Genomic DNA, 549,010 nt, shown 5'->3' with positions numbered 1-549,010 from the left:
GGGACATCTAGCTTTGACATGTCAAGTTGGCAGTGGAGTATTTGAGTCTGAAGTTTTCCTAGGAGAGGTCTGGCTTGGAGGTATAAATATAGAGCTGTTGGCAAGTACATGGTTTTTAAACCAAGACAATGACTGATGTTAACAAGATTTTGAATAAAAGTGGGTAAGTGTTGTGCTGGCTAGAGGTTCTCCATGGAAGAGGGAAAGGTGCTTATATTTACTTATATTTAATATTTAATATTTTAATATTTAATATTGGGGGAAATTTTAAAGGGAATTATAGACATGATATTTTACCCCTAAGTTTCTTAGTATTCAAAAAAAAAAAAAAATCAGGACCTCTTCCTACTTAAGCACAATCCCAGGAAACAACATTTATAGTCCTCAACTCAGTGCTCTTTTCTCATGCCCAGCACTATCCATTTATATTTTTCTTTAATCCTCACAAGAACTTTTTGAATAAGATGTGATCAGCCCATCCTACCAACGAAGACACTGCAGCTCAGTAAGGGTCAGTAAATCACCCAAAACCAGGTATCTAGAAACTTGTGAAGCCAAGACCCAAACCTAAGTATGACAGACTCTAAATCTTTCCCCCCATCCCTCCTTAGCTGCATGCCGACGCCTGGAAACCCATCTTAATGGAAGGCATATGATCCTTCTATCCTTCACTTGGCCTCTATTTTTCAGAGAACTGTCCTCTCTTCTGAGCATTTGATCCCATGATTCCCATTCTTTGCTGACATTGGGGGACTGTGTTCTCCTTTGGCCAGGCTGCAGTGGACTATTCTCTAAAGGCATGGGGGTCCAGGAGGAATCTGGCTACAGCCTGTCAACCCAATTATCATAGATTTGAAAAGCCAACTTTCATTCTGGCCAGCATGCACGGGGTTAGGACTCTGCCAATCCCTCAGAACTTGGCAAACCAGTGGTGGTCGAAAGAGGGGCGTAATTGTAGTGACCATTCTGCTTTCTGTGGTCACATCAGTGCCTCATGCTCCCAGGGCTGCTCACCAGAAGAAAGCCTGGGGTTGTGCCCCTGGACATGCTGCCCCCAGCTTCCTGCAAACCATGACCTGGGAAGCTATGGGGTGGGGGCAGTTGACTCAGATACATGCCAGTTCTACTTTCCCCAGGAAGGGTGTGTTCTCGGCCCATTGCTGCCATCATCCTTATTGTAGATGATGCAGAATTTACATGTAGAGAGGCCTCTATCATTCAAAGGAGGTATATGTATTCCAGAGCCATCCTGGTGGCCTCCCAATCACTCCCCAATCCCTAACTCTCCTTTATTTTTAACATTTATCATCATCTGCTATAAAAGCATTTGTTGAATAATGATTGAAACAATCCTATAGCGTCCTAGACATCTAAATATTAACCTGGTGAGTCCAAAATAGCCCATAACAGACTTTTGTCCACTCTCCTCTACAAAGCTCTGAAATACTTTCTTGTCCCACAAATCTCAGCAAACAAAAAGAAGAGAATGATGAAAGAAAAACAGGAAGAAAGAAAGAAGGAAGGAAGGAAGGAAGGAAGGAGAAAGGAAGGGAGAGAGGAAACAAGGGGAAAGCAAATACAGAAAACATGGGAACACACTAGAGGGAGCCATGTTCAGAGCAAAATGGAGACCCTGGGCTGGTTTCTAAGACCTCGAGGTGGGGCACGGGAAAGTTGCCTTCCTCCGAAGCCAGAAACCTCAAGGAACTGGAGCTTTCCATCATCAAGTTATTCCAGGCTGGCTTAGAGGTCTGGGGAGGACATTCAGGCGCTCTGAAATACAGCGATAATCAAGAGAAAGAGGGAGTCTTAAATTGAGGATGGAGAGCAATATACTCAGGTTAATGGAAGCACTAGCAATATTAAATGAAATTGCTCTACCACTTCTTCATAAGACGACACTGGGGAGCCTGCTCTTTGCATAAGCAGGGAGGGTCCTGGGATTTAGTGGGAGGGTGGAGGGGTTGGGGAATCAGTCATGCAGCAACCATTACAGTTCATGGGAGCCCAGCTCACAGCCCCTCGGCGCACCTGCTGCATATTTACTCAGGCCCACGCAGGAGCCAGGCAAATTTGGGCAGGATTTCAAGGGAGCCTGGAGCCAGGGGAGCCTGCTTTAGTCCAATTAAATGAAGCAGTATCAGGTGGAAAGTAATTCTGAGTATTCACCATTATAGGGAGTTTTGTGTTTAAGCCCCTCTGTGGACCTTCTTTTAATGAAGAACTAAACTGCGGGGTCTGGAGGTGGGCAGGAGGAACTGCTTCAACTCACAGAGCTGAATCCGGCCCCAAAGAAGGCAGACAAGGGCCTGCAGAGTCTCCTGAGGGGGGCATCTTCCAGGTCCCCTAGCACTCCCTCTCGCACCCTGGGACCCCTCTGTGGATATGTCATTTCTGCTTGGTAAAGATGCTGGGGAGACTTCACCAGGCCCCGGGGGTCAAAGAACCTGTAAATGAATGATTGCAGGTGGATCCAGTGCCCTGAAATCTTTGGGGGGTCTTCTTTCTGCTTCCTGCCTTTCTCTCTTCCTTCCCCTGTGTTGGTCTTCAGAGGCAGCAGAAGCAGAAAGAGTGAAGATGAGCAAATACGGTTGCAGAGGATCAAAAGTCTTATGTAAGAGTGTTAGGGAAAAACAAGCGCACTAGGGAAGGTAATAAACAAAAGAGGAGGAGGGTATGGTTCATGAGTTCCGACAGCACAGAGAGGATGTCGCTTTCAAACTGTTGAAGCAACTGATTGGAGAAACCCCACTATCGGTAGACATTTATGGAGGACTCGAAGGAAACCAAACATTGTGCTCCATCAAGGGGCCCAGGCCAAGGACAGAGGCCATAGAGAGAAGCACAAAACAGGGCTGGGGCTCTTGATGCCAATGCACTGAAAATATTTGTCAAGTCGAAGAGACAAAACATAAATATGTGAAATGAAACAACTGGGCCTAATTGGACACCATAAACAACATAGACCCTATTTCAGACCCTAATTCTTCTTTGACCACCACAGTCCTCTGGGTATATTCAAGCATGCTGCCCTGCCTGCCACCCTCATGACTCTCCAGCCCCGGCCACCACATGTATTGAGAGCAGAACCCGCTACAGACAGGTGCGGTGTCAGTCCGCCTCTGATTTCCAACATGCACCAGTGACTCTAAAACATGCCAGTGATAAAAATTGGTCTTCTTTCCCCCCAACCTCCCTCCCCGCCACCCCAGATTCTTTTGCTGGTCTAAGGCAAAGGATTGAGGCAGTTACTGTTGGGTTTTGATTGTATGTGTATATTGCCTGTATAATATATAGATGCGCAAACACATTGGCACATTTTCATTGAATAAATATTGTATTCTATGTGGAAGCTAATTCAGAAATCTTTGGCTACAGTCTCCCATACAGGCGGACACACATTCATGTTCCTTTTGGAGGGAAATTCTTTTTTTTTTTTTTAAGATTTTATTTATTTGACAGACGGAGATCACAAGTAGGCAGAGAGGCAGGCAGTGAGAGAGGGAGAAGCAGGCTCCCTGCTGAGCAGAGAGCCCGATGCGGGGCTCGATCCCAGGACCCTGGGATCATGACCTGAGCCGAAGGCAGAGGCTTAACCCACTGAGCCACCCAGGTGCCCCTGGAGGGAAATTCTTGCAGGTAGGGATCGTTCGAGTTCACGCTGGCTACAGGTGATGTCTTCAGCTCCTGTGATGGAACGTGTAAACCTGCATTTCAACACTAGATGGAAAAACACCAGTCCTGATATGAGACTGTATGGATGCAACAAGGACAGGTGGGGTGCACCGACTGTTATTTTATATGACCTCTTAGAGTTTTTGTTTCCAAAATCCAAGACAGAGAGGGGTGCCTGGGTGGCTCATTCCGTTAAGCCTCTGTCTTCGCCTCAGGTCATGATCCCAGGGTCCTCAATTCAAGTCCCGCTTCAGGCTCTCTGCTCAGCAGGGAGCCTGCTTCTCCCTCTCCCTCTGCTGGTCCCTCTGCTTGTGCTCTCTCTCTCAAATAAAAAAATAAGATCTTAAAAATAATTCCAAGACAGCGAAACAGGGTGCTGACTGTGAGGTGCCATATTTTTGTTTAATATGTCGTAAATTTTAGTGCATGCCTGAAATATTTTGCTGAGTCTATCTTGTAACACTGAGATTTCCTCCTTTAAAACTGCTAATTTTTAGTTCTAAAACCGAATACCAAATAGAGGTAACTGTTATTGAATATGACAGCTGATTCCTGAAAAGAGATGTCATGGCACAGGGGAGGGGTTGCTAACGAATTTCCCTGCTCTGTGTGCCAAATACACCAGGGACAGCACTGCTTTCCAGAGAATCTAGAACCTGTCCTGAAATGGTTAGGGCCTCACTCATGACCTGGCTGTTTCTTGGGTTAGTAGTTTCTATGTTCTCATACCAAGGCAATTCGGGTCCTTCCCAAATCCCACTCTGTCTCTACCTTTCTTCTTCCTATTCCCAGACATGTTCTACTCTGAACCCCTTTCTAGTTTCCCTTTCTTATATTCTCACCAAAAGAATTTGGGAAAACAGAATTGACTACCCCCCCCCCCTTTAAGCCTGCTACTTGTTTTACCCTTTTCTGTTTACAGATTTCTGGCTCTGTGTTAGTTCTGTGGTATCTATAAAGGAAGACAACCTAGGAAAGGTGCCCTTGGAAAGAGTACAGATCAGTAGATTTGAAGGAATTGCCCCCCCCCCGCCCCAATTAGAAAACTGATCATAACAATTGCTTAAGAAGTCCACCTATTTAAGGACTGAAAAATATGAATCATGACCAGGGGATTTATCAGAAGTATCAAAAGAAGACATGTGGGACCGATTTCCAAAATAGGGAAGCATTATTTCCCTGGAAGTAATCCAGGGAAAACATACAACTGGGAATTTCAACATTTTGCAAGAAAGTGGAACAAATCTTAGGAGAGAAAGGCTCCATGAGCAATACAACAGGACTTCAAGAAGTTAATGTATCATGTTTGTGAAAAACCGAACTTGCCAAATCAATGGTATCTTCTAAAATTTCAGCTTCAGGATTAGCAAATGAGGTAGCTTCTGACCACTTTGCTTTTACCTCCATATTCACGATAGATTTGATTTTAAAACTGGAAAAGGATTTGCAATAATGGGAATTCAAAGTGACTAAATGGACCCACAAGTGGGTGACTTCTGCCTTAGACCTGGATGGGAACTTTCCAGCAAAGTGTCAAGAGGCTCTCTGGCCAGGCTCGTCTCACTGATGTTCTGGAAAGGGAATCAAGCAGCATATCACTGGATGGTATGTATGCTAGAGACTGTGTGCTAGAGACTGGGGGAGATGAGCAGATCCTGCCACCAACACGGGCCACGCTCTGCACACCTAGGCGGCTGAGAATGTGAACTCAACAGGCACTAACATGGGGAGGTAGTAGCTGGGCTGAGGGACCAAGTTCCCTGAGCCCAGCTGGCCCGGTGTCACCCTTTCAGTCACTGACAAAGAGAAGAGCATGTTCAGAAGAGCCTCCCAGGACAGAAGAGGCTGGCATAAAGCTGGGGGTTGTTAAAGCAGAAAAAGCAAACCCTCAGAATAACACACGTGTCTTTTTCATAGGTCTACGCGGCTCATCTGCAGAAGAGGGGCTTTTACGGGTTGAATTGTGTCCCTCTTTCCATTCATATGTTGAAGTCCTAACTGTCCCCCCCCCCCCATTTCTTTAGAATGTGACCTTACTTGGAAATAGTGTTGTGGAGATGTGAGTAGCTAAGACGAGCTGGAGTAGGGTGGGTCCCTCATCCAATACGATCCACCAATGTCCTTAGAACAAGAATTTTGGAGACGGGCACACACACAGGTGGAACTCCCAGGGACCATGGAGGCAGAAATCTATAAGCCAAGGAATGCCAGTGATTTCCAGTGAATCGCTAAAAGCTTAGAGAAAGAAATAGAATGGATTCTCTCTCACAGCTTCAGAAGGAGCCCATAATCCTGACCCTTTGATTTCAGACTTCCAGGCTCTAGAACTGTGATATATCAGTTTCTATTGTTGATAACACCCTGTTTGTGGCAATGCCAGGAAACTAACAGAGGGACTGAAGTCATTCAGTGACAGATATGACTCTTGCTGGCTAGTGGCTTGGCATGTCCGGCAGGCAGACTCAGCATGAAGTGATGGAAGGGAGACCTTTGTAACAATCGAGACTTTGCAAGAGCGGCTGAGCTGCCTTTTTGGGAGGAGTGCACTTTCTGGCATTAAGGGTGTTTTAAGTGGAGATTGGTGGACCATCTGCTTTGGATACTGTAGGGCCAATTCCTGCCTTGGGAGCAAGGTGGGCATGGGTCATCTCCAATGTCTCTGCCAATCGTAAACTTCTAACTCTAATTCTAAAAGTATTCAATGACAACAGAAAATCAACTTAAGAGTTAAAAGTGGTACTTGTTCTGTTCTGGGAAAGGTCAGATTCTAAAGAACCATAAAATAGAAATAGAACCAGTAAAGGGGCTCCTTGCTGGCACAGTCAGCTAGGCATCCAACTCTTGGTTTCAGCCCAGGTCAAGATCTCAGGGTTGTGAGATTGAGCCCTGAGTCTGGCTCCGCTCAGCTCAAAGTCTGCTTGAGATTCTCTCTCTCTCTCCCTCTGCCCCTCCTGCTCGTGCTCTCTCTCTTGCTTGCTCTCTCCTAAAATAAATAATTAAAAAAACCCAAAAAACAAAAAACAGAACTAGTAAAATATAATTCCACACAAGAAAAAGTACAGGTATTAACAATGGAGATATTTCAAGATATTTCCAGTAGGCAGGAGGTACATGAATAATGATGAAGCAGACAATAAAAGGACATATTCAAGTCAAATTAAAGATGTGCTTGTATGTTAGGGCTGAAAACCAAGGTGGTTTAATATGAGCATTACCTGTAGGGGTTAGAAGTATGGAGTTTCAAGTTAGGCGGGTTCCTGGACACTCAGGAGCTCTGTGGCCTTGGCCTATTGCTTAGCTTCTCTGAGCAAGAGTTTCCTCGTCTGCAGAGTAGGACCGTATCACCTGGTTCCCAGTGTCAGAGGGATGACATGAGATAATGAAAAGTGTGGGGTGCCTAGTAAGAATGCAATAAGGGATTGCAACTCTTATCATGAAATTATTGTCCCTAGCACCAAAATAGGAGGCTAATCGCACACACGTACACACACAGAAACAACGATGACAGAAACTGATTTTTTTAAAGATTTACTTATTTTGAGAGAGAGAGAGAGAGAGAGAGCATGCATGACTGGGGGGAGGGGCAAAGGGAGAGGGAGAGAATCTTAAGCAGACTCTCCGCTGAGCGTGGAGCCCAATGTGGGGCTCCGTTCCACAACGGTGAGATCACAACCAGAGCCAAAATCGAGCGTCAGATGCTTACCTGACTGAGCCACCCAGGTGCCCCCAGAAATGAAAGTTTTAAAAGAAAAGTCATCATTAGATTTCATGACTTCAATGACCATCTTCCCTAGTCAATGTGAAAGTTTCCCTTACTGATATTAAATTTAAGTTAAATTATTGGGAATCATAGTATGCCACCTCATTCCCCATACACTCAGAAGAAGGGCAGAAAGGTGGGCAAGTTTTGTGGGTGACCAGTTCCTTTGAAAGCACTGAGTGCTGGCCAGGGTTAGAGTCCCTGGTCTGTTGTGTCACCTTGTATTGAGAAGGAGCTAGCCTCGCCTACCTCATCATTTGGTGGGGTGACCAGATGGGGCCAGGCTTGGGAAAAGTGTCAGCTAGAGGGCAGTGTCGGCAGGTCATGCTCCGGGCTTTGGGACGGTGATTGGGGGATGGGGGTGGGCGCGGCTTACTCTGCACCACCCCCGCCCCCCCAGCTCCCCCCACCCACCCACCTCCGCAAGCGCCCTGATGCCAGGGAAGTGAGGGTCTATTGGTCCTGATAGGGCCAGTCAAAATGAGGAGTAATGCATGAAATTAAGCTAGATGAGGCTTTAAGGAAAAGAAAAAGTTCTGTTCTGCGGGATCTTTTAGATAATGAAGCGGTCATTAAGGACACCGGGAGATACAGCCCCCCACCCCACCCCGCCCCTACCCGGGAACTGACACTGAACCAGCCCTGCCTGCGCAAACCGGAGGGAGTCCTCGCTTCGTCCCTTCCTGGTCTTCACAGCTTCTCCTTCCTCCTTTAACTTCAGCCTTTTCCCAAGGACGTTCCTTGATCTGAATTGCTCCTTCACCAAGGCTCTATTCATTCATTGCTGGGGTTCAGATCGGCCGAGGTGTGTAGCATCCGGTGATAGGACAGCCTTAAGAAAGCGCCAGCTGTCTCTGTGGCCCGCCCCTGCTGCCTCCCTGCCCCCCCCCCCCCCCCACGTTTGCGGCCTGACTCTCTGAGCCTTGGTGTCAGCCTCATTAGGTATGCTCTGGGGCTGTCTGGTGTCAGAACTGGCCGATGCATCAGAATGCAGGGCATGCCTCGGGCTCCTGGGAAGCTGCACACTCCGCATGAAATATGAAGGCAGCAGCCAGCCCTGGGGAGACCCGGGGTGAATTCAGTGAAATAGCAGCAAAGGTGGCTGGTGGGGGAGGGGAGGGCGTGCAGGGTCCGGGAGAAGATGTGGGCACCCTCATGTATTTTCAAGCGCCCTTTTGGGTGGGGGGTGGGATGCAGGGAGGGGGCACATGGTCTGTGTATCCTCTGGGCTGTTCCGACATACACGCCCCAGGTTACACTCTTTCTGCATAAGCTCCTGGTCTCTCCATGATTATGGTGATGTGCCCTTTTGAGATAGGCAGCCGGCCCCCTCTCCTGCTGTGCTCATCACCGATTCTTGAGTTTCTCTTTTGGGACAACCTGAAATCATAAGAGCAGTCCACGTGGATTTCAGAGCACCTGACAGTAAGAAGCATAATAAAAGTAATGATGGTCCAGCGGGCCCTGGGGATGCTTGTCGCACACCACCTTGGGCCTGCTGAGGTTAAGCGTGCTTAGCAAGTTGTGGCCTCGAGGGGCTGAAAGGCCTGCTAGAAAAGCCTGTCCTCACCTTTGTCCCCAGTCTCCCAGCTTCCAGCCAAGGCTCCCGCTGGGGGTTCTAGGCAGCCATTCTGAGATGAAACCGTTTCTCCCCACCATCAGCACAAACAGCAGGCCATGCCTCTTGGACGCAGTGCCACATAATGCCCTTGGACATCTCCCTTAGAACGCTTCCCCACCATAGTGAGGTCCGTCTGCGTACAGGTCCCGGCCCTAGTTTTTCCGTGAAGCAGAGACACTGTGCTTTCTTGTTATTGTCTATCTGGGGATAGGCACATAGGAAGTACTCGGTAAACACTGAAGAGGTTTTACTGGGTGAGACTTCCCTCCTACCATATCAGTCATCTGAGTTACCAGGACCTTCAGGAGGCACACTTCGCGCTCAGGCCACATCGCTATTTGGAACGTGGGGACCCATATGCTTGTCTCACATGTAGGAACCTTCAGCACATAACATTGTATTTGGTGACTTTCTGTTAATTTTGCCAAGGATTTGCCAGGACTCTGTCTTTGTTTGGTTCTTGATGGGGAACAGCAAGAGGCAACGGGATTCCGCTAAAATGCTGGCTTCTCACAAGCCTGTCAGGTCTCCGGGACAGGGCATTGTCTGTCTCACTCCCTGCTGTGTCCCCCGGTAGCTAGAAGAGTGCCAACCACACGCAGAGTAGGTGATCCACGAACATTTTGGCCAACTACCACAAGGCACATATGGCACCTTATCCTCTAGCCAGGGACAGGTTCGGAGCTGAGCCTTCCCTGGTGTTGACTTACGGACACTGAGAGAGTTTCTCTTTCTGCTGGGGTTGCTAAACCAGAAGCAGCAAGTTAGTCATGAAAAGGAGAGAATTCGGCTATCTGACAAAATGAGAGAGGGAGAGAGAGAGCGCGCAAGAACAAGTTAGCTCTCAGTCCTGCTGAGGACCTAACCCAGAATGTCTTGATTATATGAACCAGTGAATTCCTTATTTATTTATTTCCTTCAGGTAATATTAGAAGAGGGTTTCTGGCACCTAAAACTGAAAGCAGTCTGATGCACTTGTTCATACTCTCTCTATCTCCTTTCAAAGCTCTTCACTGACTCCGTACTAACAGCTGACTCTTTATATTTTACGCATGTGGATCTTCAAAATGTCTGTTGTCACATAGCGGTCCTCCTCTTGTCCATTGCTTTTGCTCGCTTTAGGCAGAACTGTGTTTAAACCATGCACTCAGGGTATCTTCCCCATAGGAATACTCCAGATGGAGGGAATTCTTCGAATCCCCTGGACTTCACAGTTCCACCTGGTGCCAGGTCCCTGGGTCCCTAGAACACGCATGATGGCTTACCCTCACTCCACAGCGGAACTCGCACCCAGCTCTGCTGGGACAGCACTCAAGTGTTTGTACCTTGTCTCCCAGGAATCTGTCTCCTGAGCTAGACTGTAGATGGGCGATTTTCAGAGAACCAAGAAGGGAAGAAAGATGGTCCATCGTTATCTACTCCACGGCCAAAATCGTCCACGGCACTGCCCATCCCTGTGGGACAAATAACTTCCTCGCCCACAGCCACAGACACAGGCTGAGTCTGTCTGATCCGTGTTTTCCTTCCTTCCACTAAGTGGCCTCTGGGGCCATGTTCTGATTCACTCTGGTCAGGTCCTGAGTGCTTGGCACCGTGCTGGCCGTGCGGTGAGTCCAGCCATGACCCTGCAGCGTTTACTACCGTTTCCTACGAAGCTAATGAGCAGGGAATGTTAGACCACCCCCTCCACGGTGGGAGAGAATGGCTCGACATGGGGGTGCACAGAAACAAGAGAACTTAGGAGTCTCATTTCCTTCCTCCGCGGCCCACCCAGTCTCTGGGATTCGGAGCCCGGCCCCGGGAAGGCATTCTGTTGCGGGGCAGGCTGGATGTCCGCTGCTGACCCACCTCATTGCCGGTCTGCAGGTGCTGGAAAGGGGCTGCCGCCGTCCCCAGCCCCCAACAGGGAAGGGTGGAAAGTGCTGCACTGTGCACGGGTGTGTATGTGTGGTCCTTGGAGCGAGGGCTGGGCAGGGGCCCATCTGCAAAACAACATTAAGAGACCGAAACATTTTCCACTGAGAAACAGAATTACTGCCCGTGGAATTCTTACCCAGCCCGAGAAGGGAGGGCAGCCCCTCCTTTTCATTAGTTAAACAAAGAGGGTTATTTTTCAAATGAAAACTTTTGGTGTGGAAAACAAGCTAATTCCTGGGGCTTTTCAAGAGGCGAGATGCTCAGCACTCAAAGAAACAGGTCTGTGTGGACAGGCAGCTGCAAAGAGTGGTACAGGTACCGGGTCAAATAAAGCGGCCAGCCTGACTGGTGGGGGGACGCAGGACTCAGCTTCAGGGTCCTTGAAACAATTCCAGGTAGGAAAAACCAACAGAGGAAAGGACCCATAGCCTCAGATTTGCCCAAGCCCCCCCCCCCCCCGCCAAAAAAAGCTGAAAATAAAAATATTTTTTATATGTTCATGAAATGATCCTCCTTTTTCCTTCAGGTCAATGAGCTCCTTCTGATTGGAAAATAATCTGCAAACTCCAGCCCTGCCTGGTTCCACGGGGCATGTGCAGCTTTACTGAACTCCTAGCTTTTAGATTTCTTTTGAGCACAAACTGGCTTCCACTCACAGCCCAGTGGGGTAACATCACGGCTTTCCATCGTCGAGGTGTCCTCTTCGGGAAAGCTCCCAGGTACTTGCATTTGTTTAAGAGCCCGTAAGAATTAAGAATGCAGAGGCGGGCTGCCAGGGTCCTAAGGACCCTGTAAGTAAGTTACTGTAACCTGTAAGTAAGTTACTTGTAAGTAATGTGTCACTTACAAGCATAGTTCATGCACTCTCTGGGCCTCAGCCTGCCATCAGCAAAGGGGGACAGCGATGGTGCCCATGTCACAGAGTTGGCATGGAGATGAGGTGGGAGCATGCTTCCTGGATGCCTCAGCACAGTTTCTGGAAAAAAAGAATTTCTCCCTAAAATGCTGGTCTTTCTTAGGAAGTTAAAGGGACATGGCGTATGATCATAGATCTAAACTTTTTAAATGAACAAATGCCGTTCTTTGAGGTTTCTACTTTTCCCATCTCACTTGCAGAGAGAGTGTTGTTTAAAAAAATACAAGCAGGCACAAAATAGCCGCTCTTCAGATCGGAGCTTCCTTCTCCAATCAGCCCGTGAACGTTTCAGGGAGCATTCTGTTTGACTTGGCTGGCCCCTGGTTTTGCCGTGAGTAATATGTTGGGCTTCATTTCAGACTCCACACGGCCAAGATCACTGGATACTTGAGCTTCCCTAAACTGAGTTGACACAGCTGCTCTGCCCTTGGTCACTGGTGAGTTGTCCCTGTGGGTTCCAAGAGGTCTTAACACGGACAGGGCAAGGTGCAGCTGCCAACCGAAATGCTCGGTGATGAGGGCTCCCATGGAGAGGGTGCCCGAGTGAAAGAAGACCCAGGAGCCCTGGGGAGCAATCCTGGGGAGTGCGAGAAAGCTGGGACAGAAAGGGGATGGTCAGAGATGGGTCATAGAGGGTGGGGGAGAGCAGAGCCATGTGGAGAATCCTCACTCCCATGGAGGGGTCACTGGACGTGAGAAGAAACCAACGGGATATGAAGGTGCCCCGTGATAAAAGAAGGGAGCCGCCATTCCCCATGCCAGAGTTCTGAGGCTCGTTAGAGCCACTGAGGGATACTTGCTTTAAAAAGTATTGAGTGGGGCTTTCTTTTAAACACACTCTTCATTTCAAACAGAACTGAATAAACTAAATTTAATTTAGACATTTTTTCCCCCCAGGAACATAGCTCTGGCATGAAACAAGGTTTGCCCATGGTCACTTGAGAACACGCTCTGTGAGACAACAATGCTGATGGACAAATAGAGCAAAGTGTTAATGTTGAGGCCAATCTAACCTCAGTGACAGGCAGGCTGGTAAACAGATTGAAGGAGCTAATGACTGTCTAGTGTTTTCTTTCCAGGCTAGCAGACATCTCTTTGACTGCTGGGGTAGCAACACCCTTACCTTAAAAGGTTTGGATTGATGATCTGGGCCTCATAAAATCCCCTTCCCACGTCTGCAGGGAAACCCAGTGAAAGTGAAAGATAATGTGAAAGATAATGACGACGTTCTAGAAGCCGTATGATTATGAGTACCCATTATAAATGTTAAAATGATCATTGCAATTAATCAGACCGCCCGTCATAGTCTCAGTCTTATAACTAAACGCTGGTAGATTCATCTTCCCCATGTGCTTTTGAAGACAAACTTGTGTCAACCTACAAATTTCCCCCTTTGACCTCTATCTCATGAAGATAGTCAGGTGATGGGAGTGAGGTTTGGGCATTATATGAAGGTGGGGAGCTGTGATGCTCTTGCAAGTTCCAGAACTTTGGAGTCTACGGGACCCCCGAATGAGGCACTCTGGCCTCTTGTCTGATTATTTCAACACTGACTGTCACAATCCATTTGTGCCCCCTGCATACAATTCATTGGGGGAGGGGCATTCCCTGACCCCCTCCCTGCCGTCTCCAACAGGCTCCTTCTTTTATTCTCTCTCCTAACCCCCTCTTCTTTTGCCTTAAGCAGTAATCATGGTTTTTATTTATTTCTTTATATTTATTTGATGTTTAGCTTCTCTATTGCTCTGAAACTTAGTAGGGAGAGATCATGCCTTTTTTGTTCACAGCCATAAGAGGTTCCTTGGCAAATGTAGCCAGTAAATAATTGTTGAATGAGAGACCGTGTAAGTTGCACAGCTTGGAAAAACATACCCATTAGAACGAAGCTCTCCCTTCTCTTCCCACTGACACTAAACACTCATGCTCCCAGTGATTTCCCGCATGCCGCATCCGGGAGCTCCCTCAGTCCTCGCCATTCACCTGCTCTGTGGAAGCTCGTAACAACAGCTCACCTTGATTGAAAACCCTGCTTCTCGGCTTCCATGGCTCCATGCTGCACTCTGTCCTGTGCCGTTGGCCCCTCTCTCTCACTTCCTAAGGGGAGCTGTTAGTCAGTGGCCCTGGACTCAGCCTGGTCATCTCCTTCTGCTCCCTCCCTTGATGACTCATTCAGTCTTGGCATCAGCCTTCAGCTTTATGCTGGTACCTATGAAGTCTAATTCCTAAACGCTGAAGTGCTCTTTCTCCTGCCTTTTGTGTTTGTATTTTCTCTTATTTTTCTGGAAACATCACTATCCTCCCAGTCACCCTGCTGGAAAACTTGGGAGTCTTTCCTCAGCATTGTTCCTCATGTTTACCAAATACTCAAGAAAACAAAATATGGCAAATTTCCACTGTCTTCTCATGGTCTATGACCCAAGTCTCTTGTCAGTCTCAACCGTCCCATGTGTCTTTCGGGTGTCTCCCTTGCCCTGATTCTCTGCTCTACTTCATCCAAATGACTATTTCCAACATTCCCTTTTGCCAACAGTGCCTTTTCTTCTCTGTATACTGCCCCAATTCTCCCTTTATAAGTTTCTCTGGGCCTTTCTAATCATAATTTCTCCTCCTTTTAACCATCACTCACTATATACATTTCAGGAGACATTCTCCTAATGCTTTATTGTATAATGGTTTTCTGTGTATTTGTCCATATCCTTTAGAGAAAGACTAAATAAATCCCTGGAGTGACTGAACTGATAAAACAGATAAAGAGAGCTTGCATAGATTACCAATACACACCATACAGACATTAAAAAATATTAAGAGGATATCATGAATAATTTTATATTAATGAATTTGAAAATGCAGGTGAACAAATTCCTAGAAAAATGCAAAAAGACTGATGTGAGAAGAAACAGATGATTTTAATATTCATATATTTATTAAAGAAATTAAATCCATAATTTAAATTTCCCCACAAGGAAATCTTAAAGCCCAGATGGCTTGAGTGGAAAATTCTTTCAAACATCTGAGGAAAATATGAGTGTTACACAAACTCTTCCAGGGAATAGAAAAAAAGGATACACTTTTCTACTCATTTTATGAGGCCAGCATAACGTTGATGGGGAAATTTATCAAGAACATTATAGAAGAAAAACATAGATATAAAATTCCTAAGGAAAATATTAGCAAAAAGATGTATTAAAACAATCAAATATGACAAAACAAAGTTTATTCCAGAAATGCAAGGTTGGTTTGACACTTAAAAATTAATCAATATAACTCATCACAGTTACAGGATAAAGAAGAAAAACATGATGACCATCTCAATAGGTAAATAAAAAGCATTTGATAAAACTTAGTACTTTTTCATGATTAAAAAGATAACTCTCATCAAATCAGAACTAGAAGGGAACTTCTTCATGTATAAAGGATATACCTGATAAACTTATAATCAGCTTCTCCCTGAGATCAGAAATAAGACAAGGATATTCACTCTTACCATTTCTATCCACCATTGTATTGAAGGTTCTACCTAGAGTGATTAGATAAGAAAAAGAAATTTTAAAACTTAAGGATTAGAAAATACATAAAGCTGATGTTGTTTGTGGACACGATTGCATAGATAGAATCTATGGGTAAATAAATATAGCAAATAATTACATTTAGCTAGACTAATGAATATAAGGTTGACATAGAGACAGATCAATTATATTTTTGTATACTTACAATAAATGTTACAAAAGAATAAAGTTGATGCCATTTATAATAGCATTTTAAAAATCAAGTACCTTTATGGGAATAAATTTAGCCAAATATGCACCTGACTTAGGGGTAAGAAATGCATTACAGAGATTAATTTTGGAAGATTTAAATAAATGAAAGGCTATATCATGTAAATTGGATTTGAAGACTTAGTCTTGTAAAACCATTAATGCTCTCTAAATTGACCTGTTGCCTTAGTGCAAAATCGGTTAAAATCCCAGCAGGTTTTATCTCTTCCTCCCTTCCTTTCTCTCTTCCTTCCTTCTTTCCTTTCATCTTCTCTTCCTTCCTTCCTCCCCCTTTTCTTTCTTGTAAAACTTAATAAGCTAATTCTAAAACTTACATGGAAATGCAAAGGTTAAAAAATACTTAAGAAAGGGACACCTGCGTGGTCCAGTCAGTTAAGTGTCCTCCTCTTGATTTTGGCACAGGTCATGACCTCAGGGCCATGGGATTGAGCCCAGCTTCGGGCTCCACGCTGGGCATGGGGCCTGCTTAGGATTCTCTATCTCTCCCTTTGCCCCTTCCTGCCACTCACTCTCTTTCTCTCCAAAATAAATAAATTAAAATAATCAAGATAAAATTAAAGAAGAAGTTGGAAGCACTTGCACTCCTAGATAACAAACCTTATTATAAAGCAACAGTAATTAAGACCATGTGAAATTGGTGTAAAGAGAGATAAATACACCCCTGGAACAGAGCTGAGAATCTGAAAACAGAGCTGCATATAAGTTACATGGCTTATAACAAAGACTTCAGTGTAATGCATGGTGTGAAGAATTGTGTCTTAATTAAGTGGTTGGGTTAACTGGATTTCCAGGAGAAGAAAATTACTTTTATCCATGTCTCACACCATATACGAAAGTCAATTATGGATGAATCATAGACTTAAGTGTGGAGCTTAAACAATAAAGCTTCTGGAATGGAACATGTGAGAATATCTTCATCACTGTGGGTAGGTCCATTTAAATAACCTAAAATTCATTAGCCATAAAACAAAAGATTGATAAATTGGTCTTATTAAAATTAAGAACTTTTCCATGAAAAAAGAAAAGAAAAGCAAGTAGACTTGTGCCATGAAGAGAACTGAAAGAATAGAATAGAATAGAAGAAGGTATTTCCAAAAATATATTGAAGGACATGTATGTATCCAGAATATGTAAAGATTTCTCCTACTAAAACAACAAAAACAAGACCTACAGTTCATTTTTTTTAAAGATTTTATTTATTTATTTGACAGACAGATCACAAGTAGGCAGAGAGGCAGGCAGAGAGAAAGGAAGGGAAGCAGGCTCCCTGCTGAGCAGAGAGCCCGATGTGAGGCTCGATCCCAGGACCCTGGGATCATGACCTGAGCCGAAGGCAGCGGCTTTAACCCACTGAGCCACCCAGGCGCCCCAAGACCTACAGTTCATTAAAGATGGAAGAAATCATTGAAAAGCCACTTCACAAAAAGATATCTAAGTTGATAACAAATTTATGAAAAGAGGCAAAATTAGACACGCAACATTAAAATCACAATTCAATTTTTTGTTAAAGATTTTATTTATTTATTTGACAGACTGATATCACAAGTAGTCAGAGAGGCAGGCAGAGAGAGGAGGGGAGGAAGCAGGCTCTCTGCGGAATAGAGGTAGAGAGCCCAACATAGGGCTCAATCCCAGGACCCTGGGATCATGACCCAAGCCAAAGGCAGAGGCTTTAACCCACTGAGCCACCCAGGCGCCCCATAATTACAATTCAATTTTAAGTGCTTATCCACTAAATGTGTAGAATTTAAGGTAAATCGGCAATGCTGAGTATTGGTGCAGAAGGGAGTGAGAGGGAAGGTGGTTGCTTTGGGGGTTACACCAACATTCCACGGCCAGATCTGAATGGTGGTCACATGGGTGCGTTCACTCTGAAGAATTCATCAAACTGCACAGTTATGATGGGTATATAAGTTCTATTGCAAGTTACAAAGCTGACCAAAACAGCAATAGCAAAAGCCCTAGACCCCAAGTCCTGTGTAAATTCACTTGATTCCTAGCATTGACCTTTTTCAGGTTGCTTTATGTCTTCATATTTCTTTTCTTTTCTTTTTTTGTCTTCGTATTTCTGATACCGTCTCCATTCCTAGTTTCCATTGCTCCTGCCGGTCGACATGGTTCTATCCCTTTCCTCTACTCTGCACTTTGCTTTCAATCTCAATTTGATACATTGATCTTGATCCTTCATGTAGGTGGTTTGCTCTCCCGCCCCACCCTGAGCTGATTTCTCATCCTCGACTTCTGTCCGTATTTCATGCATAATACCCCATATTGACTTAGTTCTATTTTCTTCTATAAATTTCATTAATGGCCTTGGTATATAAATTTTGTGTTGAAATTTTCATTTCTTCCTTATTTAATTTTTTCCAGGTTTTGCTTGATAATTTTTGTGCTCCTACTGATCTATAATTTCAAAATTTCTATGAGGTCATTTGCTTGGTCTCCAATTTCCCCAACAAACCCACAACTTTACAAAAAGCCTTATCTCTACTTTTCTGTCCAGTGGAATCGGCGGGGGGCGGGGGGAGTAGAAGGAGATGCTCTTTCTCATTCTGTCCCTTCCAGCTTTGACAGCAAAGAGCCAGGTGATCTGACATGCAATAGGAGAGGGGAGAAAAGAAGATTCAAACATGATAACGAAAACCAGCACTCCTCAGGTGCCCAAAGCGGTTTAACAGATAACTTTCCTCACAGATTAAGCTAAGAAGCCATCTGACCTGGGTCCACTTGTGGAACCATTGGCCTTGTTTTTACTTTTTTTTTTTTCTTTCTTTTTCAGAATAAATCCTCTCGTCCTCCACTGGAGCCACTGAAGAAACAAGGGGGTTTGTATTTTTTTTTTTAAATCCAAATGAAGGTTGTGGCCAGGAATTTTTCAAACACTGGAATAAATTTTTAATTTGGACTTTGATATCCAGACAAGCCCCACTCGCGCTCTCTTGGGTCTCCTTCCCAAAGACCAGACTTCAAACACACACGGCTCGCCGTCTTCGCAGAGGGGGCAGAAAAGCCCCACACCAGCCAGGGCCCCAGTTGACAGAAACCCCAGAAACATCTAGCCGGTCTGGGCTGGACCCCTGTTTGCTACCTGGTCCCAGAAACCCATGCATCCTATTCTCTGGACCTGAAGCAAAGTTCCTCCGAGGAGAATGAGTGAGTAGGTCATCTGTCCACGCAGGAAATGCTGGAACATTCGTGCCTCCACCCGGGGACCCCGCCTGGAGCATTTTCAATAATGCGGGCATCACATCTTGAATGGAAACGGGCAAATAAATGTTATTTCATTTGGCTTTATTCTTTGCTTCTTAGTCTTTCAGTTTGTCTTTTAGAGTGTGGATGGTGGGAGAAATGGATGTGTTTCTTACAGATTAGACTCCGGAGAACCTTTGCTTTAACTCTTAGTTTAACTTTCTGAAAATTGACAAAACAGAAGATGGGAAGAAGGGAAAAAAAAAAATACAAAACCGTGATATTCTCTGACAACCAAGAAAGAAGCTCATTTCCTTTTGGAGACCTAATTCAGAGACTCTAAGTAATTGAAACTTAATACCCAGAGTCCCTTGGAAAAGTGACCACCCTGGGGCTCTTACCATCATTTCCTGCTAATTGTCACCTGAAATAACCAGTTGTGGAAGTCGTGTGGGGGCCCGAAGCAAAGGAATGTAGTTTGGGGAACAGCTAGTTCACTCGTGTCCCATAACAAAATACACATGATTTAACAGCAATGCTGACAGGGTTCTTAGAATAAATCATTTCCATTCCCACCACTGCAAATCACTTACTGTGATTGCCTTGAGACAGATTTGGGGAGCTGGCTATTGGTCACCCAGGCTTTGGGACAATTCCCCCTAGTTACCTGTGAGGATAAGTTGCAGTTCTGACCTAATTTACTGCTCTTCCCTATGGCCAAGGGGCAAGTGCGCTCTGTACTTTGGGAAGTCTAGAAGCTACAGGTGACCTGGATAATTAAGAAGTCTTTCCAGGAACCCCCTTCCCCCATTCAGCAGCATTGGCTCCTCAAAGCCGGGGGAGGGGGTAGGGGGGCTCAATTGGGGAACTGTGGCTAGGCCAGCACAATTTTTCTACCAAACTGAGTGCCTGGCCATTTGCTCCACTTTCTCCTGATCTTTCGGTCATCCCATTGCAATGAACAAAGTTTGGAACCTACCTTTTACTGTTTTGGAGAGGCCAAGTTCCTGTTTGCCCTCTGACCAGCTGAGAGGTACCTATGTCACAGGTTAGTCACATGGTCCTCTGTGCATCAATTTGTCCTTCTGCTGTGGGCTGAGAACACCAGGGAAGAGGGACAGGCTACATTGCATCTCTGTACCCCCACTACCCTCATGGGATGGGTATCTGAGGAATTTTCATGGACTATGGGAAGATGTCTTGGCTTAGGGGTCCAGTTCTCTGGATCTGATTGCAAACCAGTAAAATGTGCAGAAACAGAACTTCTAAGGAAGTTTCCTGGAGAGGCTTTATCCCAAGATGGAGAATCGGATATGAATGCCACCACAGCTTTGGAGGATTGCATGGCTGGGAGCCTCCCCCAAGACCTGCCAATATTATGTCTTTTATCTTGATATCCAGACCCTTAGCCCTGGCCCTCATTATTCCATGCCAAAGTGGCCTCCCTGGACAGATCATGTGTCCTGACTCCCAGCGGCCCCTTCCTGATCACTCCTTTATGGCCACACAATCCTTCCCAAAGGCAGAGCCTGCCATTCTCCTATTCCAGACACCGATGCTGACTTCCAGGCCCCTCTGGCATTCAAAGCCCCAGCCAGATCTCCAGACTTCCTGAGGCTCCTCAAGTTAACATCACATTTCTGTTTGTCCTACCCTGAATCTTCTGATGCTTCTCTACCAAGCAGAATTCAGCTGTTATTTCCTAACCCAGGTAAAGTGTTGTTTCAGGAATACTTCCTCAGGGAGAACAGCTCAGCTGATCTTTCCGTCACTTTGCACACTCTCTTTGCTTGAACACCTTGTCTTCATCCTCCTCCTCTTCCTCACTCATCCCTCCTGCCAATGGGGATTTAGTGAGACCTCCTGGGTGCCAGGCCCACACAGAGCAAAGTCAAATCTAGGTCTCAACCACCAGAGAGGCCAATTCTCCATCATAACACCACCCCTCCCGAGACGGAGGGCCACACTCTCCTCGCTGTCAGGCTCACTCCTTATCTCAGAGGAGAGAGATGTGGCATTGGCTGTCAGGTCCCTGGAGTCTTGCCACTTGGCTGCGACCACCAGGTCCCTCTCCTCAATAGTTTCCATGCCCCAGTTTTTAAATGAAATAGCTATGCAGACCCAGGGGACGCCCCTCTTGGAATACAAGATGGTGCTTGGCTTCAAAAAGAACCCAGATGGGGATAGAAAACAGATAATGTTCCTCCTTCCTCCTCCAGCGCTGTCTCACACTCTGAAGCAGAGAAACTCAAACCGATGTGCATTTCTCCATTGTAGGGTGAGGGGAGAGAGGGAAGAAAGGGAAGGGGGAGGGTGTGGTGATGGGAGGAGGCTGTGGACCACGGCCCAGTTGCTGGACCGAGGGGAAGGGTCTGCATTTGGACACAGGGGCCGTGCCCTCCTTCCCTTCTGTAGAGGTGACAGCCTGATCCCGAGTAGGCAGGGCCTGCGGGGAAGGAGTCTTTGGACATGGGCCTGAGGTTTTGAGTTCACTCGTAGTGGGCGACGAAAACGAGATGGTTATTTGTTTTATGGTAATGATCTCCACGAGGCTCCAAACCGTAGGGCTGCAGCAGGCACGCCACACGGCAGGCCTTCCTCTGGGTGCGAGAGGATTTCTTTGGTATGGTGGGCTTCATTTTTTTTTTTTTTTAAGATTTTTATTTATTTGACAGACAGATCACAAGTAGGCAGAGAGGCAGGCAGAGAGAGAGAGAGAGGAGGAGGAGGCAGGCTCCCTGCTGAGCAGAGAGCCTGATGTGAGGCTCGATCCCAGGACCCTGGGATCATGACCAGAGCCGAAGGCAGAGGCTTTAACCACTGAGCCACCCAGGCGCCCCTTCATTTGTTTTTTAAACGAGGCTGTTTATTTTCTCTTCTTTTTAATGCGAGGTTTTTTTTTTTTTTTTTTTTTCCCAGACTCACAAGGCTCCATCACTTACAGCCGGATCTGCGAGCTCTTATTTTGTCAGCTGCTTGTGTTGATTAAAACTTCAATAAAGATCCTGTGATAAAACAGAGCTGCGTTCAAAGGGTCTGGTTCTGTTTTTAAAAGGCTGGGCTTGGCAGAAAGGACGTAGAGGATAAAGTTTGCTACCTTGATATTCTCCCCCTTCCCCAGGTTAGAGGGGGAGCAGACTCGGGGAGAGATGCACGGGAGTTTCTGGTGTCTGTGGGAGAGTTAGCCTGGTGTTTAACCACATCCCGAATAGTAAGCAAGGCCTGCTTTCAATGACAGGGAAATTGTTTATCAAACTGGTGTTAAACATGTGACCCGATTGCCCTCTACCCTCATAGGTCTGATTGACAGCCTCTTTCCTCCAGGGGCCACAGCCTAATGCAGCGGGAGAAAAGGAAAGCCACGGGCAAAGTGAGGTCACAGAGTCCCGGAACCCTGCACCCAGTGATTCAGCCCATTCGCCCAGGGTGATCAATTCCAGCAAGATTCCACAGCACTGCCCGGAATGCATTGCTCTCAAGACTGGAGATCACTCAAAGATCCCGAGGAAAGGTGTCAGCCGTGCCCACCTGCTCCGCACCCCACCTACCTCTTCCTCCCGCCCCGCAGCGGCCCATTCCTGGCAGCCACCGACATCTCTCCACTCTTGTTCGGAAAGAGGCCCAGAAATGGCTGTGTGTGAAAATCAGGCTAGCCAAAGTCGCTGACTTTATGCAAAGCAGGCAAGTGCAGTCAAAACACTTACAGCAATCAATTCGAGTTGTTGGGTAAAGTTTTTTCCGTGTCCCATACATTATTGAACAGTTAATTTCGTCTTTGTGCCTGCAAGACATTCCAGCTCTCAGATGACAGCTTTATCCATTAAGCAGCGCGCGGTGACAGCCGTACCGTGAGAGCTTTGCCAGCCCTGCCTGCCGGGAGGCGAGCCTGCATCACCACCGAGAAATCCTGGGACACATCAACATCTTAATCAATATGCGAGAGTCAATTACCGGGGAAGCGAGGGCTTAAGCAGGAGCTGATGATGAGGTTCACGTGCAAATGGGCTGGATCAATACGCAGCTGAATCTCACACGCGGATTCACATCAGTCCTTCTCCCCCAGTACCCGGCTCCCCACGCTGGCGGGCCAACCAGTCCCTCTCCCTGCCTTGTTCCCAGCCCGCCAGTCACCGGCTTTGCTGGACAGTCCTGGATTCCTTTCCTTGACGGCTATGTGGGGAATGGAAGAAGCCGGCGGGGTTGAGGAGAGCCATCAAAGCCAATGGGTATGTACACAAGCCAATAGCCGAGCCGCAATGATGGACGATTTGAAGAGTTTCAAGGTCTTCTAGAGACATTCAAAGGGACGATTGAACCCAGCCAGGCTAGCTGCAGGACCCCTCATTCAGGACTTAATCCTCTCTCACCTGGACGACTGCGGTCATTTCCTAGCCTGTCCCTGAGATCCTCATGTATACGCCTCCACTCAACCCTTCACTGGTTGTGAGAGTCACATGGGTCCTCAAAAACCTTCAGTGTCTGGGTAATAAAACCCCAACTCCATCAAGTGTTTCCAAGACCCCCGCCCCAGGCATGAGCCCCCCCCACTCTTGAGTCATGTGATCTTACTCAACCTTGTTTCCTTAAACACTAACACACTCTTTTATACCTTCATGCATGGCCTTACCCTTTTCCATCTATGTCATCTCTTAAAACTTTTGATACCTTCTCTGATTTCCCCAGTCAGAAGTTAATGACCCCACCATGGTTGGTTTGAGGTCATTGTGCTTAGATTCAAGTTGGGTGTTTGCATATTTGTTTTTTCCATTAGATCATCTACTCCATGAGAACAGGCACTGCGAAGTTTCTCATGAAAGCCAGGCATCGGTGGTCCCTTTGTCTTCCAGCTTCTGCCTCTTCTCAAGCACTTCTTACTGTTGTCCCACACCAAACCAGCTGCTGAATTCAGCCCCGATGGAAGTTCCCCAAAAAGAATCCATTTGCCTAAGTACTTTGGAGAGCAGCACAGATTTTACTGAAAATCTGGTAGGAGTCTACACGGACTCTACGGCAGACAACTTAAATCCCCATTGGCATTTCTGGTCTCTGTCATCCCTCCTCAGGGCCCCCCGGTTTCCCTGTCATCCCTCTCCCAGGCAGCAGCTGCACATCACAGATTCTCCCCCACCCCCAATGGAAGCAGACTCTTCGGCTTCTAGTTCCTGTCGTCGAGTTATCACCATACTTATTCCATAACACGGTTCCCTCTTACAAATTTCTAAGAGAATCAAGTTGTTGTTACATGGCAATTAGTTATCTGTACCTTCTTCCATCTCTTCCCAACTGTTTTTTTCAGCACCTTGAGATTCTCAATGAAATACAGTACAAAATGCTGCAGAGCCACTATGGAAACCAGAAGTAAAAAGGCTGGGGGAAGGAAGACAACACTTCTCTCCTCTCCTTTCTCTGCAGTGAGAACTGCCAGTGGGCTCACTGGGGAACAGAGAGATGAAATTCTAGGTTCAGAAGGCTTGCAAAAGGGGCCCCAGTCGGGATGTTTCCATTTGGGTGTGGACTTTCTGGATCTTTGGAGAGGGGCACTGTTGACTCTGAGAGCCAGAAAGAAGTCTTGTGGGGTGCGGAGAGAACAGACAATGCGGTTTCCTTCTGACTATGGGCCTAGGGAGCAAGGTCCTCTGTGCAGGCTTAAGAGGGGAAGGAAGGAAGGACAAGGGGGAGAAGGAGGTCTGCATTTGAACCCTATGCCCCTAGGTTGGAAACACCCTATGCTGAACTCTCCAGAAAGCTGAGAGAGTTCACCTAAGAAGAATCCTTTTATTTCTTTTAGAATCCAGAAACTCATAAGGACATTCAGACACTACCCATCCAGCTTTTTTTTTTTTCTTCAACTAAGTAAGCTCTATGCCCAAGATGAGGCTTGAACCCAGGACCCCAAGATCAAGAGTCACATGCTTTGCAACTAAGCCAACCAGGCACTCCTGTGGGTCCTTCTTGTATGGGGTCAAGAGCGAAATCCCAGTCCCAGGAGAGTAGGGCCTCTGTTCTTGAGGGCTGCTTCCTGCACATCAGGAAAGCAGGGGCGTGGGGAGGCATGTGGGCAGGGTGTGGGGGAGGGGAAAGTGGATTAAGAATTGGAAGTGACCGGGGTGCCTCGGTGGCTCAGTGGGTTAAAGCCTCTGCCTTCGGCTCAGGTCATGATCCCAGGGTCCTGGGATCGAGTCCTGCATCGGGCTCTCTGCTCAGCCAGGAGCGTGCTTCCTCCTCTCTCTCTCTGCCTGCCATCTTTGCCTACTTGTGATCTCTCTCTCTGTCAAATAAATAAATAAAATCTTAAAAAAAAAAAAGAATTGGAAGTGACCAACATTATTATACACCTAACCCACAAAAGGCCTTTTCACAAATGCTATCTTATTTAATTTAATCTTCACTGTGGCCCATTGAGATATGCATCATTAACACCATTTCATAAGCATGAAAACAGAAACCAGAAAGGAGAACAAGTGACGTAGCTTGACTAGGATCACACAGCTCACCAGCTGGAGAGTTAGAATTTCAACTGGGGTCTAAAAAGTGTGTGCCAAAGGGAGTAAGGTCAGCTCCTTTTCTGTGGTGTCCATTGAACATGACCCTAGAAGGGTCCAAAGTTCAAGTTGCTAGGTTAGTTCTGCTGGACAATGAGGTGGAGGTGGGCCTATCTGATGACCAGTGTGCTAAGGCACTCTGTGTCTCCTAGACTAGACCACAAATCTGTCAAGGACAGAAACAGATCAGTCAACAACCGCAGCCATACTGACATACCAGCTTTTGGTGAATGACTATATGCCAAGCTCTGTGCCAAAGATTTTACATGCATTCTTCTTTCCTCTGCCCTGTCACTCTGAAAACTTAGGATTCTAATTCCCATTTTATAGACGGAGAAACTGGTACAGAAAGATTACGTACCTTTCCCAAGTTCACACAGCTGATAAATGGAGGAGGAGATTCAAATCCAAGTCCAACTGACTTTCGTCCTTGATCCCTTTAAACTCTTGCCTAGAGTAAAAGTCTGAGGACTAATGGGAAAAGCAAAAGTAAAAGTCTAAGTGCTGGGGGGGAGAAGAACTAATGGGAAATAAGGTCTTGGTGGAGTTTACCTTTCTGGAGAGGCAGAAGTGTAGGCACAGTGACATTTAAGTAATATTATAGATGGAATAACCCCTGCATTCATTTCATCCAAGGTCATTGTGTTGTTCATCCATTTGCTCAATGAACAAACACTTACTGAGGGTCTACTCTGGGCCAGGTATCATGCCAGGCACCAGGACACAGGTGGACAAGACAAGCTTGGTTCTCTTGAAGCTGACCACCCTGTGCACAGACAATCCCCAAACCTTGACGTAAGGTAGTCAGGGACACCCCAAAGGAAAGATCAAGACTGGGGCACCTAGTCAAGTTTGGGGTGGAAGCAGAGAAGGTTTTCTGAGAAGGTATAGAGGAAGGCCATTCTCTGTGCCCACAGTCCATCTGCATGGCTGCTCTGGTCATCAGTGTTTATGGAGTTCCTTCTCTGTACAAACCACAGACAGAGAGAAAGAGATTCCATTCCCATCTAAGAGAACCAGGGACATAGGATGGAATAGATCAAAGGCAATGAGGACATCTCAGTTGTACTTCGAGGCTTCATCACTCGCTTCGCCAGTGTTCACCACCATACCAGGAGGTAAATAAATTTTTCCATCTTCCCTGAGAGCCGGCTGAGGTGAGAAGGCGATCAAGGGATCCAGTCAAAACTGGGGGCTGTGAGGGCTGTAGTCAGGCTGAGTGTGATGGCCGGGGTGTAGGAAGAGGAGGACTGGGTGGTAAGCAGAAGCCCCAGATACATTCTTAGTATAGGGTCAAGGAGCAGCAGCTTCAGACTGATGCCCTGGAGAGCATGGGAAAAAGCTTGGGCGGACTCGCTCTAAGACCAAGACAGAGTGTTTCTGCTAAGAAGCCTTCTCCCCACATTTATGTCCTTTTCACCACTTCCTAATGGAAAAATAGATTCAGCTTTTGAGGGAACAATATTCCTTTTTCACAGACAAGAAAGTTGCGATTAGAAGAGCCAGGTTCCCAGGGTCGCACAGATAGTGGACTCAAAGCTGGGACTTGAACCAAGGTCTTTTGATTCCAAGTTCAACTCCATGTAATAGAGTTGTGTAGCTAAGGGCTGGAGGACTGCAGAATGAGAGAGCCACCAAAACTGAAAAAGTAAAAAATATATATAAAATATATAATATTATATATTATAATATTATATATTCTATATAATATTATATATCTATTTTTTTTCTTGGTTGCAAAAGGAATTTCAAGTTGGACCCAAGTAGGGTACGAGTATGGGGTGAAGAAGGCAGCCTTCTGTGAGGGAGGTGGACCTGTGGATGTAATGAGTTGAGTGGAAACACACTGATAGCAAGTGGCTGCATTAATGGTGGGTGACATGGAGGAAGGTAGGATGGGGCAACGTTTTCTGAGGTGAGTGAATAATTGCGTTTGTAACTCCAAAACCAGGATGAGGAATTTGAGCTTGATTCTCTAGGGCAGGCTTTTCTACTTAGCATGCTATGGAACTCTCTCCCTGTAAGGTGCTTTATAAAAGAGAGGGCATCGTGACCAAGAGAATCTGGAAGATGCTATATTCTACCAAGTCGCCCCCTTGGAAGGTCACGCTACATTTTAGCACATTGTCAAACTTTGCAAAGACCTGGAATAAAGAAATAGAGTTGGTTTCCTTCAACCCAATGTACACCTCTAAACACCCTATGGATCTCCCTAAAAGAAAGTTCCCAGACCAGCTGGCTGGATGAGATTAGATCAGGGGCCCCCATAACCATTCTGTACTTTTTCTCAAACCATTCATCACCTCAGTCCTTACCTTTTCATTAGACTGAAGGCTCCATCGTCTGGATTGTCCCCTTCCTGACACAGAGGAAACTCTTGCCCCTCCAATGAGGGGGCTATATGGGGAATATTCCAAGATAAATTTGTGTAAGGTCGCTCTCATGGAGAACCACTGGAGGTTGTTTCTGGCTCAATTTAGTAAATATTGTATCTTAAAAGATGAGCTCTGGTAATGTTTCTGATGGGAAAAGTCTGAATCCAGGGAAATCACAGTGCTAGCGAAATCAGCTTCAGAAGAAAGATGGTGAGGGGCAAGGTGGCCTGGGAATAGACCAGAACTGATGACTTCAAGAGACATTTCTGCGGAAGAATCGGGCAGACGCTATCTGATTGCCATAGAGTCTAGAGAAGTGAAGTGTGGGCTCTGGAGAAGGACAGACTAAGATCTGAATTGAACCCACGCCTTGGCTTTCCACACTCAGTAGTGTGACCTTGGGCCAACCACTTCCCATCTCTGAGTTTGTTTCTCACCTACAAAATGATAATAATAATAATACTGGTTTCGTAGAATTGTGATGAAGGCTCAAGGGGACTAGAAGGCAAATGAGGCAAAGCACAGGGGACACGGGAAGAATCCAATTAAAATGAACTCTTATCATTAATTAATGGCAACTATTTTTAAGACAAAGTTGTGAGAATCAGAAGGGTGCCCGTATCTCAGATGTGGGTAATTGGCAAAGTGAGGATGTTACTACCTAAAATAGGGAATTCTGGGAGAGAAAGGGTATTGTTGTTGGTTTTTTTTTTCTTTTTTTTTCTTTTGTGGTGAGTTTGAGATGAGGCCACTGTGTTCAGGTGTCCCACGGGTAGCTGGCCACATAGTACCGAAGCCCTGAGAAAAGGTCAGCATGAGATGTAGAGATCAGTATGGACATCATGACCGAAAGGGAGAGAATAGATAATTCTTAGAAGGAAAACAGAAAGGGAGGGTACAGAGCTGGGGCTGCCACCAGCCGTTGCCTTAGTCTGGCATCAAGAGAACAAAACATGGTGACCTCGTTGCCATTACGACTTGGCACTGTGGTTCTCAGTTGTTTTCCTGAGTTGAGGAGCATCTCCCCAGCCGGGGCCAAGGAAAGGCTGCCGTGTGGGCTGAAGCTTAAGCGATACTCACAGGAGATGTGGGAAGTTCCCGCGGCAACTTCTTGAAACTTCTTGAAAATTTTCACCCCAGTTATTTTTCATTTCTGCCAAGACAGCCCCGTGTCCCTCAGGTTATGATATAAATATTTTACCAAGTACAGAGGGTTCGGCTACCTTAACACTTTGACTGAAAACTCGTTTTTCTGAAAGTTAAAGGATATATTTTCCACTCACAAAAATATGAAGCTCTAGATTAGACTAAGAAATGGAAGTGGCAATATTTTATGCCGTGCTTCTCAGGGTTTCAAAGTACTTAAAATATTAATACGATTCCTTCCTTCATGAGGTTCAGAAGACATCTCATCCAACTTTAAAATTAGACAAGGACTAAGCATAGTTCCCCAAATGTAGTAGGTGTTCAATAAATATGTGCCCTCTTCCCTTCTTACAGGATGAAGGTTGAAATATGGTCTTCAGGCTCGGGGAAGGTAAGTTGTTTGAGATATTTCCAGATATTTCTAGATTAAACTTCCATTAGCAGAGGATAGAGGAGAGGAGAGAAAACAAACTTGATCAGAAGCAGTGGGATAGAAAAATATTCTGGAAGGTAACTAGAGGATTCTGTGATAGGGTAAAATTGCAGGAACCCAGGATTGAAAAGATGACCCTTACTTCATCAGTGGAGTGTAGACGTTGATGTTACAAAGGGACCCTGTGCAGAAAGAGTTAAACACCCTTTGCCAAGCCAAGGTTCTGGCAAAAACATCTGAGGGATCCACCCCCAGTGGATCACAGTCCCAGTAGAAAGAAAAAGTCAACGTGAAGTCCCCAGGCCACGTCAGTCCTGCTTCCACTCACCACTGGCATAGGGAGCTGTGGGTCAAGAGTCCTGTCTCAGCTTCTTCATTATACTGTGACTGAGGAAATGAGGCACCACTGGGGAAATATGGCTTCGGATACTCAAAAGTCTGTGTCCTGGCCTGGGTCTGCCTTCACTTTTATCAGAAAAGGGTGGGTAACATGTGAGGAAAAAAAAAAAAAATTGGCCCTGTAAAGGGATCCCGAAAGAATGACATATTTGTCTGTTAAGTATAAATACGAACAGCCATGGAGATATGGTCCTGTGGTGCTAGGTTTTCACTCCAGCAACATTCATCTATTGCCAGGAAACACTAGATTTAGTACCTGAGGGACTGGAGTTTCAAATACCTTATACTTTTTTTTTTTAATACTCTGCCAAGAATTTAAATTGGTAAAAGCTGGGGACTGACAAAACTTATCCCCAAGAGCTTTTCTGGCACTGGTTTATCAGAGAATATGGTGCCATTATTTTTATTATAATTATTATTTTTTTCCCCTTTGGTGGGGTGAGAGCTCATTTATAACTCAGTGACTTCTACTCCCAGATGTATTTTTCTTTAAAAAAAAAAAAAAATCCCAATGCTTAAATAAACAGAGGTTTGCCTTTTGTGGTAGTGTTAGAAGCTGTCATTGGATTTACATGCATGGGACTTGCAAGCCTTTTCATGTTTTTAGGTTGGAGAGAAGAGCTAATTTTAGGTTCCAAATTGCCACCAGCTTCCCAGCGCGCACACCCGCCTGGCGAGCCTCGGCTCCCCACAACGCCTTGCACCCTGATCGGGATCACTTGGCGGGACCCCACAACAGGGCCAGCTCCGAGAAGAGCAGCCCAGAGCAGGAGCGAGGTAGAAAGCCCAGGTGGGAGCCCTGGCCTCATCACCTCTTAGCAGTGTGACTTCCGACAACTTGGCCTTTCTTGGATTTTTCAGCTATAAGGATGATAATTGGATTTTCCACCAAGGGTTGTCGGGAGGCTCAAATTAAGCAAAATCTATTCTGTGAGAAGGCTTGGCACCGTGAATTTTTTAAACTGGGATCTTCAGAAGATAAGAGCCAGGAGGGGAGAAAGAAGGGAGAGATCGTCATGGAGCCGCGTTGTGGATTTCTTTCCAAGGTTAGGCTCTTGACACAGACGTTCGAGCAGAGAAAACAACCTCCACCACGGAGACACATAAAACAAGAAGATACTGTTTACGGCCCAACATCTTTATGGCCCCTCACTGCTCCCTGCAGCCATCTTCCCCACTCCCTTCAGTCCCCCTTCGGATTTTCCCCACAAGCAATTTCCAGGGTCAGCTCACCGCTCTCCCGCCCAGGGCGGTTGCGGCAGCGTGAGCTCCTCCGACAGACCCGGCAGGTCCGATCCTGCTTGGAATGATTCGAGTTTTATTATACAATTAGATCAAATCTCTTAGGTGTAGTAGCCCTTCTCGTACTTAGAAGAATAGATTAGCCATTAAGACTTTGTATATTTTTCCCAGTAATTGACACCACATCCCATTTTCCTCACCAAAGGGAGAGAGAACCGCATAAAACAATCATGATCTGGGGGGCAGGAGGCAGGGGGCGGGGGCACCGGTAATGCGGCCCTATCTGGGTCTTTGCCTCTATCCACTTTCCTCCCCCAGCTTTGAACTGCTCCAGAAGACGGGCAGAACCAGCCTGGGTGTTTTCTGATTCGTGGTGGTGGTTCTTCCATTCCAGAGTCCCTCAGTCTCACAATCCCCAGGCACTCGACCCAGAATCACCCAGGCATCATTCTGTCCCCGAGAACCGGGACATTCTTACAAAGCCTAAGGAAACAGGCTTGGGACATAACCCCTTCTTCTTTCTTTTTTCTTTTTTTTTTCCTTTCCTTTTTCTTGTTCAGGCTCGCTCTTTCTTTCTTTCTTTCTTTCTTTCTTTCTTTCTTTCTTTCTTCTTTCCTTTCTTAGGGTCTCCTCCTAGGAGAATCTGTTATACACCCTTTCCCTCAGCCTCACCTCTCTGGTCCCGGTTGTGGGGTGGTCCAAGCAGTGCTGATTTGAGGTCTCTTAAGTCTCCCAAACTGGGAAGAAGTGAAGGGTTCAAAGCCCACAGGATGCCTGGTGCCTGAGACACCCCAGGTCCGTGTCTGTCCCCTCCCTTCGAACACCAAACGGTTAGGTTTGGAATTAAATAGGAAGAAACTCATCTCACCGAAGGGAACTTAAGTAGGGAAAACCGCAATCCCCCAAACCGGCTTTGCCCATATTTGGCATCACCCCTGTGTTTACAGTGGGCCTTTGCTTCGCCTCTCAGCCAAAAGCAGACACCTCGGGCCAGGCGGGTGGCATCCGCACAAGCAAAACAAAACAGATGTTCTCAGATGTCTGGTCAAACATTTGTTTCCTGTGGTCACGTCCTAGCAGCCTAAGCTCAGATTCCACCTGCAAGGCCTGGTGGCACCAGCAGATGCTTCACATGTCCCACCCTCGCTGCAAAACATTTGCAAGCTCAAGGACCTTCCCAGCTGCACCAATCTTTGTGCCAAGGCTCCATGGGTCCCTGACAGCACGCATAACCGCCCACCGGCCTGTTTGCAATGCTCTGGCTGCAGACCTGGGTGTACGCCGTCTGCCAGGAGAGGGAATCCTGTGCCTCCTCCTTCCCTTTCTTCCTCAGTGGACCATCAGACCCAGCAGTCAGTGGTACTGAGGCTCCAGCCAGAATCCGTGGACATGAAATGTTATAAATACACTTCTCAGCCTGGATCGATGCGTCCAAAGGGGCTCTTTGCTGACACGTCCAGGCTGACTCCTCGAAGAGAAGCTGAAATGCCCATTTCCCCAATAAGATCAATAAACCCACTCATCCCTGAATACAGAAGTTTCCTCAGGTCCCCTCTGAGCAAGTCGGGCTGTGCTGGCCCCTTAGGATAGTAAGGTGACCCAGCTCAGCACCCAAGAGTTTGCTTCCCTGAGAAAAAAATGTTCCAAAGCTTTTGATCCAGTCCCCCAAGGACTGTGGAAAATCACAGGATGGAATGTGACTTTTCTTTGGCCACAACTGGTGGTGACTTGTGAACATGTCTCTTTGCCCGGTTTGGCATTAGCTAAAACCTACTGTTCTGAATAAAACTCAGGGCCACTCTCCACCACCTTAATCCCCTACCCTCAAGTCCTGAAAGGCTTCCCTTTCCAGGACGAGGGACAAGGGATCCAAAATAAAATTATAGCCCTAACCTCACTTGCTGATCCTGAAAACATGCGGATTTTTTTTTTCCTTCCTCCCTTCCTTCCTTCCTTCCTTCCTTTTTTTAACCTTCTCAACATATACATGTCCCTTCCTTATTTTTAAACATTTCTCTCCCCACTCCCCCACCCCTGCCTTGGCTGTTGTTAAACGGGGCCCAGTTGCACGGAATGTTCTGGGGCTCACCCAGCAAGCACCTGAGGGCAATACACCGTGGACCGCTTTCCCTCTCTGTCCTTTGCCCTGTTGCCAGAAGAAACCCAGCTGGGTCCCTCAGCCGACACAGATCCCTAATTTACGTTTAATAGTACAGTATTTTTACTGCTTTTGGCCAGGGCATTTTGAGAAAGGTTGAAATATGTGAAAAATACACGCTACAAAAAAAATCTGTTTAGAAAACAATTCCAGTCTAAGTGCTCCATGCTCTCAGTCTCTGGCCCCCTTTCCAGGAAAGCAGCTACAGCAACCGCACAATTTAGCTCCATTTGGGGGGTGGGGGGTTTCCATTTCCTTCCTATGGGATTTTTTTATTAGTTTTTTTTTTAAACTGTTTTTCTTTCCCTATGCTGGTTTACTGCCTTGTATCTCTCTACCCCCAAGGAGTTTAAAAACCTCAAGTAAGTATTATTGGATTTTTCTTAGTGTATTTTTCTGATTTTCCTGGTGTGAGAGCGTGTGGTCAGGACCAGTGTGTATGTGTGTGTGTGTGTGTGTGTGTATCGGTGAGGTTGGAGGGCTGTGGGTCCAAGATGTTGTCCACAGGAAGTGTCAGCGGAGCCTTCTAAGTGTGAACTGAGGAATGAATTGCCTATTGTTTTCACTGTCATGGGAACCCTACTGGTTAAAGTCCGTGCACACAGTAGGCATAGAATAAGCATCCACGGTATGGAAAGGGGGTAACAGAGTAGTAGATACTGTTTTTTGAATGTTCACTCCACATATTGATTAGAATGGGTGTTTACATAGTTCATTTCATCCAATGGGCCAACAGCACCGGAACAACGAGCGCTTGTGTGGAGGAGGAATCTTCAAAGGTCTCTCGCTCCCATCCCACGTGGAAGAGGGCAGGATTCTAATCCAGTCCCGCCTGTCTGCTAGAAATACCTTCAACGGGGAGAAATGATGCACACATCGTGATCCCTGCTCCCCAAAGGACAACATGTATCGATGGGGAACCATGAGCAAATGTTAGGATCTGTTGGAAAAAGGCTATTCGAGATAGAATTATTGACTCAAAACATTTGAACAGTTTAGTTAATTTTTTCTGGACTTCTTTCTCCTCTGGGAAAGGAACATATTGGGCTTGATCAAAGAGGCCTCACAAGTCACTATTGGTTCCCCCCAAGCTTGCATGGTGCCCCAAGGCAGACATCGCTAATAGGTAACACATGGGGCCTCAAAATTCTTCTCAACACACAATTCAAGACAGCTACTGACGATACTCCTGTTTTCCTGCTCCTCAAGGCAGTGTGGTCAACTGTGGTGGTCCCTGACCTCCCGTCATTTGTTTGCCTCTCTTGTGAGATTTACCACATCAGCACTCTCAATGGATTTTACTTAGTTGATTTACATAGATTCTCTTTTTAAACAGAAAATAGCCTTTTCTAAGAATATCCATGAAATACATGGTACAAGGTGGTAGCGATATGATTTTTTAAATATTGGTCGAAAAGAAATATGCAATTATATAATTTTTTATGAGTTTGCCCAAGACCCACTCAAGGTCACGTTGGCATGTTTTCCACACTTTCTGACATTGGCATGGTGCAAGTCCACAGATTTCGAGGGTTGAAGAGACTCAATCATATACCAACCCTATGCATGTGGACACATTAGTTAACCTTTCTGAGTCTCAGCATCCTTTTCCATAAAATGGGAATAAAATGACTTTCTTTGCTACCCTGTCATGAGGTTTAGAATTAACATAATAAAATAAAGTACATAAAGCTCCCAGCACAGGCTTTGTTAGAGAGCCGATGTTCAACAAATGGCAGTCATTGTGACTCTCCATTGTGACATGTGGTATCGCTACAGCCACAATATCAACACTGTTCCACTATCTCCTCCCTCCCCTGAGATACAAGCTAAGTCATGTCTGCCCCAACCACTGGGAGTCCTGGGGTATAGAAGAACCGAGAATCCTAAAGGACGACGTTCTAATGGTCCGTATTTACCCAAAGAGGGAAGACCTTTAAAGAATTCTGTTCTTGTGGTTCTCCAAGTATGGCGTCCCTGTCGTGGAAACGTGGCTCCAGTAATAAGACTCACCGATGATTAGGGAGCTATTTCATATTTGTGATCACTGTCACCCCCGGACTCAGCACACCTGGTTACATATGTGGTTTTCCTTTCCTGCCTTGGCTCTGTTATTACTTCTCATGTTATCACTTCTAACTTTCTCTTTTGGAGGGAGGAGCGGGGAAAAGCCGGCCTACCATGAACAAGGATTCTGATGTTAGGGACCAGAGTGGAAAGGACTCAACCATCTTCACTGGTCCCTCTGATCAGCCAGGTGCCTGTGACGTTCCACCTTTATTTCTCAAACCCAGCGAAACACACCTATTCTCTGGTCGACTTTACGTCAACTCACAGCAGCAAATGGCGTTGAAAAAGTCCTATTTAGAGACCCCTGTCATCCCAGTTGATCTATGAGAAGCAGATGACAGTCAGCTGTGACATTGAGTCCCCCCACCCATGTTTTCGTCTGAAAGAAAGATGTCTTTGTTTATTTACCCAGAGAAAGAAGGAAGGGGAAGCAGGAGTGGCAAACTGCGTGTGTTGGGAAAGATTTCTACCGTGGTTGCCGGTGCTATCCTTCTGCGAACTGTAAAGGTTGGGCTGATCCCCAGGAGACGCGAGAAGGGAAGGTGTGCTGCCCGAGGAAATGGTGAGATCTGTTCTCGGGGGGCCGTGTACCCTCTCTTCTGCTTCCCACTCCCATGTTTTGTTCTCTTTGGGGTCCAGACCAGCTGTGTCCCCAGGTCAGGGGGGAGAGAAGCCTGAGCTCTGACGGATGGTGCTGGGACGAGATCTAGGTCCAAGGGAGAGCCTTTTCTGCCGGGCAGAGGGGAGGGAAATTCCTGATAAAAGCAGTATGACTCAAAGAGAAAGGCAAGAACCAAAATCATGTCCGGAATGTAGGGAATTCACAGGGATGGGAAAGAAGACCAAGGCGATGGAGGGAAAGGACGCTGGAGGACAGACAAGCAGCAAATCTGACTCTGAAAAGCAGAAGGAGCCTCGGCCATACAGACAATGGCGAATACTTGGCCGATCGTCTGCCCCTTCATTGCTGACCATGAACTTCTATGCTCACTTCGTGTGCGTGTGTATGCAGAGCAATTAAAAAGGAAGACTGAAGACCAAACAAATCAATGTTTACGGATTCATAATCAGTTCCTCTCTATATATTTATTTATTTTCTCTTGAGCCACGAAAGAAGCAACAGCAAACTTGCAGGGAGCAGTTGTTGCCAGAGGGTGAATCATGGCTATATTGATTTGATTATGTAAAAGCTCAGAGGAACCTAAAGCCAGATACAGAAATATCTCATAGCCCTGAACCCTATGGGACACACACTAGTAAAAAAGCAATCTTTATATTGTTCCTGATAAAAGCATCATTAGTTTCCTCATAGTGAAACCATTTCTCTGCTGATACAGTATATGGTTTTCTTTTTCTCTAGAATCCACTCAGACATAATTAACACTCAGTTACTAGACTGGAGGTTCCCTGGGGTGAGCTGCTCAGGTTGGGGAGGGGGTGGGGGCCAGAGAGGAGAAGAAAGAAAGACTGAGAGAGGAGAGGGAAGGGAGGGACAGAGGAGGGGGCAGGAAGGAGAGGAGCGATAGGAGCTGGAGGGAGACAGAGGAGGGGGTACAGTATTGAATCTATCCATCTTTGGCCTTCCTGAGCTTCCCCCACTTGCTTGCACCGCGCGCAGCAAGACGAGAGTCAGCGCGGTGGCGTCCTCTGCTGGCCGCGCGGGTCATCCCCGCCGCCAAGCAATTCTGGTAGCCTCTCCCCCCGCTCTCCCTCCTCCCTGTTCTGGCTTCTTTGGGAATATCTGCCCGGCCATCACCTCCGGTGCAAGAAGCCTGGGCTGCCACTCGGTTCCAGTTCTGCAGACAGACAAATGCCCCCAGTTGTGCTCACAGTTTGTGTTGAAGCGGCAGCAGCCACAACGCTGTTCCTTTTCCCTGTCTGCTTGTAGGCAGCAGATCCTTGAAAAACCCTTGTAGAAACAGTATTTCTGAGGACAGCAGGGCTGGCCTTGAATGGGGTCTTAAAATTTTAAGGGTTTGGGGAAGTGGGAAATAGGCCCTCCCAGGTTCCTAGTTCATGGTCAGATGGTTAATGCCTGTGAGCCCCAGCAGTAGGTCGTGACTGCCCACGGGAATGGGCTGTGGGTTTGGGGAGCCAACATACCAGGGGACTCTGTGGTCCTCTCCAGCTGGCCTCAGCTTCATTAAAGAGGAGGGAAAATCACCAAGTATATTGCTCATCCTATGGCCTTTTGAGGAAAATAATAGCCTTTTCCGGGAGGCTGGAGAGGAAACGATTCTTTTAGAATTCTTTCTCTCTCTCTTTCTCTCTCTCTGTTTTCTTTTTCTCAGCTTCATTTTCTTTTGGCTCAAGGGGAAGAACGATGGGAATCACTCAGTGGACTGGGAGACTCCTGAAGCTGAGTAACCCAGATGTGGCTATGACCTTACTACATAGGCAGAAACTAAGTCACTCTAGAAGGAATTTATTCTAGCACCTTCCATACATATCAGCAAGCCCACAGGTGCACACACACCTGCACACATGCATGCACACAGTGGGTATAAAAAACATGCAGTGGGTAAAAGCATGAGTACATAAACACTTTCACACACAACCAGAAACACATGTGGGCAGACTTCAAAACACGTATACATATATATCTTAATGTAATCCCAATGGATTGAATCTTAAATCCCCAGCCTCATCCTCACCCACCTTCCTCCCTCTGTTCCCAACAAAGCTGAGGTTTTTGTAGGAAAACCTCCTCTGGGCATCTTAGTGTTTCTTCCTGAGGATGCTTCCAGGGACCCCTCCCAGCCTACAAAGTCTACATTCTCACCAGCACCAGATCTGGACATGTTCCTTAGTTTAGGCAGATCACAGGGGATTGCAATAAACTTCTGAAAAACATTAAGGTGCAGAGGTCTGACATAAGGCAGGCTTCGGGGTTAACAACACAGATTTGGAGACGGACACCATGGGCGCACCCCACCTCCATCATGTGCCGGCTGTGTGTCTCAGTTTCCCCATCTGTACAATGGAGATAACAACAGTACCTGTCTCCTGGGGTTGTGATGATCGTGAAATGGGTTCATATTCCGCATCTGCCTGGAACAATGCCTGACACGTAATAACCACTATATGAACATTTATCAAAGATCCATAATCCAGGCTGGTTGTGTTACAGTCACAGGTAATGCTGAGTAATCACAGGGAATTGTGAGCAATTCCTCTTCCCCTATCTTTCCTTAGGTAAAAGCAAGGAAAGAAAGCAAAGAAGTGACGACCAGGGGGACAAACCCTTTTGACGCTATACTGGGGATCCTTTTACTACCTCTCATGGATTACCTCCCAAACCTATGTTGACATTGCATTGTCACCTACAGCAAGTCACTTTGGATGGCAGTCTTCTCATCCACAAAGCCTCTTAGATCTTTGCTAAAATCCGTTTTAGTATAATTTATTTTAAAACCGGATATAGTTCATTTTGAAACCCCATTTTAAATACCAGTTTCAGCCTCCTGCATTGATTTCCCCCTTTTAAAAAAAAAGACTAGAGTTGTCAAAAAGTAGGACACGTGATGGCTGTAGATTGCCTTTCTTCTTTTGTATTGTCCCCACTTTCTGATTGGAAGTAAAATCAACTTTCTGAAATGGCGGAGAGTGGGGAGAGAGGGTTCATGAGAGAAGTTGACCAGTGAGCTTTGAACAATCAGTGCATTAGGAACAAAGCCAGAGACAATATAACCATAGTGGGAAGCCCAATAATTTAGTATCTCTCTAAAATGATTTTTTTTAAAATCTGTTCATCATTAACATGAAGGAGGAGAAGTGAGATGGAGAGGACAGTGCCATTTTTCTCCTCTGTTCTCTCAACAATTCTGTTTTGTCCCAGATCTGCATGCCCCACTCAGACAAACAAAAGCCTGGCAACCAATCACACCTGCCCTTCCTTGGTGATAAAATGACATGCAACTAGTGTGAAACCTCACCCCATTGCAAAGAGAATTTTTTTTTTTTATTCCAACTGCACATATACTTCCAGTAAACCCAACTTCTTCCATGTTGTTGTATTTCCAGTAAGGTCTAGCACTCCCATGATGCTTTGTGCCCTTATAAAGCACTGCCCCTAGAAATTACACTCTGACTTTCTTCTGAAGCCGTTTTGATCATCAGGGAAGTTTTCAATGGATGCCTTTCTAGCCAGGGGTCAGAGAAACCCCGATAGAGTATTCAGGGTGGCACGTGTCCTCTGACATGGCTCTGCATTCCTCTTTGATCTTTTTCTTTTTCCTTCTCAACCTGATATATCTAACCTTACCATCCTAAGGTGGACTTCAAGAATTCCCTAACATCTGCAGTGCCATTGAGTCTTCACAGAAATACCAAATCACGCACAGCATTATCTTAGAATAAAGTGATGTCTTACTGGATTCTAATTCTTTGAAAATTAGTAACGTGTGGGTAACTTCTGTAGTAACCCCTCGCTAATAAAATCATCAACTGGCCACCACAACTTGCTTACTTATTCAGGCTAACTAGGAGTTTACTGTGGCAATGACGTGGCTTCCCTTGTAACATCCTTGTATAGAGGTATGGTTCCTGTCATGAAGACATGTGCTTTTAGGCCTCCCATCCATGCCCAGTAATGCAGGTGGACTTTATCCAGCTAGACTGTGACCAGCCAGACACACCAGTGGGACAGCTGGCTAGGTCAGAGCTGTCATGGTCCCTATCTGTGGCAGTGATCAAAAAAAGCAAACCAGACCATATGGGAAATGAATTTATGGGGACAGCTTTATTCCTAGTCTGCTCTGAGCCACATGGTTAACTGAACAGAGACAAGCTGTAGACAGGTTCCTCTTTCTCCACACCTATCATGATTTCCTCAAAGGTCTTTTTGGTGCAGGGATATTCAATTGGGGATGAACCAAAAATCAGACTGTGGGTATGAACTACATGAAACATAGATGTGAATACTACAGAAAGCTTTTTAATAGTCACTGGAACATATATGAGGGCTGTGGGAAAATTCCAGTAACTCTCTGCACCCTAGCCTCAGTGTCCACAATTCCTCGCCCAGACTATGTTCTTACATCTCTTTCACCTTTCTGCTTAACAAACTCCTACTCATGCTTCACCACCCAACTTAAATATGTCCTCATTCAGGATGACCTTTACAACTCTGACTACCACCCAGACTGGAGGAGGCCCCTCCTCTCTGGGTTCCCTTAATCCAGTGGCTGGGCTCCAGCTCCAGCAATCACTAACCATCTTTGTAAGTAAGTGGGAATATTATCAGTACCTACCTCATGGGGTTGTTGTGACGGCTATGTTACTCAACACAAGTAGAGCCTTCTGACTACATGGGCATACTCAGAAAATCTTTGTCATGGTTATTATTTTTTTAATATTTTATTTATTTATTTGACGGAGAATCACAAGTAGGCAGAGAGATGGGGCAGGGGGGAAGCAAGCTCCCTGCTGAGTGGAGAGCCTGATGTGGGGCTCGATCCCAGGACCCTGTGATCATCACCTGAGCCGAAGGCACAGGTTAACCACTTAACCAGCTTAACCCACTGGGCCACCCAGGCGCCCTCTTTGTCATGGTCATTAACTGGATGCAGCGTACTGTAATCATCTCCCTGCTGTATTCATGACTCCATGCTTCTTAGAAGAATAACCACATCTTTTTTAGAACTCCAACAGAGCAGTCCTGTAACCCACCTGTGACCAGGTGCATGAATAAGACGCATCTTTATCCTTCTGGTTCCAGGACCCGAACGTTGCTGGAGTCGTAAATTTTTGAATGCTATGGGGATTCCTCAGTGCTCTGGAGGGCTGGTGTGGTGAAATCTGTAAAATATGATCAGGAACATTTTGATAGTCCTTCTTGCAAGAGCTAGACTCTAATTCCCTGTTTTGAATGTGAGTGGTACTTAGTGACTTACTTCTAACGAATGGAGTGTGGCAGAAATGATGGAGTGTGACTTCCAAGATTAGAACATAAAAGGCATTGGGGCTTCCTCCTTGCTCTTTCTCTTGGATCGCTTGCTCTAGAGGAAGCCAGCTTCCCTGTTGTGAGGACAGCCAAGCGGTGCTATGGAGACGACCACATGGTGAGGAAGTGGGGCCTCCAGACCGTCATACCTTCCCCTGGCTGCAGCCTTTAACAGACCCTGAGCCAGAACCACCAAGCTAAGTCTCCAAAATGCTGGACCCACAAAAACAAAGAGAACTAATGATCACGTTTTTAAACTGTTACGTTTTCAGTTAATTTGCGAATCACCGATAGATAATCGATACAGATGGTGACTAAATCAACAACACACTTTGGGCGTCACACTTTGAGTAGAAAATGAGAAAGGAGAGATGAGGTGTAGTATTTTCCTGTAGAACTTTCTGTCCTGGTGACAAGGAAAGTTTAAGTCATCCCTCAGTAGGACTGGCTAAACTTCCATCCACCTGGGGTGGGGCGGGGTGGGGGCATGGCCTCCCACGGGCTACCCTCAGAGAAAGCATTTGGCCTGCTCCTAGGGACACTACCCACAGCCTCCTATGTTCACCAGCTAAAAAGCTGACTTGGAATAGTTTGTGAGTATCTTCAGTTCCCTGGAGAGTCCATCTAGAATAGAAAGAAGCACTCCCGCCCCCAAGGACCTGAGTCACCAAGGACCTCTGCTTCTTACATATGGATCTTGGGAAAGTCACAGAAGCTCTCAAAACCTCAGTGTTCTTACCTGAAAGATGGAAATAATATGAACATTTGTGTTATCTATCTTTTGTGTATTGTCGGGGGGTGAAATGACTTATGAAGCATTTCACAAACCACAGATTCATGGTGCTACAGAAATACTAGACTTGGGTTTTTTGGGGTTTGGGGGGTTTTTTGTTTTCTTTCTCTTTCTTTCTTCCTTCCCTTCTCTCTCTCTTTCTTTTCCTCATGGCTCCCAGAGATGCCCAGTATTATCAAATTCACCAGAAATCCTGTACTGCCCTGAAGAAAAAGTTATTTTCTAAGTTTATATAAAGATCAAAAGAACATGCCTGGAGATATGCAGCCCAACCTATAAAATTTTAGACAGTAATGGAAAAGAGATTCAGAAGAAGGGCATTTACCTTCAAATAGATCTCATGCAATCAACTCTGGCTAAAGTGGCTTTTGGTGACACAATCCAGATAGGGAGGAGGGCATGGTCTAAATATATATAATACCCTCATTGCTGATTTTATTTTATTATTTTTTTTAATTTTATTTTATTTTTTCAGTGTTCCAAGAGTCATTGTTTATGTACCACACCCTGTGCTCCATGCAATACGCGCCCTCCTTAATACCCGCCATGAGGCTCACCCATCCCCCCAACCCTCTCCCCTCCAAAACCCTCAGTTTGTTTCTCAGAGTCCACAGTCTCTCATGGTTCATCCATTGCCAGTTTTAAACAGGAGACACCTCCACCCTGGATTCAGGGCAGCCCTGCCTGCGTGGAGGAGTTGCAGCAACTGAACCCCTGAAATCCTCTCTAGGTTTCATGATTTTGTCTCGACTACATCCTCTCACTGCCTCCCCTCCCCCCACTTCCATCTCGGCACGCTTCTACTTTGTCAGACAAAACCCAGAAATATTGAAATGTGGTTTGAGTATCACAGCAGCCAGGAAGTTGAGAGAACAAGTTAAAACTATTTTCTTAACTCACGGCTTCTTTCCAGGAAATATAGCACTTACAATATATAGATAAATAGCTTGAGCCATTTAGATAATTTCACTTGTCCTTTCCCACTTGTCAAAGCATTTAGCTACCAGCATGACGGGTCCGATTTAAGCGAACAGATACCTCCCTCAGCTATAAACAGCAGCTGGTCTCCAGGGTTTTGTTCACAGAATTAAGTCAGAGGCAATTCAGAAGATTCCCAACCAAGAAAACTGTAAGTTTCTCCTTAAAGAGCTGAAAACTCAAAGACTCTGTGTTTCTGAATTAGACCCTTCATTTAAGGTTCCTGCATGTACCCCTTCTCAGGATAGTGAATTCTCAGTAATAACATTTTTCAGACCACAGTCAAAGTCATGCCAAGTCGGGTCACCTTCAATTTTTAGACTTCTGAGACACATTAGAGAGAGAGACTTTCAAGGTCTCTTCCTCTGAAAATGCACTGATAGGACAAAATGTTTAGAGCCTCAGACACAACAAGGGTATATGGCAACTTCTAGTAAGAGTAGACCTTGGAGACTTGGCTCACTGAGGAAAAGACACAGAAACATCTCCTGATATTTGTGTTTGCCTGGACTCATCATCAAGATGTATCTACACTTGCCAACCTCTCCCCTTCATCTGACTATTAAATGATTCATACCTTTTGGATTGCAGGGAAAAAAAACTAACTCTTAAAAAAAATTGATGGTTTATTGTGATGATATACAGAGCCATGTATGGAAATTAGAAACCTATTAGCATTAGATAGTTTTAGGGACTTGTCCCCATCCCACTCCCTCATTCTGTTTCTCCCTGTGCATCTTTCTTTTCCGTCCTTTAATGACCTGTATTCTCTCTGTACACCACATCTTTTCTCTGCCTTGGAGCTCCTGCCTCCTGTGGTATTTGCTTCCTCATCTCACTCAGAAATGGTTTCCCCAAGATCTTGTCCAGCCCTCCTCCACCACATCATGTTCTTTCTACTTCCTCTTCATTGACAATACTTCATTCTCTCCTGTCATCTCAAATAAAGGTCTTGCTTGACTCAGTTCATCATTTTGGGGCCAGGCCATGTCTTGTGTGTTGTCAAAGCTTTGACTTGGCTTCCTTGGGTCAGTGTTCACCCCTGGTCCAATTAGCTGGGCCTGGGGCAAGTCATGCCCCATATAAAATATGGTCACCTAGAGTTGTCTTTTAGCAGGAGATATAGGCATAGAAACATCTCTAGGAAAAAGGATGGGGTCATGTTGGGTGGCTTCAGTGCTATATCAAGGTAATCATGGTAAGACAGGTGACTAAGGCAGGGTGACTGGTCTCCAGCTAGTCATTCAAGTTTCCTTTATTATCGTCATGTTAAAAAATAAGGACCCTTAATCTATCCCAAACTTGGTTTTTCATCAGGTACCACCTACAGATTTATAGTGTTCCAATTAAATGTGTATTAGTACTGAATACAGGAGAAATGGATTCTGGGCTGGTTAACCCCAGGCCTCAGAAGTGCTCAGTCTATTCACCAACTCAGCATTCAGAATATCCAAGAGCTCCCCGAGAATGAAGCTACAGATCTGAGTATTGGTGAAGCCTAATTTACTGATTTGCTGAACCTGATTATCATATACAGGGATCAGGTTCCCTGTGTGTCTTATAATAAACCCATGGTCTAATTTGGAAACTCCTTGAAGCATCAGCATATACCAATGATGTCCCAAAGAAAAACAATTTTGTAACTGTCAGACACATGATGGAATGGTCAAAAGGACATGAAATCAGCTATGCAAATTGTGAAACGTAAGTCACACTTCTATTTGTACTGTGACAGTGTGAAAATTGGAATTATTTTTTGTCAATATAGAAAAAAAGTCGGAGACTATGCGCACTATCTTATGAGCAAAACTGCTGGGCTATGTTCAAATTCCTCTGTGGCATGCCCCACAGCAACCTTGATTTTTTTTTCCCCTCACTTTACCTATAGTTCAAGGACCTTCGGTGCTGTGTTTAATTTGATATTTTAAGAATCTAATACAATGAAAATATGTATATGACTATTTAATAAACACCCCACTGGTTAATAGTGAAGAAGCCAGTCCTGCCATATTCTCATTTGTTTAGTTTTGCCAAGTCACTCTCAAAAGATGTAGAAAGTAATTTTTAAAAAGGTGAATCTGAAGTTCAAATATGTGACCATCAAACAGTTACATTGGTTAAAAGATCCAGATCACTACGTTAAAATACAAGTTGGATGGACTACAAGCAGCATTACACTTCTTTTTGGGAGATGGCATAGTGTTGCATTAAGAATATGAGCTCAGCAGATAAAAATCTCTTCTTCCAATTACATAACATTTCTAAATCTTGGTTTCCCTATCTGTGAAACCATGATTGCAATGGTGTGCTCTAGAATTCCTTTAAGGGCTTAATGATCCAATGGCTAGGAAGTGCTTAGTACAGTGCCTGCCGCATATTGAATAATAATATGCAGTATTTAGTATTATTTTACCCAGTTTTCCTTTAAAAAAATTAAAAAGCAGCTAAAAGCAAAATTCAAAAATAATAAATAACACAACTCCCAACTATTCTTAATTTCAGTCTCACTTAAGTTTAATTTCATTGAAAAATACATTCATAATTCTCCCTGAATCTTTATGATAAAATCTGATTTTTCCTAGACTGGCACATCAGATGTTGAGTTGTCAGACATGGCTCGTTTTCGGTCACTGGTGGAAAATAATATCAACAACCAACAATCAATAATATAAAAAATAATAATAACCACAGCAACAGCAACAATCTCTTTGACTATTGACTATTGATCCTTATTGAAGGGAGAACATTGGCTTGCCCATCTAGTCTCTTTATGAAACTCTTTTCTTCCGAATTCCTAAAGGCATAGGAGAGTGACCACCCAAAACCATGAGCTAAAAAAACCCACTGCAAGCAGAAATTTACTTTGATGCTTCCTATTTTATTTTAAAAATTCACATGAATTTTGAATTCTACTTTATAGTATATTGGTTATTTATTTTTTTTAAATTTTTAAAGAAGATTTTATTTACTTATTTGAGAGAGAGACAAAAAGAGAAAGAGCATGAGTTGGGGGGAAGGAGCAGAGAGAGAAGCAGACTCCCCACTGAGCAGAGAGCCCAACACCATGAAGCTTGATCCCAGGACCCTGGGATTATGTCCTGAGCAGAAGGCAGATGCTTAACCAACTGAGCCACCCAGGCTCAAAATAATGTTTATTCTCTGCCTTTGCATAATCCCAGCACACCATACCAAACATCAGTGCATGAGTTAAAAATGCCTTCAATGCAAATAACAAAATATTCAAATACAGTGGATTAAGCCCTAAGTACCCACATGATTACTAAATATATTTAGTGATTCACCTTTATAATCAGGAACCTGATTCTTTCAATCCTAGGTTAATCTACCATCTTAACTGTGATGAATTTCCATGATTGTCCTGTTTTTGTTTTTGTTTTTTCATGATCACAAAATGACTGCCACAGCTCTAGGCATCACTTCTCACACCATCACCCCAAGATGAAAGAAAGGGAGGAAAAGAAGCCCTCCAAAACATATAAGCTCCCAGAAACACATATTCTTTGGCCAGAATTTGTCCCTAGCTATAAGGAAGAATGAAAAACAAGTCCTGAGAGAAAGGTGAATGGAATTTCCATGACTGGCTCAGACTAATCTTCCTCTCCTGGAGTATGGCTAACTGGGAATAAGTAGGTGGGACTCTCTACAGAACAGACAAATTATTGTGTTTGCATTTTAAGTTTGAAAACACAGTGATAGGAAGTTTTGCTTTTCCTGCCTCTTCTGAGTCTTCCCTCTTCAGGCATCAGAGAAAAACAAAATTCATAGCTTTCTTTCATGAAATTCACACCTTTCAATCTTTCTCTCTTTCTCTGAATCAGAAAGAAATAATATTCTAATTTTCTTTTTTTTTATAAAGATTTTATTCATTTATTTGACAGACAGAGATCACAAGTAGGCAGAGAGGCAGGCAGAGAGAGAGAGAGAGGAAAGCAGGCTCCCCGCTGAGCAGAGAGCCCGACGCGGGACTCGATCCCAGGACCCTGAGATCATGACCTGAGCCGAAGGCAGCGGCTTAACCCACTGAGCCACCCAGGTGCCCTAATATTCTAATTTTCTTAAAAAACAAACAAACAAACAAGTATTTTTCTTCCCAACAGGATTTTCCAACATCAAATGGTATCTTCATGGTATAAATGGATACATCCATAGACTGAGGGAGGTCTGTTGCTGGACCTGCAGGGAATCCACATATAATCAAGACTCTGGGTTCCTCAAGTGTCCATTGATAGATGAATGGATAAAGAAGAGGTGATACAGATATATATCAATATCTATAGATATCGATATCGATACATATATATGAGATATCTAGATATCTAGATATAGATATATATAATTTGATTTCTTGGCTTTATCCTCCATATCTCCTATCTTTTCACTCATTATTACCATCCCTTTGTATTTTTGTTCTGTATAGTGAGACAGCTTGTCCATTTAATCTTCTAAATCACTAGCTGAATATCCTTCAGGATCCAGTCTATTGTTCAATTTCCTTGCTGTCTTTTAACATTTAGAAACTGTTACTTCTTTCTTCAGAAACATTTATGATCTAGAAACATTTACAATTATATATAAATGTATATAAATATTATTTTTATATATATAATGGAATATTATTCAGCCATAAAAAGAATGAAATCATGCCATTTGCAACAAGGTGGATAGAGCTAGAGAATTCAATGCTAATGCTAATGAAATAAACCAGTCAAAGAAAGACAAACACCATATGATTTCACTCATATGTAGAATTTAAGAAACAAAACAAATGAGAAGAAGGGGGAAAAGAGAGAGAAAAATCAAGAAGCAGACACTTACATATAGAGAACAAACTGATGGTTACTAGAGGAGAGGTGGTGGGGGAGGGGATGGGTTAAATAGATATTGGGGATTAAGGACTACCCTTGCTGTGATGAGCGCCACGTGTTGTATGGAAGTGTTGAATCACTATACTGTACATCTGGAACTATTAAAAAAAAATTTTAAAAAAAAAGAGCTAAGGAAAAAAAAAGACTTCAGGTTCTTAAGAAGAGGTACAGATGGTGGGCTGATGAATGGTGACTTTCCTGAGCCATGTTTTCACATGCGTTTGTAAGTCAGGACATTGAAGATGTGACTTGCCTTTTTTTTTTTTTTCTTCTTTAATTTTTGTTTAAATTCAATTCAGTTAACATACTGTGTATTATTAGTTTCAGGGGTAGAACTCAGTGATTCATCATTGCATACAACAATCAGTGCTCATTACATCACCTGCCCTCCTTAATGGCCATCACCCAGTTATCCCTTCCCCTCCAGCAACTCTCATTTTGTTTCCTATAGTTAAGTGTCTTTGAAGGGCTCTGCAGCAAAGACCACCTTTCCCAGGGCTTCCTAAGTGGGCTGGGTTGCTGATCCCATGGATGCCCTTAGCACAGACAAAGGAACTGCCCCATCTGCTCCCTGCATGTGGCTCTGGGAAGGCCTCTCATCCCATGGGTCCTTGCTGCCTTCAAGGGCAGCACCAATCTGGGAATGAACATCTTCCTTTCTGTAGGCTTAGGGCAGCGTGTCAGTGTTACTAATGGAGACCCATAAGATCCCAGAGAACTGCCCGCCCGCACCCAACACCCCAAGCAATGGGATTCACTTTGCTAATCTGTTGATAACAGGTGGGGGAAATGTTCCACTTTTCCTTTGGTCACCTGCCAACCTTCCACTGTGTGTATATGCCCAGGAGACATTGGCAGCCTTACCTGCACAGGTATCCAAACAGCCCACAGACACGAACATAAAAATAAGCAGAGAAAGATGACCAAAGAATCAGTGGTCTCTGAAAGAGGAGACCAAGGTGAAACCGGATGGGTGGCACCTGTTGAAGCCAATTTAGTAATAGAAATAAGATCTGACAGGGCACAAAACAAAATAGAAAACTAAGAAAACTCCTAAAGGCATATAAGATGATGGTGCAACAGAACCATCCAAGATGGTAAATGCTTCTGAAGAAAGAAGTAACAGTTTCTAAATGTTAAAAGACAGCAAGGAAATTGAACAATAGACTGGACTCTGAAGAATATTCAGCTAGTGATTTAGAAGATTAAATGGACAAGCTGTCTTACTATACAGAACAAAAATACAAAGGTATTGTAATAATGAATGAAAAGATGGGAGATATGGAGGATAGAGCCAAGAAATCAAATGTGAACATAAGGGGTTCAGAAGGAAAGAAAGTAATGGTTTGGGGAAGAATACTCAAATATGTTTTGGAAGAAAATTTTCCTGGCCTAAAAAATGACTTGCATTTTCATATCAACAGGCTTACTAAGTGCCAGGCAGATTTAACAAGAAAGAGAGAAAAACCCATCTAGACATATCTGGATCAAAGTTCTGAAATTGGACAACAGAATGAACCTGGCATTGATTTTCCTATTTGTAAGTGAAGGATGATAATTTCAAAATTATCCACTTAACCAAAAGACAAACAAACAAAAACCTTCACATGTGCAAAGACTCTTGTGCTTTTTCTAAAGGAATAACTAAAATACACAAATCAAATAAAAATAAAATCAGAATACAGATCTCAAGTTAGCAGATAACGGAGTACAAGAATCAGGGGAGACCAAATGCAATAATGCAATAAAATTTATAATTAAATCTAACTGTATGGTACTATTCTATTACAGTTTTTGACTGCTAACCATGTGTCAGGCATTTTCCTAAGCACATGTATTACTCACTATTACTTTCCTCACATTGTACACACACACACAAAAATCACATTTTACTATTACCTTTTCTTTAGTAACTTACCCAAAATCATATAACAGGATTTGAACTCAGATTGATTCTGGAGCTTGCACACTTACCTTCTATACTATAAGACCTCCATAAATAGCCTCATAATAATGAAAGCATAAATTATAATACAAATATTAAGAAAGAATATTTGAAAAGAAAGAGATATTCTCTAATAAGAAATTAATAATTGGTTGAAAATAAAATCCCATATTAATTAAGCAATACTCAGAAGGGGGGAAGGTGTTTATACAGGAATTAAAAGTGGGGAAGCAAAAGTCTTCTAAGGGTCCTGTGCTTTTGGGGGGAAGGGGTAGAGGTAGAATTATTATTTAATTTTGGCAGAGGGATATAAGTTTCAATATGACTTCTAAAAGGATGAAAGTATTTACGAACAAAATGAGATACATAGTGGAACTTCATATTAAAGATCAGGAAAAGGATATTAAATAATTTAAACCAGAAAAAGAAGAAACAATTAAAAAAAGAAAATCGATAATAAATAGAAGATATCAGAATGTCAAGGGTCACAATTCATGCAAATAGCTTTACTCTTCTCATTAATAGTCAAAAGACTCACAGATTAGGTTAGAAAAACCAAACAGAAAAAAAAAAATTGGGCTAGATGTATAAGAGATGTACCTAAAACAAAACAAAAAACCAAGTTTAAAAATAAAGAGTAGTTGCAGCTGTACCATCCAAATACAAATCAAATGAAAGGAAGAAGAGCAGTATTAATGCAGATTAAGTGGAATGTGAGGCCAAAACATGTAATTAGGTTAAAGAAGAGTATTTTAAATCGTTGAAATCAGTAAAATAAATAATATGAAAACTTTGAACCATATAAGACTAATTTGACAAAACCAAGTCATACTGGGGGACTTTGGCTCATTTTGATTCTGATGGATCAATTTTGAGGGAAAAGTGAGGGAGAGAGAAGCAAACTCCCTGCTGAACAGGGAGTCTGGGAGATTGGGCTCGATCCCAGGATCCCAGGATCATGACCTGAGCCGAAAGCTGATGCCTAACCGACTGAGCCACCCAGGCGCCCCAATTAAAATTTTTAATAAAATTCTTGAATCAAACTGAACAATAAATCACCCCAAATCAGCAAAAAACACTTTATATTAAAAAATTATGAACAGTAGCTAAAGCTGTATCCAAAAGAAAGTGTGTAGCTTTATTAATTAATAAGATACATAAACTGAACTTGCCACTCAGGGAAATAGGGGAAAAAACACAGCAAAAAATAAACTAAAAGGAGATTGGAAGATGAATTGCATAAAAATAAAAGCTGAAGGTGATTAATTTTAGAAATTTAAAGAACAAACTATAAATGACTAGTAAAATCAAAGTGGGTTCTTTGAAAAGACATTTCAAATTGACCAACCCCAGGCAAGTCTAGGAAAAAGCGGCAACAAATACACACACACACACATCATGAGTACAAGCAAGAAAAGGCACAGTCACAGATACCAGAAGGACGAAATTCATTTTATGAGACAAATGCAATCACATCTCTTAGTTGCTGAGGTCGCCTCGGAAAATTTCAACTTAATAACTGCCTGGAATAAAGACTTCTTTGTCTCCAGTTCCTCAGAATCGGTCTATAAATGGGTTTGTATTTCTACCAGAACGAAACATTTTAAAACTGCATTAAAACAAACCATAACAAGAGTTTAAATAGAGTGTTGCAGGGATTTTATTACATATGTTCATACAACTCTGTTTTAAGTGACATCTGTCTTCTCTAGAATTCCAAGTGTAATCAAATGCCCTAGGCCTTCCTTGGGAAGGTAAATTAACACATCATTTTTATACTCAAATCACAATGGCCCAAGTCTCCCACCTAGTTAATTGCCAGAAACAGACCCCCCTTGAAGGGTTTCTGTTATTTCTTGAAGTCCCTAAAGGGATGTCTTGCATGTCCTAACCCATGACAGCAGCTGCCACCTACAGTTGGATCAGCTCTGTCCCTCCATTATCCTGGGGCTTAGAGAACACCAGGGTTCCCCACTCTACCTGCTAACCAGTTCTCAGTCACCTCATTTCCTCTGGGGAACCACTGACCCTCCTCTCCCAATGCAGGAACTTGGTGGATATGGTTTCTCCCAGCTCCAAGGGAGGATGGATGACTCAGGCCTGACCAATCAGAATGATCATTGCCCTAGACTGGGTGCCTGGTTCCAGGATGGTCAGGTGGCTCAACCATAGGCAATGAGATACACGGGCATTTCTGCTGGGCATGCTGGGAAAGAGCATAGCATTCCCTTCACCTGACTTGAACTGCTGGCAGCCATCTTGCCACCATGTGGCGCCTCATCATGAAACCACCTGGGAAAGAGCTGAGCCAAGAGAAGGAGGGTGGTGACATCATTTGGGCCCTTGGCACAGCCTTCTAGATGAAGCCAGCCTATTCCTGAACTTCTTAGTCATATGAACCAATAAATTCTTTTTTTTTTCCTATTCCTTAAGCTAGTTGAGTTGTCACCAGAGCCAAGAGTCCTAACTGAATTATTTGCTTGGCAGAGCAGTGCTTAGTACTATCTAGGCCCCAAAGCAGCTGTGATTGTGTCCTGCACTTCTCCAAGTCTTTCTTGAGCTGTTCAGATGGCTTTTGCCTTTCACTTGTCTTTCTAGAGAAATGTACAACCAACCCCAGAAAGTGGTTGACATTCCATCCTCTCTCTCCTCATTGTCCCCCACTTCCACTTCCATCCAGAGTGCCTCCCACCTTTGCCACTGACACCAGGTCCTATCAGGGAAAGCACACAGACATGGGGAGCCAGGGAGCTGGAGAAGAGGGATTTACAGGAACGGCATCTATGGTCTTGAAAGTCTAGCCAAGTTGTCCTCACTCCCTAATTCACCACATTCTCAACCTGCGTGACAAGAGACCCACCCTTTAAGCATAAAAAGCAAGTGCATAGAAAATGACCTTAAAGTGAAGGATGAAATAGATAGGGAGCAATATCTCCAATCAAATATTTTGGTTGAAATTCCATATACACATATTTAAGGCCTTTTGCAATTCTTCCTAACATTTAAACATTTTCAACTCACTGACTCAGACTTTTTAAAGATTAATAAACCTTCACAAATCTGCTCTTGTCAACCATTTTAATAGATTTGTCCTGCAGCCATCTTATCCCCACCCCCTCAAAACAAAACAAACCAAACAATAAATCAAGGCCACTGAAATGAAATCCAGTCTCACACCACAGAGCAACGGTTTTATGGGTGAAACGTGTGCTTGCTAATTTCAAGAACAAATTATTGGGCTTTATTTAGTGCAGTTCAATTTATACACTTTTAGCTACAGGAAATAAAAAATAAAGCCCACAGGCCAATTTTAATTTGGTCAATTTTTTCTCTCACTAGCATCCCGTGGTGGAAACTGGCTGACATCAAATCAGAAAACCCCTCTCTGCTCTCTTGCTTGAGAGTAAACACAGCCACTGGAACTGAGAAGTTACCTCACTTACGGTATCAATGATGCCTAATAGACTTGCATTATTAACAGAATAACGTTTCTGCCTGGCAAAGCTGGAGTCAATATTTAATAGATTTGGGTCCTATTTAGCCACTGGATTTGGGGGAAACCTGACAAAATAAACTCAGTGTGAAAGCTAATAGAGTAGATTCAAAGATTGCAAAATGAACATTTCCATAAATATGCATTCCTCATAAATATTTGAGGCAATGAATGGAAGGCGATCTTATATTCTTTAATCACTTCCTAATTAATATTCTTTGGCTAGGGCAATCTGAGTAAATATTAGGTCTCTGTTAAAGAGTTCTGTCGAAAAGAGCAAAATATCCAATTCAAGAGTTTGAGATTGTTGTTGTTAAGGAAATATAAGCCAGGCTTTTTCTAAATAAACTAACTTTCCTGGCCTCAATGAGAAGAAATTCCTTCCTATATTCTAACCATTGTAAAAGAAAAATGGAAGGAACATTGTTTAATGGTCAGGAGAGGCGCCTTTCCAATGCACAGGATCTGATGAGCTGGCTGGAAGGACTCTGACGAGCCACCGGCTGAGGAGAGGCTCAGAGCTGAGGGATCTAGAGCCACCAAAAGGGAGACAGGGTCACAACCCCACTCCATCCAAGCCAGTCGTCCTTGGATGTCTCTTCAAACTCCAAGAGTCTGTTTTCTTGGTTGTAACGTGGGAATGGCATAGCCTGCTTTCTTCCTGGAGCTATTTTGAAGAATCAGGGAAACTGCTCTTATGAAAGTCTGCAGACTGTTCAAGCCTCTAGCAAAAGTCACACAGCTTGGGTCCAAAATCCAGCTGTAGTAAATGACCCACTGAAGAGCTTTAGGTGAGTCATTTAGCCCTCCTGGGCCTCAGTTTCCTCACCTGGGAAATAGGCATAATGACAGTATGGGGGCAGGGGGCAGGTTCTTGAAAGATTCAGAGGGATTCACTCACAAAAAGCACTTAGGTGGTAATAATGCCTGCCACAAATGTTAGCTCGTCGTCTTCTCCTTCTCCTCCAAATTCTTCTTATTATTATTATTATCAGTTGTTGTTATTGTTATCCAAGATGAGGAAAAAGTCCGAGGAAACCTGAGAGGTTTCTTTAAGGTCGCAATTCCATGAGAGAAAGCACGATGTCAGGGGCTGCATTTCATTCGCTTTCTGTACCATGATGAGGTGTTTCATTCTGCAGATCTGGCAGGGTGCCATCCAGCATGGCATTGACCTTCCCCCTCAGGGAAGAAAGCAGGATTGATCAGAAACCGTGACTGGTCGAACTGAAGTACGACTTGGCGGCCGGCGCCCCAGGATGGGTGGCCGCCTTCCCAGCAAGGACCGGGCACCCATAACCTGCAGCCCCGCCGAAAGTAAGCAGGAGAAATCCTCCAGGAGGCGTGGTGGGAAGGAATAGCACCAGGTCCCCAACATTCTCAGAAGGAAGGAAAACAAGAGAAGCCCAGCTGCCCTATTGCTGACCCTGGGCTGGAAAGACGACCATAAAAAACGTCATTCTGACTGATGAAGAGGTGATAAGGTGTGGAGTGATGCCCCAACCCCATTTCAAGTTTGGAGTGTGTTCTCCGCACCGCGCTCCTCGGGGCCGGTCTTGTAAATCTCGGGCAGCGCTGGTCATTATAAACACGGGGCTGGTCTGGAGCGTGACAGCTGCTTTATCTTCTAAGGGGAGTCCTCCATGCCCAGGGACCCTCCGCAAAGGCTGGGGAACCTTCTTAGGAGAGCGTGGGAGTGTCCAGGCCTACCTCCCAGCCCACCCACTTGGCTGTGGTCTGACCGCTCACCTTTCCATATAGCACTCCCCTCCCCCCATTGACAGTCAGATGCCCACCCTCTCCGTCCATAACAACAGCGGGGTGCCTCTCCTTTTTTGCCCCGAGGGAAAACAACCAGGCATCACCCAGAGATGCCAAGGAACTGCGGAGGGGCCCGAAACACCAGAGGTTCCTTTGCCCATGAGCGGATGGCTTTCGCACACTGAGTTTCTGCACAGTGGGAACCTTCCTGTGGCCAGGAAAGAGCACTGTGATATTTGGGGTGGGGGCAGGTGGCACAGAGACTAAGACGCTGGTGGAGGGTTTCCCTGTGATTCTTGTCACCCTCTTCCATGTCTCTCATCCCCCTCCTCCTCATTTTCTCTGTTCCAATCTTTTCTCTGACTTTTCCTACCTTTCTTTCATGTATCATTTTCTCCAAATAGTGGATATTCCAGAGAACAGTTTCACAGAAGATCATTATTTTAACATTTAATGAAAACATTTACAAAAATGTTTTCATTAGCTTGATAGTCATTTGATATAGAGTTTCTAGGCAGTACTATGAGTTGAAACTCCTCCTTGCCTACAGAGAGGGGACTAACCATTTCCTAAAACCCTCTGGCACTGATTTCCGGGGCAATTTCAGAATCCTGTAACTCCCCTTCCCCCATGTGGGCCCTTCTGGACCTATAGTCACCCTCCCAAAGGAAATATACCCCCCAAAAATGTGCAATCAAGAAAAGGCACCAAGAAACACATTCAGGGATGTCAAGTCCTCTGGGGCAAAGCCTTCTAACATTTACCAGGGCCTGCTTCTTCGAAAGCTGCCTATCGACAAATACTGCATGGCTTCACATGGAAGCCATGCAACACAGCAGCAAGACCCAACCTCCCCTCAGTCTTAACCTCTGACCTCGAGCTATTTTTATCTTGGTGATTCAAGGACAGGGAGGTGTTTCCACCATTCAGGTGGGTTTCTGCCCTGAGGCCAGGGCAAGGGCTCCAAGAGACCACCGGCAGAAGTGATTGGATTATTTACGACATTCTTTGGCTGACGTCCCTCGCATTGAAGGTAGACCCACACCAGCTAGCCTATGACCACCCGGGAAGTAGGCAGTGATGCCATCTTCTTCTGTTGTTGGCAAACACGACAATAAGTTTGCCCCTGTTGGAGTGGAAGCGTCCGTGGCAGGTCCTCTTATTACTATTAATAACACACTAAGTGGATGCAAGAGTGCCTGCATCCAGAAATGACAATCAAAACCCCAAACCAGTGAGAATTAACTTTGAACTTTGCAGTATACAGTATATCACACTCACACAACCAATTAAAAAGGCATGTCATCTTGTTTGGAAAGTATCTATTGATTTCCCACTTCATCAGATCAGGTTGATGTGTCTTTCAATGGCCTCGATGACATCATCAATATTTTTCTATTTAGAATAATGACTTATTTTATATGCCAACAGCTATAAAAAACAACCCACCTATATATATTTCTACCGACACGAGCTTAAGAGCCATCTGGTTTTCTCTCCTTAACATGTGATATTGGTAATCTGGGGCAAAAGAAATGTTTTGTTCTTGTCATGAGACTCATTTAGAGACCACAGTAAATTTGTTTAGTTTAAAAACCAACCACTAAATCATATTTTCTCTATTAGAAGCTGATGCTCTCCACTGCATTTGGTGGCCAAATTATATTCACTTTAGAGTGAATTACATTCATTTCAGAAGCGGCCCCCCACTCCCCTCTCCCTCCTGTCCAAGAAGGCAATATACTCACCAGCTGTGTGATCTTTGGCAAGTGACTTAATCTCTCGGAAACTCATTCTTCTTTTTTATTAAACTGGCGGGGGGGGAGTGCTAGGTTCCTTATGCACATTAACCCTCACAGTCATGCCACAAGATTGGTGCTATCAGCCCCACTTTACAGATGGGAAACTGAGGCAGAGAGAGGCTAAGTAATGAGTATAAGATGAAGCCAGAGTATCTGAGCACCAGTGTTTGTAAGCAACTGCATCTGCTTCATAGGTTCAATCACACAGTCAAAACACCAGAACACCAATCTGGGCTACTTAGTAGGTGCCAAGGAGACATTACGGCAGGGGGATGGGAGTCCCACAAACTGACTGCACAATCCAGCTTTATCATTTACAGCTGACATGACCTTAGGCAAACAACTAATCTCTGTGTAATTCATTTGTCTTCTATGAAATCGTGACAATAGGAATGGCACCTGCCTTGAAGTTGGTGGTGAGGATAAAATAGCTCATGCCAAAAAAGAAATTAAAAAAAAAAAAAAAAAAAGCTCATGCCATGTACAGCACCTGGCCCAGTTAGTGCTCAATAATGGGAGCTTGAGTATTCATAGGCACTCCATAAATGCTCTGCTCTCTTCCCCCCAAATCCTTAGAATCACCCAAGTGTCTTTAGCATACATTCATATGTCCTTCTCAATCTATGACCAGGACCAAAAATGAAGGGTCATTATGGCCTTGTAGGAACTTCCAGCTAGAAGAATGGATCTTTCTCTACCAAAGGGCAGCACTAAGGAGCTATGAAGGAGGAACTCGACTGTTGCCCCCCTACCTTTTTCTTCTCGATGGAAAAGACCCATCGTTAATGCCTGCAAAGTTGCATAACAGAAGAGGCCCTGCTTGATGCTGAGTGATGACATAATCTGAACTGGAAGTGGCAAGAGTTGGGGACAACAATGTGGCTTGAGGTCTGGCTCCACACCAGGTAGCTGTAAGATTTCAGGTACACATGTCACTATCATGAGTTTTTGTTTTCTCTTCTGTAATCTAAGATTCATTCTACCAACTCAGAGTGGGGATGTGGGAAGGAGACAGAGCACACTGAGGCTGAGTTCCCAACAGATATCAGTTCCCTTCTTCCTATTACCCTCCACGAAATTCATCTGGAGAAAGAGTGATACGGAGTCTATAAGTTTTCCAAGTCAGGAATGTTTTTCCACTCTACTTGGATCCTGTAAGAGGCAAAGGCTCATCTTGATGGGCAGTGATCATGGGGCGTTTGCACATATGGGGAGTGTGCCAAATCATTGAGGGTGATATTTCAAGGCAGTCTTCAGAATCTTTTCAAGGAACCGTCGAGTTTTAGGACAGAACCAACCATTTTCCAGCCTGGGGAAATCTAGCAGATGAGCCAGTATGCAATGCTCTCCAAGAGGCTGCCCAGGTGGGACTCCAGCCAAGAACTGGCCGTACAGTAGCTTTGAGGACAGTCTTGAGGCCTTTGTCCATTGCTTCTCTTGTCTGTTTGGCTAATCTCTCCAATCCATTTTTGTCTTCCCTTTTTCAAGTCTAAATCTTGATGATTCAGTGTCTGCCTCTATGGAAATGAGCCCAGCTGGCCCTTTCTATTTCATTAGGCAATGAAAGGACATGAAGCTAAAGGCTTGAGGCCTTTGGAAAGGTGTCTTGGATAAAAAGCTGGAATCTCAGCTTTAACTCTAGCACCCATGAGCCAGGTCACCCTGGATGAGTCATCTCACCTTTCTGAACCTCCATTCCCTCCTCTCTTAAGACAGGAGATTGGAGAGATCTGTGGTCTTCAAGCTGTGTCCCATGGGGTCTGATTTTCATGGCATTGCCCTTAGGGTTTGCCAAAGGGGCCTGGGGAAGAAGTAAAATCAAGCAGATCCTGGTCACTTACAACTGAATTTCTCTTGACCTTTTGAATGGTTTTATTTTCTTTCAATATTGAAATAGCAGCTGAAATTTCCCAAAATGAAGAGTTTTTTGATTACCAGATTTGCTTAGAGCAGTTTTAGATTCATAGAAAAATTGAGTAGAAAGTACAGAGTTTCTAGATATCCTCTCTCTGCCTCACCCCCATTTCCTTTATTATTAGCACCTTGCATTAGTATGATATACTTGTTGTGCTTGATGAATCAATAATGATATATGAGTATTAACTAAAGTCCATAGTTTACATTAGGGTTCACTCTTTGTGTTGTACATTTTATGGGTTTTGCAAATGCACACCCAGTATAGTATCATACAGAATATTTTCACTGCCCTAAAAATCCCCCGTGCTCTGCCTAGTCACCTTTCCCTTCCTCCCAACCCCTGGCATCCACTGATCTTTTTACTGTCTCTACAGTTTTGCTTTTTCCAAGAATCTCATATAGGTGGACTCATACCGTGTGTAGCATTTTCAGATTGGCTTCTTTCACTTGATAAGATGCATTTAAGTTTCCTCCATGTCTTCAAATGGCTTGATAGCTATTTCTTTCTAGCTGTATGGGTGTATCACAGTTTATTTATCCATTTACCTACTAAAAGACATCTTGGTTGCTCACAACTTTGGGCAATTATAATAAAGCTGCTATAAACATTCATCTGCGGGTTTTTGTATGACATAAGTTTTTTTTACTAATTTGGATAAATACCAAGGAACATGATTGCTGGAGCATATGCTAAGACTGTATTTAGCTTTGTAAGTAATAGCCAAACGTCTTCAAAGTGGCTGCAGCATTTCACATCCCCACCAGCGAAGACTGTGAATTCCTATAGCTCTACATCTTCACCAGCATTTGGTGTTGTCAGTGTGTGTTTTTTTAACCCCATTCTAATAGGTTGTAGTGGTATCTCATCGTTGTTTTAATTGGCAGTTCCCACAAGTCATAATATATGATGTCGAGCATATTTGTATCTGCCTATTTGTCATCTGTATATCTTCTTTAGCAAAGGGTCTGTTCAGATCTTTTGCCCATTTTATTTTATTTTTTTAAAAGATTTTATTTATTTACTTGACAGACAGAGATCACAAGTTGGTAGAGAGGCAGGCAGATAGAGAGGGGGAAGCAGGGTCCCTGCTGAGCAGAAAGCCCGATGCAGGGCTTGATCCCAGGACCCTGGGATCATGACCTGAGCCAAAGGCAGAGGCTTTAACCCACTGAGCCACCCAGGCGCCCCATCTTTTGCCCATTTTAATTGGGTGACTTGTTTTCTTATTGTTGAGTTCTTTGTATATTTTGAATACACATCCTTTATTGTGTATGTGTTTTACCAATATTTTCTCCCAGTCTGTGGTTTATCTTTTCAGTCTTTTAACAATGTGTTTCACAGAGGAGAAGTTTTAGAAACCAGGAGTTTCACACAATAATCCAGCTTTCTGGCTGCCCATGGAGGTAGGAAGATCTGACTTGAGACTCATCCTGCAGGGCTGAAGCCATCTTGTGGCTCCTCTTTAGACCAGGGCTGCACTTAGCGCACTTCACCTAACCTCATGATCTACCTCGAGATGCTCGACTGGTGGAACTTTGGCCTAGAAAGTTCCATCTTCATCTGTTCTTTACATTGGGTTCCAGATAGGTTTGCTTTGTATAAAACTGTCTGGAACTGAAAAAGAGAAGTTTCAATGTGACTGGCTTAGATGATCTTCCTGCTTTTCCACACTAGGCTTACTCATTTGTTGTCACATTGTCACAAGAAAAAATTTTATAAACACTCTCAGGGTGGTGTCTCCCAATGAGCCTGTTGTGCCTGGTCCGATCCACTCCCTGGAGTGTGACACCTCTGTGAGGCTGCCCCAATGATGCCATTTGTCCACTGGAAGTGTCTCATTGTGAGGTCACCTCCTATGTAGGGACGGGGATTAGTCTTTTATCCCCAGACAAAGTAATTTAAACCCAGTATCATGAAAAATAGGTCTCTTTATCCATAAGAATCACCCTGGCCTAGAAGATGCTCTCATGTGAAGGCATAAGGAAATTGAGAGCAGGAGGAAACAGAAGAATCCTGTGTCTCAGCCCAGACTCATTGTGAAACATTAACGTACTGAGTAGGATGGTGGGCAAACTCACTAGCATCATTTGAACTGCTCTCTTTCTCTCTCTCCCCTGAATTGGTGTCACTGACATTCTTTAAGGTTTGTGACATGAATCTATTTCACCAAGACCACTGGTGCAGCAGGAAAAATGATTCTCAGGTCCTGAAAAGCATCAGTAAAAGACAAAGCCAGAGGGATTAGCACAGGCCTTCACAACAAATTAGAGGTGAGGAAAAGATTTTTTTTGCGTAAGTGCTTTGTTGTCGGGCTAAGTCTGACACCCTCCTGTGTACACTTGTGGAGGCCTATGAAAAGTTGCTAGGACTGCTGAAACAAAGTACCACACATTGGGTGGCTTAAAACACAGAAATTCATTGCCTCATGATTCTGGATGCTAGAAGTCTGAAATCAAGGTGTTGGCAATGTTGGTTCCTTCTAAGGGCTGTGAGGGAGGGATCTGTCCCAAGCCTCTCTTGTGGCTTGTAGATGGCCATCTTCTCCCTGTGTGTATTCATATATCTTTCCTCTACGCATGTTTCTGTGTCCAAATTTCCCTGTTTTATAAGGACACCAGTTGTACTGGATTAGGCCCCACCCTAATGACCTCATCCTAACTAATTACATCTCTAATGACTCAATTTTCATACAAAATCACAATGCTGAGGTGCTGGGAGTTAGGACTTCAACAACATATGAATTTGCCAGAAGGACACCATTTAGCCACTAGTGTAGGAGGACAAAAATCCCTTAGCTCTCTAAGCCAGCTGAGAATAGGTCATTGGGAAAGTGAATTAATGAAGAAAGATCACAGAAACAAAGATTAGTGATGACATTCTCAACTTTCTCTAGTATAGAATCATGCTTTTTCAGCTAATATAGTCGTAGTAGAAACAAAGAGATGATAAAAACTAAAAGGAAGCTTATTCTAAGTCCCCAAATCTAGCTCCTGGGCTCCCCCAATCCCCACGATATCTTTATGAAAGCTGTTTTTAATAGTTGCACTATGAACAGCCCCTTCAAGCAGTTGTCTTGGCTAGGTAAACAGAGCTCTGAACTAAAGGTCAGTTCTACACTTTCTACACATTCAAAGACATGGTCCCAGAGGCTCCTCACCTAACTACCTGGGTTCCTGCAGTAATCTTCTTTCTATTCTCCTGACAACCTTGACCACCCACTCCAACTGCCACACCACCCTGCTGTTATATCTATGACTTGTGCCTTCAGACCCCTGATTCCTTTTTCCTGGTGACCCCATTCCACCAGCTTTCCATTCCAGCTGTTTCATCTCATGTTCTTTGGTTTACCTTTTAGGGTTTCTGGCCCATGGGACACCCCATCCTGGATAGTCCCTCTCCTGGACTGGAGCATATTCTGTTTCCTTTCTGTAGTGAAATAGTAAAGAAAAAAATTACAGATGAACAAAGGGGAAGAAGAAGAAGGAAAGAGCAATTAGCAATAGGTCTGAAAAGGTAGATCAGCAGCTTCCAGGTAATGGAGGGTCAGATCACTAGTGTGGCCTAGTGGGGAGAGCAGAGGCTTTGTCAAAAAACAGATGTGTATGTGTAGGGATCTTAGCTACACCAAAGTCATTATCTCTCTGAGTGTGACTTTATACATGCAGTCCTGATCTTCCTCCCAAATGGGAGGGTCAAATTCCAACTTCCTTCCAGACATTTCTAATTAAATGATTGATAGTCATCCCAAAACTAATATGCCCAAAACTAAACCCTTAATTTAATCCTCAAATCTTTGCCCACTCTTTACCATCTCAGCCAATCTTTTCTCTTAGTACTCAAGCTAAAACTTTTCAGAGTCATCTTTGACCTTACATTTTCATCTATCAGGAAATCCTTCTAGCTGTATTTCTAAATATATCCAGAATGTACACTTTCCTCACCATCTCCATTCCTGTCACCCTAGACCATGTCACCCTAGACCATGCCATCATTATTCATTACCTGGATTATTAAAATTGCTTCCTAATTAGTCTCCTTACTTCCATTCTTGCCCCGCCAGATGACTTTTCAAGCCAATGTTTACAAAAGTCTTTAAAAACCGTAAGTCAGATCATGTAACTCCTCTCATCAAAAGCTTCTGTGACTGAATCCTAGCTATCCCCCAGCATCCATTCTCCCTTTATTTATCCATTCTCCAAAGTTTATCTGACACTTGGTAGATCCTCAGGGCACATAAGCATCCATTGCAGTTGGCTTGCCCATGTGACTCCATTAGAGCCATGTGACTCACTGGAGCCATATGACTAGGTTGGAGAGAGTGGTCCATGAGCTAAAGCAACATGTACAACGCTGCATGCTAAAAGAAGGGAAGGCTCCTCTGCCTCCCTTTCTCCTTGTTGGCTGGTGAGCTGATGTCCACCATCTCACCCCAGGGAAGCGTGGAGCACAGTGACTCCAACAGCTCTGGATTTCCTGCCTTGGGATATCACAGGAAAGAGAACTAGACTTGCATCTTATTATATTATGATAGCAGCTGCATGTGTGCTGCTCATTCACCCTCCGGTACCTTGATTTTGCAAATTAGAATAAAATCTAAAGCCTTCTCAAGGTCCGCAAAGGCCTGTATGATTTCGCTCTGGACTAGAGCTCTAGTCTTCTCACACTCTTTTGTTCTCGATGCTCCAGCCACCTAAGATTCTCCTCCTCCTGGCTGTGCTTACATGTCACCTCCTCAGGGAGCTCTACCCTGGTCACCCAATGGCACCGTGCTTTATTTTTCTCACACTTGCTTTATTTTACTACATCACTCTTATGGCTGCTTGACATGTAACGGTTCATTATCTATCTCTGTCTTACTCCACATGAATGTGATCTTTCTGAGAAGGGGATTTTGTGGTTGTGTTCACTGCTTTAAGCCTACGATAAACTCTCCAAAATAATTTACTGGCTAAATGAACAAACAAGCTTCTGTCTCCCCATCTGTAAAATGTGGATAGTAATTTCTGTCATAGAGGCTTGTGGTGAGAATGAGGGGACATAAAGCCCCTGGCTTCATATGTTGTCTGACACTTGGTGGATCCTCAGGACACAGAAGCTACCCAATTTGAGAGACTAGCTCTTCTGACTTTCTGCACAGATGGGTGTGTTCTAGCATTCTGTTTTCCCATGTAAACCTGGAAGCTGGTTGGTTTTTCCCCATTGAATCAGAGAAGTCCCTTTCAATTAATATTTTCTGTGTTATAATATCTTTGCTTGTTCGTTTACTGCCTCTCAATCTCCCTTACATTTGTCTCCGTTCCCCAGCAATATCCTTTTATTGGCTCTGTCATTGATCCAGACATCTCTGAAACTGGTGATGCTGTTTCTCATCATCACTATAAGCATATCCAAGCCTGGAACTTTTAGAAACAGGAGACGTCCCCAAGACGGCAACCTCAGGGGATGCTCCCTGCTGACCATCTCTTTCAAGTTGGTGGACGGAAAGTGAATTGTGTCTAGTATTTCTCCAATTTGAACAGAGCTATGCTGATTTAGCACAAATTTCCCATAAAAAGCTGACCCCCAGGGAGCAGAGACTGAACTTGGAAAGTTTTATCCCGAAAGGGGAATTTGTCATAAAGTTATGAGTGACTGAAATGTGAGGGGCTGGGGCGGCTGGAGTGGGTTGAATGGCAGTGGTTTTTAATGCCTGAGATTGCGTTTCCTCCTGTGAACGCTCAGCTATTCCCCCAAGTGCCACACTCCCCATGACCCTTGGCCAAAAGCATCATTACCCTGTTCACCCGCTGAAAAAGAAGATTAGGACTGTTACCAACAAAGCTACTTCCCATGGTAAAAAGAGTCTCTTGGATCAAGTTTTCTCTCTACGGTCACTGAAAATGACAATTCATTTCTTTCCCACTAGCCAAACGCTGTCTCCAGATGCACACATGTGGATCCCATTGAAGTCAAAGAGGCCCCAAACCCGTTTGAGGTCTCTTCTTGGTGGCAAGAAAGTGGAACTAGATACGCTCCGGAGCAGGGGGGAGAGAGAGAGAGAGTGTGTGTGTGTGTGTGTGTGTGTGCGCGCGTGCGCTCATGCATTCTTTCTCCTGGGCACATGCGCACATGGGTGGAGGCTTCTTACCAAAGTCGAAAACCCATTTTTGAATCTTCCTCGTTTAAAAGCAGCCAACCTGATTATCCTGGGAATCCTCTGACATCCATGCTCCAGTATATGAGCAAAGGTGATGGAAAAGTTCTTTGGACAACATCTGCCAAATTTATAAAACCATGAGACCTGCAGGTCAGAAAGCAGAAAGCACCATAGGTAACAGTTGCATACCCAGGTTCTGAGGCCACAGACCTGGGTTCAAATCCCTGTCCTATCATCTTCTAGCCCCGTGCTCTTGAGCAGTGTCCTTAATTTCTGTAAGCTCAGGCTTTTGTGACGTCCCACCTTTTGTCACCTGTAAAATGAAGATTGGAATACTGTAAATGCCTGGCATATAATAAGTGTTCAAGTGGTGGCCATTATCATGTCAATAGCAGGAGGCTAGAAGACCTCATGAACACTGCCCCCTGCGAAAGCACCCACATCACACGCCGGCAAACACTGTCAGCCTGACAACTAAGCCTCCCAAGTGTGATACACTCCTGTAAGGCCTGCTTTCTGGCCACCAGGTCCTTCCCGGGCACCAAGCTGAGACCTCTTCCCTCTTCCTCGGTGGAGAAGTTTCTGGAGTGTCCCAAGCCAGTAGCTTGCATAGTTCTCATTCAAGCCATTCTCAATACCTAGCCCCGCTTGGAAGTAGAACACTGGGTTCTAATCCTGCTTCTGCTCCTGCTAGCCATTGTTAACTTTGTCCATTTTGGCTTAAGCATGACATATGATGATGGATATTTGTCTGCAATCTTCACAAGAATGCAAAATTCAAGTAAGATAAAGTATAATAGACACCCTCCTACTGTTCTGTTACTTTTCATGTGCAATACTGGTCGTGGTTAAAATCTGCCTCCTTCACTAGACTGTAAGCTCCTTGAGGACTATCTTGCTCAACATAGCACATTATAGCAGAGTGATTAGATCATAGCCGGCCTTCAGGAAATATTTGCTGAATAAATACAAGTTCGAGAATGAAAAAATTCTTTGAAGACTGCAAGGTGCATACTAATGTCAGATACTATTATTATTATGAGCTATCATCCAAATACCAAGTGATTGGTTACTGGGCTGCTCTATTCAACCAATTTATGTGTGTATTTAAAAGCTTTCCACTATGAGGTTTTTAGGCATATTGTTTCTACATAAATGAATATGAAGTTTTTTATTTCTATAGAAATTAATCATAGGGCCCTGGTTCAGGAGTATAAAATCCTGCATTTTATTATTGCTTCTTTGGAAAAATTGATTTCTTTCTGGCTGGGCATGTATGTGAGGCTACCCATATTTTATCTTTATCTACCCATTCATCAATTCATTCATCATTCATGGATTCATTCATACACTTAAGAACTATTTATTAAATTCCTGTTCTGTGCCAGGTACTGTATCAAGTACTGAAAATACAATGATGAATATGGTGGATGGCCCTTGTTTTTAGCTCACTGTCTACTGGGAGAGCCCAACCCGTGAATACAGTTACAACAGTGTGACATGAACACAGTGGAGAGGTATGTATGTACACACCAGGGGGCTATGGGAGCTAGAGGGAAAAATACCTACTCTGGGATGGGTGAAGGGTTGTAAGAAGCCTTGCAGAGGATTTGGTACTGGAACCCAGTCTTGAAGGATGAGTATGAGTCGTCCAGGTGAACTAGGTGAAGATGTATTTTTGACAGTAGGAAGAGCATGTGGTTTGATGACTAAAGGAAGATGAATAAAAGTCATAATGAAGAGATCCTAAATGACCTGCCATCTTGTATTTTAACTGCGTGGAAAGTTGTGGGTGGAGGTGAACGCAGCAAGCTCCTTTCCACGCTGTCTGCAGCCCAGAGAGCCAGAAAGGACACCTGGAACCATGGGAATAGGAGGGGCCTTAGCAAAGGAATATTAAGGAAGGAGTTTCAGGCAGATACTGGCCACTTGCCCACTTCCAGGAGAAGGATAAGAAATAATCCTCAACGCCCTTTCAACCAATATGGAGATGTCAAAACATTACAGAGGGCTTAATCTTTGAATGTCACAAACATGTTCCAAAGAATGGACGGAGTGATGGACATTTTCTTCCTCTCCCGGATTCACAAATGCACTTTGGCTCAAAGCAGGGGACATTGTTACAGACAACATTATTCTTCCAGAAAGCCAAACCAGGAGCTTTTGAAAGCCTCCAATTCTGAATATAATCTCTGCATTTGAAATCATTTTCTAAGCCGGGACAGCGACACAAACATCCACACAACACGAGCTACGAGCTTCCGTGCATGAAGTTGGGCTGCGTGGTCTAGCCGAGCTGAAAAGTGCTGTTTCAGGGTGTCTTCATTTAAAAATTCTTATTATTTTTTTTAAAATTCTTGTTATAAATAAAAAATATTATTATTCAAGTGCATGCTGAAACTGAATCATGCCATTCTTACATAATTTTTCATTGGAGTGTTGCAACCCATAAAGAAATCCAATTAAATTTCCCTTGCAGGCACAGGCCTTCATTCAGGGGCCTTGAAAAAGCTGGTTTGTTGTATTGTATGGCAGGTCGATGAATCGAGAAGCAGAGAGGGCCTGTCCCATTTCTTGTCTTGTGTGTCATGATGTGAAGAGAGTCTGCCAGCAATGTTTCAAAGAGCTGCATTATCAGACAACATAAAGGGCCCTCCGTCCGTCCTTCTGCTGCTGTACCACAGAATATGCATACGCCAGTGTCTCCATTCCCGTGAACAGTTCTGAACACTGGACGGTTAACGTACTGCTCTCTGGATCTTGCGAGCTTTCACCATCATTGTCCCAGATATCGGACCAAGGTTAAGAGGGGAGTGAGCCAGAGATAAGATAATGTTTTTGAAGATACTTGAAAGGGAATATCCTGGAAATCAGACTATACAAACATGTGTTTTCATTACCTAAAAAGAAGGCAGAAGCCAACGTGTCACCAAATTATATTATTTTACATTAATCTGTTTCTTGGTTGCTCTCTGGATTGTTTATGCATTTTCCTTCATTGATTTATAGATCACGTGGGGCCTCAATTATTTCCAGACACGCAGGATTTTTGTCTTTAAATACAAATTTTGCATGAGCAGACACTCATACACATCTACTCCCCCCCCCTTCTTATATTCCCTCTAGGGTAGAAAAAGCTCTTCTAAAGTTCTATCTCGTAACTGAGATTTCCGTTAAGATGTCGGCCATGTTGTGGAATTCTGTCTTCTTGCTTTCTGTCATACCAGATGTGGAGAACTGAGGTCAGAGTCAAAACAAAGAGGAAAACACTCAGAGGCACGAGGGAGAAAGAGGCCATTCTGTATTCCTCACCAAACTTGCTATCTGGAAATTATTTTACATTCTCTTCTCCCACTGGGTTTCTGTGGAGGGTTTTTGGAGCGGGGAGGGGGGCAATGTTTGCGTTGCTTTTCAGGGTATTTCAGGAAAGTAGCAATTCCCTAATTCTTTTCTATCATCATTTATCAGCAAACACGAGAAGCTTATTTCACTACATGGGGGTTTATAGGGACAAAGGGTGAACTCTGCTCTTCTCTCTTTCTCTCTGTCTCTGTCTCTCAGATGGAGCAGGCATATCTCACAATCAAATTTTCAAAAATAATTCACTTATATTTTTTTCCCATACAAGGAATGCAGGCTTGTATTTGTCTTGCTTTAACATGAAGCGATGATTTGATTGGTGACAAGATACATAGGCAGATATAATTGTTTTATGTAAAACGCATCTCATGGAACAAAGCATGCATGGGTGTTAGCCTGTGCTTAATAATTGGGAAGCCGTGTTATGGTTTTCTAGATCTAGTGCTTGCAAATTATTTATGTCAGAAATGTTTCTTTCAAGCTGGAGTTCCAAAGTGAGCACTAGTGAATCTCATCCTTCTATCACCCAGAAGGCCCTTATGAGACAAGTAAAACTGGAGCCAACATAGCCCAAGGAGGATGTAGAACATTCTCTCCTTTTGTTTCAGGTTTCTGAATTTCTTACCACAGAAAATGACCTTTTTTTCCTTTCATACAGTTCCCTGAACCTGAGAGTATCCAAGTGAAATGTAGTTGGAAAAACCTCTTGCATACAAACCATATACAACTCAGATGTCTGTCTGTGCATGTGTGCGTGGCTTCCTTTAGAGGACCCCCAAATTGTCCTTCAGATCAGAAATGAACGCTCCTCACACATCAAGTCCTAATTGGACCCAGACTCTCTCCCACAAGCTGACCCGGGATCCTCCAGAAACCAGTCCTGAAGAACTATCAAATTTGCCCAGTCCTCAAGGGTCACAACCGCAAATAAGCCTTCTGCTGAATTTGGCCCATGCTTTGGGTTTTCAGTGAAACTTGAGCTCAGGGAAGAGCTCTTCACTTCAAATTTAGCAATGAACATTTCCTCCTAGATGCTTACAGTTTTGTTCTTCTCACCGGGACCCCAAGACATTCATACATACACACACACACACATACACACCCAGTCCCAGAGCTACAATTTCACTACAAAGGATAGCTTCAAAAGGAATTGGGTTTCAATGACTCTATCTTACCCTTGAAAAGAACCGTAACTAGCCATTAACCAAATTATTTCCCTCAGAAAAACAAGTCACATTTTGAGAAGTTTAAAAATTAGATAAAAGCTCAAATGTTGTTGTTCTTTATAATGTGAGGTTTCATTTTCATTATATAGCATTTGTAAAATGTCCACCCAGTCGTAGGGGAAATAGAGCAGAACATAGGCAAAAAATAAAAAAATAAAATAAAATAAAATAAAAAATAAATGGCTCTTGTCTTTTCTCCACATTCAGTGTGGGATCTAAAAAACATGAGAAACTCTGGGGAATGTGGCCAAATAACTCAGGCACTGGAAGATTAACTCCATGTCTAATCAAGCCACTAATTTGTTCTGAGGAATCTATCTGCACCTCATTTTGCCATTTGTAAGCCAGAGCTCCTCATCATTGTGAAAGAAAATTAAATTACCCCCAAGTACCTGGAGCCATAGGAACAAGCAGACAAGGTTAAGTAAAGACAATATCTGACATTGAGCACTTGGCAACCAAAAACCCATGAGGCTGGAAAGTCATACACCCCAAGGGGCGGGCATTGGAAAAACAGGAAAATTAAGGAATCCTCATTATGCAAAAGCTGGGGGAATGGGAAGGATGAAAAGACTGTGTACACTGGGTCTTGAGGTAAGTCACCAATATCCCTCTTACGGGCAGCATGATTGTTGCAAAAGAAATGGAACTTCAGAAAATCTTTGAGAAGTAAAAGAGGAAGCTGGGAAAACTATGAGGAATAAAAAGGCACTTCCAGAACAGGAGTGGAAAGATGGAAAGTGGAAATGCCCTTTTCTTAAGGGGAAAAGAAGTGGAGTAGACAATTATGAAGTTCTTAAAGATGCTGAACTTGACAGCAGGAGACTTGCCCCCTCTCTCAGTCTGAAGGAGGAAGAATTGGGGAGTAAGTTGGTTTTCTGGGGGAAACCATATCAAAAAGAACACTTCCAAGGCCTCTAAAAAGTTTGAAAGACAAAACACTAAAGAAACAGAAAACATCATTGAACTAAAACAGTAAATAAAGGTAGAGCCATGGGCTCATCTTTGTTCAGCAATTTCTAGTAAATGTTCCCAAAAACCAAAAATGCCTTAGAAATACACACACACACACACACACACAACTCGGAAGAAAACGTTGCAGCTCAGACAGCAGTAAACATCTGGGCACTTTGTTTCCTTTGGTGCTCCAGACCTAGGATGACTTTAGAAACTGGACACTTCCTTCGGATAGTGCTATATTGGATTAAAGCGTCTAGCTGAAAGAGGATTCCCCAGGCAGAGTGTGGCTACCTAGGGTTTGGGGCCATCCTCCTTCACTTTAAACCAGAGAATCTGAGGTTAGGGAGGAGCAGACATTTTGAGACACCTACTGAGTTTCACCTCAGAATCAGCTTGGTCCAATGTATTAGGGCCAGAAGAACTGATTGAGACTAGAGAATGGTCAAAGGGAAAGACAGGAGCTCACCTCAGATGGGAACCATTAGAAGCTCGCATCACACCATTCAAAAAAATCATTCCAAACCAAGCCAGTTCTCCAAACGAGCCCAGGTAAATACCACCCAAGAGGCAGCAGTGCCTGCCAAGTAGTGACCAGACATTATAAGCAAAATTAGCCAATTAATGGGCTCTCCTGTCTCGTGGCTGGATGGCTGCCCTTCCTGGGGCAGCACCAGGCTGGCCTTGGGTCTGCAGATCTTCCCCCTGCTGTCCCTGGGTAGGCACTCCTCCAGGTGAGCGACAGAAGGGTGGCAGGGAGAGAGGGCTCACCAGATGGCTGAGCTGCGAGGAGCTGTGGTAAGCTTTTTCTGGGTGAGTTCCTCTCACCACACACTCTTCATAACCTTCCAGAAGTGATTCCTGATCTGTAGATAAGTTGCCAGGTATGACCTGAATGGGTGATGTTAACGTGATGTCTCTGTTTTTTCCCCATGTAGGAACGAGTGTTTGAAAGATTTTCCAACAATGAACTGAAACCTCAACGAAGCCTTTGGATTACTATAGCAACATTTTCTTTTGAGGAATTGCAAGGGTTTGAGGGATCTTCTATTCATCTTTACAACACAGCAGACAGAGGACCATCAGGAAAATGAATGTTGCCCCCATCTTACCGATGAGAAGAAACCGGGTAGAGAAGTGTTGAGCAACTAGCCCGCACACGTCTGGAAGGCTAATAATGGGCTCCTGATTTCAATTACAAACTGGATGGAGTATTCCAACTGTGCACTTTGGGCTCTTTTAAAGAATGCTTTTAAGAGGAAAGAGGCAAAAAAACACTTTACCCCTAAATGAAGATAAGTAGAGCTGTTTGTTTTATATGCAGCAGACAGAATAAAAATCCTGCCTTTTGTGACATCTGTAATGTGACTGATGTCAGAGCCCGAAACAGGACCGTTCCCAAATAGAAAGTCATTAGCATAATAATATCATCTGTAAAATTAGTCAAAATAGTCCTATTAGGGGCGCCTGGGTGGCTCAGTGGGTTAAGCCGCTGCCTTCGGCTCAGGTCATGATCCCAGGTCCTGGGTTCAAGCCCCACATCGGGCTTTCTGCTCAGCGGGGAGCCTGCTTCCTCCTCTCTCTCTGCCTGCCTCTCTGCTTACTTGTGATTTCTCTCTGTCAAATAAAAAAAAAAAAAATAGTCCTATTAAATTCAAGAAATACGTATCACATATTTGTTTGCTTGATGTTGGTTTTGTTTTGTTTTTTGTTTTTTGTTTTTGCCAGACACTGAGCGAGGCTTTGTAGAGATTGAATTTTATCCTTAAAGGGAGGTATCATTCTCTCATTGTATACACAAGGAAGTCAAGAAAGTAAAGGTTTATGAAGGGGTAATTGGAAGAATAATTAACTTCCTGCTCTGTTTCTCACTTCCCCACCCAGAGCTTGGGAGAAGGAGGAGACCCCATTCAAGAACCCAGTTTGGCTGGGAAGCTTGGGTGGTACAGTGGGTTAAATTTTGCACTCTTGGTTTCGGCTCAGGATATGATATAAGGGTCATGAGATGGAGCCCAGAGTCAGGCTCCAAGCTCAGGTTTAAGACTCTCTCTCTCTCCACCCATCCCCCCACTCTCTAAAAAGAATACATCTTAAAAAAAAAAAAAAAAAAAAAACTAGCTTAAGGGCACCTGGGTGTCTCAGTGGGTTAAAGCCTCTGCCTTCGGCTCAGGTCATGATTCCAGGGTCCTGGGATCCAGCCCCACATCAGGCTCTCTGCTCAGCGGGGAGCCTGCTTCCTCCTCTCTCTCTCTCTGCCTGCCTCTCTGCCTACTTGTGATCTCTGTCTGTCAAATAAACAAATAAAATCTTTCTTAAAAAATAAAAAACAAACGGGGTTAAAAAAAAAACAAACTAGCTTAAGCATGACAAGCTCTTCCTGAGAGGCTCTGTGAAGAGAAAGCAGCAACTTCACAAGAAGGTAATAATCAAGGAGTTCAGAGCTGAGATGAGGAGTTAGTGAACAGCAGCTCCTGGCAGAGTGAACAGCAATGGGGTGAAGCAAGGGGAGCGGAAGTTGGGAAGAGGACAACACCGCGGTTCAGTCAACTCTTTCCTCACCACCATTACCACCCAAAATACCACCATTACTCTCTGCAGATGTATTCGGGGGAGATGACCCCTACATTGGAGAAAATGAGCCCAGGTTCCCCCAATGTGACAGCATGGTTCACTTTATCCCTCAAGCTAAGTAGCGAGCCCCCCAGTCAGTGGGGGAAGGCATGGAATCCCACCTTTGGAAACTCTAAAGCAAACAGGGCTCCATGACTCCTAAGGAAACACAGCCCATGGATTGTGGAACCTATACAACAGTCCAGAAGGGGCAGATTCCATCTGCCATGGAAACATGGAAGCTACCCACCTAACTCAATGTAGCGAATGAGCCACTCAACTGAATGTGAACTTTGCTGAGGTTTTTAAAACCCAGACAAGCAAGGAGCCAGAAGGTTCTCATCCAAGTCTTGCGCATTGTTTCCTTTGAAGGAGTCCTTCCCTGAAACACAGGCCTCTTTCCTGACTAAATATGTCATTTCAGCCCTGCTCATTCTGCTTGTTACCACGATGGTGCTAATTCGAGCATGGCTCACTTCAAAGTTGACACTGATCCTTCTCATAAGCAACTGTTTTTCAGCCAGACCCATCAGTGGCTCCCGTCAGCCCCTTTCAAGCATGGCGCCGGCTTTTCAAAATGTTGACAAGAGTTCCCCTCTGTTGCCTAGGACAAGCCATGGTTGTCCTTTTCGGAGCATGTAATTGTCTCCTGCGGAGAGCAGACCCCCTACCCCATTGGCCCAGCCACCTGTCTTTCTCTTCGCAACAACTGGTAGCTCAGACTCGGGCAAAGGCTAGGGGAAGTTGGAACTGTCTTAGAGGGGGGAGCCAGAACACGGGGATGAAGCAGAATAAAAACAGGACTAATTGGTGGAATCCGCTGGAGTCTTTGAACTGCTGCCTTGGAGTATAAGACCATAGACGTAGAAGGGCTTCCTTTTTTGTTTCCAGGGGCCACTGAGTTGCACTGCCCTGTATGGCAATCCTATCCCTTTTTAAAGCAATGATTCTCCAACTTTAATTTTCTTCAGGGGAATGAAATGCAAATTTCTGGGCTTCATCTCCAGATGAGTGAGTCTGGGGAGAAGCCTAGGGAACTGCATGTTTAACAAGCTCCCCGGTGATTCAGATGCAGGTGGCCTTGAACAACACTGAAATGCTGCTCTAGAGTCTTAAGCAAACAAAAGTCCTCTACCTTCCTTAGAACTCTTCTGGGGATTTCAAAAGCTTCAGGAAATGCTTCCTTATATCTTCTCCCTCAGGTTTCGGGACTTACATGGACAGTCCTTGAAAATAAAATAAATGCATTTCTCTGAGTGGAAGGACAACAAGAGCCAGGTGTGTGAGCCCCTCCTCCCTTCTCCACCTCTTCCCATTCCTATCTCATCACAGGTGCGTCTTCTGATGGGCTTCTCCTGCAAGGGCTGGAGGACCCGCAGACGTAAGGATGCAGGAAGGAATGTTTGTGGCTTCAGTTCCCCAACTGGGAGAGGAGGGGCCTGGAATTGAGTTATCCACCACCCAGACCCAATACCAGAAAGAGCTGTGGTCAGCAAGGCCACTGAGCTAACATGCCTGTCTGCTACCTCAGGCTTCCCACCTCCATTTTGTGAGCTTGGTATCAAATCTCCAGTATCTGCCTTGGCCCCCATTTCCCATCCTCCATATTGTCTCCCTCACTCTCAAACTCCTCTGGCTGGATATCAGCCCCGACTTGGAAAACACTCTCATTATTTCTCAGCACCCCACAGGACAAGGACAGGGTTGCACCAGTCTCTAATGCCATTCACCAGGTGTTTCCAGTCCTCTGCCCTCTAACTGCCAACTGTGAAGATTGTGTTTCCCTTGTATAGGGGTTGTGAAATTAGTTCTGGCCAATGTAAGCAGAATTTATACGGGTTGCTCCTAGGATGGAGCATTTAATGACCAGTGCAAGACACCCCAGGGTCCTCTTTTCTCTCAGGCAAGGTGACAGGCAACATTTGAGATGGTGACTGCTCCACCAGCCTGGGTCCCTGAGTGACCGTGATGAGCTGAGCCTCTTGCTGATGTGCAATGCACATATAGCATGAACAAGAAACAGACCTTGGTGTGTTGAAGTCACTGAGCTAGGGGATTATTTGTCTCCACAATATCACTTAGCTTGCCCCGGCTATGGAAGGTCTTTGTGCTGTTTGCAGCTCTTGCTAACCCCCTTCTTGGGGAACGGAGTCCTTTCCTTTTATCCCCGGCTATCAGCAGAGGCACTTCCATGAATCAACAAATAGACAATTGGACCAGAATAAGAGTGCACACCTTGGAGTCATGATTTTCTCCACTTTTCACTGGCACTGTTGCCTAATTCAGTATCACATGCACTTTGATACCCTTGGGACTGCTGACTCTCCAACGAGGTACATTTCCTCTAGCTTGCACCTAAGACCCTGGTAAGGTGGCTCTGCCAGGTCCTCCTTCTTTCTCTCCCTCCTGTTCAGTGTGGCTGCTGCCCTGTCCGATCAAAGCTTTCTCAGAGCCTATGCTCACAATGACAAGGGTGGTGGAAATCTTCATGATTTCTAGAGACATCTTCATCACTAAAAGTTTTTGCCTAGAGTTGGGAAATGATTACAAGTAGATCCAACCATGCTGCCTCTATTTTTCATAATGATGATAATATAACTGCCAGAAATAATTCATTTCCAGCAGTTGCCTTGTCTACCTTGTGTTCCTGTTCTTAAGGACAGTTGGCAAGTGAGCCTTCTCTGCTGCAGGCTTTGGCAGCTCACATGACTATCTGGTTTTGCAATGATGACAAATGAAATTACTGCAGGTCCTGGAGCCTTCATCCCTGGAAACCATCAACTGGATGACAGCTCCTTCTATCTGGCTTGTAACAAGCTCTTCCAGGCAACTAATCACCAGACAGGGTCTTCCATCCAGAATGCAGAGTTTCCTAATCTGATTTTGAAGAATTAATTGTGTGACCTCAGTACTGGGATTATTTTTCATCAAGAATTCCAAAATTGCAACTCAGTGTAAAAGAATAATTATAATCCCACAACAATCAGATCCCCATATCAGACACAATGATAGGAAAAAGGAAAAATCTAAAGAAGCGGCATGTTTAAAAACGAAGTGTAATTTCAGAACACACATGAGCATAAACAAATAATTTCCCACGTAAATTTTTTGCCACAATTACAATAAGTAAAACAGATTTAGTTAAGAGGTAACTGAATGGGGTTTTTCTGGAGAGAGAAGACCATTTTTATTCCTTTTTCTAGGACTTTCCTCTTGCCCCTGCTCCTGGTAAAGGGTTTTGCACTAAGAGGATGTTCAGTTAATACTTAATGAATTTGAAATGACCTCATGCCTAAATGTTTTGTGCTTAGTGTGTGTGTCATGTGTGATGGGATGTGATGTGTGTGTGTGTATGTGTGTGTGGGGAGGCTGGAGGCGTGTGTACTTGGAAAAAATATGTACGAAGAGAGATATCAAGACATGTGAACACTAAATATAAGGTATTCATGTCTTCTATAAATATTTATTGAATACCTACCACATACTTGGCAGTAACCTAGGAATGCAGATAAAGTTACTAGCCTCATGATATCTATATTTGGATGAAGGAGACAGAAAATAAACAATAAAAAATATTAGTCTTATAAAGAAAAGTAAGACAAGAGAATGATGGATGGGGTGTTATAGGGTGGCTAAGAAAGCCTCTTTGAGCAGAACTATGAACCAGTCAGGAACTAGATATGTAGCTGTTGGTGCAGAAAACATTCTAGGGAGATAAGACAGCAAGTGCAAAAGCCCTGGGGCAGGATCTGTTTTGTGTATGAGAGAAACAAATATGCCTGTGTGGCTAGAGCAGAGTGAAGGAGAGGAAATGGTCTAAGGTAAAGCCATGAAGGTAGGCAAGGGCTAGAGCATAGGCAGAGTAGGCAAAGTAGGCAGAGTAGGCAAAGGCCCTATGTATAGGGCCTTTTATGTCATGATAAGAAAACTTTGAATTTTGTTCTGAGTGTGAAAGGAAGGCACTGGAATATTCTGAGCAAGAGAATTTCATGATCTGATTAAAGTTCTGAAAAAATTTTCTGCTGCTGCAGTGTAAAAAATTGGCTGTGGGTTACCAGGACCAATTACACCTGCTTATCTTGACTTTCACTCTTCATGATTAAGATTACAATTGGACTTCCATTTCAAGGCAGGATATCACCAGAGTTTTCCGTATGTTTGCTTTTTCAAATGGATTCCTGTCTTCATGTGACCACCCTTTTCTCTTAGAATCTCACTTTGGGAATATTGCAATAAAACCAAAGAATCAGGACACCAAGAATCACTCCATATGGATTTGAGATGACAAGGGCAGGATGGGGCGGGGGGATTCTTGGGCTCCCAAGAGGAGTCAGTAGGATAAAAGTAGAATTTGTACCATCCTTCTAGGCTATCCAGCTTCAATGCCATATGTAATAATTCTCAGTTCTGAAAAATGATGACACAGATAATCCCCACATTTATAGCATCTCCAGTTTTGAGGATTACCCAAGAGTGAGCCCTCCCTAATATTCTGGCTCCTTACCAGTTTGAGCTGTTCAAGACATTTTCAGAGGGAGAATAAAATATTTCAGCAGGTTCTCCAAGTTAAAGTTTCCTTCTGCTGCTAAGAACCTCACAGGATAGTTTGGCTAACATAGGTGTGCCTTCCAGCCTTTTCATAACACAGGATACCTCCATATCTTTTGTTTTTAGAGCATGAGCGGCAGTCAGAAACAGAAAGACAGAGAGAGATGGTGGTAGCCCATGAAAGAAGGTGCGTTCATTGGATCAGTAGTGGCCTCGGAAAGATTTTCATGATCCTCCAGGAAAAAGAAAAACCTTCCCCTAAATCTGAAATTGTAACTGGTACCACTTCCCCAAATTCAGACTCATCTTGTGGGAGTGATAATTTTCAAGAATCTACCTTCTCTGGCCTTGGTTTCCTCCTCTGTTAGAAGAAAAGGGAATTGGACTATATGATTCATATGTGATGTACTTAGCTGCAAAATTCTGATTCTTAGAATCACACACAAGGAGAATCCAAACTAACATACCACAAGACTGATGACCTGGTCCCATAACATGGAGATTCAAGCATGAACTGCAAGACCTACTCTAAGTGATTTTGCTTACTCTTACATATTGTAAGATATTGTAGATATTGTTCTATGTTCATCAAGGAAATGTAGGCAGAAAGACAGAAGGAAAGACGAGACCTAGGAAGTATGCAATCAATACACAGTAGATAGAAAAAATCCTTTTCCCATTATCAGTGGAAATACGAGTTCTCCTATCCTCTAGTGTAGCCCATGTGTCGTGGGGTTGGAAAATTTGGTGGCCCTGGCCCACGTGACAACCTTCTTGCTCACTCATTTGTTTTAGAAAATAGTTGTTTTAAAAGACACGTTTTTTTTCTTTTGCATTTTCTACTGAAGTAGAGTGAATGCCTGGAACTAAGTTTGTTTGCAGTGGGTCTTCACCTGGCAAAACACTTCTTCGTGCTGTAACCAACTCCTGGCAATGAGAGACAGCTGGCCACCATGAGGAGTCCTTCAAGTCTTCTTCTATCTTTGTCTTGCTGTTAACTAGTGCTCCCCAGAGAATGGTGTCCCCTTTGGAGATACCATTTTGGGGATAAAATGCTACTTAATCAGTTCTCTGATAAAGAATAGAATGAAACCCAGGTTTTTACGCAGAGCACAAGACCAATCCATTGACTTATTCAGTCCTAAGTAGCAACTCTGAGAGGCCCGTGACCCACCATTTCTGATTTCATGTCTCTGCCCATAATGAAGTTCTGTCTCCCATTGTAATCTGACCATCTCGGCTCAAGTTGAGAAACACCTGTGGTATTTGAATCTCATGGAGCCAGTGGCTCCTAAAACTCTGAAACCTGAGAAGGAACATCTGTCTGCCTTTCTCCTCTTCCAGCAACCAGTCTATGGCACTACCAGGAAGTAAATACTGAACAAAGCTGGTGGCTGATGCTGAACAGGAGAGACCCTGAAAAGCAGTAAATACTGAGCCTTCAGCATGTGAGGCTTTCTGTCCAAGCTGGCTGGCTTCACTCTTTCCTTTCCCCCTCACACAGTGGAAAGGAAATTTATTAGGCAAATTCTTCCACAGCAGAAATAGTGCAAAAGTCTTAACAATTGGTGTACCCTTGACTTTTGGTCAGCAACGTGTCAGGATCATGATTTGTAGTGGCCAGAACCATTTGTCTTATGTTTATGTACGGTCCGAAGGACATCAGCTCAGAGGAATTAGTGTATTCATTCTGCTGACCCTTCTTGTCCAGCCTGACACAGAAGGTGGAGACAGACAGGAAAGAGGCCGAGACACCAGTGGGAGAAGGATCCGGTGAGGGGGTCACTGGCAAACAGAGCACAGAGCTGATGACAGCTTTCTTACCTCATTTTCTTGAGTTCTTCACCCTTCTCTAGGGGTCTGAAGCTGGAAATTTTTTTACTTTCTAATTTAAGCTCATCATCTCTTAAAGGCTCTTCATAGGAATCTAAATTTCTCTTCCTTTTTTCCTTCACCTTTGTGAGTTAGAAGGATGCCTGTGTTTCCAAGCACAAGCAGGACAGAAATGGGGTCTGATAGTGAAGGTAGGAGATGGATGTCCTGGTCATCTTGAAATTGGTGGGCTCCCTAGCTTCCAATCTCTGGGAACACAGCCACTGAGATGACCACCATGATTGGTTTGGGAAAATATAGTCCCAAATCCAACTGGATGCCCTTTTGGAATTCATAAGCAAGTGAACTTCTTGGAATGGTGTCAGAGAGGAAATGAAAGTGTTTTCCGAGTGCAACATAGAAAAGTAGAGAAACCATAAGTGTGTCAGGCATTGCCCCTAAGGTGGCTATACTCATTAATGCTAGTCAGATGTTGGTGCCTCTGATGGGAAGGGTTGAAACCTGTTGACTTAGGGGACAAGCATGGGAAACCAGACTGATTCACTAGCATGTGATACTCATCAGAAATACTCCCCAAATATGTGAACGATGGAATGAGCAAGAGAGTCACTGAACATTATTTTTTTTAAGATTTTATTTATTTGAGAGAGAATTACAGAGAGAGAGAGAACATAAGAGGAGAGGCCAGCAAAGCAGATTCCCTGCCGAGCAGGGAGCCCGATGTGGGACTCAATCCCAGGACTCCAAGATCATGACCTGAGCCAAAGGTAGTCGATTAACCAACTGAGCCACCCAGGCGCCCCTCACTGATCATTATTTAACATGGTACCCCTACAGAGCATATGCGTTTAAACAAAGTTTCTGGAAGAACATGGTTGGTTCAGTCAGTTAAGCATCTGACCCTTGATTTCAGCTCAGCTCATGATCTTGGGGTCATGGGGTCAAGCCCTGCATCAGTCTCTGTGCATGGCTCAAAGTCTGCTTGGGTTTCTCTCTCACCCTCTCTCCCTGCCACTCCCCTGGTGCTCACTCACACTCCCTCCCTCTTTCCCTCCCTCTCTCTCTCAGTTAAGTAAATCTTTAAATAGAGGCTCTGGGACTAAAACCAGCAGGGCAGGGCTTTGCCATGGTTCACGGGGAATCTCAGAATCAAACAATCCTAAAACTGAGCCCTGGCTCTGTCCTCTACTAGCAGTATTATTTCTGGCAACGTGTTAACGTTCAGTCTCAGTTTCCTGGTCTGTAAATAGGGATTACACTGGTGCCTGCTTCACAGGGTTATTGTGATCCTCAAAGGAAGAAAAGTACAGGTGATGATTCGTTTTGTGGGCCATCTTGGCTAGTCTATAATGCCCAGGTGCTTGGCCAAACACCAATCTAGATGTTACTGTGAAAGGATTTCCTAGCTGTGACTAACATTTAAATCACTAGCTTAGCTTATGAGTAAAGCAGATTACCCTCCACAATGTGGGTGGGGCTCATTCAATCAGTTGAAGGCCTACAGAGAAAAGACCAGGTTACCCAAAGAGGAATGAATTGTGTCTCCAGATTGCCTTTGGGCTGAAGACTGTGACATCCACTCTTCTTTGGGTCTCCAACCTGCCAGCCTGTCCTGCAGATTTCTAACTGCCAAACCCCACAGTTGCATGGGCCAGTTCCTTAAAATAACTCTCTCTCTCTCTCTCTTTCTCTCTCTCTTGTTGAATGGATAAATAGATCTTGTACTGGGTCTGTTTCTCTGGAGGATTCTAATACAGTGTGGAAAGAAGTCCTGAACTCAGCTCTTGGCACACTGCCTGCTCGATAAAAGTTTTCTATGCTCATTGATTCCCAAAATGATAAAGTTTTACATCCCAGGACAGAGTTCCAGGTGCCTGTGGGAAGGCCATGGGTGGGGGGTGAGGGTGGGGCAGAGATCAGAGAGAATAGAAGACCTGTACATTGACCCCTGCAACATGCAGTTTCGGTAGCACCAGCTCTGAGAGCAGTGTCAGCTTGACACTTGCTATGTTGCGGGACAGAAGACTGAGCCTCCCCACACCTGGGCCCATCTGGGCCTCCCTCTCTCACCCATTCTCTGCCCTCACCAGGGAGATGATTTGCAACTCGGGCTCCTTGGCAGCTGTGCCTGTGGATGCTGGCTTCTTGCTCTCCGTCCCGTAGCCCGACCTACAGATGTTTTCTCCTGGCCTTTCTTCTTTTAGACCTTGTTTCCTCTTCTGACCCAAACTCCCTGGGAGGCTTTTTGGTTAGCTGTGTTTTTCCTCCAGAGCCCCTTTGCCTCTGTTATCATTGCTAAATCATCTGAATCATCAGCTCGGTATGGAGTCACTGACACAGGAGAGAGACCCCAGGCTCACCCCCTCCCTGCTCTTTCCCCAGGGCAGTTATTACAGGGGGCAGGTAGGAGGGAAGGGGACCCTGCAGCACTGAAATGCCTGTCATTCTCTGTCCCCAAACCCAGAAGAGCCACAGCTTCCTCCCTGCCTGCCCTTCCTCTGCCCCTCCAGCCTTGGGCTCTCCTTGCTTGTCTGAAGAGGAGCCCTGCCCGGTAACTCACCCCTGGCCCTGGTCCTTCTACGTGTTGAACCTTCTACGTGTTGAACCTTCCCTTTCTGCTTGCACCTCTAAGAACAGGCCAGTCTGGGGGACTGGAAGCCGCTCTGAGGGACTCCCTCAATACCTCATTTCCAGGAGCTGGAAGACACAAGGTCCAAGCTGCAGATCCTTGATCATTCAGCTAAAGTCTTTAAGGAGTCTGTGGCCTGCATGACTGGGGTTCCCTGTCACCATAGGCCAAGTGTGTGACAACTATGGGCACCTTCAAAGGCCACCTCCAGAGAACCATATTCTGATGGGCTTCAGCAGACCCCCTGGGCCAGATGCCAGTGTAAGAGAATCGGCAGCTAATGCCCAGAGAAGAATCCTCAATAAGGCCACACAATTAGCTAGGAGCCATTTTGGAGCCCAAATGTGGGTCTTCTGATTCTAGCCCTGTGCTTTCTACAGATGACCTGGAGTAGGCCATGGAGGTGGTATTCAACTTGGCAATGACACTGGATATCATATCTGAGGGTTGTTGATAGGTTGATTCAAACTTTGTTCATTCAGGAAGTAGGAGACAGGATTTGTAGCTGGCTTGTGACATTTGTAGATGGAAGCAGAAAAGAGAGGGAAGACCAGAATAGCCCAACATAGGCCAGATCATCAGTTTATTGATACCCTCACTGATTCACCTGTGTGGTCATTCTTTGGTTCCACTGTGGATCTCTGGGGAGGCCCTATCTAGCTCTGGGTATAATGATGGCTTTCACACAGAGAGACACAGACACACACAGACACACAGACACACACACATACACACACAGAGCTTTGGCCAAAATGAAACCCACACCATGAAAAAGACAATGATGGGACTGACAGGTGAACAGTTCCTCCTTCTTCCCACAGACCTTGAAGTTATAGCCTGCTCTCTGTCTGCTCCCCAGTGGGCCACTAAGCCTGGAAATCCAGTGCTGCAGTGGCCGTGGCTATAGTAGCTGTGGTTTTAGGGTCCTGACTGGACTTTGTGGGTGGGCAGCAGCTCTCAATGCTTCTTCCCTTCTCAGGTCTCCTCCTTGGGGCCTGATGGTGGGACCTCTTCCCCCTCCCTGGCCATCTTCCCTCGCCCCCACAGCTGTTAGAGCTCAGCCTGCCAAGTCTCCCAGAGTCATAAGGAACTCGCCACCCAGTGTAGGTGGGAAGAACATGGAGGTGCATTCAGCTGGGTGGGAAGGCCGATCCCAAGAGGCAATGCTCTGAGGTCTAAGCCAACCCCACCCCTGGAATTTTCAACAATTCCATGAGAGGCACATTTGGCCCAAAGGCTACCACTCTTCCCAGCTTAGCCCCTCAGACACATGACAGGGGTTCCTCAGAGAATCCCAAAGACCGGTACAAAGGCTGAAGGGAAGGAGAAGTGAGAAGACAGCTTCTCTGCAAGGACAAGCCAAGGCCCCCATGGACCCTGAGGGTCTGGTGCTCCTTGCAATTGGTTCTTGTGTGGTCCATCAAGACAGAGAAAAAAAGAGGACAAATACAAAAAAAGTATTAGGAGGCTGCAGGTTTTCCTTTAAAGAGCTTAGACTTTGGAGGTGGCATCTAAAACTCCCCAGCTCTGTGACTTTGGGCAAGTTACTTAACTTCTCTGAGCCAAATCTCTAAAATGGAGATAATGATACTTTTCCTGCTGGAATAGTGTTGTAAGAATTAGAGAAAATACATACAGAGCACCAAGACAGTGTCTGGTGGTGCCTTAATAGTAATGATGATAGTCACAGTCTGGGGAGAATTTACTATGTTCTCAAGCGCTGAGAGATAAGAAGTCACTTGCTTTTTATTCATAGTGGAAAAGAACGGATGTTGCAGGTACAAACACAGACTGGGTCTCTGGCCTGGTGCTGCATCTCCTTCCCCAGGAGATGGCCAGCCTCCATCTCTTCTCACAGGGGCACGTGACTCAAAAGAGTGGAGTCCATGGCCCTGTGGTCTCAGAGCACCTACGTGCCCTTGGGTGGACTCTTCAGCACCCAGAGATCAGGCGCAGCCCGGCTCTGCTTCTGCGACCACAAGGTGGTATGGCCAGCAGCCATGGGAGAGTTCTTCTTTTTCCAAAGTATGTTTGCTGTATAAACACAATCGTAAAATAAGAGCCAAGTGTCGGCGATGGTGGGGTCGGAGCAAGAGCGGGGAGAGGCGGCGTTCCTGGCGCTGGCCAGCTGCTCCCAGCCCGGCCCCAGCGGTCAGTGTGGAGGAGGACGGGCCCTGCGTCCCATCACGCTGTCAGGCCTCCCAGACCATACTTTCTTCAAACCTCACTTGGCTGGAGCCATCTAGAGAGAGGGTCAGGGGAGGAGGAGGCAGCCAGGGAGTCAGGCTAAACTTCTCCCTCTCTCTGGCTCCAAGGCCTCGCCGGACTCAGAAAAATAACCCGGCTTCCACCGTCTTGTCATTTGATCCATAAAATTCACTGCTTGGGTACTTAAGCTGTTCCCCTGGGGCGACATCCATGTGATTCTGATTCAAAAGCGAAATTACTGACCGTGGAGTTGGCTCCACCATCAAGTAGCCAAAAGAAGGAACCCAGTCTCAGAGACGCTCTGAGCTACATATGCCTCCATGGCTAAAATCAAGTGGGAAGATCGGAACGATGATCTCGGGGACAACACAACCCTGTGAACCTTCCAAACACAACACTGAGGGCAAAAACTTGCATCCATCAGGAGGAAGTAGGCAGAAGGGCCTGCACCGTCCCAGCAGCTGTCTTAACTCTTGGTGTCCCCACGGCTCTGGAATTCCATCTCCTACACCCGCTGCCCCTGTGACCTGCCTGCTCCTTTTCCTCACCGCCCCCCACCTTCCCTTCCCCAGGACTCGGGGACTTTAGGAATAATTCCAAATCGCCACCAGGTATAGCCACCCCACGTTCAAGCCCTGGCTGGGACAGCTTTATTCTTCAAGGAGGGCAAGGAGTCGGGGGAAGGTGCAAGGGGTCTGGAAAAGGCATGCTCGTTTCTGAATCAAATTCAGATGTACTGAACTCTGTCTGCTCAGAAGGAAAACTTACGGCTCACAGCTGCGGCGCAGAGAGCACGGGGATGAGGCCACGGAGGGCCCCCGCATATTTTCCTTGGCCTGCACACAAGCCGTTGACATCATTTCAGACATCGCCATTCATCCGCTGCTGCTGGGAGCTTGTGTGGCTGTATGAGGCTGTGTTCCAGAGTCTGGGGAAGGTCTGATTGCAAATTGGGTGGTGGTGGGGATGGAGGTGGTCCCGTTGAGTTTGTAAAAACAAACAGAAATGCATTGAACCTTGCCTTTCCTCCACCAGAATGATGAGTGAGACGAACCCCCACCCGCTCTGCCCAGCCCGCTTCCCCAGTGCAAACAGACCCAGGCCAAGGCTAGCGGAGACCCAGAGAAGCCTTTGTTCTGTCTGCACTATTTTGGGGAATGATGACGAATGTTCGCCACAGGTAAGAAAAGCTGGGGTTCCAGTAGCAAATTCTATCACGTCCTTCCAGACGTCACTCTGGGCCCATCTGCATTCTCCTGCAAATCCTGGGTAGCAGGAAAACTCTGTTAATGGTTCCCACAGGTCTCAGAAAAGAAAATGGCAAAAGTAGGAAATGTTAATATTAGGAAACAGGGCATGTGCGTAGGTGCACGTGGTGTAGAATTAAAAATCATTTTTTGGAGACAACTCTCAGATGCTGGGGATATTGTCAAGGAGTTCCTCTTTTATCTGAGCTGCCCGTGTCCTTGCATCCTCTCAATTCAGGTAGCATGGAGTGTGGCTGGGTTGGTGGTCAAGAATTGGGGGATGCTTCAAGGCAGAATTAGAGAGCGCATTTCCCCTCCCCACCCGCAAGTCACTTCCCATGCTGAGAATGTGAGACTTTTGTGTTTCCCACCATGGGCAAAGCTCTGGACCTTGTCACTGAGAAAACCCCCCAGACTCTAGCCACCATGGCAGTGAACTTGAAGCCCGACAGCCGCCACTCTTGGTCCTAATAACAGCCCGGCTATAGGACCTCTGCACAGACTTGGGAATAGGATAGCTTCTTTCTTTTTTAAAAGATTTTATTTATTTATTTGACAGAGAGAGATCACAAGTAGACAGAGAGAGAGAGAGAGAGAGGAGGAAGCAGGCTCCCTGACGAGCGGAGAGCCCGATGCGGGACTCGATCCCAGAACTTTGGGATCATGACCTGAGCCGAAGGCAGAGGTTTAACCCACTGAGCCACCCAGGCTCCCCAGGATCGATTCTTTCTTAAACATTATTTGACACAAAGTGTCGGAGCACAGCACCCTGCCCCAGGGATGCCCACCTGACTCGGAGCTGGAGAGGCCCCGGGATGTGCCTGGAAATGTTTAACCACCAGTCCTCTCTGAGGAAATAGTCCTGTTCTGTAGCATGTGCCGATTTCTATGGTGTAAATACTCCCACAAAGATCAGCTTCAAGCCACTGACTCGGGAGATGAGTCACTGGTTTCTTCCATTTCTGCACAACATGGGAGCAAAGGCTCAAATGTCTTTGTTCCCCACTCATTTTAAGGATATTTGTTTTCTGTCTGCCTGCCCACCTGTCTGTCTCTCCCTTTCTCACTCTCTTCCCCCAGCACTGGAAACATAGGACTCTATGTCTCTAGAAGATGGGAGATACTTGTGATGGAAAGACTCCTGATCTCCCGAGTCGGTTCCTATATAGGGGAGCCAGCCAGGAGAGCCGTCTGTCCAAAACATCCACATGAGACTCCGTGTGAATGAGAAATTGACTTTTCTCATGGTGGAACGTTGATATTTAAGACTCTGTGTATGGTACGTAGCAGTATTTAGTCTGACTACTACAAGGAGCCACCACTGTTTTCTCTTTTATAGAGATGGAAACTGAGGCTCGGGGGTGAGCAGACCAGGCGTTATTACTAGCAGGTGGCAGAGCCAGGATTCAAACCTGGACCCTTCTGCCTCCAAGGCTTTTTGCTATGCTTTGCTGAATCTTCACAACAAAGGCCCATGTGTGGCTGGGGTTCCGAGGTCCACAGATTTGCCCAGGGTGGGAAGCAGGTCTCCCTGCCGGAGAAAGCCAGTTATCTTTGGTAATCAGTCCTGCCTTCAGGGAAGTCTGGAAATCTGACCATCTGCAGCTTCCAGAAGATTGATTCCTCGAGTCTAAGCCACTGCTGTTCAGGGCAGAGCAAGGATCCCCCGAAGAACTCTTAACCTGATGAGTGTTGCGCATTCAGGACAGCTGGTGGACTAAATGAGCCCCCCCGCCCCCCCGCCAGCCACTGAGAGACCCTGTCACCATGGGATTGCAAACATTGCAACAATTCAGTAGGAACTCATACCATGAAAGTGCTGAACCCCACAGTCTGCCATCAGGCGGGAGCCCTCTGGGAGTCACAGCCAGAATGACCAGGACCCCAGGAAGCAACTTCCTGGCTTTACCTTACTAACCATCCCAAGTGACTTAAGATAGGCACATTTGAAGCACTTATTGAGCACCAGCTGTGTACATCACAACTACAGTTACTATGACTTTTGCCACACCGTTGCAAAGACCAACAAGGGATTTCGTTGTTCTGATCTCCAGATACGTTCGAAAGAAAAACCTGCCAAGGGTGCAAATGTAAGGTCACATCTGGTTTGACATTTCATGAATCACTTTCGCGGCAAAGGATAACAATATGTAAGTTCAGGCCTGCCTCGGAAAATGCCCAACAGGAAATGGTGCTGGGTGATGTGGATGACACAGAAGGCACGAAGGGGGCCTCCTCCTCCTTCTCCAGATGTGCCCTAGCGTCAACACACAGCAAACACTCCAGAAAGTATCTTGAAGTGTTTAGCTTTAAGAAACGAGAGTTTTGTGAGCTGCTGGGTAGAGCTTACATGCTTCCCGAGCCCTCCAGAAATCTGCAAGGTTCACCTCCATGCTAATTCCGGACGACGTGGTGGCCTTTCTGCCACAGTCTTTCCCAAGGTACTTGAGCAACACACGGGCGGCTCAGCCGCGGGTCTGAATAAGCCATTCGCTCTCCGAACCTCTGCCCTGCGGTCCCACCGTCACCACTTCCAGGCTCTTGGTGCTTCTGACGCAAACTGAAGACCACAGCCCGAGGTGTGAGTGGATAAGCATGAAATGACTAGCTGCAAGCCTGAGCGCTTGTCTGGAAAATGCAAACTTCACAGACCATTTCTTTCTCTGTGGCCTGCCCAGCTCCTCCCAAGCCTTGGCATTCGACAGCCCAAGAGTAGTAATAGTAACTAATAATAGAAATCATTTCCAATCATAACACGTGGCCAGATCTTACTATAGAGTCATAGGGATTAAAATACTCTCTGTATGAAAGAAACTGTTTGTCTCGCGATTCGACCTTTGGCAAACCCAGCTCCTGGGTCCCCAGCCATCTCCCTGGGCTGGCCTGTGCATCCGTGCAGAGGGAAACACCAGGCTGTGCATAACTTACAGGGGCCCTAGCCTCTAACACAGCTTGGCATCCTACTCCCTCCCCTCCTCCCACTGTCACCATTTCCCCATGCCCCACCCTCTGCCCCAAAACTTGCACATGAGTGTGTTTCTCCCCCTGTCAAAAGCCGTGGGTAGCTCCCCATCATTTAGGTAATAACGTCCAAACCACTTTGACTTTAAATGCCCAAACTCTATACCAATCTTTTATGTTACCCCTGTATCCCCCCATCCAGAATCCTATGCTCTAATCAAAATTATCTATTCATTTTCCCTGAACACACTTTTTAATTAAATAAACATTAAAGTAAAATGCAGTGAAGTACACAGATCCTCAGGGTACCATCAGATGAGTATTGATAAATGTACACAACCATATTACCAACCCCTCAGAATGTCCATAACTCACAAGTTTCCCTCATGTCCCCTTACAGTCAATTCTCCCCCCGTAGGCCACCACTTTCCTGATTTCTGTCTCCACAGATTAGTTTGCTTGCCTTGAACTTTATATAAAGGAATCACATAGTCTGTCCTCTTTTGTGTCTGGCTTCCTCTGTATAACATAACATTTTGATATTAACACACGCTATTGCAGGTGTCAGTAATTTATTCCTTACTTGTGAATAACAGCCAAAAGCATTCCATAGTATGAATTTGCCACGATGTTTTTATTCATTCACCTGTTGGCAGATACTTGGACAGTTGGCAGTTTTCACCAATACAAATAAAGCTGCTATGAACACTCCTGCACAAGTCTTATAGTAGACATTTGCTTTCCTTTCTCTTAGGTAAGTACCCAGGAGTGGAGTTGCTGGAACATAGGATGGGTGCATTGTTAAGCCTGTTTGAAGCTGTTCACCTGTTTTTCAGGGTGGTTGTACCATTTTACCCTCCCACTAACCATGTACGAGACTGAACATCCTCTATGTTCTTGCCTCTGAGTCTGTGTTTTCACAATTTCCTATACCTGGCAAGTCAGTCTACTGCCTGACTCTTCCCCCATTAGTCACCTCTATTGAGCCGCCTAATGTCTGTAACAAATAGTCCCAAACTGTATAATACCTTAAACTCAATGGTGTTTCCTTCTCATTCACTTCCTGTCCAAGGTAGTTCTATGCCAAGGAGTTCATTCCCAAAGAAGGCTTACAACGTGACCCTGTGTCAATGTTTAATTTAGCCAGTGGGTGGAGAATGAGAGGATGGAGAAAGAACAAATTTTTCTTTATTGGCTTGTACCAGAGGTAGCATCCCTTTGACTCATGTCTCAGGTCTGGGAACTCATCCCAGGCTTCCCTTATATGCATGGAAGGCTGTGAAACGGACAGCTGTTTACCAACCACAAGTCTGCACCTTGGGAGCGGGGACAGAAGTCTCTGGTGTACAGTTGGACATCTCCACCACACCTGGGGTTAAAGTCTTACCCTCCCTTCTGATCTGTCTCCACTGAAACTGTCCCACAAGCCGTGTGGAATTAATCCCTCCCACTGCCATACTCCCATCACACTTGCAGCCCCTCTTTGTGTAGCTCTTAAGATCCGCCTTTCATTAGTCATTAGTTATTTCCATGTTTTGCCCACTAGACGGCGACGTCCTGGAGGGCGCTGGCCATCTTGGATCGTGGTGTTTGGTGCTCAGCGATGCCTCCCTAAGTATTTGCTGAATTCATGTAGTAGAGACATATGGCATCCACCAACTCCTCCTCTTGGACACATGACTTGTCTACAGTCCTCAATTCCCCAGCATCTAGCTGAGGCCCTGTGACTTGCCAGGCCAACATGCACAAGCCACAGCAACTGGTCATCTCCAGGTTGATGTGGTAAGAATGGAAATGCTGGGTGCCTACATGGCTCAGTGGGTTAAAGCCTCTGCCTTCAGCTCAGGTCATGATCTCAGGTCCTGGGATCGAGCCCCGCATCAGGCTCTCAACTCAGCAGCGAGACTGCTTCCTCCTCTCTCCCTCTCTGCCTCCCTCTCTGCCTGCCTCTCTGCCTACTTATGATCTCTGTCTGTCAAATAAATAAATAAAATCGTTTAAAAAAAAAAAGAGTGGAAATGCTTCCCTATATTCTGGATCTCTCTTCCCTTGCCTGTCAGTGGAATGTGGAGCTCTAGAAGAGGACCCAACACCTGGCCCAAGCCGAGCCCCTCTGCTGACCCCACGGCTGAGATCGGGCATTGTTTGTTAATCAGTCAGCCTACTCTGACTAACACATTCACTTTGCATCCACACCAGCCACCAAACTCAGAGAGCTCAACCAGTTTCCTTGTCTTTCCATTTCCTTTCACTACTTCTCATGATGGGCCAATAATCTGACACCAGGCCCCATGCTGGTGTGGGACGCCAGTGTCTAGATAAAGAGAGCTCTTATGGTTTAAATGAAGCTGTGGTTTTGTTGTTCAACCTGCTAATAACTCCACTGAGTCTTAAATGTTATGCATCTCTTCTGTGCTCCATTTGACGACAAGCTCTTCAGAGTCAGGTACGAATTCTTCCCCATACCCTGAGTACATCACTATTCATTCACTTAGGACATATTCGCTGAGTGCCTACTATGTGTCACTTACTATTCTAGGCACCAAAGAGAGAGCAGCAAAGAAAAGACTCTGTCCTCAGGGAACTTAACGTTATACACTAGGAGAGATGGGCCTTGTAAGTGTGATTATTGGGAAAAAAAAAAAAATGGAAACAACAGAAATCCCATCACATAGCCTCACGTCTTTCCTTCCCAGGTTCTGGCACAGGGAACATTTTCACATTTATTTGAGTCAATAATTGATGAATGTCTGTCTCACTCCCAGAGTTGTGAGATCCATGAGTGTGGGGTACCCCTCTAGCACGATGCTAGAGAGCAAGCACTCCATAAATATTTCCCGCATCAGAAATAAAAGGAATGATTATGGTAATATCTATGACCTGCTGAGAGCTGATTACTTCCTGGGGGCTATGCAAAAGGTTTGTGGGCATTATCTCATTAGGTCCTTACACCAGCCCTGCAAAGTAGCTGCTATTATCTCCCAAGGGAAGTGGGGCCCAGAGAGGCTAAGGTGACCGGCTCAGGGTCACATGGCGAGCAGTAGGTACAGACCTAATATTGAATTCCCACACTTTCCGCAACAAGAAGCGCTTTCCTATGTCCCATATATTCCTTCTCCACAACAAGGAAGCAACAGCTATGGGCCACTGTCTCTGCGAGCCAGAAAATTCCTTCCCTCCTGCACTTTGCCCTGGCCAGCCCAGGCGGCCTTCCCCGGCAGATGGAAGATGTGCTTGTGGTAATTACAGACCGTGTTGTCCTTTTCATTTATGTCTTCACAATCCAGCTTGACATTGTGTCATAAAAGTTTATGTACTGTGTTCTCTCCGCTCCTTACTAATATTCTCTGGCATTCTCCCTGGCCATCCAGAATCAATACTATTGCTCCTCTCTCAATAAAGTAGGGAGCTATGAACAAGGCCCAAATGTGCACAATGGCTATTTGCAGCAATTAGACGTCACACTGAGAAATGACCGCACTGAAGGAGAGTGGGTAAGATCTAAGGACCAGCACGTCACTAATGTCCCTCACTGGGGACCCTGGAAATTGGACTGCTTTAAAAAAAAATACCCTCTCTCTGCTCACCTCTTCTCCTTCTCACATTCTGTGTCTCTTTCTTCCTCACAAGAGATAAGGAGAGAGAAGTGCATTCAAATTAGGGACCCCAGCAATCGATTTTTACTTGCAGTTGGTGGATTGTAATCAATGTTAATTAACCAGATTCTTTTTCAGCAGAGGTTGGGACAGGAGAGTAACTGCACAATATTTTTGACCAAGACAACAGATATTAATGGGCTTGGGTAGGGTTGGAGAGCAGGAGGGAGAGGGGAGGCAGGTGCTAAGAGGCTCAGTGGGAGAGAACAGGTACACAGAAAAAGGAAAGACTTGGACAGTTCAAGGTGGTCCTATCCATAGGCTCTGGTAGCCTGGCGGCTCAGCCTTTTACAGATCTTCTGCCAAGGAGCAGAATTCCTTTCCTGGGCCCAGTGGACAGCATGGGGGACATTTCCTAACATGGTCAACTGTCATGGGCAGCCACCAGGAGGATGGCAGGTGACTTGAGCCAGGCCACTTTCAATGAGCCAATCACTTGGGAGTGCTGCTCATAACTGAACAATGAGGCACAAAGAGAAGAACAAGGAATTTAACAATGGAAAGTTTGGGTTTGAGCATTAGAAGGTGCTTCCTGGTTCTGGAAATGTGGGTGAGTTACATAACATCCAGACCCTCCATTCCCTCATCTACAGTGGACATGATTACCATTGACCTCATGTGAAGACTCCAGTATGATGGCATATGGAGGCACACTGTGACATGCTACAGGAATGTCAGCAGCAACCACTGTTACAGGTAACAAGGGCAACACCCCAGGACCACTGATGGCAATCAGCCAGCATATGAGATGGGACTACATGTTCCTTTCTGATCTCTAATGACATAGGATGTTGTTTTTGCCATTATCCATGCCAATTTTACTTGAAAATCTCCCCTATCTTTAAAGAAAAATCTAGCATTGAGGAGAGGACTCCTTCTCAAAATCCCAGAGAAGTAAAAGAAAGTGGTAACAGCTGGAAACACAATAGAGCTGCCAGAAATCAACCCAAAAGTTGTACCTGCTTTGAAACAGTGCAAGCTTTACAAATTTTTGGACAAAATAAGAAATAAAAACAGAAGAAGCCTATGGGCACCATCTCCTTGAGCAACCTATCATGGTCAGGTTCTCTGGGCTTCCCCCAGCACACACAGGAGACTTGGAGGGTCACAGAATGGGGGTTGGCTGGCAGGAGACAAAGTAACAGATGCTCACCATGTAGGGCATGGGGGAGCCCAGAAGAGGGCTGCATTCCTTAGCTGGGGCTCTAAAGAAAGGACATTCTCAGTGAGGAGAAGAACAAAAGAACAGAAGGGGAAATGAACAGAGGAAACTAGAAAGGGAGGGAAAATCAGGACAGCACAGGGAAAAGAAATGATTACCTCACCCCAGGATTTATATACTAAGCTCCTATGCAAATCTTGTCTCATTGATCTGTGACTTCAGTGAATAAAACTGCCTTTTCTGGGGCTATTGATTGTGAAGCAAGCTGAGAAGGCCAGGTCAGTCCTGAGTAGACCTGGGGGGGTGGTGAGCTCACAGTGGGTGGGCCTTGCACTTAATTAGGGAAGACCAATTGCCCACAGTGACCTAAGGTGCATCCTTGTGGGAGAATGTATCTCCAATAGTCCCCCTCTCCCCCCTACAAAAAAATTCACTGTATTTTGGCAAACAGGACCATGTCTGCCATCCCAGAGCTTTAGAGTGGGGCCTCCCTGGGCCTTGTCTAAGGGCAGGGGACCTGGCACATCTTCAGGGAGATTGATCCCCAGAAACCAGTGGGATTCAACATCAACCTGAAAGACAGAGTCTGAGTCTTGAGTATGGGCAAATCTGAAGAGTTGGGGAACATAGGACAAGCTTCCATATGGTGCTCCTGGGAGCGACGGTGGAGAGATGGGAATGCGGGAATCCTTTTCACTGGCTCATTCCCCAGAGCTGGGTCAGACCGGTGGGCTGGGTGTACTGAGCTCCATGGGGGAGATGTTGCCTTAACGCAAAAGAAGTTTTGAACAAGAACATGATGATGAAGATCCTGTCACTCTCCTGCTGAAAATTTTTCAGTGGAAAGCCATGAAAAGTTATTGACTCATTTTTCAGAGTTTTGTCTCTTCACCGTTAGCACAGGAGATCTTTCGGTTACACCTGATGTTATCAATCTTGGATGTGATAGTAGAGGGTAGAGACCTCACCCGTATCCTACAACGGATGCAGAAGCATAAAGCTGACCAATCATCCCAGTCAGCCTGAAAATACGGTAAATCCTGTGTCCTGGGAAACCCCTTAACTCTGGACACTCCGGTTCAGTTGGTCACAGTAGGCACGATCATCAAGCACCCACCAAGGCCCCACTGAGGACCATCTGAAGCCATCTTAGCCCCATTGAGGCTCTCCCTGGGCTCCCTTCACAGCCCAGCTGCTTCCTTGGCACAACTAGTCCAGTCTCCCAGCCCTCCACTGCCACAGGCTGAATCCCAAGCTTCCCTCCCTAACAAACACCCCAATCTCTGCTTCAAGGCTGCATCCTGGAGACCTCTATCGAAATTTCCATGAAGTCATAATTATGGAAGGAAAGACAGAAATGTGATGCATGAAATCGTGACACCCCACCCCCTAAGAAGATGAACTGAAATCCTAACCCCCAAGCACTTCAGAATGTGGCCTTGTTTGGAAATAGAGGCTTTGTAGGTATAACTAGTGAAGTCAGATGAGGTCAAACAGGAGTAGAGTAGGGCATTCCAAGCCAACAGGACTGGCCTCCTTTCAGGAAGAGAGAGGTGTGCGGCAGTGATAACCTCATATGAAGTCACTGGAACATGAGAAAGAAGACGGAGGCAGGGACTGAGTCAAGTGGCCACAGATCAAGGCATGCCTGAAGGTGCCAGATATCAGAAGAGGAAGAGATGGCTCTTCCGTCTGAGGCTTTAGGGGGAGCCTGCTTCTGCTGACATGTTCACTGGTGACTTCCAACTTCCCAGACTGTGAGAGAATGTATTTCTGTTGCTTTGTGTCACTCAGTGTGTGGTACTTCGTTAAAACAGCCCTAGGAAACTAATAAATGATGTTAAGACAAGGAGAAGGGCCACAGAAACAATGAAAGAACTCTCCTTGTGCAAGCCAAGGGCTATGGATCCCTTCTGAGGGGATGTCCAGAAGTCAGCCTGCAGTAGGGGGAAAGAGCAGTTCAGGCTTGGACCCATTCCAACAAGTCCTGGAAAATACCAAAGGCCGAGAGAGCCCAGCCTGGGTCTGGGGCCTGGGGGTCCTTGCCCTGAAGGAGTATAGAGCTACAGGAGCAGACAAGTCCAGCAGAGAAGATGTGGAGAGAGAAAGGCAGAGGGCTTAGTGCTGAAGCTCGGAAAGTTGTCACAGTTGAGGGCTGGGAGAGAAAGAGGGATCTCGAAGACCCTGATAGGAGAGCAAGAGAAAAGCAAGAGAAGGAGTTCATAGAGGGAGACAGGAGAGGAGAGACAGAGATCCAGATACATCAGAAGGCGAGCTGAGCAAGAAGCGGGCAGTGACAAGTGGATTCAGTGCCTCAAAGGTTCGATACTCACCTCTTCATTACGCACTGTGCAGGATCAGAGAATATAGCAGAGAGCAGGACTTTCCTGCCCTCGTGATGCTTGTAGTCTTATAGAAAAGACAGAGCACTTGAGGGCAGACAAGGCTTCTTAGACTCTGTGGTAAAGAACCAGTTGCCAATTTCTTTGTGGACTGATACCATGTCACATAAATGTCAAGTTGCTATAAAAGTCTCTTAACACACATTTCTGTATTTGCCTGTTCACAGACTGACATGGACTGCCTACCACATCCTGAGCAGCTTGACTGACAAAGATGATGACTGTCTACCAAACAGCTCCTCTTGTTTTTTACTTCACCAAAGGCACCCAGTGTTGTTCAGGGGGCTACAAGACTATATACCCCAGTTAAGGAGAGGCAAGTTGACAGCTTCTGGTAGAGCTTCCAGGAGAGTTTATAAAGGGAAATGACTCATCTGGGTGACATTCTCTCCAGTTCCTGTCCCTTCATGGAGGCAATGCTTGCATTCCACAGCCATCTTGCAACCATGAGGCAACACTTAGCAAAAACTTGAAGGACCCAGGTCTCTGTCAACCATAAAGCTACAATACCAGCTCAGGAGAGCTTAGCTCTAAATTTCTCCTTATAGGGAAAGAAAATTAAAGTTTTAACTTGTTTTTGCCACTACAACTTGGGACCATCATCAAGTATATTTTTCATCTGTGTCGTAAGTTAATAGGCACTTACCATGCAGGGTGGTAAATACTATTATCACAACAACAAGGGAAGGACAGATTACTAAGGAATCCAGAGAAACGGCCTCTAAAACAGGTTGGACGGAGGGTTGGGGAAAGCTCTCTGAAAGAAAGAAACAATGGCAGAGTAAAATCCTAAAGGAGGAAAAGTTAAGAAGGGAAAGGGATTAATGGGGAAAGGAGCTTCCCAAGCCCCCACCTGTAATCCAGTTTTTGCGAAGACAAGGATGTGAGAGGAGTGGGGACATAGGAAGAACTCCAAGTAGTTCGTGTGGCTGGAATGAGAGTGCGCAGAGGGCGTGGGAAGGGAAGAAAAGGCATGGTCTGCCTCAGGGTTGTGGCTGCCAAGTGCTGGAACGTGGTTGTCCACATGAACAGAAGGCAGGCATGTGACCTTCTAGAAGCTTCTCCCCCAGCCAAACTCAAGAAACTTTCAGGAGACAGTGTTACAAGCTAGAAATCAAATAGCAGTTTCTAGTTCTGATAGCGTCTCTGATGAAGGGACTCATGCTCGGTTTAGCCAAGTTGCTCACCTCTTGGTTCCCATTCCCAAATCTGTGAAACAGGCTTCGTGACACCATGCCATGAACCTTACAAGGGCTTTGTGAACACAGGTTGTGCTATCTTACAAGTGAAGAATGTAAAGAGGCCATGTTCAAGCCTCTCATTTTACTGGTAAGGCACAGGAGGCCCAGAGAAGTCATCCCAGCTACACAGAGACAGCTGAGCCTGGAATTTAGCTCTTCCAGCAATCAGGCTGTTTTTCTTCTCCTGCAAAGAGCTGAGTGTTATGCACATGAAGTGGATGGTTATTGTTCCTGCCAAAGGGAACACAGCAGAGCAAGATGATACTTTCTTATTTCAAGAAACCTAGTACTTGAAGGTGCTTGGAATAACACATACTTTTGAAACTAACTAAATATTTGGAGTGTGTCTTCCCATCCTTCCTTTCTGCTCTGAAAGCAAAAACAAGTCTCTGTAATTTGGTGAGGGGGACTGAATTAGATAAAAGGGAAAATCGAACTCAGTAACCGCAGATGGGAAAGTGCCCTCAAGTATTTAGACCAGATTCACATCATTGGAGGTAACTCTTAAGTTTCCACTGAATCACTGAGAAAACACAGCCAACCCCCTTTAGTGACTTCACAGTGGCTCTCTGAAAAGGTCACTGTAATCCACCCTCTTCATTCCATAAACTAGCATCTCTGAAAGCCCTGTTGGGATGACCATTACTTGGGGGACTACAGAGAAGATTCGTAACCAAACGAAATAATATTATAGTAATAACTATTATTTACAGAATGTTTGCCTGTATTTGGTTTCATGCTTATAATATCCCTGAGGCATTGATTAGTGCTGTGAAGTGTGTAAACCTGGTGATTCACAGACCTTTACCCCTGGGGCTAATAATACATTATATGTTAATTTAAAAAATTAAAAAAATATATCCCTGAGGCATGAGGACCTCTGTCCCCATTTTCTGGATGAAGAAACCAGGCCTGGATGCTCCACTGACTTCCTTCCCATTTAATCAATTACCATGCCCTGCTGAATCACACTGTCACTTCCATGGGTCTTAGTTTTCCCAGTGCTTCCTGGAAAGCCTGGTGTCTTCTATTCACTTCTTCCCAGATGTTCTTGTCTGGGAACATCGCCCCCCATTCTCAGATATGTGTGGGATATTCTCTGGTATCATGGCATCACCGCAAACTCAACAAAACTTGTGTTCCCTTGCAAACTCCCTATTTATCTGAACTTTTTTCTTGTAACTCAATTGCCCAAGACTGAACCATACATCCTCCATTTTACCGAAAAAGGTCTATTTACAAACTCCTGAAAGTGCCTTGTACTTCCTACCCTTGCTCATGCTGTTCCCTCCCTCAGGCTCGACTAAAATTCCACCTTTTCTCTGAAATCCTCCCTGATCTTCCCAAGAAGGAGGTGCTTCAACACGTGCAGAAAAATAAAAGAACAAGGATGTTCACTACAGTGCTGTTTCTAATGGAGTGAAAAATCTCAGATTGGATCCAACTGTTGGTTAGTAAGAGACATTAGTGTGTACATACATGATGGAATATTATACAGCCAGTGAAAATAAAACAAGGATAAGATATACCTACATGTACTGATAAGGGTTAGAGAATAATATGTATAATATGGTCCCAATACATAGAAATGTTTCTACATGGAGGCACCTGGGTGATCATTCAGTTGAGTGTCTGCCTTTGGCTCAGATCATGATTCTAGGATCCTGGGATCAAATCCCGCATTATGCTCCTTGTTCAGCAAGGAGACTGCTTCTTCCTCTCTCTCTGTCACTCCCCCTGCTCATGATTTCTCTCTCTCACTCTTTCTCTATTTCAAATAATAAGTAAAATCTTTAAAAAAATGTTTTTATCGCATAAAAATTCTGAAAGGCTACAACAAAATTCTTAATAGTGCATATCTCTGAGATTAGAGATGGAAAAGTAGAAAACTATACTCTTTTTACTAAATACATTCCTAAATTATATTCATTTTTATGGCAGTGAATTACCTTTATAATACTAAACTTCCCCATTTTGGAAAAAAATTTTTCTCTTTTGAATTGCTTAGAGCCCATAGTATGCCTGGAGGGTCTGGATATGTCTTACACATCTGTTATCCTCCAGGGCATGCAGCACAATGCCTCGCATGTCAAAAGTTGTCTTAAATTGGGATATTTTCATTGGGTATAAAGCACTGACATAGAAGATTAAATTTAAGAACCCTGCTTCCTGGCATTTCCTCGTATATATTGTGGATGGTCCTGACAAACACACACATAATTCACCACCAACACCTTCACACTCATGAGTAGAAACTAAACAAGGCAAAGAATGCATAACCGTTCTTCAAAGGGAAAACCAGTTCGTCAGATTTGGAGAGAGAAGCTGGACCACTCAGAGATCTCAAATAAGGGAGAATAAATGAAGACAAATTTGTTGACTCTTACCTAATCCCTGTTTTCTCATGGTTCTAAGGTTTTAAAATGTCTCTGGGAGATACTGTATTATAACCAGGGTCAAAATCTATCACCAAGATAAAAGAAACTGTTTAAAGTGTCAGTGAAGGGATGGGAATGTATAGGCTTCTGTACTTACCTCTTCCTGCTTGTTTGCTTATTGTGATCAGTGTAAATAATTTAAACTGTTGGGTTATATTCTTGAATATCAGTCACTGTGGTAAGGTGTGAAACACAGGCAGCGGGACTGTCTTGTCAATGGACCTTCTTAAGGACAGGAAACAGGGTGCCAAGTGTCCTTTCAACAGACAGTAGCTGTGACTGCGGGATTCTTTGGAGACCTAAGGACATATCAGAAGCAGAGCTTCAAAAATAGAAATAGAAATGTTTGGCAGATTGGGAAGGAAAACCAGGCTCCAAAACTACCCAGCGATCATAGCAACGTGGTCTCAGTGGCTGGACAAGGATATTAGGGCATATCATCACCTCCAGAACCAGTCCTCCCACTCCAAAAGATATTTTTAAATGTTAGTTCCACCTGCCATACTAGTTCTTGAAAGGTGTAAGTTCACCAAAATCCCTTTGTGGGTTTGTGATCTGTGGGGAGACAATACTTAAATATTCTCATCCATTCATCATAAGCCTTTACTGATACCAACTTTGTGCCTGTTAGGATACAGGGTAGAAAAGAAGAAGGTGAGAACTTCCACCATCAAGGAACTGAGACAACATGTGAGAGTATACAACCACAAAATTAAGTAGGGTTCACACTGGTAAGATTTCAGGGGATTCGTTCATCAGGAGATTTTTTTAGGTGCCTCTTATGAGCCCAGCAAATGCAGAGAACCCTGTGGGACACCAAAGAAATACGAGATGAAACTCAGATGCTGCTCTCAAGGACGTTAGCATATTCTTGGAGAGTGCAAGACTTTCAATTGGAAACAATGTGAGAACAACGGTATTGAATGAGATACTGAAACATGAAGTACAAAGAGAAGGGATAAATTGAAGGTTAAGAAAAAGGACAAAAAGTAGTTGAAGGCTTCCATTCGATTCAATTCTACACATATCTGTGGAACTCCTTACTATGTAGCAGGCATTAGGCAGACACTTGGGAGATGAGACTAATGGGACAATTTTGGACAAAATAGATTTCTTCCCTTCACAGCACCAATAGTTTAGTAAGGCAGGCAAGATATATGTAAGTAAATACAACTAATACCAGATGCTATCAGTTGGACTTAGTATGTCTGGGCCTACTCACTCCATCCAAACAAAGATGGATAATGAGTTCCAAATCACTTAAGAAGATTTTGGCAATGAAGAAGGAGGAGGAGGAGGCAGAGGAAGAAAGAAAAAGAGAGAGAGGAACAAGGAGGAGGAAGGAAAGGAGGGAAAAGAAAAAGGAGGAGAAGAAGAGAAGGGAAGGGGAGGGGGGAGGGGAGGGGAAGGGAGGGGAGGGAAAGCAAGACCTTGAATCAGAATGGCTTAAACCATGAGAAATTTGCCATTCACATAACTTCAAGTCCAGAGGTAAGATGATCCCAAGCAGACGTTACTTCCAGCTCTCTGCCCTGCTGTCCTCGTTATTGACTTTTTTCCAAAGCTAGTTCCACGTGGCTGCAGTAGTTCTAAGCGTCTCTTCCAGATGTGACACCAAAAAGGAAACAAGGGACAGTTGTGTTTAGAGGTTTCTCTCCCAGAAGACCCCCAGCAGACTTTTGTTCTTGTCACATTGGCCAAAGTCAATGTAACCCTGGAGCTATGACCAGCTGGGAGCTGGACCCTGTGCTAGACATCATACTCGAGACAAAGTCTCTCATTCAAAACATGAGGAAACAGGAATATAATAGCCAGTTACAGCACCATGAGCTCTCAGAACACTCAAGAGTACAGAGTGCCTCTGTGGATCAATTGGTTAGGCATCTAACTCTCAATTTCCACTCAGGTCACGACCTCATGGGTTGTGAGATTGAGCCCCAAGTTGGGCTCCACACTCCAAAGGGAGTCTGCTTGAAGATTCTCTCACTCTGCCCCTCCCCCTGCTCACACTCTCTCAAATAAATAAATAAATAAATAAATTTTTTTAAAGAGTGGTATTAGGTGGGAATGGGGAGTGGAAGAATGAAGAAGAAAACTCATGGAATGGTAAAAGTAGCTGGCAGAAGAGGAGGGGGTCAGAGGCAATGAGAGAAGCAAGTTCTAAGACTAGAGGCAGAATCTGAGTCTTGACCAAGTCATGTGCTAGGTAGGCACTGCCATAGTGCTACATTCCCAGTGTCTGGTGAACTGGCTGGAAAATATTAACCCTTCAGGGAATGCCAGCTGGATGTCTGTACAACTGAGTGAATTAATGAGCGTGGAGTCTGAAAATTAGCTGGCAGTTGTGAATTTCTAGTCGGAAGACCAGGGTCCTTTATGCTGTGTGAAGGAGTAGGAATTCCATCTTGAAGACTATGGGAAGCTGCAGGATATCTGAATGCAAGGATGGTCACCACCACCCAGTGGTGAGGCTACCACACAGAAAAATCTGGATCTCTCTTCTTGGCCTTGCAGCGACCTGGGTGTTGTTGCAATGGTATTTCCTTATGACCTATTAGCATCCTCTTAAAAAAGAACCCTCTTGCTAGTTAAAACAGACTAAAAGCCTATTATTACTTGACCAGTTTCTGGAATAAGGTATTATATATCTCAAGACTTTTTAGGATGTGATTTCTTTCAAGTGCCTATAGAGACAGAGCATGGGATTAGCCGAGAGATTTCCTGCCTCCATAAAGGACTCAGTCATTCAGCTCTTCCCTGCCTGCTTCCAGTGGGCCCAGCACAGTCCATTCCCAAAGACCAATTGCTATGGGCTGTCATTGTCTCATCTATTAAAAAAAAAAAAAAAAAAAAAGAAAGAAAGAAAGAAAGAAAGAAAGAAAGAAAGAAAGAAAGAAAGAAAGAAAGGAAAAAAAGGTAAGGGCAGGGAGGAATCAAAACCTGATTTAGCCTCAGGGAGCTGTTGAGGGTGAAGAACATTCTGTCTGCTAGGAGCTCTGAACTCTTCAAAAGAGTGAAGAAGGTATATTATTCATGCAAGAGAGTGTTTTTCACTCTCACTGGGGAGACCCTCACTGGAGAGTGGAGAAGATGGAGCACTGTCCCTCCACCCTCTCTGCACACTCCTGACCCAAGCCCAACCTCAGAGATGTGGGGAGGAGGGGACATATTGCCCACAGCCCAGCCCTGAGACAAGAGAACCCGTGGCAGGTGCACGGTAGGCAGTCCCGGGGCAAGTACCCTCCCAGGCCAGCTGTGGTCTGAACCAGGCTCAGAGGTTGCCTGCTCCCACCCAGCTCCCCTCCAGGGCAGAGACCCTCCTCGACCTTCACAGAAGCCGCATCTCAAATCCTAGGTCAGACTTGAAGTCCATTGGTAATGAATCACCGGGACTAGAATTTGGTTCAGCTAATGCACATTTGTCGGGGTAATAATGAGGGTTTTTATCCATCTTGCACATTTTTTCCTTTTGGCTATAGTCACGACCCGAAGAGGATTACAGAAAGCAAAATATTGCAGTTCACTGGGGATCATATTTCCCTCTCCTCACACTTTGCCTCCACTTGCTGCTGAAAAACCAAGGCTCAGAAAGGCTACCCTGGAGATCAGGAGCTGGGGTACACAGAGGGGCCAGTGGGACAGCACTGTGGCACAGGCTTAGCAACCCCTCCCCCCGCCCAAGAACTTCATCATGCACGCAGTCAAACGAGGGCTGGGTTTCCAGAAACCTGTGCAGGGGCCAGGAGAGTCGATGTTTGAGCCTTGAGGCAAAGACCTCTGGGTGAAAAAATGTCCCTGGAGAGAAGCTGGCTTGTGTCTTATGCTTTTCCAGAGGGGAGCAAAAGGTCCAATGCCCTCACTTGTGCTGATGAGAGAACGACAGCGGGTCCCCAGTACCATGACAAGCTGCCTCCTGACACTCGAGCACACACAAGCACAGCCCACCCCACCCCCGCTTTCCTGATGAGGAAGAGGAATTTGATGATCTGTTTTTGTGGGCACCCCAGAAGGGCTTGGGGGCATTTACCAGTTTGTTTCTTCTCCGGGACAACTGTTGGATCTGCTCAGAAGGGAGCCTTGCTGGGATATTCAATATCATGCATTTGTTGCTTTAAAAATACCAGTGCCCCAGCAAGAGAAGGTCATGTACTTCTTGTTGGCACATGGCCCCAGACTTGGTGTTTTCTTTGTCTTGGAGAATCACTTAGGTTTAATGGGTGTTGCATACAAAGAATGATGGGAATTTAGTGATCACTTCAAAAAAAAATTTTTTTTTTAAAAAAAAACAAAAAACAGGAGAAATCGAGCAAATCCAGGCCATCCTCAGTTCTTGCCCAGATCCCTAACAAGCCACTCAGTTCTCCTCCCTCAGGAAAGCCTTTGGCGGCACCAAGGACCTCAGGGTACATTTGGTGCAAAAGAAGCCATTCCGAAATGCCCAGAGCCTCATCTTCTCTCCATGGGCCACATGAGCAATTTCCTTCCACCTGTCCCATGGGCTGCCTTTGGCTCCACCCCCACCAATCCCATTCCCAGGGCCCGTGAATTCCAGGAAGTGATTTCAATGTGGTCATTTCCTGAAGAACCCCACAGAGGTAGGAAGCTCATTCCATGGTATTTTCTCTTAAGCTGTCCTGGCTGATTCTTGCATCTCAGTAAGTCACACATTCAACCCAAGAAAACTGATAATAATTATTGCAGAAATTGAGGAAGGGGGTGTTCCTGATGATCACTGTTTTCTTTGCCCTTGGGCAACCTGCTCTTCGGGTGCTTGCTTCAGGGCATGTCAACTGGTCAGCTGGGGTGGGAGGGCTCTGCCCCTACATTTGAGAGGGGACAGAACATTGAGACATAAAGGGCCCCCAATATTCCATCCCTGGCCTTAGTTTGCCTGGCCTATACACATTCTTTTATTTTCTTTTTGGCTTTTCAAGTCAATCCTGGAAGCATCTCCTTCAGCAAGGTCTGCTTCTCCCCCCAGCCTAAGTTCCCTAAGGAGAAGGGCCTGGCCTGGTTTATCTCTGTGAATTCCCAGCCCTTGGCAACCCATAAACATAATGATAGTATTAGCTACCACTTAGTGAGTACTATACCTTGCACCGAGCACTTTGTAAATATCATCTCTTGCCATTAAAATATGCTTAACTGAATTTAAGTGACCCACAGAGCAGGAATGACACTAATTTAAGGGGCATGGTGGTAACCCGGATTGGAATCAGAGAGACTTCCATTCAAATCTTGACTTTGTCACTCACTGATCACTTGAAACTCTGGGCCTGAGTTTTCTCTTGTCTAAATTGGAGTAAATAAAAGTTACCCTACCGGGGCGCCTGGGTGGCTCAATGGGTTAAGCCTCTTCCTTCAGCTCGGGTCATGATCCCGGGGTCCTGGGATCGAGCCCCGCATCAGACTCTCTGCTCGGCGGGGGGCCTGCTTCCTTCTCTCTCTCTGCCAGCCTCTCTGCCTACTTGTGATCTCTGTCTGTCAAATAAATAAATTTAAAAAACCAAAAAAAAAAAAAAAAAGTTACCCTACCTGCTCCATAGAGCTGTCAGGAAGAAATTACAAAGAAATATTTGTGAGATATTTCTTTGTAAGTTTGAACATTTTTTAAAAATTGAAATGTCACTACAAATCTAGCGGTACCAACAGCCTGATTACACAGTGGGACTGTCACAGTTTATGGGGAGTTATGGTATGAAGAGAGGTCAAACTTCCCAAAATGTCTTCCCAATGACCTATCATGAATTATTCCATCTCGTCTGGCTCATAATTCCCACAACCAGCATGAGTAATAGCATGGACAGCAAAAGAGGTTGTTGCCAAGTCCCTGTTATTAGTTATCAGTCACCATGTAACAAATTAGCCCCAAACCAGGAGCACTTGGCAGTCCACAGATCTGCAACAGTGTTTGGGCAGAACAGACCCAGGAATACCCCTTTTATCAGCCTCCAACCATCCTCCAACATTTTTTCCAGTCACAACTTTTGGGGCCATCTTCTCAGCCACCTTCTGCCTCTGGAACCCATCGACACCCTGTTTTGAGCTTAGCTCCTTATTACCAATCCACCATGAGCTCCCAGATTCATCAGAATTATTCCACGGAAGTGGATGCCACAGTCAGCTGCCTGGTCAACATGTTTCTGCTGGCCTCCTACACCTATCTCTCTGGGCTTCTATTTTGATTGCAACAATGTGTCTCTGGAGGGCATGAGCCCCTCTTCTGCTAGTTGGCTGAGGAGAAGCACAAGGGCACTAAGTTTATCTTGAAGATGCAAGACCAGAGCAGTGGCCATGTCCCCTTCCAGGATGTGCAGAAGCCATCCCAAGACGAGTGGGGTAAAACCCTGGACATCATGCCAACTGCCCTAGTTCTGGAGATAAACTTGAACCAGGCCCTTTCAGTTCTGATGCCCTGAGATCCACCCGTGGAGACAGCCATCTCTATGACTTCCTGGAGAGCTGTTTCCTAGATGAGGAGGTGAAACTCATCAAGAAGACAGAAACTACCTGACCGACCTCTGCAGGCTGGCTGCCTCCCAGACTGGGTTGGGTGAGTATCTCTTTGAAGGGCTCACTTTCAAGCAGGACTAGGAGACTCTGAAGCCCCAGCATCCTTTGAGAGGCCCCTCTGGTAACCTCCTGGTGCCAGGGCTTGGGCCTGAGACTCTCCTTGAAGCCACTAGGAAGCTTTTTAACCACCCTGGAGCCCTCTCCCAAGCCAAGAACCAAATGGAAACAAGAAAGCTTTTTGCAGCAAAACAACCCCCAACAAATAAACAAACAACAACAATAACAAAAACCAATTAGCCCAAAACCTAAGTGGCTTAAATCAACAATGAACACAGCGTCTTCTGTAATTTGTATAGGTCGGGAATTTGGAACAGCTTTGCTCAAGGTTTCCAGTGAGGTGTGTAGTTAAGATTTGGGCTGGGTTTGCAGTTATCTGAAGACTTTATTAACCCTGAAGGATTCACATCCAAGATAGTTCACTTACACGGCTGTTGATAGGAGACCCCAGTTCTTCTTCCTATGACCTTCTCTACAAACTGCTTGAATGAACTTGAAAGAACAGCATGGTGTCTGGCTTGTCTCAAGTGAGCAGTCCAAATGCAAGAACAAGGAGGAAGCCACCATGCTTCTTATGACCCAAGCCTTGAAGTCACAGACTGTCACTTCCACCACATTTGATTTTTTTGGAAAGTAATTGAACTTTCAGGCCTATATTCAAGGGGAGAAGAATTAGGCTCCACCTTTTAAGATAAGACTTGTCGAAGAATTTTTGGATATATTTTAAAATCATTACCTCCACCATGAAAATCCACCTATTATCTTGGGGGGCCTCTTCTGCTAGTGCTCAGCAGGGCCAAGCAGATGGGGGTTTTAAGAGGCGGATAAGATTCCAGGCTAGGAGAGGTCCCAAATCAGGCACAGAGATGAAAGACTCTGGGCTACCAGGCCATAAAGTACCTTAGGGAGAGACATTCATGACCATAGGGCATACCCTTGGAGAGCTGTTGCCTTGGTCTTGCTTAAAGGCAGACCAAAGGTTTTCATCCCAGAACAGTTAGTCTTGGTCTCTCTCTTGTTGAATGGCTTACTCTCCATATTGACAGGGACCTTAAACAACCACTCCTGGAAGGTTTGGGAAATCGAGGCAAAATCTTCTGCTTTGAAAGGCATTTGTTCTCTTGATATAGGTCAGTACTACATCTCTTGGGCTTTGGCCCTGCCAAGAGTTGATCAAGGGTTTAAAGCAGGGGATCATGAACTTAAGAGCCAGCAGGGGATAGGCAAAGGGAACCTAAAAAATCTAAGAAATAATTAGGAGTGGTAAGCATTGTAACAAATAGGAAAGAAGGCTAAGATAATTTAATACTAGAAAAAGTGAAATATCTGGACCTTTCAAGAATAACTGGATGTTGCTTCTGAACTCAAGATAATCCTTAGTATTTCAGAAAACCACCATGACCCATAGGTAAAAATGGATATTTAAGACAATCCATTGAAAAATGGAATTTAGGAATAGTGGAATCTCTCAATGGGCCCACTACATCCTTGAACATATTCTTTTGTTATTTTCATAGTTCCTGACAATGTAGTTTGAGTGGATATACTTGGCAATCAATAGAAAAGCCACGGTGGTTCCTTGACTTGTAGAGGGAGGGCTTTTGGGATCAGGCAAGGCAAAAGTACCTGCAGCACTCCCCTCTATACCAAAATAATGAATCCTTGGGATACCAGCACAGGTAGTCCACCAACAAAGACTTTGGCAAAAAGTCTTTTTTGCCATCACATGGTGATCCCTCCCACATCTCTTTAACTGGCCTGTTTGGCTCTGCAAAAGACAGAAAATTAGGGGGCATTATTTTAAGTGTTATTAAGTGATGACTACAATTAAAGCTGCTCTTCTAAAGGTTGTCTTTTCATCCTGTGGGTCTGCTGTGTGACTATGGATCTGGTGAATATATTTTCTCTATTAGAAATTTGTTTTTACCTGATAGGAATAACAGTACATATTCACCATCCTAGACTCAGAACTACATTAATTCTTTTGCTTTATGCCATAACTTAGATCAGAGGGATTTTTTTAATGCAACTTTTTTGATTGAGGTATAATTGATGTATGACAATATAACCATTTCAGGTGTATAACATAATAATTTGACATTTGTATATATTGCAAAAAGAGCACCACAATAAATCTAGGTAGGATGTGTCACCATACATAACTACATTTTTTTTTCTTGTGATCAGAACTTTTTCTTAAGATCTACTGTCTTGGCAATTTTCTTTCTTCTTTTTTTTTAAGATTTTATTTATTTACTTGACAGAAAAGAGAGACAGCTAGAGAGGGAACACAACCCAGGGGGGAGAGAGAGGGAAAAGCAGGCTTCCCACTGAGCAGGGAGCCCAATGTGAGGCTCAATCCCAGGACCCTGGGATCATGACCTGAGCCAAAGGCAGACACTTGATGACTGAGCCACCCAGGCGCCCAGCAATTTTCAAATATGCAATAGAGTATTATTAATTATAGTTGCCACAGTGTACATCACATCCCTAGGATTTATTTTATCACTGGAAGTTTGTATCATTTGACTACCTTCATCCATTTGGCCTACCCCTATCTCCCACCTCTAGCAGCCACGAATTCATCATAGATCAGAGGAATTTTTGATCTTCTTACTAGCCCATAGAACATTATGCTGGACCACAGCTGAGATGCCATAATGCTTAAAGACCAAGTGAGCAAGCAGAAACAGATATAGACACAGATATAGACACCCTATAAAACCTATGTGTATCAAAGTTTGGGAAATACATCCACTGGAAACTAAGGAATCTGACAGACATTTCTAGAAGTTGATATGTCTGTATAATATCAAAGTATGTCTCCCAAAGTGAAATAAAACTCATTATACCATGCATAACTCACCACTAAGAACAAGTTTGGCTTGGACCTCAGGAGTTTGAAGGGATCATATACGAGGTATGGATGTACGCCTCCAACCCTGTTGCTGAGTAATGCATAAGGTTACTATCCTCAAGGGAGTCCCAAGCGGGAGAAGCTGATTCAGGCCACAACACAAACAATTCTGGCACTAGGTCTTCAGACTGGTGAATTCAATGGGGCTTGAAGTGTTAGTGTCTGTTCAGGATGGTCTATGGTTCCTGGGCCAAGCCCTGATGGAAGAGTCACAAAGGAGAGTTCTAGAATTTGAAGGTACAGGTTTGCCCTCAATATCACGAGGATATAATTTTTAAAAAATCAACTTCACTGAGGTACAACTAACATACAATAACATGTACCCACTTTTGCATGCACCTGAAAACACACAACTGGGTCAAGATATGGAACATTTCCACCAAACCAGAATGCTTCCTTATGCCCCTCTGCACCAATCCTATATCCCTTCCCCAGAACCTAGCCCAAGGTAGCCACTGATTCTGTCATTCTTGATTTGATTAATAGGTTCTCAGGTCTTACATAAGCAGAACCAGGCAGTGTGAACTTTTTTGTGTCTGGATTTTTTTACTCAGCGTAATGCTTTTGAGGGTCTTCCATTCTGTCACATGTACCAGTAGTATTAGCAATGTGTTCCTTTCTTGTTAATGACCAGTATTCCATTGTACAGACATACTCCAATTCCTTTATCCATTAATAAACATCTAGATTGCTTCCAGGTTTGGGTTCTCAGGAGTAAAAGGACTATAAACATTCTTGTAAAGTCTTTGTGTGGACAAATGTTTTTATTTCTCATGGGTAAACACCTAGGAGTGCAATTTCTGGGGCATATGGCTAGTGTATATTTAACTTTATAAGAAATGAATGAAGGGTTTTTCCAAGTGGTTGTATTTCTTACATTCTCGTCAAGAACAGACGAGAGTTCCAGTCACTGCATATCCTCAACAATACTTGATACTATCAATGTCTTTAATTTTAGCTCTCCTAACAGGTGTATAGCAGTCTTCACTGTGGTTTATATTTTCAGTCTCTGATATCTAATGATGCTGAAGATCTTTTAATGGGCTTATTTGCTATTTTTAAAACTTGTGAAGTGTCGCTTAAAATTTTTGCCCTTTTTAACTAGGTTCTTTTTCTCTTTTTTGAGCTGTAAAAACTCTCTGTGCTTTCTGGAAACAAAACATTTGACAGATGCATACATTGGGAACACTTTCTTTGAGTACCATATTAACCAATGACATATTAACCAATGCCCAGGATGCAATGTGTTAACAGTCATTTCTACAATTAAGGAAATCAAGGCAAATATGGCTTCAGTAATTTTTTTCTAACACATAGAAAATAAAAAATAGAAGTCAGGAGCCTCTAATAAATGCTTGTCAAATGCCAAGTTGCTAATAAATATTTGAGAGTAAATGCGAGAAAGCAAGAAAGTGTTTGAGTTACTGGATTATACAGCCTCCCAAAGAGCAACATAACTGTTGAGACTGGAGTAGTGAACGCCAACTTCTACCAACTCAGGATATCTTTCTTGTTCCATGAAATTGACATCAGGCGAGAGGTTTCTTGTTTTATTTACTGGGTTTAAAGCAAATGCCAAAGACTGTAAAATTTCAGCCCAATCTCTTCCAGCTTCCGAAACTATAGAATACTTGTGGCAGAAGTCAATACCACAGACCCTGAGATTTCCATTCATTTGTAATTAAAAATGTACTGTTGTGTTATTTTGTATAACATATGATATTTCATATTATATATTTTATATTGAAAGAAACTGTCATAATCAAGAAATTTATCACAATCTTTAGTATATATACATTATGTAGAAATGCATGGCATGTCCTATATCCTAATAAAATGTATTATTTTTTAATTGCTCCTTGAACGTGCCAGGCCCCATTCTGCTACTCAGTCTCCAAAGATCGCTAAGACACAGGTTCCCAACCTTGAGAATCTTACAGCCATGTGGAAAAAATGGAAGTGTTTTTACAAAAATTTTGTAAAAATGCAAAGAGAAGGGGCGTGTGGGTGTCTCAGTTGGTTAAGTAATTGCCTTTGGCTCAGGTCATGATGCCAAGGTCCTGGGATCAAGTTCCGCATCAGGCTCCTTGCTCAGCAGGGAGTCTGCTTCTCCCTCTGTCCCTCTCCCCTCTCATGCTCTCTCTCTCCCTCTCTCTCAAACAAATAAATAAAATTTTGAAAGAAAGAAAGAGGAAGGTAGGAAGGAAGGAAGGAAGGAAGGAAAGAAGGAAGGAAATGCAAAGAAAAGGGATGCCTGGGTGGCTCAGCTAGTTGTGTCTGCCTTCAGCTCAGGTCCTGGATCTCAGGGTCCTGTGATCAAGTCCTGCAACAGGCTCCTTGCTCAGCAAGGAGACCACTTCTCCCTCTGCCTACTGCTCCCCCTGCTTGTGCTCCCTCTCTCTGACAAATAGATAAATAAAATCTTCTTTAAAAATGTAAAAAAAAAAAAAAAATCTTTGTTTATAAGAAATGCTTTCTAAAATATTTAGGGGTAAAATATTTAGGCATCGTGTCCACAACTTACTCTCAAACAGTTCAGAAAAAAATTATATATACATGCATGTAGATATGCATGTATCTGCATACATGTGTACCTGTCTAAACAAATGTGTACACATGTGTGACAGGCACACACACACTTTTAGAGAGAGAGAAATAAAGCAAATATGAGAAAATATTAGCATTTGAGGAATCTGGTTAAAGGTTATAGCGCATGCCTTCTCCATGAAGCAATATTGCACTCAAAGAAATAAAAATTGTTCTTGGAGGCCAAAAAATCTTACTCTTTTTCCATGTAAAGTTCAAATATACATAGAGGCCATAAACAGATATTTATTATCTGTGGTATTAAAATTTCATGGCAGAAAGCAATTAGGGGGAAAAAATACCTAAGAGGCTCTTGGGGAGTGATGAGAAAAAGATTAAGAAATGCTGGTAGAGAGGAATTCTTTATGCTCTTATTGCAACTTTTTTAGAAATCTAGAATTATTTTGGAACAAAAAGTATAAACATTGCGACGTGCCAATGTTGAGAAAGTTAGGGGAGCACAGATGAGGTGGCCCTAATTCTGCAGGGGTGGGTGAGGGGCAGCTCTAGGTCAGGGGGCACAGGAAGTCCCCACCAGGAAGGTGACACTTGCCCCAAGTCTTGAAGGAGAGTCAGGAGTGTGCTGGGTAGATAAGGACATGGCCTAATCCCAACAAGCCTTGGAAGATTAAATTCTATATCATTTAGTTACATTGCTTAGCATATTTTACCATATTCTAATGAGATATACAGTGATAAGCCTTGTCTTTTCTAAAGGATGACTTGTAATTAAATAGCAATCCTTTGTGAGGCAGAAGATCTAACTCAAACTTTCTGAAGAAATGCGAGTTTGAGGGCCAAATAGCCTTCTTTCTTCTACGATTCCCTGTTTATCCAAACTTTCAGTCTCCTAGGGAATGGCTCTGGATTCATGATTTACAGGCTTGGGAAACCCTTTGGGATTTGGAAGCCGGAAGGGCCACCTGTGAAATCTGCCTTGAGCTCCAGGGCCGTGTTGGGTCAGCCGGTCTGAGCGAGGCGGAAGGTGGCTGTCACATTCAGGAACAGCAAACTCTGCCTTTCCATGGTCTGGAAACCCGACACTGGGCTGTAGAAATGCACGGAGTCAGAAAGCGTGCTGTGAGAAGGGGTGCGGGAAGGGGAAAACGCTGGAAAAATTGTACTTTTCTCCACATGACAGTTGCCTTTTGTTTGGACAAATAATTTGAGGAGAGAACAAAAAAGCAGTTGTTTGCTTAATGCCAAGCCACAAAAACATGGAGCCTTCCCGGCCCCAGCTAGGAGCACATTCCTGGTCCCAAGCATTCCTGATGATTTGCCCCCTGGTGCTGCAGATCGAGGTGACACAAGGAAGCGCCCACTGTTCCTGGCGCCCCTTTTGCTGGGCGGGGGCCACCTCCCTCATTCATAACTCAATAGGACACGGGTCCGGGGAGGCCAGGGAGCTCGGGGCCAGGCCAGGCCAAACCAGAGGGTGGCTGTGATGGGGTGGGGTGGCCTGAAAGCAAGTCATTAATGCACATGGATGCCCTGCCTGCCAGCTGTCTGTGTTCTTGGCCAGAAGAATCTGCAGAAAGAGTACAAAACCTTGTGTTCAAAAGCTTTGGAGTTTGTAACATATACAGACTCATACACACATATACACATGCCCAGAAACACACAAACTGCTTGTGATACATACATTTGGTGCCAACATAAACAGGGCCTGGGCCAAAAACTGTGTTGGTTAGCAACTGGCCAATGAAGTGTTTAAAGTTAGAGGCCAACAGAAAAACCCGAACAGTGGTGTTTTTCCTAAACCTGAAGTCACCAGTTAGTATTACTTTTCCTTTGCAGAATGGTTTTCTAATATCTTCACTCAGGAAAGATCCTGTCTGCAAAAAGGCCCACGACGGGTTTGCTCTTAGGTGAGTTCATTACCGTAAATCCATCCACGGCCGGTTCCAATAACAATTACAAGGCCATCAAGCCATGAAACCCAATGGCCGCTTTGAATCTGTGACCAGTGCCAGTGAGAGGTGGGGGTGGGGGGGTTCGTTCTGGGCTTCTAGAACAGCCAGGTCTCCAAGGCTTGTGGAAGCACTGAGGCCCCAAAGGAGGAAAGAGCAGCTTGTCAGGCCAGCCAACTGACACCTGGGAGAGCAGGCTGGGGAGGAAATGCGTGCTGTTCCCCCAAGCCAGCCTGAGTCTGCCCCTGGCACCACACAGAGTGAGCACATCATCCTAAGGCCATGGCCACATAGTAAGGAGAACCCATTCCCTACAGTGCTCCACATTCAGATGTTAAAGGCCCCTTCTACCTTCTAGTGAAACCCGTTCCCAGGGGAGTATCAATGTCTATTCTTTACCACTTAGTCGGACGTCACCCTTACCAGGTCACTTGATGTGTTGCACTTGATCTCTGTGGCCTAACAGCCTTGACTTCTGCTAGAAGAACTAGTGTCCTTAGCCAGCAAATAGGAGGGGATTTGGTAGGGCTAAGGGCAGGATTTCTCAAAGCTGTCCCAACCCCCTGCCCATTCTTTCCTCTCAGCCTCCAGACGTCAGCTCAATTCTCCATTCCTAAGTTAAGTTCCAATGAGATGGTGTCTTGGTCCCGACTCCTTCACCCTCACTGAAGTCAAGGCCCAGGTCTGGATTTGATCCATCTCCATTCTCCATCAAGGGTCCAGGCCTTTGCCCTGGACATGCTCAAGCAGTTTGTTGAATAAATAAATGAATGGTTAAATGAGGGCTTGGATGGATGCATGAGTGGGGTGGATGGGTAGATGGATGATAGATGGATGATGGGTACCTAGATGAACAATGATGGGTGGATGATGGAATTCCAATACAACTCTATCTGGACCCCACCCAAGTCCCTAGGATCCTGCCTCCCCAAGAACTCTGTTGTTTCGGAGCAGCTTAGAGAAGATAGCCAATAGGTGATGGCGCTACTGGGTGTTCATGATGAATTACTGCCATAGCGACTGAGAAAAGCCAAGAGAGCAACCAAGGAGAAGGGCTGGGATGATAAAAGGCAGAGAAGGAGAAATAGGTTGAGAAGGGTGCAGGCAAACAGACCACAGGCAGCTAGAGGAGAAAGGCAGCAGCTTCAGGGACCCGAAGGAAAAACAGGGAAGAGGGACGTGGAGACTAACCGTGGGGAGGGGGAGGCAGCTGAGGGGGGAATCGTGGAGAAAAGGATTTATATTATCAGGCAAACAAAACGGTATGGTCTTCTCTAATAGGACCGTAGGGAGGCGAAGGTTGAAAGCAGGAGGCTTTTCAGAGGAAGAGAGAGGAGGAGGAGAATCTCAACCAGAAAGATTTAAGGAGCAGAGAAAGAGCGAAACAAGACCAGAGACAAATGCTGGCTCTTCAAGGTAGGGAAGGGGTGCCCGGGGTGAGAGAGCCAAAGCCACAGCTGCTCTGCCAAGGGAGGAAACCTTAGGAGACCCGCCCAGCCAGAATCTTGAAGTCTCAGACTTTTTCCACCTTATGAGCTGTAAATTGATCTATTCAGTTAGAGAAACCTGGTTTTTATTGAGTAATTTCCTCTGAACGACCTCCAGTTTTGAAAATGTCCCCAACGTTCTCTGACTCCCCCACCCCCCGCCAGGTCCCTGCATCAATGCCTGTAAATCATGGGGAGGCAGCCCTCCTTCCTGCTCGCTGGGTCCCTTGGCTAATCCTGATATGGCACTGGGTCCTTCTGGGGTGGAGACCTCAGATCTGTTTGTTCTGTGGCCAGTTCCCAGCATGCACCTCGCTGAGCGCCCATCCGGCAGCTGCTCAGGAGCCCCCAGCCACAGAAAGGATTGCTAACTGGTCCGGAGCCATGTCCTCTGCCTGGCCTCAATATCAAGGAAATTTCTCCATTTTTCTTCCTAGCCCTCAAACAGGGCCTCTTGCAGATGCAAACAAGGGGCTCTTTATGGGAAACATTGCCCATCACTTGCTTTTACATTGCATCTTTTATGCCAACGTCCCTCAAAGCTCTTTCACAAACAAGTGTCATTGTCTCCCCCTTACAGATGGCACCAAAAGGAAAGCGCGAAAAGTTAAGTGGTTCAACGAAGGTCACTCAAAAAAGTCAGAGCAGAGGTGGGAACAGGACCCAGAGTTCCATGCTCCCAGGCCTATCACCTGCCCACTCCCAGGCCCAGTGGGAAAGAGCCAGCATCTGTGGGCACCCTTCCCACACTCAGGCAGCATGCAAGCCCTCCCCCACCCCAACCCATCTTTGCTATTTAAAGCTCAGAACAGAAACCCCGTCTTCATAACCAGGATCACACAGATCTTCAGATGGAAGGGGCCATCTTGCAAAGTTAACTGAAGGCCTGTGGACTTGCCAAGAGCCACTAGGGTGGGAGGGAGGCCGGACGGCCCCTCAGGAGGTGGGATGCAGGCGTCAGTCTTGAAGAGCAATTGCATTACCTGTGTGGCTAAGGTTTTACAGCTTGCTCAATCTGAAAGTTAGCAAAGTAGTAATCAATGAAAAGGAAATATAATTGAGAAGATTAAAAGCTGAGGGTGGGTATGGACAGGGGAGGGAAGTGATTGCTAAAGAGGTCCATTTGTATAATTCAAAGGTCGATGCCTCTCATTAAACTCGCATCTCCAGACACTCAGGGGATGAAAGAGAATCTCTCCATGCTGACTGGCTGACACCTAAGAGTTTCCTCTGGCCACTTTCAAGGGCAACATGAGGCCAGAGGGACAGAAGAAACTGTTGGAAAGAGAATTTAGGGGAATCCATAAGCAAAAGAACATTTGGAGAATTGAAACACAAAGCCAGGTCTTCTGACCCTTTTTAAAAGACATCCAAGTTTCTTCTAGACCATGAGGGCTTATTTACCCTGATCTGAATGAAAGCTGAATTAATGCCTAGGGACATTCTAGACTGGTACAGCCTTACCTCCTCTGTTCTCTCTCTCTCTCTCTCTCACACACACACACACACACACTTATCCTTCCATGGTATGCATGTATTTCTATAACTTCGGGTCAGTAATGCTCTCTGGCTGTCACTATAGGTTTACTTATAGAACTACCAACTGTATCTGTCTCTGAGACAAGTGACAAGCTTGTCCCCAAACTCCTCCCTGGAAAGGAAGTTACACTGGAGTGTGTGTGTGTGTGTGTGTGTGTGTGTGTGTGTGTGTCTCCAGTTCCAAACTGAGATTTTGGTTCTCTGGGGTCCAGAAGGCCAGGTCACGCCTTCCCTCTAGGACCCAGGCACCCAAGCAGACAATACTCTGGTTTGCCTTCTTGCCCTTGCTCTCTGTTGTGGGTGCTCATGAGACGTCCAATGTACGCTGGTCTCTCTTGTCCCTCCATCTGCTGTCCTGGCTGCTTCCACCAGGAGCCTATATAAGGGTGTTTGGGAGACCATAGGCTACAGATGGAGCTGCCAGATTTAGCAAATATATTTGTTTACTATTGCTACCTAACACATTACCACAAACTTGGCAGCTCAAAACAACACCAATTTTACTCTCACAGTTTCCAGGGCTGGGAGTCTGGCACAGTATGGGTGGGTTCTCTGCTCAGGGTCTCACCTAGTCAAAATCAGGGTGGCCAGGCTGCTATCTCTCCTGAGGCTTGGGGTCCTCCTCCAAGTTCTGAATTGGCAGAATTCAGTTCATTGTGGCCTAGGACTGAGGTCTCTGTTCTCTTGCTCACCATTAACTAGCGGAAGTTCTCCGCTCCTGGAGGCCAACCACTGATCCCTGCCATGTGATCTCTGCACACAGTTTTCTCCTTCAAGGCCAACAGAATTCTTGACTGCTTTGGGTCTTGGACTTCTTTTCCTTTTTTCTTTTTCTCTTAAAGTAGGGCTTTGAACTCATGACCTTGAGATCAAGATCTGGGCTGAGATCAAGACCTGGACACTTAACCTGAGCCACCCAGGTGCCCCACGAATATTGCACTTTTATGTCCCTGGCCTTTAGATCACAATTTAAAGAGCTCATGTGGTCAGGTATAGCCCACCCAGATAGCCTTCATTTTGATTAACTCCAAGTCAACTGATTAGCAACCTTAATTACAGTTGCATTTTTGCCATGTCCTATAACTTAGTCCCAGGAGCAACATCCCACATGGCCTCTGGTCTTCCCCCACACTCTAGCAGAGGAGATTATACAGAAATAAGGGTCATTAGAGCACATTTAAGAATTCTGCCTAACACAACAGCTAAAAATAAGGCTACCCAGTTAAATTTGAATTTTACATAAACAACAAATACTTTTTGTAAGATAGTTATGTATCATACAACATCTGGGATGTATATACTTACACAACACTGGTTGTGTATCTAAAATTCAAATTTAATTGGGCGTCCTCTATTTTTTCTGGCAACCCTAGATGTAGAGCCTCAGGACCAAGACTGGCCCTCAGTAAAAGAAGGCATTTCTTTTGTGAAGCAAGCAGCAGTAGAACTTTCTTCAGCTGGGGGCCCTTTAGTGATAAGAACAGGCCTCTGTGGCCTTATTTCTACAACATCACTTTCCCCACTTCCCTCCCCCAGCCCCCTCAGCCCACGGCTGTCAACACCCTTCCCACTCACAGAGAGCAACTGCTGTTCCCAGGCCATGTGCATAAGTGGGCCCCCAAGGTCAGCCACGGAGTCTCCCTCGCCCAGAATCACAGCCTGCTGGTGGGTGGGGTGGGGATTCAGGAGCTGAGCATGGGGTGTGGGGGGAGGCAGAACCCGACACAGGCTATGGGCCCTCTGCCCTGTGTGGAAGATTCTGGCCCCAGAAGAAGCTCTTGCCCTCGAGGCCGGCCACGTGGGCTCTTGGGGCCATGGAAAGCTTCCCTCACCGGCAGAGTTTTCCTTGTGAGCCACACTTGGCTCTCCTCGAGGCTGCTCCGAATCCTTGCCAGCAACACTTCAAACTCTGGCCAGCTCAGTGTTACATTTTAACAGGCCAGGCCCTATTAGCCTGATCCTAGGATGGGTTATTCTTTCCAGTTTTCACTAACTAAAATCCCCTTTTATTTGGACACTCAAGTGGCCTCTAGGAACGAGGCTTTCATGTGTTGCCAAAAATGTTCGGATGCGGCAGCATTTGTGTGTGTGGCCAATTACATCGGTACCTCTGGGGTTGATCCCACAGGCCTTTCGCAGGCAAAATTCCTGTGAACTTCCAGCAGACCCCCCCACCCTTTCTCCGGAGCTCTATCTGTACGAGGAGGCCCTGGGCGGCTGGAGATGGGCTTTTGCATGGAGTTTGGAGCCTCATGAAATCAATCTGAGTGGGGAGAGTGATTTATAGGAGCACTAGTCAATGCATTATTAGAATTAATATCATTATTTTGCTGCTTCCCTTTTTAGGTTTTTCCCTCTCATAAATCAATTTAGTTCGATAAGATTGGGCTGAGTTTTGGCTGCCTACGATGAGCGTGTTCTGCGTCGTGGAGCAAAGGACCGTTTGGCGAGGTCAGACAATGCCTCCACTGTTTTCTGATTTATTGAAAGCTCAGGTCTTGCTAGTATTACACACACTCGCTGATGTTTTGCAAACCAGGGATTAGTAAGATTTCTGTTCTTTTTTTTTTTTTTTCTGACCTGAAAGCCATCCCCATATAGCGCTGGTTTCTTGGAGTCTCGAGTTTGTCACAAGCTGCCTTTTCCACAACCAAGTAACGGCCACCAAAGGGGTGGGTTGGGTGTTTTTATAATCATTCTTTCTTTCCATCTTCATATTTGGCCAACACATACACTAACTTGTCCCGTGTCTGTTGTGAACTTCCCAACTGCCTGCAGAGGAGGATCTAGTCCAGTCTCTTCCTTCATCATCGTCCTGTTCAAACATCCCGGTCGCGCGATCTATCTGGTCGATGCTATCCCTTTGCCAACCAGCACAGCTGTAGCCTCCCATGGGAAGCCCACCAACACGGGCATTGGGGGGCATATTCATGAGGGCCCCGATACCCTCTTTAAATGGCTTCATGCACCTCATGCAAACGTCCACTGCCTGCTTTTCAGAAGTTTGTTGCAGAAGTCACCCGGGAGGGGCGCCTTGGTGGCTCAGTGGGTTAAAGCCTCTGCCTTCGCCTCAGGTCATGATCCCAGGGTCCTGGGATCGAGCCCCGCATCGGGCTCTCTGCTCCATGGGGCGCCTGCTTCCCCTTCTCTCTCTGCCTGCCTCTCTGCCTACTTGTGATCTCTGTCAAATAAATAAATAAAATCTTTAAAAAAAAAAAATAATAAGTCACCCGGGAAGCTGAAGGTATTTTTCTTACAGAAGGGACAACATCAGAAATGCGTAGACATCAGCCCATAGGAGGAACTCAGAATTGCTGATTTCTCTTCAGTCCACTCAGGCTCACTTCATCTCTTCCACCTGCTCCAACTCCTTGCCTCTGCACCCCACCTGCTCACCCGCCGTCCAGAGTTCTATGCCGTGGCTTTTTTGGCCCCCTTTCCTCTTTGTGCTGAACATGAAACTTAGGAGGATAAACTCAGGAGAACAGGGTGAATTCCCACCAGCACACGCAGCTGCTCCTACCAGGAATTCGGATGGTAACCCTTCTGAACTGTGGCCACAAGCCTGGTGGTGCCTTGCTTTATTCAATCTAGCAGAAACTGATGTTAAATTAAGTCTTAAAAGTGATGGGCCTTTCAAAGCCAGGACCTTACAAAACATAACAGTCACTCACTAAATAGCTGTTGAGTCAACTGGATTAGATACCAATTTGTTTTCTGTTTTAAGAGACATTATTAAAATAAAATTTCAAACTACCCCCCCTCCAAGAAAACGTTCCCGAGTAAGGAATTATTGCATTATCGTTAGTGACAGGTCCTATGTCAGAGCTACAGAAGGGGCTTTCCATTCTCCAGGCAAGGTTTGGAGCTGGAAATCCTCTGAGCAGCCTTAATTTTACTAGAAACATAACATGCCTACACGCGAACACGGCATGTTGTATCATTATTGCTCCCCCAATCCCAATTCACACACCTCCCCTGGCTAACACATGCAAGTCGATTTCTTCCGGGGGGGCGTTACAAAGGAAAATGAGTCAAGAAATTGCTTTTGGAAACTGAGAGAGATCCTTAAAATGTTGGGTCTGGACCACACACCATTGAGACAGCAGTGAAAGGCAACAAAATCTGTACTAGCGGTGTTATAAGTAGGGCCACTCTTCCTGACTTGTAATTCCAACTGCTGAGGTAACAGGCTTCATTTCTTCTATGTCATTAACACAGTATCCTGGGAAACTGACACATTATTAGCCCCATTTTACCTATGCCCAAATTGAGGGTCCAGGAAATTCGGAGGCTTGCCCCAACACTCGAAGGAATGGACCAAAGCCAGATTTTTCATTCTCCTTTTGAGAAATGCCATTCAGCATGAACACGTTTTGTTGTCTAAATAGCAACTTGTACTTGCATATCCTTCTGAGCAGGCTTTGGAGTCACTGATGACAATGATGATAATAACAATGATGAGGAGGAGGAGGACAATGGGGACCATTTATTCTGACACACTACATTTCAAGTATCAGATTATGATTGCATGTAATTTAATCTCCAAAATGTCCCTGGAAGTTAGGGTGATAAGATTAACTCTGTTTTATTAATTAGGGGAAAAGGGCTCAGAGATGTTGATTACCTAGTCAAAAGTCACACATCTAAAAAAGAAAAAAAAAAAATAGCCAACCTCTGATTTGGACCATGTCCTGCCTGTCTTCAGTAACTGTTAGATTTCCCTGTACAGCATATTTGGTTAGAAAGCCGAGGCTAGCTGTTTCCATGTCTTTCTCTCTTTACAGCTCAGACTTTCTTTCTCCTTATTTCTTGCACCGGGCATTTCGACCTGCTAGCCCCATATAATATTTCTTGGTGTGAAATTGACTAGTTCCAACACAGAGCTGACCATCTAGAGCACAATGCACAAGCTGCAAAGGAGGGGGAAATGTAAGCTTCTCTCTCTCTCTTTCTGTCTCTGTCTCTCCCTCTCTTTCTCTCTTAATAACTCCATTTGAGGCTCAGTACTGTCCTTCCTCTGGCTTCTTGCTGACGAGGGCCTCCAAGAGAGACCCATTTATTTACTTCAATGAGCCTCCTTGTAAATGATGCAGCTTTTATACAACCCAGTCTTACCAAAGTTGGCTGTGAAAAAAAACCAGCAGAACATAGAAATGTATAGTCATGCCTCAACTGCTGGGAATGTTCATGGATCATTCTAGATCAGGATTCATTTTTTTTTTGAAATAGTGTGATTGCTCAGTAAAATCAGAAAAGTTGTGTTCTCCCTCACATCCGAAACCCACTAGCTGTGTAGCTTCAGGCACTTTACTTAATTCTACTGAACATACTTCCTCGTATATAAAATGGAGATAATGCCAGTCTACTTTCTGCTCCTACGAGGATTAAAATATACCCATTTTGGCAAGGAGTAGGTCCTCAACAAATATTGCTTTCTTTGAGGGAAATATGGACTATAACTTGACTTTATCTCCAAAATGACAGGTTATATAAACTGTGACCATTAACTCTTAGATTGTGTCTCAATCCCGGGAAAGACTCAGAGCTTACAGGTTAAGTAAGACTCTTGCACTAAGTTTACCCTTGCACTAAGCACTCCAGGCCAGCTGAGGGAACCAGCTTGGGTGGTTTACCGCCTCTAGGCCCAAAGTGGTAAGGAGAGGGAACACAGAACTTAGCTTCTACGGCCTTGAAGGAGAGAGAGACCCACTAGGGAGGGGCAAAACCTCAGCTGAAAGAACCGGGGGTTAAATACCTCAAACCTTCTCTCTTCCCTCCCTTCCATATCCTGCGAGAGTCTCCTATTAGACAAATCTAACAAGGAACCAAAAAAACAAGGCTTCCAGAGCACAGAGCAGGGTGAAGAGGGGTGAGGGGTCTAGAGGGGCACAGACACCAGAGAGCTCGCCTTGTCTGGCCCACGAGCCCAACGGCCAAGCATCTTTAACTTCTTGTAGCAGCATTTAATTCTCCTCTGGGTCTGGACTCACCACCATTCTAGAAGTCCTCCAAGTTCCGAGTATGGCAAGTGTAGGATAACTGGGGTGTGACTGTCATTTATGCAGACTTACAGGCTAAATTGTGTTTTCAATCCTCACTCCATTTTCCTTCCTTTCTTTAATTTACTATGGCCTGCTCTCCATTTTATGGAGCTATTTTAAGCATACACAGGAGATGATCTTGCCATACACAGGGAACAATCAATGTTCTCACTTAATAATTCATTCTTTCATTAAATGCCCTGAGTAATTAAATAAAACATTAATAAATTCCACGCTGATATTTGCTAAAGTTTTGTTTCTAGAGAGTTTTACCTGTTGGAGGATATGCTGGGACCGTGATTCACTATGACGAAAAATGAAACAAGGAAAACTTTACAGCACAGAGTCACAAAGTCCTTATTTCATCCTAAGAGTTACCAAATGCCTTCTAAGATATTTTGGGAGGGGGAAAAAAAGATATTTTGCTTCCAGTACTGAGATAGCTCTAAGAAGTTTTAAAGGACCCGAGGTCCAGTCAGTGTCTCACACTGGGTCATGGCAGGCAGAATTTGACATGGGGCTTTCCCTGGCACCAAAGCCCTGCTCTTTCTGCTATTCTCTGTCCCTTTCATCTTTCTCACACTTCTATGGGGAGGTAGGTGACATGGGAAAAATATCCCAGTAACTCAGAGTTCTCCATATCTCACTGCGTGCGTGCATGTGTGTGTGTCTGTGTGTGTGTGTGTGTGTGTGTGTGTGTGTGTGTATGCGTGCATGCACACAAGAGAGAAAGAACCAAGTGTGGATTTCAGAGGCTTTGGAAACCACCTCCGAGGAATGTTCTGGATGGATGGGAATGAGGAAGAGGAGAAAACTGGCAGAAAGTAAGATCTGCTCTCACCTCATTCCCTTGAGCATGCTTCCCCAGAAGAAGTTCAGGTAGCATTTTCCCATTAGCCCAAATGTTTCACTACATTCTCCAAAGAAGCCCACCCTTGCTGAAGATGGCTGTGTCCTGGCCTTGCTATGAATCATTAGGAGGCACAAATGCTCTTGAAAGGACTTTCACATTAGTACTGGGGTCACACTCCTTTCTAATAAATTGTTCCCCTGATGACCTCCCTGTTAGCACTTTCTGATTGTTTCACATCATCCTATAATATACTTCTTTGCTTTAACATTCATTTTCCAGAAGGTGTGGATTGATGCTAAATCTCCTGCAAGTCCTCTGAATGTTAGGATAGTCTCATTGCTGAGAGAGAAAGCTCATTCCTCTACACATTCCCACTGATCCCAGACTCACACCCCGGAGTTCTCCTCTTCCCTTTGGAATAATGGTCCTATCTATTGGTCCCTCTGGGGTCTCAGGAACCCCTGACTCATGCTCCTCCCCCAGACCCACAGCAAATCAGCCACCAGGTCTTCTTGGCCATGTGCTGTGAATGTGTTCCTCCTTTCTCCAATGATCACCATCATTTAAGCCCTAATCCTCTCTCCTCTGACACACACTCCGTGAAGGTTTCTAGAATGACAGAACAAATGACCATTTTCAGAAAGCTTCTCTTGACCACCTCTCCACTCCTTACCCATGTTCCACTGAGCCACTAGAGTTAACTTCAAAATATTTAGACTTGATCATTACCCTTGCTTAAGGTTCTTCCTAAAGTCTGCCAGTTGTCTATAAGAATATTCCAAATACTTTAACCCAATACGACGGGGGCCTTAGCTTCCTTTCCAGGTGCTCCTCCCAGCCAGCTGTGCATACTTTATTCATTCATGCCTCCCTGCCTTTGCCTACAGTGTGCTTTCTCCCAGCAACACTCATCACTCTGCATCACATGCTGTCTCCCTCATTAGCGTTTATCCTGCTCTTCACCACGACGTGAGGAAGGCTGGCTCAGTCAGCTGTGGCTAGGGGAACAAAATCAACTTACGACAAAATCACTTACACGTGGCCAGTAGGGAGCACTCATGTGTGGGGGGTAGGCATAAAAGGGTGACCCATTCTCCACCAGGCCCAAGTTATCTGTGATATTTCCTATGTTGCTGTAGGACCATGGAGAGGACAGGCCTATGCCCATGAGCTCGTGTGCCACTCGGGACCCAGGCATACCAGGGACCTGTCTGCCAAGTAGGAGAGGCTGAGGTGAGGACTCACTTTTCATATTGGTTAGCTAACATGCTTTCCTTGTCATCCACAATCTACAGAGACATGATCCTTTGCTCATTCTTTCTGACTTTTGGTAATGCAACCTTAAATCATTATGCATGTGCCCAAAGGAAGGGACGGGAGGACAGGGGGAACTGGTGGGCAACATCAGACAGGAGGCACCAAGAAATCGATGCCTTCTTATAAAATTGCTATCCTGTCTTCCTCCTTTCTTTACTGGAATCACCCACTGGAAAGGATGAGAGACCAGAGTAGACTGGAATAGTTCCACTGTTGTTTACCTGCAGAATGTTTTCCTCAAGTGGGATTTTGGCAGCACTCTATGAATAAGTCAGATAGAAACGTAGCTGGTGAGTGCAGAGTCCCAGAGCCTCCCCTGGCCTGTCCAAATCCCCCACCATGGTGGCCTGGGAAGCTCCCCGGGATGGAGCACATCAGATAGGTTTGCCCACCAGAGAGGACTGACTGTCAACCGGGTCAGAAGGCCCAGTCAGGGAGGGTGCAGAGCATCCCATTACAAGCTCTGGTTGAGTTTGCTGTATTAACTTTTCATCGAAGAGTTCTAACAAAACTGTTTTTCTTTTACCTTTGCAGGTCCCTTCCTTGAGACGAGAATATGGCTGCATCATTTGTGGCCTGCGTGTGTTGTGTCTGGTTCCCGTGGTTTGTTTTCTGGCTTTGAAAACGAAACCGTTCATGGCTCAGAGATGGAAAGCAGACCACGGTTTGTCAGCAAGGCCATCCGTCATGTCCCCCAGAGGGGCTGTGAACTCCCGTAGCCTTGTGCTCTGCCAGCACGCAGACCACCCAGGTGGTGGAGCTCAGAAGGCCACCAGGCAGCACTGGGCATGAGGCTCTGCTCCCAGATGCCCTGAGGCCTCGGCCAGCTCCCAGCTGCCCCCAGGGGACCCAGGTCTGAAATAAGCCAGTGTGATGATCCCTGGAGACTACTTTCCACTTGGCGGTCCAGGTCTGCATGAGGGGGCATCGGAGGTGGGCCCAGGGTAAACGTACAAGAAGGTCCAGAGTGAGCAGAGCTTCGCAGATCTGCAGAGCAGAGCCCAGTGAGGAAATCACTTTACTGCTCTGTTAAAAGTTGTTTGGCTATGTTTAAGCTGAACTCTTTTGTTTTTTACTGTTCTGCAGAAAGCTAGTTGTAAAATGCTCTGACAGACAGCAATACAGCAAAGAACTTCTGTTAGCAAATGTCTGCACCTGCCGGGTCGGCGGGGACAGAAGGAGGCATGCTGAGGCCTCCTCAGAAAGACAAGTTCCTGAGGCAGCTGTCCCGGGCATGCCAGCCGCTCTCAGCCACTCTGTCAGACTCACCTGGGAACGGACTAAGAATATGGCGGTCTGCAGGGGCCCACTCAGACCTCTGTGGAGGACAGCCAGTGATCTGCATTTATCACGAGTGTCCCAGGGGACCATTATGCAAACTTCGTTGAGAACCAGGGTACGGAGGCATGGCTGATAAGAGGACTCCATGTCTGCGAAATGTGTTTCATGGGAGCCCAGAAAGGTGCCGTTGTCTCCAGGGAAGCAGAGGCAGCCAAGACGGCTTCCAGAGCTGACAGCAAGGCTGGAGAAGAAGATCCTGGTGGGGTTGTGTCAAGACTGAGCACACAGCTCAAGGCTCCCGATTCCATACAAGGCTGGTGCAAATATGCCACCTCAACCTGGAAAAACAGCATGAGACAGAAGAGAACTAATTGTAAATGGGCTAGGCGAGTGACAAGTTGAACTTCGAGCCTGTAGTGAAAACCTTGTTTACTCTATTGTGTTTGTTCATTTGTATACCCAGTGATGACTGAATCACGCTGTAATTCTAACAAAGATGAAGCTGTATTAGAAAAAGCACGGAAGTAGGTGCTTTCTCACTTTCTCCCATTTGAACTATTGAATGTCCTATATCGTTTGGCTTAGGCGTACGCATCCAACGTGCTGTACCATTCACCCAAGGTACCATTCACCCCAGGTGCTCAGTACTTCTCTTGCAAACGCAGGGATACCAAGCCCGGGGCTGATCCTGACCCCAGAAGTGATCTGACCTTTCAGGGCTTCCCAGAACATGACATTCCAGAAGTAATCCCAGCCCTCCAGTCTCCCTCTGACTGATCTCTGCCCAAAAAAGCCCTCACACCAGGCCCGCGCTCCAGGGACTGGCTGGGTTACCAGTTGTCCCAGACCATTTGGCGCTTCGTCAGCTCCCACACTGGACAGTGACTCCTGAGTCAGATTTCCCAACTTCATGACTTCAGCATGTGTGGCCGAAGGGACTGGGCAGTCGTGCTCTCCACAACATCTGGCATGCTCTGTCTCTTGGGTTTCGTCTTGCAAATTTTCTAAGGAAAAAAAAATCCTAATTATCTCATTTTTTTCCCACTGGGTACCATGGTGAGTTTCAGTAGGAGGAGGGGATGCTGGCGGGGGGACGGAGAAAGCTTTCCCTTCTTCCTGTGCATGATCTGTCTTTGAAATCCAGTGATAAAGATGTATGTGGGAGAGAGGAGGGCTTTTGGGTGGAGGATGCATTCCAAGACCTACTGGCCCGAGCAGTCGGCCAGTCATATGTTACCCGCAGATGATTTATACGAATACAATCAGTATTCCCCGGGCTGGAGGGGTGACCATCACTCGCTGCTGCTAAATCTCCTTAGAAAAACAAAGGAGAAGAACAAATGGCACTATTGCTGGAGGAGAAAAAAGAGGGTTTAGAGAGCAGGTAAATGATGAAATGGGGATTAAAAAAAGTAATCGCCAGAGGGAAGAACCAGGAGACAATTCTCCACCTCGTGAGAATTACTTTTTCTATTTTCCTGATCATCCCTCTTACTTTTAAAAGGAAAGATATTTTTCTTCATTGAATTAATATCTGAGAAGTGCTTCGCTGCATCAGACATTTTGAGAACTGTTGATTTAGGAGTCTCTCTCCTTATGTTGGATATACAACTCCTCGCCAATGTTTGAAATTCATTTACACTTGGTAAAGGCTCAGTCAGTAACTGGAAAAACAGAATGAATTTTTTTTTTTTTTAATTACCTTCACTGGTGAGGGAAGTTCTTGCCTTGGGGACAAAAGGTAAGTTAAAGTGGGGTCATCATTGGCTTCCTTCTCTCTTCATTTCTTATTTCCCTCCTTTTTCCTAAGAGAGTCATTTTTAAAGAAGATAAAGACCACCAAGTTGCAAGCAGCGCTCCCACTCACATTTGAGATCATCACGGAGCCTTGGTCTCACTCATTCTTGCACAGTGTTTCGCACATAGAGAAGACCAAAAAAGTGTCTTATATGGATACAGACAATGTCCCTGGTGGTCAGCTGATAACTCAGCATCAACGCCACTTCTGCTACATTGTCCTCTGCATCACAGCAGAGGAGCCTGGGAACACATTTCTCAGAGACCTTCCCCTGTATGTCTGGACATTAGAATCTGCCCCTCAGAGGCATTGCCTAAAGTCTGGAAGCCAGAGCATTCCCTCGCGAGTTCCAGGCAGACGCATGGTCAGTCAGCAGATGTGGGGGTTTCCAGGAAAGCTCTAGAAAACCACCTGCTCCAGAGCTGTAAGCCAGTGGAATTCCTGGACTTGAAATAGTGACTTCAGGACAAGCGTTTAAGAATTACCCACCCCACAACTGCAGGGAGCCAAGATCTACACCGTTAGTTTCCCTGACCTTCCAAGAGTTTTGTAAGCCTCTAGTTCTCTGTATTAACACAATTACTGCTTATAATACCTAGAATTGCCACTATTTCCCTGACCAAGCTCTGAAAAATGCAGCGAGACGTAGGAATGGAACTAGATCACTTAGGGCGGAAGTGTAGATAAAGAAGATGAGAAAACACGGAAGCTACCTCCTGCCTCCCCCTGCCTGTCACGACCCTCCAGTTCCATGGGGCCACTCCCAGTCCAGGCTGGGTGGCTGGTAGACCACCTCCCATGCTCCTCAGAGTCAAATAAAAACAGCACCCTGGACTACAAGATACTCTTTACCTAATTTAAAGCAACAGCCCTTACTTTAAGTATCCTACTTTATAGATTTCAAACATTAATAGCACAACTTCTGGAATAAATTGATTCAGGGTTAAAAGGAACTACCTATGTCCAAAATTCACTCAATGGAATATCCTGTACAAACAGAGTCACTCAAGGAGAAAAACAATATTTGGGTCTCTTTAGTCTATCATTAACCTCAGCAAAATCGACTGCTCTCGAATACAGTCCTTGCACACACACACAAAATGGTGAGATCACTAAAGGGAGGGGCTGAAAACTGCCAGCATATACAGATGCTCAAAATTTTGTTAACCAAATGAGTTTTCAAAATCACAGAGAGAATTCCAGGAGATAGGGTTATCAGGACAAAATAATCTCTTACATGCAGAAACAGCATTGAAACGTTTTAACTCTTCCATGGAGGAGTTAACAGCACCAAAAGAGCCTTCCAACACCTGAAGCCTCCTTGTTTACAGAATATGAATTTCTGGATCTCAAAGAAAGAAAGGAATGTGAAGCTGTGTCTTTCTAGAACCACTCCCACGCTCACCGTGGAAACCATAGAAACCATAGAAACAATTTGACACCATAGAAACAATTTAACAGGCATGCCAGTCACAGCACCCAAATAAACAGTTCCATTCTAACAAAGAGAGTTATTTAATAACTCCACAAAATACCATTAAAACATCAGTGTCAATAACATCATGGACAATATTTGGGGATTACCTTAGAGTACTGTTTCAAACTTTGTTTCTTCCTACCGCAGAACTTGGAAGCTCCAAGTTTGAGCCCCTGAACTGGTGGCTTTGTAACTTGCTTTGTAACTGGGAATGAGCTTGGGAAAAATCACTTTGCTCCCTTCAGCTGCCTTTCTTCAGCTATAAAACAGGAATAATGCCATGTAACCCCCCCCCAACCACTAGGATTATTGTGAGGATAAAATTATAAGAACGTGAAAATGTCTTAGAAAATACAAATATTTTGGGGTGCCTGGGTGGCTCAGTCAGTTGAGGGACTGACTCTTGATTTCAGCTCAGGTCATGATCTCAGGGTCATGAGATCAAGTTCCTTTTCAGGCTCAGTGCAGAGTCTGCTTAAGATTTTCTCTCTCTCTCTCTCTCTCCCTCTCAAATAAATAAATAAGTAAAACCTGTTTCTAAAAAGAAGACAGGAATATCTTCAGAGTAGAAACAATTACTAAAATCTTTCATTTCTGATTATGGTAACCCTATCTAATGGCTACCACTCTTTTAACGGCAAAATAAAAACCCTTGATAACCTATTCCCATGGCATGGATGTGGATAGTGACTTTATTCCACTGACTTACAAAGAGTAAATCTGCAACCACACAACGTGGCCACCACACATGCATACTTACAAATGGGAAAGCCCATAGCACAGTTGGTATGGCAACAGCTGGCTGTGAGTATGAGATTGGAGTGGACCATGTCCTCACTAATAAATGTCAGCTTGATTTGAATTACTTGCTAAAGCACAGCTTAGACAAAGCCAGAAAGGAAAACCAAAGCTTTTTTGATAAAATGGAATCCCAGAGCATAAATAAAAGATTCCACCTGAGAAGAATGATGTATTATCTCTCACTCAAGAAAAGGATGCACAGTCCATTCTATGTGACCACATCTCTTAAGCTGTTTGCTACTGGTTTATAAAAAGCTCATGAATGTGTGTACATCAGCACACACACACACACACACACACACACACACATACCCCACACAGACTTGTAAGCTCAACTAGAAGAAAAACTGGAGTTATAAAATAGTTATTTGAAATGAAACTATGAAAGCTTATTCTTTTCAAGAATTTACACCTCTCTGCCCTAAAGAAAACGCAAATTACCCCACGTCCAGGTCAGAAACACAAAAGAAAGTTTACATTGGCTAAAGAGAACTTGGGATTCAGAGCACCAGAGGTTTACCAGTCCTTTGGCATTAAAGTCAAGGCTGTCACAAAAGCAAAAAGCCTGAATGTCTAAAGCTTACAAATGCATCATACTAAGCATGAAGATGGGTGTAAATTTTTGCATTGAACTAGTTTGGACCATATATAATTCACTTTCTTATAAGCTATTTGATTAGAAATGCTGGAAATAATCATTTTACATTAAACCCTTCATCCTCCAAGTTCTCCAAGCTTCCAGAGATATGACATACTGTGAGGAATATTTACATTTCTGTGAGGAAGACACCAAATAACTTTCCTACGAGCAGCCGTCTAGAAAAGAAAGGCCGCAATATATTTTTTCCCTTTTTTTTCAGTCATATATGAACTAAATGTCTCCTTTTTCCAACATAATTTAGGCAGTGATCCAAATCAACATCAGATTTTTGAGGAATTTTTTTTAAGATCCTTATAGTTATGTATCACTGTTAAGATGTGCCCAGCTCACCATATGATTACCACTATTCTGTAAATAAGATGGATGGAACTATTGGGATAAAATAGTAGATCAGTGGAGAAGTCATTTGAGGCCCAGTGAGCAACTTTGTCTTCCACTTAAAAAACTAATCAATAAAAAGCCAATATTTCAGTTGTATTATGCAAACATAGCTGACAATTCACCACTTAAAACCCCAATTGTCCTCCATGCAAGCCTAGCTCGGGAACTCCACTCTACCGACAAGAACACAGATTCCTATTTTCTTAAGGGTCTGTATCAGTTAGAATGTTTGACTATCAGAGGTATAAACAATGGAGAAAATGGGAAGGCTAGGCCCATCCTGACCCAGGTTCTGTTGCTCTGAAATTCTCTCATTTGGCCCTCTGCCTGTGTTGGCTTTGTCTTCAAGCTGGTTTTCTTCATGACTGCAGCTTGGCTGTCTACAGCATTAAGGCTATATTTCCCTCATTCATGTTCACCAGGCAAGAGGCAAAAGCTCTCTCTTAACTGTGAAATAAAAATAATTCCCTCCAGTCTTATTTGGCCACCATAAGTCCCATGGCCAACCCTGGATCAAGAGTTGCCAGGGGACCATCGAATGTGAGTTTTCATAAGCCCTGGTTCCAAAGTACTGACCAGCAAAGGAGATGTGCTTGTTATCTCTGGCTTGGACTGAGACTCATCCCTGAAACCAAGGACTGAATGAACCTCCCTTGATTTATTGGGCCTCATTATATGTGGAGAATGAACAACTGAAGAAAATCAGGTATTTTTTAAGAAGGAGGGGAAAATGAATGCTAGAAAGTGATTAAAAATGTCCATCTTAGAACCCAAAGGGCTTACTAGGAGAAGTGGTAAGAAGAATTTTGCCACTTATGGTGTATCTCGAATTTATGTGGGGTGGTGGTCCACCATTAGTAGGAAAGGGAGTTTCTATTTATAACTGGGTATGCTTCCACCTGGCTCCAGGAAAACAGATTCTAATTTCCTTAAGAGAGAGGGTTGCAAGTAAGTTTAAGTAGCCTAAGGAAACTTTATCAGAGCTTATTATAAGAGCTGTAAAATCTGTAGAAACAAAGACATTACTCGTATCAGCCAAAGCAGATGCAGTAGCTACTGATTCAGAACACCAAGAGGTCAAATGGAGAATGTAGCAAAATCATAGCAAAAAAAGCTCAAATGTTTTCAAGAAGATAAAGTCACCCCTGCTATAGGAAAGAAGGATACTGGGGTGGCTTTGGGAGTCAGTATTTCTATTAGAGTCCCTAGCCAAAGCTCAGAACACTTGCTGAGCCCTGCTTTCTCACTCAGGTGGGGAACAATGTTTCCCATAAAGGAAGATCTTCTGAGAACTCCCAAAAGGTGAACAGATTAGATTTCCTAACTTGCTGTACCACCATAGGAAGTTCAAAAAGGAGGAGACCTAGTAGCGTTCCTCTTAGGTAGATCAAGCCTGACCTTAGGTAGATCAACAAGCCATGGCCTTTTCACCTGCACATGCTTCAGTATTCTGTTTTGGAGCTAGAGAAAAGGAGATAGGAAGCAATTAAGGAGCTTAAAAAAATCAAAGAAAACCATAGGCAAACCAAATTCTTAAGACTGGAATATACTATATACCAACATAAACACACACACACATGCACACACACATGCCTGAAAGTTTCTTATCATTAAGACCAAAGTACCTGCCAGGCTGAAATCATCTTGAATTAGGTGGAAATGATAGAACTTCCCAGGAGATTACTGCCCACAACATACTCCAGTGAAGAAGTCCCTCACAATGATAAATGGCTTTGTATTAAAGAACAAGATTCAGGAAACCTTGATAGTCTAAAATGCTGAGGAAAAAAGACCCAGCAAAAAGATTAGGGATGAATGCAAAGTCCATTATTTCCACTGAAAGAATCAACTGCACCAACAGAGGTTTACCTGCTTAATAGCTATGAGTTTTGATCAGGTCTGTGAGTTGACCACAAGTTTAATATGTGATCATTAGTGTAATGTAACTTCTTTAAAAATCAATATAATATTTATTTTTTAAAAATATTTTTATTTATTTATTTGACAGACAGATCACAAGTAGGCAGAGAGGTAAGCAGAGAGAAAGGAAGGGAAGCAGGCTCCATGCTGAGCAGAGAGCCCGATGCGGGGCTCAATCCCAGGACCCTGGGATCATGACCTGAGCTGAAGGCAGCGGCTTTAACCCATTGAGCCACCCAGGCGCCCCAATATAATATTTAGATCATGGAAAGTGATAACTTCATGATTTTCTAATTGGATCAGACCAAGTCGGGGATTCTGGATAACTGTGGGAAGTTAATGGTGATGCTGACAAAGTAAGGCACGTTTAGAGGAGGGAGCCTGAGACAGTAAAGGCTCAGGTAACTATGTTGTAAATATAAGAGAGAGGCCATGCTGTAGAGTTACAAATAAAGTCAATCTCTGTTATCCAGAGAACAAAGGCTGTAGACCAGAGTCATCTATAAGAACAAGGGGACAAAATTAACTACCCTATATCACATGCAAGGGAAGCAGGAGGAGAGACCCTGGAGCCAGTATGCCTGGGTTTAAATGCCTGGATTTATATCTGCCACATACTGACTGCAACCTTCAGCGGGTTGATGAAACCCTCTGTGCCTCAGTTTCCTCATCTGGAAACAGGAGTACCAAGAGTCCTACGGCATAGGAATCTCAGGAGGAATACATGCGTTATAAGTAAAGTGCCTAACACTATACCTGGCAAGTCATAAGCACTATCTAAGTCTTTAATATTAACACAAAGAGCCAGCTTTTTTCATGAACAGAGATACCATGTGTATTGGTTTGCTAAGGCAATTATGACAATATACCACAAACTGGCTGGCTTGAACAACAGACATTCATTGTCTCACAGTTCTGGAGGCTAGAAGTCATAAATCAAGGTGCTAGCAGGGGTGATTCCTTCTGAGGGCTCTGAGGAAGAACCTGTTCCATGCCTCCCCTAGCATCTGGTTTGCTGGCAATCTTTGGTGTCCTTTGGCTTATAGAATCTTCACACTGATCTCTGCCTTCATCTTCACATAGAAGTCTCCCTATGAGAATGTGTCTATCTCCATGTTTTCCCTTTTTACAGGGACTCCAGTCATATTAGATTAAGGCCCACACTAATGACCTCATTTTAACTTGATTATCTCTGTAAAGACCCTATCTCCAAATAAGGTCATACTGTGAGATATTGCAGGTTAGGACTTCAACATATGAATCTGAACATATGAATCTGGAGTGACACAGTTCAAGCCATAATACCATGACACTGGGGATCTTTAAAAAGAGGCCAGATGATCAGAGGTGTTGCTGGTTTAATCCCGCAATGCATCCGACTGAGGACATAACTTTTACAAAACAATTTTGGGTCAAATCAGGACTCCCAGCATGTAATTTAATGGGCAATAAAAAGCTTGATTTCTTAGTCCACAGGCCTGACTCGGCCTCACAAATTACAGTGGTAAAAGGACAGAGCAACATTGCTGTTACTCCCTTTGTCCGCTTTCCTATAGAGATAATAGGGGAAACATCTCCCTATTACTCCTTCAGGGCTGCATTCTGGTTTCAGCATTCTTTTTGTTCTACAAGTACCAGGCACCCAACAGAGTAGTACCTATGGGGAAATAATATTCATCACTTCAGGAATACTGTAGATTTTCTCCCTCTTCATCTCCTTTTATCCCCCCCCCCGCCCACAATTACAGACATCAAATAGTTTCATTCTCCTGTCCACATGAGGGAACTGAGAAGGTAAGCTTTTAGTCTGAAGTCGTGCAATTAATTAATGACAGTCCTGTGATTAGGTTTAAGTTTCCTGATAATCTATCATTTGCTAGTCGATTTACTGAGCATCTCCTATTTGTTTAGTACTGTGCCAAATATTGAAGATCGAGACCTGGTATCAGTCCAACGGAATCACTGAAACTTCCAGCACTGAATGAGAAGCCACGAAACTCCAGGTCTAACTAAGCCATGATAATAAAAGTTCTCAGGACACTTTTTTCTTTATTTTAGCCTAGTTACATGCAGATCACCCAAAGGCCTTTGCTTCAACCTCCCACTGTAAGCAACATTTGGAAATGCTGTTTCTCTGCTCTTTGCTAGAACTGATCCCTCAGTCTTTGCTATTCCTCAGAAAACACTGGAGACTGTTTCATCCCTTCTCTCTCCTCCAGATGGTCCCATACTTTTGGAGAGGATGGCACTGCCATTTGCATTGGGCATCTTGCCACATAAAGCAATGGCTTAGAGTTTTCCTGGACTCAAAAAAAAAAAAAAAAGAGGCAGGGTGTGTCTTCTCCATTTATCCAAGGGCAGCCCTATTAAGTAAATGTTATCAGTCAGGTTTGTTATCTAACAACCAACCAAAACACAAAATTTCAGTGGAAATCAACAAACAGCTGGGTGTTTTATTTGTGTGTGTGAGTTTTTGTCTGTTTGTTCTCACACATCAATGAGTTGAGAGAGCTTTGGCTACTGATGTGGTCTGAGCTCAACTGGGCTTGGTTCCAACCTGTGGGTTGGGTTTAGAGCTCCTCTGCTTGTCTCTCACCTTCCCTGGACCAGCACTTAACTGAGAGATGTTCTTTCTACAGTGAAAGAGTAGGAGTACAAGAGGGTAAGCCCAGTCTCATGAGTGTATTTCAAGCCTATGCTCGTATAACATCCACAAACCTCCTATTGGCCAAAGCAAGTCACTTGGTCAATGCTCTAGACAAGAGGTGGAAAAGTACCCTGTACCCATCATGAGGCCATGTAAAGACGTGCAGGTGTGACACTACTCCAAGGAACTGGAAAGTAAGTGTATAATTTGACCTGCCCTGGTGAGGCACATTGTCCACGAAGGCGTGCCCACTGTCACTCACTAGATACCTGCCCTTCCAGAAGCACAGTTTTATTTTTCACCATCGAGCCATCCTACCTTTTCCTTGCCTCCCCAAATTCCATGACATCTCATTTTTCAAAAGCAGTTCCTCCCTTCTCATGCTGTTTTATTAAAAGCTTTCTGCCAGGCTGGGAAGTTGAGGAATCCCACCTGCATGTAATATATGATAATTTTCTAATGCAACCCAGCACTGTTTGCTTTTTTTCTCAGGCTGTTGCTTGCTTGTTGCATTGTTGTTGGCCAATTTCCAAAAATCATAATCAGAAAAGGAAAAAAGAAACTATTGAGAAGACGCTTATCCAAACATCTGAGCCATCCTCCATCCTCCAGGTAATGAATCCATATTGAGTGAGACTAGCATTTGGAACAGTAACATAAGAGGAAAAGAAAACGAAAAATTCCCGTTAAAGTAATAGGTCCTACAAGTCTATCATTGCAGACCCACAATATGGAGTCATAGATTTAGTTGTTCACACCTCTCCCATATTTTCAGAGCCATTAACCAGAGTGGACTTGTCAGGGTTTCAACATTGTAATTGTTGAGCTATAAATTTCCCTGCTGGCTAGGGCCTGAGGTTTCCAATAATCACAGGCAAAGGCAAAAGTCAAAATAGATAGTGCATGGGGGAAGGGAGAGAACCTGGCATGAGGATTTACTGAAATGGGAGGGCCTGGGGTGGCGTGGAAAGAGGGTGAAGGCTGCCAGAGGCAGAGCTGCTGCAGAGCAGAGCCCAGGACCATGCTAGCTCTCAGTTAAACTGTCAGTAAGGTTTCGGCTTCTCAACACGATGAAAACAAGCCTGGTTCCTTCTCACACAACCAACCTGGGAAGAACTACAGAAGTAAGAAGCAAAACTAGATTTGTGAAACTAACATAAAGACTGTGGGGAACCCCTGGTAGACTGAGTATGTGAGGACTAACTTGGGGCAGGTGGTATAGTGAAGTGATGAAGAACGTGGTAAGGAAAAGCTCCCAAGTTTTGCTCTTGACCACATTATCTTTGGAGGATGAGACCTGCTTTAGGGTGGAAGAGAAGCCAGCAGCATCAGTCAGGTGGGAGGCAAATCAAACAAGGGCAGTGCAAACAACCTGCTGAGTGGGGAACTCATGAAAAAATGTGGTCCGGCCAGCTGGCCTTGAGCACCCACTCCTCTACCTCCTCAATGTTCCCTCCCCTCAGAACTGGTAGATTACATCAAAAGCTGTGTTCTTCAAACTGATTTTGACTTCCACGCACAATGAGAAAACACATTTTATGTGGTGACTCAGTATGCATACAGCCCTGTACAAATGAAAGGTTTCACAAAACAACATGCCTATTGCTGAGATGCCCTCTATATTTTTCAACCTATTCCATTCCATTCCATTCCATTCCATCCCATCCCATCCCATCCCATTCCATTCCATTCCATCCCATTCCATTCTGTTTCTTCTTCCTCTCTTCCCCTCTTTCTCCTCTTCCTCCTTCCTTTTCTTCCTCTCCCCCTTTTCCTCCCTCACCCCCATACTGACTGACTCACTACATTGAGTTCATGAACCATTAGTGAGTTGCCACCAAAGAGATAATTTCCTTCCCAGGTTACTTTTTCAGAGTATCTAAAGGAAGTTTCTGACCAAACTTGTGGCCTAATGGAGAGATAAAAATTGGGGAGGTTGGTTACTATTCTGTGGAATCTTGAACTATCTGCCTCAGAGTTCACCCCTGTCCCTCTTCTAGAAGTTGAGTTTGAAACCCTCCATCAATGGAGATTACCAGACATGATAAATGTTACCCTTAAAGGAAGAAACAATTTTAATATAGAATGCTACACTCAGCCAAATTATGACTTAAATCTGGATACTCAATTGATATATTCTCGAGCATACAAGGTTTTATCAGGTTTGCCACACAAAGAACTGTTTAGAAAATTCAAGTAAAAAGCAAATCCAAGACTGTTAGAAGAAATATGGGAAATAAAAGGATTCAAATAATGTAGTAGAATTAACTGTTACCTAAAATTTAAGAAACAAAGAAAAAAATAAGTTTATCCATAATATCCCTGAACAAAAGCTTTATTCTTTAAAAAAGATTTTATTAATTTATCTGACAGAGAGAGAGAGAGAGATCACGAGTAGGCAGAGAGGCAGGGGGCGGGGGGTGAGAAGAAGTCTCCCTGCCGAGCAGAGACCCCGAGCAGGACTCGATCCCAGGACCCTGAGATCATGACCTGAGCCGAGGCCAGAGGCTTAACCCACTGAGCCACCTGGGTGCCCCACAAAAGCTTTAGATAATATCAGCAAGGGGTTGGCAGAAAGGGATGGAGCAAAGAGAAATGAGAACATGTGTCCAACTTGTTCAATGGGAGGTTATAGACGGATGATAGATGATAAATAATAGAAAGATGATTTATAGATGGAATGCAGGTAGATCTGAGATAGCTAAAGGGATAAATAAATAAAAGTATAAGAGAGACAGAGACTCTTAGATTAGCTAAAAATGGTTTTCTCTTATGTATCAACAATATATGATCTATGAAAGAAATTAAAAGAAAACACAAAGTTAAAGGATGAAAAAAATTGAATCAAAGAAGGTCAGAGTATCAATTTTAATATCTGACAAAGGAATTGAAGGCAAAAAAAAGAATAACAAGAACAAGAAAGCACAAACAACATAACCATCATCGGGATATATGAATCTCACAATATAGATTCAATATATATAAAGTAACAATGATAAAACTGAAAGAGAAACAAGGCAACCCCTCTCCCCCCACCAACCAAAACAAGCATAAATGGTGTAGTCACATTTGTTCTTAACAGCATTCAATGGCTTCCTGCTGTCTTAAGGATAAAGTCCCATATCAGGGCTTGTGAATGCTGTCCCTCTTACCTCTCCGGCTCCAATTCTTCATATCTCACTCTCTTCAACACTTTCTGAAACCTTTTTGAATTTATTTTTATTCTTCACATGTGTCTCTTTTCTCTTATGCAAAACCATAATGTTTACTGTTCTTCTAGCTATAACATCTTCTCCACCTCTTTACCTGGCTATCTCGTATGCATCTAAACCGTGGCAGATTAGATATTACTGCTGCCACAAAACCTTGAATATAGTCATCCTTTCACAGCACTCCACTCACTTATAAATTTCCTGCTTGACTTTCTATCTCCCCCACTAGACTGTAAGCACTGTGAGGAAAAAACAGTCTGTGGTGGTCAGCAGTGTACTTCTAGTGACAAGGACACAGAATGTCAGAGAAAGAAATTGAAAAAAGTATTTGTAAAGTAAACAAATCCCTCCCCCCCAAATAAAAACAAAAACATTTATAATGGATTTTTTTAAGGATTTTGTTTATTCACTTAGAGAGTATATGCGAGCAGCGAGCGGGAGGGGTAGAGAGAGAATCTCAAGCAGACTCGGCACCAAGCGTGGAGTCCCACATGCAGCTTGATCCCAGGACCCTGAGACCACGACCTGAGCCAAAACCAAGAGTCGGCCACTTAACTGACTGAGCCACCCAGGTGCCCTTTGAATTTTTTTTTTTTTTAAAGGAAATCAGTCCTACTTCTGGTTCAACATGACAGAATTAACATGTGCATCCATTTCTATTTCTGCCCCCCCACACATAAAACTTCACTAAAATGCCAGTAAAATAAATTTTTTTAATGGTAAAATCTTCCAGAACAAAGAGAAAGCTACTGGAGATAGCTTATCAAAGTCAATAAAATATGAAGCCAAAATGAATGGGGTCGGTGGGCATGGAAACCAGCGAGAAATGAGATCAAAGCACAAAGAACTAGAAAGACTCAGTAATTGAAGGCACGGGCTCTTTCAAAATACAGGGGGTTGAATATATGCCTAAAAACAGGCAGATTGAAAGTCTTTATGAAAAATGCGGACACCCTCTCATCCCCTCATCTACCCCAGTGACACCAAGAAAGCATCCAACATCCAAGCAAAGAAAAGAGGTTTACACTGTGGCTAGATTGTTCTAGAAGGGTTCTGAACTTAGAGACAGGTAAAGTAGAGAGTAGGAGTGAGGTGCTATACTGAAAACAAGAAGATTAAGTGAAATTTTGAAACCCATCTTCCCAGTTACTTTCTACTTTGCCCCACCTCAGACTGGTGACTGGAAGAGAGAGCTGCTTACAGAAACTGACAACTCCAGTAGAAAAGACTACCCTTGTTAATAATAAATCAACTGCCAGATCATGATTTGGTGAGGCCCACCAGGCCACAGTCCTACCTTTGCTCCTGTGGGTTTTTCCATTAGCTTCTAGTTCTTGATTTTTTTTTTTTTTAGATTTTATTTATTTGAGAGAGAGAGTACATGCACACACTGGGGAAGGGCAGAGGAAGAGAGAGAATCTCAAGCAGACTCTGCCTTGAGAGCAGATCCCAGTGTGGGGCTCCATCCCAGGATTCTGAGATCATGACCTGCACTGAAACCAAGAGTCAGATGCTTAACTGACTGCACCATCTAGGTACCCCTCCCAATTCTTCAATATGTATAGAAGATTTCTACTGTTAGGCACTTGAAGAAAACTGCTAACCTAAAGAAAGAGATCAGAAAGGAATTCACAGGAAATACAGGCAAGACAGGGAAAAAATATTTTTTAAATATCAATATAATTAATATTCTAAGAAAGATAAGACTCTACACCCATGAAACAAGAGCAGAGTGCCTTCCTAGGTGAATAGAGAATGAAGCAAGAAAGACTGTTCCAACTGATGCTGAGATGGAACTCTGCTCGGGAAGGATGTCCAAGAAGGGTGTTCTGCCTGAACGGAGTCCTAGTGGATAAAGACGAGAGGGGAAGGAGACAAAGAGGATCAAGATTGAGTTGACAGTGAGCAGTATGCTTAGGGGACACTTCACTGGTTCTTAAAGTCTGGACAGCAAAGATCAAACGTAGTCACCAGAAGAAATGAGACTGAAGCATCATCAGGGAAGGACCAGATCAGCCACGAGCCCGTATACTAAGGAACCTGGACTTCATCTCACAGCCAGACAATAGGGAGACTTTTAGGGTTTTGACCAGGTGTGTGACTCTCGCCCAGTATATAATCTATTGATATGGATTCCAAAGGCTACAAAGATATGAGAAGGGAGAGACCATTGTGAGGTAGTGATTAAGCTTGAAAGCGGCTGATGATTTAGTGGATGGAAAAATAAAAAGAGGGCGGACCATTTGGAAAAGGAGACAGCAGCACATAACAAGATTGAGAATGAGAGTGTTGAGTTCAAAGAACAACCACAAGAACCCTCTATCTCCAGAATATAATAAAGGACAAGGAAGAAGGCAGGAAGGGTAGGGCCACTTGAGGTAGACACCAAAACAAGGTTAGACATGGCTCAGCATATTGCTGCTGTTCCAAACTTTCCTCCCAATGGTGGAGGAAAAGGAACCCCAGACCTCTAGGGTGGTAGCCAGAAGTGGGCTTCTATAATCTCAGAACTTCTTGGAAATCTTTCATCTTTAAAATTCGTACGAGTTTGGTATTCTACTTTACAGAAGATTGATATAAAAAATGCATTTAATTACTTTCTAGTTAAAACAAAACTTCATATACCCCCCAAGAAATCTTGCAGGAAATTAGTAGTCCAGAAAGATGCTCCTGTGTCTCTTTATGTCTCATGAATGCCAATTCCTGGGGGACGTGAAGATGCCCAACAGTCAGAAATCCAGTTTCTTCAGGTGAGCTGTGAGGTGGGAAAGGAATGTGAGGAAGTTAAATAAGCTGGAGTGTACTGGGTGGGTGAGGCAGTTCGAAATGAGTGTTAGAAAGCCGGGTAAGAGGCTTTTGATATAACCATGACGAGATTTTAGACCAGAGAATGGTAGCAGATGGAGAAAAAAATGACAAAAACACAGGCACTTCTGAAGACTTGATGGATGATTCAATGCGAGGGCAGGAAGGACAAGAAGGAATCAGAGGCAATTCTGACTTTGAACCAGGGAACCAGCTGCCAGGGCTGCTGAGGAGGAGGTTGAGGACAGCCAGCTATGAGTGTCCCCATGCCTGAAGCAAGTGCGGAAATGTGTTGTCGATGGCTGGACTCAGGGAACAAGACTGAGATGGAAACATGAAGGTGCACTCAAGTCATAGTGGACACCACAGGGTGGAGGGAAGCCTGAGTAAGGGGAGAGAAGGAGACACAGAAATTTGGGGGCTCAACTTTACGAGATATAATAGATGAGTATTGCAGGAAAGATGAGAAGACACACTGACCTTTAAATTCCACACTTCCAATCATGTAGCATGAAAAAAATGGATAATGAAAGAAAGCGGAAATTTCTTGGTTGGTATACATGAAGAGTCCAGGAGTAGACACTGACTTCGAGTATGACTAGAGTCCAGTGCTCCAAAGATGCCACCAGAAACCCGTCTCTGTCCACCTTGTCACTCTTCTTCCCTTTCTTGTGTCTTCACTGGCAGGCAGACTTTCTCTTCATGGTGGCCCCCAGAAGCACCAGGCTTTTATCTTCTCATTTCAACAACCCCAGGTGAAAGAGAATGTCTGTCTCCATCCCCCAAGTTCCAACAAATGTTTCCAATAGAAGTTTCAGGTTTGGCTCTGATTAGACCATCGTGGCGCACGGGCCCATCCTTAAACCCAACACCCTGGGCAGAACTAGGGTACGTACCCCCAAGTGTCTGAATCCAAACCTACAGGATCTAAGCCCTGGGGAAGGGGGTGTCCCCAAATGAAAGATGGCTCTGCAAATTCCAAAAGAGGAGAGAACAAATGTTCTCAGAGAAGCAGAGAGAGGGTCCAGTGGGAACAGGGAAAATTTTAAGAAGCTGGCGGTGGAGTAAGGGTGGCCAAAACATGCACTTTTATTCCAAGGCCAAAGTGGGGACAACAGAGACCCCCCTACACCCAGACAAACAAACAGGAAATGGGCAGCTCTTTCCCTCTACATCCCTCTCCTGCCTTAGTGGTGAGTCTGAGGACAGCGAAGCCCCATCCGCAGCTTTCCTCCCTCACGGTTCCTAGCACAGCTCCCAGAGCCCCAGAGTGCCCAGAGCCCCCCATCACTACACCGTTCCAGAACTATGCCATAGCCACTCGCGCTGAGGCCCACAGGCCTCTGGGGCAATTAAAAAGTCCCTCTGGCTTCAGAGAGCTGCCTTGTAAAGTGAGAGCCAGGTCCTTCCTGGCTGGCCTTCCCCACCACACACATCATACAATTCCTTCTTTCCCAGCAGGTTATTTTTCCAGTGAAAGCCTCACGCCTCCCCTGTCCTTTGCCTCTGACCCACCAATTGTTTGCCAAGACAGGACCGGGGACACTCCTTGGCTGGACTTCAGAGTCCCAGTTCAGCCGGGGGTGCTAGGCTGGGATTTAAGCGAGGACCCCATAGGGCTCATGTTGTATGAATCATCTCCCCAGCGCCCCGAGACATCAAACCACACTTCACCCTGCTCTTTCTTTGCCAGCCGCTTCAGCTCATCGGTGTTTAAAGCAACATCACCAGCAGCAGCTCATCTGGAACATCCTGGCCTGCTCCCTTTTACACGTTAGCGAGCACCCTTTGCCGCAGAGAGCGAGAAATGGAGAGTCAGACAGACAGATGGACAGGGAGAGGGGAGTCCTGCAGACAGTCAGGATGAATATGGATTTGCGGCGTCTGCGGCGGGAGGGGGGCCATGGCAATCAGAACCGATGCTGCCAGAGCTCGGGATAGACCGACAGCAACTCCCCTTAGGAATCCGAGTGGGCTCTTTCTCGTGTGATGTTTTGAAGCATGTCAGCATTCCTGGGCACTGTCAGCCTCCTCCAAATGACCTGAGAGGGGGTGTGAGAAGCAAGCTCTCACCGCCTTGGGCTGTGCCGAGGGAAATCCTGGGAAAATCAAGGCAGAAATGCCTCATCCGCAGCTCCCCATATACCCTTGAAGATCAAAGGGTAGATAAGCTAATCTGTTATAAATTCTGATGCGGCACAGTTCCCTGACCAGAGCCTCTTCTCCTTCAGTGTCCCAAGCGTTTGCCAATACTTCATCCAAACCAGCTCCCTTCCGACACCTCTCCCTGTCTGTCCCGCTCATGCCAAGAAGCTCACACATGGGTGCCTTCTCCATGCATGTGCTTTCGACACATGCACATACACATACACACGTGAGCACATATGCCCATGGATACACACACACACACACACACACACACACACACACACACACACACACAGCTGGACCCTGATCTTCCTTCCAGATTTATGACCCTGCCTTGCCCAGCCTGGCTTAAAATTATCCTTTTTCACTCTCCAAATGTTTGAATCCCACAAAGGGAGTCTCAAGAAAACCAAAATGGTAACACACACACACACACACACACACACACACAAACACACACATATGCACACACACAAACACATTAATGAGACTCGCAGAGCTTTGACATGAAATACTTGTTTCTGAAAATCTGCCTTGTGATTTCAGCCTTACTCCTTGCTCCATGTAGGCCTAAAGTGCAATAAAGGCAAATCCCAAGCCCAAGAGCAGCCCAGCCATTTCTGTGGGCTGCCCTGCTCATTTCTTGGCAGCCAGAAGTCCTCCTTACTTGTTTGGAGACCTCATATAGCCACTTCAATACCTGTCTTCATTCTCCCTCTTGCAAAATGGGTCTACTAAAGCCCACCAAGAGTCAGGCTGTGAGGATTCATATACTAATATTGGCAGGCCCTTCTGAAAAGGAACACATCATTACCACCATTCAGCCCTGGCATCCTGAGTCAGGAGGCAGGCAGGGCTCAGCCCCACCTCCAGATCCTGTCTGGGTGAGCAGTTTAAGAAAGCATCGTAGTCTAGCCACTGGGTGTGAGCAAAGAAGCAACAGCCCCATAAAAACGACACTTTGAGCAGAACGTACTGTATGATTCCAGATTTCAAGTGTACCTAATAATAATCATAAAGGACAGCCCCTTTACAGAGCGTGCTGCCTACCAGGAGCTGTATTTCATGTGCCTTGGTCCCTCTGCTTCTCTTACTCACCCCCTGAGGAAGCACGACCACGAAGCTCTAGGCTACAGATAAGGAAAGAGTAGGAGAAAAACTAAAAAACTTGTCCAAGGGGTGGAGCCAGACCCTGCTTTGAAACAGGACAGCATACTCCTGTGGCCAAGAACGTGAAGGTGCGTGCGTGCGCGTGCCTGTGCGTGCATGTGTGCACACGCGTGCTTAGGAAAAGGCCGGAAGAAAACAACAGCACAGGATCTCGGTGTTCCAGGTGGAAGGATCACAGACCATTTTTTTTCCCTTTCACTCCAGTATCTTCTTTTTATCTAGATGTCCTCATTTCTACAACAAATCATGTATTGCTTTGATAAGAATAACATTTAAGTGTTTTGAAAACGTGTCTTCCATTTCTGTTTCTCTGACTGCCATACTACCCCACCTCGCCCCCAGAATGGCAGAAACCGGGCCTCACATTGTTAGGCAGGCTCCAGCCGTTTCCCAGACACAGACTGCAAAATAAGACAGAATGACGAGAAGACAGTCGGATGTGAAGAAATGTCATCATCATGCGGCGCCTGGGTGGCTCAGTTGGTTGAGCGACTGCCTTCAGCTCAGGTCATGATTCTTAAGTCCGGGGATCAAGTCCTGCATTGGGCTCCCTGCTCAAAAGGGGGGCTATTTCTCCCTCTGCCCTTCCCCCTGCCCATGCTATCTCTCTCATGCTCTCTCTAATAAATAAATAAATAAGATCTTAAAAAAAAAGAAAAGAAATATCATCAAGGAGGGGGAAAGTGGTCCTATGCTCCCTAAATCCACCCAAGCCAGTACTGGGGACACAGTGGGAAAGGTAAAAAGGGACCTCCATGGGGCCAGGAGACCTGACTTCTTTCTCTTCCTCCTCTTGTGCCGTCCAAATGATTTCTTCACTGTCTGATCCAGCTTTCTCACCCCCAACCTCCAAGGGCCTCTGGATTCTAAGGGAACCGTAAGAGAGCCTGATTCTGTGCCACATGTTTCGTGCTCTTCACACGTGTGGTCTCAATCCCCACACAAAGCCCATGAGGTACAAGCCGACATTCCCATTTCACAGAAGGGAGCACTGAAGCTCCGAGGCCCACTCACCAAATCAAGGTCACAGAGGACAGAAGCCACAGAGCTCAGATGCAAACCCAGGTACACCCGACCCCAGATTTTGGACATCTTTCTGAGCTAATGATGTTGCCAGATTTCTAACTCCCATTTTCCAGATAGGCTCTCAGTGGAACTCCAAGGTAGTGTGTCGGCATGACCATCCCAGCTTTGAGGACCGAGATGTAAGTAAAGGGCTCTGTGATTCTTACTCTGTTTCACTTCTCCCTTTCCTATCAGGCAGGCTCCACAAAGTGCTTCAGGGCCTCTGGAGCTTTCCAAGGCAAAGGGGAGCCAGTTCGACAGGAAGAGCGCTCCGTTCCCTGGCACCCACAGAGAGCCGATTGCACATTAGCCCCTAGGTGAGGGCCCATAAGCTTTTCCCAGAACGGACCAGAAGCAGAAGGGAGGGAGGGCCCTGCACTCCACCCAGACGGTTAGCTCTTTGGGGCAGGCAGCAATAATGGAGAACGTGATAAGCTGTCACTAGAAGCCAGCTCCGTTCTCTGAGACTTAATGGTAGAATAACACAATAGGGTCAGACTAAAAAGGTTCCCTTATGAAAATTTTATCAGCAACTTTGGTAAATGGCTATGGGAAAGGTGCTTTGCTCCCAGGCAGACCTGGGACCCGACTTTACAAGGTACAGGCGGCCTGCATTGCATCACCCCCACAAGATATTAAGGGCACTCAAATTGAATTAACACCAAATCAAGCCGGTGCACTTAACAATACAAATGCACTTAAGGGATGCCTCAGGATGATTTGTGACTAAAGAAAGCAAAGAAGAAAACGGCCTGCAAGCCACAAGGGTGGTGTTGTGTGTCATATACAGGAAAGGCCATAAGTAGAACTTAGAATACCGGAAAACCATGAACTTCAGGGGCTCTCAAATACCTTAGATCCAGCCGTAAAGTAGGAGGCCGCTTTTGTGGTATGCAGAAACAATTGATAAATAAATTAAAGCCAATTTTCTTAGTGGCATGGTCTCCATTACCTCTGACAGCGGCCTAACTACTCTGCGAAGATGATAAGAGGCGAATAATGGCGTATCAGGTAGCGCCCCGGGAAATTCTGCGCCAGTTGCCAGGTCTCTTCATGACAGTGATGACACAAAGATCCTCAGTGAGAGCCAAGTGATGAGAAGTGACAGCTCGCCAGGCAGACTGTGACAGGTCCTAAAAAGGATCAGCTGGAAGTGTCCCTGGCAGGTGGGACCCCAGAGTCAGGGCTGGCCCTTTGGTTTCTCTCCTCTCCCCGTCAGCGTTCGTCGGCACACATTTTTCCCTCATACGTCTCACTCCCTTGCTGTCTCCCTCATCCTCTCCCCACACCCCTCTCTTCACCCCCACACCTCCCCTCTCAAACATACCCTGTCTACTGAGCTGGAAGACAATTTGGCCATCTTCATAGATGAATGGCTCTTCTGAGATTATCTTGGAAACTTGGCTACATTCTAGACTTGAGAGAATTCAAGGGGAAAAAATGGCCTCGCTGGGGATTCCTTTCCATCAAGTGAAATACACACAAAAGCATGCTTTTGTTATCCTTCCAGGAAAGAGCTGTCTCCACTCAGGGTCTTACTCTGAAAACGGGCTCCATTTAGGTTGGAGGTGGCCTCATTTTGTCAGAGTTAAAGCAATTGCTCGCCGAGTCATAAGGTGGCTGAGAAACTGGGGCAAACAGGTTCAGTTTTTCACTAAGGGGAAAGAAGTTCTCAAAAAGTCAGAAGGACCATTTCTAGCTGGTGACGTACCTCATCCAGGTCTTGTCCGCACCAGGAGGTAAGCATCAGTGTAAGGTAAGCTGGGTGAATACAAAGTTCTCCACATCGAGAACGAATGATCCTGGGCCCTTGTCTTCAGTTGTAGGACTCTGGGTGAGTGCCTTGACTTCTTCAAGTTACACTTTCTCCTTTAGTAAAATAGAGACCTTGGCGTCTTCTCTAATGTCCTCATGGGATTGTTTGGAGGACCCAGCCAGAGTAATTAGGGGAAAGATCTTTAGAATCTGGGAACCATCTACAAATATAAGGCACTGCTATAAGGAAAATCATCTACAGAATACACATGCTGACACACTTCTTATAAAGACACTCCAGAGTCTCAAGAAAGAATATTCAAACTGCCCCTGGTTTTCCATAACAGCGGACTCCTCTTGGATAATCAGAGGGAGAGAAGAACAAATAAACATGAAAGAAATCATCAAAATCCTCAAACTTTACTATACCAATTACTTTTTAGCTTCTCCCAAATTGAACTTAGAAACAAAGCAATGCATGATATAATTTCTGGGAACCAGAGATTGGCCCCATCTTCTGCCCCCCAACTGGCATACCATGTGGCAGAACACACACTCCAGGACACACCCTCTTCCGTCTACTTCCCCTCCACTCTGAGCATCTGGAGTCTCTGCCCACGTTCTTTTTTTTTTTTTTAATATTTTATTTATTTATTAGAGAGAGAGAGAGAGAGAGCAAGCACAGGCAGACAGAGTTCTGCCCACGTTCTATGTGGACCCTCGCTCTATGCCTCTACACGATCCCGTATATGCTTAGGGATCACTACTTTCACTGCTGACTTCTTACTGATTCTTAGTCTCTTTTCCTCAAACAACCTTCTCTGAAGCTCATGACTCATTATTCACCAATGATTCATCTAGTCAGCAAGTATTTATTGAGTGTTTACTTAATACCAGCATGGTGCTTGGTGTCCAGAATACAGGGGTTCGGGGGCACCTGGGTGGCTCAGTCAGTTAAGCCTTCGGCTCAGGTCATGATCCCAGGGTCCTGGGACAGAGCTCCACATCAGGCTCCCTGCTCAGTGGGGAGCCTACTTCTATCTCTCCTGCTCCCCCTGCTTGTGCACTCTTTTGCTCTCTTTCTCTCTCTGCGTCAAATAAATAAATAAAATATTAAAAGAAGAAGAAGAAGAATACAGGGGTCCTTCAGACAACGTTCCTAACTGAAGGAGCATACTTTCTGCCTCATTGTCCCTTTCTTGACCTCATCTTTGGTTTCTCTATTTCGTTCTGAAATGCAGCTGAGCTGAGCACACCTTTCAAGTGAGAGAAGCCACTCCATAAATTGGAAAGAAAGCAAAAGTTATGTTACCTGGAAGCTTCCAATTACATGTGCCTAACTCCATCCTTCAGGCCCATCAAGCAGAATGGGTCCCTCCCTCACCTGGATTCCCACAGACTCATACATGCTTCTATAGCATAATGTTTGAAAATATTTGTTTACCTGTCTCTCTCTCCCCAACACACTCTGATCTTCTTAGGCTTGGGCACCCTGTTCCTTTGACTCATGCCTGAGTTCTAAGCACAGATCACAAGGGTTAGCACTAAGCTGGTGTTCAGTAAGGCTTTGTGGAATGCATGAATAGACGAACGAATGAATGAATCTGTTTCTTCTTACTTTCTCTGTCCATCTCCCCTTTCTTCCTTCTTTTCCATCAGCCCCACCCTCTGATGCAGGGAGACAGTATTGCCCAGTGCTTATCAACACAGGCTGTCCTTGGAGAGGTTTGGGCTTGGCTTCTACAAGCTTGCAAGAGCATATTATTAACTATTCAGGAATTTTTTGTGCTTATTTTAAGTTGTTGATGACTTGAAATTGGCTGCAGTGGGAGTATTCACAGAATGGAAATCAATAAATGGTGCACATTAAGATTTAGGGGTTTGTTTTTGCTTTTTGTGTGTGCGTGCGTGTGTGTGTGTGTGTGTGTGTGTCTGTTTGTCGGCACACCACTGCTCTGATTTAGCCAGACCTGGATTTGTGGTTCTGCTCAGCCACTCACTAATTGTGTGACCCTGGACAACTTGCTTGATATCTCTAATACTGTTTCCTCATTTATAAAGTGAAGGTGATAATTATGGCTTCACAGGGTCACAATGAGAATAAAGTGACCTAATGCTTACAAAGTGCTTAGCACGGCTCTTCATGCACAGTAAGTGCCCAGTAAAAGCAATTGGTTAGTATTCGTATTCATCTTATTTCCTGGCTTTCAGTTAATACATTATTTCCATCCAGGTTTTTTATACTTTTCTTTTTCTTATTGTCTGAAGGATTTGTGACAACTTAACCCAGCAAAAGCCATAAAATAGAAAATTTGAGTTAAAAATCAGGAGAAGGGAAAATAATTCTAATACTTAAAGTCAAAATGACAACACTATGTCAGCCAACACTATGATTATATAGAATCTGATACACCAAGGTTCACCAGAGTGTTAGCAGGAACATTTTAAGGTGTTGTCAACAAAGCCACAAAGTGTTAGAGTGGAAGGGCCTCAGAGATCTTCTAGTTCGATCCCTCACTTTACAGATGGAAAACGAGGTAGGCAGGCAGGAAGGAAATCATTTCGTGAGCACTTACAATCACGATGGCCACTGCTTTCACTCTCGCCATCTCTGTGGCGTTTCGTCGTATAGACAAAGCCGTGGAGACCAGGGGAAAACAGGCCTTTCCTCACGCCACCAGGCCAGTAGGGGCAGGACTGAAGTCAGGACGCAGATTCCCATTTCCCGATCCACCCCGTTCATCTCTCCAGGTACCACTCTGTCTCCTCACTGCAGGAAGATCTATTTCATAATAATAGCTTCCTGAAGATCAAACAGTCTCTCAAGATCCAACAGAATCATACTCAAATGGACAAACTGCAGGGGACTTCCCAGGGAATTTCCTAGGTCTGACCATGACATTTGAAAGGATGACAAGCAGAAGCCCGCTGGCGGGAACATCCTCATCCTGTGTCAGCTTTGCAAAAGAGAGCTGTGCTCTTCATTCATATTCATCTGGGGTCCACTCAAAAGTTCAGGTCTTTATGTGCTGTCCTTACAGCTAGATTTTTCCCCCCTAATTTCTACCAATAGCTTCAATTCATTCTTCATAGAACCTTCTTAGTTCATAGTCGCTGAAATCCAGTCTTTTTTCCCCCTTCCTCTTTCTCCACTTAAAAGAAGCAGCACACAGCCAGGAAGGGGTTAAAAAGCAATCGATGGGCTTGACTTGGGAGGGCAAGGAAGAAGCTGTGTAATCCACAAAGTGAATGAATCCACCACCTACAGAGAGTTAAAAGCAACATCTTATTTATTAGGCCACCACCCTTGTTTGGAACAAGCTGACTGGCAGCCCAGCCTGGGGGGTCTATTTTTATGAGGATCTTGTTATTGCCCTCAGAGCTGTGGCTGACCTCACACCAAATAAACACGTCAGTCACTTCTCAAGTCACCGTTCCCAGGTGTGGCATGGAGGCACCGGGTGTGGACCCTCCCGGCCACTGCTCCCTTTTCCCCACCTACACTCAGAAATGCTCTCAAAATCCTAGGGTCCCTTGCTAACGGTCCTCTCTCTTTCTCTCTCTCTCTCTCCCTAGACGTTCCCCAAATCATCTGCCACATCTGTCCAAGATCTCATGAACTGGATTTACCTTGCCATCCAAGTGGAAGGGCAAAGCCACCAACCTTCAGAGAAAATTCTGGATAGTAAAGAAGGCCCCGAAAGGAGGAAAACCAATACACAATATACAATACACAAAAAAAAGGGAGGAAAAATAATACACAATACACAATGAACAAATTTTCTATTATAGATATAGCCTTCAAAAGTTAGGTTGGGCTCTATTTCTTACTACTTTTTTTTCCCAGATTTTCTTAAATGTGTTTTTTATTATTTGTTTTTCATTCAGCAGAATTAACTGCTCCAGACTTAATCACAGGTGGGCTTAACCACAAGCATAATTCTGAGCCCCATCATTCTGCCACCTGTTTGAGTGAACTTGGGTGACACTGACTCACTTAAGTTTTTAAATGAGGGAAGTATGATAAAATAAATAAATAAATAAAAATTTTAAAATGTTTTTAAAAAGAAGCTCTGCCACCAAAAATCAAAGAAAACCTCCGAAAGCCACAGGAAAGCCAACTCTGAGAGTTATTTGCATTCCCCACCATGTGGAAGCCTCTCCAGACTATTCCTTTTCAGTCACTGATGTGCTCATCTGGGGATATCTATGGTTGGTCTGCAGTTCCTCTAGAAGATTCTTACAGATCCCAACTCCCTCACTCAATACCTCTGTGATCTTAGACAAATCACGTGGACCTTAGTCCTTTAAGGGTAAAATGGGAATATTAATTCCTGCCTTATATACTTCCCTTAACAAGTACAAATGTGCTTTGGACACAATACATGGTAGAAAAATGGCGGCTTTTGTTCTTGAGATTAAGACCAAAAATGAAAGGAGTATGTGTTTCATCAGAAAAAACATAGGGCGTTCAGTTCCGGGTGTATTTCTGGGGCCGTTAGCAGTGAGCTACTGTGGGGACAGGAGCAGACTGACCTGCCTCCACGTTTGTGGGAGAAGGCTCCATCCTGGGATGGAGGGAAGCAATGCATCCTGGGAAAGCCAGAGCATGCCCATTGTCCAGGGAGCCACACTGAAACCACGCTCTTCAGAAAGCACCGCGTGCACAGCCCGTAGGAAAAGAGTTCAGACACTTGTGCTTACTCTCGGACTGTTTTCCCAGGGCTGGTCCTGCCTCGGAACCTGAGTGGGGATTTACTTTCCTTGTTCCTTGAGGGAAACAGGAAGCGCAGTTGAGATGATCATAACTCTATTCTGCAGGTGAAACGGCAGCTCTGATGTGGCCTGTGTTTTATTCCCACCTCTCCTTCAGGCTTTACCTGAAGTATCCCAAGGGAAACAGGGCTGGGAGTTGGTATCTTCACAGATCTTTGTTCTGTTTCTGGAGTGTCTGAGCCTGTAACCTAAAAATACTACTGGGGAAGTACCTCTTTAGGCAGAAGTACCATTGGAATTCATTCCTTCCTCCTCTGAGAAGTGGGGAGAGGTGCAGACACCCACGTGGAGAAGGGCCTCACATTTCCAGACAGGTCCAGACCAGGCGAGGGTGGCCCATGCAGGTCGGCAGGTAACAGGCAAGGGGCTGAGGAATGGAGGGAGGAAAGAGGCAGGCGAGTGTTCTCATGGTGCACGGTGAGGGGAGAGTGGAAGGATGTGGTCATGGGGAGAGAGGAAAGAAAGATGAATGGGGCCTGAGTCAGTCATAGGCTAAAACAAACAGGAAGGTTTTAAAGTGAGATTTGAGGAGAGGAAGTGGTTCTGAGCAAGGGAGGGAGAGAGTTCCAGAGATCTGTCTTGGAAAAGAGCTACTCTTCATTTTTTTGGATAGTCCTCCTCATGTGAATATTTCTTGGCCGTTCTAACAGATGGGTGAACCAATTTTTTATTATTATTATTTTTTAAATCCCAACTGGTTCCAACCTTTCCCTAGAACTTGAACCAAAAAGGTTTGAGACTTCAGGTTTGAAAATATTCAGTGGATTCATTTGTGCTAAATTGCACTGGTGCCTGGTGCTCTTAGCAAACACTTGGGGCCACCGATGAAGAGAGCATGGGGAGGGGGTGGGAAGCATTCATCTCCAACCCCGAGGTCATCTCTCTCATACCATGTCCACTGCGCCTCAGTGATCCAGGGAACGTGATCCCAGGAGAGCTCAGCACCTTTCGGAATCTGTCTAAATCTCAGATGTGGATTTACGATTGGCTAACTGCAAAAGGGACTGTGTGTGGTGGAGAGAAGGAAGAGCAATAGAGTTTTGGGGCTGGGGGTCCAGGGTAAGCTCACATGAAAAGACAAAAGGTTTTTGCTTGGCATTCCATGGAAAGCATGAAGACACAGATCCAACCAAATAAAGGGCAACCTTTGATAGATGTGCAGTGACTTGCTCTGTGAACGAAGGCAGCTCTAGAAGCCAAAAAACAAACCCAAAACCAACTAACCAAAGAAACAAAAAGCCTTCTTTGAAAGGACTTTTAAAAAGCAAATCTTTCCAGTTCCTTAGGGTAGACCCCTTCCCAAGACAACTTATCGGAAATTGTTCTGTCTGTATTGTGAAAGATGAAAAAATCCCCATCCCATGGGCTTCAAAAGCCAAGAGGCTTTGCCTTTGCTTGTTTCATGTCTTTGGGAACCAAACCTTCATGGACCTTATTTTTCCCACCTGTAAAGTGGGGATAACAAGGTTTGTTCCCACCTCAAAGCGTATTACTCACATGGTAGAAACTTGTGTAAAGATCTAGAAATGTTTACAAAAGAATATGTTTCATAAGAGCAGAAAATTGTTGCAGAACAACAACTAAGGACATCCGGGTGATTGTTTCTTTCTAGTCTGAAACTGAACTGAGGTACAAACAAGCTTAATGCTGAATCATTTTTCTATGGAACCAGAAAATAAACTACTGAAATAAAAACCCGAATGTTTTCTTGTGCTGTGTCCATAGTCCCTATTATGAAGTCAAACTTCCATATATTAATAAAATTTCAAATCTTGATAACAGTAAACACATTTAAATATTTACTTATTATAAATATTTTAAATATTATTTTGACAGCTATTTTGAGATATACATTTCTTCATAACATTTTTTCAATTTAAAACTGCACTGTCAAATGCCATAGTCACTAGTCTCATATTGCTACTAAAATTTACACCTGACTGGAACGCCTGGGTGGCTCACAGTCAGTTAAGCGTCCACCTTCGGCTCAGGTCATGATCTCTGAGTCCTGGGATCGAGCCCCATGTCGGGCTTCCTGTTCAGTAGGGAGTCTGCTTCTCTCTCTCTTTCCTTCTCTCTCTCTCACTCTCTCTCCCTTTCTGCCCTTCCCCACTGCTGGTTCTGTCTCTCAAATAAATAAAATCTTTTTAAAAAATGTTTAAATTTACACTTCACTTAGTATAATTTAGTACAGCTAAAAATCCAGTTCCTTAGTCACGCCAATCACATTTCAAGTGTACAGTAGCCATTGGTGGCCAGTGGCTGTGGATTACACAGTAGAGACATAGCTTACTTCCATCACTGTAGTAAGTTCTATTGAGCAACAGTGTTCTAAAATAATATATACACATTACAAAAATCTGGAAAACACATAAAACCAAGAAAAAAGATAAATATATTTCTCACTTTCCTATCCCCCCAGTGAAAACCACTATTAATATTTTGGCAGGTTCTCTATAATGCTGGGGTTTTTTCTGCACATCTGTTTTGTTTACATTACATGGTTTTGATCTATTGAATTTACAACATTATAGTCTGCCTTCTTATCTTTAAAATGTAAGCATTCTTCCACATTATTTTTTGTTGCTCAGAAGCACTTTCAGTGGCTGTACCCAACTTCATCAAGTAGAGGTACCATTTCCATAAAAAAGAGCACAGGTTTACATTGTTTTAAATAAAATGGAGGTAAAATTTAAAACATGCTAGGATTCATTGGCTTTTGAAGGGGCTAGAGAAATTGCTTGATTTTATGGTAGTTTCTGACCACTTGCATTTTACTAGAAACATGCACCAAATCCAGAAACAGCTGACTGACGTTCAGGGATAACCCACCTGAATCAGTGGTGGCTTCCTCTGTCTTCCTGAGCCCCCCCAAAATGGTAGAGGCCACACAAGTGTCATCACACATAAGAACACCCATCGCCCACCACGTTCGAGCTCTGCTCAGCAGATGCTAAGTAAGGGCAACATGCTGCACAATGAGAATAATCACCCTGAAATTACACGTTTCATTTGCCAAAAGCTAAAGCGAAAGGATTATGTTCTCGAAGAGCATTCTCTCTGCAATATACCGTGAACATTGCAGGGCTCATGTGAGTGGCTGATGAGGTGATTTACCTGAGAGGGCCCCACGCAGAGCCTGGCACGCTCTCTCCAGCAAGCTTCCAGAACCTTCACTCCACTGGTTCTCCTTCTGCAGTGGCTAGCTCCTTCTCCGTCCCCTTTGTTGGATCCTCTCCACTTCCTGAACTTTGAGCGTCCAGAGGCCCAGATTCTGTCTTTGGACCTCACTCTGTTCACATTCTCTCCCCGGGTGAGTTCTGCCAGCTTCCTGGCTTTAACAACGATGGGGACCCCCAAACTTCTCTCTGCCTCCTCACTCTCTCGGATCTTCAGTCTCATAGACCCGCACAAACATCTCCTATGGGCATCTCAAAAGTCAAATGTAATTCTCTCTATCAAACAAATGAACCTGGGGGACAGATGACAAATTTTCAAAAACCCCGGGGTCCTCGTTGCCCTCAGCTTTCTCTAACATCCAGTTCATCATTAAATCCCATAAATTCTGCCTTCCCCGCCTCCACCACCCGGACCCAGTTACCTTCCTCCCAACTGGTTTGTCTGCTCCCTGCACAGTCCTCAGGGTCTCGCCTTCACATTATCTCTGTGGTTCCACAGAGTTATTGTGGTTCCGGGTGGTTCCACTTGCCCAACCCCCTCCTCAAGGTGTCTGAAAATACAGAGAAACATTTAGAGCTGTCGCAATGATGCTTACCGCCTTTAAATCCTGGGGGATAAGTATCCTAAACGCTTAGGGTGGGCCTTCACAGCGAAGTACCATCCCCACCCCAAATGCCAATAGCCCCCTTCAATGGGAAGACCCGACCTCGTGTGATCCTTTTAAAATGAAAGTCAAGTGTGGTTTTGCTACAGTCAAAATCTCCCATGGCTCCCTACTGCACTCAGAATAAAATCCCAATTTCTTACTATGACCTCGGAGACCCCTCGTTCCCCCCCTCACCTTCCAGCCCCCAACTCCTCAGATGTTCCCTGCCCCCTTCACTCTGTTCCACCCCACACGCCCCCATGCTCACCATCATCTGGGCCTTCAAGCTGGCTGCTTCATCTGCCTGGGGAGCCCCACTGGGCCCTGTCCCTTCTGTACTCAGGCCTTCTGCTCCAATGTCACGTTGTCTTAAGACATTTCCAACTTTGCTACTCATTTTCACAGACCCCAACCTCGGGAGCTTGGCAGTGTTGGTCCCCTTTGCTTTCTTCCTCCTCACTAACATTTATTTACTTCTTTGTTTGTAATCTGTCCCCTCCTCCTGAGTGTAAACTTCAGGATGTCAGGAACTTGCTGCTGATGGTGGGTGAGGTCATTGTTGTTTCCCTTCAACACGAGAGCAACGCTGAGTCTAACCTAGAACTTGGTGGCAAGAAATCACGACAATAATAGGCAACCTTAGGGAGCATTCCCCAACTGCCAGGCTCTGTTCTGAGCACTTTACAAGCATCGATTGAGCTTTCCAATCCTGCTGTAACAAATCACTACAAACTTAGTGGCTTAAAACAACACAAATTTATTACCTTACAGTTCTGGTGGTCAGAAGTTCCAAATTTGTCTCACGGGGTGAAAATCGAGGTGGCAGCTGGGTCGTGATCCTGTTGGAGGCTCAACGAGTGAATCTGCTCCTTGCTTCTAGAAGCTTCCTGCATTCCTTGACTGTGGCCCTTTCTCCGTCCCCTGGCTCTTCTGCCTCCGACTTGTATATAACCCTTGTGATTACATGGGGCCCACTTGGGTACGCTTGAGGATCTTCCTATCCCGAGATGCTTAATCACAGCTGCAAAGTCTCTTTTGCCAGGAAAAGTGACAGACTCACAGGCTCTCGGTTTGAGAGTATCCACACCATGCAGGGACATTATTCTGTTTGCCAAATAAACCCACTCTGTGCTGTTTCTACTCACAACACTTCTAGGTTTTTTCCACACCAAAACCAAGTCCTCCAGTTCCCCAGGTTCCACCTGGATGTCCTCCAATTCAATCTCTCCTGACCCTATCTAACCACCTGATAGCATCAAATCCCACAGGTGAAGGGCTCAGTCCCCTAAGACTCCCCCACTTCAAATGCCAGTTGCAAATCCCATGTTGTCACTGGCCAGCTGTAGACTCAGATCACAGCCCTATCCGCAAGTTTGATCATTTGCTTGAACAACCCACAGGACTCAGGAAAGTACTTGTTGTCAGTTTATTATAAAGGATACAGCTCAGGACCAACCGAATGGAGGAGCCCCTGGGAGGGATGGATGTGGGGGAAAGGGCACAGAGTTTCTGTGCCAACCTCCCAGCAACCCAGAAGCTCTCCAAACCCCCAATTTAGGGGTTCTTACAGTGGTTTCATTCTGTAGGTATAATTGATTAAGTCACTGGCCATTGCTCATTCACTCAACCTCCAGCCTCTCTCTCCAAGAGTCAGAGAGTTGGGCAGAAAGTGTTAGGTTTCTAAATAAGGCTTGATCTTTCTGGTGACCAGACCACATCCTGAAGCTATCTAGAGGTCCACTAAGAGTCACCACAGAACAAAAAAATCCTCCTATAACCTAGGAAATCCCAAGGGATTTAGGAGTTCTGTGTCAAGAACTGGGACAAAGAACAAATATACATTTTTTATTAAGACACACCCACTACTCCTCCTAGCAACTTTGTGAGGTTGCTTCCAACATTGCCCCTATTTTACAGATGAGAACACTGAGGCAGAAAGGGTGAAGTCATTGCTCAAGGTCGCAGAACTAGTAAGTGACACAGTCGGCCTTCCTAACTACTATAGGGTCAACACTCAATGCACTGTATTGAAATCAGATATTTTCTATTTTTTTGTATTTCCACTGTTATGAACAGATCCAGCTTGGAAGGATGAACAGCACCGTCAGACAGCAACCCGGAAGAGATTTGTAAATGGCTACCTTGAGTGAGAATTTTTGGGACCTTGATGCTAGCTGTTTCCATATTGAGTGCCACGCTTTGTCCTTCCCCCTGGTTCTACCAGGGACGCCGAGGAAACCACCATTAATCAAGGTATCTCTAAGGTTGTAGGAGGAGAGACTGTTGAGGAGAGGATCTTTGGAGAACCCAAGAAGTGTTTCTAGGGATTCACTATGCCTGGACTGTCCCTCCCCACCAGGCTGGTGCATGGGAACTTAATCTAAATGTCACCTCTTCTAGAGCCCGTGCTGGCTTCTGCTGAGAGATACAGACTCCTTCCTCCTTTGTGCCAGCTCTGGCTTCGTGCCCACTTTCATGGCAGCAGTCATCACAGGGTACCAGTTATTTATCTCTGATCTTTCCCCTACTTGCTAGACAGCTCCTTGAGGCCAGACAGTCTCAAGACAACGGTTGCTAGGGTGTGGTTCCAGGATCCCTGAACAGGGGTCCCCCTTCACCCTCTCTGGTCACAGACTGGCTGCTGGTCAAGACCAGGCTGGACCATGGGTTCGGACGCAGACCCAGAGAAAGACCTCACCCCTCCATGAGCTCAAAGATAGGAAGGCCTCAGGAGCACACTTTGAAGAAGAGCACAGAGCCACAAAGAAAAAGGAGGACTTGTTACACGAGGTAGGAATGGGCATGGCCAGGCAAGGCTACCAGTGCTGGGAATCAATACTCATCCCTCTTCCCCTTGACAAAGACCTGCTCTGCCCTAGAACTGAGATGAGAGTGCTAACAGGGGCGAGAAAAGGAACATGTCAATGATATGAAAGGCAACATACCTAGGGGAAGAGATGTCCAGATCTACAGTCATCTGTGGACCCAGAAATCTTCTGATGGAATAATTTTGAAAGCGTGCCCTGAAATGCATCACTTGAGAAAGGTTGTGAAATGAAGACTCGTGGCCACGGTGAGGAAGCCAGCCTCCAGAAGCCTTCTGCAGATGACAGATGCCCATCAGGCACTCCCTTTGGCCCAACAGCCCAGCGCTGGGGTTCACAGTTCACAGTTCACAGCTAACAGCAGCGGCTGTCACCACCGATGGTGAGGACCGCACTCGGGAGGCAGGCTGGCCAGCAGATTGCTTTCTGGAGAGACAGAGGAGCATGAGGAAGAGAGACAGCAACATTCCTTGACCTATATCCTCATCAAGTACCCTACTAGGTTATCTATACCCTCACATCCTCAAAATAAGCAAGACTGGGGTGCCTCGGAGGCTCAGTCGGTTGAGCATCCAACTCTTGGTTTCAGCTCAGGTCATGATCTCAGGGTTGTGAGATCAAGCCCCAAGTCAAGCTACACAGTCAGTGAGGAGTCTGCCTGAGATCCTCTCCAGCTCCCTCTGCCCCTCTCCCCACTCACAGTTGCATGCGCTCTCTCTCAAATAAATCTTAAAAAACAAAAACAAAACAAACAAAAGAAAAAAACAAGCAAGCCTACAACAACAACTGGAAACTTAGGCTCAGACCAGTGCACTACCCAGCCCAAAGGAGTAGAGTAAGTGGCAGAGCTGAGGTGGGAGGCTTACTTGCCCTCACTCCCCCAGACTCCTCCCTGCTCATTACCCTGTCCCACACCAAAAGCTCTCAGGCAGCGCCATTGTGAGGCAGGAAGTGGAAGAAGATGCAAGACAGTCTGAAAGGTGCTGGGCACTGCCCGCGTCTTGGCAGGCCTGGGTCCAGGTTCAGGCTCAGTTGATGGGAGACTGCGATCAGGTCCCCCGAGCTCTAGAGCTTTAGGCTCCTCGTCTGTCTGGAGCGGAGCTGCACGAAGGTCTCTGAGAGGCCTCCTGGAACTCCAATTCCACGATCTTGGAAACTTACACCCTTCAGTGAGGATTTGTCCAGCTACAACTCTGAGAAAAATTATCCTTGTGGATATGAGACTCAGAACGTTAAGACTTTGCAAATGTTACAATTCCAGCAACAATGTGTGCATAGAATATTCTTGGCCAGGGAGGGCGACATTTGGGAAGAGCGGAAGTCCATCTGTCAGCAGTGGGCTTAAATGTGGCTGAATGGTGAACGGGGCGATGGGAGGGGGAATCTGGAAAGGTTCACAGTCTGTTTGAAAAGAAAAAGGGTTTTAATGGGACATGCTCACTCACACTGGATTTTAATGACCTCTCAAAATGTAACTTGGGGGAAGGAGCGTTAAGGAAGAGGATTTGGGGAGGGAACAGAGAGGAAGAAGGAGAAAGTAATATGTACAGGACGGATTCCGTGCCTTGGAAGGGGTGGGGGCCTCACTGAGCTTATCAACTGGAGGACAGAGTCTACCAGTAAGCCAGACCCTGGGTAGGGAGGCCCATAGTTGGCTCTTAAGATTATTATTGTTAATGCCAGAAATTAGATTTGAAAAGCAAATATTTCATTTTAAAAACTGAAAAGGTCTCATGTAAATAATGCAGGTCCATCATTTAACCTCTGTGGGCCTCAGTTTCTTTGTTTCTGGTGTGCGGAGAAGTCCATACCTCATAGGGATGTTGTGGGAATAAAATGGGACAGCACACATGTCATCCAGCAGCACCTTTGGCCTGGAAGTTCTGTCACTCATTCAGGAACCGGAAACAGCCTCAAGGAGCAAACAACCTCATGGTAACTGTAGACAAGGACAGCCAGACCATGTAAGGCCCACTTTCCCCAGTGACAGCCATGGCGATGCATTAGAGAAAACCGCAGCCGGAAATCGGGGCAGGGGCCAGGGAGACCTCCTCAGAGCCTTCCTTCCTCCTTCTGCTGTCCTCTTTGAATGAGGAAAGGAGAGTGTCCACCTGAACATGAGGCTTTCCACCACCCCAAGATGGAGGGAGTTCAAGGCAGTTTTAGTTAGAAGATGAAAGCGATGGGATATTACTCGTGGACCAAGTGGAGGAGTATGGTGGAGTGGTTGAGAATTCTGGATTTGAATTCCTAAGGTTGGATTTCAGATCTGTTGTGGAACACTCGAGCTGGGCAAGAAGGGGAGTTTAACAAAGAGATGCTTTTAATGAGAAGGTGGGGCTGGGTTTAGGAAAACAGCAAGAAACTGGGGTGGTACCTGAGAGCCGGTCACAGCAGACAGCTGTCGCCATGACAAGACCCCACAGGTCAAGGAGTGGCTGGCAAGAAAACCCCAAGAGATAGCTCCCTAGAGAATGGGAAATCAGGGCTCCTCACCCAGGCTGAGGAGCACAGAAGGTGAGCAGAAACAACAGGGAGAGAGAAAACCAGCTGGAACCCTCCCGGGATGGGGTACAAACCAAGGCCTTGGCCTGATGAACCCAGCACTTCTGCCCGTTAGTCTGAGGCTGCAGCCTAAATACCTCCTTGAAATCACTGCTAACACTCTGTTACTGAAGTGGCCTGGAGGAATCTTCTCCTTTGCCAAAACTTGGTGTTTTCGACTCACCCCTCACCCACTGCCGCCAACTCACTCTCCAAGGTGAGCCTGTCCAAGGAGACCTCCTGTCTTCCCTCCCCTAGCCAACTCTCTCCTAGAGATGTCTGTAGGGGGCCCTGGAGCAGAACATGAAGGACCCACACCAGCCTGCCAGCCTGTCCTTTTTCTGGCCAGCCCTGCTGCCACACAGAGTGCCATCCGTATCCAATAAGGGCTCCACACATTCTCCACCAGTTTAATCAGTCTGATGGCATGTCCGGGGAACACTCTAGATCCTTTAATTGTGCTCCCGAGGAGACTCACAGGACAGAGTGGTGAATTCTTGGACAGGAGACATTTCAAGCTCCTCAGCCAATGTCAAAACTTGATGAGTCAGTTGGTGTTTTGCCCAACTCAAAAGAGCTTGGAGCTAGAAGAGCAGAGACCCAACGCTCTGTTCCTCACTGAGGCACGCTCTGTGTGTCTTTCTGCTGGGGCCCTTGCCTCCACACAGCAGTGTGCTAACCCTCCCTGTGTCCCCACTCCCCATGCAGCCCGGAGCCAACAATTCTGTGGCACAGATGAGGAACAGGATGCAGTAATGAGATGACATATGGCAGTAAGAGCTCTTCCACAAGCGACACCTTACTGCACACTCACGACAACCTTGGAAGCCCGGCTAGAACCACGACAGAGACCATGGATCGATATCCTGTTATGGGCCACATCCTGTTAAAAGTGCTTTTTCATGGATTATTCACACAGGTACTGCTGATCCCTGTCTTACATTTATTTGGAAAAACTGAAAATACTGGTAATTTATCTGAGTTGCCAAGATTTGAATCCAGGGCAGATCACCTCTAAATCACTCTGATACTCTCGCTCTGCAGATAACAAAGGACTTAGGATGCCTGGATAAACTATTGACAGTTCATTCACAAAGTGGCAGAAGTGATTTTTTAAATTTTGAATAGAATATAGGGTGATGGTCATGTTGCCTTCTGGAAAGAAAAGTCAGAGACGGCTCGGAGGAGGGAGGTCAGTGCGGGAGCAGCAGTGATATTGGAGGGATGAAGAGGCAAGGCCACCTGTGTGAAAGCAGCAGGAGGTCTCGAGGAGGAGACAGATCTAGTACTGAAGGTGGAATGAGCCCTGCTGGGTGGGAGGTGGGCGGAGGAGCACAGGGTGGAAGGGAGAAGTTTAAGAACTCTCTCCAATTTCTGCTTCATAGAGAAGTGGGTTTATCAACTGGCAAAAGATTACAAGAAGGGGACATATCTGAGGGCTTTTGGAGGGAGATCAGTGGGCTCAATTTGAGATTTATTGAATTCAAGATACAGGATATTCAGATGGGGGTGTCCCCTGTATGGACTGAATGCTGGTCTCCGCCCCCCCCCCCCAATACCTCCCAATGTGATGGTATTTGAAAATGGGGCCTTTGGGAAGTGAGTAGGATTATAAGAGGTCATGAGGGTGAGGCCCTCATGAATAGGATAAGTGCCATGAAAAGTCACCAGAGTGCTGGCTTCCCCTCTCTGCTCTCCACCATGCAAGGATACAAAGCAGTCTGCCATCTGAGTCCTATTGTGTCAGCACACTCATCTTAGATTTCCAGCCCCCAGAACTGTGAGAAATAAATTTTTGTATTTATAAACCACCCAGTTTATGGTATTTTTGACTAGCAGCTTGAGCTAAGACGCCCTTCCAGATTGCTCCCTCCTCATCTTCTAGAAGAGAGTGCAGCAGACACTCCAGGGCCCAATGGTGACACCCCCTCTGGGCTTTCCAGCCAGACTTCTGATGGCCAGCACCTTGCCCAGAGGTCCCTGGGGTTCCCATGGTTCTAAACCATAGGCTGTTCTGCCCCCCTCCCAGAGGGTATTTGGTACCTTCTGAAGACATTTTTGATTGTCACACCTGGTGTGTGTGTTGGGGGTGGGGTGTTTGCTCCTGGCAACTGCCATTTAGTAAGGAGAGACCAGCGATGTTGCTAAACCTCCTACAATCTTCAGGGTAGCCCACACAACTGGGAATTCTGCTCCAAATGTCAGTAATGCTGAGGTTGAGGAACACTTCCTGGCAGGATTAAGACCCAGTTTCCCATAGTGACCCCTAGCTTGATGAGCCCTTAGGTGGCGTTCCCTTCCCTTCCCTTCCCTTTCCTTCCTCCCTGCCCCACTTCTCTACTGGGAGCTCCTGGGACCCCCTCCCAATTAGCTGTTTGCCCTCAAGTCACTGTCTCAGGGTGTGCATCTGGGGGCCATAAACAAGACACTCAAGCTATTTCTGGTCTGGGCGAGCAGATAGAATCTATCTCCTATACCCCACTAGAAAAAAAACACTCCCCACCAAGAGGGAAATGAAAAAGATGTTTTGAACATATTTGTGGAGAAAAGGCAACCATCCAAATGATGGTAACACGAACAGTGCCCTCTTAGGACACACCACAAAAGCAAAATGAGCACAGACTGAATTTGGGCAGAGTCCACACCGGCATGTGTCCTTGAGGAGGTGAGGCAGACTGGCAGCAAGTAGGAGAAAGGCCTTTCTGAGAAGAGGAAGTGCCCCTGTGGGCCCTCCCCAGATTCCAACCCCAGGTCATAATACCCTGGTATCCTTTCCCTTCCAAAGCCAGGCTCCCAGGGCATCCTGGGAATTGTAAACACAACCGTGGAACATTACAGAGAGCGCACATGGCCCAGAACGTCCTCCTCCCTGTGTACTTCCTCTTTGTGGGAGGGGACAAAATGGCTGCAAATGTCTCCAACGTGAAGGGAAATCTTTACTGGTATCACGGCCAGGGGATTACATCTGCCTACAGTTACAGGATGTATCACTTGCAGAGAATTCCTTCCACAACATACTCAAGGAACCAAAAAAAAAAAAAAAAAAGAAAAAAGGTATTAAATCGCCAGCTAAATTTGATCTATATTTTTCATTCTGTTTTTTTCCTCCTGTGGTTTTTCACCAAAGTCCACTTTGACAAGCCATTAAAAGAAAACCCTATGTATATGAGCAATAGATTTAAAAAGAGGAAAAAAAAAAAAAAGAAGGTATCAAACAACCCAACGTATACAATTTGGAAGACGTAACCGGATCCTCTGCACTGGCAGGCCGTAAACTGGGCTAGGGAGGGACATTGTTTTTCTTTTGGTCATTCTGCCAAGTTATAAAGGAAGTTGGAGATTAGAACAAAATATTTCAATCAAAAATGAATCCTTCAATGAAAGTTGCTTGATCCCCTTTGCTACCACCCCCAGCCTCCCTTCCCCCTTATTGGAAGCATATTTCTCTTTGAAAAGAAGTAGTGTATTGTTGCTGAATAGAAGGGGGACAGCCCACTGGGGACACACATTGATCTCATCATTTTAAAAGTGGGAGATAAATGACCTAAGGCCTCTTCCCAATCAAATGGTGTTTCTGCACATTCTCAGAATAAATGGCACAGTTTTCCCTGGTGGGGCAGCACGGGCTCACCCCATAGCTGGGTCTGCCTATGTGAGCCATGTGTCCCAGCTCCCCAAACGAGCCTAAGAGCAATTAAGATGGATCTGTCTGAGCAAGGCCAGCGCATCACATCGTTCTTTGAAACTCAAACAAGACCTTGACTCTTCCTAATGGCAAACTTACAAAATAGCCCTCGTATTAAGATGCAGTATTTTGACTTCTTGAAATCCCCCTCAAATTCACTAGGAGAGGTGGATAGATAGCTTAGGTTCATCAAATAGAAAAGGATAGAAAATACCACAGAAAAAGGTCTAAGAAAAGAGAGGTAAGGAACAGAGCCACGTCTGATAGCCAAAGAGTTTCTCTTCCCCGGCATCCTGCCCGTCTCTCCTCCTAAGGATTCCATTCTTCTATGTAAGAAGGAATATATTTTTAAATTTTAATTCTGGTATAGTTAACATACAGTGTTATATGAATTTCAGGTGTACAATAGAGTGGTTCAATAATTCTGTACATTACTCAGTGTTCATCGTCATGAGTGTATCCTTGATGGGTGAAGCAGGTGATGGGGATTAAAGAGATTTGCATATTCAAAGTGGCCCAAGTCAATGTGGTCCTCTGGGTACCAAGCCCACTTCCTACATGTTTAAAAGAACAGTGCAAAGCCAATAATGTGGTGGGACTTTCTGACACCGGGTCCTGCTTGTTAGAACCATGATTCAAGAATTTATGAAGGGAAAAAAAAAATCAGCAAAAATGTGATTCCAGAAGAATCCAAGCAATCAAGAACAGTTTTATAAGTTGGCCAGCATCTTTGTAACTGGCCAGGTTCTACACCCTTCAGTATACTCACCCCCATGCTTCTTGCTAAACCAATCTATCCACTGCTCTTCAACACTCTCAATAAATGTTGGTAATGTAGCCAACCGATATGAATTAGACAGTCATAATAAATAACAGAATTATCAAGGATATAAAAGCATAAGGGTACATTGATGGTATTCATAACAGCATGGTAATACATAATAATGGTTTTGCTCTCTAGGGGCAAGAATGAGTTGTATTCCACAATGGATTTTCCAATAAACATTTGCAAATAATACATATTTTGATAGCGAACAATTACATAGAGCCCATACATATCCTGATTCTTCTCCCCAGCCTCCCTGGCTTCATCATCCTATGACCTCATATATTTCAATGACAATCTCGTATCAGAGATGACTTGAGGCATCACATGTCCCTGACTTAACACGCACCCAACACCTATGCAAGTAACCCGGGAGCCTGGCATTCCCCTTTGCAAGTGCTAAATATTTTAGGAGGTTTTAAAATAGGAAAACAACACCACATTAAACGATCCTTCATAAACCCACAAAAGAGCATCTGTGAGCGAGAGCCTTTGCCATGGTCCACCATGCTCACCTACGTGTGTTCAGCACAATGTGTGTGTATATGTATGTGTGTGTGTGTTTGTGTGTGTGTGTGCATGCAGTTGTGTTCCTTCTGCCTGATTTTCAATGTTGAATTAGAAATGACAACAAAAAAATAACTCCAGTCCCTCACAGCCTGGCCTCTCTTTTGTTCTTAAATGTAAACCCAATGCCACCCTCATTCCTAGACAAACTGTAGGTCTCCAGATCCTTTCCAGCTCACCTGTTTGATAGCTCTTGATGGCACTCTTTGCAAAAAATCCGAATGAACATGGCTGTATCCCAGGGATGGAGCCACCTGCTCTGGCCCCATGTTCTCCATCTAATCATTGCAGTGTCACACCATTAGGGGTTATGATTTGCTTCATTTTGCACAGGAGGAAGCTGAGGCTCAGAAAAGTCAAGTGACTTGCCCAAGGTCCCTTCAACCTCTCTGCGTCTTTGCTCCAGCTGGCCCTGACTGGGAGCCCTTCCCTGTCAGTGCTATCCCACCTGACCTATGGAGGTTATCACCTGGGGGATCCCCAAGCTCCTCCTCCCAAGGGCTATCCCTAGTCACCTTGTCATTGCCTTTCACCCTCTCACCTGCTTTGGCCAGGACAGCCTTTCTGTCTAATGTGGCTGCTTCCCTGACTGTACTTCTATGCCTCTAATCCACGGGAGCCCACGAGCTGCCAACTCACTATCACAAGGACACCACCTGGCCCCCTCCACGCTCCCGACAGCCCTTGCTGCCCCACAAACTAGCTGGGTGAGTCTGGGAAAGTCATTAAAACTTCTTGACAGTTTCTTCATATTTATAATAGCCATCATAATCCCAGCTCTATCTCTGGAAAAAAACTCAAGTGGAGATCGAATGAGACTCAGAAAGCAGGCTTTGGGGAGCATAATTCTCATGCCAGATTTTATTATCTCCAAAATGTCCTGAAATGAAAATTTTCATCTAAATTTGCTCAGAATGTGGGGTTTCTGCATCTTGATCCAATGCTGGAGTTTTCCTCCCATATTGCCTCTTCTGCCCACAAGGAATGAAAGTTGGTCAATCAGCTTCTCCCTGCAAAACCTTAGTTCATAGTTTGTGTTCCAGAAGGTATGACCAAGAATTGTATTCAATAATAAACACTGCATGTCTCATTTATGAAATCACCATTAAGGAACTCTTGGTAAAAAGTCTTACTTTTAATACCTAAAGGTCATATTTAATTAATACAATCTTAGGGATGCCTGGATGGCTCATTCATTTAAGCGTCTGCCTTCGGCTCGGGTCATGATCTCGGGGTCCTGGGATCAAGCCCTGTATCAGGCTTCCAGCTCAGCCTGTTCCTATTCTTGTTCCGGTTCCTATTTTTAATTTTTTAAAAAATTAAAAAAATTTTTTAAATTTTTTTTGAAAAAAATTTAAATCTTAATGTTCTAGATTGTCATATTTGATGAGATAGCCAAAAAGAAAAATAAGCTTTGGAGACAGAAATTATTGAGAATCCTGGTGCCCAGAGCGGTTCAGATCAAAATAAATACCCCAAAGCCCTCAATGTCTCCACTTTATCATGCAGTAAAAATCGCAGCTCCAGCTTGACTTCCCAGGCCAACTCCAGCCTTCATCTACCTTTCCCACCCAAAGTGCCTCTTCTCCTACATGAATTATTTGCTTTAGCCACTCTGGATTATTCGCTCTCCTCTTTTAAAATTCCCTTCATTGTCTCTCCTTAGCATTTTTCTTCAGGTCTCCACCACGAAAATGCCTCTCCTTCTCCCCCTGACCTAACCAAATCCAACTAATTCAAACCTCCACTTCTTCCATCAAAGTTGCCCTGATCACCGCAGTCTGAACAGATTTCTCCTTCCCCTGAGCGCCTGTGGCAAGCTCATGCTCTCTCTCACCCTGCGCTGCCTTCTGACTAGTGTCGTCTTGAATCATCATTAAACATCTTTCCTTTTTATATGTTAACGTTTGGTGCCCCCATTCTGCCCATACATCCAGAGTCAGTGAAGGCAGCACATCACATATGGTAGCGACTCATTAAAAACTTGCTACTTAAACTTGACCCACACGCTTGCAAAACTACTCTGATCCAAAGAAATCTTTCTCCCACATAAAGCAACAGAATTGTAGAAATCCACCCCATTGAATATTTTTGGCTAAAAAGGAAGGAGTAGCTTTCCACGGTCTCAACGGAAATGGTGCATGTGAATGTGTGTTTGGGATACAGAAGTAGAGAGAGGCTTGTTAATTTTAAAGCCACATAGCATGTTTGGCTAAGACTATGACTCCATTTGTGTATTTCAACCACGTAAAATACACCCTGGGATTCTGGACTGAGAAAAATAGCCATATAAGGAGAAAACAAGACATTCCCTATAGCTGCCCTTGTAAAACACTCCATGATTTAACCCTCTGCTCGGACAGATCCAAGCTCCTGCACTTTACAACTGCAAACAATCAGATTCCTGGGAAGAGCTCAGCGTGTGACCTGCACCAACCAGCACAGCCGATCACAGACAAGACCTGACAGGTCACACAAGGGGCAGCATGACCAAAGCTTTGTAGCTGCCTGCCTTTCTCTTGGCAGTACACTGTCCCAGCCGGAGCAGGCACCGAGATGAGCTCCAGCCCACAGACAACTCTAAGGAGCTCATTAATCCTTCTTTCCTTTAAGAACACAGAGATCTGGGGTCTGCCTCCACCTTCCAGGTGACAGTCCATCAATCCGCAGGATCCCTCCAGTGGGGAGGTGGGAGAGAGGGAAGGGGAGATCAGGAGAAGGAAAGAGGGGCTCCAGGCAAAGCAGCCAGAGGCAGGAGCTGGTCGGCCATTGCCCCCTCACTCCCAACAGCCCGCATGACCCTGCAATGCACTGTGTGCCCGCCTGGGATCTCTTCTCTGCGCAGACGAGGAACTACAGGGCCAGGGACCCACAGAGAACCCTGGGAGCCCTCGTTTTCACTCTCTACGTCTTGATTGCCATTAATAACAACTCTGAGATCCTTTTTTTTCTAAACGGAAAAACTGAAGTCATGACAGGTTCCAGTGTCCCTCACATGTAATGAATGGTGCTGGGAATAAAGATTTGAGCTACCGCTGCCCCTGCTCGTTTCCTTCCGTTACCCATTCTAATCTCTTCCCTTCCAGCAACAGAATGACCCCAAAACCCCCATGCACTGAGGAACAAGAAAGATGGCTGCCCAGCCGCACACAGTTATTTCCCAAGCTCCCCTGCAACTCAGAGTGGCCCTGGGAGGAAGGTCCAGCCAGAGGGAAGTGATTCCAAGTGACGTGTGCAAATGTTGGGTGACATCTCTGTAAAGGAGCTACTCACCTTTCCCCGGGGCTAGAAGGGCAGATGGGCGGATGAAGAGGACATCAAAAAGTAGAAGAAAGCTAGAGGATTTTGTGGAGCAGCGCCACCTGCCTGCCCGGCACTGCCCGCCGGCGTCTGGATGTTCCCTGGGAGAGAAATAACCTCATCTGCCCCCCTGTGTTTTTTAGTGTCTTTGTGACAGCAGTTTAGCGTGCACCTTAGCTAACGCACGTGACTTTCTGCTGCCTCGGCGGTGTGCAAAGAATCCCGAAGCTATACCAGCTTGCACTAATTTAAAAAGCAGAAGGGAAAAAAAAAAATCGCAGCCAAGGTATGTTAACAGTCAGCCGGATTCACATGCCAAAATCAGCCAGTCCTCGAAGCAGGGCTGGAATGGGTCTCATCCACAGGAGGGAGCCAGGCACAGGTGAAAGGTTAGAGAATTCGGATCCCTCCTTTCCATAAAAAAGTGTCCTGTTGGAAGTTCGCCTTCCCAAAGGAATTTCAGGTAGAATGATCCTACATCTCTCAGAAATGGAATCAGAAGTACTATTTAGGCAACTTGTCACCATCACTACAAAAACAGTTTATTCAAGTCTTCTCACTAATTTTTAAAATTTGCTTTACCTAACTGAAGAGTAGTGTTAAAACATTACTGTGATTGTATATTTGACAATTCCTCCTGTAAATTTAACAGTTGTCTCTTATTTGAGGCTATTAGGAACATATTAGTATTGCTATATTTTAGAACAATCTGTCCCTAATCATTAATCTTGCCCTAAATTCTGGTAAAAATGTAATTCTTTTTTTTTTTTTTTTTTTTTGGCCTGATAGGTCTTTTTCCTTCTTTTACCTTTGTTTTCTCTGCTCATTTGTATGTCTGCATATACATACTACCTGTTTGGATGTTACTCGTACATTTTTGTCACACACACATGACTTCAGAACGTATAAAATAAGTCAGCATTTCTACCCATCCACCAATATTCAGATCTCCAATCTTCTCCTACCCTTCTTCCATATTTTTGTTGTCCAACATTTCAATTACACATTCTCTGCATCCTTAAAATCTGTCAACATTATTGTTATTTTCTACAGGTAGTAAGTTTACTAACCTTTCTTGAATTTCATTTCTTTCCTTTTGGTTCAATTTTCTTCTACTTGAAATAAATCTTTTAGAAACTCCTTCATAAAAGGGGTACCTGGGAGGCTCAGTCATTTAAGCATCTGCCTTGATATCATGTCATGACCCCACGGTCCTGGGATTGAGCCTTGCCTCAGGCTCCCTGCTCCGAGGGGAGCCTGCTTCTCCCTCTACCCCTGCCCCCTAATCATTCTCTTTCTCTCTCAAATAAATAAAATCTTAAAAATGAAAACAAAAACAAAAACAAAACAACTCCTTCATGAAAATCTTTGGTAACTAAAACAAAATTTAATTTCATCTGTGTTGTTCAATAATAATTTAAGTAGTTAATGAAGTGACAGTTTCTATTCCTGTTTTGGGTATATTACTAACTTTTAGTTTCTGTTGTTTCTGTTGAAAAATCTGCCGCCTGTCTAATCATATTTCCTTTGTAGGAAATATCTCTTTTCTCTGTGTTTGCTTTAAGAACTTTTTATGGCTTTGGTGTTCCTCATTTTCATTACAGTGGACTTATGGTTTGGATTTATTCTTATTTAGTCAGCTTGTTGCTGACTTCGTAGCTTCCTGAATCTTGTGATTTTTGTCTTTTAACCATTATAAAAAGTGCTCAGCCCTTTTCTCTTGAACTGTTCCTTCTCTGTCATTCTCTATCCTCTGTTTGAAAATCATATTATTTCTCATTTTATCTTCCATATCTTTAATCACTCTCCTACACATTTATGTCTTTGTGATGCATTCTGAATTGGAATCAGACCTCTCTTCCAGCTCATTAATTTTCTCTTTAGCTATATCTAATCCATTAAAATTAATGACTACATTGTTACTTCTATTTTTAATTTTTTTCTTTTTTGGCTCTGTAGTCTCTTTTTACATGATATCTTGTATGTTTGTTATATTTTCAATTTTTTGTTTTATGTTTCTAATCATTTTAAACATATTTATAATGCTTTTATGACAGATCTACTGTCTGAAGTTACTGGGAGTCTAATCCTGCTGTATTCTATCTGTTGACTTTCTGTCATGAGGACTGTTTCCTAATATATTTTGTAATTTGGGAGGGTGAGCTTATCTTCAGTGTGGCTTTACTTACAGGAACTCTCTGTGGCCTGAGCTGAGGGTATGACTCAATGGAGTTTTGTGTTTGGTTCATGACTGTATGACATCAGGGCCTAGAATCACATTTTTATGTTAGTATCTCATCTCAAATATTCTTAGACCACATACATAGCATAAATCCAAGCTTCAAACCAAAGTAAGGAGTTAGGTTCTTGGTTCAGAATTCTTGATTCACAATTCAGAGGCTTTTCTTTGTACACAGTTTTCTGGTTAAGACAGACAAATTCCTTTGTTGTCTCCCTGTGCTAATGGCTTGCTTGGCAGTGCCTGCATCTCTCCCATCACCGAAGCCACAGAATGTAGGCCTCTGCTTTCACAATTAGTTACCTTTCCAATTCAAGTTTCCAAGACAACTTATGTAGTCGCTGCATCTTTAGGCTACATGCGTTTGGCTTATCTTGGGTGAGGAATCCACATCTGATGCAGTAAGCTGTAGACAGTAACAGGGTCTCAAAGCACTTAGGGAACTCCCTTTTGGGCTGTTTTTGGAGACAATTTCTCTAGAGGCCTGGAAAAAGGAAGGAAATGATCGTTGGAGGAAATAATTAGCATCTCTGCAAACAGTGAGTTTTCCCATACTTCTTGGTGATTCTTTAGCCTCTATTGTGGGCATAAAATTGTTAAGGGGTAGAGTCTGAGCTGTTGTAACCTGGGAGAGTGCCCAGAAGAGATCAAGGTGAGCATGCTTCTGCATAACAGTGGAATTTGTTTTCAGCTCAGATTAAATTTGGAACTTACTCTTTCACATAGCAACCTAGCCCACTGGCTGATCAAATAGATATTCCAAAAATTTTTGTTGGAACAAAATATCAAACACTTCCTCCACCCTGCAATAAAGAGATAAAGCAGCACACAAAGGCAGTAGACAGAAGGCATTCAAAGAGAAACAGAAAGATCCAAGGCCATGCTAAGGAAAAGAGAAATCTTTCCCAGAGAAATAAGTAACTTGAAGCACACATTCAGCAAAGAAAGCCAGAGGAAAGGAACCTCTTTAAGGCTCAGAACTTGGTATGGACTTTGACATAGACTGTATACCAAGATAGAGTATGTTCTGCAGCTCATTAATAAGAGCCCTGTCACAGGTGGTGACATCCCACACAGACCCTCACAGTAGGGTATCACCATGAACTTGGGCTGTTACATTAAGATAAAGCACACCCTACAGAAACAAAGACCATTCTCTTAGCCTTACCTACATAAGGGATTTAAGGAGAAGGAACTGAAAAAAAATTGTTAGTGGAACCACTGTGTTACTTTTTTGTGTATAATAATATCCATCTTAATTATGTATTAAAATATACATTGTTCAAATTGTCCTGTGGATTTCTTCTTAATATTTCTTTTGGTTTTTAAAACCCAAGTTTAAGGGTCTCTCCAAATGCTATTATAAATAGATATTTGGATTAGCTGAGAGCTGCAGACAAAATTTGGGAGCTAAGAAAGCATTCTCCTTACAGAACACTGCCGTGCCCAAGATTTCTCTATTCTGAATGTACTACTCATTATTTTCACCCTCCTAAGGAAGTCTCCAAACTTTCTTCAGAAAAAGTCTTAGGGGTGGCCATCTGGCTGAAAGATGGAGGCTAGCAGACTTGATCTGAAACTGTGTTTGCATATTTCTACTCAAATTGTGTTACTAAGATTGGCTTGTGGGAGAGGAAGATTGAACCTCATAGCCCAAGCTAACATTTGGTCCTGAATACCGAAAGGACTCCACAAGTAAAAACCCTGGAGAATAAAACCCATAGCCTGGAAAAGAACTCAGGGCACAGAGAAGCTTTGTTAGGCAAAGTTTGGGCTGTTAGGGCTTTTCAAAAACACTCAAAACACCTGTTGCCCAGGATGGGGGCACCATCCTGATGGTGAAATGCTGGACCCCTGCCAATTCTGATAGAAGTCCTCACAGGATGCTTCCTTATGAGTATACTAGAACTCAACTATGTCACAGATCTGAAACATCTAATACTAATAATGACCTCGACATTGAACCTTGGGTTGCTTTCCCAACAGTAGCTTCTGCAGTTGTTCTCAGATGAAATCAAATTACTGTGGAAAAAATGTGTGAGACCACCCTTCCCACAACCGGGTGAAAAGGGCAGCTTCCCGGGTTACCACACGTTGAACACACTATCTCACCAGCTTACAGGTGGTGTTATTCAAGCCCAAGAACGTGTGGAATGTGTCAAATGTGTGTGTCAAATGTGTGTCAAATTAGGTAGCCTCCCTCTGGAAACCGTTAAATCTTTGCATCTCATCATGGGATGGGGGGTGGGGCTCGAGGAGGGACTGTCGGTGGGAACCCAGCAATGTAACAACTGGAGCCAAACATCTCGATGCAGAAACAAGGAGGTGCTCTGCAGTGGCCAAAAGAGAAGGATCGAGCTTGGTACATGAGACCTTCCTTTCCCCAGGTAGTTCTTTCCAGAAATGATTCTGGGTGGAAGTTCCCCCCACCTTCTAGCATTCCTGAAAATATTTAAATATGAGATAGGCACTCGGGCTTCAAGTTTATATTAAGAAGTTTAGATGAAAAGACTCTTCTGTGCAGACTCACCCGGAGCTCTGGGACGGCTTCGGGCTGGAAAAGTCCATTCCACTCCCCCTGCCCAAGGGAGCTCCCTGTGTGGGCACCACAGAGAACCAGAAGGCACACTTGCCGTGGGGACCCATGACCAGATGTCGGTCCAAGGTGCTATGAGTCCTGAGATATTTCTTGAGTCCTCAGTTGGTTTTCTCTCCCTCTCAGGGTAATTGTGAGAAATAAATGAGGTAACAACATCAGATGTGTTATTAAACCCTTCCTTCCATGATCCCATGGAACCCGAGACAAGGTCTTGTGGTGGCTTTGTCGTCACCCTGTGCAGTGGGCGCTTGTGTTCTTGCTTGCCCAGCTACTATTCCCTCTTTCTCTGATCACAGCACCTCAGTTCTTTCCTGGAGAACCTCTCTGCCATTGCTCATGGTTTGGGTGCCCTCCTCTGGCCAACAGCTGAGAACATGACCCAAGCCAGACCATGTGGAATTGCCCTTCTGGGATTGGGGCAGGAGCAACACCGAGACAGAAAACTTTCAGAGCTAATGAAAGCTGGGCTCCAGGTCCTGATCAGCCTGTCCATCATTTCCTGCTTCACTGCACCCCTGCAGCTACCCTCATCCTCATCTCTTCCTCAGGTCTGGGAACCACCGCCTACCCTCTCATTAAATTTCTTGTCATCCTCTCCGAGCCTGGGTAGTCTTCTGTGCTTTGTGCCAGTGGGTCTCAGTTCCCCCTTCCCTCCACAGAAGAAGCCAATTGCCAGGTCATGGAGACCAAGGTGGCAGCAAGAAGAGAAGACCGCCTCCAGATCAGCAGCCCATGCCCCCTCCCCTGCACCTTCCTGGGGACTCTCTTCTTGGCCCCTCACCTTCTCCTCCCTGCCACATCGTTCTCCTGCACTCCACGTCATCCCAGCTCCCCCAACCATGATCTGTTTCAACCCTCAAGTCTCTTTTTCCTCTGGTACCAGGTTATTTTCATAAATCTTTCATTTTAAAATAAATCTCAGTGTCTCGTTCACCACAACATTTCTAAAATTCATTCCTCTGCCCCATTCCTCTGCCAGCATACTCATTCCAGAGGAGGGCCCTTCCCACTTGAATGTTGGCAGCATCTTGGCCTCTTGGCTCCCTCTCCTGCCACCTTCCTCTCTCCCAGAGAGAAAATGAGGTTTGGACTTGGGTGGGTTCAAAGCCCATCCATGCATGCCATGCATAACATTCCCTTCCTCAGCACCGATGCATTCTAAGACAAAAAGGCCTTTGATAATGTTTCTCTGGGGGCCAGTTTGGTGCCATTTTGCAAATTGAGAGGCATTGGCTAAGTTCCTCCTGCTGGAGAGTAAGCAGTGGTCACCAACAAAGGGTAAGTTCAGTCCCTACCTGGTTTATGGGCTGTCTATACAGCTGAGCCCCATGAGTCACCATCTCCTCACCCAACTCAAGGGTTGAGGGCGTGGTCATGGTACGTGGTATCTATTCCACCGAAACACGTTTTACCCAATCAAGCCATTACAAAAATGGCCCTGTTTGGCAGCCAGGGATCATCCCCTTCCCTCAAGAAGTGGGTATGTACTAGAATTCAGGGTACCTCTTACAGCTGGGAAACACATTCTATGGGCTGTCCTCTGGGAACCCACAAGGAATTCACGCCTGTGATTAACTTAACTGACCGTCCAATTTCCCCAAAGCCCTGCCCAGATCCAGTTGAAAGAGCAGTTCTCTGGCAACAATTTGAGATTTTGAGAGAGAAATCAAGGTAGGACAGATTCGGGTAATTTAGCATATCACAATAAACAGTGTGACTTAGAGCTGGGCTGGATATTACCGACATAGACAATGAGGAGCAGGCTACCTATCCATCACCTAACGCCTAATGTTAGGTTTGTACCGGGCCTTTTTCAAAATTCTTCTGGTGTGAAATAACGAATTTGCTCTTCACTAGAAATTTCCCATGCTACTTAAAATTAAATTAGGATTTTACTTTTGTGTGGTATTCAGAAATAGCATGTTGTACAATAGCATTGCCACATATGTGGAACATATGTTAGAGTTCCAGTTGGGGGAAATTATTTTTATAAATGTAGGCTAAAGAACATATTTTTAAATGAATTCTCTTAAACTTAAACTTCATTTTAAAGCTAAGGCCCACCACCATTAAAAAAGAGGCGGTGGGAGGAAAGGAGAGAGAGAGAAGAGAGAGAGAGAATATGGACAGGGCAGAATTCAGCAATTACTTTCACGGCTGTGTAGCCTTCAGTGAGTTCTCTAAATGATCTCTTAAACCCAAGGCTCTGGCCTTAAAACTAGATTTGGTTCTTCTCCTTGTCTCCAGGGTATGCTTGTGCCCCTGTAAGTTGAATCATGGGCAGAAATTTCCAGTATTTTTGTTCTCTCCCTGCTTTGAAGTCCATTAATCTTCATGTTGACTTTTCCTCCGCCCTCTTGAAAAAATGTATGCGTCCCCAAGTTGGAAAGCCAGGAGCTGGCACCTTTGGACAAGATCACATGGAACAGGAAAGGCAGGAAAGGCAGGAAAGGCAGGAAAGGCAAGAGCCTCGCCAGTGTGGTGAGCCACCACCACAAACCATGGCCGGCATCTCAGGAAGGGAAGTGAGTCAGTCCTCTGAATTCTGTGGTGACGAACCCCAGAGCCTCTGTCACCCCCTTCCCTCCCTGTGGGGGCACGCCTGACCAAGCATGGGGCCTCCTGCTGTGAGGCAGGGCCAAACAGATGTTCTTTTGTCCTTAACACAACGGCGCAGATGGGGACTCTTGAATACCAAGTGTTGTTCGTATTCTTGATCTAAACCCACTTTAAATCAATACATTCTCTTTCCAGTAAAGAGAAATGGAATAACGCAAGTTGACGGTGGGCGACGTGCTTGGAGCTTTTCTGAAGTGACTACAGAACAGATGGAATTCCGATATACTTCTGGACCTATAAAGAACAAACATGTGTATAACTAAACGTGAATCTGGGCATTTGAATGATTAGAGTCGAATGAAGGCAATAGAACCAATCTCTGCCCAACGTTCCGTCCGTATAAAAAACCTGCACATGAGCCTAATGATCATCAAAAAAAAGACTGATGGTGATGCCACCAGGTGCTTGGAGGGAGACTCAAGTTACCCGTCCCAGGTGGTGAGGAGCGTATGGTCTGATTAGTTACACACACACACACACACCAGCAATGGAAACCTCAGAATCTTACCTGATCCTTCTCCTTTACCTCGTGCCCTATTTGATTCCCCAGTCTTACTCCCTCTAGTTCTGTGATTCTCATATTTACGTCCTGATCTTTTCCTCTCCCAGCTGTTTCAGGCCCTCTTGCTTCTTCCCCCGATTATACCAACAGCCTCCTTTTGGGCACAAAATGCTGCCTTTAAGAGATCACCACCATGGGCTGGGCTGTCAAAGGCTAGCCCTCAGCCCACTGCCTCTACTCCCTCAACTGTAACAGATCACATTAATCAATCCCAGTGCCTTCCGCATGGCTGCACAGCCCTTTGGAGCACAGCCCCCCAAGGTCACTACCAATTTATCAGACTTCTTCCGCAAACAGAGTCTATTTACCATCCCGATCTAAGTCCTTTAAAACAAAGTTCTTCAACCGGGACGGAGCAGCGACATCCCAGCTGCCTGAAAAACACATAAGATCGAAACCTGGCATGCAATGTGGGCATTTTTTCATGTATCACACATGATTTATTTTATGTGTCTTCTTCACTGAGGGCAAAGTGAAGCTAAAGCCAAACCCGAACATTCTGCCCCTTCCAAATCCTCTCTCTTGCCCCCCACTGCTGTACAGCCTTCCCTGGTTCCTATTCCGCAGCTACAAATCTTGTGCTTTCCCCAGCCAGCTCCTAACAACTTCCATTTGGACACAGGCACCTCAGTCCAAGACTAACACCAAGACAGGTACATCCTCCAAGAAGCAGATGTCGGGATGGGATCCGACATGCAAAGCTGTATGAGGGCGGAGGCCTATGAGAGAAGATGGGGGAGGCGCCAAGAGAGGCTGGCAGAGCTGTGGGACAGCCGGGCACGTATGACCCTGTGAAGAGGAGAGAAACCCCTTGGCCGGCAGTGCAGTCTGATGGAAACTTCTGGAGGTGCTGGAGCTAGTCACCCATCAGAGGAGTCAGGGTCCCTGCATCCCTGCGGCGCTGAGTCACGGGCTGGGAGCAGGTCTCAGCACAAATAGCGGCTTCTGGTGACAGCAGCAGAGGCCTCAGCCAAGGAATGACCCTCCCACCCTCCTACTCATTCGTCCACCCTCCCCACTACTCTACATCATCTTCTGGAAACACCCTTCTGGTCTTGCCACTCTCCACCCAAGAAGATTCCAGTAGGTCCTCCGATGGCTTTCAGAATGAACGTCTATTTCCACCAGCTGGCAATCAACCTTATCTTTGAAACGCTGCTTCCCACTAACCTTTACAGCCCCTGGGCTCCAATCGGACCTCATAACTGTCGAGACACACACTCTACAGTTGCAGACATCCTGCCTTTTTCCACCCAGGTCCCCCTCCCTGGAATGCCCTTCCCAGACTGGCTTTCCCCCAGATCTGCACGTTTCCAACTTCCATCTGTGCTTCAAGGCTAGCTCAGAGGCCACTCTCTCCTTGAGGAGATAAGCTACATACACCACTGCCCTGCCCAGAATCCCTGATACCTAGGGACACAGGAAGAAGCCAAAATAGTAGAGAAAGACATAACCTGATCTGCCCTGAATGCAGAGCTTTCCAGACAGGGGATTTTAGCAAACAGCGCTTCCCCGGTTCCACGAGTGCCATTAATAGCAGTAGCTCGTGTCCGACCAACAGGGTTAGTCCCGCTTTTAGCCCTGGTGCAGATGTTTAATTAATCAGGGCCAGGGCCGCCGTCCTTGTTTGCCCTTGACTGGGTTTCCCCGATGATTACCCACCGGAAAACTCAGCCCTTTAATGCAAACAATGTCCTGATTAGTGTTTTGTGCCGAGCGGCAGGTTAGGGGAGTAGGTCCTTCATTAGCGAGCCAGCCCGGAACTGCAACGTTAAGTCTTGAAAACTCAAACCTCATTTCATACGCAACTGTCTTCCCATTTTCTCGCGTGTCAGCCCTTTCCGTAACTCCCTTTCTTTCCGTCCAACTTTGACTGGGGGAAAGGAAGTTTGCATCGAGTGAATATAGAATAGTAAATTATTCTGACTTCCGCACGGTTCCGAGGCTGACTTGGGTCGTGCAAGTGCCCTCCATCCAGCCGCGCCCCTGTCTCTCTGCGGTCAGGAGCTTGGGGGTGCCCCCCTTTTGTGGCTGGCACAGGTGTTGGTTCGCGCGACCCTTCCCCCTCTCCCTCACTAGAAAGGGGGAGGAAATCAGATGATGAAATGAAAACCTTTAAATAAAATATCATTCACACAAAGGAAAAGAATTTTCCTCTGGGTCATTATCAGTGGAAACCCAGTGAAAAGATAATAAGCACAAGATTCCTGATTAATTAAACATTTGTGCTCTTTGTATGCAATTATTCTGGGTAAAATCAACTCCGGGACATCTGTTTACTCAACCTTGGGCTGAGAAACCACCAAACTACCTCTGCTCTGTATCTCCAGGCACAATGTCAAGGCATAGAACTGAGAGCTCATAAACCCGAGGAATATGCCCGCTAATTTTCGAGGCTGGAAACAGATGACCATGCTACACGAGCAATAAATTAGGGAGGCTGACTAATCTTGCAGAGGGTTAATTGGGGAAATCTAAAGTGACAATATCTTAATATAATACATATTTACCAACATACATAATTGTTTTATGCTACAGAGCAATTAAATGTAGATGACAAACATTTTCATGAATGCTTCAATTAATATCGCCTTTTATCCAGTGAAACCGCATTTCTAACTTTCTCCTTTCACCCAGTGTCTTAGCCCCTTGGGGCCACTGTAACAAATTACCACAGACTGGGTAGCTTATAAACCGTGGGGATTTATTTCTCACCGTTCTGGAGGGGAGACATCCAAGATCAGGGTGCTGGCATGGTCTGTTGAGCACCCTCTTCTGGGTTAGAGACTGCTGACTTCTTGCTGTGTCCTCACGTAGGGGAAGGTGCCAAGAGATCGCTCTGGAACCTCTTTCATAAGGGCATGAGTCCCATTCATGAGGGCTCCGATCTCATGACCTAATCATCTCCTAAGTCCATCATGTTGGAGATAAGCATTTGGACAATTTGGGACAGACACCATTCAGACCATGGCACCCAGTTAGGTCTCCAATTTCAATGATTTTCCTAACTACTGCATTGTCAACTCTATCTTATCTTCCGAGGCCAGGGAATATCCCTGCCCAGTTTCGTGGGAGCCTAGGAATGGGCAGAAGTGGGATGTCCCTTGTCAGGTGACAAGCAAAAAACCACAATGTATGAATTAAAGAGGACCAAGATCCAAGAGTAGGTCAAGCGGAAAGTGAAACTAAGGCACAGGAGGTCAACAGGAGGAGATACAGGGCAGGGAAGGATCGAGGACTGAAGACCACACGCCTACAATAGCCTTTTTATGAATCTCTCACTGTCACCAAACACCCTGGGGAGAAGGAGTCTGGATTATCAGCCTGAGAACCTGTGTTATATGTAAACAAAGGAGCAATTGTCGATGAGTAATTGTCGATGACTGGTTGATTCTCCCTGCCTAGCCAATACCACCGTGTATCTTTAGGACTCCGGCTCTGGTGGTTCAGGGCTTGGGTGTCTTCAGATCTAACAAGGAGTTATAATAGCAATAGGTTCCCATGTGAGGGGAGAGTTGGCTTACCACATCCACCTCGCTGACCCTGGTCCTTTCTGGTGAGACTGGTGAATGAATCACACAGTATTAGGAGGCACAGCAGCAAAGATGGGGCTCTAGTCCTGATTGATCATCTCCACCTGGCCATAATGTGTGGGAAGAAGAGGTTGGACAGGGACGAGTTATAAGGAAAGGCTTTGAAATCATCCTCTGAAACCAAGATGCCCACCAAGGGATGGAATGAAAAAGCCAACAATGTCCTCTACTCCTCCCACCCCAAACAAACAAAAAGAGAGAAAACAAGGAGTGCCTTGGGAATCCGTAGGCCGGGAGCTCAATGCGGGACTCGATCCCAGGACCCCGGGATCATGACCCGAGCTGAAAGGCAATTGCTTAACTGACTGAGCCACCCAGGCATCCCGGTAGAAGATCTTTAAAAAAAAAAAAAAAAAAAAAAAAGAATACAGCTGATGCAGATAGAGTCTGTGCAAAGGATAGACATGACAGTTTTCATGAGGTTGTCTGTGGAGTACCAGAGCTAAGGGCAAGCCATGTCAACATGAGGGATCTCCCAGGGCCATCTCTGGGGGGTTCTAAAGCCCAGATGATGTACGGTAGATACCCCTTCTCCATGCTGAGTCCAAGATGCATAGCCAAATTTGGTCACATGACTTCCTGCAATAGGGACTAAAATCAAATCCATCAAAGACAGTGGCCCACAGTACCTGTTCTAGATGCAGTCTCTGTTCTGGACCTGAATTCCTAAGTCTGTCTCAACTGTCCCTGCTTCTGGTGGTCCAAGCATGTCCTTTGAGTCAGTCCCCCAATGCCTTGAGGCAGCCATGATAACAGCCAATAACTCTTACTCCCAGAGGGGCAACTGCCCTCAGAGGGGGCCCAGCTTCCCGGAGGTAGGAGTTGGCTCCTCCTACTTCAGAATAATCTCCTTTTAGACGGGATACTCTAGGTTTGATTAGGTGGGTCTAGGCCAGTTTGAGATAGGACAGGACTAAGGCATTGTATTAGTTTCTTTTTTTTTAAATTTTATTTATTTATGTATTTGATGGAAAGAGAGAGAAAGCACAAGCTGGGGAGCAGCAGGTAGTGGGAGAAGCGGGCTCCCCGCTGAGCAGAGAATCCCAAGTGGTGCTTAATCCCAGGACACTGGGATCATAACAGAGCCGAAGACAGATATTTAACCGACATTTAACCAACTGAGCCACTCAGGCGCCCCAGGTATTGTATTAGTTTCTTGTAACAAATTACCACAAACTTAGTAGTTTAAAACAACACAACTCTATTACTTACATTTCTAGAAGTCAGAAGTCCAAAATAATCTCACCAGGCTAAAATCAACGTGTAGACAGGGTTGTACTCCTCCTGAGGCTCTGGTGGAGGATGCATTTCCTTGCACTTTTGTGTTTCTAGAAGGCAGCCTGCCCCGCATTCCTTGGCTCAAGGCCCCTTCCTCCATTTTCAGAGCATGTCATGCCTACTTCTGCTTCCTGCAATGGATCTCCTCTGGCCTTCTTGTCTTCCTCTAATAAGGACCCTTGTGATTAATTTGGGCCCACATAGATAATACAGGATAATCTCACCATCTCAAGATCCTTAACCACCTTAGGAAAGTCCCTTTTGCCCTGTAAGAGAACACATTCACAGGTTCCAGGGACAAGAACAGGGACATCTTTGGGGGACTGTTACTCTTTCTAGCACAGACATATCTGAACACCAGAAGGCCTTGGCTGTGACTGACCCAGTGAATTCCTTACTGATCTCGAGATGATCAGTTACTGGAATGTGCAGAGTGAAAAACAAAGCAAAGTGTTGAAGAAGCAGTTGGCAGTTGCCAATGAACCCCAGAAATTCATGAACATCTTTGCTTACCCTGGAGGCCTCCCATTTGCAAAAGGCTGACTCCTTGAAGGACTTTGTGCAAACATCTTGGTTGGACTGAACATGGTCCACAAATTCCACCTCTAGCCTCACAAATTTACTCCTTTGGACAAGGCCAGAGGTTGTGCTGCTCAAATCATGGGGAATAAATCAGGATAGCAGCTTTGAAGTCAGTGTGTCAAGGTTCAGTGTTTCTCAGGATGTTCATCATTTGCCCTACTAAAAATACCTTCTAGTCAAATTCAAACAAATTTGAGAAAACACAGTTAAAGTCCCACATAATTAAATCTATTTGAGTCAAAGAGTTTTTTTATTTGAAGACCTGTCGGAGAGCCTCAAGCCATTCTTGAAAGTGTTGTTGGTCAGAGCTAACAAGCAATTCAACTCACTGAAGAGGAAATATAAAATACAAGGCACCCCCCAATGTCTTGACCTCAGAACCTCTTAGTCGCAGGGCACCAATCTGGGTCTTCTAGAACTTGGGTTCTATGGAATAGAGTTTGGGAAACACTGAATCAGAATATTTAGAGGATGATGCTCTGTCCAGGATTTGGTCGGGACACTGGTTATTCCATGCACAGAAGGTTTTTACCTCTCATCAACCTCTTGGGTGTGGGTGAAATGCCAGCACCCCAACATTGTATTCTATCAAGGCTTTTGCTGCAGTGGACAACTGAGACAGCGGTGAGATTGAGAAGGACACCATACTCTGTTAGAAGCAAAACACTCCATCTTTCCTCTGTACAGAGAACAGAGAGGCCTAGGAAGAGAGAGAAAGGGCCCAAAGAAGTTTCACCATAAAAACATCTTTGAATTTGCGAAAGATCCTAGTTTCAACCTCCGCCGTGAAGTGTTGCCACCTGATGGGAATACAGAACAACTACTTTGTTTTGAGTCTGCAAATATGCCCTGGTTAGATGACATATTTTTCCAGGAACCCAGACACAGGACAACAGTCCCCTTGGGAGGGATCCTTAGTGGAATTTGGATAAGTATGGTGGAGGGATGGAGCACCTACCCTCAGTCATTTGCCTTTCCGTAGACCCCGTAGGCAAGGGCAGTGCACCCCTCAGAGTGGCCACAGTCACCCAGCTTGTGGTCCACCTGCTGCGGACGTGAAGATGACATTGCCATCTTGTCAGCCTTGACGGAGAAAGAGATGGCAGCGATAAGAACACGTGGGAGGTCTCTGGCTCCCTGTCACCTCCCTTGAGACTATCCGGGTACAGAGCCAGTTAATTCAACACCATCCCAAATGAACAATCATTTCTTTGTTTTGATGTCTGTTAGAAGATGAGGTTCCATGCCCTCTGGTGCTGGCTGCTGGAGGGCCCATCACCTCCTTCCGGAATGGACCACCCTGTCCACAGTCCATGCGTCTACTTGGTCTTGGTCCAGGGTGCTCTCCTGATCTTCCCTCTCCCACAGGGTCCTATGAAAGCTAGCCGTAGAAGGTTCTGGATGTCCTTCCGCATCAGTCAGGAGAGGCTTCTCAGGCTGTAGTAACAAACAAGCCCCACGTTTCAGTTGTTTAATAAAGTGGAAGTGTATTTTTTGCTCATTCTACCTGTTCATTTCCTGTCAACAGGAGGCTCTACTCCATAGCTGCCTCACTGGGCTCAGGCTAACAGATCCTGTACCCTCTAGACCACAGCCAGTCACTCGGGGGCTAAGGGAGAGACGTGGCAAAACTCATACAGACTCTCAAAGACTTTTGCTCACGTTTTTATTATTAATATTGTACAAAGCAGCTATTAGTTATTGGTTTATTTTTAGAAAGGGAGAGAGAAAAAGGGGCAGAGGGAGAGAAGAGAATCTTAAGCATGATCCACACCCAGCACAGTGGCTCAAACCCACGCCCCTGAGATCATGACCTGAGAAATCAAGAGTCGAAGGCTTTACAGACTAAGCCTCCCCATGCACCCCTGGCAGCGATCATTCACTGATTATCTAATCTGGGTCCAGCATTTTACAATCCTTTAATCCTCACACAAGTTTATGAGATATTTACTTCCCCTGTTTTTCAAACAAAGGACCTGAGTCTTCGAGACATTAAGTAACTCATTGCAAATCTGGCAAGTGCCAGAGACAGGCTTTGCTGCCCGCTCCCAAACGTCCCGCTTTTCGCAAATGTGGCTTCCTCACTCAGAGAACTTTCTCTGATTTCTGATCTCGTTTATGTGAAAAATCTTACAGAAACATAACAATTAAATCAGTCACCTATTTTTGAAATTGCCTTATTAAAAGAGAAAAAAATTTAATGAAAAATGTGAAATACGGCAAAAAAGCACATACCGGTGAGTGTGAAACTTACTTTCATTTTCATTCATCTGCTTGTGAAATTGCTAGCATATTTCCTAACCCAGGCTTGTGAGAAGAACATTATTTGTTCAGTCATACTTTATTTTTCCTTCCCCCTCCCACACCCCTTGCAAACATCTCTTAACAAGTCTCTGCATAATTAATTTACATTTCAGAAGAGGCTTTTCAGTGCCAGAACCCATTGATGACTTCCGTGCTGCCCAGAAGCCTCTCGTCAGGGACAGAGAGCTTTCCATGTGAGGTCCTTGACTTCATGCTTAGGACCAACAGCATGAATTCACGAATTTGTAATGCTTTCAACTGAGTTAACTGCTTGTCAAAATATTTACATTTCCGGAATATTTTGATGTTTTACGGGGATAACGAAAGCAAATATTTAAAATCCAGACTGCTCTGGAAAATCCGAAATATATGGTAGTTAACGGTTGTAGCTGTTCCCAAACCACCAGTTTGCTTTAGAAAAGAAGGAACTCTCTCCTTCTGGTATTTACATCTTCTTGGTATAAATCAACTAAGTTAGCATTGCCCACAAGGCGGTTATTCTTCTTCCCACAAGTGACATGTCCCTAACTGGGTCTCCTCTCTCTTTCCCACTCCTTACCTTAACCCAGTCTGCCCTCAAAGCTCAGTTCTCGCCCTTGACTATGGGAAACCAGAAACAATGGCTGAAAATACCCAAAGTGTGGAGGTTGTCGAGGAGAGGATCTTCTGTCTTCCTAACAGCAGAATTTAAAGTCCCTTCCTTAAGGGATTAGGGTCTATATAGGATGGTCCCTTCTCCATTTCCCCCCACCAACAGATGTCACCCAATTTACTTTCAGCAGACACTAGAGAGGAAACATCAACTCACTTAAATTTGTTCCCATCATTCATGAATATCTGAACATGTTCAGTCCAGGGACTTTCCTCTGGTTCTTAGACAGGAGCAGCTGGAAAGAAGAGCTCAGAGCCCAGAACCCCTCCTCTAGGTGTGCAGGCCAATATGGTGCAATCGCAAAGAAGTCATGGGTTAGGAGTCAGCTCCCAAATCAAAAGCTTGGGGGGGGGACGACTTTGAAATGAAACCGTTAATGTTTTGTCTTTGCAACAGGTTTTTATTCCCACTTTTCTTCAATTAATCCACGACTTTATAAGATTTAGCTGCTCTTCCAAACAGCCCTCAAAGTAAAAGCCTATTACCCACAGGCAAAATCATTCAATCTTATCTGCTAACTTGGATGACAAAAAGACATGACTAGAAAGAGATTTCTCGGGAAAGGAAATGTTGGTGGCCCTGGGCGATGGCTTCTGAATTCACATCAGCTCTGAAAAAAGGCTGTTGTAGGCTTTCTAAGATCCCAGATCCCCTGTGTAGCTATAAGGTTTTAATGATCATACTTCTTTTTTAAGAAGTTAATGAATGAATAAGGTCCAGTGTCACAGGAAGAGATAATAATACTTGAATTACCATACTATTGTATTCAATACAGCAAGCAATTATCTATTTTATGTGCTTAAGTCTTCATTGATAGGTGTAGAAAGAAACCCACCTTACACCTTTGGACCCCCTGCAGTATGGAGCCAACGGGTCATCCCTGCTCTTGCCTGCTTTCGCTTGGTCTCCAGCTGTGGTAAGGGTGAGGCCGTAAGCTTCTTAGAAATAATGACATCATGTCTTTGTCTCTGGCAACTTCTTTTACAAGTTAGCCCAGAAAAGGTTACAAAATGACAATTAAGGGGTGCCTGGGTGGCTCAGCTGGTTAAGAGCCAGTCTGACTCTTAGTCTCGGCTCTGGTCATGATCTCAGGGTCAAAAGATTGAGCCCCAAGTCGGGCTCCGGGCTGGGTGTGGAGCCTGCTTAGGATTCTCTCTCTCCCTCTCTCTCTCCCCCTGCTCTCACATGCATGTGCTCTCACTCTCACTCTCCCTCTTGCTCTCGCTCTCTAAAAAACAAAACAAAACTAAAGACAACTCATTTAAGAGGCCATGCAACAGGTTAACAAACATCACAAACAGTTAAACATTCTTCCGTTCTGCCCTCCTTCTCACGGATCTTCCTCTACCCCAGAAGCTAGGAATCTCAAAACTGCATTTATGGGACTACCTAACAACTGGGGTTCCGGGTGAGATTTCTATTAGAAGATGGAAGTGGAACAAGGTTGTCTTTTGTCCTTTTTCTGCAGTTTCCACCGGCAAACGCTGTAGTGGACTCTGGATTTCCCGTAGAGACTCACCAGCCATGGTGTCTTCTCACAGCAAGTCTTTCTATGACCCCCTTCCGTGGGGAGCTCTCAGAGTTATTGTGAGAGCCCACCCCAGCCTGTCTCTTGTGTGAAGCACGTTTTCATAAAACAAATCTCCACAAACTGGATCAGGTGAATTCTATTCCCTGCTACTGAACCTGACTGATCCTAAGTTCATCCAACCTTAGTTACAATGGAAGAAATGAAAATTGGCTCTCAAATCACTAAATGCTTTACTGGTACTATTTTACGCAGGTGCTGGTGCAGTGAAAGTTACTCTCAACACCGCAGGTTGGAAACTAAGTATAAGCTTTTAAGGAAGCAATTAGGTAATAAGAATCAAGAACCTGAAAAAGTCTATAACATTTCAGGTGCCTGGGTGGCTCAGTCAGTTAAGAATCAGACTCTTGATTTTGGCTCAGGTCATGATCTAATGGGTTGTGAGGTCAGCCCCTTATGGGGCACAAAGTGGGGCTCCACGCGGGGCTTCAGGCTGGGCATGGAGCCTGCTTTGGATTCTCTCTCCCTCTCCCTCTGCCCCTTCTCCCACCTCTCTCTCTCCCTCTCTCAAAAAAAAAAAAAAAAAAAAATTTTAAGATTTTATTTATTTGACAGACAGAGATCACAACTAGGCAGAGAGGCAGGCAGAGAGAGAGAGAGAGAGGAGGGAAGCAGGCTCCCCGCTGAGCAGAGAATCCTATGTGGGGCTCCATCCCAGGACACCGAGATCATGACCTGAGCCAAAGGCAGAGGCTTTAACCCACTGAGCTACCCAGGCGCCCCCCCCAAAATTTTTTTTAAAAAGTTGTTATTGAAGTCTACAACCTTTGACCCGAGAATCCTTCTTGGAATCCTAATTTTAAAATATAGAAGAAAGCATATGAACTATGAGGCCCACTGCTGTGTTATCTGTAATGGCTTAGAAGGGGAAGCCAGCTACAATTATGATCATGAAGAACGTGAAATAATCATATCTACATGATTTGGCCATAGGCACACGGCAGTATTTTCACACAATTCTATTAAATTTTAAAATCAAAAATAGAACATTTTTTGTGCAGTGTGGTAAAAACTACAACAAAACACACAAACATGCATAGAAAATGTAAAGTCAATACACCAAAGTGAAAAAACCATGTTTGTTCTCTGGGTGGAGAGTCTATGCAGCATTTTAAAATTTCTCCCCTTTTCTGGTTTTGTCCCCTTAATTTCCTTAATGGAAATATACATTTTTAAATAGAAAAATAAACTTTTAAAAAAAGTTACTTCTAATGAACCAGCATAAAACCTTTTGTGGTTAAGTTTCTCCTGCTTAAATTCATCATTCCCCCTCTCCCACCATCCAATATTTATTAAGCAGACCCTTTAATGTCACAAGACTCTACTGCCACGCATTGATTTTTATGATCTTCCTGGAAAACTGCTAGGTGCATAGAAAGGTACACGGTGTCTGTATGGATATCATATATCACTTCGGATTGCCAGACAGCAAAGGAAAAGCACCATAAACACTAATTTTTACTCCTAGGTGGCTTAGTAATTTGCTAAATTTCCTTGTAATTGCTCCTAATTATTCATTACATTAGAGTAGAAGGTGGTGGCTATAAATTTTCAATGAAAACAAAATTTAAATACAATGCCTCCAAAATGCCTCCGCAGACCCAAGCGGCAACCTCTTTTCCTTATTAGGGAAATCCGCCAGACAGTGGCAACACATGCTGCTTCCTAATGTGACAGAGGAGACAGAGCCAAGAAAGCCCAGAGAAGAGTTTGACGCTGAGCTCTGCTTTTCGAGGAGACTGCGGAAGCAGCTCGCCCCGCCCCCCCCCCCCCCCCCCCCCGCACCCACACACCACGTTCAGGTGCGGGCGCGTTTGGGGAGCTGGTGTCTTCCTCGGTGGCAGTTCTCACGCATCCCCAGGACCCTCCCCCGGTGAGCCGTCAGCACCTCCCGGCGATTCCGAGAGAGGCTGGCATTTCTCCATTCATTCATTCCCTCTTTCGTTCATTCACAAAGTGTGTATGGAACCCCTGCTCAGAGGGAGGCGGCGTCAGAAACAAAGACGACCCTCCTGCAGGGGGCTGGCGGCAGGTGGTGTACAAGTTAAACGCCGTCACCCTCACCGCAAGCCAGGGCTTGCACCTCCACCTCGGCCCAGCTGGGGCACAATGGTGGCGCCACCCAAGCGAGCTCCATCCAGAAGGGCAAACGAGGAGCTTCACAGAGCAGATGGAAATGGAACCGGGCCTTAGAGGACTTTTAACGTTGGACCGTAGCTGTAGGCACTGTGGAAAACAGTGTGGCGGTTCAGGGGAAAGTTAATCATAGAGCTCCCTCGTGATCCAGCAATTTCGATTCCGGGTGGACACCCTGCAGAAGGGTGAGAGCCGGGGCAGTAAATAATACTGGCACACGCGCGTTCATAGCAGCGCTGTTCACAAGAGACAAAGGGGAGAAGCAACCCAACCGTCCCGCCATGGGTCAATGGATGGAGAATATGGCAGCTCCTGGTGGAGGGTTATTCAGCCTTAAAAAGGAAGAAAGCTCTGATACGTGCCGCAACCTAGATGGCCCCTTGGAGACGTTATACCAGCCGAAATAAGCCAGATGCAAAAGGATGAATATTGTATGAGCCTGTGTATTAGGGGTACCTGGAATGCCTAGAGACACAAAGTGGAGCGGTGGCCGGTGCGGCAGGAGCTAGGGAGCAAGGGGGCGGGGAGTGAGGGCGGAAGTCCAGGAAGGTGAAAACGCTCTGGAAAGGGATGTCATGACGGTTGTACAACGATGAGAATGCAGTGAACTGTACACAGTTCTGCTGAACTGTACACTCGAAATGGTTAAAGTGGTCCACTTTGTGTTTATATATATATATATATATATATGTGTGTGTGTGTGTATATATATATATATATATTAACCGCAATAAGAAAAAAAGTATTTAAAAATTTGACAGTGTAGAGAGGAGGAAGGTCACTTAAGGCATAAAAGAAAAGAAAGAAAGAAAGAAAGAAAGAAAGAAAGAAAGAAAGAAAGAAAGAAAGAAAGAAAAAGAAAGAAAGAAAGAAAGAAAGAAAGAAAGAAAGAAAGAGCATGAGCCAGAGCACAGAGGGAGTGAGGGATGGGCTCTAGTCCAGGAACCGGGAGGACACCAATCTGGCTGCAAGATAGCAGAAGCAAAGTGAGAATTATAATAATAATAGTCATGGTCCTCTCCATAAGTATCACCTTTGAAGAGTGCATCTCATGTACCAGGCCCTGTGCTCTTTTTTTCCTGGCATTATCTCATTAGGTCTTCTCAATAATCCATAAGGTAAGTACTTTGATTATGCCAAGGTTAGAGCGAAAACGGCTGCGTGGCTCAGAGATCTGAGACCTGACCGGTGTCTCTCTGTCTCTACGCCTCTGCGGCGTCTGCCTCCCGTGGGCAATGTGAGAGGAGCAGTGGGTTGAACCCTCGAACATCGGGTTAAGGAGTTGGGCCTTAATGAATAAACAGTAGGGATTCAGGCAAGAATTTTGAGCAGCAGAATGATGTAAAGAGAACTATGTTTGGGGACTATTAACCTGGCAGTGAGAGATAAGAGGCTAGAAGGACACTTGGAATTTTTCTAGGGAGTAAGTCATGATGACCTGACTGCAGAGGGTGTAATGGGAACAGGGAGGATGGACAGAGACAAGAGGCATCTTCGAGAGCTTGGGAAGAGCCTGCATAGGGTGAATAAGATCATTCAGACATTGTCCGGGGGGGGGGGGGGGGTTAACACTGGGAAGATAGTGTAGCTATCAGAAATAGAAAAGGGAGGGAAGGAAGCAGGTTTACTGAAGCAAGTGAGTGAATTGGAGCCATTTGGCAACGAAAATACTAGCAGATCTGATTTGTGGAGATGTTCCTTGGACTGTTAGGAATTTAAGACGTCAGACGTTAGCTGGAGAAGTTCAAGCCTCAGGTAGGCTAACTGTGGCAGCCTGTATGAGGTCTGGGACCCCAGGGCTAAAACATACACATTCAAGCATTTAGGCACCCAGGATGCAGGCTGGCTCCCAGCTTGTTCACCCAGCCAGTCCACGTTCCATCCATGCACACCAACCCCATCGATCATCCATGAACAGATAACAAATGAATATCAGACACTTGAGGAGACTGCAAACATGAATAAGAAAGAACACAAACAAATGACCCCAGAGGAACTGGAGATAATTCAGTGAACCAAAATTACTCGCATTAGTATTCTGCAAGAGATTTGAGACAAAGTTGGATCCATGAAATGAGAACAGGCTTCTATTATAAAAGAACACCTAGCAGTCCATAAAGAAGTCTTTGAGATAAAAGTGATCAGTGTCATAGTAAGGAAATTTGGAGATAGGAGCAACTGGGTGGCTCAGTCAGTGAAGCGTCCAACTCTTGATTTCAGCTCAGGTCATGATCTCAGTGTCTTGAGATGGAGCCCTGCGTCGCTTTGTGCTCAGCAGGGAGTCTGCTTCTCCTTCTGCCCCTGCCCCCACTTGTACTCGCTCTCTCTCTCTCAAATAAATAAAATCTTAAAAAGAAAAAAAAAGAAAGAAAGAAAATTTTGAGATAGAGTCAAGGAAATATACCAGAAAGCATACCAAGTAGTTAAAAAGACCTGAGACATAATGAGAGAAAAGGGAGCCAGATGGCCAATCCAGGAGGGCCAACCTTGCTCAGACCAAAGAAATAATACAAGAACGGAAGTTCATGAGTCTACATGTCAGTCCATTGAGTCCATTGAGCTCCCAGGACAAGGAACAGAAGAACAACACAGGCTCGTAAAGCTTCCACACCATGGATAAGGAGATCCTAAGATCTTCCAGAGCTAAAAACAAAACAAAACAAAACAGGCCACCTGCATGGATGTTGTGGGCATGGGAGCAAAGTGGACAGCAGAGGCCACATATGAGATGCCCTTCATGTGAAGGGTTCAGTCTTATAGGTCTGCCTTGAGCCACACAGAGAAACTTGGCTGTGTACCAGATTTGCATTCCCTCTTAACTTCACCCTGACTTCCAGGAGAAAAGTTCCGATGGGCAGAGCAGTCCCATGGACAGATGCCATCAGAGGGAGAGAGTGATCAGGGAATAGAGACTCTCCTTTCCTCCCCTCATTTCCTCAGGCTGCACAAAGAAGGGAATGGTCACTGGCCCACTGAGGACAAGGATCTGGGTCACCAGACTGTCTGGTGTCCATGATAGGCCAGCAACTTTTGAAATGATAAGGCCTCAGACAAGGGGAGGAGTTGAATTTGGCTGAGCTTTTCACACTCTGTTGTAATGTCCTGTTTATCTGTCTCCTCAGCTGACTGAAAGCTTTAGGAGAGCAAGGCCTCTATCTTATTTAGCGTTTTGTACCCTGCATTTAACCTGTCCTAGGGCACTGTGCGGTAAACGCTGTATGAGCAGATGGACAGATGAGAAAGGGACAAATTTTTCCTTTTGTTCCACGGAAAAGGTGACAGTGGCTGCTGGCCCTGTCTCTGGAAAATATGCACATTCTGTTCCATTATTTAGAAAGAAAAAAAAAAACCTGAATAATTGGGCTCTGTTGTCACTCTTAACAATAGAAAAGACCATTTTGCCTGTCATTCTTCAGAAGAATTGTGAATAATAAGTTCATCTTTAAGAGAATTACACTGCAAAAAACAAACAAAAAATTAAAACGCGGCATTTTTCATACACTGCTCTCCCTCACATAGCATCTTTCCTTCACTTCTGGGACTGACTTCCTGTGGCTGCTCCTCAGTAGGTCTGTTAAAGCCATCTTCTTTGCCTCTGGTTTTCCAAATACACTGACCCTCCCTGTGAGGGCTTTGAAGCCCCCCACGGGGGCATCTCTGACTAACTCACTTCCACCATTGTTTCCCAGGGAATCCTACCATCCTTGATTTAAAGCCCTAATCTGGTATAAGAACCTTTCCCCAAATGCCATCACAGACATCGAAGGCCAGTGCCCTCCAACCCACAGGCAACTATTGACCTCACATGACATGAGTTTTCAGTATCTCACAAGAGCTTCCATCTCTCCTTACCTTTTTGCTCCTGGATCCAGATCCAGGCATTTCAGACCACAGTTGCTGCTCCCTGGAGTGCAGATCAAAGTCAGTGACATTATTTGGTCTCTAATGTTAAGCACCAGACTCTTCCTTAGAATTCCCATCTCTTGGCAGTTTCTTTTTTGCCCAAGACCCTGCGGTAGTAAGATGATACAAGTGAATTGAGCCAGTCCTATTCTTGGAAAATTCTTCCTCTGTCTTGCTCTTCCTCTCATTACCAGGTTGGTCCAACCCGCCTCCCTAGATTTTTAAAATAGGCTGTGACACAAGAGCCACAGCCAATAGTAACTTTCATTTTTCTTGATTTATCCTCTTTGCTTACATTCTCTCCAGGGACTTCAGAAGAGGGGATAACTGAAGGTCTAGGCAGAAGACCTAGCGTGGTTTGAGCCATGTCATGGTTTGAGCACCCATGTCTTTTCACTCATCTATGTATGTCTATAGATATATTTTGATTCCCTATGTCCTTGTGACATACCAAGCCACTCCAGGAATTTCACCTCCTTTGTAAGAAAGACTCTGCCTTGGGGAGCCTAGGTGGTGCAGTTGATTAAGACTGACTCTTGGCTTTGACTCAAGTCATGATCTCAAGCCCTGCATCAGGCTCAGCACAGAGTCTGCTTGAGATTCTCCCTCCCCTCTGCCCCTCCTGCTTATGCTTTCACTCTCTCTCTCTAGTAAATAAATAAATTTATTTAAACTAGATAACACCCTGAAACTCAGGCTGCCTAGTTCAATTTTCCAATTGTCCTTACACTGTGACCCTATCACCACCACCCTGACTAATTTAGTAAATGTACTCTTAGATGTTTTTCTCTTTTCTTTCTCAGATGGCTGTTTTTCTCAGGGGGTGAATATCTAGATAGATATTCATAGATATATAGATAGATAGATAGATAGATAGATATAAATAGAGAGAGAGAGAGAGAGGAGGGTGAGAATGGTCTTCCATTCAATCATTTCAATTCAAAGGTTTGTTGATGTCTTTATATTTCACCATTATATTGCTCATAGTACATATTCACTATGCTGAAAACCCTTGACAAAATCTCTACATTCCTGTTCGTGGTTGCCAAAACAAGTAAACGAACAAAAACCACCCAACATCCCAAATACAGAGTTCAAGTATTATCTCAGTCATCATTTGCTGTGTGACCTTGAGCAAGTCATTAGCCTTTTCTCTGTATCCTGGATAATACCTGCATTAAAGGACCAGGTGATTTCTTTTTTTTTTTTTTTCAAGATTTTTATTTATTTGACAGACAGATCACAAGTAGGCAGAGAGGCAGGCAGAGAGAGAGAGGAGGAGGAGGCAGGCTCCCTGCTGAGCAGAGAGCCTGATGTGAGGCTCGATCCCAGGACCCTGGGATCTTGACCTGAGCCGAAAGCAGAGGCTTTAACCACTGAGCCACCCAGGCGCCCCAGGACCAGGTGATTTCTAAGGTCCCTTCCAGCTCTATAATTCAAGGACTTTATGCCTAAGATATGTGTCCATCTCTTAAAAATGAAATGACAATATAACACAATGGCTCTCTCATAGTTCCTGGACACACAACAAATGAAAATTTGCCACTAAATGGATTGCAGAAGTCAGAAAAAGAGCAATGAGAATGGTACAAAATGTCAAGAGCTATCTGGGAAGATAAGTTCCTGGGCTCAACTGTATGTCTCACTGAGGTTCCGATCTGATAACATTTGCCTACCTGTAAGCTGTTGAGGGCAGGGGGTGAGGGGTAAATTTTATGACTATCAAAAAAGACTTTGAAACAGTTGGATGAAATAGACCATATAAGGACTAAATACTCTAATTGGGCCTTTTCTGTCTCATTATTTGCCAGTGAAACTAATTCTGCTCATCTCTAGATAATAGGGGAATTTAGAAATAGAATTCTATGCTCAGATAAAATCCAAGTGTTCACCCTTGACCATTAATAAGTGTTACATGTATGAGAATTGAGGTGTTCCATTTTCCCTGAACTACAAAGTGTTTTGTTGGAGCTTATATTTCACCCCCCAAAATACACTTTGCTAAAATGTTTACAGTGGAGCAGGGTCCTTGTGGAAGGGAGCTGATGAGGTGAGGGTTGTGTGCAAACACGCGGTGGGGAGTATGGATGGGTTTACAGTAAGCACAAGCGCCCCACTGGGACAGCAGCCTTTTACTTCTCGCTGGGGGGCGGGGGGAGGTGCGGCAGAGGGTGTCTGCCATTGACCGGGTGCTGCAGCCCCAGAAATCAATTCAACGCTAATGAGGGCTGCAGCTGGGAACAGAGGAGCAAGTGGGAGTTTGCAGATGATGTAGCTAGTTTATCCGAAGCCACGATGGAAGCATATAGAAATGGCAACCACCACGTCTGTCCACATCCCCTGTGCACACAGCAAACTCAAAGTTGGATAAGAGGAGCCAGCATCAAAGGCACAAAGCAGAGGCTGAGACATAGCAGCTTTCCTGGTTGAAATGGAGATTTTAACTAATTCGTTAGCCAGAAGCACAAGTAGCACCAGATAAGACAAATAAGCGAAAGAAAGAAAGATGATTTTTTTAAACACTGCATGTCTTTGAGAACACTGAAAAATTCAACCAGAGAAAGGAAAAGTAATGTACTTACAGATACTGTCATCTCTTGTAGACCAAAGATCACAAACCAAGGAACCATAAGAGAAATCTCACCCAATGGTATGCTTTCCTTAATTGACCTAGGATTGGCTTTGTGTGTCGTGTTGTGTTCTATTTTGTTTTAATTTCGAAAGACTTCCATGGGTTATGAGGATTGCATGATGTATGACTCTACATGCATGTTCTCAGTGATATGCTCCCCAGTTAACCAAATGCCCCACTGCTCCCATGTGCTGAGGCACAACCACACATTTCTACAGCTGGGCTTGTTCCACAGGTGTTCTAAATTTGATATCCTGATGTAGAGCATCAAGATTTCTCAGTAAAGCTAGGCAAGAATCTATGGGCCAGAGAATGGATACTTCTGGTCCTGAAGGACAGTGCTCTACTCTTGAGGGTTGCTTGAACCCAGGGCTTGCAGGAGGTGGCAGACTCCTTCCCCTGAAAGCCCTTAACATTATGGAAGACTCTGGCTTTGGGAAAGATTAATTGTCTAATTGCATCTTAAGTGGAAGACAAACTAGGGGTGTGTGTGTGTGTGTGTGTGTGTGTATACTCTATCATCTTTATATATATCAGCTTGTTATATATGTATATGTATATATCAGCTTTACTGAAATATAATTCACATACCATTCAATTTACCCATTTAAAGTGCACAATTCAATTATTTTCAGTATATTCACAGATATGTACAATCATCACCACAGTCAATTTTAGAACTTTCTCATTAACTCTAAAAGAAACTCTGAGAAACAAACTAAAAGTTTTGGAGGGGAGGGGGGTAAGGGTTTGGGTGAGCCAGGTGGTAGGTATTAAGGAGGGCACATATTGCATGGAGCACTGGGTGTGGTGCATAAACAATGAATTTTGGAACACACACAAAAAATTAAATTAAATTTTTTTTAAAGATTATTTATTTATTTATTTGTCAGAGAGAGAGAGAGCACAGGCAGACAGAGTGGCAGGCAGAGGCAGAGGGAGAAGCAGGCTCCCCACAGAACAAGGAGCCCGATGTGGGACTCGATCCCAGGACGCTGGGATCATGACCTGAGCCGAAGGCAGCTGCTTAACCAACTGAGCCACCCAGGCATCCCAAATTAATTTTTTTTTTTTTAAAGAAAAGAAACCCTGTATCTTTTAGCAGTCACTCCCTGCTCTGCCCACCCCAGACAACAATTAAGGTACACTCTGTCTCTGTAGATTTGCCTATTCTGGGCATTTCATAGAAATAGAATCACATAGGGGTGTCTGGGTGGCTCAATCATTAAGTGTCTGCCTTTGGCTCATGTTTTTGAGTTGTTAGAGTTCTTATATATTTTGGACACAAGACTTTTATTGGATATATAATTTGCAAGTGACTTTTTCCATTCTTGGGTTATCTTTTCACATTTTTGATAGTGTCCTTTGATACACAAAAGTTTTCAATTTTGATGACCTCCAAGTTATCTATTTTTGGTTTTGTTGCTCCATATTTTGGTGTCATATTTACTACCCCATTGCCAAATCTGAGCTCACAAAGATTTATCCCTATGTTTTCTAAGAGTTTTATAGTTTATAGTTATTATATTTGGTTCTTTGACCCATTTTGAGTTAATTTTTATATATGGTGTGAGGTAAGGGTCCAACTTCATTCTTTGGCATACGACTATCCAGTTGTTCCAACACCACTTGTTGAAAAGACTATTCTTTCCCCATTTAATGGTCTTGACACCCTTATAAGTTTCTTCTTATGGTTATACCTAAGTTTGTGACACAGATATCCCCACATTCTTAACCTTCATAAACCATCCCTTTCTTCAATCTCATGTAATACAGTAAGAGTTCTAAGCCCATGGATGTATAAATGTCATCCTACTATCAAGGATTCTCCTAAATCTTTAGGTTTCTCCTAAATCTTCCTAAGAGTCACCAGGAAATACTTAGATATCCAATAGGTGTGTCCTACTAGTCACTTGCCAGAAAATGCAGCTGCCTCTCTCTCTGCTCTCCTATTTCTGCCATTTTATAACGGTTTCTGAATGCTGTCTCTCTCTTTGGATTTCTGGGTCACAAGCATAGCCACAAACCTTATTCCTAGTTCCCAGAACATGGCTAAGACTATGCAGTAACATGGAACACAATTTTACTGAAGGCATGGAGTAAGCAGAAGGAAATTACAACATACAGGCCATTAACATGCAGCTGGATATCAAGTATTCCTGTCCTAGGTTCCACCCACCATGCCCATCCAAAGCATCCCCTCTATATCTCCCACCTTAGTCCTCTGTCCATTATCCCAGTGGCAATATTGGCAAATCTCCCCCTGATAAACATATCCTTTACCAGTCCCTATTCAGTCTTTGCCAGAAGGAAAAGAAACCCCTTTCTTCCTTGAAGTCACCATCATTATAATCTCACAAAGATGTACTTCTGCTCATAGCAAGCATTTTTTATATTATTATGGACTGCAGTTAGGTCCTCTGTATCTTAAACATTCCATCCCAGAAAAAGATCTGGCTTTAATTTGCAGAACTAGAAAGCTCACAAAAATGTCTTTCCCCAATCATAAGAGCTGTCTGCACTCAGATAGGAAGTCAGTGTCTACTTCTAGTTAAAAAAAACCTTCTGGCCTCTTTGAAATGCAGATAGTCACCCTCCTATCCTTATTCTGGCCATAAAACAGGACATCAAATATTGGGGTGCAGTCTCCCGGAAACTTGTTAGGGAAACTGGTATGTCACAATTGCTTTTCCTCAACTCTATGATTAATTCTTCAATTAGAAATATTCTTACTTAAGGAATTTTTTAGGAGTTATGTTGTACTTCTAATTTGGGCTTCAAAAAACTATATTCTTATTTTGGATAGGCTTTCATTAAGCTTCATGATCATTTCCCCTATGGTTCTTTCTGGTAAGTAAGTAAGAATGGCTTTGTGGCTCGATATATTGTCCTACCAAAGCAGAAAGGCAATCACACATATCACTAGTCAAATTGGTAGAAAATTGAGAGCACCCAAATGTCTTTAACAAGAATGATGGAAATATAAGTGACATGCATTTGTGGTGTGTGTGTGTGTGTGTGTGTTTACCCAGATAAACTTCTGAGTTATTTAGTCCAATATTATTTGAAAGGGAAATGGAACTGATTTTTAACAAAACATATTTTACTCGGGCTGCTATAAAAATAAATTCGAGGGAAAAAATAAATCTTGGAAGTAGACAGTTAATGGTAATAATCTCCTAGATCTAAAAAATGCATTACCGGCAAATTGAATGCTGGCAACTCCGTTAAAAATAAATAATGTTCTTTTTGTTCCAAAACAAGAATTGATCCTCCTCAATTCTTCATTATTAAAATTCAGAAAACAAATAGAACTATTTCCTATTCTGAGTAATTCATATCCTTGCATCCCAAGTGCTTTAACAGAGAGCCCGGCGTAGGATAGAAACTTACACAAGAAACTGTTGAATTACACAGAGTGGAGATGTGAATGTTCTCCAGTATGAGTGTGTGCGGCTCTGTAGAGACCAGATCTTCCCTCCCCACAGTATCTAGCCTGGCTCTTCTACCTAACAGGCCCTCGTCCACTTCCGGTTGATTTTCTGTGAAAATTTGATAATTCTATAATGTTCAAGAAGATAAATACTTCTTGGACTGAATGTTTTTAATACCCAGGTTGCTTACAAGAGACTCCAGGGTAGCTGGGATTTTGCAGGGATGTACACACAGGCCGTTGCTGCGGACTGGACAAGCAGGCAGCAAGGCCTGTGGAGGCAGCCACATATCCCTCCCTCGGAATCCTTGAGAGAGTGGAAGTGGAGAAGTTCTGCCCTCTCACTCCCCAGCCCAGCTCCCAGAGACACCAAGCACATGAGATACCTCATGAAGAAATGGCTCCCTCAGACCTTTCCCTCTTCAGGCTGCTTTAGCTTCCTCAGTCCTGGTGTTATCTGCTTTATTTGCATTCAGATCATTGTGATGGGCATACCTAGGTCCAAGTGTCAGGATTCTAAGGGCAACAGTCTGCTGAAAAAGCTGATGAGAGAGCATGGAGCCCTGAAAAAATATGGGTTTGTTATCAGTGCCTACAATGTAGAAATGGAAGCCACGGGTTTAGATGAGTTTGCCTCAAGGAGCACAAGATTGAGGAAGAGAAGTCTTTAGGATAAGCCCCAGGAACACTCTAACCACTGAATTGCTCCCCAGTATCCATCTTCCCCTTCTTTAGTGATAAAACCCTGATTTATTTGGTTAAAAGACACTACATCCGGGATGCCTGTGTGGTGCGGTCATTGAAGGGTCCAATTCTTGGATTCGGCTCAGGTCGTGATCTCAAGGTTGTGATCTCAGAGTCATGAGACTGACCTCGGGGTCAGGCTCCACACCCAGCTTACAGTCTGCTTGAGCCTCTCTCTCCCTCTCCCCACCCTGCTCGCTCACTCTCTCTCTCTCTCTCAGATACATCTCAATATCTGTTCTACCTGAGAAGTCAACAGAATGTAAACCCAGGGGTTATATGGCATTTACAGGAAGCTTCTTTAATGCCTGACCTAGAAGGTGTGACATTTTGCCTTTTCTCCCTTCCTTTTCATGCCTCCTGATGTATGGAGGTGAAGCTGCCATCTTGGACCATGTGGTGACCTTGAAGATGTTAGGATGGTGAGACAGAAAGACAGAAACTGGTTTCCCGCATGAGCTGCCCTTGGGTTTCCTTCCTTTGTGAGAAAATTACTGTTCTATCTTATTTTAGCTACTCTTTTGTTTTGTTTTGTTTTGTTTTCTGTTAAGTGCATCCAAATTCAATCCTAACAGAAGAAGTAAGGCAGAAAAGAAACCGAGAAGAATGAAGAAAATGGAGGAGCAGTTATTGAGGTATGAAGGAAAACAAAGAGACTGTCACAGAAGCCGAGGGGACAAAAGTATTCCATGAATGAGTGAATGGTCAAAAGTGCCAAATTCTCCTGAAAGATCAAGCGAAGTAACACTAAAATGTTTCCTAAATATCCATCAGACTTAGTGGCCCACAAGTCATGGGTGACTTTTATGAGACCGAACAGGTTCCTGATGGAAGCAGAATCTGGTTTGTAGTGGGGTAAGTGATGAGAGGTGAAGAAATGGAGACCACGGGGATAGATTAACCTTTGAGACATTTGGCTGGGAAGGAGAGGCAAGAGCCAGAGTGGCAATTGGAAGGTGCTGGGAATGGGGTCAACAAAGGATATTTGGAAGACTGGAATAGCCAGTCTTATGAGGAACCAGATGATAGGGAGATATTATATATATATAAGTGGGGAGGAGTATCAGTCCTTGTTCAGAGAGGGTACTATGGCCCCTCATTATAAACAAGTACCCCCAATTCTGTTGTGTCTGGGGCAAAGCCCACTCCAGAATGCACCCAACTACCTTCATGCCTTCACCTAAGCAGCCACCAGAGGAAAGTGCACAGCTGAGAGCTCCATGTAAGAAGCAGCCTTCCCCAGCCTCTTAGGTGAGTACCTCACCTCCTCTCCTCTCTCCTCCCCTCTCCACAGTTACTCTCCACCCTCAGTCTGCTGATATCCTCACCCCAACTTTATTGGAGATTGGAAAACATTAAAGATGATTTTTAAAAGAGAATTTGCCACCTCACCTCACAGTTTTTGAAATTTTAAAGTTTGCTTTTCCCTCACTTTTTGGTCACAGAGACCTGTCTCCTGTAGCCAGTTCCAGAGACGTGCGTTGCCAGGAGCGTCCTTGCAAACAGACAAGTTCATTCTCCTGTTTTTGAAATCTACTTTATAGACAATAATCAGGAGAGAAAGGCTTCAGGTTTCTAGGTTTATAAACTATTTGCGTTTTATAGAGCCAGCAGACCTATGGAAATGTGTGTGCCTGTTTTAGATTTCACAGTGATGGGGGTTGGGTAGGCAGGGCCACAGGCAACGTGACTCCTACACAATAAGGGATTTTCCTGCCCCCACGGCCAACGGAGTCCCCATCCCGGCATTTCTTCCCCCAGTTCTGATAGTGAATAGACCAGGGCCTGAGAAAGGTATGCTTGTCAGGAGTTCAAAAACCCCAGGAACGAGGATTTGGGTAATGCCACTAGGAAGTCACTGAGACCAACAGAGGCTATAGCCGAGGGCAAAAGGAATTTTAAATAGATAGTGGAGAGAGAATGGGTACCACTGACAGCCTCCTGTGTCCCCCTAACCTCCCTTTCCTCAGTTTCCCCTCCCAAAGTGAGGCTCACTGGCGCCTTGGAAGAGCTACTTCTGGAACCTATGCAGACAGGTGGACTGGACTCTGGTGGCCAGGGTGGTGGTACACTCTGACCGCCCCTTGGGAAAGACCTGGGTTCTGCTGCCAGGGGTGCCCGAGCTGAAAGCCTCCAGCTGAGCCCCTCTGGGATCCACAGCAGAGCAGGAGCTGAGGCCACGCTCAGGTGCCGAGCACGGCCAGGGTACTAGGGTCTGGTGACTTCTGCCCCAAAAGATCTTGAATAGGCATCTTCGCTCTAGAGCACCACAAAAGGTGGGCTTCGTATCATCCGAGTTGTGATTTGAGGCTCCCCCGTCTCATCCTTCTGTGCCTTTTCTAGGTGTCAGATCAGGACCACAGACAAGGCTTTTCTTCCCCAGTGCTGCTCCCTCCCCTGAACCCCCTTTTCACTACTCCTCAACAAATGTCTTGGGCCCCTAACGCAAGTCTCAGTGTCAGCATCCCGAATGATCCAAATGGCACAGATGGGTAAAGAATGTGAGATCCAGGACACAAGTGGACAATCCCCTCACCAAGACTTGGTCATTCTTTCTCAACACATTATACATCAGCTGTTATGTTCCATCTTCATTATCTGATTTGAGGCTTTACTCCAATTTGCCTTCATATTTATTTAACTACATAGCATTTTAACTTCTAAAAATAATACAAGGTAGAATTCAAACAGGACAGAGCTAAAAACCCATCTTTTTATATTCCAATCTTAATCCCCAGAATTAAGCGTTCATTTGTGTGTCCTTCCAGATTGACATATATTCCTATATATCAACGGGATTATAGTAAACATTGTTATCCAACCTGCTGGGTATTTTAAAATTAAAACTGTTATTTTGGACTGATGAAACTTTTTCAATATCAATATATATAAATCTATTTCATTCTTTTTTTAACAGCTGTTATCATAACTTAGTTAAGTCATGTCATCGAAGAATTTTTATTTCCAGGATTTGCCTATTATATATACATGGCTACTGTGAATCTCCTTATATTTATTTTTCTGGGAACTGATGTCCCATGTTCTTGTCCATTTTTAACTGGAGTGTTTCCCTTTTTCATACTGATTTTTAAGAATTCTTTAGATGTTAAAGATACTAGCTCGGGGCACCTGGGTGGCTCAGTGGGTTAAGCCTCTGCCTTTGGCTCAGGTCGTGGTCTCAGGGTCCTGGGATCAAGCCCCACATCGGGCTCTCTGCACAGCAGGGAGCCTGCTTCCTCCTCTCTCTGCCTGCTTCTCTGCCTACTTGTGATCTCTCTCTTTCTCTGTTGAATGAATAACTAAAATCTTAAAAAAAAAAAAAAAAAGATACTAGCTCATTTTCCGATGCATGTTATAAACATTTTTCTCTAGTTTTTTATCTTCTGACATTGCTTGTGGTATGTTTTTCTTTATGAGATTTAAAATTTGTACATGGCCAAGTTTATGAGTATTTTCTGTTATGAATTTTAGGTTTGGAGACTTGCCTTGAAAGGTCTTCTCTGTATCAACAGCATGAAAAACAAATCACTTATGTATATTTCTAGTACATTTGAAGTTTTCAGTATTTAAAACTTTTCTGGAGTTCATTTTAGCATAAGCAATCTACTTTTATTTTTATCCGAATGACTGTGTTAAGAACAGAACAAGCCATCTTTCCCCCAAGGATCCGAAATACCACCTTTGGCACATTCTAAATTCCCATAGTATTTCTTCATTACCAAGCTCCTTGGTCCCTTAAGGATCTGAACAGAACCTCCTGTTAATTGCCAGTTTGTGAAAAGTGAATGAAATAAACAACATAATAGAAACAATCACCTAGATGTACATCAACAGGAAAGTTCTCCAAGGTCCTCATGGCTCGTACAGTGCTGGGTCTAAGGTCGAATCAGATGGTCCACATGTTGAGTGGGTGCCAGGCAAGCAGGCAAGGAGGCACGGATCGGGGCAATGTGGGTTCTCGCCGCCCTCTTTCTGTGAAATCCTTCCCATTAGAGTTCCTGGATTTTATGAAAGCGTGGTGGTTTTTAATGAGTGCATAACTCCAGGAAAGCTTTGCACTTCAAAGCCTGTTGCTATTACAGCCACTGCATTAGTAAAGTAAGTAGGGGGATCAGTTGCGCACAAAAACTTTGAGTGTCTTATGGCATTCCTCTGCCGCGAGACAGCCTTTCTGAAGGTGATCGCAGACAGACAGGGCCCTGCATCTTTGAAGTATACTCAATGCGGAATCAATTCAGGAACTCACAGATACTAGTTACCAGCCTGTGTTTATTCACATCCCAGAGAAGGGTTTAATTAATGTAATATATATTGGTCAATTCTTTGCTTCTAAACTTTACCTTTGGCCCATCAGCAGATCAATATGTATTTTAATCTTCTTCTGTTTTAGAACTGGTTTTAAGACTCACAGCAGAGGCCTAGATTTCACAATCATTAATTGCTATTATCATTCCCTTTCATTTCCTAAACATCAGCAGTTTCTTAAAATTCTGCTTTCATTCCTCTAAGTTACCCCTCCTATTCCTCACTTGGTTCTGTAGTGTCTTTCAACCAAGTACAGAGTTTACAACTAGCCAATAATGGGAAGAAAGGAATGTCCCGCGATTTGCCATTGATCAACTCATCTGACTTCATCCACAGCTGCACACAAAACTCAAGAAGTGGTCCAGCCACTTCTCAATGGATGATGCCAAGCACTTTTCCAAGGCTCAGGTGGGTCTGCCAGAGGATAGGGGTCTCATATTCTTTTCCTCTCTTTTATGTAAGTACTGAATTATCATCTTGGGATGGCCAATTATTCTACATGACACAGTATAGCCTCTTTGGTCCTAAATTGCCAGTATTTTCTAGAGTATTAAAGTGTGGGGGGAGGTGGTTCTGGAGAGTCTGCCATTTCCTCATTGCATAACTGGGACAGGTCACTTAATCTCTCTGGGTCGAAATATCCTCATCTGTAAAAGGGAATCATAAAAGGGCAGTTTGGGAAATTATGAGATAAATATGAATAATGTATTTTGCACAGAGCCTGCCAATAGGGGACTGTCCCTATTCACATTGTTTGTATCACTGGTGTCCTGTAGACTAAATAAAGGGTACCGACTGAATGGGAGGAAGTAATCTGACTACATGGTCAGCTGGCTTCCCTGTAAATGCATCTCTTACTCGATTTAGGAAGGAATCTGTGTGAATCATCAAGAGAGCAACAACCACACAGTCTTTTCACTCAGTGTATTGCATCATTTCAAGCAGGAGTATGTCCATTTGCCCCATCGTGGCACCTTCCTTCTTGTGGTGCTGTCTTCAAACAGTCCTTTGCATTTTTCAAGTCTATTTTATTCTAAACATAAAAGCATACACATGCATAGTGGAAACTTAGAAATATATAAAGGATAATGGAATAAACATAAATTATAAAGAAAATTTAAAAATATTCATAATTCCACTTCTGGTAGTATTTTGGTGTGTTTTCTCTCAAATAAGCACCGGTGTAGATATTTACATGACACAGACATGGGGAGACAAAACAAGTCATTTCCCATAGAGAAAACCAGGCTTGGTTCTGAAATGTGAATCCGTTTGTTTAAGAGTCCATAGTGGCTTTATAGTTTTCTGTGTATAGATTCTTAGTCTCTTTGGTTAGGTTCCTCAAAATGTTGAAAATAGAACTACCCTATGACCCAGCAATTGCACTGCTGGGTATTTACCCTAAAGATACAAACGTAGTGATCCGAAGGGGACGTGCACCCGAATGTTTATAGCAGCAAAGTCTACAATAGCCAAACTATGGAAAGAACCTAGATGTCCATCAACAGATGAATGGATAAAGAAGATGTGGTATATATACACAATGGAATACTATGCAGCCATCAAAAGAAATGAAATCTTGCCATTTGCGACGACGTGGATGGAACTAGAGGGTATCATGCTTAGCAAAATAAGTCAATCGGAGAAAGACAACTATCATATGATCTCCCTGATATGAGGGAGAGGAGATGCAACATGGGGGGTTAAGGGGGTAGGAGAAGAGTAAATAAAACAATATGGAATTGGGAGGGAGACAAACCATAAGTGACTCTTAATCTCACAAAACAAACAGGGTTGATGGGGGGAGGGAGGTTGGGAGGGGGGGTGGGATTATGGACATTGGGGAGGGTATGTGCTATGGTGAGTGCTGTGAAGTGTGTAAACCTGGCGATTCACAGACCTGTACCCCTGGGGATAAAAATATATTATATGTTTATAAAAAATAAAATTAAAAAAAAAAAGAGTCCATAGTGGCTTTAAACGTAGCACCACGTTTGCCCTTCTTGGGTAAAATCAACCTCCATAAGTTCACATCTCTGAAAATCTGTGAAGTCAACAAAAAGAACAGCTTCTGTATACAATTTATGTCCTATTTTTTTGATCAAACACCAAATTATGAGAACTTTGCAACATCAGTAAGTATTCTAGGAAGCCATGATTCTTACTATAGACCATTACAGACCATTTATGAACATAAAATTTATTGGACAATCCTTTATTTTGCTTTTACAAGTGATGCATATCACACAGAGAAATCTTAGTATATATCTGGTTGTTTTCTTAGGATTTCTTAGATTCCGAGAAGTTGGATCAAAGGTAGTGAACTTACTTAAAGATTATTACATACATATTTGACCATATATGGTCAAATGCTTTCCAGAATGATTGTACTTCTTTACATACCGTCCACAGTGGCAAAGAGTTCTCATCATTTAAAAAACCCTCCCTCATTAGATAGGCACGAAGCTGTATTTCATTCCACCCAGTGTGGTGTGCTTTCTGAGCACCGGATGTCTACACTTTCTCTGACCATAATAGGTTAAGGCTCTGAATCATCTGCCATAACTCACATGGGTCTTGGCAGTACCTGCCTTCTTGTCTTGTTACCCACCCAGGTTCTACGATTTTGAAGCCAGACTGACCCATTTTGCTTAACGTGAGACCACACTGCGGTCTCTTCTGACAGCGAGGATTGTGGACTCCCTTGACCTCTGTCCCGCAATGGATTAGAAAAGGCTATTTATGCTGCTTCTGGGCTTCGGGATAGAAAGATGCGTTCTGAGATTTCTGGTTTCCCTACTTCAGATTCCCTTCTTCTTTATCTTGCAGCTGGAGGTAGAGTTGACACAGTAGTGCTTAGTTTCCAAAGGCCAACACACACACACACGCACGTACACGCACACATGCACACATACGCATGCACGCACACACATGCACACACACGCGCACACACACACGCACACGTGCACATGCACATGCACGTACAAACACAAAGATTTTAGTTCTTATCTTCTACGTTTGGGTGAATAAACATAAGTAAAGTGATTATTATAGACAGTCCTCATCTCAAGCAATCACATCCATCTCAATGAGCAGATTATTATGACTCCTTACACAATTATCTGGCTCAAAGAGATTTCCCAAACAGTATTTATCCAGGAACAATTGCCTGCGGGACTTTGGGAGCAGAACTGAAGATCCCCTAAAAAGGTGCTAAGTACCTACTAAGCTACTTTCCTAGATATTCTCTACATACTCCAGAGATTCACACACAAACACACACACCAAAATTTACCACAAAACCCGTGATACAATCTGCATAAAAAATAGGAAATATTATATTATTACCAGGTATCAAAACTTCAGGAAAAGAGTCTAGGAAATAAGCTTAAAATAGTAATAATGTCATAGTTTTAAATAGAAAAATTAAAGATATAAGAAAGATTATTAAAGATTAATTAAAGATATAAGAAAGAGAAAGGAGGAGTCTCACTGACTTCGCAGGAATTGTGTCCTGAGCACACCAAGGGACACACAACAAGGGGAAAGAGGTAGACACCAACACACAACCTTAAAAAGTGTCTGTTATTTAAGGGGAAAGAGGAAAGGGAGTCAGAAAAGACGGTTCCATGGAAGAAGTGGGAGGCGAACCAGCATGGTGAACTCATGTGGAAGCTACAATCTGAGCTTCAGGAAACAGGAACAAGCCCACAGTTAAGCACTGCACAAGAAGTCAAGGATAAAAACTGACGTGACTGGGTGGATTTGTGAGTCGGAGGTGACTTCAGGAGAGAACAGAAGTCACTGCCTTTTGAGAGACTTCTCTAGAGATGCCCTCACTGTCACAGCACTTTCTTCTAGAATCTACCACATCTCCACAGGCTCTTCCGGCCGCCTCCTTCGAGCAGGTGGTGGCCCACACAAAGGGCCCTTCTCTCTCTGCACACAGATGACTGTGGAGAGGTGGGCCACAAAGATTCAAGAGTTCCAAGCTCAGCTTTTTTAGGTTCTTAAACTGGGAAAGTTTGTGAACTGGCGCTATGGTGGCCATGCCACCCAGCCATGCAGAAATGTAGCTGAGATGGCCAGTCAGCAGAGAGGGAGGAGAACAGAGGAGAGCAGCGGTGGTGAGGGACCAGGGAGCCCAGATGCAGATGACAAAGAGGCTGCCTTGTAACAAGGACTCTCTGCTTCCTCTGCAGGCTGGCTGCACTCCTTGCCTTGGGGTTCCATGAATCCTTCCAGTAATTTTCATTGAGATTCATGCCTCATCAATGGAATTACCCCTCATCGGGGACAGTGACTACTCTGTGCCATTTAGCTGTGTGCAAATATTCCCTCACAAGCTCGGCAAGAAAAAAGGGTGTCATTACCTCCTTTCTTCCTGAGGGGAATCTCAAGTTCCTGAGGTTAAATAACACGTGGAAAAGTCACACAGCCGCTGAGTGAATTTGGTTTTAAATTCTCACATCATGACTCCGGGCCGTGAAGGCCATCCAAGCTCAATTCCTGCTAACTGATAAGAAGTCCTGAGAAGTGCAGAGAGGCTGTGTCTGTGCTATTTGCTCTTCCTTTCTATTAAGTTATAAACAGAACACCTTAATTTGCATCACCCATACCTCAGCATTCCGTAGTTCCGTAAGAGAGGAAGTGCGTCGGAGAAAGCCAGAAGCTTCCCAAAAGAAGTCTGCATTCTCCCAGTTCGTGGAATAAACTACAATTACAATATGAACTTTATCAGAAGTTCTTAAGAGACTCCAACAGAAGTATAAACCTTTTTCAGTTATTAAAAGAATCGAAAGCTTTTCATTGTGCATGAAAAAAGACAAACCCCTCCCTTTCAAATTATTCGACTTTATAGTACAATTCCTTCGGCTGGGAGGAGAACTTCAGACACTTTTTCAAATAACCCCAACCATTTAATCTGTACCTTTGGGAAGTCATGCTGAGAGTATATGGACAAGAGACAGACGGAGCCAGAAAAGAGGGGTGGGGGAGGGGGAGGAGAAGGGAGAAGAAAAGGCATTGTTTCTGAAGTAGTAAGAATCTCCCAGTTTTTCTGGCCTACTTTAAAATGAACTGGGTATTTCTACTCACAAAGAACACCTTAACATTGTTTAGGTAGTAGCTGCACCTGAAAAAACTTCTGCTTGTCTACTCCAGGTAAATCTTTCTGTTCGTCATCCCCTTACAAATAAATCAGGACCGCCTGCATTAACTAGACACTTTCACTAGAAGCTAGGATGCTGTCTTAGTTAGCTCAGGCTGCTATAACAAAATACCATAATCTAGATGCCTTAATCCACATTTATTTGGAGGCTGCCTGGAGGCCGGGGAAGACCAAGATCAAGGTGACAGCCCATTCAGTTCTTCCAGAGGGCTGTCTGCCTGGCTTGCAGATGGCCCCCATCTTGCTGTGTCCTTACAGTGGGGAGAGACTCTCACTCTTCCCCTTCTTGTAAGGCCAGTAAGCCCATCATGAGGGCCCTCCCTTCAAGACTTCAACTAACCTTAATTACCACCCAATAACCCACCATCACACTGGGGGCTAGGGCTTCAATATATGCATTTTGAGGAAACACAATTCAGTCTATAACAGATGCTTTGAACTGGTTATTTAAAAAGGAAGAAAGAAAAGAAAAACTCTGTGAGCAACGTCCAAGAATATGACTGCTATGATATTATAACAGGATACAAATGTCTATACAAGTAGAATGATAAGCCTTGGACAAATGCCAAGGACCTTCTATAATTGGGGAAGATTGGAGAAAAGATCTTTGAAATGGTTTGAGCCACGAGAAATGGCTTTTAAGAAAATAGTTTTAGGGAGAGGAGTCAAGATGGCGGAGAAGTAGCAGGCCGAGACTACTTCGGGTAGCGGGAGATCAGCTAAATAGCTTATCTAAAGATTGCAAACACCTACAAATCCAATGGGAGATTGAAGAGAAGAAGAACAGCAATTCCAGAAACAGAAAATCAACCACTTTCTGCAAGGTAGGACTGGCGGAGAAGTGAATCCAAAGCGACGGGAAGATAGACCGCGGGGGGAGGGGCCGGCTCCCGGCGAGCGGCGGAGCAACGGAGCAAAATCAGGACTTTTAAAAGTCTGTTCCGCTGAGGGACATCGCTCCAGAGGCTTAACTGGGGTGAAGCCCAGGCGGAGTAAGCGCGGCCTCAGGTCCCGCAGGGTCGCAGAAGGATCGGGGGTGTCTCAATGTCGCAGAGCTTACCGGTATTAGAACGGGGAAGCCGGCTGCAGAGACAGAGCCGAGGAGTGACTCTCAGCTCAGGGTTGCCTGGAACCGGTCGCGGGCTCGGTCAGCTCGGAGCGCGGCCGGAGGCCAGGGTGAAGGGAGTCATTTGGCGCTGTTCTCTGAGGGCGCACTGAGGAGTGGGGCCCCGGGCTCTCGGCTCCTCCGGGCCGGAGACCGGGAGGCCGCCATCTTTATTCCCGTCCTCCGGACTCTACGGAAAGCGCTCAGGGAACAAAAGCTCCCGAAAGCGAACCCGAGCGGATGACTCAGCGCGGCCCCGGGTAAGGGCGGTGCAACTCCGCCTGGGGCAAAGACGCTTGAGAATCACTACAACGGGCCCCTCCCCCAGAAGATCTACAGGAAACCCAGCCAGGACCAAGTTCACCTACCAAGGAGAACGGCGGAATTCCAGAGGAGAAGAAAGCAAAGCACGGAACTCATGGCTTTCTCCCCATGATTTTTTAGCCTTGCAGTTAATTTAATTTTTTTTTTCTTCTTTTTCAATTTTTTTTTTCTTTTTCTCTTCTTCTGCTAAATTTTTTTTAACTTTTACCATTTTCTTTTTTTTAACGTTTTTTAAATAGTTTATCTAATATATATATATATTTTCCTCTTTTTATATTTTTTTCTTTATCGGCTTTCTTTTTTTTAATAGTTTTTTTTTCTTTCTTTCTGAACCCCTTTTTATCCCCTTTCTCCCCCCTCACAATTCAGGATCTCTTCTGATTTGGCTAAAGCATATTTTCCTGGGGTTGTTGCCACCCTTTTAGTATTTTACTTGCTCCTTCATAAACTCTTATCTGGACAAAATGACAAGGCGGAAAAATTCACAACAAAAAAAAGAACAAGAGGCAATACCAAAGGCTAGGGACCTAATCAATACAGACATTGGTAATATGTCAGATATAGAGTTCAGAATGATGATTCTCAAGGTTCTAGCCGGGCTTGAAAAAGGCATGGAAGATATTAAAGCAACCCTCTCGGGAGATATAAAAGCCCTTTCTGGAGAAATAAAAGAACTAAAATCTAACCAAGTTGAAATCAAAAAAGCTATTAATGAGGTGCAATCAAAAATGGAGGCTCTCACTGCTAGGATAAATGAGGCAGAAGAAAGAATTAGCGATATAGAAGACCAAATGACAGAGAATAAAGAAGCTGAGCAAAAGAGGGACAAACAGCTACTGGACCACGAGGGGAGAATTCGAGAGATAAGTGACACCATAAGACGAAACAACATTAGAATAATTGGGATTCCAGAAGAAGAGGAAATAGAGAGGGGAGCAGAAGGTATATTGGAGAGAATTATTGGAGAGAATTTCCCCAATATGGCAAAGGGAACAAGCATCAAAATCCAGGAGGTTCAGAGAACCCCCCTCAAAATCAATAAGAATAGGTCTACACCCCGTCACCTAATAGTAAAATTGACAAGTCTTAGTGACAAAGAAAAGATCCTGAAAGCAGCCCGGGAAAAGAAGTCTGTAACGTACAATGGTAAAAATATTAGATTGGCAGCAGACTTATCCACAGAGACCTGGCAGGCCAGAAAGAGCTGGCATGATATATTCAGAGTACTAAATGAGAAAAACATGCAGCCAAGAATACTATATCCAGCTAGGCTATCATTGAAAATAGACGGAGAGATTAAAAGCTTCCAGGACAAACAAAAACTGAAAGAATTTGCAAATACCAAACCAGCTCTACAGGAAATATTGAAAGGGGTCCTCTAAGCAAAGAGAGACCCTCAAAGTAGTAGATCAGAAAGAAACAGAGACAATATACAATAACAGTCACCTTACAGGCAATACAATGGCACTAAATTCATATCTCTCAATACTTACCCTGAATGTTAATGGGCTAAATGCCCCAATCAAAAGACACAGGGTATCAGAATGGATAAAAAAACAAAAACCATCTATATGTTGCCTACAAGAAACTCATCTTACACCCGAAGACACCTCCAGGTTTAAAGTGAGGGGGTGGAAAAGAATTTACCATGCTAATGGACATCAGAAGAAAGCAGGAGTGGCAATCCTTATATCAGATCAATTAGATTTTAAGCCAAAGATTATAATAAGAGATGAGGAAGGACACTATATTATACTCAAAGGAACTGTCCAACAAGAAGATCTAACAATTTTAAATATCTATGCCCCTAACGTGGGAGCAGCCAACTATATAAACCAATTAATAACAAAATCAAAGAAACACATCGACAAGAATACAATCATAGTAGGGGATTTTAACACTCCCCTCACTGAAATGGACAGATCATCCAAGCAAAAGATCAACAAGGAAATCAAGGCCTTAAATGACACACTGGACCAGATGGACATCACAGATATATTCAGAACATTTCATCCCAAAGCAACAGAATACACATTCTTCTCTAGTGCACATGGAACATTCTCCAGAATAGATCACATTCTTGGTCCTAAATCAAGTCTCAACCGGTATCAAAAGATTGGGATCATTCCCTGCATACTTTCAGACCACAATGCTCTAAAGCTAGAACTCAATAACAAGAGGAAATTTGGAAAGAACCCAAATACATGGAGACTAAACAGCATCCTTCTAAAGAATGAATGGGTCAACCAGGAAATCAAAGAAGAATTGAAAAAATTTATGGAAACAAATGATAATGAAAACACAACAGTTCAGAATCTGTGGGACACAACAAAGGCAGTCCTGAGAGGAAAATATATAGCGATACAAGCCTTTCTCAAGAAACAAGAAAGGTCTCAGGTACACAACCTAACCCTACACCTAAAGGAGCTGGAGAAAGAACAAGAAAGAAACCCTAAACCCAGCAGGAGAAGAGAAATCATAAAGATCAGAGCAGAAATCAATGAAATAGAAACCAAAAAAACAATAGAACAAATCAACGAAACTAGGAGCTGGTTCTTTGAAAGAATTAATAAGATTGATAAACCCCTGGCCAGACTTATCAAAAAGAAAAGAGAGAGGACCCAAATAAATAAAATCATGAATGAAAGAGGAGAGATCACAACGAACACCAAAGAAATACAGACAATTATAAGAACATACTATGAGCAACTCTACGGCAACAAATTTGACAATCTGGAAGAAATGGATGCATTCCTAGAGACATATAAACTACCACAACTGAACCAGGAAGAAATAGAAAGCCTGAACAGACCCATAACCAGTAAGGAGATTGAAACAGTCATCAAAAATCTCCAAACAAACAAAAGCCCAGGGCCAGACGGCTTCCCGGGGGAATTCTACCAAACATTTAAAGAAGAACTAATTCCTATTCTCCTGAAACTGTTCCAAAAAATAGCAACAGAAGGAAAACTTCCAAACTCATTTTATGAGGCCAGCATCACCTTGATCCCAAAACCAGACAAGGATCCCAACAAAAAAGAGAACTACAGACCAATATCCTTGATGAACACAGATGCAAAAATTCTCGCCAAAATACTAGCCAATAGGATTCAACAGTACGTTAAAAGGATTATTCACCACGACCAAGTGGGATTTATTCCAGGGCTGCAAGGCTGGTTCAACATCCGCAAATCAATCAATGTGATACAACACATTAATAAAAGAAAGAACAAGAACCATATGATACTCTCCATAGATGCTGAAAAAGCATTTGACAAAGTACAGCATCCCTTCCTGATCAAAACTCTTCAAAGTGTAGGGATAGACGGCACATACCTCAATATTATCAAAGCCATCTATGAAAAACCCACCGCAAATATCATTCTCAATGGAGAAAAACTGAAAGCTTTTCCGCTAAGGTCAGGAACACGGCAGGGATGTCCGTTATCACCACTGCTATTCAACATAGTACTAGAAGTCCTAGCCTCAGCAATCAGACAACAAAAGGAAATTAAAGGCATCCAAATCGGCAAAGAAGAAGTCAAACTATCACTCTTCGCAGATGATATGATACTCTATGTGGAAAACCCAAAAGACTCCACTCCAAAACTGCTAGAACTTGTACAGGAATTCAGTAAAGTGTCAGGATATAAAATCAATGCACAGAAATCAGTTGCATTTCTCTACACCAACAACAAGACAGAAGAAAGAGAAATTAAGGAGTCAATCCCATTTACAATTGCACCCAAAACTATAAGATACCTAGGAATAAACCTAACCAAAGAGACTAAGAATCTATACTCAGAAAACTATAAAGTACTCATGAAAGAAATTGAGGAAGACACAAAAAAATGGAAAAATGTTCCATGCTCCTGGATTGGAAGAATAAATATTGTGAAAATGTCTATGCTACCTAAAGCAATCTACACATTTAATGCAATTCCTATCAAAGTACCATCCATTTTTTTCAAAGAAATGGAACAAATCATCCTAAAATTTATATGGAACCAGAAAAGACCTCGAATAGCCAAAGGAATATTGAAAAAGAAAGCCAAAGTTGGTGGCATCACAATTCCGGACTTCAAGCTCTATTACAAAGCTGTCATCATCAAGACAGCATGGTACTGGCACAAAAACAGACACATAGATCAATGGAACAGAATAGAGAGCCCAGAAATGGACCCTCAACTCTATGGTCAACTCATCTTCGACAAAGCAGGAAAGAATGTCCAATGGAACAAAGACAGCCTCTTCAATAAGTGGTGTTGGGAAAATTGGACAGCCACATGCAGAAAAATGAAATTGGATCATTTCCTTACACCACACACGAAAATAGACTCAAAATGGATGAAGGATCTCAATGTGAGAAAGGAATCCATCAAAATCCTCGAGGAGAACACAGGCAGCAACCTCTTTGACGTCAGCCGCAGCAACATCTTCCTAGGAACATCACCAAAGGCAAGGGAAGCAAGGGCAAAAATGAACTTTTGGGATTTTATCAAGATCAAAAGCTTTTGCACAGCAAAGGAAACAGTGAACAAAACCAAAAGACAACTGACAGAATGGGAGAAGATATTTGCAAATGACATATCAGATAAAGGGCTAGTGTCCAAAATCTATAAAGAACTTAGCAAACTCAACACCCAAAGAACAAATAATCCAATCAAGAAATGGGCAGAGGACATGAACAGACATTTCTGCAAAGAAGACATCCAGATGGCCAACAGACACATGAAAAAGTGCTCCATATCACTCGGCATCAGGGAAATACAAATCAAAACCACCATGAGATATCACCTCACACCAGTCAGAATGGCTAAAATTAACAAGTCAGGAAATGACAGATGCTGGCGAGGATGCGGAGAAAGGGGAACCCTCCTACACTGTTGGTGGGAATGCAAGCTGGTGCAACCACTCTGGAAAACAGCATGGAGGTTCCTCAAAATGTTGAAAATAGAACTACCCTATGACCCTGCAATTGCACTGCTGGGTATTTACCCTAAAGATACAAACATAGTGATCCGAAGGGGCACATGCACCCGAATGTTTATAGCAGCAATGTCTACAATAGCCAAACTATGGAAAGAACCTAGATGTCCATCTACAGACGAATGGATAAAGAAGATGTGGTATATATACACAATGGAATACTATGCAGCCATCAAAAGAAATGAAATCTTGCCATTTGCGACGACGTGGATGGAACTAGAGGGTATCATGCTTAGTGAAATAAGTCAATCGGAGAAAGACAACTATCATATGATCTCCCTGATATGAGGGAGAGGAGATGCAACATGGGGGGTCGAGGGGGTAGGAGAAGAGTAAATGAAACAAGATGGGATTGGGAGGGAGACAAAGCAAAAGTGACTCTTAATCTCACAAAACAAACTGAGGGTTGATGGGGGGAGGGGGTTGGGAGAGGGGGTGGGGTTATGGATATCGGGGAGGGTATGTGCTATGGTGAGTGTTGTGAAGTGTGTAAACCTGGCGATTCGCAGACCTGTACCCCTGGGGATAAAAATATATGTTTATAAAGCTGTAAAAAAAAAAAAAAAAAAAGAAAGAAAGGATGAATCCCCAAGTTTTGTAGCAACATGGACGGGACTGGAAGAGATTATGCTGAGTGAAATAAGTCAAGCAGAGAGAGTCAATTATCATATGGTTTCACTTATTTGTGGAGCATAACAAATAGCATGGAGGACAATGGGAGATGGAGAGGAGAAGGGAGTTGAGGGAAATTGGAAGGGGAGGTGAACCATGAGAGACTATGGACTCTGAAAAACGATCTGAGAATTTTGAAGGGGTGGGGGGTGGGAGGTTGGGGGCACCAGGTGGAGGGTATTGTAGAGGGCACGGATTGCATGGAGCACTGGGTGTGGTGCAAAAATAATGAACACTGTTATGCTGAAAAAAATAAAAAAAAAAATTAAAAAAAAAAAAAAGAAAAAGAAAATAGTTTTAGTAGGTTTCCATTGAAAGAGAATCCAGACTGGAAAACATGGGAATGGTGGGGAACAGAGGCCCTATTTGTAGGCTATTGTCTCAGGAATGGAATCCAGACTTTGAGGGTGCTGTGGGGGGAGGAGCGCATCAGCTTCGGCACCCCGGCTCTGGGCCATGAGTTATAAGGCCACTAAGACTATGGGAAGCTCAAGAACTTTGACTTGAGTCCATTTTAAGAATTAGTTCTGGGAAAAAAAAAATTAGTTCTGGAACCCTGAACTCTTGAAAAATAGCATGTAGTTTCAGAAATTTAGTTGCTTGAATCCACTTGGGGAAGTTAATTATTCTTGTGTTCAGAAAACTACTTCAATAGACTTTGGTTCTATGAAGGTAAAGCCAAGATTCTAATTTGAAATTTAAAATTTCCAGAAAACATTAACTGCTTTGTGTAATTATATCTAAAATTCGATTTATTATGTGGCAGTAGACTGTGGCTAGGAAGTAGGTTGGAAGGGAAGTTGACATGATTTTCCCCACTCTTTCTAGGACTCACTGTATGGATAGAGAGTACTTGGACCCTGAGTAAAGGAGACATTCCACAGCGCACACCCATTGTGGGGAGGTAATTTGGCCTCTGAAACATGGCAGCAGACCAAGGAGAGTGACTCTGTGGAAGGGCTTTTCTAAGAACATTAGGAGTTTTTAATATTGTTTCTAGTTTAAAAATTTTTCTTTTTCTATGATAAAATTCCCTTCAGTTAGTCTAAGTCTTCATCAAAGTTTTGCTAAACACACAGCCTGGTCTTAATAAAAAGATGGAATTAATAATTCAAAAAATTAACAGTAAATATTTAAAATAACTTAAATAATGAATTTTATGTTTTATATATTTTACCTAAATTTAAAAAGATTTTTTTAATAGTTTTTTAAGCTTCCCATTAAGAAACCCCAGGTCCAAATAGCCTCACTGGTGGATTCTATTAAATGCCTACTGAAAAATTAACATATATCCTTTCCAAACTCTTCCAAAAAATAGAATAGGATAAAGAATTTTTCAATTCATTCTATGAGCCCAGTATTACCCTAATATCAGACAAACACATCACAAGAAAATAAAACTTCAGACCAATATACCTTATAAACAGAGCAGAATTTTCAATAAATTTTAGCAAATGGAATTCAGTGACATAAAAAAAAAAATTATACACTACACCATAACCAAATGAGAATTATTCCAGGAATGCAAGGTTGGTTTAACATGTGAAAATCAATCAAGGGAACACATCATATTAAGGAATAAAGAACAAAAACCACATAATCATCTCAATAGATTCACAAAAGTCATTTGACAAAAAGCTCATCCTAAAGTTCAGAAACCCAAAATAGCCACACACTACATACATAAAGAGTTGGAGGACTAGCACTTTGCAAATGCAAAATTAATTTCAAAGCTACAGTAAGCACAAAGTGCAGTACTGGCTAAGAAGAAACATACATGATGAATGTAATAGAACCAAGAGTCCAGAAATAAGCTTTTATAGTTACAGTCAAGTGCCAAGACAACTCCATGGAAAAAGCATAGTCTTTTAACGAATGGTGCTGGAACAACTGGATACCCACATGACAAAGAATGAATTTGGACCCCTACCTCATGCTGCTTACATAAATTAACTCAAAATGGATCATTGACCTAAATATAAAAATTAAAATTGTAAGATCCTTAGAAGAAAACAGAGTAAGGGCACCTGGGTGACTCAGTGGGTTAAGCCTCTGACTTCAGCTCAGGTCATGATCTCAGGGTCCTGGGATCGAGCCCCACATTGGGCTCTCCACTCAGTGGGGAGCCTGCTTCCCCCTCTTCCTCTGCCTTTCTGCCTACTTGTGATCTCTCTCTGTCAAATAAATAAATAAAATCTTTAAAAAAAAAAAGAAAGAAAGAAAACAGAGTAAATCTTTGGAAACTTGGGTTAGGCAATGATTTCTTAGAAATAACACCAAAAGCATAAGTAATAAAAGAAAAAAATTAGTAAATTGAACTTAACCAAAACTAAAAAATTTTGTAACTTCTAAGGACAGTATTAAATAAGTGAAAAAACAGTACACAGAATGGAAGAAAATATTTGCATATATGTATAGCACTTATATCCAGAACATATAAAGAAATCTTACAAGTCAAAAATTTTAAAAAAGAAAAGAATAAACCAACTAAAATAGGCAAAACATTTGAATAGACATTTCTACAAAGAAGATATACAAATGGCCAATAAGCATAAGCAAAGACACTCAACACCATTAATAATTAGCAAATCCAAACCAAAACCATGATGAGATGTCACATCACACCCACTAGAATGGCTACTATAAAAAAGATAGACAATGTGGGGCGCCTGGTTGGCTTCAGTCAGTTAGGCATCCAACTCTTGATTTTGGCCCAGGTCATGATCTCAGGGTCATGAGATCAAGCCCCACGGCAGGCTTCCCAGAGCAGGCTCCCCACTCAGCGGGAGTCTACTTGAGATTCTCTCCATTTCCTTCTAACCCTCTCTCTCTCATAAATAAAAATTAAAAAAAAAAAAAAAGATAGACAGGGACACCTGGGTGTCTCAGTCAGTTAAGTGTGTGCCTTCAGCTCAGGTCATGATCCCAGAGTTCTTGTTCAGTGGGGAGCCTGCTTCTCCCTCTGCCTGCTGCTCCCCCTGCTTGTGCTCTCTCCCTCTCTGACAAATAAATAAATTAAATATTAAAAAAAAGAGATGGACAACAAGTGCTAACAAGGATATGGAGAAACTGGAAACCGCATACATTGTCAGTGGGAAGGCAAAACAGTGCAGTCACTTCAGAAAACAGTCAAGTTTTGAGGAAAATTCCTCAAAACCCAAACTTAGAGTTACCACATGACCCAACGATTCTACTCACAGAGGTATACACAACAGAAATGAAAACACAGATCCACACAAAATCTTGCACAAAAATGTTCATAGCAGTATTCTCCATAGTAACCCAAAAGTAGAAACAAACCAAATGTCCCTCAATGGAAGAATAACAAAAATGTGGCATATCCATACAAGAGAATACTATTGAAGCTAAAAAGGTAGAATATGCTGAAACATGCCACAGTATGAATAAAACTGAAATCATAAAGGTCAATAAAAGCCAGGTAAAAAAGGCAATACACATGATTCTATCTATATGAGATGTCCAGAATAGGCAAATTTATAGATACAAAAAGTAGATTATAGCTGCCAGAGGTTGGGGGGAATGAGGAATGGAGAGTGACTCTCAATGAGTACTGAGTTTTTCTTTGGAGTAATAAGAACTAGTTCTGGAATTATGGAATTAGAAAGAGTTGATGATTGTGCATCCTTGCAATATACTAAAAACTATGGAATGAATTACATGTCACGTGAATTATATTTCAATAAAGCTGTAATTTAAAAAACATATGTAGGCAGGCACTCTCATCTAAGCACTTGAACTCCTACTTGAATTGTTCCAAAGTAAATAAACTTAAGTCAATGGAGGATTGTCAGTGGTGAAAATTATTTAAGGAGAAAGCGACACAAGGTTTCCACTGTCGTTAATGTGACATTCAGGAAGACTGTGTCAGACTTCCTCAGGAGTTTCTCTTACCGGGAACAGGGATTCTGCCTCCCTACGGATTAGAGAGAAGAAGCCCTACGGACTAGGAAATGACTTTGAAGCTGACACTGGCATCCATGTGCCAGGATCGTCACGTGCAGCCCTACAGGATGGGGGGGGGGGGCAGAGGCACGCAGACTGTAATGTAGATGGGGCCCTCCGAAGCTGTGCTGGCTCGTGTCCCCACGATGTCTACGTCCTTCAAGGGCTCCTGGACCCAGACACACTTCAGTAAGAACATCACCACCATTAATTATCTGAAAACACAATTGTAGTGTTGACTGTGAATGTGAACTGTGCTTCAGAGGAACTTCTCTCTTGTCTTCAGAGCACATATGTCAAGTATTTCTTACCAGCCCAGAGGAAAACCTAAGGGCATTCACAGGTGGCGCTTCTGTAACCATAAAAGCACTTACAATGAGTTCACTGGTTAGCTGTACATCAAGGTTGCCAGAATGAACTGTTGCTTTTAAACCTCAGGTCCTAAATGATTTGCAGAGAGTGTCCAAGTTCAAGAGCTTTCCATGCACACTTTTACTGTGGAAGCCTCTTACTTTCAGACCATAAGCGAACTCAGAAAAATAACTAATAAATGTAGTTTGCTTATTGTTGGAAGAACCAGATATCCTATTATACCTACTACATTTCTTTCTTTTTTTTTTAAGATTTTATTTATTTATTTGACAGAGATCACAAGTAGGCAGAGAGGCAGGCAGAGAGAGAGGAGGAAGCAGGCTCCCTGCTGAGCAGAGAGCCCGATGTGGGGCTCAATCCCAGGACCCCGGGATCATGACCTGAGCTGAAGGCAGAGGCTTAACCCACTGAGCCACCCAGGCGCCCCTACATTTATTTCTTCTGTGCTGCTTTTTACTAGGCATCCAATATGATTCCACCCCTTCTGGATTGCATTTCAGATCTTTCCCTTCTACAGATCCCCCAAAACATAGAAGGGATCTATTAAGGACAGGGAGCGCCCCTTATATTCCTGTCATTAGTGAATATTTATGAATATCTGATAGCTCTTAACCTGTCAGCTCAGTCTTCTTCAGATCTAAATAAGACTTTTTATTTTACATAGTTTCCTACAGCAGCACAACATTTCTGGAGCCGCTTCACTGGGAGGATTCTGTCAACAATCAGCATTCCACTGGCATTAACATGCGATAAAAGACAATGAAGCATGACTCAATTAAACTGCAAAAAAAAAAAAAAAAGAAAGAAAAAAAGAAAAGCGTCTTCAGATAACATTCACCCAATAGTCTTCAAAATCTACATGGGGCTTCTGCTGCATGGCTAGCATTCAGGTCAGTGCTTGGAAAACATATGCCAAAGCATTGAACAAACCCACATACAAGATGATTTAGAAGAGAGATCAAAACTTTATTCTATCTCCTTTCCAGACTGTATTCAAGTATTTCATAACTTCAGAGTACCCGGTATGCATTAAGTCTCCCTGCTGCAAAGATGAAGAACAAAATTTCCCTTCAAGATGTCAATGCCAGACACCTGGGTAGCTCAGTTTGTTAAGCAACTGCCTTCGGCTCAGGTCATGATCCTGGAGTCCCGGGGTCAAGTCCCATATCAGGTTCCCTGCTCATGGGGGAGTCTGCTTCTCCGTCTGAACTTCTCCCCTCTCATACTCTCTCTCTCTCTCACTCTCTCTCTCAAATAAATAAATAAAATCTTTAAAGAAAAAAAAATGTCAATACAAACTTAATTTACAGAGAAGATACAGTTTGGGGACCCTTTAGAGTGAGAGCTATTTAAAACAAATGGACCAAAAGATTATGTGGGGAGTCATTCTGAGAACATTCTTCAGTAGGCACTCATGGACACCTGACACTGGGGTATGCCAATCAACACATATCCACAACCAGAAAATAGTCCTAGAATAAAACTGCCAAGGCTTGAGAGAAAAGATGGAACTCTTCTACCAATAGGTTGATGTACACATTTGTATCTCACATAACTAACCAGGAGGGCTGGATATGTTCCTTATAGAACAAGAGGGTTTTTTGTTGGTTTGCTTTGTTTTTTGCTGTACTTGAAATATTTAATGCTCTGGGTTTAAATCATCAATATTTTAGGTTTTGTTATGTTGAACACGTAATCATTTCAGTGAAAATTGCTCCTGTTGAACTGAACTATTAGAAAAAAAAACTATATGGTTTCACCAAAGTAATAATAAAATAGATTCAAACAGTATACAATAAAATTTTCAAAGATTTCATTGTTTGGGGAAATTATTAAAATTCCTTTGCTTCAGTTGTAACAAAAGGCATAGATAAATGGCCAGGGACATATATTGAGCTCATGGGTAACTAGTAAAGGAAAATAGTCTGGCACAGTTAAGATATGACTTATAAATTCCAAATCATTACTTGAAGTTACGATTAATATAATTTCTTTCAAGCTGAATTTCTTTTGTAAGACAACTATACAAATATGCCAATGAAAGTGGGAATCAGATAAAAACAATCTTTTACTGTTTTTAAAGATTTTATTTATTTATTTATTTGAGAGAGAGAGCACGAGCAGGGGATAGGAGCAGAGGTAGAGGGACAAGCAGGCTTCCTGCTGAGCAGAGACCCTGATGCAGGACTCAATGCCAGGACCCTGGGATCACGACCTGAGCCAGAGGAAGCTGCTTAACTGATTGAGCCACCAAAGCACCCTAAAAACAACCATTTAAAGTGGACCTTTAAGATAAATTTATACATTAAAATATACTTTTTTGATACTGTAGAAATTAAAATACCTACTAAAATCATAGGTTCATTTAAAACCATCAAAAATGGGGGTGCCTGAGGGGCACAGTCTGTTGAGCATCTGACTCCCGGTTTCGGCTCAGGTCTTGATCTCAGGGTCATGGGATCAAACCTCATGTGGGGCTCCACGCTCAGCACAGGATCTGCTTGGGATTCTCTCTCCCTCTGCTCCTCCTACTCATGCTCTCTCTCTCTCAAAATAAACAAATCTTTAAAAAATTTAAAAATAAAGTAAAATTATCAACAATGATGGCAATTGAGTGACTAAAGGCCCTAATATAGACCACCACTGTTTGTGATACTCAGAAGCCAGAAATATTAAATGGGAACCTAAAAAAAAATTAGGAAATTCAAATTATGAAGGCAATGAATAAGGATAATTTAAAAGAAGGAAGGATTTCTCTGTTCGGAAATATTAAAATATTAATGTACTAATCTCATTAAAAAAAAAACACTCAAAGTTTACTGGTTGTTTTAGTTTCCTATGGCCGCTGTGACCAATTACCCTGAAGTGTGGTTTAACAAATGCAAAATGTATTCTCTCACTGTTCTGGAGCTTTGGAGGGGAGAATCTATCTCCTGACTTTTTGTAGCGTTTAGGCGCCCCTGTAGTTCTAGGAGCGTGGCCCCTTCCTCTACCTTCAAAGCTGCACAGAACCTTCTTCTCTCTGTAGTCAGATCACCTCCTGCCTCCCTCTCTCATTAGGACACCTGTGATCCCATTAGAGCCCACCCAGATCACGCAGGATAATCTCCCCATCTCAAGTTTCTTAATCACATCTGCAAAGTCCCTTTTGCCATGTAAGGTAACCATTTCAGCTTCCAAGGATTTAGGACGTGGATGTCTTTGGGCTCATTGCTCAGTCTACTATACCACTGGTCCAAAAGACATATTTTAGAATTCTCATCCCTTTCCTAGGAGTTGTACAAATTATTGCTTTCTTGATCGGCTTTGCTTAGCCTGTGTCATTATTTTCTATGGACCATCAATGGAGTGTTGATCACCAATATCTTTCAACTGAAGGTTTATCTGAAAGGATTTCTGGGGTGTCTGAGCCCAAGCTAGTGATACCAGGCAACATAGTGAAGGGCGTTGCTTTGAAGGATAGGTACAAAGTTCACTATTCTTCCCATGACTAGTCATTCAGATGGATGTGCTGTGTTTTGTTTTGTCTTATCTAATCAATGGATAAATGATGTAGATTTCAAACCAAACACACTTCTCAAAATTATTCCTAACTGGGCAGGATAATTTTAAAATTTTTCTCTTCTTTAAAGAGTGCTAATTATTTCTTGAGCAGGCCTGGCATAGTGGAAATAAGGTGGGCTTGGGAGTTATAGCTCTGGGCTTACTACTCACTGGGTTACTTTCCACCTTTTATATTCAAAGACTTATTTATAAAAAGTGTGCAGTAATAGAGGATCGATTTACCATTGTTCAGTATGGTCTACAGAATGAATTCGGATGTGATTGGTAAAAAAAAAAAATGTGAAAATAGTAATGATCTCAATAAGCCCTAGATAACAGCCTATATTATGTGAAATAAATGGTGTCGCTAAGTCTAAAAAAAACACCAGACATTGGTAAGTGAAAGTTACCATTCTGCTGTTTAAATTGTCATTGAACTGGCGATTGCCACAATCTCCTATGCCTCAGTGTTTGTATTATGTCATTCCAAGATGCTTATATTAAAAATTCAGGCAAAGCTTCAAGGAGTTAGTGTGACTTAGATATCAGAACAATAACTTTAAGAATCCCTTTGATAGTGACGGAAGATAGAGGTATTTTTCTAGATCACAGAAGGGTAGTAAGAAAATCCACATACTAAGGTGTAAAGAAAAATTCCTTTCCCTTACAAAAATATTTGAAGTCGTTCTCCTGAGAAATGCCTACTTTTATATATCATTCTTAAGGAGGTAAAGAAGCTGCTCAAGCAACCGTCCTTGCCAACAGAACACAGATCTCAAATCCGCAGCGATTGGTCACTAACGTGCTCAGAAGCAGTCTAGAGTTTCTCAGATCTCCATAGGATATGTCATTAAATCTTCTCCTCCTGCTGGGTCTGACTTCTGGGAAAAAAGCATATGGTATAAAAATTACTATATTTGGTAGTGAATACTAATGATCACTCAGGAGGCCCATCCTTCAGTTTCTTTGGCCTTTAGCATCTAGTTGGTTATAGATGTGACATGATTTGATTTGATTTAATAATCTTTTTGAATATGTGGTTCAAAATTGACGGTATAAAATGTATCTGTAAAATCAGATGCCCACATATATGGAGAGATATATACATTTGTTTTTGGTGTTATCCCATTAACAGATGGTAAAATGAAGGCAAGAAAAATCCAGGACTCTCCAAAGCTAAGTTTACAGAGGTGCTCGTTCCTCTTAAATCAGTAAACTCTGGAAACAGATTCAACACAAACCTATACACACAAAGACATGTTAAGTGATATAAGGTAACACCGTTTCTCTATAGTGTGGAAATTCGAAGTGACGTCACGTAAACTACAAAGTTGTATATCAATTTCTATACAGATAATGTCTTAATCATTGTACGGAATGACAGAAGAAAGTGTTTTGAAATACGCAGAGATTATTCTATGATCTATACAAAAACAATCAATAATATTTTCTGCGTTACAATCAATTTGCGAGTTGAATTTCCCGTGTGTTATGTTAGACAGGGTATATTCTATAATATTCAAAACCCGGCATGGTTAATAAAAATAATTCCAGGAAAGAACTAAGAGAGTTTGGTTAAAGATGTAATTTTACTTCACATAAACAGCTTTCTAAATATTTACGCTGGCTCAGTACTGTAAGAAATAGGATTGTGTCACATGGTAGAACAGTCATAGTTTCACTTCCGATGGCATAAATCACTTGGCTAATTTGGCTAATAACATCAATAGTTAGTATACAAATTTTATTTACCAAGGCCAATAGAAAGAATTCTCAGAAGTTGCATTATATTTGGATCAAATGTCACTGTAAAAACAAGACAAGACAGATTCCATAATATACACTGTTATTGTCTAACGTATCCATAATGAAAAACTCCATCATGAAAAATAGTATAAAATATGGATTTTGTATCAAAACTCTGTCAAAAAGTACAGTTCACATCAGAAGTTAATAGCACCGGAGAGTTAAACGATTAATACAAAAACAAATACATATTACAGATATTTCTTTGTTCTTCACTTACCATGATGCAAACTGCAAGGATTTAACCTTTAAGGGTTAAAGAGTTTAATCAATGTCAATGTCTGATCTTCTGAAGGCGATAAAGAACAGTCTGTCTAGCGATACCCAACAGAACATCACTTTGTCAAGCCACAAAGCACCCAAAAGCTTGTCAAGTAAGTTACCAGAAACCTCTTTGTGGTTAGAACTCAGCTCCTTCCTGCTTGACCTATTATTTGATATTTGACCACTTGGTTGCAAGACACTTGCTCTTTCTAGCTGAAATGTCACTGGGGCATCTTGTCAGCTCCCCGACATCTCGGCCTGACATACAATTTTACTTTTGTGTGCTACAAGGCAGAAAATGCAGGGCAATGGCCTTGTTTTAAATTCTGTCAGCATCAAAGATGGGCGTCACTCTGGGGTCCTACCAACAACCAAAACAAAAAAGGAGTCTCTTTTGAAGGTCAAAACAGCCATTACCTTGAAGTTTTTCAGCTCGTACTATTTCGTATTACCTGCTCTCCTCATGTGGGCACTGTCCTTAGGAAGGGCCTAACCATACCCCAGAAATCCTGCCGGCACGCACGTGCTACTTCCTCATCAAATGCAGACTTGATAAAAGGATGAGTTTTCAGTGCCTGCAGGGACCGGATTCAGCAGTTAACTTAACTTGTTCAAATGGGCAAGTGGTATCATGTAGCTTTACAAGGAGCAACCTGACCTTCTCACATTGACCAGGAGTGACATTATTGTGCAGGAGGGAAAGCAGTCCCATCATTTCTGTTTTGCACAACCTGCTTAAAGTTTGCAACTAAATGCTTGTCTTCAGCCGAGCTGACAAGAGAGAAGAGGGGGCTCAGTGAACCATGGCAGGGCTGCCATGAAATGACAGGAATCATTGGCATACATTTCAAATAGCTCTTTCAATCCTATTAAAGTATTGCGGTCCTGCTTTAAAATAGACAAGTATGAAACAACTTTGATAGATAGATACTAAAATGGCTTATTGATTTTTTTAAGTCTGAAGGAAATTACCCAAAATGTGTCATTCTTTAACATTTAAAAATATGTTACATAAAAATGAGCCACTGCGATAATAAATAAAACTTAGAAAGAAAAGAGTTGGTTATTTCATTATTCAAGGAGACTTAGGTACCTGCACACATCAAGATGTCACACGATTCTTAAAAATCCACTGCCACTTGCGCTGAGACAAAATTCAACTGATAAGAAAAATCCCCCTTCAAAACAATTTTAATTGTACTGTTAACTCTTCCTGCATTTTTTGTTTGTTTGTTTAACTCATAAAGTCATTATCCAATCTGAGTTGGTCGTTTGGCATTGGCAGACATAGTCGCTGAAGAGGAGTGAGATGATGTCAGAGGATTTATAAATGTCTCCTTTAAGAAAGTGTAAGTTGTGTCCAGTTCAGCTTGCAAAGGCAAAAAATCCCCCACACCAACTGTGTCCGCAGGAAGAGCAGCTCTTGAAGGAATGGAGAGATTTGAATGGTCTCGTGATCCTACCTACGATATAAAGAAGACAAAACAAATAAACATAGAGTTGAAAATGCAGAAACAGAATAAAAAACCAGGAACAGGGAACTGAGGGCTAATAATCATTGTAGCACAAGATGGGGTGGAAATGTTATTTTTAATTTTGCCATAATCTGTATGAAAATATGTAAATATTAAATTGTTTTTCAAGCATGCGTTCGAAGTCATGAACTCTGCCGGAGTTTGCCTAACCACTGAAACATTGTATAAAACTTTTATAAAGTTATTGCATCAAACAGTCAGTGCAATTGGGCCTTTCTGCCTCTGCTTCCATAGGCAATCTCCAAAAACCAATGCCAGGAGTGTTTATTTCATTATGCTATATAATATGTACTCTATAATATGAAAGATCCGACTGCTGAGAAAATGAACTGTGGGTATTTATGTTTTTAAAATCCATCAGCCTGTCTCATTTAATTGACAAATACGGCCCAAAGAAAAATAAGTCAATTCTAGTGACCTCTAGGAAATAGCACAGTGAGAAATAAAATGCCAGGGAAATGAACTTTTTTGCCTTTTCCTTTGATAATAATGCCACTGCTCTGTTTCAATAAAAACTGTTCTATTAAAAGTATTTGGAAATCGTGTATCAAAATGTGGGATTGGAACATGGAAACTATTTGCCACATATTTTAAAACGTTATTGGTTTCCAGAAACTACTAGAAGTCAAATCAAGAAAATCCACACATCCCTGATGTACTTGGAAACAGAATTACTATTTTGACGAAGCCTTCAGTAACACTGATAACCAGTAGTTAACATTTAACATGAATGAAGTCTTATCAGTAAAGCAAATAGGTATTGTTATTTTATGATATTTGTTGATAGTAAGTAACTATTGATCAATCGTATGTCAGAATTTTCCAGATTCCCAGCAAATAAATGTTCTTGAGATAATAAGCCTAGCTATAAGTGTCTCCATAGGTGTCTCCATTAAAAACAGCACTTTACATTTCAGAGTTTAAAAAAAAACACAAAACCCTCTTTTTGGTAGATTCTCTTACAGCTTTAGCAATAAAATTGCAAGAACTATAAGAATCTGCTTTATTATGTCACATTCTCATAAAACCACTCCTACATGCAAAAATAAGAGGGAAGCCATCACTGGCTTTAGGAAAGTATTAGCAATGCAACTGTTGTATATGTTACCATTTTTGTGGATTTTTTTTAACTACAACTGGAGAAAAATCGATAGCTGCATCTAACACCTAGTTCAGCAATTTTCTTTGATCTCTGTTCTTTTGATTTCTCGATACTCACTGCAAGCCTACAGCTGACGGAAATCATCCCTTTTTATGCTGAAGTTTAAAAAGAAAAAAAAAAACACCTAAAATGACCACTTGAATGACGTTACGAAGGAGAGAGGTCAGCTGATCCCGACGGAAGGAAAAGACATCCCGAGATCAGGTGTTGACCCTGATTAACGACGTTAATAAGGTTTCATTTGCAAAACTGGAATACTGGACCCTGAACAGAGGCATCTCATTCCATTTGAGGCCACAGTTTCAAATTCTTGCACTTGTACAGCTCCTAGAATCATCTTTTCTCATTTTTTTTTTCTGTATGTCTGAATGGGCAGCATCATTACCTGGTTGATATTGCCACTATGAAGACTCTAGTGCCGTCTACTAACTTCTCCTTCTGTCAGACCTGAGGGCAAAGGGAGATCCAGAAAGGCAGGAGATGGTAGGGCCTGATTTTCTTCTTAATCAAATTTAGGGATAGCCACAGTATTCTTTATTATGATATAAGAAAACCATCAGGCGAGGCTTCAAAAGTTTGTTATTACGTCTTTATATTCCAAGTTCTGGTCAAAGAAAACTATATATGAGAAGAGAGAAGTGTGCAAAAGTGGACCAAAGTAGGTCAGGGAGTCTCAGAGGGTATTCTGTTCTGATGCCTTCGACCAGAGCAACAGAATCACGCCACACGGACCAGTCACCCCTGTTGGCAATATTAAAGGTATATGTGATTTACTCCAATCTATATTCTGTTCTTGAAGTTTCCTTTCTTGTTCTCATGATTCCATCAACCCAGCACATTACACATTAGGGAGACTGTCCTTTAGGGAAGGCCTCTAACTCATTTCTCATTAATATTCAATGGATCTTGGTACTTTATGGGAGGGGGGTTCTCTTTTGCTCATTTCTCCTTAATATTCGATGGATCTTGGTACTCTATGGGGGGGGTCCTCTTTTGCCCTATCTCATCTTAACTTTTTAATATGTCTATTTTTCTACCAGGTTGACCAAAAGCATCTTTTCATCTAATCTAACATTTTTTTAAACTACATCATCTTGAAATGGGATGTTGGGTATTTCCCTAGTATTTCAAATCAGACTCACTTTTTGCATGTTAGCTTCTGAAATTTTATGTCTTAACCATGGAATATAACTTTTAAAAAAGAGATTTTTTTTTTTTAAAGATTTGCACTCCCAAAAGTTATGCCCTCCACCAAGTGAACAGATTGACTTTTGTGTAAATGAAAACACATTTTTTTGTTGTTGTTGGTAGGGTAATTTGCTATACTCCATACACTGCTAGGAAGTCTTTTTTTTTCCCCCCCCATGAAGTGGGTGGGGGGGGGGACTGATTTTTAAGTCACTTAATAGCTTGTAAACAAGTCAGCAAAAATTCTGGTGAAATCTTGATTTGAGAATGTGATGCTAAAAAAAACAAGGAGGGGAGGGGGGTTAAGGGATGGGGTGATGGACATTCAGGGGAGGGTATGTGTTATAATGTGTACTGGGTATTATGTAAGACTGATGAATCACAGAGCTGCACCCCTGAAACAAATAACACATTATATGCTTTAAAAAAAAAAAAAAACCTTTCACCAAGAAAAAGTAAATATGAACCTTTTTTCCTGTTACAAATGGTATCCAGAAATATATCATAACACTTTTAATATAACACAGACAGTAAAAGACAGTTAAATAACTTTTTTATCAGAGACCATTAAAAGTTAATATTCACCGTCTGATCTTACATTTTAAATCCGTAAAGTCCATGGTCATTTGAATTACTTTTTAAACTGCTGAGGTGTTCTGATACTCTCTCATGTAAATCTAAATTTAAGCAATTTTTCAAAAAGAGATTAGTTACCTGAAACAAAAGCTAGGTGTCAGGTGAATCTTTATGGAAGCACTTTTATTTACTCAATAAGCTGTAAATGATTCTATTTGAACTGTTACAGTCCATCAGCTAAATACATATTCACAATACAGAATGTGTTCACTACATTTCTGCATTTTAAAATTTTTATGAAATACAGTAATTGGACATGTCTAATAGCTATTTTTCAAGGCTTTAATACCTTGGTCTTCCAAGAGTGTTTTCCCAACAAAAAAAGTAAATAAAGCATTAGTCTAATAATATAATAATCATTAGATAAGTTGTCTATAAATGAAAGCCATCTTGCAGACCAAGGCTCCCGAAACAATGACACCAAACTATTAGTCTCCAGTGTGGCACATACGATCGAGTTAAGTCTTCTGGAATCTAGTATTCTGAAAGGTGTGCGGTGGTGTGATTTAGTAAGCTGCATGCTTGGGTTTCTGCCAGGCACATCGTAGGAGCTGGACAGGAGAGCCAAAGACCACGGTTTTCCCTCCTACTTCTGTTGCAGTCTAGCTGGGCCATTTCCAGCATGGGAATTAGTCCGTCCACATATCACGTCCCCTTGCCTATAAAATAAGGAGCTACCCCCTTTACAGCTCTGAAGTTCTACAGATCCACCAAATTCCATGCATGATGGCATATGACATAATCTTAACACCCAAATTTTGTGGACAAGGTCAACCCACAAATCAGTTTTCCAAATACAGTAGTTCAAATTTTGAGGGGACAAAGAGAGGAGGAATGCACATTGCACATGGTTCTCTAAAAGGTTGCATAGAGGGATGCCTGGGTGGCTCAGTTGGTTAAGTGGTTGCCTCGTGCTCAGGTCAAGATCCCAGGGTCCTGGGATCGAACCCCATCACCGGGCTCCCTGCTCATTGGAGAGCCTGCTTCTCCCTCTGTCCCTCCCCTGACCCTCATGCTCTCTCTCACAAATAAAATCTTCTTTTTTTAAGTGCATAGATAACAAGATTAGCCATAGTTTAGATGATGTGGCTTCATTCAGTTAAATTCTGTAGTACCTTTTATATGTCTTTGACCCCCATGATGATGTTGGAAGCTTTGTAAACTATTGACCGGTCTCAAGTAGGTTGTGCAACGACACATAAACTGATGGAGAAATCCAAGTACCCACCAGAGGGCCTTCCCATGAGGCTCTCACCATTACTACTCTATCTACTACAGCGTTCTTACCACTAGAGACTCTGAATGCAATATCACAGAGTATTCCGCCTTCCACAGACTTCATGTTAGTTAACCAAATTCTACCCATCTTCCAGTTCCACCATGCTGGCATCATGGGACATTGAAGTCTGCATGAAGTTGGCAATAATGACAATAATCATATATATAGTTTTCTCTTGTAGAATGATCTGTTATATACTTGATATATATATATATACGTATATATATATATATATATGTATTTGTATATGTATATGCATATATATACACACTGGCACATATACTATAACATGCACTTGATAAATATTTGTGTGTGTATTATATGTACTTGCTACATGCATTCACATGCATACATTATATATATATACACACAGGTACATATATGCATGTGTACATGTAAACATACACATACACCTGCTATCACATCATTAAATATTTATTCTTTGTAGCTACCAATCCTAACTTTGAGTTACCAGTGCCAAACCTGTAGGGATATTTCATGCATTCTTTTCCCTGCAAGTCATGAAATCTTCCTGCAGACCAGTTTGACTCTTCAGCTCATTCTCATCAAGACATGTGGGATATGTGAGTCAGGGGAGTATTGTAAAGGAGTTTCTAGATAGGGAACAACTTAAGAGGCCTTGAACCGAGAGTTTAAGAAGGAAGGGCAACCAGAGAGATAGAAGCAAATAGAAAAGAGAGATGGAAGATATGAATAACATACTTGATTCACGTTGCAACAGTTTTGTCCTCAAGTAGACATTCAACGATGGTTCAAGAGCTGGAGCTCTAAAGTCGATCTATCTGGGTCAGATTTGGCCTTGACTGCTTGGTTAATGCAGCAGAGTGACTGGCCCAGCAGCCTTGAGTCTTTGTGGCTGCCTCGAAGCACGTCCTTGGCTATGGGGCCATAGGGCTCTTTGTTCCCCTTGTCCAGCCTTGTCTACCATTTCCTCCCTCGTACTCTGCAATCCGGTCAGATGGAACTTGTGAGCCCCTTATACACCTTTAATATCTATTATTTCATTTAATCCTTATAACAATCCTTGGAGGGATTATTCTTCTATATTATTCCCCTATACACGATGCCCCCACACTTCACACCCACCTCCTACCTGTCCACTGCCAGAGTATCCTTCTGTCCTTTGTGGGATGAGGGCTCCCCCCACCCTTCAGACTCTGCTCAACGTTTCCTTCTTTGTGAGGCCGTTCCAGATCCCCGCCCACCTTTCCCTAACACCCAGTCACACTTCTACATTCCCTCATGAGCATCTAGTTTTCTATTTTTACTTATTTGTATGCATTTATAGCTCCCCTACAAAATTATGAGCACCCGGGGCAATGGAATCAGGACTTTGCATTCCTAGCACTTAGCAGTGTATCTGGGGCTAAATAAGATTTCTGATGAACAAACCGCTCACATGGTGTTGATCTCCTCTGGCTAATTGGTCATTTCATGTATATACAGATTTTGACCCCATTCAAAGCTGCACAGTATACTAGAAAGGATATGAACTCTGAAGTCGGAGAGACCTTGGGCTCCATACCTGATCCTGCCGTGTATGAACTGTGAGACCTTTGACAAGTTACTGAGCCTGTGTCAGTCTGCATCCTTAACTGTGAAGGAGGAAGAATAATCCCTCCTAAGGTTGTTACAAGGATTAAACGAAAAAAATAGATATAAAAGGTAAGCATTCCCTTCTTTCCCTTTCCCTCAACTCTTCTCAGATAACAATAAATTCCAAATTTATAATTTATAATTATAGCTAACATGTATGAGCATATATGTCAGGCACTGTGCTAGACATTATCTTGATTCTCATAACAACTCAATGAGAAAGTACTACTGTCACCCTCATTTTGCAGTTGAAGGACCGGGGCTCAGAGAGTACAGTAAATTGCTTCGTGTTGCACAGCCTGGAACATGGTAGACAAAGGTGTGACTCTTGGTCCATCTGCTTCTTTTTCAGATGGCTTGACCACTACCCTATCATGCTGCCCAAAGAAGACTGGTTTGGGCTTATTTTATATCCAGAACTGTTCCATAAACAGAGCAATGGTTCAACAAATCTCTGTGAAGCTGAGAAATAAAAGTACATAGATTGTACTAGAAGATAAAAATAAATGTTCATATTTTTGATAACATATTTTATTATAGTCCCACATTTGACTATCCATGGTACTGGAGTAAATAAATAGATTTTACAGCATTTACATAAAATAAACGTTCTAGCCCTTCACCAAAGGAACTTGTATATTGCTATATTCAGAGATAAAAGTCAGCACTGAAGTTTTAAGTGACGCTCAAACATTTAAACTTTAATTTTAAATTACTTTAAAGATGTCTTGTGCCTGACAAGATAACAATTCTCATTTTCTTCTGTGGATGTTTTGATTTCCTGACATGACTGAGGTTGGAAAAACAGTAGAAGAATTTTCCCGAATAGCTTTGGTTCTATCTTTCTCTACTTTCTTTCCCAAGCCTGTGCTCCTTGCCAGCTCCCGCCCTGGTAATTCTGATACACCTGCCAGGAACAAGGTCAGAAATGGTCAAGAAATGCAAAGGTGACCATTTCTTCCTCTGTGTCTTAGAAACACATAGTTGCAAAAAATTCAAAGGGAATTTGAAACAGAAAATGTGTCCATATACTCAGGTATATATGAAGGTACAAAAACTGAATAAATAAAAAACCTGGGCAAACTATTTAGAAAAAAAATGCCACTGGAAAACTGAAATGACAAGATGATAAAAGTAGTGTAACACACATGATGGCCATAAGAGTGACTTGCTTTTTTTAAAATTTTTTTTAAGATTTTATTTATTTGACAGAGAAAGAGAACAAGCAGGGGGAGGCAGCAGAGGGAGAGGGAGAGGGAGAACCAGACTCCCAGCTGAGCAGGGAACGCAATGTGGGGCTCAATCCCAGGACCCTGGGATCATGACCTGAGCTGAAGGCAGACGCTTAACGATTCAGCCACCAGGCGCCTGTAGAGTGACTTTCTTAACTGACAACAGACTCATGCTATTAAAGAAAAAGGAAAATCTAATTAGAAACCAGGCTAAGGGTAGTCTAATATTAAGAAAAACAGTGTGGATGGGGCACCTGGGTGGCTCAGTGGGTTAAAGCCTCTGCCTTCGGCTCAGGTCATGATCCCAGGGGCCTGGGATCTAGCCCCGCATCGGGCTCTCTGCTCAGCAGGGAGCCTGCTTCCTCCTCTCTCTCTGCCTGCCTCTCTGCCTACTTGTGATCTCTGTCTGTCCAATAAATAAATAAAATTTAAAAAAAAAAAAAGAAAAAGAAAAACAGTGTGGAGATTCCTTAAAAAAAATTAAAAACAGAGCTACCCTACAACCCTGCAATTGCACTACTGGGTATTTACCCCAAAGATACAGATGTAGTGAAAAGAAGGGCCACATGCACCCCAATGTTCATAGCAGCAATGGTCACAATCACCAAACTGTGGAAAGAGACAAGATGCCCTTCAACGGATGAATGGATAAAGAAAATATGGTCCATATATACAATGGAGTATTACACAGCCATCAGAAAGGATGAATATCCAACTTTTGTATCAACATGGGAAATGGAGATTATGCTGAGTGAAATAAGTCAAGCAAAGAAAGTCAATTATCATATGGTTTCACTTCCTTGTGGAGCATAAGGAATAACATGGAGGACATTGGGAGATGGAGAGGAAAAGTGAATTGGGGTAAATCAGAGGGGGAGACAAAGCATGAGAAACTGGACTCTGAGAAACCAACTGAGGGTTTTGGAGGGGAGAGGGGTCGGGGAAGGGTGAGTCTGGTGGTGGGTATTAAGGAGGGCATGTATTGCATGGAGCATTGGGTGTGGTGCATAAACAATCAATCTTGGAACACTGAAAAAATAAAATTAAATTAAGATGCTAAAAAATAAAATAATTAAAAAAAAAGATTGGGTTGAGCTGTAACAGAAAACTCAAAATGTCAGTGGCTTAAATACGATAGTTTATTTCTCTCTGATACGACTGCTTGAAGCTATCAGGAATTCAAACAACAGAACAAAAACCAAAAAAAAAAAAAAAAAAGAAAAAAAGAAAAAGAAAAGAAAAGAAAGAAAAACAAAAAGGAACACAAACTGCCTCTATCTTGGGCTCCATAGCCTCGGTATATGTCTTCTACCTCAGGGCCCAAAATAATTGCTTAAGTTTCAGCCATTTGTCTGCATTCCGGACAGAAGACAGACAAGAAGGAGGCACCATTTACATTTAAAGACATTTCCTAAAATCACAAACACTTTTGCTTACATCCCATTGGTCAGAAGTTGGGCTACATGTCTAATGAAACTTCAGGGATGTCAAAATTGTAACATCCCCCTCCCACCCCAAGTGGCCCAGGTAATATTCAGAGGTTTTATTACTAAGAAACAATGGGAAAACAGGTATCAGGAAACCCTGGCAGCCTCTGCCTCAGATATAAATTGGCCTTTTGGTTGGAAAGGGAGGAATACAATAACCAATAAACAAGGGGCGCCTGGATGGCTCAATCGGTTAAGCGTCTGACTCTTATGTCGGCTCAGGTCATGATCTCAGGGTCCTGGGATCAAGCCCCAGGTCGGGCTCCACTCTCAGAATGGAATCCGATCGAGATTCCCTTCTCTCTCTCTGCTCCTTCCCCCAGCTGGTACAGGCTCTTCCGCATGCTCTCTCTTTCTCTCTCTCTCAAATAAACAAATAAAATCTTTTTTTAAAAAAAGAGAGAGATGCAATACAAAACATACCAATGAAGACAACCCTTCACCTATAAGATAGGCAAAAATATAGATGTTTGATGATACCCACTGCTGGGAGACAAGCTCAGACCACGTAGGCAGGGATGCAAGCTGGTGCAACCTATCTGGAAGACAGAATTTTAATTGTACCTGACCACTGATCCGGCAATTCCACCTCCAGGCATTTCTTCTCAGGCCACAATCACAAAAGTTCACCAAGGTGAACAGAGAGATGTGGTCACTGAAGTATTTTTGTTTTGTTACAGAAAAAGAGTTTTTAAGTAAAACTAACGGACCCCTCCAACCGAGTGCCATTCAAGTGAAATGACACATAGAATACAACCATCCAAAAAAAAAAATTAAGGTGAATATGTAAATACTAATATATAAATATGTCTAAGTGGGAAAAAAAAAGGTTTGAAATTATGTGTTTGTGGATAGAGAGAACCCACTTGTATTTTAACATTTTTAAAATAAACAGAAGACACAGGTGTACATATACCTGTTTTTCTTTCTGAAAAAGGAATCACAAGAAAGTGTTCATTATCTTTGGAGTCTGGATGGGGTAGGGGGAAGCTTTGAAAGTTAAAATTTTTCTTTCCATGGTTTTTATCTTTAAAACTATTTGAACCAGGGCACGTGGGTGTCTCGGTAGGGTTAAGTGTCTGCCTTCAGCTCAGGTCATGCTCCTGGGATCCGGGGATTGAGTCCTGTGTCGGGTTCCCTGCTCAGTGTGGAGTCTGCTTCTCCCTCTCCCTCTGCCCCTCCTCCCTACTCGTGCTCTCTCTCTCTCTCTTGCTCTCTCTCTCTCTCGCTCTCTGTAAATAAAATATAAAAAAAAAAACTATCTGAACTATGAACAAAGGTTATGAAACTGGAAGTTTGCAAAAGTAAAACTACAGTTGATTAACAAATAAATGGGAGAAATGATAACCTCCAATAGTCATCAAAAATGGAAAGTAAAAAGGTATTTATTTGTTGCCAATCAAAACTGCATTTTAAGCTGAAAGTTAAAAAAAAAAAAAAAAAAAAAAACTGCATTTAAAAAAATTATGATACTAAATATTAGTGAAGGCGTTATGAAACAGGCATTTATAAGTTGGTAGTGATGTAGAAATTGATAGAACCACTTGGACTATAATTTGGCAGCTGCCTTAAATGGATAATACCATTTGATCTGACAATTCCATTTATGACTAGGTTCCTTATATCAATACTAACAGAAAAAATTGGAAATAATCACATATGCAACAACAGAAGTATCTTTAAGTAAGCTATAGCCACTTGGCGGAGTATTATACAGCTATAAAACTTATGGTTATGAACTTACGGATAACATGGACACATGCTTAGGTTTGACTAGGGGTCAGAAAACTTTTTCCGTAAAAGGTCAAATAATAATTCATGCTTTGCAGACCATACGTTCTCTATCATAACTACTAAATCCTGTCGTTATCACTGCAAAGCAGCCATAGACAATATGAAAATGAATTAGTATCCCATGTCCAATAAAACTGAATTCCTGAGCACTGAAATTTGGATCTCACATAATTTTCACATCACGAAATAGTCTTCTTTCTCTTTTTTTTCCAACCATTTAAAAATGTGAAAACAATTCCTAGCTTGCAAGCTATGCAAGAACAGGAGGCAGGCGGGTTTGGTCCACAGGCCTCAGACATTGCCAACCTCTGAGCTAGACCATCTATGTGAAAAGGTTATACACAAAATCACATAGGATAACTTGCTCTGAGTTAGTGGAATTGTTGGCATTTTTTCCCAAAACTTCTGCATTTTCCAAATTACCTACAACAAGCATGCCTTGCTTTTATAACCAAAACCTTTTATTAAAAAAGACTAATTTTATGTATACTGAAACCCATATTCTAGTACAGTTATGACTCTGAAATGTGTGTCGAAATGAAAACGTAATTGGTTAAAGGCCTCAGAGGGTAGGTTTTGAGACAAGTGGTTTGCAAGTTTTGAAAAGGTCTTAATTTCTCGGAGGCCACTTTCCTATTTCACCTCTTTCCTATCTAACCCAGAGCCACAATCTCACGTGGAGCAAATGCAAATAATTATATGGAGTGACTTGTCTCTCGACCCCGCACAAAAGCAACTCCTTATGTAGAGTGGCTACTTACAACTTGTGCGCCTTCGTTTTATTCCAAACAGCACTTCCAGCTGCCCAATTACAACTTCTGTGGTCAGAGTGTACACATGTCACACTCTATCTGGGAACCATTAGGCAGAAGTGTTCTGACCACTTTTTCATTACTCAAGAATTTCCTCTTAAACTGCTACACCTTTTTGATTCAATGTCAAAAATTTAATAATAATCTGAAAGCTATAAATTTAGACCTTTTCAGCAGTGCGTTTTTGCCTGGGTGGAATTATGACCATGCACTTGGGTAAAGAGGAGAAGGGAAGAACTGTCTAAAATTTAAAGTTGTTTGAAAGAGATGACTTTCCTAAGTCTTAGTGACATCGTATCTGTCGATCACTCAACAAAATCAGCAATAAACTCACATTTGGAAATTGGAAACTCATTTTTTCCTGCTGTTTTAAGTTACATTCCCTCATTCTACTCCATCACACCCAAAATTTCTAGCAGTTCTTCACAGAATGCCACGAACAGTCTTTATTCCCTTCGACCGCTGCTACAGCTGGGCCTTTCTGGAGTGGCTGGTTACCTTCAGTTTTCTTCAGCTAAAAGAACATGGTCTCTCTATCACCCAGTGAGAGAGAGAGACCCTTCAAGATGGAAGACAAATCCAAGATCTGAGGTTCACATCTGCGGAATGCCTTCACATCACAGTAAGCACTGGGGAGTATGTTCCAAAACAAATCACTTAGCTGGCAATGACATTTCCTTTACACAATAGGCAGGAATGTTCTTTCTCACAGAAGCGGGCCATTTCCCAACGTCTCAAACCAAACCCATATCTCTAGGGAGAACATCCCACAGAACTGTGAGAATAATACAGCAACCACAAAATTCCAAAATAGTACACCTACAGATTACATTTCAGGAATCCGTTCCCTACATTATCAATTCCATATGATGGGTTTTCCCCATGTTTGCATAATGCATAAAACATATCTAAACCCACATCCACCATCAGCATCCTAAAAATCAGTGCTATTCATTAATTCTTTTGAGAAATACCTATCGAGTGCCTACAAGGTGCCAGATGTTGTCTAGGTCCTGGGATAGAGTGGTGAACTACACCCACAAAAACTGTGTCCTCAGGGGAGCTCTGACTGTCCTTAACTGATCGGACTCTGGGGCCAGTTCTCCTTCAATAATAATTTGCTAAAATGCTACATAACCACACAGCTGCTATTTTTCGTAGTGTTAAGTTTTGATGTCCGGGGCACTGGGTGTTTACCAGCTTCATTGTTCTGTGGATATAGACAAGGTTCCAGGAATGAGTTACATTTCCCTGGATCTTCCCTGACTTGCTCACCCAAGACCTCAAATGCCCCACACAGTCCCCGCCAAGAGTTGTCAGGTCCCTCCTCTGGCTGCTGCCTCCAGTGAACCAGCTGTGTCATATGGGTGATGTCTCTACACAGAATTGGCCATATGCCCCCCCACCCACATCACCTGAAAACCGTGACAAGTCTGATGAACCCAGTGTCTCACCGTGTCTGTCATAAAACATTCCTTTCCGTTTCCACCCAGAGGGCTTTTTTTCTAAGAGTCCAGATGCCGGGCCCTAGGCCTGAGGGGAGGCTAGGCACTAGGCAGGTCTCTCCACCTCCCAGCAACTCCTCTGGGCACCTGCCCACAGAGTCTCCACTCGTCCTTCACCAGTCGCCAAAACCCCATTCAAATGAGCTTCCTCAGAGCCTGCACGCCGATTTTCAAAAAAGCCTGGCCTCGTTTGAAATGCAGTTTGGGCTCAGGTTAGGATGTTCACAAGATGATATTCCAGCACAGGTTTTCAAGCTGTTTATCAACCTTTTTTTTTTTAGTTATTTAAGAAGGTGTCTCTTCATTTTCTCTAACTTAAATGCACTTTTAATATTTGTATACAAGTTATCTTTTTGGTCTTCTCTCTATTGCCTCCTTCTTCTCTTCTTTATTTGATTATTAGTTGAGAGTATTCAAATTTGCTATTGGAGACAGAAAAAAAAATTGGATAGATGAAACTCAAAATAAGTGTTAAGCCTAAAGGATGAGGCAGCCAGTCACCTGTGAGACGCAGGCAGAATCCACCTGTTGAGAATGTAGTAAGTTAGTGCCCTAGAAAATTGGTTACTTGTAGACAGAACGGGGTGAGACCACACCATAAGAAAGAGATATGTGTCCTCCAGGCTAGCGTCAATCTTAAATCGGCCCGAGAGCCACAGACAAAACTCAAGACCGTTCAGCGGCGGAAGTGGCAAGCTACGGCTGGGGGCAGACATCTTTGTCCTGCATTTCTCCTGGAAGGGAAGTGGAGTGAATGGTCCAGGCACCTCTATCTCCCAAGCCCCCTGTGTCAAACCTCCGCCCTGGTCCTCACAACCTCACCGAGAGTGGAGAAGGCTGATGCAGCCGAGACACACAGGTCCCAAGATCACACATGACCACCCGGTCAGGGAGTACGGTCCTTCCCCTGGTGGCTCCCTACCGCGCTTCTGCTTCCGCCCGTGTGTCTTAACTTGATCTGATCAGTCATGTATTTGGGTATCTTAATGTGCTCTGTGAGACCTTCTGTTCTGTGACCTCCGGGATAACGGGACTGGCCATAGGCTCAGAGGCAACCATGGTATCGAGGTGATTTCCCATAAAACAACTCTGCTCCCCAGGACCTATCAGCACGCCTGCCTTCTCCTGTCCGAGATCCTTGTCATGCTGCTCCTTCTCTTTAAAAGGAGGCTGCTTCGTCAGGTTTTTCCTGTTTTTCATGACTCATCTTGGGGATCGCCCTGCCCCCAGACTTTCCCGGCCACCTGTCACCTCACATTTGGGTTGAAGGCCCCTGCTCTGTGTCATGGCAACATAGTCTCACAATCTGTTGTTTGCAGCTCAATATAGTGGCCACTGGCCACATACAGTCATTTCAAGTTTTAATTAATTAAATTTTATTCAATGTAAAATTCCATTAAAAAATTAAAGTTCAGTTCCTCATTCACACCAGCCACACTGCACGGGCTTGATAGTAACATTTCCATCGCAGGGAGTTCCCAAGGACAGCGTTCACTGTGTGCTCCTCGAAGGAAGGCACAGGCTACTCCATTTCTCTATCACCAGGTGTCTTCACTGGGTCCTGGCACCTAGCAGGTGCCCCAGATGTTGGCATGCTGTCGAATATACAGACTTCCTCTAATCTGTATTCCAAAGAAAGCCAATGGGAAGGCCATGTTTTGATATTCAACTTTTCTCTCTCCAAAAATATTTTTTAATTCACAAAGTTTCATTTTTTAAAATTCTGACTTCCTTCAATGCCTCCCTTCTGGAGCGTCTAAAGTTTCAGGAGGGACCTCACTGTTCCTTTCTAGGTTTATCTTTCTTGACCTTCTGGTGAGTTTCATTACGGCATTTTACGCTAGGGCACCCCGAAAGAAAGGGAAAGAAGCCCATGACAATAGGCAAGAGGAAAGTTATCTCGCCAACTGTCCACTCTCCAGACCCCCAGGCAGGAATCCTAGCTCCCTTAAAAACTCGATTTTGTGCATCAGAGAAAAATGCATTCTTCCCCTACAGCTTTTAATTTTTAATTTTTTATACTCTCTGGGGAAAAAAATTCCACCATAGACCAAATTTGGAGGCGATCTAATTGTATGATAGAAACCTTCTAAGTTTCTTTTGAGTCAAGCATCTCTCTGCTTGGGCAGAAAAGGAGAAAAGAGGGGATTTACATTCACTTTGCTAAACATTAGCATCTTTTGTTCAATCATTTGAATGCAGGACAGTGAGGGGGAAAACAGCTTAGTGAACAGGAGTTGACACATACAGTGTAAAATCTTTTAAGGTGCTTGGATTCAATGAGGGAGAAAGTGAGACGGAACCGTATTTCAGCTTCCTAACTGTGCTCCGGTCTGCGGGAACTTTGTGACAGGTCTCTGTCTCTCAGCTACACTTGACTGGCTTTTGCTGACATTCAGCTGTCAGACAGCAACCCTTTACTAGGCCCCTAACATGCTCCACAGCCTCACCCAATTAACTCGCTTCCACTTGACACGACAGCAAAAAGCTTCATAATAGGTGGGCAAGGTGCATGGTGTCTCCTTGCCCTCGAAGTGTTCACACACAGCGAGATGCTTAACTCCTTTCCTTCTTGCCTGTGTGCTCACAACTAGTGTGACCACAGTTCAGTCATTCCATGTATTGAATTGGACAGTAATACAGGAAATATTATAGTGATCGTTAAGCTGCTCAAAAGCAGGCTTCTCGAACTTCCAGAATTGAACTGAAAGTTCCATTTCAAATCACTTCTGAAAGGAAGATTTGATTTTTAGATTACCAAAAGTTAGTGTCAACTAGCAATCAATTTGTCATTAGTTTTCCCACTCTCTCATCAGTAAGAATATTACATAAAGAGGACATGGTGTAGAAAAACAACATTTGACAAGGGAGGGCAGAAAAGTCTAGGCAAGATTCAAGAGTATGGAATTCAGCCTTTGCTCATAAACATGCACTTTGTGCATGAATTCTACAGTAAGTTTTCTGTAAATTTTGGTCATGCGAGCTTTTCTGATGAAATAGATTGTACTTGAAGATGTTTGGCTGAGAAATCAAAATTTTTATATTTATTTTGAAAACTTAACTGAATAATTTACACATTTTCTCTCATCTCCCAGTATGTTCCAACCTAAGCATATAATCCGTTTTCATTTATTGGCGGTCTGAAAAATCTGAAAATTATGGGGAAAAAAGTGACATAAAGAAAAGGAAAAGTGATATAAATTGGACTGCCCTGGGAAACCTACGCTTGTAAAGCTTGGTGATGAAGAGAGCACTGACAAAGTTCCTTTTTGATAGGACTCTTCATTATTGAATGCAGCTCTTTATAGCTATTTTTTAAAGAGTTATTTATATATTTTAGAGGGGGCATTAGAGCAGAGGGAGAGAAGCAGACTCCCCGCTCGCCAAGTGCAGAGCCCAACACGGGGCTCGATCTCATGACCCTGATATCATGACCTGAGCCGAAACCAAGAGTAGGATGCTCAACCAAGAGAGCCACCCAGGCACCCCTCTTTATAGCTATTATGAAGATGGAGTCATGATTTCAATTCTAAGTATCCTATCAGTAATCAAAAGTAAGTCTGATTACAGGAATGGGGAGTTCCAGCGTCCACCACCATGAACCATTTCTGGTGGTGATGTATCACTACTCTACACCAGGCACAACGGGAGTTTAACCACACCTTGCCATTCCACGTAAGTCTGGGAAGACTCTCTGAGCTTCAGAAGTCAAGTCTCCAAGTGGCATGCCTCTGTGACATGTCTCCAAACTAAACGAAATCTTTCTCTACATAAAGTGTGAATTTTTGTTTTGCTCACTTCTAACCAGAAGCTCAAGGTAGGGGTAGATCTTGACTGAATGGCTGAGCAATTAGGAAACCACCCCAGCATCCACTTAACTCATTAAGTCCTGTGAGTTTTCCCTGTCTAACTCCAATGTCACGTTCCTCCACCCCCACCGTAAAGGCCCTTACACAGATCACCCTTCCTTCTCACTGGGAACCTCTTTAAAAAGACTTATCACAATCCATTGTAAGTATCCATGTAGATGGTCTACCTTCTCACAGAAGCCACCAGTTCCCTGAGAGAAAGTCCCTCATTTTGATAAGGATGTAGTATGACATCATGCTTAAGACTGAGGACTTGGGTTCATACTGCCTAGGTTCAAATCTTGGACTCTACACTTGATTGTTTCTTCATCTGGAAGGAGGAGATAATGACGTCCCTTAGGTAAGGATAATGAGAATTAAATGAGTTAATATACATAAAGTGCTCAGTACAGTGGCTGGCACATAGTAGGCATTCAGTAAATACTGCTTGCCACTGTTATTCTTATTACTACTTCCTTAACACTTGGCAAGGCATGTAGCACATAACAGGTACTCAATAATTAGTCATTCCTTTGATTATTGCTTCATTTCAAGATGATGTAAAAAATTAAAAATTTTCATGAAGAATGAATCATGGACATAAAAGCTTGAGTTCGGATGGTACCATTTCACAGAAATAAATAAAAACTGAAAACACGGGGGCACCTGTGTGGCTCAGCTGGTTAAGCATCTGCCTTCAGCTCAGATCATGATCCCGGCGTCCTGAGATCGAGCCCTAAGTTGGGCTCCCTGCTCAGCAGGGAGCCTGCTTCTCCCTCTGCCTGCTGCTCCCTTCTGCCTGTGCTCTCTCTTTCCCTCTCTGACAAGTAAATAAATAAAATCTTTTTTAAAAAACTGAAAATACATAATTTTTAAGAGTCAGTAAAAATTCGGGCAGTTTCTGAGATAATTTTTTCTGAGCAGATAACAGAGCCAGCATGAAGAAAAAACGTTCTTTCTTGTTCCACAGTCTTTTTTTTTAATGTCCACTCTTATTTTAAGGATTTGATGCCTTCCTTATCTAATTTAAGGACAATCTCATTATTTACTGAATTTTTAGAAAATGTGAATAAATGGTTTATTTAAAATGAAGATTCTACTTGAATCCCATTTCTAAATGTTTTTAATTCTTCCCCCCCCCTCCCAGAAATAGCTTTCCATTTTTCTATTCTGAAGTTATTTTGAGCATCTTAACCAGACCAGGAATTTGGATTGATAAAATATGAGAAGTACTTCTTGGGCTGAAATGAACCTAAAATGACAGGCCATGCTTTACTAATATGCTGTGTGTCCTTTACTTAAAGATGCATCAGAAACTAGAACTATCCTTTACGAATAAAAAAAATTACTAGTATTTGGAGTACAAATTTTGGAGAACAAAAATTTAAAATTTTGTTTTGTTTTGTTTTTAGAGGGAAGGGCAGAGGGACAGGGAAAGGGACAGGGAGAGAGAGAATCTCAAGCAGGCTCCATGCCCAGCACAGAGACCGACACAGGCTTGATCTCATAAACCTGAGATCATGACCTGAGCTGAAATCAAGAGTTGGACAGATGCTTAGCCAACTGAGCCACCTAGGCACCTCCTTTTTTTGTTGTTTTTTGTTTTTAATTTAAAATTTAATTTTTTTATATCTACCTTCAATAATGAATGCCTTTTGTAAAACTACACCCCACGTTAAACTTAACCAACTGTATTAGGTTCCTAGGACTGCCAGAGGTGACCACAAGCTAGGTGGCTGAAAACAACAGAAATCTATGGTCTAATCACCCTCAAGTCTAGAAGTCCGAAATCAGGGTGTCAGCAGGGCCACGCTTCCTCCTCAAAGACTAGGCAAGAATTCTACCTTGGCTCCTTTAGCTTCGGGTGGTTGTTGGCAATGCGAGGCATTCCCGGTTTATAGCTGTGTCATCCCAGTTCCTACCACCATCTTCACATGGCCGTCTTCCTCTCCGTCTCTCCGTAGAGCTGTGTGTCTCTCTTTATAAGAGCACTGATCACTGGATTTAGGGCCCACTTTAATCCAGTGTGAACTCATCTTAATTTAACTGATTGTATCTGCAAACACTCTGATTCCAAATAAAGTCACATTCTGAGGTTCTTAGTAAACATGAATTTTCTAGAGAACACTATTCAACACTCTACCAACTATTCACAACATAAAAAAGAAGTGAGCTTGGGGTATTATTCTTATAATTTTGGGCTGAGGGCACCTATGTAATTCTCCTTCAGACTGTCTTAAATGATAGTTTAAATATTAGCTCAGCAAAATCTTGTGGACTTCCCAAGCCCAATTAACTTCTAAAGATCATTGTTCATGAACATCATTTCTGGTGAAGCTATATATTTAGTCTTCAGATACTACTTAGCAAGTGGAGCAAATATTTTTTTTAGTATAGTGGTATCTTAAAGTGAACTAGCTTTTTCCCCCTTCCTTTCTAATTGCTGAATATTTTACTTTCATTGCAAACCAAATATGTTCAGAAATCAGTGTTTTTAAAATGTATTAAATGATGCCACATTAAACATAAACTTATATTCAAAAATTCCAGAAACACCCTATGAAAGAAATTTTTAATATCTAGGAATGTTAAGGTCTCAGAATTTCTATATGTGCAATGATAATTTTCTAATAAATACATGCAGAAATGGTTTATAACAATAGTCCTACACACTGCTTGTTGTTCCATTACCCAAATTCATGTTCTATCAATTTGTTATCTCTCCCAAATCTCAAAGTAGCTTGGTTCATTAGGATCACGTTTTTACTTTTTAAATGAACATAATTTTATTGTAATTGGATATTATCTATGCAAAAATGAGGCAGATTAAAATGTTAACTTCATAACCTAAGAAATAAAACTCCTGTATTCAAAAAAAAGGTATTAAAATATAAAAGTAGTATTTCCCCTGTTATCAATATGTCAGACATTTAACAACAGATCTTGAAACCTAACTGAATGACAGGTTTCTAGGCAAAAGCTACCACCATGCCGATCAGAAGCACTCTAAGGCTAAGTACAATGCTCTGAGCCTAGAAGGGGAGGGATTTTGAGGCTCCTCAGTTCCTTCGTACTTTGAGAACAAGTAAAACTTAAAATAATTCTATGTTCAAATGATTAGGACATAATAGAAACAGCATTAGTAGTAAGCAGGGGCTTTACAGATACCCCTTCTTTAATCTTCATACAAGCCTTGAGACAGGAGCTACCATTGTCCTCATTTTCACAAATGAGGAAACTGAAGCCTTCTGGAAGAGGCTGTTCATGGCACCAGGATCACACGGTTAGCAAGAGGTGACTCCGGGGTCAGAAGAATCCCTCTCCGAGCCCACACACCCAGCCACTATGAACACGTGGGCTCTGGAGCAGGGCTGTTGTGTTCACATCCTTCTCCAGCACCCAGTAGGCCTTACACTGTGGAAATAATGAGAGTAATAGCAGCGAAAAATACCATATACCCTTAGGGGTGTTTTAACTATTCAATAAGTTAACACATCTTCAATTCTGAGAATGTTGTCTCACACAGGGAAAGTACTGGATAAAAGCTCATCCTTCTCCTCCTTTTCTTCCCTGCTCTACACCAGCCCTCTGGCTCAACAAACCCTGTTCTATTTCATGTCCAGAGACCAGGCCTTTACCTGGAAGATGCTGTCCTTTGCGCGCAAAAGGGCTTCAATAAGAAGAAAATACAGATGACTTAGGCGCAAAAGAAAAGCGGTGGCCACAGAGTCTTCCCAACTTTTCTGAATCTCATCAGTAATACTTTTATCACACAAAAAGTTATAAGGTTATGTATGGATATGGGTGTATTCTGAAAGCACTAAAGAATTACAGGAACAAACAAAATTATGATCATTGCAGAAAAAAGAAAAGCAACACGACTCCTAGCTTGACCTTGATTGTGACTAGGCCAGCAGCATCCTGTCTCTGCTCACGTAACTCTCCCTGTCCGGAATTCCTTATTCAAACCCTTTTATTCCTTCAAAATCAAGCTCAAATACAAGTTCTCAAAAATCTTCCCTAACCACCCTAGTCCAAATAAATCTAGCTTTTCAAGCTCCATGAGCATTTATCTTACTGCTTTATGCAAGTCTGTCCTGACCCATCAGCAAGCTTATCAGTTCCAACAAACTCGACACTCTTCACTGTGTCTTTTGGTATTCAATCCATGTACAGCTACCACTATTTTCCTTGCATAAAATATGGGAGGAGAAAGAGCTCTAAAAGATTTTAGGACTCTTCACAAGGGAACGAAATTCATTTATTGACTCAACAAACTTTTGCTGGGTACTTAGTAGAAGGTCAAGCACAAAGTAGGTACGAACACACAAGGATGATTACACACGGCACCTGGCTTCCAGATCCCAAACTCAACAAAATGAAAAATGCACGTAGGACTGCAGGCCTTGGTCCTGATCTAGCTCTAGACATACAGGCCTGGTCTGAATGACCAGCCGTAGTGAGCTGGCATGTTCCTTGAAGATATTAAGTTGATTCTTGGGACCTTGGTCCTTTCGATCTCTTTTGCTAAACATTGAGAATCTAGAACTAGAGAATTTACCAATGCTCCCCAGATGTCTTCCCCATGAAAGACGATGGATTCCCAAATCTCCCCAACCAGGGACAGTCCCTGGACCAGGCTGGAACCTTGGAATTAGTTTGAGTGAAAACAGAATAGTGTGATAACTTGAAAATAAATTTATTATCCCAAGAGCATTATAAATCCCATCATAAATAATTGGAGAAATATGTCTCAGTTCTCCTATATGATCCCACAATAAATATATGATTTTTAAGCTAAAGTTTATTCATTTAATAAATATTAACTCATTGCTATTGCATGCTTAACTGTTACATGACTTCATATCAGTGAGGCTTTTTTTTTTTTTTTGAAGATCGTGCTCTCACCATTTACAGGAATAAAAGCAAACACAGTTTCTTATCATTCTCCATATGATGCACTCCATATGCATCCCCAAAGTTCTGAATTCATAAATAAGCCTTTGTTTCTGGCACTGATGCAAAAAGGTCATTTTACATTTCCTTTTGAAGATTTCTGCTCTTCTTTTCCTTAAACTGATGAAACTGCCCAACTGCCATCATGCCAATCCGAGGGTCACCGAATTAAATGCATCAACAACAATAGTGACAAAGCTGTTACAAATGCTCAGAAACAGGGCGCCTGGGTGGCTCAGTGGGTTAAGCCGCTGCCTTCAGCTCAGGTCATGATCTCAGGGTCCTGGGATTGAGTCCCACATCGGGCTCTCTGCTCAGCGGGGAGCCTGCTTCCTCCTCTCTCTCTCTCTGCCTGCCTCTCTGTCTGCTTGTGATCTCTCTCTGTCAAATAAATAAATAAAATCTTTAAAAAAAAAATGCTCAGAAACATACATGTAGTATCGAATCATTACTACGTTGCCATGAACTTGAGAGGAAACGGGAAATCTTCAAGAGGAAAAACTAACATCAAACAGAGCTGACAAGACAGCCAGCAGTTAGACTCGGGATGTGAATCCTTACCCAGTCTGGCTGGGGCTCAGTAGCTAAGGTTCAGGGTTCAGAGCTATTCTCAGGTGGGCTGACATTCCTACCACCAGATTCTTAAAACTGCTCTGTTTCCTTTTTTAAATTTACTGTTCTACATGGCCATTAATGTTGTAAGAGCTCTTGATCATAGTTTAAAATTTCTAGAACACCTTGTATCTTTGTCTATATTTCTCATGGTAAAGAAAAATAAATTGGTCTTTTTTCTTAGGAATATGGAATGTCAAGACATAAGTATTATTTGTTGCAGAATTAAGATTTCTATGAAACTCAGAAATGTATCATAAACACTCTCTTTACTTGAACTTAGAACTTAAAAGAACAGTATTTTTCATTCTTATTTTTAAGGACTACAGATGGTCTACTCGTGAATTCTTCACCAACACCATTATTACTTATTTATTGTACTCCAATAGTATGTTACGTACTGAATCAAAGACACAATCCTTGATCTCAGGTGAACAATTCAAATCCAACCACCTATAAGAAATTTCTTTCCTTTCCTGTTTTCCTTCTCTTGGGAAAGGGGTGAGGGAGACCAGAGAAACAATCTGTTAAATAACAACAGATGTAACAGATGATCTTAAGAATAGAGAAATTCTGAACCCACAGAGACAGAGAACCAATCACAGCCACAATCTTGGCTTTTTGATAGTTCAAACTTCCAAACAGGCTGGTGAACTTTATGTCAGGCCACATAATTTGGAAGGTGTGATGGAACTTTTGCAAACTATGCCCTATGTCCCAGGTATTGCACTAACATCTAGGAAGAGAACAATCTCTTATTCATGCAGTACTTGTGTTAGTCAATCAACAATCAATTCCAATAAGGTCCGTAAATGTTGTTAACAGCCTAATAGGTGTTTTGGGGAGACTTTGAGATTTAAAACTTGGGGAAAAAAATCAAGTAGGTAAAGGGCATAAAACAGTACTGCAAGCAAAGGAACCAGTATATACAATTCTCATGATATCGAGAGCATGGTCCTAATTTTTACTAATTTGTTTAAAAAAAATGTAATACACTGGTAACCCTACAGATGCTAGAGTCGGTAGCCTTGTATCAGGTCTTTGCATTTTGTGCTTAAAAATGAATTAGCGGGGCGCCTGGGTGGCTCAGTGGGTTAAAGCCGCTGCCTTCGGCTCAGGTCATGATCCCAGGGTCCTGGGATCGAGCCCCGCATCGGGCTCTCTGCTCAGCAGGGAGCCTGCTTCCCTTCCTCTCTCTCTCTGCCTGCCTCTCTGCCTACTTGTGATCTCTGTCTGTCAAACAAAATAAATAAAATCTTTAAAAAAATGAATTAGCTTATTTTATATAATATTTGTGTATTTTGGTTCTACATGACTAGTTAAAAGAGTTTTAGGCTGCTCTATATTGTCTAGGATGTTCTTCAAACTACACATGGGCTGTAAAATGTGTGTTAATATATGATTTTAATTCTTCAAAGTTTCACTATATGCTTTTACCAAAATTATATATATCACTATTCTCCCCAAAACAAAGGATGGAAAGTTATACATTTCATGACAAAAAATCAGCATCAACAGTCAAGATCTTATACCAGTAAGTAGTTCCTGGAAAAGTTTATGCAGAAAGTAAAGCAAAGATATTTGTTGGAAGAAACAAAGATAAGTCTTAGTTTTAGGCTTTTGAGCAGCCGTAAAGCAAGTAAAAATGATTTTACAAAGTACAGAAGTTATCATCACATTATTCATTCTTTTTCTTTGCTTTGCCTTGCTTTTTTTCGGCCTTCAGTACATGATCTCTATTTTATGACATGTCTACATGTCACTTCTTAACAGGTCACTCACTGTTCCTGGATGTCTTCTTGACATAACAGGGGCTTTCAAACTTAGTAATAGCAGAACCCGTTTGTGAAATGAAATATTATTCAGAAGTTTAATTTCTAAATGAGATAAAAGTAAAATGACCCTGCTTGGAGTTGGGATAGGAAGTGAAAATCTGTCCTCTGAAAGTCTCCCCCAGGACGTCTGGGTGGCTCAGTCGGTTAAGCCACTGCCTTTGGCTCAGGTCATGATCCCAGCGTCCTGGGATCGAGCCCTGCATCGGGCTCCCTGCTCAGCAGCGAGCCTGCTTCTCTTTCTGCCTCTGCCTACGGCTCTGCCTGCTTGTGCTCTCTCTCTCTCTCTCTCTCTGATAAATAAATAAATAAATAAATAAAATCTATAAAAGCCTCCCCCATGGGGATAAAGACAACTATGAGATTTACTTACTACAGTTTCTATTTCTATTTCTATTCCTAGTCTTTTTCATATGCTGAAATTGTGACCAAATTAAACTCTTCGGACTATTGCTAAAAAATATGACTACACACCTAATGCCTTTTGTTATTAGTGCCACTGAAAGAAGAAACAATGTAGACCTAAAAGCTGAGGAATTTTAATAACCTTACTTGAAATTTCCTGGTTTTTTTACCTGCTTTACAAACAACACTTAAGCCTATTTTAAGGAATTGGAGGATTTTATATTCAAATAAATATGGATTAGGAAATATAAGTATATGAACTAAGATCTTCAAAATAAAATTACTCCATAGGCAAAATAGAACAATACTCCAAAAAATGAATATCTCTATCTATGAAGAGTAAGATATAGAACAGCTATTTAGATCTACATACAAATCTAGATTCAAAGCTCCTTCTTAGACATTTTTCTCTTCTTCTTCTTCAAAAAAAAGGTTGTATTACCAAAAAAAAAAAAAAAAAAGGGCCAAAATATCTAGGGAATACATAATTATAATCGTAAGAATCTATAATATCCAATATTATTTAATAAAATACTTTTTAAAATTAAGTCATAAGCTCCCAGGAGGGATTAACAAAATGATGTACCAACACAATCTCTCCATCATGATAAAATTAGATATAATCTACAGTGTATACAATGTATGTAACACATTTTTTCAATCAAATTCACATTTTTAGTTAGAACTCATGAGAAATAAGATGGTGGAGACTAGAAATATAAAGCTGTAACCTTAGTTGGCCCCTTACATTCTGGAAGGGTATCTTTCCAATTGGTGTCAGGCAAACACTGAGAACAAAAGGATATCCAAAAGAATAAGCTGAATTCAGATTCTATCAAAGTATGCCCTAAGCCAAAGTTCTGGGAAACTAAGACAGCTATTTCTTCGCAATTTCTCAGCTAACGTAGAATCTTAAGAACAAACGCAAATATCCAAACTTCAAAATAGTATAACATGGAAGGATGTACACTTTCAATTCTCTGTACGTAAAGCAGAAGGGAAAAGGAAGGTCCTTTTGTTCTAGGTAAAAGGTCATAGACCTAGTGAATTTGTCAGTCTTCATACATAGTCGCTTTTTTTTTTTTTCCTGAAAGGAAAAAAAAATTAGCTTTTTTTCCACAGAAAACTGTAAAACTTTTATTCAAGTTTAAATCCTCTTGTCTCTTACCAGCCTAAAGGCATGCTCAACATAAGCTTGGTCATTCTTAATGCTTCCCTGCCATTTCATAACCTGGAATCCATTTTCCAAGAAAACTTTCTATTTCCACCTTTAGTTTAGAGCCTGGGTTCTGGACACACAGATAGACTTTTCACTATGGATTCCAAACAGCAGGATTTGGGGCAAACTACTTCACCTCTCTGAGACTGTGTTGCTTCATCTACAATAAGGGGAAATAACATTCTGTCCATAAGATTGAAGACTGAATTAAATACTAGATGACATAGATGTAGATGTCCCTACACAATATCTGGCAATTAAGATGTTACCGATGTTGTTTAGATTATGGGGTTACTAATTTAAACTCTACTTTGAGTCAGTGGTCCAGCTCTCGCTTTCAAGACACACATCCTGCCTCGTCAACCCAACTATTCACCCCCATCTGCTCCTCACAATTAATTACCTACGTATTAACTCTTAATTCAACTTGAACAAAAGTTGCCTTGTCTATACGCGGTCCGGTCAGTCAATTGTTCAATGAGTCTGACTAGTAGAAAAAGATGTGTCTTGACCACCCACTTCGTTGGATTTAATGTCTTGGGTGTGGGAGATTTCATTTTAAAGAAATCCTTTAGCTCTCTCTTGGGTATTCAGTTTGGCATAAATCATGCATTTTTAAGCACAAGTTTCTTCCAAAATTATTATGAGAATTACGACTCCTTACGTTTGTTGTCCAGCTACCCACCTTCCTTTTTTGGCACCGCTTTCTATCTGATGTTCCCTTTTAAAATATTGACAAATAAAAAATCATTCAGAGCGTGTAACAGTTTTAGACACCTGAAATACAACAAAATGGGAACTGCTATAAATATGTAGTTACAATATTTATGATGTCAGTGACAATTGCACTGAAAATTCCAAAGTATTGGAACCATGTAATTATTAAGTCTTTCTCTTCCCCTGCAGGTGTAAATACATGGGCCTAATAAGCTTTCTCACTATGAAAAAGCATACTTATATTATATTAAAATATTAAAAACTATTTAATGAGCTTCGTTTCCTTCCAAAAGTAAACTGAGGTTGCGTCTGAACCAGTTCGAGGCAAGGGAAGTTTCAAACGTAACATTTTTAAAACTGGCCATTATTTCCCCTGTTGGAAAAAAAAAAAAACTGCAATTTTATTTCCTCACAGCAAATGAAACTGTCAGGAAAATTTAGGTGTAATAAAATTGGGTGGTTAAACCAACATGCTGGATTTGAAATAAAACTGAATTAAAGGAATTAAAATTAATTCTTATGTCACTCAACCCTTTAAAAATACTGTTCAAAACTTACTGTTTTTACATACAGAACTCCCCCGTTCTTGATCGAGGCGCAAAACTGACTATCTTCTTGATGACCACTCATGGCGGTGCAGTTGGGATGGCGCATGGAACAACATTTTGCATAAAAATGTGTTGCTTCTGGCAACTTCTCTGCCTAAATAAAAAGTTGTCAAGCAGGGTGACTGCAGTGGTACAGAGTTTTAAAATGGTGGATGCCGTCCAAGGTTAGCTAGTAACGGCTGACATGCCCTGGAATCTTGAGGCCTAAATCAACATTGTTTTCACAGCTGTAATTAAGCCACCTAATCAGAAGCACATTTTGACGGGACAGTTTCTGCAAGCCAGACATTACAATTTCTTATGCCTGGAGCGCAGTGGCTCACGAGAGGTCCTTGTTTAATTTCAGGTTAAAAAGAAGGAGGAGCAGTAAAATTAAAAGACTATTTTTTTTTTTTTAAGCAACATACAACTGTTGAAATGAAGCAGGCCTCCGCGCTCATGCCTTGACCAGCCTTGCACCCCTCCCTCCTCTGGCTCTCCGCTGAGTCCCCCCGACTCTCGAGTGGCAGCTGCACACAGTGAGACGAAGGGTTCCTGCCAACATCAACAGATGAGCTGGTCGAAACCGGCTCTCTGTGTGTTCTGATTGTAAATTGTGCTGGTGATGATTAGAGAGCTCTAACACAGGATGTCGACTCTTAAAACTGTCCAGAGAAAATAATTTTTTTAAGTTCAGGAAAAAAATTTTTTCGACTTTTTTTGTGGCTTGGTGCAGAGTGTTGTGTCTATAAATTTCATATGATTCAAATGAATTCACTCAAATTAAGCAACCCTGTTATTTAAAAAAAAAAAAAAAAAAAAGAATGAAAGAGAGAAAGAAAAAAGAAGGCCATGGCTCGGCTCCGAGCAGGGACCTTCATTTCGGGCTGTTTATAGAAGAGCATGGCCGAGTGGGGTTCTCCACCAGCACACCAGTTACGTGCCTCTACCACCTGCCAACCAAAGATATTCCTAAAATGATGAAAATCCACGATGCGATACGCACATCTCCTCTGGTAACTGTGGATGTCTTTAGAAAGCGATCTTGCCAGCTGAGGCTGTTTTCTACGGTGTTGTGGCATTCTGCAACATTTAAACTTTCAACCCCAGAGGCCATTGTAAAACTATCAATACGAAGGCACTAGTCACTGGAGTCTGATTACATTTAGTTCTGCATTTTAATTACATATGGATTCTATTAACTAAACCTTTTGCCTTATAGGCAACATTTTAATCAAATTACTATAATTTTCAAATATGTTACAATAGTTTGACGAGTTAAAAGTTCACATTCCTAACATATTAAATATCAAAAAAACTTTGCATGAAAAAAGGAAATACTCCTTGCAAATACGCTAATACATTTTCAGATTACGTTGGGGACTTTCTGACTACCTTGTTACAAGTTATATTGTGAGAGTTATAGAACTGGTATACATTTATAAATGGGTTATTGGTATCGAATATAACCAAACTCGAAATATAATTATGTTATAAATTTAGAAACAGGCGCTCATTTGATTGTTGTGAATTGAAGCAAGAACAAAATGAAACATAGTTAGAATCTAAACAGTGAAAATCAGTACTGGTAACTTCAGCTGAAGAATGTTAGAACTGAGAGGGAACTGAGATTTTATCTACTTGAAATCCTTCATTTTAAAGCCAGGAAAAACCAAGACCAAGGAGATTGTGTGATTTATTTCCCAAACCTCTACGGTGAGTTGTTAACAAAGGTTGATCTGGAACCTGTGTCTCCTCCGATTCCCTGTCATGCTGCTTCCTAGCACAACATGTTGCCACTTGGTATAAACAAAAATCTAGCTTTCAATCCATACCACCCAAGACTGAAAAGAAATACTTTTTTAATGTGGTAAAACACACTCAACATAAAATTTACCGTTGTAACCATTTTAGAGTCTACAATTCAATGACTCAAGTGCATTCACAGTGTTCTGTGACCATCACCACCTCTTAGCTCTAGAACTTTTCCGTCACCCCAAAAAGAAACCCCATCCCCATGAAACAGTCATTCTCCATTCCTTCCTCCTCCTTCCTGTCAACCACTAATCTGTGTTCTGTCTCTACGGAAACAGAACATGCCTGTTCATATAAATGGAATCCTATAATGTGTGGCCTTTTGTGCCTGACTTCTTTCATTTAGCATAGTGTTTTCAGAGTATGTCCATGTTGTAATATGTATCAGTATTTCATTCTGTTTTATGACTGAGTATAGACCACATTTGTTCATCCATTCATCAATCGATGGACATTTGGGTTGTTTCCATCTTTTGGCTCCTGTGAATAGTGTTGCTATGAATATTTGCTATTTTCCTTTTTTTTTTTTTTTTTTTTTTTTACGGTATTCTTCTCCAGTGGAAGTGGTATCTCGTCATGGTCTTGATTTCCATTCCCTACTGACTAATGACAATGAGTATCTTTGTCTGTGTTTATTGGTCATTTGTATATCTTCTTTGGAGAAGTATCTACTCAAGTCCATTGCCCATCCTAAAAATTAGTTCGTTTGTCTTTTCTTGTTGTTGAGTACCTTACATATTAGATCCCAATCAGACATATAATTATAAATATTTTCTCCCACTCTATGGGGTATTTTTTTAATGTACAAAAGTGTTTAATTTTGATTAAGTCCTATTTGTCCATTTTTTCTTTTGTCATTTATGCTGTTGGTATCATATCTAAGAATCCATTGCCAAATCCAAGCTCATAATTTATCTGTTTTTTACTAAAAATTTTAGCTTTTCTATTTAGCTCTTTGATTCATTTTGAGTTCATTTTCATAGATGGTATGAGGTAAGGGTTTAAGAAAATACGTTTTTTTAAAATAAGCTTTCCACCTCAGAAATAAACCCCTCATACTCACTGAACCCATGCACAGTTCAATTTAATTTAGTATACCACCATTATCAGAAAACATTTACTGAGTACCCACCATGTAAGTAAAAGGTATTAAACTGGTCAATTTCTGTGTATGAGAGTAAACATACAGAAGCAGGGGTCCCAAAAAAATCTGACAAAGTTTAAAATTATTTAAGCGGTATGCTGAAAAAAGTGTTCCTTGTCACAAATAATTTTGGGTCTTTGTTTTTGTTTGTGAATAGGAAATGAAATGTACAATTTATATTATTTGAAAGTACTTAAAATTTTTATCATAGATACAATAATACACAATAATATTCTATTCATTCTCATTAAGTGTTTGCTAGAGAAGCATATGAAACATAGCTCGATGAGAATTAATTTCAGAAAATTTTGTGTGGGAAAAATTAGGGGGGAATTATGGTTTGTGCAAAGTACACATGTTCCATAACAAGTATGTATTGAATAAAAGTTACTGAAGGAGTATTCTCCCAATTAAGTTTAATTCAAATCAACCGGGCACTTCCTAAATCAGATCATTATAATGAATTTTTAAAAATAAGTAAGACATGACCTCACAGACTCACAATATGGTAATACCTATACAACTACGTGATTACATAAGCCAGAGCACTATGTGGTGCTCAGACAGATAAAAGCCGTGATGAATGAGCATAACAAAGGGAACCCTTACTTCTGCCAACAGGGAGATGAACTGAAAGCCAGATGGAGTCAGCATATACCTGAATGTCTATAATAAAGAATTTTTACTCTATCAGGAAGAAAGTTTAGAGCCAAAATGTGTTTTGAGTCAAGCTGTGGCCTGCCCATATCTGTGTGAGAAAGGTAACACCTGCCACTAAAGCACGGCAGACAGAAGGGGTAAACTACATATGCAGAAACTCACTGGAAGACCATTGCAATGACCCAAAGAAAAGTTAATGTATTCACAACGGTAGAAAGGTGAGAATGGACCTAGGCATCTGTGGTGGTAGAAACAGGGAGACTTAGTGAGTGATTGAATATTGGTGGCGGACAGGAAGTGGGACAAATGTTTAGGCTCCTGCCTTGGGCTGCAAGGTGGATAGTTATGTCAGAGATAAGGAACATAGGAATGGAGAATGTGGGAAAATGGGGAGTGACAGAGGTGAAGACCATGTTCAGTTTGGGACCCCCGTGAGTCTGAACTGTTTGCAGAAAACTGAAGGGGAGATTTCTGAGAATCTAACAGCCAGCTAAAGCCCTCAAAGAACCCAATTTTGTAAGAAAGATAAAAGTGTAAGAGAGATACTCATAAGCATATTCAATCACTGCTACTCTTTGAACAACCAATATAAATAATTAGAGCATTAGACTGTCGAATTACCATCTGTATTTTCTACAACCTGATTGTACAGAAAATTCACTGATTGATGATAATGGTCTGAGTTTGAAACTTTCCTTCCTGCCACTCCACGCTTGACCCTCGCAGTATTTCATCAGTGAGGAATAGAACTATATAAATATGTAATATTTATATAACATATATATTTATATTTATATAACACGTATTTTTTAAAAATATATTTTTATATTTATACTTATATATAAAATCTAATATATCTAACATAAAACGTCTAATACTATAGACATATGTTATATTTTTACATAATTAAGTATATTATATGTGCATGTTATATACATGTAGAATTTAGGATATCATGCCCCTAAGTCGCTATCTAGACATCATTCATCGTGAAAGTAGCTCTTTTTAAACTGCATCATACGAGAACTAAAAGACTAGAAAGGAGGTGTGTGGCCAGTGGGATATGCATTATTAACCTTCAGGTCCCTATTTACTACACCAACCAAAGCCTGAGTTTCTGGAATATGAGAAACCTTTAAAAGTCTGGATATGTATGTCAAGGATCAAAGGAAAATGTCTGCACATTGACCGGTCTGTCCCACTTAGTGATATTTTATGTTTCCGTTATTTAGCTCTGTTAGTATTCAGAGGCAGGGGCTGGAGCTTGTGATAAAAATATGGGAGAATTTAATGAGCATCTAAGTAAGGCAGTATTCAGCAAAAGGGTCCAATGAGAGTTGTTATGGCATCAAATGTCAGTGACCTTTGAGAATAAATAGTAAATACATAAAGCAAAGGCAGTAGACGTTTGCAATGGAGCTGTTGGCAGACATCACAGTCAGCCCAGCCTGCTGAGAATCGCGCTTAGGGCTGCATGTATCTGGCCCCTCCTCCAGCTCATCTCTCCATCTCATTGGCTTTGCTCCAGTCACACAGACAGACTTCCATTCCCAGAGCATCCTCTGCTTTCCCCTGTTAACTCCTAACTTTTTTTTTTTTTTTAATTTTAATTCTAGGTAGTTAACAGAGTGTTCAATCAGTTTCAGGCGTGCAATACAGTGATTGAACAATTCTCTACGTTACTCAGTGCTCATCATAAGTGTACTCTTGGGATGCCTGGGTGGCTCAGTCAGTTAAGCATCTGCCTTCAGCTCTGGTCATGATCCCAGGGTCCTGGGATCAAGTCTCCTATAAGGTTCCTTGCTCTGCGGGGAGCTTGATTCTCCCTCTCCTTCTGCCGCTGATCCCCCTGCTTGTGCTCTCTCTCTCTCTCTGTCTCTCTCTCTCTTTCTCTGAGAAATAAATGAATAAAATCTTTGGAAAAAATAAATAAGTGTACTCTTAATCCCCTATACCTCTTTCACCCATTCCCCCCCCCCCCACCTACCTCCCTCTGGTAACTATCAGTTTGTTCTCTTAGTTAAGAGTCTGGTTTTTGGTTTGTCTCCCTTTTTGTCTTTGTTTTGTTTCTTAAATTTTGCATACAAGTGAAATCATATGGTATTTCTCTTTCTCTCACTGACCTATCTCACTTAGCGTTATACTCTCACTAGATCCATGTGTGTTGTTGCAAATGACAAGATTTCATTCTTTTATGGCTAAGTAATAGTCCATTGAATATATACATTACATCTTCTTTATCCATTCATCTATCCCTGGACACTCGGGCTACTTCCATATTTTGGCTATGGTAAATAATACTGCAATAAACATAGGGGTGCACATACCCTTTTGAATTAGTGTTTTCTTATTCTTTGGATGAATGCCCATTAGTGCAATTACAAGATCATAGGGTACAGTTCTGTTTTTACTTTTTGAGGACACTCCATACTATTTTCCAAAGTGGCTGCACCAGCTTACATTCCCATCAAGAGTGCATGAGGGTTCCTTTCTCCCCACAACCTCACCAACACTTGTTGTTTCTTGTGTTCTTGATTTTAGCCATTCTGACAGTGTGAGGTAACCTCCTACTTAGTCTTCATGGGTTTTTTTACTATTATGTTCAGCTGCCAGCATATGGTCCATCATAAGTTTTTGATTTGGTGTTCAACAATTCATTAGTTATATATAACAGCCACTGCTTCATGTTTTTAACCAAGATCTCAATTCCTCAGGTGGGGCATCCCAAGGCTCCCTCAGGTTCCCAAGCTCTGTGTTCTCACAGCGCTCTGTGATTTGACCTCAACATCATTCTTTTTAATTATTTGTCATAGTGTATTTTCCACTACCTGAAGAGCCATGACGGCAGAGATTTGTCTTTCTTTTAAAGACTTTATTTATTTATTTATTTATTTATTTGAGAGAGAGAACAGAAGCGGGGGGGGGCAAACAGTGGGAGAAGCAGACCCCCGCTGAGCAGACAGCCTATGCGGGTCTCCATCTCAGGACCCTGGGATCATGACCTGAGCTGAAGGCAGACACTTAACCGACTGAGCCGCCCAGGCGCCCTGAGATTTGCCTTAATCCACACTTCATTCTCATAGGAAAGCACCAAACAAGGAAACAGAGGCTTTGGATTCTAATCTGTTGGGTTCTAAGTAAAAACCCGGCAGCAAGGCTCTACTATCTGTACTGCACAGCACTGCACAGTCTCTCTCAAATTAAGTCACGGCTTAGGGCTCCCTTAAGAAAATGATTTTTTCTTGAATAGTTAAAAATCTCAATAGTAAACATCTTGAATCAACCGGGATGAAATGTTTAAATGTTTACGAGAGCAACTTAACTAGAGTAAGTTACTTAAATTGTCGGCTTCTTGAACCACACAACACTAATACAGACAAATAATCCTTCCTTTCTCAAGAAATGTAATGAAAACAAATGTGGCAAAAAATTATTTGAAAACTTAAGAGACAGGGGATTCTTATAACCAAAATATTCTAAATCTTTGACCTTTATTAACAATATGATACCACTTGACAACTGTCAAATCTGACATAATCTGAACAATAGACAAAGATATCTTCCTGCAAAGATACTAACTGAAATGTTCCTCCAATTCGTAATTTGTTATTTCCTCATAAAGAAAGTACTATAGAGGCGCCTGGGTGGTGCAGTTGGTTACGTGACCAACTCTTGGTTTTGGCTCAGGTTGTGATCTCAGGGTCATGGGATTCAGCCCCGTGTCGGGCTCCACGCTCAGCACAGAGCCTGCTTGGGACTCTCCCTCCCTCTGCCCCCTGCCCCTCCCAAGGGCTCTATTTCTCTCTCTCAAATAAATAAATAAATCTAAAAAAAAAAAAAGTAGCATAGAATTAAAAACACACTGGTTAAACACAGAGTGGAAATGAGGCAAAACAATACTGTAGCTTGCAGCATTGTAACTCAGAGCAGCATGTCTGTGTTTGGCATTTCGTGTTTCGCAGACTGAAATGCCACGTGTTTCTCCCCAGCCACGGGTGTGCCGGTCCCCAAACACCCACAAGTAATTGGCTTTGATTGCTGCCCTGGTCTCTCCTGGGCTGTCTGTGACTCAAAATCTCTTCCCCGGAAGCCCCTCCTGGTTACTGTTACTCCAGCTAAAAGCCCCAGAGCAGCCCTACGTTAATTGGTCAAAGACCAACATACTGAAAATGTGAAAATACTGGCAAGCGCATGTCGGAGGAGAGCCCTAGATGCACTCCAGCGTTGTTAGTATCTGTTGCTGGACAAAAATGAAAATGTCACCTTAAGAAGGATAAAGTTTCTAAAGAGGACGATTCACATCTACAGTCTGATCAATCTCTTTCTCTGCATCACAACCCCATGATGTATCGGTCTTTATTAATAATGAATATTTATTTTTCATTCTCACATAGTTAAATGGCTAGAAAAGATGGTTAATGAACATACACAGACTGCCCTCAGTTCATTAAATAAGTGAAAACAGCAACTGTCATTAATACCGGACTTAGTATGAGCTAAAAGCACAGATTCAAGGGTTGTTTTAGTTCCTTTGCCTCCTTGTTAAAAGGTTTCCTCATGGATACATGTATTTTTTAAAACTATATGTAAAGCTTAGCTGTGGGAAGTATATGTAACTATCAGAAAATGTTTTACTGGATTTATTAAATGAAACGTATTGTGAAATTTATTGAGCATCTACTAGTATGCCAGACAGTGTCTTTAATCCTCAAACCCCACCCTACAATGTAGGCAACTGTATCTACACGTTACAAATGTAGAAACTGATGCCTAGGGTATTGTATGGGTAATAACACAGACAGGATGGACATTCAGGCCTGCTTGACTCTAAAACCTTAGATGAAGGCCCATGGGAAGGAGGTGATGGGGGTTGGGCAGGGATTAGAAATGAGAGCTAGAGTGTTGAGAATGGCCTAAATAGCAAATACTAGAGAGACCAAATAAGAACATCAATAGCAAAATGGCCAGAGGCAGAATCAAGTCAGATTATAGAGTATAAGGCATGGATTGGATGGTGGGAGAATGGATTGGGAAGATGGGGTTTGGTGTGACTGTTGTAAGCAGTGTCAGGTTCCAGTGGGTACAGGCTGGGTGGGTAGGTTGGCTGTCTTTAATTGAGAGGGGGAATGGAGCTAAAGCAACAGTACATCTTCTAATATTTAAAAAAAAAAAAAACCCTCTTCCATCATTTAATTCATTAAACATATGTTCTATCCATAAGGCCTATTTGTCAAATCAAGTAAAATAGCAATTTTCATTGGTCTTCCCCTTTAACAAGGTGTCAGATTGCTATGCGTTCTTCAAAAGCTCCTGCAAACATCTCATCTTTCACTGACAACATTAGGCAGAATGAATGCCTCCTTTGTCTGTGCTCCCTAGATTTTACACATAACTATTTTTGTGATTTGCTTACGTGTTTGTTTCTCTTGTTAGAAGAGGAACACACAACAACAGAAACCATGTCTTCTTGCACTTGTCCCCATAATACAAATAGAATGGTAAATAAAAATCCAAAAATATCAATAATCATATTAAATGTATGTGGTCTAATTACCCAATTAAAAGTCAAAGATTATCAAATGGTTAGACAAAACAAAACTGAACTACATCTTTCTACAGGAAACCCTCTATAAATATAAACACGGGTAGGATAAAAGAAAACGATGGAAAAATAGATATCATAAAACACTAACAAAAAATACCTAGAGTACAAAATGGCAAAAACTGAAATGTTAGGGGCGCCTGGGTGACTCAGTTGGTTAAGAGACTGCCTTAGGCTCAGGTCATGATCCTGGAGTCCCAGGATCAAGTCCCGCATCGGGACTGCTCAGCAGGGGAGCCTGCTTCTCCCTCTGACCCTCTCCCATGTCATGCTCTCTCTCTCTCTCAAATAAATAAATAAAATCTTTTTTAAAAACTGAAATGATAAAAGTAGACAGTACAGTGAACATGGCCAAAACCAGACTTTCGGAGGCCTAGGTTTAAGAAGATATTGAAACATGATTAATTCGTTCCCATCTTAGGATATAACTCCCTGAACCTGCTCTGAATACTCCATCCCAGTCTCCCACTTAACAGCTAAATCCTTGAGATGGTTGTTTAAATTCACTGTCTTTTTTTCTTTTCTGGTCAACTCTCACTTATCTCTCCATCTCTCACTGAAAGAGCCTTTGCTAAGGTTATAAGGGCCTCCATCCACTAAATACAAAGGCCAATTTCAATCCTCCTTTCGCTTGATCTTCAGCAGCATATGACACTATCGATACGCCACCCTTTTTAAAACACTCCATTCTCATGGCATCACACCTTTTTGGTTTCCCTTTGACCTCTTTGCCTATTCCTTCACAGCCTCCTTTCCAACCTTATCTTCTTCTTCTCAAGCATTGTATGTTGTTTTTCAAGATTCATACCTAGGCCTTTTTTTCTTCTTACTCTATAAACCATCCCTACATATGGTCTCACTCTTGTGAACAGCCTCAAGTCCTATCTATATGGCAATGACCTAAAATGTATACCTCCTGGTTGGCATCTGGCTTAAATTCCCAATCAAGCAGCATTTTTGATCTCTCCAATTGGATGTCTCAGAGGTACCTCAAACTCAACATACTCAAAGATAAACTCACAATATTCCTTCCTATTCCCATTGTTTCTCTCTCGGTAAATGAGATCATTGATCCATTTCCAAAAGGAGAAAGTCCAGGAATTATCTCACATACCCCTTTCTCTTGTTCTTCACACCCAATTGTTCCTTCACACCACAGCCAAAGGGATCTTTTTTAAAAAAACCAAATCTGAGAAAGTCACTCCTTCTTTAAAGTTTTCCGATGCCTTTTCCCTTACTCTTAAAACAAGGAGGAAAAAGTCTGACTTCTGTCCCTCTCCAGACCATCCTTACCTCATTCAGGCCACTCTTGGCTCTGCTCTCTTTATTCTAGCCCCACTGGTATTTCTCAATTTCTTCTGTCCTTCACAGGGCCTTCCAGATGTTCCCATTCCTCCTCCTGATCTGGGCCACTACTGTCCTTCCGCATACCCAGTCTTCAGATACTAACTCAAGCATCACTGACCCTGAAAAAGCTTCGCTGTTGCCTTAGTCTAGGGTAAGCTCATTTGCTTCAAAAACTCTTACATGCTTCAGTTCTTTTCTTTCAGAGCACTTATCCTGGTTAGTAATTACATATTAGAGTGATTATATGAAAATAATTTCTTCCATTGTTAGATTTTAAGTTCACAAGAGCAGGATTGTCTGTTTTGGTTCACATAATGTCCCTTGGACCAGAATTATGCCTGCTCTAGAGTAGATGCTGAATAAATATTGAACTAATGGATAAAGAAAAAATTAAGAAGCAAGAATACAAAGAATACAAAGAAAGCAGAGCTCAAGTAAGTAGAGACCAGAAAGCCAAAGAAGAAAAAGTCAATAACGAGTGAAACAAAGGAGGTGAGCATTTAAAGAAGAAAGTAGTTAAAAGCTTCATACGTTGCATACGTTGCAGAAAGATTAAAAGGCATGAGAAGGAAAAAAATAAAAATAAAAATAAAATAAAATAAAATAAAATAAAATAAAAGGCATGAGAAGGAACTAATGGATGGGAGCAAGCAGAAAACTATTTGCGACCTTTGAGAAAATAGTTTCAGTGTAATGATAGACTCCAAAGCTAGATAGCAGCAGAGCTGAGGAATGAATGATTAGAATGACAAGAATACAGAAGAAGCAAGTGGACTACTTTTCAAGAATGTGTCAATGAAAGGAGGGGATACGGGCTGCAGAAAGGATGGAGAGCTCAGTCACTGGAATATACTGACGGTGATCACAGAGGAGGAATCACAAGCTCAAGGCTACGGTAGGAGGCAGAACAAAATGACAGGGTTTGCAACTGAAGATGGTAGGTTAGTAAATTATCTTTTCCTGTGGTGCAATCCAATTACTTTCTATCAAGATAATGGTGATAAAAATAATAGCCGGGGTGCCTGGGTAGCTCAGTGGGTTAAGCCTCTGCCTTTGGCTCAGGTCATGATCCTGGGATCGAGCCCCACATTGGGCTCTCTGCTCGGCAGGGAGCCTGCTTCCCCCTCTGCCTGACTCTCTGCCTACTTGTGATCTCTCTCTCTTTCAAATGAATAAATAAAATCTTAAAAAAAAATAGCCAACTGTTGTTGTTGTTTTTTTCTTTTTGGACTGACTACTCAGTAAGTACAAAGCAAAGTGCTTCAACACTTCTCACTGGAGCTCCCAGCATCTTGTTAAGGAGTGGGACCATTACCCCATTTTACAGATGAAGACCCTACTTAGCCATACAATGAGCAATTGACAGAATTGAAATTAAATCCAGATTTATTGACTTCTATTAGCACACACTATTGATTCCTAATTCCCTTGTTCCTTGACTCATTACCTTACAGCTACAAGTGGCCACATGGCCCAGCCAATGGGATGTAAGTGCAAATATGTTTGGAGCTTCCTTGGAAGGCTTTTCTTTTTTAAAATATATAAATAAATATATTTCCATATATTTACTATCTATCATCTAGTAAATGTATATTAAAATTTATAAATATTTAAATTAAATCTATGCAAAATACACTTAAATGGTTTTTAAAGGAAAAGCCTTCTAAGGCTTTATTATATATAAAAAGCAAATATTGCTGGGCCATCCCATCCTCATTACTTGAATGTGATTATAAACCCTAGAGCTGGCTGCTGTTTTATGATACTGAGGGAGTAGCAGAAAAATCACAGAGAAGCTAAACCACCAAGAGCCATAGGACAACAGCGACCTACACCTAGACTTCTTGCTATGTGAGGAAAAAAAAAGAAAAAACACAGAACCAGGATTTTTCAAATTACGTTGATCAGGTTATTTACACTTGATTATATTCCTAATGAGTATAATTCAAAAGTCTCTGCTCCTATCTACGAAACTCTATCTCCTCTCCTCTATGAAATACTATGAAAAGACTGAGGCTCTTTCCACCTCCCCCAGAGAGTTCTTAAGGAGTTCAAGGTTGAAATGCATACACAAATGTCTTGAAAAATAAAATTACTATAGCAACTTATTGCTGTTTCAAAAATCGTAAGTCTCAACCAAGAAAAGAGATCAGAGTAAACATCCCGTAGGGACACAGGATAGGGCAGTGTTTTCCTAGAACGACAAATCATAATCTGCTGGGAGGTTTTTCACATGACATATGTCCCCTTTTGAGAATCACTGCCAGGGTGAAAACCACCTCGTACAAACAAGATGATGAGCATATCCTTACAGATGTGTTCAGGAGGGGAAAGGTTGGGGAGTAGAGTTTTATGATGACAGATAGGCACACTTTCATTAAGACATCAGTAGGACAATAATTGGTAAAAAAATAATAGTAATAGTAATTTTTTTTTAATCCAGGGGGAAACAATCCCACCTTATCAAGTATGGCCTTTCTTAAAATGCAAGTATTTACTTTTATATGCATAACAGTAACAAACAATAAATAGTAGTATGACCCAATAAAGCTAAAGGAACCTAGACAGTATAATGAAATACCAACCAACGGGACCAGAGCATTCACAGGAAGAAATGTAAGTATGTTTCAGAGAAAGGCTAGAAAAAATTTCAAATGCTTTAATTTTTTAAATAGGTTTCCTCTTCGTTTTAATTTATCTTGGTAGAGATCAAATTTACTACTCTCTCATTAAGAAATTAACAAAGTCATTTTTTTAAAAAATTGAACTCAACATCTCAGGTCCCAAATTATTGGTTTGGTCATTTTACTGGATGTAGTGCCAGTATTTTCACTCATGAGACATTAGTTAAGCACCTACTGTGGGCAAGGCTGTTCTTGCCTTTAGAGCGCTGTCAGAGCAGAGAAGAAATAACCCAAATTGCTTGTCTCTATGGAACTTATATTCTATGAGAGTAGGGAACAGATAATAAGCAAATAAATACAACGCAATTTATGCCAATCAAGAATAAGTACTATAATGAAAGAAAGCAAGGAAGGTGTAAGGTCGACAGGCCATTTGGGGTGAGAATGAGACAGAGAATTTGGGGGTGGGGAATGGTTGGTAGCTGCAATTTTGAATATGATGGTCATACAGGTTTCATTGGGATGCAGACACCTGAGGTGAGATCTAATGGGGCCATAGAACCAACCCATAGCCACGCAGCTATTTGCTTTAATACTAAGTCTTCTTCTGTTGAATGTATCAATTGAAAAGGGTTAATAGCCAAAGGCAAAAATATTTTAAAAAAAGACTTAGATTTCCAAAATGTGGAATTTTTGACTAGGCTACTGGTGTGCTGGTGTACTGAGTTTTTATTTTTGTTTTTAAATAAATTACTGCACTGGATCTAAAAAAAAAAAAAAAAAAGTGATACTGTTTTTCCTTACAAGTTACCCTGAGTCATTATAATCAGGCCAAAAAAGGAAAAAAGGCACTCCAGTGATTGGTAACCTTCTGAAGCTCACTGTTGATATATTTATTTGCCTTTGGAGGAAAGTTTTAAATGTTTATTTGGTTCCTTTATTCATTTTTTGATACACCCCAAACACATATTTCAAATGAAGAAAATTTTGTTTACTCTTAAATGAGCCCAAATTTCATCATGGGCTAAAATTTTAAGACATAAAAATGACTGCTGAAACTGAATTTTAATCATATAGATGAATCACAACATGCATCTTTAGCTAGGCATGTATTATGGATAAGTCTAGTTTTCTACAGAGAATAATCACATGTTCTAATTACCATTTTGGTTATACGCATAATTAATAATATTCTGTCTTAATGGGACACACTGAATCTTCAGACAGTTGCAAGCTTTAACTATGCGTACTGCCAAATCCAACTGTCAGCTGGGCTGCCGAACACAAAGGAATCTTGATGTAGTGTTTGAGCATTGCTAACAGTGCGCATATCTTTATACATGATACAATGGAAAAATTAATTGCCTCTCTTTCTTCAAAATTTTCTCCACACTAACAATTTCACATTGCTTGATTGATCACTTACCCTAAATTATATATATTGGCAAATCTCATGAACAAAAAAATATGAATGTAAACTTGTGACCCCAGACACAAAGAAGAAAAGCAATGTTGTAGGACTTACTGATTGTAAACTTTCATTTTCTCGTAAACAAGCCGTGTGAAGTTCTGACTTCAATGTTGCAATGTGACTTCGATGAGATGTCATTTCCTTCTCTAATGTAGCAATTCTAGCACTTGCAAGCTGGTAGACATCCACGAAACTTTTAATCATAGCCTTAAGAAATAATGTCACATACAATTCAAATAAAGATGTCCCCAAAGAAGAATTTCCATAATTTGAAAGCAAAATCATTAAAATTTTAAAATAAACAACTTTTCATCTTTCTTTCAAATAATAAAGCTAACCCTCACATTTTATATTGAGAAGAGGGACTATTTTAAGAAAGTTTGGGAGAAAATAATTGAGACTTCTTTTCCAGAGCATATATTTAAATGAGATGTACTTTGATCTATTGTGTTTAAAATTTAGAAGGCAATTTTTAAAGATGGCACACTTATTTTCTTTGTGAAGTTAAATTCAAGTTGTAATTTGACCTAAATTTCAATCTTGAGACATACAACAGATGGATATATAAGCAAGATATTTCAAAATGAGCTGAGTTAGTAAAATTTTCAGTCCACCTAAAAAAATGGTTTGAAACAAAAGGAGCTGAAATAATCCTGTAATTTGTTTAACAGTAAATAATGTGATTCTTACATTGTACAAAAAAGCATAATTGTGTTCATTCATATAACAGAGGACTGCTCATGTGTTATACTATGTATAATAAAATACAGGTGTGTGTAAGTTTTTCTCCCCTCTAAATAAGTTATATTTGGGGGATCATTAAACCTCTGTATAACATTTTAATCATATTTTACAGACTTTTTCTTCTAAAGCAACCAGTAGTGAATTTTAAGTTCAAGAACACTATCACAACTTTTTAAAAAAGTCTTTCAAAATACCTCAAGTATAACAAAAACCAAATATTTCAAAGATATATTCAAAGAGAATATTGTATTATTTTCGAGAAAAAAAAAATGTTCTAACCACAGCAACAAACTAGTAAAATGGTAGACAGTCTGAGAATTTCTAAATTCTATTCAATCCAAAGAGTCTGATTTGGAAAAGCTTTGAGAAACTGGATATTTAGCAATTCTGAATGCACATGAAATAATGTGGTGAACAAAGAATAAGAAACAGTGTATACACTGTCTGAGAAACGGAAGTAGGTTAACTACTTGTAGGTAAAAGTAAGAAAATACGCACCTTTTCTCCAAATAAATTCCTATTTGCCCTAAAATATTAAGCTCGGACACCATCTCTTTCAAGAAACCTCTTTTGAACCCAAAGGCACTGTTAACATTTACTCTAGCTTTCTGTGGAGCCCCCCTCATGCTTGCTTTTATCATAATGCTTATTGCTTTAGCAGAAAAGTATTAGTTTACGTGTTTCTCTTTACTAAACTGAGGGGCTCCAGATACTATGCCTAATCATCTCTGTATCATCAGGGATGTTAGTGGCTCACAGTGAGCACTTGTTTGAATGAATGAATGAATGAATGAAAAGATTTTTGAAAACCCCAAGTTGAAGCCATATGTTGGCATAAAATATCTTATAGGAAAGGATGAAGATATTTGGGGAATATCTTAACACTCTAATGTATGAATTATTAACTATACTTTGTTCAAGTTGAAAAAAGAAGTGAGAGCACAGCTGTAGGCACAAAAGGACAGAATACACAAAAGAGAATTCTATTACCCAACACTGAACAAGCATGGTATGACTTCATGTTTGGGAACATCTCTACCTTACTTTGAGTCATTTCAGGATGAGCTTATATCTAATACTAACACAAAATATTTCTCTGGGTTTCAAAGGTATGTAAAAACCAGAAACTATAAAATCCTATCTGCTTCTTCCTATGCCAAGTGTCTCTCTACCCATAATTCATTCATCTTCACCAGGTGGTAGACCAGGTATTACAAGTCCTACTTCGGTCCAGTCCCCACTCTGCTGCTTACTCAGCCTTGCTCTGTTGGGCAATGCCACGTCATCTCTCTGGGCTTCCATTCTCTCCCTCCATGAAATGGGAAGAAAGGTCATTTTCTCGCCTACTTCCAAAACTGTTGTTAAGTCTCAGGTAATTAAAAATCTAAGGCAAAGCCATTCTCTTCATCCTTCAACTACGTTGCATCTGTGTAAGAAAGCCCTCCAAAAATCTCACTCTCACTGATTCTCATTGTAGTATTACTTTAGTTCTATTTTTAAATTCTCCACTAAGATCTTAATGAGACAATCTGTGATAGGTGGTTTGCATACATATGTTCTTGTTGGATAAGGACCTAAAGTGTGTAAAAGGTACAAAAATATGCATAAGCGCTTATTGAATAAAAAAAGGAAGTACTCTTCTGTCAGTATGGGCTCCTGAATTATTATTTCACTGTTAAGGCTTCTAATAGTCCAAGATAAAAACCTCAACATTTCAAAAATTATCCCACATCCTAAATTTAGAGAAACATATTTCATGAATTCTCATGTACATGATATTCCTTCAAACCTCTTTTTTAAAAAAATAAAATACTTTTTGGAGTTACATCTAAATTTTTATATGGTGGATGGACCAAAAGTCATAATTATTTTGGCTCCTTCCTTGATCTATTTTAATAACTAAATCCTAATATTCAGCACATATTAAGAGATACCACATATTATTCTTTATAACACTAAAAAGAATATAATGATAATCGATTTTTTGCATCATTCCTGCTTTGCAGGAAGCCTGCTCCTCCCTCTCCCACTCCCCCTGCTTGTGTTCCCTCTCTCACTGTGTCTCTCTCTATCATAAATAAATAAAAATCTTTAAAAAAAAAAACTAATGATTACTGTATGGTGACTAACATAATAAAAACAAAACAAAACAGAACTGCCCACTGATAATAAAACAGCTCCCATTTATGATGTCCTTTTTTTAAAAGTTTTTACTTAAATTCCAGTTAATTAACATAGTGTTATATTAGCTTCTGGTATACAGTATAGAGAGTCAGCACTCCCATACATCACCAGCATCCTGAATCCCCACCATGGATTTCACCCATCCTCCCACCAAGCCCCACTCTGGTCACCATCAGTTTGCTCTCTAGAGTTAACAGTCTGTCTCTTGGTTTGCCTCTCCTCCTCACTCTCTCTTTGCCTCTCCTCTCCTCTCTCTTCTTTTTGTTTCCTTTGCTCTTTTGTCTTGTTTCTGAAGTTCCACATCTGAGTGAATTATTATGTCATTCTCAAGGAAGAAAATCTTACCATGATAACACACTCATAGTTTTTAATATCAAATTTTGTTGATGAGCACCTGGAATTAAAGGAAAATTATTTTCTTCATTATCAAGAAGTGACTCTGGTAAGGTTGCTCATTTGCTCTCCTTTCAATATTTTAGTAACGTAGGGAAAGGCAGAAAATGAGAGCTGAAGGGCCTATTGCCAGCAGTCTACAGACAGTAATGGTCTCCCAGGCAAGATCCAGTCTAAGATCTGGATTGGGCTCTGCAGTTTGGATGTTTGGTTTCTGGCCCATCCACAGTTATTTGTTTCACCTTGACATTCCAGCGGAAAGCTGTGGAGGAAAGACTATCAAGATGGCTGACCACCAGCCACCTCCTTCCTTTGCACACTGAGTATGTGTGTGTGTGCATGTGCGTTGCGTGCATGTGTGTGTATTTAAAAGCTGCTAAGAATGCCACCAGCCAACAAGAATTCTGAGAAATCAATAAGGAATAGAAAGTAGAAAGGACCATAAACAAAACTTTGCAGAAACCTTGCACATACTACAAGCAAAGGAAGGAAGAGCCCACACGAGGGCTTGAGGCTAAGCATAACCAGCCATAAGAAGTGGGCTTAACCTTGTGTTATAATATCCCTGAGACCTTCTATTCTCAATAAGAAGTTATTATTAATGATTTTCGGTTAAAGAAATGTTTTATAATTTTAAAAATCTTGTATAACTTTCTGTGATAACTGCTGTCTAATTCTGAGTCTAATTCTTAAGTCTAATTCTGAGTCCCCACATGCACCACTCCCACAAAACATGGCTAAAAGATGAGATGCATGGGGCACCTGGGTGGCTCAGTCAGTTGAGCACCTGCCTTGGCCCAAGTCATGATCCCAGGGTCCTGGGATCAAGCCCCGATTCGGGCCTTCTACTCAGCAGGGATCTGCTTCTCCCTCTCCCTCCCCCACTCCTCCGACTTGGGCTCATTTTCTCTGTCTCTCTCTCTCTCTCTCATATAAATAAAATATTTAAAAAACAAGGAAAGATGAGGTGCAGGTGACAGAAGGGCACCATTGGCTGTGCTGTGAATCACGACACTAATGTTTCAATCCCATCAATTAAACAAAAGCTTTAACTGGAATTTGGGCTAGAAAATTTCCAACTTCCCTGAATTCATCAATTGCTCTTTAAATATGCCGTGGTTTTTATTTTAACAAATACACTTTTGTTTTGTTTTGTTTTTTGTTTTTTATTTTATTTTTTCAGTATTCCAAGATTCATTGTTTATGCACCACACCCAGTGCTCCATGTAGCACGTGCCTCCTTAATACTCACTACCAGGCTTACCCAACCCCCGAATTCCCTCCCTCAAAATCCTCAGTTAGTTTCTCAGAGTCCACAGTCTCTCATGCTTTGTTTCCCCCTACGATTTCCCCCAATTCACTTTTCCTTTAACAAATACACTTTACATTAAATATATCATATTTCTAACAAGGTTTCAAAACACACACTTTGGTTAGGAGATTATGCTTCACAACTTTTTACATGTACCTAAATGAATTTTTATAAATTCAGATAGTTTTTAGAAAAAAAGTTGAGAATTCTAGACATATTTTCAAACACTATTTTCATAACGCTTTCTTCCTAAAACTCCTTCAATAAAGCAGTTAGTTTGGCTGTTGTCACTGCTGTTTTTACATATGTCACTTTACCTTGATGTAAAAGAACGTGTTTTGTTTGGGAGGGTTTTTAAAATAATTTTCTAAATAAAATGCTCTTGACCGCCCCTTGACATCAAAGAGAAGGTCCAACTAAAGACTTGGAATCATTCTCTTTTTGTTAAAGAAAATTGCATAATTCATACTACGTTCAAGAGCACTTTGAAGCACTTTATCACAGGAAAAGAACCACCTTATATAGAAGATTTTAAAGACTACCTTTTAACTCACTGCAAACTATTGTAAAGATTACACCATGTAAAATATTTTAATCCGTAAATTCACTTAAACAGACGGGCCACATTGAACAGTTCATGTTGAAACGCACAAGAAGTAAATAAACCAGCAAGGATATCTCTCCCAGCCCCTATGCACTGTGAAATCCTCCCTCCTTTCCTTCAACACACCTTATAAGAACGTCTATGTCTAAAAAACGAACCAAGTGATACGCCAGTCCATACCAAAGAGATCTAGCCTGGGTTAGCAGGGTGCTCCGCTCAGGGCCTCAGCACACTGAAATTAAGGGTCAAATGCAGGTACAGACTCGTCTGAGATTCAAGGTCCTTTTCCAAGCTTATTCAAGTTGGTGGCAGAATTTCTTTCCTGAAGGCTGGAGAATGGAGGTCTCCATTTGCTTGCTGGCTGTCAGTCACGGTTACTCTCAGTTCCTAAAGAGTGCCTCATGTTGTTGCTGGATGGACCCCTCCTTTCTCAACATTGCTGTTTGCTTTCTTCCAGGCCAGCAACAGAGCATCTCCCTCACTTTACCCTCTTTTAAAAGCCTCATCTGATTAGGTCAGGCCCATCCAAAATGATCCTGTATTTACTGGTCTTGCCCACCCTCAAAAGGAAGAGATTAATTACATGGTAGGGGCACATCAGGGAGAAGGGTTTGGGGGCCAACTTAGAATTCTGGTAATCACAGCCCAACCACATACCTTACACAAAAATTAATTCAAAATTGACCACAGACTTAAATGTAAAATATAAAACCGTAAAACTTCTAGAAAAAAAAAATAGAGGAGAAAATCTTTGGCATCTTAGGGCTTGAAGTGTTCTCAGACGGAATACTGAAAGCATAATCCATAAAAGAAAAAAATCACTAAACTGAACTTCACCAGAATTAAAAACTTTTGCTCTCAAAAGATCCTGTTTCTAAGATTAAAAGAAAGCTACAATAGGGGAAAACATTTGCAAATCACTTTATATCTGATAAAGAACTGATTTCTAGAATATGTTTTTTTAAAAACTCTCAAAACTCAAAAATAAAATGACAAACAATCCAAATGGAAAATGAGCAAGAAACAAGAAAATGGTAAGATACATTTTACCAAGGAAAACATAAAAATCTCAAATAAGCACATTAAAAGATTTTCAAAATCACTAGCCATTAGGGAAAGGAAGGGGAAAAAAAAAAACAACACGGTGAGATAGTACTCCACACCTACCAGAGTGACTAAAAGGAGAAACTGTGACAACATCAAAAGCTGGTGAAAAGGCAGAGAAATGATTCTCATACATTCTGGTAAGAATGAAACATGGTACAGCCCCTCTAGAAGACGGTTTGACAATTTCTTTATTTTTTTAAAGATTTATTTATTTATTTATTTATTTATTTGAGAGAGAGAGTGTGTGTGTGTGTGTGTGTGAGAGAGAGAGAGGGTTGAGGGACAGAGGGAGAAGCAGACTCCCCACTGAGTAGGGCTCGATCCCTGGGACTTTGGGATCATGACCCAAGCCGAAGGCAGACGCTCAACCAACTGAGTCGCCCAGGTGTCCCAAGGCAATTTCTTTAAAAATTAAGCATACACTTACATTTGGTCCAGAAACCACAGTCCTAGGTCTTTTTTTCTAGAGAAAAAAATTTATTCAGGGACACCTGGGTGGCTCAGTCAGTCAGGCATCTGCCTTCCACTCAGGTCATGATCCCAGGGTCCTGGGATGGAGTCCCGCATCGGGCTCCCTGCTCAGTAGAGAGCCTGCTTCTCCCTCTGCCTGCCACTCCCCCTGTTTGTGTGCTCTCTGTCTGTCCATAACAAATAAATTGATAAAATCTTTAAAAATTTTTTTGTTCATTCAAAAATCTGTACATGAATGTTCATAACAACAGCTTTATAGGTAATAGCCCAAAACTGGAAAAAAAAAAAAATAGCCCCAAACTGGAAACAATCAAACTGTTCTTCTCAAACTGTTCTAAACAAATTGTGAAACATCCATACCATGGCTACTGGTGTAACAATATATAGGAACAAATTATTGATAGACACCACGACGACGGCGATGTGGATGGATCGCAAGGGTATTATGCTGAGTGGGGGAAAAAAGACAATCTCAAAAGATCACATCCTGTAGGATTTCATTTATTTATCATTGACAGAATTATAGAGACAGAAAGCATTTAATGGTTCCGAGGGGTTAGGGAATGATTCGGTGTGGGGCGGAGGGGCGTGCGAAATGTCTAGAAAAATGGTTAGCTGATGGAGATCTTTGTGGCGATGCCACAGTCCTGTATCTTGAGTGTGGTGGTGACTACACAAACACACATCTGCGATAAAATGTCATAGAACCCAGGGCGCCTGGGTGGCTCAGCCAGTTAAGCGTCTGCCTTCGGCTCAGGTCATGATACCAGTGTCCTGGGATAGAGCCCTGCAATGGGCAGCGGAGAGCCTGCTTCTCCCTCTCCCTCTGCCTGCCGCTTGACCTCCTTGTGCTCTCTCTCTCTCTCTCTCTGTGTCAAATAAATAAATAAAATCTTTAAAAAAAAAAAAGTCAAAGAACTCTACACACACACACACACACACACACACTGCACTGATGTCCATCTTCTAGTTTTGATAGTGTACTAAAGTTATGTAGGATGTAACATTAGAGGAAACTGGGTGAAGGATACTATTTTTGCAACTTCTTGTGAATCTATAATTATTTCAAAATAAAAAGGTAAAAAAAGCAAAGGGAAGCAAAGTCCCTATGCACATATATAGTCTACTCCTGTTTAATTAAAAAGGGGGGAGATACATAAATTTAATTATATATCTACACATATTGTAGAAACACATGAGAGAAGAACAAAACTGCTTCCAAAACTTTTAAATGGTATCTGCTTATCTGCCAAAGTCTCAGACTAGATCTTTTTATATCTTAACCAGTCTTTTGCCTATAACTCCCAAAGACTCCTTTATGGAGTCACATGAGCAAGACAACCTGAGAGGATGGCAGACACCTGTGTCCATTTGCTCCCTGACTGTCACAGCAATGCCAGCTGTTCTGGGGCTGGAGTACAGCTGTGGCCCCAAAGGAGTCGAGGCAATCTGAGGGGCTTCTGTCCCCAGCTCTATTCTCCACTCGAAGTCAACCCCACATCTGCCCTAAAAGTTGGGCCAATGAGGGAGGTGGGCTCCCACCCTCTCTACCATCAGGAATCACCAAATGAGTTGGGATGGAGGACAGTCAATAAAGTCTAGGTTTGCTCCAAACTGGGCCCAAAGGTGTTCTTGCTTCCTTCATAGTTCCCATACTGCAAGGCTTGCCTGGCCCCTAGTGCTGGCAACCGCAGTTACCATGTGCCAAACATCGCAGTGTGAGCTTTGCATACTCTTCTAATTCTGGCCAGGACTCTGTGAGACACGTTATCTCTACGATTAGGAAACCAAGGTTCAGGGATGTTAAGTACCTTACCCAAGGTCCCCTCACTAATAAAGAATGGCACTGGGGTTCAAATTCACGTCCGTTCAATTCCAGAGTCAGTGTTCATTCCATGTGTTGCAAGTTTCCAAGGTTGCTTTAAATTTGGGGTTTAGTGTTTTTTTGGTTTGTTTGGGGCTGTCTATTATACCAAATTTCTCAGTAAGAGCAGCAGAATTAATCTAGGCTTTCCAAGTTTCAAAAAATGCACAGCTAGTCTATCACAACATTCATTTAACTGTCGATTCAACCCAGGCTCTCTCCTCTCCTGATGGAAAGGGTATAAAAACAAAGCCCCTCTTGAATTTTGCTATGAAACCAGGATTCTTGAAGTTCCCAAATTCAATAATTATTACACCACATTGACTTGGGACAACCAATTTTTCCTTACGTAATGGAAATATTTATTTCAAGTAAAGGAACTTCAGATGACATTTCTTGAGCCTTTAATTCCGTCTATAGAATATGGGTTCAATAAACACTTGCAACAAATTCATGAGTCTCTATTCTGTCCTAATATGTCACATAATTTCTACACTACCCCCCAAAACCTCTTTGGATTTTAGAAAAATGTAATTTGAAAGAAGGCCATGAGATTATTTTAATGAGAAAAAAATTAAATTAAGCTTACAAATTAAAGCAAATCTATCATTCATACAATAGGTTATTTTGAAAATGACACAATTTGGAAAAATAACTTCTAGTGTGTTTCATTGACTCATATATGTAAAATGGCAGTGTGTTGTACAGCTCCCAGCTATCTGACTCAAAGCTCTGATGTTATCAGTGACAGACATTAGAAGACTCCAACTACCAAAATACCCCAAATCCTACCCACAAAGAATGCGTTCTTCTGGCTCATACATCCTCATTCTCTATGAGATCCATGCACAGTAAACATAGGCATGGAAGGAATATAAATATAACTAAGAAATTATTTTTAATTCCCATTTTACCAGCTACAACTTGGGAAGGCTTTTATCTTGTCATATCTGGGATGTTACCTGGAAGAAAAACGACCTTTTCTTTACATAGAAACTAGGATTTTGGCGAATCAAGTTTTTCCCCCTCTATCTCTCATACAAGATGTTTTCCCATTCCCGGACAGCCCACTTTTGACCCAAGATGTCATAGGGGGTTTTGCGCGTGTACTAGAATTACTATGTTTCCTTTAGAGACTGGTCTGGGTCCCTGCTACCACTTAAGATTGGGTGCTCTTATTTCTTTAGTACAGGGCACGGTTAAAAACACGTGTAACTAGATATTCACTGCAACGTACCTACAGACACTGGAATGCTTTAGAGTAACGACAGTGACAATGGTAAGGACTGTAAATTAGAAGAAAACATTTTGTTGCAAATATACAACCTTCTTAATCAAGTTCAACTGAAGACAAAATAGCATGAATTGACTTGATGCCGTAGTGTGTAGATGCAAGTATGTTTTTATTGGTGTTATTTTATAAAGAAAAAAGAGAATATCAGAGTTCATTTTCCCCCTTTTTGCCATTTGAAATGGCCCTGGACCTGACTTATCCCATCACTCAAAATTTTTACTGGCACTACTTTGAAGGATGTAAATATAGTAGCTTTTCAGGTATGAGAAGGAGCCTCATGGGAAACCATATTCAGCAGAGTTGCAGAATACTCTTGCATCAGATTTTTTTTTAAGTGATGTTTTCTTTATATCGTGTTTAGACTCTAAACTTTCTGCTGGCCTCCACTCAACCATGGCATATACAACTTCAATGTGCCAAGAACAAGAACAATTCTCTTTCAAATATGTTATTTCCAACCAGAACAGAATCAAAGCCAATCTTGAAGCTAAATGCAGCTTCTAGACTGATGGTGATTACTGCTTTTATTATGCTAAAGTTTATCATAAAGAAAGACCAGAGGGATAAGCAGGAACATTGGTTTCCTACACAAATATGGGAAAGAGATCACCAAAATAATCAAGGACTGAGAAAAAAAGTTTCTCCTGGAAACTCTTGCATATGGACATGAAGTCATAAAAAAGAACAGTAATCTTAAAAAAAATTCTAAAAGAAATGAGTTTCTCAAAAGATACTGCTAGATTAATAATAATAATAATAATAGGGGTGCCTGGGTGGCTCAGTGGGTTAAAGCCTCTGCCTTCTGCTCAAGTCATGACCCCAGGGTCCTGGGATAGAGCCCCGCATCCGTCTCTCTGCTCAGCAGGGAGCCTGCTTCCCTTCCTCTCTCTCTGCCTGCCTCTCTGCCTACTTGTGATCTCTGTCTGTCAAATAAATAAAATCTTTAAAAATAAAAAGAATAATAATAGTAATAATAACTAATAACAATAAATTACCTTGCTTTAGGACTTAAAAATTTAAGCAACATACCAAATGTCCAACATATGCTAAATTATACAACTTTCACTGGGTTTATTAACAAAGATTGATAAATTGAGAGTAGTTTAGTTATTGGATAACACAGAATGAATTGTGAGTCATAGGAAACTGTGAAGAAGCTTAACCTCATTACTTTAGCTCTCCTTCAGGAAAAAAATAACTTATTACAGTTACCATTCTTGAGCACCTACTATGTGTTGATATCACTGGTAGTTTTATAATGGGGATTATTGGGCTGCTTGGATGTTATTGACATAGAGGTAGGACAGTATGGTATGAGTGTACAGATAGATTTTTGGATTTGATTGTGATGGTGTGAGCTGTGATGCAGGCAGCCTAGCTTTGTCCAAATGTCAAAACCATAACATCTGGCACTAACGTGCAGAAATGTTTATATCCACTTACAGCCCTCGGAGACCAGAGTTACTTGGACTACTATTCACTCCTTATTTTAAGTAATAGATACACGTGTGAAGGTGATTTAGATTCCTCAACCAAAAGAAGGGCATTTTCTAGCTATCCTAAATAATATATATACAAATCTGAACACAGTCTTGTTTTCTGTGGCAAAATGTATAATCTCTAAGCTTTACCCTGTACTTGCAATTTAGGACTTATTTAGTACAATTTAAACTGAGGCTCAGAGTCCATAACTAACTTTCTTAAGAGCACATTGCTAATAAGTGGCACAACTGGGAATCAGAGGTCCATCTAATTCTAAACTCCTTGCTGTTCTCCTTAATACGCACACAGTTCTACCTCTTACGAAGGCCGCGATAGAGAAAATCTCGGTTCATTCATTAACGTATTCACCAAGTACTTTTAAGCACTTAACTATGTTCTAGATGCTGAGGATGCAGCAGTTAAAGACCCTCCCCTGCACTCATGGGTCTTACATTCTAATGAAAGACAGGTAATAGACAAATATATTCGGTCACCTGCTATGAAGGAAAATTAAACAGGGTCAAGGCTGTGAAGTATGAAGGGAGAAGGGTGGCTACTTTAGTTAGTGACAAGAGAAGGCTTCCATCATTTGACACTTAAGCAAAGCCATGAATGAATGAAGGAGCGAGCCTCATGAAGACTTGGCATATGGCATGCCAATTAAAGGGACCAGTAAGCTCCAAGCCTCAGAAATGGGACTATGCTCCGTGTGCTCAAGCTACAGCAAAAAGGTCAGTACTGCTCTACACTCAGGGACTGAAAGACAGAGTGTTAGAACATATAGTTGGAAAGAGGCAAGGTCCAGATCATGAACAGCCCAAGGGCAAGAAGAGAAGTTTGAATCTTATTTTAAGGGTGATGTACAGCCATTCAGCTGTGTATTAAGAGAGGAATGGTACATCCTGATGCACATTTAAGTTGGGGAAATAATACATGCTTAAATTTCATATTGAAACTGAGTAGATAAAACATTAATCGAGTAGATTATCTCCCCCCAAAAGCCAAATGGCTCTTCTTATTAAAAAAAAAAAAATGGAGGAGAAGAATATAAAACAAGACTAGTGATGCACTGAGACTCTTTCCCTGCCTTTACACTTTCCGAAGACTGCCGGCAAATGGGTTCCCATGTAAGTGCTTGTTTTATCCCTCTTGTGTTCTGAGGTTCTGTTTTGTAACTCCTCTCTGACTGCACAACCCTCCTCGGTCACCCAACCTTCTGTCAAGCACAGGGCTGGGGACAGAGCAAGAGTCCCCTACATACTCGTCCAGTTTGATTCAATTAACAACATGTAATATTGGCATGGTTCTTCGTTGTAGAGTGTGTGAGACTCTCAATTTCAGTAATAATGGGGACCGTACTGAGAGTGCCTACTTATCTTCCTCAAAAGATATTTGGGACTTAACAAAGGGCACTTAATATTTCAATAATCTCTTTCTGATTTACACTTTTGGGAGACAGAGCAAAGTGATAACCAGCACTTCCCATTTGTCTGTTTCACAGGCAACCTACAAAGATCCAGCTGCTTTCATCAAATATGGTAGTGTAGCAAAGACACGGCCTTGTTGTACTCTTTTGGGGATTCGGTATGTCAATTTCCTTAAAGGAGTGGTGTTAATACAAGGAGAAAAGTTACAGAAATAAGTGGCTCACAGGGCTAAGAGCTAGTTGATCATGACCAAAGAAAACTGCTCAGTCCATTATCTTAAAACAAACAACTTTCAGGGAGTGCAATTGATCTAAGCTACCCTTCCACATACAGAGAAAATGCATGCACATAGGCACACAACAGTGAATGCCTCATCTTTCCTCTTCTCACATAACACTGTCAGCCTTATTTATGAATCTCGGCAAAGGACACCTATAGTTGGTATCTTTACATTAATTTGGACAGAAGTGCTAAAAAGCCATTTCACTGGAATTATAAGAATTTGATGCACTTGTTTGTGGTTTAATTAAATTCAATATGAAAAAAATTCAATATACCTAAAGAAAGGCAAATTAGTCAAGAGAAAATACCTTAGGCCTTTATTTAGAGCTAATTCTTTTATTACCACGATTCCATTCTCATTCTGATATATCAGATACGGTTTGGAAATCTACATGCTTCAGTCGGGGTTATCAGCTACTTCAATAATCCCTACAATCTCTACTCGATACCAAAATTCAGTGAAGTATGTTAAACTCTATCTCCAGAAAGAAAGTATTACTACATTGTTTTAAGGACAAATTGGTTCTAAGGTGCTTTCTGGTATTCGACTAAAGACATGAATTCACTTTCTGTACATTACAAAGGAACAAATAATAAGATTTCCATGAACTCCTGCAGAGACCATAACTTATTCACAGTATTGCAGAACTTCAGTAGCTGAAAAGAACATTACCGATCATGAGTAATCGGTACCTGCGTGGCTCAGTTGGTTAAGCGATCCACTCCTGATTTTGGCTCAGGTCATGATCCCAGAGCCGTAGGATGGAGCCCTGAGTTGGGCTTCATGCTCAGTGGGGAGTCTGGTTGGGGATTCTCTCCCTCTCTCTTTGACTTTCTCACCCCACACCCCACTTGCTTCTCTATTTCTCTCTAATGCAAATAAATAAATCTTTCAAAAATATAACTACCAGTCATGAGATCAAGATGAGACCGTCCCACAGATTTCACTCCTGCCACGCTATCTAGTGGCTGGGATTCACACTCCAGGTTTTCCCAACTGTATTTCCCAACAAAAGCATTTAAAATATATATATATTTTGTTTATTCACTTGAGAGACAGTGACAGAGGAAAGGGGAAGAGGCAGAGGGAAAGGGAAAGGAAGAAGCAGACTCCCCGCTGAGCAGGGAGCCCGACATAGGACTCGATCCCAGGACCTGGAGATCATGACCTGAGCTGAAGGCAGATGCTTAACCATCTGAGCCACCCAGGTGCCCCCTTAACAAAAGCATTTTATAGGAAAGGATATTTTTAGCTACATAACCTTCAAGCCCCCCCCCCCCAATGCCATTTTCTCTATGAAACCTTCCTTAAACCTCTCCTAATTTGGAAGAATAAATTTCACACATCTCTGAAGGCGAGGTTATGGTACTTTATCTATGCCTCTCCTACAGCAATCATGTTTCCATCTCATGTCACTCTTAAATTCTATATTCCCCCCAAAAGATTTTTAAGTCCCTTGGCATCCCAGAACACAGCACAATGCCTTGAACGTGACAAGTGCTCAGTACATGGTTGAATGGTATTAGCCATATCCAATGTATATGACCAAGAAGCTGGCCATTTTATTTCTCTCAAACAAATTTCTTGGTGTACATTGATCTCTAAATACGCTCAAATGACATTTTTATTTCTCCTCTAGTGTAAGTGGAAAACTGAAGCAAAGGGCATTCTGGTTCCTAAGCCTCCTGTAGATTATCAGAAACTGGAGCTATAAACAACCAGGTCCTCGGACTCCCAGACATTGCCCTCTTTACCTAGAGCAACTGCCTGGATACCAGGACAGCCGACCCCTCCAGACCCTTGAAGATTCTACATTACCTTATCCACTAGGGGACAGATGGTCCCAGGTGAAAGGAATAAGCAGGTTACGTGACAAGGAATTTCATCCCTTATGCTTTCAGGAATAAAGTGGGAAGGGCCCAAAGAGAAGGTCCCAGGGGACTCCTAATCCCATGGAACAGAGATGCATGTATAGTTTGCAAACAGGTATTAGACATGAGCAAGATACAGCCTATTAGAGTCATATCTGATTTGCATACAAGAACTGAAGTCCCTTTGAGTTTTCCAGGTGGCGCAAACTACTCTGCCATTCCTGTATGACCGCAAGTAAACAAGAGAGAATAGTTAAATTAAACTTAAATTTCACCCAAGAACACCACTCCAGATTGAGGGATGGTAGCTACGCTGTGGTGAGCATAGCTTAATGCGTAAACTTGTCAAAACACTAAATCCTGCACCTGAAACTAATGTAACATTGTGTGTCAACTATCCTCAAAGAACAAAACAAAAATCCCAAAACCATTCCATAGGCTGAATGTGCTTCATTATAAGAAAAACAAAAAGCTTACATTGTAGCAATAATACACATTATTTGTGTGGAATCTGTTTCACAATGTTGGTATGGTTCCCATAATTCCTTATTTGAAAACTTGGAACCAGATGTATTTTGGAGCTGGGGAGTTTTGGGATTTGGGAAATATGGGGCACAGACCACATGTAAAGGAGCCCTGAACTCAGGATCTAGGCCAGCGCCCACTAATCAACTCCATTCTACAGCAAAACACTGGAGTAATCCCACCAAGGAGGAGAAACCGAGACTGTCCAGGGCCTCGTGTCAGTTCTTCTCACGAGTCCCCACAAGACTCGTGAGGTCAGGTCAGGTCAGGGCTTTTGCCTCCCAGTCTCCAGGCTTTAGTGGTGGAACTCAGAGTTTCAGACTGAAGTTGTGGGCCTGAAGGATGACAAACTACTTGCATGTTATTAAAAAAAAAAGAACAAATGTATCATCTGGGATTGTTGCTATCCATACTTACTTTCATAGGGTCATGATTTCACTGGAGTACAAAGATATGACAAGCAAAATGATTCTAATAAATTATTTAACGATTTATTGTTAAATTTATTGTAAAATTCAGACACAATATTCTGCTAGTTACAACGGAGCCAGAAATCAACACAGGCACGTATGCACACACGTATGGTTTCTAGCTAACCTGCCAATTATTACAACCATGCAAAAATTAAGGCAGGATGTCAAGATCAAATCAAAAATTTTTTTGAGAGCGAGAGCAGGGAAAGGGGGCATGCTCCCTCTCTCTCTAAAATAAGTAAGTAAATCTTTTTAAAAAAGAATAATACACTATATGTTGATTAACTGAATTTAAATAAATAAAAAAATTTTTAAGAAACTTGGGCGTGTTCAGTATAATGAAATACTTATAATGAATATATTGCATGTGCCATGTTTTTGATAACAAAAGTGATCTATATATACACATATGTATAAAATTTGATGTGCCAGAGAGCAAGTTTTCAAAAAATTTCTAGCTTGTATTGTTAGTTTATATATAAATTTCTTTTTTAAACTGTAATTTAGCAAATCTAAAGATTTAAGATGTATGTTTAAGTAATTATTCAGATTGCTATGAATCTATAATCAGAGAAATGTGATGGACATGACCATCTTGTACAGTAAGTGTTTTAAGTGCAATCTAAGTGGATATTCGTGTTCATATTAATAAACTGGTAACTTCTGTATTAAAAATTCTTTCACTAAGGCTTTACCTGTGATCATTTGTCTCTTAGTCATGGATGTTAACATCCAAGATCTGCTGACCATGAAGACATAATAAGAAAAATATCTGTAATAGACCCTGAATTTACCTTTTATCAGTCATTGTTTTATCTGCGGCTTAACACTAACAAGAAATCACCTAACCTCTTAATTTGCAGTAATTATAAACTTGGTAATAACATGAGAAACGCAAAACTTTCAAAGAATTCCTTTTCACTTGATGAAGAATTATAACATCTCTCAACTCACACATAGTGTCTCGATAATAATAATAATCATGACTGGGGTGCCTGGGTGGCTCAGTCGGTTAAGCGTCTGACTCTTGATTTCAGCTCAGAATAGTGAGATAGGGACTCATGTTGGGTTCCGTGCTGGGAATGGAGACTGCTTCAAATTCTTTCTGGGAATGGAGACTGCTTCAAATTCTCTCTCTCCCTCTTCCTCTGCCCCTCTCCACTGCCCCCCACCACCGCTCCCTGCTCATGAGCATACATGTTTTTTCTCTCTAAAAAAACTAATAATAATAATAGCAGTATTAATGCCTGCTATCTTTTGGCAGCTTTGCATAAGACACTGTGCTAATAAATACCTCATAAAGATTATTTTTTCCTATTTTGTCCTATGACATAACTTAATACATGTACAAAGTTACACATAGACATCTTTTCATTTCATCATAATTTCCTTCTCAATTTTAGAAAGATTGAAAACACGGAGTTTCATCTTTTAGACTTTAAATTTTGTGGGCAAATCATTCCATCAGATAACAGTCAACCAAAGATCAAAGGCCTAATGGCCATCTTAAGCCTCATTCACAAATATAGAACATGTGCCTCTTTAAATATGTCACAGATTCCATTTAGGCCTCAGTGTCGGTTTGCGAAGCCCCCACCCCACAAGCAGAACCCCCTTCATAGACTTGTTTTCTAGGTCCTCCTTTTCTTTTTTTTCAAAAGTAGGCTCCACTCCCAGCATGGAGCCCAATGGGGGACTTGAACTCACAACCCTGAGATCAACACCTGAGCTGAGATTGAGAGTCAGATGCTCACCCGACGGGGCTACTCAGGCGCCACTGTGTCCTCCTTTCGATCTTCATGAAGTTACAGCAAGTCAGGTTCACATTAGCTAATATGCACTATAAAACATACTCTAAATAAAACAGTGCCCTGTTAAATAAAACAGTGCCCTGTAACAGTGAAGTGGTATCATCTACTCCCCAGAGAAAAGGGGAAAGTGTGAGTTAAAGAGCCCTCACTCAGAAAACGAGTGAAAATGTCAGCATTTCGTGTTTTCCTCATTGGGTTATACTTAAGTTAGTCTGCCGCCTGAAATTAGGCCTTTTTTTAGTCTGTATGTTGAGACTTGTGGCCATTTGGGGGAATGGGGGGAGGATGGAAGCTACATCTGCTATTACTAGAAGGTTCTGAAACTGACAAAAAGCATTTAAAGCTTCAAAATTACTCATCCTACACATTTCATTGGTTACTTAAATAACAGCATTTATGCAACCTCAAATAAAACATTTTTTACACTGTGATTCTGATTAACTCCAAATTTAAATAAGTGGGGAGAGGAAGATTTACCGTAATTTGAAAAGATTTAGGATCACTTTCAGTTCTTTTTCAATTCAACACCCTCCCCCATTTCTTTTCTCTCTCTCTCTCACACACACACACACTTCAAAGTAATAACAGTCTGTTTAATAAAACTTAAGGCATCTGTGGAATTATTACCAGAAATTACTTTTGTACCTAGTTTTAGACTGAATGATTCACTGCATTTCCCTTAATCCTTAAGTTGCATATTCATTGCTGTATTTTCCTCTAAGTGCCCTCACTTAAATTGTCATGTAAAATAGGGCAAATCAGGGTCAGTTTATATAAGCGGCATCAATCTGAAGAACTTCATCAGTCTTTATTTCGAGGCATTATGCAAAGAAAACTGACATTAAGAGAGCCTCGACTGACAGCAAATGAAATCAATCAGCAAATCACTAAGCCATAATAAACTCACTCAATTTGTAGATAACCCTTCCTTTTCCAGGTCTTCACCTAGTCAGTCCATCAAACACTGTTTTTTGTCCAAGTAGCTAAAATGAAGAGCAGTTCTGTGGCAGTACTTGAAAGTTCAAGTGCTCACAGGCTTCGGTCTCTCAATAATAAGTCGTAAGAGGCATTATCTAGTGAGGTTATACTTAAATAGGCTGCAAAAATGAGAAAAGAAAGATAGAGGAAGGGTCAGATTTGGGATTCAGTCTTTGCCTCTTAACATTAATGACAAAGAAATTATGTTCATATCACTTTGCAGCTTTTCTGCCTTGAGCTAACGTTGTAGCTCAACGTTGTAGCCAAAAAAAAAAAAAAAGCTCTGTACTTTCATGTTTGGTGGTTCTGTTTGTTTTTGACTAAATGTGTCTGAAACATTTCACACACAGGAAAATACTATCACCATTTCAGAGATGGGATTCGAAGCCCCTCTTAAAAAAATAAATGGTGTTAATAAACGCCACAGAGTTCAAAAAAATATGAAAACACTAGTAATTCCTTAATTACATTGTATAATAATTATTCAAATAGAAGTATATTCAAAGTGTTCACCATGGCTTTCTACCGAAATGCGAGGGAACACTAAAATTGTGAACACTCTGCTCGGCTACTAGAGTGAACGTTGCATCAAACAAATCATCAGTCAAAAACCTCCAAGAGCTGAAACGCTAAAACATTCCTGGACGTACTTAAGTCCCTCGTCCTGACCCCAGGCCCGTTTGCAGTTCAGCCCAACACACGTGATACTGACAGCATTTTACAACGTAAAAAGCCCCGCGCATGCGCATCATGCCATCTGCGCTCCCCACCGCCCTACGAGCGAAGTGCGTCTGCGCAGGAAGTGGGGGCTCCACGCGGAACATACAGTCCAAACTTCAATCCCGGCGTTCTGACTCTCCGCATAGGCTTTCTCCAGCAGGACGCTGCTCGCCTCATTCCCTCACAAACAGAATTTTTTCTCTCTTCCAAATACCACGCCATTAACTAATTCCCATTCTGATCAACATGCTGTTTCCAGGGGCGCCTGGGTGGCTCAGTGGGTTAAGCCACTGCCTTCGGCTCAGGTCATGATCCCAGGTCCTGGGTTCGAGCCCCGCGTCGGGCTTTCTGCTCAGCGGGGAGCCTGCTTCCTCCTCTCTCTCTGCCTGCCTCTCTGCCTACTTGTGATTTCTCTCTGTCGAATAAATAAATAAAATCTTTAAAAAAAAAAAAAACATGCTGTTTCCAGCAAACTCAAAGACAGACAGAAACTGCGGGCTCGTGGTTGCCAGCTTCCCTACGATCTGATTGCCTTGCTTGTTTTTAGAAGGACAAAAATCTCCACCGGAAGTTGAAACCTAAGCGAGCGCACACCTGATCAAGGAATGTTATAATAATATGTAATATATAATATTATTATTATATAATAATATTATATTATATAATATATAATATTATATTATTATAATATTATATTATAATATATTATTATAATATTATATTATAATAATATAATATTATATTATTATATAATAATATAATAATAATAATAATGCCAAATATTCAAAGGAAAAAAGTTTTGTAAATACCTATTAGTGCGGTTTAATCTTCACACTTTTTTCAAGGACGTCCTGTGACCTTCTGGACTGCCCCAGGACGCAGCGGGGCCGGTGTCATCACCTCCGTGTCACAGGCGAGAAGCTGACGCACCCGAAGAGCTGAGGGCCGAGAGCTCACAGAAAATAGTGATTCTAGCCTGGAATGCCAGGAGCACTTCCAGCCTATTCGTCCTTCACAAGAAATGACAACAGTGCATTCCTTGCAAAAAACACATCGGATAAAATAATGACAATTCCAGCTACTGTGCAATTTGTATCTATGGGGGAAGGGCTCCATCTGTCCAATGGCCAGCTCTATTACTTTCCAATAAAGCTGCCTCTTCTGACTCCTGGCATACTGACTCCCCTATGATTTTATCTCTTCCTAATTATTCTTCCTTAGAATAAACAAGGGAAGAAATGATTAAAAACAAAACTGGAAAAAGGACTTCATGAATCAGATTTTACTTAGCATCAGTTCAGATCACTGATACCAGATCAGGCCCAGAAGGACTAATTCATGAATATTTTCAGCTGAATTAAGGAGTGAGGAATTATGAGATTCCTCAGTATGAGATTCTCTGTAGCAGAAGCTTTATACAGATGCATTTCCTTGTCCTCATCTGTCATCCCGTCATTTTCAAAAGGCAATGATAAAAGTCCCAACAATGACCAAAAAACCCCCGTGGTTTCAGACTACCACCAACCCGAAAAAAAAATCCATGATGGAAGATGTAAACTATCTCATCTGCTAAATATTTTAAAAAGAACTTTTTTATAACTCCTAGCTTTTTGGCGGAGAGCAGGAATGGGGGAGCAGAAAAGGGGGGAGAGCTAGTCCTCAGGCAGACACCCCACTGAGGCCAGAGCCTGACATGGGGCTCGATCCCACAACCCCAAGATCATGACCTGAGTGGAAATCAAGTTGGATTCTTAACCATCTAAGCTACCCAGGTGCCCCTATAACTCCTTTTATAGACATTTATTTTAGAAATATTAGCTATTAGTGCCCAAGACTGTGTTTTAACAATAAATGTTTTTTTAAAATACCTATTTTTAGAATACATCTTTAAAAACAAAGTATAAAGACAAAGAAAAGAATGGTAGTGTATATCACCTGGTGAAATATATGGACCAAAAAAAACAAAGCATACATTGAATCTGCCCTAGATTGATTGATCCGTTCCCCTCCCCCACTCGACTACCACCCTTACGGCCCACAAAGCTAAGTGCAGATCAAAGATGCAGAAGAAGGGAAGCAAGGAGGAAGGGAGAGAGGGAGGGTCAGAAGACAAGCAATGATAGCAAACTGCTCTGATAATGATGGACATACTACATTTTCCTGGTCATCAAGAATGAAAATCTTAGAAGATACAGATCGAGGACCTCGAGGCTTAACCCACAATGACTACAACCAATATTTAAATCCAATTACTTAATTATTTAATAATTGTTATCCCAATTTGTAACACAACCTTAAAAAATTAGTCCTCTGTATGCATGAACATCTTAACATTCTGTTTTTTCTCACTTAGCATTGCTTACAGTTCTACCAAGAGACTTTGAAGAAATTTAATGTCTGCTGGCACATTATTCAAACTTCAGAGTAGAATTCTAATTTTTTTTTTTTTTTTTTTGAGAGGAAGAGGAAGAGTCTTAAGCAGGCTCCATGCCCAAGGCTGAGCCTGACGCAGGGCTTGATCTCACAACCCTGAGATCATGACCTCAGCTGAAATCAAGAGTTGGATGCTTAACTGACTGAGCCACCCAGGCACTACTAGAATTCTAAACTTTTCCTTAGCAAATAACAAAAATGTTATTCTGACAACTCACCTCAGACAATATTCTTACAACTACCTCAGAAAATGCCATTTACTCTCCCTGGTATCAACAGAAAAAGCAGACACACTAATTCTTACATTCATCTGCAAGTTGGGCCTCAAACCTAGGTCATTCAAAGGCTTCATTGGCACAATTTATATTCTGTGGAACTATAGACTACAGCCCTCAAGCAGATAGGTGAGATGGAGAGTGGCACTTTTCATCAAAATGCATTTATTCTCAGATGAACTATATGATTTTTCCAGTTAATTGTCTTTCCCTAACAAACAGCTCTTCTCTTCTCTGGACAGTACCTTCTAACCTTTGAAGAAGGTAGCATTTCAACATTCTATTTGATTCCACAACCTAAGTCTACAATCATTTTATGTTTTTTAACTTAAAAGATGTTTTGATTTTAGAATTTAAAGAGAGTCACACAAATTCTCGTAGATACAACTACTTTAGATAAACCTCCAAACCTTTCTGATACCTTATTACTAAAATGATCCCACTTACCAAAAAAGGTCAGATTTCTAATAATCCCCAACATTCAAAGCAGCATTATGCACCCAGAAATAAATGAAAAACAGTATCTGCAAAACAAACAGCATGTCACGCAATATGCTCCCTCTACCTTCCCATGGAGCCTCTTGGACTGAACTCTGTAAATTAAGAACCGGCTAAGAATGGCCATCTGAAAGGGAAGATCTAAATTGTAAGAAGATAACACTTCCCCTTAGTAATGGAAAATAAAGACCCATACTTTAAGGAGGAAACTAAAGGGCTAAGAGAAGTCAGTCACTTCGGGTAACCTGGAAGTCTTTTCCAGGGAAAAGTAGGGAATGTGTATCAAAGCCTGAGAAGGGGCATAACCTTAGATGCAACCATTCCACTTATTTTTTATCCAAAAAAAAAATCATGCCACAGTGAACAAAACAGCGAGGAGTTCCTGTCCATGGACAGCTAACAGACACCGAGTGTTTACAATGTCCTGTCACTCGGAGAACTTTAGATGTGTTGACTCATTGAATCATCCCAGCGACACGATGATTTGCAGACTTCTGTGATCTCTGTGTCACAGATGAAGAGGTTGAAGTACACACTGTAAGTAACCTGCCCAGTTAGGCTTCTTCTGGATTTCTGTTCTCTCCACTATGTCCTCACCAAAGAAACTGTATTCTACAGACACCCCCTACCTTTGCCCCTCTTGACCATCTTTTTTTTTGTTTGTTTGTTTGTTTGTTTGTTTTTATTTGACAGAGAGATCACAAGCAGGCAGAGAGGCAGGCAGAGAGAGAGGAGGAAGCAGGCTCCCCGAGAGAGCAGAGAGCCCGATGCGGGGCTCGATCCCAGGACTCCGAGATCATGACCTGAGCCGAAGGCAGCGGCTTAACCCACTGAGCCACCCAGGCGCCCCCCCTCTTGACCATCTTAAAGTGCACGCGCGCGCGCGCACACACACACACACACCCACAACCATGGTTTACAAAAGACAGAAAGGCAAGATTAAAGGCATGAATGGACCCTATTCACTGGATAGGTAATCTTTAGCAATTTACTGAATCTCAATAAACTTTAGCTCCTTCCTTTATAAAATAGATAAAATCAGAGCACTTATTCATATGGCTATTGTGGGGATGAGGGGAGATAGTAAATGTAAAGTGCTTAGCGAAGTAACTGGTACAGGAAAAGTACTCAGCAAATATTAACTCTTGATATTGCTCTTTGTTGTTTGTTATTGAATGGGGATAGAGACGCAAACATTTATCACATACCTGCTAATAACTGCTAGATATTAAATGCATCGCATAGCCGTCTCATTGGGGGTAAAACAATTCGAAGTATAAGATAACGATAAACAGGTACTACCTTTATAAAATGTGGGCAGAATATTTTTTGCAAAAAGTTCTCTGCGTTCATGTTGTACTGGACTTTTCAGCTAAAGCTAACTTGTCTAATCTAGGTGTTTTAATTTTTTTCTAGTAGACTAATACGCAATATTTGGGAGATACAAGCACAGGTAATAATAGTTCCGGACCGGCCAAAGGAGCTTGGACAAAGGGTTTCATTGGAGACCTGGCCTCACTGGAACATCAAGTAACATGAAGAGTAAATAGGGAACTAATGTGGCTCTTCATCAAAATTATTTAAAGCTTTGGAAGAAACAGTAAACAAGGAATAAAAGGACCAAATGGGAAGATAGAGAAAAACATCCTAAATAACCATTCCACAAAATAAACACACACACACACACACACACACACACACCCTTAAAAGTAATGAAAACAAACTTCTGTTGCAAACTTCATCTTGACAAGGGCCCCATTACGCATGCAATCCTAACAGCCCTCTCTTCCTGCTAGGCACTGTGTTCTCTATTTTACATGCATTGCCTCATTCAGTCCTCCTCCAAGCCCAAGAAATTGGTAAGACTACGCTTTTCCGAGAGAACTGAAACTAAACACTAGCAGAGCTCAGAGACTACATTTTTCTGAACTGGGTTTTCTGCTGTAGGAGCGCACCAGTCACATGGGCTTCCAGGTCTGGAGAGAAAGGGTGATTCTCTTCGCCCCTTCACGCATGCTCACGGTTCTTCCTCCATCCAGCGGTAGACCTGTCACCAAGCTTCCCATTCTGGGAAAGACGGACAGTGGCAGCTCCCATGGCTCCAGATGATGGTGGCCTTGGTTGGCCAAATGGTCATCCCCTGCCATGTCCCACACAGCGACCCTCTCCTCAACATAATCAAAGGACATGCGCTCTCTAAACAGTCCACTTAGGTGCACAGACTACAAAGTGAAACAAATACTGAATTCCTAAATACGGAGTCCCACTGAGCATAACTATACATATTTATAGACTGCAAAAAGGGGGAAAGTAGTGTTCCCTAACATTAGTCTGTCACATGGAAACAAAATTTTTTACCTGTGAATTTGTCCACAACACAGCATAAGCCATGACCTGCATCTTACACAGAGACATAATGTGTATTTTGCAGATGGAAGGAAAATCCCACTATACATCTCAAAGGCCGTACACTACCATTTAACACGGTGTCTAGATTGTCTTCTAGTATCAGACTTTCCCAGTTCAGGCTGTGCAGTCAAACACAGCTCTGCTTGAATTCAGCTCTGGGCCCTGGCACTTACTTGCTGTTGATCTGAGGAGCGGTCCCTGTTGTAGTTGCTGTTTTTCAGTTATAAAATGGAAACGATGCCATCTGTCATTTGACATATAACGACATTTCGGACAGGTCCATTGTGAAAGTTAAACGTGACATATTTAAAGAGCTAAGCAGGATACCTCCTCCATAGTAAATGCTCACTGAAATGGCAGCTATTCTTATTAAAATTAAGGTCATTGACACTACAGAGCCTTTTTTCTCTGAGTACTCCAAAGCCTATCACCAATTCTGTGTGTGTGTCTGCGTATCTGTCCGTGTCTGTGTGTCTGTGTAAAAAACACTATTATGATCCAAATCACGTGTTCTTCTCTGCATGCAATACTAAAGGACAATATGGACAACTAACCTGCAGTGTACATCACAACATGTCAGTGCAAAATGTGCCCAAGTGTTTAGGTATTAGAGATGCACAGAAGTATTTTTATTAGAACTTGGAAAGACAGCAGTTTGAAATAGACGTCTCTCCATTTCCTTCTTGCTATTCACTGACGTCAGGACCAAAGAGAGCTCGTGCTTTGCCGCCAAAATATGGCATTCTGAGGATCAGTCTCTTTCCAAATCACCCAAATCCATGGTTTGGGGGAAGTCTTTATTTGTGAATTATGACAAGTACTAAGCCCTCTGAGATTCTGAATCTAGATAACCAGTAAAGGATTATTTTACAGTCACTAGAAAAATCTCAGATCGCATTGTATTTGTGGTTACAATGAATTCATAAATAATGGTAATCAAATTTAAAATGTACATCTTAATCTTGTACTAAATAATAGTACAGTATTCTAGCCTGTAACTGAAAATAAAAATATTTTATGCTGAGTTTTACATCACATATTTATTTTAAATACATTAGTGGATAATCTAATGAGAGAAATGAGTATTCTTTCTTTGTAAAGCATTCATTTGGGTACTAATAACAAACTAAATTAGGGTATGGAGCAAGTAGAAAAAAATTAACATAGCCCCACTTGCACTGACATTAATTTTGTACAAAATTAAAATTTCACGGGGTCATAAACTAAAGAATGATGAAGTTTACTTTAAACCTCAAAATGTGAAACAGAAACTGAGTTTTAGGAGATATTTCTCTTTTAGATACACTGAAAAATCTGGACTGCTATTGAATCAGAACAAGCTCTTTTGAAATATCAGGCTTCCTACAGTTTACATGATGTTGATAGGTTTCTCTAATAAAGGCATTGGGCATTAAAAGGTGAATAAAGCACATATCGAATTTTGTTTTGTCCAATTAAAAAATTGTCTTAAACCTAAGGAAAAAAAAATGCTCACAATAACCCAGTAGGAGCCTCGATTACAAAGAATCTGCAGCATCTAAAAATGAGTACATTTTTGAAAAGATTTTCTTTATTAAGTTTATCTTAAAGTTTCTTTGGGGTTTCACAATTTGGTACTTGGGAGTTTTATAAATGAAATAACCCAGTTTGCACATATCACGCTGTTAAAACTAAAAATTAAGGGCAAATAAATGCTCTTCAATGCCAAGTACAGTTTGGTTCCACAGTTGCTTACATTACATTGCCACATAAGAAAGGTTGGCTCTACTCTGGAATTAACATTGAAATTTTTCAAATATCTCTCTTGATAAATTTACCAAAAGTGATTTATTTTAAAACAATAAGAGCTACAAATTGAGACAAGCTTAGAGAGATAACAGCCTACTGTCTTATTGTCCTCTGCTGACAGGAAAGCATGTTCTTTACATACTGTACTTAGCTATAAAACACGTATTTTTCCTTGGTTAAAAAAAATAAATAAATAACTTTTCTGGATTATTTAATAGGCTATTTCGAGACTGTGAGAGGAAAAAAAAAGAAAAACAATTATTTGAGAAATAGTGTTCCACGGTGGAAGAAAAATTAAGAGAAATTATTTGCATCTCCTTTGGGTTATTCACAATACTTGGAGGCTTTCATTCTCTCCAGTTAGTGCAATTTATTTTTCCACACGTCTCAGGAGCAAACAATGTTATTTAGACTCTAACCTGGCATGCTACCACCTCTGGCCCGCCCTTGAGCCCCTCCATCGCAAAGGTCTCCAGGTGCAGTCTGGGTAGCTGCAGGGTGAAGTCATTCCTACTTGCCGCAGTCCGTGACAGCGAGATCTGATCTCTGACCTAAAGGGAAAAAAACAGCATCAATGGTAATTCCCCTTCAGACACATTAACTGGGATGAACTGGGTCCCCTTGAGCCCACTGAGTGGACTTGCATTGATCGCTGGACCTGAAATCCATGAATAAATTTAGGACTAATTGATTTTTCGTTGCAAATAAATCTCTAATTCAGAGTGCTGGGGGAGAATGTTAAGAAGAAAAAGCATCCTCCTGCTTGAAATGAGGGAGGGAAGAAGAGTCACTGGAGCTCTTCTGATCAAGAGGTTTTGAATTATTTTTTCACTGTTCCACCCTCAAAAGAAAAAAAGAAAGAAGGAAAAAAAATACCCACAAAATCAAAAACAAACAGCGATCTCCTAATTACTGTCACTTTCTTAATAGCATGTTTCATTTAACTGGTATTAACTGATATATATTAGACAAGATAGTTATTAGGTGCTAGTCTTTGAAAAGAAAACTTCAATAATATGTACCCTGGAATAAAAACAAATAGACTCAACACACAAGGAGACTTAAAAATATACCAGGCAGAGGTTTATTTGCCCATTTCCTTCTGACTAAACTTGAGTCTTAACGATTAAATACATAAAAACCAACTCAGTCACGCAACTTCAAAATAAGATAACGAATAAAAGCAGTGGTATTTGTACTATATTTTAAGTATTCGGAAAGGTAACAATACAAACATATCACAGATACGGGAGAAATACCAATTCTCTAGCCAGTATAGGGATCACAGGCAGTTGATATTACACTGCCACCTTCTGGACAAAAGAGAAACTATGCCCCCATATACTACACGTAGATAAAAAGAAAATGCTCAGAAACAGATCTGTTTTCATCTTTAATTTCCAAACTTAGAGCTCTAAGATTTTCACAGCCTAGTTTTACTAAGATCGGTGAGCTTTCGTTTTTAATTATATAGTTTAACGATAGTAGATTTCATATTTAGGTATATTTTCTAACTTTCCTTATGCCTGACTTTGTTTTAAAAATGTATCTCTTTGCTACCATATATTGGATAAATATTATGCAACTAGCTTAAAGCCACAGGGTCAAAAGTGTTTTTGCTGAAGTAGTAACGGTCAAGAATGGGAGAACTATAAAAAATAGCACTAATTGCTCAAACATATTTGTCTATATCCCCACTTTTCCCTGAGCAACTTCAAATGTAACTTGGCAACAATATAAGATAGGAAACCTCTCCTTTGCTTTTCTATTCGACTTGGGAAGCTTCCAAAACCTGTTTGAATTATTTCTTATTTTATGAATGAACTATCACACTGCATACAGTTTCCTTAAACCAGCAAACACACACAAACATTTGATGCCATCTTTAATTGTTCATGCTAATCTACGCTTATAAAAATCTTTATACTCCCAAGTTGAGCAGAAGTAGCTCTGTCAATAAGTGAATGTCAAATGTATGCTATAAAACATACACCATAATGCAATTTTTATAATGGTGTGAGTACTGTATGCACACCGGAGTCCCAATTCAGAACGTTTCTTTATCTCTAACAAACATTCTCCAGAGTCCTCAGTCAGGATGAGAATGCTTTTAACTTACTTAACATAACAAAATAAATCCTATTTTACAAATACATTTGCTTTAGGTTTTATATTTTATATGTATGGATACCTTCTCCTGCTTTTTGTGGTCACCAATGCACACTCAGATAAAAGAAAACATTAATGTGGATTAAGGTACTGAGAATTTATCAACATCAAACCACTAGTGTTTTTGCCTTCTACCCTTCTGAACCATAGTCAATAGATCTAAATATTTTACTGCACCCTGGCCAATTCATTGTTTGATGTTTAAAAACTCACCCAGAATCAAAGAAAATTTATTAAATTTGAGCCCCCAAATGAGATACTATTAGCTTTGAAAGTCAAGTTTAACTGCGATATTGATGATTCTCTTTTTTCTGTGACAAAATTCACTAGGGAAATCCTGGAAGTCAAAGTACAAAAGCAGATTGCTAATATGGGCAAAGGGGGAGGGAGGACCATAAGCAATGGAGGCATAATCCACAACACAGCTCCCAGCTCTGGAGGTCCTTGAACCCGATGATTATCAGGCACCAGACTTCAACTGTGAAGCCTGAAATACAGGAACAGTAAGCCACATTTTATAGTCTCTAAATAAACTCACTGAACAACAGGAAGCTGGGGCATTTGGCAGTTAAACCTGGGACTTCTTATCAAATTAACATTCTCACTACAACATTATTTAATTTGCCACATTAAATTGTTCTTTATATTAAATAGGAGGGGAAAACTCAAAATCCAGTTGTTTTGCTAAACCGAATAATGGGCATCATAATTACAACTTTATTTGAATATGCATGTGTTAATACTTTCATTTAATTGTAAAGGTGTTGAGATTGGGCAGTGCCATCAAGAGAGAGTGCTACATAACAGACATAATATCACAAATATTTCTACTACATTTTAAGAGTTGACTTAAGAGTAAATTAAGCCAGAACTTTGAGAGAAGGCATCCAAAATGTTCTCCAAATATTTCTAGAAGTTTTCTCTCACCCTTAAAAAAGGATCAGCTAGGGGGACGCCTGGGTGGCTCAGTTGGTTAAGCAGCTGCCTTCGACTCAGGTCATGATCCCAGCGTCCTGGGATCGAGTCCCACATCGGGCTCCTTGCTTGGCGGGGAGCCTGCTTCTCCCTCTGCCTCTGCCTGCCATTCTGTCCGCCTGTGCTTGATCTCTCTCCCTCTCTCTCTGACAAATAAATAAAATCTTTAAAAAAAAAAAAAAGGATCAGCTAGGAATTTTTTTTATCGTCAGGGGTACAGGGAGTGAAAGCAGCACATTGAGAGAAGACAAAACAGTGACAGAGGACAAGTAAAATTACAACCAGCAGCAAAGAAGCAGGAAGGGAAGGTGACAGGGAACAGAAAAAACATGAAGGGTGAAAGATGAGACTGTTCAGAAGAGCGCAGAAAGCAAGCCTGAATTTCAGAGGGTGAACAGGATAAATGGGAAAGAGATTCAACCCAGAGCAGTAAGAAAAAAGATTCACCCCGTACTGCATTCAATTTGTTTATGAAAAACATAGAACAGGCAGCCTGAGAACAAAGTAACCAAAATCAGAACAGAGGTAAGTGAGATTTCCTCGGGGAAACACTGTCCATTGGATATAAAACGATTCCTTTCAAATGCGAGAATCTAAAATAAACATCTTTACTGTCAAAAGAATTCTGAAGTAACAATATTAGAATAATAAAATCACTTTTTTCCCTAACAGAAGAAGGAGGCTCACCTTTGAAAATACAGATTTTAGTGTGTGAACTAAGTAAGATGAAAACCACCATTGTCACCTGTCTGTACATTAAATGACAATTTCAAATTTCGAACTAAAATTATGATTTCAAAAGTCAGTCTTTAATTCTGTTATAGCGCATCATTATTCATCCTTCAATTAAGATTCTATACCCGTTTCACTGTATTTATAGCTATGAATGATAACATGTATATAATAATGTTTTTCTATTTCAAAATGGGTAACAGTCCATACTTAACCTATAACGAATTTTTTCATACAATTTCACAATATAAATCTCATTTGCCAAATTGCATACATTTTTACAAAGTTCTATATAACTGTTCAATTTCATAATATTTGGACAAAGAATAAAGAAAACATACCTCCATTACTATACTCTGAAATTCTGATGTTTAGGAAAGTAGTTTGCTTTCTCCCTTCCCTATTACATACTTTCAGAAAGCACATATTTCTAACAGATATGCCATAAGACACAAAAGAAACAAGAGGTGGAGAGAGAAAAATAAATGAAACTTTCTAAGAAGTCAAAACACGGTATGAAATATCTATTTATTTTATCCTCACACTCGAGTTCCAGACTGAAGTGATTCAGAAGACCCGTGTTCCTATTCCTCTGCTTGGCCTTTACTCACAAGCCTCCAATCTGTTTTCTAATTTTCTGTACTCCCACCATAACACAAAAATAGCTATTCCTGGTGGACAGATCAACTCTGAGATTACATTAGTCATTTTTGGAAAAACTGTTCAACTCTCAAAACATGAACCTGCGTGTCGTATCACGCACAGCTATAAATCCCTTCAGACCTAATGTTCCAAATGAAAAGACACACACACACATACACACACAAAATGTGGTACTAGCTGTGTTTTTACCACCAGGACACTAAGGAAGAAGTAGTAGGGTTGTAGATAGAAATTCAGGTATGCTTACCACATAAAAAGATACACATAGTGCCTGAATCTTAAATCTGGGGAAAGTAAGTGATAATTAGTATTTCACATCATACCCTTGAGCTGGTTAAAATTTTACTTACTCCAATCTAGTATGGCATCCATTGCTTCAAAATAAACATTCTGACCACAGACAGTGTCATCAAGAAGAGATCATGGTCTACAGTGTTTCCTGTGACCTCCTTTCTTACCATCCTGTGTTCATGTTCTACTTTGTTTCCACTTCCCTACCTTCCTCTGTCCCACGCCCTCCTCTGCCCTTCCTTCCACCTCCACTGATTCCTTAAGGCTTTCCCTTCTCTCTTTGTCTTCCTACACTAGTGCAGACTACACACTATTTTTCAACCTCTGCACTAGAAAGCAGCATGTCCTTGGCACGCTACAGCCCAGGAACCAAATCCAGCCCACCGCCTGTTATTGTAAATAAAGTTTTATTGGAACACATGACACCCATTCATTTACCTATTGTCTTTAGCTGTCTTCCTGCCACCATGACAGAGTTGAATAGTTGAGACAGAGACCATACGGTCCACAAAGCCTAAAATATTTACTGTCTGACCCTTTACAGAAAATGTTAGCCATCTTCTGCCTTAAAGGTACAGAAGGAAAGACAGTATTTTTCACCAGCTGTCAAGTTTTTTAAATAACCACATCTCACCAGAGAATATCTCAACAATTTCTAGCGGGTGAACCTTCTATCAGTAACACAGGGTTGCATTCCACAGGCACTTTCTGGCTTCTTTTTCTCAAGTGTAAGTGTACTATCTCCTGATAAATAAGTGTACTATCTCCTGATAAACTTTCAAGTTTTATGTAGTCTAGTATGCAACATGACTGGGTCTAACTTTCCTGGCACATCCTCTCATACCTAATCAACATAAAATTTGGTTAAACAAGTAGAATAGGCATACGGGAAAGCCTTTTGTAAACAGAGAAGAGCATCAGCCAGAGTTAACTCTGTAAGCACACTGCTAGCAAGAAAACCACAGTGCATACAGAGAGGTTATATATCATAGAAGTATGTGATCGAATAAGAATGTCATTCCAAACTCCCAAATTCTACAAGGCAGGAAAAAGAGAGAATATGATTAAAAAAAAAAAAGATCATTAGCAACTCCAGGATTCTGGTATGTGCCTACTGAGAGAAGGAGGGCTTTAAGCTTGCCAACACAATGGAAATGACATTCAAGGATCGAATAGTTACATCTGAGTGGACATCTTCATCTGTCTGTTACCTTTTCCTTAACTATCTGATAATGAAATAGACAGAGAGTAATACTTCCATTAATGGTACCATTGGTACTTCCAAAAGTACTTTTTGCTTTTCAAAGTACTCTTCATACTACCTCCCTTGAATCCGCCATCCACCTTGTGAAACAGTGAAACAGAAACATCCTTAAAACGAGGATGCTGAGTCCAGTGCTCTTAGCACTAATTCCTAATGCCTCTTAATATTTATAATGGACAGTTAACAGTTGGGGAAATTGCTTAGGATTTTGGTAATTCTTCCATTTCCCTACCTAAACAACAACACTATATTTTTTTTAACTTGCCTTGGTCCCTTGTCTGGCAATCTTAGCAAAAATGTGTAAGTTGCATAAAAGTAGTTTTGTGAGAAGTAATGGGGACTATTATTCAAACATCCTTCCTTTCCTCAGGAGTTTCCCTGGACCTGTGGGCATTCTCCTTCACTTGTGTTTTCTTTCTCCCATAGCCCCCCCCCCCCCCCCCCCCACACACACACACACACTGTTACACTGACAGACAAGTTACCTGTGCAGCAACCATCCTTATACACTGTCATCATCTCACACGGAAGATTCCCAGGCTATGACGTCCCAAGATACATGCAGCAGTTCCGGCTGTGCCCCACACCCATGGGAAGGAGACCCTGGCGCTCAGCAGAAGCGGATACTCCATGGACGTTGCAGCAAACACAGGCACTCATCATTGGAAAAGAAGGAAGTAAGAAACTAGCCTTCTCTTGCTGGCAGGTTCTTTAACTTAACCTCCAACTCTGGAGCTGAGCCAGAAAGCTCCAAGGACTGCTGGCTGCTGTCACCCAGGAAAAGAGGGCAAATCCACCACCGCCACCACCCCATGCATTAATAGTTACATCCCAGTTATGGACTTAGAAAATGGATCTCATGAATCAAATTAGCAAGCTGGCTACATCCCAATAAGGATCTAAAAAACTGAGCCCTCCAATCAAATTATCATGCTGGAGGAGAGGGTGATTTGATCACGGACATCTTCTAAAGGCACTGGGCAGCATGATAAATCTCCGGTGTAGGTTATACACCGTAGAACGTACCCCACAAACAGATTACTGTGACCTTGAGCTATTTAAACAAACACCAAACCCATACTTGAGCGTAGAAAAATATGTTTATGCATTGTTAACAGTCCTCCACACAGAAATATTTTTTTTCCTAGGGTAAATTATTGCAAAGGATAAAGGCCAGGGCACAACTGAAATTAGCCATTTAGATGTGTTTAGGCTAAAACCTGTTAAGCACATGTACATGACATTCTGTAGCATCTTATCTTTCATTCGTCAAGGTTTTTAAATCCCTCTTGAGCTGGAGTACCATTTTTAGCTTGGCTAGGTCAGAATGACACTGAACAATATGAATGATGACACACAAGACAGCTATACGGACAGAGTTGTCATCAGCAAGCCAGCTGGGCTAACACCTGTAATGTCCTGCACAGCTGATCTTCAGAACCGGGATCCAGAAACTATGAATGTGGAGCAGTTCCAAGACCACAAGTAACATTTAAAGAGTCATTAACGAGTCACTGAAAATTGGGTTTCGGGAGGCATTAAATCATATTTTGACTTTTAAAAGACTGTCAGCTCTATAAATTAAAAGCTGTTCTGTGGTGTATCCATTCCTTATAAATTCACTGAAAACTAAAAATCAAAAGATAACTGTATAATCAAATATTTGGGTTAGCCATCTTTAACATTATAAAATCACATTTAAAGATTTGGCAAGATAGTGTCTTCAACTATCAGATTCTGTTGGACTCTAATCCATTCCACAGTCCACTCTTACAAAAGAAGTTCTCATCTTTCTACTTCTTAAGAGTCGAACCAGCTAAAAACAGGTTGCAACAGAACTATCACACCCTGTAAATTCCTTGCTAGCGCACCCCTCTTTCCTAGAGACATTCTTATAATCAAATTTAGGCTATCTCCTCTAGCTCTTGATTAGGCAAAATAAATACACATGCTATTTTTAGCAATCAAATAAAGCAATATCAGCAAGACCTCCACTGAAATAGAGATGGCTTCAGCTTTGTTTAGGGACTAGGTGATGGTAGAATTTGACTCATTCAACAAACATTCCTTAAGTGCCTACTGGGTACCAGGCACTGTGATAGATGCTGAGGATATAAAAATTAAGGAGATAGAATTCCATCCCTCAAGGACTCCAAACTCAAGTGGCATAATTAATCTCTGAAAATGCATTTGCTAGCTTCCCATTTATCTATAATGTCTTGTTTCTCCTATCAATTGCTATACTGTCTTCTTTCTTTGCCAGAGTATTACGTTAATCAATCTCAAACCTTTATCTTTAACCTGACTTTTTCCCTTAGGTCCAGACTCACATATCTTGCTGATCATCCCACCTTTCTTCAAACTTGGGTATTTCCAAAACAAAACACATCACTGTCTCCCTTCTTCTCCCTACCAAAAAAAAAAAAAAAAAAGCCTGCTCCTCTTCTTGTATTTCCAACATCCATCAGCCAATCACACTGCTCATCCTGGGAGGCATCCTCCCCTGCCTTTTTCATCCTCATTCACCATTTTACTAAATGAGTTTCACATCCTTTCTTCTAACACCACCTATCATCACTACCGTGGTCTGACTTTCTCCTGTTTCCATCAAGTCTACAGAACCATGGGTCATAAAACCACCTTCATTACTCACGATATCCAGTCTGCAAATATGCCCTCCAGAGCCCAGATTCAGTAAGGAAATCTGACCATATCAGTGCCAAGCTTAAACCCTAGTCCTCCCACTGCCACCATGATAAAAATCCAAGGGTCTTGGAATGGCCAAAAAAGAAAAACAACTTCGATGACTTGGCTTCCAAGTACCTCATTCAGTCTCCTCTCTTGTACTCTCCTTGCACTTCCTGCTGAACTGAAGATGTCTGGATATTCACACTTCCATGCAGTTCCTCACACACACTATCCTCTCTACTGGAATGCCTTTCCCACCTTTCTTCACACTTCAAAGCCCCATCCAGGCATTGATTCTAAGAAACCTTCAGACAACCCGTGGGATTTCTGAGTATGCCTCCTAGATGAGTAAGTCCATCTACATGGGTGTGAAACTGCATCTAATGGATGCTTATTTACCATGGTATACTGGAATTATCTGTGCCTCTGCCTTGAGAGAAAGGAAAGATAGATAGATATCAATGTAGATATAGGTATACATACATACATACATACACATAGACACACAGACACACACACAGACACACACACATACACACACAGACTATGGTCTCTCTTTCTCTCTCTCTCTTCATATATATATATATATATATATATATATATATATATATATTAGTGGGGTTTTTTGTGGTTGGTTAGTTGATTCTCCAAAGACTGGTACAGCTCCTGGCACATAACATACACTTTTAAAACTTTTGTAGAACTCAAATGTTCTTATTAAATATTGGGTAAGAGATTTTAAGTAACTTTATGGTAGAAATGAATCTCAAAGGATATCAGCAAAAACTCCTGTGACTTCCTAGCTATTGTCCAGTATCAGTCAGCCTGATACATTTACAGGGTTTATAGACGCAAGGTCCTCTGAAGTCTTTTGAAGCTTCTGGATTCTGACTTCCTGTTTTATCTTTTAGACATTTTACTGAAAAGCCAGTTAAGACTTCTCCCTAAATGTTCAGAGGTACCTTTAAAGTTCATAGTACACTACAATCATACATAGGAAACACTATCGTTAATCCTTCCAAACATATAGGACTCAAGGAGTCTCTAACAGCCTCAGAATGACTACCAAAAAAGTTCACTCTTCTCTACATTCCAATTTTACCCAAATTTACTTATGTTTACCTCCAGCTATAATAAATCAAGACATCTGTTAAAAATTTGGTTAGCACCCAAGAAACACTTAATTTTCTCATACCTAATGCTAAATAATTAGGATATTATCCTATACATCCAGTCATTACCTTACCCTCAAGGCTAATTCTATATTCTAATATAATTCTATAGAATATAGAATTATATTCTAATATAATTCTTGTACTTTTCCTCCTTTTCTCACAATAGATATACTAAAGCATGTTTGGAGAGTCTCTTAATTTAAAGAAAAAAATCAATCCTAAGAGTCTATATTATCAGTAATATTAGAAACCCACTGGTATATTTATTAGGCAAATAAAAGTATACGACTTTAGGGAATGATGTTAGCAAAAATGGTGAAATAATGAACTCCAAAAGTCAGTCGCTCCACACACACAAAAAGGGAATACCCTTGGGCAGCTGGGTGGCTCAGTCAGTTTAGCGTCTGCTCTTGCCTCAGGTCATGATCTCGGATTCCTGGGATTGAGCCCCAAGTCCAGCTCCCTGCTCAGTGGGGGGCCTGCTTCTCCCTCTCTCTCAGCTTCCCCCACCCAGCTTGTGCTCTCTCCCCTGCTCTCTCTCTCTCTCTCAAGTAAATAAATAAAATCTTTTTTAAAAAAACAGTGGCTACCCTGACAAAATTTGTCAGAATCAACATTTTCAGAACTCTAGAAACTAACTGAAAGTTTACAACAACCAAGCAAAAACTTAATCAAGGAAAAAGCACCTGAATCTCAGCATTTAAGGAAATCTCGGTTGAAACACTAGCAGAAGATGAAGTTAACAGAAGAGAGATTTCAGTGGCCATACTTGACAAAGAATACAGACTTTACATGGAAATGAAAAGTATAGTATAGGAAATATGGTCAATAATATTGTAATAATATGACAGTGACCACTTATCATGGTGAGCACTGAATCATGTACAGAATTGTCAAATCGCTATGTAATATATCTGAAACTCCATATAATACTGTATGTCAACAAACTGAAAAAATTAGTTCAGAAAAGTCACTGAACAAACAATAACCATTAGAATAAGCAGTAACAAACAACACCAGGGATGGAGGAGAATCTGATTTCCAGAGTTCGCACATTGCACTATGCAAAATATTCACTTTTCAACAAAAAGCTACAAAGTATGCAAAAAGATAAGAAAGTATAGCCCATAAGAAGACAGAAACTAATAGGAACTCAGGAAGCCTGAACATTGGATTCACCACACAATGACGCTAAATCAATTATTTTAAATATGCTTAAAGTGTTAAAGGAAACTGTGTACAAATAACCAAAGGAAACCATGAGAATGGTATCCTCCAAAACAGAAAATATAAAAAGAGATAGGCAGCATAAAAAGGAACCAAATAGAAATATTGAGGTTGACATTCAAAGTGCTTAAAGGGGAAAAAAACTGTCAACCAAAAATTTTATATCCAACAAAAATATTCTTCAAAAATGAAAAGAATTGAAAAAATTCATGGAAACAAATGATAATGAAAACATAACAGTTCAAAATCTGTGGGACACAACAAAGGCAGTCCTGAGAGGAAAATATATAGCAGTACAAGCCTTTCTCAAGAAACAAGAAAGGTCTCAGGTACACAACCTAACCCTACACCTAAAGGAGCTGGAGAAAGAACAAGAAAGAAACCCTAAACCCAGCAGGAGAAGAGAAATCATAAAAATCAGAGCAGAAATCAATGAAATAGAAACCAAAAAAACAATAGAACAAATCAACGAAACTAGGAGCTGGTTCTTTGAAAGAATTAATAAGATTGATAAACCCCTGGCCAGACTTATCAAAAAGAAAAGAGAAAGGACCCAAATAAATAAAATCATGAATGAAAGAGGAGAGATCACAACTAACACCAAAGAAGTACAGACAATTATAAGAACATACTATGAGCAACTCTACGCCAACAAATTTGACAATCTGGAAGAAATGGGTGCATTCCTAGAGACATATAAACTACCACAACTGAACCAGGAAGAAATAGAAAGCCTGAACAGACCCATAACCAGTAAGGAGATTGAAACAGTCATCACAAATGACATCACAAATCCAAACAAACAAAAGCCCAGGGCCAGATGGCTTCCCAGGGGAATTCTACCAAACATTTAAAGAAGAACTAATTCCTATTCTCCTGAAACTGTTCCAAAAAATGGAAATGGAAGGAAAACTTCCAAACTCATTTTATGAGGCCAGCATCACCTTGATCCCAAAACCAGACAAGGATCCCATCAAAAAAGAGAACTATAGACCAATATCCTTGATGAACACAGATGCAAAAATTCTAACCAAAATACTAGCCAATAGGATTCAACAGTACATTAAAAGGATTATTCACCACGACCAAGTGGGATTTATTCCAGGGCTGCAAGGTTGGTTCAACATCCGCAAATCAATCAATGTGATACAACACATTAATAAAAGAAAGAACAAGAACCATATGATACTCTCCATAGATGCTGAAAAAGCATTTGACAAAGTACAGCATCCCTTCCTGATCAAAACTCTTCAAAGTGTAGGGATAGAGGGCACATACCTCAATCTTATCAAAGCCATCTAGGAAAAACCCACCGCAAATATCATTCTCAATGGAGAAAAACTGAAAGCTTTTCCGCTAAGGTCAGGAACACGGCAGGGATGTTCATTATCACCACTGCTATTCAACATAGTACTAGAAGTCCTAGCCTCAGCAATCAGACAACAAAAGGAAATTAAAGGCATCCATATCGGCAAAGAAGAAGTCAAACTATCACTCTTCACAGATGATATGATACTATATGTGGAAAACCCAAAAGACTCCACTCCAAAACTGCTAGAACTTGTACAGGAATTCAGTAAAGTGTCAGGATATAAAATCAATGCACAGAAATCAGTTGCATTTCTCTACACCAACAACAAGACAGAAGAAAGAGACATTAAGGAGTCAATCCCATTTACAATTGCACCCAAAACCATAAGATACCTAGGAATAAACCTAACCAAAGAGACTAAGAATCTATACTCAGAAAACTATAAAGTACTCATGAAAGAAATTGAGGAAGACACAAAGAAATGGAAAAATGTTCCATGCTCCTGGATTGGAAGAATAAATATTGTGAAAATGTCTATGTTACCTAAAGCAATCTACACATTTAATGCAATTCCTATCAAAGTACCATCCATTTTTTTCATAGAAATGGAACAAATAATCCTAAAATTTATATGGAACCAGAAAAGACCTCGAATAGCCAAAGGAATATTGAAAAAGAAAGCCAAAGTTGGTGGCATCACAATTCCGGACTTCAAGCTCTATTACAAAGCTATCATCATCAAGACAGCATGGTACTGGCACAAAAACAGACACATAGATCAATGGAACAGAATAGAGAGCCCAAAAATAGACCCTCAACTCTATGGTCAACTCATCTTCGACAAAGCAGGAAAGAATGTCCAATGGAACAAAGACAGCCTCTTCAATAAATGGTGTTGGGAAAATTGGACAGCCACATGCAGAAAAATGAAATTGGATCATTTCCTTACACCACACACGAAAATAGACTCAAAATGGATGAAGGATCTCAATGTGAGAAAGGAATCCATCAAAATCCTCGAGGAGAACACAGGCAGCAACCTCTTCGACCTCAGCCGCAGCAACATCTTCCTAGGAACATCGCCAAAGGCAAGGGAAGCAAGGGCAAAAATGAACTATTGGGATTTTATCAAGATCAAAAGCTTTTGCACAGCAAAGGAAACAGTTAACAAAACCAAAAGACAACTGACAGAATGGGAGAAGATATTTGCAAACGACATATCAGATAGAGGGCTAGTGTCCAAAATCTATAAAGAACTTAGCAAACTCAACACCCAAAAAACAAATAATCCAATCAAGAAATGGGCAGAGGACATGAACAGACATTTCTGCAAAGAAGACATCCAGATGGCCAACAGACACATGAAAAAGTGCTCCATATCACTCGGCATCAGGGAAATACAAATCAAAACCACAATGAGATATCACCTCACACCAGTCAGAATGGCTAAAATGAACAAGTCAGGAAATGACAGATGCTGGCGAGGATGCGGAGAAAGGGGAACCCTCCTACACTGTTGGTGGGAATGCAAGTTGGTGCAACCACTCTGGAAAACAGCATGGAGGTTCCTCAAAATGTTGAAAATAGAACTACCCTATGACCCAGCAATTGCACTGCTGGGTATTTATCCTAAAGATACAAATGTAGTGATTCGAAGGGGCACGTGCACCCGAATGTTTATAGCAGCAATGTCTACAATAGCCAAACTATGGAAAGAACCTAGATGTCCATCAACAGATGAATGGATAAAGAAGATGTGGTATATATACACAATGGAATACTATGCAGCCATCAAAAGAAATGAAATCTTGCCATTTGCAATGACGTGGATGGAACTAGAGGGTATCATGCTTAGCGAAATAAGTCAATCGGAGAAAGACAACTATCATATGATCTCCCTGATATGAGGGAGAGAAGATGCAACATGGGGGGTTAAGGGGTAGGAGAAGAGTAAATGAAACAAGATGGGATTGGGAGGGAGACAAACCATAAGTGACTCTTAATGTCACAAAACAAACTGAGGGTTGATGGGGGGAGGAGGGTTGGGAGAGGGGGGTGGGGTTATGGACATTGGGGAGGGTATGTGCTATGGTGAGTGCTGTGAAATGTGTAAACCTGGCGATTCACAGACCTGTACCCCTGGGGATAAAAATATATTATATGTTTAAAAAAATAATAATAAAATTTAAATTTAAAAAAAAATGAAAGAAAGGGGTGCCTGGGTGGCTCAGTCGGATAAGCGTCCAACTCTTGATTTCAGCTCAGGTCATGATCCCAGCATTGTGTGATCAAGTCCCGCATCAGGCCCTGCCTCAGCATGCAGTCTGCTTGTGCTTCTGCCTCTGCTCCTCCCCTCACTCACTCTGTCTCGTCTCTATCTCTAAAATAAATAAATAAAATCTTTTAAAAAGGGGGGGGGGGGAATTAAGCCACTCCAAGATAAACAAAAGCTGAGGGTATTCACTACCCCTAGTCTTGCCCTAAGAGAAATGTCCTAGGGGAGTCCTTCAGCCTGAAATGAAAGAACAATAAACAGTAACTCAAATTCGCATGAAGAAATAAAGATCACCGGCAAGGGGAACTGCACAAGTATAAATAAAACCAGTAATAATGTAGTTTTGATTGTAACTCTTTTTTTCCTATATAATTTCAAAGAAAATTCTGACACAATTGAACAGAGAAATAGTTCAACAATAATAGTTGAAGACTTCAAAATCACACTTCATTAATGGGTAGAACTACACAAAAGATACCCCAGGAACTAGAAGAGTTGAACAACAGTGTAAATCAACATACTAGACATCTATAGAATATTCTACACAATGACTGCAGAATACACGTTCTTTTCAAATGTACCAGTAACATTCACCAAGACAGACCATATTCTGGACCATACTGCAAACTTTAAACTTAAAAGAACTGAAATCAAACAAGGTAGCTATTCAAATCCTACAGAATTTTATTAGAATGCCAAAGCAAAAGATATTTAGAAAATCCCCAAATATTTTGAAAATAAAACAACACACGCTTAAACAGTGAATAGATCAAAGATGAAATCACAAGGATATTAGAAAATACTTTGAGACAGATGAAAACAAAAACATAATATACCAAAACACAGTCTTCTGTGAAAGTAGTGCTCACACAGAAATTTTTAGCTGCAAATGCCTACATTAAAAAAGAAGAAAGATCTCAAATCAATAATCTAAACTTCTACCTGAGGGACATAGAAAAAGAAGAACAAACTATGCCCAAAGCAAACAAAAGAAAGAAAATAATAAAGATTGAAGCAGAGATAATAGAGAATAGGAAAATAACAGAGCATATTGAGAAAACCAAATTTGGTTCCTTGGAATGATCGACAACACTGACAAACCTTAAATAGACTTTCCAAGAAAAATAAGATTAATTAACTACCACAATAAGAAATAAATGTGAAGACTCTACTACTGACCTTACAGAAATAAAAACAATACTAAGGAATTGAACAATGTATATCAACAAATTAGGTGACCTAGATGAACTAAACAAATTCCTAGAAACATATAAACCACCAAAATGGACTTAAAAGGCAGCAGAAAATATGAATAAATCTATTACAAGGAAAAAGAATTAATAAATAAGCAGAAAACGGGGCACCTGGATGGCTCAATGGGTTAAGCCTCTGCCTTTGGCTCAGGTCATGATCTCAGGGTCCTGGGATTAAGCCCCGCATCAGGCTCTCTGCACAGTGGGGAGCCTGCTTCCCCCTCTCTCTCTGCCTGCTTCTCTGGCTACTTGTGATCTCTCTCTGTTCAAATAAATAAATAAAATCTTAAAAAAAAAAAAAAAAGGCAGAAAACTTCCAACAAAGAAAATCCCGGGACCAGATAGCTTCACTGGTAAATTTTATCAAATATTTACAGAATTAACACAAATACTTCTCAAATGCCTCCTCCCCCCAAAAAATAAAGTGGAAGGGACCCTTCCTAACTCATTCTATGAGGTCAGTATTACTCTGATACCAAAGCCAGACAAAGACATCACAAGAAAACTGTAGACCAATATCGCATATGAACACAGACAACAAATCCTCAAAAAAGAAAAAAAAAAAATACTAGCAAACTGAATCTAGCAACATATTCAAGCAATTATACATGATAACCATGTGTGGTATGTATAACAGGAATGCAAGGATAGCCGAACATACATAAATGAATTTATGTAGTACACAACATTAGTAGTATGAAAACTGAGAAAAAAGATCATTTCATATGATATAGAAAGAGCATTTGACAAAACCCAATAACCTTTCATGATAAGAAAAATTAAAAAAACTACGAACAGAAAGAACTTAGTCTGATAAAGGACAAGTTCCTAACATCATATTTAATGGTGCAAGACCAAAAGCTTTCCCCCTAAGATTAGGAAGAATGTAAGGATATCTGTTCTCATCTCATTGCCAGGACTAGAAGCACTAGCTAGGCAATTAGACAAAAAAATAAAAAAGAAAACCAAAAACCAAAAAAAAAAAAAAAAAAAAAAAAAAGGCATCCAAATCAGAAAGAAAGAAGTAAAACTATCTTTATTTGCAGATGATATGATCTTATATATAGGAAATCTTAAAGAATCCTCAAAAGAAATTATTGGAGCTAAAAAATTCGGCAAAGTTGCAGGACACAAAAGCAACATATAAAAATCAGTCATATTTCTAAATTCTAGAAATTAAGAACCAAGAAATGAAATTAAGAAAATAGTTTCAGGGGTGCCTAGGTGGTTCAGTGGGTTAAACCTCTGCCTTTGGCTCAGGTCATGATCTCAGGGTCCTGGGATCGAGTCCCGTATTGGGCTCTCTGCTCTGCAGGGAGCCTGCTTCCCCCTCTCTCTCTCTGCCTGCCTCTCTGCCTACTTGTGATCTCTCTCTCTGTCAAATAAATTTTTTAAAAAAATCTTTAAAAAGAAAATAATTTCATGTATAACAGCATCACAAAGATTAAAATACTCTGGAATAAAACTCGTACACTGAAAACTACAAAAGTTGTTGAAAAAAATCAGAGAAAATCTAAATAAATGGAATGATGTTCTATGTCATGGATTACAACACTTAATATTAAGACGGAAATACTATCAAAATTCTAATTGCCTCCTTCATACCTTAAAATCATATGTAATTGATCCTAAAATTCATATGTAATTATAAGGAATCCAGAAAAGTCCAAAAAAAACTTGAAAAAAACCCCCAAAGTTGGAAGACTTAAAATTCTTAATTTCAAAATTTACTACAAAGCTATAGTGATCAAAAGAGTGTGGTACTGATATGAGGATAGACAACATATAGATCAATGAAACAGGACTGAGAGTCCATAAACAAAACCAAACATCCATAGGCAATAGATTTTCAACACAGGTACCGAATGGGAGAAAGAAAAGTCTTTTTAATAAATGGTGCTGGGATGGGGCGCCTGGGTGGATCAGCTGGTTGAGCATCTGACTTGGGCTTAGGTCGTGATCTCAGTGTCCTGGGAGCAACCCCTGCATCAGGCTCCTTGCTCATCAGGGAGTCTGCTTCTCCCTCTGCTCCTTCCCAACTCCCATGCCCTGCTTGTGCATGGGCTTTCTCTCTCTCTCAAATAAATAAATAAAATCTTTGGGAAGATAAATTAATGGTGCTGAGATAACTGGATAGTCCTGTAAAAGAATGAAATTCAGTCTCTGAATTATATCATATACAAAAATTAACTCAATATGGACCAAAACATAAATGTAAGAGTTAATACTAGAGAACTCTTTAGAGAAAACATAGGGGATTTTTTCATGACTGGGGATTTGGCGATGTATTCTTAGATCTAAAACCAAAATCATGATCAACAAAAGAAAAAAAATGGACTTCATCAAAGTTAAAAAACTTTTGTCCATCAAAGAATGTTGCTGAGAGAGTATAAAGACAACGCACAGAATGGAGTAAGAGGGTATAGGAGGGACTGCTTAAAGGCTTCTGGGTTTCTCTTTGAGGTGAAGAAAATATTCTGAACACATAGTTGTGATGGTGGCATAACACTGTAAATGCATTGGAAGCTACTGAATTGTACCCTTTAAAATGGTTAAAATGGTGATTTTCTTTTAAAGTTCAATAGTTCTGGTTTTTTCAAAACAGTTGAGAATTCAACTAAAGAAGTGTGTATATTAAAAAATGCACCTCATGGAAAATTGTGATCTTGTTTTCTCTTGTTATTTTTCTTGACCCCAATAACCTGAAATTAGCCTAACAAATTTCTTAGTAAAAGGTTAACTTCTGACCTACATTTAAAAAGCCATAATATATACATACATATACTCACATATAATTAAAATAAAATATCTGTTTCTTTGAAATGAGGTATGTTTTTAGATGAAAATAACTGGCCTTGGGGTGCCTGGGTAGCTCAGTTGGTGAAGCCACCGCCTTCGGCTCAAGTCATGATCCCGGAGTCCCAGGACTGAGTCCTGCATCAAGGTCCCAGCTCCATGGGAAGTCTGCTTCTCCTTCTCACCTTCTCCCCCCTCATGCTCTCTCTCACTCTCTCTCTCAAATGGATAAATAAAATCTTTAAGAAAAAAAGATGACTGGCCTTCTTTATTAAATACTAGTATTGGTCCCAAATGGGATTTAAAAAGTAATATCCCATCAAACTGCTTTGTATAATATAATTTCAGGATTTGAAAAATTGAAGGTAATGTATCAAGTTTAAAGATTAACAAATATATCTTGAAATCTGGAACTGTGACACCTCCAGCTTTATTTTTCTTTCTCAAGATTCCTTCCACTATTCAGGGTCTTTAGTGGTTCCATACAAATTTCAGTTTTATTTGCTCTAGTTTTGTGGAAAATGTTGTTGGTATTTTGATAGGGATTGCATTGGATCTTTAGATTGCTTTAGGTAATATGGACATTTTAATAGTATCAATTCTTCCAATCCATGAGAATGAAATACCTTTCCAATTGTTTGCATCACCTTCAGCTTCTTTCATAAGTGTTTTATTAGTTTTCAGAGTACAGGTCTTTTACCTCCTTGCTTAAGTTTACTCCAAGGTATTTTATTCTTTTTGGTGCAAGTGTAAATAGTGTTCTTTTTTTTAATTTCTCTTTTTGCTACTTCATTATTAGTGTATAGAAATGCAACTGATTTCTGGGTATTAATTTTGTATCCTACAACTTTAGGGAATTCATTTATTCTAGTAGTTTTTTTGTTAGAGTTTTGAGGATTTTCTATGTTCATGTCATTTGCAAATAGTGATAGTTTAACCTCTTTTAACTTCAACCAATATGGATGCCTCTGTTTTTCATGCCTGATCACTGTGGCTAGGACTTCTAGTACCACGTTCAATAAAAGTGGCAAGAGTTGAAGGGATACAGGCTTCCAGTTATGGAATGAAAAGTCACAGGAATAAAAGGCACAGCATATAGGGAATATAGTCAATAATGCTGTAATAGCAATGTATGGTGACAGATGGTAGCTACACCAGTGGTGAGTATGGCAGTATATATAGACTTGTCAAATCACTATGTCGTACACCTGAAACTAATGTAACATCGTGTGTCAGCTATACTCAAATTCTAAATAATTGACAAATATCAATAAAACGTAATTGCTTTTCCAAAAAAAAAAAAAAAAAAACAAACCAAAAACCCAAACGCTTAAGTTCTCCAAATGTTTAAGTTCTTTAAAATGCAAGAAAGGAAATAATGTCTGGGGGCACATGGGTGGAGCGGTGCAGTCAGTTAAGCGTCTGACTCTGGGTTTCAGCTCAGGTCATGATCTCAGGGTCGTAAGATCGAGCCCTGCGCTGGGCTCCACACTCAGGGTGCAGTCTGCTTAACACTCTCTCCCTCTTCCTCTACCCCTCCCCACCACACTCTCTCCCTTGCTCTCTCTAAAATAAATAAATAAATCATTAAAAAGAAAAAAAGAAATAACGTCTTCACGAAAACAATATCTTTTTATTAGATCATTGTGTCACAAGTTAATATTAAAATTTAATTCAGCAGGTAGAGTCAACTTTATTCTAGAATAACTACTGCAAACCTTGAAAACACGTGTGCTTAAGATACATAGATAGCTATACTATTTGGTTATGTGCAATAAACTGGACTGAAGAGTCTGAATGTAACCACAACCATTTTTACCATGAAAGAGTCTAGATCCTCTTTTGTACTACACCCAGTTTCTCCAAATTGGCGAAATGCCTCTGGACAGTCCGAGTTGGCCAGAAAAACACCTGCATGAGGACCAGTGGGCAGCACCTCCCTGAGAGCTCAGAGTAACTCTCTGGGCCATTTCATAGCACCCATTCATTCTCACCCAAACTTCATAGAAAAGAGAATTAGCCCAACAATCAATTTAGCCTTTCCTAAATTTTCACTTCAAGATTGAGAAGTAACTGATAATTCTGAAACCACTATAAAAATAGAAATTTCCAGAAACATTAATCAAAATAATTAACTACTAAATTTGAAGGGGAAAAAGCCATCAAGCAAAAGTAAATCTACAGTGGCTCTCGGCCAATTCTAAAGACATCTTTCTTTCCGTATGACACAAAAATTGAAAGATAAACTGCAACTGAAGAACTGTATGATTATAATTGTCCTATTGCAGTCAGTCTTGATTATATTTAAAATACACATTTTGCCATTCTCATAATGAAAGGATAAGGCAGGGGCGCCTGGGTGGCTCAGTGGGTTTTAAAGCCTCTGCCTTCAGCTCAGGTCATGATCCCAGGGTCCTGAGATCGAGTCCCGCATCGGGTTCTCTGCTTGGTGAGGAGCCTGCTTCCCCACCCCCACACCTGCCTCTCTGCCTACTTGTGATCTCTGTCTGTCAAATAAATAAATAAAATCTTTCAAAAAAAAAAAAAGAAAAAGAAAGGATAAGGCACAACGTCTGTATTTCACACTGATGATGGTTTTTCTCTGATGTCAAAGTCCTTTCTTCAAGGTAGCTGCAACCCAAGATTTTTTTCCCTGTAGCTGGGAATATGAACAAACAATTGGATTTCAAGGCAACATTAACTGTATATAAAGATATGCCATATACACAACATAACTGATTTCTCCTATCAAAGGTCTCACCAAGTACAAAAAAGATGTGACCAAAGATATCTCTTTTCCTACAAATCAAATTTCAGGTTTCTAGCATATATGGATTTGATGTGACCATGGTTTGTTTTTTGGGTATTTTTAAGTGATTTACAAAGCTATATTCTATAATAAATTTGATTATTATAAATATGGTTTATTATAAATCATTATAGATATGGTTATTATAAATCATTATAAATATGGTTCATTCATGAATTCCATACATCTTAAAAGCGCTAGGTAATTATATTTCCAACAAATTGTCTATTAGACAATAATAGACACACATAAATTATATTTCTCTACTTTTAAATAATGAACGTATCTTTGAATTTAGAATGCTAAAAAAATACACAGTCAGTTAATACATTAAGTTTTTAGTAAGATGACATCCTTAAATGCTACTCATCACTACAAATTAAATGTTAATTTATCATTGAGAAGTAATCAAATTTGAAAATAATAGAGTATTACTAAATATATTCTTATAAGAAGATAAATTACAGCTTGAAAAGTACTGCCAGATACAATATATTCTGGCTCCTCTATATATACATATATAGGACAGTAGGTTTGAGAGTGGTAAGAAGTTAGAGAGTGTGGTCAAACATTTTATCATTATGAGACAAGTAAGAATCATAATGACCTCTGGTTCAGTCAGCAAAGACCACAAATAACTCAAGTGCAATTATACCAGTTGGGAGAAACCACTATTTTTCTAGTTTTATCAAGTACATAAAGTGAATTCTGAAGAAAGTTTTACAGTTAAGCACTGTATAACATAAACTTTCAGTCATTTGGGAGGATCTTTCTGTTACTTTAATTTTAAAGAAAGTTACAACATGAATTAAAGTATCTTGAGGTTAATAAAATTAATGTTTAGGAAAACAGCATCCTAACAGAAGTTGAATGATGTTGAAGGAAAAGTATAGTACCTTATGAAGCATATTTTCTATTGTTCTCATATGATTAGCAACACATTCTTTGTCTCTAGAAAAAAAATTAAAATTAGGTATTAGTAAAACCCAAGCCTTACAACCAATGTTACACATTTTAGTATAAGTAGTTATTACTGAAAAATAAGGTTTGGTTATTATTGTACTCTTTCAAAAAATGCAAAACCTAACCACATTCTCTGGTATAATTCTGCATTTAACTCTTATCTTTAGTTACATTGTCTGCCATAAATTAGAGGAATAAAAATCTTATGGATCTCTTCAAAGTTTAAAAAAAAAGACTGAAAAAATAAGTAACAGAAATTTTAAAAAGAGTGAAAAAGAAAAAGAAGCTATGATTACATTGTTGGGTTAAAATGTACGAGAAAGGCTGAACTTCCATTCTTTTGTTTTTCTTTTGTTTCTAATGAAAGAGATTTTTTAAAATCATAGAGGTGGAGATATATTTTGAATGGCCATACTATGCCAAATAATATTTTCCTTTCTACATAGGCTCTGTGTTATAATTACACAAAAACCCTCTATGACCTTGACTAGAAGCAAAGTAACTAGTTTCTTCTATCAGCCTTGCAGATTGAATTTGACTTTAATAAAGATATAAAAAGTTTGGATGTACAGCAAAGGGAAAATAGTTAACACCAGAACAAGTTTGTATGGTGACATTTGGTAGCTAGATTCATCGTGGTGATCACTTCTTAATGTATACAGACGTTGAATCACTACATTATATATGTGAAGCTAATAGAATACTGTATGCCAACTACACTTCAATAAAAGTAAAGCTAAATTAAAAGTTTGGATGAAAATACTGAAGACAAAAACTTAATAGTAAATTAGAAACTGAAAACTGTAAATAATGTATTAGCTCTCCAAATTTCAAATTAATTTTCTTTTGTGTTATAAGAACATGTGCCCATGGTCACTAGATGTGACAGATTCCTGAATTAGCAGCAATGTTTTGGAGACAGAATATTAATCTGGAGACTTTGTAATCTTGTTCCCATTCATCTAAGAATTTTCAGAGCTGCAAGATGCACTAGAAATAAGCTGGGCTAAGCTTTCCACTTGCCATAAGGAGAAAGACTGAACGATGGCAACACAAAGCTGATTGAGTCAAATTCATATTTTTTAAAAATTGACAATCACAAAACCTAATAACCTAATGTGGTGGTGCAACGTTACAGAGTTTCACAATTTTCCAGAAAACGACTAACGTGACAATATTTTGGCCTTGTGTAAACTCACTTTTTCATTAGTATGAGCAATTTCCCAAGCCCAATGGCAAAGTTGTGGATATCGTAGATGGCAGATCCCCTGTTCTATAATTTTGTTTACAGACTACACTGCCTCAAAAAAATTTTTAAGTGATATATATATGTAAATATATACATATATTTATATTTGCAATTGTAGGAACTCAGAATTCCAAATTCAGAAAACACGGAGTTTATTAAAATTAGATGTTTCCTTAATCCATAAATAGATTTTCTTTAAGCCATGCTGTTGTACAAAGGACTGTCTTAAAGTATTCCATGAAATTTGATGTGAGAAACAAATAAAAATACCCAAGAGACAACTGTTCAATTTGAACTTCACAGTGTATGTCAACTTGATTACCTGGTAAAAGGAAAAACGCTCTCATCACATTTGCATAGCTGCACACTCTGAAAACTGTATATTTTTTCTATTGAACGTGTTAGAACATACAGCTATAAAATTAAATGAATTTTCCATGATCAATATGTTTTTATTGCACTTAAAAAGATGTTATGATACACATGTTGATTATATCCTAGCATTTTTTATGGAAATATTACTTGCAATATTAGTATACCATACACAGAGCAAATCTGTGGGGCCGTGGGGCAGAAGGGAATGAGGAGTATGTAACAGAAGGAACGATTAAAAACTTTTCAGTAATGAGTATTCCATTTCCTATTAATGAAATCACGCGTCTCCAACGTGTAACACTACAACAGAGCCCAAAACACACAATGCGCGGCGATGGAGAAACTTAATACTTTTCTGAGATTTCTCAATAAAATATACATTGAGCATGTTAAGAGTTTTCCTTTTTGAGGATCTATCAGAGAATTTCAAAGAGAGACAGCTGTACTTTTGTTTTCTAACACTGTATTATCCAGGGCTAAAACCCGGAGCATGAAAGTGAGAATTGATCTTTTGTCTGTTTTAAGTGATCTCCCCAAGGTCCGAGTGCTCACTTGGCTGCCATGCGGAGGGCGCTCTCCGCATCGCGGATGCTCTCTTCCAGCCGACGCTTGTCCTGCTCTAGCTGGGTGAGATGTCTATTGAGCTGACGCAGAGATTGATCTTTTCTTCTCAGCTCCATCTTTGCCTCGGAGAGACTCTGCAAGCAGACAGAAAACAGAGTTGCTTGTCAGCCCTGATAATTAACTTCAATTTATGCCATAGGCTATTAAACAAAGAAGGATACAGACTGACTGAGAAGCAGACTTGGGTCATTACACATCAGAGTTTAACAAATTTTCTGCAAAAATTTCACACACTTACTAATTAGAAATGATAGTTCTGATAAGATTTTGAAAAAATGTTTAGCTACAAAATACAAGTCTGCTTTATTTTTTTAAGTACTGGAAAGCACATACATTTTATTCTTACACCCAAAAAATCTGACTATAAAAACCTCAAGTTCCCTTTTCTTTAATGAGGAAGAAGTAAAGATTTTCAGGGGAGAAAGCACATGAAATTTAGAGGCTATTCAAAACAAAAACTGGCCTGTGGACAAAGTGTGTATGTGAGTGAGGGGGAGGTGGATAAGGACACCAAGAGAATGGGGAACCCAAACTGGAAAGTACCACTACTTTATTCATAAAGAGATCCAAAACAGGTCACTGTAGACATCTCAGTGAACTAACTGGACTCCACAGTAAAACTCACTTACTTGCCATTAAATAACTCCATGTCAAAGGTAGCAACACAAATGTGATTAACACCTTTCATCTAACAAAGTTACAAATAATATATGCATTCAGAATTATTTATGTTCCATAAATATTTTTCTATTCCCAGAAGTAGAAAATCTGTTGATTGATATTTTGCTATTTGCTTTAATCTGAAATATTCCCTTAGCACAAAAATTTCAAGATGTGAGTCCACAACTCTGGTTTGGAACTTTCAGGCTAAAGGTCTTAAATCAGACCTCACAATTTAAAGAAGTATTTTCTAGACTTCATGTAAAATAACATAGGGATCACAGGATCCCTTAGGACTAAAAATTTGCTCATTCTTTTTCTTAGGAAATTTCTAGAATATGAGCTTATCAACTTTTCAACTACATTTGTTATACAGTGAGCTAAACAATTGGTTACACAAGCATAACATCTTCTGCTTCCTTCGCAGAGTTTAGCCACACATTAATGTCCACTGCCTTGCTTCAAATATCCAGTTAAGAATAACCAAATGCGGGGAGCCTGGGTGGCTCAGTGGGTTAAGCCGCTGCCTTCGGCTCAAGTCATGATCTCAGGGTCCTGGGATCGAGTCCCACATCGGGCTCTCTGCTCGGCAGGGAGCCTGCTTCCCTCTCTCTCTCTGCCTGCCTCTCTGTCTACTTGTGATCTCTGTCTGTCAAATAAATAAATAAAATCTTAAAAAAAAAAAAAAGAATAACCAAATGCTATAGTTTTCATGTTCAAAATTCTTCTACAGTATTTTCTTAATGCATTCACAATAGGTAGAACAGAAAACTCAAGCAGCCTTCGTGAAGCTAAAACAGTTAACTCACTCTAAATGCTAGCACACTGAAAGCAACCAAAAGTCAAACCAGGTATTTTAAAATGTTAAAAGTTTTTAAATTCATGATTTCACTTTTCAAACAGTCAAGCTACTTCCAGACAAATATAAGTTTAAAAAATTTAAAATAAGCAAACTGTGATTACTTATAAGATATATTCTACTGTAATCTTCAATGTTCACAGATCATCAAGAACATCCCACTATAGAAGCATCACTGATTCAAACCAACTTTTAAAAAGACAACAGGGGCCCCTGGGTGGCTCAGTGGATTAAGCCTCTGCCTTCAGCTCAGGTAGTCGTCTCAGGGTCCTGGGATCAAGCCCCACATTGGGCTCTCTGCTCAGCAAGGAGCCTGCTTCCCCGTCTCTCTGCCTGCCTCTCTGCCCACTTGTGATTTCTCTCTCTGTCAAATAAATGAATAAAATCTTTTTTTTAAAAAGACAACAAAGAATAGATTGTTAAAGGCCATGCTAAACCTAGGTATTTTGTGCCAGTGTTAAGATATTTAAAGGCATTGAAGAATCATGAGATTTCTCGATTTAAAAAAGTAAAATCCGTTCAAGTCCTTTTCAAGCTGGTATTTCTGACATCTTTCAGTTGATTTTAAAAAAATGCTATTTTTCAGATAGAAAGCTAAAACTAATGATCCACTAATGATCCACTTTATGCATAAAGTTCGAATTCTTTTTTCCAACAGAAATAACAGATTTATGCCAATCCATTCCAATTCTCTTGCCCAGTAACTCTCATGACTCGTGGTGGACATTTGTGAGGGCTACTCGGGGTGCTGCCTCTAGCCTTGTCCTTCTAAACTGATGCTCACTGGTCCTGTCTGAAAGAAACCCACGATCCTGGCATCATCACAAATCAAAGTCACCTGACTTTGCAGCAATCTTATGCCACCCTTCCAAAGACCATATAGCTCTCAGAATCCGAATCTCTGCTCTATATCCAAATCTTCTTTTTTTCCCCCGGCTTTCATACTCGTCTCTCGGGGGCAATGAGTGGGCAGGGAGTCACCAAAGTCTCCTCAAGCTTGTTTGCCCTATTTTGGAAGAGCTGAATGTAGCCCGCGCCAAGACTGAAACTTCAGAAAATGAACAAGTGGTGTCAACCAGGTGGCTTAGGTCACACTTCCTGTGAAAAGGAAGACATAGCAATCATGGTTACATAACTTAGAGACACAAAATTCCCTTTTAAAGAGTTGAGGGACATGACAACGGAATCCACATCAGTGGGTCCTAAGGTCCATAATAAAGATGTGTGCAGAGCGCCAAGACAGAAAAAGTGGTTCAATATTATGTCCTTTCCCTAATATTCACCTTTTTTGTTTTTGATGACAAAAGTAGAAATCTTTGGAAATCTCAACACTGAGCTTTGAAGAAAGACAGACATATTTATATGTGTGTGTATAATGTATACACACAGGTACTCTTACCATATATAAAATATAGCATATATTACATGTTTATATAAAACTTGAAGTTCAGCTTTTCTTTGCTCCTGTCCAGGTTTATCTAATTAAAACCCATGATAAACTTTATGGACTCCAATATTTCCAACTGAATGACTGAAACCAAGAGGGTGTGCCTCTAGGCAGCAAGGCAACAATGATAAGCAGCGGGTTAGCCACTAATTTCTCAAGCAGGGTAGATTGTGAAAGTGTGATGTTCTGATATCCAAGAAACTGTTCAGGAGAGAATAGGATAAATCAAGTTTAATAACTCTGCTCCTAATTGTTCCCCCAATGCTCAACTCTAATTACTTGGAGAACTCTCCTGACTGTCACCTGATATTAAGTTGTTGGAGGCTGAGCCTGGAACAGCGAGATAATCAATAAACATTTAGTGGGGAGAAGAATGAAGATCCTGTTAAGCAGTGGGAACCTGCAGCACCCAAAGCCCTCCTGCTCATGAGAAAACCTATGGGACAGCCATAGTGATTGCAAAGCAATAATCCAAAGCAGTGTTTTTAGGCCTTGAGGCCTTTAGGCAACAGTACGTTTGAGGAAAAAAGGTTAACACGGTCACCCTAATTACAGCCCACTTTCACATACTTCATATATAAGCGAAGACAAGCCAATTAGGTAGAAAGGAAGATAAGGGAAGTTTTATTTGTATACTAATTAAACCCCTGATGAAATTAAAGGAAAAACATACAGCTCTGTAATTGTGTCTGAGAAAGGTCACTTCAGGTTCAGTTATCAGAACAGCACAGCCTTGAGATATTTCACTTAATCCACAGTACAGCCCTCATTTTGTACTCAGGTCTTAATATTTACCAAAAAAAAAAAAAAAAAAAAAAAAAATTCAAAGCCTGATACTGCATTTATCTTTAAACTGTGTTGTGAACAATTTTAGCGGTTACAAAGCGAATGCTAAATATGATAACAAGGGTTTTTAAAAAGACAGAATAATATTCTGCCTAGGTGAGAATTGATGCCACCATTCTGCCCAAGATTTGGAGTTTTTGCCTTAAAACCAAAATGTCTTAAAGCAAATTTTTACAAAAAAATCCCAAATTGACTGTATATCCAAAGCTACTCTGCAACATATGTATTGTATTTCTTTGGATACCGGTGTTGCTGCTCACCTGCATTTACACCTCTCGCAGTCCAGGGGGCTGGGGGGCTGGGGGGTTTGGGGGGGGCACGGCTTTCACTAAACCACTTATAAGAGGATTTTTTTACATCCAGTTGTTTTCCTAAGGTGGTCATGTAAAGCTATTTATTGCTAATGAAAGCTGGCAAGAAAAGTGTGGAAACCAAGGAAATAGTTAAATATAGGGAAGGCTTAGAATATATGGTAGATGTGAATATTAAAAGACCCACACGTTTTCCAAAATGTCTTTTTTCTTATTTGCAGTTTCTGAAGTTCCCATAACAGACGTGCGTTACTGTTCAATAAGAACACAAGTTATGGGCGCCTGGGTGGCTCAGTGGGTTAAGCTGCTGCCTTCGGCTCAGGTCATGATCTCAGGGTCCTGGGATCGAGTCCCGCATCGGGCTCTCTGCTCAGCAGGGAGCCTGCTTCCCTTTCTCTCTCTCTCTCTCTCTCTGCCTGCCTCTCTGTCTACTTGTGATCTCTCTCTGTCAAATAAATAAATCTTTAAAAAAAAAAAAAGAAAAAAAGGGCTTCTGTCATGAGTGGCACGCGTAGGGCAGCTCCATTGCTCTACGTGCGGAATCGACATCAAGAGATTTCGGAAGCATAATTTTTTGGTACCTGGGCAGCTGGTGATCAATGGTCCCGGCGCCCTTATTTCAAGTAATTAAAGGTTAGATATTAAAAAAAAAAAAAATTAAAAAAAAAAAAGAATACAAGTTATTTTTTAATTCACACGTGATGTCATATTTCTAAAGCTTTAAATGTTTATTGAAGCTAACACTTTGTTTTGATTGTGAATATAAATTAAAATTCTATTAGTTTGTACCTATGGAAATATTTTGTGCAGTGGAATTTTTTTAACAACTGCTTTATGGAGCTAGAACTCACCTACCCCATATTCACCTTTTTGAAGTGTACACTTCAGTGAGTTTTAGTATATTCACAGAATTGTGCAACCATCACCAGTAGGGGTCTGTTTTGGGGAGGAGAAGTTCTTTAAAAAACAACAACAACAACAACAACAAAAAAAACCTGTCAAAACAACATGGCCACCTAAATATGGCATCTTCCATTTCAGCAAACTCGAATTCTAAACTACACATGATATACAAAGTTTATCATTTTGTCCAGTAATCATTTCAAAAATGTAAAACTTGTAACATGATTTCTCTGAATCAAAATATTTGATTCATAAATGTGGTCTAGCCCAAAAGCTAGTTTTCTGAGAGAATGTGCACAACTCTCCAATTAATATTTCTGGATGTTAAGGGGATCATCCCACAGGTTCTTTCTCATAAGGGTAGAGTATAGCAGGGCTTTACACCATTAGGGCCAGTGAGGAAGACCGAGCCCCAGGAGGCACTGCTTCTATAGATTTTCTTTTGTCTAATGGGAAATATCTATGGATCCACATTCCTACGGACTAAAAGCTAATGGCTTATTCAATTTGGTATAAAAGTTAGTCATACAAAATGAAAGGCAAGACAACAACACCAGTGTTCTAAAGAACGAAGCTACATTTCCTAGGTCAGGGGTAAAAAACATCTCTGACATATTTTTTTAAACTTTATCCTGTCTGTCATTTTTTAATAAATATTCCTAGGTTGTGGTAAATTGGGAACAACATCTCAGGGCACTAACACTAAGGCTGGAAAGGAAACGGCACAGTCTTCAGCCCTACTCTCATAATGGGACAACTAGAAAAGTATATAAATCAAGAACTGAGTGGCTTCTGGGTCGAACACGTTAGGCTAGCTGCCACAGAAAGCATAAAGTTAAAGCTTACATACAACTGGGCATACTAGTTAGGGCTGAAACAAAAGAATACCATATTTTACAATCAAGCGTGAAAATCTGTGAGATAGGCAATCAGACAATTTACAGTAAATATATGATAGTAAAAGATGCTGGTACATGGTGAAATTAATATACGGATAAATTTCGGTTCCTAGTATTCTATAGTTTAGATGGATAGTCTGAATTAAAAGTTCTGCAATTTTAAGTTATCTTCCTTAGGGACGCTGTCTTCTATTATTTTCAAATGAAATCCTACACAGAAGGTGAGTGATATATTTATAAGCTGCAGAGAAGATGAAATACTTTACCCATTTTGGGGGCTGAATAAAATGACAGTCTAGTTATAACTCACATATCTAGTAAGATGACAGATGTGAAAGTGTCCTATAAACCAAAGAAGGCTACATAAATTTAATACACATCATTAATGCAATACTTATGCTTCTCATGTAATGTCATTATAGCCTTCTTCAAATCCCCACCTGTATCTGGCAACTTGAGTCTCTGTTTTATTTCTACATCATCATATAAGTATATGCACACACACATATGTAAATATATATAATTTTTTAAAATAATGATTCCTATCACACTTGAAAAAGATAAAAGGAAATTAACAAACCAAATATAAAATAAGTTACTTTCATAAATAGGCCATATACCATAGGGATGATTATCCAAAAAAATGGAACATATGAGTGATGAAAATTCACCTTTAAAGTTTCAAAGTATGCTGTAAGATTTTGTTGTATAATGGTTTATGCCTATTGGTACCATATTCTCACATATTCCTTTGTAAATGGCCCCTTACATCCCATCAAGATAAGAGCAAAAAGCTAACCCTTCCCAGTAAACTAACTGAATGTGATCAATAGTAAAATATAAAGGAAAGAAAAGGAACCTCATAAAAGCGTTCAAAGTATATTGAATGCTATTTGTCTAAACCTCACATACATACTACAAAACTGGTAGGCTAAAAGTGTTAGGTATTGATAAGGTGAAGTGGGAGAGAAATAGTTGAAACACGTTTCAGAGGACCAAAAAGGAGGATAATAAAGAGAATCACGAGAGCCCTCTCAATTGGAAAATACACTCCGAAAAGTAGAGAATGGACAAATGGTAGCTAGATTTACTGGGACACATGGCATGGAAAGCAGTGATGTGGCAGGAATATTTTCTCAGAGCATAAAACAATTTCGCTGCACTACAAGCCTTATGAAACAGAAACCAGCTGCAGGAGACAACCACCATGACACTTCTCTAATAGGATCAGCTCTTGGCCACCTGGGTGGCTCAGTTGGTTAAGCAGCTTCCTTCAGCTCAGGTCATGATCCAGGTTGCTGGGTTCAAGTCCCACATCAGCCTCCCTGCTCAGTGGGGAGTCTGCTTCTCCCTCTGCCCTTTACCCTGCTTTTGCTCTTTCTCTCTCTCAAATAAATAACATCTTAAAAAAAAAAAAATCATGGCCTCTAAGTTCCCTCAGTGAATCCCTAAGAAGTAGAAAGGGAGAGAATACACATAAGTTCTTCTGCTGGACCTTATCAGCTATAGACTACCCCCAGCAGGTCCTAAAAACTTGACACAGATGATAACTTTAGCTATGTAAAGGTCCAGAAAGTTGCTGAATTCCCTGGCAATATTTTAAGTGAGTCAAGCTATGAATTCGGTTGTAGAAAAAAATATCATTTAGAATTAAATGCTATTTTCAAATCACTTGAGAATTACCTAAAACTACTGTTGAAGAAGAATTTGAAAAAAAAAATGAATAATTTATAAAGGCCCTCATATAGTTGGATTGCTGACATTTAAATAAAAATAAATTATTGTTGGAGGAATTTTTCAATTTTAAGAATTCCTTCTGTGATATAATTGAATAATAGCTTAGGTAATACTATATCATAATTAAAATACCCGCACAGTAATATTTTCATTGTGCTACAGAATTTAAATAACTATTTATCTTGAATATGCTACATATTAAATAATATTAGTAAAAGTAAATCAAATATCAGCTGAGTAAAAATCAATTATCTAAGAGAATCTGAAGGTCAAATGTAAATCAGAAAAATAAACTTGGGTTCCTTTAGGCATAAGTATAAATACAACAAAGTCCAAGTTTTTTCTTGGAAGTTTATTCATTGGATGAATTTTTGTGTGTTAAATATTATACTACTGAAGGTACGTGCTATGGTGAGTGCTGTGAAGTAGGTAAACCTGACGATTCACAGACCTGTACCCCTGGGGCTAATAATACATTATATGTTAATAAAAGCAACAATAATAACAACAACAAAATAAAACCAAAAGTGGGGTGCCTGGGTGGCTCAGTGGGTTAAAGCCTCTGCCTTTGCCTCAGGTCATGATCCCAGGGTCCTGGGATAGAGCCCTGCATCAGGCTCTTTGCTCAGCGGGTAGCCTGCTTCTCCCTCTCTCTCTGCCTGCCTCTCTGCCTACTTGTGATCTCTGTCTAATAAATAAATAAAATCTTAAAAAAAAAACCCAAAAGTATTATACTACTGATCACTGTCTTAATGTTGGAAGTATAAATCACGGGGGCAGGGAGGGTCGGAGTTCTAAACACCACACCTTCGCTAACATACAAAGGTGGAATGCCCCATCTGGGGGCATTCCACCTTTGTATGAAGACTCTAGGCCCGTTCTCAAACAATGCCTGTCATACTCTGAGTCTTCCATAAATGTTTGCAACTATAACTTATTTTCCCCAAATTCTGTGGGGGAAAATAGCTGGAGTAGCAACTGAACCACATGACTTTATCATACCAACATCTCATTGTTACATTAACTCATTTCATTCTTCAAAATCCAGGGCGATGGTTCACATTATCACTCCTATTTTACACACAACAAAACTAAGAATCAGAGGAGTACTGGTCATCTAAGTACTGAACGGGTTTATGCCAAAATGTGAGCCCAAGTCACAGCCCACTAAATCCTTGTTCTTTATCCTGCACTAACAATGATATTAGTAACCATCTCTCCAGAATTTCCATAAAATCCACTAACTGGGAAATCCCCATGGAAATGGAAAGCCAACATTTCACCTATTTCTCAAGTAAGGTAAGGTGTTTCAGTCTATGTAAATGGTTGCTTTCTATTTATATTGAAATAAGCTTCAATAAGGACTTTAGTATTGTGTAATGGCACACTTTCAATGTCAAAACTCAAAGCGTGCATAACTCAAGATCTCCTGTGTGAAAACAGGATCACTGTCATCATTTATTAAATGTAATAATGAAATTAAAAACTCAATATTTGCAAAGTAAGGCTGAATTATATAATAGTACACCATTACAGTACAGAGTTTTATATATTTCAAGACCACATTAGGCCACTGCTTTTTTTCCAGCCTTTTGAAAAGCAGTGGAGCTCTCTGTCTCTTTCCTCTGTAAGTCAGCAACAACGGCACTGAACTTTCCCCACAGATCTTGAGATTTGGCCGCCCAGCAGAACCACTTCTTAAAGGTTTATTACATGATCTCCACACTAACACAATATGTATCAAGCTCTATAATATCAACACTTGTAGCCAAACCCACCTGGTAAAGAGATCTTAGCTACTGTATGAAAGGTCATCTATGTGCCTAATTTAATCCAAAAATGCCACCTTTGAAGAACTGACACCATACAGGTTATATTATAACACTATAGCAAAAGAAGAATTAGTCATTAGGACAGATATTTTTAGTCAAAGATATGAGAGTAGAACTGAATTTGACTGAAAAGAATCCCATTACACAAACTGAAAGGGATAAAGGAGAGGAGGTGGGGAAAGGGAAAGGAATCGAGAGAGCAGCAATTCAAATCCAGTAATTCTGGTGTCACTCCAGCTCATAAGAGGTGACACAGACAAAGCAAATGGCCATCACAACCAAACCTGCTATTCCACCTGGTGGCCCTCCTGTGGCTCCGATACTGCAAGTACCCTCACAGGGAGGTAAAAGTGAGAGTGAGTCTCCTACACGGAAGATGTGCCTTCATTCGACTTGACCTCTGAATGTACACCAACTTCATTTGGTGCCCCACTGAAGAAATGGCACCATATTGCAACATGGAGGAAAACCTGGCTGTTGGGGATTTGTTTGAATACGTCATCTCTAAATGACTTCTTACAGGAACAGAGATAAATAGGAGCAGTTTATTGTAGGCTGGAAGGGGTGAAAAGAAGGAAAATGGCTTCATCCTTTTTCCACTAATAATTTCAAATATTCCATTAGATTTCACTAGAGAAAAAAGGCACTTTTGGTTGTGTAAGATTTTTGCCTTATATGCTGATCCTATAGCCTAATCCCAACATAGGATGTGACTCTACTCTATCTATTTGTAATCATGCTTCCTTGTGCCAAAGCTATTTTTAATAGTAATAGTAATAATAAGAATAACTAACACTTCCTGAGTACTAATCTTATTAACTCTGTGAGGTGTGTTCTACTATTATTCCCACTTTACATATGAGGGAACTGAGGCATGGAGCAAGGTTGGAGCAAGGTTACACAAAGCCAGAGTTCAAAACCAGGCAGGGTGAAATATAACTAAATAAATACATAAAAACAAAGAATGTATTCCTCTTCAAAATGACTTATCTAGAAAGATGATAAGAGGTTTGGAAAGCAGTTGGTTTTTTCTTATTTTTTTAAAGATTTATTTATTTATTTATTTGAGAGACAGAAAGCAAAAGCTCTCTCCCTGTTGCTGAACAGGGAGCCTGATGAGGGACTCGATCCCAGGACCCCGGCCAAAGGCTGCCGCTTAACCAACGGAGCCACCCAGGTGCCCAGCGGTTGGTTTTCAAGCTAAGTGTTCAGTGTCATGAAGATCACTCTCAGCACAATAAAATGGCATATTCTGAGAAATACAAGAGGTAAGGCATGACTGAAGAATGCCACTGAGAATGGCAGAAGAAAAGACTAGAAAGGTACATGCAGGACAGTTGCAGTCAGAAAACCAGACTTTTAATCTTGCCAATGGTTTTTACACAGTATTCCACAGAGGGGCATCAAGATAACTTGGGGGCAACACTTGAATTAACGGACCCCCAACTCTCTTCCTTCTTTCAACGAGACTGTGTTTGAATGTTTTCTATGAGCTTTTGTGTAAGATTACCTTCAAAGAAGGGTTCTACGGCTGAGTACTTGCCAACGATTGTCATAGAAAGCTATGGGGAGCCACTGCGGGATTCCTGGCCTGGAGCAGCATTCTGCGATCTTGGTCTCAGAAATCATATATACAAAGCATAACTGCCAAATTCGAATGAATGCACAAGATAGTTCTGGCACACTGCAACAGCTCATTTGCATCTTCAGCTGGAACCTAACAAAGGTTTAGTAAGATTTCACCTTTGAGTATTCACCTAAATCTGATATACTAGATTTAAAAGAATTTTTAAAAGAACTAGCTTGTACCAGATCGTTTTCCTTAGTATGCTAAGGAGTATTATATCAAATTCATGTTTACATTCCTCAAGCAGAGTAAATATTAAATATTTAGTTTATATACATGCAGTATCCTGGTCATATATTTTCTATTTCTACTAATACCTGTATCAAATCCTGTAAGTTATTTGAATCCTATGATGGAGACCCATAGATGGAGTCGCAGCAGAAATATCTGATGAAAAGAATACGTTATTTTAGGAGCACAAAAAAGCTGATTAACTAAAATCAGTGATTATTTTTCTAATAACTACACTGTTTGGTATTTTAAAATGTCCTTTCCACATTTTACCAATAACAAGTTAGTTATTATACGGGGTCATTTTAAAGAAAAAAAAAGGTTCAAAAAAGTTACCACTAGCAATAACTAACATAACGTAATTAAGTAAATAGATAGATATGTAGATAGGTTAGTATCAGCTTTCCCATTATGCTATAGCTCATGACAATTAATTTTTTTAACATATCTGAGTGAAATATGTAATTTTTCATTCCTCTTCCTCCTAATAATTATAGAAAGAGAGACTGGACATGAATAATACAGATAGTGTTAAAACAAAGATTCAGCAACAGTTAGCAATTTCAGACCAAATATTGGGAAAAAACAGAGATATGGGCCCAAGGTTTGTGCAATTTCTTGAGAAAATGTACTTAGGAAAACTTGCATCTTTGGGTAGTAACAGTTGAATATATATATATACTCTGGGGAAGAAACAATATAACAAAACATTATTTTAAGGCTTTGTTTCAAAGAGAATTTTCCCTTTGTGTAAGGATGTGTGTGTGTGTGTGTGTGTGTGTATATACGTATATATATTTAACTTAATATATAGTACCATTTTGGTTATAAGAGCTTCCCATAAAATTAGTATAGTTTACATTTCTGATCCCTCTGTAATCAACCCATTTACCGGAAGAAAAACACACAGCTATTGTATCCGTCTAAATGAGTGAGATCACCATCTTCTGGTGACTCCTTAAAATGTCAGGCATATGGCTTCTGGAGCCTAGACGATGCTTTGTGGAATGTGGTTAGCAAAGTTCTACATATTCTAGAACATTCAGGTTTATTTAAAGAAAAACAGCAAAATACTCTGAACAATCTTTTTCTTTTTAGACTAAGAAAAACTCTAGAGCAAAAGAGAAAATTCCGACTAAATATATGGTTTCCTATAGGGTGTCTGGCTGGCTCAGTCAGTTAGTGCAAGCAACTCTTGATCTTGGTGTTGTAAGTTTAAGCCCCACGTTGGGTGTAGAGATTACTTAAAAATAAAAATCCTTTAAAAAATAAAAATAAATAAATAAACAGTTCCCTGTTTTCAACCCTTCTAGCAAACTTGGGGAAAGAGCTATCCATAGGTGATAACATGTAAAGTTATATCAAATTCAGTCAATCTAACTAGAAAACAGAAAATTCATCTTTTCTGTATTTATGAAGTTTTTAAAAAATCAGTTATTATGGTGGATTGTATTTGTTCCGCCTCCCTGTGGAGAAAGCATACTCTTTCCCGTCCCACTGCTTTCTGGCTTGACCATGAAATCAGTGGTGTCTCTTCTGGAAGAAGGATTATATATTCCCTACCTTATCAGATTCAGATCATTTCTTTCTTTGGCCAATGAAATTTGGACAGAAGTAAAATAATAGTAAAATAATTCCTAGTAGACACAAGAACAGCAATGTCCTAAATAGAGGCCATTACTGGTAGCAAGACTAACAGTGTCCAAGATAAGGGCTACTCTATCAGCCTTATTCACAGTGAGAAGCCTATGAAGCACAAGTACAGCTGATCCATGACAGGTATACACAAGGCATGAGAAGTCCCTTGTAAGGCTACTGAAATTTGGGGGTCATTTGTTACTGCAACATTACAGAGAGTATCCTAATTGATACACTTCTATTCCTACATATAGCAATTTACTCTAGGGTTTTGTTTTGTTTTGCTTTGTTTTTCTTAATATTTTCTTTCTTTCTTTCTTTCTTTCTTTCTTTCTTTCTTTCTTTCTTTCTTTCTTTCTTTCTTCCTCCCATTCTTTCTTATTTATTTTAGAAAGAGAGTGTGTCTGGGCATGCAGGTAGGTGGAGGAACAGAGAGGGAGGGAAAGGGGAGGGACAGAAAGAGGGAGACAATGTCAAGCCCAATCTACACTGACAGCAGAGCCCTACCTGGGGCTCAATCTCACAATCCTGAGATCATGACAACTCTAGGATTTATACAGCTATAAAATCATTAGTGGATACTTCAGAAAATCAGATTCTAACCTGATTTAATATCAGATCATCAGTAGAGAAATGAATTTTAATTAAATATTAAAAACCACAGCAAGTCAGTTGATTTTAGTCAGTATAAAAATATAAAAGTATATCACTATCTTACAGAAAAATATTGAGTTGCACACTACAATTAAAATAAACTAATATGTGGGGCACCTGAGTGGCTCAGTGGGTTAAAGCCTCTGCTTTCGGCTCAGGTCATGATCCCAGGGTCCTGGGATCAAGCCCCACATCGGGCTCTCTGCTCCGCGGGGAGCCTGCTTCCTCCTCTCTCTCTCTCTGCCTGCCTCTCTGCCTACTTGTGATCTCTGTCAAATAAATAAATAAAATCTTTTTAAAAAATAAATAAATAAACTAATATGCACAGCTATAATCAATAAAAACATTTTCTTCTAAAACCTTCTCTAGTTTATGTTAATGTATGCATATCTCACTTTAACATTTTCCACTCTAAAAGATAAAATGAGGAGAAAATATGTCTAAGCAATTCTTTATTCCCTTTCTTTTCCTTCTTAAAAATAAATTATATTTATTGACATTTTAAAATGGCCATGGTATATTTCTAAATTTTTTTTCTCTATTTACTTATTTGACACAGAGAAAGAGAGATCAGGTAGGCAGAGCAGCAGGCAGAGAGATGGGGATGCAGGCTCCCGCTGAGCAGAGAGCCCGATGGTGGGCTCGATCCCAGGACCCTGAGGTCATGACCCGAGCTGAAGGCAGAGGCCTAACCCACTGAGCCACCCAGGCGCCCCTATATTTCTGAATTTAAAAAGGGGATACTATAACACTATAAAACGTATTTTCAAATACACCTATGATATACTGTACACATTACTAATATGTATGGAAATATATTAATGTTTACATTTAAAATTTTGAAAGGTATGTGCAAAATGACAACAAAAATACTCTTAGTATTATTCCATTATTTTCAACATATTATGTATAAACTCTAGGTAACAAAAAATGCAACTGTCACAATTTTTATAGGCTCCACTTTCATCACAAAACCTTAACTTAAATTTATATATGGGATATCATAACAATAGTAATTGAAATTGATTTTGTAAATGTGGTCTACTAAACAAGGGAAGGAAATTAATCAGTTATATAACCTTTTATCAAATGCATATCAAATATGCAGCTATATTTAATCACTATCATTTATCCAACTCCTTGGGAAAGAGATTACAAGATTTCAATGATTTGTTTCCCTTTCAGAGAATAAGCAGTAACAGGCTTAGGATTTCTTAAGCTAATAGTCACATCATAATACAAATCCATCTAATTCAGGGGATTTTGCCAAAGCCCCAACCATAAGTAAAGTTGCTTCTTTTTAATACTTTTAGCCAGAAATGCCTTAAATCCACATTCTTCATAGACAAATGATTTTCTAAATTCCATAAGGACCTTATGTCTGTTCTGTGTCACAGGACTCAGATCAGAAAAACAGACGAGTTCTATTTCCATCACAGAAGCACTGTTGATGATTCTGGTCTGCTTTGATACTCTAACTTTACTCCTGAAATAAGATAAAACCACTATAAAGGTGCTTCTCTTTCATCTATCACAGAGAATTTCCCTGTTGGTGCTCTTACCAATAATCCTTACTACATATACCTCCCTAACTATATTTTGGAATTTGGCCAGGTTTTTGGCTATCAGAAGGCAAAGAAGGCAAAACTGACAAACATATCTTACCCTTTATAGTTTCAGAGATTCCACTTTTACAGAGGTTAATACTGCCATATATATATATATATTTTTTTTTTTTAATTAAAACACAGTAAGTAATATTTGCCAGCATTCCGTAAGACCAAAGCATGACAAAGTCATTCATCAGGTAACCCTTTAACTGAAAATACTAAAACAGGGGCACTTGGGTGGCTCAGTGGGTTAAAGCCTCTGCCTTTGGCTCAGGTCTTGATCCCAGGGTCCTGGAATCAAGCTCCACATTGGGCTCTCTGCTCAGCAGGGAGCCTGCTTCCCTCTCTCTCTGCCTGCCTCTCTGCCTACTTGTGATCTCTGTCTGTCAAATAAATAAGTAAAATCTTTAAAAAAAAAAAAAAAAGAAAGAAAGAAAGAAAAGAAAAAGAAAATACTAAAACAAAATACAGTTTTTCAACATCAGAAAATACTGGTATTTTCTGAAATCTCATGTTATGTTAGCAACGTAAGACTAAAATATTAGTAAACTTCCAAATAAAACTCGAGCATGTTAATTAAATGTTTCCTATAAACAGAATGAAATAATGATTTAGAATACTTAGCCTCACATAGGGGTAAAATTACCTCTAAAATGAATTAAACATTGCCACATAATCATGTCAGAAATATAAACATATAATTAGATAATTACCTCCAAAGTCTAAGACATTTATATTTATGTTCATTCCATTACAAATGTAATATTCTAAAGTTGGTTACTATATCTGATCAGAGTTAAATTAAATTATTTCTGAAACAAAACCACCGAGTCTCAGATTAATGAAAACTAAAACACATTCAGGGAGTAAATAAATTTTGATTAGTCCTTTAAGTTATAATGTACTGTTAACTAATTTTAAAATGGACTCATTGAAACAACAAATAATTGTATTTTTATAGTTAACCATGGAATGTTTGTAATTAAACTGTACAGTATGGGTCAGTCTTGTAGTGCATTCAAAGAAAATAATTTTTCTAATAGAGGAAGTCTTACTATTATCCTCATCAAAAAACATCTCTGGGTTCTGTTTCTTGTTCCACTAATTACTAGCTCTGTGACCTGGGGCAAGTTAAATTCTATGTGCCTTGGTTTCCTCAGCTGCATATTATGGATGATAATATTTAACTCAAAAATTGTTTTAAAGAATAGATAAGATATCTGCAAATTACTTAGCAGAGGGCTGAGAAAATCACATCTAGTGCAAGGACAAATGTTAACAAAATGTACACAGTCCCTGAAGCCACAGTCCACAATGGAGATTTATAAAATTACAGAGAAGCCCTTCTGAGAAACCCAAGTCATAAGATTATAAAAATGACAAAATATTTTTAGCATATTACCAGTTCAATTAATCACAGAAACTAAAGACTCTCACTTAACAGTGACAAAAATCAACTTCAGTCATTATATATTTTACATGGCATAATGCAAAAGACCATCATTCACAAAATTACAAATAGTTTACATATACTTGAAAATAGTGGCTTTCAGACTGAAATGTATATTTCAGACAAAAACATGACCTCATTTAAGTCTGCTGGGCCAGGAGATCAAATGCCAACCACAGCCATGTAAGACCAAATGAGAGGAGAAAGAGATTTGACTTGAATATCACTGAGAAGTGGATTCGACGTGTGCATGCTCGCTGTGGACTTATCTGGCCTTTCTCCGGCGTTTCATAAGCCCAAGATGGAAAAATAAAAATTTCTGTGGACTTAAGCTTTAGTGGAAAGGAAAGAGAGATCATGAGGAAAGTTGATTAAGATGAAAAGTAAAGGCACACTAAGGAAAAGTCCTTGCAAGCTGTACTTCTCTACAAAAAAGCAAGACAAACAAATAGAAGGTCAGGGCAGAGGACAAAAAAGAAATCAAAACCAAAATACCCAAACACCCTCTAACTATAAGGGACTTCAATATTGCAACAAAACCAGAGAAAGAAAGAAACCCAGAAAAGTCATATGCATTGATATTCAGGCTACCAGGAAAAATATGATTTCAAACATTTTTTTAAAAGACAGTTTTGTAGGCCTATTGATTCCTTTTGCACATTTCAAGGTAAAGTGGTTACTTTGTAGTTGACTTGATAATATAACAAAGATCTCTCAGGAATCTGGATTTAACAAGAACCCTCTTTATGAAAGAAAAAGACAAGTTACAGCTCAAACTAACTGGAATAAATGGTATGCAAGTACATGTGCTTAACATGTAATCCACTTATGCAATAATCCCATATTTCTTCCAACGCATAAATCAATAAATCTTTCCTACTGCACTATAAATTCCAAGGTCATGAACAAAATGTTTATTAGTCTAATTACAAGGTAGAAATAATACCATTAAGCCTCCAGTTCTAGGTCTCATAAATTAATAGAAAAAGAAGATTAAGAAAGTGTCAAGTGTGGTTTTAATTTTTAGCCACTAAAAAAATTCCTAGTCTGGCTCTCTTCTCTGACATGATCTAACTTCTAGTGTCATTTTCATTTGGTCTTTGAAGTTGTTAACATTTTTTTAAAAGTACTTGCAAAGTACAATTTTGTGATCATAAAAATTAAGATATGGCCTTAAGAAAAGAGAGGGAAAAGAGCCAAACTGAATGGCTGAAGGGAATTCGTTTATAATATAATGAATCACTCAACTTTAAAGAAATTCTTCAAGGGGACCTCCATGTTCAATTTCTAAATACTTAAAATTCTACACAATTCTTAAACAGTGTTTGAAATCGGTCTCTAAAGAACTGCAAATATGCACGATATTGACAATATCAATAGGTTCTTGATTACCCTCCAATATCCAGTGGCCTCACTTTTTACTCCCCACATAAGCAAAGAATCAGTATTTCAGAGAAAAAAAGTTTTTGACATATGGTCAAAGACTTTGAGTGCATGATTTCACATGAGAAAAAGAATTGCATCAAATGAGAATCTCTAATTTTCAATGTCTGCACTTCCTATTATTATGGACTTTATTATCATTAGAATCTATCAAAAAGACCAGGTAGCTGTCCATGGTTTTATTTGTTTTGTTTGGGGGCAATCTTTTTTTTTTTTTTTAATATACTTTCCATCTAACAAGCAGCAAACTGCAGTACAGAGCCTAGAAATAAATACCCCTGATTTTTCTGTCACTGGAAGAATATATGAATTTTAAACATTTTTTTTTAAGATTTTATTTATTTATTTGACAGAGAGATCACAAGCAGGCAGAGAGGCAGGCAGAGAGAGAGGAGGAAGCAGGCTCCCTGCTGAGCAGAGAGCCCGACGCAGGGCTCGATCCCAGGACTCTGAGATCATGACCTAAGCCGAAGGCAGCGGCTTAACCCACTGAGCCACCCAGGCGCCCCTGAATTTTAACACCATAAAGGTATGTTTATGTGCCCTCTGATTAGAGCATATCTGGAACATTTAAGGCTAAAATAAATCTCAACACATCATCTACATCTGGTACTTTTCATGCCTTGTCAGAATTTTTCACCACCTAAGAAACAAACAAAAAAAACACCTTCTTGAAAGGATATTAAGTTTAGTAGGTACTCACTTAATGCCTTAGTCGCTTGTTTAAATAAAAACAGCATTCCAACAAGTAATTTTCTGGGTTCTACCAGTCATATCACTGCTTGGGGACCAAAGACCTATTCAAATCCCACAAGGCTACAGGAACAGCAGCTCCTCTACCAAAGACAGTAGATTTGTTTAATAAACAAACCATCTCCAGACTTCTCCAATCTCAGTCAGTAGTGAGGTGCTTTTGATATCTGCCACCCTTAGGACACGTAGCTTTTACATACAGTTCTAACATAGTTCTTACACAGTTTGCACATAGTTTTAATAAATCCATCATCGTTCTCTCACATAGCAAGTTTTGCAGAGTCTTTTCAGTGAGAGAGAAAACACAGTAAGCAGATTTATAACACCTGAAGTTTTAGACACTTTAGACCTTAAAATTAGTCACTAATGTTCTGTGGCCTGTTATCCCATCTCACATCTTCACATCTTTCATCTCTCCCTTTCTTTCTTCTCATCCTCTCTCATCTTGCATTTTCAGAATCATGGCTTTCCATTCAGACATATCAGGATGGTCCTAATTTCTTTAAACTTCCTTCGGGTTATCCAGTACCATCTTTCCGTTTTGCCCATTGTGGCTTCCCCAAAGCAAAAATCTTTCTTTATCTACTATGTTTGCTCCCCATCCACATACCAGATAAAAAAGAGGGATGTTAGCACCAACAGATCTACATACAGAGTCCTACTTTAACATTTATTAGCGGAGGAACTTGCTCAAATGACTAACATTCCTGAGACTTGTTTTCCTAACCTGGGAAAAAAGGAAATTATGCTGCCTAGACCATAGGTTGCTGTGAGGATTCAATAGGGTGTTATATTTTCGGTATCCTGTAAGGCCAGGTACAGTAATCACTCAAAAAACTGAATGCCTTCTACTCTTTGCCGTGTGAAGTCTGACCTCTGGCTCCACCATTCTCCGAGCACAGGCAGGACTCAACACACCAACGGCCAGTGCCCAGCCTCTTCTGTGTGCCAGGCAAGGAGGAGGCTCACTGGTCCACTAAAGGTACACACACCCTAGTGATTATTTTTGCAAATCAAAAGAAGCAAATTTTTGGAGAGTTTTTTTTTCAATTTTACTGTTTTTTAATTCAGTGATAGTTAACATAGAGTGTTAGATTAGGTCAGTTGTACAATATCGTGATTCAACAATTCTCTACAAGCCCTGGAGCTGATCGTAAGTGAGCTCCTTATCCCCATCATCTACTTCACCCATCCCCCACCTACCCCCTCGGGTCACCATCAGTTTGTTCTCTAGAGTTAAGAGTCTGTTTCTTGGATTGGGCTTTCATTCTTCTTTTCCCCCTTTGCTCATTTGTTTTGTTTCTTAAACCCCACATCTGAGTGAAATCATATGGTATTTGTCTTTCTCTGACTTATTAACAGCAGCTAATTTTCTGACCTGTTTTTAGAAAAGAGCAAAATAATGCTACAGAGATAGCTTTAATGTAAAATTTAACAACTCTCTGACGACCTAGAGTTTCTAAAATAATATCATTCAGACTTCCCTAGCTCCCTCTATCTCTGGGATGGCCCCTCCGTTCTGCATAACACATGAGTGTTCCCAGGTCTGTTCTCTCCCACAAACTTCAATGTCCGCGGAAACAGGAACATTCACTAGTTGTTGAATAAATATCTCCTTTGAAAACTATCTCCTCTTACAGAGTTTCTACATATAAATCTAAGCATGAGAAGAAATATCTTAAAGTGTTGGGCATAGATTCAAAGTTACTATGTAATATTTCTGGGCATTTGACATCATTAAACAAACTTCCAATGAAATTCTTCACATAGGACTTTCCTAGGTCCTGCTCTTCTCTACCTCCTCTCTTCCTTGCTGTCTTCCAAATTTAGATCTTTCCTACATTTGTCTGCTCTCTCACGCCTTCAAGATATTTCCTCTATTCCTTACAACTTTGACGACACTTGACTACAACCGCCAACTATACCTTTCCTCACTCAAATGTATGATCCTCTCAAATTAAATAAAACCAAAAACTGAAATCCTGATCTTTCTTATATTCCCCAAACTGATCTCCCACCCCAATCTCTTTCTGTTAGAAATACTATTAATCTTACACAGTAAAATGTTAATTCATCTTTTATTCTTCTCTATTCCTATAGCCTCTACCTTAACCCTCTTATGAAGCCCTACGATTGAAGGTGTCTAAAAAAGAAAGGTCCTCACCTCAGATTTTTTTAAATGAGTTATAAGCAATAACAAGATTAATCCTTTTCCCTGATTCTGGCCCACAGGAAAGCAGGTTAGGTATGGAGAATTCTCATATTAACTGCTCAGGCACAAAGAAAGGATAGCTTAGAAACGGAGCTGTTTATTCAGCTACAACAAACTAGAAGTCCAAGAATTACTAGATTTTTTTTTAACCCAAGTGGACAATTCAATCTAAAAGGAACAAAACTCAGGGCACTCTCACCCAATAATCTTAATGAGATTAAAGACACATATACACAAAATCAGGAACAAGAAGGAGCTGATAATATCAGATATATGGAGATTTTTTTTTAGCATCATGAGGAACAATATGGCATAGTCCTAGGTGTGTATGAAGCACATTCTCAAATTTGAATGAAATGGAAGATTCTTATAAAAATACACAGTCAGACAACTGATTCAAGGAGGCCCGAAGCCCAATTCAAGATGACTCCTCTCCCCCATCAAAACTCCATTGTAGGAAAAAGGATCAACAAACAACAAAAGTAAAGGGAGAGGGATCATGAACAGAAGACTTCAGATGAAACCCAGCAGAGAGGGCCACAGCCTTCAGCCTCGAGGACGTGTGGAAGACGGGGACAGAGCAGAGGAGTGGCGCCCGACCGCCTGGCAGACATTTGTGAAAACACGAGGCACAGTAAAGGCAGCAGGAGGTCAAGGTGCGGAAGACAGAAATGCATGGGAGGACGGTACTCAGAGTGTCCAACCACACCCACAAGTCCTTCCCCAACCGCGCAGAACCCACTGTAACCACTTACCTGCAAGCAAAACAGAAAAAAAAATTATTCTGTAAAACAAACTAAAGCCAAACAAGAACTGGGTGAGTGAGTGAGGGGAGAAACAGGCAGCTCAGTCATGAGCATTAGTGCCGCAGACCCGAGACCAGCGTGCTCATCCGGGGGTCACCCAGCCCAACAGCCAGCTCACAGCCCTTTGCTCTAGAGGGAAGCAAACCAGTCACCAAGTCTTCCCTTTTTTTCATTTTTAAATATGAACGACCAGTCTAATCCTACCATAAATTTGAGGAAAGCCTCTGTTCCAGTTACTAGGGGTGCAGAACAAATGTAGTAGTGTGAAACCCCCCATTTATTAGGCTCATGTACAGTAGTGGTGTGAAATCCCCCACTTATTAGACTCATGGATTCTGTGGTTCGGGTAGTAAGACGAGGCATGGCAGGGAGTGCAAGTGTCTGCTCCTTGAGAACCGGAGCCGCGGCGGCAGGCTAGTGTGAAAGCACCAGAAGGCGCATTCACACGCTTCTGGCAGCAGATGGAAGCTGGCTTGTTGCATCAGACCTGAAAACAGCCATTCCTAGTTCACCGTGTGGCCTGGGCCTCCAGAGAACAATGGCTGGATTCCACCAGAGAACACTGACAGAGAGACTCAAGAGAAGCCAAGAGCAAGAGAAGAGAATGAACAGGCAGAAGCCAGGGTGCTTTTTATGACCTAGAGCTAAAAGTCAGGCAGTATTACTTCTTCCTTAATGCTCTTCACAGGAGTAGTCACGAAGGCCCATCCAAGCTCAAGGAGAGGGAAACAAACTTGACCTCTTAATATTGGGCTGGTAAGATTCTGGAAGTATCTTCCAGGGACTAGAAGGACCAGAAATATTACGGTGGCGATCTCTGTACAATACAGTCTTTAACAGCCCCCCACATGAAAGAAAGGGGGCGACAGAAACAAACAGGAAAGATACATAGAGACCTCAGAAGAAAGAGAATTTAAATAATTGTTTATTGTCTATTAAACACACAAAAAAACATGTTTTTAAAAGGATGTTATAAAAAGAGAACTAGAGAAAGAACAGCAATTCTTAGAAATTAAAAATGAGTACCAATATAAAATATCTAAACAGAAAAATTAAACCTACAGACTTGACCAGAATCAAAAACAAAAAGAAAATATAAGACAAAATGTAAGAACCACAGAGGATCAAGTCAGGATATTCAACTTCTGACAGACTAATAGGCGTTCCACAGAGAGAGAAGGAGGGGGGTTGAGGGGAAGCAGGAGAAAATGAGGTTGAATTCTGAAGCATCTATCCAGTATCATTCCACAAAGTAAGAACGTTAATCCTTCTGAGGATTAGCATCTGCCTCATTTTGGTGCTCTCCTGCCGCCAAGACTGAGCTAAACTTGAAGTAGGCTGACTTACCAACACTCACGTGAAGATAAGCTTTTGAAAGCTGAACAGCTGCAGATGAAGACATTTCTAGAATTATTCCAATTTCCATTTCTAGATATTTTAACCAATCTGCTTTTCTAAAAAAAAAAAAAAAAGCCATCAGAGAAAATAAAATGCCCCAGATTCTGAAAGAAAATACTGTATTGGAAATAGGATGGGCTGTGAAGTTGGGCTGATCCTGAACTGAAACACTGATGCCACAACCTACAAACACGTGATTCTGGGCAAATGTATTAATAACTCTGATCCTTAATTCATTATACATTTATATTTGTGTATTATCGTATGCATCTTTCCAAGTAATCGTGAGCATTACAGAAAGTGTAACAGAGTTTCTGGTCCACAGTAGTGATATTGTTGGTAAGACATTCAAGGTCCTCGTGAGATTCGCCAGGTGTGATAACCACATTCCCACTCTGCCTACATCATCAGAGGAACATTCTCTGAACTAATGCTAGGATAACTCAACTACTTACTGCCAGGCCTCACTTACTGCCTGTCTGTGTTTTCAGTTATCAGTTATGTGCTTTGTATTTTTAAGGCAGGAGTCCATAGCAAACAGAAGCAAATGGATAGGTTCTACTTCTAATAGGGTGAACTAGAAAAGTACTGTCATCTGAGATTTAGACATAGATGGAGGTAGAAGAAAAGCTGGGGTGATTCTCCTTATGTTCTGCCTGCCTACCATGAGAGGAGAGATGGGAGAGTTAGAGCAGGAGAAAAATAAACTCCTTCCATCTCTTTATTTATGATTACTTCCGTAAGCATAGTAAGTGGATTACCGCCATCAAAGTCTGAGAACCCAAGAGGAAAGGAAACATTTTAACAGCAGACTGGCCTCAAGTCTCAAGCCATGTAGATAATGACTATCTCATAATAATACTGTGAGCTATGTTGGAATTCAGGCAATGATTGGACCACCAGAGGCTGTCCAAGCAAATTATAAGGGACCATTTGTACACAAAGTACAATGATGAGTCTAGAGGTAAGACAATAGTAATGGATTAGTAAGAGAGCTATCAAATTGTACACAAATACTTGTTTCTTAAGAGTTTACCGTAGAGAAATCAGCCAGTTTCCTGCATGGACTTTGCTGTGTTTAGCTATTTTAATAAAGATTTTTATTAATTACAAAAAAAAAGAAAATCTTGTGAAATTCAGAGTTCTAATCTAGATCTTAGCGAAAGCACAGGCTTTGTCAATGAAGACCATAAGATCATGTAAATCAAAGCACTTGCTACCACCTGGGGGCAGCATACCACTAACTGTTGGAAACAACCTAAGGGCAAGGAGCCAACAGAAGACTTAACATTCAAATAACAAAGACCACACCCAAAACATGTCATAAAATAGGTTTTTACCAGTGTACATTCCACCATACATGCATACACTCAGATATACCTAGATGTATACTGTGTATATTTACATACTCAACTAATATATAAGTAGAAATAGTTATATATAGAATTGTTATATATAACTTGCACTATATATGTAAACATATAAATAAAATCTATGTAATTTACTTATATGGAGTATATAATTGTATAGTATGTGTATGTACATACATATAACTGTATATGTGTATTATATCTGTATATATATATGATTAAAACCAAAACATCAATGTCATTTTTTAATAAAATGGAAATTTTGATAATGAACTGTACAATTCCTTTTTGTAAAGTTCAAAAGAGACTTTTCTCTACTGTGTAGCCTAATTCAGAATATGATTAAATGGCTTGATAGGGGAAAATCAGATTCACTGCTATTGAATTTTCTTTAAGCAGGCAATATATGATAGATAATAGAAATATGCATACTTTCAAGTCTAGAAGCAATAATATCTTCTAAAACTGACCCCTAGAATGACTTTGTTCAAAGGCAAATAATTTTCTATTCTGTCATAAAATATTCTTATGATACACCAAAAAAATATGTGGCATTTATCAATTTTCTTTTAAAAAGGTGTGAAGCGGGGAGCCTGGGTGGCTCAGTCAGTTAAGCATCTGCCTTCAGGTCAGGTCATGATCTCAGAACCCTGGGATCAAGCCCCATAACCAGCTCCCTGCTCAGGGGGTGTCTGCTTCTCCCTCTCCCTCTGCTTCCTCCCCCCTGCTCATGCTCTGTCACTTTCTCTCTCACAAACAAATAAAATCTTAAAAACTAAAAATGTGTGAAGCATTTTATTTTTCTTAAATATAAAAATATGAAAATTTCCTGCTGTAATAAATTAATATTAAAATTTTCCAACCATAACACTCTTTAAAGCTATTAAGGATCTTAAAGAAAAACCTTCTAAGCAATATTAACAAACACATCCGGCTTTTATATAAAGCAGCCTCACATCATATATATTGTCAACTTTTTTTCCAATTATTTTTTCTTCATCTACACAATGTAAGCAATAATTCTTCTCTTAAAATGTCACAACTGTTAAATAAAATATTAAGAAGTGCCTTACCAATATGTCTAACTAAAGCATATACTTAGAAATGTTCGTTCTCCCTCTTTTCTAAAACTACACTACAGGAATATCCGGGTGGCTCAGTCAGTTGAGTGCCTGACTCTTGGTTTCTGCTCAGGTCATGATCTAAGGGTCGTGGGATCGAGCCCTGTGTTGGGCTTGTATTGAGCGTGGAGTCTGCTTAAGATTTTCTCTCTCCCTCTTGTTCTGTTCCTCCCCGACCAATAATAATAATAATAATAAACAACTACACTACAAATAACAAATTAACTTTACACAAAATTATTTGAAAACAACACCTATGTGGTGGAAAATTCATTGCTCATTTTATGCTCACTTACAAAACCAAAAACATACAGCTTTCCTTATCTGTCACACTGGTAAATGTTCTTGGCTTTGATTGGTGTTTTCATGGTAATACCTAATGATATCCAATGTTGGTGAAAATGGGGTCAAATATGTGCTCTTTTTTTTTTTAAGATTTATTTATTTTATTTATTTGAGGAGGGTAGGGGCACAGGGAGTAGGAGAGAGAGAATCTCAAGCAGACTTCATGCTGAGCTCAGAGCCCGATGCAAGGCTTGATCTCACAAGCCTGAGATCACCACCTGAGCCAAAACCAGAGCCCCACGTTCAACCGACTAAGCCACCCAGCACCCCAAGCAGGTGCTCTTATATACCTTTTCAGATATATACACCAGAAGAAATACAGATCTGAAAAAAATGTTCATAGTATTAAACACACACATACACACACACACACACACACACCAATTTAAAAGTATATTTTTGACACAATAAATCCTGCTTCTTGAGCTCTATCCTGAGACTATAATCAGCTATGTAGTCAAAGACTTAAATATAAAGTACTCATCTTAATTTTAGTAGTGGAAAATGGATACATTGTGAATATCCAACAACGAGAAAATAGTTAAATATATTTTAACACATAAGATGGAATAGGATGTGGCTTATTGAGATAAGCATCTTAAATAATTTTAACATTGACATTTATTGTCAATCCCATTCACCCAGTTGCTAAGAATTATCCTTGACTCCTCTCTTTCACACGTCACACCTAATCCACCAGAAATTCTGCACATTTTACCATCAAAATGCAAATATATCCAGAATTTCATTATTCTTTACTGCGAGCACCCTGTTCCAAGCCACCATTATCTCTGGGCTAGATCATACTGTTAGCCTCTAACTGGTGTCTGTTTCTACTTTGGCATACCTACGGTCTAAATTCTAACAGATGTCAGAATGGTGTGAATGTAAATGTCAAAGTAATACCACTCTGCCTAAAAAACAAGATATAGCACTATATATAGCAGACTTCCAGTTTTATTTGCCAAATATGAATGATGGCTACATATGTGTGACAATGGATCTGCATATATTTTGGTTTTTTTTACCCTAGGTTTTTAAAGTTTTTCTTACTTTGATCATGTTTTATCAGAAAAACAAATTAGGTAATGTTTGTAAAAAATTTTACATAAAGTTGAACTGTATTATTCAAAATACTTTCAATAATATTTAAAATAGATCTAACCAAAGATTAGATTCAATTAAGAAACATGTCAACTCTAATCTCAAATTGCCACTTGCTGACCACAAATTTAAACATGGAGAAGGCATTTTAAAATTATATATGAGAGCATACACTTCAAAAAAAAGTAAATTATGTCATGGTAAGTTTAAACAGAAAAGGAATTTTATTTTAGTATATATTTTTATGTTGTTCAGATTAACAAAATAGGAATAACAACTTTTTATGAATCTTCTAGATTCTAGCTTGAATCGTCTCTGCTAAATTAATGTTTTTAAAAAATGTTCTCAGAGCTGTTGTTTTCTTAATTCTTTTTTCTCTGACCTTGAAATATAATTGACTACCCTTTAGGTCTCAATGGTATAAGTCATTAGGAAGATAAAAAATATATGGGATTAAAGTAAAAAATGATAAGACTTAAATTAAGTAATGACGTTAATAATCCTACTTTATGAAAGTGGGTTATGTGATAGATGTTAATTATTATTATAATCAGGGTTTATCAAGTAAAAAAATGCTTAAATTTTATAAGGTAAATGAATTTGAGGCCTCTTTTGTTAAAAGCTACTAGAGGAAATATGGCTATTTATTCAAAATTATGTAAATAAGTGACTTCGGTGCAACAGTCACCTTCTATACCCCCAGAGTATGTAAAATAATTTTAGTAATAATATAAAAGTTAGTACTTTTTTAACAAAAAGAAGGTAAATATTCATAAAATGTGACCCTTTGTCATCCAAGTCCAAAATATCCCTGCAAATTATTCCATTTGAATTTTTAAAAACATACTCTTATGCTCTTTCTTCTTGCTCCTTTCCCATCCATAATCTAAGTGTCATTACGTTTCTGAACGGAAAATAATAAAGCACAGGTTAATTTTCTATTAAAATTGAGACATAAGCAAGAAAAAACCAGAGCAGCCGCAGGAAGGTTAGGAACAATCCAGGGAGCTTGAAAGAGACGTCTTTGAGACCCTGTGAGTCTGCTTCCAGTTGATGGACACTACACAAGACAGCAGAAGTAGGCAAGGTGACAGAAATGATGACAAAAACGCTGAGGCCCCTGGGTGGTGCAGTCAGTTGAGTGACCAACTCTTGGTTCCAGCTCAGGTCATGATCTCAGGGTTTTGAGATCAAGTCCCAAGTCGGACTCCAAGCTCAGTGAGCAGTCTGCTCAAGTTTCTCTCTCCCTCTCCCCCCACCCCTCCCATGCTCATTCTTTTTAAAAAAAATGATGACGAAAAAGGGCACGTAAATAAGAGCCGGACCCAAATTAGACAAAGGAACTATCTGGGAGACTTGCTGTGAATAAATCTTTACTTTTTCCCTAAGCCATTCTCTCTCAACCAATGTCTGCAGAATTCCAAAACTGTGACAATTCGGAGAATTTAAGATTTTATAATAGTTTCAGAAGCTCTCACCCACTGTCATATCAAAAATCTCACTAAGCATTAAGATAATAGTATTCTTTTTTAAATTCAATATATTCTCCACAAAGTCAAGTACTATACTCTCCATACAGCAATGGCTCAAATATGTGTATTTATTAGATGAACAAAATTTATTTTTTAAGAATGATAAATCTGGGGGGGATTTTTTAACTTTACAGAAAGATTATTGGCTTTATTAAGTTATCCTATCAATATAAAAATGTTTAAATTTTCTATAAATAATAAATACATCTAATATATTTCAGATATAATTGAAAGTTATCAGAATTTAATAGGTACCTAACTTTTCTCAGGAAAAAAATGAGGAACAACTAGAGTTATATGTTTATTCTAATCCTAATGATTTAGTCATTCTTAATGTCAAACTTAGTAGGGAGAGAGCAAAATTTAAAAAAAAAAATCTCTTCATATAACCAATGTCATTTCAGGACTGTTAATTCAGTTTCTCCTTACTCTAATCTATTAATATTTTTCTAAATGCACAGATCTAATGCCCATCAGCAAATGAATAACTAAACAAACCATGATATTTACAGTATGGAATTCTGTGCATTGACTAAAATGATAGTTCATTTAAGGTTTGTTGCTTAAGGCTCAAAGAGTTTTAAACTATTTTAGTCCAGACTGTGGTTTCTGAGGCAACACAATTGCCTCAAAAAGTTGGCAGGTTTTTAATCTGTTTGCTTCCAGTCAGTGCCACGTACCAATAAGTACTCCAAGACTCTTGGAGGTACCCTCCTTCCTGGTGTGCCTGTTTCCATATGCCCACGTGTGCATGCAGGCATTGACCTTAATGGTGATGACCCTGCACCCAGCTAGGTAACAGGTGAGAATAAGAGAACTATCCCTCTAATCTGTTCTAAGCCAATGCCTCATACTTAGGTGTTGGTTAGAGCATCAGCCCATTTTCAGGTACAAATTTCTGTATTAGCTCCTGAAACTATTTTACCTCACAGGTTGACTCCCTTATTACCGTAACTCTGTTTATTTTAATCATTTTTTTCACGTATGTCATTAAAAAAATATATGTAAGGCAGAATCCAAGATGAAATGGTTCGTATAAATGTGACTAAATTTAAATCTAAGCTTAAAGTCAAGAAAAAAATAATAACGTACTTTACATATGAAATAAAGAAATGCTTCCTAACAAAACTGCTTCAGGGGTGGGGCGCCTGGGTGGCTCAGTCAGTTAAATGGCTGCCTTCAGTTCAAGTCACAATCCCAGCATCCTGGGATCCAGTCCTGCATTGGGCTCCCGCTCAGCGGAAAGTCTACTTCTCCCTCTACCCCTCCCCCCCTTGCTCATACACTCTCTCTCAATCTCTCTCTCTCTCTCAAATAAATAAAATCTTAAAAATAAAACTGTTTCAGAGGTTCAGTAGTACTAATGATATTATAGACAATGTAAAATACCTTGGGAATGGAGTGGGGAAGTGGGGAAAAGATAATAAATCTTTAACTTGTTCCACTTTTTTCCATATGACATTTTCCATATCCATTTGTCTATAGCTCCCAATCATAGAGAGGTATGCTAGATCTATGCAGTTCCCACCTTCAAACCATGTTCCCTTTGCTGACTTGAGATCTTAGAGAATTTAATAACTATTAAACTAGTTCCATTAATTCAAAATCAGTAACAGAAAGCTGTCTTTCGGGATGCCTGGGTGGCTCAGTTGGTTAAGCGGCTGCCTTCAGCTCAAGTCATGATCCCAGCGTCCTGGGATCGAGTCCCACATCAGGCTCCTTGCTCGGCAGGGAGCCTGCTTCTCCCTCTGCCTCTGCCTGCCTGCCACTCTGTCTGCCTGTGTTCACTCTCTCTGACAAAAAAAAAAAAAAAAGCCGTCTTTCCTAAGCCCACAGATTTTAAGATTTTCTCTTTGTCTCTGCTATTCTATAGATTCATTACTCTGTTTCTAGGCACTTTATTCATTTTTTTCATCCTGCTCACAGTTCAGTGATTTCCTTTAATTTGAGAAGTTACTCTTTCTTTAAATCTATAAAACTTTTAGTCATTCACGCTCAAAATATTGCTTTGCCCTGATTCTGCTTCTAAAAGTTTATTAAATATTTTTCAGTCAATTTTACTCTACTTTCATTCTTTTATTAAATATATATCATTCTCGGGATGCCTGCGTGGCTCAGCCAGTTAAGTGTTTGCCTTTGGCTTGGGTCATGATCCCAGGGTCCTGGGGATTGAGTCCTGCATCGGGCTCCCTGCTCAGTGGGAGTCTGCTTCTCCCTCTCCCTCTGCCTGCTGCTCCCCCTGCTTGTTCTCGCTCTCTCTGACGAATAAATAAATAAAATCTTTTATGTGTGTGTGTGTGTGTGTAATTCTCTTTTTTGTTGGTATTAACTTCCTATTCTCCACCACTTTGTCTCTGCAGAGAATTCTGGATGATTTCCTCACTATCTTTCAGTTCCCTAACATTTCTTCAATGTCTATCCAATGTTCAAACTGTTCACTGCATTTTTAATTTCAATGACATCTTCATTTCATGTCTTATAATTTCTATTCATACCTTATTTCTCACAATATTTAAAAACACTTAAAGTATAATCTAAAGTAACTTTCAACCTGAAAAGTCTTAGAAAGGGAGAATTTGCTCTCTCTGCCTATTTTCAAGATGGGACATCTCTTCCTTCAGACTTGGACCTCAGACCGGAACTAACACTATTGTCTCTCCTGCTTCTCAGGCTTTCAGACTCTAACTGGAACTACACCACCGACTCTCCTGGGTCTGCAGCTTGCCAACTGCAGATCCTGGGACTTCCAGCCTCGACAACCGTGTGAACCAATTCCTTATGATAAATCTCCGCCTACATCCTTCTTTGTCTCTTTAGAGTGTCCACTGTACTTGGCTGGGTTCTCATAACTACAAGGATGAACACTCTTTGTACATATGAAAAACATAAATATATACACACACATATGTATATACGCAAACACACACACACAATTCTCTGGAGAATCCATTCTAATACAAAACCATCTACACTGATACAGGGGAACAAACAGCATGGGCATACTCCCTCTCACACACACAACACACATACAATCATGTTCTCTAAAAACACATAAATTCCATATTGTCTAAAGAAAGCCTCTTACACATTCTGGTTGCTTTGGTCTTCCTCATCTCAGGCTTTATCGGTCTCACCTTTAATTGCTTTATAAAGCTAGTTTTTCTTCCTCTTTTTGATAGAGGTCTAAGGCTGCCCTGTATATTGTCCACTGGTTGTATAAATGGGAATAGTTTTAAAAACTTAGCATCATTTTATATGTACAATGCCTGCGAAGCAGATATGAATAAAGTGTGAAAAAATTTTAAAATGTGTGAAAATTAAAAAAAAATAAAAGTACCTTTCAACATTGAGTATTCCTACCACCTGAGGTGCAATTTTCTCATTGATGTGCAATTCATTTCTTCACATGGTTGTAATATTGAACTTTCCATAAAAGTCTCCTGTGCTCTCTATAAAGCACCCCTACTGAATATTCTCAAGCCTTCTTCTATCAGTCACACGGGTTCTGCAAGGCATGGGCCATACAGAAGATCACTGCTCAGCAGGGCAGCCCTTGGACATGAAGGGAGCATAAACTGAGACCTGACTTTCATGGTTGGCACAAGCCTGGCCTTCCATTTCCTTTGTGACTTTTTCCCCTACCCGATGTCCAGAGTAGATATCAAATTCCCCTGTAGCTGGCAGACAGGAACATCTCCTCTCCACTTCCCCATGGGGCAGCCCTTCCCAACCCCCAGCTTCACACCGGTAGCTCTTTTCTAGTCTAATCTCAGGGAAGCCTGGATTTCCCTAACGTTGGGATTACCAACTCTAGCCCCCAGCTCGGTGTGTACACCACAGTGAGTTCCCTACACTTCTCTTCTCACTGCCTGTTTGTGGATATCCTCTCTATTTCTAGTCTCTCAGTATTTTGCTCACCTCGCTTTAAGCATGGCTATCTATTGCACAATTCGTTTGTGATATATTATCTAGTTTCCACTCCATGTGTTTGGGGTAAGAAGGAAAGTCCTTTCACATGAGCAAAATTTTGATACCATGAAAATGACAAGGACAGTATGAGAGAGATAAATAATAAAACAATCAAATTAAGAACACCGATTTTAAAGTCCTAAGTGAAAAATTAACAAACTGAGTGCAGAAATGTATTTTTAAAAATCAACACAACTAAACGGGGTTGATTTAGGTATGTGAGGCTGGCTTAACATTAGAATACTGAATAATGTAATGTGGGGGTCAGCAACTTCAGATACGAAATAGTTTGGGCTTTCTGCTCACCTATAGTTCCTGTCACATGTTCTTTGGGCTGCTACTTTGTTTTTTAAGATCCTTTAAACATTAAAAACCATTCTTTGCTCACGGGCCATACAAACCCAGGCTGTGTGCCATAGTTTGCCAATCCCCGATATAATGCAACACACCAACAGAATAAGGGAGACAAATCATAATTATCCCCACAGATACATAAAAATGTATGGGATAATATCCAACATTCATTCACGATATTTTTATTTATGCATCATCCAGGAAGAAAACTCCTTTAACCCAATAAGGATTTATCAAACTTCCTTCTTTTTTTTTTTATTTCTCTTCAGCATTAACAGAATTCATTGTTTATGCACCACACCCAGTGCTCCATGCAATACATGCCCTCTCTAATACCCACCACCTGGCTCCCCCAACCTCCTACCCCCCCACCCCTTCAAAACCCTCAGATTGTTTTTCAGAGTCCATAGTCTCTCATGGTTCATCTCCCCTTCCAATTCCCTCAACTCCCTTCTCCTCTCCATCTCCCCTTGTCCTCCGTGTTATTTGTTATGCTCCACAAATAAGTGAAACCATATGATAATTGACTCTCTCTGCTTGACTTATTTCACTCAGCATAATCTCTTCCAGTCCCGTCCATGTTGCTACAAAAGTTGGGTATTCATCCTTTCTGATGGAGGCATAGTACTCCATAGTGTATATGGACCACATCTTCCTTATCCATTCGTCCATTGAAGGGGGCATCTTGGTTCTTTCCACAGTTTGGCAACCGTGGCCATTGCTGCTATGAACATTGGGGGTACAGATGGCCCTTCTTTTCACTACATCTGTATCTTTGGGGTAAATACTCAGTAGTACAATTGCAGGGTCATAGGGAAGCTCTATTTTTAATTTCTTAAGGAATCTCCACACTGCAAACTTCCTTCTTAATGGAGAGACTTAAGAAAGTCTCTTCAAGGCGGAGAGCAAGATAAGGATACCTGCTTCCCCTACCCCAACTCAGCATTGAACACTAGCCAGTGAAGTCAGAAAAAAATATAAAGGTTTGGAAAGAAAAAATAAACTGTCACTAATAGAACAAATAATATAATGTTCTGTGTAGAAAACCCTGGAAAGTACATATCAAGTATTACTCAAATTGGTAAGAGAGTTTAGCAATGTGGCTGAATATAAGATTAACATACCTTTCCGTGTGCCAGTTTCTTTGTCAAATTCCGTCTGTTGAGGGGCTCCTTAAAGAACTAAATTAGGCAAGCTTTCTTTCAGAGAAAATCTTCCACTAGCTTCTGCCCAGACACTACCGACATGAAATTATCCCACTCAGGTTACTAGGCCGTTCCTTAGTGTGGGAGCCTCGGGCTCAAGGCCTGATCTGCTGGTGGAGCCCAAAGCTCTGTCTCCTTCTAAAAGTGCCCAAAGCTCTTCTAACATTGGCTTTGATATCTGCCTGCAGGGTAAGCCCCACGTCTGTTCACAGTGCTAATGCAGATTCCACACACTGGGGTTTGTTGGTGTTAGAATACTTTTGTCCTTGGGAGATTCCTTTACTCCTTGATGCACTACTGTAATACAGGAAGTATCTTGGTCAAAATCTAGCTGTAACATAAAGGAAGCCCTTTCTGAACATCACATCCAACGTATGATTTATAAAGAAACTATTACATATAGAAAAATGACTAAAAACAAAACTCCAGAATGTTAATTGGTTGTTTTCAGATGATAAGTTATAAGTAACTTGTTTTCTCTTCTGTATTTTCCGTATCTTGTATTCACAATCTATTTTGTTTTTATAAAGAAGCAAGGCACCTTTTTTTTTTTTTTTTTAGGATTGTATTTATTTATTAGAGAGAAGACAAGCAGAGGGAGAGGCAGAGGCAGAGGGAGAAGCAGGCTCCCCAGTGAGCAGGGAGCCTAATGCAAGGACTCGATCCCAGATCAGTATCAAGATCTGGGCTGATGGTAGACGCTTAACTGACTGAGCCACTCAGGCATCTCAAGACACTTTACTTTTTCTTCTTTTTTTTTTTAAGATTTTATTTATTTGACAGAGAGAGAGAGATACAAGTAGGCAGAGAGGCAGGCAGAGAGAGAGAGGGGAGGAAGCAGGCTCCCTGCCGAGCAGAGAGCCTGATGCGGGGCTCGATCCCAGGACCTGGGATCATGACCTGAGCTGAAGGCAGAGGCCTTAAGCCACTGAGCCACCCAGGCGCCCCGACACTTTACTTTTTAAAACAAGTTATGCACAGGACAAATAAAAAACTATTCATTTAACTATTACTGAAAAAACACAAAAGAATATTTATCAACAATATACTTGCTTTTCAACCAGTATCCTAATTAATTCTCATAAAAATTCTGTAACATAAGCATCATTATCCCTAATTTTGCAGAAGATGAAACTGAGGCTTAGAAAGGTTAAGTTATTTGCCCAAGTGACAGAATGGGGATTTGAATTCAGAAATACTTGTTCCAAGGCCAGTGCTTTTTCTGCTGAACTGTGCTGCCTCCCACAAGAGAGCATTTTCACATCACCACCTGCTAGTTCTAATTAAGAGATAGTAATTAAACAATTCTCCACTCCTGACAACAATATTTAAGCTACTGGCATTTTAAAGAAATTAATATGAACAGCTTTTTATCTTGTGGAAGGTACTACACCTAAACACAAACTCCAAGCTATTACAGAAAGAAAAGACTCCAATAGGACACAGTTATATGCTTTGTCAAACCCTAGTTAATTGTATTATCTCTTAACGGGACATGAAGCATAAAAGTGTTGACCAATGTATTTCTAAAAATGTTCGACTTGACTAGTAATCAAAGAAATACAAATTAGAGTGACAAGGCCGTATTGATGAAATTGGCAAAGTTTTTTAAGTAGAAATAACCAGGTTGGGTAAAGAGTGAAACTGCTATACATTTTAGGAGAGAAGTTAATTCATAAATATTTGCTGTAGGCCAATTTATAATATTTACACTTTAAAATTCGTGTGGCCTTTCACCTAGGAATTCCTCATCTAGGAAGTTATGCTAAGGAAATAATCACAGATATGTATATAAGGATTTAGCCACAGGGCTACTCATCTTAGAACTACATGGAAGGAGGAAAGGGAGGAAGGAAGGAAGGAAGGAAGGAAGGAAGGAAGGAAGGAAGGAAGGAAAGAAACTGAAATGAAAGTAATCCTAAAATAAGAAACTAGGTTAATTAACTATGCATATTCAAAAGAATTCCATCAGCCACGAAAGATGATGACACTGCTATATTTATTGTCATGGGAAAAAATTGTTGACATGATGATTTTAGAAAATAAATTAAAAATTATATATAACAGTATTATTGTATTTTCACTAACCTATATTTGGTTATATTTCTATTATTTATAAAAGAGAAGGACTGAAATAATATACAACAAAATCTTGACTATAGATATATCTGATGATGTGATTTGGGATTCTTTTAACTTTCATTTTTCTTCTATTTTCTTATTTTTATGCAATGGAATTTATTTGTGTAAAAAAAGGAGAAAAAATTTTGATATCACAGAATCATATCAGCTAGTAAAAATGTCTACAACTATTATTAATATATATCAAGTAATATGTTATGAAATAGTATGTACATTCTCATTTATGTAAGAAAAACTATATATTAGGTTGAACCATACAAAACTGCTGGCATTTGTCTGTTTTTCATTTATAAAAACAGCAATTTCAAGTGGGTCAACTTAATACACATATTAGGAAAAATACATTCCAAAATATTAATAGTATCCTAGGAGTTCTAGGAGGCCTTTTTTTTTTTTTTCGTTAAGGTCATCTATATTTCCTTCTTTAAATTCATCTGTATTTTCTTTTTTAAATTTCACTAATTTCTGATTTTTTCTAAAACACTAAATCCCAGTCTCTATATTTATAGGCCAGAAGACCCCAAGCAAGTCAACTGAACTTTCTTAGTTTCATTAAAAAAAACAATGGGTGGGGGCCACGTGGGTAGATCAGTCTGTTGAGCCTCTACCTTCGGCTCAGGTCATGATCTCAGCGTCCTGGGATTGAGCCCTGCATCAGGCTCCTTCCTCAGGAGGAAACCTGCTTCTCCACCTGTCTCTACTGCTCCACCTGCTTGTGCTATCTCTGTCAAATAAATAATATCTTTTTTAAAAATGGGAATATACCAAACACAAAAATAAATTCAAAATGGATTCAAGACCTAATGTGAGACTTGAAGCCATAAAAATCCTAGAGGAGAACACAAACAGTAATCTCTTTAACATCAGCCATAGCAACTTCCTTCTAGATACATCTCCTGAGGCCAGAGAAACAAAAGCAGAAATGGACTATTAGGACTTCAGGATAAAATGCTTCTGCACAGCAAAGGAAACAATCAACAAAACTACAAGACAACTTACAGAAGGAGATATTTGCAGATGACATATCTAATAAAAGATCAATATTCAAAATAGATGAAGAATTTGTAAGACTCAACACCCAAAAAATAATAATCCAATTTAAAAGTGGACAGAAGACATGAATACACATTTTTCCAAAGAAGACATACAGTACAATGCTATTATACTTTATAGTCAACATTTCCCAAAGATACCACAGTCCTAAATCCATTAATGAAACTTTCTAAATGACAACTATTTTATTCTTTTCTCTTCTAAGTAGCTTTGCCACAAATATATGACAGAGAGAACAACTTTCCCTAACCAAACCATCCTCCTCCCCAGACATGCACTTATATAAGAATCAGACAGACCCAGACCCAAAACTTTTCAAAATCCAAAAGATATGTAGAGTTTCAATGTCCAGGAGGCAAAAAACAAGTAAAAGAAAAGAACTAAAGAGAAGAGGAAACAAGAAAGTTAAATGAAAAAAAAACTTAAAACAGTAATTATTACTGGAAAAACCCCTACTTTGTTTTCAGCTATCAAGTAAAACCTACTTCTACATTTTCGATACATGTGAATGCACACTTGGAATTGAGGTCCCAGAAGCAAGTTCATTCCATCCTTATGAACTTGTACAGGATAAAATTTCAGATCTTGGGTTCTATTCCCTAGCCAGGAGATATAAATGATTCCCTGGAAGATCCACACCTACAGGAAACAAACGACTACGCAAGAGATACTGTCCTACCTTAACAGCTTCTCCTAGAGTTTGGTTTTTGTCAGCTTCCTCACTGGAATGCAGTTCAAGTCTGTAATTCAACTCCTGTAGCTGCTGTGCCTGCTCGTTCAGTAGCATTTGGGCCTGTTGTTCCCGAAGTAATGCATTATTCAGTTCTTCACATGCACTTTCAAACTTCTCATGGGTGATCAATTTCTGAAAAGAGGTTAAAAAATTCAGTTATAAGCTAGCTGCATGGTTGTATCATTTAATCTTCAGAATTTGATTTGCCAACATAGACCGTAACACACACATTTCTAAGTGTCTAATACATGACAAAAGTACAACTTGTTTTTCTTAATCTCACAAATCAAGATTAAAAAAATAACTGATTTCTAACGCAGAACAGCTATATTCCCAAAGTGATCATTTTTAGTCAAATAAAATCTTAGGAAACTTATTTCAAGTTCACATAAATCTATAATGCTCAGTTTACGCATTTTCATACATTAGCACTTTTTATAAAGAATGCGATTGCAGGAACTAAAGCCTTTAACGAGTGCTGATGATTTTAAGTGATTACGTGAAAATCTGTGTTCGGCATACATTACTATTCACGTCTCCCTGGTCAAACAACCTCTCCTTCAAGAGTCCTTACCAGACCATCCCTTGCCCCCTCCTCTGACACCTCACACGGCCATACCATATTCTATTATTTTCTTTACAGTCATTATCATTATCTAAATTCACTTCATGTAACTATTCCCTTTTTTACTGCCTGTCTGCACTCTGCCACCAACCACATGTTTAAGGATGGTGGGCAGAGACCTCATTCTGCTTTCTCACCCAACACACAGTAGAGTGCCTGGTACTCAGTAGTGCCCAGCAGATATTTGTTGAGCGAAAGAATATTCCTACATAAACATCTACAAATAAAACTTTGCACCAGAGTATACAGCAGAGTTTTTACAGTATCATCTAAATCTAAAGACTGCTTTCAAGAATGGAGCGATACATCTGTCTAAACAGTTCTAGCCAGGGGCCATCCCTTAAAGGGTGGGGAATCCACGGCAGGACACACATGTATTATCTCCTGTTCAAAACAATTAAGCAAATGAAAATTAATTACAGCAGACAACAAGAGACATCTTGATCTTGAAGAACAAAGTGTGGGAATGTTTCACACAAGGGAAGCGACCTGAGAAACATATATGGAAAACTAAAAGGCACGGTACAAGTCAATTAACCACGCTGTATATATAAATATTTATGTCTATTTAAGACTGATAACTTTCCCATTGGTGAAAAGATTTAAAGGTAAATATAATTAACCACAAATATAAAGCAAATTGATTTAAATTTTTTTTAATTTGGGGGGGAGGGGAAGAGCAGAATAAAAATCCTATCGATTCTAGGCATCTGGAATATATAAACCAGTGCAGCTGAATGTGGACTTTATCTGTGAGTTTTCTGCCACATGACACAAATGTGTTTGGCTACAGTTTCCTCATGGGCCAACAACAGCAAGCATGCATCTCAGGCAGAGAAAAAACGTTCTGGCTAGAACTAAGTTTGAGGATAAGTTTATTACTTGGCTCTTTCTGTATCATAATATAGTTTTAACTCAGTTTTACTTTCGCCCCAGGTACCTTGCCTCTGCCTCCCACAAGCAACTGTCTTTTACTATTATTTGCCTTTTGAAAGGTAGATATAACGCACTCCTCAACACTGATTAAATTTTAAAGTATCACATAAACAACAGCAACATTCTAGCACAAAAATAGACAGGGAATGATTTACCTTAGTCGGCACAAGGTAACAGGAATGATCCCAAGCACAGAGGAAAGAAAGTTGCCTCATTTCCTGAGAGTCCTCTAGGATCCTGTATTGGATGTATCTCTGATACTTTTACAGTGTTTAGATGTGCAGGAACACTTATCTTGTACTCCCTCCTAACAGCTGCCTTACTCTCCACATTGTCCCATTACAGCTAAACCCTCCACTTCGAGAACATCAGCTTTAACGGCCTCCTCTGGGCACTCTTGTTCATTTCAACCTCTTACCTACCATCCCTCTCTCCCCTGATGCCACGGCGCTCTTCTCAGTCTTATGAACAGATATTTTTATACTACTTCTACCTTTTATTTGTTATGTTGTTTTAAAGTATCACTCCTCGTCATCAGACCATCTGTCACTTGACCTCTATAAATCATGATGGCCATCATTTCCCAGGAATTCTACCCACTCCTCCAAAATTTCTCCTTCACACTAAAACTTGGCTAATTTTAACCTCTCTCTTGTCTATCTATCCTTCCCAGAGACTGGCTCAATTCTGTTCACTCTTCAGAAAGTAAACAGAATCAAACAAGTAGAGCGAAGGAGAATAAGAAAGAGATGGTGTGGAAAAGCAGCTATAAGGACTAATAAAGCAAAAAAAGAAAAGAGAAAAAAATCATGGGAGTTGTCTGTTCAGGAACAACTGTCAGTAGATGAACACAATGCTCAGAAGCAATAAAAACACTGAACAGCTTTTGTAGGCAGGATGTTTCCCTTTACATTACAATTTTAGACCAACTATAAAGAAGCTATTTTATCTTCCTCCTATGCACTTTGACTGAATTCAGGGAAAAATGAGGATTGCAAGTACACTCTCCATTTTTTAAAAGAAAGTAGCATCATTTTTCGATGCAGTAGCATCTGTTCTGTTTTTAATGAAACAACCCTTTATTAACACAGCTATATAGAGATGTTAACCACTGTAGTGAAGTAGTTAAAAGCATTTGTTTTGGAACCAGATTACTCAGGTCCAAATCTTGTCAATTCTACTTACTAACTTTGTGATTCTGGGCAAGTTACCAGCTGCTCCATGTCCCATGTTCCTCGTTTATAAAATAAAGATAATCATAATTTTGAACAACTACTGATATAAAAGGACTAAATGAATCAACTCCTTGAAGTGTTTAGGGTCAGTGCCTGATACAGGGTCAATTTGGTCATTAAATGTTAGAAATCATCACTTTATAATGTCACACCTTCCAACTGTATGTCAAAGTACAAAAATCTCATTCCGTCAATTATTACTTCAATTGATCCTATTTTTATTTCTATACTTTAGTGAAAGCAATTCACACTAAACACTTCTTGGAATATATTCTTAGCATTTCCCCCAAGTCATTTACTCAACCAAAGTTCTTACAAGAGGATTCTGTCACCTTCTAGCAACTTTTCTTCAAACTCTAACCTTCTCTCTGGATTCTAGAAACTGAGTCCTGACTATTTCCAAACTAATCAGAGATAAGATGTTAACTTGTTTTCCTAATACTTAGTGAGGGACCAGGAAATCCTATTGTAGGAATACCTAGAATTCCTCTTACATATTCCAGAAAGCAACAATTTCCAGGAAAATCACTATCATCTACACCTTAAAAAAAAAAAAGTAGGGTATATTCTAAATCTCAAATTGTATCAATAGCTGTTTCCATCCATTTTGGCCTCAACATCCCAGATTTAGTTAGTATACACAACTAAAAGCAAATCAAAAGGAGGCAGAGACACACTCCAAAGGAACAGGCTTTTAAAAGTATAAACAATTCTTTATGACTTAAATATAATCACAAAAGAAAACTGGGAAAAAAAAGAAGTATCTATTAACAGGAGACTATGTCAAACAGATTTTGATATATCCATATTATAGAACAGTATTCAATTACCTAAAATGGAATTAATAAGTGACACAAGAAAATGCTTATAGTACTATAAGTAAACATTAACATTTGTAAGCATGTTTTGCATATTGTACATGAAAATCATTCTAAATTACAACTGTGTGTAAGAGCATGCATCTGCACACGTATATACACAAAAATGTAGGGAACAAAACCAATCCACAATTCAGTGTTAATTGGTTATGGGTAGTAAGATTAGAGTACTTTGAGTTTCTTCTTTACACTTTTTTGTATTTTTATTACATATTATTTTTATAATAAAAAAATATTGAGGCAGCTCTATAATTTTAACTTCTCTGAACAAAAAACTAAGAAAGTGAGGCAAAAACTGGTGTCTTTAGACATTCACTGACAAGAAAACTATTACTTATCTCCAATCAGAAGGGTAATTCACGATTACTTAACCTGACTAATTTATAAGAACTTTTGCCCCTTTCAAGGCATAGCTACTAAAAATAATAATTAACATTAGTAATTTACATTATCATAGGATTAGTAACTAAACTGCTATCTGCCACTCTCTTTCCACAAATGTTAAAACTGCAAATTCCAAATTAGCCATTTAAACTGAAGTTGAACTTGCAAGTAGCCTACTGCTAGATTTAGGAAACAAATTTTGTATTTGTATTTATATTAACTGTCATCAGTTGGACACAGTTCTGAAGTTTCAGGGTAACCATATGTTTCTATATCCACACTGAGAACAGCAGTGCTACTGACTAACCCGGGTGGCCGATGGAGTATACGAGATAGCTCCATTTTACTGTGCTTCATAGATTTATACATTCTGATCTTGACTTAATGTTATTTGGTATCCAGGCTGTCTTTCCTCAACTATCTCCTGTTTTCTTAAATAATACATGAGTTCAACAGAAGTCAGACTGAACATTTCTTTGAAAAAGCAATTTGATTTCAAGTGAGATAATCTAGTTTACTCAACATAGTATAAAAGGAAAAGAGAGGACATCCCACCTCCCATTCCAAACATCAGGTTCCTCAATTGGGAGAAGTATTTTATTATTTTTTAGTATACATTTGGGGGTTTGTTTGCTAAAGCAGTTAATCTATCCTAAAATATAATTTCCTCTTTTTCTACACTTTCAGCCAGAGTATATATTTTAACAGGGCTATGAGTTCTGCTGACAGAGAATCAGTATTCCTTTAAGCATCTGGTATTAACTTCTGTTTTTTGGGGATATAATTGAGATAGAACATCATTTAAATGTAAGGTGTATAACCTGTTGATTTGATACACTTATATATCACAATATGATTACTACCATTGCTTTAGCTAACACCACTATCACGTGACATAATTATCATTCCATCACGCAATGAGAACATTTAAGACCTAGTTGCTCAGCAACTTTGACTTTTATATAATGCAGTATTGCTGGGGAATTTTAGAAGGGAGGTTTTCTGAAGAAAAAGAAATTCTATTAACGGGACTCTGAATTATTCCCAAAAAAATCAAAAGTTAAAACAAATATATAGATATATGGATCATATATATGTCTATGTATGTGTATCATATGCACGTGGCTATGTGTGTGTATATATCTATCAGAAATATAGAGCCCCAGTATTGTAAATCACACATACTTACAGACTGCTTAAATTCATTTAATTGCATCTGGAGACCCTGGGCTTTGTCAAGCTCCTTTTTCATCTCATTCATGCTGCGTTTGAATTCTGTGACCTCCAAGCGCAGTGAGCGGCGCTCCACTTCCGCCGCGTGCAGTCTTTGTGTAAATCCAAGTATTTGCTTCTGTAATGACGCCGTGCTTTTCTGTTGTTAATCAAGAGCAATTTTACAAAAAGGAACTACACGTTTACTAATAAATTAGCAGCCATGGCCACTTTACCAAATTCAATGTATCTTCGATTATACAGAGAAAGATACTTGCTGTAACTGACACTCAGAGGTGAAAGCTTTATTTTGTATGTGACCAATAATGTGGTTGATATGAAATCAACAGCCAAAGAAAATAAATAATCTAATGGCTAGGAAAGGGAACTGACATTTGTTTATGTCTCACAGCATTCTGTGGCAGCCTACATCTAGGAAATAGTAAATTCACAACTCACGCCAGAACTTTTGTATTTAGATATTTTAGACACGTTCTTAGAAGTGCTATTATGTACTGCATTAAAGACTACATGAAATCTAATCTAAATACATTCAGGCACAACTAATTTAAACTACAAGTGAGTGTGATTCAGAGTTAAGTTTACAATCCTAAAGTCACTATTTAATGAAATTGCATACATACCAAAATGGGCACATGGCCACGGAGACCATACTTCAGGGCCAGCGTGTTTACTTTATGAAGTCCACGAGCCAGCCGCTGAACCAGAGAATCTTTTTCTATGTATGTAATACTCCTGCTACTATGTAAAGGTATACTCTCCATTGCCAGACTAACTTTATCCATGAGTTTTGCAAAAGAACTCTTGGCTGCACCTATGAGTAAATGTCCACAGATTCTGGAATTTGGATCTTCAGGGGGAAGAAAAAGAAAAAAGAGGCAGAAAAGATGTGAACTTTCTCTTGTTCATTTCACAACTCTGCCAATAACAACCCAATTAAAATGTTTGTTTCAGTTATATAATTCCCATTCGCCTGTAGTGATTCATTCAGAAAGTCCCCTCCCACATTAATTTTCACTATGACAAAAAGGAATGCAGAAAATAGCTCACCCACTAAACAACATATCTAAAGAAAATCTGCATGTATTTACATTATGTCATTTACACTGAACACTAGGACACCAAAAATTCATCATCACTCTTTGCTTTGTTTTAAAACATAACATAAATTCATTTTCTATTTACAACTACTGAAGCTTGTTACCTTAATGTCATACTATTTATACTCTCAGACAAGAAAATATAATTTGCCTTATTCTAAGGCAATTAAAATTTTACAACGACAATTACTTATTTCCCCACAGGATTTTGGTAATCATCCCTCTCACATAATGGACTTAAGGTCCCCGCATATCCACCATGGGCTGCTTGCTGCTAGATTCATCAGGTCTGTAATTAATAATTGGGTTTAATGTTGATAAATAAAATTGTCAGTGCACTTTCTACTAATTGGTATTCCAGATAATGGTTAATAGGTTTATTTATGCCTTAATAAAAGTTGTGTAATTTAGTTTTCCCTCTGCTAGGCAGGTCTTAATCTGTCATTACTTGTTTTATGATACTATCTGTGTAAAATGACAAGCGTGGAGAGATTATTTAAATTCAGTAGTATACCATTCTACATTGCAAGAGCCTCTGCTGGTGGAATTAATTGAAATTTTGTCTTTATATCATAAACACAAAAAAGATATTTGGCCAGTTTTGTCCAATAGAAAAATATTTTATAATTCTAAGAATACATATGGTTCAACATTAAAGAACAATATTGGCTGAGAAGGTGATTAATCAGTGTTTTTCTAAGTCAGAAAGAACAATCTCACAGAGGCCCGATGTTCAAAAATGTGAGGCTTCTTTTATTTCTTTATTCCTCAGTGGATAAAAGGAAAGATAAATTTTTAAATTTATGCAGCGGTCACGGGGCACCTGGGTGGCTCAGTCGGTTAAGCATCAGACCTTGATTTTGGCTCAGGTCGTGATCTCAGGGTATGAGACTGAGCCCTGTGCTGGGCTCAGCACTCAGCAGGGAGTAGGCTGGAGATTCTCTTTCTCCCTCTTCTCTGCCCCTCCCTCTGCTAGCATGCACTCTCTCTGTCTTTCTCTCTCTCTCTCAAATAAGTAAATAAATCTTTTTAAAAAATTTATGCAGCAATCAGATTTTAGAAGCCACAACCGCCTAAAAGTTATACATAAAATAAAAATTATAAATTGGATAAAAGCATAATACCCCTCCTGTGGAATTTATTTCTATCAGTTATTGATGCATTGACTTTTAACAATAAAAGGTGATACAAATTTAATTCTGTATGCCTCTCATAAACCTATTCTCTAAGGATCCCATTGATGGAAGGTATATGAAGTATAATTAAAATACACAGTTTCTTTGTTAACAATCAATTCCTTAAATAAGTCATGAATAAAAAGGGTTCAGTGCTTCACATACCAATTAACATATAATACAGACACTGATTTAAAAGAATTAAACTAGTGTTTAATGGGTCACTATTGAAAAAAAAAACAGTAAAAGTTATATTAACTATAACATGCAATATTATACATCATTCCAGTGCCTAATATATGTATTCCCAGTTTCTCAACTGGCTTGCAACTCCTTAACTGTGTCTTTTGTCATCTCAGTAAACCCTGTATTTGCCCTGGGCCAGCCTAACATATATGCATTTTTTGTATGTGTTTATTGGATTAATTATACTTCATTTTATTTCCATAGCAGCTGAAACATGCTGAACATAAGGATGCATTCAATAATACCAAGAAAGACACATAGATCAATGGAACGGAATAGAGAGCTCAGAAATGGAACCTCAACTCCATGGTCAACTACCCTTCAACAAAGTAGGAAAGACGATCCAATAGAGAAAAATACAGTCTCTTCAACAAATGGTGTTGGAAAATTCGACAGCCACATGCAGAACAATGAAATTGGACCATTTCCTTAACACCACACACAAAATAGACTCAAAATGGATGAAAGATCTAAATGTGAGACAGGTATCCATCAAAATCCTAGAGGAGAACACAGGCAGCAACCTCTATGACCTTGGCCACAGCAACTTCTTGTTAGTCACATCTCCAAAGGCAAGGGAAACAAAAGCAAAAGTGAACTCTTGGGACTTCATTAAGATTAAAAAAAAAAACTGTACAGCAAAGGAAATAGTTAACAAAACTAAAAGACAACCTATGGAATGGGAGAAGATACTTGCAAATGACATATCAGGTAAAGGGCTAGTATCCAAAATCTATAAAGAACTTGCCAAATTCAACAGCCCCCCCCCCCAAAAAAAAAGGAATGGGCAGAAGGCACGAACAGACATTTCTCCAAAGAAGACAAACAAATGGCCAGGAGACACATGAAAAAGTGCTCCACATCACTCGGCATCAATGAGATGCAATGAGATACCACTCATTCACACCGATCAGGATGGCTAAAATTAAAAAGTCAGGAAACGACAAATGTTGGAGAGAATGCAGAGAAAGAGGAACCCTCCTACACAGCTGGTGGGAATGCAAGCTGGTACAGCCATTCTGGAAAACAGTATGGAGGTTCTGCAAAAAATTGGAAATAGAGCTACCCTACGAGCCAGGAATTGCACCACTAGGTATTTACCCAAAGGATACAAATGTTGTGATCTGAAGGGGCACATGCACCCAAATGTTTATAGCAGCAATGTCCACAATAGCCAAACTATGGAAAGAACCTAGATGTCCATCAACAGATGAATGGATAAGGAAGATGCGGTATGTGTGTGATATACACAATGGCATTTTACTCAGCTATCAAAAAGGATGAAATCTTACCATTTGCAGTACTATGGTTGGAACTAGAGCATACTATGCTGAGTGAAATAAGCCATTCAGAGAAAGAAACTTATCATATGATTTCCCTCATATTGGAATTTAAGAAACAAAACAGGATCATTGGGGAAGGGAGAGAAAAATAAAACAAGATGAAATCAGAGAAGGAGACAAACCATAAGAGACTCTCAATTATAGGAAACAAATTGAGGGTTGCTGAGGAGAGGTGGGTAGGGGAATGGGGTAACTGGGTGATAGGCATTAAGGAAGGCATGTGATAATGATGAGCACTGGGTGTTACATACAACTGATGAATAACTGAACTCTATATCTGAAATTAATAATACACTATATGTTAATTAATTGAATTCAAATAAGATTAAAATACCAAGAAAAATTAATTTGTAATGGTATGTCAAAAGTTATTTTTTATGTTTTTTTAAAGATTTTTTTTTTAAAGATTTTATTTATTTGTCAGAGAGAGAGAGAATGAGCACAGGCAGACAGAATGGCAGGCAGAGGCTGAGGGAGAAGCAGGCTCCCCGCCGAGCAAGGAGCCCGATGTGGGACTCGATCCCAGGGTGCCGGGATCATGACCTGAGCTGAAGGCAGTTGCTTAACCAACTGAGCCACCCAGGTGTCCCTTTTTTAAAGATTTTTAAAATTTATTTGTCAGAGAGAAAGAGGGAACAAGCAGGGGGAGCCGCAGGCAGAAAGAGAAGCAGGATCCCCACTGAACAGGGAGCCCAATACAGACTTAATCCTGAGACACTGGAATCATGACCTCAGCCAAAGGCAGATGCTTAACCAACTTAGCCATCCAGATGCCCCAAAAGTTATTCTTTCTAAATAAACAAGATAGTGGCTCATCATTTTAGGAAATTTTCAGGTATATCAAAGTAACAAAATTTTCACAAAGAGACTTTAAAAGCAAAAAATCAACTATAATTAAAATTAATGAGTAGCAGTTTTTTACTGTATCATAGAAACAAATTTGTCTGGGCACTAACCACTATGAAAGGCGAAATTGAGTGACAATATAATTCTACAAGGCATTCTTCTGAATTTTTAAGAAGTGGGAAAGAGGCATTCCTGATTGCTGACTCTCAAGGAATTACAGAAAGAGCACTAAAATAATTTATGCTCTGATGAGTGAGAAGTGTTTTTGTGACATACTTTACATTATACAGTATAGAGTAGGATAAATTCCACACTAAATAAATGAAGAAACAAAAAGAAAATCCTCTAGTGACATAGTGGTAGAATTATTTGAATAATGATAAGAAATAAGAGATAAAAATAAGGTCACTGAAATTTCTCATGTCTACACTTGTCTAAACTGTTTAAATGTTTGCTACATTTAACAAAGTTCTGTTTATGTAAAATACATTTGTTAATCACTTTCCCTCTATTTAATAGCATGTGTCTTTTGAGAAAGAAGAAGACCCTACTGGACTTTTTCCAATAGCAAAGGCAATATCATACATTTAAGGTTAAAATATTTAAAACAAATTCATAAAGAATTGTTTTGACCAGTAATTTTAAACCTGTGAGTGACAGATCTTGGGGCAGGGGTATAGGAGGCTAAAGAATTGTTTCAAGGGTTTCATCACTTTTAACTAAAGCAACCACTGCCATCTTGATCTTTATTTAGCCCTAAAAAAATATACAGCATGAATAATATATGACCATGATGTTGTGGGTAATAAAATTAAAAGTCCTTTAAAACATTATCAAAGTCAACTGCTACTAAAACTACAACTATCATGTGGGAAGAGAGCAGTCTACAATATGTCTTCTTATCAAAATGGAGTCCTCACACTTTATAGAAAGATTGAGAAACACTCCTTTAACGAAAATGGGGATTCATGAGTAATGATTTAATTAGTACGTATGTAATGCATAACTATTTAATTTAATCATAATGTTGCTCATGAGTATAATATTAATAATAATGAGTAATATAATACAAAAATAACAAATGTTAATCATGAGTAATGCTAACGCCTTATATTCAAACTCAACTTCACAGACTTGGGAATATTTTGTCATCCTTGACATCTCCATCTCCCTTACCATCTCCCCACATCCCATCCTGAATACTTCTCCAGTCTATTCAATGTTCTCTGTGATCATGATTGTATCTCATCTGTATTCTTGCTAGAGTCTCCCTACTCTTCTTCAGTCTTTCCCTTCTTCAACTCATCCTCCACCATAGACAAAGTGTCTTCTGAAACACAAATCAGGGGCGCCTGGGTGGCTCAGTGCGTTAAAGCCTCTGCTTTCGGCTCAGGTCATGATCCCAGGGTCCTGGGATCAAGCCCCACATTGGGCTCTCTGCTCAGCGGGGAGCCTGCTTCCTCCTCTCTCTCTCTCTGCCTGCTTCTCTGCCTACTTGTGATCTCTGTCTGTCAAATAAATAAATAAAATCTTTAAAAAAAAAAAAAAACACACAAATCAAGGAGCCCCTGGGTGGCACAGTTGGTTGAGGATCTGACTCAATTTTGCCTCAGGTCATGGTTGTGAGATCCAGCCCCGTGTTGAGCTCCGTGCTGGGTGTGGAGCTTGCTTCACATTCTCTCTCTCCCTTTCCCTGTACCCCTAGGCCCCCACTGCCACTTGCACACACAAGCATGCATTCTCTATATAATAAAATAAAATAAAACAAAACAAAATAAAATAAAATAAAATAAAATGGGATCTTTTCACAACTGCTGCTTTTAAGCCTGGGTGAAGATCTAGGAATAAATTTCAAATTCCTTAAAATATGCCCTCCAAGGCCCTACATGATCTGATCCCTGCTTACTTTTCCAGGAACACTTTTCACTGTTAACCCTTTTATATGCAACTCTTTTCAAGTGACACCAACACATCACAATCTCAAACCAAAAATAATGCTCGGTCTCCAAACCGCTAATAATTTGGGAAATACGAATGTGGACATTATTTTCAAACATGGGAGGCAATCATTACGGCAAGATGTTTGCTACAAAGCAATGCTCTAACTAAAAAACAAAACAAAACAAACAACAACAAAAAAAACAACTATGAAAATTGCTCAAAATATTATAAGCAAAAGCAATGACAGGAGGCACCTGGGTGGCTCAGTCAGTTAGGCTGCTGCCTTCAGCTCAGGTCATGATCTCAGGGTCCTGGGATCAAGCCCCGCATCAGGATCCCTGCTCAGCGAAGAGCCTGTTTCTCCCTCTCCCTCTGCCTGCTGCTCTGCCTACTTGTACTCTCTCTCTCTTTCTGTGTCAAAAAATAATAATAATGACAGAATTTGTCTTACCATATTTTAAAATGTCAAGATGTACATATGAAAAGAGTAGCATGATACTGATTTTAGAAGAGATGGGGAGGGATACCTGGGTGGCTCAGTTGGTTAAGCAACGTGCCTTTGGCTCAGGTCGTGATCTTGGAGTCCCAGGATCAAGCCCCACGTCAGGCTTGATCAGCGGGGAGTCTGCTTCTCCCTCCAACCCTCCCCTCACTCATGCTCTCTCTCTCTCATCCTCTTTCTCTCAAATAAATAAATAAGATCTTAAAAAAGAAAAACAGAAGAGAAAGGAAAAATAATGGAATAGACCAGAGAGACAGCAAATATATCCAAGAACATATAACAGTAGTTTAAGATATGCTGAATGACATATCTAATGTCATTATGGTGACTGAATTGAAAAGTATTGCAACAAGCTGATCATCTGGACAAAAATAAATCTTAATAATTTCCTCATTACTTAAACCAAAAATAACCCCAGATAAATCCAAGATTTAACATAAAAATTGAAACTACTAGACTATGTTGCATGGAGCACAGGGTGTGGTGCATAAACAATGAATCTTGGAACACTGAAAAATAAAATTAAATTAAAAAAAAAAGAAAATACTAGACTAAAATATGAGCAATTCAACCTTGAGGTAAAGCTAACCTTTCTAAGTAAATCACCAGCAGAAAAAGCACAAAGTAAATACTTAATAATTTAGCTATATAAAAATTAAAATACACAAAACTAAAATACACACTGCAAAATTATTGACATAAAAAATTATTTAGATCATACAGAGCAAAGTGTTAATGCATGTGATACACAAGTACTTATAACTCCATAAGAAACAAACACATATCCCCATATATGAACATAATGAGATAATTGTAAAAGAGTATGAATAAATGTAGAACAAATGAAAAAATTTGCAACCTAACAATAAAAATGCAAATAAGTAATGATATAGTTTCTTTTGCCTTTCAAATTAATAAAGATGAGAAAGATTGTCAAAATTTAATGTGCCCAAAGGCATTATGGGGAATCCAGCCCTCTCGGTACTGTTCATTGGAATGTGAGGCAAGACAACTTTCATGAAAGCCCCACTGGTGATTCTTTCCAAATGTAAAATATGCAAACTCATTTCTCAGGCATGTAGCCGAGGAAATAACTGTGCAAACATAAATTGTTTTTGCACAAACATGTTAATTGCATCACAGTTCATTACAGTATTGCTTAAAATCATGGATAATTTTAAGAAAAGACACCAATATCCACCAATAGAGAATTCACAGTCAACTACAGTACATATAAACAATGGGGTGGCATGTGGCCAAATACAATCAACAAGGTATACCTCCTTTATTGACATGGAAATGCATTTAGTTGTTCATTGAATAGAAGAAAATTACAATGAGGCATGACTGTGTGATTCCTTCATGTGAAACTATGTGTCTGTGTGCATCCAAGTTTGTATACATGTATGGGTGATCTGGACAACCTGCACACAGAGTAGCTCATATAGAAAGATACCATGTTAGGCAATAGGGATGGGAAACCTCTACACTGATTAAGAATCAATAGCTCTTGTTTCTATCTGTATTATTTATAAATAATACTAAAGAAATAAATGCCCAATAACAGGACAATCCAAAAACATACCTCAACTCGGACAAGTAATATTTGGGGTAGTGATTAGAAGACAGCAAATTTTGCTGAAATAGATGCTCAGTAAGTACTTATTGAATGAGTGAAAAAACTGATGCTGTGAAGATAGAAGGAACTTAAGTAACTTCATGTTGGGGTTTTTTCCCCCAGTTTTATCAAGAAAACATTGACCTATGTCACTGTATAAGTTTAAGACATACAACATGATTTAATTTACATAGAGTGTGAAATAATTACCACAATAGGTTTAGGTAACATCCGTCATATTTTTTATGTCAATAATTGTATCAATAGTTCTTAAAATAATTTTTATTTCATATACTATTTTAATAATATTATTCACAAATATATCCTATGAAAGTTGTGACTCTGGAATTTCACATAGTCATGGACACTTCCAATGATACATTATCCATTCAAAAATTGTTCTTAAAAATTATGACAGGTAAATAAATTTTAATTTATAAAGAAAATATCAGTTCACTGTAAAATTCTTTCAGCTTTCCTATGCACCTGAAATTTTTGATAACAAAATGTTTGAAAAAATATGGGAACATGCAAAGGTAGTAACATAAAAGAAAATCACAAAACAGAAGAAAATCTGATAAATTAAATGTGGGTCCCCCCAAAGACACACTTGTAGCTGAAATACCAAAAATGATACATACTTGTTTCAATTTCAAATATAAGTGAAGTTAGGCAAATGACAAAGTCCTCTAAGTTACTTTTTCTCAAACTTCATTGTGCCTGTAAGTCACCTAAGGACCTTACAAGAATGTAGAATCTGACTGAATAGCTCTGGAGTGGAGTCTGAGATCATACATTTCTAACACATTCCCCACGAATACCGATGCTGCTGGTCCACAGACCACACCTAAAGTAGGAATGCTCACTTTATTATTCTTCAGGATTCAATAAAACCTTCATTTCAAAATACATACCAATGACTACTTATTAACAGAAATATCTTTACTTATTGCTTTGAACTTCCTAAGTGTGAAACCTCATTGTTACACTGCATGCAACCCAGATTTCTGAGTTTTGCCTGAAAGAGTTGCTATGACCTCCACAAAGTTAACTCTAACAATGAAAAGAAACTTCTGAATAGTAATAGCAGGGGTATGTACACTTGGGTCATCCATCTTCCGGATAATTATGATTCAGTTATAGAGGGAATGTGTAACAAAATGTATGAACATTCTATTCATATCTATCTACTATATTTATTCAGAGATATTTCCAGGCAAATCAGCATATTTGTTTCTATCTTGAGAAATTCAGTCTGGACCAGACATATGAAATGTTGAGCTATCTAAAGAGTTCTTTAGTCCATTTCCATAATGATTGATAGCCCAGCCCTTCGGTGGAAGTAACATTCTCCCCTGTTTGAGGTAAATGATCTCTTGCAGGCTCACCATTTGGACACCTGGAAGAGGTAATTTATCTCAAGTGAGCAAACACTTTAATGAAAGCAAGAAGGTTGCCACCTGTCCAGTATTTACAGAGGCAACATGGAAACTGAGGTCTCTGCCCACTGCTATAAATACATCCTCAAAGTTTAAGAAGGTAGCAGAAGCAACCACCTTTAGCACTTCCTGAGCAGTAAATTCAAGCTACTATTATTGAACTTCACACTTCGTGAAAGAAATAAACTAATATCCTAGCTCGCATGAGCTATCAGAACACACACACACACAACAGATAAAACAACAAACATTTATTGGACAATCACATATATAAGAGACTTGACTAAGAACGTTACATTCACACCTAACAACCCTTAAACTAGGAACTTTTCTTAGCCAAATTCTACAGGCAAAGATATTGAGGCTTAAAGGGATTAAGTACCTTTCCCCATATCATACACAAAGTAAGCAATGAGACCTAGTTTTCAAATCTAGAGCCCAAGTTCTTAATTCATTCTATGCTACGTATTCAACATGTTTAATTTTCTCTCTTAGATAATTTTAAAGTTTTCTCTCCTATATAATGAATGGTATGGGTACGATTCAGAACGTGCTCTAAAGAGGGAAGTACCTAAATAGAGTATTTTTAAAAAGAATAACTTACTGACTTTTTTTTAATCTTAGAACAAAGATAAAACAAAAAGCAATGCAAGTACTATTTAATATATTAAAAGCTATTACTGGATATTGACATACATGTACCAGTTTTTCGGGGGCTAAGAAAACAAAAAAAAGTGACACTGATGCCATCAATATGTCATCCTGACATGTAAAATGGCTTAAATTTTCAGCAAGTTCTTCAAAAAGAAAATGGAAGTAGGAAAGAACAGAAAAGAAAAAATACAGCTCTAAGAAATAACTTCTTTCATTTCAGGATTTTCAGATTATTTCCTTAATAAACCTTCCCAAGATTTTGGCATTTAGATATTCCACTTGGTTGAAAAAATGAAGACACTACTCATAATATTAGGTGATTCAAGAGACAATGAATCAATTACAAATCAAAGCTGAACTGATATTCCTGACACCTGTCCTATGATGAAAAGATCCTCTTATGAACTGGGTAAACAAATTATGAAATGCCCAACTGAATATTACCCATACACTAAAATATTATCCAAACACTAAAAATCATTCCCTAGAAGAAGAAGAAAATCCTTTAAAACTATGACTGTTTTTGAAGCTAACACGATGATAGCACACCGTAAGTGAAACACAGCATCATTTCTGTGATTTCTTGCCAAAAATGCATAAACTGAATCTAATCATGAGGAAACATCAAACAAATCAAAATGGAAGGGTATTCTACAAAAATCAGCCTGTAATCTTCAAGATCATGATGGTCAAGGAAAGACTGGAGAACTTTTCAGTGTTGGGAGAGATTAGAGAAAGATGACTTAATGCAACACATAATTCTAAATCAGATCCTTTGGCTCTAAAAGACATGGTTGGTTGGGACAACTAAGGAAAGTCGAAGGGGGTGCGAATGGTTTCTTAACGTTGATCACAGCCCTCTGGTTATGTAGAAGAATGTCCTTCTTGAAATACACACTGAAATATGAGAAAGTAATGGGCATCACATCCGCTTCTTGCTCTCAATTATTTAGCAAAAGGAAAGGCCTCTGTTGTGTACTTGCAACTTTTCCGTAAGTTTGAAGTTATTTCAAAATGATTTCTCAACGCAGGGCACCTGGGTGGTTCAGTTGGTTAAGCCTCCGACTCTTGATCTCAGTTCAAGTCTTGATCTCAGGGTGGTGAGTTCAAGCCCCACAATAATAAAAATTTTTAAATGCAAATATAAAACACTATGTGGCCTATAGTAACATTTTTATCATTTGTTAGTCTGTTAGTAGATGGATGAGTGGACGGCAGGAAGGAAGAGGGAAGGATAAGGAGAAGAAATCATAGATAGATAAAACAGATTAGAAGAACACACAGAAATAGAAAATAATCAGTAGTCTAAAAATGTGTACAGGCAGAAGTGTATGTCTATTCATTAATGTAATACAGTACTTTCATGATGAGATGGGTGATAAGGAAACAGTTTTTTAGTGCCCACTATATGCCGGTACTATACAAAATGTTCAACAAGTATTACCTCATTACACCCTCATAAAAATCAGGAAGACAGTATTATCTCCATTTTTAGGTAAAGGGTCTGAGGCCTAGTAAAGTTAAACCAACTTGCCTAATTTCACACAACTAATAACTAGCAGAGCTGGATACAAAATAAAATCTGCCTTGTACAAAGCTAATGCTCTTTCTACTATACGATAATGCTTACCATATATTTAAATTATTCATACATTTATAAACTCAACGTGACTATGTAAGCTGTTATAGCTTTACATCTATTGCCTTCATTAGTATCTGTTAATAACCTCTCATGTACTTCAAGTGTCTGTGGACGTTTGCCCATCCTTTCTGCTAAAATATCTGAAATTTCTACTACAGGAACACATATAAAAATGAAAACACATTACCTGGGAAAGGTAATATAGTAACCCATCATCATGTTTTGAATGAATTATTCTATAAGACCAGCTTGTTAAGTCATCTCTGCAAAAGGTACACACTGATCATTTTTGTACTGGTCCAACAATAACTCAATTATTTACCTGTCCAACTATATTCTTCCGTATACTCTTCCAGACTTTAATACATCAATTGTCCTCCCCCTCTTAGCAACTATCACTTTCTCTTCCCTAAGTACTTAGTGTTCTTTAGCCAACAACATTTAAAGCTTTTCCCTAAAATAAGTTTCCCTGAACTTGCCCTTTTCTCAAGCCATTAGAGGCAAAACCAGATTCTAACATCAGAGGCAGCTGTTCTAGCAGTAGGCAAGCATTCAAAGACACACCACCCAGGGCACCTGGGTGGCTCAGTGGGTTAAACCTCTGCCTTCGGCTCAGGTCATGATCTCAGGGTCCTGTGATTGAGCCCGCATCAGGCTCTCTGCTCGGTGGGGAGCCTGCTTCCCCCCCTCTCTCTGCCTGCCTCTCTGCCTACTTGTGATCTCTCTCTCTCTGTCAAATAAATAAATAAAATTAAAAAAAAAAGACACACCACCCTCCATCTACCTTCCACTTGATAAGTCTGACCTACACATATTTTTTTTTAAAGATTTTATTTATTTATTTAACAGACAGAGATCACAAGTAGGCAGAGAAGCAGGCAGAGGAGGAAGCAGGTTCCCTGCTGAGCAGAGAGCCCGATGCAGGACTCGATCCCAGAACCCTGGGATCATGACCTGAGCTGAAGACAGAGGCTAACCCACTGAGCCACCCAGGCACCCTGACCTACACACATTTTTATCAGGGTCTCAAACAACCATCGTGTCAATATTTGAACTTTAAAATATTGCAATAGTCCACTTTTGGAAAATGTGCTCAGGGAGATCACTGAGATAACAGAGGTTTTATAAAACCTCTATAATCTGGGGCACGTGGTGGCTCAGTCAGTTGAGCATCTGCCTTCGGCTCAGGTCATGGTCCCAGGGTCCTGGGATCGGGGTCCACATAGGGCTCCCTGCTGGGTGGGGAGTCTGCTTCTCTGCCTCCCTCTGCCCTTCCCCTTTCCATCCTCCACCCCCATTTGTGCTTACTCAAGCTCTCTCCCCTCTCTCTCAAACAAATAATTTTTACAAGTTTATAATCTGATCCCATGCCAAGGATCTACCTGTTTCCTCACTATTCTCCAATATAGTTATAATAGAAAATATATTTTAGTCCTCACCACGTATAAGCCAGTGGTGTGAGCAATGGATCTCCATTCCATCTCCTGAATGTCCTTTTCCCATTCTGTGCTTATTCCCACTGCTGCAGTCCTGCTTAAGTTCTGCTCTCCATCTGCATGCGGTCCCTCTTCCATAACTTACTGTCTATCATTCTAGGCCTAGCTGAGGCCTTCAGATCAGGCTCCCAGAAGCCTTCCCAATACTAGTAAGTCCACTCTGAGTTTCATCTTTTATGCATCTTTTTATCTTACATTCAAAGCCAGTATTTCCTCATGCAATCCTTGATTACATTCTGCCTAAAGTTGTTCTAAGTTGTCGATCTTGTTCTATAATCATTGTGCATATCTTCTAGAGGTCCAGATTCAAGTCATATTTTTCTTTTATCTCCCAAGTATATACAGCACAGTGATAAGGGAAAATAAAGTAATGATATAAACAGAATTATAGCTTAAGAAAACAATCTATTTTAACTGTCCGCATACCTACAAAGAATATGATGAACACAAATAATCTGTATTTTAAACTAAGTCCAAAAACTTTCATTAAGTTCTTTCAAGACTGTTAATTTTGCTCTGAAGCCATAGTGCCAAAATGATTAAAATACATTTCTTTAGACTTCTATTTCAGACTTCAAATCCAGTACATTGAGGTTTTACCAAAATACTAGAGATGCATATTGCTTACCAACACCAATGGCCACAACTTAAAAATAATCTTTGAATCTTGTTTCCTACTCTTAAGAACCTAGATTTAGATACGTGAAAGCATAATAAATTACTGCATGTACATAGAAGACTTGTCTAAAGAATTAAACTACATCCTAAATTATCATTTCATTAATGCTTACAACATTCCATTAAGCAGGCAAGTGTTACCAAATTCATTATTTTTACTGTTAATGTGTCTGAAGTGACCATAATTAGTCCAATGACATAAATTAACCAGTGGTAACTGTGTGCTATTCTTCAGAAATTAGTTTTCCTTGAATCTTTTATACAAACATATCCTGCAATCTGAGACCATGAAAAAAAAATTTAGATCTTTCGAAATCACTGATTCCATGGCTGGTCGAAAGAACTGACTATCCAAATTCACTCTATTTAAAATCAATTCAGAAAATATCACCAAATGAGAAAAGTTTCTTACTGATTCTGTTATTACTCAATCTTCTAAAATGTATAGCTAGAAATAGAAATAAAGACTAAAACATTTGTAAGAACATTACCAGTATGACTTAATAAAAGAGCTAATGAGATTTCCATGGGAAAATCAGATCACAAAGGGAAAAAATAAGGTGGATACATTCACAAGAAATGTCATTTAATTTCCCCATAAATTAAGACAAAATTACCCAACAAAATTTACAGTAAGTCTCTACATCATTAGAGATTTAATAATTTCTTTGTACTTGAAAAAAAGAAAGAATGAAAACAAATACATTTTCTTCCTAGATGGTTTATTAGGATTTGTACCATAAAGCATCTCTAGACATTTGCTTTTAAGCGTATTTCACAAGGACCTAGAAGAGGGAGTTTTACCTGTTTTACTAATGACTTCCTGTAACTCAGCCATAGAAGTGACTATTGCCGCTAGAAGGTCTGAACTGGTAAGCCAGCTGAGTGCTTGCAAACAACGTAACTGCTCCTTCTGATGCTCTGCAAAAAAAGAAAGAAATCCATCTTGCAATGCTACAAACATTTAAAAATCCGTGTTTAAACTTCATACCCACATTAGGTTATTTAATAAATAGATCAAAACTTATAGACAGAACTTTGCCTAGTGTGGAAAAGTCTACAAATAATGCTAGATTTGACTGAGAATTTATTTACCTATTATATAAATTAAGTGAAGTCGAGAGAGAGAGAAGATGGGGCACCTGGGTGGCTCAGTCCGTTAAGCATCTGACCCTTGATTTCAGTTCAGGTCATGATCTCAGTCAGGGTTGTGAAATTGAGCTCCACGTAGGGCTCCACGCTGGGCATGGGGCCTGTTTAAGACACTCTTTCCTTCTCTTCTACCGTCCCTCTTTAGTCCACCCCACCCCTGCTCATACACTCTCACTCCCTCTCTCTTTCTCAAAAATAGAGGAAAAGTTTTCTTGAGTTCTGCTTAAATTACTTAATGGCTTGATTTTTAAAAGTTAAAAATTGAAATCATTGTTTCCTCAGAATAATCAAGCACTTAAAAGAAAGTTAACTGGAAAATTTATTTCATCTCATTTTCGTTCAATTCCTCAATAGATGTTTAACTCTGAGCATTTTATTCTGATTCATAGAAAGTGAAATTAAATTTTACTGGTAATTAATTTTACATAGGGCAGAGTCTCTGGATTGACTTAATTGAAAAATCACTATATAGACTCTTTACTGTGAAAAGAGCATTCAAATATAATAAAGCTAAAAATGTATATATAATGAAGTTGAAATTATATTTGCCACTTCCTTTATGCATAAATATATATTTACCCATACACATATACATACCTACATACACATGGGACTATGTTACATAATTTGATATATTAAATGATTTTTTTAAGTTTTTACATAATGGTTAAACATAGTCACATTGTACATGACTTACATTCAACTTAGATTTTTTTTTTAATATCTTATTTATTTGACAGAGATCACAAGTAGGCAGAGAGGCAGGCAGAGAGAGAGGAGGAAGCAGGCTCCCCGCAGAGCAGGGAGCCCAATGTGGGGCTCGATCCCAGGACCCTGGGATCATGACCTGAGCCGAAGGCAGAGGCCTTAACCCACTGAGCCACCCAGGCGCCCCTCAACTTAGATTTTTAAAAAGCATAAATGATCTTACTTGGAAATTTCTGCTTGTCTTTGGGCTCTCCTGTACACACTAACATGCCTATGCCTTCTTTGAAACTTTCCATCCAGGTAAAAAGAGAGGCACAGGACTGGCCCAAAATCTTGAGCCTATTTGCTGCCAGAACTGCAATAACACCTTTCCGGAATACACGTATCAATCCTTTGAATGGTTTTTTCTTCATCTTGGCTTCCTCTTGCTTCTTTTCGTCTACACTTGACAAAGCCTGGGCTAGAGTTCTAACTTCCAGTTTGAACAACTCAAAGGTGTTGACCTGCTCCTGGAGAAAATCTCTCTGTGTAGATAAGGCACATGACCGGCTGTAGAGAGGATATAAGGCACCAGCCATCAACGCACAGGCTGCCAGCAACGATGTTTGTTCCCTCTGAGTCTGCGATAACATGTTTTTGAAGCGTGAATTTTCAAGAACCAACTGCTCATGGGACCTCTCAATACGATTCAATTTTTCCATATTTTTTTCGGCAATTTCTTGAAATTTCTGTAAGAAGTCAAACAAAATATTGGAAACAAGTAGGCATTTGATTCCTTCTCCAGAAAGAAAACACACTTTTGTTGACAACGTCTTCAAGAGATCCATGTCCAAAATAGCCAAAAATACGTATGACAGAGCGACAGTGGGCCAAACAGCTTAGATCTAAGTGTGCACACTGATTTTTAAGTCCTTGTACATAAAAGACTCACATAAAATCGAACATGTAAATTTGAAAGTCCTTCATAAATTTCCTCTACACTTATGCATAAATGCACATATTTAGAAAAGGAAATTTCTCCTCTTCCATTCCTCACTAACTTTTATTTCCTGCTTTTAAACAGAAATTACACCACCAACAGAAGTTTTCCTATATGTGAAGACTTCACATTTTGTCAGAATAAGCAAAGGGTTAAATCAATAATACAACAAATAGACTGCATGACTCAGTGGGTTAAACCTCTGTCTTAAGCTCCCGTCATGATATCAGGGTCCTGGGATGGAGCCCTGCACGTTGGGCTTCCCGCTGAGTGGGATGTGTGCTTCTTTCCTTCTCTCTTCGCCCTTCTCCCCCACCCAACGCCACATGCTCGCGCTCTCCCTCTCAAATTAATAAAATCCCTTAAAAAAAAAAAACAACAACAACAAATGGCACTTGACTGCCGTTTACTGGAATGAGGACGGACTGGATCGCAGGACAAACTCTCTCATTTCAGCTCTTTCTTACCTTCCCAAGACAGAACAAAAAACAAAGTACAGCTCCAGTGGTGGGAAGAAATACTAACTCTAAGCTGGGCCCCAGCAGTTCTCTGATCCTTTTTCCCTCATCAAGGAACTTGCAATCCAAAACAATTTGAAACACAAAGAAATTTTAATTGCAGACAGCAAATTTTAATCGTTAGAAAATAAACTAGTTCTCTGTGAAATCTTATGCCTAATCATTAAGGAACTGCTGAGGTAGAGTAAATTTCAGAAGATAACAGATCCCAATTTCCTTTACTGATTCATTTATCATTCAATAAACATTTATTGATTACTCACTAAATTCCATGTGCTAGAAAAACAGACAAGCAAATCAATTATTGTGGCATAATGCTATGATAAAACTATGCCAGATTGCCAGAGGTACACAAAGGGAGTTGGCATAAAATGATATTGACAGGTTTTTGGAGGGATATGACAAAGGTAGTAAGGTATTAAAAAAAAAAAAAGCTACTGATAAGGAAACTAATCATAGCTATCCTATAAGAATTTAACAACCAGAATTGAAGAAAATAATACAAACTCTTGCTTACTCCTCAAGATTTGATATCAAAGCCTACCACGGAAAATGTTGATTGGTGGTAGCCAAAAGAATTCAAACTTGTAGAAATATACTGCTGAGAAAAGTAACTCTTGGGCCAAATTCAACCCCAAAGCAAGGGGATGAGATTCCCAAAAGGCACACAGTGAGTAGAAGGCCCTTGGACATACAGTCCTGAGTACAAAGGAGTAAAGGAAGTCCACAAGGAGCCACTCTCTGAAGGATTCAACTTCTTGGATGCTTTCCCTTGAGCAGGGGAAAAACTGTATTTTAGTTTTAAGTGTTTTTATATTATAATCCCCTTTACTTAATCCAACTCTTCTCTGAAGTCTGACCCAGCTATATCTATGGTGCTAGTGTGAAAAATAAAAGAACCAGGAAATATAGGAACTGTGGCTTGCCCAACCACATCTCCACTGATGGCCAAGCTGAGGTAGCAAGATTTCATCACTGGGACTGTGTTCCAGAGCTCTACACAATGACACATGTAAAGGAAGTGGTGTCCCACTGGGAGCAGCGGAAAGAAGTGAGAAACTCTGAGAACTAGCCGAGTACACCGCTTGGAAGCAGATGTGAGACACCCTTGTAAGGGTGGCAACCTTTAAGAAAAGGGAAAACTGACATGAACTATGGCTAAAGAAGGCAGGAAGACCAGTGAGCGGAAGAGGAAAAGCCAGAAAACAGGATAATGTATTCTAAGGAAGTGCAAACAATTCAGAATGCCTGAAGAGAAGAGGAGAATGATGGAAAATTGACAAGTAGGCAGATAATAGATAATTAAGCTACGGAAGCCATAAGATCCTGGAAGTCACTCTGCTTTAGTTAATGGGTGGGAGAATCAAAAATCTTAATAAAGACTACCAAGGGCAGCCAGGGAGATGTAGGGAGTGGGGATGGAAGGAGAGGAGGAAATAGAAACTATAGCAGTTAGTTCTGTATTTTCTCCACAATCAATTCCATTAGTTCAATTAGAGAGGAAAACAGGAAAATTCTAGGAAATCCAAGATAAAAGAGGCAGACTCGCCAAAGCTAGATAGTAGACATAAAAATTAACCTAACTGGATTCCAGGAGGCTGCCAACTTACACATTCACAGTTCTCAAAGTCTCGGGAAGAAATGTGTTTTCAACAAAAAATACTTTTTTTGAACAAAAAAAAATGAAGAGATATATTTGCTAATGACATTTTAAATATTACAAAATAATATGTGAAGTCATTGGTCAAAATCAAATGGGTTGTTGAAAGAGAGCTGAAAGTATGTTAACCCTACTGGAATTGAAATTTTTTAAATAAATAAAATAAAAATTAAAAAAAAAAATGAAAGAGAGCTGAAAGTAAACAAGCCCCTTCTGGAAAAGATTAAGCTAATTTTAGCACATGAGAGACCTCCAACTCTTCTACCATATACAGCTGGCCCACTTCAGGGCCTCAGGTTGAAGCTGAGAGCGTTTTAGCACGGCAGCCAGGAACTTGCAGTCCTGGGATGAGGATGACAGAGTAATCAAAACGTGGCGAGACATGGATAAAGATCTGAAATAAACTTCCCAAAACACCCCATTTCTCTCGAAGAAGAGAAAACCAGGAATAAGCTGGAATGTTTTAAAAACAGAATTGGGATTCCGGACTAACATGGCCAGTTGTCATTTTCGACTGCCTGGGAGAAGCAGGTGGCAGTGCAAAAGAAGCAATATTTGAAGGTCCTCATTGTCATTCTGTGGCCCCCGAGTTTTGATCATTTGTAATGATTATACATTTAAAAGTGCTGATTACTAGTAATTACTACCACTATGGATGATTTCATGAGACGCCTATGATTTGTATTTTAAGAAAGAGATGCCATTCACAGATTGTTAAAACAGTAAAAATAGGACTAAGAATACATATGAAGTCTGTTTATAAATAAAAATAATCTCTAAATTCTACCTCTGAAACTAATAAAAAAATAAAATGAAATAAACATAAGGGTGTATATGTCCTTTCAAAAAATAAATTTTAAAACTAAAAATAAATAATCTCTAAATACTATTTAATTGTCTAATAATGCTGTTGTCCTCCATCATTCTTGGTTTAAGTAATTATAACCAAGATACCAGTTATCAACTGTTATTGTTATTTTTTTCAAAATCAACCACCAAGGAGCGCCTGGGTGGCTCAGTCAGTTAAGTGTCTGACTCTTGGTTTCAGCTCAGGTCATGATCTCAGGGTCTTCAAATCAAGCCCCATGGGCTCTGTGCTCAGCAGGGAGTCTGGCTGAGTTTCTTTCTCTCTCTACCTCTGCCCCTGCCCGCTGCATTCTCACTGAAATAAATAAATCTCTCTGAAATACTCTCACTGAAATAAATAAGTAAATCTTAAAAAAAAAAAAATTAACCAGACCAATATTCAACTAGAATATCTAGATAACTAGAATTAATTAGCAGGGTGATTAAAGATTAAAAAACAATGACGTTAATTATTTAAATTTTTAAAGCTCTAATTGATGCATATTAAGTTAACAACACAAAAACCTCAATAACATTAATACTTAATGAGAGTTTTGTTCATTTCTTAACAATTATGTTTCTGCATCTCGACTGTCTCCACTGAGATCTAGAATCACAGATCTCACTGCCCGACCTAACGACCCCATAGCCCTCTCAGGCTAAAGTATCCTGTCTAGTACTGCTGATTTGCATCCTAAACATATCCATAATAGTCCTCTTCATGTTAGTCCTACTAATATCCACCCAGCCGTTCCAAATAAAAAACTTTTTAGTCAGTCTTAATTCCTCCTTTCCCCCCATCCTCTACACTTCCAAATCAAAGTCATCCGCAAGTCCAGTTGGGTCTACCCGCAAAATCCTGATCCAGATCCTTCTCCACGGCGACCCATGCTAGTCCCAGCTCTTTACCCACAGCCACTGATGCCCACTTCAATGCTACTGTCACATCAGGTCAGTCCAATCCTATTGTTTAACCTCTTTATCTTTACTGAACCAAGGTTCTCTCCTCAAGTCACAATACCCCCACATGCGGTCTGCTGCAAAGGTTTCCACCTTTTCCCAGGATCCTCAACCTGATGAAAAAGGAGAGAACAGTCTGCTCCTTTACTATTCAGACATGAGACTCACCACTTCTTCTCACAAATGCACCATGTTCTCTAGCACCCCTGGGTCTTCCAAATCCCCTAACACTATTCAAATCCTAACAGTCTTCAGAGCCCATTTCAGGGTCTAGCTATTCCATGACGCCTTTCACTATAATCCTCACTCACACTGACCTGACCTTCTCTGAACTCAATTGTATCACTTGGGTATTTAATTCCTATACTGCCACTTACTTATTTCATGTGTGTATATCTACTCTCCCTCCAATACAATAGAGGGCTAGTTCCTAGAAGCCAGGAAGCATTTACTGTAGTGCCTGTCACCGTGCTCTGTACCCTATAGGTATTTAGTAAATATTGAAAAAATTAAAAAATCCTTTATAAGATGTTCTTTGGTGCTTAGAACAGTTTTTTGCTCATAATAGGCACTGAATATATACCCAATGAATAAAAAGCTTTAAAAATGTAAGGAGAAGAAAAATATAATTGAAAAAAGATATAATTTCCAAATATAATTTGAAACTTATCAGCATGTCAGAATTCTGTTTTAAGATTAATTCTGATATTCCACAGGGACCTTAAGAAGTACTGCATTATTTACTGTGAATTATTATTGAAGAACAAAGCTTGTTTGATGGTAATACTGGAAACAGCAATAAGAGCAATTTTCCCCTTTAAAAAAAAGGGATTGAAGGCCAATATTTTTAAAGCAAATATAAGGAACATCACCTTCAAAGGGGACAAAAGCATTCCTAACACTGAAAATATGTGCTCCTTAGTGTTTTTAATTTCAGAAATAACATTTGCAAACTCCTCCAAAACAATACTCTTATCTTGAAGAATTAAAAAAAATGAATATATAGTACAGATATCTTTTATACAGATTTCTTTGGCATATCAAAAATACTATATAATCTCACTAGCTTTCCTCTACTGTCTGATAAATTCAAAGTGCCCCAAAATGGGGGCGGGGGGGAGAGATACCTTCTTTGCCTAATGAATCACGCACTTACATCCTGAAATACACGGGCTCCAAGGGACACCTTACAGTGCTCCATGAACTCTGAGATTTTGGGCCAGAAATTTGACACTTCCCTAGGGAGTAAAATTCTTTTTTATCACTTTTGCTTCCTGAGTTCTTATTCTTTATGTTGGCAAAAGACAAAATGTAAACCGGACATTCAATGATACATAGACATCAAAGGACTTCATTTAAAAATGTCTTATTTTTACAAGATTCATACCTTGTCTTTTTATGCAACAGTAAAATTTTTTTTTTAAATTTTAAAACATAATAAATTCACCTGCTTATCTTATGATGCCAATGCTTCTCTGTTAAAAATAAAGCACATTTTGTGAAGAGAATGGAAGCCTCAAACCTTGCTGGTGGAGATGTTAAAATGAGGCAGCAGCTTTTGAAAACAGTTTGGCAGCTCCTTAAAAAGTTAAATGTGGAGTTACCATATGACCTAGAAATTCCACTACCTGACCTTCATATAAATATACTCAAATGCCATAATGATTATTTACTTAAAAACACTATCTTGAGGGGTGCCTAGGTGGCTCAGTGGGTTAAAGCCTCTGCTTTCAGCTCAGGTCATGATCCCAGGGTCCTGGGTTCGAGCCCCGCATCGGGCTCTCTGCTCAGCAGGGAGCCTGCTTCCCCTCTCTCTCTGCCTGCCTCTCTGCCTACTTGTGATCTTTGTCTGTCAAATAAATAAATAACATCTTAAAAAAAAAAAAACACTATCTTGATTTTCAAGTCTAACATGGCAAAAATACTATGTGCCAAAATGGTCTGTGCCTCCGTCTACTTTTGTTTCTAAAGCAGGAAAAATTATAAACTACCCTTTGGATAAGCCAAACCTTTAAAAGGACAGAGTTCTCCTTATCATTACACTGAGGATAAAGGTGTCGATATAGGCAAGTTGCTTGACTTGCTGACTGTTAAAAGATACTACGTCGGATTGTTGATAAGTCAGCACTACGTCTCAATTCTGACCTGCCTCCGGTCCCCCTTCCTTGTGGGTTTTCAGAGCCTGGTGGAGCGCCCCAGTTCGCTCCAGTCTCCCTCTATAAAAACTTCAAATATTGACACCTCCTCTTCTAAGCTCATAGCACTCTCTTGGGAATTAATTACACAGAGTTGTCATGATAAATCTTATATTATTTCTTGTGTGTTTATGTGATGCCCTCCCAACTAAAGTTGACAGTTTTTGAGGAAAGAACTAAGTATTATAGTATTTTAATACCACAGCACAGAGGGGCCCCTGGGTGGCTCAGTGGGTTAAGCAGCTGCCTTCGGCTCAGGTCATGATCCCAGGGTCCTGGGATCGAGCCCCCATCGCGGGGTGGGTCCCTGCTCAGCAGGGAGTCTGCTTATCCCTCTCCCTTTGCCTGCCTCTCTGCCTCCTTGTGCTCTCTCTATATATAGCTCTGTCAAATAAATAAAAATCTTATAAATACCCCAGCATGTAATACAGTGCCTTATATGCCTGGTATATAACATGAAGAGTATATTTTTATTAATATTAAATATATTATGTAGAAGTTGTCTTGATATTCTTACCTATAGTAGCAATTTTGCAATGGAATATACTAAAAATTTGGCCTCTGGATAAAAAAGAAGTCTAAGAGAAATAAAAGACAAGGAAACTAGCATTTGTGAGTGGCTGACAGTGGGTCACTGGTTTTTCATACATCATCATGGTTAACCGTTAACTAATCAAGAATCACCTGGAAATGCAAGTTCAAGAAATATGGATCTGAGCTGTCACTAGACCCATTTTCAGGTATTATTTGGTATACAAAAACAGCGTCTATTTCTAAAAGAAGCAGTGTGGTAGTGTAATCACAATTGACCGGAAGATCATTAGTGTATTAAAAAAACACATAACATTCACTTTGCAATTTCTAAATGCCAAGCAAGGGGCTGGACGTTTTACATCTGTTACCTCTCTTCTAATCCCAACTCTAGAACTTCCTCTCTACACAAATAAGTGGTATCAGGTCTCTGAACCTTGGTTTCCTCATTTGTAAAAAAAAGAAATGATGCTTAAATGACCTGTCTCATATGGTAGTTGTGGGACTTGAGTAAGAGGAGGCACACAAGTTATTAATAAAAGCATTAAAAGGGGCACCTGGGTGGCTCAGTGGGTTAAAGCCTCTGCCTTTGGCTCGGGTCATGGTCTCAGGGTCCTGGGATCAAGCCCCGCATTGGGCTCTCTGCTCAGCGCGGAGCCTGCTTCCTCCTCTCTCTCTGCCTGCCTCTCTGCCTGCTTGTGATCTCTATCAAATAAATAAATAAAATCTTTAAAAAAAAAAGCATTGAAAAATCTATTGAGCATTGTGCAAATTCATTGATAGCCTTATTTAAGAAAAAAAAAATCAGAAGCAGAGGACTTTCTCCTATTTCATCACAGGCGCCCCATCACACCAACTCAGAGTCCATCGGTACGTGGTGGGCACAGAATTGGGTGAAACTAACTCTCTGTGAATCACTGCAAGCAGCTACAGCCACCTATCACCTCCAATAACACAGACAAGCTGAGCTCGGAATATTTTTGGAATTCAATTAAAAAGAAAAAAAAGTTTCAATATCTAATAACACTAATCCAGATTTCTTGCCAAATGTAGTCTTAATACTGTCATACAAGAGAAATAAAAAGCAATATATTATGATGAACCTCAATTTCTTGGATTTTTGATCTCCATTCTTAACTCACATGATTTTACTAAGATGTCCAATAAACCTAAAGCGTTTACAATAAATATTACACAAAGGTTAACCGTACTTAACCGATAGGCAAAAATCTTTACTTTTACGAGGGGAGTTATTCCAGTCATTCCATCTTTTTCAGATAAAAGATATAAGAACATAAATACTTTAACAAAAGAAAAGTTAATAAGAGAATGTGATCTGGCATTCTGGCCAGGTGCTTCAGTAGGCATACATGCCTGAGATGTATTTACATGATGGCACCAAAGAATTTAAATTGAAGAGCTACCCAACCACATGGCCAGCACATTTTGCCTAACGTTAAAAACATGCTGTGATACTAAAATCAAGCTTCCTGTTCCACAAGTATCATTCATCTCATAGCATCCCCACTGATTGTTTAAAGCTTACACATTCAAAACCTTGCAAATAATGCTATATGTTTTTTCAGATAAAAAACTATTTGAACCCCAAAATTGTTTTTTATTTAACCTGTCTTTTACTAGCTATATCTTTAATATAAACAAACATGAAACACAGGGCTCTATAGATAAGTCATTTGTTTCCCAGCAGATGCCTCTTATAATAGCTATGTTCATCTAACACCAAACATCCTCTACAACCTACAATACTATCCAACAACTGTGGATTTTTCTTCTTTATGTTCTTATCAATATAACTTTTGAAAATATATTAATTAATAGAAAATGAAAATAATGTTATTTGTATTGCATCTCTGGGGAGGAAAAGCAGAAATAAAGAATTAAACATACTGGGCGCCTGGGTGGCTCAGTGGGTTAAGCCGCTGCCTTCGGCTCAGGTCATGATCTCAGGGTCCTGGGATCGAGGCCCGCATTGGGCTCTCTGCTCAGCAGGGAGCCTGCTTCCCTCTCTCTCTCTCTCTGCCTGCCTCTCCATCTACTTGTGATCTCTCTCTGTCAAATAAATAAATAAAATCTTTAAAAAAAAAAAAAGAATTAAACATACTGAAATTTCCTAAAATAAAATGTATATACCCCATAATATGCATTATAATAGCAATTTACCAACTATAAAACCCAAATGAATATTCAATTATATTTTATGAAAATTTAAATATGTATATAAATAATATAGACAATATGACAATATATATTATTAATGTGCTTTCAGGAATAATGAAAATTATATTTTCAATTTGCATACCCAAGAATCAAAGCCTAGGGTGTCACATATCCTTCAGGAAAAAGTCCTCAGTGAGAGAATCTCTTAAAACACTAGCATTTGTGGGGCGCCTGGGTGGCTCGGTGGGTTGAGCCGCTGCCTTCGGCTCGGGTCATGATCTCAGGGTCCTGGGATCGAGTCCCGCATCGGGCTCTCTGCTCGGTGGGGAGCCTGCTTCCCTCTCTCTCTCTGCCTGCCTCTCTGTCTACTTGTGATCTCTCTCTGTAAAAAAAAAAAAAAACAAAAAACAAAAAACAAAAAAACTAGCATTTGTGATCACTAAGTCCCTTAGTTAAGAAAGTGAACAACTATGCCTTCTTACATATTTAGAATAAAAGTGAATTGGGAAAGGAGTCCAAGATGGCAGAGGAATAAGAGACTTTAGTTTCATCCGGTCCCAGGAATTCAGCAAGATAGCTATTAAATCATTCTGAACACCTTAGTGAACTCCACTCGAGACCTAAGAGAACAGCAGCAACTCTACAAATAGAAAAGCAGCCACTTTCTGCAAGATAGAAGGTGTGTGGAGAAGTGAATCTGGGAGATACATGGGAAAATAAACCACAGGTGAAGGAAGCCTTCCTCACCTGGCACCAGAAAGTGATAGAGAAGCACAGCACAAAATCAGAACGTTGAGAAGTCTGCTCTGGTGAGGGACATCCCTGCCTGAAAGATACTCAAGTGGTGAAAAGGGGCAGAATCCTAGATGGGACAGTGTGGTCTCAGGACCCTCGGGGTCACAGGAAGACTGGGGGTGCCTGAGCGTGGCAGAGTTCCCAGGTATCGAAGCAGGGAAGCCGACTGCAATGAGCGAGCCCAGGAGAGGGCTCTCAGCTCAGGGTTGCCATAAACCATAAACCAGGAACCACAGCACAGTTGGTTTGAGCAGAGGTCCAGTGAGTGGCAGAACCAGGGAGAGCCCTCTTCCTCCCCCTGGGAGTTATCCAACAAGAGTATGCAGGGTTTGGAGACTCGAAAAGGGATCATGTGCCTGAGATAGAAATGCTCAGTCATAGGCCTGGTAAGCATGGAGTGCAGACAGGGACTAGGGAGACAGGCATGATTGACTAACTGCTTTTCCCTGAAGACGCACAAAGGAGTGTGGGGCATGAGCTTTCAGCTCTGGGGCTGAAGACTGGGAGGCCGCCATTTTCATTCTCAACCTCTAAAGCTGTAGGAAAAGCCTTCAGTGAACAAAAGCCACATAGAGCAATCCTGAGCTACTTACTTAGTCTGGCCCCCTGGCAAGAGTGATGTAATTCTGCCCGGCACAAAGACACTTGAGAATCAACACAACAGGCCTCTCCGCCAGAAGATCAGCAAGAACTTATGGCTAAGACCAAGTTTACCAATCAGACATATACCAATCAGACATAACTGCAAAACTCCTGTGCTGGGAGAAAATAGTATATAGAATTCACTTTTTTTTCCCCCATGATTCATTAGTCTTCCCATTTTAATTTGTTTTCTCTTTCCTTTTTCAACCAATTTCTTATTTTATCAACATTTTTAAAGCCTTTTTTAATTTTCATTTTTACAGTTACATTCTATCCTTTCATTGTATTCAATTTTATTTTTGCATATACATAAGTTTCTCTTTCTTTACAATTTTGGGATACAGTTTCTTCTAACAGACCTAAATACACCAAGAATTGAGTGTATGGCTCTGTTTTCTTCACTTGTCTGATCACATTCTCTCTTTTTTTTTTTCTTCTTTTTCTTTTTTTTTTTTTTTTAAGATTATTTATTTATTTATTTGACAGAGATCACAAGCAGGCAGAGGGGCAGGCAGAGAAAGAGGAGGAAGCAGGCTCCCCGCTGAGCAGAAAGCCCAATGTGGGGCTTGATCCCATGACCCTGGGATCATGACCTGAGCCAAGGCAGAGGCTTTAACCCACTGAGCCATGCAGGTGCCCCTTCTTTTTTATTTTTGATTAAAGCCTTTTTTAATTTTCATCTTTACAATTATCCTATCATTTGAATGTATTTAATTGTATTTTTTAATATATATAAGTTGCTGTTTCTTTACCAATTTGGGCTGTAGTTTCTTCTAACAAACAAACCAAAATGCACCCAGGATGTAGTGTATGTCTCTGTTTTGTTCACCTGTCTGTTTATATTCCTTCTTTTTTTTTTTGTCTTTTAGTTTTCATTTTTACAGTTACATGCTATCCTTTCATTGTATTTAATTATATATATATTTTTTTCTTTCTTTACAATTTTGTGCTGTAGTTTCTTCTAACAAACAAACCAAACCAGAATACACAGTATTACTCTGTTCTGTTTACCTGTCTGATTATTCTCTCTCTCTCTCTCTTTTTTCAGTTTTAGGGCTCTTCTGATTTGTTTAGTGTATATGTCTCTAGGGTCATTGTTGCCATTTTTCATACTCTGTTCTCTCATTCATCTATCCTTCTCTGAACAGAATGACAAGATGGAAAAACTCAGCTTAAAAAAAGAGAAGAAGAGGCAGTACTGACTGCCAGGGAACTAATCAATACAGATACAAGTAAGATGTCAGAACTAGAGTTCAGAATAACAATTATAAAGATACTAGCTGGGTTTGAAAAAGCATAGGTGACCCTAGAGAAGCCTTTTCTGGAAAAATAAAAGAACTAAAATCTAATCAAGTCAAAATAAAAAAGGTTATTAATGAGGTGCAATAAAAAATGGAGGTTCTAAATGCTAGGATAAATGAGGCACAGGAGAGAATTAGTGATACAGAAGACCAAATGATGGAGAATGAAGATGCTGAGAAAAAGAGATATAAACAACTACTGGATCACGAGGGGGGAATTCCAGAGATAAGTGATACCATTAAGCAAAACAATATTAGAATAATTGGGATCCCAGAAGAAGAAGAAAGAGAGGGGCAGAAGGTATATTAGAGCAAATTATAGTGCAGAACTTCCCAAATCTGGGTAAGGAAACGAGCATTCAAGTCCAGGAGGCACAGAGAACTACCCTTAAAATCAATACAAATAGGTCAGAACCCCACATATAATAGTGAAACTTGCAAATCTCAGAGACCAAGAGAAAATCCTAAAAGAAGTTTGGGACAAGAGGTCCATAACCTACAAGTGTAGAAATATCAGGCTGGCAGAAGACCTATCTGCAGAGACCTGGTAGGCCAGAAAGGACCGGCATGGTATATTCAGAGTGCTTAATGGGAAAAATATGCAGCCAAGAATATTGTATCCAGCAATATGTCATTCAAAACAGAAAGGGAGATAAAAAGATTCCAGGACAAACAGAAACTAAAAGAATTTGTGATCACTAAATGAGCCCTATTCTTCTGAAGCTGTTTTAAAAAACATAAATGGAAGGAAAACTTCCAAACTCTTTCTATGAAGCCAGCATTACCTTCATCCTAAAATCAGACAAAGACCCCTATCAAAAAGGAAAATTATAGACCAATATCCCTGATGAACATGGATGCAAAAATTCTCAACAAGTTACTAGCCAATCTGAGAGTACATTAAATTAAAAGTACTCTCCATTCACCATGACCAAGTGGGATTTATTCCTGCAAGGGTGGTTCAACATCCACAAATCAATCAATGTGTAACAGAAGAAAGGATAAGAACCTCCTCTCAATAGATGCAGAAAAAGCATTTGATAAAGTACAGCATCCTTTCTTGATTTAAACTCTTCACAGTGTAGGGATAGAAGGAACATACCTCAATATCGTAAAAGCCATCTACAAAAAGCCCACAGTGAATGTCATTCTCAATGGGGAAAAACTGATAGCTTTTCCCCTAAGGTCGGGAACATGGCAAGGATGTCCACTCTCACCACTGCTCTTCAATATAGTACTAGAAGTCCTAGCCTCAGCAATCAGACAACAAAAAGAAATAAAAAGCATCCGAATCAGCAAAGAAGTCAAACTCTCACTCTTCCCAGATGACATAATACTATATGTGGAAAACCCAAAAGCCTCCATCCCAAAATTGCTAGAACTCATATAGGAATTCAGCAAAGTGGCAAGATATAAAATCAATGCACAGAATCGGTTACATTTCTAAACACCAACAATGAGACAGAAAAAAGAGAAATTAAGGAGTCAACCCCATTTACAATTGCACCAAAACCACATGATACCTAGGAATAAACCTAACCAAAGAGGCAAAGGATCTCTACTCAGAAAACTATAGAACACTCATGAAAGAAATTGAGGAAGACACAAATAAATGGAAAAACTTCCCTGCTCATAATTGGAAGAATAAATGTTGTGAAAATGTCTATGCTACGTAGAGCAAGCTACACACTTAATGCAATCCCTATCAAAATACCATCAGCTTTTTTCACAGAAATGGAACAAATATCCTAAAATTTGTATGGAACCAGAAAAGACCCTGAATAGCCAGAGGAATGTTGAAAAAGAAAACCAAAGCCGGAGGCATCACAATTCCAGACTTCAAGCTCTATTACAAAGCTATAACCATCAAGACAGTATTACTGGCACAAAAACAGACATATAGATCAATGGAACAAAATAGAGAACCCAGAAATGAACCCTCAACTCTACAGTCCATTAATTTTTGACAAAGCAGGAAAGAAGTTCCAAGGGAAAAAAGACAGTCTCTTCAACAAATGGTGTTGGGAAAATTGGCCAGCCACATGCAGAAGAATGAAACTGGATCATTTCCTTACACCATACAGAAAAATAAACTCAAAATGGGTGAAAGACCTAAATGTGAGACAATAATCCATCAAAATCCTAGAGAAGGACACAGGCAGCAACCTCTTCGACCTCAGCTGCAGCAACTTCTGGCTATACACATCTCCAAAGATAAGGGAAACAGAGGCAAAAATGAACTGTTGGGACTTCATCAAAATAAAAACTGCTGCACAGCAAAGGAAACAGTCAACCAAAAGACAACTGGCAGATGGAAGAAGATATTTTCAAATGTCTTATCAGATAAAGGGCTCGTATCCAAAATCTATCAAGAATTTACCAAACTCAATATCCAAAGAACAAATAATCCAGTCAAGAAATGGGCAGAAGAGGGAGCTTGGGTGGCTCAGTGGGTTAAGCCGCTGCCTTTGGCTCAGGTCATGATCTCAGGGTCCTGGGATCGAGTCCCGCATCGGGCTCTCTGCTCAACAGGGAGCCTGCTTCCCTCCCCCTCTCTGCCTGCCTCTCTGTCTACTTGTGATCTCTCTCTGTCAAATAAATAGATAAAATCTTAAAAAAAAAAGAGAGAGAGAGAGAGAGAGAGCTAAAACATGTAGTACATTTTAAAAAAAAGAAAAAAGAAAAAGAAATGGGCAGAAGACATGAACAGACATTTCTCCAAAGAAGACATCCAAATGGGCAGCAGGTACATGAAAAAATGCTCAATATCACTCAGCACTAGGGAAATGCAAATCAAAACCACAACGAGATACCACCTCACACCAGTCAGAATGGCTAAAATTAATAAGTCAGGAAACAATAGATGTTGGCAAGGATGTGGAGAAAGGGGAACCCTCTTACACCATTGGTGGGAATGCAAGCAGATGAAGCCACTCTGGAAAACAGTATGGAGGTTCCTCAAAATGTTGAAAATAGAGCCATCCTACAACCCAACAATTAAACTACTACTAGGTATCTGCCCCAAAGAGACAATGTAGTGATCTGAAGAGGCACCTGCACCCCAATGTTTACGGCAGCAATGTCCACAATAGCCAAACTACGGATAGAGCCCAGATGTCCATCAACAGATGAATGGGTAAAGATGTCATTGACATACACACACACACAATGGAATACTACCTACCCATCAAAAAATATAATCTTGCCATTTATAACAATGTGGATGGAACTGGAGAGTATTATGCTAAGCAAAATAAGTGAATCGGAGAAAGACAATTGTCATATGACCTAACTCACATGTGGAATTTCAGAAACAAAACAGGATCATAGGGGAAGGGAGGGAAAAATAAAATGACAAGGTCAGAGACAGAGACAAACTGTACTCTTAATCTTAGGAAACAAACTGAGGGTTGTTGGGGGGGAATAGGGTAACTGGGTGATGGACATTAAGGAGGGCATGGGAAGTAATGAGCACTGAGTATTATATAAGACTAATGAATCATTGAACTCTATATCTGAAAGTAATAATACATTATATGTTAATTAATTACATTTTAAAGAAGAAAAAAAGAATAAAAATGAATTCATAACACTGATAGGATAGTTTGAAATCAGGAAGTATGATACTCCTGGTTTTGCTCTTTTTTCTCAGGACTGCTTTGGTTAATATGGTCTTTTGTGTTTCCATACAAATTTTAGGATTGTTTCTTCTATTTCTGTGAAGAATGCCTTTGGTATTTTGGTGGGGAATGCACTGAATCTATAGATGGCTTTTGCATGGTATGGCCATTTTAACAATGTGAAATCTTCAATCCATGAACACAGGAAGTCTTTCCATTTGCTTGTGTCTTCGATTTCTTTGAGCCAAGTCTTACAGTTTTCATTGTACAGATCTTTCACTTCTTTGATAAAATTTATTCCTAAGTATTTTATGATTTTTGTGAATGGGATAGTTTTCTTTACTTCTTTTTCCAGTATTTCATTATTTCTGTTAGTTGATTTTTTAACCTGCCACGTTACTGAAATCATTAATTAACCCAACAGTTTTTTGATTGGCTCTTTAAAGTTTTTTATATATAAGATCAAATCATCAGCAAGTCATAGTTATAAAAACAGTATGATACTGGCACAAAAACAGACACATAGACCAGTGGAACACAATAAAGAGCCCAGAATTAAATCCTGGTATATACAGTCAACTAATATTGGACAAGTGAGCCAAGAACACCTAGTGGGTAAAAGATACTCTCTTCAAATGGTGCTGGGAGAAGCCGGAAGAACGTACGTACAGCAATAAAATTGGACCCCTATTCACACAACTCACAAAATTAACTCCAAATGGGTCAAAGATTTAAATATAACACCTGATACCAAAAAACTCCTGGAAGATAGGAAAGAAGTTCATTGATACTTAGCAATGATCTTTTGGGTATGATGTCAAAAGCACAAACAACAAAAGCAAAAACCAATAAACAGGGCTACATCAAACTCAAAAGCTTCTGCATAGCAAAAGAAACTAACAAAATGAAAAAGCAGCCTACAAAATGGGAAAAAAATTTTCAAATCTTTATCAGATAAGGGGTTAATATCCAAAATACATAAAGAACTAACACAACTTCATAATGAAAAAAACAGTCCCATTTTTAAAATGGTCAGGAGAACTAAATAGACATTCTTCCAAAGAAAACATCAAAATGGTCAACAAGCACATGAGCAGATGCTCAACATCACTCATCATCAGGGAAATGCAAATAAAAACTGCACTGAGATATCACCTCACACCTGCTGGAATGGCTAGCATCTAGAAGATAAGAGACAACAGGTACTGATGAGAATATGGGAATGTAAATTAGTGCAATCACTATGGAAAACAATATAGAGGTCACTCAAAAACTTGATAATACACCTACCATACATTCCATCAACTCCACTTCTGGGAATATACTCAAAGGAAGTGAAAACAGGAATTCGATGAGACATATGCATCCCCATGCATAGTACTGCAGCACCATACACAGTAGTCATGATATGTAAACAACCAAATGCCTATCACCAGATGAATGGATAAAAGAGATGTGGTGTATATACACAACGAAATATTATTCAGCCATGAGAAAGGAGGATATCCTATCATTTGCAAAAACATAAATGGGCCTTGAGCACATTATGCTAAAGGGGGTAAGCCAAACAAAGAGGTGTATTAAATGTATCACTTATACATGGAATCTTAAAAGATCAAACATGCTAAAAAAAAAAAAAAAAGAAAGAAAGAAAGAAAGAAAGCAAAATGATGGTTACCAGGGGATAGGGGATGGAGGAATGGAAAGGGGGGTTAAACTGATGTTGCTTAAGGGTACAAACTTTTATGAGTACTAAAATAGCCATGGAGATTAAATGCACAGTTTATTGAATACAGACAATAATAAAAATGTTGTACTGTAAGTATGCAATGTGATAAATATCGTTACAATGGCAATCATATTACAATATATAAATGTATCAAATTAACACGATGTACACCTTAAATTTACATAATGTTACATGTTAAATTTATTCAATTAAAAAAAAATGATAGGAAATAAAGGAAGTTGGAAGAGTCACACTCCCTGAATTCAAGACTTAACTAAAAACCTACAAAAATCAAATCAGTATAGTTTAATAGACACACAAATAAATGGAATATTATTGAGAAGTCAGAAACAGACTTGTACAAATATAGCAAATTGATTTTGACAAAGTTCAAAGGCAATTCAATAGAGAAAGGGTAATCTTCCAATAAACAATGCTGGATTAACTGGATATCCATATGAAAAGCAAATGGACATCAACCCATACTTCACATCTTTACAAAAATTTACTGAAAATGAATCATAGACCTATTTGCAAAACTTAAAACTACAAAACATATAGAAGAAAAAATGGGAGGAAATCTTGGTGACCTTGCACTAAGCAAACACTTCTTAGATACAACACTAAAAGCATAAGTCATAAAAGAAAAAATTTGGTAAGATGGACTTTATAAAAATGTAGAATATTGGCTCTGCCAAAGTACTTTTAAGTGAATGGGAGAAAATATTTGCAAATCACCTGACAAATGGCTTCTATTCAGAATATGTAAATGACTCTCAAAATTCAACTACAAGGAAACAAGCAATCCAATTAAAAAGTGGGCAAAAGATATGAACAAGTTATTTACCCAAAAATATGTACAGATGGCAAATAAGCATATGAAAAAACCATTCATCAGGGAAAATAGAAATTAAAACCACAACCACTCCTTCGCCTACTAGGCTATCTAAAAAGGAAAAAAAATTATGAAACCACATGCTGGCACAGATGCAGACTAATTAGAACTCCCTTACACGTTAGTGGGAAATCAAAATGGTATAGCCACTTGGGAAAACTGTCAGTTTTTACCATATAACCATTTATATAACATAATAAATATGTACTTACCATATAACCCAGAAATCACACTCCTCTAAGTATTTACCCAAGAGAAGTGAAAACTTATGATCACACAACAACCTATCCATGATAGGTTCTTTAGTCATAATTACTTGAAAATAAAAATAACCCAAAGGCCCATCAGCAAGCATAAACAGTGATACATCCATACAATGGAATATAACTCAGCAGTAAAAAGGAATTAACTACTGATATATGCAAAAACATGAATAATTCCCAAACATATTTTGCTAAGTGAAAAAAAAGTCAGACCCAAAAGGCGACATATGACTCCACTTATATGACATCCTGGAAAAGGCAAAACTTTACAGATACCCAACAAACCTGTGGTTCTTATATATGATCAGTTGTTTTTGTTTTGTTCTCACAAAGGGACCACGGCTATTCAATGAGGAAAATAAAGTCGTGAACGATGGTATGGGAACAATAAATATGGGGAAAAATGAACCTCAGCTTCTAAGATTAACTTGAGATGGATCATAGATCTCATCATGAAAGCTAAAATTTTCAAACTTCTAGAAGAAATAATAGGAGATTATCCATACAACTTTGGAGTACAGAAACGTTGCTTACCACATAAAAATAAATACCCAAAAAGATTTATAGGTTGGGCTTGATTAAAATATTAAAATTTGTGATCAGCAAAAGAAATATTAAAACATGAAAAGACGAGGGAGTATTGGAACTTGTGATGCACATGTATAAGAAAGGATTTAGGGCGCCTGGGTGGCTCAGTGGGTTAAGCCGCTGCCTTCGGCTCAGGTCATGATCTCAGGGTCCTGGGATCGAGTCCCACATCGGGCTCTCAGCTCAGCAGAGAGCCTGCTTCCCTCTCCCTCTCTCTCTGCCTACTTGTGATCTCTGTCAAATAAACAAATAAAAGCTTTTAAAAAAAAAAAAGAAAGGATTTATATCCAGAATATCTAAAGAACTCTTACAAATCACTAATAAAACACAAGTAATCCCAAATTTTTAATGGGCAAATACTTGAAGAGACATTTCACAAAAGAAGATATATGAATGACCAATAAAAACATGAAAAGTCCTGAACATCATTAATCACTAGGAAAATATGAATTAAATCCACAATGAAATACCTTTTTAAAACAACTAGAATAGCTAAAATTTTAAAGACTGACAATACCAAATGTTGCAGAGGATGAAGAATAATAGAAACTTTCATATATTGGTGGTAGAAATATAAAATATTACAACCATTTTGAAAAAAAATTTGAGACTTAAAAAAAAAAAATACAGCTATCCTGTGACCTAGCACTTGCACTCTTAACCAAGAGAAATGAAAACCATATGTCAACAAAATACTTCTATAATATCTGTTGCAATTTCATTTACAATAACCAAAAACTGGAAACAACTGAAATATCCATCAACTCACAATCTATCAAATTGTGGTTTAATTATAAAATAGAATGCTACTTGACCATAAAAGTAGAATGCATTACTGACACACACAACAACATGGATGAGTTTCAGAAAATATTTTGGGTGAAATAAACCAACCACCAAACAGTACATACTGAATGATTCCATTGAGAGGAAACTCAAAAGCAAGTGAAAGTAATCTATGATGACAGGATCGGAACACTGGCTGCCTATGGGGTGGGAACTAGAAGAGGGCACAGAAGAACTTTCTGGGGTAACGAAATGATTTAAGTGGAATATGGTTCCATAGGTCTTTGCAACAATCCAAACATCAAACTATACACTCAAGACCTGTTCACGTCACTGAATGCCAATGGTACCTCTAAAGAAAATATAATAAATGGTTTAGGTCTTTTATTTCAGTAGTAGAAAATGCAGACCATATCACATGGCATCCTGCAACACCAAACACATGGCTACTTTTAGTGAATGTATTAACTCTTCAAATTCACAGAGAACGGTATAAGTTTACATACGGAAAGCAGAATGGTGTTCTTTTAAGCAATCTGAAACTATTTATTGGCAAATAAAAATAATCAGGTTTCTTTCCTTTAATTAAACTTGCCAATACAAGTATGAGCCAGTATAAGTACGGTCCAAATAAAGAGGTTAAATACTGAGTCAGGTTCTAAGTATCTTATCTTGGGAACACATGAACTATTATTAAAGTCAGTAACAAAAAAAAAAAAAAAGTAGACACTATCAGTACGTTATTCTTGATGGAAGGGATCACAGTTAACAATATAAACTATGATGACAATAATTTGTATATGAAAAAATTCGGTCATGTTAACTACCCATAACTTCTCAATCAAATCCAACATATATGTGTGTGTTTGCACAATCATATGCATGTGTGCCTGACAAGTTCTATGTGGTTCTCAAAAAGTTCTAAACTGATTTCGCCTTGTTACTCATAGAAAACACTGGCAGTAACAAAATACCGAGCACCGTACTGGTAAAGCTCTTGGCAGAAGCAGCGCACCTGTGCCCTCCTCTGCACCTCCAAGAGGAGCTCCGAGTACTGCAGTTCCAGTTCCTTCTTCTGTTTGTGCCAGCAGCTCTCCTGGGCTTTGATCTGCTCGGCCACTTTGTTAAAAGTGTCTTCCTGGGTCTGCTGAAGTTCTCTCATCGTATCAGACTTGTTTTTACAGATATACTCCAGGTGACTTATCTAAATAGGGTTACGCAATAGAGAATGAGCTTTGTTCACAAAACATGTCTTTGTAGCAACCCCCCAAACACCATCCAGAATCTTCTATTATGTTTCGTTCCTTAAGTTCACATAAAAATTTTAAGTTAAAATGGAAAAGAAAAAAAAAAAAAGAAACAGAAATTGGTAGGACAAATTATCATATCATAGGAGAAAATGGGGTCATTTGTATGTATCTGTGCTTAGATGACAAGTCTTTTTTCTCTTTCTAATAAAGTTACTCATTCTATAATCAACTTTACTGAGAAAATTAAGAATATTTTTACTTCTAGAACCAAAGCTCAAGCTATTCACATATCTCAATGGGAAATGAAGTATTTCAATGAGATTTACAAATCTACAAACATTTTACATATAATAAAACAGAATGTTACAACCATTTTTTATTTCACGTTCAAAACACCAGAAAGAAAATCATCATCTAACATGTACGACAATTAATGATGTTTTGAAACTATGAAAAACTATTAAAACATAATACCATCTCAGAGGGTTCAAACATATACTCATTTTAATTATCAGTAATTTTTAAACCCATTACACACACATTCTCAATCATGAACAGCATCTGTGCTTCTCACAATGTGTTCCCTCATTTCCTTAATCCTACTTCTCAGTGCCTAAGGTTGTGTTTGCCAATCGAACCAAGGTAAAATGTTCTCACTATAAAATTGGGCCAAGATGCTGTTTCATTAGTTCAACAGATTGGAGGAGGGGAAAAAAAAAAAAACAACTCAGGTAACAGGTTTTTTTCTTCATGTCGCATAAGAGCAAATGCCATGGCAACTAAGATCTAGAAACTAGACCACATAATACAGTCCTGACCAGGTCAGTAGAGCCGAGATGAGAATCAGTATCTTTATCAGCAGAATACATTGGTCTGCTAAGCCATTTAAATTTTCCATAACCAAAAGAGGGCTTGTTGGGGTTTTGCGGGGGGGGGGGGGGGGGGGGGGGTTGTTTTGTGGGTTTTTTTTTGAAAGACTGAATTCCTGGGCTGGTGAAGTCCCCTGTTTTCTGTTACCATGTACACTTTGAACACGCTACAGCACTGAATGGGGCCTGTTAATACACAGTTTGTTATGATTCAAGAAATACCATAAACATAATTTTAAATTTTTAAGTGCTTTTAAAGTAACACCTCGTTATTTCCTGGGCAAAAATGTTAAGATCATGTTTTTGAATAACTGTATCTTGTTTCTATTTTATGCTAACATAAAGAGTTGGTTTATTAATGTAAATGACTAAGTTCTTTGAATTGCTTCATCAGTAAGATTAATTTATTTTCTTTTAATTAGGTCCCTGTGGCTAATACTGGCTAGTAGTATTAGCATGTCCTGCACAGAGTGTGGAGCTTAGAGACTTCATACAGACTTCAGTCACATTTACATGCCCACAGCAATGGCATCAAACTGAGTTGTAGACAAGCCATAATTAATGGTATTGAATTATTAACATCCAAATTCTTTTTGAAATAAGATGAATGTCAGCCCCTCTTAATGATACTGTGATGTGGACAAATGTCACTGAATTTAATAGAGGTATCTGGTGCCTGAGGACAGTTACCTTCTCATTAGCCCTGGTGAGGTCTGCGATCAGGGCATCAACATTCTCCTGCAAGACTGCACAAAGCTCAGTCCAAGAGAATTTATCCAGCATGCCTTCTGGTTGTTTCATGAGCACACAGCCTGCTATCAAGTGCTGATATAAGGTATGAAGAAAGGTTAGCTTCTCCTGTGAGAAAAAAAAGAAAGAAATTAATTCCAGTATATCAACACTGTAAGAAGTAAAATACATATTACATGTGGGGAAGAATTTGTTTCAAAAACTTGGAAAGGAATTAAAATACCCTAGTCTTGAAATACACTGTCATTTTGAGTGACTTTTTTGACATTTAAAAGCATCAGATAAGAACTTGGAATTGCTGGGGCGCCTGGGTGGTTCAGTCATTAAGTGTCTGCCTTCAGCTCAGGTCGTGATCCCGGGGTCCTGGGATCTAGCCCCACATCAGGCTCCCTGCTCTGTGGGGAAACTGCTTCTCCCTCTCCCACTCCCCCTGCTTGTGTTCCCTCTCTCTCTGTCTCTGTCAAATAAATAAACAAAATCTTAAAAAAAAAAAAACTTGGAATTGCTTAAACTTGGCATTCGAAAACAAAATCTGTAGTCTAGAAGCCAGAAGACCAGGGTTCTGACCCCAGCTCTGCTCCTCCTGTGGCTGTGTCCTAAGTTACTGTTTGGGCATCAGCTTTCTCAGCACTGACAGGACATATCTGCACTAATTGTTTCTAAGCCCTTCTGACTAGCTATCAGGACAGTAATCCTATAATTTCATATTTACATTTGCCAAAACAGATGTTATTTAAGTCAGAAAACCATTATAGAGAGAAGAGTGCTACTCAGCTCTGTTAAAGACAAAGTTACACCAATATCTGTGCTTTACATGTACACAATTACTCAGCTTTCTTCCTCCTCCAGAGACTCTAGTTTGCTTACCACTTATAGGAAATCTATCCTCGGCCCCTTAGGCAAAGCAGACAGTGATATGAGAGATAGGGAAGAGGGGCTCATTTGTTTTCCTGGTAAGTTCATATAGTATTTGGCACATTGGGCTTTTCAAGGTGTTTAAATACTATGAAGTAACAGGCAAAAAGAAATGGACACAGCTGCCCAAGACATATTTTCCAAACTGTCCAATTAGAAATACATAATAAAAAGTTCTCAAAATGATGTTGCCATTGTAGTAACTAAACCATCCACTGTTTTAACAACCCAGAAACACAATGCCATAGAATTCAGTAAAAAGCTGATCCCATCTTGAACACACAGAAAGAGTTTATTTACTAAAATGCCAAACGGTTCTCTTTATAAGGTGCTTCATCTATAAAGTGCCCGAGAGTGGAACTCAAGACAAGGTCAGTGTAAAGCTGTAAAAGAATATTTTATGTAGATAAATTAAGTTCCTTTATTTTTTTTTTTTAGTAGATCAGCAAGAAAAATGTTAAAAAGGAGAAAATTTGAGAGGGGAAAAATAGAAATACTAATCTTCTAGATAAGGAAAACTGTATATAAACATTTTATAATTATAAATTGTGGGGAAATTTTTTATATATATATGAATGTATGTATGTATTATGTATGTATATATGTATTACATGTGAATATATATAATACATATATAATATAAAAATATGTATCTCTAATTCTCTCTATAAGCCACCTTGCCTTTTTCCAAATATAATAAGTTAAAACCAAAAATATTTTAATATGTAGTTACAACCACAAACTTGAGTTAGGATATCAGAAGAATCCTCATAAATATGTTATACCTTTTTCTTATTTAAGCAATTAAAGATGTCTTTTGCATTTTCAACTGCGTTGAGATGTTTAAAAATCTTATTAAATATAACTAACCAAATGTAACATTCAGGCACTAAAAGTCTTCGCCCTCCACATTTTGCCAAGTGATTGAGTTCCTCCTAAAGGATAATTCATTGTGTCGCCATTATGTCCTTTTTGCTTGGGCTGTGATAAACCATGCATGATAATCATCCATTTGGCGTGAAAAGAGAATCTCAAGATCCAAAATCAATTCACACATGTTGAACCCAACCACAACGCTGTAGACATGCTGACTTTACAATACAGGCAGGCTTCTAGTTTCCTTTCCTTTAATCATTATCTGATGCGTAGAACAATTCCAGCCCCTTCATGTGGACACAATTTAAATCCCAGACTGTAAGAAGAGTGGAAAGAATGTTTCCTTTTTACTCTCTTGGCATTCATGTTCATATTTGTTGGAGTAATGAACTCAATATGCAGGACAACTCAGATAAACCGGTTCCACACTAGCTAAACTAGCTCTATATCCCAAGGGTAAACGAATATATAAGATAACAATTCCATTCACACAGGCTCATACAGAATAGAAAAGTTTTGTCATAATATTTTAAGAACTCATTAATAAATAAAAATAGGCAACTCTCAGGGCATCTAAATAAAGTTTCAATATTGTGGGACTTGTCTTTTCCAAAATGTTGGTTAATATCCTACAGTTATAAAGAATAAGGAGACTGTTAAAGATGTTATTCCTGTTTTGCACATAAGGAAACTAAGATGTGGGGAGACTAAGGTGCGTGGCTTGTCCATATTCACAATTTGTAAACAGGGGCACCAGCAGCCAAGTCCGGTCCTTTCTGATTACAAAAACCATATTCTTTCCACCATGTTCAGCTACTAAACTACTGAAATAAAAAATAATTCTGTCACCGGCAAAGAGGCACATTTTGAAAAAACTGTTGGGAGCCTCAGTGCTTGGGATATGATGTTCTAGAGAGATGAAGCCACACAAGTAACAGAGAGGTTAAACTCCATTACTTCTCTCCAAAATGGGATGACACTAGAGTAATGGAGTGACCAATTTCGTGGCTGGCATGAATATTTCAAAAGAGTCGGCTCAGAACAATTTTGTGAATTAGATTGAATCACAGTAAAAGCAGCCACTTGATGTATGTAAATTTAGAAAATTGAGATTAGTGAAGGTCTTTCCTGCCAGGCATCCTGTGTCAGGTAATACCTCAGTATCCTTCTGGAAAGCCTGGGCAAGCTTCTGCAGTTCACTCTCCGACTGGGCTGCTCGAGCCTTTTCTTTCTCCCAACAGTGCAGCACATTTTGTAGTTCCACTTTCAAAGTGCTTATGAGAGCCTCTCTGTCTGCACATTTCGTGCGTAAATGACTTAACTCTTTACTCACATCAGCCAGTTTATCCTGAAGGTCCTGTCCGAGATGCAAAATAGAGAGACTGCATGAAGGCTGGCCAGTAAAGGGGCTGAGGTTGCAAAGACAAAATACATAATAATGAAGACCTCCCACACTTTACCATAAAACAATCACAAGCACAAGCATTTGGCTACAATGCTAAACATTACAGTAATTTACTGAATCAATTTTCTAAGTATACCATTTTCGCTCAAAAGTTAGAAAAAACTATTAAGTTTTTTTTTAATTTATTTTGTTTTAACACTGAAACATCAAATGTTCATAAGATGGCTAATTCCAGAAAGCTCTTTGAAAAGGAGTTTTCCTTTCAATTCATTATAAAAAAAAAAATAGCTTGGCAGCTCAAAAAACTTTTAAATGTTTTACATTTAATATAAGAACATTTACCTCCCAATGACATCCAAATACCAATAGAAATCTCAAGTGTGTGACATAAAATTCTGAACTATTTCTTCTTCAACCTTATTAACAAATTCTACTGAAGTATGTCCATGACAAACTCAATATAAATCGACACAAAAAATTTCCAACTCTGAGACTTCCCTCAGTATAATTTTGCAAAGATGTAGTTTTTGTACTACAAAAACCCACCGCAGAAAATAAAATAAACTCTTGCCTTGGACCTTAGCCAGACACAGTCTCAGCCCATTATTAGGCATGATGCTCTAAAAACAATTGCTCCACCCTAAAATGATGAAAACGGACTCCAAATACTGATGTGCTTATGTAAAATATGTTGAATACGGATCTGGGGCTGGGCATTAAATCTTAAATCATTTTTTGAATCTATGGTATTATAATTATTAAATCTGGGAAATACATCTTTCCTTTAACCAAAATAATTTCCAACCAACTTTTATTTTTTTAGTGAAAAATACATTCTTGTTACTTTGATCAACAATAAAAAATCAAAATTGTATCCAAATGTACTTAATAAAAAATAGGGAGATACATTTTCAGATATCTCTACTTTAAAAGTATTGCCTAAATAATCATATTTGTTTCTGAATACAAAAGGAAAAGGTTATTCTAAGTCATAATACCTTTATATTTTTAGTGTGAGACTCTATCTTCTGTTTGGTAGAATCAAGTTCACCCGATGCCTTTTCTTTAGCATCATTCATGCTGTTTAGCTGATGAAAGAAAATGTAAGTTACTTTTTTTTATGTTTTCCAGGGGTGAGTCATTCAAAAGCTAATCTTTAAATGTTGTTTTAGGCAATTACTTAAACGCCAATGTTCCAATAGCGATTAAGAATCTTGAAAAATTATTTCTTTTGGTTAACCCTGTCATTTCTGTCATGAGTTCACGTGGTGAAAAAGAAAAAGCATTCAAGCTTAAAATGTCAGTGATGTTCCTGTTTTTTCCTCGATGGCTGGATAAAGGATTTTGTGCTTACTGTAAACAAATACAACTTTATTCTTAAACTCCTACCGGACCAAAATGCCAAAAGCAGTGGCATCTATACAGAGAGAAGAAAAGCACAGAGAGCAGAAGACTGTTGTTTCTATACATCATGGGGGTATTCAGGGGTCTCTCACTCCATATGACAACTTCAGGGTCGGTCACATGCAGTCCTACTGGGAAGGCTTGTGGCAGGTCATCAGTTGGTCCTGCTCCGCTTGTGATTTATTTTCTTTGACAGTTCATTCTTCTTTCTGTCAGACTGCTCTTTTTGCTTTCTTTGCAGCCACCCCCTTGGTCTCCCCACTGCTGTCTCTGGCACTGGTTCACAACAAAGCACATTACTAAGCCAAAGCCTGCTGAGTCGACTTTTCAACTGTGCTAAGGATCACGTGACATTCATCCTCCCAAATAACAATTCGCTGTGGGTAATATGTTCCTAGTTACCCTGCAGCGTCCAGACCTAGGCCTCAGAAGAGTTGCATAAACTACTAACAATACAGGTTGTCTTGTCTCACTAGGAAAGACTTAGCAGTGTGTTCTTTATAGAAATTTAATTATTTCCATGGTCACTTTCTTTTTGCCCTTTGAACAATTACAGAGGGTATTAAGAAGACCTCACTTTTCCTTCTTTGTTGACCGTGGTAAACTATAGTAAAATAAACCTCCTCTGAAATGTGAAATAGAATGATTGTGTGGCCTTGTGTTATTTGAAAGAAACAAACAAAAGGATAGACAGTGAATTCCATGCTCTGTGGCTTGTCTTTGGTTTGAACAATCTGTTGGTTGTTTTGCTAACTAATTGTATTTCATGTAATTATTTCATACTCTCTAGTTTGACAAGAGCCAACTAAACAAACTCTTCAATTTTTAAAGCACAAATTCATAAAACATTTTAATACCCAAGAAAATTACCAACCCGCACAATAAACAACACAAATGAGATGAAAAATAAAAGCACGAGCTTTTTTAATCAGCAAACCAAAAACTACCAGGCTACATCAGACAGACACTGGTTTTTGAAAGCTTCTTTAACAGTTCTTCAGAGAATGAGAACTAACCTCTCTCGTTTTGTTAAGACATCCGTAATTTGTTGAAATCTTACCCTAAAATCTTGTCAAAACCGGAATTTCCACTACCTAGTCCTAATTTCCTAAAACCATGTTAACATTCAAATAGAATACATATTACCTTAGATGACTTGTGTCTTTTTTTATTAACTTCAAATAGATAAATTTTGAAGGCCAAGAAGTGACAGAGTCTTCGTAACTTTGAAAATAAAAGTATGACTTTAGAGTTACAAAACCGTGAGTGAGACACGACTTTAGGCCACACTTAAAGAAAGAACAGCGACAGACGATTTATTATTTTTTGTATCTGGGAAGCTGTCAATTCAACATTCCCAATCTTTCTGACCTTTGTAACAAGCACAGAACCGGAGTGCTGCAGGCCGAAGGCGAGAAGTGTGGAGCCAAGTAGTGCAAGTGTTACCTCATTAGACGCCTCTTCCAGCTTGTTCTGGTAATCTGTCAAGGTACGCCTCAAAGTCTCAAGGACAACAGAGAAGCTGGGAGGTTTATCTTTGTCCTTGTGGATACCTAGAGAAAAATGTAAGATGAAAATATATCCTAAAGTCACAAGGAGACAAAAGCTAAGTAAACAGTAACAGAGATATTACAATTAGATAGAGCTGAAAAGATGTTATGAAACACAGCAGAGTCTTCCTCTCCAAAGTATACTACTGTATAGCCAAGTATTAATAGCCTTTCTAAACAAATGATCAAATTAAGTTCATAAGGTATCAAGTGCAAATTTACGACTACTCCCTACCTTACTGAGGCCCACACTATATTTAGTAGTGAGCTTCTTTTCCCTCCATCGCCTAAATAACTGAAGTATTTGTACACACCTGTTATCCAACAATTAAATGAACAGCCCAAATACTAACCTTGTTTTGGGAAGTTACACACCAGTTACTTTGGTCCTTGTGTTTCTGATCAGTCAGGCCTATTTTGCTTAAATAATAATTTCTGAACCCAAGAGCACATAATTTTCTGTTATGCTTGGAAACACTCTTCAACCCTTAAAATTCTCAAGTTACAATTTGAAATAAATAACAAAAATGCTATTATCTACATAGGCCCACATCATGTTTGAATTAAAACCCTTAAAACTGATACTTATTATAAAAATATGAGTATTTCCATATTATGCCCTCAAACTATTTTAATTTAGTTGGGCCATAAGTTAGTTGAGCCAATCAAGGTCACATGGTCAACTGTAGCTCAAAAGATTAATCCAAAATCATCAAAAGTTTAGTTTTAAAAACCGCTTTAAATTGATTGTTCACTGTACTTCTCTTTTACTGTTAAAAAACAAGTAGCAAATGTTGAAATATTCTATTAAAAATATTTCTCTTTTCCTGTTATAATTTCTCCCCAGCATATTTTACAATCTATTGCAAAAGACAAGAAACATATTTTTAACAAGGATGATTTCAAAAAGAAGCATTCATAATATATGTTTTATTATTCATTGGCTCTTTCATTCAAATACTTTACTGAATTCCTACTACTTACTAATCCAAGGCATTAGGTAAATGGAGGTGAATAAGATTAGTGTAGTCTTTGTCCTCAGAGAATTTACAGTCTAAAAAGAGGAGGAAAGAGGGGCCCCTGGATGGCTCAATCAGTTGGAGGTCCCAACTCTTGATTTCAGCTCAGGTCATGATCTGTAGGGGGTGGGATAGAGCCTCAGCATGAAGTCTGCCCCCCCTCTCCCTCTACTCCTCCCCCTCCCCCCACCCCTGCCTTGTTCCTGTTTTCACTCTATCTCTAAAATAAATAAATAAAATCTTTTAAAGAAGAAAAAAGAGGAGGAAGATAGTAAACAAATAATTACATGAGACTATTTATCCATTCCTCATGTATTCAACTGCTAGAACTTTTGGAGGATAGGATAGAAGGCAATAAAGGAAAGAAGAAAGAAAGAAAGAGAGGAGGAAAGGAAGGAAGGAAGAAAGGGAGGGAAAATTTTGGTAAATGACAGGCTATCTCAGAATATTGGTGATATTTAGTGTTTTAATAGTGGACAAAATGTTACTAATAAATTTATTACATTCATCCAGGTATAATTTAAACACTATCTTAAGTATGGGTTCACCTTAGATTTTCTTAAACAAAAGAATATTTAACCAAAAAAAAAAAAAACCAGAAGTAATATGGAAACAACACATATCCCAGCGAGGCAAAAAAAAAAAAAAGAGAGAGAGAGAGACCCTGCTCTGAACCATAATGGAGGAGACAGTACTCTTTATAATTACTATGAGTTAGAAAGACAACTCATTAAAAATTTTATTAAAGGTCTTACCAAATATATATTTTTTAAATTGCTCTTGCACAAGATAAAAAAAATGTAATGTATAATTCTTTTCTTTTGCTACTACACAAGTAGGCCATGAATAAATCATGCAAGGACACTCGGGAAATCTGCTGGCTTTTACAATAAGGGAGAAAACTTCCTCTTAGAAATTCAGAAGAATAAAACCATTTTAATATGAGTGTTAAAGGGTAAGAGGACAAAATGCCCTGTCCTTACTGACCCATGCATATTCTTATACTCTACATAAAATAAAGTCTCTTTGCTTGAAAATGCTTTTATAATAAAGCCAGTTGAAATACAAAGTATGCATTAAGTCTCACCCACATCCATTATAAAAAGAAATCGTTTCTGGTCCCTTAACATGGCAAAATGCTTATAAATAAGAATAAAGGGTCACTAGGACTCAGGACATTACTGACAATTTGATTTAACCTAATAATATTCTAACCCTTGAATATTATAAGAAACAATAACCTATTAATGATATCATATCAAAGAAAGCTCTAAAAATCCACAGATGAAGAGCCATAAAAATAATTTGAAAAGTGGTCATAAATGGCTTTTCAAAGGTCAAAGTCCAAACGAAGAACATAATATGTTAGAACACTTTATATTTCAAAATACCAACTCAAAACCTTCCAACTTTCTCTCCATATGTGTATGTCTCAGTACTTGGAGGCCAGCTCTATACTTTCCCATCACCGCCACCTGTTTCAGTCTCTCTTATTCACTTTGATTATTAAGTATATTTCAACTCTGGGTATACCTCGGCAAATCTTTTTTTTTGTTTTTGTATTTGAGAATTTTCATATTTTATTTTGTATTTCTACTCAACATCATAACACTTACATTAAATATAAAAATATGTGTGTGTGTGTGTAACCACAGCATAACCAGTGAATGTTTTATTATTTATAGTGATATTCTTCTTTTCTGGTATGTATCATATGATTTTATTTTTAAGCATTATTATCCTTTGTGATTTGAAGCAAACCACCTGAATCTGATTCTGATTAACAATTCCACTCGGGTTGTGGTATAATTATTTGGCTAAAAAGGCCAACCTTAACCGGCAATGCTTCTGACCAGAGAAGATTTTTGGGGAAGAATGAATTTTCCATCCTGTGTGGGACTAATCAATCTCCTGTCAAGGGCATACCTTTCTTTCATGATCTCATGGTGGATTAGAAACTGCTATCCTAATAAAGAGCACCCAATTTCTATGTTTCTTAGGTATACACTTACCTAGAATGATTACATAAAGGCAAATCTTCTTTTGAATGAGTAGCCCACTGCAGAGAGGGAGGTAGGATAAATGGTTCCAAGCCTTCAATTTAAATGTTTTCTTTTAAAGAAACTCAAAATCTTAGTATTTTTACCTGGCCCAAATAAACCACAGTTTCTCAAGCCGATGTTACTACCTCAGTAACCTATAGTTCCACAGTAAGTTGTCATGAATAAGGTAACTCTATCTCTTCAACCATCTCAAACATTCTCTTATCTACTTCAGTTTCCTGCAAGACCCCAAAAGGGGAGAATTATTAAGAAATAATGGAGAGGGTGCCTGGGTGGCTCAGTTGTTTAAGCATTTGCCTCCAGTTCAGGTCAGCATCCCAGGGTCCTGGGATCGAGTCCCACATGGGGCTCCAGCTCACCAGGAAGTCTGCTTCTCCCTCTACCTTTCCCCTCTACTAGTGGTCTCTCTCACTCTCTCTCTCTAAAATAAATGAGATTAAAAAAAAAAAAAGGAAAGAAAGAAAAAGAATAGAGAGACAACAGAAGGCAAAAGACTGAGTTTTTTTAAGAATATATATGTGTATGTATGTGTGTATAAATGTATGTATACATACATATAGAACATGAGTAGTCCTGTTCAACCTCAGAATAGGAAAAAATGTGGATTTTTATTTTATTTTATTATTATTTTATTTTAATGTGGATTTTTAATCACATAGTAAGACAAAGAAAATACATTCAGATGGGTTATATCTTCACCTAAGAAAATCAAAATACATTGGTGACCAAGAAAATTCCTTTTTCACTCCAAAAGCATTAAATATAAACATTTTGTTGGCAGTTATGCTTGTCAAACTGAGACTACATTCTGCATATTAATTTGTTTTACTCACTGAGATCATAAACATCTTCCTTATCTTATAAACACAGGTACCCATTCTGGAATTTCTAAGGAAAATGGCTTCTAACTTCCCTAACATATGGAGAGTACTTATTATGTAAGTCATGCTCACTCAACCCCTAACTATGTCTCCAGGGTAAGTTAAAAACAAAAACAAAAACAAAACACAAACACTTTCTTTACCAATGTTTGAGAAATGTATTGTTGAGGGGAGCCCCAGCATCCGTGATGACCTAGCTCTGTGGGGCTCAATAAGTTCTGTGTAGCAGGGATAACAGCAATCAAGCTAGGTTCCCTGAATTCAGTGAAGATGATGGGATCTGGATCTGGGTGACAAAGGCCAAGTAGTAGCACTTAACTTCCAGAAACAAACTGGACATGGTTGAAATCAAAGCAGTAAACAAAATGGTTTTACCCACAGAGATCGCTGGTGTTGGCTAACTGATCATAGCGCTCATAGGACTAAAATAGGTAGGCACTCTACTTAAATGTTATCTGATTCGTATAAGTAGAAAAGCTCTAGGTCTAATTGCCAGAGGTCTAAATGCAATCAACATAGAAAAGAGTCTTGGCTCTCAACCCATGATCAGACTTGAGCTAGTTCACAGACCCAGTATCTCTTGAATAAAGAGGAGGAGTTCCCTTGGGAAACCCTCACATACTGCCAGAAGATCATACTGTAAATCTTCCTCCTCACCTTCCTCAAAGAAACATGGAACCATTTACCAAGGTGATTATGCCCTGGAAAAAGGGGATTATCACTAGGATAACTGGGCACTGGATCTGGGCTGACACTGACACTTAGAGAACTAACACGCCATTGTGGTTCACTAGTTAGGGTAGGAGCTGATAAAGGTCAGGAGATGGACTGAGTTTTGGCTAAATTTCTATTACCAGTGGCCCCAGCAGGTACCTGAACTCATTTCCCTGGTTTGGAATACAGAGCTAAGAAAAGACAAATGCAGAAACTGGCACCATATCCATACTAGTTCCCTGACGCATGGAGTGGAGGATTTACAGAGGAAAACTGAATAGAAAAAGAACACGTGGAAGTCACTAGAACTTTTACCTACCAAAATAGTAAGTCAAAAGTAATGTCACCTTTCTGGAGAGATTGCAGAGATCAGTGCCACTGGGAAGGACTTAAAAGATACAGGGGTGGTGATTCCAACCACATCAGCCTTCAACTCATCTATCTGGCTTGTGCAGGATATAGATGAATCTTGGGGAATGACAGTGAATTACCGTAAGCATAATTACACGTGATTGCAATTGCAGCTGCAGTTGGAGATGTAGTTTCATTGTTGCAGTCAATACATTTCCCGGCAATTGGAATGAAGCTATTTCTTCCATCTTCCTAGTAAAAACTACTAAGACAGTTTCCTTCAGCCATCAGGGCCAGCAATACACATTCACAGCTTTCCTCAGAGCTGTATCAACTCCAGCAGAATCTAGTCTATAGAAATCTTAATCAACTTTCCATTCCAAGAACATCACATCACACGTCCTACTTAGCTCTCTACCAAGTTGATGACAGCATTCTGATGGCTCAAGCTCCTGCAGGTCAAGTTTGGCAGGTCCTTGTAGAACCACATGTAAACTTTTAGGGTATTGGAACAAAGCAAGTCATCCTCTGCAGATAACTCTTCTCCTCTTGAGAATCAAGCTTCACACTTGCTACTGGTCCTCAGCAGATAATACATTCATGGCCACCAATTTACCATGAGACAAGAATTGCCCATCACAAAATCACTATTGTCTGATCTGGCAATCCATAAACTTGGGCATGCACAACAGCACTCCATCGTCAAGTGAAAGTGGTCTATACAAAACTGGATTCAAGTAAATCCGGAAGGTTCAATTAAGTTTTATGAGCAAATAGCCCAGATTTGAATGGGCCCTATGACTGTTATATTGCCTCCCCTCTTAATCCACAACCTGAATCCATGGAAGGTTTCCAATGACCTGTTGACTCATGGGAGAAAAAAAAAATGGGTCCAGTATATACACGGTTCTGTATATGCTGACACTAATTAAAAGTAGACAGTCGCAGCTCTACAACCCACCTCAAGGATGGCCCTGAAGGACAGGGATGAAGTGAAATTCTGCCAGTAGTCAGAACAAGTAATGGACCTTATCGCCATTTCACCTGGAATGAGAAATTACCAAAAGTACAAATGTACACCGATGTGTGGACAGTAGCTAAGAATTTAACAAAAATGGTCAGGGACTCGGAAAAGAACACAACTGGAAAATCGGTAACAAGATGACATGGGCAAGAGTACGTGGAAAGATGTATCCAAATGGGCACTGTGCTCAGACCAATCAGTAGAAGAAGATCTTAATAATTAGGAGGACAAAATGAGGCATTCTGTGGCTACTACCTAGCATCTCTTCTCAGCCACCTTCGTCCTTATCACCTTTGTTTTCTTTACAACAAAAGGGTCATGGAAGCAAGGATGCAGGGAATATATGGGCTCAGCAACACAGACTTCCATTCACCATGACTGATAGGATTAAAACCCCTGTTAAATGCAAAATCTATCAATAGCAGAGAAAGTGAACCCATGCTAGGGTTCATCTAGGACATCATCTCTAGGCCCTGGTGGCAAGCGGATTATCTTAAGTCACTTCCATCAGGGAAGGAGCAATGCTTCATTCCTACTAAGGTAGACACTAACTCTGGGTGTAGATTTTCCTTCCCTGACCATAGTATTTCTGCTGAAATCACCATCTGTGAATTTGCAAGAGATCTTATTCACAATTACATGTTCCACATAGCATTGCTTCTAACCAGGAAACTCAATTTATAGCAGATAAAATATGGAAATGGGCTCATTTCACTAATCATCTGTAATTAAAGTTAATAGATCAGGGGCACCTCAATCATAGAGCACATGACTCTTTATCTTGGGGTTCTGAGTTCGTGCCCCATGTTGGGTATAGAGATTACTTAAAAATCAAATTTTTAAAAAAGCTAATAGACCAGTAATTTCACTTCTGGGTGAATATCTAAGAGAACTGAAACAAGGTCTTGAGGAGGTATTTCCATGTTTATAGAAGGACTAGTCAAAGAGCCGAAAGGTAGAAGTGATCCAAGGTGCATCAGCAGATAAATAAAATGTAAATATTATTTAGCCTCAGAAAGGAAGGATTCCTGTCCCATGCTATAACATGGATGAAACTTGAGGTCCTTGTGCTAGGTGAAATAAGCCGATCACAAAAAGACTGATGCTATAAGATTCCACTCTATGAGGTATCTAAAGTAGTCAAATACATACAAACAGAAAGTAGAATGGTGGTTACCATAGGCTAAGAGTAAGGCGGAGAGGGGATATTAGTAATGTAGTAATTTGTAATTCGTTTTATGCATAAACTTGACTGGGACACAGATACTCAGTTAAACATTATTTCTGGATGTGTCTATGAGGATGTTTCTGGATGAGACTGACATTTGGATCAGTAGACTGAGAAAGCAGATCACCCTCCCCAGAGCAGATGGGCCTCATCCAATCCACTAAAGGTCTGAATAGAATAGAAGGCCAAATTAGAAGGAATTCTTTCTCTCTGCTGATTGCCTCCAAGTAGGGCCATTGGTCTTCTCCCGCCTTTTGACTCAGACTTCGACTGCAATCTACATCGGCAGCTCTCCTGGTTCTCAGCACTTCAGAATCAAAGTGGAACTACACCATCAGGCCTCCTGCGTCTCCAGCTTGCCAACTGCAGGTGCTGGGTTTCTTAGTCTTCATAATTGTGTGATTAATTAATGATCTCATTGGAGGATGTTGAACAATCTTACCGAAGTCACTCCCTTGGACTTTACAAACTGAAACAAGAGCATGAGGAAGTAGGCCAGTTATGGTTTGTAAACCTCGGTGGACAGGGAAGTGAGAGAAGTGAGAAGAATTCGCCAAATGACACCAAAAGAGACCCGTGTGCCTCTCTTATAGGCATCCTCAGCTTCTCGGTGACACATGAATCTCCAGTTAAAAGGTACTGGCCATGAGGTTCACAAGAACAATTAGAATTCTCAAGAAGATACCAGATCTAGACCACAGCCTTTTATGAAAGAAGTAAAGGAGGAGAAGAAAAGTCCAATTTGTTGTCCTGATTATCCTAAGAGCTGTCCCTAGGACTGCCCAATTCCTGGGTGATACATATATAAATACGCCTAAAGGCATCAAATGCTGTTGTTATAACTTCCCAGGGTCCTCTCCAGTAGAAAGAAAAAGAATACCTCGGGAGTATTACAAATGATTTCCTCAAGGAAGGAAAGGTTGAAGAAGGTCAGAGGGCTCTCAGTCAACAGGAAAGTCAACCACCCTGAGGAGGCTCCAAGACAGAGCCACAAGAAAAACTTTCTTTTGTGAACCTAAGGAAGGAAAAGTTACATTCTGTATGTTTGCTAACATCCTCAGGCAGAGGTGAAACTGTTTTAGAAGAAACACTTGAGGCAGAAAGACTACATAGGTTCAAAGTGAGAAAGGATTTTTCCCCACATACACCCTACTAGAAGAATTTTCACAAGAAAAGAAATGAGACAACAGCTGCAGTGCTTCAATTTCAGTAGGAAGCAGAAATATGAAATAAATGTCCCTGTTCAAGCAAACTGAGACTATCTTGTCTGATGATAGTATGCAATCAAGTTATTTCTATGGCCCATGGAAGATCACACATCTTTTCCACTTAAGGTCAATCTTCCTGATGATTCCATATGGATTGCTACCCAAAAGGCTGCTATAATTTGGAAAGAAACTCCATGACTACCTTTATTTTTTTAAAGATTTTATTTATTTATATGACAGAGAGAGAGATCACAAGTAGGCAGAGAGGCAGGCAGAGAGAAAGGGAGAAGCAGGCTCCCCACTGAGCAGAGAGCCCGATGGGGACCTCGATCCCAGGACCCTGAGATCATGACCTGAGCTGAAGGCAGAGGCTTAACCCACTGAGCCACCCAGGTGCCCCATGACTACCTTTATAACCTCAAAAATTAAAATGCAAAATGGACTTTTGACCTGATATTAATTCATTCACACTTTTATTCATTAATATGCAACCAAGATTTGCTGAGTGACTGCTTTATGCCAAGGAATCTTCTAGCTGCTTAAAGTATATTATTAAATAAAAGGGACAAATATCCTTGACTTCATGGAGCTTGGATATTGTCGGGATTAATTTTATGTGTCAATTTGACTGGGCTAAGCATGCCCAGATAACTGGCAAAACATTTCTGGGTGTGTCTGTGAAGGTGTTTCTGAAGCAAATTAGCATTTGAATCCGTAGACTGAATAAAGCTCTGCCCTCACCAATGTGGGCGAGTATCATCCAATCTATTGCCTCCTTATCCCCCCATCACAGACAAAATGGCAGAAGGAGGACAAATTCTCTCTTTCTTCTCGAGCTGGGACTTCCAAATCCTCCTTCGGACCCCAGGAGCCCCGGGTTCTCAGGCCTTTGGATTCAGACTGAATTATACCACTGGCTTTCCTGGGTCTTCAGTTTGCAGACAACAGGTCATGGGATTTCCCAGGCTCTATAACCACATGAGCCACTCCTACATCTATCCTATTGGTTCTGTTTCTTCAGAGAATTCTGACTAACACTGATAAAAAAAATGCACCGTGTAGTGTGTTAAAAATGTTGGACAGCAATAAGTGCTATGGGGAAGAAAAGAAGTAGAAGAGAAAAGGGAGAGGTAGTGAGACAAGTCGCATGGGAATAAGTAGCAGGTAAGCATCAGAGTGAGACCTGGGCATAGATTTACAAAGACAAGAGAGAGGGGTCTGGCTGGTTCAGTCAGTAAAGCATGTAACTCTTGATCTTGGGATTCTGAGTTCTAGCCCCACGTTGGGGGTAGAGATTACTTAAGAAAATAAAAAATCTTTTTAAAATTTTTTTAAATAAATAAAATGAAAAGATGAGAGAGAGCTATGCAGACACATCTAAGTAAAGAACTTTCCAGGTAAGTTTCCAGAAAGAATAGCCAGCACAATGGCCCCCAAGGCAAGAGCATGTTTGGTGTGCTCCAGAAGCAAAAAGAGGCCAGAGGGGCCAAAACAGAAAGAGGTACAGGGGAAGTCAAAGGGGTGATAAAGGACAGGGGCAGACCATGTTGGGTCTTCCAAGCCACTGCTAGTACTTCAGTTTCTACGCTTAATGAAATGCAGAGCCCAGGAAGATTTAAAGCAAAGGAATATCATGCTCTGTCTTGGGTTTTCAAATGATCATCCTGGTGGCTACAGAGAAAACAGACTGCAGTGGGGAGCAGGGTGGACGGAGAGAAAGGCAGCCAGAGGGAGCAGGGTTGGAGGCACTAGGAAACAAGGTGTGAACTACCACACTGATCACCCATGAAAAAATCAAGGTAAATCCTCTAAGTAAATAAATTCCTGAAGGTCTGACACTAACTGAAACTTGGCCTCATTTGCTACACGAAGATAAGCGGATGGGTTACTGTTACTTCAGAAACACTTAATGTAGAGGACCGACCGCAGAAGCTGAAGAAGATGGGGAAGAGAACAGCTGGCAACTCATGCCAACTCTGGATGAAAATTCATCCAAGAAAATAATTTTCATTCACCCCATTTTAAAAAGCAAGTAAAAACAAAACAAACAAATAACAACAACAAAAAAAAATTTTGTGACCATCAAAATTTCTACCATGGATTGCTACCAGTATCTTGAACTGAAAGGTAGTTAGAGGTAACAAAAGGAAGTTAAGCACTGTTGTCTACTGCCCAAACTGCAGAGCAGAGGATCTCTCTGGAAAACCTTTCTGGAGGTGACTGAATTAATTCTGTAACAAATTCTAAGGCTGCCCTATCATCACATAGTAACACCCTGTTTCTCTTTGAAACAGACTTGTCCTCAAAAACATATATACCGTGAGCTATATACATGTTTATATCACACAGGCACAGAGGACAAGTTAGTCTAGGATAAATTCTTATGTGACCTTATTTGTGAGGAGCAAAATATTTGTTCATCTTCATGGAGACGAAGCCAGGCCTGACATAGCAGACAATCCTAATTGTGCAGGTCCTTCCATATTAAGCAATAAAGCTTATTATTTATAGCCCTCCATGAAGTAATAAAACCCCACCCTGAACCCGCGTAAGCAGAAAGGGAATCCATCGGAGTCTCCCATGGCTGCCTCACGGAAGCCCAGGTCCAGAGGGAAAGCGGGTCCTGAGCAGGTAAGTAGATCAGCCCAGGTGCCAGCAGGAAGAGAGATGGTACTCTCTAAACTCTCAGAAGAGAATTTCATCAAGGTATTTCCAGAAGTGACAGGTTTTGTTAAATTATTTTAACAAACATTGTTTCACCTTGTGGTGAAGGCTGACCTCTAGAGACTACATGATCTGGGCTCCTCTGCCCTCTGGCTTCTGGTTGGATTTGGGCAGTGAGTGTACCTGTAGGTGATCAAGAGGGTGGAGGGAGAAAGAAACAAAAGGAAAGAAGAGAATGTCAGGGTATTCATTTCTTCTGTTTCCTCTGCTCCAATGCGTTCCTCATTTTTTAGCAGCCACAGCTCTCGTCAGGCAGGTCCTGTGCCTTGTATCAGACTATGGTGACAATGTGCCCTCCACTGGACCCTTTAGGCTTAGGCATGGGGTTTCCACTCTGGCTTGTTCTCTTTTTTTTTCCTTTTTAAGATTTATTTGAGAGAGAGAGAGAGAGAGAGAGCGCACGCGCACGCACGCATATGCCCACAAGTGGGGGGAGGGGCAGAGAGAGAAAATCTCAAGCAGACTCCCTGCTGAGTGCAGAGCCCCACGGGGGGCAGGATCCCATGACCCATGAGATCATGACCTGAACTGAAACTAAGAGTTGGACGCTTAACTGACTGAGCCACCCAGGTGCCCCTGTCTTACCTTACCTTATTGGTTCTCTTATCCTGTCCACATTTCCATAGATATCTTGATTAAATTCTCTTCTGACTAACTCTGCAGAGAGTGCCATCTCTTCCTGCTGGCATGCTGGCTGACACGCTTACCTGCTTAGGACCTAATTTCACTCTGGTCCTGGGCTTCCATTTAACAGATCAGGGAAGAATGGTTCTTGGTGGGTGCAAGAGTGAATAAGCAGTACCATATGGAAACAAAACAACTCTACAGCAATATGAAAATCACTAATTCACCATACAGTCCCTTTTCCAGAAACCCTTTCTCTATAATATATAGGCTGTGCCTATATATGGGAAACTAGGAGTTAAAAAGATGAAAAGAAAAGGAAAAACTTTAATAGTCTTCTTCAATAGGCTTAGCAATAGCCTGTGAGTTACTTTGTTATCAACTATTTCATTTTAAAATTCAAAAAAGATGTGGCATTATTTTTAGTTTTTTGAATTCAGCTCTGAAGAAATATTTAAAATAACATTGAAGCATAAGCTATACTAAGATAATAATTTAACAATTTTTAAAGCTCCTAAAACCATTAAGCAATGACACATCTCAATAATAAAACAGTACAATTACAAAAGAAAATTTTACTCTCCAAAGCTTTAACAAATATAATTGAACACTGGATATCTATATTTTTTATGTCCCCACAGTAACAAACCACAAAACACTAATGCTTTGGGTAAAAGATTAAATTTTAAGAAAAATTACAAGTTCATTTCATGAAAGACTGCTAAACTAATAGGAAGGCTAAAAACAGACCCCAAAAACCAGATAATAATAAAACACAATAAATCTCTAATAGCTCACCAGCACAAATCCGCAGATCCATAAAGTAATAATGGGCCTTGGTCATATCTTCTGCTTTTTCAAGCATGACACACTTTCTATAACTTACAAATTCCTTAAAGAACTAATTGGCCCAAAATCTGTTTGATTCCTTAAAAAAACAGAGCCCAATAGCTCAATTTTAAATTGTAATGAATTTAATTTTACATGCCTTTTGAAGAATACAACTGAGTCAGAAAAAAAGAGTAATTCGAGGCTGATGGTTTGGCAAAAGAAAATTGAGGTAGCAAGGTAAAAGGATTTAGGTCAAAGTTCCTATTACACACATAATGGCATATACACAAAAAAATTAAGAAAGTCGAAATCATGGACAGCATTCGTTAACCAGCTAGTGCTGCTTCTAGTTCCCAAAATACGCCTACCTAATATGCAATTTTTATAGTTCTTTATCTTATTAACCGTGCTAATACAAAAACCAAAATATTTCACCTAAGCACTCTTCTCTGGAGAGTGTATGTGTGGTAGTAGGAAGTGAAGGAGAAAACTGGCTTAGCATATGCACGCTGTTACAGGCTGTGTCCTACATAACCTTTTGAATGCATGACCTTTAAGTTGTTGAAGGTTGCTTCAGAATTTGGCTCAGTTTGATGGAAACATCTGTTCCCCTTGCAGGTATACTGTAAGGACTTTTTTCTCAGTTGGATTCAGAACACAGCAAGTGAGCCCTTGTCTGTCCAATCATACAGACCCCAACACTTGTAAATCAAGTTCTGGGAGGACAACAGCAGGTCCACATTCCGTCACCCTTTCTCAGCCAGCTAGGCCAACTGACTGCTGTGAGAACTGCTCTTATCATGTCATCAGATCGAAACATGTTGAGATGAGGGACTGGAAGAGGCATCTGCAGAATTCCCAAAATGTAGTGACTTTGGAACATTGACAGATGCATCTGTCATTTTATACCTTCAACTAACCTGATGTCCACTGGCCCGACACAGAAAAGCTGTCCAAGATCGATTCCAATTCTTTCACGTTATTTTCACATGTCTCTACTAGAAAGGCCTGGTGCTTCTTAGCCTTTTAATTAAGAAAACAATATACACATAATAAGGTCATGTATTATAAGAGCTGCAGATTTGTGTGAATATATACAGCATTGCTAAGTATAAGCAAGCTAATAATTACCCCCATTCAAATCTATTATTAATAAACCTCTTTCTGTCTTAATCATACCTTTTCCTTGGTTTAATGTAATTCTGTATAAGGTCTCAATAACAATTTACTGAGGTCTTGGTGCCTGGCACTAATTTATATATAATAATCCTTTTTATCCTCATGGCAATCCAAGAGAGAAGGGCTATTATTATCCCAACTTTACAGATAAGAAAACTGAGACAGAGAGGAATTAGGAAATACTTTAAAAGATCAAAGTCGCAGTCATGTGGGAAACTGCCGGATGGTGCCTACAGCGGGTGACTCAAGAGGTAACAGTAGCATAGGCTAGGGTCTTGGCTGTGAAAAGGAAAAGGGGTGGGGGGCAGAATACCTAGAAAATGGAATGGCCAGGCCCTTGGTGATACTGAATTGGGGTAGACTACACTGACTGCATTAAATTGGATTCGATTTAATTGGATCAGATTGGATGGGCTTGATGAAGTTGGGTCCGTGCTCAGATAAAAAGAAGAGTCAAGAGTGATCCCAAGTTTCAGGCTAAAAGAACTGGCAGATTTCAGTAGTACAGTGAGAACAATGGTAGTAGAGAAGGTCTTATTTGGGGAATTTTTGTTTATTTACTTGCTTGCTTTTTTTTGGCAGAGAGTACAAATCATGAATTCTGTTTCAATCACATTCCATTGGAAATACCTTGAAGACACTCTCAGTACCAGCAAAATGCCTGGAAAATAACAGGCCCTAAATAAATATATTTGAATTAATAAACAACAAATAAAATAGAAAAATAGGGGAGGCAGCTAGGTATAATGGTATAAAGCTCAGAAGAGAAGTCAGGAATGGGTTTGGGAATCACCTACAAATATTACCTGAGGCTTGCCTGGAAAGTGTTTGGCTGAGGAGAAAGAGCCTAGGACAAGGCCTTAAGGAACTCCAGAGAACAACTAATGAATCATTGAACCTTACATCAAAAACTAATGATGTACTATATGGTCAACCAACTGAACATTTAAAAAAAAAAAAAAAGTTAGAAAATAAAAAACCAGCAAAGCAGACTGAAAAAAGAAGAAAAACAGGAAAGTATAGCGTCATGGAAACCGAGACCATTTGAAGGACAGAGGTGTCAATTATGTCCAGTGTCACAGAATATTCAAGCAAAATGGAGACTAAGAAGTGTTAGTCTTAGAGGTCATTGGTGACCTTGATGAAATCTGCTATAAGTCAGACTGAAATAGGTTGAAGAAGTAGTAACTTTTTTTAGTTCTAATTGAGCAAGAGAGAAGTCAGTGGAAACAGGAAGTTTAGACAACCATTCCCTGATAAGAAGGGAAGGAGAGATGAAGGGAAGTAACTGGAAAGAAGAATGAAGTTAAAGAAGAGTGCAGTTGGCCCCAATTTTCTTGGCCTGCCAAGACTGCATTACAAGTGCGGTGTAGGTAGAGGAAGAGCGATCTGGTCCCCTCACCCATGCCTGCCTGGAATAGAACTGCTGCACCACAGGGCTCTGAGGGATGAGATAGTACAGCTGTTTGCCTCTCCCTGGAAGAAATCATAACCCCCAGCTAAGAGCCAAGGAGAGAGGAAGCGCCCATCTTCTTGTCTACAGTGCCTGGATACAGCTTCTATAATACAGAGCAGGGTGGAAAAAGGGATTATGGAACAGACCACCATTCAAATGCTATAGATTCTCACGGCTCTTACTGAAAATTGATCAATTTTCTTCTTTTTAACAGCTTGAGATATAATTTACATACTATCTAATTCAACCATTGAAAATAGACAATTCAGTGTTTTTTTTTTAAATAGATTCAAGTTGTACAACCAACATCACAATTAATTTTAGAACACTTTCATCACACCAACAAGAAACCCCACACCCATCAGCAATCACTCCCCATTCAGTCTCTTCAGCCCTCAGCAACCCTAACGTGCTTTCTAGCTCTCCAGATTTGCCTTCTCTGGGCATTTCATATAAATGGAATCACACACTATGTGGCTTTATGTGCCCGGCTTCTTTCACTTAGCTTGATGTTTTCAGGGTTCATCCATAATGAACCACTGGTTAGTACGTCATTTCTCTTTATGCCTGAATAATATTCCTTGACAAACTTCTAAACTGTTTTCCAAAGTGGGGGGCATCATTATACATTCTCAAGTGTCTGATAATTCCAATTTTTTCACATCCCCACTAATAACAAATTGTTACTACCTGGTTTTTAATTATAAGCATCCAAGTATGTGTGACCTAACATGTCATTTTGTTTTTTAAATTCTTTTGAGTATCATGGTTTTGATTTACATTTCTCCAATGACTGTTGATACTAAGCATCTTTTAATGTGTTTATTGGCCACTTACACATTTTGGAGAAGTCTCTGTTCAGATTTTTTGTCCATTTATCAAGTGGATTGTATTATTAAATTATAAGAGGTCTTTATATATCTTGGATAAAATTCCTTTGTCAGATATATGATCTGCAAATATTTTCTCTCATTCTGTGAGTTGTCTTTTTATTTTTCTCATGCTGTCCTTTAAAGGACCAAGGTTTTTAATTTTGATGATTAGTAGATTTTCTTTTTTTTTATTTTTATTTTTATTTATTTATTTGACAGAGAGACACAGCGAGAGAGGGAACACAAGCAGGGGGAGTGAGAGAGGGAGAAGCAGGCTTCCCACCAAGCCGGGACCCCGATGCGGGGCTCGATCCCAGAACCCCGGGATCATGACCTGAGCCGAAGGCAGACGCTTAACGACTGAGCCACCCAGGTGCCCCTGATTAGTAGATTTTCTTAAACGATACTTTCTCCTTTGCCCTTAGGACAATTTTCAGAGCTTTATATGATTGTTGGTTTTTTTTAACTTTTCATCAGTGAAATTATTGTTCTTCTAGGTAGAGAGTTCACCAAGCTCCTTATACCATTATTCCAGAGGTTATTCCCTATAATATGTTTTAATATCCTAAAGGTTTAGTCTCCTAAGTCTTGTTACTCAGAGTTTTCCTAGTATTATCACATAATTATATCTCCAGAAGAATGCCAGCATCATATTCACAAGTTACATGCAAACACACACACACAAAAATGCCTTTTACATATATATTACAGAAACATATAACATATATTATAATTACTATATTATTATAATTAATATAATTATAGAATTATAATATACAAAATATATCTTATATATATGTAAATTTTATATATAAATGTATAAAATGTAATTATAAAATAAAATATATAATTATAATATAATTATTATAAGTATTATATATATAATCTTTATTTCTCCTCAAAAATCCTCCACAGTCAAGATTATTAGCACAAATGAACAGATTCAGAAGGATAATATCACTAAAGGTCACACAACTATTATGAGATAGGGCCAGGATTGAAATGCAGATCAATCTATCTCCAAGATATATGTTGACGGGGGCAAATTCTTTATCAATATCAAGGGACTAAAAATTTACAGAAATATCCAAGTAAAAAGCCAAACTATGTACTTGGAGTGAGCTTAATGAAAAGTTTCAATTAAATTCCTAGTCAACAATAATTCTTCTCTTGTCAAGTATAGGGCTCAATCCTGACTAAAAAATAAACTATAATTTCAATACCATTAGAGTTTAAAAACAAATTTCATGTCAAATTAGTCATGAAACACTACTAATGAAAAAGTTTTCAAAAAATAAAGAGGTTTGACCAATGAAATGGCTTAAAAAGAACTAACTATACCTAAAAGTTGCTATTATATTCGTAATTAGTAGTATTATAATTTTCTACAAAGATACTTGGCTAAATAGACTTTTAATAGAGATGCAACTTAGATTTAATAACTAGGTTTATGAACCAACTACTGACAAGAAAAACTGTCATTGTTTCGCAGTTGACCATTTTTCTTCCCAAGAAATCATTTTGGTTTTATTTTATAAATGCAGCTTTCATTCTTCATTCATATAGTTAAGTGTTTGGGCTTTTCTGAAATGTGGATTGCACTTACATTTAAATTTTATTACCAAAGCTCTTAGCTCTTTTAATAGCTCTTTGATGTACAAAAAAATTCTAGAATGAAACCAGAATTTATCTGCTTAATAAACAAACTGTTGGGTCGAAAAGAAAGTGCCAAGCAAGAACAAATACTAAGTTTCTAATTTCTATGTTTTATCATCTGACATAAAGAGTAGGTTTAGGTTAAATGTTACATTGTTGACTTAAGAAATTCTGTAATTCTAAACATCCACAGAAGTTTAAAAGGCAAAACTATAGGATAAGGGGTACCTGGATGGCTCAATTGGTTAAGCAACCAACTTTTGATTTCTGCTCAGGTCATGACCTCAGGGTCATGGGGTGGAGCCCCAGAAGCCCCAAATTAGGCTCTCTGCTCAGGCGGGGGTCAGCTGGAGATTCTCTCTCTCTGTACCTCTCCCTTTGTCCCTTCCCCACTCATCCTCTCTCTCTCTCTCTCAAATATAAATAAATAAATAAATCTTCCAAAAAAAAAAAAAAACTGTAGGATAAAAGGACCCACTTCTTTTTGCCTTGGACATAATCCACATAGTTTGTTATCCTAGCAATCAAAGTCTCTTAATGCCGTGTTGGGTAACCAGATGATATTTAGATGAATATTTATTGATTACTCACCATGAACCAAAGACTACTTTAGATGTCATAATGAATCTAAGCAGTGTATACAGGGGACTAAAAATATGAAAATATCCAAAGAAAGTTCAAGAAAATGTGTGACATGCAGACCTTAATGTATTTTTAAAGAGGAGTCAAGGTGGTTTATAAACTACCTTTAATCAGAAAGCACAGTGAGATGACAAACACCTACATCATATTTCCACATTTATTTGGTATACTCTAGAATGAATGAATTTCTGGCTTAATCTAATGTGTCATTCTTTTTGTTTCTTTCGTATCTTTCTTTGACCCTACAAAGACACATCACTCACTTTTTTACTAGCTATGCATGAATATCACAAATGGATATGCATGTAAATAAAAATTTCTAATCCCAGCCCTTGAGGAAACATATAAAAAGAATATGCAAATATTCCTATCTAGAAAATGGCAAATGGGCGCTGCTGATCTGCAGTGGGAAAAGTTGACTCAAGCTCTAAATAACAGTAGAAATAGTTAAGGGACACTGTTAATAAGGTTAAAAATAGTAGGAAAAACAAGTAAGTAAAAAATAAATACTCTTAATTAATCACTACATTTTTTAATGAAATTCACCCTTTAAACATAGGTTGAACTTTAAGAGCAGTGATACACAAACCTTAAAATTTCTGAACATTTTTAACTCAAGTAAGCTTTAAAACTTTTGATTCAAGTATATTTGAAGCCATTATGAAGGAATTCTGAGCAAAAATGGGGGAGTATCAGAACCTATAATCAGCATCACATATTTTGTCTCACCGTTTCATCGTATCTTCTACCTAAAAACCATGACATACCCAGTGCATTTGTGAGACACAAGGAGTTTGCTCAGCGGAACTGACTTTGATCTGATCAGCTATCATAGTCATTACTATCTGCAGCTTTCCCCCAGTCATATTAATGATAACCAATAGCTCTTACTTCTTCATAAAAGTTTATTATTTCTTCCCCTCCTTGCTTTGTTTGCCTATGCTCCTTCCATGATGTGAGGATTATGTGGTCCCAATTGCTTACATCATAAGACAAAATGCCATCCTCCCATACATGGCTTTACAATTAGTTTATTTTTCTACAGATGCTACTCTCCAAACTGAATATAGGCCTTAACCGATAAACATCTCTCTCTCTCTCTCTCTCACACACAACACAACACACACACACACACACACACACGCATATTTTATTTTTTTCCAGGTCAAAGATGAGACTGAATATTCAAAACTTAGTAATTTATATAAGAATAAATTTCAAAAAAAGGAAAAAAATAAATTTCAAAAAGCTTAGTAAAAGAACTTTATGCCCACATTATAAATTTAGAAAGCCAGCCATATAATGAACATTTAAACACACAGATACACACATACACATTCGGTGAGTATTATTTAATAGTATTATATTTTTAAGGGCCACTAAAAAAGACAGAAAATGACTTTTATATTAGCAAAATTAATGTTCATATACAAATACTACTCTTATTCTGGAGTTATCAACTATTTTTTAGTAAAAAATCAGAAAAGAATATCTACTAGCCCATTAGTTTTTAATACCTCCTTCAAAATCAGAGACATGTCATTCTAAGTAAACCTAAGAGATCATTTGAAGCACAAATATTATCAAGAAACATTAACTTTACCACAAAGCATAGCAATCAAAGTGCTTTCTAAAATCCTATCTAATGCTAGCAATCATTGTATTATATAATCAGTTAAACCCCCAAAGTATAGGGAAAAAGCATATACTTGACCATTTTCAATCACAAGTTCTTTAGAGAATAAAATATTCTTTGAACAAAACCTCATGAGAACAAGAATTCCCTTTTCAATATATGGTCTCTCCTAGAGCTGTAACTAAATATTACTGAGTGGCAGAAAAACAAATCTCAAGAAATGATGGACTTAAAAAAATTTCATTGTAGAAAGCACAAAGCAAATCCTAATAATACCAATTTTAAAATGATAGCTCCCCTGCTTCAAGAGAAGCAAATATAAATACTCACAGTAATGACTAAAAGACCCAACTGGATATGTTGAGACTCTGATGGACTTTAATAAGCATAATCACCAAGCAACTTAAATTAGAAAGTCAGTTTTATTTAGTAGTTGATTAAATCTTTATTAAATTCATAGATTGTGAAATTAATAGTTCAATTTTAATCAAAACTTCTTAAAGTCAAGTTTGATAGTGTATAACACAGAACGCAAAACTAATTTTGTTAAATGTTTAGATGTCCTATATTTAAATTCTATTAATTCTATGGCATTAAATATAATAACAATATGCCATTCATTTACCAATCATATCAAAATACCATTCATTTACCAATCAAATCAAAACCATACACTGAATAGGAGGAATTTCATTAATATAAAAGTAAAATTAAAGTCATCCGGGGGCATCTGCGTGGCTCAGTTGGCTAAGTGCCTGCCTTTGGCTCAAGTCATGAACTCAGGGTTCATGGGATCGCGCCCCCACTTCTCCCTCTCCCTCGTTCTCTCTCTCTAATAAATAAATTAAATCTTAAAAAAAAATAAAATAAATAACAAATAAAGTCATCTGTGTTTATATTTCTTAAATACCAACAACGGGCTCAACATACTTAGTTTGGACCTCTCCAAAATTATGTTCTATATTTTTTTTAAAGATTTTATTTATTTATTTGACAGACAGAGATCACAGGTGGGCAGAAAGGCAGGCAGAGAAAGAGGAGAAAGCAGGCTCCCCACTGAGCAGAGAGCCCAATGTGGGGCTCGATCCCAGGACCCTGGGATCATGACCTGAGCCAAAGGCAGAGGTTTTAACTCACTGAGCCACCCAGTTGCCCCCAAAATTATGTTCTATATTTATATTATATTTTCTGAAACAGAGAAGCTATCACTTTCCAACTGGTTTATTAACATTTCATGTATCCTGATCCCCTCCAGCTCTAAAAAGCTTAGTTACACACTTAGTTATACTAAGTTATACACCTATTATTTTTAAGTCTCAAAACTTCCTGAAGTCTTTGTATATTATTAATAACACCTTGATCTCACTAGTAAACCTAGAGAGGAAAGTGGCTTTAATTTCTCTATTGCAATGCAACAGAGAAAATAAAGACTAAGGCTTGAATAATGACCATGAACATGACCTAGACTGGAAAACAAGCTGTTACCTCAAAGGGAGAGAAAAATTACCTGTAGGTAATTTATGCTTCCCATCGATATTCTATAAAATACTGAAACTATTATATTCAAAAGAAATGTAAGTATGGGAAAGACACACTGAGGTACATGGCATCATGAGATATTATTAAAACAAAGTTTCATTTCCAAAAGCAAAAGGTAAAAGTTTCCTGTCAAGTCATTTCATCTTCAGTCAAAACCAATTATGAATTCAAAGCAAAGATAATAATAGCTAGCTTTGAGGGTGCAAAACTAGAAAAACTTGATTTTAAAAATTAAAATTTTTAATTTGACAGATAACTCGAGAAAATTTCTCAAAAACTTCCCCCCCCACCCCAAAGCCACTAATCTACTGGGGAAAAAAAAGCAATAAAGGAATATGTATAAGAAAAATATATTTAGGAAAAGTGCTAGATTAATTTTTTATAAAAAAAAAAAAAACACTGTACTTACTATGTAAAGTAACAGTATTTTCATTAAATAAAATTTCATTAAATAATTCTTAAATTTCATATTACAGCCAGGTAAAGTGAGAGAGAACAACAGTTCTAATCAGAAAACAGAACAAGTTAGAAATTTCATTATAGGGAAGGGGAAAAGAAAGAGGAGCAGAAGAAACAAAGACGGAAGAAAATAAGACCTAAAGCTATGGATTTAAGAGATGAAAAATAGGAAAATAAGTTAGGTTGAAGCATATAAACTGTAGATCACTCAGGTGCAACCTGAATCATTAGCTCTTCAGCAAGGAGCTATTACTCACGGATCTGCAACAACATCTAGTAATCCATCAAGCTTTGCAGAAACAATTAGTCTTCAATCATCTGTGCTATGATCAGAACAATGGTGCTTCATTGAATGAGGCCCAAATAAGCCAACGGAGATTGCCCATGAGCTATTAACTTGCCTTATTTCAGACCAATGTGCCAAATCGTAAAAGTTGAAAAAGAAAAACCTGTTAGCATCAAGTGAAATTTTTTCATCATCAAGCACTAGTACCCTCCATGGTGAATTAAGCCAGTCTTCTTTTATTTGTATCTAGTCACTGGAATGCTAGAAGACCAAATTAGGGTTAAGTCTGTCAATTTATATTGGTGACTGTCTCCACTGTTGCACTCCTAGTTGTAACTCTGGCTAACTTTCCAAACTCCAAATACAGGGTCTATAAGCAAGAAGACCAAATCCTTGACTCAGCTCAATGGCTCCAACATGGTTTTCTCCACCACTGATTCATGTCCTGAGCCAGGAGTGAAGAAGTAGAATAGCCCGTGAAATTTGGGGTAGCACATGAGAGTGAATAGGCAGTAAGTATGTTACACAGAGAGCCCTAAACGTCCTTAAACTTGACATCCAAAGTACTCCAGCTACAAATGTAACCAAACACTGAACAATACTATCAGTCCCTGAATCAAAACACATGGAGTATCTTGGGTTGAATGAAGACCACATATAACATTAGATCATCTGAAAGTGATAGAGTTTAAATTTTATCCCATCACAACATGTCCATCTGGGCAGCACGGATTTGGCCACCGCTTCTTAATATATGCCAGAGTCTCCATCTTTTTTGACAAGGAGAAAAAATATTCATTTTCTTCAGTAACGACTATCACCAAGAGTTGAAAATGAAGTAACCAAGTGTCTGCAGAAGGGATTCATGTGGGGACAGACAAAGAAGGCACAGGGTATTACTCTAAATTTTATGCCCTCCCTCTTGGGATTCCCAGTAAACTGCAGAATCACAGTGTGTTGCATCAACCAAATACATGCATCCAACAAACGTTAATGGAGGCAAGCGCTACAGTGGAATCTTCGTCCGTAAAGTAAAATGAATTATTAACCTCAATGCATTCACATTCTCTTGAGAGAGATAACACATGTCAGATTTGGGTGAGTATTATGCTAAACTATGATGAAGATGCTAAACTAAGTATGAAAGAAACACAAAGTTGGGGGCAACCGGGTGGTTCAATCAGTTAAGCATCTGCCTTCCGCTCAGGTCATGATCTCAGGGTCCTGGGACTGAGCCCCACATCAGGCTCCCTGCTCAGCGCAGTGTCTTCTTCTCCTTCTCCCTTGCCTTTCCCCTGCAATGGTGCTCACTTGCTCGCTCTCTCTCTCTGCTCTCAAATAAATAAAAATTTTTTTTTAATTTTTAAAAAGATTTTACTTATTTCACAGAGAGAGAGAGAGAGAGAGAGAGAGAGAGATCACAAGTAGACAGAGAGGCAGGCAGAGAGAAAGAGAGGAAACAGGCTCCCTGCCAAGCAGAGAGCCGAATTCGGGGCTCAATCCCAAGACCCTGAGATCACGACCCGAGCTGAAGGCAGAGGCCCAACCCACTTAGCTGCCAGGCGCCCCCAAAAAAATTTTTAAAGAAAGAAACACAAAGTTGAGAAAAGGCAAATTTCTGGCTAGGAGGATGGGAGATGGGAAAAGAGGAAATCATGGAAGGCTTCACAGATTGCAAGCTGTCAGACCAGGGCATTACAGGGTAGGAGTTTACTAACGTAACAAAAGAAAAGAAGTTCAGACAATACAGGTCAAAAAAAAAAAAAAAAGTGAACAGCCTGAACAAAAGCAAGAAGATATGAAAATGTACAATGTGTTTAGGAAGCCAAGAGCACCCTAAGGTGCTGAAGCAAGAGTTAGAGGGCAAGGGACAGAGAAGAAGCTGAAAGAGTTAACACGGAGCCACAAAGAAAGGGGCAAAGATTATATGGCAAGAAGCTGAACTTCATTCTGAAAACAACAAGGAGACATTGATGGTTTTTTAATAAAGTGAGGATGACAAGATCAGATCAATATCTCAGGAAGACAAATGTGGCGATGGTGTGAAAGCTGGATTATTGGGGAATGGGAACAAAATGATAGGGTATGAAATGACTATAAAAGGGAGTCTTTGAAATCATTAGCTCTATTGATTATAAATCCTGATCCCCCTCTCACCTAGGTAACAATGCACCAAGGAAGGAAGGAAGGAAGGAAGGAAGGAAGGAAGGAAGGAAGGAAGGAAGGAAGGGCAGGCCCTGAATAAATTCTAAAATAGTCTATAATTCAGTTTTTACTAATTCAATTAATTTTCCCACTTTTTCTAAAGGATAGAGGTTTTATTACATACATCTTTGTTGTAATCAGCATCTCTGGTTTTGAAATTTTATATCAATGGCACTAAAATTACTTTCATGCTATTATCTCATGGCATGTAGTGAGGGGAAAAAAACCTGTTAAACATCAAATTTGACCCAATAAAGTAATTGCCATAGGGTTTTCTTTTTTATCCTTACCATTACAAGTTCTTCCTGTAATTCACTGCAACTTTTTTCATTATACTGGAGTCTCTTTGAAAGGTCTATAATTACTTTCTTATGTTCCTCGATCTCTTCATTTAGTTTCTTGTTTTTGGAGACATACTCTCTTTCTAATCTGAAAAGTTAAAGTGTCAGAGTTTTCAAATATGGTTTTATCAAGTCATATTATACAGTTTAACATGACTGGCAGATGTATTATCTATCAAGTTTTTGTGCCAAAGGCCACCTCTCATTTTTTCAAACAAAAAGGGTTGCATATTCTTAAATGAAAGACTTTAATGGAATAATACCTCACCCCTTTCATTAGCAGATATTTTACTAAGCCCGAGGTTATAAACAGAATCGATTTGGTTAGTGTTGATTTGGTCTCACCATTATTTTTTTTTAAGATTTTATTTATTCATTCGACAGAGATCACAAGTAGGCAGAGAGGCAGGCAGAGAGAGGAAAGGAAGCAGGCTCCCTGCTGAGCAGAGAGGCCGATTCGGGGCTCGATCCCAGGATCCTGAGATCATGACCTGAGCAGAAGGCAGAAGCTTTAATCCACTGAGCCACCCAGGTGCCCCTCACCATTATTTTTGATGAACAAAACCCACCTACCACAGTTCAATTAGCTCAGAACCTGCCTCAAGACAGAAAACAGTTCTATCAAACAATTTTCAAATTAAACTATAACATTAGAAAAGGAACAAATGTTTTATTCCTGGATGTCCATGCAAATAAATATGATGGAAAATTAAAATCCAAAAGAAAGAATCATCAAAATTCATCCACATTCACTGTGAAAACGTATGAAATTCTTTACTTTTTGTTCTTTTTTAAGTTTTTATTTAAATTCCAGTTAGTTAACATACAGTGTAATATTAGTTTTAGGTGCAGAATTTAGTGATTCATTACTTCCATACAACACCCAGTGCTTCCTTAATGCCTTCCTTAATGTGCCTTCCTTAATGCCCATCCCCCATTTAACCCATCCCCCACCCACCTCCCCTCCAGGAACCCTCAGTTTGTTCTCTATAGTTAAGAGTCTCTTATGGTTTGTCTTTCTCTCTTTTTATCTGTTTTGTTTCTTAAATTCCACATATGAATGAAATCATATGGTATTTATCTTTCTCTGACATATTTCACTTAGAATAATAATCTCTAGCTCTAGCACGTCATTGCAAATGGCAAGATTTCATTCTTTTTAATGGCTGAGCAATATTCCATTTTATATACCACCTCTTCTTTATCTATCAGTCGATGGACATTTGGGCTCTTTCTATAATTTGATTATTGTTGATAATGCTGCTATAAACATTACGGTAAATGCACCCCTTTGAATCTGTATTTTTGTACCCTTGGGTAAATACCTGTAGTGCAATTGTTGGATCATATTTTTAACTTTCTGGGAAATCTCCATACTGTTTTCCAGAGTGACTGCACCAGTTTGCATTCCTACCGACAGTCCAAGAAGGTTCCCTTTTCTCCTCATCCTCACCAACATCTGTTGTTTCTTATGTTGTTAATTTTAGCCATTCTGACAGGTGTGAGGTGGTATCTCATTGGAATTTTGATTTGTATTTTCTTGATGATGAGTGATGTTGAATATCTTTTCATGTGTCTGTTGGTCATCTTTATGTCTTCTTTGGAAAAATTCTGTATTCATGTCTTCTGCCCATTTTTAATTGGATTATTTGTTTTTTGGGTGTGTTGAGTTTTATATGTTCTTTATAGATTCTGGATATTAACCCTTTATCAGATATGTAATTTGCAAATGTCTTCTTCCATTCCATAGGTTGCTAACTTTTAGTTTTGCTGATTGTTTCCTTCATTGTGAAGAAACTTTTTATTTTAATGAAGTCTCAAGAGTTTACTTTTGTTTTTGTTTCCTTGCTTCAGGAGATATATCTAGTAAGAAGTTGCTATAGACTGGGGCACCTGGGTGACACAGTCGGTTGGGCATCTGACTCTTGGTTTCAGCTCAGGTTGTGATCTCAGGGTTGTAAGATCGAGCCCCACGTCTGGCTCCATGCTCAGCCTGTCTGCTTGAGATTCTCTCTCCCTGTCCCTGTCCCTGTCCCTCTGCCCCTCCCACTGTGCTCTCTTACTCACTTTCTCTCTCTCTCTTAAATAAATAAATACATCATTTAAAAAAACAGAAAAAGAAGTTGCTAAGGATGATGTCCAAGAGGTTACTGCCTATGTTCTCCCCTAGGATTTTGAAGATTGCTTTGACTATTTGGGGTCTTTTGTGATTCCATACAAATTTCAGGATTGTTTGTTCTAGCTCAGTGAAAAATGCGGTGGTATTTTTTTTTATTTAGTTTTCTCAGTGTTCCAAGATTCATTGTTTATGTACCACACTCAGTGCTCCATGAAATACATGCCCTAGGGATTGCATTAAATGTATAGGTTGCTTTGGGCAGGATAGACACTTCCAATAATAATTTGTTCTTTCAATCCATGAGATTGGAATTGAGATCTTTCCCAGTTGGAACTGAGTTCTTTCAATCCATAAGAAATGGAATGTTTTTCCATTTCTTTGTGTCATCTTTAGTTTTGCCATAAGTGTTTTATAGCTTTTCAGAGTTCGTTAGGTTTATTCCTAGGTATCTTATGGGTTTTGGTGTAATTGTAAATGGGATCGATTCCTTGATTTTTCTTTCTGCCGCTTCATTACTGGTGTATAGAAATACAACAGGTTTCTATATGTTGATTTTATATCCTAAGATTTTACTGAATTTGTGTGTCACTTCTAGCAATTTTTTGGTGGAGTCTTTCAAGTTTTCTACATAAAGTATCATGTTATCTGCAAATAGTGAATATTTGACTTTGCCAATTTGGATGACTTTTATTTCTTTTTGTTGTCAGATGGCTGAGACTAGGACTTCCAGTACTACATCAAATAACAGTGGTGAGAATGCACATCTCTATCTTGTTCCTGACTATACAGGAAGAGCTCTCAGTTTCTCCCCATTGAGAATGATATTAGTGGTGGGTTTTTTCGTTAATGGTCTTTATTACGTTGAGGTATGTCTCCTCTATCCCTACAAGAATGGATGCTATACTTTGTCAAATGTTTTTTCTGCATCTATTGAGAGGATCATATAGTTCTTATCCTTTCTTTTATTAATGTGATCTATCATGTTGATTTGCAAATATTGAACCACCCTTACAACACAGGAATAAATCCCACTTGATTGTAGTGAATGATTCTTCTAATGTGCTTTGGATTTGATTTGCTAGTATTTTCTTGAGAATTTTGATATCCATGTTCATCAAGGATATTGGCCTGTAGTTCTCTTTTCTAATGGGGTCTTTACGTGGTTTTGGAATCAGGGTAATGCTGATCTCATAGAATCAGTTTGAAAATTCTCCTTTCCTTCCTATTTTTTGGAATAGTTTGGAAAGAATAGGCATTAAGTCTTCTTTCAACGTTTGGTAGAATTCCTCTGTGAAGTCATCTGGCTCTGGATTTTTGTTTGTTGGAAGATTTTTGATTACTGATTCAATTTCCTTGTTGGTTATCAGTCTATTCAATTTTTCTATTCCTCCCTGTTTCAATTTTGGTAGTTTGTATGTTTCTAGGAACTGATCCATTTCTTCCAAATTGTCCAATTTGTTGGCATATAATTTTTCATAATATTCTCTTATAATTGTATTTCTGTGATGTCGATTATTTCTCCTCTCTCATTCATGCTTTTATTTATTTGGGTATTTTCTCTTTTCTTCTGGATAAGTCTGTGAGGGATTTATTAATTTTATTAATTTTTTCAAAGAAACAGCTCCCAGTTTCATTGATCTGTTCTACTGGGGTTTTTTTTTTTTTTGTTTCTATATCATTTATTTCTGCCCTAATCTTTATTATTTCCCTTCTTCTGCTGGCCTTAGGCTTCATTTGTTGTTCTTTTTCTAGTTTCTTTAAGTATAAGTTTAGGTTGCTTATTTGAGATCTTTATTGCTTCTTGAAGTCGCCCTGTATTGCTATACACTTCCCTCTTAGGACCGCTTTTACTGCATCCCACAGGATTTGGACCATTGTGTTTTCATTTTCATTTGCTTCCATGTATTTTTTTTTTATTTCTTCTTTAATTTCTTGGTTGACACATTCATTCTTTTTCTTTAACCTCCATCTGTTTGTGGGCTTTCCAGATCTTTTTCTTGTGGAACACTTCAAGTTTCATAGCATTATGGTTAGAAAATAGGAATGATATGATCTCAATCTTTTTGTACTTGATGAGACCTGATATGTGACCTAGTATGTGATCTATTCTGGAGAATGTCCCATGTGCACTTAAAAAGAGTATGAATTCTGCTGCTTTAGGATGATATGTTCTGAATGAATATAACTGTTTAGATCATCTGATCTAGTGTGTAATTCAAAGCCATTGTTCCCCTGTTGATTTTCTATTTAGATGATCTGTCCATTGATGCAAGTGGGGTGTTAAGTCTTCTACGATTATTACATTATTATGAACTCCTTTATGTTTGTTATTGTTTTATATATTTGGGTGCTCCCAAGTTGGGAGCATAAATACCCACAATTGTTAGATCTTCTTGTTGGACAATTTTTTTGATGTAATGCCCTTCTTTATCTCTTGTTACAGTCTTTGGTTTAAAATCTGGTTTGTCTGGAGGTGCCTGGGTGGTGCAGTTGGTTGAGCATCTGACTCTTGGTTTCAGCTCAGGTCGTGATCTCAGGGTCTCGGGATAAAGCCCCACATCAGGCTCTGAGCTCAGCTGGAGTCTGCTTGGGATTCTCTCTCCCTCTCCCTCAGTTCCTCCCACTCATGCCTAAAATAAATAATCTTTTTTTAAAAATTTTTTAATTAAAATAAATAAATAAAATATAGTTTGTCCAATATAAGTATGGATCCTCTGGCCTTCTTTTGATGTGCTTTTCCATGGTAAATGTTTTTTCATCCCCTCACTTCCAATCTGCAGGTGTCTTTAGGATTAAAATGAATCTCTTGGGGCACCTGGCTGACTCAATTGGTAGTGCATGCAACTCTTGATATCAGAACTGTAAATTTGAGCCTATGTGGGGTGTAGAGATTACTTAAAAATAAAATCTTTTTTTTTTTTTAAGATTTATTTATTTATTTATTTGACAGACAGAGTTCACAAGTAGGCAGAGAGGCAGGCAGAGAGAGAGAGGAAGGGAAGCAGGCTCCCTGCCGAGCAGGAGCCCGATGCGGGGCTCGATCCCAGGACCCTGGGATCATGACCTGAGCCGAAGGCAGCGGCTCTAACCCACTGAGCCACCCAGGCGCCCCAAAATCTTTTAAAAATAAAAAATAAATATGAGTCTATTGTAGGCAACATATAGATAGGTCATTTTTTAATCCATTCTGATACCCTATGTCTTCTGATTGGAGCATTTAGTCCATTTACATTCAGAGTAATTATTAATAGATATGAATTTAGCGCCACTTTATTACTTGTTTTGTCACTGTTTCTGGAGATTTTCTCTGTTCTTTTCTAGTCTTTGTGCATCTGGTTTTTCTTTCCCACTCAAAGAGTCCTCTTTAATATTTCTTGCAGGGCTGGTTTAGTGGTCACAAGCTCCTTTTAGTTTTTGTTTGTCTGGGAAGCTCTTTATTCTTCCTTCTATTCTGAATGACAGCCTTGCTGGATAGAGTATTCTTGCTGCAAGATTTTTCCCATTCAGGATGTTAAATATATCATGCCACTCTCTTCTAGCTTGCCAAGTTTCTGTGGAAAGATCTGCTCCTAAATTTATTAGTCTTCCCTTGTAAGTTAGGGACTTCTTTTGTCTTGATGCTTTTGGATTTTTTCTTTATTTCTGTATTTTGCAAATTTAACTACACTATGTCTTGGTGTTGGCCTGCTTTTGTTGATTTTGATGGGAGTTCTTGGTGCCTCCTGATTTGGATGTCTTCTTCCTTCCCCAGATTAGAGAAGTTTTCAGCTATAATTTCCTCAAACAAACCTTCTGCCCCCTTTTCTAGCTCTTCCTTTTTGGGGGGACTCCTATTATATGCATGTTATTACACTTTCTGGAGTCACCAAATTCCCTAAGTCTAGCTTTATGATCCAAGATTTTTCTTTCCCTTTTTTGTTCAGCTTCATTATTTTCCATCTTCTGAGGGAATTCTATCTTTTTGGTGTTTTTACATAAAACGTATTGCTTCAGGGGCACAGGTCTGTGATTCATCAGTCTTACACAATTCACAGCGTTCACCATAGCACATACCCACCCCAATGTCCATCACCACCCCTCCCTAAAAATATGAAACACTTCATGAATTTGTATGTCATCCTTGTGCAGGGGCCTTGCTAGTCTTCTCTGTATCATTCCAATTTTAGTATATGTATTGCCGAAGCAAGCACAGGAATTCTATCTTCTATATCACTTATTCCTTCTTCTGCTTCTTCCATCCTTGAGGTAATTACACCCAGTTTGTTTCAAATCTTGGTTATCACATTTTTTATTTGGCCTGATTTGTTTTTAGCTCTTTTGCTTCTGCAGTAAGGGTCTCCCTGATGTCTTCTATGCTTTTCTCAAGCCCAACTTACTATCCTTATGATTGTTGCTTTAAATTCAGGATTAGGCATGTTACTTAGATCTGTTTCAATTAGATTCCTGGCCATGATCTTATTTTGTTCTTTCTTTTGGGATGAAATCCTCCATTTTGGCATTTTGTCTAGGTCACTGTCTTTTTCTGTGTGTTAGTAAAACCTGTTATGTTTCCTACTCCTGAGAGTAATGACCTAATTAAGAAAAGTCATATAATGTCCAGGGCCTGGTACTTCAGGAAGTAGCTCTAGTGTGTACTGCACGCACTCTGCTGCTTGTTTTCGTTGCTCTATCCTTCAGGTCAGTGGTCTGCAGAGTTTCTCCTTGTCTGCAGTTGGGAGTGTTCAGACCCTGGCTAGGGTATGGAGTGTTTTAACTAGCTGTGCTCTGGTCTGCTTGTTAAGAAAACTGATACTATTCCCACTAGAACTGAAGCTTTGCGGAACTGTATAGTCAGTAGGCATGGTACATGAAGGGGTTTGTGTTGGTCTTTGGGGCGAGGGGCCCACTGCACTGATTCTTTGGCATACTTGCCTGAGAAAAGCAGTACCAGTGGAGCACAGGGGATGGGTCTTGGGTGAGCAAGGTTAGGCAGCCAGTGTTGGTGCTGTGGTATTTCCTGAAATTAGTTTATACTGAGGGGCAGGGAAGGGCAATGGTGCCAGCCAGCTCCTTTGTCCCTGGAGAGGGGAATTCCTACTTGCTGCTGGGAAGCCCTCCCAGAAGACTGAACAATCTTCCCTCATGAGTCCCAGCTGTTCCTTAGGTCACTGCCTTCACACTGTCTGTGTCCAGGTTGCTTGACCACCTGGAGCAGTGCAGTGCACTGTGGGCTCTATCACTGCCAAGCTGGCTGAGTTTTAAAATTCCATACTTTAAGGACCTGGTGTGGCAGGGACCTGCACTGGTCTTCTGGGGGAGGGTCATTAGTGCCGGGACTGATGTAGGTCTGACCCAGAAGAACAGTCACACCAGAGCACAGAAGCAGGGAATACACACTAAAGAGCCAGTGTCCAGGTTAGCGGCCCTCAGCAGGTCTCTGCACTTATGCTGAGGGGCAGGGGAGAAAATGGCACCTACTGGCACCTTCATTCCCAGAGAGGCAACGTCACCTCTTTAAGACGTGCTCCAAGAAGGGGAAACCTTCTCTCCCCATGCATCTCAGGCAATCCTCAGATCACACCATCTGTCCCCAGGTTACCTGGCTGCCTTCTCCACAGGAGCATGGCAGCATCCACATGGCTCCACACCAGCCACACTGTGGATCTCTAAAACTCCAGTCTTCGAGCCCTACGGGTTGCAAAAACTCATAAAAATCAGCTCCTCTCACTCTCCCAGGCAATGCCTTTGGGGAAGTATTCTCTTTGTGCCTATCTCTATGCACTCTCCTCTCACTCACCTTTCCTCACGACCAGGGCTCCTTCCCCTCTGCAGCATCCACAAGCCATTTCTCCCCCAAACCACATCTCCACATCTCCTACCTTCCACAAAGTGGTTTCCTCTCTCCCTCCAGTTGTGCAGTTTGTTCTGTCAGTGCTCAGATCAATTTCTTGGGTATTCAGAATGATCTGACATTTATCCACTGTGTTTGAGGGACCAGGCAAGCCTAATATACCATCTTAGCCCCCCACCACCACTACATGAAATTCTTTTCAAAAGATTTGCCTTCCTATTTAAATTTTGCTCAGGCTGGCATTAAACTGTATTTACATTCTTGTATGGACATCTGATGAAAGGCAGCTTAGAACTATTTCAGTTTAGAATTTGTTGTAGATAATCCACTAAATGGGTAATTTTAATTCAAATTAAAGTGTTGCCACTATTTTTAATCTGAGATCTTCCTGATGAACATAGTAGACCTGTTTCCTATGATTTTGAAGCTGTAATGCAGAAATAAAGTGATTCAGTACAACCAAATCTACCACTACATTCAGGCTATAATCAAATAAAGAGCTAATTCTTGAATGGCAGAATCTCTAGGATGAAATACAGACAACTCCAGTGCTAACCCTTTTATATGTTCTGCTTTGGATCAAGGACATTCCAAAGTAGAAGAGTTAAATATATATATGTGTATATATATGTATATATGTGTGTATACACACACACACACACACACACACACACACACATACGCTTCCCAGAAAGTAAGTAGAATAGTAAAAATGGATTGAAGTAGAGAAAAGATAACAAATACATCCAGGAATCCCAACATATAGGTAATAGAAGTTTCAAAAATGAGAAGGTAAAGAAAACAGAAGAGAAGAATTCAGCAAAGTAATAAATACAAATATTTCCTAGAAATGAATTACTTGAGTCTTTAAAATGGAAGGAGCTATATGAGTGCCCAAAATGAATGAAAAAAAAAAAAAAAAATCCATGCTAGGCCCATCACCATGAAATTTCAGAACACTGGGAACATAGAGAAAATTCTAGTTTTCATAGACTATGAAAATATATACACATTATTTCTTTGTCAAACATTATAATGTAAGATCGGTAAACCATTTCTAGATACTTCCCCATGTTTCCATACTTGTGACCACTCTGTACGAGTTTCCCGTGGAAAACATAGACCATATAAAAAATATCAGGAATCAAACAACTTTAGATTTCTTGACACTAGAACTTAATTAATGCCCAAGTGAACTAAGAAAAAGAGAAAAGATCAAATAAAGACATCTTCAAAATGCAAATTTCAAAATTTTTCATCTGATGTAGAATTTCTCAAGAAGCTGCCCTACAAAGGGAGTAAATCAAACAGGGAGGAAAGGATGAGACCAGCAACAAGAGATCCAAAATAGTAGAGAAGCAGAGAGCATCCCAAGGAAGATGGGGATGGGAAGTCCTAGGGATGACAGTGGCAGGGAGCCTAAAAAACAATTAGTCCAGGATAGAGAAGGTGGGGAGAAGAGTCCAGGATGGAACTCTCTTACAAGAAACTTAAAACAATAGAATTGCTGAGGTATAGGAACACAGTGAGGGATTTTTCAGTCATATTAGAGAGTTTAAGAGTAATTCAGTGTTTGGTGCAATAAACAACAAAGAATATAATAAACTGTGCCATGAAGAAAAATAAAGATAACTTACCAAGAAAAATAAGTTATAGAAAATAATACCCCCAAATAGAACCCCTTAGGTAGGATGGGGGGAGGGTCGGAATTAAGTGTGTGCTGTGTGGGAGAAGGGTACAATAGAGATAATAAGTAAGCAGTTGTGGGGGGAGGTAAAACAGATAATACTAACAGTGGGAACTAAAAACATGGCAGGATATGCATGTTATTCAGAAACAGGAAATTAAACATCAGAAGAAACAGCAATAAGAATTAAAAGCAGTTGCCTCAAGGGAGTGGAAACGGGTAGTAGAGAGCAAGGGGCATGAAACTGTTGACCTTGCCATATTCTTTTACTTTTTAGGCTATGTACAAGCTAATTTGATAAAGTCAAAATTTTAAATGGAAATTATTACCACTCAACAAATATAAAATTAAATGACTCCATCACTTGGTGCTGGGTTCAAGTTCAAACTGGGTCCACTGAAATAGGGTGACACTCCCTGCTGTCACCAATGTCACATACAACCCAGGAAGTTGTCAGGTTCTAGGCGTCTGGCAAAGCCCCACCAAGGGTAAGGAGTTGGGCAGGAGTATATCAAAGGTTAAAGGGAGCCCCAACTCTTTGAATTCCAAAGGAGAAGCATCAGGACTTGGCCGGTGGAGGATTTAGCAAGAAAAGTGAAGGGAGAGAAAGGAAACCTGTAGCTAAGGTGCCTTCTTTCCTGCTAGATTCCCATTCTATTATTTTTCTAAAGGAGCTCAACTAAAAACTTCACTACAGGCTGCTTTAACAAATAATCATCTTTGGTCTTTTATACAGAATGTACACACTAATACTACTAATAAATCATAGTACTTTTGTTATTTTTATACTTTTGGATGATATATTTAGAAAAATAAAGAAATTCCTAAATATTGAGTGTAATGAAATAAATAAATTGAGATTCAGTCCTTTCAGTATATCTTTGATAGTCCTGTTTTAAATTTAATTTTATTTATTTTTTTTAAAGATTTTTTATTTATTTATTTGACAGAGAGAGATCACAAGCAGGCAGAGAGGCAGGTAGAGAGAGAGGCGGAAGCAGGCTCCCTGCTGAGCAGAGAGCCCGATGCGGGGCTCGATCCCAGGACCCTAAGATCATGACCTGAGCCGAAGGCAGCGGCTTAACCCACTGAGCCACCCAGGCGCCCCTTAAATTTAATTTTAAACTAGATTTAAAGTTATCATGAGTTCCTTCCCTCATCACTGTCCACCAATCAGTTACCACAGCTAATGAACACCTGACATACAGAAAACTCTAAAATAAAAAGTTTATTGAAAAGCTTTAGTTTCATACTATAACTTTTAGATGCAAAAAAAAGATTTATAATTAAGAAAATTTAACTATAGAAATAAAGAACAGATATATATCCTATCTAAAATTATATATCGAATATATATATTTATTAAAATAGCCCTTTTTTAAAAGATTTTATTTATTTATTTGAGAGAGAGAGACATAGCGAGAGAGGAAACACAAGCACAGGGGATGGGAGAGGGAGAAGCAGTCCTCCCCCTGAGAAGGGAGCATAATGTGGGGCTCGATCTCAGGACTCTGGGATCATGACCTGAGCCAAAGGCAGACGTTTAATGACTAAGTCACCAAGCACCCCAAAATAGCCTGTTATTGTTATCAAATTCTTAACTGAGCTCTTTAAAATACATATGTAAAATATATGTAAGTATATATATATATATATATATATATATATATATTCCATTTAAAATACATGGATACATATATATTCCATCTCAAATAAGTTCATGCAGAAAAGTTCACTGTTATGAAACTGTCGACCAAAATTATAAATCCAAACTAGACACATAGCTTTTTTCTCTTGACCTAGATCCACCCGGGAAAAAAACAAGCTTAAGAACCTTAACCACAGGGCGCCTGGGTGGCTCAGTGGGTTAAGCCGCTACCTTCGGCTCAGGTCATGATCTCAGGGTCCTGGGATCGAGTCCCACATCGGGCTCTCTGCTCAGCAGGGAGCCTGCTTCCCTCCCTCTCTCTCTGCCTGCCTCTCTGTCTACTTGTGATCTCTCTCTGTCAAATAAATAAAATCTTAAAAAAAAAAAAAAAAAAAAAAAAAGAACCTTAACCACAGGCAAAGTTCAGGCAGCATTTTCTCTATAACATCATCATTACCAGTTGCTAAATTAGTTCTATCCGACAGGTAAAACAATGTCCTACCCCAGAACTCCCTACTCTCAGAGTTGTAAAATAAAGGTATCACTTACCTTAAAGAACTAAAATCTACCAAGTTTCTTTTGGAACACATTATCCAAAACTTAGAGCTACTTTGAAAAATCAATATTTGACAGTTTGTGACTCTAAAATATTTTTAAATGTTTTTTAAAGAGGATTCTGAAGGCAAGTCAGAAGCACAAATAGAAAATAAAATAACTGAACTAATCACCCCTCATGTCATACCATTTCTTCTAACACCACACCTCACTGGAACGGAAGAGGCAGTGAATGCACAGAAAAGGAAGATATGATGGGGAAGAGAAGTCACAGGAACTGAGTTGCAAAATGAGAAGTGGGTTTTAACTACTATTTAATTATTATTATTATTATTAACTTTATTATTATAGTAGATATATAGGGATAAAGAACAGATAGGAGATGTTGTGTTAAAGTATTTAGGATTGTTAGCTGGTGCTTAGTTGAAATATGTAACTAGTACTTAGAATTATTAGTTGACACTTACTTATTGGAATACAAAATTTGCTTAAAATTTTTCAAGCACCAAAACACAAATAATAGCAAAACAAGTAAGGGAAAAATCTGCTTTGGGGTCCAGTGAGAAAAGTACATAGGTTGGATGGAATAGACAAGTGATGGGTATTAAGGAGGGCACTTGTTAGGATGAGCACTGGGTGTTATATGTAAATGACAGATCACTGAACTCCACTCCTGAGCCAATATTGAACTATATGTCAATGAACTAGAATTTGAATTTAAAAAAAAAAAAGAAAGGAAAGTTACATAAGTCAAAATCTTGGAGCTTGGGGCTCCTAGCTGCCTCAGTCAGTGAAGCATGCAACTCTTGACTTGGGGTTATGAGTTCGAGCCCCACGTTGTGGGTAGAGTTTATTTAGAAAAAAAAATCCTTAGCTTAATTGTTAGCAGGTCCTTTAAAATTCCTCTAGTCCAACTTTTGCAGGACTCTCTTCTTCAATATCCATAACAAAGAATCACCCACCTTCTGTTCTGAACTTCCCAAGGCAAGGAGCTCACTAGGTCCCCAAAAAAGCCTATTATTTCTTTATTGAAAGAATTGTTGGGGAGTACAGTCTGGCTTCTAATAGTTTCACTTATAGGTCCTAATCATTACTTCAAAGCAACAGTAAAGAAACCTGCACTATATTCTTGGGGCACCTGGGTGGCTCAGTGGGTTAAGACTCTGCCTTCGGCTCAGGTCATGATCTCAGGATCCTGGGATCGAGGCCCACATCTGGCTCTCTGCTCAGCAGTGAGCCTGCCTTCCCCTCTCTCTCTGCCTGACTCTCTGCCTTCTTGTGATCTCTCTCTCTCTGTCAAATAAATAAACAAAATCTAAAAAAAAAAAAAAAAGCCTGCACTATATTCTACATAAAGGCTCCTAAACATATTTATATATAAATGGACAGATTCAAACAGTGGTTCATAGGAAATTAAGAGGATAAGTCTTAAGAATAACATTCACAGAATGTCATCTAAGTCATCCCAGAGGAAGCAAAAAAATTCAGTTCAGAATTACTGGTTTAGGGGTATCTGGGTGTTTCCATTGGTTAAGCATCTGAGTTTGCCTCAGATCATGATCTCGGCATCCTGGGACCAGGCCCAGCATTAGGCTTCCTGATCAGTAAGGAATCTGGTGATCCCTCTCCCTTTATCCCTCTCCCCCTGCTTGTGCCTGTGCTCTCTCTCTCACTCTAATAAATATATAAAATCTTGGAAAAAAAAAATAAAGAATTATTGGTTTAAAATATTATAAGCATTACTACTAAAAGTAATCTCAGAGATTTTAAATTTTTCAACATCAGTCTCTTTTTTTAATTTAAATTCAATTAATTAACATATAATGTATTACGGGTTTCAGAGGTAGAGGTCAGTGATTCATCAGTCTTACAGAACACCCAGTGCTCATTACATCACATGCCCTCCTTAATGTCCATCACCCAGTTACCCCATCCCCCCACCCCCTCCCCTTCAGCAACCTTGTTTGTTTCCTGTGATTAAGAGACTTTTATGGTTTGTCTCCCTCTCTGATTTCGTCTTGTTTTATTTTTCCCTCTCTTCCCCTATGATCCTGTTTTGTTTTTCAAATTCCACATATGAGTGAGATCTGTCTTTCTCTGACTTATTTTGCTTAGCAAAATACCCTCTAGCTCCAACCTCGTCATTGCAAATGGCAAGATTTAATTTTTTGATGGATGAATAGTATTTCATTTTATATATATACACTACATCTTCTATATCCATTCATCTGTCAATGGACATCTAGGTTCTTTCTACAGTTTGGCTATTGTGGACACTGCTGCTGTAAACATTGGGGTGTATGTGCCCCTTTGGACCACTACATGTGTATCTTTGGGATAAATACCCAGTAATGCTATTGCTGGGTCATAGAATAGCTCTAGTTTCAACTTTTTGAGGAACCTCCATATTGTTTTCCAGAGTGGCTGCACCAGCTTGCATTCCCACCAACAGTGTTAAGAGGGTTCCCCTTCCTCCAGATCCTCTCCAACTCTGTCATTTCCTAACTTGTTAATTTTAGCCATTCTGACTGGAGTGAGATGCTATCTTATTGTGGTTCTGATTTGTATCTCTCTGATGCTAAGTGATGTTGAGCATTTTTTCATGTTTGTTGGCCATTTGGATGTCTTCTTTGTAGAAATGTCTGTTCATGTCTTCTGCCCGTTTCTTGATTGGATTACTTATTCTTCAGGTGTTTGAGAAGATCTTTATAAATTGTGGATACTAGCCCTTTATCTGATAAGACATTTGCACATTTCTTTTCCCACTCTGTCCTTTGTCTTGGTTTTGTCAACTGTTTCCTTTGCTCTGCAAAAGCTTTTTACCTTGATGAAGACTATATGGTTCATTTTTGCCTTTGTTTCCTTTACCTTTGGAGATGTATCTAGCCAGAAGTTGCTGTGGCCAAGGTCACAGAGGTGGCTGCCTCTGTGCTCCTCTAGGATTTTAATGGATTCCTGTCTCACATTTAGGTCTTTCATCCATTTTGAGTCTGTTTTTCAACATCATTCTTTCAAGTCAGTCTTTCAAGTGTCATATTTATGATTTTGCCACACCCATAATAATCACTACTATTTAATAATACTTTAATTCATTTCTTAAGTTAAATGAAGTATTTTAAGAGAAATCTTGATATTATTATTGTAAGTGGGAAACCATTATCTATTTGTCATAGACAAACTAACATTAAATATAAATACATAACTCTAATGTACCAACCTATTATCATGTCATGTACCAATGGTGGTATGCATTCCAGCCTATAGGAAGAAATGGTTTAGAATATCTCCTATCAAATTTTTTGGAAACATATTAAAGAATTATAAACTTCTTAAAGCATGCCACAGAACTTTCCAGATGAAAGGCTTTTGAATTGAAAAACATTAAAAATCAGGAAGAGTGAAAAAGACCCTGTCTACCACTTACTAGTTGCGTGTCCCCATTAAGCCTCAATTTTCACATCTGTAAAATAGGGATTAAAGGAGCAGCTACCTCATGGTGTGTTCTATAAATTGAATGAAATCACACAATGCTAGAAAGCAGGTGAGCTTAGAGTGCTATTAGCCCCTACTACTATTATTTCTGTAGTATGAGAAAATCTCAAACATTTGCCCATCTCCATATAGACCTTTTTTAGGTGGCCTAGAAATCAAGATCTTTAAGATACTGTATTATATCAATAAATGTAAAATACATTAACACATTTACTCTCTAGTGTAAAAACTGCACTTCAGAGACTACATGGAATAGCCATTATACTTCAAAAGCCAAAAAAAGCATTTCCATGTTTACCTATACAGAGAAGTCTAGGTATGTTTTATGAAATCATTTATTCGCAATCTAGCACAGACACTAATGAGAGCTGTATCTAAAATACTACACAGTCATACTCATGTAAGCTTCATAAATTCTTTATAAAGAATTCTACAATAAAACACTTACAAACTCAGTTTTGCAAAGCTCTCTTGCGCGTTATGCTTTTCTCGCTCATATGCACTTTCAACTTCTTTGAATTCATTCTTGATCATTTCCAAATCTGCAACAGCTTCCGCTTGGCTGGCCTTTTCCACCTGCAAAGCGCCTTCAAGGTCTCGAATCCGCAACTGCCAGAAGACAGAGAAGTAGTTAAAACGAGCAAGGAAATGCTGGCTTCAAAGTCTGGTCAGACTGAATGGAGTTCTTTATCAGCCGCAGTTTATCATTCATCCAAACACTTCTTCCTTTCTGCTTTGGTTTAAAAAGGAAAATAAACAAAAGACAGTGTATTCCCTTTCTCAACGTGTTTAATGGAAGGGAGGAAGAGGGGAAGAATAATTAACTGTGCTATGGAAATGCCTGATCAAAGTGCTGAATTTTGACCTACTATTCCATTTGGAGACTTCTTTTATAAAACATAATGAAATTAGTGGTTTGAGGAAACAAAAGGGAAATAGTCTTCCCCTCTTATGAGAAACATCATTACAGTCACATGTTTAGAAGCCCATGAAAGTTAACATCTTTTTTATTCCTAGAGATTTTTTACTATAGAAAAGTAAAACTTGTATTACTTGTTTTTATTACTTGTATTACCAAATAATACTCTTTGACTAAAATATTAATATGTGTAGTTATATGATATCTAGGATTTGCTTCAAAATGCTATGGGGCTGGGGAGTAGATGGGGGGGTGGTGAGGGGTTGGGGGGAGTTCATTGTACCATTCTCTCTACTTTTGCATATACTTGAAACTTTACATAATAAAACACTTTGATAGATTCTACATAAACATCAACAGTAGAACAGATAAACAAATACATTCCCATTAAAGAATAACATGTAGCTATTAAAAAAGCTGTAAAACAACTTTTGAAAAGGAAGCTCTCCATGTGGCTCTCCAAGTGGTGTTAACACAGACTGAAAAAGCAAAGTCCACATCAGTGTACACAGTCTGCTATATTTTGGGTAAACAAGTGGGAAAAATTAAGTAGCAGGCAACATGGTGGAGCAAAAGGAGCAATAGGAGTGAAAGCAAGAATTCTCGATCATTTAATATTGTTTGGATTTTTGAACTATGTGGATATTTTAACTTTTTCAGAAAGTTAAATTTAAAAACTAAAAAGTAGACTGCTAGGGCCAGAAAAAGTGGGGAGTGGTAGAAAATGTTTTACACTAAATAGAATATGGGCTTTAGAACCATAAAGCTCACATTTAACTTCCAGCTCTACAAACTTTTGTGACCTGAAGTATATTACTAAACCTCAAAAAGGCCAGAGGTTCCTCATCTGTAAACAATAAATAATGGTGGTAATAATAATAACAAACAGACTATCTACAGGGTTATTACGAAGATCTAATGAGATAATATTATATATTTGAGATATATATATCTCAAATATATATATATTTGAGATGAGATAATAATATATATTTAATATTACATATGTATATATGTTTATTTAATAAATTTTTGGATAAATATTTATTCAGCACTTAATATATGCCAGGCAGTGAGCTAGTGCTCAAGATATACAATAATCATGAAAATAGACAGTCTTAGTTTCGAGGAGCTCCTAGTCTTTAGGAGAGGAGAGATCATGACAGAATGTGTGAAGTGTTTCCTATCACAGAAACAGGCACAAAGGGCCATAAAATCAGAGAAAAGCTATGAACAAGCCTCCTGGGCAGGGCAAAAGCCAATCCAAGGTAAGAAAGATAAAGTCACCAAGAAAAGAAGCCTAGAACAACAGGAAAGTGTTTTGTAAATCAATCCATACAAATAATAAGCACCAGAATTATTATTTGTAATTCTTCAAAAATATTTTGGAATAATCAAAACATTCTTGCACTAAAGTAAGGACACAGAATAGAGCTGGAGATACAGCTTGGTAAATTTTCAAATTTGGTCTTTTAAGTTTTATCTTTCTTTGCTGTTTTGTCTGAATCCAATGTTGACAAGTGAAATAATAGATCTAGAAAACATTTTCTTCTGTCTGCATTGCTATCTTCTTTCAGAAAATAAGCACACTCAATCACAAATGATAAACCAAGCCAACTGAAAGAGAAGTAGGCTTCAAATTAATAATTCTGAGTCAACTCTTTGATTCTATTTTCTCATTTTTATGAGAATAAAATTAACAACATACTTCAAACATACATTTAACTACAGTTTATACTAAGATGGTGATTAATTACAACTATTTAATGGTCTCATTTGCTTTTAAACTAATCTGAAACTGAATTTTACTAGATGTACCTCACTGAAAATATTTGTCAATATTTATAGATATATGGGTCAAATAAAACTTTGGCTTTTTTAGGCATCATAATGTGGAGTGAAATATCAAATATAAATTTTAAACTTGTGATTAAAAAATATACATGTAATAATCTTTATTTTTGTAGCTATTAACTATATATCCCCAGGTATAAATTATAACTACACTGAAAAACTTAATTTTGAATTATACTTCCTTCATAAATTTAAAACTTTAGCCTTATTGCTTATTGATGCCATTTTGGGTGATTCAATCATTTAAAAAAAAAAAGGTTGGGGCACCTAGGTTACTCAGTCAGTTAAGTGTTTAACTCTTGATCTCAGCTCTGGTCTTGATCTCAGGGTCATGAGCTCAAGCCCCTCATTAGGATCCATGCTTAACTTGCACAAGTTTGCTTAAAATACAAAATGCACTCAAATACATGGACCTGAGAATTTTACAGGTAAGGGGGACATTTCATTAAAAATAAAAATTTTTTAAAATTTTATTATATAATTCTTGTAAGCTTAATTGCACCCTATATTAAGACCCAGTTAAACAACAAGGTATAATTTTGCAAGTTTATTAAAATTTAATGTAAGGGAAAAGTGTAAATCTTTTAAAAATTCAAATTAAATTAAGGAACTGAGGGGCACCTGGCTCAGTCAGGAGGACTTATGACTCTTGATCTCAGGGTTCTGAGTTCAAGCCCCATGCTGCATGTAGAGCCTACTTTAAAAAAAGTTAAACTAAGATGTTAGATTTCTGGAACTTCATATGAAACTTTATACATAACATAGGCCATGGGCCAGACATGGTCCATGGGCAGTGGTTTGCCAAGCCCCAGTTGGAATGCCTTCACTTCCCTTAGAAATTATTTCTCATTCTCTAAGACCTGGAGGACACTTTGCTTAGGATGCCTTCAATTAATTCCCCTCTCAGATATAACCTTTTTTATTATGCTTTCATAGCATTTTATATTTTAGTATTTTATGTTTCTACCTGTATATTTATCCATATATCTATACAGAAGCAGATAAATATACAGTATTTCAGATAACGGAAGTAAGTTCCAAGAGTCGTTTCTTCGCCATTATACCTTCAGCTCTTAATACAAGTGACAAGCAGTGTGCACAGGATATACACTCTATAAAAGTGCATATTTTTTAATGTTTTCAAAAAGAAATTCATCCCATGGCTCTTGATGAAAAGAAAACTCTGATCAGCAAATCATCCTGTAACAGGCCAGATGGTAAATACTTTGGACTTTGCAGGCCATAATGTCTCTGTCATAACCATCCCCCTTTGCCAATGCAGCCCAAAAGCCCCACAGACAAGACAGAACCCCCCTTAAACAGGCAGTGGTTGAGATATGGCCTGTGGGCTAGAGTGTGCCAATCCCTCCTCTAACAAAACCATGCTCAACCATATCCTGATAGCAAACAGAATAATGAGTGTCTTAATAATATGCTACCCATTCTTTTTATTTTATTTTATTTTATTTATTTGAGAGAGAGAGAGTGTGTGTGGGGGAGAGGCAAAGAAAGAGGGAGAGAATCCTATGTAGACTCTGCACTGAGCTCAGAACCCCTGGTGGGCCTCAATCCCATGACCTTGAGATCATGACCTGAGCCTAAACCCAGAGTCAGGGCCTTGACTGACTGAGCCCCACCAGGTGCCCCTATGCTACCCATTCTAAATGTAAACCTGAGTTGTCTGAACAGAATGCTCCTTTTCCCAACTTAATAAAATCCATACAAAAGAATTTTTGTTTACATTTTACCTGAATAATTTCAGAATTAAATTTTGATTCCAAATGTGCTGCTCTCTCTGCTTCAATATTTTCTTCTAGTTTCCTCACTCTCAGAGTAGTTGCCTAAAAACAAATTCAAAGTTTAAACTCACAAACATTGGTATTTAAAGTGGATATAGATCTTTGCAACCACAGGGATGGAGCTAGAGAGTATAATAATGCCATCAAAATAAGTCACTTAGAAAAAGACAAATACCATATAACTTCACTTGTATGTCGAATTTAGGAAACAAAACATCTAGGTTCTTTCCATAGTTTGGCTATTGTGGACATTGCTGCTATAAACATTCGGGTGCACGTGCCCCTTCGGAACACCACGTTTGTATCTTTGGGATATATACCCAGTAGTGCAATCGTTGGGTCATAGGCTAGCTCTATTTCCAGTTTTTTGAGGAACCTCCACACTGTTTTCCAGAGTGGTTGCACCAGCTTGCATTCCCACCAACAGTGTAGGAGAGTTCCCCTCTCTCTGCATCCTCGCCAGCATCTGTCATTTCTTGACTTGTTAATTTTAGCCATTCTGACTGGTGTGAGGTGGTATCTCATTGTGGTTTTGATTTGTATTTCCCTGATACTGAGTGATGTGGAGCATTTTTTCATATGTCTGTTGGCCATCTGGATGTCTTCTTTGTAGAAATGTCTGTTCATGTCCTCTGCCCATTTCTTGATTGGATTATTTGTTCTTTGGGTGTTGAGTTTGGTAAGTTCTTTATAGATTTTGGATACTACTCCTTTATCTGATAAGTCATTTGCAAATATCTTCTCCCATTCTGTCAGTTGTTTTTTCATTCTCTCCACTTTTTAATTGAGTTGTTTTTTTTTTTCCCAAGATTTTATTCATTTATTTGAGAGAGAAAGAGGGAGTGAGAGAGAGAGCACAAGCCTGGGAAAGAGGCAGAGAGAGAGAGAGAGAGAAGCCGACTCCCTGACCAGCATGGGGCCTGATGAGGGGCTCTATCCCAGGACTCTGGGATCATGACCTGAGCCAAAGGCAGACCCTTAACTGACTGAGCCACCAACACGCCCCTGTTTGATTTCTTATTATTGAGTTTTAAGAGTTTATATAATCTGCATACAAGTCATTTACTGGATATGTGATTTGCAAATATTTACTCCAAGTCTACAGCTTGTCTCTTCATACCATTAAAAGCATCTTTCATGAAACAGAAGTTTTCATTATCCTTAAGTCCAATTTATCAATTTTCAGGCAAGAGTCAACTTCTGGCCAGGATTAGAAGTCAGAAGCTTTATTTCTGAAAGCCATTTCTGTTGAGAAAATGTAACCATGGGAAGCACTGGATTCTAGTCTCAAAGAGGGAACGGTCATGGCCAAAAGCTTGGTGGGGGCTGGGCAAGTAGGGTTAAAGGGACCCCCCCATTGCAGATGTATCAGGATAACAGTAGTAAAGAAAACTATGCCTAAAGTCCTGTCTGTCAAATAAGGATGGTTCAACAGTGATGGAGTAAGGCATTACTAATTTCATTTCCTTTTCAAGTAAAATCTGGACAAGAAGTAAGTTTCTATTAATTATATTTACTTTATCATTTAGCTTAAGCTGAAGTTTTTTTTAATGCACAACTTGATTAATTGCTTTTTCCTCTTTCCTTCCACAATTTTTTTTTACAGAATCACAGAAAGAAGGAGCATAAGCAAAAACTGGATAATTCATAAATTAAGCAAGCCATCTGTGAATAAGTAAGAAATGACTACACCTTTCCTCGAGCAAAACAGATTCCCATAATATCTCATTATAGAATAGAGCATAAACACAAATATCCCTTCTTCTCTAGAGGCCTTTGTAGATACCTCTTGCAACTAATGGCCTTCATAGTCAAGAAGCAATTTTGCTTCAGGATTCAATCACTCTGTGTTTTAAACTATGAAATTCACAAAATATTTTTTTAATATTTTATTTATTTATTTGACAGAGATCACAAGTAGGCAGAGAGGCAGGCAGAGAAAGAGGAGGAAGCAGGTTCCCTGATGAGCAGAGAGCCTGACGCGGGGCTCGATCCCAGGACCCTGGGATCATGACCTGAGCAGAAGGCAGAGGCTTTAACCCACTGAGCCACCCAGGCGCCCCCATAAAATATTTTTTACACTGACTTATTTGCTTTACTTAGATTTTGCAACCCTGTCAATCATATTTGTTAATGAGTTACTTCATTCTTAATGAGTTACTACACAGACATTTTTTCTAGAAGGCAAACAAAACAGTAAGTCTAATGATCTTTTGGGTCTAAAGATAATTTAAATCCAAAAATTCATATTTTAAGTTAGTAGAGTATAATATCTTTAAAGGTAAAATCTGACACTTATATGCTATACTAGTAGAGTATTTTGAAATAACTGGCATTCCACTGAAAGATAAAACCAGTAAATATTCATATATTATCAAATATTATAACTCAAGACTCGAGATTCAAAAAATTTTGTAATGAAAAATTTAAAACTAAGGAGTTATTATTACTTTTTTAGGTGTAATTATAATTGGTATTGAGGTGTTTGGCTGTCTCAGTTGGTAGATTATACAACTCTTGATCTCAAGGTCATGAGTTCAGCCCCACATTGGGCATAAAACTTACTTTTAAAAAATTTTTTTAAGAAACTGGTATTTTTTTGAACTCTTACCTTTTGAAATATATACTACAATGTTCATGGATGAAATTATATGATATCTGGATTTGCTTTAAAATAATCAAGGTGGGCATTACAAGAGGAAGTTGATATTCATGAAATAATACTGGCCATTAGTTGATCATTGTTAAAGCTGAGTGATAGGCCCATGCAGCTCATTTTGGTATTCTCTCTACTTTCATGCATGATTGAAATTTTCCATACTGAAAAAATTTTTAAACAAAAACAAAAGCAAAGGAAGTATGGTGGGAAAGTATGGTGCTGGTATTATTATTTACCTAACAAAATTCTATTTTGATGACAAAAAATCATTAGAATGAATTAAGCAATTCATGCCTAAGCAGAAAAAGTCAGTGGGAAGCTGGGAGTTTAAATCAATCAATTCCTACATATATCATTAAATATTAAGATAATCAAAGCAAATATTCCCTTCATACTCACCTCTACTTTCTCAAAACATGTTTCATACCAAATATTAGTCCCATGGGATGTGATTAGCTATTATATGAAAAAGCCATTTCATCATAAGTGTGTGAAAAACACAGGATTAAAGCCAAATAATTTTACTAAAGCACTTCTCAGAAAGTTAACATGATCATCTTGAAAAGGAAGAACAAAGTTGGAAGACTCACATTTCTTGATTTCAATACTACTACAAAGCTACAATGATCAAAACACTGTGGAACTGGCATAAGGACACACATATGGATCCATAGGAAAGAACTGAGAGGGATGCCTGGGTGGCTCAGTGGGTTAAGCCGCTGCCTTCAGCTCAGGTCATGATCTCAGGATCCTGGGATCGAGTCCCGCATCGGGCTCTCTGCTCAGAAGGGAGCCTGCGTCCCCCTCTCTCTCTCTGCTTGCCTCTGTCTACTGTGATCTCTCTCTGTCAAATAAATAAATAAAATCTTAAAAAAAAAAAAAAAGAAAAGAACTGGGAGTCCAGAAATAAGCCCATGTGTCAATGGTCAATAGATTTTTGACAAGAGAGCCACAACCATTCAATGAGAAAGAATCATTCTTTCATTAAGCAGTGCTGAGACAATGGGATATACACAAGCAAAAGAATAAATTTGTAAACCTCCATCACAACATATAGAAATATGAATTCAAAAGGATCAATGGCCTAAAAATAAAATCCTTAGAAAAAATAAAACAAATAAAAAAATGAATGAGTAAAGGGCTTGAATAGACACTTCTCCAAAGAAGATACAAAAATAGCCAATAAGTATATTAAATGATGGATAACATTATTAGCTATCAGGGAAATGCACACCCAAACCACAAAGAGATATATCTTCACACACACTAGGCTAGCTATAATTTTAAAAAATGGAAAGTAATAAGTATTGGTGAGGATGTAGAGAAATTGGAAACCTCCTACATTACTGGTGGGAATGTAAATTGGTGCCACCACTATGGAAAACAGTTTGTCAGTTTCTTAAAAAATTAAACAATTACCATATGACCATGCATTTCCACTCCTGGGTATATATTCCAGCAAAATAATAACATGTCAAACAAAGACTTATACACAAATGTTCATATGAGCATTTTTCATAATAGCCAAAAGGTAGAAACAACCTAAATGTCCATCAACTAAACAAAATATGGTATATTCCTACAGTGGAATGTATTCAGCGGGAAAAAAAAAAGTACCAATAAATGCTATGACATAGATGAGCCTTGAAGATAGATATATGTTAAGTGAAAGAAACTAGACACAAAAGACCAAGTATTATTGTATGACTTCATTTATATGAAATGTGCAAAACAGGCAAATCCATAAGGATAAAAAGTGTGTTAAGTGGTTGCCAGCAGCCAGGGTGGGAGGGAAGAATGAGCAGTGACTGCTAACGGACACGGAGTTTCTTATTGGGGTGATGAGAATATTTGGAATTAAATAGTGGGAATAGTTGCATAACTTTGTGAATATACTAAAAACTACTGAATTGTATACTTTAATAGGATGAATGTTATGATGTGTGAAATATATTTCAATAAAAGATAAAAGAATCCTGAGTGTAAGAAGGAAAATGTCAAAGTAGTGACAGCCACCTAAGTCAAGCTTCTTGATAATTCCCTCTAAATGCTGACTTCGAGTCCTTAGAATAAGGGATCCCTATTGATTTTAGGTCTAAAAGATGGTACCTATTTTAGCACAAAAATTATTATGTTTAGCCAGATTAAAATGAGCATTACTGGGGCTCCTGGGTGGCTCAGTGGGTTAAGCCTCTGCCTTCGGCTCAGGTCATGATCCCAGGGTCCTGGGATCGAACCCCGCATCGGGTTCTCTGCTCGGTGGGGAGCCTGCTTCCCTTCCTCTCTCTCTGCCTGCCTCTCTGCCTACTTGTGCTCTCTCTGTGTCAAATAAATAAATTTTTTTAAAAAATGAGCATTACTCTAGGTAAGCCCAATACTACTTTAAAACAAACTTTTTAAATGTAAACCCTACAAAATGAAGTCTCTGATCTCAAAAAATTAAAAATGACTTCTCAGTATGTTCGCCTTAGACTCTGTAAGTCAAAAGAAGTCTAACCAGTGATAAGAAAATAGCCTGTAGGCATGGAGAATAAAAAATCAGAAAAAGCAAAAAGTTAAGAAAGACAAATAGAGGGAAGAAACTAGTCTAACAATGTTCATTTTCTTTTCAGATTCCAAAAAGCATATGCATAAAGCTTCTCTTATCAAAATAATAGTCTTACATTTTATTAAAATACAGAATATTGTCATTCCATGATAAAAGATTCAACAATTCAAGTCTTCTTTTCATCTCTTGTATGTATCTTATGTCATATTATTTATCTGATTTTCACTTCAAAAGTCAAGAAGAGGTTCTGTTATTCTTTCCCTAGGCCAAAACTAAATGGGTTAAAATAATACACCAGAGATCACGTCTTTATTTTCATACCTTCCTGCTTTGCATGTAATGTCCAGAAGAAAACAACTTTATAAACTGTTTTTACTAAAACTATTGATTAATCAGTAAGGGCAACAACAACAACAACAAAATCTTCAAATCATTAAACAAACTCCTTCCAAGAATGGGCTTTGTTGACAGACATAATTAAATTAAAGCCCTCCTAATAAATATTTTTTTAAATCTTCTTGCCTGGTGAATTAATTCTTACATCCAGCAGAGGGTGCTAGAGGAACATCAAAGTGTTCACAAAAAAAATTTTTTTTCCGTAATACTGCCTAAGAGAGCCAGTGGAATCATAAACTGTCTCATTAGTATCCAATCATACTGTAATCAACAAAGCAAGGGCAGAAATCATAATGGGATTCAGGTTAAAATACAAAATCCAACACAAATTCATATATACCACAGGTCAATTTAAGTATATACAGGTTTGCTTGGAATACAAATATTACACTATATTATGTCTGTTCCCCACCATTATGAACAAGGGAGTTCTTTGTGTAACACAAAATGAGCACATATTTTATCATTTATTAGCTGATTTTCATCCCCTTTCCTACTGCAAAATATTGCCAAGAGATTTTTACTTCAGTTAATACTGTATGTTCATCCTATTTTTTTATTTCATGATTTATATCTCATTAAATCACGTGAAGCCCAATTAGATAATCTACTCCATTTAAGAAAGGGGGCATTTATTCTTTGAAGAAGGTTATAAACAGAAGGATGTCTCCTGTTCCACCCTTTGTTACTCGTTATTTTATCATAACACAGGGTATAGGCTGCCAATCCGATTCAGCAGCAGAACTAACAAAACATATCCAGACCACATTTGTTCCTCACACCACATCTGCTCCCCTGGCTTCCATAGGCCTGTTCCAAAAGTTTCACAAAAGTTACAAAAACAGATGTGTATGCTGCTGAAGGACTGGGCCAAAGAACACCTCCAACTACATTATTTCCTCCTCAAAACAGAACAGATCTAGCTCAGAGGATATAAGTGAACTTAAAGGAATCGGTCAAGCAGCAAAACTTGGATACACAAAATTTCGTCCGCTAAAATGCACAAGAAAAACGGGGGAGGAAATATCACAGAAGTGCATCCTAGAGATTTCTCAGTAGTGGGTTACATAGCACTGTTTCCAAAACAGCTGTGCAAAGTTTACCGCAGAATGTCAACAGCTGTATAAATAGAAAGTGGCTGTTTATTTAACTGTTTTTCCAGATTTTATCACCTGATATTTCCCATCGATGGACACTTTCACAGTAACCAATATAGTAATAATCCACCCTCAGAAAGGTAATTCTAAGGAACTGAATCATCACAGACTGATTGTTAAATTTTAATAGTAAGTATATTTCGCTATAGGTGACTGTAAATAATTTATTATATGTTTGTTAACAATTAATTACAATACTTATTCCTACCTGTGTGGGGGGAATAAAGAGCAGCCATTGTACTTCAAGACTGTAAAGTGAAGATCCCAAAGTACTTTTTATTATAGAACAAAAAAAAAATTTTAAAGGGTCAAAGTCTCAAAGTATTTGACAAGTATCTGGACAAGAGAAGCACCATAATATCACATCACTTAAACCTAGTCATGTATTGAAAGACGGTAGCAAAGAAAATCTATGAGTCCTTTATGCTTTATTATCCTGGGGGCAGCTGGTTGGCTCAGTCGGCAGGGCAGCAACTCTTGATCTTAGGATACTGAGTTCAAGCCCCATGTTGGATGTAGAGATTACTTAATTTAATTTAAAAATAAATAAAGCTACACAGCAGTTTCAAGAAATAGTGAAATGTACCAATATTTAGAGCGGCCCATGCCCATCATCTCAGCTGTGGTTGACTTTGCAGTTAACCTCAAAGCTAGTCAGTGAGGACAGCTACAATCAGGGCTTTAACAGTTTCAGAACAGACATCTGAGACAACCTGACTAGAGGTATAAACTGGAGAATACAGTGAATTTTTATTTACCAGGAATGAATAATGAAGTCTATCACCCAGACTGTAAAACAGTGTAATGGAAAAAAAGAGCTTTTATTACTATTGGGTAGAATAAAAGGAACCATAAAAAATGAAAATAGGAAATTTCAGAATTTACAGGACACAAATTCTCGCCATCAATCAACTTAGCCTCTCTAAAAATTGTCTTTAGCTCTCCTGGCAACAAAAACTTCAGTATTTAACAAATTTTTTAATAAACTCCCTATTTTAAAGTCCATTATAAACATAAATACAAAAATGTCTAATACTTCTAAGCACAATCTTATAACCCAGGTGATTTCATCATTTACCCATTTGGTAAGTAGTAACTGACACAAATAGGTGTTGAAAAATAATTCTTACAAACACATGGTGGCTTGAACAAGTGAAATCAGATGAGGCTGGCTTCACAGACAATAGGAAACGTGAGTCATTTTTCTTTTCCTTTTTCACTTGAGTATAGTCTACGTACAGAGGAAAAAGCTACATTCTACCCTGCTTTCGTTACTGTAATACAGAACATGACTGACAGAAGCAATTCAGAATTTATTTGCAGCCAGTCCTCTCTCCACTGTAATCTTCGCAAGATTCCTCAGTCCTTACTATTAGGTTTGCATCTTCTCTTTTCTCCTTTCTTATTGAGTTAAGCTTATTTCCCATGATAAAAAAAAAAAAAAAACTCCCCTAGTTGTGAAGAGGTTTATAAAAGCCACAGATATTTCTTTTTCCAGTTCACTTTTCCCTTGGTTCTGTGGTATCCAGCACCATTTTTATAAAATTGGATTGGAGTTTGCTTTCTTTTTTTAAATCTAAGAAACCATTGATCTGTGTTAAGATGATTAAGCCACACAATGGTATACAGTTTATCAGATTTTTTAAAAATACAAATCATGGGGCGCCCGGGTGGCTCAGTGGGTTAAAGTCTCTGCCTTTGGCTCGGGTCATGATCCCAGGGTCCTGGGATCAAGCCCCGCGTCGGGCTCTCTGCTCCGCAGGGAGCCTGCTTCCTCCTCTCTCTCTGCCTGCCTCTCTGCCTACTTGTGATTTCTCTCTGTCAGATAAATAAAATCTTTTTTAAAAAATCATACATATTTATATATATGCTTATATGTAAATTTATATATTTATTATATAAATCTTATATATTTATTTATACTTATTTATAAAAATTGATGTTTATTAAAAATATAATATATACTTGTATATTTATGTATTTTTATATATTATATATTTATATATCTTATACTATACACACACACACACACACACACACACACACACACACACACAAACATACAGCTTTGGTCTAGGCACATTAAGAAATCCATTTCGTGAAATGCAACTGTTAAAAAGCTTCACTAAAATTTAAAATATTGATTGGGCTACATGTCTATTATGCTAGTTGCTTTACTCTGATATTACTGACAATAAATAATGTGTTCTATTAAATTAAAACATTAACAGTTTTCCTCTATTATCCTTACTAACATTATTATCTCATTTATTTTATATTAATCCTTATATTTCACGTATCTTATAGCAATTCTTTTTTTAAGAATACCACTGACAGTTACTTAAGTCCCTAGAATTACTAGTAGTCAATGCTTCCACAACTGAATGCAAAACTAGCATAAAATCCTCTTTAACTTCTCTTTCACTGTGTCATCATCTGGCCAAGAGCCAAAACAAGATACATTCACTTAAATATAAAGCAAAAAATTTTTTAAGATTTTGTTTATTTGTCAGAGAGAGAGAGAGCACAAGCAGGGGGAGCAGCAGGCAGAGGAAGAAACAGGCTCCCCATTGACCAAAGCACCTGATGCAGAACTCGATCCCAGGACCCTGGGATCATGACTTGAGTCGAAGGCAGACACTTAACTGACTCACCCATGCATGCCATAAAGCAAAATTTTGAAAGGTGTCTACATATGAAGAATTATAAATGAGTCAGAGGACTATACAAGTCCACTTATAAAATTCCTATAAATAGAATAAAAATTGAGACTACCTAGACTACCTTTCAAAGCTTCAAATTCTCTAAAAGCAGAGATCCAGTATTACCAAAAGTAATTATAGAGCAGCTAAGAAGAACCACAAAGTAAAACTAGTCTAAAACAATTTGATGTTTATAACATCAGTCAGTAAGAAGAGAAATTGGGGCAAATACTTTACAAAGAAAAAAATCAATACTGAGTCATCCAAAAATAAATCCTAAAGTTTAGACATTAGACATTTCCTCAATTCAGTCAAAACTGGCTTAATACAAATTTTATCAATGAAAAAGAAATCACTGTTACCTAGTACTTCTTCAAACCTATAAGGAATTAAAATGTGTTTAGTGATGATCATAAGGTTGCATAGCATCCTAAAAGTGACTTCTAAATGAGATTTTTTTTTTTAAGATTTTATTTATTTGACAGACAGAGATCACAAGTAGGCAGAGAGGCAGGCAGAGAGAGAGGAGGAAGCAGGCCCCCCGCTGAGCAGAGAGTCTGACGCGGGGCTCGATCCCAGAACCCTGGGATCATGACCTGGGCCAAAGGCAGAGGCTTTAACCCACTGAGCCACCCAGGTGCCCCTAAATGAGATTTTTAATTCTAAGTATATTTGGACTTTATTCTAATGTTTTAATGGGGCATCCATATACAACATTTTTTTTTAAGAGACAGAGTAACACATGCTCACATATGTGCACAAGTAAAGAAGAGGGGCAGGGGGAGAGGAAGAGAGAGAATCTCAAGCAGGCTCCATGTCCAGAGTGGAGCTTGATGCAGGGCTCGATCTCAAGATGCTGAGATCATGACCTGAGTTGAAATCAAGAGTCCAAGCACCTCACCACATATTTTTAAATGATGATACATTCCTAAATTTATTGGCCTAAAAAAATGTTCATCAAAAGTGATAAATAAACTAAAAATATTATGTAGAATATAATCTAGTCTTTTATTTTTTCTCTGACTTTACATAAAATTAGGCCATGTATTTTAAGAGTGTGAGTCATTTTATCTTTGCCAAGTTCATGCTTGGCATTATTATTGAGAGTTCCTATACACCCCACACCAAGTTTCCCCTATTATTAACATCTTACATTCACATGGTACAAATAACCCATTAAAATGGACAGTGAATCGTAATAGGTATTTCTCCAATAACATACAAATGGCCAATAAGCATATGAAATGGTATTCAACATCACTAGTCATTAGAGAAATGAAAGCCAAGACCAAAATGACATACCATTATACACCAACTAGGGAGGCTATCATTGAAAAAACTGATCGTAACAAGTACTGGTGAGGACCTGGAGAAATTGGAACCCTCATGCATTGCTGGTGGAATGTAAAACAGTGCACCACTGTCTAAAATAGTCCGAGAGTTCCTCAAAAAATTGAACACAGAATTATCACATGATCCAGCAATTCCACTCCTAGGTATAGACCCAAGAGAACTGAAAACATGTTTACACGAAAACCCATATACGAATGTTCAGAGGCGTTATTCATAATAGCTGAAGAGTGAAAACAACACAAATGCCTATCAACTGAGAAATGGACACGCAAAATGTGGTGTATAATACAGTGGAATATTATTCAGTAATAAAAAGGAATGAAGTCCTGATACCTGATACAACATAGATATCTTGGAAACATGCTAACTGAAAAAAGTCAACCACAAAGCCCACACGTTGTATGATTACATTAATAGGAAATGTCCAGGATAGGCAAATCTATAGAGGCAGAAAGCAGATTAGCAGTTATTTAGGGCTGAGAGAGATGGGGGAACAGGACAGTCATGGCTAATGGTATGGGATTTTTTCCTGAGGTGATAAAAATGTCCTAAAATTGATTGTGGTGATGGTTGCACAACTCTATGAGTACACTAAAAATCACTGAATGGTACACTACAAATGGGTAAATTTATAGCATATAAATTATATCTTAATAAAGATATTTTAATACCATCAGTGTAAGTTTAACCTCCAGATGCCCACCTCCACACCAAGCAGCCAAACAATAACCCTTTCTTAACCACTACACAAACTGGAGGTTTATTACCGGGAAGATGTGAATCTGAACCAGAGGCTGCACACAGGGATACACAGAGAGGGGGTGGGGGGCGAGGGGTACACAAGGCTGAAACCAGGGTAAAGTCTGGGTATCGAACAGTATGATATGCAGATTCTTTCTCCATGTCCTTCTTCCATGTTATAACCACCAAAGACAAAATAGCAGAGCACTCTGCAGAAACTACAGAAACGCAGAGAAGACCTACAGATTATGACATTCAAAGTTGTACAGTGAAATATCTGCCATAATTCCCTATCATCCTACAGTAATGCTTCCCGAAGCCCCATACTCGTATTCAACTGTCTACTCCACATCTCCATGTGAATGGCTACCAGGCATGCCAATGTAACATACCTAAAGCAAATTCCTGACCTCTCCCAAATCTATGCCACTTGCCTTCTTTGCCAGTTGAGTAAATGGCAATGCCATTCGCCCATTTGCTCATGGCAAAATCTTTGGCCTTATCCTTTACTTCCTCCTTTTTTCTCACAAGCCAGGTCCAATTGATCTGCAAATTCTATTGGTTCTATCTTCCAAAATACATACAAATCCAAACTCCTCTACACTATATATCTCATCAAGGTAAATATAATAGTCTCCTAAATGGTCTCTTACAATCTATTCTCTAAAGAATATACAGAACAATGCTTTTAAAACAAAAAACAGGAAGCATGTCAGGCCTCCACTCAAAACCTTCCAATGGCTTTCATCTCACTCAAAGTTCTTACCATGAATTACAGAAGATCATCAAGACTGTAAAATCTGCCTACCATTCTGTCTATCCTACTAGCCTTTCCATTTCAGTTGCAATGCCCTACTAGCTATTCCTCAAACCTTCCAAGCACACTCACATCTCATGGCTTTTGCACTTTCTATATCTTCTACCCAAAATGCTCTTCCTCCAGATATCCACATGGCTGTCCCTTTCTTTCTCTGGGTCTCTATTCAAATGCCATCTTATCAAGTCAGCCCTGTATGACCACTAACATAAAAGTGTAACCCACCTGTCTCATCACTCATTACTTCCCCTAGTCTGCTTTATTTTTTAAGAGTTATTTATTTATTCGAGATAGAGTTGGAGGGAGGGGCAAAGAGAGAGGGAGAGAATCACAAGCAGACTCTCGGCTGAACATGGAGCCCGACACAAGGCTCAATCTCACGACCTTGAGATCATGACCTGAGCTGAAACCAAGAGTCAGGCACTCAACCGACTGAGCCACCCAAGCACCCCAACCCTAGTCTGCTTTATTACTCTCCACAGGGCTTATCACGCTTTGTTTCATTTAATGTGTGATTCTCCCTGACTAGAGCGTCAGCTTTAAGAGGGAAGAGACTTTGTTTTGTTCGCTGCTAATGCCTCAAGCACCAAAAAGTGTGCCTAATACTCTCCATAAATACTTACTGAATAAACAAATGAATACAGTAGTCATAGGAACAGGATGCTATTAAAAAAAAAAAAGTACAGAGAACAAGAGCTCTCAGAAATTAAAAATGAGGGGCGCCTGGGTGGCTCAGTGGGTTAAGCCGCTGCCTTCGGCTCAGGTCATGATCTCAGGGTCCTGGGATCGAGTCCCACATCGGGCTCTCTGCTCATCAGGGAGCCTGCTTCCCTCTCTCTCTCTGCCTGCCTCTCTGTCTGCTTGTGATCTCTGTCTGTCAGATAAATAAATAAAATCTTTAAAAAAAAAAAAAAGAAATTAAAAATGAAAAGGAAAAATTCAATAAGAAGATTAGAAAGTCAAGACAAGAAATGTCCCAAGAAGCCACAACAAAAAGACAAAGAGAAAGACAACAGAAAGGCAAAAGAAGTAAACCATCAATCCAGTTGATCTGACACTTGAATAATAAAAGCCAGAGAGAAAGAACAGTGAAAGCCCTGAGGAAAAAAAATTCCACAAGAGAATAACACGAGAGAATTCTTCCAAATAAAGGGCATGCATTTCCTAACTAAAATGGTCACCATGAATTTAAAAAGATCTATACTAAGAAACATTATTTATATTTGATGTCCTGCAATTGCAGAGTCAGTGGGAACTCTACGGCACAAATAATTTGGTGTCCTCATAAATATAAGGAAAAAAGAAAGCTATAGACAAAGAATCTGTAGATTAAAAGAGATTTAAGAGACATATCAACCAGAGTGCCTGGGTGGCTCAGTAGTTTGAGCAACGGACTCTTGGTTTCAGCTCCAGTGGTGATCTTGGTGTCGTGATCTCAGGCTCATGAGATTGAGTCCCGTGTAGGGCTCTGAGCTCAGTATGGAGTGTGCTCTCTTTCTCTCTCTCCCTCCTCCTCTGTCCCTCTCCCCACTCACGCACGCAATCTCTCTCTCTCAAATAAATAAATAAAAATCTTCTTTAAAAGAGAGAGAAAAAAAATATATCAACCAATTGTAATGTGTAACTGGAATTCTGACTCAAACTGCATTTACACACATTTACACCATTTATATCAAATTGTGGAACAATCTGAAATTTGAATAAAGCCTGGATATTTGATTTTATTAAGTGATGTCCCTGTTAATTTAGTTTTAATATTGAAAACGTGACTCTAAATAAAGATCCCTCATTTTTTTTTAAATTGTAATAAATATTTATAGTTAAAATACTGTGACTGGGATTCATTTCACTATAATATGGGAGTGGGGAAAGTGAGTGGGGACATAAATGATAAAATATTGGCCATATATAGATCATTGTTGAAGCTGGTGATGGATACATTAGGTTCATTATACTATTCTGTTCACTTTTTAAAATATGTTTGTTTAAAGCTTTCCATTAAAAAAAAAAAAAGTTTGAAAAGAACAGAAGACCAAGAAAACTTACAGAGATGACAAGAATGAGGGAGGAAGATCACTATCAAAGAAACACAAACCAGAATAACATTAGGCCTCTCGACAGCAACAGAAGAGCCTGGGAATGAGGAAGGTAAGGCCTTCACATATTAAGAGAAAATGACTTTAAACCTAAAATTCTATATTTGGCCAAATTTTATCTACTCTAACACTTTATTCATAAAAATCACACTCAGAAACACAAGATCAGCTAAAACTGAGCTCTCATATACCCTTTCTTTAGCAGCTACTAGACTACATACGCCACTGGCGTAAAAAACACACAGGGACCTAGGAAACAGGAGATCCAACAGAGGAAAATGAAGTCCCAGGTGATGGCTGAGCCATGAGCTGGAGGCCTCAAAGGGTGTGATGATTTTCTGATGAAGACCACATAAATTTGCCAAACACAGCTCCTGGAAGGCTTTATCCATTTTCCCTCTCAGCAGCAAGACCCAGGAACTTTTAACAGCTCCCTCACTGACACTGGGTGCTACCTTTTCTTTAGTCTTGGTATCATGACTGTTACAGCCTTTCTGACGTCAAGCATTTTTCGTATGTTTGCTATTCATCTGAACATCTTTCACATCTTCTTTGAAGTCCTTGGTAGATTTTTTTTTTCATAAAGGTTTTCTCCTTTTTCTTACCAAATAGTGGAGGGAATGTGGATAAAGAGATGTAGAGATAGAGATAGATCTACCTTTTGCTGTAAATATTTTTCTCATGTGTTTTTTTTTATTTTATTTGAAGTGGAGAATTTACATATATATGACTTTAATTTCTCCTAGTCAAAGCTATAAATCTGTTGATTTTGCTCCTCTGCTTTTATGATTAATAACAAGTCATGCTAGACTCAGAGAGCAAAAAACACTTTTTTTTCTTCTTTATCAGCTTTTAATATTTTTACTCTTTTTAATCCAACTGAAACTTATTTTACAATATGATGTAAGCTGGGAATCTAATTTTATTTTAGTTAAATAGTTAACCAAATAGTTAAATAGTTAACCATGTTTCAAGATGATTGAATAATCTTTCCTATCCTCATTAATTTAAAGTGGTATCTTCATATACTAGATTTTATATATATTCTACAAGTCTACTACTGGCCTTTCAATCTGTACCATAGAAAATCTGGTCTTAGAGTAACTGTACTTCTTGGCCACTCAACAATCTCTTTTCCCCTTCTTTTGGTACCAGAAACTGAATTTTCTTTATAAAAATTTCTTTTGAAATGAAATCTTGCCATTTGCAACAATGTGGATGGAACTAGAGGGTATTATGCTGAGTGAAATAAGTAAATCAGAGAAAGACAATTATCATATGATCTCCCTGATTTGAGGAAGTTGAGAGGCAACGTGGGGTTTGGGGATAGGAAAAGAATAAATGAAACAAGATGGGATCAGGAGGGAGACAAACTATAAGAGACTCTTAATCTCACAAAACAAATTGAGGGTTACGGGGGGGAGGGGGGGAGGGAGAGGGTGGTGGGGTTATGGACATTGGGGAAGGTATGTGCCATGGTGAATGCCATGAAGTGTGTAAACCTGGCAATTCACAGACCTGTACCCCTGGGGCTAATAATATATTATATGTTAATAAAATAATAAAAAATTAATTAAAAAAATTTCTTTTGGGGGGGCTTTAATTTTAGCAGAATTGAGAGAGATTTATTTGGGGCAAACCACCTCTTTCAATCGAATATTTTCTCTTTGGGATTTGAATCCTAAAGTGACAAAAAGAATGATACCAATTGTTACTGGTAAACAAATAAAATGAAAATTACTGATATCAATTCATCCTCACTTCCTCCATCATTTCTGTTCCCAAGATGTCTGGGGATGCTCTGGGTTTCAGTTCTGAGCCTGATTCCCCAACTTTCATCCTAATCGCAAATGTGATTCCCATATTCCTCCAGTGAATTCCCTATTGAAGTTAGCCAAAGTTGGTTTCTGTTGCATACAAGGAAAAAACCACCACTGATATATTACTAAAGCTTTATAATAGCTATTAACCTCTGATATAGTAAGTCTCCACTCATTTCTCTTAACAGAATATTTTAGGGATGCCTGGATAGCTCAGTCGGTTAAGCGTCAAACTCTTTCAGCTCTGGTCATGATCTCAGGGTTGTGGGATGGAGACCAACATTGGAGTTCATGCTAAGAGCGGACTCTGCTTGAGATTCTCTGCCTCTCCCTCCGCCCCTCCCCCTTCTCAGGTGCTCACACTCACTCTCTCTCTCTCCCTCAAATAAATAAAATATTTTTTAAGATTTTATTTATTTGACACAGAGAGAGAGTGAGAGAGAGAACACAAGCAGGGGGAGTGGGAGAGGGAGAAGCAGGCTTCTCACTGAGCAGAGGCCCGACATAGGACTCCATCCCAGGACCCTGGGATCATGACCTGAGCCAAAGGCAGACACCGAACAACTGAGCCATCTAGGTGCCCCAAATAAAATCTTTTTAAAAATGTATGAGAGACTCTTGTGTAGTAGCTCTTTAGTCTTTCACATGAATATCTGAATCTTTATTCCCAAAATAATTCCACTGAGTTTTTTATTGGAACTACTTTAACCCATAATATAATCTAGGAAGGATTCATATCTTTTTAGTGCTGAGTATCTCCAAAATGTCTCACCATTTTCTTTGAAGACTCTCAGTTAAATCTGGTAACTTTTTAATGTGTCTGTAGTTAATTATATTCCTATTCTTGTCATGGTGGTGAAGAAAATTTTTTACATGTTTTATTCTCTGACTATTGCTGAAATATAAGAATGTAAATAAAATTGTTACTTTTCTTTTCTTCCTGGCCTCCTTACTGAATGTTCTTACCAGTGTCAATAATTCTAAAGTTGATTTTCTTGACTATTTACAGTATAAGTACATCACCTGAAAATGTTAAGAGCCATGCCTCCTTCTTTCCAACAACTGTACTTCTTACTGCTGCTCTGCCATCATATACTTCTCTGGCTAAAACTTCCAGAACAATGTTAAATGACAGCAGTGAGTTTAACTGGATTAGCTCTGGATTTTATCACTGAATTCTCCTTATAAATGTTTATTTACCTAATTACAATTATAAATTATGTCTGAGACAAAACTTCTTTACCTATTGAAATACTTAATTTCCCATAAACAAAAGGAAAGTTTAAAAAGAATTAACAAATAGATTTCTCTCAAAATTAAGGTGATTATATCATTCTCTCATCAAAATCATAACTTTCATTTGTAACTTGATGCTTCTTTCCCATCTAAAGTCTCACCTGAAATGCATTCCACAAAACCATGCAGCTAGTATATGATCCAATCTACAAAATTAGAATTTAATATTATGTGTACAAAATCCTTTCCTGAGTTGCTTCCACAATCTTATCATGCAAACAATTACCCTCAAACTTTCCAAATATTCCATGGGAATTAACTGTTAAAAATGGATAGATTTTAAAAATTAGGGGCAAAATATAATTTACTCAAATACAAAGTTTTCAAAGCAGCCAGATATTCAATACAAATAAATGCTGAAAAAAAAAGTTTTATATTTGATAGCAGAGTAAAACTTTTTCTGACCTTAAATTACTAACTGGACAACATATGTATGTTTTAAAAGAATGAGAAAATATACCTCAAATTCTTTTCTAAGACGTTCTTCTCGTTGAGTACTAAATTCAAGTTCACTTGTTTGTCGCCGTAGAAGATCAGAGCAGTCCATGTGCTCAGTTTCTAATTTTTCTACCTTCTTGTGCATATTTTGTACGGCATTATCTTGCTCCTAGAAAGTAATTCGTTTTTGCATCAATACAGTTTATAAGCCAACATTGACAAAAATGTATTTCATAGAAGACAGTGAGTAAACCTGTGCTTCACCACAAAAATAGGTTAATTTATACAGTTAACTCTTGAACAATATGAGGATTAGGGACACCCACACATGAGCAGTTATACACATGAGTATATAACTTTTGACTCCCCCAAAACTTGGCTACCAATAGCCTACTGTTGATAGGAAGCCTTACTGATAACACAATTAACCCATATTTTCTAGGTTTATATGTATTATGTATTGTATTCTCATAATACTTAACTTTTTCTTAATTTTTTTCAGTATTTCTAGGCTACACAGTTCATCTCCAAGTTTTTTGAGATTGTCTAAAATCTCTAAAAAACCTTCCTACATATTCATTGAAAAAAATTCCATGGACTTATACAGTTCAAACCCATGTTGTTCAAGGACCTTATAGACACTTGCTCTCATAGGCAAAAGAGATCTAGATATTCCAGCAATGTTTCAGAATATACACATATTCAAAAAAGCACGACTGGAGTTTTATAATTTGGGGGCACCTGGCTGGTTCAGTTGGTACAGGATCAAACTCTTGATCTCAGGGTCGTGAGTTTGAGCCCCAGGCTGAATGCAAAGATTACTTAAAAATAAAATTTTTAAAAAAGAATTATGGGAGTTTTACAATTTTAGAGCTCTGGTTAACACATGTTACGGCTGAAAATGTATAAAACATACTATAACGTTAGACTAGTTCAATTGACCTCTGAGGGTATTTACATAATGCTGTAGTCCAAATGCCATTTATAATGTTTTCCCTGCTCATTAAAATTTTTAAATATTTTGTAATACAGATGCACATGGCTCCTTTGTGTGAAGAGAAGTGATTAGCTTGAATGCCTGATAACAGCCCTTGAGAGGTTTTTATGTGAGCTCTTGGTACTTTAACTATGGCTATGGTTCTTCGAGTTGCATCCACTAGATGGCTGTGTTTCATTTCTTTCAGTTTTCAAGTTTTCAAATCTTTGCTGTATTATTGGAAGAAAAATAACATCAGGTAGTGTTCTGCTGAAATCTCTCAATCTCCCTTCCCAACTAAACTCAGAAATCAGAGTTGAACGTTATGAAAGTTCAAACAGGAAGTTAACACGCATATCCAAGTATTTTCCACAGGTCAATGTCTACATTCATTGTTCCCACTTAGGTCTCTGAGGCAAGTCCTTTCTCACCTTCCTTCACCAGTACAATCTTATTCCGGGACAGACACGCACATATGGATCCAAAATGGTTTCAAGTATTGCCAGCCATTCAAAAGGTATCATCAGAAGATGACTGAGAATGTCCCAAGCACCAAATACAATTCTCTCTAAAAGACTCTAACTTGGAAAGCACAGGGCAGTACCGTCCACAGTCAAAGGATGAAGAACAAAACCTCACATAATCCCTTCTCTCCATACCCCCTCACTCATGAAATTACCACTCTGTAGCTGACTACCCATGAACTCTTAAGAATGATTTTCTTCAGGTAATGGAAACATCTTAATATACAGAAATTCATCTCCTCACACATTTTTCAATCCTTAAACTAGAACAGATAAGAGCAAACCTGGACAACAGAGCAAAAGTGTGCCAGCAGCCAGCACTCACAGTTTTTTGTGTTTTTTCATTTTAAGATTTTATTTATTTATTTGACAGACAGAGATCACAAGTAGGCAGAGAGGCAGGCAGAGAGAGGGAAGGAAGCAGGCTCCTCGCTGAGCAGAGAGCCCGATGCGGGGCTTGATCCCAGGACCCTGGGATCATGACGGAGCCAAAGGCAGAGGCTTTAACCCACTGAGCCACCCAGGCGCCCCAGCACTTGCAGTTGTTTAATGGCAGTGTGGATTCAGGAGTGAATGGTTTTATGAATAGCCATAATCTTAAGTTCACCATAACAGTACCTTCATATACAAAAGTACTTTTAAGAGCATTAAGCAGTATACAAATATAAGATACTATTTTTATTCTGCATGATAACTCCCCTCCTTCAAGCACTTAATATCGCCAATGTCAATTCAAATTCACTGTTAAATTATATGCCCTCTCGGGGCACCTGGGTGGCTCAGTTGGTTAAGTGTCTGCCTTCAGTTCAGGTCATGACCCCAGGGTCCCAAGATGGAGCCCTACATCGGGCTCCCTGCTCAGCGGGGAGCCTGCTTCTCCCTCTCCCTCTGCTGCTCCCCCTGCTTGTGCTCTCTCCCTTTATCTGCAAAAAATTAAATAAAATCTTTTTTTAAAAATTAAAATAAATTATATGCCCTCTTGACTGCCACATCATCTCTAACTTTCTGTCATCCACACAAAGTACTATGTATATTTTTAAATGAATAAACAGTAATTTACAAGGTTAATCACAATGTAAACCAAATAATCTGAAATAAAAACAAAATAAAATCTATAACCAAAAATGCTTGTATTGTAGCTGATGGCAATTATTTCAAATAATACTTATTAAAGCAAAAGAAACTGAAGTATTCAGGAAGTCTCATGAAATTTACTTATAAGAAAATATGACTTGTGATTCCCAATGGCAAACAGTACAGAAAACAACAGGCAGTCCTTCCATTACACTAAACAAAGAGCATGTCCATCATTCCGTAACACTTTCGATTTAATCCTATAAAAAGGAACACCTGGAAAATCAGTGATGGATCAGTTAGAGCTTATTCTATTCATTGGTGATATTTTAACTTTATGATAATTGGCCTATATTAAATATTACTTATAGTAATATGGCTTTTAAATAAAAGTCTTTCAAGATGTAGGTGAAATTTCTGACCTAACAATTCCAGTTTCAATGCAGAGGTCACCTAGTCACTAATATGTGACGTAATTGTCACATATATCTTTGGATATGCATATAAAAACACATACACAGTTTTTATTTAAAAAACTGTCTTTCTCAAATAGTGTAGATTTTTTAGGAATTCTGTTTACATATTCAAGAAACTTATATAGTTAAGGGATTATATTAATTTAAAATGAACACTGATTAATTTTCTAATGTTAAACTCACTTGGCATTTTATTGTATAAAAGTCTTTTATATCTTTTCATATTTTGCTGCACTGACTTGGCTAATATTTTATATAATACTTTTGTATGTATATTCATTAGTGAGATTGGTTATAATCATCTTTTCCTGTATCCTTGTCAATTTAGCATCAAGATTTATCAGTTTGATATGTTATCAAAATCTCAAAAGCACAAGTGAGAACAACAAGCTGGACAAAGATTCATACCTTCCAATACTCTATGTATATTTTTAAAACACAAAAAATAACAAAATAATTGGATACACTGTCAATGTATACAGACAGAATACTAAACACTAACTTCAGAATACTGGTATCTTTTGTGAATAGGGTGATGGTGGGATAATGAAGTAATTCAGAATAGTCAGTCTTAATAATGTAGCAATTTATTGCTTGTCTGTTTTTAATTCTGAAACAAATACGACAAACATGATCTTGATGGTAAATTTTAGTATTTAATGATATGGTACGTTATGCCAGGTACTGGTTATATTAACCCCTGCTATTTTTTGTATGTTGAAATATTCGTTTTAAGTTTATGGTTTTATCAACACAATCCAAGACTGGGGTGCTTTAAATAACATACAAGAAAATTCCAAAAGAGTTATAAAATAGTTCATGCAGTTATATATCAAGAATAATTTCTCTCCTTGCAAATAAAGGTTTAGAAATTTTGTCACAGAATTTATTTTGTAATAAAACAAAAAGCTACCGGGATCCTGACAGTGAAAAAGTAAGTATGATGTGTGTGGGTGTGTAACACAATCATTATTAAGGACAATGGAAATTTAAGGAGTTTTTCTTTTATCCACTAGAGGGAGGTGTTGAACTTAAAATATTTTAAAATGAGGCTTTGAACTGACTTTTACCATCACAGGAAACCACATTACACTACTAGAAAATAAACTTGCTTTCTGTCCACATGTTTCAGAAACATAGCCCCCAAACTATAATTTTTTATATGTACTCATATAAACAACATTTCTCAGACTCCAAAATACAGTTTTTAGGTCTGAAGAATTACAAAAGTATGGTTAGAAACCTATCAGAGCTAAAGTAGTCCTCCTCCCTACCTCACAAAATATATCAATTTAGCTAGTTACCACCCCAACCTAGTACATGCTTATCTCCTGAAATCCCCAAAGCCAGCACAGTTCTACAAAAAGAAATAGTGTTTGCAGCCACAAAGTGTAAAATGGTACTAACTTTGTGTAGTACCAATCATGATGAATCCATAAGCTTGCACACTAAGCAGTGATACGTTTAGGCATTTACACAGTTCAATCACTTGTCCTACAGCTTAAAGATATGGCCAGGAATGTTAGTGAATCATTTCTTCCGTTTTGTTTGTTTGTTTTTCTCTTTTTTAAAGTAAGCTTGAGGTGCTTGGGTAGCTCAATTGGTTGGATGTCTACCTTTGGCTCAGGTTATGATCCTGGGGTCCTAGGATACAGCCCTGCATCAGGTTTCCTGCTCAGTGGGGAATCGGCTTCTCCCTCTCTCTCTGCACTTACCCCTACTCATGCTTGCTCTCTCTCCCTCTCATGCTCTCTGTCTCTCTTTCTCAAATAAATAAATAAAATCTTTTTAAGAATTTATAAAGTAAGCTCTACACCCGACACGGGGCATGAACTCACAACCCCAAAGCCAAGAGTCACATGCCCTATGGACTGAGCCAGACAGGCACCCCAAATCTCGATTAGAGCAAAAAATTTTTGAAGGAAATAAAATGTCTTTCAATAAGGGATTCCTCAATACATATTGGGAACGTCCACATGGCAGAAAACCATGCAAACCCTATAAGAATAATACAAGGATGTCAAAAGATGGACACCAAACACACCAAGAAATAGAATTCCGTTTATGTAATACAGTGATAAATGTTTATATCCCCTTAGATAAGGAGTGGGATTCGAGGGGGAGTCATAGGACCTTCACTTTTGCTTTTAAGTTTCCCTAAATGAGGGCATTTTTTACAGTGAGCACAATATATAGTCATTTTATGAATTGACTATAAAGCTATTTCCTGATTGGAAACAAGGCAGTATACCCAGCGCCTGAGTCACTACCTATGCCGCTCGCTTACACAAGGTACCAGTGGGCAGTTTCCTAGGTAACTGCAAAGAAATGCTCCTTGCCGCTCTAGACCATTTCAGGCAAACTTCTGAAATACTTCCTTCCCAGTGGAGCTTCCTCCAAGCTGTCCCTAGATCATAACTGTGTCTATGGGGTCATTCTTCCACATCTTGCCCTCCACTCCCTAACATCTGGCCTACTGATGCCTAAGCCTACCCTGATACCTTCTTTACTGCGTCCCCACTCTCCCTCCTCTTCAGTGAATGTTGTTATTTTCAGTCTACATTCATCATGAGTTTTGCCATTACAGACTCTGCCATCTCTTTATCACTAGACACTTAAGCTGAATTTAGTTGATGAAGGAGGAAAGGATCATTTTATTCCCTGGTTGAGTTCTAGAATTTGGGAAACAAATACGAAAAAATATACATCTTCTAAATGCTCTCAATCCTACTGATAAATTATACATTGAAGGGGCACCTGGGTGGCTCAGTTGGTTAAGCATCTGTCTTCAGCTCAGGTCGGGTCAGGTCATGATCCTGGAGTCCTGGAATCAAGCCCCATCTGGGCTCCCTGCTCAGTGGGGAGCCTGCTTCTCCTTCTTCCTCTGCTCCTCCGTTCCCCTCCCCCCCACCAAGCTAATGCTCTCTGCGTCAGATAAATGAATAAAGTCTTAAAAACAAAAGCAAGTAAGCATCCTCAAAATTCCTATTGCTAGAGCAGGAATGAAGAAAAATAAAAACATAACAGAGTCATTTTAAGTTAAAAATTTAATAAGCAGAGATAAAAAATAAGAATATGTGTTTCAAAATCAATATAAATACTTTGTTTTTAAATTAAATTGGCTTGATTTGTTTTGAAATTTCAAATAGTGCTAAAGGAAGACATGGAGTTTTTATGTTTATCAGAAGAGGACATGCATTTAAAAAAATGAGAAATACTTTTTTAAAATGAGGTAACTGCATAGAGTTCCCATTAATATTCCAGAGAAGTACACCTCTATTTAGCTTTTCAATTACTAGGAAAGAAAAGAGACATGGCATAAAATTAAGACTTTTTTTAATAGTGGGACTGAATTCTAAAGCCCAGATGAAAGAAATACTACACCTGCTTTGTCTGTTAAAGATGGGATTTCACTTAGGAGGGTTTTGTTTTTTTTTTTTTAACGTATTTTAAAAGCTGAATTCCCTTAGAGAGTTACACAAAGAGAACACTATACCATACTAACATCTAATTATACGATGGAAACCTAAATCCATCAATAGCCAACAGAGAAGAGAATTTCAATCTATCCCTCGACTTGTTTAAAAAAAGACTTCTAAAAAAATACAAATAGTTTCTTAAACTTGCTTTAAAAAGGAAAAACAGTTTTATTTTGTTAATGTTAAAAGGATAGGAAATTGAGAGACTGAGCTCTGAACATTTCAGTGACACAATACAATAAAATGTATCTTACACTAATATTACACTATATGTTAACTAATTGGAATTTAAATAAAACCTTTAAAAAATTATCTTACAAAAGGTCATAGTAACTAAGGAGTATATTCCCTATTCTTTCCCATACATAATAATTAAAGCCTGATACCAGGGTGCCGGGCTGGCTTGGTCGGGGGAGCATGAGACTCAATCTCAGGGTTGTGAGTTCAAGCCCCATGTTGGGTGTAGAGATTACTTAAAAAAAAAAATAAAATCTTAAAAAAAAAAAAAGACTAACACTTTCTTCCTTTAGTACTTCATAATATAAAGTCACATACGTTTCATCTAAGGTTTATAGGACTGACCAAGAAACTGCATCTAAAATCGCATCACTCCCACATTTAAATATAAAGGCTTCTGAATCGTATTTTACAAGTTTAAGGCTTCTGACTATTGGCACTGGAGATGTCTGAGTGTTCAGAAATGAAGAGGTTATTTTCATTTACTTCTGTTTACTTGTTTGTTTCAGGTAGACTTTAAGACAATTATCAACAACAGTTCAAATGTCAGCCATTCTGTGATGATTTCCCCAATCTCCTAGGCACTTAATCAATTTCTCTTTCATGACCCCATAGTATTTTGTTCAAACTTTTATTATATTCCAATTTCTCTCTTTACATGTCTCTCTGTTTTAAGATCTTCAAGGGTCTTACCAATTTTGTATCCTCAGCACCCATAGCAGAAACTCAGTATGTACAAGGAAGGAAGGAAGGAAGGAAGAAGGGAGAGAAAAAGGAAGAAAGGAAGGGATACAAATTACAAACAGACTCTAAGAATACCAAGAGGTGTAAAGAATGACTATAATATCTTTCCAGATTCTACAAATGGAGTGACTGGTAAGAAAACAACATCCAAGACCAAAGGTTTGGCAAAGCTGTGGATTTGTTGGTATTTTGAATACTTACAAATATAACGAATTCAATATTTCCACTGTTTTCACTCTTAAAGAAATAAGGTGGCTCTTATTCTCTGCATGTTTTGGGCTGCCTTTGTCTTGCAGAGTGGTTTCTAACATAAAACTACTCCAAAATTCATTTTAGATGGATATTCTTCATTCTGTGAAGAATGTGTACCTTGGTGTGCCTATAGTCTACAAAGACTGTATTTCAATTTGTTGTTTTATACAGAGAAAATATCTTATCACCAAATAAGTAATAGAAGAAATTATAGAAATTTATTTTAAATTTTAAGTTAAGTTGCTCAGTGAATTAACAGTTTAAATTTCTCTTCTCTCTCTTTCAAAATAATTTACATGTAATCTCCTGAATAAAATGCACAATACACCAAAATGAGAATCTGGTGACTGGTAGTCTCTTCCCACATTAATTACTCAGACTATGATCTGAGTAAATCATAAATCTCCATCTGCTCATCTACAATGGGGGTTGGGTATAATCAGTTATTTTCCAACCAGACTATGTGAAGGCTTGGGGATTCTGTGTGATGGGGAAAGGAGTAAATAGAACATGATTAAGAATTTGCTCTTCTTGGGACGCCTGGGTGGCTCAGTCGTTAAGCAGCTGCGTTTTGCTCAGGTCATGATCTCTGGGGTCCGGGGATAGAGCTCCTCGCTCAGCAGGGAACCTGCTTCTCTCTCTCCCTCTGCCTGCTGCTCCCCCTACTTGTGTTCTTTCTCTCTCTCTCTTTCTGTCAAATAAATAAATAAATAAATAAATAATCTTAAAAATAAAAAAAGAATTTGTTCTTCTTAAGGGAGAAAAAAACAACAAGACAAAGGCAGAGAGGGAGACAAACCATAAGAGACTCTTAATCATAGAAAACAAACTGAGGGTTGCTGGAGGGGAGGGGGATGGGGTAACTGGGTAACTGACATTAAGGAGGGTACATGATGTGATGAGCACTGGGTGTTATATAAGACTGATGAATCACTGATCTCTACCTCTGAAACTAATAATACATCATACGTTAATTCAATTTAAATGAAAAGTTTTTAAAAATTTGCTCTTCTTAAAAAAAGAGTTGAAAAATCACTATGCTATATTAATTTATACGCATCCTTTAATATCTAAAAGCCAATCATTCTATTTCTTTATGCTGTTAAAGGCTGTGAACAGTCTCATATTTTAAACTGGAAAAATAAAATACCAAATGTACATATGTCTCAAAAATCACATAATTTATGCAACAGAAGTCACCCAACTCTAATTCAGATAGTATATGCTCATATTGTCATGTAACCCCAAATGAAACATGGCCTTCGACAGATCAAAGATTAGGAATCATTTTTGTGTTGAGTAAACTAGCCAGTTATTGCACTAATGCAATATTTAATATCCTAAGCATTAAAAAGACATATTTAAGGAACTGAATTATTATTTTTTAAATACCTGTACTATAAATTGTAACTCTCTTCTTTCTGCTTCCCATTGTTCTGCTTGTAATCTAAACTCCTCCAGTGCCGTCTCCCTGATATGAGACTCCATCTCATTCTTCTCCTGCTGATGTTTTTCCAACGCTTCCTTTATACGAATAAAATCTTGCTTTACTATTTGATCAATGAAAGTCATCTTTCTTCCTTTTTCCCCAATTCAAGTGTACCAAGGGTTCTCCTTACCTATAGCTAAAACTCATTATAATTTATATTAAAATCATTAATAGAACTATAATATATTTTGATCATCAGAATGTAGATTTTATGTAATCTATATGTACATCTTCTATGTAAAGTAGATAATATGGGAAGTTCTAATTACCTATGAACAAACTGTTTGGATCAACCCTGGTAATTTACATATAAAACTCACAGAATACACTGTATTGACCAAAAGTGATAAGAAAGATATTTCGTGCAACAGATCAGGATAAGGAAACACTAAAGTGTTAAACATCTTAAAAGTCAAAAAATTTTTAAAGTTTGGGCCATGACTAATTTCTTGTCCTACAGATAATACTCACAAAAGACTTTTCTTCTTGGGTTTTCCTAGTTGTACTACATTTATAAGATCTAACTTGGTTAAAACAAGAAGCCCCCTTTAAAACTAAGTTCCCATTAACACAAGGAGAAAGACTGTGTGGTTGATATGAGAAGGTGGGAAGGCCTTCAGTGTCCATATAAACAGTAGCTGGGATCTGCATCATGAATATTACCCTTACAACTTTCACTAATGGAAAGTCTTCACAAAGGGCATTGAGCCTTTCCCCCTTCGGGATAAATAGTATGATGCCTATTGAACCCTATATTCCCCTACTTAGTCTGTACAGATCAGCTCAAAGCCGGTAGCATAAAGTCAAGCAAAGTTCTCTTATCAAGCAGCTCAGCCAGATCACGGAAAGATTTTATAACTTGAGGTGCAGGCTGATTGACTGACTATAAGGAATGCCATGGCCATTATGCTTCTTTCCCCGTAGCTCTAGACATTCTACATAGGCAAGGTGATACACAGCCGCCCAGGAACTCGGAGCACCTGGAGCCACCTAAACTACCCCATTCAGATGGGGGAACCCCTGCACACACCAGGCACTGTTCAAGGACCTGGGAACATAACACTAAAGGAAGAGACACACTGTGTCTGAAATGGAGGAAATCAGAAGATCTGCTGACAATGCCATGGAACCTTGTATTGAAACTTTCACATTTAGGAAATGCTTGTGTAAACTTACCTCTAATAAAGATTCATTTCTCTAGAGTTCTGAAAACCCATATACACCAGCGGTAAATAAAAGCGTTTCTATCATGTTGTTGGTTTTTTTTAATTTAAACTGGTGCTTCAGAAAAAATGACAAATATAAGCAATTCAAAATCTATCTTTTAAGGGGTTGGCAACTTCAAGTTAAACCATACTTTTACTTTAGAGAGATAAAGAAAAAAAAGAACAAAAAAATGGAAAATAAATAGCTCAAATAATTTCAGTAAAGGGTCACCAAATATTTTTCATGTCTTATCTATATGGAATGTACTCTACATATATAATGAAATCCATATCAGATATATAATTTTTTTATATTTATTGTATACTCAGACCAAAATCTAATGCCCACATTTCTAAAATTCCAAACTTTCATATGGCTAAACTTAAAGGACAAGAGGTTCTCATTTTCTGATACTTTCACATAAGTGAGTTCTTCTAGCTTGACCAGAGATCTCAACCTTTTTCACAAAAGAAAACAGCATGCATATTAATATATTGTTAAATCATATTACAAAAGAGACCCACAAAAATGCCCCTGAAAGGAAAGAAGAGAGGGAGTGAGGGAAGATGGGCAGGAGGAAATCAGATTTTCTTTGATTTCTGGTAGATACTTTCCTTTCCAAGCATAAGTTCAAATAATGTGTAATATATCTCAATGAATCTAAAAAAAATATTTCATAAAAATAATTTACCTGGTGGATGGCTCAGTCGGTTGAGTATCCAACTCTTGGTTTCGGCTCAGGTCATGATCTCAGGGTCCTGGGATCGAGCCCCACGTCCAGCTCCACACTCAGCAGGGAGTCCACTTGAGATTCTCTCTCACCCTCTGCCCCTCCCCCAGCTCATGTGCACGCCCACGTGCTCTCTCTCACTCTCTCTCTGATATAAATCAATCTTTTAAAAAATAATAATTTACCTGTACAGTTTTTTCTAGTCTGCTTTTTTCTTTCATAAGTAAATCATATTCTCGATTGCAACTTTGAATTATATTGTCTCTTTCCTCCAAATCATGTTCAAATCTTCTGCATTCTTCTTTCCACTTCAGCTGGGAAGTCTGGAATGCTTTCTCCATCTCATTTGCCTTTCCTTGAAGTTCTGCATTCTGAGCTATTAAAAATATTAAAGAATAGTGGGTATGCCTATAACCACAAATTAAATCCCTAGGAATTCAAACACCTAGGCGCTGGAGTTGATTCCATTTACAGCGTGATCTCTGAACAAAATATTTAACCACTTCACACCAGTCAACTCAGAAAAACTCCCTGTTCCAGAACAATCCATTCTCTAATTTCTCAATCTCTTCTTCCCCTCCAGACCTAGGTGATTTTGCATGAAATGGTAGGCTATGTTCCCAGAGGCATCCCCACGTTTGGGTGCACCTCTTTCACCAACTGCAATTCTACTACATTTCTTCTATTCAAGAAAATAAATCAAACGCTGTGTGTTTTTTAAAACTGTGGTCTATAGGACTACTTTTGTAAAATACTTAATAGATTACAAATTTTGATATTTGACTATTGGCAAGAAATTAGTTGTGACACAGTTACACATGAGGCTGTCACAAAACTGAGGTTGGGAGCCACTGGTCCAGCCCTCAGAACTCGAGCTATTGACTCTACCGAGGTTAGGCTCAACGCACCTCTCATCCTAGTATTACCCCGACATTAACTAACACCTCTCAACTCACTACAGCTGCTGCTTCACCTCAACATCTAGAAAAGAAGCAATGGAACCCTTTATGGGTCTGGCTCCCTCACCTACCACCTGATTAAACCTCTCTGACTCTCTAACCTTTAGTGGGAATAAAATGTCTCCTAGTTAAGCTGTTGTGAAGATAAAATGAGGAAATACACACAAACACACTTGTTAAACCAAAATAGAAAAAAAAAAAAAAAAGCCACAGTTAGTAGTATTATTTTTAAGTTATATTAAAGTATATTAAAGTTAATTAAAACCACAATGTGATACCACCTCACACCAGTCAAAATGGCTAATAACAAGTCAGGAAACAACAGATGTTGGTGAGGATGAGGAGAAAGGGGAACCCTGTTACACTGTGGGAATACAAGTTGGTGCAGCAACTCTGGAAAACAGCATGGAGGTTCCTCAAAAAGTTGAAAATAGAGTTACCCTATGACCCAACAAGTGCACTACTGGGTATTTATCCAAAGGACACAAATATAGTAATTCAAAGGGGCACGTGCACCTCAATGTCTATAGCAGCAATGTCCACAATAGCCAAACTATGCAAAGAGCTCAGATGTCCATCAACAGATGATGGATAAAGATGATGTGGAATATATATATATACATATACGCATGTATATATAATAATATGTATATAATATATACATAAATACAATGGAATATTGCTCAGCCATCAAAAAGAATGAAATATTGCCTTTTGCAACCTAGAGGGTATTATGCTAAGTGAAATAAGTCAGTCAGAGAAAGACAAATATTATATCATCTCACTCACAGGTGGAATTTAAGAAACAAAACAGAGGAACATAGGGGAAGGGAGGGAAAAATAAAAAAGGACAAAATCAGAGAGGGAGACTCTTAACTCTAGGAAACAAACTGAGGTTTAGCGAAGGGGAGATAGCTGGGGGATGGGGTAACTGGATGACAGGCACCAAGGAGAGCACTTGTGATGAGCACTGGGTGTTACCTGCAACTGATGAATCAGTAAACTCTTCCTCTGAAACTAAAATAAACAAACAAACAATGTTTGTGTTTCAAACACAAAAGATTCAATAGTCAAAGGTATAAGAGGCACAAAAATTCTCCCCTAGGGGCACCTGGGTGGCTTAGCTGGTTAAGCAATGGCCTTCGGCTCAGGTCAGGATCCTGGGATCGAGTCCCACATCAGGCTCCCTGCTCAGCAGGGAGTCTGCTTCTCCTACTGACCTCTCATTCTCTCTCTCTCTCAAATAAATAAATAAAATCTTTAAAAAAAGTTTCCCCTAATCCAGTTATTCTCTCGACATGACATTATTCCATGGTCTAGCATCCCAGATTATAGGCAAGAAGTTTAAAGCCATTTAATTCCTGTTCTTTTGCATGTGGCCTATTTTTCTTTTGTGTCTTTTCTCTTTGAAAAGCTTTGAGATCTTCACTTTGTCTCTATTTTTCTGAAATTGCATAATGCTTTGCCCTCAGGTGGGTCTATTTCTTGTCATGGTGGTGAATATTCAGTGGACCCTTTCAATCTGGCAACTCAGTAACCTTTAGTTCTGAGATAACGTCCTACGTAATTTCATAGAGGATTTAGCCCTCCCTGTTTTGTCTCTTATCTCTTATTTCAATATTACCTATTATTCAAATTGACCCTCAAATTTTCTTGCCTTTTCTCTCCTGTTTCTCTACCTCTGCTTTTTTTACTCTAACTGCTGGGAGATTTCTTCCATTTTTATCTCCCAATGCTTCTGTTGAGATTTTTCATTCCTGATTTCATATTTTTAATTTCTAAGAGCTTCCCCCTTTTTTTTTTTATAGCATCTGATTCTTGCTTCATGGATAAAATATATTCTCTTTCAGCTCTGTAGATATTAATGCTCCTTGTTTTTTAAATCTTCTTTTCCCCTGCAGTTTCTGATTCTTCCAAATTATTATTTTTTTTCTCTCCATTTTAGAGGCTTTCCCCAAGCATCTGGTAATTCTTAGTTCTGTTCTCTCAATTAAAATAACTGTAAAGGTGACACACTCATATAGCCAACACTAGATTCTGAAAGTGAGGCTTGATAACTGTCGTCCTGCACTGGAGAAGGATATGGCTGGGCCATTTATTAGGAAACTCCCAACATTAGTATCATTAGGTTTTTCCTCTTGGTTTGGTCCGATGATCTATAGAAGAGTCTTTTAAGCTCCCACATGGAGTATATATATATATATTTTTTAATTAATTTATTTGACTGAGAGAAATCACAAGCAGGCAGAGAGGCAGGCAGAGAGAGGGGGAAGCAGGCTCCCCGCTGAGCAGAGGGCCCGATGTGGGGCTCGATCCCAGGACCCTGAGATCATGACCTGAGCCGAAGGCAGAGGCTTAACTCACTGAGCCACCCAGGCACCCCAGGAGTATAGAAATCTGGGTGCTAGCTTTTGGAGAAACCAATAGAAAAAGGAGACTGGAAGAAATAGTTTCTCAATATTCGGCATTGACTATGCTATCTTCCTGTTTTTGCTAGTCTGGAGACCCCGTATTTTATCATCTCCAGAGGTTAAGCCACCCAGCTCCCTCTAGAAAGTGAGAGCAATCCCAGAGTACACTGCTCTTGGGAAGGAGATCTAAGAACCTAACTGCCTCTAAAGCAAAGAGCTTTCATTTAACCTCCTTTTTTTTTTTTACCTACTACTGCTATTCCAATTCCTAATTCCAGAGGTATCTGGTGCTTCCAGTTCACAAACATTTTGACTATTTAACAAGTTGTCTCCCAACTGTTTATTTAAAAGAAATTACCAGGTTTTTTCCAAAGTAGTTAGACCATTTACTCTCCCACTTACAAAGTAGAAGAATTCCAGTTGCTCTACATCCTTACCAACATTTGGTATTGACAGTCTTCCCAATTAGCACCACCTAATGCGTATATAATAAACAGTCACTGTGGCTTTAATTTAGGTTTCTCTGAAGACAAGTGAGATTAAGTATTTTTCATCTCATTAATGGCTATTCTCTCTTCCTCTATAAAGTGTCTGTTGAAATCATTTGACTTTGGGAAATAACTTCCCATCTTCCCTGGACTTCAACCTCCTCATAATTAAATCAAAGTCATTAACTTGTATATTTAGTGCCTTTCAATTCTTATAAGTTCCGGGTAGTGTTGTGGTTATTAAATGCCAGAGGTAATCAAAAATACTTTGACCAGTGGAAATAACCCAAAACAGCTGGCCACAACTCGGGCCCAGAACCTTACAATAATTGCAAGTTAACATTCATTTAGTCCCATGTAACCACAAAGAACTTTCATTTTTTTCACTTCATCCTTAAAGCAACCTAGGGTAAGTGGTAAAACCAGGATCTAAATCTAAATCTTCTGAATTCATGTTCGATGTTCTCTTAATTAAAACCTGTCGCATACAGGAATGTTCACAGGAGCATCGGGGCACCTGGCTGGCTTGTCAGTGAAGCATGCAATTCTTGATCTCAGGGTTGTGAATTTGAGCTCTACACTGGGTATAGAGATTACTTAAAAGTAAAAACTCTAAAAAAAGGAATGTCCATAGCAACATTATTCTTAATAACCAAGAACTGGATATTACCCAAGTGCCCATTAACAGAAATTGATAAATTTATGTGATACGTCATTCAATGTAATACTAAGTATCAGTACAAAGTTCATACAACTAAGTATCAGTACAAAGTTCATACAACGATATAGATGAACTCACACATGCAATGTCAAAGGAAAGAAGCCAAACATAAAAGAGTACATATTATATGATTCCGTTTAATATGAAGTACAAAAAAGAGGCACAATTTATCCACGCTATTAAAAATCAGAATAGTAGTTATCCGTGTGGAAGGACTTCCGGAAATGTTCCATTCCATGATCTGGGTGCTTCTTATGAGTTATACACTTATATTAGGCACACTTCTTTACATATATTATACTTTTTTAAGACTTTATTCATTTATTTGACAGAGAGAAAGAGAGCACAAGAAGGGGGAGTGGCAGCCAGGGGGAGAAACAGGCTCCCCACCGAGCAGGGAGCCTGACCTAGGACTTGATCTCAGGACCCGGGGATCATGACCTGAGCGGAAGGCAGATGCTTAATCGACTGAGCCACCCAGGCACCCACATACATTATATTCAAATAAAAATATTTTTAAGTGCTCATATGCTACATAACAGAGAGCTTTTGAGGATTCCACTTTTCTAGGCACCACTCTTTAACCCCGTGGTTCCCAAACCTAGCCAATCAACAAAATACCTGCAGTCCTTCTTGAACATATAGACTATCTCAAGCTAGAAATTCTAATTCAGAAAACATGTGACAGGGGGCCTGTGAATGGTTTGATTTTGTTTTATTTTAAAATCTCTATATGATTCTGCTGATTGATTATTCAGGGAACGACTACTCTACAAAATGATTAAGAGAATTTTGAACCCCTTTTTCCCATACATGCACAACATACAAAAAATGAATGTGAAGAAGGTGAATGTTCACATGAGTGCTAGAAGACTTTATACACACCTGGTGAAGTCTGTCCATCAAAGGCCTACCTCTGCCCCTATGTGGTGAACACATACAACAGTAAGCACTGTGTTACTGCTACGCAATAAAGTTAAAACCCTAAACATGGGAAAAAATAGAGTAGTCTTACCACAGAGTTTTTCTTGGATCCTATGTGCTTCGGCTAACCTTTCTTCAGCAGCCCGTCTCCCGAGACCAGCTTCCTTTCTAGCAACAGCCAGGTCATATTCCAGACTTTGTCTCAATGCCTCTCCTTTTTCCACCTCAGATCGCAGCTTGGCAATCTGGCTTTCATAGCTTGCCAGCTAAAAATAGATTTCGAGATCATGAACCAATATTAAAATATGGCACCAAGATAATGAGATCGTGCACCCAAACATTTAAATGTCTTAGAGAAATATGTTTCTACAATATTGATAAGACAAGAATTCATGAATTTATAATTTTCTAGAAGACTGGAAAAGAAGGACTATAGCCTTACCAAATGACACTCAGTTTTCTAATTTTAGAGAATCCACTGGAGAAAAAAAACAAAAAATGCTTTCACGAGCCTATAAAAATAAGGAGAAATTACAAGGTTTTTTTTTCTTTTTAAGTAGGCTCAGTGTGGGGCTTGAACTCATTATCCCAAGATTAAGAGTCGCGTGCTCTACCGACTGAGCCTGCCAGGCGTCCCTTAAAAATTGCAAGTTTTAAGGGTGCCTAGGTGGCTCAGTCATTAAGCGTCTGCCTTTGGCTCAGGTCATGATCCCAGGGTCCTGGGATCGAGCCCCACATTGGGCTCACTGCTCAGCGAGAAGCCTGCTTCTCCCTCTTCCACTCCCCCTGCTTGTGTTCCTGCTCTCACTGTCTCTCTGTCAAATAAATACATAAAATCTTTTTTTTAATTTATTTTAAAATTGCAAGTTTTAATCAGAAATAATCAGGCCTAAGAAGTGAAAAATGACACACAGTAAGTACTTTAAAATTGATTCTTCCCTCTCTGCTTCCTATTCCTTAAATGAAGTCAAGAAGCAAATTGCATGAAAGCATAGTTGGTAAGTACTGTCTACATTATTTCTCTTGATTATGACATTACTGACAGAGCATGAACTAATAAAAGTGCCAATTTTGCAGGGATTTTTAATGAACTAATATCTATCTAATATTGAGATAACTAGATATTTAATAACTAGGTCTAATTTATCTAACAACCTTCCATGAGTAGTGGGACAGAAGATAAGTCAAAGTCAGAACTAAATGATTTTATAAAGTCCATTCCCACTCCAAAATTCTATAATCTAATCAATAATTCATTAAGTAATATTAAACACTCCTATGTATCAATAACAGTGAAAGATATAAAAACAAACATTACAGAGCCCCTGACCTCAAGTAATGAAATGCTATAGAAAGGCACATAGGATGTTTTATAAAAGAGGTGAAAATGGGAGGGAGGAGTCAAGATGGTGGAGAAGTAGCAGGCTGAGACTACTTCAGGTAGCGGGAGATCAGCAAGATAGCTTATCTAAAGATTACAAACACCTACAAATCCAACGGGAGATCGAAGAGAAGAAGAACAGCAACTCTAAAAACAGAAAATCAACCACTTTATGAAAGGTAGGACTGGCGGAGAAGTGAATCCAAAGCGACGGGAAGATAGACCGCGGGGGGAGGGGCCGGCTCCCGGCAAGCGGCAGAGCAACGGAGCACAAAATCGGGACTTTTAAAAGACTGTTCCGCGGGACGCCTGGGTGGCTCAGTTGGTTAAACAGCTGCCTTCGGCTCAGGTCATGATCCCAGCGTCCTGGGATCGAGTCCCACATCGGGCTCCTTGCTTGGCAGCGAGCCTGCTTCTCCCTCTGCCTCTGCCTGCCACTCTGTCTGCCTGTGCTCACTCTCGCTTCTCTCTCTATGACAAATAAATAAATAAAATCTTTAAAAAAAAAAAAAAAAAAAGTCTGTTCCGCTGAGGGACATCGCTCCAGAGGCTTATCCGGGGTGAAGCCCAGGCGGGGTCAGCGCGGCCTCAGGTCCCACAGGGTCACAGAAGGATCGGGGGTGGCTGAATGTCGCAGAGCTCACAGGTATTAGAACGGGGAAGCCGGCTACAGAGACAGAGCCGACTCTCAGCTCGGGGTTACCTTGAACCGGTCGCAGGCTCGGTCAGCTCGGAGCGCGGCCGGAGGCCAGGGTGGCGGGAGTCATTGGGCGCTGTTCTCTGGGGGCGCACTGAGGAGTGGGGCCCCGGGTTCTCGGCTCCTCCGGGCCAGAGACCGGGAGGCCGCCATCTTCATTCCCGTCCTCCGGAACTCTACGGAAAGCGCTCAGGGAACAAAAGCTCCCGAAAGCAAACCCGAGTGGATTACTCAGCCCGGCCCTGGGTAAGGGCGGTGCAACTCCACCTGGGGCAAAGACGCTTGAGAATCACTACAACAGACCCCTCCCCCAGAAGATCAGCAAGAAACCCAGCCAGGACCAAGTTCACCTACCAAGGAGTGCAGTTTCAATACCAAGGAGAGCGGCGGAATTCCAGAGGAGGAGAAAGCAAAGCACGGAACTCATGGCTTTCTCCCCATGATTCTTTAGCCTTGCAGTTAAATTAACTTTTTGTTTCTTTTCTTTTTCAATTTTGTTTTCTTCTTCTGCTAAATTTTTTTAACTTTTACCCTTTTCTTTTTTAACATTTTTTAACTAGTTTATCTAATATATACATATATTTTTTTTTCCTTTTTATACTTTTTCTTTATTGGTTTTCTTTTTTTAATTTTTTTTTCTTTCTTTCTGAACCTCTTTTTATCCCCTTTCTCCCCCCCGCCACGACTTGGGATCTCTTCTGATTTGGCTAAAGCATATTTTCCTGGGGTTGTTGCCACCCTTTTAGTATTTTACTTGCTCCTTCATATACTCTTATCTGGACAAAATGACAAGGCAGAAAAATTCACCACAAAAAAAAGAACAAGAGGCAGTACCAAAGGCTAGAGACCTAATCAATACAGACATTGGTAATATGTCAGATCCAGAGTTCAGAATGACGATTCTCAAGGTTCTAGCTGGGCTCGAAAAAGGCATGGAAGATATTAGAGAAACCCTCTCGGGAGATATAAAAGCCCTTTCTGGAGAAATAAAAGAACTAAAATCTAACCAAGTTGAAATCAAAAAAGCTATTAATGAGGTGCAATCAAAAATGGAGGCTCTCACTGCTAGGATAAATGAGGCAGAAGAAAGAATTAGCGATATAGAAGACCAAATGACAGAGAATAAAGAAGCTGAGCAAAAGAGCGACAAACAGCTACTGGATCACGAGGGGAGAATTCGAGAGATAAGTGACACCATAAGACGAAACAACATTAGAATAATTGGGATTCCAGAAGAAGAGGAAACAGAGAGGGGAGCAGAAGGTATATTGGAGAGAATTATTGGAGAGAATTTCCCCAATATGGCAAAGGGAACAAGCATCAAAATCCAGGAGGTTCAGAGAACCCCCCTCAAGATCAATAAGAATAGGTCCACACCCCGTCACCTAATAGTAAAATTGGCAAGTCTTAGTGACAAAGAGAAGATCCTGAAAGCAGCCCGGGAAAAGAAGTCTGTAACGTACAATGGTAAAAATATTAGATTGGCAGCAGACTTATCCACAGAGACCTGGCAGGCCAGAAAGAGCTGGCATGATATATTCAGAGTACTAAACGAGAAAAACATGCAGCCAAGAATACTATATCCAGAGAGGCTATCATTGAAAATAGAAGGAGAGATTAAAAGCTACCAGGACAAACAAAAACTGAAAGAATTTGCAAATACCAAACCAGCTCTACAGGAAATATTGAAAGGGGTTCTCTAAGCAAAGAGAGACCCTAAAAGAAAGAAACAGAGACAATATACAATAACAGTCACCTTACAGGCAATACAATGGCACTAAATTCATATCTCTCAATACTTACCCTGAATGTTAATGGGCTAAATGCCCAATCAAAAGACACAGGGTATCAGAATGGATAAAAAAACAAAACCCATCTATATGTTGCCTACAAGAAACTCATCTTAAACCTGAAGACACCTCCAGATTTAAAGTGAGGGGGTGGAAAAGAATTTACCATGCTAATGGACATCAGAAGAAAGCAGGAGTGGCAATCCTTATATCAGATCAATTAGATTTTAAGCCAAAGACTACAATAAGAGATGAGAAAGGACACTATATCATACTTAAAGGAACTATCCAACAAGAAGATCTAACAATTTTAAATATCTCTGCCCCTAACGTGGGAGCAGCCAACTATATAAACCAATTAATAACAAAATCAAAGAAACATATCGACAATAATACAATAATAGTAGGGGACTTTAACACTCCCCTCACTGAAATGGACAGATCATCCAAGCAAAAGATCAACAAGGAAATCAAGGCCTTAAATGACACACTGGACCAGATGGACATCACAGATATATTCAGAACTTTTCATCCCAAAGCAACAGAATACACATTCTTCTCTAGTGCACATGGAACATTCTCCAGAATAGATCACATTCTTGGTCCTAAATCAGGTCTCAACCATTATCAAAAGATTGGAATCATTCCCTGCATATTTTCAGACCACAATGCTCTGAAGCTCGAACTCAATCACAAGAGGAAATTTGGAAAGAACCCAAATACATGGAGACTAAACAGCATCCTTCTAAAGAATGAATGGGTCAACCAGGAAATTAAAGAAGAATTGAAAAAATTCATGGAAACAAATGATAATGAAAACACAACGGTTCAAAATCTGTGGGACACAACAAAGGCAGTCCTGAGAGGAAAATATATAGCGGTACAAGCCTTTCTCAAGAAACAAGAAAGGTCTCAGGTACACAACCTAACCCTACACCTAAGGGAGCTGGAGAAAGAACAAGAAAGAAACACTAAACCCAGCAGGAGAAGAGAAATCATAAAGATCAGAGCAGAAATCAATGAAATAGAAACCAAAAAAACAATAGAACAAATCAACGAAACTAGGAGCTGGTTCTTTGAAAGAATTAATAAGATTGATAAACCCCTGGCCAGACTTATCAAAAAGAAAAGAGAGAGGACCCAAATAAATAAAATCATGAATGAAAGAGGAGAGATCACAACGAACACCAAAGAAATACAGACAATTATAAGAACATACTATGAGCAACTCTACGCCAACAAATTTGACAATCTGGAAGAAATGGGTGCATTCCTAGAGACATATAAACTACCACAACTGAACCAGGAAGAAATAGAAAGCCTCAACAGACCCATAAGCAGTAAGGAGATTGAAACAGTCATCAAAAATCTCCAAACAAACAAAAGCCCAGGGCCAGATGGCTTCCCGGGGGAATTCTACCAAACATTTAAAGAAGAACTAATTCCTATTCTCCTGAAACTGTTCCAAAAAATAGAAAGGGAAGGAAAACTTCCAAACTCATTTTATGAGGCCAGCATCACTTTGATCCCAAAACCAGACAAGGATCCCAACAAAAAAGAGAACTACAGACCAATATCCTTGATGAACACAGATGCAAAAATTCTCACCAAAATACTAGCCAATAGGATTCAACAGTACATTAAAAGGATTATTCACCACGACCAAGTGGGATTTATTCCAGGGCTGCAAGGCTGGTTCAACATCCACAAATCAATCAATGTGATACAACACATTAATAAAAGAAAGAACAAGAACCATATGATACTCTCCATAGATGCTGAAAAAGCATTTGACAAAGTACAGCATCCCTTCCTGATCAAAACTCTTCAAAGTGTAGGGATAGACGGCTCATACCTCAATATTATCAAAGCCATCTATGAAAAACCCACGGCAAATATCATTCTCAATGGAGAAAAACTGAAAGCTTTTCCGCTAAGGTCAGGAACATGGCAGGGATGTCCGTTATCACCACTGCTATTCAACATAGTACTAGAAGTCCTAGCCTCAGCAATCAGACAACAAAAGGAAATTAAAGGCATCCAAATCGGCAAAGAAGAAGTCAAACTATCACTCTTCGCAGATGATATGATACTATATATGGAAAACCCAAAAGACTCCACTCCAAAACTGCTAGAACTTGTACAGGAATTCAGTAAAGTGTCAGGATATAAAATCAATGCACAGAAATCAGTTGCATTTCTCTACACCAACAACAAGACAGAAGAAAGACAAATTAAGGAGTCAATCCCATTTATAATTGCACCCAAAACTATAAGATACCTAGGAATAAACCTAACCAAAGAGACTAAGAATCTATACACAGAAAACTATAAAGTACTCATGAAAGAAATTGAGGAAGACACAAAAAAATGGAAAAATGTTCCATGCTCCTGGATTGAAAGAATAAATATTGTGAAAATGTCTATGCTACCTAAAGCAATCTACACATTTAATGCAATTCCTATCAAAGTACCATCCATTTTTTTCAAAGAAATGGAACAAAGAATCCTAAAATTTATATGGAACCAGAAAAGACCTCGAATAGCCAAAGGAATATTGAAAAAGAAAGCCAAAGTTGGTGGCATCACAATTCCGGACTTCAAGCTCTATTACAAAGCTATCATCATCAAGACAGCATGGTACTGGCACAAAAACAGACACATAGATAAATGGAACAGAATAGAGAGCCCAGAAATACACCCTCAACTCTATGGTCAACTCATCTTCGACAAAGCAGGAAAGAATGCCCAATGGAAAAAAGACAGCCTCTTCAATAAATGCTGTTGGGAAAATTGGACAGCCACATGCAGAAAAATGAAACTGGATCATTTCCTTACACCACACACGAAAATAGACTCAAAATGGATGAAGGATCTCAATGTGAGAAAGGAATCCATCAAAATCCTTGAGGAGAACACAGGCAACAATCTCTTCGACCTTAGCCGCAGCAACATCTTCCTAGGAACATCACCAAAAGCAAGGGAAGCAAGGGCAAAAATGAACTATTGGGATTTTATCAAGATCAAAAGCTTTTGCACAGCAAAGGAAACAGTTAACAAAACCAAAAGACAACTGACAGAATGGGAGAAGATATTTGCAAATGACATATCAGATAAAGGGCTAGTGTCCAAAATCTATAAAGAACTTAGCAAACTCAACACCCAAAGAACAAATAATCCAATCAAGAAATGGGCAGAGGACATGAACAGACATTTCTGCAAAGAAGACATCCAGATGGCCAACAGACACATGAAAAAGTGCTCCACATCACTCGGCATCAGGGAAATACAAATCAAAACCACCATGAGATATCACCTCACACCAGTCAGAATGGCTCAAATTAACAAGTCAGGAAATGACAGATGCTGGCGAGGATGCGGAGAAAGGGGAACCCTCCTACACTGTTGGTGGGAATGCAAGCTGGTGCAACCACTCTGGAAAACAGCATGGAGGTTCCTCAAAATGTTGAAAATAGAACTACCCTATGACCCAGCAATTGCACTGCTGGGTATTTACCCTAACGATACAAATGTAGTGATCCAAAGGGGCACGTGCACTCGAATGTTTATAGCAGCAATGTCTACAATAGCCAAACTATGGAAAGAACCTAGATGTCCATCAACAGACGAATGGATAAAGAAGATGTGGTATATATACACAATGGAATACTATGCAGCCATCAAAAGAAATGAAATCTTGCCATTTGCGACGACGTGGATGGAACTAGAGGGTATCATGCTTAGCGAAATAAGTCAATCGGAGAAAGACAACTATCATATGATCTCCCTGATATGAGGGAGAGGAGATGCAACATGGGGGGTTAAGGGGGTAGGAGAAGAGTAAATGAAACAAGATGGAATTGGGAGGGAGACAAACCATAAGTGACTCTTAATCTCACAGAACAAACTGAGGGTTGATGGGGGGAGGGGGTTTGGGAGGGGGGTGGGATTATGGACACTGGGGAGGGTATGTGCTATTGTGAGTACTGTGAAGTGTGTAAACCTGGTGATTCACAGACCTGTACCCCTGGGGATAAAAATATATTATATGTTTATAAAAAATAAAATTAATAAAAATTTTTTAAAAAAAAGAGGTGAAAATGTTACAATATTTCAAAGAAAAGCAAACTCATTTATTGCTGGTGGTCAAGAAAGAGATGGTGGATGAGAGTAAATGCTAGCAAGGCATCATGCAGGAAAGCACTGAGCTACTATACCAGACTAGAAAAAGATGGTCCCATTATCAGATAAGAAAAAAGAATTTCAAAAGAGCAACATCAGAAATTACCATAAGCAGCTGTTAACACATGGAGTGTAGCAGAGTTACACATTTTGTACGTATAAAGAATAAAAAGTAGTAATTTTTATTTTTAAAAAATATTAGCAAAGTCTTCTAAATACTTATGCTTACAAAATAAGAATTTACAAATATCTTTTAATAGTAAAGAAAAAAATCATAGAATCTTAATTATATACTCAAGATAACTCACTTTGTTTCAGAATCACTCTATCCCTCCCTGCCCACTATCGCCCCGCATCATAAGACTAACATTGTTTAACATTTGAACATTCCCAGTTGTGCCAGGCGTTCACCTGTTTGCCCCTAGACCCCCTCCCTATTCTCCTTCAGCAATGCTCTGTATTGTAGGAACTACATTTCCCAGGTTCCCTTGACAACTGGCCTCTCAGGTCTGGCCAATAGGAGGCACTTGTGATATACTTAGAAGGGCAGAAGCAGTGAACCCAGGGTAGTTCTCCTGCTCCAATATCTACCTTCAGCAACGTCCCTGTCTTCCCTGTTGCTTCACATTCTCCTGGATAGTCCCCCCTGTTAATCAATGAAGGCCTCTTTGCAGGTAGAAATGCGATAATTTTGCAATGACCCATGGCATACAGTGGGATCACAACTATTTATATTATCATGTACAGTTTAGAATAAAATGCCAGTTGAGGACAAGCCTTGGGGAGATGAAGTAGCAACTGTGCTTAACCATTAGGGCAGCATTGTTTATTTCAAGACCTGTAGGGTAGGAAGGCCAAATGCGACTATGTTAGAGAACTTACAAAAACAAAACAATGGGGCACCTGGGTGGCTCAGTCAGGTAAGCACCTGCCTTTGGTTCAAGTCATGATGCCAGGACATCCCAGGATTGAGCCCCACATCAAGCTCGCTGCTTAGCGGTGAGTCTGCTTCTCCCTCTGTTCCTAACCCTGCCCTCTCTCTCAAATAAATAATAAAATCTTAAAAACAAAATGATAATCTTAGAGCTTTAGAATCTCAGTTCAAAACAGTCAGAAAGCCAGAGTTTCCATGTTGACTTTAAAAGAATCTCTTATTTCTTATAGCTCTGTGGCTGACAAGGCTTTAAAGACCACACAGAAAATCTAATTATGGGGACTGCAGAATTACATTACAAGTTGAATGAAAAGCCTCACTAAGTTTCTAATGTTAAGATAGTACGTATCGGGGGCGCCTGGGTGGCTCAGTGGGTTAAGCCTCTGCCTTCGGCTCAGGTCATGAACTCAGGGTCCTGGGATGGAGCCCCAAGTTGGGTTCTCTGCTCGGCGGGGAGTCTGCTTCCCCCTCTCTCTCTCTGCCTGCCTCTCTGCCTACTTGTGATCTATCAAATAAATAAATAAAATCTTAAAAAAAAAATAGTATGTATCCATTCGGCACTAAGTAGGAAGGTAGAAGATGGGATGAGGGCTTTTGGAATTAGACAAACCTGAAAATTATAAATTTCCAAATCCCCTCTAAACATCCCTTACCAACAAAAGCAGTTTCGCCTCCCTGTCTGAGATAATTAGCCTTCCCTTGCTTAAAGACTTACTAATGAGCACGCCTGAAACAGCTACGTTACAAAAGAATTTGCAAGCACACGTCCACCACTCTTTGTCACCAAAGATAAATTCAGATCTCAGTATGCCGTAGGAGGAGACATGCATATCCTGGCCCAGGAGAAAATAGCTTATGTAGCAAAAGAAATGCAAGATCTTGCTAATCTTGTTTTAGCAGGAACCTGAAGAACATACATGGGATTGGTTTGGATTTAATAATCCAGTTCTAACAGTTTGCTAGGATGGATGACTCCCCAATTTCAATCAAAATCATGGAATTCCAGAGTGATGAAGTCCAAGTGTTGGCAATTAACTTGAGCCTCCGAAATATGAAGTCTTAACCTTTCTATCATTGTAGCCTTAGGACCATTGCTAAGAATAAGAACTGCAGCTACTTTCTGCATCTCTGTTATATGCATATATTACTGACTTTTTTGGCTCCTCCCCTCTGGCCTCACATGAAAAATACTGGAAATAGCAACTTTTCAATTAAATTCATGAGGTAGCAAATTATAAAGACCTGATAGTGAGGATATGTATCATCTGTGAGATGGATGCAACAACAAATAAGCCTTGGTGCGCCCCCATTTTGGCAAGGGTGGGAGCACCTTTGTATAGAGGATATTTGAATTGCAACCTGCGACATTACTCAGGAAAAAAGATATTACTGTGTGGGAGTTATACAGGAGCACAGGGGTGATAAAAAGTGTGGACAGCCAATCATTTTCCTGTTTGATCTCTGATCCATTTCCCCAACACACTTAATCTGCTCTACTCTATTATACAATTCCCATGCTCCACTGCCCAATGGCTCGACTTCTAGTAGTGTCTCTGGCAGGAACTGTTTCTCTTTCAAGGTCCAACCCCCCTCCCTCCCCTCCAGCATCCCAACACTGAGCAGCCCTTACCGTGGCTCTACCTCCCCCAAACAGCCCCAACTTCAGGACTCTGGTCACATCTTCTCTTCCCATTGGCCCACTGGCCTATAGGCAGTGGTGGCTTCTTGCTGTTACTAATCTCCGGGTGACTTCACCATTATCTATTTGTATTCTCTAATCTCTGGGTGACCTCACCATTCTCTATTCAACTTCCAACACTTGTACAACCAATTCCCTCTATTAAGGTCCCTCTTCTTGCCTGATTGGACCATATTTGATTTCTCGAGCTACCCACACAGCTGTTAGGAACCTATCCTCTGTTCTTGAGGTTGCTTTCTTACATATGTATTCATTACAGCAGCAGCAGCAGCAAAATGGGATTTCCCTCCTTGAAAACAGGACTGCATTCTTTAACATCTTTATGTTCAACCAGCTATCTTCAAAGCTCCTCTCTGTGGCACTCTTCAAGTCCCCTACAGCATACCTCACCCTCTCATAGGAAGGTTTTTCACAATTTTATGCCATGATCCTCCTTGCAATCTCACAAAGCCTTCTCAGAATAATGTGATTAAATGCATTAAACAATTAAAATATCAAAGTATAAAAACAAATAGGTGAGACAAAAGCAAATCTGTGATGCCATAATGTACTTCTTTAATAATCCACTAAATAACAGTCTCACAACCAGTATAATTTCAAGGTTGTGACAGGTATAAACAATATTTTGAAACTTGCAATAACGGAATTGTGTACCTGTGATTTCTAGTGAATACAAGGTTAAACGTACTGCCAATTCTATTACAAAGCTGTCATCATTAAGACAGTATGGTACTGGCACAAAAACAAACACATAGATCAAAGGAACAGAATACAAAGCCCAGAAATAGACCCTCAACTCTATGGTCGACTAATCTTCGACAAAGCAGGAAAGAATGTCCAATGGAAAAAAGACAGTCTCTTCAACAAATGGTGTTGGGAAAATTGGACAGCCACATGCAAAAAAATGAAACTGGACCATTTCCTCACACCACTCACAAAAATAGAGTCAAAATGGATGAAAGACCTCAATGTGAGTCAAGAATCCATCAAAATCCTTGAGGAAAAAACACAGGCAGCAACCTCTTTGACCTCAGCCACAGCAACTTCTTCCTAGAAACATCGCCAAAGGCAAGGGAAGCAAGGGCAAAAACGAACTACTGGGACTTCATCAAGATCAAAAGCTTTTGCACAGCAAAGGAAACAGTTAACAAAACCAAAGGACAACTGACAGAAAGGGAGAAGATATTTGTAAATGACATATCAGATAAAGGGCTAGTATCCAAAATCTATAAAGAACTTATCAAACTCAACAGCCAAAGAACAAATAATCCAATCAAGAAATGGGCAGAGGACATGAACAGACATTTCTGCAAAGAAGACATCCAGATGTCCAACAGACACATGAAAAAGTGCTCCACATCACTCGGCATCAAGAAAATACAAATCAAAACCACTGTGTGATACCACCTCACACCAGACAGAATGGCTCAAATTAACAAGTTAGGAAATGACAGATGCTGGCAAGGATGCGGAGGAAGGGGGACTCTCCTACACTGTTGGTGGGAATGTAAGCTGGTGCAACCACTCTGGAAAACAGCACGGAGGTTCCTCAGAAAGTTGAAAATAGAGCTACCCTCTGACCCAGCAATCACACTACTGGGTATTTACCCTGAAGATACAAATGTAGTAATCCGAAGGGGCACATGCACCTGAATGTTTGTAGTAGCAATGTCCACAATAGCCAAACTATGGAAAGAACCTAGATGTCCATCAGCAGATGAATGGATAAAGAAAGATGTGGTGTATATATACAATGGAATACTATGCAGCCATCAAAAGAAATGAAATCTTGCCATTTGCAACGATATGGATAGAACTAGAAGGTATTATGCTGAGCAGAAAAAAAGTCCATCAGAGAAAGACAGTTATCTTATGATCTCCCTGATATGAGGAAGTTGAGAGGCAACGTGGGGGGCTTAGGGGTAGAAAAGGAATAAAGGAAACAAGATGGGATCGGGAGGGAGACAAACCATAAGAGACTCTTAATCTCACAAAACAAACAGGGTTGCCAGGGGGAGGAGGTGAGGGGGGTTGGGTTATGGACATTGGGGAAGGTATGTGCTATGGTGAGTGCTATGAAGTGTGTCAACCTGGCAATTCACAGACCTGTACCCCTGGGGCTAATAACACATTATATGTTAATAAAAAAAAATAAAAATTTTTTTAAAAAGAGAGTACTGTTAATACTAGGATGGCTTATTAAAGGAGGGCCAACTAGGTTAAGGCTTTCATAACTGAAAGAAATGCTTAATGACTTAGAGGTTAGTAAACATAAACTATAATTTTTCCACATCTAAGTATATGGATTCCTTGGTGTCTCTAAGGATTCCATCTTAAGAACCCTTACTCTTAAAAGGACTGGGTAGATCAGTCAAACAATGTCTTCTGCTTGGTCCTAAGTCTCCAGTACCTTTTGGCTAAAGAAAGTTATATGGCTCTTCTTTATCCTCTTCCATCCTCATTTCTCTAGGAGATCTCCCTGCTCTATCATCACTGTCTGGGCCATGGAGATATCTGAATAAAGCAGCTCTGTCCAATTTCACACATGTCCTGAAACAGACATCTCTACTACCATGTCTTCTTTCACACATCTCTTTTTCACACATCTCTATTACCATGTTGTGATGATTCCAACAACCGCTGCAACACTGAAGATCCAGTGGCACTGTCACATCCCAATCATCTGCATCAGTGCAACTTCATCTCACTAGAAGCAGTGAGCCTTACAAGCAACTCCTCTCTCCATACCCTCTGCCTACTAATTAATCTCAAAAGTAATCTGCTATTTCTAAACCTATCGAAGAAAACTGAGGCTCAGAAAAATTAAATAATTTATCCAAGAACCCATAACAATAATATTCCTAGAGATTTTAAGGGTATTTATTTTATTTTCTTTTTCATTGAGATATAACTCACACATTAGTTTCTGGTGCCCATCACGATTTCATATTTTGTACATATTGCAAAATGATCAACACAAGTCTAGCGAACATCTGTCACCATACATAATTATAAATTTTTTCTTGTGATGAGAACTTTTAAGATCTACTCTCTTAGCAACTTTCAAATACATGATACTATTAACTCTGATCACCATTCTGTATATTACAATCCCATGACTTATTTATTTTATAACTGGAAGTTTATACCTTTTGACCCCCTTCACCCATTTTACCCATCCTCTACCCCCAAATTCTGACAACCACCAATGTGTTCTGTATATCTATGAGCTTGGTTTTTTGGTTTTTGTTTTTAGATTCCACATATGAGATCATACTGCATTTGTCTTTCTCTGTCTGACTTATTTCACTTAGCCTAATGCCCTCAAAGCCCATCCATGTTGTCACAGATGGCAAGATTTCATTCTTTGTTATGGCTGAATAATAGTCCATTGTATGCCTGTGTGTGTGTATACATACACACTATATTTTCTGTATCCATTCATCCACCAATGGATAAAGATCTTACTTTTTTTAAGATTTTATTTTTAAGAAATTTCTACACCCAACATGGGCCTCGAACTCACAACTCAGCAATCAAGAGTCACATGCTCTACTGACTGAGACAGCCAGGGACCCCAGACTTTAAAGATATTTTATGCCAATCACCAGTATGATGTGTTTAAGCATTAGAAGTATTTAATAAAGCAAATATATGGCCTTAGTTTTTAGAAAAATTCATTCTTCTCTTCCCTGCTTTATAATGGGCACATTTACAGATTATACAACTAAAAAATTAGTATATAATACAAGTAAAATCATCAAAACAAATAACTGAAACAATAAGAATGAACAGTAACATGAAACTGGAGTTGAGCTGATAACGGCCTATCGCAAGAAAACTATCATTCCTTTTTTTTTTAAGATTTTATTTATTTGACAAAGAGAGAGACAGAGAGAGAGAGAGCGAGCGAGAGGGAAAACAAGCAGGGAAGCAGGGGGAGCAAGACGGGGGGAAGCAGGCTCTCCGCCAAGGCGGGAGCCCAAGGCAGGGCTCGATCCCAGGATCCTGAGATCATGACCTGAGCTGAAGGCAGACGCTTAACAACTGAGCCACTCAAGCGCCCCAAGAAAATTATCATTCTCCCCTAAAATAATGTCCTATCTCTTAATGTGAACATATATTTCAAAACATTTTGATCAAACAAGAGAGAAGAGTGTGGTCTAAGAACTCTGATGACAACTGCAAATATATGGGAAAGAATATAGATAAATGATTATTACAATACAATTATTCCCAACTAAAATGCATATTTGGTTTTAAAAAATAAGTTTTAGAGATTATAAACAATTAACATACATTTAGCAAACATTACTTTCTATTTACTATGTAATATTACAATGTCCATCAAAGCAATTACTACAATTACCCTTTAAAATGACCTCAACTGCCACTAAAAGAACAAATAAAACGGTCACATATTCACTGCTGCCTATTTTAATCAGAAATTCCTGTTCCTTAGACTCTGAAAAAAGTCATTTTTTTATTCCACGCACAGCCACTGAAGACCTACTGCGTGCCAGGAAGAACTGTGAGAGAGACAGGGACAAAGCATGATCAGTGCTTTCAGCTCTCAGGACGCCTAGAGGCTAAAAAGAGCAGGGAAGCATGAAATAAATGTTTGGGCTCTAAAGCACCTGTAAGGGCACCTGGGTGGCTCAGTGGGTTAAGCCACTGCCTTCGGCTCAGGTCATGATCTCAGGGTCCTGGGATCGAGTCCCGCATCGGGCTCTCTGCTCAGCGGGGAGCCTGCTTCCCTCTCTCTCTCTCTCTCTGCCTCTCTGCCTACTTGTGATCTCTCTGTCAAATAAATAAATAAAATCTTTAAAAAAAAATAAATAAAGCACCTGTAATAGCACCACATTATAGCACAGCGAAGGAATCATTTGTTGCACCTAGGGGGCATTTAAAAGTTTTCCTGACAGGACAGCATTAGAATTCAACAAAAAAAGTTAGGAAACAACACCGTTTATACTTAAATGTCAATAAATTATGGCCACTATTATAGAACACAGGCACTTTATAAATTTTATTTCCCTTAATTATCACAACAACCCTTTGGGACGAGCATTTCACAGTGGGAAAACAATGAGGTACAGGATAAACAACTAGCCCAAGGTCACATTATCTTGTAATTATGGAAGAGCCAATAATGAGTCCAGATTTGTGTAACTTGATATTCTTCCCACCACACCAGGCTGCCTAAGCTGAACTTTTTTTTTTTAATATTTTATTTATTTATTTGTCAGAGAGAGAGAGAGGGAGAGAGAGAGCAAGCACAGGCAGAGTGGCAGGCAGAGGCAGAGGGAGAAGCAGGCTCCCTGCCGAGCAAGGAGCCCGATGTGGGACTCGATCCCAGGACGCTGGGATCATGACCCGAGCCAAAGGCAGCTGCCCAACCAACTGAGCCACGCAGGTGTCCCTGCCTAAGCTGAACTTAAAGAGTGAGATTTAAAAAGAGGAAAAAGAGAAAACAGAGAAAAAACACAACTGACAGAAGTGATATGAACATATAATTCATGGGGGCGCCTGGGTGGCTCAGTGGGTTAGGCCTCTGCCTTTGGCTCAGGTCATGGTCTCAGGGTCCTGGGATCGAGCCCCCCATCAGGCTCTCTGCTCAGCGGGGAGTCTGCTTCCCCCTCTCTCTCTGTTTGCCTCTCTGCTTACTTGTGATCTCTGTCTGTCAAATAAATAAATAAAATCTTTAAAAAAAACATATAATTCATAAATTATCTCAGAGAAAAAGAGAACTACTACCCCTGGAATATATACACATACCAGGAAATATATATATTTATACATATACATACATAGTAATAAAAGATATAATGATAAAATAAAACTAAAGAAACTAGGATAATTTTATGAATTCCACTATGACTAAAAATTCCGTACTCAGGGGCGCCTGGGTGGCTCAGCAGGTTAAGCGGCTAACTCTTGATTTCAGTTCAGGTCATAATCACAGGGTCCTGGGATCAAGCCCCTCATCAGGCTCCCTGAGGGAGTCTGCTTGGCAAGTCTCTCTACCCCTCCCCCTCTGCCCCTTCCCCTACTCACCCACATGCACACTCTCCTCTCTTTCTCTCTCTAAAATAAATAAATAAATCTTTTAAAAAATCCCATACTGAGATCTACTTAAGATTGTTCCATGATTGAGCCATAAAGAACCTAAATTAAAATTTCAAAAATGTCTAATTCATAAATCCTTTAGTCACTAAAGGCATTCATCAGTTACTTTTTTGTCAAGTTTAACCCATTAATTAAATTTAAGACAACATACAAATATAGTAATTCATTAAACTTCTACTTAACACTCCCATACAGTTCCTTTATATTTAAAAAAAAACCTATTTTCTTTATTATAATTTCTTTTTTAAGCTCAAGAATGTCATGGTAATGTTAAACATGGAGCCTGTAATATAAAATGAATCTAAAATAACCAAATTTTACTTTCAACATTGACAGAAAAAAATTTTACCTCTGCATTATGCTTAGTTGTTATTTCTAATTTTTCCTTCTTAGCCCTGTGGAGCTTCTTTCTGAGTTCAGCAGTGATGTCCAAGTCTGTTTCATTTTTAAACATTTGTTTTATATCAGATGAGGCATTCTTCAACCTATAAAATGAGATAATAAGATTTAATTCTCACTAAGTCTATTTCTGGTATTTCTAATAAGTTATTTTTCAAAATCACAAGCAACATGATATGGTCTTGGGCCTAAAGAAATGTACAATCTAGTAAAAGATGTTGACTGCAAAAGCTAGACAGTGTGTGGCTAGAAACAAACTACCATTTCAAGATGCTACTTAAGGTAATGATTCTATCACAAGCTGTGCAGTTGTGTTTCATTTTTAAGATTTTATTTACTTATTTGAAAGAGAGACAGAGGTAGTGAGAGAGAGAGCGCAAGCAGGAAGGAGAGGGGATGAGGGCTTCCGGCTGAGCAGGGAGCCTGACTCAGGTCCTGATCCCAGGAGTCTGGGAACATGACCTGAGCCTAAGGCAGATGCTTAATTGACTGAGCCACCCAGATACCCCACAGACTGCATACTTTTGGAAAATATTGAGATCTTTTTATGTTTTTAAGTACTATATTTTATTTATTGCAAGTGTAATAAATATATATTACAAAAAGAAAAAGCATGAGTGACAGAACATAGATTTAGGCTTAAACAGAGAGACTAGGGGTGCCTCAGTGGCATAGTAGGTTGAACTTCCGACTCTTGGTTTTGGCTCAGGTGTGATCTTGGCATCATGAGATGGAGCCCAGGCTCCATGCTGCATGCAGAGTCTGCTTGGGATTCTCTTGCCCTCTGCCCTCTACCCTACTCTCCCTCTCTCTCTGAAACAAATAAACAAATCTTTAAAAAGGAAAAAAAAAAAGGCAGATTAAAGCCCTCTCTCCCAAAAATTAAAAATTTAATGAAAGTATCAGCAAAGAGAATTTAGAGATAAAAATCCACAAAGAGAAAGAGCACAAAGATGAGTAACAGCTATAAAATATCAGAAGTTGGAATCAGGTGGACAAGTGGTAATTGATTTATATAAGAGAACTGAATTTAAAGCCAAAGATGGGGAAAGCAACCTGATTTACACCCATATTATTTTATTTTACTTTCAGTGTGCCAAAATTCATTGTTTATGTACCACACCCAGTGCTCCATGCAATAAATGCCCTCCATAATACCCACCACCTGGTTTACACCCAAAAGCTCAATTAATTGACAACAGCTTTGAAAACGGGGTAAAAGTAGAGCAAAAACAAGATAATTGGTTGAAAGTCTGCCAAAGAAATGAGATCCTGGGATCCTTTACCCTACACACCACACAACTGGGTACCAATCTCTCTTACTCTGGCAAGCACAAAGTAACAGTTTATTCCCGGGAGAGGATAAAACAGAAGGTCTGTGGATTAGAGACATCAGATAGAAATGGTATAAGACCCCACATCAAAAATAGGAGACTTGAGGGGCGCCTGGGTGGCTCAGTGGGTTAAGCTGCTGCCTTCGGCTCAGGTCATGATCCCAGGTCCTGGGTTCGAGCCCCACATCGGGCTTTCTGCTCAGCAGGGAGCCTGCTTCCTCCTCTCTCTCTGCCTGCCTCTCTGCCTACTTGTGATTTCTCTCTGTCAAATAAATAAATAAAATCTTTAAAAAAAAAAAATAGGAGACTTGAGTCAAAAATTATGCTGGTCTTCTACAACATCTTGTATGCCAGAATAATGGCAGCCAAGCAGAGAATAGAAGGTGAAAACCAGCAAAGTGAAAAAGACCTAAAGATGCTAACGCTGGGGGTTCTTTTTTTTTTTTAAGATTTTATTTATTTACTCGACAGAGAGAGATAGAGATCACAAGCAGGCAGAGAGGCAGGCAGAGAGAGAGGAGGAAGCAGGCTCCGCGCTGAGTAGAGCGCCCGATGCAGGGCTGGATCCCAGGATCCCGAGATCATGACCCGAGCTAAAGGCAGAGGCTTAACCTACTGAGCCACCCAGGCACCCCAACGCTAGGGGTTCTTCAACAAACACCTTAACCACATCACCCTATAGAGAATGCCATAAACACAAACCTTACACACTGGGCTTCCAATCAGCTTGTTAGGCCCCTAGTTTTATTTATTTTTTTTTTAAAGATTTTATTTATTTATTTGACAGAGAGAAATCACAAGTAGGCAGAGAGGCAGGCAGAGAGAGAGAGGAGGAAGCAGGCTTCCCGCTGAGCAGAAAGCCCGATGTGGGGCTCGAACCCAGGACCTGGGATCATGACCTGAGCCGAAGGCAGCGGCTTAACCCACTGAGCCACCCAGGCGCCCCAGGCCCCTAGTTTTAAATAAGAGAGCAGCGAGCTGAGGATCACCAGAATTTAGGAAGCAAGAGTTTAGAAAGACAGAGACCAAATCAGGGGACAGAGAGGAAGAAGCCTCAAAGATTATGCAGGGAAAAGGGAACATAAAAAAGAGGGGGGGAAAAACCTCCAGAAAAATAAGAACGAACATCCATAAAACAAAAACTGAATGTGATTGAAAAAAAATGAAATATTCCCAGAACAGAAAACAGAACTCTTGGAAATCAAAATACAAAGTAAGGAATGAAAAGCTAAATAAGTAAATGTTAAAAAGAAAAAAATCTCCTGGATGCTGAAAAAATACCAAGGGAAAATAATTTCCATTTAGAATTTTATGCCCAACAAGTTACAAGGGAATGAGGAAGACTATTTCAGATCTGCAAGGCTCCAAAACGATTACCTCCCATGAATTTTCTCAAGAGGACCTAAACTGAGAAGGAGAAAGACATGGGATCCCAAATATAAGGGATTCAAGACAGAAAAAACAGCAATGGAATTTCTAGGAGAGTGAAGAAAGGAACAGCAGATGACAAGTGTGACCCTGAGACGAAAGCACAACACCTAATGGGCAATGTGTCCCAGCTGGACTACTGGACTGGCCAAAGCCTCCAGGAGTGACTTCTTGAAGAAGACGCACACAGAAGACAACAGAAGGCTTCAGGGGGCTGGGTGAAAGCGGTGAAGGGGATTAAGAATACACTTATCTTGATGAGCCCCAGGTAACGTATAGAATTGCTGAATCACTGTATTGTACATCTGAAACTAATATAACACTGTGTGTTAATTGTGTTAGAATTACAATTAAAGATAAACCCAGAGGGGGGCCTGGGTGGCTCAGTGGGTTAAAGCCTCTGCCTTCGGCTCAGGTCACAATCCCAGGGTCCTGGAATCGAGCCCCACATCAGGCTCTCTGCTCAGCAGGGAGCCTGCTTCCCTTCCTCTCTCTCTGTCTGCCTCTCTGCCTACTTGTGATCTCTGTCAAATAAATAAATAAAATCTTTTTAAAAAATAAAATAAAATAAAGATAAACCCAGAATACTTCAACTGTCTGAACATACTGAAAGATTTATGCCACTTGACTGGAGTACGAAGCTGAATTCATGATAAATTCATAGAAATTAAGCAAACTAAACAATCAATGAAACAATGATCAAATCCAAGGAAAACAATGTACGAAAAAGACAAAAAAAAATTTCTAAATGGAGAAAATCAACTGGAAAGTTTTTTAAATTATAATAATGTAAACATGAAAAACTAAATATAGAGAGGACAGGAAAAGGAGGGAAACATGAATGAAAACTAAATCATGATCTTTTGTAGTGTGGGCAGTCAGTAGAATAACAGCTAAACCTGAAAAATCAAATAGCAATATAAAAAAATTTTTGAGAGCTTTAGATCTTAAAAATCATTTCAGAATGGTGACAGTGCTGGCTTTGGCAGCACATATACTAAAATTGGAACGATACAGAGATGAGTTTGGCCCCTGCACAGAGTATAGTGACAGATGGCAGCCACACTTTTCGTGAGCACAGCGTAACACAGACTTGTTGAATCACTATCTTGTACTGAAATTGATGTATCATTGTGTGTCAACCATACCTCCGTACAAAAAACACAAAATTTTAAATAAATTAAATCAAATTAAAAATATTTTAAAATAAAAATCACCTCAGAGTTGAAAATGATTGTTTCTAGAGATCAAGAGGGTAATTTGTCACAAGCAAATGAGCACTGCTCTTTTTCCTAATGTCAGTGAGTAAGCCTTTCAGAACATGAGATTCTTTAAATAACATACCTATGTAACTTTAATTTTTTAAGATAATTTTTTAAGATAAGACTAAAATAAAACAACACAAGAGAATCAATGAAACCAAAAGTTGGCTCTTTAAAAAGATCGACAAGCACTCAGATCCGCTGAGCACCTGGGTGGCTCACTGGATTAACCATCTGTCTTCCGCTCAGGTCATGATCCCAGAATCCTGGAATCAAGCATCTGAGCATAGGCTCCTTGATCAGCAGAGAGCCTGCTTCTCCCTCTCCCACTCCCCCTGCTTGTGCTCTCTCTTTCTCTCTCTCTCTCTCTGTCTTGCAAATAAATAAAATCTTTACAAATAAATAAACAAATATGAAAAGATCAACAAACTTGCTAAACTTTGGCTAGATTGACAAAAAGAGAGAAAAGATTCAAATTATAAAAATAAAGAATGAGAGAGGAAATGACACTACCGACCTAAAAGGATTATAATAAACACTATGAACAACTTTATGCTGACAAGTTAGACAATGTAGATCAAATGGACAAATTCCTAGAAAAACTGACGTTATCAAAATTAACCCCAAAAGAAACAAAATCTGAATAGATCTATAAGAGCTAAAGATATTGGATTAATAATTTTACAAATCTAAACACAAAGAAAACTCAAATCCATATGGCTTCCCTAGTAAATTCTACCAAACATTTAAAGAAGAAATAATATCAATCCTCACTTTAGAAGAGGTGGAGACACTCCCCAGCTCATTCTATTAACCCAGATTACATAAGATCAAAGTGAGTCAGCACAAGAAAGGAAAACTACAGTCCAGTATCCCTCATGAACAGAAATGCAAAAAATCCTCAACAAAACATTAGCAAACTAAATCCAACAACATCTTAAAAGGATTACACAACATGACCTAGTGGGATTTGTCCCAAAAACAGAAAATTGACTTAATGTCTGAAAATCAATTGATGTAATATATCATTTTACTAAAATAAAAAATAAAAATTACATAATCATCTCAATAGATATAGAAAAAGCACTTGATAAAATTCAACATTGATTCGTGATTTTTTTAAAAATGCAACAAACTAGGAATTCAAGGAAATTTACTTAATCTGGTAAAAAGCTTCTATGAAAAACTTACAAGTGGCATACTTATTGGTGAAAGACTGAAAGCTTCTCCTAAGACTGGGAACAAAACAAACCTGTCCACTTCTATTTGAGACTATACTGGAGGAGGGAGGGAGGAAGGAAGGAAGGAAGCAAGGGAGGGAGGAAGGAGGAAAGAAAGGAAAGACGGACAGACAAGTGGGCATATATATATTAGAAGGAAAGAAACAGAACTATCCTTTTTTTTTTTTTAAAGTAAGCTCTATGCCCAAAGTAGAGCTTAAACTCACGACCCCATGTTCTACCAACTGAGCCAGCCACGCTACTCAAAAGTAAAACTGTCCTTAATTGCAAAGGACATGATCCTGTAAAAACATCCTAAGAAATTCATTAAGAAACAAAAACACTGGAACTAAAACAATAATTTTAGCAAGGTCACAGAATGTAAAATCAATATATAAAAATCAATTACATTTCTACATATTAACAATGAATAATTCAAAAATGAAGTTTAGAAAAATAATTCCATTCACAATAGCATCAGAAAAATAGATTTAGAGGGAGCCTGGGTGGCTCAGTAGGTTAAGCCTCTGCCTTTAGCTCAGGTCATGATCTCAGGGTCCTGGGATAGAGCCCCGCATCAGGCTCTCTGCTCAGAGGGGAGCCTGCTTCCCCCTCCCCCTCTGCCTGCCTCTCTGCCTACTTGTGATCTCTGTCTGTCAAATAAATAAATAAAATATTTTAAAAAATAAAAAATAAATAAAAATTTAAAAAAAAAAAAAGCAAAAAAGGAGACATGTAGCTCATTGGTAGCTCATTGTATCATACTTGAGACTCTAGAAATAAACTTATATACATTTGGCCCATTAATTTTCAACAGAGGTGTCAAGACAATTCAGGGGGAAAAAACAGTCTTATCAATAAATGGTGCTGATAACAACTGGATAAAAACATTAATTTACACCCTCACCTCACACCATACATAAAAAGTAACTTAAGGGGCACCTAGGTGGCTCAGTGAGTTAAATGTTGGACTCTTGATTTCAGCCCAGGTCATGATCTCAGTTTCATGCTTAGGTTCTCCCACTTTGTCACTTTCCTCTCCGCCCCCCCATGCTCACTTAGAGATGCACTCCTTCACTGAAATAAATAATTTTTTAAAGAGTTTATTTATTTATTTATTTATTTATTTATTTATTTATTTGAGAGAGAAAGAGAACGCACGCGCGCACGGGCACACACATGCAGGGGGCATGGGCAATGTCAGAGAACAAGCAGACTACCTGCTGAGCAGGGAGCCAGATGAAGAAGAGCTCAATCCCAGAACTCTGGGATCACAACCTGAGCCAAAGGCAGACACTTAACCAACTGAGCCATCCAGGCTCCCCTAAAATAAATAAATCTTTAAAACAAGAAGATTCTCTCTCCCTCTCCATCTGTCCCTCCCCCCAACCCCCTACATGCATGCTTGCTCTCTAAAAAAAAAAAAAAAAATAGTAAGTTCAAATGGAGCATAGACCTAAATGTAAAAACTGAAATTATAAAACTTCTAGAAGAAAACATAGGAGAAATATCTTCATGACCTAAAGTTAGGCAAAGATTTCATAGATACAAAACCAAAAGCACAATCCATAAAGGAAAAGAATTGGAAAGGCACCTGGCTGGCTCAGTCGGTACAACATGTGACTCTTGATCTCAGAGACATGAGTTCAAGCCCCATATTGGGCAGGGAGCCTACTTAAAAGAAAAAAAGAAAAAATAAAAAAAATTGACTTTATAAAGATTTAAAACATTTGCACTTCTAAAGACATTATTAAGAAAATGAAGTCAAGGGGTGCCTGGGTGGCTCAGTGGGTTAAAGCCTCTGCCTTCAGCTCAGGTCATGATCCCAGGGTCCTGGGATTGAGCCCCGCATCGGGCTCTCTGCTCAGCAGGAGCTTGCTTTCCTCTCTCTCTCTGCTGCCTCTCTGCCTACTTGTGATCTCTCTCTGTCAAATAAATAAATAAAATCTTAAAAAAAAAAAAAAGAAAATGAAGTCAAGCCAACAAATGGGAGATAATATGTGTAATTATATATCTGATAAAAGACAAAAGACTTGTATCCAAAATATATTTTTAAAAAATGCTTAAAGCTCAACAGCAAAAAGACAACTAATTTAAAAACGAGCAAAACTAGCAAAAGATCTGAATAGGCTTTTCACCAATGAAGATATACAAATGGCAAAAAAATCACATACAGGATCTCATTACTCATTAGGAAAATACAAATTAAAGGAATCTACCCAAGAGAAATGAAACCATTCCCACACAAAGGCTCGCACACAGATGCTCAGAGCAGCATTATTTATAACAGCCAAAAAGTGGAAACCACCTAAAAGGCCCTGAGCTGATGAGTGGGTAACCAGAATGTGCTACAGCCATACAACAGAATACTACCCAGCAATAAAAAAGAAACAGTACTGATACCTGTTAACAACATGATAAGCCTGCAGAACATGCCTAGTGAAAGAAGCCAGACACAAAAGACCACATACGGTATGATTCCATGTGTATGAGTTGTTCAGAAAAGGCAAATCTACAGAAAGTAAATTAGTGGTAAATAGCAAAGTTTAACTTCATTTAGCCAGATTCTAAAATTCTAAAGAGCAATGTAGTCATTAAAAATCAGGACAGACGGGGCGCCTGGGTGGCTCAGTGGGTTAAGCCGCTGCCTTCGGCTCAGATCATGATCCCAGGTCCTGGGTTCAAGCCCCACGTTGGGCTCTCTGCTCAGCAGGGAGCCTGCTTCCTCCTCTCTCTCTGCCTGCCTCTCTGCCTACTTGTGATTTCTCTCTGTCAAATAAATAAATAAAATCTAAGAAAAAAAAAAAATCAGGACAGACATGATCCTGGGATCGAGTCCTGCATCAGGTTCCTTGCTCAGCAGGGAGCTTGCTTCTCCCTCTGCTTGCCGCTCCCCCCTGCTTGCCGCTCCCCCCTGCTTGTGTGTGCTCTCGCTCCCCCTGACAAATAAATATATAAAATCTTAAAAAAAAATGAGAGATACTTGTATGGCAAGATGTTCCCTCCAAAAGTGAAAACATTTTTACTGAAGTCAAAAGTTTATATTTTATTCACGTATTTCATACCTTGCTCCAGAAAAGATTGAAGGTAGCTTCTAAAGATAGGTGGAAAATGTTTCTGTGGCAAATCCTATTTATAGGTGAAGTACATGTTAGTCATGGTCCTTGCCCCACCCACACATCCTTGCTGAAAAGGCAGTCTAGATCAGTTCTTCTCAAACTAAGTAGGAGCAAGGACTCTTCCCCCCAACAAATGGTGCTTTTGTAAAATATATTTAAAATGACTAGGGGCGCCTGGGTGGCTCAGTGGGTTGGGCCGCTGCCTTCGGCTCGGGTCATGATCTCAGGGTCCTGGGATCGAGTCCCACATCGGGCTCTCTGCTCAGCAGGGAGCCTGCTTCCCTCTCTCTCTCTGCCTGCCTCTCTGTCTGCTTGTGATCTCTGTCTGTCAGATAAATAAATAAAATCTTTAAAAAAAAAAATAAATAAATAAATAAATAATAAAATAAAATAAAATGACTAAAATAACTATCTTTAAAATGACTAAACAAGAAATTTTTTTTATTAACATACAATTTATTATTTGTTTCAGGGTTTCTGTGATTCATCAGTCTTACACAATTCACAGCACTCATCACATCACAGCACATACCCAATGCCCACCCCGCAGCCACCTCATCCCTTCCACCCCGCCCCCTCTGGCAACCCTCAGTTTGTTTCCTGAGATAAAGAGTCCCTTATGGTTTGTCTCCCTCTCTGGTTTCATCTTGTTTCATTTTTCTCTCCCTTCCCCTATGATCCTCTGTCTTGTTTCCCAAATTCCTCATAGTGAGATCATATGATAATTGTCTTTCTCTGATTGACTTATTTCACTTAGCATAATCCCCTCTAGTTCCATCCACCCCATTGCAAATGGCAAGATTTCAGCTTTTTTGATGGCTGCATGGTATTCCATTGTGTGTATACACCACATCTTCTTTATCCGTTCATCTGTGGATGGACATCTGGGCTCTTTCCATAGTCTGGCTATTGTGGACACTGCTGTTATAAACATTGGGGTGCAAGTGCCCCTTTGGATCACTACATTAGTATCTTTGGGGTAAATACCCAGTAGTGCAATTACTGGGTCGTAGAGTAGCTCTATTTTCAACTTTTTGAGGAAATTCCATGCTGTTTTCCACAGTGAACAAGAAATTGTTTTGAAAAGAAATTTTAAAAAGAGATAAAATGCAACCCCAAGTGTTTTATTACTAGATTTAACAAACAGAAAATTACTCTGCTACATGATTATAAAAGTTTCTAAACACTTTCAGTTTCTTTTTTAGTTCTTTGTAAACCAAAACACTTTGGACTGCACTCTCTGAATTGGCTCAGTTTTATATTCTAGACTCAGAGTTTTCTATTTTTCACATCAGAGGTAAATCAACCCAAAGCAGGCACCTCACCCAAAGGCAGATATCAAGGGTACAAAAAAGAGGAACAGCAGCAATTCTTGGAACATAAACTCCAAGTTCAAGAGCAGTGGAACGGGAGCTAAAACCCAAAGAAGGCCTCGAGAGTAGCCATGAACTACCACTGGGGCGCGAAGTTAGAACAACTGGAGTTACAGAGATCAGGGCAGGCCAGAGTAATGACCACACAGAACTGGGAATAAGCAAAACAATGAGAAGGAGAAAAGACTGGAAAAGGAGAGAAGAATAAGCGGATCTCTAAGGGCAGGAGAAAGTATATACACTGACTTTCAGGGATGAGTTAACAAAGGAGCACAGACCACAGCATACACTCCCTACATCCAGTTCCTGTTGCTGTGATGCATCCTGCCTGCTCCTCCAGGCACCTGAAGCTTTGGCCTCCCTTAGCACACCCCGAGAATCCTTACAATCAGCACCCCCAACCACTGACTTCTCCTGGCTACCCGCAACCCAAAAGCACTCCCCAACTACAGGAAAGGACGGGCGGCTTACCTTTGGGCGTCACCGGGGGCATTACTTGAAGCGTTTAAACTCATGGTAAGTCTCTTCCAACTCTCTGAAAACAGCCCACTGTTTCTGAGTCGTGTACTTCGTTATTGAGGATTATACCTGTCCCAGATGTCTGTGGCTTACAGGTTAGATGGGCTGAAGTCTGTTAAAATAGTAAACAATGTAACAGTGAGTTGTATGAGTTATAATAAGAGTCCTGAGACTATGAGTGATTTTTGTCTTTTCATTCATCTTACTTGTATTTTTTTTTTCAATTTTATTTATTTATTTGAGAGAGAGCGTAAGCAAGGAGGAGAGGGAGAAGCAGACACACCACTGAGCAGGGAGCCCGACACCAGGCTGATCCCAAGACCTGAGGGGAAGGCAGACACTAAACCAACTGAGACACCCAGACCCACCTTACTTGTATTTTTAAAATTATTTCATAACAAACATGAAAACATTTAAAAATTATTATGTTTATTTTTCTTTTTTTTTTAAGATTTTATTTATTTGACACAGAGAGAGAGAGCACAAGCAGAGAGAGCAGCAAGCAGAGGGAGAGGGAGAAGCAGATGCCCACTGAGCAAGGAGCCTGATATAGGGTGTGATCCCAGGCCCTGGAATCACTACTGGGCCAAAGTCAGCTGCTTAGCTGAGACACCCAGGCACCCCTGATTTCTTTTTAAAAAAAAGATTAAGGGGCACCTGGGTGGCTCAGTGGGTTAAAGCCTCTGCCTTCGGCTCAGGTCATGATCTCAGGGTCCTGGGATCAAGCCCCACATCGGGCTCTCTGCTCAGCAGGGAGCCTACTTCCCTTCCTCTCTCTGCCTGCCTCTCTGCCTACTTGTGATCTCTGCCTGTCAAATAAATAAATAAAATCTTTAAAATAAATAAATAAAAATAAAATTAAAAAAAGATTAGAAGTAAAAATGACAAAATGTTAAAAAGATATTCCTTATTATACAAAAAAATTCTATTAGATTATTTTAATTTCTCAAATGAAGAGAAAAATTTTTCTTTTTTTCAAGATTTTATTTATTTATTTATTTATTCAACAGAAAGAGAGCACAAGGTGGGAGATGGGCAGAGGCAGAGGGAGAGGCAGACTCGCCACTTAGCAGAGAGCCCCACATGAGCACCAATCCCAGGACCCCAAGATCATGACCCGAGCCTGAAGGCAGATGCTTAGCCAACTGAGCCACCCATGCCCCAAGAAAAAATGATCTTAATAAAATAGTGACAAATTAATCTTGAACTAGAAAAGGAATGCAGAGCCTATTTCTAGAGAATAGAATGCAGTTTGAAAGAAAATGAAATCCAGGGACATTTTTAAGTCCCTAAAGCCATTTTCATAAATGATATATTTTTAACGCAATGCTACAATCAATGAGACCAAAGTACTTCCCACAAATGATCTCATGGTAATTTTCAAAGTCCTTATGTTAAATATCAAGGAGGAATAAGGAAATAAGGAATATGGAAAGAGGAGAATAGTTGTCACTTACACTGGTCTGTCTAGAACTTTCTTCTATGGGAGGTACTCCAAATTATACAAAGCTAACCATTTAAAGTAAGTTGCTTTTATACGCACACACACATACACACATATATATATATGGTATTAAGGAATCTCTGAGTGAATATTTTAAACAGAGATAACAAGGATTAAGTTCAGACAGACACAAATATCAAGATCTCACAAGCATCTCTTGGTATTCCTAGCAGAACTCCAATAGCCTAAGAAAGACCATAAGCTTTGGATTCAGAGGGATCTGAGTTAGGATGCCTTTAAGTATCTTCCAAGTATGTGGTCGTGAGCAAGTCATTTATACTCTCTGCACTGGTTTCCTCAACCATAAAAAGGGGATAATTACATCAATCTCATATATTTGACATTTAAGTAATATATACAGCATTATACAATGCTCAGTCATTGTAAGTTTCTAACATGAATACAAAACCTATGGGAAAATATTATAGTCCCTGATAAAGGAAGGGAGTAAGTAATAGTTAAGGTGATTTGGTCTAGGTGAAAGATGTATCAAAAGAATTATTTAGTAGAATTATCAGTGTACAGGGATATCTAGAAGACAAAAAAAAAAAAAGCTAACTCTCTCTCCCTGCTCCTAATAAACCCTCAAAGATGTCACTGAAAGAAAAGCCAACCAAGATGGAGACAAAACCAAGGTGCTACGAACTGAGTAATGATTTCTACAGACACCCACCAACAGATCTTTAAAACAGTGAGTTAGCTGATACTAGAAAACTTTGCCCCAGAACAAAGAAGATGGAGTTTTTACCAAGATAGAGGGAAAAATGCTATTTCTCTAGGGACCTGAAAGACTGTTTGGAAACAGTGGTAGACAAACATACCACTGTCGATTTATTGAGCACCTAATACAGTGAACCCTGATCCTTACAACACTGCAATGTAAAAACTGTCCTACCTGAGGTTTATTGTCCTCACTGCAATTAAGGAAGCTCATCTGATTCAAAGAGGCTAAATGACTTGCTTATGGCCAGTCTGCTACTAAATGGAGGATACTAAAGACTCAATCAAGCTCCTCTGATACTGAGTCCCAGAGTCTTTTCACTTTACCACCATACTCCCAAAGATCAGACTCCAGAAAAACTGTCTTCAGAATGGAAGTTAAAGAATTAAAACTTAGAATGGAGTCCCGGGCTCAAAAGCATGTTTGTAAAATATTTCTACTTTTATGCAAAAGATTAAACACACACGGGTATGCATATGTGTCACAATAGGCACAAACAGAATCTCTCACCCATAAGAAAAGAATTTACAGAGATAGGACTTTAATAATGTCTGTTGTGTTTTGTTTTGGCTTTATTTGGGGCAGAAAACTGTGGGAAGAGGTAGTTAACCAAATTTTAATAAAGTTGTTTCAATAAAGCTAAACTGAAGAGAATCTTTTTTTTAGCCCATCATTTTGGTAACTAACATCTTCAAATGGGAGTAGTCTTCTAGAGAGAAAAGTGTCTTCTATGGCTCAGGAGCAAGTTTCATCAATTTCCAGATCATTGACACAGATAATGTGGTAGACAGATGGTCCCCACAATCTTGGCTCCCACTGGTATTTTTCTCTCGTATAATAGCCTCCCCTTTGCTGTGGGCAGAACCTGTGACTTGCTTCTGACCAAGAGAATATGGCAAAGGGATGGTGATATGTCACTCCCATGATTACATTATGTTATGTAAGACTCTGTCTTAAAAGACCAAAATGACAATCTCTCATGGGGCATGAAGAAGCAAAATGCCATGCTGGGAACCACCTACAGAGAGGGCTACAAAACTGAAATAGCAGGCAGCCTCCACCCCGCAGCCAGCAAAAAGCTAGATGCCTCAGTCATACAGATGCCAACAGGACACAAATTCTGCCAACAATCGAAATAGGCTGCGAAGTGGATTCTTTCCAGTCAAACCTCCAGATGAGAACACAGCCCAGCCAGCACCCTGGACTGCAGCCCAGTGAAACTCTGAACAGAGGATCCACCTAAGCTGTGCCCAGACTCCTGACCTGGGTGCTGTTTCAAGCCATTAAGTTTGTGGTAATTTGTCCTACACCAATAGAAAACTAATACGGGGTGGGGGAGGGGGGGCATCTGGCTGACTCAGGCTGAAGAGGATGCGATTCTCCATCTCAGGGTCATGAGTCTGAGCCCCACATTGGGTATAGCGATTACTAAAAAATAAATAAACTTCAAAAAAAATTAATATGGATAAGAAATTTGAAAACACTCTTGTGGGGTTAAGAAGAAAAAGAAGTTGAGGGACAAGAAAGGTACAAAAATGAGTTCTCACATCAGCCCTGCCTGCATGTGTCTTTCATAAAGTCATTATTCTACAATTTATTAATTTAAATGAGGGACATTGTTAAAAACTAAGGTAATTAGAGAAACTAGAAAATCTAATTTACATTTCTGTTTACAACAAAAAGCTACAAAATACAAATGAATAAGGGCAAACCACCAACAGCCACAAAACCTATATGGGAGCCACAGAAGTATATAAGGAGGAGAAAGCAGAGTATGGAAATAACAAGGCTACATCTGAAAGAACACCAAAAAGAGCCAGCAGATATTCAGTGGGGAGCACTGCAAGCCAATCTGGGAACAGCAGTTGAATCTGAGAGAAGTCTGCCCGTTCCACAAGTCAGCATGCCATACAGGCATACGGTAAGAAAGTCTTGAAAGGGTTGGTACAGTCCGATCTATGAACTCTCAGATCTGACCTGCCAAGGTTGCTTTCCTGGACAGAGGACCCCACTAAAGAGAAACTGCAAATAATGGAATCAAAACCGAGCAGGATAAGGGAAATAAAGTCAAAGCAATGGCCCAAACCAAACTATAGGAGGAAACAGAGTCAGGAAATCTCAGAAACAAGCCACCGCAGTTTTTAACACTAACAAAACACCACAAGACACAGTTCCATGAAGTCAGAGATGCTTTCCTGAAGCTTGCCCCAATCTCAAAGTTCAAGTAAACTAATCTTCCATAAAAATAAGCAACAGGGCACCTGGATGGTTCACTGGGTTAAGCCTCTGCCTTCGGCTCAGGTCATGATCTAAGGGTCCTGGGATCAAGGCCCACATCAGGCTCTCTGCTCAGTGGGGAGCCTGTCTGCCCCCTCTCTCTGCCTGCCTCTCTGCCTACTTGTGATCTCTCTCTGTCAGATAAATAAATAAAATCTTAAAAAAAATAAGCAACAGAAAAGTATGTGGTCAAATCCCATATGAAGTGAACACAGGTAAAAAGGGAGCAGAATTGAATGCTACAAATGAAAGCATGACAGAAAGACATGACCACAAAACAGATGAAACCTGTAACATACTATTTCAAGATAAGCTAAAAGACCCTAACAATATGGTACAAGACAGGAAAGAATTAGAATTAGAAAACTCCAAAAGAAGGTGACGACCATCAGAGTTAGAAAGAAAAAAATTTCAGTGATAAAGACTAAGAGGGGACACAAAGTAAATACACATGACAGAAAATGCCTGAAAGGACACAGGAAATAAAAAGAGGAAAGTTTTCTGAGTGAAAAGAAATGAAGTTCTCCTTCATTTTGAATCAAAAGGATTCAAAAGAAAGTGACAAAATACTGAATCCAGGCAAAGAATAACCATCGTGCAGGTAGCAGGAGTCCCCGAGTAAGAAGACAAAAGCAAGGAAACAGAATACTAAAAACTGTAATCCAGGAAAACTTTCCTGAAGTAACAAAAAGATTTTAATGTACATTTTTCTCTAGGATTTCATTTATTTACTTATTTGACACAGAGAGAGAGACAGTAAGGGAGAGAACACAAGCAGGGGGAGTGGGAGAGGGAGAAGCAGGCTTCCTGCCAAGCAGGGAGCCCAATGCAGGGACCCTGGGAATCATGACCTGAGCCAAAGGCAGACGCTTAACGACTGAGCCACCCAGGTGCCCCTTAATGTACATTTTGAAAAGCAAACTGTATACCAGAGAATACTGACCACCAGACACATTCTAAGGTAATTACTGGATTTCAACAAAAACTTGTGCACAAATGTCTGACATTGGTCATTATAGCCAAAGAGTAAAAAAATACCCAAATCTCCATTAACTGACCCATGGGTCAATAAAATATGAAATATTATTCAACCATTAAAAGGAATGAAGTAATGATACATGACACATGGGTAAACCTTGAAAACATATGCTACGTGAAAGAAGCCAAACACAAAAGACCACAGATTGTAGGACTCCATGTATATGAAATGTATAGAATGATGAAACACATAGAAATAAAAAGTAGACTTTTTATTGTCGGTTGTCGGAGGGTAGGGAGAGGAGGAATTGGATCTAACTGCTAAAAGGTATGACGTTTCTTTTTGGGAGGAATGGAAATGTTCTGGAAATGGATAGCAGTGATTGCCGTGGAACACGGTGAATATACTAAAAACCAATGAATTGTATGCTTTAATACTATGAATTTTGATAGATGAGTTACATCTCAATTTTCAAATTCATTATCCAAAAAGAAATCCTATCTAAAAAGTCTCCTTTAGCAAAATCTTATTTTCTTCCTCTCTGTCTCTGATATCAGCTCTTGATGACATTAGGGTTCAAGGGCCTACCTCTGCATGTATTAGGAAGACAACATCAATGAAGAGCCGAAGTCAGATCTGTGGCTGAATTTAAACCTTGAGTAGAGTTCTAACCAACTGAACGTGGCAGAGATGATGTAGTAAAACTCCCTTTTCATACACCAGAGTGAAAAGGTAATGAATGATGAGGAAAGTAGCTAGGTACAGTAATAGAAATGTCAGTGATATAGGGAGCTAGGTCAAAGAATTATAGGTTCCTCACATAATGTGTTCCAATCCTTACTTGAAACTTCCCTACAAAACTCCACAAGATAAATACTTTAGCTAATCTGTATGAGTAATTACAAATTCCTTATGATACGCAATCAACATCAGCCTTTCTCCAATGTGTAGCTAACTCTGTAAATAACGCTTTCCATTTGAAAACATTCAATACATTATCTATAAAAAAAATTATCCAATACCTCAAAGCCACTCCTACTCTCATCATGCCAACCATGACAAACATCCCTTCTCCAAACAGTATGCTAAGAACTTTCTATATCTCTACACTGGCACTCTACACCAACCTCAAGGGGAAGATACTTTTTAATGTTCCCACTTTATACCTAAGGAACTGAGGCTTAAAGATATTCATTCAGGGGCGCCTGGGTGGCTCAGTGGGTTAAGCCTCTGCCTTCCGCTCAGGTCATGATCCCAGGGTCCTGGGATCAAGCCCCACATCAGGCTCTCTGCTCAGCGGGGATCCTGCTTCCTCCTCTCTCTCTGCCTGCCTCTCCACCTAATTGTGATGTCTGTCAAATAAATAAAATTAAAAAAAAAAAAAAAGACATTCATTCAATCTCCTGTCTCAGCTCTAGCCAGTGACAGAATCTGGATTCAAGCCCAAATTAGCAGACTGCACAGTTCTGCTGTGTCTTGCTATTTGCCATCAAGACATGGTTCACCCCCAGCCAGAGGGCACATGAGACCTTGCTTATCAGAAAAGCATTTCTCCCTACCACAGATTTTTCAAACACAGCTCATTCTTACCCACACCCCACCCCACCCCCCAACTAACTACAAGGCAGAGTCCTGTTAATGAAAGATAACTCAGACCTCAAGTGGATTCTCAATACAAATGGCACTTCCACAGGCTCAGGCCCAATCTAGGCCATTCTGTAGCAGTGATGGATAAAGGCAAAGTTTAGATCAGCTTTTTTGTTACTCTATTAATAGATGAATCTTCTCTTGATAATGGAGTTGGACTTCTCTCACCATTCCTACTAAAATAGATGAGGGGATGTTATATATATCATTCTTCAATAAGAAGTTTTTTAAACATAGGTAATAGAGCCAAATATAGGTGATCGAGGCCAAGGGATCCATGATCTAAACATCCTAAGAGTTAAGCACCAGCCAGAAAGACCATTCTACTTTAGGTTGCAGAGCCACTGCTGGTACAAAGTTTCCTCCCTCACAGCTGAGTCCTTCATTGGGTCATACAGAATGTATTCATCTCTCAGTGTGTCTGTACAGATCAGGGGAAAAGGGAAGGGTGCGGGAGGGGTTGGGGATCTCATCTCTCAGTGTGTCAGAGGATAAAAACATAGAAACCACTATTATTGAGCACTAACTATGTGCCAGATACTAGGCTAACTGTAACTGATCTCACTGAATCCTCCCAATAGCCCTATAAGATGATTACACATATTTCATGGACAAGAACACTGATGCTTAGAGAGGATGAGTAACGATAATAAAGCTACAATACTACTAACTATAATAAATAAAGCCATTCAGTGGGAGAGATGCCTGGGTGGCTCAGTTGCTTGAGCAACTGACTCTTGGTTTCAGCTCAGGTCATGATCACAGGGTTTTGAGATTAAGCCCCAACGGGGGACTCAGCACTCAACCCCAGTCTGCTTGAGATTTTCTCCCCTCCCCCTCTGCTCCCCACCCCACCTCTAAAATAAATAAATAAAATTCTTTAAAAAAAGATATTCAGGGGCACCTGGGTGGCTCAGTCATTAAGTGTGGCTCAGTCATTAAGTGTTTGCCTTCAGCTTGAGTCATGACCCCAGGGTCCTGGGATGGAGCCCCACATCGGGCTCCCTGATCAGTGGAAAGCCTGTTTCTCCCTCTTCCACTCCCCCTGCTTATATTTCCTCTCTCACCGCCTCTGTCAAATAAATAAATAAAATCTTTTAAAAAGGGGGGGTCGTGCCTGGGTGGCTGAGTGGGTTAAAGTCTCTGCCTTCAGCTCGGGTCATGATTCCAGGGTCCTGGAATCGAGCCCCGCATCGGGCTCTGAGCTCAGCAGGGAGCCTGCTTCGTCCTCTCTCTCTCTGCTTGCCTCTCTGCCTCCTTGTGATCTCTGTCAAATAAATAAATAAAATCTTAAAAAAAAAAGATATTCAGTGGGAGGGTTAGAATTCAAACCCACATCTGGCTGACTTCCTAAATCCATTCTCTTTCATAACACAGTGCTAAACTTCAATAATAACCACATCTGTGATGGGGGACTCTTTATCTGCAGACTTACATATTTCACCTTTAAAGAGGATGTCTGGTTCTTTCATCAAAACAAGACCATGACAGGGCAGGGCGCCTGGATGGCTCCATCAGTTAAGTGTCTGCTTTCAGCTGGGGTCATGATCCCTAGGTCCTGGGATCCAGCCCCACATGGGGCTCCTTGCTATCCGGGGGGGTCTGCTTCTCTCTCTTTCTCTCTCTCCCTCTGCCCCTCCCTACTGCTCATTCTCATTCTCAAATAAAGAAATAAAAGCTTTTTAAAAAGGCTATGACAAGGGGGCTGAGACAATCAAAGAATTTCGGAATTAAAGAGGACTTTAAAGACCAAGTTCATCCTCCTTATCTGACAGATAAGGAATCTAATGTCTAGTGAGTTTAGGTGATTTGCTTAAGGTCACCCAGCAATTAAAACTTTAAGCTCCATGGGGCACCTGGGTGGCTCAGTGGGTTAAAGCCTCTGCCTTCAGCTCAGGTCAGGATCTCAGGGTCCTGGGATTGAGCCCCGCATCTGGCTCTCTGCTGAGTGGGGAGCTTGATTCCCTTCCTTTCTCTCTGCCTGCCTCTCTGCCTAATTGCGATCTGTCAAATAAACAAATCTTAAAAAAAAAAAAAAAAAAAAAAACCGTCAAGCGCCAAACTAAAATTAGTCCCCTCTTTCCTCTTAGCAGGTTGCACTATATTTATTTCATCTTCATTTTAAGGGAAACCACTGTTCGTTTCTACTCTACCATTGTGTGTTGTTACTAGGCGCTAACTGTTCAATAAAACAGGTGACAAAATGGTAGGGTCTTCTCTCCAAAATCATGCGAAGTATACAAAACACTCATGTGTTCTGTATTTGAAAGCGTTGGACACCAACCGAAATTGCTGCTCAAGTAAGCTAGGCAGAATCATTAGAGATCTCCTTAAAACGAAAAAATATGCATTTGCCTAGGATAAATATCATGACGGAGTAAAGAACAGTCAAAAGGAGGCTCTACTTCTGCAGAATTTACAGCCTTGGAAAAACAGCTGGATTTTCTGTCTCCTAGGAGTCCTGGTGGATGAGCAGTAGAAACTACAGATAGCAACTCATTCTTTCATTTATCAAACATTGATAGAGTGTCTAGTGTGTGGCTGGCTTAATTTTTTTTTTTTTTTAAAGGATGAAAAAGACGTGGTCCTTGTCCTCGAGGAGTTTACTGATTCTTGGAGGGGAAAAGCCGGCAGTCCGGAGTTGTAAACCTTAGAAATTCCAAGTCCAGGCCCTCTGGGTCCCGTCCTCTGGTTCCCGTCCTCTGGTCCCTACTCAGTGCTGCTGCAGCGGTCTCCGGTTAGGACGCTCCAAGATCTTCCCCCAGGTGGGCGGAGAGGCCCAGCCCAACGAGGTGAAGGCGTGTCCCCACAAAGGACCCCAACAGCGCCAGGATAACCACGAAGTAACTCGGGGTTCCCCATAACTCTCACTGCTACCACCCATACCTTCCTCAACACCTCCCCGCCCAAATCGTTCGCCTCGAAGCCCCCATATCCCGTGGTTACCTCAGGGGGCTCCCGTGGTCCAGACCGCACACCCCAGACCCCAGGGGCAGCTCCAAATCTCAATGGTAGAAAGACGCCTAGGCAGATCGCCGGGGTCAGAGGAAAAACTGTCGGAACCCGACGGACTCTAGGACCCGGGGAGGGGGAACGAATAGCAAAGGGAGACAGAAGGGGAAAAACACTGGGGAGACGGTGTTTACAACGGCCACTTCCGGAGGCTCGGCCTCGCTCGCAGACCTTCACAGACTTTCACAGGCCTCCCGGCCCCGCCCCAGTCGGCCCGCCCCAGTCGGCCCCGCCCCAGTCGGCCCCTTTCCTCCCGCCTCTCGCCGCCTGCAGCTCCGGGATACGCACTCGGAGAATCCGGCGCTCCGATTGGAAGAGGAGGGCCCGCGAAGTTGCGCGGCCGTGCGGGAAGGCGAGCAGGCGCATGCGCCGTTGCTGCGGAGCGGCGCGCTCCTGACCACGCGCGATCCCGCGGCGCACGCGTCCCTGCCGCACGAGAACGCCCCGGCCCACTCTCCAATGTTCTGTTCCCAGCGTGAGGTCTCCAGGTCACGGGCTCAGAATCCCCAGAGGCGCCAGACAATGCAGATTTCTTAACCCTAACCCCTTCTCCACGCCTACTGAGTAAGACTCTTGAGAGGCTGGATCCCCGATTGTGCGTTTAAACTGCCGATGTAGCCCCCGCGGGGTCTGTGGATCGGTGGCAGGGCCGGGAGTAAATTTTGCTGGCTCGGCTTCTGCGCAAGCGGCTGGCTTCCCGCTGTGCAGCCCGCTCTCGCCTGCAAGACGCCTCTTGTCCCCTCCTCCCATACCCATTGTATCCCAGCTTGGGGTTGTGAACAGTGGAGAAAACGCGGGTCAGCGCGCTGACACTGTTGCAGCGCCTTTCATTATAAATATTACATAACGAGGTACCTTGAAAAAAAAAAAAAAATCCTTGGAGCCTTAGCATGGACTCCCATCTCTTTCCTATCCTCCTCCAAGCCCCCGAGCGCACGCGCGCGTACACACGCGCAAACACGCCTTCTTCCAGTTGATAATTTATACTTTGGTTTCTTCCGGTAGCTGCTTCACAATCTGCTGCCGCCCCAGGGAGATTGGAAAATCAAACGCTCTTTTGTTCCCCGGCATTTGAAAACCTGTTCGCCAAAGAACAACGCAAATTGGCGGGATTTTGATTGAGGATTTTTATCTTCACCACCTCCACCTCCTCCCCTCAAAAAGGTGTTTGATGCAAAACGAACCTTTTATGCTAAAATTGTCCCATGTTGATTGTAATCAATCTGAAACCAGGTGTAGGGGCCTTCTTTTCTCTGTCTCCCTGGGGAGAGCCAACGGTCATAAATGCAAATATAAACTGAGATTAAAACCTCCTTGATTCCTGTAACACGGAAACTTGAATTGGTCTGAGTTGTCATGGGTTAAAAAAAAAGTTCGTCCCGCTTCCTAATAATTTTGCCAGAAAGAGGATAATTACTGCAAAGGCAAGAGTTTACGGAAAGGAAAAAAGAGCCCATTCTAACATTTAGAAATCCAGTGGAAAATTACAACAGACTGATGAGTTAGGGGTTTTTTTTTTCCTCTTTTTTTTTTCTTTTTGCTTTACAAGTTTTAAATATATAATTTATTATGTTTTAAAAAATCACAAAACAATGTGTATGGCAAGAATAAATGACAAATGTACTATACTGCACACTTTTTTAATGAAGACTAGGTGCCATGTGAAGGTTTGAGTCTTCACCTAGTTGTTCACTCAATATTTATTGAATACAGGCTACATACCCAGTCTGGAGCTAGGTGGTAGAAATACAGGATATTTAATATAGGTACAATGGGAATCAGAAGAGGCAAATGTTAATAACAACCGTGAGCACCCCCCAAAGGCTTTAATGAAGAACTATGAACTTACTCTGGGAAGATGGTTATAGATTCACCAAGCTGAGAAAGAACTGGAAGACATGAAATCTATGTGCACCAGAACAGGAAACATAATGAGGCACTGGGGAAACTGGAAGCTCAGTGTGTAGTCTCGGGAGTGGGAGAACTGTGGAGAGTAAGATAGCAGGCTGGAAAAGTAGACAGACCCCAGATCACAGGGACCCTCTCGGGTCATAGAGGAGACCCCCTTATGCATGGTTTCTCTTTCCGTGACTTCCATTACCTGCAGTCAACCAGGGTTAGAAAGCAGATCGTCCTCCCTCTAACATATTCATAAGATCAATAGTAGCCTAACTCTGTGTCATAATGCCAATGTCATTCACCTCACTTCATGTAATCATGTCCACGTTTTATCGTCTAAAGTGTACGGTACAATAAATATATTTTGAGAGAGAAGCCACATTCACATAACTTTTATTACAATATATTGTTACAATTTTCTTTTTTTTAAACATTTCTCTCTTTTTTTAAGATTTTATTTATTTATTGACAGACAGAGATCACAGGAGGCAGAGAGAGAGGAAGGAAGCAGACTCCCTGCTGAGCAGAGAGCCCGATGTGGGTCTTGATCCCAGGACCCTGGAATCATGACCTGAGCCAAAGGCAGAGGCTTTAACCCACTGAGCCACCCAGGCGCCCCAGTTTTCTGTTTTTCTTTTCTTTTTTTTTTTTTAAGGTTTTATTTATTTATTTGACAGAGAGAGATCACAAGTAGACGGAGAGGCAGGCAGAGAGAGAGAGGGAAGCAGGCTCCCCGCTGAGCAGAGAGCCCGACGCGGGACTCGATCCCAGGACCCCGAGATCATGACCCGAGCCGAAGGCAGCGGCTCAACCCACTGAGCCACCCAGGCGCCCAGTTTTCTGTTTTTCTAATAGTTACAAGGCTCCTTCCCTGCTATTTCTGTTTGCCTAACATGCTACTGCTACTTACAAAAAGTTATACATAAAGACGTTCTCAAAGTCATGTCCCTTTTAGCCTTAAAAGACACAATACTCACCTGATTCTTTTTACTTTCAAGATATTCGGGGCGCCTGGGTGGCTCAATGGGTTAAGCCTCTGCCTTCAGCTCAGGTCATACTCTCAGGGTCCCGGGGTCATGGTCTAAGGGTCCTGGGGTCATGGTGTCAGGGTTCTGGGATAGAGTCCCACATCTCTGAGAGTCCGCTTCCCCCCACCACCAACCCCACCTGCCTCTCTGCCTACTTGTGATCTCTCTCTCTCTCTCTGTCAAATAAATAAATAAATAATCTTAAAAAAAAAAAAAAAAAAAGATATTCAATTCATCCCCAGCACGCCACCAGAACAGCTTCCAAAGTCAATAATGATCTCACTGCTAAATCCCACTCCCCTTGAATTCACGGACACTTTGATCCTCCTCAGATTTCTCTGCAGCATAGGTAAGACTCCTGGTTTCAAAAAAAAAAAAAAAAAAAGACTCCTGGTTTCTCCAACTCACTGACTTTTTTATTGCTTGCTGCTCAGGAAACTGTTATCCCCTTCTCGCCCCTCAACGTGATATTTTCTCAATTTCTGCCCTCAACTTTCACGTTTCCACATAAACTTTCTTGGTGATGTCACCCATCCCTGGGTCCACATGACTTCATAATATCATAATTCTGCTGTGGTTGTGAATTTTTAAGTCTCATTTGAACAGTATCACTTGAATGTGTGGTAACATTGAATTCGACATATCTAAACATTCTCTTTCTTAACTTCTTAGTGGAGCCCCCCCCAAATTGTTTCTCTACGAATTTATAAAACTCATCTCAGACATCAGATGGGGGGGGGACCCTCAGAGAATCTTTCTTCTCTCTCAAGATCTCAACGCCTACATCTAAGAATCACTAAGTCCTCCTTACTTTTTACAACTCTCCTGTCTTGTTTCTACGCCTACTACTACACCTTTTGATGATCTGTTTCTTTACCACTTTGTATGCAGACACTTGTGACCAGAACCAGCTCTGTGTCCTGATGCAAGTCACTCCCCTCCCCTTTCTGCGCAAATTCTCAACATTTTTATAAGTTGACAACTAAACATCTAGGGCATTGTTAAACTGGCAAATAGGAGCAGAAGAGATCAAAAAATGGAAAAAAAAAAATCAAAAGCAGGCCTAAGGGCACATGTGTACCTTTCTGACACTAGGGGAGTGTTATGAGCTGATTTTATGCATGTGAGCCTTAGGGTTTTTTAATCGCCAGATGAGCCACCTCCTTTTGACCCTTTAGTAACCTCCCTCAGAAGGTTCAAACACCAGCTGCTTGATTATTATGCTGCTTTGGTATCAATTCTTAGAACTGCAAGGCCTTGCCATAATTGCTGCTCTCAGGGGCTCTGGTCCTTTGCTCCCTCAGTCCCTGTTCTGTGTGCTATGACGGATGATCCTTCTAAAGCATTGTCGACCTTAAATATTAAACAACAAAGGTTATCAAGCAGCAAATGAGTTTATTCAGATATAGCAGAGGAATTGCAATTTGGGACATGCCAGCTATGGTGAACCATAAGCAAGGGCAGAGAACAAAAGGAGGAGAGCATCCTTTCTAGAGGAAAAGAGAATATTGGAAGGAGTTGATTTGAAAAGAAGTCCGTTGGAGGAAAATGAGACTTTTATACACATATATATGTAATTTTCACATCATAACTCAGAGTAACTCAGCTTATGTTATCCTATCAAATTTTTTAATGGCTCCTCAGTCCTTACTGCATAAAACCCAGACTTAACCCCTTCCCCCTCTCCCATCAATCAAGTGCCCCTAGACTTGTATGTACCCACTTTTCCAGCCTATCGTCTTCTTCTTCTTCTTCTTCTTCGTTTTTTTTTTTGTTTTGTTTTGTTTTTGGTTTTTTTTTTTTAAAGAGAGAAAATACACAAGAGTGAGGGGGTGGTGGGGAAGATTGAAGTGCAGAGGGAGGGAGAGAATCTTAAACAGACTTCATGCCCAGCACAGAACCCAACACAGGGTTAATCTCACAAGCCTGAGATCATGACCTAAGCTGAAATCAAGAGTCAGATGCTTAACTGATTGAGCTACCCAGGCACCCCAAAGATACATTTTTAATAGCTGCATTGTAATCTATTTTGTGAATGGCTGTAATTTACTTATCCAGTCATCTGGGTTATTTCTGACTTATTCCTTTTCTTTACAAAAAAAAAAAAAACCCAAAACAAAAAGCTGTCTCTGTAGATATACTTGGCATACTTGTCTTTTAAAGTCTCATTACAGGGATGCCTGGGTGGCTCAATTGTTAAGGCTTTGCCTTCAGATCAGGTCATGATCCTGGGGTCCTGGGATCAAACCCCCCCCCAATTTGGCTCCCTACTCAGTGGGGAGCCTGCTTCTCTCTTTCCCTCTCCCCGCTGCTCCCCCTGCTTGTGCTCTTTGTGTCAAATAAATAAATAAAATCTTCTAAAAAATAAAATGAAATAAAGCCATATTATACATTCCTACAATAGACATTTCTAGATAAAACAATAAGCTTTTTTTTTTAAGTTTATTTTTTAGTGATATCAACACCCAGCATGGGGCTCAAACTCATGACCCTGAGAGTCATATGCTCTTGCAACTGAGCCAGCCAGGCACCCGGGAAAGAATAAGCTTTGAAAACTGAAAACAATGTAATTATCTGTCATCTATGTTGAATAATACTGGAACTAGACACCAGACATACTTTCCTGTGCTTAGGTTAAACAATTCTGAAACCTAGCAAAAATAACTTGATTGCTTGCTCAGGTTAATACTTGTTCTTAGAAGATAAAACTGAATTTGTTAAATAGATTTCTCATGAAGACTAACACTTTACTTAAAAAATGCTTCAAGACCATTGCCCTGCTTTGCCTACAAAGCTAAGGCTAGTGTACAATAAACTCTGCTCAATCTTGATCATTCCCCTGATTTGCTTCCTTATCTAGAGTTATTCAGCCCAAGTGCTAAAATCTTAAAAATAACTGTCCCTAATTTTCTCTTTTGAGATACCTCTAAGTCTCAGTCAAGTGGTATTCTCCCTTACTGCTGCAAATTTAATAAACTTGACTTTGCTTCCTAACAGTTCTTATGATGAGCTTTTGAGGAGTCAACATTTGACAGCATATTTAAATTTTTTATACAGAGTACCAGGTTAGCTTCTAGGAAGAGTGTATCAATCTAAAGAAATAACAACATTGTGAGAGAAAGTCTGCTTCCCTCTGCCCTGCTAGCACTGGATATTTTTGCAGTATTGAAAATTTTCCAATCTGGTAGTCAAAAAATGACACCAAATTGTTTGTTTTTTTTTTTACCTTATTTATTTATTTGTCAGAGTGAAAGAGAGTGTGAAAGATAAAACACACTAGCAGGGGGAGGAGTAGAGGGAGAGGAGGAAGCTGACTCCCCGCTGAGCGAGGAGCCCCAATGTGGGAGTCCATCCCAGGACCCTGGAATCATGACCTGAGCCGAAGGCAGATGCCCAACCGACTGAGCCACCCAAGCGTTCTGATACCTCATTGTTCTAATGTTTTTTTAATTTGCATTTACCTGCTTATTAATGAAGGTCAGTAACATCTAGAAATGCCATTTTTATCTTATGTCCTGGGAAGCATGAAACCACTATTACACCAACCTCATGAAACCTCACATCTAATGTATAGTTGTTGTTTGTTTGTTTTTAATTTAAAGTAAGCTCTGTGCTCAGTGTGGGGCTTGAGCTCATGACCCCAAGATCAAGAGCTGTATGTTCTACCAAATGACCCAGCCAGGTGCCCGGAATGTATAGTTTTAAATGTTACGTTTCCATTGGAGAAGTGAACAACTCTGTAGTTGGAGTTGTTGGTGGAAATAAGGACCAGTTCATAGAAAGCTAGGCCTGCCCCTTGTTTCCCTCTGCTAGCTCTCAGTAGAAGCTAGCAGACATCTCCTTGTGGAGATGTCCATATGGATGAAGGAGGAATGTTCTACCAAGTTAATGAGCTCCGGGTTGTGAGCAGCCCAAAAGAACACAGAAGTATAGAGGGGGCTCGTAAACAGAGAAGCCATCAGCTCAGAAGCAACCATGAAACAAATCCCTTCCTTTTTAAAAAGCATACTTGAGAAGATGTTTTTTCTTTCTTTTTTTTTTTTTATAAAGTTTCTATTTATTTATCAGATAGAGATCACAAGTAGGCAGAGAGGCAGGCAGAGAGAGAGAGAGAAGCAGACTCCCTGCTGAGCAGACAGCCTGATGCAGGGCTGGATCCCAGGACCCTGGCATCATGTCCTGAGCTGAAGGCAGAGGCTTTAACCTGCTGGGCCACCCAGGGGCCCTGAGAAGATGTTTCTTAAAGGGGAGTGAAAGTTTGGAAGATATCTATCTATGCTTATACACTTATATACAGATAAGTACACATATACCCATTTCTGGGTTTTCTATTCTGTCCAATGGATCTCTGTTCCCATATTACTCTGTTTATTTATTGTACCTTTGTAGTACATTTTTTAACCACTAGATCATCTCTTCCCTTTTCAAATTTCTCTTGGGTCTTCTCTACATTCATTAATTTAGAACTGTTAACAAATATTTCCTGAACACTTGCTAGATATTGTAGGTTCTGGGGATATAAAAGCAAGCAATATATCCCAATCTCTGCTCTCTTGGAGCTTACATTTTAGTGAGGGGACACAGGTGAGAAGTGAAACCAACATGATCCCTGTCCACGTGTCACACCCTCATAGGACCAAGCATGTTTTCTTGCCCCTATGTTAAATGAGACTGACACTGAACAAAAAATAATTCACCTATTTGCAAAATACCTATTCGTGGAAGATAATGCTATGAACCAGCTTATTTATTTTGACTAAAAGCATTCGTATTAAGAATTGCCTCAAGACGTTCCTCCATACTGTGCCCAAATCCAACCATCCCAACGAGCTCCTTGCTAGCAAATCCCACCTTTAAAAGTCTTTTTATTAAAGATTCTCCTTTAATTTCTTTATTGTAAGGCATGATTGAGGTGAGTTTAGGCAATAGCTTTGATCCCTAAAGAAGAAAAGCTAGACACTCAAAGCTTCCGGGATGAGTTCAAAAATCTTTTTAAAAAATGTTTTAGGGGCACCTGGGTGTCTCAATTGGCCAAGCATCCAACTCTTAATCTCTGCTCAGGTCTTGATCTCAGGGTTGTGAGTTCAAGCCCCATTTTGGGGTAGAGTTTACTTCATAAAAAAAATTTTAGAAAGAAAAAAGGTGTAACATTCAACAACATAATATATACACTGTTTTAGTTAATGGTGATAGGGTTAAATATATTTTAAAGCTAGTCAAATAGCTTAATTAAGTGACGTATTGGCATATTCATCTATTATGCATATGATCATATGATATATGCACATGTGTATGCCTAAATGCATATGTAGAAAAGTATATAAAGATACAATTTTATTTAAAATAAAAAAGTAATAAAAAACAAACCTGAGGGCTTATGTATTCTTTACTATAATGATATTGATGGAGGGGTACCTAGGTGGCACAGTTAGTTAAGCATCTGACTCTTGGTTTCAGCTCAGGTCATGATCTTAGGGTCGTGAGATTGAGCTCTGTGTCCAGCCCCAAATTGAGCCCCATGTTCAGTGCAGAGACTGCATGACATTCTGTCCCTATCTATCCCCCTCACCTTCTCCCCCTGCTCATACACTGTTCTCTCTTTTTCTCTTTCCATCTTTCTCTCCCTATCTCTCTTGCGCTCTCGTGTGCGCACGCTTAAATAAATAAATAAATAAATACAATCTTTTTAAAAATTATTGTTGGAAAAACAAAAAGTAAAGTTGGAATCTGCATTTTTTTCTGTAACACAACCTAGCCATTCTGGCTCGGATAAACAAGAGTTATTTTTTCGTTCCTAAAATATTCAATTAATTCCCTTGACTTTTGGCATACTTCTGAATCATTTTGACAAGAAGTTAAAAAAAAAAGTTAAGTTCCTACTAACATTATTACCTATTGTAGTGTCTCCTATTTATTACCTACAACTATTCCTTGTATTTTAATAAAATGACTTGTGTTTGTTTCTTATCTCCTCTGACAACTTGTCTTGATTTTCTCTCAGATTCAGTTCCCAAATTCAGAATAATCAGATTGTTCAGCTTTCTTTTGAATCACAACTTTCTTTGAGCTTACTGGAATAACAACCAATTCAGCCAAAGACTCAGTCCCTCAACTTATGCAAGAAAGATAGTAGAGGGACTCCTGGGTGGCTCAGTTGGTTAAGCGTCTGCCTTCAGCTAGGGTCAGGATCCCAGGATCCTGGGACTGAGTCCTGCATCAGGCTCTCTGCTCAGCAGGGATTCTCCGTGTTGATTCTCTGGCCGCTCTCCCTGCTTGCTTTTTCTCTCTCTCTCTCCCTGGCTCTCTCTCTTTCCCTGCCTGGCTCGCTCTCTCTCTCCCTCTCTGACAAATAAATACATAAAATCCTTTTAAAAAAGAAAAGAATGTAGAAACAGTTAGGCTTTTTTGACACTCTCCCAATGTTTATTAACCTAAAACATTGTTGGGGCCCCTGGATGGCTCAGTCAGTTGGGTGTCTGCCTTTGGCTCAAGTCATGATCCCAATGTCCTGTGATGGAGTCCTGCATCAGATTCCTTGCTTAGCAGGGAGCCTACTTTTCCTGCTTTTCTCCCTCTGCCTGCCATTCCCCCTGCCGGTGCGCTCATGCTCTCTCTCTCTCTCTCTCTCTCTCTCTGTCAAATAAATAAAATGTTTAAAACAAAAGAAAACAAAACTTAAAACATTGTTGGGATGCCTGGGTGTCTCAGTCAGTTAAATGTCTGCCTTTGGCTCAAATCATCATCCCAGTGTCCTGGGATGGAGTCCCACATCAGGCTCCTTGCTCAGCAGAAATTCTGCTTCTCCCTCTCTCTCTGTCCCTCTCCCTGCTTGTGCTCTCTCTCTCCCCCTCTCTCTCTTTCATCCTCTGACAAATAAATAAATAAAATCTTTTTTAAAAAGTGTTATGAGAACTCTTTATTGAAATTAGGATAAAAATAAAATTCTTGGTATTTTTCAATGGCTGAGTATTTTTTATATCACTTATCAGTTTAATATTATTGCTGTGCTCCAAATCACCTTTTTGCCTTGACTTATGATACTAGTCCTGGACCCAACAATCACTTATTCTTTGCCAGGAGATGAGATATTATTTTGATCATCAGAGGGCAATGAAGTGACATTGCATGGCCACAGCTGTTGGAAGACTTTTTTTAAAGGCTCTAGACCTCTATTATTATTCTTTTTTTTTTAAGATTTTACTTATTTATTTGAAAGACAGAGAGAGAGAAAGAGCACGCGCGCATGAGTGGGGATAGGAGCAGAGGGAAAAGGGAAGCAGACTCCCCACTGAGCAGGGAGCCTAACGTGGGGCTCGATCCCAGGATCCTGGGATCATGACCTGAGCTGAAGGCAGACACTTAACCATCTGACCAACCAGGTGCCCCCTATTATTTTTCTTCAACGCAGCAAACCAATAGAAGACTTCCAGCTGTACCTTCAGCCTGTGCTCTCTCTTTTTGAGGCAACTTTGACGAGGTCCAGCCCACCTCTGGCCAAAGCTAGATACTTCTACAGACTGGCCCAGCCTGCCCATACTCTCCAGCAGTGGTGGACCACTTCTACAGACCCCTCTGGAAAGTTTCTTCACCCCCGGCAGGTTGTGTGGCTGTGTATGGAGTAGTCACGTCGTCTTTGAAGAGGTCTGAATCTCAGCCTTCAGGGAGTGGTAGGTGTGAGGAGGCTCTTTTCCTAAACATTAGGAAATGTCTTTTTCTTCAGCCTAGAGGTAGTAGCTGCGTTTTTGTACTAGCTCTTCTGGCTCCCTTAGATTCTTCTTTTATCTCTACCTCCTACTAGTTAATAATTCTTTATATTAATTTTCCCTGTTCGAAAAAACTGATGTGGTTTCTGTCTCCTGAGTGACATATCTTGGAAACATACTTTTGTTCATGTCCAAAGACGGGTAAAATAACTGTCTCCAGATAGATTTCATTTCTAGGCTATTAACTTCTGAAGCCTTTGTTAATCAGGGACCATCATAATACACTTTGTGGTACAAATCAAAAAACCTTGGAGTCTCCTTCCTCTTCATAACATGTTTCTATTCAAAGAATAATCATTAACTATATCCTTCTATGTTAATTTTCTGTTACACCTCAAGAAAGAATTTTACTCCCTTTATTCCCACATTATTTCATCTTGAGGAGGAGGCTTTGGAGAAATAGAGCCTTTGAGCCTTGATGAAAAGGACCTTACCCATTACTATAAACAACAAATGCTACAGCAAAAATCTAGAGTTGATTCTTAGAACCACTTCTCTCAAGTAAAGAAATTTAAGTCACTGTTAAATTACTGGAAAACTGTACTAACCAGAATCTACAACATCAGGAGCGTACAGTTGCAATCTAAGATGTTCAGATCAATAAGATGACTGCGTGAAGTAGACAGCTTCCAGCCAAGGCTCATGAAATTAAATCTGGATGACTGGAGATACAGAAGGCCATCTTTCAGTCAGCATGCTTTTGTTCTTCATTTGCCAAGCTATTTTATTTCCTCTTGGTTGCTTTAAGGATTTGGGTTGTTAACTATGATATCTTTGGGATCTCTGTGCTCAGTAATGCTTCTTACATTCCTAGTCACCCCTTGGCGAAAGCCTAATGCTTGACTATATTTTCCTTGAGATTTGGCTAAAATGCAAAACCAAACCAACTCTTGGATTTATCTTTGCTTTCCTTTGGGTGTCACTCATTTTAATATTATATTAGGTCCTTGTAATAAATCAGTTAATGCTGTGGGTAATTGGATTCAATCACTAAGTGACTTTTTTTTCTTTAAGATTTTTGTTTAGGGGCACCTGGGTGGCTCAGTGGGTTAAAGCCTCTGCCTTCAGCTCAGGTCATGATCCCAGGGTCCTGGGATGCAGCCCCACATCGGGCTCTCTGCTCAGCGGGGAACCTGCTTCCTCCTCTCTCTTTGCCTGCCTCTCTGCCTACTTGTGATCTCTGTCTGTCAAATAAATAAATAAAATCTTAAAAAAAAAGATTTTGTTTATTTATTAATTTGCCAGAGAGGGAGAGAGAGCGCAGGCAGGCAGAGGGAGAAGCAGGCTCCCCACATTGAGCCTGATGCGGGACTCGACCCCAGGACCCCGGGCTCATGACCTGAGCTGAAGGCAGACACTTAACTGACTGAGCCCCCCAGGTATCCCATTAAGTGACATTTTTTTAGAGTAGCACAACAGGTTAAACAGCCAGAAATCCCTTCTCATATTCCCCTCCAAAGAAACAATTCTTGGGGGCTGTGTAATAAATAATTTGGCTAGCCTTTGCCCTTGGTTCCTAGGAGATCATCTCTAAGCCTTTTCAATTTCCTGAGTGATAGAGTATCTTTGTTATTCATGGTGGGCCCCTCAGACCACACCTGATAGCTGAGGTGACTCAGATGGGGGATGGCCATGCCAGAAAGACCAACCATGTGATTACAATATTGGGGGGTTGAGTCACGTGGTATCATCTTGAACTCTGGGAAAGAAAGGAAGCCTGGAGACTGAGCTCAACCACACAGGCAATGATTCAATCAGCCATGCCTATGTAATAAGACTTGAATAGAAACTTTGGACACTGAAGCTCAGATAACGTGCCCCGGTTAACAATACTAAGTACCTTCACACTTTCTGCTGAGAAGGTAACATATCCCTGAGAATGATGGAAGCTTCATATTTGAAACTCTCTCAGATTTCACTCTACGCATCTCTTCTCTTTTATAGCCCTTTGCCATAACAAAACTGCAATCACAAGTATTTAGTGAGCACTATTTGTGAGTTCTGTGAGTCTCTCACAGATAACCAGGAAATTATCAAACCTGAAGGTGTTCATGGGAACTCCCCTCAATTTGTAGCCAGCTGGTGAGAAGTGAGAGTCACCCTGGAGACCCTCAGTTCTGTGGCTAGTATCTGATGTGAAGGCAGCTTGTGAAGAACTGTGCTCTCAAAATTTGTATTTTGACAGACTCACTGTAGGTACATTTTGTAGGAGCTAGCCTTTGCAACCAATAGAAATAGAGCTTGAAGAGGGTTCCAAAAGAGATGGATTACATTTAAAGACTGTTCCACTTTTATAGATCTTACACAAAAGACGACTGGTGGGCTGACTGCAACCAGCAGATTGGACAGAGTTGTTATCTTGGTTAAATGATGCCTGCTTTCAGGACAGGCCCTGGTATCACCCAGGATTTATTTTGGTCCACAAATTTCCCTTCCCAGAACAACAACAACAAAAATTTAAATAATTTAATTCAACAAGGAGGGAAACTGATCTGTGATTTAAGTTCAAAAACTAAAAATGGAAGTGAATTTTTTTTTTTTGGACTGCTTTCTTCTATACCCAAAACTTTTTATTTTATGCTTTCCAGGATGCCTAAAAAAAAAAATAGGAGTAATCCTACATGCTATGGTTGAAAAAAAAATAGTAAAACTAAATAATGCGTGTAAGGCCATGGAACTTCTCCCCTAAGACTTTCATGAGATTAGGTAGATAATAGCTCAAAACAGTCATTAGAGGGTTGCCTGGGTGGCTTAGTGGGTTAAGCCTCTGCCTTCGGCCCAGGTCATGATCTCGGGGTCCTGGGATCAAGCCCTGCATCGGGCTCTCTGCTCAGCAGGGAGCCTCCTTCCCCCCTGCCCTGCCTTCCTCTCTGCCTACTTGTGATCTCTCTCTCTGTCAAATAAATAAATAAAATCTTTAAAAAAAAAAAAAGCAGTCATTAGACATAGTATTCTCTTCTTAAAGGAGACCATGTATGATGTGAGGGAAATAATATTGTACTTACATTTTTGCGGATTTCTCTGGGATCCTTTATATCATGAAAAAGATCTGAAAAACAAATAAAGATATGAAATGATTTGTCTAAGACCTGAGTATCTGGTTCTGCAGGCTCTTTGTAGTTGAAATGGAATCTCTTTTCTTAATTTAGTTTGGATATGTTTACCCACATCAGTTTAGCATTCGTTTGGGTTGCAATGTATAAATGGAGAACTCCAGAATCTTGGTCGTTGGGCATCCGGATAATCTTCTACCAAGGAGAACAAGAAAAGTTGACACTCGTGGAGGTTGGAATGACCACCCTCAGAAAACACACTCAACTACAACCTACTCATTCCCTTGCAAGACCTGCCTTAAAATCATCTAGCCCAGGCCCTAAGTGTCTTTTACCTTCCCCCAGTTTCCTCATTTTGAGGCACTCCTTAGACTCTGTCATGATGTTTTCCCTTAAACAAAAGTTAATTTAGTTTTTTTGATTAACAGGTTGTGTGTGTGTGTGTGTGTGTGCGCACACGCGCGCGCGCGCGTGCGCATTAAGGGAAATCAATACTTCATACAGGCAAAAAACAGATAAGTAAAAAATATATACTGAATGCCAGATAGGCTAAAGTGCTATGGGAAAAAAAAAAAGCCAAGGAAGTGGAAAGGGAAGTACATGTGGGTGGTGGGTAGATGGGGTTGTTCCAATTTTAGATTAGGTAATCAAGGAAGGTCTCCCTGATGGATGACATTGATCAAAGACCTGTTGGTGATGAGAGAGCAAGCATGCAGCTTTTTAGGGAAAGAGCGTTCCAGAAAGAAGGAATAGCAATTTCAAAGAGTGTAAAGCAGGAGCTTGCCTGGGTGTTGAAGAAGTAACAAGGAAGCCAATATGACTAAAGCAGAGAGTGAGCAGGGGCGCCTGGGTGGCTTAGTCAGTTGAGCCTTTGCCTTACGCTCAGGTCATGATCCCAGTGTCCTGGATCAAGGCCCACATTGTGCTCCTTGCTCAGTAGGGAGTCTGCTTTTCCCTTTCCTGCTGGCCCCTCTATCCCTGCTAATGCTCACACTCTCCCCCTCTCAAATAAATTTTAAAAAGAGAGTAAACAGCAGAGAAGTGGGATACGAGGAATAATAAAAGGTAATAGGAGGGAAAAAGGTTGTACAGGACCTTATCTCTAAATGAGATGGGAAACCATTCAGGGGGAACTTTAGAATTCATTTATCAAAGAGTTACATGAAATGTTTAGATTACTTAGGGGATAATTGACATTTTTATGATATTGAGTCTTTCTATCCAGGAAAATGTCATATCTCTCCATTTATCCTAGACTCTCTTTTATGTACTTCAATAAACCTTAATAGCTATTGTCCTATGAATCTTTTAAATTCTTACTAAGTTTATTACTTTGGTTTTAAAGGTTTATTTTTGTTTGGCTTGGTTTTTCATTCTTGTGAAAGGGATTTCCCCCTTTCCATAGCAACCTCTATCTGTATGACCTCTCAGTCAACCACTATCCTGATCTCTATCAAACAGGTTAGTTTTGCCTATTTTTATAAATATATTTATATATTATATTTTATATCCAATGATTAGTATATCCATGTGATGATATATATATGATTTACATGATATACAATCATATGAGTATATAACAGTCATATATGATGTATACTTATATATCATACATCATATCATAATCATATGAATATATACATATAATATATAGAGAAAAACTATTAACCTCTAATATATTCCCCTTATAATTACCTTAAGATAGTTAAAAATTAATGCTAATATCAATTTAGTTCATTCTCTTGGAATATTTTGGTAATAATTATATTGCCTCTGAATAATGACATTTTTTAAAACTCAGCTCTGTGCCCAGCGTGAGGCTTAAACTCACAACTACAAAATCAAGAGTCAGCTGCTCTACCAGATAAGCCAGCCAGACACCCCAGACCGTTTTTTCTCCTCAGTCTTGTGTTACCTAGTTTAACCACATTAGATAGAATTCTCAGAAGGTTTCTGAATCGAAAGGGCAACAACATTTATCTTATTTGTGACATTAATGTGAAATAGGTTTTTTTTTAATAAAGATTTTATTTATTTGAGAGAAAAAGAGGGAGAGCACAAGCAGGGGGAGAGGCAGAAGGAGAAGCAGGCTCCCCACTGAGCAGGAAGCCCTATTACGGGCTTGATCCCAGGTCTCTGAGATCACCACCCAAGCCAAAGGCAGACACTTAATTGACTGAGCCACTCAGGCACCCCTAATATTAAACAATTCTTACATTTACTCCCCTTAAATATAATTTTGACTGTAATATGTATTACAGATTATTTTTACATTAAGAAATTATCTTTCTCTTACTAATTTCCTATTTTTTTAAAACCAAAAGCCTATTTTTGCATTGGTAGTGAGCAATGTAAGTGGGTTTTTTGTTTTGTTTTGTTTTCTTTGTTTTGTTTTGTTTTTGTCTTTTTATGTCAGACAAGTAATGTGCTGATGTCACAACAAGGTTTGAGGGAGACAAAAGTTACACAACAGCATGGACACCTAATCATCACGCTTCTGAACTACATACTAACATACTAATATACCAGTGGTATATTAAACAAGCAAAACTGTGGAGTATAATAAAAATACCCCTATATGTTGTTGCTCATGGTCCAATTAAAATATATTCAGTGGGCAAGCTTTACTCCATCCTCCTGAATGAAACTCGAGTTGGACTTTTTTTTTTTAAGATTTTATTTATTTGATAGACAGAGATCACAAGTAGGCAGAGAGGCAGGCAGAGAGAGAGGAAGGGAAGCAGGCTCCCTGCTGAGCAGAGAGCCCGATGTGGGTGGAGCTCGATTCCAGGACCCTGGGGCCATGACCTGAGCCTAAGGCAGAGACTTTAACCCACTGAGCCACCCAGGTGCCCCAAGTTGGACTTTTCTGATGACTCTTATGTAATTGGAAGTCCAGACATCATCATAAGAGGCAAATCTATTTTCAATACAGCAATTAGAACATCTTGTCCAATATATAAATTAATATATATTAACCCTTTAAAGATTTTTTTTTTTTTTAATTTGACAGAGAGATCACAAGCAGGCAGAGAGGCAGGCAGAGAGAGGAGGAAGCAGGCTCCCCGAGAGAGCAGAGAGCCCGATGCGGGGCTCGATCCCAGGACTCCGAGATCATGACCTGAGCCGAAGGCAGCGGCTTAACCCACTGAGCCACCCAGGCGCCCCTATATTAACCCTTTAATCTGCATGCAAAGGTTAAGATTTCCCCATCCACACACGGTGAGGGCATTGGTTTCAGGTGGGATGCTTGCTTTTACGGAGAAAAACATAGTGAATTTCTTCTTTCCTCATTAACTGTTTAGAAGAAGGAGGTGAAATTAATAGCATTAATACCATTAATTAATTAATTATTAATAATTAATACAATTAATACTTAACTTCTGTCGTAAGATGATTTCATACTCTTTGGATCTAGGAAATTTGTGGCTGTAATTTTTTTTTTAAATTAAAATATTACACATCATATACCTCAGTGGAATTTTACAAAATGAGAACATCCTTGTTACTAGCTCCCAGATCAAAAAACTCCATATTACCAGATTGCAGAACTCTCCCTTATCCCACCTCTTAATCACTATGCTTACCTCTATCAATATAGGTTAGTTTTGCCTATTTTTTTTACCTTTCCATAAATGGAATTATATACAGAATGTACTATTTTGTATCTGGTTTCTTTCACTCCATGTGTGTGAGATTTATCTACGTGATTCAATGATTCAGCAAGCCATTCTTTAATTTATTGCTGGATAATACTCTATTGTATGAATAGATCACATTTATTTATCCATCCCACTGTTGATAGACATTTAGAAAGCTTTCAGTTTGGGCTAATATGAAAAATACTGCTATCAACATCTTGTGCATGTCTTTGATGTATATATGTATACATTTCTGTCAAACTAATTATGGGAAGTAGGATTGGAATTACCGGGTCCAAAGGTCCAGTAAATGTTTAAAGCTGTCTTCTTTCATGTTGAAGACTTTTGTAGATTCTTCTGAGGCTCCTTGCTGGTATTCTCCACCTACTACTCCTATGGCATGGGTAAAAGAATGTCTGTCTGCTGCTCTCCATCAACTTCTGGTTTTCCAGTGGTCCTCTACATTGTCTCTTTCTTGGACATTCATTGCCTTTTGCATGAGTCTTCCTTTTTTTTAAATACATATTTTATTTATTTATTTCAGAGAGAGAGCAAGCACACACAAGCAGGGGGTAGTGCCAGAGGAAGAAGAAGAGGGAGAAGCAAGCAACTCACTGAGCAGGGAGCCCGACACGGGGCTCGAGCCCAGGACCCAAGGATCATGACCTGAGCCAAAGGCAGATGCTTAACTGATTGATCTACCCAGTAGCCCCGCATGAGTCTTAGTCATAAGCCCACAAGGCTCCAGTCTGCCCTACCCCCCCATGTTCCCCCACCACAGAAAATGTATATCAAATTCTCCAAGGGGTTTTCTTAAAGCCCTTGACTAGAGAGTTGGGAGGAAATTTCTACCTCTGTTGCTTGGTGATCTGGGACACAAAATATATCATAAATTTTCTCTAATGAAATCTCTTCAAAATTGTCCTTGAATTCCCCACATCTGAACCTTTGTAATGTTCTTAGAGTTAGTATGGGGTCCAAAATGGATTACTATTCTTGTGAAAATCTGCATATTGGTCTATCTCATGACTCATTGTGTTTCTGGGGTTTTTTTCCCTTGTACGTACGAATCTTTCATTGACCATCAGTCCACATCACAGTCACTATGTGTATTGGAAAACAACCTCAAGGGGAAGGACTTTGAATAGTGTTGCTTATTCTTGTAAATGTTTAAAATTAATTTTATCAGGGGTGCCTGGCTGGCTCAGTTGGTAGTATATGCAACTCTTGACATCAGAATTGTGGGTTCAAGCCCCACCTTGGGTTTAGAGTACCTAAAAATAAAATCTTTTAAAAATTTTAATTAATTAAACAAATAAAATTAATTTTATCAATGGGTGCCAGTCTGGCTCAATAGGTAAAGCATGTAACTCTTGATCTCAGGGTTGTAAATTCAAATCCTGTGCTGGGTGTAAAGATTACTTAAAATTTGAAAAAAAAAAAAAAAAAACACCCTTTTGGGGCAGCTGGGTGGCTCAGTCAGTTAAGTGTCTGCCTTGCACTCAGGTCACGATCCTGGAGTCCTGAGATTGAGTCTTGGGATCCAACTACGTGTCATGCTCTCTGATTGGGGAGGAGACTGCTTCTCCCTCTCCTTCTGCCACTCCCCTCTGCTTGTGCCTGGTCTCTCTCTCTCTACCAAACTAATAAGTAAAATCTTTTTAAAAAATTAAAATTAATAAAAATTTTTAAATCTTAAAAAATTTTTAATAAATAAAATTAATTTTATCAAGTAATTAAACAATAGGAAAGCTTCTCTCTCTTATGAAAGATGCTGTATTTCTTTTGAGTTATTGTAGCATTATTTTTTTAGTTGATACACAATATTACATTAGTTTCAGGTATACAACATAATGATTCAACAGGTTTCTATGTTATGCTATGCTCACCACGAGTGTAGCTAGCATCTGTCACATACAGTCTTATTACAATATCAATGACTATATTCCTTATGCCCTTCCTTTTGTTTTTTTAAATATTTATTTATTTATTTGAGAGAGAGAGCTAGAATACATGTGCACGTCAGTGGAGGGGGTGGGTAGAGGGAGAGATTCTGCAAGCTACTTCCCGCCCAGTGCAGAGCTTGACCTTGGGCTCCATCCCACAACCCTTGAGATCATGACCTGAGCCAAAATCAAAGGGTCAGAGGCTTAACCGACTGAGCCATCCAGGCGCCCCTGTAGTCAATTAGAACCTTAAGCTAGATATTTCAAGCAGAAAGGTATTTATTATATTTAATGGAAGAGCTTACCAAGTAACCAGAAGGGCTGAAGGAAAAAGCTCTACATTGAGTGTAAGAGACAGTAACCTCGTGGCCTGTAATGAAATGTGCGTGGATCTTGGTTGTCCAACTCTTGGGGATACCACATCCCTTATAACCGGAGTGGCTCTGGTACTTGTTTTAACCAATAAAATCAGTGAAGTGATACTGCACAGCTCTGGTCCTAGAGCTTCAGGAAGACCTGACACCATTCGCTGTTCACTCTGGAGAAACCCCCTGCCTCTAAGAAGTCCAGTTACCCTGGGGAGAAACCAGTTGCAGAAACTACATGGAGGAGTGGAGGCACAGGACCAAATAGGGAAGACCTGAG

The 549,010-nt window shown here is 40.5% G+C and overlaps 1 protein-coding gene, 2 long non-coding RNA genes, 3 other non-coding genes and 2 pseudogenes across 15 annotated transcripts; 3 read left to right on the top strand and 5 right to left on the bottom strand.

Moving 5' to 3' along the window:
• Window positions 1-105,406: 105,406 nt before the first annotated feature.
• On the top strand, window positions 105,407-105,947 carry LOC125083657 (ferritin light chain-like; annotated as a pseudogene).
• Window positions 105,948-148,820: 42,873 nt separating this feature from the next.
• On the bottom strand, window positions 148,821-159,718 carry LOC125083830 (uncharacterized). Its single transcript, XR_007122389.1, has 3 exons — window positions 156,568-159,718; window positions 156,075-156,203; window positions 148,821-150,959 (listed from the first exon to the last, which is right to left on the bottom strand). It is a non-coding gene; the product is annotated as an uncharacterized LOC125083830 (long non-coding RNA).
• An 8,364-nt stretch (window positions 159,719-168,082) lies between these two features.
• LOC125083993 (uncharacterized) lies at window positions 168,083-183,533 on the bottom strand. Of its 4 annotated transcripts, XR_007122430.1 has the most exons (5): window positions 183,450-183,533; window positions 182,871-183,202; window positions 181,590-181,702; window positions 172,589-172,769; window positions 168,083-170,147 (listed from the first exon to the last, which is right to left on the bottom strand). It is a non-coding gene; the product is annotated as an uncharacterized LOC125083993 (long non-coding RNA). The 4 variants fall into 4 exon arrangements; XR_007122429.1 differs by lacking the exon at window positions 183,450-183,533 and having other exon boundaries at window positions 182,871-183,432; XR_007122431.1 differs by lacking the exons at window positions 181,590-181,702; window positions 183,450-183,533 and having other exon boundaries at window positions 182,871-183,432.
• A 42,917-nt stretch (window positions 183,534-226,450) lies between these two features.
• Window positions 226,451-529,478, bottom strand: CCDC171 (coiled-coil domain containing 171). 7 transcript variants are annotated; one of them, XR_007122375.1, is made up of 27 exons: window positions 528,970-529,265; window positions 518,848-519,007; window positions 508,591-508,726; window positions 491,521-491,695; window positions 486,112-486,302; window positions 483,894-484,025; window positions 474,762-474,908; window positions 456,666-456,758; window positions 452,593-452,753; window positions 436,763-436,901; window positions 425,463-425,565; window positions 411,772-411,878; window positions 409,920-410,009; window positions 408,673-408,873; window positions 405,666-405,833; window positions 403,872-404,060; window positions 382,594-383,098; window positions 381,315-381,431; window positions 366,454-366,680; window positions 365,787-365,969; window positions 360,486-360,671; window positions 322,224-322,369; window positions 319,981-320,035; window positions 297,875-298,006; window positions 270,564-270,716; window positions 228,517-228,886; window positions 226,451-227,998 (listed from the first exon to the last, which is right to left on the bottom strand). XR_007122375.1 is itself a non-coding variant. In XM_047700701.1 (26 exons), exons 2-26 carry the CDS (start codon window positions 518,889-518,891, stop codon window positions 228,674-228,676), a joined length of 3,993 nt encoding a protein of 1,330 aa, XP_047556657.1. In that variant the 5' UTR covers window positions 518,892-519,007; window positions 529,324-529,478; the 3' UTR covers window positions 226,451-228,673. The 7 variants fall into 7 exon arrangements, 6 of the variants coding, with proteins under 6 accessions (XP_047556657.1, XP_047556656.1, XP_047556659.1 ...); XM_047700701.1 differs by lacking the exon at window positions 528,970-529,265 and adding an exon at window positions 529,324-529,478 and having other exon boundaries at window positions 226,451-228,886; XM_047700700.1 differs by having other exon boundaries at window positions 226,451-228,886.
• LOC125084186 (U11 spliceosomal RNA) lies at window positions 326,901-327,034 on the top strand. Its single transcript, XR_007122534.1, has one exon. It is a non-coding gene; the product is annotated as a U11 spliceosomal RNA (small nuclear RNA).
• On the bottom strand, window positions 443,016-443,120 carry LOC125084129 (U6 spliceosomal RNA). Its single transcript, XR_007122490.1, has one exon. It is a non-coding gene; the product is annotated as a U6 spliceosomal RNA (small nuclear RNA).
• LOC125084167 (uncharacterized) lies at window positions 512,376-512,472 on the top strand (annotated as a pseudogene).
• A 15,710-nt stretch (window positions 529,479-545,188) lies between the features above and the next one.
• LOC125084195 (small nucleolar RNA U13) lies at window positions 545,189-545,294 on the bottom strand. The gene has a single exon (XR_007122543.1). It is a non-coding gene; the product is annotated as a small nucleolar RNA U13 (small nucleolar RNA).
• Between the last annotated feature and the right edge of the window lie 3,716 nt (window positions 545,295-549,010).

This window comes from Lutra lutra, chromosome 13 (assembly GCF_902655055.1).
Source record: "Lutra lutra chromosome 13, mLutLut1.2, whole genome shotgun sequence".
Taxonomy (NCBI): domain Eukaryota; kingdom Metazoa; phylum Chordata; class Mammalia; order Carnivora; family Mustelidae; genus Lutra; species Lutra lutra.
Note: the sequence above shows the minus strand (reverse complement) of the source record. Positions and strands in the feature narration are given on the sequence as shown.

Excerpts from the sequence above, each read along its gene's own strand:
- CCDC171 (XM_047700701.1), bottom strand. The coding sequence starts at position 518,891 with ATGAGTTTAAACGCTTCAAGTAATGCCCCCGGTGACGCCCAAAG. Across the intron at positions 436,902-452,592 it reads AGCTTTGCAAAACTGAGTTT|ATTAGAAAGAGAGTATGTCT; the intron begins GTAAGTGTTTTA and ends TTAACTTTTCAG. Across the intron at positions 408,874-409,919 it reads CTCACACTAAAAATATAAAG|GACCTTCAGGATAAACTGGC; the intron begins GTATTATGACTT and ends CATCTCGGACAG.